Genomic DNA, 498,891 nt, shown 5'->3' with positions numbered 1-498,891 from the left:
TCCACTAACATATATAAAACCTAAAATTGCCAATTTTATCCACTTCCAAATACACAAGTCAACGAAGTTAATTACTTTTACAGTGTTGTGCTCCCATCACCACCCTCCATTACCAAAACTTTTCCATCACCCCGAACAGAAATTCTCTACCAATTAAGCTTTAACTCCCATTCCCTCCCTCCACCCCGACCCGGGGTAAACTGTGTTCTAGTTTTGGACTCCATGAATTTGCTTATTCTAATTATTTCTTATCAGTCAGATCATAGAATATTGTTCTTTCATGTGAAATGTCCTTTTAATAGCTTGTGTGGCTGTGAAAGCCCCTCCAGCGTCCTCCTACACGAGGTTCCAGGGCTCCCTGCTGGCAAGACCCCGGAGGACCCAGTGATCATGGAATTCTAGACACGGTTCCAGCCCACTCATCTGAGTTGTAGATGAGCTCAGGTGGGCCAGTACGAAAGGACCCCAGGTTGCTTCCCTTTGTGACTTTTGAAATGATGGTTCAGTGTCTGCTGAAGATGGTCCAAGCTCCTCTGGGAGTGGGGTGTTGCTTGTTATATGGGCAGATTCTGGGGGTATGGGTGGGGTGAGGGGACTAGTCAGACTCTCTGAGGCTGGAACCCAGAAATCAGCCTATTTAGCAAGTTGCCCAGGTGATTCTGATGCCTGCTGAAGTTTAAAAACCACAGGCCTGGAGGGGAGAAAGGCCAACTGCATTCACCAAGGGGAGGCCCGCTAAGCAGGTGCAGGGGTGGTTCTTTGTCACCTCTTCGCCAGAACCTGGGTGGGGCCTGAGCATCCTCATGTTTAACCAGAACCACTGATACCTCCCCCTTCTGTAAGCCACATTCAGCAGCCTCCCTGGGTAACACAACCAGAGATGCCAGGGCCTTTCAATGCCCCCCCACCCCCACCCCATGGCCCCGGCACCACAGGTAACACTGGGGAGCACAGCGGTAAAGGGCCCCCGTTTAGAAATCAAGCAGACCTGGATTTGAAGCTGTAACTGTGTCTCAGTTTCCTCATCTGTAAAATGGGACCAATAATAGTGCTTATCCTACGGGGCTGTCCTGAGGAATAAATTACGCACATAAAGAGCTTAAAACAGAGCTAGCACCTGGTAACTGTTCAAGGAATGAGAACTGTCCTTTTATTGCTAATTATCACTCTTCTGCCAGCACCCTGGGCACTGGGCCCTCCCCCACACCTTGACCCTGGGGGTAGGGTCAGGCACCAGTTGTTACTAATCATGACATTAGCCCCTCCACTGTGGCTCACAGGGCCCGAGCGGGGCGCTCAGTTAAGACCCTAATGAAGCGGCTGTGAAACAGGAGGACTTCCCATCTGGGGGCCTGGAATGACCCGACTCCTGCCTGAGGTTTGTGAAATCGCTGTGGGGGCCCAGCCCTCCCCCACTCGGCTGTTTATCCCGGGTGCTGATCATTTATTCATGTCGAGGTTACACACGCACGGGCCCGCGCTTGGCCCTGCTCCCCTCTCCCATTTGTCCTCACTGCTCTTCCCCTGGGCCTCACCCTGCCCCTGCCAGGTCCCTTTCATGAAGACAGATGTTCCAGGCCATGACTCGACAGAGGCAGCCCCCAGCCTCAGGCCGCTGCTCGGAGGATGGCTGTCCCTCCAGATGGAGCGGGCAGGGAGGGATGCGGAGGCGAAGGTAGGGGTACGGGGAAGAGGGGTGAGGCCCCCTCTCCCCTTTCTGCGGGTGGGGGCTGGCCCAAAGGCAACACTCCAAGGCTGCGGGTGAGAGATCATGAGTCTCTAGAAAAGCTTTGGAACAAAACAGAGGCGGGTTCAAGACCCGGCTCTGCTTTCACTCTCTGTGTGATTGAACTTCTCTGGGAACTGAGAACTCTTCATTCATCCAACAATTATTTATTGCACGCGTCCTGTGCTTTCAGCCCTGTCCCAGGTGCTGGGGACATGGAGGGGAATGAAACAGGCAAACTCCCCAAGTACTGGGGGTGGGGTGTGGTAAACAAGATATGAGATGGGGAGTCACTAGGGGGAAGGTGTGTGGATACGGTGGTCAGGGAGGCCTCAAGGAAAATGAGCAGGGGCGGCCATGGGAAAAGTGCAGGGAAAGGTGTTGTGGGTGCGGGGAACAGCACATTCAAAGGCCTGAGGTTCAAGGAACCAAAAGGAGTTGAGGGTGGTCTCAGCAGAGGCAGCGAGAGAGGCAGAATGAGACCCAGGGCCTTGTGGGAACTGGGTTTATTCTATGAGCATAGAGAAGCTTCATGTGGTTGAGAAGAGCCAGGTCAAGACACAGCCAGGTCACCCCCAGAACCCAGGAGTCCTGCTCTCAGTGATCCCAGCCCCCACCCGCCATGTCCATGTGTGCCCAGGGCTCAGAGAGGCCGAGGGCTCTGCTCCTGGGAGCAGCTGGCCCCCTACACTTTGGAGAGTCCTGCAGGGAAGGGTCTCACCAGGGGTTGGGGTCCCTGCTCCCTGTGAGCCCTCGCAACAAGGCAGCTTTGTCTGGCAGTTTCCTGAGGACCCCAGCACTCCTCCCCAGGCCTCCTTTGGTGGCCTGCGTGGAGCTCTGAAAGGAGGCATTATCTGTGTCGTGGGCCAGATTGCTGGGAAGCGGGAGGCCGGGGCTGGCACACAGGGCCAAGCAGCAGCCAGCGGCCCTGATTCCTCGGGCTACAGACTCAGAGACAGGCTGGGGACAAAAGGATGCCCTGGGGGAGCAGCCGATCTAAGCTCCACCTCAAAGGAGGACAAGAAGACTACACAGGCGCCCTGCCCCACCCCCCGCCCCCCAGCAATATGGTCACTCAAGCCAGTGGTCAATGACATGGCTCTTTGTGCATGCCCTGTCCTGTGGGAGAAAGGAGGCAGGTAAGGACTGGCTGCCTGTAACCAGATCCCCTGCTCCCCTCTCTGGTCCTGGGCAGCAGCAGGAAGGTAGGAGTGACATGTCAGGGAGGACACTTTTCTAAATGGAAAGGAGCTTCAAGAAAGATCTATTCCTTAATCCACCATCAGACAGACACTGGGGAAAATGAAAACCAGAAAGAAGAAATGTCAGGAAAGCTGTTACCTGTTGCACAACTTCTTCCAGGGTGCTTGGGAGGGACGGCACTTCCCAGCAGGTCTCTTGCTTAGCCCTGGTGAAGGTTGTGAAGTACCTCCATCGGGATCATCTCCTTTAATGCCCACAGGTAGCATTAGCCCCATTTTACAGGTATAGATGCAGAGGCCCAGAGAGGTTAAACCACCTGCCCAAAGCCACATAGCTGATGAGAGGCAGAGCCAGGATTCAAACCCAGGAACGTCTGATGCCAAAGCCCAGGCCCTGAACACTGGGCCTCCCAGCTCAGCCGAGTCTGTCTGCCTGCCAAAAGCAGGGGTGTCCAGACGCCCCACTTCAGCTCAGTCCAGACTTTGGGCATCCCAGAATGTAAGAATTGGGAGGACCCTCTGAGGCCCTGTGTCCCAGGGATTCCCCAACACATGTAGTCCATCTGCCACAATTAGGGGACCAACTAACACTATTTTTCTTTTAAGAGACTTTGCCCTCTGTTAAAAAGTGAGTTTAGCGAGTATTAAAGAGGCACTGGACATACATCAACCCAAGTCTCACTGACACGATGTGAAGGAATGGAAGAGAATTAAAGGAGAGTACGTTATCTCAATAAGGTCCAACGTTATTACCTGCAAAATCCTGAACCATCTTGCATGCCTGTCCATGTTTGGGAAACAGAGATCACTGTAAAAATGGGGAAACTGAGGCCCAGAGGGAAGGGCCGAGCAGGGCTGGTCATAGCAAAGCCCAGACAAGAACCTGAAGGTGCCCTGCCTTGGGGTCTGTGCAGCGTCAAGCAGGGGCAATGAGTGCTGCTAGGTGAGCAGAATGGCCCCACTCTGAACTCGGACCTCCTGGGAAAGGGGGCAAAGACCGAGGAGGAAATGGCCAGATGCCCCCACCCCCACCCCCAGGCCCTCCACTGCATCTCTGCCCTCTGATCCTCCCCGGATCAGAATCGGGGAGCTGGCAGGGGTGTTGGCTTTATTTTACAGCCCCCTTCAGAGGGCAGCCTGGAGAAGCCCCTGAGGTCAGGAGAGCTGAGGCATCCGAGGGTGGGGGTAGGCTGGCAGGGCTACCAGATCCAAGGGGACTCAGGAGGGTAATGATTGACTGCTTGGCTCCAGGCACTGTGCCAGGGCTTTAACTGAGTCCCCTCAGTGAAGCCTTTAATAATCAAAAGAAGCACCAAAGGGGAAATTGAGACTCAAAAAGGAAAAATTCACTTGCCCACATCCACACAGCAAGTCAGCAGCAGAGACAGGAACTGAACCCAGGTCTGTCAGACTCTGGGGGCCTGTGGGTAAATGCCTGGGAAGATGGTGGGGGCTGGGGAGCCGGGCTGGGAGGGAAGGTTCAAGCCCTGTCATCTCCATTACATCAGCCTCTACTCTAGACCCCCCACAAGCCATTCCCCATACTGAAGCCAGGTGAAGCCAAATTGTATTGTTACCCCCACCCTACCCTGTGCTGAAACTCTCCTATGGCTCCCCCAGGAAAGTCCACACCCCTTAAGGTGTACAGCTGGCCACTGCCCACCTCTGCAGCCTCACCTCCACCTGTCCAGACCCCCTTGCCAGACTGACCCATTCGCAGTTCCTCAAATGCTCTGCTGCCAGCATGTCTGAGCCATCTTCCCCATCGTCAGATAAGGCAATGAACCCTATCCACCTCAGAGTCTGCCTTTAAAGGGTGGGGAGTGGAGAGTGCTTTGCAAACTGTAAAGTGCGGTGCTCCCATTACATGAAGACAAAGAAAAGCAGCCCAAACGATGCTGGGCATTTAGCTACATGGTCTCTCACTTCCCTGGCATCCTCTTCTCCACCTCCTGAGCCCTGTTCCCACTGTCCCCAGGGGAGGCAGATCCACCCCCAGATTTACTAGGGCATGTTAAGAACGTGGTTTGAAGCCATCTCCGAGGTCACTGGGTCATGACAGTTTCCTATCGATCTATTTGTGCCTCCCTTGGCTGGAGCCCTTTGCCCTTGGCAGCCCCCAGAGCCGTATCAAACTTCAGCAGCTTCCCCCCAGCTTTACTGCTCCCTAGATGGGCCCCAAGGAGCCAAAACACAGGGCAGGGCTTTAAAACGCAGCCCCTGGGCGATTTACCAGCTGGGCTGCCAAACCCCTGACCTCGGGAGGAGATGTAATGCATCTCCCTGGTTTAGCTGGATCAATGGCACTGAGAAAAGCAGCCCCATGTGGGCCAGTTAGGACAGCAGAGGAGAGTCACCACCCCCCACCCCACCGCCCCGACACACACACACCAAGAAAGCCACTGAGCCGGGGTCTGTGTGCATACATGGGCTTGGAGACATCGCTAGGCTGGTTGACTGTCCCACTGAAATGCCTCAGGCACGAGCCTGCAAGAGCTGGGATTACTGAGTCCAGCTGCCTAAGTTTCAGGTGGGGAAACTGAGACTTAGTGGGCACCTCAAGGTCACTGAGCAAGTTCTTGGGGGTGGGCAGGTTCCCCATGGGACACTTCTTGCTCAGCATTTCCAGCTTCTGTAGGCAAAGGTAGCAGAGTCCAGATGTTGTAAGAACAGGAGTGGTATTTGGGGTATTGCGTATTGGGGTATTGTTAGTAGAAGGTCATGGCCCTCCTAAAGCCTTCAGGCAGGACCGCTGTGGACCCAACGTGCCACCAGCATGGAGCTCCCTGCATTTGACTCCATGTGTGGCCAAAACCAGAACTTCAGAATGGTCTTCCAGCTCAGTCCGATGCCCTGAGAGCCCCAACATCCCACCAAGGGGGGGGGGGCACCAAGCCACTCTGTGCTCAGACCCCCTTGCTCCCCAGAAAGAATGGCAGCATCTCTTTAGGGAGGCAGGTTAACAAGAACTGGAGAGGCAAATGTTCTTTGGTCATTCTGCATCCCCCTGCCCACCCCTTCCCCCCATTCTGGACCGGAAGGAACAGCAGGCAGTTCTACAGCCTCCTACTCCAAGTGTGTTCCATGGGGCAGAAGTGTCACCTGGGAACTGGTTACAGAGGCAGAAGCTCTGTCTATTCCCCACAGACCTACTGAGCCAGAATCTGCATTTTAACAAGCTCCTCTGCTGATTCACATGCATGTTAAGGTTGGAGAAGCGATGGTGTACAGGACCTCCTAGAGCCAAATGAAGAGGAGTGTGTGTGTGTGTGCATGCTTTAAGATCTATACCCTAAAGAAAGAACCTAGAAATGAACAAAGAAGGAAGGGAGGGAGGGAAAGGAGAGAGGAAGGGAAGGAAGAAAAAAATTTATACCCTGCCTAAGTCCAAAATGTATTTGAAGTTACTTCAAAAGAGGACATGGCAATTCATTAAAAGAAAACAAAATAGATTCCACCTGAAATAAGGAGAAGGCGTGGAGGTTTCAGGCACAAGAATGGGAACAATCTTCCTACAGAGACCATGTCATTGGCACTAAACAGCCCAGTGGCACATGTGCAGGCTGGATGCTCACAGCTCACCTGGGACCGTGTGGCCCTGGAACTCAGCTCGCACGGAGCTCTGAGCTGCTTACTCGAAAGCCCCTATGAGTCACTTGGGCCTGAGTTCAAATTCTGATTCTAATGTAGCTTAGCTTTTCCCTTAGTTTTGTGGAATCTCAATTTTCACATCTGTAAATTGGGAACATATTAGTACCTACTCACAAGGTAGTTGAGACTTCAGCATCTGCGATGTAATTGGTAAAGAGAAAGGACTCAAGATGCTTCCTGCTGTTTCTGATGAGTGATGGAGGGCCTGGCCCTCCCACCTGCCTGCCCCTGCTCTGGACTCCATCGACAGAGCAAAAGTCATCCCCTGCGCTAGTGTGTGCAGGAAACTACGGAAAGCTTGGGAAGGAGGAGGGGTTCACACTGCATAACACTGGGCACGTCTCAGGGCCTCCGGGTCCTCTGGCCACAGCACCAACAGTGCCATGCTGCTAGATGAGCCTGGCCCTCTCTTCTCCTGGCTCCTTTGCTCTCCCCACCCTCCATTCCTGCTCATTTGCAGGCAGAGCAGCCTAGAGACCTTCTTGGTGGTTTGAGTCCTGCCAACTCAAGGCTCCAAGTCTCAGTTTCCTCCCTGTGCAATGGGAGGGATCCCTGAGAGGGATTCTGGGATGGCTGTTTGAAGGTCATCACTTTTTCCAACCCTTCTACGCGTGCACGAGAGTTCAATGAATCTTTACAGCAACTATCACGGTGCCTAGCACACAATTTTCACTCAGTCATTCCTTCATTCTGCAAACATTTATTGAGCACCAAGTACATGCTGGGCATTGAGCTGGGCACTGGGGAGAGACACAAGCGAACTGGACGAGATCCCAGAGTACAGACAACATGACATAACGAAACCTAAAGCCAAATCCTGACAAGCCACAGCAGAGCCAAAATTTGGAATTTAAGTCCTGCCAAGTTACAGGGGCTTGAAAAACACCTTGGGCTTTCCACAGTTCTGCCCTGACAAGGTAAAAAACTAAACATGTACAAGTTCAAGGTAATCCGCCATTAAATAAACTGCCTACTAAAACAAGAATCAGTAGTCTTCCTAAGAATATAAAAACTCCAGAATCTCTACCATGTATCATCCACAATGCCCAGTACACAATAAAAAATCACTGGAAATATAGAGGAGTAAAACTGCTACGAACACTCTTGTTTGTGACTTCCAGTGGACGTAGGCACATGTGTCTATTGGGTATACCTTTAAGAGTGGAATTTCTGGGTCTCACTGTTGTTTTACTAAAAGCATTCATTCATCTGCCTGTGACTTTACGAGGAAGGATCCCAAAACACAGACCATTTTAGTACCAATATGTGGGGGAAATCAATACCCAACACTTACAGCAACTTTGGACTCTCCATCCTGGGGGTTTCTAACCAGGTGACAGCTGAGCAGGGCCAGAGGGGCCTCCAGCTCTCTAATATCTCTCATGGCTCCCTTGGTGTAGGCTACAAATGGCACTTCAGATGAGGACCAATCTCTGTCCCTCTGTGTCTCTGTCTCCCTTCTTCCCTCTCTCTCTTTCTCTCCCCTGTGCCAACAGTCAGGCCAAGTAGAAGGAAAAGAAAACCAAACCTCATTTGTTTGGACAAATGACCCTTTAAAAAAAAACTGTCATCATTTACTCACAAGCTCTGCAAGTGAGTGCCTGTTTCCTCCCCCTCTCCCCATCTCACCCTCAGTGGAGGTAGCAATTAAGCCAGGTGTTAAAAGAAAGACTTGTTACAGTAGGGGTCATCCCAGCAGCCAGGGTGACAGGGACCAATGGAGAGATTTTGGCTGGGGCCACGGGCACTCTCCCTGAAGTAGGCACTGATGGGCTGTGTGCAGCCAAGTGTTGGGCTAGCCTTGGAGAAAACCAGAAAGGGCAAAAGCAAATAAGAGCTAGCCCTGACCCAAAGGGGAGAGAAACTGATGCAGAGTAGGTACTTAGTGTATAGTCATTGAATGAAGAAATGATTGACATTGGAGTAGCCATCCCTTCCTGTCCCCATTGCTGGGAAGGAGAGAGAAGGAAAAGAGAGGCTGGCAAGAAAGGAAGGTGGCAGAAGGCCTGTGTTTGGTCTAGTCCCAGCCATTCTTTGACCTTGAGAAGGTTACTGTCCACGTGAGCCTTGGTCAACTAATCTGTACAATGGAACAAGCATGGCAGGTGGTGGGGCAGTGAGGGGGAGGCTGGGGTGTGAGCTCTCCCAAGTTCCTTTAACAATACTAATCAACATTCAAGGAGAACATGGATCCCTCTGGCCAAGGTGTTGTGGGTGTGATCCCCTCCAGCCTTGCAGCAGCCTCAGGGGGCAGGGGCTTCCCTGTCTCCCAGGAGCATAAGACTTGAGAGGTGACAGGAGTTGCCCAGGATCACACAAGTGATCAGCAAGTGCCAGAAGCAGAATGGGAGCTCGTCTGAGTCCTCAACCTGAATCCTTCCTTGACCACTAGGCTTGATTACTGAGCCCACTTCAGAGAGGAGGGATGTGGTGGCTGGGGCTGGGGGGCACTCACGTTCAGGGGGCAGAGGAGCAGATCAGAGATAGAAACGAGTAAGTATATAAGATGTCAGGTGCCATGAGGGCTGGTAAGAAGAACACAGAAGAGTAAATGCACAAAGAAGGATGGGAAGGAATATATGGGTATATGAGCAGGGTGGGAGGAAAGCCTTTCTGAGAGGTGACATGTCAGGAGAGATCTGAGCAAGCCATAGAAAGAGAGGGGGGAGGGAGAGAAGTGTGCAAAGCAGCAGTGCAAAGACCCAGAGGCAAGATGTGGTGTAGGGGTTCAGGGAGCTGCTAGGAGGCCAGTGTGGCCAGACTGGAACGCCAGGGCTGTGGGAACAGGGCGGGGAGGAGGGGAGAGGCGTCAGAGGGCTTGGAGCAGAGGCGAGTCATGGTCTGTCACGTTCTATCTATAGGGTCGTGTTATATGGCTGTTGAGTGGAGACGAGCCTGAGAGAGGCCCACAGTACAGACTGGAGGCTGCGAGACCAGTTAGGAGGCTATTACTGAGGTCCAGAAGATTCATGAAAGTTCCGGTAAGTTCTGTGATGACTGACATTGCTTTGCAGCAAACGTGTTATTAGTGTCATGAGAAAAGACAAAGTTACATCTTTTCCTGAAGGGAAAAAAGCATTGTCTTTGTTGAAAGCTCTCCTGAGCTGGAGGGAATTTCAGCAGGCAGGCCATCTTCCCCAGGTGGTCCTTACAGAGCTTCCGTGAGCTCCTTGGACAGGGCGGGTCCGACCCTGCCGGCAGGCAGGTGGTTGCTCTTCCTGCTGGTTTTGACCGCTTTCCCTCCACAGGCCACATCCCCCCCAGGCAGGGACTGCTTTGGATTTTTCTTCATCCCGGCCCCTGGCGCTGCTGTGGGTGTCGATCATCAAGAGTTCCCGGCCAGGGACCCCTCCAAGTCCTGCCCCAGGGCCCCCTCAAGTGGCCTCACTGGCTCTCCATCTCCGCCCTTCAGCGCCTCAGGGGCTGCTCCCCTCCTTGGAGCCTTCTCCTACTCTTCTTCCTGCCCTGACTTCTCCCTTTCCCTCCTCCTCTGCCCACCTGAGGCCTCCCCTTCTTCTGGCCTCGGCCCTCGCAGCATCCTTTACTCCCCCTCCCAGCACCCCCATCTCGCATCTTTTCCTCCAGACAGTCTTCCCGCCCCTCCAGCTAGCTCAGGGGCCCCTATTACAGACTCCAGGAACCTCCCCCTCGGTGCACGTTCATGGCAATGATTAATGGTTTTTTCTGGGATTTTTTATTTTTCATCTGTCTCCCCACTAGCTTGTGAGCTTCTCGTTCACCTTGGTATTCCCAGACCCTAGCAGAATGCCTGGCCCATCACCGGTACTTAAAAAACATTTGTTAAATAAATGACTATCTGGAGCCTTGAATGGATAGACAGACAGGTTAAATCAAATCTCCTTTTAAGGAAGCTCCAAGAGAAAAGAGGACAGATAAAGATGCCTGCATTGAACCGAGGCTAAAGGAAGGCTGTTTTGTTTTGTTTTTTTTTAATATTCATTTTATTGAGATATATTCACATACCACGCAGTCATACAAAACAAATCATACATGCGATTGTTCACTGTACCATTATATAGTTGTACATTCATCACCAAAATCAATCCCCAACACCCTCATTACCACACACACAAAAATAACCAGAATAATAATAAAAGTGAAAAAGAGCAACTAAAGGAAAAAAGAACACTGGGCGCCCTTGTCTGTTTGTTTGTTTCCTTCCCCCACCTTTCCACTCATCCATCCACAACCTAGACAAAGGGGAGTGTGATCCCCATGGCCCCCCCAATCCCACTGTCCCCCCTCATAAGCCACATTTTTATACAATTGTCTTCAAGATTCATGGGTTCTGGGTTGTAATTTGATAGTTTCAGGTATCCACCACCAGCTACCCCAATTCACTAGAACCTAAAAAGGGTTGTCTATATTGTGCCTAAGAGTGCCCACCAGAGTGACCTCTCGGCTCCTTTTGGAATCTCTCTGCCACTGAAGCTTATTTCATTTCCTTTCATCTCCCCCTTTTGGTCAAGAAGATGTTCTCCATCCCACGATGCCAGGTCTACATTCCTCCCCGGGAGTCATACTCCACATTGCCAGGGAGATTCACTCCCCTGGGTGTCACATCCCACCTAGAGGGGAGGGCAGTGATTTCACCTTTCAAGTTGGCTTAGCTAGAGAGAGAGGGCCACATCTGAGCAACAAAGAGGCATTCGGGAGGAGGCTCTTAGGCATAATTATAGGGAGGCCTAGCCTCTCCTAAGCAGCAACAGTAGGAAGGCTGTTTTTATATCCCAACCATCTCCCACTCTCTAGCCTTGTGTCACCAGTGCCAGTCTGCCATCCGCCTCCCTGACCCAGGACCCCTGCCCTGCCAGCACACCCCTCCACAGGTGGCTCCCTCCTTACTGGCTACTTCGTACCAAACCCAGAGCAATTCCTGGGCACAAGAATGGCCAGGGAGAGATGGGCCCTTTGTCCAAGCCTCAAACCAGGGATCGTAGGGGGTCCCCTCCTCCCCACTCCCTCTGCCATCTCGCTCTCTTGGTGACTTTTGTCCTTGGATGGTCTGCGTGATCAGAAGAGGTTTCATTCTCTGGCTACTGGACAGCCATTAGGAAGAAGCAAAAGCATTACCCTCTCACTGCACAATAGTTTGCTAATTCAGTTATTCTATTTCACCTGAAGACTTTATTTCCAGTCGGAGCCTCCCCTTCAGAGCAGGGCAGGCCCCATCTGTCAGACAGTTTGCTCCAGTCCTCCAGCCATTATGCCTCCCCTCAGAAGACTGGATGGTGTGTATGCAAGCGAGCAAGAGAGTGAGCGAGCAGGTCTGCCTGCTGCATTCTCTCTCTCTTGTCTCTTTATCATTTTCCCAGGCTGAACAGAGCTTACTTAAAAGAGTGATGTCAGTTGTGTGCAAAACAGACCGATAAAACCTAATGCACTCGCTCCCCTTTGTCTGCCTCTCGTACAGAACATTTCCCACTCAGAAAGCCACTTAAAACACATCAGCAGTAACTCTACAAAACAGCCACTTGTTGGCTAATTGTGCTAAGCAGCTGCCAGCAGGGCTGGGGGAGGGGTGGAAGAGGGGAGAGCCCTGGCTTAGCCTTTAGGCTGCCCTGTTGGGAGCAGCCTCTCTGCTACCCCAGCCCAGAACTGGCTTCTGGAAAGGGGACCTAGCCAGGACATTGCAGGCCCCCCATCTCCCAGCAAGATGCAAGGAGAAAGGAGGTGGCGCTGCCCGCTTGGTGGAGTGCGGGAAGAACTTGGGCCTGGTGGGGTAGGGGACATGATTTGATCCGAGCTCCACAACAACTGGCTGCCTCAGTTTCCCTGCCAATCCAATGAGCAGTTTGGCTGAGGCTTTTAAGTCTCTTCTAGCTCCCGAGGTCTACATGGTATAGTGTGCCAGGAGGCCTGGACAGAGCTGGGTTCAAATTCTGGCTTCACTACGGACTGGCCATGTGACCTGTGGCCAGTGACTCACCCTCTCTGAGCATCAGTTTCCTAATTGGGAAAATAAGATAATAGTAGAGTCTGTCCTCATAAGGTGCTGTGACAATGCACCAAGATGGTACCCGTATGATGGATCCTGGAACCAGAAGATTGTGGCTTGCCCCCACAGGCCCTCCCCTCCCCTCAAGAGTTCGCAGTCTGTAGGGACAGGCAGACCCTGAACAATCAGATAAACCAACTCTACATTCACAAGTGTGTCAAGAGCTGTGAAGGACAAGGACGGGGCGGCCTGGACCACATAAGAAGCTCCCTGATCCAGTCTCAGGAACTGGGACAGGCTAAAAAGGACAAGAAGAACCTGGCCAGCACAGGGTGTGGAGGGCAGAGAGACATCATGGGTGCTGGAACAGTATATGCAAAGGCCCTGAGGCAGGGCTAGACTGGAGGAACTGAAAGGAGGCCAGTGTGGCTGGAGCCCAGAGGGAAGGGACCTCTCTAAGGAGCTTAGCTTTATCCTGAGGACAATGGGGAGCCATGGAAGGAATGTGAACAGCAAGGCGCCTTTACCAGTGTTCTTTTTCAAAGACCCCCTGGCTTCCAGGAGGAGGAGTTGGGGAGAAGGGGGATTTCAAGAGCAGAAGCAAGAAACTCTCCCTGCGCTGCTCCAACAACCCAGGCAGATGGCTGGCTGGGTTGCAGAAGTGGCTGATCCTCCCTCAGATGGAGAGAGGTTGGGGTCAGTGTCCCCTGCTCCGGTTCCTCCAAACCCCTCTCTCACCAGCCCAGCCAGTGTGGCCACTGCCCAACCTGGACAGGCAGGGGTTAAGTGCTGCAGCCCTGCAGAAATCAGAGGATTACAGATTTGCCAGCGGCCTGTCCCTTCTGTCACACAGGCACAGACGCACCCTGCTATCTCTGGGCTCAACTGTCACCACAGTGCACTGTATCAGGACTCCATTAGTGAGGCCCAGGCGGCGGCTCACAACTGTCAGGCCATTGGGCTTGCGTGCTGCAAGGGCTCAACCCCTGCTCCGACGGCACCTGAGGACCAGCTTTGCCCACTGGCAAATGCACTGCAGCCTCCTCCTTTTCTTCCTAGAGGTGGGGAGAGCCAGGTGCTTGGGCGGGCACGTGTGGGTTCAGTGGTGGGAGCAGCCTGGGCCGCTTCTCTGCTCCCTGACCCTGGGTGCAACGCTCAGAGCTCGGGGCCTCGATCCTCATCCACGCAGTGAGGACAATGATGGCGCTCTCCCCGGAAGGGCATAGAGCAAGACATTTGGGCGTATAGAAAGCACTCAACAAACTGGAGCTGCTATCATTCTTTTCCCTCTCCTTTAAGTCTTCCTTTCCTCCCTCCAAGCTACCCCCTTCTTCCCCCCCCCCCCCCCCGTTAGTTTCCCTTTTTGCCTTGTCTTTGAAAGCTCAAAGTCAGGGTGAAACGTTTCATCAAAATAACTCACTCTTCCCAGTTTCCTGGTTTAATTACCACCCCTTCATCCTTGCTTCTGAGGCTGTCTCTATTTTTTCTTTTTAAACTTTATTTTAACTGACCTTCCTGAGTGCAATTTAAAATCACAAGAGTCTTGCAAATGAAAATAGCTTAATTGCTTTTGCTAATTTTCAAAGATACAACATGCTCATTATAAAAAACGGCCAGACAAAGCAGAAAAGGAGAAAGAAGAGAGGAAAAACAGCGAGGTGCTTTTTTGCCAGACTCAAGTATCTTGTGGCAGGGAAGGAATAAGGAGGCCCTGCTTTTATAAAGCTGGGGTCCTTGCCATCTGCCCCCAGCCCTGCTGCCACTCCCTGGCTCTGACTGTCCGCAGCCCCAGCAGTGCCTTTCCCTCACTCACACAAGTCCTGCTCCCGTCCTAAATGCCAGCTCAGGTCTGGCTCCCTGGCAACCCAGAACATTCCTCCCACTACACTGAGCTTGATTCTTTTCATTTCACCAAACATTTACATGAGCCATCTATTTGGATGCACCCCCTTCTACCATGTTTAACTGGTGGTGTGTTAATCACTGTCTTGTGTTTAGACTTCTCTCCCAGCTGGACCGTCAGCTCCTAGAGGGCAGAGCCACAGCTTCTGCCTCTTTGTTTTCCCATCCCAGCATCTTTTGTCCAGGAAGAGTCATCCTGGACCCCTGCAGAAAACCAGCCACCACAGATTGCCTGCTTGGCCTGTGCTGGACACCGGGCCAGGCCCTTGCCTGCATGATCTCATCTCATACCCACATCGACCGTGAGGAGGGGGGTGATGTTGTTACCCCCACCATGCAGGTAAGGAAACTGAGGTTAGACAAGTTAGAAAGATGCTCAGGGAACCACACGGTTGAGTTGAGAGCCAGGATTTGGCTCTGAGTCTCTGAGACCGGGCCTAAGCACCTCACTCCTACACCAGCCTGCCTCCCGGCACAACTCACTGATGAGACAGGATGGGTGATACATGCTCTCAGCAAGGTATGCCCAGGAAAGAAAGGACCAGACCATCATCCTGGGTGCCTGGGAAGGAAAGTTCACAGGAGTAGGTGATGCCTAACTGAATTTCAAAGGATGCACTGCAGTTGGCCAGGTAGAAAATGAGCAGAAAGCAACAGAAGAGGAAGGAGCAGCCTGGGAGGCAGGCCAGAGGTGTGAGTCTGTCTGGAACTGAGTGGCCAGAGTAGGGGGTGCACGTGGAGGAGAGCAGGAAGTTGGGATGAGGGCGGTGGTCAGCAACTGTACCTTGATGTGCCTTTTGCACTGCAGTCAGGCATTTGGACTTGAGCTTTAAGCCAAAGGTTCAGGCTGAGCTCCCTTAACCCTAGGGGTTCCTCAGAGGCACCTGCACAATCTGGAAGAAGGTAAACCAGAGAATTCAGCCCAGGCGCTGCAGCCAGTCCCCACCCTGGTCTGACAGCGGACCTGCAATTTCATTGGTTGTTTGTTTTGACTTTTGGTGTAACATTTCATTTGAAGGGTTCTACAATAAAACATGCTTTTTTTTTGTTTTAAAACTCCCCTGCAGGTCATGGGGAGTGTTAAGCTGGGAGTGACAGATTATTATGAATCTGTTTGTTCTTCAAAAACCTTGGCTGAATTGGGGGCTACCAAAATAGAAGGCTGAGCCCTAGACCTTGGGGCTTGCCCTTATGAAGTTTGTTACTACAAGGGGAGGCTAAGCCTACTTAAAATGGTGCCTAAGAGTCATCCCCAGAGAACCTCTTTTGTTGCCCAGATGTGGCCTCTGTTTCTAAGCCAACTCTGCAAGTAAACTCACTGCCCTCGCCCCTACATGGGACGTGACTCCCAGGGGTGTGGAACTCCCTGGCAATGTGGGACATGACTCATGGTGATGAGCTTGGCCCTGGCATTGCAGGATTGAGAAAACCTTCTTGGACCAAAAGGGGAAAGCTAAATGAAACAAAATAAAGTTTCAGTGGCTGAGAGATCTCAAATAGAGTTGAGAGGTCATTCTGGAGGTTATTCTTATGCATTATATAGATATCCCTTTTTAGATTTAGTGTATTGGAAATACCTGAAACTGTTGAACTGTAACCCAGTAGCCTTGATTCTTGAAGATGATTGTATAACTGTATAGCTTATGCTGTGTGACAGTGTGACTGTGAAAACTTTGTGGCTCCCACTCCCTTTATAGTGTATGGACAGATGAATAGAAAAATGAGGACAAAAAGTAAATGAATAATAGGAAGGGATGGGGGGGTGGGATGTTCTGGGTATTCTTTTCCACTTTAACTTTTATTCTTATTCCTTTTTTATGTGTGTGTATGGTAATGAAAATGTCCAAAACTTGAATGTGGTGATGAATGCACAACTATATAATGGTGCTATAAACAACTGATTGCAAACCGGGGATGATTGTACAGTATGTGAGTATATCTCAATGAAATTGAATTAAAAAAAAAAAAAAAAAAAAACACCTTGGCTGAGACCAGGCCTAGGAGAGGGTGTGTGCAGTGATTCCTGCCTTGGAGCTTCTTGACCTCAACCTGGGATCAGTATTTCTTGGGTGCTAGTCCTGGCTCTACCTGTAGCTTGCTGAGTGCCATTGCACGTGTCTCCCATCCCTTGTCTCTTGATTCTGACCTTTGGCGTTGGATTTGATCTGAGCTCATTGCCGCAGACTGAACATGACCTTAGCCCAGCATCAGGGCAGACACCAGCTGCTGCGGGGGCTGAGGCTGGCTTGGTTAGAGCCTCTCAGATACCAGCCTGGAAAAAAAAAATCTTGATAACCATAGCACCCTTACCTATACCCAGACACTTCCTCTGCACCTGGTGCTGTTGCGCACACAACATCTTACTGAATTTTCACAACCAGCCCATGAAGGAAGCCTGGTCTTATCCCGTTTTACAGATGGGGGGACTGAGGCAGCAGTGAGGTCACCTGCCAAAGAAATGCAACAACTAAACAGTGGAGGCAGGATTTGAACCCACATCCTCTGGCTCTGGAGCCTGCCTTTACAACCACCCTCCCAGGGGGTATTTCCCAGTGGGAGGCAGGGGTGTTCTGCCTGCAGCAGCTGTGAATGCCCCCTCCCCTCCACATCCAAACCGCCCCCCACCCCCATCCAAGGCTGTGGAGCTCTCAGGTGGGCTGAGTTATGGGTGCCTACCTCATCGGGCAGGTCAGAAGTGTTTCTGAGGAAGGGGAAGTTTGGAGGTTGTGCTGAAGAGAAGGGGAAGAAGCAAGTATTTGCAGGAGTGTGGATGGCACAGAGGCTGGGATCTGATCCTGCCTGTTCCCACCTGGGAGGCTCTCCTGATGCCACCGTGAGGGCTCTGAGACCCACACACAGGCCAAGCCCACCCGCCCCAGACCAGGCCCATCATGCTCTCCGTAGGAGGGTCACGTGCACCGGATGTCAGGGGCTCTGCATGGAGGCAGCTCTGCCGGCCCTCCCCGCCCTTGACTGTGGGTGATCACCTCCACTCCTGGAGTCATGGGTGCACGCGTGCCAGGGACCTGAGGAGTTCACTCCTGGCCTCTGGCTGTACCTCTGGGGTCCGGCTTCCTGCACACTGACAACCCCAGTGGGAGCCTCAGTCCCTTCTTCAGCTCCCAACACAGAGTCGCTCACACCCGCATCTGTGGGGTTGGTGGCATTTCCTGGAGATGGCTGGGCTGGGGGCGTGGCAGACCTGTCACTGTGCGCTGCCTACCCCCCATCTGCTCCTCACCATCCTCGGTGGACTCCACGTTCTCCTCTCTCTGCTCTGCAGAGCACCTCTGTCACCTTCCCCGCCTCCTGGAGACAGACCTCCCGACATCTCGGGCCCCTGGCCTCCCAGGCCTTGCTCCCCACCTCTCAGAATACCTGGGCCTTGGCCACTGCTGGGGCCCGTGCCTCTGGTCCCGTCCCATCACCATGTCAACAGGGCAAGGAAGGGCTGCAATGTGGTTTGATACAGCACTTCCAGTAAGACTGACCCCACAGCCCATTTAACACAGTGGTCGCAGTATTTTGCAACACTGATGTTGGATTAACCTGAGCAGTTACCCACACGGGGTCCCCACAATCGGTGTGTGTTCCTCTCCCGAGGAGTATCGCTCCTTCATTTTCCATGGAAGCATGTAGCGGCTGGTGCTTTTACAGAACATTCTCTCTGCACTGGGAGTTCATTGATCTTTCCTGAGTCATTCACATCTTTGTTTTTAAAGGTAAACAAATTCTTCAAACACCTTTTTTAGTGGCATGCTCATTTTGAGTAGTTTCCCCCAGCTATGGCAAGCTTACATAAAGTCAATACTTGTGTTAACTGCCCATTTTTATTTATCATGAAAAATATCCACTGTGGTTTTGTGGCCACAATCACTTTTCAGCTTGGGGAAGAAGAGGTTGCCAGGAGAGTGGCTTCTACAATTTGTCATTTATTTGTTCATTCGGCAAACATTTGTTGAGCTCCTGTTGTGTGCCCAGCCTCGTGTTGTGTGTTCAGGATATAACTTTGAGAAAGGTAAACCAAGGCCCGGGCCTCAGGGAACTCACAGGCTAGTGGGGAGGTGTGGGGCAATTAGTCAAACAGCTTCATGGCTGGGCAAGCCCAGCACAGAGGGAGTGAGGAGGTGGGGTGGCCTCACAGCCTCACGGACACAAGGAGAGCGACCCAGAGGAGGTAAAGTCAATGTTTTAGTTTCCTAGGCCACTCAAAACAAATACCATGAAATAGGTCAGGTTAAACAACAGGAATTTATTTGCTCATAGCTTTGAGGCTGAGAAAAATGTCCAGATCAAGGCATCATCAAGGTGATGCTTCTTCCCAAAGACTGGCTGCCGGCGATCCTTGGGTCCTCGGCCACATGGCAAGGCACAGGACAGCGTCCGCTGGTCTCTACCTTCTCTTCCGAGTTTCATTAATTTTAGCTTCTTGCTTCCATGGATTTCTCTCTCTGTCTGTATTTCATTCTCTTATAAAGGACTCCAATAATAGAATTAAGACCCATCCTGAATGAGGTTGGTCACATCTTAACTGAAACAGCCTCATCAAAAGATCCTTCTCACAATGGGTTCACACCCACAGGAATGGATTGGATTTAAGAACATATTTTTCTGAGGTACATACAGCTTCAAACCACCGTAATAGGTAAAGTCTGACTGAGTCCTGGAGAAGGAGTGTTAGCCACGAAAGAGCAAGGGAAGGATGTTCCAGGCATAGGGGATAGCGTGTGCAAAGGGTGGGGAGCAACGGATTGTGTGTTTGGAGGGAGGGACCCACCCAGGGTAAAAAAGCTCAGAGGGGACAGAGGAGAGATGAGGCAGAAGATGAAGGCAGGGGCCAGACCTTGAAGGGCCCCGTGGGCCAGGTTAAGGAGTTTGGAGGCCACTGGAGAGGACTATACAAAGGACTGGCCCAATCTGATGTGTACTTAGAAAAATCTCTCTGGAGAAGCATAGATTAGCGGTTGAAAGTTCAGGATCTGGTTTCAGAAGGATTAGGTTCAAGTCCTGGTTCTGTTATTAATGGACTGACCTTGGGTGAATTGCTCACGTTCTCTGAGCCTCAGTTTCCCCATCTGTAAGATAGGGGCAATCATAGTATCTACTGCAGAGAGATGTGGGAAGGAGTCAGTAAAACACTACATGAAGCCATCAGCCCAGCACCCGCGTGAGGCAAATGCTTGCTGAATGGTAGCACGGGGGGCGGGCTTTTCATCTGATTTGTTAGGATGTGTTGAGTGAATGGATAAGTGGTTGCTGAGTGGATGGTGGGTTGGAAGGGCAACCAGGGATCAGACTTCAGGGATGGAGTGACATGGATGACTCCAGAGATCTGGGGGAGGTTGACATGACAAGGCTGTATGAGGGGTAGAGAAGAGGGAGGAGCTGGGGAAGACTGCCAGGCTACAGGGGGGCCACATTAAGTATCTGGGTGGTGATCCACTTATCTACAGCTGTGTGACAAACCACCCCAAAACCTGGTGGCATAAAGCAACCATTTTACTGTGCTTGTGATTTCGTAGGTGAGGAATTCATCTCTGCTCCATGATGACTGGGCCTCAGCTGAGATAGATTGGATCAAACATCTGAAGATGGCTGGGATAATTCAGCTGGGGCCTTAATTTTAAGTGCTACATTTTGGAATGTCCAAAATGGCATGTCTGGTGCCTGGGCAGGGATGGTTGAGACAGATGGGGCTGGCTGAACACCTGTCTCTCTCTCTCTCTCCCTCTCCCCCTCCTCACACACACACACACACACACACATTCACACACACACACACACACACACACACCTTCTACCTTCCCCGTCCCCACCCTCACCCTCACCCTCATCCCTCTTCCTTTCCCCATGGTGTCTCCATATGATTAGCCTGGGCTTCCTCACAGCATGGTGCTCTCAGGGTAGTCAGTCCTCTTACATAGGGGCTGGCTCCCCCAGAGCAGGTGTCCTAAGAGGCTTGGGCAAAAGCTGCTGTGTAAAGGCTTTTTATGACCTGGCCTCAGAAGGCCCAGCACACGTCACTTTTACCATACTCTGTTAGTCAAAAAAATCACCAAGCCCAGCCCAAGAGGAGGTGAGTTCACTTCTCTCAATGGGAAGAGCAGCAAAGAATTTGTGGCCATCTTTAATCTACCACAGCAAGTGATGGAGCCTTTCTGTGAAATAGGAGCATTGAAGGGCTAGCAGCTTGAGAAGCTGTTATGTCTGTTGCACTCAACTCCGTCCAAGCCCTTGTCACTGGAACTGGGCCACTCAAGGGAGCAGGCCCTGTCCTGCCCTTCCGTTCCACCAGAGCCTGCTTGAGTAACTAGGTCACGCCTGGTGCCATTGGCAGTATGGACACTGGGAGGAAAAGAGGAGGGAATGTCAGAGGGAGATACAGTGTGAAAGTTTGGGGGCCTGGACCCAAAGACCAGCCACCCTGAAAGCCACAGGCAGAAGCTGCACATTCTCATTAAACAGAATTGTTAAAGCACCAACTACTTCCAACTCCCCATGCATCTCATTATGAGAATGCCTTAGTCCCTGACTCCAAAGTCTCAAAGCCTGGTGAAGGAGACTGATCCAACACCACAGCTACCTGAGGGGGCCAGGTAGAGCAGCACTCAGAGAGGGTGACATCTGAGTTGGGGTCAAGATGGAGGGTATTCCGGTTTGCTAATGCTGTCCTTTTGCAAAACACCAGAAATGGATTGGCTTTTATAAAGTGGGTTTATTTGGTTACAAAGTTACAGTCTTAAAGCCATAAAGTGTCCAAGGTAAGGCATCAACAAAGGGTACCGTCACTGGAGGATGGCTGTTGGCATCTGGAAAACCTCTGTTAGCTGGGAAGGCACGTGGCTGGCATCTGCCTGCTCCCAGGTTGCGTTTCAAAATGGCGTTCTCCAAAATGTTGCTCTTGGGGCATTTGTCCTCTCTTAGCTTCTCCAGAGCAAAAGTCTGCTTTCAATGGCCATCTTCAAACTGTCTCTCTCTGCAGCAACCATCTGGGCCTGTGTGGCTCTTTTTAAAGTACTCCAGTGATCCAATTAAGACCCACCCTGAATGGGTGGGGCAACGCCTCCATGGAAATAATCCAATGAAAGTTCTTGCCCACAGTCAATTGAGTCATATCTCCATGGAAACACTCAGTCAAAGGATTCCAATCTAATCAACAGCAATACATCTGTCCATACAAGTCTGCATCAAAGATAGTGGTGTTTCAGGGGACATCCAAACTGGCACAGAGGGGAAGGCCTTAGGCCTGTGGAGACCTGGGGTAAGGGCTTCCTGGGGACAGGAATGACTTGGGGAGGGTGGGGAAGATGCAGGGTGAGCTCTGAGGCTCTGTGGGTGCTAGGGAGTGGATGTAAGTGTCTCTTTCTCATCTGTCTCAGTGAGGATCACTGGAGCCTGGTCACCCCACAGGGCAGTTACCCTGACCTCCATCTCTCCAAAACTAAGAACATGCTTTTCTGGGTACACAATTCAGCCTTCCACCGGGAAGGTCCAGACCAAGGCCAGGGAAGTGGGTAGAGACACACAATCCCACAGGCAAGTATGAGGTCAGAGGAATCGACAGAACCACCCTCCCCCATTTGTCCCCACCCAACAAAGTCTCAGGGTCTGACACTCAGATCCCATCCCTCGGCGCATCAGAGGCCCAAAGGAGAGCTTTCTGGAAGGCTGCTGCCATTCTGAGGCAGGGGCCTCTTGCCTGGCAGTGCAGGCACGTGTGACAGCAGAGCCTCCAGGCCCAGCTCCCCGGAGCGCCAATTCCAAAAGTGACAGAGACCCAATTGGAAGGTTGGAAAATGGGCACCTCCACACCTTCCTCTGTCTATTGCAGGGTTTAGAAATAGCTGAGATGAGAGGAGGGCCTCAGGGAGGGGTGCCCACTGGGAGAGGAGAGGCTCTGAGATGCCGCCGGCGCAGGGAGCAGGAAGCCAGCGGTCAGAGAGTCAGGAGGGCCAAGGAGGAGAGAAGGCCCCGGGATGGGGAGGGGAGGGGAGGGAGGTAAAGGACTAGCAAGGACAGGTTCAGAAGAGGGACAGGTCAAATGGCAAAATGGACACACGCAAAAAGCTGTTGGAAGTGTGTGGTCTGAGATGGTATGGTGTGATGCGTGTGTGTGCGTGTGCGTGATGTAGACTTTGAGGAGCAATTCAGAAGCCTCCGGCCCCTCTGCCCATCCAAGCCACCCCTCCTTCCCTCTTCACGCCTCCACACCACAAAAAAAAAGAGAGAGAGAGAGAGAAGGAAAACAAAATATCTACAGTTGTCGAGACAAGAGGGGAAAAATAGAGGCAAACATCCGTAATTTTCTCTGTGGGGCTTTGCGGTAATTGAGCCATTTGGATAAAAATAAAGGCAGCAGGCCCCTTAGGTAAGAAGAGCTTTTGCAATCTAAGAAGCTTGAATTATGCGTCTTGTGTCACTTGAAATCCCCCATCCTCCCCCTTCCATGGGCGACCCAAACCACTTTCCCTTTCCTTATTATTTTTTTAAGTACCCTGTCAAATGTCGTCTGTGGAGAAGAGAATTTCAGCTGTCACAACTAATTTCAATTTTTCCATGCAGTTTTCCCCCCTTCCTGTACTGAGGGAGGGGTCTGGCTGAGCCTTGTTTCCCTCCCTCTTGCATCCACTCACTCTTTTTATTTATCATTATTGTTATTATTTCAAAACAAGATTTACATCATACATTTGTTTGGGGAGTGTTTGGGACTGTGGTTTGCTTGTGTGGAAGGCTGGGCCTGGCCCTGTGGGGTTCCAGCTTCACTCCCCTCACTGCACCCCAACATGCATACCCGCACCCCACCCCTGAGGCCCCAGACTCCCATGACTCTCTTCTTGGTCCTGAGCTGCCAGCCACCCCGAACGTCCACCAGGGGAAATCCAGACCTCAGACGCAGGATCCATCCTTGGGTTTCCATCAGAACCACAAGCAACTATGTGCGTCTCCTGGTGAGAGGGGTTCTTGGTGGAGGGGAGGACCAAAGAGGGCAAGTATCATTTATTTGCCCCACTCTCCACCCTCTCCATCTTTCTCTCTTCTTTCCTTCCTTTTCCCTCATCTTTCTTTCCTTCTCAAGGGACATTGGTAGAACGCACACCACTATAAATAAGGCACAACACTTGCCCTCAAGAAGATGACAATCTGGTGGAGTAAGGGAGATAAAAGGGCAGGCAGATGGGTGCAAATTAGTGTTTGATGTGCTGGTCGGTGGCTGTGCAAAGACGGCAGGGCGTGAAGGAGGCACGTCACTTCCAGCTGAGCTGCTGAGAAGCTTTCACCATGGAGTGGTGTTTGAGTTGACTTTTGAAAACAAGTGGATGCTTGCCTGCTGGGCACCTTGGGGAAGGGAGTTCCAGGCAGAGGGAACAGCATGTGCAAAAGCCTAGAGATGCGAAACAGTGTGTACTGAGAAGTGCATGTAATTCAGCAAGGTGGGTGCTTGGAGCTTGAAAGTGGTGAGGGTTGGGGCTGGAGTGCAGTGGGACCAGATCCTTCAGAACTGGAAATCTATTCTGGAGGGCAGTGGGGACCCAGGGGAAATGGAAGCATTTTAAGCAGGAAGGAGATAGGATGCTTTGCTAAAGGTGCACCATGGCTACAAGTGGAGAAAGTGTTAGAAGACGTGAGTTTTTTCTTTCTTCTCCTTCTCTTTCTTCTCTTCCCTTTTCACACACTACAGAGGTCCAGGAGGGCTGGGCCTTGCTTTAGTCATCAGTGGAATCTGGGGCCCAGGACAGGGCCCGCCCCTCACAGGCCTCCACCAGTGTTTGTTGAGTGAATAAATAAGTGAACCAGCTCTTGGATTCTCACCCTCTTCCCCCATTGGCTCCCTTGATTAACAACTCTGTGGTATATAGAACATGGGATCAGGGACCGAGGAAGAGCTGGGGTGGGTCAAAGGAGTCAGAGATGATGCATGCCTTGCCCTTGAGAAGGCACTGCTTAAATGAGGGAGGTGAGTGACTATGTCAGGGAGGTGAGTGACAATATGTCAGTAACTGAGACACCACCCCCACTGCACATTGATGCATGACAGCTGAGGCTGCAGGAGAAGTGATCACTTGGGGTTGGGGTCACCAAATGAGGACCCTCATGGACAAGGCGAAAGGCTAGACCCCTACTTCTCAATCCCCTCTCCTTCCTCTTTGGTCCAACCAGTTTCCCAGCATGGGCTGCTTGATTTTATCCTGCATTTTCCAACCTTCCTTCCCTGCTGTCACTGGGAGAAAACAGGAAAGAGCCTAGAAAACACTAGCACTCTTTCCAAGAGTGGGGGGAGCTGAGCAGTATATCACCTAGGGTGGCAAGTTGTGTGAGAATCAGTTTCAGGTTGTCCCAGTTTCCTTCCATACAGCCACAAAGGCAGGGCCTGAGTCAGGCTGGGTCATTATTATGTTCCCATCCCTGGCATAAAGTCACACTGATGAGAATGACACACTTCCTGAGCACATGCCCTCCGCCAGGCCTGTCCCAGTGCTCTACAGGGATTAACTCACTGGAAACTCACAACAGCCTTATGCAGTAGATACTATTATCATCCCCATTTTACAGAAGGGGAAACTGAGGCAGAGAGCATTATATGAACTGCCCAAAGCCACATTGCTGGTAAGAGGCAGAGTTGGAGACTGAACCCAGGCAGTTTGAATCATAACCCTGATCCCAGCCCAGATCTCGTCTCCCCAAGACCCTAGTGAGTGCTTAATACCTACTCATTTAATTCCACACTCACTTCCGGAGGGGGAGAATAGCCTGGTGGTTAAGGGAGTCAGACTTCTTGCAGCTGAATCCCAGCTCCACCCCCTCCCAGCTGGGCAACTAGACCACTCTGAGCCTCAGTTTCCTCACCTGCAATATAAGAATACTAATGGTTCCCACCAGCAGCCAATATTGGCTACTGTTCACTAGTGTTCCTCTTCCTACCAGGCACACCGCTAGACTACATTTCCCAGCCTCCTCTGCAAACAGGTGGAGTCATGTGACTGAGTTCTGGCCATTGGAATGTGGAAAGAAACAATGTGAGCTTTTCCAGACCTGACACCTCAATATTTCCCAGGCTGCCCTGCAGACAGGCAACGCCATGGAACGCTGAGTTCTGGCCAGTGGATTGTGGGAGGAAGTGATGTCACCGCTTCTGGGCAGCACCACTTTTAAGGAAGCTGGCTCTTAAAACTTTCTGCCCTGTCTTTCACGCTCGCTTCATTCCTTGACAGAGGACCCAGTGGAGATCTCGAAGACCCAGGAGACAGTAGAGCCCACCGTGAAGGGAACCTGGGTCCACGAAGGCTGTGTGGAGCGGAACTCCCACCCATCCCACACTCCTGCCTCTCGATAGACTGCGAGATGAGCAGGAAATGAGCTCTTATTGTGAAGCTGTTCATTCAGGCAGTTAACCTACTCTTATGAACACATGACCCATAGGGCTCTCGTGAGGATTAAAGAGTGAATATCTCCAAACTGCTCAGCACAATGCTTGATGCTTGGTAAGCCGTTGGTGAATGGTTCATTGTCATTGTCCCACAGCTTCATCTCCTGCCCGAGCATAAGCTCCCTGGCACATCCTGGGAGCTCGGTGAATCCATGCCTGATACCTCGTGTGCCTGTGTCTTTCAATTGGGACAGTGTCCCCATCTCCCTGTTGTTCTGCTGCCAGGGGGGCCTCAGGCTGGTGGCTCCTGGCCTCTGCTACCTTCCTCCTCCCTACAGCTACAGACTTGGCCAGCCGTGTGAAAAAGATGCATTGGCACGCTGCAGGGATCTCCAGCCTGCGGCCATGCCTCAGGACTCTGGTTCAGAGTTCATACCCCAGGGGTCTAAGGGCCCCTCCTGGGGCTTGGCTTCAGAGGGCCCGAGAACGCTTAGGTTGTATGCGCTACCCTGGGCAGGTTCTGTGGAGGTTCAGCATTGGTGGATTTTTGGAAGGCATGTGAGGCACCCCCTCAGGCTGCTAGCCCAGGCCTGGTGCTGGGCCCACGTGCATGCATTTACCCTTTGCTGGTTCCCAGGTTCTGTGAGCAGGCAGCTCCTGCCTCTGATGTGCCTTCCCCCAGTCAGACCCCCCAGGATGGGAGGAGAGGGCTCTGAGCCTTGACCTGGACCCTGGTCCAGACCTACATGCTCCTTGTAAGGGCAAACCTCCTCCACCCACCCCTGTGGCAGCCTCCCTGCCTCTCCACGCCTGCCTGGCCCTAACAGAAGGGCTGGTACTAGGGCTGGGCCTGGAGCACCCCACTGCCCGCCCTGCTGCAGGGGTTAAGGACCTTGACCTGGCCTGGGCTGGGGCTCACTGTGTGGCCCTGGCTATGTCCCTTCCTCTCTCCATCTTCTCTCAGTTTCCTCACTGGGAGTAAAGCGGGCTGTGCAAGCTGATCTCCTAGGGCTTTTCTGTCTCAATCCTTCCCCTTCCCATCCCACCCCATCTTGGACCATTGGCAAAATGGCAGGTGGACCCAGGGTTTTGGGGGAAAAGGATGAAGGGAGGGACTTATGTACCTAAAAGGTGGTATGGTGTGTGTCTGAGGGTAGTGGGGAGGGTGGTAGTGAAGTAACAAACCTAAAACTATGGGTAAGAGCTGGGGAGATAAAGGTTTAGGGGGGAAATTGGCCAAGGCGGTGGTGAGCCAAGACTGGTGGTTTTCCCAGAGGGGTTCTTGGTTCAAGAAGGGAGGAGGAGAGAGAATAAGGAAGGAAAACTGTGTATAGCTGATTTCACTGGCATAGTCATTAAACTGGTGTAACCCAGAAAATCTGGTTACCTAACTTCTTAACACTGAAATGTAGTTTAAACTGGGGATCAGCAAACTATGGCCCCCAGGCCAAATCTGGCCCAGCTGCCTGTTTTTGCAACTTAAGTTTTATTGGCACACAGCCACACCCGTCATTTACATATGACCTATGGCTGCTTTAGGGCTGCGAGAAGAATTCCGTAGTTGCAAGGGAACCCTCATGGCCTGAAAATCAGGGTGGGCTTCGAGGGCATTGGACCTGTGCAGTTGCCCAGGGACCTGTGTTCAGCAGGGCCCCAGGCTTGGTTTAATGCTCTGCTGTCACCGTCTTGAAATTTTGAATAATTTTTGAACAAGTGACCCTGCATTTTCATTTTGCACTGGGACAGTAGATTATGTAGTTTTTCTTGCCTAAAATATTTACTTTCTGGCTCTTTACAGGAAAAATTTGCTGATCCCTATTTCAAACAATGAAGGAATTTATTGTATAAATATTCCTAGGTATTTGTTTATAGAGAAAAGGTTCCCCTACTGTACCTCACCAGGTACACACACACACACGACTGACACACATGCACATACATGTGTGCACACACACACAATTTTTTTTATTCCCTCACATTTGAGCATCAAAAGAGCAAGGCCATATTTTGTGTTCTTCTATGAGATCCACAGCCCCCAGCACCCCAGATTTTTAGGAGAGATGTTGAAATAAATGCTTTTCATCTTTTGGAGAAATCTGGACAGCCAGGTTTTGAGTGAGTGGAATTCCCAAAAGCCAGGTGATTACAATGGTCAAGAGAACACCCAGAAGTTTTGGAGTTATTGGTCCTGAGTTTGAATCTTGACTCTACCACTGACTGGCTATGTGACCTCAGAGAAATCACTTCACCTTGCTGAGCCTCAGTTTCCCCAAGTATAAATTGGGGGTCATGACAGAACCCACCTCCAAGGGTTGCAGTGAGGGCCCATGAGATAATGAGTATATAAAGAGCTCAATAATAGTAATAATAGATAACATTTGTTGCATGCTCACCATCTGCTTTATGTACCTTGTGACATTAATAATTAGGAGTTAAACACTACCATTATCCCCATTTTAAAGTTGGGGAAACTGAGACCCAGAGATGTTAGGTGTTTAGGCCAGGATGACATGGCTTAGTAAGTGGCAACAGCAGGATTTTAAGCCTGGCTGACTGCTGAGTGGTAGCTGCCACCACCAGTGGACGGGACCACCAAGTCTGGCCCTGAGGAACTCACTGGTGAGGAGTCTGTCTTCCCGTGGCTCACTCTAGCTCAGCAGGTCGGCCGTGTGCAGACCCTGCCGGGGTCAGGCCCAGGTGGCCCTTCAGAGAGAGAGCCGCAGCCTGGGGCCATCAGCATCCCCAGAGGCTGGACCTGCAGCCACCCGGAGCTGCTATGTGACTCCAGAAAGTCCCATCTCCTCTTGGGGACAACACAAGGGCTCCTGTCTCAGGGACCCACCTCTTAACAACTGTAAAATTCTTGAAGTCTCTTATTGTCATTACTGCCACTACTTCATACCATCTGATGTGATTCTTCCATTCCAGCTGGAATGCAGCCTCCCAGGTCCAATGGGAAGAAATCCTCCTCTGGGATCCAGTCAGGGATCCCTCTGCTACTGGGTGCTGGGAATGGTGCACATCCTGGGCTCTTTCAGGACAGAGGTGGTGGCAGCTTCCCAGTGTTGCATGTCCCTAGTGCTTCGCCATGCCTGACTGGTCCACTTGACCCTGCCACACCTCTGTAACTAGTCCCACCCACCCTCCAACAGTCTCCCCTGCAACCCTCATGGGTGTGCCATCTCCTTTCTGCCAGGTTCCTGAAGTGTAAGTGCTCTATCTACAGTACCACGCTGCCTCCTCCCTCTAAATTCCCATGGCAGACAACACCAGTACCACACAGGACTGCACCTGCCCTGGCTTCCTAAAATTTGGGAGCTCCTTGAGGGGAGTGCTGTGTGACTTTGAGCAGACACCTTAACCTCTCTGAGCCTCGATTCCCTGCTTTGTGGCTCCTAGACCCTCTGGTAATGTGCACAGAGTGAGTTTTCAACAAATGTGTGAGGTCAGGGCTTTACCTACCCTTCTCATCACAACAGAAAGCTGAGAAGAAGAGTTGTGAGTGCTGTGAGGCTGCTTCTTAAAGACAGTGTCAGGGCCCATCCAAAGGAGCCCAGCATGCAGGGCCTGGAAGTTATTCAGCTGAGAAATCGCTTGTCCGCAAGCCCGAGCCCCCTCATGGAGCTGTGCTACCATGAGAGAAATTGCCCTAAAGGTGAATCCACCTACGAGACTGGGGAAAGTGATTTTGATGCTCATGTCCCTTCCATGCACAATGTTTTCAGCTTGCCTGCCTTCAGATCACTCCTAAATAATATCTTTTATTTGGTCGGACTGCTCTCAGGGGTTCTGCTCGGCCCGTCACTGGCAGCCAAAGCATGGCATTTAAAATCGCTTCTGCTTTTCCCGTGTAATGAATAAAATGGGTTTCAGACTCCCACAGCCGGCTTGCCCACCTCCGATGAGCGGTCCCTCCAGGATAGCTTTGGCCAGTCACTGAACAATCACCAGTGTGGCTTGGAGGCTTCTGCCTTCTGGCCTGAAAGGAAGGGATGGATGGACAGAGTAGTAGCTGAGTGGCTGGGAAGCAGTACCTCATGGGTGGTTCTGGGTTCAAATCCTGACTCCTCCACAGCCTGGCTGTGTGGCATCAGATGTGTTGCTGGTCTCCTCTGAGCCTCATTTCCTCACCTGTGGAGGAGACAGTGAGGTCTTTGCCAACGAATGTTCCTCCAACCCTGCCTTCCTGAGTAAGGAACCAGTGTTGGAGTCCTTGGTTGACACCCCATGATGTTGGCTTTAAAAGTTGGTCTCTAAAAAGGCAATCTAATAAGGAAGAAAACAGAGGAATGAAAAATAGGAACCATAAGGAAAGGGAAAGGGGATATAACCATAAATATGCAGATTTCAAAAGTTTGTAAAGGATTCCATGTATAGATCTAGGCTAAAAAATAAAATATCTGGATGAAATGAATGGTTTATAATTTCCAAGAAACTATAAAATTACCAAACTTGACTAAAGGAAGTAGAAAACCAAATAGTACATTAACCATGGAAAAAAAATAGACAATTTTCACAAAGGTTTCCATCTCCAAAGAAAGCCTGATAGTTCTATGCCTGACTTATTTCAGACATTCATGGAACAGGTAATTCCCAAGGTATTCAGGCTCTCCCACAGCAGAGAAAAGAACGGAAACCTCCCACTATATTTTATGAAATTTGCATAACTTTGTTGCCAAATCATGACAAAGAGAGCCCAGAAAAAAGAAAAGCACAGGCTACTCTCTCCCATGAATACAGACGCAAAAGTCTTGAATTAAATTATGGCAATTTTAATTCATCCATATTTTTTTTTCCTCAAAGTCAGCGTTTGGCATCAGCCAATTTCTCACTTTTCTTAATGACTTGCCGGGTGTATAAATCAGGAATTCATCTTTAAAAAATCAAACAGTACTTTTTTGTAGAACCCATTAGAGGGATATAAACATGAGGACTGTAAAGTTTCTATAATAGTTCATCTCGTGTAGAAGGAGGCCTGACGCTATTGAAGCACCTTACTGTTCAGAAATAGGCAAGACTGTCAGATGAATGAAAGAAAAGACTTGCTATTTTGTAGGTATTAAATGCTGAACACTTCAGAGAGCACAGGGACGTTGTGGGAACTGGACTGTCTCAGGGAAGACTTCATATGTTTACTCATCCATGTATGTATTCACACGTGAAGTGTAACAGAGCACTTACTCTTCGTTCGCTGGGAAGAATTACTGAGCAGCACTTACGCGAGCCGAGCCCTGTTCCAGGCACACAGCCACAGCAGAGAACAAGACATGCCAAGTCCCTGCCTTACCCAGCTCCGGGCTGGCCACTGGACACAGGGCCCCAGGTTGGTACCAGGAGGGTCCCCAGGGACTGAAGCCCCCACTCCTGGCCCTACCAGAAGGCTCAGGTTTGGTTGGGGAGACAGACGTGGGGCAAATAAGCGACCTTGGTCTACTTCCCACTTTTGTGACCCGGGATCCAGAATTGGAATAGACCCAGGCTGCCCATGGCTGGGAAGAGGGAGGTTCCGGGACCGAGCCGTGGCCTCCTCTCCTTGCATACAAATTGTGTGGCCCCACACCAAACAACTCCAGCCCGAGTCCCAGTGGTACTCTCACCTGTCTACCTTTCTGGGGCCCCTCATTGTCCCTGGGGGACTCTGAAAGGAGGAACGGGCTTCACTGAGGCCGGCAGGGCAGGGTTCTGGGCCCAGCTCCACTCCCAAGCAGCCACTGTCTGGGCGCCGCTCCTCCCGCTCAGGTTCCCCTGGAAGTGACCCACAGACAGTGCCCGTGCTTCCCCAGGAGCATCCTGGGCTACACGGAGGAGCAGGCCCTAAATACCAGGGAATTAATGCCCCAGAAATGCCCCTCAACCAAGGAGGGGCCGGAGGCAGGGCAGTTCTGAAGTGCGCCCCGTACAGTCTCTCAGAGAAACCCCAGAAAAAACTATGGCTGGGTTAGGTGGCCCCTATTCCAGTTACTCCCGTTACACAACAAACCTCCCCAAAGCATGGTGGCATAAAGCAGCCATGTTTTTATACCCACAGATTCTATAGATCAGAAATCCAAACAGAGCACGTAGGGGAAGGCTTGATATTTGGGATTCCAGCTGGGAAGGCTGAAATGGGAGGTAAATGCCTGGGGATTGGAATCATCTGGAAGCTTCTTTACGCACATGTGTGGCACTGAGCTGAGATGATTTGAAGGCTCGGCTGGGGCCGGTGACTGAAGCACCTACGTCTCCTCCCCATGTAGCTTAAATTCCTCACTGCAAGGTGGCCTTGGGGTAGTCAAATTTTTTACATGGCAACTCGTGGCTCTGTGTCTCAGAGGACCAGGGCAAAGCTGCGTTTCCTTTTGTGACATAGCCTTGGAAGTCACCTAGTGTCTCTTCTTTATTCTGTTCACAGAAGCAGTCACAAGACCACCTGGGTTTGGGGGAAGAGGACATAGACCCCACCTCTTGAAGGGGATCCATGGTCAATTTTTTTTTTTTGCAATTAACCAATATTGCCTATTATCTTTTTTTGTTGTTGCTTTATTGAGATATATTCACATACCATCCAGTCATACAAAACAAAGCGTACATTCAGTTGTTTATAGTACCATTATATAGTTGTGCATTCATCACCAAAATTAATTTTTGACATTTTCATTTCCACACACACCAAAATAATAAGAATAAAAATTAAAGTGAAAAAGAGCAATTAAAGTAAAAAAGAACACTGGGTACCTTTTGTTGTTTTTGTTTTGTTTTGCTTTTTTCCTTCCCCCATTTTTCTACTCATCCATCCATAAACTAGACAAAAGGGAGTGTGGTCCATGTGGCTTTCCCAATCACATTGTCACCCCTCATAATCTACCTTCTTATATAATCGTCTTCAAGATTCATGGATTCTGGGTTGCAGTTTGATAGTTTCAGTTATTTACTGCTAGCTATTCCAATTCCTTAGAACCTAAAAAGGGTTGTCTATATTGTATGTAAGAGTGCCCACCAGAGTGACCTCTGGGCTCCTTTTGGAATCTCTCTGCCACTGAAGCTTATTTTATTTCCATTCACATCCCCCTTTTGGTCAAGAAGATGTTTTCCATCCCATGATGCCAGGTCTAGATTCCTCCCCAGGAGTCATATTCCACGTTGCCAGGGAGATTCACTCCCTGGGTGTCAGATCCCATGTAGGGGGGAGGGCAGTAATTTCACCTGCCAAGTTGGCTTAGCTAGAGAGAGAGGCCGTGGCCACTTTTAAAACTGGCCAAACACCTGCAACAGGACCTCCTATTGGTCCTCCTCCCCTCCCAGTCTCAACCCCCTTCCTCCATGTGACATGCCTCCACATCCTTCTCTCAGGGAACCCAGCTACCTACCGTGTGAGTCTCTAACTTCTCCAAGCATTGGTTTCCTCATCTCATTCTAATGGTCCCTCCTCCTACAGAAAGTGGAGGATTGAATGAGACAGTTAGTATAACGTGCTCTTAGCAGAGTGCCTGGCATGGAGGAGAACTTCAATGGAAGTGAATGATTTTTATGAGCTATTTTGTTAAAATTGTGACCACAGCCAGCCCTTTTAGTGCCCATCTCCACTTAAAGAAATGGATGATGTGCTATTAGCAGTCTTGGGCCACTCGCTATGAACAATAGCAGGTGGCCATCCCAGAGCGGGGCAAGGTTATCATTTAGGAATATGGCAGGGTGTGATCACTGGCATTTTCCAAAGAGCCACAACAAGATCTCTCATTCCACGTGCTCCTTTACAATGTGGCTCGGAGACCCCTTCCATCAAGAAGTGACCTCTTGTCCCTCCCTTGAAACTGAGTGGGCTTTGGTGACTACTGGGACCAACAGAGGTGAGCAGAAGTAGTGCTGTGTGATTTCCCAGGCCAGGGTAAAAAGGCGAGGCAGCAGGGGAGAACCTAAGATGGCGGCAAAAAAACACCTCTGTGAAAAATACTAGATAAAAACCAGAAAGTGACCCAGAACACCAGTTTCAGCAATGCACCAGCTGGACAAGGTCTGCTAAAACCACAGGGGCCGTGCACTTGGTAAAACCAGGAGTCTGCATTCTGAAACGAGTGAGTAAGTTGGCTGAAAGTCCTGCAGCCACGCTGCGGTGTGGGGAAACCGGGGGTTGGCATTTGGAGACAGACTAGTTCTTAAAAAAAAAAAAAAAAACCCAGGAGCAGCTGCAGTTACAATGGTGAGAACTGCACAGTGAAACATGGCAGGAGAGGGCTGTGCCAAGCTTTTGGTGTCTGGCATGGAGGATAGACCGCTGCTGATTCCCTCAGGGCCGGGGGGCAGAGGGGAGAGCCAAAAGGAGAAAGAAACCATGCTGCTTGCAGCTGGCTCCCTGGTGGGCTGGAAACACTCCTGCCTGGGGCCATACCTACAGCCCAGAGCTGCGCCAGGAAACCCAGTGTGATGGGGAGTGTATCCCACGGCACCACGCACACGCCACAATATCAGCCGTGGACAGTGGCCTTGGGTGTACACACAGCTAGTTGTCCCAGAGCTGGGAAGGCAGAGCTGTGCAAAAAGGGGAGAGGTTGAGACACCTTATTCAGCCATCTTTGCTTCAGGCTGGGAGCACCCCTGCACAGCCCAGTGGCCTGGGGCTTCCCTTGAGGGCCCCCACGCACTTGTGACATAGCACAGCCTTCCCTCAGCAGAGGTCCTGGAAGATCACAGCTGAGAAGGGGGGACTACTCAGAAAACCCAGGGATGCTACGTCAAAGCCGGGGACTTGTGGGTCAGCGGCAGAGAAATTCTGGGGCAAAACTGAAATGAAGGCTTAGACTCTTGCAACAACCTTGAATCTCTGGGAACACCTGGGAGGTTTGAATATTAAAGCTACCCTGCCTCCCTAACCACCCAGACACATGCCCCACATTCAGGGCGGACAGCACCAACAACACACCCAAACTGGGTTCACCAATTGAACCCCACAAGAATCATTTCCCCACACACCACAAAGACAAAGTTGAGGAGAACTGACTTGAGGGGAATAGGTGACTCACAGATGCCATCTCCTGGTTAGTTAGAGAAAGTGTACACCACCAAGTTGTAGATCTGAAAAATTAGATTAGTATTTTTTACAACTTGAAAGAATCCTATCAAGCAAAGCAAATGCCAAGAGGCAAAAAACAACAGAAAAACTTAAAGCATATGATAAAACCAGATGATATGGAGAACCCAATCCCAAACACCCAAATCAAAATATCAGAAGAGACACGGTACTTGGCACAATTAATCAAAGGACTACAATCAAAGAATAAGAGCATGGCACGGGATATAAAGGACATGAAGAAGAACATGGCACAGGATATAAAGGACATAAAGAAGACCCTAGAAGAGCATAAAGAAGAAATTGCAAGAGTAAATTAAAAAAATAGAAGATCTTATGGAAATAAAAGAAACTGTTGGCCAAATTAAAAAGACTCTGGATACTCATAATACAAGATTAGAGGAAGCTGAACAATGACTCAGTGTCCTAGAGGACCACAGAACAGAAAATGAAAGAACAAAAGAAAGAATGGGAAAAAAAACAATGAAACGGATCTCAGGGATATGATAGATAAAATAAAATAAAACATCCAAATTTAAGACTCATTGGTGTCCCAGAAGGGGAAGAGAAGGGTAAAGGTCTAGAAAGAGTATTCAAAGAAATTGTTGGGGAAAACTTCCCAAACCTTCTACACAATATAAATACACAAAGCATAAATGCCCAGCAAACTCCAAATAGAATAATCCAAATAAACCCAGTGCAAGACATATTCTGATCAGACTGTCAAGTACTGAAGAGAAGGAGCAAGTGCTGAAAGCAGCAAGAGAAAAGCAATTCACGACATACAAATGAAACAACATAAGACTAAGTAGTGACTACTCAGCGGCCACCATGGAGGCTACTCAGCGGCCACCATGGAGGCAGTGACATGACATATTTAATATTCTGAGAGAGAAAAATTTCCAACCAAGAATACTTTATCCAGCAAAACTCTCCTTCAAATTTGAGGGAGAGCTTAAATTTTTCACAGACAAACAAATGCTGAGAGAGCTTGCCAATAAAAGACCTGCCCTACTTCGGATACTAAAGGGAGCCCTACCGACAGAGAAAGAAAGGAGAGAGCTATATAGAGAATTTTAACAGATATATATAGAACCTTACATCCCAAATCACCAGGACACACATTTTTCTCTAGTGATCACAGATCTTTCTCCAGAATAGACCATATGCTGGGACATAAAATAAGCCTCAATAAATTTAAAAAAAAATTGAATATATTCAAAGCACATTCTCTGACCACAATGAAATACAAATAGAAGTCAATAACTTTTGATTTGTAACTCCACTATTTACTTCATACATGATATAAAACACACAAACTCTAATGACAAATCAGTGGTTTTGGACTCAATGTAAAATATGTAATTTTTGGCAAGAACTATATAAAGGTGGGGGAATGGAGAGAATAGGAACATAGTTTACATGTCCTATTGAAGTTAAGTTGGTATCAAAGATTGCTATGGATTTAAGAGGTTAATTTTAAGCCCTACAGTAAACACAAAGAAATTATCAGAGACTATGACCATATGGGTTATGAGAAGTGGGGGAAGAGGCAATGGGGAGTTAAGGAATGAGTGTAGGGTTGCTGTTTGAGGCGAAGGGAAATTTCTAATAATGGATGGTGGGAAGGCGATGGCATTACAACATTCTAAATGTGATTAATTCCACTAATGGAATGCTAGGGAGGGGGTGGAATGGGAAGATTTAGGCTGTATATATGTTTCCACAATTGAAAAAAAAAAAAAAAGACAGTGTATATAGATGACAGTTGAATGCCAAGGATGATCCTGGTTGGGATCTGAGGATGGAGGACAGGAGGCTCAAAGGGACACAGTTGAGACATAAGGAAAAAAAAAAAAGGTAATATAGAATATAAGCTTTGTATCAAGGTTGAATTTCTTGAACTTCTTAGCTGTGCTTAATGGGATTGCATAAAAGAATGTTCTTGTTCATGGGAAGCGTATATGTGAATTATAGTGTTTGTTCAAGGATGTGTGCAGCTTGCTCTCATATGTTCAGAAGACAGAGAAATAGATGATGGATGATAGGGAGGGAGGGAGGGAAAGAGAAATGGCAGTGTGACAGCATATTAAAGTTGGTGGATCAGGGTATCAAGGGAGGGGGGTCAGGGTATGCTGGAGTTCTGTGTATAGGGTTTGTATTGTTTTTGCAACTGTTCCTATAACTTTGAATTTATTTCAAAATAAAATTAAATAATAAAAAAAAAAAAGGTGAGGCAGCATCTACCATGTGAGCACGCCAATTGCCCTGGGATCATCGTATTGGGAGGAAGCCAAAACAAGCCCACATGGAGAGACCATGTTACGAGGACCTGAGGCTACATGAAAAAAGAGGGAGGCTCAGTTAGCCCCCAGCTTCTGCCCCCCACCAGGGGCTTTTGGCCCGCCCCTGCTGTGCTGGCTCCAGTCACCATCTGACTGCAGCCACGAGGACGAGAGACCACAAGCCTCAAATGCCCAGCTGAGCCCTTTCCAAATTCCTGACCCATGGCATTGTGAACAAAACAAAATGGTTGTTTTAGGTGCTAACACTTGGGGTAATTTGTTACTTAATAAAAGTAACTAGAACACAGATCCAGGAACCATTCTGTAGCCTGGTAAATGGTTAACAAAATCTTTTTGCACTTAGCTTGCTGCTGCTGCCTCTCACTGAGACAGCCAGGCCTGTCAGAACGTGTGGGAGTCCAGCCCTCACGTACCATCCTTACCCAGTCTAGTGCCTCATTACTTGACTGTCCCTGAAAGCATGGCCTTATGGCCTCCAAAGGGTTAACATTTGCTCATTTGACACCCCTATGATCTCCGTAGAGTCAGACTCTAGGGCTCAGCAACCCAGGGGCCTCCTCCCAGGCCTTCCAAATAGAATCCCCCCATCCCTCGGTGCTTCCCTAACGTTGATGGGGAGGCCGCTGGGGGTCCAGGCCGTGCTGAAACCAGCCTTGTCTCTCCTGAAGGATGGGGTTACCCGTCTGGGCCTCGGCCAACACCGATCTGCCCACAGGGCATCTCCACCTACTCTCAGAGCCCTCAGGTGGCAGAGGGGAGCCTGCCTGGGTGGAGCACTCTCCCCCCATGCACTGGCCAGCCACGTGCCCGGTCATCAGAGTGGCAGTCAGGCTGAGACAGCCGGTGGGAAGAGAGGACAGGGGCAGAAGCTGCCTGTCCTTGCCCTGATCTCTGCCACAGAGGGGAAAGACTCATGGTTGGGTGGCAAATTGAGCCAACCCTTGGGAGCCTGCCGATGACGATCCTCAGAACAAGCACTTCTGAGCACCCAGACCATTTGCCAGAGTGCTCTGTGTGCACCCTTATGGATTCCTTAGGGTGTCCCTGTGACATACCCACTTTAAAGGGGGGACTTAAGGAATTTGCCCAATGGGCTGGGCTTGACCCCAGAGCCTGTGCTCCTAGCCACCGGGCAACACCATCTCTGCCTGGTGGGGGCCCCTGCTACAGGTTCCCCATCCCAGTCAGAACTCTCAGGGTTCTTGAAGCCTCACCCCACACACTTCCAGCCACCTGTTTTCTCTGCCCTGCTCTCTCTCTCCTCCTCTAGAGTCCCCTCTCCCTCCCTCCTACTCTCCCCAACTCCTGCCACTTTTCTAACATTCTTTGAAGGGAAGGGAATTTACAGGCAGCAGGGTACCCCGATCCGCAAAATTTTACCAGATGGTATAAACATAACAGTTAAAAGTTGAGGTTGTGATTGATCCCTGGAACTTCGGGTATCTGTGTGACACCTGAAACTCAGAGCTAGAGCTCAGCAGATATGAATGTTGGTATTAGTGCATACAGCAACTGTTTAAAAAAACTGAAAAAGAGTTCAGACTTCAATTAGAGATATGAATGAAGCAGATGTGGTTAGGACTAGGGCAAATCGGACCAAAGGGTAAAGGATGATACTGACTGTATTTTAAAACTTCAAATTCCATGTGAGACCAAGGGAAGAGATGTTTAGTTGATGCAGGATCTATATTTCCTAAACAATTTAACTCGTACAGTTTGTTCAATACCATAATTACATGGAGCTTTGAATAGGAAGTGAAACCTGGTAGGTTTGCATAGGTTAGTGTGAAATAGCAACACATCCCAAAGTAATTTGGGCAGAGAATAAAAATGTATATGCAGGGTCCCCCTGAGGAGGTGGGAGAAAATGCAGAGGTGTTGAGCTTCCTCACCTGAACTGATGCTGATGTTCTCAAAAACATTGAGGACTGACGGTTTGGTGTGCGGAGCCCTCTATTTCAGGACTTGCCCTTATGAAGCTCATCAATGCAAAGGAGAGATTAAACCTACTTATAATTGTGCCTGAGAGTCTCTGGAGTACCTCTTTGTTGCTCAGATGTGGCCCTCTCTCTCTAGCTAAGCCAACTCAGCAGGTGAACTCACTGCCCTCCCTGCTACGTGGGACCTGATTCCCAAGGGTGTAAATCTCCCTGGCAACCCAGGATATGACTCCGAAGGATGAATCTGGATCCAACATCGTGGGATTGAGAACATCTTCTTAACCAAAAGGGGGATGTGAAATGAAACAAAATTAAGTTTCAGTGGCTGAGAGATTCAAAATGGAGTCGAGAGGTCACTCTGGTGGGCATTCTTCTGCACTATACAGACAACCCTTTTTAGGTTTTAATGCATTGGAATAGCTAGAAGTAAATACCTGAAACTACCAAGCTGCAACCCAGTAGCCTTGACTCTTGAAGATGATTGTATAGCAATGTAGTTTATAAGGGGTGACAGGGTGATTTGTGAAGGCCTTGTGGCTCACACTCCCTTTATCCAGTGTATGTATGTATGAGTAGGAAAATGGGGACAAAAAACTAAATGAAAAATAGGGTGGGGTGGTGATTTGGGTGTTCTTTTTTACTTTTTTGTTTTATTCTTATTTTTACTTTTTCTGGTACAGGAAAATGTTCAAAAAATAGATTGGGGTGATGAATGCCCAACTATATAATGGTTCTGTGAACAGTTGATTGTACACCATGGATGATTGTATGATGTGTGAATATATCTCAATAAACTGAATTAAAAAAAAATTTAAGGAAAAAAAAAAGTTGAGGTTGCTTTTTGTGAGGCCTGGCCTTGAAAGCCAGCTCTGCAACTTACTAGCCTTGGGGAAGTCCAGTTAGCTCTCTGAGAATCAGCTTCCTCATCTGTAAAATGGGGATAATTAATAATCCCTGGCTTATAAGGTCAGAAGGCCTCAATTAGATAATAGAGATAAAGAGTTTAACCCAAGGCTGCCCCTAGCTCAATAAATATAAGCTGACATCACCACCACCATTATTATGATGAGAGGCAAATTAGAGGGCACAAAGCAAGTGTTCATTTGTATCCTTCCTTTATCTAACCTGTAATATATTTTTCACCCAGCTTTGGTATCTTCACTACAGACTAAAGAATAAGTTCTTTTTTAAAACTTGTTTTTAATTACACAAGTAGTACACAAATACTTTCCACTTGTTTAAAACCTTTTTTCAATGTTATGGGGAAGACTAAAGTCTCTTTTGACTACTTGTCCCATATTCTCCCCCTTCTCCCCTCCCTTCCTCCACCCTCCAGATGTAATCTCTGTTATGTCTTTGCCACATCTGTGTCCAGGCATTTTTCTATGCGTTTCCACACATATATAAGAATTGTCTGAAATGTACAGTATGGTTTGTGTGTGTGCACATTTCTTTTGTTTTTACATAAAGAGATATGACTGGATTTATTCTACAACTTGCTTTTTTTTACACAACAAGAGATCTCTAGATTCACCAATGTCAGAACAAATGGAAGGAGATCTCAGGCCTGAACGCTTGGCAGACAAACTTCAGAACTGAATGCCTGCAGCTAACAAACTACTTGTTAATCCACTTGTCCCAGTAGATCCCCTTGGCTTCCATCTCTCACCTTTGCTCTCCCTCTGGCTTATCTGTTTTATCTTTGCAAACAAACTACAATCAGTTCTCTGTCTGAATCGCCAGCAGGCCTTGGGTTCTAAAATATGAAAACATCCTTCTCTCCCACTTGCCTGGAACAGACCACCTATCAACCCCAGTGAGCGGGGGTTTATCTCTTCTTCAAGAGATTAGGGAACCACAGTTCAGGGGCTGTGAGGTCCAGGGCCTGTCCTCAGCAATGGCCTACTGTCTTGGGTCCCAAGTCCCTGGGAAGCTTTGGTAATTGAGAAAACATAAACAAAGCAGAACAGAAAAGCACATGTCACCGTGATGTGTGGATTACACACCGGAGCCTTACATAGGTAACCTGTGATTCCGCACTGGAGCCAGACATGGTCCCAGGCACTGGGCGGTAGAAGATAAACTGCAAACCTGGCCTTTGTGGGATTTTGACCTTGCCGCAGTCCCAACCACTGACTATCCCAGAGATGAAACGCCCGTAACCAGGACAGGCATTTTTTGACAATGAAGCCAGGTGACTTCCTCCTACCACGTGGGGGATAGAATTTTCTTTGGAAGCTTTGCATTTTTCCTGCTTTGTAACAGCCTTGTTCTAGTGAGCCAGGCATTGTCTCTCTCCCTGGCCTTCAGGTCCAGGACTTAGCCAAGCACAACAGCTGAGCTAGCAGAGCGGAAGACTGATGTTTCTAGGAGGAACCTGGAATGGACACAGAACACTCTTTGACTGCAAAAGGGGAGCCTGCCTGCCTCTTGCCCATTCTAGATACTTCCAGCCTTAACCCAGTTCACTGCCACACAGACACACATGTCCGTGCACATGCATACACTTGAACACAAATGTGTATACATCCACAGCCAGGCATTTCAATGGTAGGGGCTCCAGATACCGTATAGGGAGGAAGTCAAGTGCTGTGGTTACGAAAACGGGCTTTGCTTTCAAATCCTAGCTTGGTCATTTGCTGACTGTGTGGTTCTGGGCAAGGTACTAAATCTTGCAAAGCTTTAGTGTTGCCATGAACAATCCTGTCTTGGGAACTAGATAGGGATCAGCCTACAGGTCTTTGATGGAGCAGGACATGAGGATATTTTATGACCAAGTCTCTATACATTCAGTTTTTAAAAACTGTTGTCGCATATGAACAATATAACATTTCCCATTTTAACCACTTTCAAGTATACAATTCAGTGGTGTTAATTGCATTCACAGTGTTGTGCTACCATCACCGCCATCCATTACCAAATCTTTTCCATCACCCCAAACAGAAACCCTGAATCTCTTAAACAGTAACTTACATTACCCCACCCCAGGTATCCTGTAATCTACTGTCTATGAATTTGCATATTCTAGTCATTTCATGTAAATGAGATACTACCATATTTGTCCCTTTGTGTCTGGCTTATTTTACTCAACACAGCATCTTCAAAGTTCATCCATGTTCCAGCATTTATCAAAACTTCATTCCTTTTTTTTTAAATGTAATTTTATTGAAATAGATTCACAAACCATACAACCATCCAAAGTGTACAACAATTATTCACAATATCACCATATAGTTGTGCATTCATCACCACAATCAATTTTTGAACATTTTCATTACTCCAAAAAATAAAAATAAGAATAAAAATAAAAGTAAAAAAGAACACCCAAAACATCTCATACCCCTCCCTCCCCCATTATTCATTTACTTTTTTTGTCCCCATTTTTCTACTCATTTGTCCATACACTGGGTAAAGGGAGTGTGAGCATAAGGTTTTCACAATCACACAGTCATACCATATAAGCTACATAGTTATACCATCATCTTCAAGAATCAAGAATACTGGATTGCAGTTCAACAGTTTCAAATATTTCCTTCTAGTGATTCTAATAAACTAAAAACTAAAAAGGGATATCTATATAATGCATAAGAATTACCTCCAGAAGGACTGCTCAAACCCGTTGGAATCTCTCAGCCACTGAACCTTTATTTTGTTTCACTTCTCTTCCCCTTTTTGGTCCAGAAGTCTTTCTCAATCCTATGGTGCCAGGTCCAGGCTTATCCCATGTTGCCAGGGAGATTTACACCCCTGGGTGTCATGTCTCAAGTAGCAGGGAGGGCAGTGAGTTTACCTGCAGAGTTGTCTTAGAGAGAGAGGCCATATCTTAGCAACAAAAGAGGTTCTCTGGGGATGACTCTCGGGCACAATTATTAATAGGCTTAGCCTCTCTTTTGCAGTAACAAGCTTCATCATTCCTTTTTAAGGCTGAATTATATTTAACTGCATGTATATACCACATTTTATTTGTCCATTCATCCGCTGATGGGCACTTGGGCTGCTTCTACCTTTTGGTTATCGTGAATAATGCTGCTATGAACATTGGCATATAGATATCTGTCCGAGTCCTGTACATTCAATTGCAACTACATGGTTCCATGTCTTCACTAAATTTGGGATCCAAATAGCATGAGATTTTAGGATCTCTGGAAATCCGTAACCTCTGGATTATAAATAGAACAATATTCTAAAATCATTGGCATGTCCATCTCTTCCATAACTGGCAATGTGCCCTGCCCCTGCTGCAGTCGACCCAGTGCAATAAACATTGCTGCCACTGCCACCATCCCAGCTTATTTCTATCTGTGATTGAGCTGTTTCCAGCCACAGACATCAATTGTAGGCTTTCTTTATAGTTTGATTATTATCTTGTGTCCTTTGCCACTCTCCAATGGATTTCATTTCCAGCTCCCATCCTAGCTGTCTTTTCCCTGAAATCATGCCCTCCTCTTGAGGAAAGATTATTGAACTCAAGGACCTTGTAGGGACCCTGACCTCAATGATCCATCCAGAGGAAAAGACTTGGATGGATGGATGGATGGATGGATAGAAGTTTAGTGCAACAATCTCTAATAGTCCTTTTTTACTCTCTTTGCAGATGGAAGGAAGCAGATTCAAAGTCAATCAAACATTATGTATTGATCTGGCAGGGAAGATAACTCTGTCCAGTGTTTTGGTGGGACAAGGTAGGGGAACATATCTTCTTGAAATCCGTGCCAGCATGACCCAATTTGAATTCATCCTTTTTCCCCAAATCTGCTTCTTCTCCCATATCCTTGAACTGTCTTGGTGACCTCTACCTCTTTGATGCTGAATATTATTGGTATCTTTCAGCATGTATCATTTATAGCCATGTAGTAGTAGAAGTAGTAGCAGTGATGGTGGTGGTGATAATAGTGGAAGTAGCATTGTTTTTACAAAACTGTATTCCTTTCTACCTGGATCCACATCCGATCTTTGTATTATTCACATAATATGGCCTAAAAAATACTTAGTGGTAGGGATTTCTGGATGCAGGAACACAGAGAACTTTCATTTGCCACATGAAGTATTACCATGACTCTAAAATCAGGTATTGCTTTTGAATTCAGAAAAACTATATATGGATCTTAAAACATTGAATGAATGGATTAATGAATGAGTGTATTATTTAGTAGTTTTAATTCCACTCCCAGATTTCTATACATCCCATCTTCTACATGGATTAATTAACCTTATTTATCCCCTTTGGATTCCCCTCCTCCCCCCCCCCCCTTTATTTTGCTTTCTTTCTCTCCAATTTTCTTCTCTTCCAAAAGATCTGTTTACTAATCAGTTGACTTTGAAGTAATCGAAAGGGCAATTATCCTGGGTTCGTCTGACCTAGTTAGGGGAGCCTTTAAAAGAAAGCAAAGTGTCAGAGAGCCACTTTCTTGCTGGTCGTGAATACCCAACCTCCACGAGTTCTATAGCTGCCAAGAAATGGATTCTATCAAAAGCCACGTGAGCTCGGACCCTGAGTCTCAGATGAGACCTTGGTTTCAGCCTGGTGAGACTAAGGAGAGTCCAGCTATGCTGTGCCATGATTTCTGACCTTCAGAACAGACAATAATAAATTTGTGCTGTTTTCAGCCACTGAATTTGTGGTAATTTGTTATGCAGCAACAGAAAACTAACACAATCCCATAAAAGGCATTCTTCCATATGAGAGAAAGTTAGGAGACTGTGGCAAATTCCTCAACCTTTTTTGGCCTTAATGTACTTATCTATAAAATGGGGAGGTTAGTACCTAGCTCCTAGGAGTGTTATGAACATTAAACGAGGCAACATATGTAAAGTGTTCAGAACAGCCCAGCAGATGGAAAGCAGTCAATAAACAGGAGAGGAAAGAGGTGAGAAGGTGTCATGACACAAATTCCTTGGAAATCCACCCCCTGTGCAGATCCTGTCTTCCCTGGCTCTTAGCTGAGCTCCTATAAAATTTGAATAGTTTTTGGCTGTGCTATGCCTTGATTCCTTTGTTTTGATAAATAAAGCTCTTTCTTTGTCAAGTGGTAACAACTTTGCTGACATTAAATACAAACCAAGCCCCAAATATTCCTGACTCAGGGAGCATGGCACATGTAAGGATTCCTGGTGCTGGAAGGAGGCACGGCATTTAGCAAGATTCTATCTCAGCAATTCCCTGTGAATAATTACAGAGCAGCCTGTATCTCAGATATCAAGACCATGAGTGACTGAGGGGAAAGCTGGCCTTCTCTCTTTACCAATGCATCGATCATTATTTTCTGAGTTCTCAGTATATACTAAATGCCATGTGGGGTAAAGGTAAGTCCTCAAGGGGTTTATCTTCCTGGGCAGCTGGTATGTGCACTTCCAAGAAGAGAACATGAATTCAAATTCAATTTTTAAAAGTTTATTTTTTTAAAAAAATGAAGAAAACTCATTCACTTTGAAAAATGTTAGAAATTCTGACGATAACAAGAACAGGCAAAAGATGAGGGGCAACAAGAACTCATCTGCAGCTGGTGGGAATGTAAAACACTGCCCATTTTGGACAGCAATTTGGTTTTAACAAACAAAGCTGAGGTGGCCCATGTCCTACCTACCGCTACCCCAGGAATTTCACTCCTGGGTCTATATCCCAGAAAATCTCTCACGCGTGTACACGAGACAAGTTCAATAAAGCTTGCTGGAACATCATTTGTAACAGACAGAAAAAATGGAAATAATCTATATGGTTATCCAGGAGAAAGAATAAATAAGTTCTGGTTTATTCATATAATGGAATAACAGGGTAAATTGACTGAAATATGACTACATTGTGAATCTGGATATATTTCAAAATATAATGTGGGGCCAAAAAAAAATCAATTATGGAAGGATACATAGAGCTTGATACAATTTGCATACTGTTCAAAAGCATGAAATATATATATGCATAGGAATTCAACATCCAAGAGAAGAAAGAACACCAAATTCAGGGAGGCTGTTACAACTGGGGTGGGAAGGGACAGAATGAGATTATGGAGGGTTACACACGTATCTTCATCAGTAACTACGTTGCTTATTTCTTAAACCGGGCATTGGGTACATGGATGATCATGGTATTAGTCTATACACTTCTTTGTATGCCTGGAATATAATGAAGTAATAATAAAGAATGAGGATTAGAAGAATATGATGGGATATTGCCAGCAAAGTTCATTCATTCATTTATAGAAATAATTGTTCATTGAGCATTTACTATGTGCTTGATGCTGGAGACTCACAAAGGACATAGTACTGCTGCTCTCAGAAGCCTATGGTCTTGTGCCAGACACGGGTTTTAAGCAAATAATCAGGTGAATGAATGTGTGGTGTAAACTAAAATAAGTGCTTGGATTTCCAGGCAGGAAATGGAAGAATTTTCTCTGGAGAATCTAACTGATCCAATAAAAAAGAACTTGAAGGTGCTGACATTGGAGTAGTCCAACAAACAGCCCAGCTAGACCATTCTACAGTGAAACTCAAGTCCACAATCCTCAACCACGCTCAGCTTTTAATCCCCCACCCAGAAGCATGGGCAGACCACAAAGTATTCCCAGACACTTGAGGAAAGTCTGAAACATGAAAGAGTGACCATAAAAGCCTACCTACATATATCATACATACATACAATAAAATAACTGGGGAAAGTGATGTAGAGGCAACATAAACTATGCAGGGAAAATAGACTTTATAAAAAAGTCTTTCAACTGCCGAGACCGTGTCCACCCGGCAAGCACAGGCCTCGCACTACTCCGCCACTGCCACCACTGGTTTATACCTGCCACCTCAAAGCTCACCATGGATGATGACAATGCTGTACTCATGGTCGATAATGGCTCCAGCATGTGCAAGGCCAGCTTCACGGGCAACAATACGCCCCAGGCCATCTTCCTGTCCATCACGGGTTGCCCCTGGCACCAGGGCATGATGGTGGGCATGGGCCGGAAGGACTCCTACGTGGGTGACGAGGCCCAGAGAAAGACAGGCATCCTGACCCTCAAGTACCCCAGCGAGCATGGCATTGTCACCAACTGGGGCATTGTCACCAACTGGGATGACATGGAGAAGACCTGGCACCACACTTTCTACAACGAGCTGCACATGGCCCTGGAGGAGCACCTGGTGCTGCTGACTGAGGCCCCCTGAACCCCAAGGCCAACCATGAGACAATGACCCAGATCATGTTCGAGACCTTCAACACGCCCGCCATGTACATGGCCGTCCAGGCTGTGCTGTCCCTATACGCCTCTGGCCGCACCATGGGCATCTTCATGGACTCCAGAGATGGGGTCACCCACACTGTGCCCATCTACAAGGGCTACACCCTGCCCTTCACCATCCTGCGTCTGGACCTGGCCAACCAGGACCTGACTGACTACCTCATGAACATCCTCACCAAGCACGGCTGCAGCTTCACAACCACAGCCAAGTGGGAGATCGTAGGCGACATCAAGGAGAAGCTCTGCTATGTTGTCCTGGATTTCAAGCAGGAAATGGCCACGGCTGCCCCATCCTCCTCCCTGGAGAAGAGCTGCGAGTTGCCCTATGAGCAGGTCATCACCATCAGCAACGAGCGGTTCTGCTGCCCCGAGGCTCTCTTCCAGCCTTCCTTCCTGGGCATGGAATCCTGTGGCATCCAACAAACTACCTTCAACTCCATCGTGAAGTGTGACGTGGACATCACACAAGGACTTTGTGCTGGTTTCAATGTATTATGTTCCCCAAAATGCCATTATCTTTGATGCAGTCTGTGTGGGCAGGAAACACATTAGTGTTGATTGGGTTGGAGACTTTTGATCGGATGTTTCCATGGAGATGTGCTCACTCAGCTGTGGGAGAGATCTTTCATTGGATGATTTCCATGGAGGTGTGGCCCCACCCATTCAGCATGAGCCTTGATTAGTTCACTGGAGCACTATATAAGCTCAGACAGAAGGAGCAAACTTGCTACAGCCAAAAGGGACACTTTGAAGAATGCACAGGAGCTGAGAGAGGAGCTTCAGCTTACAGAGACATTTTGGAAACGGCCTTTGAAAGCAGACTTTTGCTCCCAAGAAGTTAAGAGATGACAAACACCCCAAGAGCAACTAAGAGTGACATTTTTGAGGAGCTGAAGCCTAGAGAGGAACATCCTGGGAAAAAGCCATTTGAAACCACAACTCCAGAGCAGATGCCAGCCATGTGCCTTCCCAGCTAACAGAGGTTTTCCCAACGCCATTGGCCATCCTCCAGTGAAGGTACCCGATTGCTGATGTGTTACCTTGGACACTTAATGGCCTTAAGACTGTAACTGTGTAACCAAATAAACCCCATTTTATAAAAGCCAATCCATCTCTGGTGTTTAGCATCCTGGCAGCAGTAGCAAACCGGAACAGACCTCTACGCCAACACGGTGCTGTCCATACATGGGAATACCATGTACCTGGGCATCGCTGACAAGATGCAGAAGGAGATCACAGTGCTGGCGCCCAGCAGGATGAAGGTCAAGATCATCCCCCTCCACGCCCCCACCAAGCGCAAGTACTCCATGTAGATCCGTGGCTCCCTCCTGGCCTCGCTGTCCACCTTCCAGCAGATGTGGATCAGCAAGCAGGAGTACAACGAGTCCAGCCCCTCCATCATGCACTGTAAATGCTTCTAGGTGGACTGTTAGTTGCATTACATTCTTTCTTGACAACACGTAACTTGCACAGACACCGAGATGAGATTGGCATGGCTTTATTTGTTTGTTTAATTTTGTTTGTTTGTTTGTTGTTTGTTTGTGTTTTGGCTCTTGACTCAGGATTTAAAAACTGGAATGGTGATGGTGACAGCAGTCGATTGGAGCAAGCTGTTGTTCTACAAGTGTGGCCAAGGACTTTGACTGTACATTGTTCTTTTCTTTTCTTTTTTTGATAGTCATTCCAAATACTGTGACATGCATTGTCACAGGAAGTTCCTTGCCTTTCCAAAAGCCACCCACTTCTCCCTAAGGAGAACGAATGGCCCAGTCCTCACCCACATTCACACCAGGGAGGATGACAGCATTGCTTTCATGTAAATTATGTCATCCAAATTTTCTTTTTTAAAGATCTTCCACCTTAATACTTGTTTTATTTTTTATTTTGAATGGTCCGCCATCATGGCCCCCCCTTTTTGTCTCCTAACTTTAGATATATGGAGGCTCTGGGTCTCCCTGGGAGTTGGTCATGTTGTGGAGGCATCCGGAGCATACCTGTACACTGACTTGAGGCCAGTTCAACAAAAGTGCACACCTTAAAGGAAAAAAAGATCTTTTATATCCTCAAAAAAGGATTGCATCCACAGAATGCTATTTCTTAAAAAAAAAGGAATATTGGGAGATCAAACAAGAGCTCTTGGAAATTAAAAACATAACAGCATGCTGGGTGGAGGTGGCCTAAGGGTACGGCGACTGAGGAACACAATGGTGAACTGTGGTGTGTGCATACAATAGAATATTGAGCACCTGCGAGAAGGAATGAAGCTGTGAGACACACCACAAGGTGAATGGATCCTGTAGACAGCATTTTGAGTGAAGTATGCCAGAAACCAAGGCAAAGACTATAATGCCTCACTGATATGGACTAATTACAATGTGTAAACTCAGAATTGAATCTTAGAGCACAGCCTAATAGGGAAATGCTTATAATTGTGCCTACGAGTCTCCCCCTGAGTGCCTCTTTGTTGTCAGATGTGGCCCCCTCTCTCTCTCTCTCTCTCTAGCTAAGCCACCTTGGCGGGTGAACTCACTGCCCTCCCCCCTATGTGGGACCTGACTCCCAGGGGTGTAAATCTCCTTGGCAACACAGAATATGACTCCCGGGGATGAATCTGGACCAAGCATCATGGGATTGAGAACATCTTCTTGACCAAAAGGGGATGCAAAATGAGACGAAATAAAGCTTCGGTGGCTGAAAGATTTCAAATGGAGTTGAGAGGTCACTCTGGTGGACACTCTTAACGCACTATATAGATAACACTTTTTGGGTTCTAATGTGTTGAAATAGCTAGAAGTAAATACCTGAAATTATCAGACTCCAGCCCAGTAGCCTTGACTCTTGAAAATGATTGTATAACATCATAGCTTACAAGGGGTGACAGGGTGATTGTGAAAACACGTGGGTGGCACTCCCTTTATCCAGTATATGGATGGATGAGTAGGAGAACGGGGACAATGACTGAATGAAAAATAGGGTGAGATGGGGGGATGATTTGGGTGTTCTTTTTTACTTTTATTTCTTATTCTGATTCTTTCTGGTGTAAGGAAAGGGGTCAAAAATAGATTGGGGTGATGAAGGCATAACTACATGATGGTACTGTGAACAGTTGATTGTACACCATAGATGATTGTATGGTATGTGAGTATATCTCAATAAAATTGAATTTAATTAAAAAAACATAACAGCATAAATTTACAACTCTGTAGACAGATTGGAATATAAAATTCGGGAATATCCAAGAAAGAAGAGCAAAAAGGCAAAGAGATTTGAAATAGAAAAGACAATACAAATAGACAACCAACAGAGGAGGTCCAATACCCAAATAATAGAAACTCTAGAAAGATGAATATTTCAGGACAATTTTCCATAATTGTAAGACATTAAAATTCCAGATTAAGAGACTGTAATATATATAACATAAAAAATAATTTTAACAACTTTAGGTGACAATTCTTTGACATTAAACACATTGACAATGCTGTGTAACTTTCACCACTATTTCCAGACTATTTTCATCATGCTAAACCAAAACCCATACTCATTTAGCATTATCTCTCCATTCCCCCTCAGCCTCCACCTTTGGTAACCACTATTCTGCTGCCTGACTCTATGAATGTGCTTATTCTAAGTATTTCACATTAGAGAAATCATACAATATTTATCCTTTAGGTCTGGCTTATTTCCCATAACATGATGTCTTCAAGGGTCATTCGTGCTGGTAGCATGTATTAGCATTTCATTTCTTTTTATGGCTGAGTAACATTCCATTAAATAGATATATCACATTTTGTTTTATCCATTCATCTGTTGATGGAGACTTGGGTTGCTTCCACATTTTGACTATAGTAAAAATGCTGGGGTAAATATTAGTGTATAAATATAAGTCTGAGTCCCTGCTTTCAGTTCTTTTGGGTATATACCTAGGAGTGGAACTGCCAGGTCACATGGTAATTCTATGTTTAACTTTCTGAAGAACCACCGAACTGTTTTCCATAGCAGCAATATATTCCCACAAATAATGAATGAGAGTTCCTATTTATCCTCTTCCTTGAGAACACTTATTTCCTGTTTTTTCAATAATAGCCATCCTAGTGGGTATGAAGTGGTATCTCATTGCAGTTTTAATTTGCATTTCTTTAATGGCTAATGATGTTGAGTATCTTTTCATATACTTATCGGCCTTTTGAATATCATCTTTGAAGAAATATCTTTTCAAATCCTTGGCCCATTTTTTTAAACTTTTTTTTTAATTCAATTCAATGAGATATATTCACATACCATGCAATCATCCAAAGTGTACAATCAGTTGTTCACAGTATCATTATATAGTTGTGCATTCATCGCCACAATCAATTTTTGAACATTCTCATTACTCCAAAAAATAATTAAAATGAGAATAAAAATTAAAGCAAAAAAAGAACACTCAGAACATCCCACTCCCCATCCCCCCTATTATTCATTTAGTTTTTGTCCCTATTTTTCTACTCTTCTGTCCATACACTGCATAACAAAAAGAGTGTGAGCCACAAGGTTTTCACAATCATATGGTCACACCATGTAAGCTATATAATTATACCATCGTCAAGAATCAAGGCTACTGGGTTGCAGTTCAACAGTTTCAGGTTTTTCCTTCTAGCTATTTCAATATACTAAAAACTAAAAAGATTGCATAAGAATAACCTCCAAAATGACTTCTTGACTCCATTTGAAATCTCTCAGCCACTGAAACTTTATTTTGTTTAATTTCTCTTCCCCCTTTTGGTCCAGAAGTCTTTCTCAATCCCACAATGCTGGGTCCAGGCTCATCCCTGGGAGTCATGTCCCACATTGCCAAGGAGATTTGCACCCCTGAGAGTCATGTCCCATGTAGGGGGGAGGACAATGAGTTTACCTGCAGAGTTGGCTTAGAGAGAGAGGCCACATTTGAACAACAAAGAGGTTCTCTGGGGGAGACTCTTAGGCACAATTATAGGTAGGCTTAACCTCTCCTTTGCAGTAACAAGCTTCATAAATGCAAGCCCCAAAATTGAGGGCTCGTCCTTCTAAATTGATAGACCCCAGTGCTTGTGAAAATATCAGTAATTCCCCAGGCAGGGAAGTTTAATAGTTCCACATTTTCCCCCAGTTCTGCAAAGGGGCTTTGCAAATACATTTTTATTCTCTGCCCAAATTACTCTGGGATGTATTGGCTTAGCCAGTTTTTAAATTGGGTTGTTTGATTTTTTGTTGTTGACTTGTAATATTATAAACTTTATGCTCATAAATTTGACAACATGGATAAAAAGGACCAATTCTTTGAAAGAGATCCACTACTAAACTTACACAAGAAGAAATGGATAAGCCTGAAGAGTTTTATATATAGTAAAGAAATTGGATTCATAGTTAAAAGCCTTTTAACAGCAACAATAACAAACTAAGACAAAAATTCTAGGTCACTTCCCTGGTGAAATTTAAGGAAGAAATAAGACCAATTCCACACAAATTCTTCCAGAGATTGGAAGATATGGGAGCATCTCTCAACTCATTTTATGAGGCCAGCATTACCCTCTCACCAAACCAGATCTAGACATTACAAGAAAACTATAACCTAATGTCCCTCATGAACATAAATGCAAAATTGTCCAACCAAATATTAGCAAATACAATCCAAATACAATAGAGAAAGGATAGACTCTTGGTTTATCCTGGGAAAGAAAGGCTGGCTTAACATTTGAAGATCAATCAGTTGATTGAAAATAATATATATGGTGTACTACGTATTCGTTTCCTAGGTCTGTCATAACAAGGTACCACAAACTGGATGGCTTAAAACAACATAAATTTACTGTCTCACAGTTCTGGAGGCCAGAAGTCTGAAATCAAGGTGTTGGTGAGGCTGGTGCCTTCTGGAGGCTCCAAGGGAGAATCTGTTCCTTGCCTCTCTCCTAGCTTCTGGTGGCTACCAGCAATCTTTGGCTTGCAACTACTTTACTCCAATCTTTGCTTCCATCTTCATATGGCATTCTCCCTGTGTGTCTGTGTGTCCAAACTTCCTTTTTAGGTTATCCAATCATTGTGTTAGGCCCACCATAATACAATATGACCTCATCTTAACTTGATTACATCTGCAAAGATTTTATGTCCAAATGGGGTCACATTCATGGGCATTTGGGCACTGGGGATTAGGATTTGAACATATTTTTGGGGGAACACAATTCAACAGACAACAACATATAAACATACTTAAAAAAATTTTTAAAGCATATGATCCTCTCAAAAGATGAAGAAAAAGCCTTTGACAAACTTCAACATTAATTCATGATAAAAGCTCTCAGCTAACCAGAAATGGAAGGAAACTTCCTTAACCGCTAAAGGGCATCTGTTAAAAATCTACAGTTAATATCAGATATAATGGTAAAAAGCTGAGTGTTTTCCTTCTAAGATCTGGAACATAACAAGGAATATATTCACACCACTCCTATTCAACATTGTAATGGAGGTTCTAGCCAGTGCAATAAGGCAAGAAAAAAGAAATAAAGGATATACATATTGGGAAGTAATAGATAGAACTGTCTTTATTTGCAGACTATATGATTGTCTACATAGAAAAACCCAAGGAATATACAAAAAAAAAAAAGGCTACTTGAACTAATAAGTGAGTTTAGCAAGGTTTCAAGATAAAAGTTCAATATTAAAACAAATTATATTCCTGAATACTGGTAATGAACAGATAAAAATTACAAAACAAAAAATTAAAACAGAACCATTTACAATAGCACCAAAAAAACCATGAAATATTTAGCTATAGATCTAACAATGCACAGGATCTGTGTGTTGAAAACTACAAGATACTGGTGAAAGAAATCAAAGACAAAAATGCATACAGAGATATACCCTGCTAATGGATTGGAAGACTAGATACTACAAAGATGTCAGTTTTCCCCAAACTGAAATATAGATTCAACACAGTTCCAATCAAACTCCCAACAGGATTTTTTTTTGTAGCTACCAACAAACTAATTCTAAACTTTATATGGAAAGCCAAAGGAAATATAAGAGCCAAAATAATTTTGAAAAGGTAAAAACAAAGTTGGAGAGTTTATATTACCTGATACCACAAAGTTACAGTAATCTGAAAGTATGGTGTTGGTGAAATGATAGGCACGTATGGCAATAGAATGGTATAGAAAGACAAGAACTAGACCTAAACCTACATGTTTAATGGACTTTTTCACAAAGGTACAAAATCAATTCAATAGAGAAAGGATAGACTCTTCTACAAATATTGCTGGAACCATTGGACATCCATATTTTAAAAAAACTCGACCTATATCTCACTCCGTATACAAAAGTTTACTCAAGATGAATCATAGAGCTAAAATTATAAAAATTCTAGAAGAAAACACAGGAGAAAATATTTCTGGCCTTAGGCTAGGCAAAGCATTCTTAGATACAGCACGAACAGTATGATCCACAGAAGAAAAAGATGATAAAATGGCTTCATTAAAATTAAGAATTTCTGCTCCTTGAAAGGCAAAAGAATGAAAATAACAGCCACAGACTGAAAGAAAACATTTGCAAATCACATATCTTATATAAAGCTTATATCCAGAATATACAAAGAATCCTCAAAACTCACTAGCAGCAAGTTTGGTCACTTCAACAAAGTAACTATGTGAATGGCCCATAAACACATGAAAAGCTGTTCAACATCAGTAGTTATTAAACAAATGGAAAATTAAAATTACAATGAGATACTATTGCCCACCTATTAGAATGGCTTAAACTAAAAAAATGGTCATACCAAATTTTAAGTATGTGGAGCAAATAGAACTTTCAAGGGTTGCTGTTAGGAATGCAAAATGGTACAACCACTTTGGAAACAGGTTTGTAGTTTCTTAAAAAATTAAATTTATCACCATATGAGCCAGCCATTCTCTCCTAGGTATGTATCCAAGAGAAATAATAACACACATCCATACAAAGAATTGTACACAGATATTCATAGCAGCTTTATTTGTAGTAGTCAAATATTGGAACTGTCCAAAATCCGTCAACACATAAATGGACAAGTGGTATACTCATGCAATGGTATTCCACTCAGCAACAAAAAGGAACATGCTATTAATACATGCCACAACATGCATGAATCTCAAAATAATTCTGCTGTGTGAAAGAATACAGATAAAAAGAGTATATACCTCCGGCTTCCACTTATATAAAATTCTAGAAAACACAGACTAATCTATAATGACAGAGAGCAGATCAGGAGTTACCTGGGGACAGTGTGGAATAGGAGGTTATGATCTGGGAAGGGACAGAATGGAGGGAATACAAGGAAACATGATGAAACTTTGTGGTGGCAGATATGTTCATTACTTGATGGTACTGATGGTTTCACAGGTGTATACATATGCAAAATGGTATCAAATTATATACTATATATATATATATGCTGCTTATTATATAACAAATTTACTTCTGTAAAGCTGTTTTTAAAAATAATGGATGCCATAAGATGACAAGTGATGTCTTAAATGTTCTAAAGGGGAATTATTTACAATCCAGAGTTCCAAAACTACCTGAACAGTTAATCAAATGAGAGAGCATAATAAAGATCTTTTTGGATCCCAGAAAGCATACTTGCCATATACTCTTTCTTAGGAACTTACTTGAAGATGTAATACTATATAAAGAGTAGGGTGAAAGGAATGCAAGAGTGAAAGCAGGGATATAGCCTCTATTTAAAAGTAGATTATAATTAATTACTCTGGTTACAAGATAAAGAACACCTTTCTCATGACCACATTACTTACATTGCTCCAAGGAGAATCCCTTAATCAGTGCTGGTAACTCGCAATAACTCGCCTTTGTTTTTTTAAATTTGCATGTTTTTTAGTCTGCACTTGAAATTCCAGTGGACCCTTGGCATTGGAAAAGGACTTGTCTGGAGACCTGCGAAAATCTCTAAATGTAGAATAACCCACTCACAAAGACTTACCACTATGAGCTATTGCTACCTCAGATACAAAAACAGTACAGATCCTGGTATGAGAATGCTGAACTTCCCCAAATTGCAAATGACCAGATGCCAAGGATCTTTATGGTAGATAATGAATACTAGAAACAATTATTTTATATTTTCAGGGTAAGGATCTACCATACAACATTCCCCATACATATAATTTTCTCTTGATTTCTTTGGAAAATCATAAAATTCTTCAAAAACATTTGCAGTTTCTCTCTGGAGGAGGTTTACATTTCTTGGCCATTCAGCCAATGCTTGGTCACTTAGTCTGCCTTGGCCAATTAAATGTGAGTAGAAGTGCCATATCATTTCTAGGCAGAAGCTTTATAAGCCAGTTCTGCCTTAATGGCCTTTAAAGTTCCAGATCTTGGTTGAAGAGTGAAGATGATGTGAAGCAGAGCCATAGTCTACCAGCAATGTTCACGTATCATGAATGAGAAATAACTTTTATTGTTGTAAGCCTCTGAGATGTTTATTTTTTTAATTAGAGAAGTTGTAGGTTTACAGAAAAATCATGCAAAATGTAGAGGTCCCATATATCCCCCTTAAACATGCAGTTTTCCCTATTATTAAAACTTTGCTTTAGTGTGGCATCTTTGTTACAATTGATGAAACAATATTATAAAAATTACTTTATTAACTATAGGCCATAGTTTGTGTTGTCAGTTTGTGTTGTACAGTCCTATGATTTGTTTTTTTCTAATTTCATTCTAGTTATATACATATACCCTAAAAATACCCCTTTTAACTACATTCAAATATATTTCAGCAGTTTTATTACATTCATAAGTTTTCCTACCATCATACCATCCATTACCAAAACTTTAACATCACTCTAAGCAGAAACACAGTACCAGCATTAACTCCCCATTCCCTATCCCCACCCCAGCCCCTGGTTACTTGTGTTGTAGTTTGACTCCATGAATTTACTTATTCTAATTATTTCATATTGGTGAGATCCTACAATATTTGTCGTATTTTGCCTAGCTTCTTTCACTCAACGTGATGTCTTCAAGGGTCATCCATGTTGTTGCATGTATCAGAACTTCATTCCTTTTTTGTGGCTGAATAATATTCCATTGTATGCATAAACAACATTTTGTTTATCCATTCATCTGCTGATGGACACGGGTTGCTTTCATTTTTTGGCAACTGTGAATAATGCCACTATGAACACTGATGTGCATATATCTGTTCAAGTCCCTGCTGTTGATAGTTTTGGGTATATACCTAGAAATGGAATTGCCAGTCATAAGGTGATTCTATACTGAACTTTCTGAGGAACAGCTGCACCATTTACATTTCCACCAACAATGAATGAGTATTCCTATTTCTGTATATCTTCTCCAAAACTTGTTATTTTTATTTTTTTTTTAAGTAGCCATTCTAGTGGATGTAAAATGGTTATCTCATTGTGGTTTTGATTTGCATTTCCTTAATAGCTAATGGTGTTGAGCATTTTTTCATGTGTTTATTGGCCATTTGATAGCTTCTTGGAGAAATATCTATTCAAGTCTTTTGCCCAGCTTTTAACCGGCCTGTTGTCTTTTTGTTGTTGAGTTGTAGGATTTCTTTATATATTCTGGAAATTAAACCCCTATGAGATAGTGAATTTCCAAATATTTTCTCCCATTCCGTAGGTTGTCTTTTTACTTTCAAGATGAAGACCTTAAATGCACAAAAGTTTTAATTTTGATAAGATCCCATTTATCTATTTTTCTTTTGTTGCTTGTGCTTTGGGTAGAAAGTCTAAGAAACCATTGCCTAACACAAGGTCCTAAAGATGCTTTTCTATGTTTTCTTCCAGGAGTATTATAGTTTTAGTTCTTATATTTATATCTTTCATACATTTTGAGTTAATTTTTCTACATGGTGTGAAGTAGGGGTCCACCTTCATTCTTTTGCATATGGATATCCAGCATTCCCAGCACCATTTGTTGAAAAGACTATTCTTTCCCCATTGGGTAGACTTGGCAGCCTTGTCAAAAATCAATGGCAATTGATGTGAGGATTTATTTCTGAATTCTCAATTCATTTCCATTGGTCTATATGTCTGTCTTTGTGCTGATACCATGCTATTTTGATTACTATAGCTTTGTAAAATGTTTTTAAATCAGCAAGTGTGAGTCCTTCAATTTTGCTGTTTTCTTTCAAGATGATTTTCTCTATTTAGGGCTACTTACCATTGCATATAAATTTGATTATTGGCTTTTCCATTTCTCCAAAGACAGCTGTGATTGGGATTCAATTACATTGAAACTGTAAATCATTTTGGGTAAACTGACATTTAATAATTTTTTTTTTCCAATACATGAACACGGAGTGTTCTTCCATTTAGGTCTTCTTTGATTTCTTTTAGCAATGTTTTGTAGTCTTCCATGTACAAGTCCTTTACATACTTGGTTAAACTAATTCTTATATATTTGATTCTTTTAGTTGCTATTGTAAACGGATTTTTCTTCTTGATTTCCTCTTCAGATTATTCATTACTAGTGTATAGAAACACTATTGTTTTTTGCATGTTGAGCTTGTACCATGCTACTTTATTGAATTTGGTTATTAGCTTTATTAGCTTCGTTGTGGATTTTTCAGGATTTTCTATGTATAGGATGATGTCATCTGCAAATAGGAAAAGTTTTACTTCTTCCTTTCCAATTTGGATGCCTTTTCTTTCTTTTTCTTGCCTAACTGCTCTGGCTAGAACTTCCAGTACAATGTTGAATAACAGGGGTAACAGTAAACATCCTTGTATTGTTCCTCTTCTTAGAGGGAAATCTTTCAGTCTTTCATCTTTGAGTATGATGTTAGCTCTTTTTCATGTATGCCCTTTATTATCGTGAGGAAGTTTCCTTCTATTTCTAGTTTTCTAAGTGATTTTATCAAGAGTGGTGCTGGTATTTTGTCAAATACTTTTCATGCATTGATTGAGGTGATTGTGGAGTCTCTGTCCCTTTGTTCTATTAATGCGGTGTATTACATTAATCGATTTTCTTATGTTGCACCACCCTTGCATAACTTGTATAAATTTCACTTCATCATGGTGTATCATTCTTCTAATAGTTTGTTGAATTTTATGTCCTACTATTTCACTGAAGTTTTTTGGTGATGTTGGCCTCATAGAATGAGTCAGGAAGTGTTCCTTCCTCTTCCAATTTTTTTGGAAAAATTTGACTAGCATGGGTGTTAATTCTTCTCAGAACTTTTGGTAAAATTTACCAGTGAAGTCATCTGGTCCTGGGCTTTTTTGTTATTGTTGTGAGGCTTTTGGTCATTGATTCCATCTCATTACTTATTTGTCTACTGAGATCCTCCATTTCTGCTTGAGTCATGTAGATAGTTTGTGTGCTTCTAGGAATTTGTCCATTTCATCCAAGTTATCTAATTTTTTGGCATACAGTGATTCATAGTAACCTCTTCTAATCCTCTTATTTCTGTAGGTAGTACTGTGCACCTTTCATTTCTGATTTTAGTTATTTGCATCCTCTCTCTCTTTTTTTCCTTGTCGGTCTAAAAGTTTGTTGATTTTATTGATCTTTTCATAGAACTGACTTTCAGTTTCATTCATTTTCTTTTTTTTTAAATCATTTTATTGAGATATATTCACATACCATGCAGTCATACAAAACAAATTGTGCATTCGATTGTTCACAGTACCATTATATAGTTGTACATTCATCACCTAAATCAATCCCTGACACCTTCATTAGCACACACACACAAATAACAAGAATAATAATTAAAGTGAAAAAGAGCAATTAAAGTAAAAAAGAACACTGGGTACCTTTGTCTGTCTGTTTGTTTCCTTCCCCTATTTTTCTACTCATCCATCCATAAACTAGACAAAGGGGAGTGTAGTCCTTATGGCTTTCCCAATCCCGTTGTCACCCCTCATAAGCTACATTTTTATACAATTGTCTTCGAGATTCATGGGTTCTGGGTTGTAGTTTGATAGTTTCAGGTCTCTACCACCAGCTACCCCAATTCTTTAGAACCTAAAAAGGGTTGTCTAAATTGTGCGTAAGAGTGCCTACCAGAGTGACCTCTTGGCTCCTTTCGGAATCTCTCTGCCACTGAAGCTTATTTCATTTCCTTTCACATCCCCCTTTTGGTCAAGATGTTCTCCATTCCACGATGCCGGGTCTACATTCCTCCCCGGGAGTCATATTCCATGTTGCCAGGGAGATTCACTCCCCCGGGTGTCTGATCCCACGTAGCAGGGAGGGCAGTGAGTTCACCTTTCAAGTTGGCTTAGATAGAGAGAGAGGGCCACATCTGAGCAACAAAGACGCATTCGGGAGGAGGCTCTTAGGCACAATTATAGGGAGGCCTAGCCTCTCCTTTGCAGCAACAGTCTTCCCAAGGGTAAATCCTGTGGTAGAGAGCTCAACCCATCAAACCACCAGTCCCCTACGTCTGTGGTCATGTTAGCAACCATCGAGGTAGGTTAGGCCAATACCCCTGCATTCTCCACAGGCTCCTCAAGGGGGCTCTACATATTTTTTTCCTTGTTTTTTTAAAACTTTTTTTTTTTAAATCAACTGTACGAAAAATAAAAAATAAAAAATAAAAAAAATTCATTCATTTTGTCTATTTTTTTTTAATTCTATTTCATTTATCTCCACTGTAATCTTTATCTCCCAAAAACGCATATAGTGTTTACTCTGCACCTCTGAAACAGGGCCAGGAACCCACAATGCGAGGCTCCAGGGATGCCATGGGGGAGGGGCTAACAATGGCGCCATGAGCTTTTCCTGGTGTTTTTAAAGCTGCATTTTCTTGATTTGGCACTAACCCAGTTTCTCAACTCTTTAACCTTTTTCTGGAGTTTTGAGGAACATGATTCTGCCAGTTTCAGCTAGTTGTTCAAACAATCTGTGGGGGAATGGCACCCTGAGGCCAGTTACATGCCATTGGTTGACCAGAAGAAGCCACTGAGATTTAGAGGTTGTTTTTGCAACATAATCTATACTCTCTTTACTGATACACTTTCATTGTAGGGTGGATTTTGTTGGCAGTATCTAAAGAGGAAGCATTTCAATACCATCAGTAAAGTTATCTCTGAATCCCAAGACTGGATGACTTAGGTGAGTCTCATAAGCAAATCTGGTCACAACTAGAGTATGGGTATTTTTTAACCTCTGAGAGTCTTTCCCTATACTTTTTGGAAATCATTCTCATTCATTCATTTCTCATGTATTGAGAGCCTGGCATTTTGCTAAGTACTGGGGAAAGAGCAATGAACAAAGCGTACGCTGCCTTGTTTCATGGTTTTCTCTATTGGAAAATACAGACAACAAACAATTACACAATGAATTAAAAGCAATTGTTGTAAGTGCTATCATGGGTATGTCCAGGATATTAGTAGAACATGTAACAGCGGACCTGACCCAGTCTGGCCCATCATCTTCTTCTGTGCCCCCAGAGATAAGTGACTTGTCCCAAGTTACTCAACCTGTAAAAGAGGCGGAATCAGAACCCTGTCTTTTGGCTCAGACATTTTGTGGTCTTTGGACCAGATCTTGGAATGTGCCTTATATCTGGGCCAATAATCTTGTTTCCATTCTTTATACTCACAGGGAGAGCTAGTGGAAATATGGATGAATCAATATACTCACTTTAGAGATTTAAAAATACATTCAGAACACAGGTATCACTGATACTGGGTCAGTAAAACTAATGCTGTTCATGAAGGTTGATGCCATATTCTTGATTTTCACAAGCATAGCAGAGTTAACACACCCAAGCTCAGCAAGGAATAGAAGTGTTGGCATGGATGCCTCACAACAGCACTTCAACAACAAAAACAACACTGTCAACTGCGTTTTTCTACATGGGGTGAAACATTTTGGATGAAAGTGATAATCTTTAATTTTGGTATTTTGTCAAATGAATTTTCCATAATCTGGTAATTATTCCAATTTGGCATTATTCATTTCCAAAGAAGTTTCCTAAGGACCTACCAAACTCAGGATCCAGGTAAAAATAAGACTCAAGTTTCTGCTCTAAAGGAACCCACAGGCTAGTAGTGAAGTTATTAACAAATCAACAATAATTCTTTGACTATCAGCTAGCTACTTCTCATACTTCTTTCTAAAACCAAAGCTCTCCTAGCTTGCTGAGGCAAGGGGTCATAAAGAGAAGTCACACTGCATTTTCTTTATTTCTCTTAGAGCTCATATTTCTTCATAACTTCAAGATAGACATAACATGCTTGAAAAGATGGCTATCCATCGAAATCCAACTCCTTGGCACCAGAGGGCTTGGAAAATATTAAACCTGAGGGCAATCATGTTAATCCACAGGAAGGTACCCCAATTTCAACTTGCTGCTAACAACATATACATAGAAGTCCCTAAACCTCATTACTTTTCTGGGACTTTTGTTTTCTCATTTATAAAATAAGCAGATTCACCTCAAACACTCAAGTATATTCCAGCACTAAGATTTCTTCCCTTCTTTTGAAAAATCCATACCTAGTCACTACCACGGAAAAAAAGTTGCTTAACCATTCCAAGAAACCCTCTTGAAATATGGTTTTGATTCAACAAGCACAGAACCAATGATGGTCCTGTGGTATTTCCCATTCCCCCAGAGTCCCAGAGTTCCTAAAGGAACGTATAAGAGGAAACCATGCTGGCTTTCCAGTGGGGGAAGCGTCCTTCCTGAGCAGTGTCACCAGGCACCCCCAGGGAGAAGTGGCATGAACACATCCTCGTGCAAACGGATGCAAGAGCTCGTGCAAGTACACGGCCCAGGACTCCCTGTGAACGTGGGAAACTAACAGTTTGTGACGCTGTCCCTTGCCCTCCACGTATCCCTCTGCGCCCTAAACGGTGCTATTTCAAAGCGCTCTGTCCCAATATCCCAAGTCAATGTCCATTTCTGAACGGGACTGCCGAGGTCAGACTTGGAGTCAGCCAAGACTGTTCGGGGTGCTGTTTTCGGAGAGCCACGTCATTCCTGAGATTCCAAGGGGCCACCAGCCGGACACTCGGGACGACATGCCAGTCTCAAGGGCCTGTCACGACATCATCGCTGATCCCGGACCAAATTGCCTCTGCGAAGAGCGGGATCGCAAACAGCGCCTCAGGACCGAGCAGCGGCTTGGGGTGCGGGTCCGGCCTTTAGGGTCCGCGGCTCCTACCCCTTCAGGCCGGAACGCGGTCACGTTCCTTGACCCCGCCCCGCAGACGCGGCTCTTTTAGCTTGGAACGTCCCTGCTTCCCTTCCGCCGGAAGTGGGGCGACTTTCCCTTTCCGGCTACGGGTCCCCAAGCAGAGCGGGAGGCTGGACTGGGGATCCGAGCGGCGGCGGCAGTGGTGGCGGGGTCGGTAATGGCGGAGCTGGTGCAGGGGCAGAGTGCTCCAGTGGGCATGAAGGCCGAGGGCTTCGTGGACGCCCTGCACCGAGTCCGGCAGGTACGGGCGCTCCCGGCTGGTGGGTGAACGAGAGACCGAGGCGGGGCCGGGCGGGGAGGAGGGTGTCGGGCCTGGGGGCGGGAGGCAGCTTGGGCGGACGCCTCAGTGGGCCCTGCAGTTCCTGGGGCGCTTGCAGCCGGGAGGAGTCGGGGGATGAGGCACTACCGCGAGGCCCAGGCCCAGCCTGTTGGACTAGTCTTCCAGGTGCCTGCAGCCGCTAAGACAAGGTTTGCCCTGGGCGCCTGGCCCCCTTCGCACTCCTGTTCCTGGCCTGGGCCCGCCGGGCAGCCAGCTGCTAGTGCTGAGGTTTGAGAGGGGAAGGGGCCGGGGACGTTCCGGGAGGATTCGGGTGTAGATGGAGGGCAGCAGTCCCATGCCTAATATTCCTAAAACTTGGAAAACACTGTCTTTGAATTTTCTGTATTTCGAGGGTGGAGGCGAAGGAATTCAAGGGTGTTTTACATTTGAGGGGGCTTGTTGAAGGGGGAGAGGAAGGTGTTAAATGGATCTGGGGCTTCCCCAAGAGGTAGAAACTGCTTATTGTTATACTTTTTTCCTCTACCTGGGGAGAATGTAAGTGATATGGACTCATTCCAACAGTGTGATTTTACCTTCTGACATTATCGTGTATTTTGTCAGAGTTAAAGAAACTGATTTATAACAGTTTGCAAGAGTCCCTGGAGAATGAATATGGGACCTGCCAAAAATTCTCTTTGGCTTCCAGCATAGTGGCAAGAATAGAACGGTGTCCTTAAGTTATGTATGTGAAACTTAAGACAAGTTAGTTTTAATACTTAAACTTCCTCTGCTGAGCCTCATATTCATCACCTCTTCCTATTTAATTGTAGGTGCACTAACTGATACTTAAAAAGTTGAGCTGTAACTAAATACTGCTTGGTTCCCAACAAAAGGCCACAGGATTCATTGTATTAGAAGAAGGTCTTCATTCGGGCACTTGAAGATATGGTCTTTACATCTCTTTCCAGTATACCAGGGGCAGGAACCTTAACTGTTTCCGAGACACAGACTTTTCATTTTAATGCTGATGTTCCTATAGACATTACATTGGATCCCAGAACTTTCCAAACCTGTGGTTCCACCTAAAATTTTATCTGATGGTTTGTTACTTACTACTTAGGTGCCAACCAGCACAATAGTGAGTATCTGTCTTAGTCTTCAGAGCCAACCAGTGGCTGTAATGGATGAACGTGCCATCCAGCTCCCCTTCCACCATTCTGCTTGCCGGCGCATTACAGTGCTCTCCTCTGCAGTACAGGGTCCTCAACCTTGTTTCTTACTGGCTACTAACATTTAATGGCTTTTGCTCTGTGCTGATGTGTGACAATCATCTTGTTGGCCTTCTGTGTCCAGGAAGAATTATAGTCACTACCCTAAAGAGAAAGCTCAGATCCTCAGTTTGCAGAAAGCCTGTAGTTGAACATAAAATGAATTTTGAACCATTGCGAAGACTTTCAGCTTCTCTTGAGCTTGGGGTTGAATTCATATTCTTGGACAACCTGCTCAAGAGGGAGGGAAACCCTCTGTTAAATGCTGCCCTGTGTGAATTGTTGAAGCAGTGGTGTTTACTACTAGCAGTGAAAACTTCATTGGAAATGTTCCCATCTCTGAAATGCACCATTGACTGGAGCAGTAATAAACCCAATGGAGACAGTACTGTAAGTGTATTACTTCTGAATTTTAACAACTGGAGGTCGATACTATCTCCAAGGATTTGATGGCCTTTAAAAACTAATCAAAAAACAGGTTTGTGGATAATTTTAGTTTTATTTTATAAATTTTCATCGGCCAAAAATGGAATGTTAGAAATCTGTAATATTGTATGTTTATAGTAGATTTGACCTCAAAGGATCTCATATTATTTGGGCATCTGGATGGTGATGGTTCTACTTCTCCATTGTATACATAGCATGTTTCAGAGATGTGCTCCCTTCCCCGCCCCCTGTAAAAGTGGAAATAAAAGACAGTGTATTTCTTTATTTAATATATATTTTCAAAGCCTTGTCTCACTAGCGACAAGGCTCTCAGAAACTTGTCATAGAGCAGTATGCTCTGTCTTATGCTCAGTTATTTAGTAAAGCATAGTAGTCTGAGTTGACCCTGCTGGGATTTGAATCTGTAGTTGCTGTTAAGTCTGTTATGTAGAGTCCAGCACCTATTCCAGTAAGCTTCCCTTCTAGCATCTTGAAGCCTTCTTATATATCCTTTGTATTCTTTCCAATAAAGTGAACTAGTTGTTACTGTTAGTTCACTCTGAGCCCAGTATTCTTAGATTGAAAGGGAATCTCTGAAGATGTCATATAAAATTTAAAATTTCCTCTAACAGTGGGAAATTCCAGTGCATTGATTATGTTTGGCACAGACAGGTAATTTACATGTATTTTGTAGAGAAGTATGCAAGTATAGAAATACGAACTGATTTGGTTGCACTGGTTAAGATCTAAAACTGCTGGGTATTAAAAAACATGTCTAGCTCTCCCAAGTCATTGGTTGGTTAACAAAAACGAAATATTTCTTCCACTAGTTGCTTAGAGAGGGCAGGACTCAAACCCAGAGTTGGTGAGCCTTTTCCTGTGGCCACATTCTGCACTTCTGACTGGTCTGTTTGGATTGCAATGGACCTCAAGGAGGTAATGGATGAGTAGAGATGCAACTCTGTTTTGTTCAGTTTTTCTAAAAATGTTGCCAGAAAATCCACTCCCAGTAGTTTAGTAGCATCCATCATCAAGTGCAAACAATTGCATGTTAATAGGATAGCCTAACACCACCGTATATTATAGATTCTAAGCAGCCTCCATGAGCTGGACCAGCTGTGTGCTGGTCGTCACCGAAATAGAAGTTCTCTTGCCAAACTAGTGCCATCTGTGACTTTAAGACCCTGTTTTGATCCAGACTCAGTCAGTACTTCTGCATTGCACTCCAGAGTTTTCTGGTCATATAAAATATGGTGTAAATGATGCCTTGTAGATTTGGGCATCATGGTGCCCCTGCACCCTACTGATTGTGACTAAGATTATGAGCTATTGTTTAATCAATAGAAAGTAACCTTTTGCAAATTTATACGCCTGGAATCTATTCTTTACTGCTATCTTGTCTTGGAATTGTTGATTCGTGTGGAACCTCATAAGTTCCACAGTCCTACAGGCTCCTGATGCTACTTTGAGCCTGAGCAGTAGATGATTTGGGGGGTGTGCTGTATACTTAGGGCAGATTTGGGACTTTAGTGCTTTTTTATATGAGCACTAAATTTCCTTTAAGAGAACATTGTATATCCACCATTAAAAGAAAAAAGCTCCATTCTTTGGTTATTGGATACTCCTTGAGAGGTTATGCCTTTGCCTGTTTAATATATGATGATTCTGACTCATGGCAAAAGTCAAGTGTGCCGAATGCTCAATAGATTTAAGTTATACCCCACTGAGGACTGTGTTGTACATGCCCAGTGGTTGACTGTCACAAGTCAGCATTTCATGAGGGATTAAGTCCTGCATTCCCACTTATTTTAGCTTTCTTGAGCGCTTGAAGAAAACTGATGTCTGCAGGAAATCTATGGACTACCCTTTGCTTTGCTTTGCTTTGCTTTGATGGGACCCAGTAGAGTACCCTGCAAAGACTGAGAAACTCAGTATAGGGTTTTGATGGTGACAGGGAGCCTATCTGGGTAAATGCAAGTTAAAGGAAGCACTGAGCTTCATATTTGGTATTGGTATTGCAGAATAGATAGTAAATGAGCAATATATTCTACTGTATGCCTCCAAGACTTTTCTCTTTCAGCTGATACTGCTTTATCTTTATTTTTAAATCTGATGCCTTATGTATATTACCAGCTTTGGTTTCTTCTGAAGTCTTGTTTTGTGGGTACAAATTTGCCTAGATTAGAGTTGTTAAACTTGTGGCCTGTGGGCTGGAGAAGGTACACAATGGGCCTGCAGGCAAGCTTTGTTTGACCCACACAGTCCTAACACTTAGAATTGGAGTGATTTCACATAAAAATTGAGATTCTTCTAGGAAAATATCTGGACACACTGCTTGCATATTCTTCCTGGCAAGAATTGGCGGGAAGTGAACAGCAGCTGCCCCTCTTCACAAGGCATTGTTTCTGGTGTGCCTTCATTCCTGTCACCTGGCTGTTGTTTTACATCTCCTATTGGGATGCCTAGTCGACAGCTTTTTCCCTGATCTGTATCCAAACTGTGAGCCCCTCATCTCTGGTTTTCATTTGAAGTTTTTAAAAATAGAAAGAACTCTTACTAAAGAGTTAGAAGATCTAAGTCTCCTGTAAATAGCTGCATGACCTTGGGAAATGTTGGGCTTTCCCACCATTTGATCCATAGGCTGTTAATTTTTCTTCTGTGGAAAAGGGTTTCATGGGCAAATAAGTTGGGAGAATGCAAGGTGAAATGACGTTGAATTAGCGTCTTTACTGCAGGACTTCTCAGAGCCTTTAGTATAGTTATGTACATCAACTCCTACAGGAGTGTACAGTGTGCATTATAAATATCCTTAAGTTAGGCCACTTTATACCCTCTTTTCTGGAACCAAATCACGTTCTGTAGATTGAACTTCAGGAAATGTTGAGCTACATAATTTCATTGGTCCCTTCAAGCCCATGAACATTCAGAGCTTTTGTGTAGCTGGATCTGAAAAAAAAATTTTTTGACCATTTTATTTTGGTTCTTTTGCTTTCTATTATGTTACATTGTGTGTCTGTTCAAAACCTGTCCCTTCAGCTTTTCTGTGCAGTTCTTTTACTGTGCTGCCTTATCTCAGAGTCATCCCTCTTGAAAATGTTTTGCATTCGGAGTTTTATTATAAAGACATGTGGAAAAGAGTAGCCAGTATTTGTTTGGGAGACGTCAACTACAGTTTTATTCTAATGCCAGATGGTAACATATCACTTGCAAGATTGAGTAGTGTTAATGGAAGTAATAATGATATTGACGTTACCTACCATTATTTGAGGATCTAGTGAGTCCAAGGCTTTTTGCTGGGTGCTGGGCTAGTGCAAAGACAACAAGTTTGCAGCTGATTTTATATGAGCCAAAGGGAAAGAAAGAATTTTTTCAGAGGCACACCAATAGTTAATATATGGGGTAGTTTGGGGACCTGTGTTTTCTGCATTATAAGGACTTGATTTCTGAGCAGAGGTGGTTTAGTAGTTTTGAGGTCCATCTCAGTGAGACAACTTATTACATTCACTGCAACAGAATCTTTGAACAAAGCATTGAAGGAATGCTGGTAGAAATTAGATGAGACGTAGGGGAAAAAACTAATGGACATATATCATCTTTAGGGCCTTTGGTGGGGGGGATCTCAGCTGGAACAGTATTTCAACTTCGAGCCCCAGCTGGTCATCTTGACATTTTGCCTTCAGATGGACTTCTCCATTTCCACTTTATATTCAGCAAATGTTTAATGAGCACCTTCTCTGTGCCAAGCACTTGCCTGTGCATTAGGGAAGTTGTTCTTTAACCTTTTTGGAACATGGAACCTTTGAGACTCTTGAAAACTCTGGACCTCTCCCCAGAAATACTTCTCAGTAATTTTGTATGTAATTTCAGGAAGTTCATGAATTCTGTAAAGCTCAACCCTAGAGCTCCCAGTTAAGGAACACTTATCCCGGAGGTACCAAGATGATTGAGACAGGACTACTCTTCAAAGAGCTCTTTATAATGGGGAGACAATATAACAAAAAACTTCCTTAGTGAGGTGAGTGCTAATTAGAGGTAGTTTATAAAATGCTTTGCAAACATAGATACAGGAGTATTTAATTATGCCTAAGAGTGGGTGGGATGAGGTTGTCAGGAAAGGCTGCTGAGAAGAGCTGACATCCTATTTGCTCGTCATACAGAATTCCTTGTTTTGGCAAATGCCAGTAAATAGGGCAGGATCAACCAGGCCCCGTTTCTGGTGACAACAATAGCAACTATTCATTGAGCCCATAGTGTTCTGAGTGCCAGGCAAGCACTCTTACATATGTTCTCTAATTTGAGTCACAAAATCCCCAGGGGATAGGATAGTGAAGTCGTTGAGAGGATAGGCTTTGGGTTCAGACTGCAAGAGTTAAAGTTCTGGTTCTGTTGCTTACTAACTTGGTGACTTTGGTCAAGTGATTAACTCGTTTAATCCTCAGTTTTCTCATCTGTAAAATGGAAATAGTTGATGGTAGTAATAATTTTTCAAATAATACCTAATATTCGAAGTTAGAAGATTGCTCTTGTGGTTGGGGTAGCAACTGAAGGAGGCATGAGGCAGGCTTCTTGGGATGCCAGTAATGTTCTGTTTCTTGAGCTGGGTGTTAGTTGCACAGGTGTGTTTAGAATGTAAAAATTCAGCAACTATAAACTTAATGATCCGTGCACTTTTCTGTCTTATACTTCAGTAAAAGGTTTAAAGCTTTTCTTTTTCCTTATTATTTCTAGATATTTTATGTTTGTTATCTCATTATCCCTGTGGATTCAATTCCAGGCACACTGGCTCCAAATCCCACAGTAATGAGAATAGTAGCTACTTCATAATGTCGTTGTGAAGACTGAATGAGGGCACTGTCAGGCACTTAGTAATTAGACAATAAATTTTGTATACTACTATCTTTGTTATAATAGAGGAGGTAGTAGGATGCAACACTAGGTCTTGCCCCATGTACGGTGACTCCAGATCCTGTCCCCTTGGACTTGCTCTTAGACACTGTACTCTACTGCCTTTGGCCACATACTGCTTTCTCCTGCTATAGGGAGCAGAGACTGTTTCAGTCCAACCCATATATATTTTCCAGGGCCCAGGCAGTGCCATTCTGGGTGACAGTGGAGCAGAAGTTCAGGCAAGCACGTTGGGTTCCTGCTCCCTGGGTGGTGGTGTTAACTTTCCCCTCTGCTCATTGGATCCATAAGAATTGACAGTAGCTACATTTAGTAGTATAGACATAGTATGTGTTTGACTTCCTGGCATTCAAGTGGTTTTGGCTATTTCTATTTAGTATAAAGCCCTAATAAGTATGAAGTTGTGGAAATATTCCCAACGTCCTATTTTAATTAATAATAATTAAATTATAATTAATTGTTAATTAATTTAATTAATAATTTAAATAATTAAATATTAATTAATAATATGAAATAATAATAATATAAAAACTGTCATCAAAGAATTCTAGCCCTGAAAATGAGCACTGGGAATAATTAATTGCCATGTTTTCTAACTTTAGTGATTTGTGTGCTACCTTTATGATTTTGCCATATCAGTGAACCCTCAATATACTGTTTACTTAATATTTTTAAATCATTTTTAAAATTTGGATTTATTTAAAATATTCTTGAAAAGGAAACAAAATCGCTATCATCATAAATGGAAAACTTGACAAAGAAGGTAACTGTAAGAACAAAAATTAAAACTTAATGTTCATCCGTACACCTCCCAGAATCACCCTATGTACTCTTCTTTGGAAAATGCTAATTTAGTCTGCCCCCGCATTTTACAGGTGAGGACACCAAGGAGTAGGGCCATTGAAGGTCTTGTTACAAGGTCACCCCAATAGAAGAACTGGCTGGAAAACCAGGACTCTTCACTGGTGACTCCTGGTCCAATGCTCCCCACCCCTGCATTTCTACTCATTACTGCCAGTGAAGGTTAAATGTCTGTGATGTCAATTTATTTTTCATCTATCACTGCTTAAAATAGCACAGGTAACATGATAACCCATCTCCTTCTCCCCTTCCCCACTCAAAAAAAGGGTGAAGAATAATTCCTGGAATAAATCAGTAGCAACTCTGCTACTCAAGGTCATGCATTCAGATAAGGACTGGAGTGGCCTTGGTTTTGTTGGAATACCCTGGCTTCCGTGACTCTTTTCTCTGGCCGACACCATTATTAACTGAGGACCCTACCTTCCATTAAGCCAGCTACTGTTTAGAATTATCATTTATGATGTGAGGATTTGTTTGAGCTCTATGTACTGGAAATCATTAGATTTTAAGTTCTTGGGAATTGAGATATGTTTAAGAAAGTATTAGGTGGAGAGAAAGGAAGTAGCCTAGTACAATGGTTAAAAGTGTAGACTCTGGAGTCAGGCAGGCCTAGGTTTAAGTACTATTTCTGCCACTTTTAAGATGTGTGACTTTGGGCAGGTCCCTTGGCCTCTCTGATCCCAGTTTTCCTTGTCTTAAAATGGAAATGATACTATCTACCTTCTAGAGAATCATCGGGAAGGTAAATAGCACATTGAAAGTACCATTAGCAGAGTACCTAGCACATAATAAGCTCTCACTAAATTTTAACTCATTAACATTTTAAATGATTTCTTGGAACAAGGTATTTGTATAAATAAAGGAATATTGTTTCTTTATAGTACATTGTAATTGGAAGTTATAAGTATAAATTACTATGTAATTATATATTATAATGTTAAATTTGTGTCTCATATTTGTTTAGCTTACCATGAAGCCGGTACAGTGCTGATCACTTTTCAGGCATTGTATCAGTCATCCAACAACCCATTTTACAATCCTATTTTACAGAGGGGAAACTGAAGCTTACCGGAGAATTTGCCCACAGTGAGTGTCAGTCGGAATTCAAATGCAGTCTACCTGACTTCAGAGCTATGCTTCTTAGTTGTTACTCTAAACTGCTTTTCTCTTAGTGGAAATTTCTCTAATTATAGACAACTGAAAGCATGAATGAGGAACAAATCTGAAAACCTCAGTCATATCTTAGAATGCTTCCTTATTTAATCAGAATTAGAAATGGGAATCTATTATAACACTTCTAGCATATGGGCTTTAGAAAAAAATGACATTCCAGCAATATGAGACACATACTATATAAATTATAAGGAAGGCCAAGGACTCAAAAATAACATTTTTACTACTATAAAAGAAAGGGAAAAGATCTGGAAGCCAAGAGGCACCATCAGAAGGGAATAAGTAGAGTCCTTAATGTGTAGAGCTTATGTTGAAGAGCCTCTCTCTACGTGTGATTTGATACGCACACTTAAAAAAAATTCCACTGATAATCAGAAGCCCCTTCCCTCTTTCTTTTGTGGCTTGGGCTCATCTTCACTGCCTGTTGGAAATGTTTTGAGCAGTCTTTAAAAAATGACTGGGCCAATAATCTTGTAACCCCCTACACCAGCCTTTTACTGCTCAGTTTATTGTGGTGGATGAAAAGGTCTCCATTAGACACAAGCCACTGCAGTAGTCTCACCTTTTAAATCTGCGTTCTTTACCAGCTGAGTCCTTAAAGGTAGTTTTTTGCATCTTAAGTAAATATATTATCCAAAGCTTACCCAAAACAAATATGGAGAGCAAGAGTGCAAGTCAATGGTAGAATGCTGTTAGGCAAGATTTATACAGTATTTTGTTTTAGAGCAAAGCTGACTGCTTGCAGCAAGACTTAGAGATAAGAAATGGGTTTATATCGGCTTTGAATCTTAATATTTTAATTATTTAATTATTATTTTTTTTAAGCAAGTACTTTTCCAGGCTACCATCATCTCTAGCCTAGACTGGGGCCAGCAAACTTTCTTTTAAAGGGCCAGATGGTAAATGGTGTATAGAGATCTCAGTCACAACTCTTCAACTCTGCCCTGGTAGAATGAGGGTGTAACAAATGGGCGTGACTGTTCCAGTAAAACTGTATTTACAAAAACAAATGGTTCTCCAGTTGTACTTTGCCAAACCCTGGCCTACACTATTTGTATCTCCTAATGCTCTTCCTACTCTTTTCCCCTCACAAACCTTTTTTTTTATCATAGCTGCCAGGGGGATCTTTTTAAAATGTAAATCAACTTGTTACTCCTCTGATTTAGACTTTCTAGCAATTCCCATCATCCTGCCTATAAAATCCAAGCCCTTTACCATGACCAATAAGGCCCCAGATGAATTGGCCCTTGCCCACCTCTTGGAACACATCTGGTTCCTTCCAGTCTGGCAACATTGACTTCCTTTCTTCCAATTTCATACCTACCAAGTTTGTTCCTGCCTCAAGGTCTTTGTACAAGCTGTTTCCTCTACAAGGAGCAGTTCCTTCTCATCGTTTAGATCTTAAATCATAAGTCAACTCCTCAGAGAGACCTTCCTTGACCACCTTATTTAAAGTGGCTCTCCTAAGCACTGGCTGTATGTCATTATCATGTCTTATTGTCATAGTGCTTATCACCAGCTGAAATGCATACTTACTGGTTGACTTGTTTGCTGTGTAACTCCACACCGGATGCTGAGGTCCAGCGAAGTAAGGGTCTTGTTCTTGTTTACTGCAGTAGCCTCAGGGTCTAGAACAGTGCCTAGCACATAGCAAGCAATCAACATTTGTTGACTGAATTACCTTGACAACGCTTATGTTTGTGTAGTGCTTCCCAGTTAGTTTACAAAGTTTTTTGTTCAGGGTATCATGTTCAAAAACTATAAAGCAAGTGTTATACTCCCTGTGCTCTTCTGCAGAGAGGAAAGAAACTTGTCCAACATCACAGAACTAGTAAATGGAAGGGACAAGACCTGCCCTCAGGATACCTGACATTTAAATCTTGTGTTCTTTTTTTCAGTATCATAATTGTCTATTTATTTGTTTAAAGTGATTTCTCTTTATTTGGTCCCAGAAGGTCTCAGACTTCTGGGCACATTTGGACTAGCTCAGGAGAACTACCACTGAAGATTTTGCTGTATGGGACAGCTATGCTAGCTGCCCCTTAATCCAGCCCTCCTTGTTAAGCTTCACTGAGGGACTAGCATCAAGAGCAGCTGGTGTAAATATTCCTTTGGTTAAAAGAAAGAGTTGATTTATTATGAAGACCACGTTTGATTTTCTGATGAGAACAAAGTAGATAAGCAAGAAGTTCTTCTTTTTAAGTTCACATACATAGCATTTGTTTCTGGGGAAATTTTTAATAGCTATGTTCTTTCTGTTCTTTAACTGATAATAAATATTGAAAGTTGAAATAGCTCTCAGAGGTTATCTTAACTTTCTCCAGTTCAGGAATCCTTCTGAAATAGTCTGGACAGATGGCATCTCCCTGCTGTTTGGACACTTCCAGTGAAGAGTAGCTTATTGTTTATATATATATATATAGAGAGAGAGAGAGAGAGAGAAATTATAGCATCAGTTTATAGATATTAAAGTTAATAGAATGAATATGTTGCTAAAGAGTTGTCACATTTGAGTAATAAAAGGCCTTTTAAATACTCTTAGGGACTTTGTTTTGTAAGGGAACACTGATAAAACCTTTTGATCCAAGTTCTTCCCAGTGTTGGCCTGCTTTTTTTCTTAAAATGCAGCATACCTAGATTTTAAATGATGGGTTAATTTACTTGTAGAAGACAAATTTATGAAAGTATTTTATTCCTAAAGACATTATAATTAAGACCAAAAGCAAACTCAATTCACAGTGAAAAGTGTCCTATCATGACATTGCTTTACGTTTATCTAGGTCAGGGGGAGAAATGAGATAACAGCCCTTTAAAGAGGACCTTTGTCTTTCTCCCTCAAAGAGCCATGATTTGTTCCTGATTTTTAAAATCTGATTCTCTCTGTAGATTGCTGCTAAAATTGATTCAATTCCACACTTGAATAATTCCACACCTCTAGTGGACCCCTCAGTGTATGGATATGGAGTACAAAAACGGCCCTTGGATGATGGCGGTAAGTTGCTGTAAATTATCTTTGCCCTTTGGGTAGTAGTGAAACTGCCAGTTAAGTTTGAATCTGTGTCAGCTATATCCTTAATGGCTCTCTGAAATGTCACACTTGCGAGAGGACTGATTGAGAGGAAGTATTTAGGATGATTTTTCTCAGCAGTTCTCCAGCATTTGAGTTCCTATTTGCCTTGGTAGTACAGAAATCTTTTCAGCTGGTCTCTCAAGTAAAAATTTGGCCCCTGAGCATTAGCTTTGAAGTAATTTGACATAATGAGGAGTTTTTTGTTTTGGTGGTGGTGTTTAGCCCTCTGTTCTTTCGGTGCATATGTTGAACTCCAAAGAAAAGCTAAGATTTGGAGCATGGCTCTGAGGAAGAAAGGGAAGGGGAAGGGGGATAGTGACCTTTCTACAGTCTGTCTGTCGAGTTTTTCACCATTCCTATTTACCACAGGCTCTTTCTAGGAGTAGCCATTCTTCCTTTCTCCCTCCCTCCCTCCTTCCTTCCTTCCTTCCTTCCTTCCATCCTTCCTTTTTCCTTCCTTCCATTTGTTTATATACCTACTCCATCCCAAAGAAGAATTTGAGAACCCTTGAAAAGTGCCTGTCACCAGCCTCCTTTGGCAAAGAGTATCTATCAGATGTGTTTCTGAAGAGAGCTCAGAATTCTTTTTATCATGTATTGTCTCCTGCAAAGTGTGACTATAAAAGGGATTATACTTGTATAATCCCTTTTAAAGATTGCACTTGTATATGCACATAGTTGAGTGGGCCAGTATCTTCTCTGTTCTTCATATGCACCCAACCATGTATGTATGTATGTGTGTTAGTTACCTAACTAAGTGAAAATAATCAAGTTGCGGAACAGTATTATGGTATGACCTCCTTTTCCACGTAAAGTGCATGTTTTCATGTACATAGAAAAAGTCTGATTTTGGTTTGGCTGTGATTTCTCTGGTCTCTTCAGGAATTCAAAAAGAGGAGAGCCCCGTTTAGGTGTGGGACCCTTTTTGGAATAATTATATTTAGACTTGCACTGTGAAGATTTTAAGAGGACAGCACTCATTTGGGTGTAAAAGTTCTTGTTTATTTAAAAAAATGTTTATGATCACACAAACACAGAAAATCCACCCTAAAGCCTTTAGAACTAAGGTGACAATTTAAACTGCCCTCCAGAATGGATGGTACCTTTTGATCTTTTTATATTTGACTAGTGTTAGTGTTTTCTTAGACCAAATATGACAGATTACATTATCTGCATTTTTGCCTTAGTGAAAAGCTGTAATGCAAAGTGACCTTTTTACCTTTTCAGGGCAGTCATGCTTCATTTCCTCTTATGGGACATCAGTGTAAAAATAAAAATAAGTTGTCTGTCTCTGAGCATGTATCTTGTTAATGGACAGTGTTTCTTTGACCCATTATTGCCAGAAATCGAGATCAATACATTTCACAACACTCAGTCTTGTTTTCACCCATTGCAAGTAGTTGAATTGTTAAAATTTGTGCTTGCAATGAATGGGTAGTCCTTTGCATAAGGAACCCTTAGAATGTTTGCAAAAGAAATCCTTTGCATTTTGCAGACTTGTTTTTTCTCCGATCAAGTGCTTTGACACACATTCGAAGGAAATTAGTAAAATGCTCTGAATTGATTGATGAAGAGAACTGGGGAGCAGGTGGATATAACTGATTTGGATTAGGATCACCCAGTAAGTCACCAGTAAATCCAGAATCTCACTCTGAAACACCTGAAATTCCAGTTTATTACTATCTTGTGTAGTTTTACCTCTTTTTTGATATCCATAATTTGTTGCATTTCTGCTTAGGGGGACTAAGTCTTTGGAAGCAGAAAAGGAACATGTTTCCTCTTTCTCCTCCTCCTAAATTTTAAGTCTGCTTATAGTAACAAAGAACTGAGAAAGAACCCTTCTGTATCATGACCAATCTCCTGTCATCATGGATATCTCACATAACAGACTATATGAAAAACAAGAAATTTCCTTCAGACTTTTTACATTCTGCATTACAGTTTGATAAAATGAATCTTCTCTTCTGTTAAGCACCATTTAAAAAACAGAATTACACAAATTGTTTGTTTTTCTCCAAATTGGTATCCAGGTATAGAATTTGAGGTTTGCAGTTGTGCTTAACCAGAACCCTAGTTTGGGGCCTGCCACAACTTCATTTTGCCAGTTGTCTTCTGATAGGATAAGATCACTGAGCCAGTTCTGTTCTCTGGCTGTGAATCAACAGAGCCCCTCAAGGGAAGCAATGTTTGTATTTACCTAACAGCTTTCTAAGAGTCACAGTCTTGCTGTTTATGCGATAAAGGTTTAGAAAAGCACTGGCAGAACAACAAGCAGGGATTCTAGCATGTTTTTCTTAACAATGAAGATTTACAAAGGCTTCGCAGTCAATATGAACTTTCTAACTATCCTGTGAAGCAGGGTTCTTTAACCTTTAGGAAGTTAAAGTTCAGTCCCTCAGAACATTTTGGAGGCTTATTTGGGTGTGTTTAAAAATGCTTCATCCCTTAAGCCAACTGAAAGGAACCTTAACACAGGGTTTATTCAGGATGCTGAGATTTGCAAACCATTATATGAATTGGAGGATTAAAAAGAGTGCTAAGCAGTAAAACAAGGGGGAAAATTTATTCTTGATGTAGAAGGGGATTTTGGTAGTTGTTCCAAGGACTGGCAATTTTGAGCTGTACGTTTGATTGCCAGTTCATGAGCCTGATTTGGAACCTAGCAAGAGGAATGTAGAGCTCAGCTTTCAAAGCCTGCCTCAGTGCCCTTATCTGGGAAGAGCAGTCATTCCACTGCCCTCCAGATTTGGGTCAGCATCTTCAGTCTTGATGCCCACACTTTCTAACAGTCTTTGATGTGCACCCTTGGTACTGTACCAATTTAAGAATCTCCCTAACATCTTTTCCATCCAGTACTTTCTTCATAATACTATGATACCTTCCTGTAACTGGGGAGGTATGGACCTTCCTAACCTGGTTGTCACCTTCCTACCCTTCTAGTTCATGCAGCAGCCTAGTCATCTATTTCTTCTCTTTACTCTTCCTGAAATACACCCCCTATCTCTTTACCCAGCTAACTCCTACTCAGCCTGTGGATCTCACATTTGATATAACTTCCTCCTGGAAATCTCTTCTCATTCTTTTATTTTTACTTTCTTCGGTTCCTAATTCAGATGTCACCTCTGCCATAAAGCCCCTATTTTCTTCTCTCCTCTCTCTCCTTTATCCCTATTTTCCTCTCTATTCCATACACCCACCTCACCAGCGAATAATAAATAACATTCTCTTCTGAACTTCTAAAGTGTTTCCTTCAGCCCCTTCTTAGGATACATTGCATCTTCTTTATTCTGTGCTTAGCAGTGTAGGTCATGTAACTCTCCTACGGGATTCTGCATGCCATGATCACAGAGACTGTTTCTTTATTTCCTTATATACCTTTTGTAGCGAATGAGTATACTCTTGATACCTACTTAAAATTAGCATTTAGAAAATTTTGGTAAAAATAAGCTCCAAATTTAAGAGAATCTAAGTTGTTGAGAAATGCAGATTTAAAATTATCTAAATCAGGGGTTGGCAAGCTTTTTCTTAAAGGAACAGGTAGTGAATATTTTTTAAGCTTACAGGCCATATGATCTCTGTCCCACTTATTCAACTCTGCTTAAAGCCCGAAAGTAGCCATAGACAATAGTAAATGTATGGGCATGGCTGTGTTCCAGTAACACAAAATAATATAACATGGTACAGTAATACAAAAATAGGTAAATTGTCTTTAGGGCATTGTTTGCCAGGAGTCCTGTTCCAAATTTGTCTCTTCAAATGAGTTAACTCTAACACTTTCTTAATCTTTAGTTAGAAAGGTTTACAGATGATGCCCCACACACTCCTATTTTCCTTTTAAAAAAACCTCCATATCTCAGGTTGCACTCTTTAATTACCCCAACTATCTGGAAAAAAAAAAACGAAAGACACCCATGCAAATGATTTCTAATGTTTAACGTACAGCTGGTTGACAAATTGACAAGTCACGTCTCCTCTTCCCTTCTGTAAGGACAGTATCCTCTCCAGTCTTTTACCCCTAGCCCTGGAAATTTTTAGGTAGTCGTGCCCCCTTGGGTTTTTTAAATTGAACCAAACAGGCCTCACTGGTGCTTGAGGGCACTCCCCACCCTTTATGTAAAAGATGACACCAAAACCAGAACTTTGGATAAATACATCACTGTTCCTGCCATTTGGGGTTTGGGGGTGGGAGGTGATAAGGGGGCAAAAGGGTCTTTGATAATATGCCTGCCTTTTCTTTTCTACCAAAGACTAATCTTTGATATTTTTGTATTACCCTTTTATATAGTATACTCTAATTTTGTTTTATCTTGCTGATATTCTTGTGGGGTGAAGGAAGAAGAATTCTTAGGTTTACTATCTAATGAATTATTTGTAGGAAAGATTGGAATACAATATTTTTATTGTTCCTTCTAAGTTGTGTTTCAGCACTTACAGCATAATACAAAGAGAAGTAGAAAAATAGTGAGGAATAACAGTTTAAAAAAAAATAGGAGAAAAAAAAATAAAAGAGAGAAGAGAGGTGCCAATGGTTGTGGGTGGTGAGTGCCAAGATTCTTGCTGTCATGTGACATAGGCACCTAGACCACCACCTTTGGACCCATACCATCTTAAACACAAGCCTGCAGGTACCAGAGTCTCCATTTTGGAAAGAGAGAAGGAAATGAATCTCAGAGATGTTAGTACTCTCTTCTGAATGAAGGATGCTGCAGGCTTGAAAAGCCAAGGCTGAAACTGTTACTGAGAGTTGGCAGTGGCAGAAACGATGACACGTTTTGCCTCCTACAAAGTTTGTGAAGTGATCAGGGATGTCGTCAAGCAGTTGTCTTCCAAGTGGGATTACTTTTCCTGGGTTAGGTGGGCATAGGTAGGTTTAAAAGGATCGTTTTCTAGTTCCTCAACTTCTGTACACCTTTTTCCCTAAAATAGATCTCTGAGAATTGTGTCTGCACTGAAGACATGGTCATTTTCCTTTCCATACCTCTTCACATTTCCCTTCTTTGATTTACAATAATGGATCACCTGTGATGGTAAATTTCTCAAAGGAGCAAGTTAAGAATTCAGAATGGGCTCCCTATAATTGTGCCTGAGAGCCTCCTCCTGAATACCTCTTTGTTGCTCAGATGTGGCCCTCTCTCTCTCTAGCAAAGCCAGCTTGACAGGTGAAATCACTGCCCTCCCCTCTACGTGGGATCTGACACCCAGGGGAGTGAATCTCCCTGGCAACATGAAATATGACTCCTGAGGAGGAATGTAGACCTGGCATCATGGGATGGAGAACATCTTCTTGACCAGAAGGGGGATGTGAAAGGAAATGAAATAAGCTACAGTGGCAGAGAGATTCCAAAAGGAGCCGAGAGGTCACTCTGGTGGGCACTCTTACACACATTATAGACAGCCCTTTTTAGGTTCTAGTGAATTGGAGTAGCTAGCAGTAAATACCTGAAACTATCAAACTACTACCAAGAACCCTTGAATCTTGAAGACAATTGTATAAAAATGTAGCTTATGAGGGGTGACAATGTGATTGGGAAAGCCATGTGGATCACACTCCCCTTTGTCCAGTGTATGGATGGACGAGTAGAAAAATGGGGGAAGGAAAACAAACAAACAAAGGCACCAAGTGTTCTTTTTTACTTTAATTGCTCTTTTTTACTTTAATTATTATTCTTGTTATTTTTATGTGTGTGGTAATGAAGGTGTCAGGGATTGATTTTGGTGATGAAGCACAACTATGTAATGGTGCTATGAACAATCGAATGTATGATTCGTTTTGTATGACTGCATGGTATGTGAATATATCTCAGTAAAATGAATTTTTTGAAAAAAAGGAATTCAGAATGGAGAATTCCAAGATAGCAAAGCAGAGAGAGCTTTGGTAAGAAATATTGAAGGGGACAGAGTTTAATTTTATCCAGTTAACAACTTATGGCAAATCCATCCATCCATCTTGGAATTATAATTGAGAAATGAGATGATAGTTACAGGAATAAATATTAATATGTACATGTGATTTGAAAAAAGGAAGTGAATTTTTTTTCTGGCAAAGTATGATCCAACTGATTTGTTTAACAATTGGCTTAACCAACTAGCTAAAATAGTAGACGTTATCCACAAAAATGAATGAGCTGAATCTGCAACATGTTTTGACAGAAGTATAATTGAAGCTCATATACACTATCTATTACATTCTTTGCAGCTATTAAGCTTATGAAAAAAACACATCCTGATAGTATATCCACTCTACAAAACAGTTAGGCAGTTTTTAATAAAACTAAGCATACTCTTACCATACAACCCACAGTTATATGGTATTTATCCTAGAGATAAATTATCCCAGAGAAATGAAAACTTATTTTCACACTAAAATCTGTCCACAGATCTTCATAACAGCTTTGTTCCTAACTGTCCCAAACTGAAAACAGCCCAGATGTTCTTTAATAGGTGACTGGTTATACAGACTGTGTTATAGTCATGCCATGGAATATTACTCAGCAATAAAAAGGAACAAACTATTGATACGTGCAACAACTTATATGGATCTCCTAGGAATTATGTCTTGTGGGAAAAGCCAGTCCCAAAAGGATACATGGTGTATGATTCCATTTATATAACCTGAAATGAAGAACAGATTAGTGGTTACCAGGGGTTAAGGATGGGATGGGAGACTGGGGGGAACCCCTGTATAGAGTAAGAGAAGGTCTTAGCTAGAAGGGAACCCCTGGAGCCTAAAGTCCTTATCATTTAGATAAGAAAACCTAGGTCTGGAGAAGTGGTTTGACCAAGGCCAGAGACCTTCTAAATGGCAGAAGGAAGACCTGAATCTGGGTCTCTGTCTCATACACCAGAATAGTGTAGTGGTTGAAAATGTGGACTCCCAAGTCTGGGAGATCAGAGTTTGAATCCCAGGTCGGCCAGCTGTTAGCTGTATGACTTTGGACAGATTACTTCCTTCTCTGAGACTATTTCCTCACCTGTAAAACAGAGATAGTAATACATACCGCATGAGATGAGCATAAAGATTATATCATGTTGTTTTCAAACTTTTAAAAATACAATTCATAATGTGAGAAATACTCATATTCTCTTTAGAACTAGTTAGTATACATATATGTAAACTGAAACAAAAGTTTTATGAAATATATATTTTTACTATATATGACACACTCTTCTTATTTCATTTTTTAATAAAACTGGTCATGATGCCCTACACTGGTTTCATGACCACTAGATTAAATGAAAGTAATGCATGGAAAGTGCTTTAGTGCTATAAATGTAGTATCCTAAAATTATTTTTACTCTTAACATTACTCCAGTGTTCCTTGCTTCAGTCCTTGGGAAGGGAGTACAGGTGGGATCCCTTTAACACATCTCCATCCCTGGAAACTGTGTTAGGTGGCTCCTGATCATGTATGTAGCTTTCTGTTTTCCCTGCTAGAATGCAGGCTCTTTGAGGGCAAAGACTACCCTGCTACCATTTTGTCCCTGAGACCAGGTACAGTGTCCAGCACCTGGAAAACATTTGTGAGATGAATGACGCAAACATTGAAGACTGTCAATTTAGTGAGCCAAGCCCTCGATGTAGCGGCCTTCCCCTGTGAGGCTGGTTGCTAATAAGGAGAGGCTAAGGCCGCTTTTAATTGTGCCTGGGAGTCACCCTAAGAGAGCCTCTTTATTGCTCAGATGTGGCCACCCCTCTCTAAGCCCACTGGGCAAGTGAACTCACTACCCTCCCCACTACGTGGGACATGACTCCCAGACGTGTGACTCCCCCTGGCAACGCAGAAATGCCTCCTGGAGATGAGCCTGGACCCAGCACTGTAGGATTGAGAGGATCTTCTTGACCAAAGGGGGGAAGAGAGATGAAACAAAGTAGGGTTCCAGTGGCAGAGAGATTTCAAATGGAGTCGAGAGATCGCTCTGGAGGGTATTCCTATGCGTTGTATAGATACCGCCTTTTGGTCTTCAGTGTGTTGGAATGCCTAGAGGGAAATACCTGAAGCTGTCAAGCTGCAATCCAGTGACTTGGATTCTTGAAGGTGATTGTAGAACTATGTAGATTACATAGTGTGACTGTGTGATTGTAAAAACCTTGTGGCTCAGGCTCCTTTTATCCAGTGTATAGTCAGATGAGTGGAAAAATGAGGACAAAAATTAGATGAAGAATAGGGTGGGATGGAAGGGATGGAAAGATTTAGGTGTTCTTTTTTGCTTTTGTTTTTAATTTGAAGTAAGGAAAAGGTTCAAAAATTGATTCTGGTGATGAACGCACAACTGTATGATGGTGCTTTGAAGAATTGACTGTGTACTGTGGGTGACTGTAGGGTGTGTGAATATATCTCAGTTAAACTATTAAAAAAAAGTAAATGAACAATGGGGGGAGGAGGGGAATGGGATGTTTTGAATGTTCTTTTTTATTTTAATTTTCATTTTGTTTTTGAAAGTAATGAAAATGTTCAAAGTTTGTGGTGATGAAAGCACAACTATATGATGATACTGTGAACAACTGATTGTACACTTTGAATGACTGTATGTTATATGATATCTCAATAAAATTGCATTAAAAAAAAAAGTGTGTGGGGTGAATGACCAAAAGAATTAATATCGTTAAAGTATGATAGTGTTGAAACCCCTAAAATAAAAGTCAAGGACAGCGCCGAGGTGCGCCGCACAGGAGCCGGGAACAAAGAGCCAAGCGAGGAGGGCAGCGCGTCGGGGCGGGCGGGCGAGCCCCCGGCCGGCCGCCAAGCAGATCCCGGCGGGAGGCAGCCCCAGTGTCAGCCGAGCTGGGTCCCAGGCCGAGCGCGTCGTTGAGCACTAACGGCCCGAGCACCTCCTCCAAGTTACGGGAGCGCGTGGGGGGGGAAGCAGGAGCACCGTCTGCCCGCCGCGCCGCCACTTTTGGCCTCGGAGACCTCGGCACTAACTGCCGCCGGACGTGGGAGGCTCGAGAATGAAAGGCAAGAAAGGTGTTGTTGTAGAGTCCGGCAGTGAGACTGAGGATGACGACAGCATGGACATCCCCCTGGACCTCTCCTCTTCAGCTGGCTCAGGCAAGAGAAGGAGAAGGGGCAACTTGCCCAAGGAATCTGTTCAGATTCTCCGGGACTGGCTGTATGAACACCGATACAATGCTTATCCCTCAGAGCAAGAGAAAGCATTACTCTCCCAACAAACACACCTATCCACACTACAGGTCTGTAACTGGTTCATCAATGCCCGCCGCAGGCTCCTCCCTGATATGCTGAGAAAGGATGGCAAAGATCCAAATCAGTTCACAATTTCCCGCCGTGGGGCCAAGATTTCTGAAGCTAGCTCTGTGGAGCCAGCCATGGGCATCAAAAACTTCATGCCGGCTCTAGAGGAGAGCCCATTTCATTCCTGTTCAGTTGGACCAAACCCAACCCTAGGGAGACCGCTGTCTCCCAAGCCATCATCCCCGGGATCCATTTTGGCTCGTCCATCAGTGATCTGCCATACCACTGTGACTACATTGAAAGATGTGCCTTTCCCACTCTGCCAGTCAGTTGGTGTGGGTCAAAACACAGATCTACAGCAGATAGCAGCCAGCAACTTTACAGACACCTCTCTCATGTACCCGGAGGACACATGTAAATCTGGACCAAGTACAAATACACAGAGTGGTCTTTTCAACACTCCTCCCCCTACCCCACCGGACCTCAACCAGGATTTTAGTGGATTTCAGCTTCTAGTGGATGTTGCACTCAAAAGGGCTGCAGAGATGGAGCTTCAGGCAAAACTTACGGCTTAACCGTTTCTAAAGCAAAACAGTTCTCAAAAATGTTGTCATGATTGCCGGGGTGATGGCAAGAGTTGAATTGCATTATTTTATATATTTTTTTATTAATATTTGCACATGGGATTGCTAAAATGAAGATTCCTGTTACTGAGATGTCTTCAATGGAATACAGTCATTCCAAGAACTAAAAACTCAAAGCTACTGTAGAAACAAAGGGTTTTCTTTTTTTAAATGTTTCTTGGTAGATTATTCATAATGTGAGATGGTTCCCAAGATTATGTGATCTTTTTTTTTTTTTCCTCCCCTACCCTTTTTTTGTTGGTGTTTTTTCAGACTGTGCAATACTTAGAAAACCTATAGCATCTTCTCATTCCCATGTGGAACAGGATGCCCACATACTGTCTAATTAATAAATGTTCAATTTTTTCAAACAAAAAAAAAAAAAAAAAAAGTCAAGGGAACGTGATGGGTTTGATATGCACACGGCATCTCCAAGACTGGTGCCTGTGTGATGTTCTGAGGGCTCAGATGCAATTGCTCCTTTCTCATCAAGAAAATAGGAATGGTGGTGACAGCACCTCCTCCCAGGGATGTAGAAAACCTTATAGATAACTGTTTACTGAGTTTAACTGGAACTTGAAAAGGTCAGTCAGAGGAGACCATGAATCCAAGGAAGGCACCTGGGAGAAGAATTTTTTGAAAATCTGAAGAGGAGGCTTTGATTGATTTATTTGATTTATTTGTTTTTGCCAGTTTTTGCTGGTATTTTCCATACTGACTGAGTCACTTACCTGTCTCAGGTCTGCTGTTATATGTACAATGCCAGCACATGCTGCTGGCATGCTATTGTGAGGAAAAATTGGTACCTTTGTATTTTGAGTTTGGGGGAGGGTTAACTATTAAAATTAATGGATATTATAAAGTTACATATGGTTCCCAGTGATATTTTGTTAGCATTTCTTTTAGGGACAAAAATGCAAGCTGTTTTTTTCTCCTCACTAGTAGGAACAAGTGTGTCCAGGTGCCTTATTTTTTAAAAGATCATTATTGAAATTGGTGGAGTATTACTCTTCCAGTAAGTAATAAAAAAATTCCAGAAAGAATTTCTTATATTGTGGGATGGATATTTTCTATGGGAAGTTCATTTTTCCCTAGCACAAGTGGCTTCTTATTATAGAATGTGCAAGATAAATGAAAATTACACTTGTGTGCACATGCACACATGTGTGCCAGAATTCGGTTAAGGTGAACTTTTGAAGCAAGATGAAGCATTGTCAACCAGCTTGCCCTGTTAATGGGAAATAGGACTGATTTTATTCAGCATTTTTCCTTTTTTTTTTTTTTTTTTCAGTAAAATGACTGTAGTTACCATATGACTCACTAGTTTGACCTCTCTTCATGTAGACTAAGGAATGGTCCTGTTATCAGTGTGTTGTATGAGTGCCCAGTGCCTCCTTATCTAACTGCTGGTTTTCATTTTTCATCATCAAATAGGAATTTTTCCAAAGGGAATGAAACTTTAAATCATGCGTTTCAGCCTTGAGCTACATCTATTTGCACAGAGGAGGGAGACAATTTGTCCTTCTTAAGAGTCTACCAACTCAAAAGAGTTGAATGGATTTGAATTTGATTTCATTCTTTGGTAGTGATGGTGCGTGTGCTTTTATTTTCAATCGTTGTAAGCACCTCTGCTTGTCAGCAAAGCATTAGCTATCAGAAATGCAGCACCTGTGACATACACTTTGCCAACAAAAGGAATTTCCATTTCTGTGACAAGCACAAAATTTCAAATGGTTTTTGAACAGGAGCTTTCTGAATGTTCTCGTGACTTCCATGAAGTTCTTTTTGCTCGCATTGCCCTTTACTCTGTTTCTATGGCTTTTCTGGCTGAGACAGAAATATCTGAAGATCATCAGCCTTTTGGCTTCTCTTACCCAACAGCATGGTGGATCAGGAGCCAAGGTCCAACCACATTGCCCTGTTTAGGAATAGGTGCCTCTCCTCTGTTCTTGTCATTTCAAAACATTTTATTTTCTCTGTCATCAGTGGATTCTTCTTTACCCGTTAAGAAAGAGATTCTGGCAATAATCAGGAAAGCTAAGCTTGACCCTTAGTTAAATAGGAACATCTAACCAAACTAGAAGACACCCTGTCATTCATGTTCTCCTTCGGTATGTTTTTTTCATACCTCATCTCTAGGAAGTGGACATTCCTCTCTCACATTATTCAGGGACTGAGTCTTTCCTAAGCTCTTAATTGTCCAGCTTTCATGTGGAATGGGAATCATGAGCACTACCTATCCCAAGCAAGAGTGTTAATGTTCAGACCAGATATGCAAAAGAAAATTTAAAGAGTCAATAAAAAACAGTTCTGATATCACTGAGATAAGCAGATTAATAGTATATAGTGTCAATATTTTGGCAGCAAACCATTATCTTGCTATTGATCCAGGGGAAATATGGTATTGACTCAGTAGCTTTGTTTACTTTTTGCTAGCATTTTCTCTCTATCCTTTTTTTTTTTTCCTTCCCTTTTAAAATGTCATGTTCTGCCAATTAAATGCAATACATGATCCTGGAAAGGATCTAATAAGGGAAGAAAAAAGGTTAAGAGGGACATTATTGGGACATATGAAAAAATTATAATATGGATAGTAAGCTTTTTATCAATGTTAAATTTCTTAAACTTGATAACTGCATGTAAGGTGATTATATAAGTGAATAATCTTTGTTCTTAGGAAAAGTACATGGCAGTATTAATTGTTCAAGGAGAATGATGCAGAAACCTACACTCAAGTGTTCAGAAAATGGATTGATAAATAGTAAGGAAGAAGGGAAGGAGTGCAAATATGGCAGAATGTTAATATTGGTACATCTGGGTATCTGGGGGATAGGCATATGTTGGAGTTCTCTCTATGGGGTTTGTATGACTTATGTAATTGTCCTGTAAGTTTGAAAGTATTTTTTTTTTAACATCATATTCTGGTTTCTTTTCCTTTGTTCTTTCATGATCAGCTACTCTCCAGTTAGAGAATGACAGGGTTAAATTTGAACAGAAAGAATGGCAGCTGGGGTCTTATATTTCAGATGTCAAATTATTTCACTGTCCTGATGTTAATATAATTGGCTCTTTCCTGTTTATCTGTCATTATAATAACTTTCTCCAAAGACATTTTTGAATGCTCTTTTTAGCATATTGTAAGGGTCTTTCAGTTGCTTTATAATAGGTTTAGGTTTTGTACCTTTTCATTGTCTGTTGCCTTTTCCAAAAGAAAAACACCATAGAATCATTTTTGCTGATGGCTGGTGAAAGAGACACTCATCGATAGCTGAAAGAGGAAAAACTGAAACAAAAAGCATAGCTAACGTGGTTTTGTGGAAATGTGATTGCAGAGTTTGTTTTAATAAGATGAAGTGGTTGAGTACTGTTGTCTCTATAAAATGGACTTGAAAGACAGTTGCTCATTCTTCATGTCCACTGCATACAGACTGCTATGGTGGGGTCAGTGAAGAGACCCAAAAAGGAGGAGGTCAGATCTCGAGATGCTTATGCTCTTGGGAAGGTGGGGGCTGTAGAGAGATGTTCCTTTCCCTGTGTCAGGAACATATGTGCATGTTTTTAGTGACTACAGCTGGCCATAGAGCAGTCCTTGACAATGCTTCCAGGGAGGCCAAATCTTCTCATTTGTTTTTAAAAAAGGAAGAAGGAACCTTCTCTCTGTTTACATTGAATTTGGATCAAGAGCAGGAGGGAGATGGGAAGTTAGAGGGATTTAGGCAAGTAGGATTTTCTCCCAGGCCTCTCAGCATGTGGACACACAGATCAATTTCTTATCCTGCGTTCAGCTGGACACTGGGTTAGAGATTGTGTTGATCAAGACGTCCCCTCCTGTTTCATATCATATAACGCATTCATTTCAGCCACTGAGCCTAAATTGCTGTTTTCTTGCTTTCTGTCTTTCTTTTCTTTCCCTCTGAAATTGTAAGAACTTGTGTAGGGATGAAGTTAGTTTATCCGTGCTAATGCTTTGATTTTTCTTTTCTCTTTCTCTTTGCCACAGTAGGTAACCAGTTAGGGGCCTTGGTACATCAAAGGTAAGCAGTGGGTTATGTTTTATTATTTATTGATCACTTCTAATTGTTTATTGATCTGCCATCTGTACTAGAGTGCTAGAAAGTCAGAGGTTGAGAGAGTGAAAAACCATGGACTAGATTTCTTTAAGACTCAAGTTTTTTGCTAGCCCTTTCTAAGACAGTGTAAGCTCAAGAGATAAACTAATACCGGGTATTAAAAATCAGCCATTATTATTTGTAACCGTAAAAGATTTTTAGAATGTTGAAGTTGCTCTTTCTACTGACATACCTTTTAACTTAAGAGAATATAAAATATTCTCTTTTATAATCTTCCCAGTGTTTTATGAATCCTTAGCCTCTTTACTTGAGAAAACGTGTCCCGAAAAAGGCTCTGAGTTGTTGGACTTTTACAAGATAGTGCTTTTGGTACTCAAGGAGTGCAGGAAGATGGCTAGTACGTGGCCTGAGAGGTCAGAAGCCATGGTTCTATCCCTTGCTGTAGTGAGAGGGACATGCCAGCGAACCTTGGGTAATTGCCCAATGGATTCTTCCCTGTTTCAGTTTCCCCTCCCAGCCTGCCATTAAACATTGAGGATTTAGTAAAGTATAAAGACCTCTGAGCTTTAAAATGCCAGTCTATAAGATACGAGATTTGTGCTCATGGTGTTATCCTTCAAAACGGATAAAATGTACAGGAAATCTTCTATGCCACAGTTTCTGTTCTGTAATGGACGAAATCTTGTGCTGTGTATCTCTGTGTTATAACACATTCTTAACCCTCACCACCAATGATACAATTATGCCTCTTGTATTCCACATAAATATTTGAAGGTTTTGGGAAATCACCAGGCATTAATTAACAAAAGATTTATCCTGATTTTTTTGTTTGTTTGCTTTGTTTTGCTTTCTTAATTAAAATAATTTAAACCAATTGTTGTTAGTATCAAAAATGTTAATTTTTTATAAAGCCATAATTATTCAGGATTTTACTCTCCAAGATGTTTAGACTTTGTGCAGTAGATAAGTTTCAGCCTTGTACTTAGAATAGAGCCTGGTCTTCCATGAAACCCAAAGAAATTCACCTTGGTAGGTTTCTTCCCCAGGTTTGTTCCTTAGAGCTAAGGAACTGCCTGAGTTTTGTGACATTTTATATTGCTATAGTGTTCAACTCCTTTTAGTAAATTTCCCAGTAATATTTTCTGAGAGTAGACAGCTTAGCTACATGTTATATAAGCAGCAACTTCATGTCTCCCCAGGAGCACACACATACAAGAGCCAACAGTGTACAGAGACACATTCTGAAAAGGACCCAGCATCCATTTTGAGATGTATTAGATATTAATGTCATTTATGACATTGACATTGATGTCCACAGTGTTACTGATTAGGAAACCCGGAATTGCCTGGTTTCAGGATGAAGGTATATATCCCAAAAGTCTCTCCAAACACGTAAACCTGAGGATGTAAATTCCACAAGGAGAAGATTCTGTTGCTCCCATCAAAATGATACAGTGGCAAGTGCTATTTATGCTATTGCATTTCTTCTAAATGCTGTACTTTCTTTAAAAACATGCACTTTATTCAATCCTCCATGATGGGTAAAAATCCAGCTGTGTGAAAGATGTTTAAGAATGCCTGCCTTTTTTTTTAACTACTTGCGTTTAGTTTCCTCCTAAGGTAAATGTTTAGATTTAATTGCTTTCTGGAGTGTTGGACAAATTGGATATTGTCCACAATAAACTGTATGGGAAATTTGAAGGTTTATTCAAAAGAGCCAGTGCAATAGTTGTTTAAAAAAAAAAAGAAAAAAGATATAATGGATGGGATACCGTTTAACGAAGTACTTTGCGAAGTAAGTGAGGTAATTATTCTGTCCTGGTCAACACTGATTAGACTTCCATTGGATACTGATTCCTTTTGAGCATCACACCTTAAAAGGCATAGATAAATTAGAGGGAGGCCAAAAACCAATAAAAAAAGTTTGGGAAACAAGGAATATTGAAGAAAAGTTGACCCTCTCCTCATCTAGGGAGGACACCGTAGTAAAAAAGTAAACATCTCCAAGGAAAACCCCAAAGAACCTTTTTAAGTGTCTTGGGACTGATGACCAATTACAGAAAGTCTAACAAGGTATAAATTAAACAATACTGAGATGAGCTATATGAAGAAAGGGTAGTTATTAGAGGAATTGATGATATAATAAAAAACCAGAGGGTTCTTCCTCTGCCACAAGGAGATGGAAGGCTTGGAGCTTTTCAAGGAGTGATTGACCAAAGGGTTCATTATATCACACCCTTTTTAGATGGTTTTGGATTTGTTAACCAAATTAGTATGATTTATTTTAAGCCTTTATCTTCCAATGTTACCAATATGGGAGGTTTAGGAACCTAAAGTGGCTGCAGAATTCTTTATTTTTTCCCAATAAAAATGTTTCGGTTTTTTTTAGGGCAGTAATAACAGAAGAATTCAAAGTGCCTGATAAAATGGTTGGATTTAGTAAGTATCCACATTATCGCTTTTTCCCTAATTCCTGTTTGTTCCTGTTTGTTCTTTTCATTTTAATCTCTCAGTGTGCATGTCATATGTGGTAGAATGCTTTTCAGGCTGCGTTCTTTAGAGCCCTGAAGTGCTATAGAAGTGCCTCCAGGCTGAGGGAGGGAGAGAGCAAAATATTGGGCCAAGGATTCCCCGCCCCCCACCTTCCCACTTCAACTATAGTGCCATATACCTGTCTGCTATTTTCACATAAAATTTCTGCCTGAAGAATTGAAATGGGGTCACTGAGGTCAACTTGATTCGTAGTGTTGTGACCTAAGTGTAAATGTTTGTTGAATTCATTCATTCATGCATGCATGATTAAATATGGAGGAGGGTCATATTCTGACCCTGTTCAATTTGTTTCAGTTATCGGCAGGGGAGGTGAGCAGATTTCAAGGATTCAAGCAGAATCTGGTTGCAAAATTCAGATTGCTTCAGGTAAGGGCTTCTTTTTTCATAGACCTCAATTTGGTGGAAATCTGTGTTTTGCAAATTTTTCCAGATTCAGTACCTTTGCTTATTGCTTAAAAAGTTTAGGAGCTTGGGTAAGTAAGTATATGCAGTTGCTATTCTCCTTGCATTTCTGGAACTGGACTCCCAGATGAGAACCAGAAAAACCAGAGCAGAAGCAGTCCCAGACATAAGACTTCCCGTTTGGCTTCACAAGTAGACCCTCCCACAGTTCTGTGGACAGGCATAGTCCCTTCTAAAACTCCTGCCTCTCTATGACCTCTGTTTTCTGCACCAGAATGTTATGCCAGACATAGCAGAGCCTATATACACTGCTGGGGACTGCACACGGGCTCCCCTGGATTAGACCATCCCTTCTCTCTGTGGAAAAGGGACAGCAGGGGATTCTGACTGAATTAACACATGTTAAGCACGTAACAGGATATATAGTTCTACTGTCTAATTGGAGTTTTGACCTCTTTCCATAGTGTAGGAGGGGATTTGGAGGACATTTGAATAGAAAAACGTATGTCATTTAAAAAGATAATTATTACAGTATCTTAAAGGCAGTAATTGCTATTAGCTATTTCGTTCTTTTTTTTTTTTCAGTAAGAATTTTAGGAAGGCTTTTTGTTTGTTTTGTTTTGTTTTTAGGAAAAAAGTAAGCATCATGTATAGTGTTGGAAAGTGTGATTTTCCTCTCTTATAAACTTGCCCAGAACCATTTCTATGTGGATGTCACTGATCTCTTGGAATATTCATGCAATAGCTGATAATAATCTTAATGTGCATATCATTAAATTCTTTACTAGTATGCATCAAAGCTGTTTGCAAACAACTGACCACTGAACTATTCTACAAATGGAGAAACTGAGGAATAGCCTGGTAAAGTAACTCAGGCAGTTTTTACCACCTATGTGGGTCAGAAATGAAGCTGAGACTGGTCATGAGGACCAACTGACAAACCTCTGCCAGGTCCTCCCAACTTCCCCTGTCTACATGTTTCTACTTCAGGCATCTAGGGTGGAGAGCTTCCAGCCTAATATACTCTCCACAAATGGGAGCAAACTCTTTTTCTGGGAGACTGGGCTACTGTGGGGCTGCTTCAGGAACCAGCCACAGAGAGACAGTCTGTACCCAGAGGCAAAGGTACACAGTTGCCTGATGCCCACCAACACACCTCATCTTCTTGATTCTTCTTATAGAGAGTTCTGGGATTCCAGAGAGGCCCTGTGTACTTACCGGAACCCCAGAAAGTATTGAGTAAGTTTATTTTATTTACTTTTTCCTTTCACTCTTCTTCCTCCTTCCCCAAATGGGGAGAAATGGAAGGGCAAAACTGTTATTAACCACTGTTGATTTTATGCTGCTGTCCTGGCCACAAAAGCAGATGTTTATATATAAAAAGATCTGGGAGGGGAGTTTTTCTGTTACCTTAAAAATACAAAGTATCACCATTTTTATCACCATTTTTTTTTTAAGTCATACAGAATTTCTTGTTCTGTCTTAATGTCTATTTCATAAACCAGGTTCTCAAGAGTGCACATTCACCCCACCTGAATCCTCTAATCAACTTACCTTCTTCCTTGTTAACACCTACTTTACCTGAGCAGGTCTGCCTTAGTTATCACTTTGTAAACCATTTAGAATCGTAATACCAGGTCTTTTGCCCTCCTGATATTTGTGAACCAAATGAACTTGACTCTGCGTGGCTGTTGCTCTACTCCAGAGGGCCATATGAATTGGCCAGAAGGGTGTCTTGACTTTTGGGGCCCTTGCAACAGCCATGAGACTAGCACTGCTTTCCTACCCAGGTATATGCACAGTCAGTCTTGTACCAGATGCAGGCCTCATGAATCCCAAGAACCTCCTATGGAAGAGGGATATACTAACTTAGAGTCTGCTCGCTTTCCTTTTTCAATCTTCTGAGTAGCCTTGCATTTGGAGACAGGGGTGCTAAGATTATGTCTGGCTCAATAGGTAGTGCTGTTTTATTGTTTCCATTTCTCAGGGAGTCTAGATGAGTTTAAATTCTCTTGTTCTGCCGTAACATTACGAGCAGTGAACCAGAAGAAATATCGCTGGCAGGTGTGCATTATAGGGCAAGCTGGATGGTTTTGCTGGAGTCAAGACATTTTTCTTCCAACACAGGTTAATCTAGTACACAAGCAAAATATTAAAAAGCTGGTGTAACTTGAGAAGATACAAAAGGCTGATTCTGTACACTAAGGCTCAAGACTACAGGAGGCAGCATCTATTTCCTGCCTTTTTCTTTCTTCCTCTCTTCAACCATTCCTGTTTCATGTTCTCCTCAAGGAGTTGAGGCAATGGGATTGTAACTTTAGGAGGAAACAGTTACATTTTCTTCATTGAGCAGTACAGCCAGCCTGTTCAGTGGCTAAATTCTTCCCTGTTAGAGGAAACTAAAACCAGACTATGATTGGTAATTTAAGGAATAAATAACTGCAAATAACAGCCAGGGGAGATTCTGGTGCAGAAAAGGAAATTGGCCCAACAGATGATATTGGTAGGCTAGGTTGTACTGTTTCAGCATTGGAGTTTTCCTCCTCTACCCTCAATAAACCAACATATGCAAAAAAAACATTTTGAAATAGTATTACATGTGAAATGCAGCATCCTGAATTTGCTGGTACGAAAGGCACAAAGCTGGTATATATGCGTATACAGCTGTATCAAAGCACTTCTTCCTCCTTTTCTCACCTCTTTAAACCAAACTGGTGATTCATAGCCTTAGTTTAAAAGTCAGAGAACAGTTTGGTTGGTTATGGAGAAGAAATTCGGAGTTTTGGAGTTCAAATGATGACTACTAACCCTTGCTTGCTTTCTTCCCATCTCTCACATTGCTCTATCTCCTGCTCTTATTAAACAAATATGTATTGAGTGTATACTCTGTGAGAAAGGTTATGCTGGATTTCGGGGAACAGAGATATGCAAAGGAATAAAAGGTGATCTCTGCCACCAGGGGAGCTAACGTTCTAATGGAAGGTGACACAGTTTGTGGAATGAATATAAGACATAAGCATGGGCAGAAGGCAAACTGTTGGAAGTGGGTAGTAGCCCACTTTTCAAGGCCCTTTGTTGGAATGTTGCTATTGTGATGTCTATTGTTTTTAAATTCCAGCCTAGTAGCGTGGAGGATGGCAAAGAGACCCTCCAAGGTTGTGGGGGCAGGAGCTGAAGCTGGATGGAGGGCTACCCTGACTGCTCTATTTTTTTTCCCTGGTGCTGTTTCCCTTTCTTGGGCACCTAGAGCATTCATTTAATGCTGGTTCTCTTGTGGTTCTTTTCCCTCCCAAAGACAAGCGAAACGGCTCCTGGGGCAGATTGTGGACCGCTGTCGGAATGGACCTGGCTTTCATAACGATATAGATGGCAACAGCACAATCCAGGAAATTCTTATCCCAGCATCTAAAGTGGGACTGGTTATCGGCAAAGGAGGGGAAACAATAAAGCAGTTGCAGGTATGTGAACCCTTAGTAGAGAACAGAGTGGCCCCTTAAACAGTCTTCATCTTCCTTGTTTGGGAGGTTTTGTCATGACTCTTTGGCTGAGCTTCCTGTGCACACCATGGTGCAGAAACTGCCCCTGTAAACCTCTGTCAGAGTGGTTCCATGGTCAGCTGTGAAAGCCTTCCTTCCTCCAGTCAGTAAATAATTACTGATCATTTACTGTGGTCAGGTATGCCAAGGCACCTGTGAACTTTCAGCAAGCCCTTTTAGGATTGCTGTGATATGATATGAGCATTTGCCCTCAAGTGACAGCCTCTCAGATAAAAGTACAGTGTCTAGAGTCAGATGGCCTGATTTATCATTCTCCCTCATTAGTTATATGGTCTTTTCAAAGGCTCATGATCCTCATCTAGAGAAGAGGGAAAGTGCTGGGCTTAGTGTTGTAAGGAGGCTGAAATAATGGAAGTAAGACCCTTAGCCAAGAGCCTGTTCCTGAATAAGTGCTCCATAAACATTAGCTGCTATTAGGCTCCAAAATTCCTTATCTGAGACACTTAGAGGGTCAGTTTAACACCCCTGCCAAAGGTCAGGGCTGCACCCAGCAATCAAATAAATATTTCTTTAGCTAAACATAATAATGTTCACACTCAATGAGAGAGGCTAGAAATATATTCCATGAGTTCAGTTTAGTTTTGCTGCCATATTAGTTATGATCAAACTTTTGATTTCAGAGCTTTGGGGTCTTTGAAATTGCAGGTAAGGTGTGTGGCTTACCTTGCATGCTCTCTCATAATCTAGTCTTCAGTTTGTGGAAAGCATTCTAGTGTAGTTTGTAAGAGCTTAGGAATTGGAATCCCAGATTCCATATTTTGGTCTGCTGCTCATTAGTTCTGTAATCTTGGGCAGCTTACTCTCAGAGCCATTTCATCTATGAAATGGGGACAATGATAGCCTCCCTCTCATGGATGTGGATAAGTTCTAATCGGATAATGTAAGGAAAGCACTTAGTGAGGTACCTAGCATCTAACTGAGAAAAAAATATTTCATTAATATTGAGATATTTTAGGAAATAAAAAAAGGGGGGAAAGAGTAATTTTTGGAAATAGTTTTACTTATCAAACTTGAAAGGTCTCTGGCATGCCCTGTATGTCCACATTTATGAGTCAAGCTTCGCTGTCCAAATCAGAGTGACGGTACTTTGTGGGAGCTAGGACATAGGGTTTATTGTGGACATTACCTGACTCGGTCCAGCTTCTTGTGCCTTCCTACTTTCTTATTCATGGCAGTGAGGACTATACTGGTGTATATTCCCCCTTAGGAACGGACAGGTGTGAAAATGGTCATGATACAAGATGGCCCATTACCTACGGGAGCCGACAAGCCTCTTCGCATCACTGGAGACCCATTTAAAGTACAGGTAGGAAAGAAAATTTGTATTTATGTGTATCATGGATATGGGGATATCACTTAGTGGTAACCTCTAAAGTTTTTGTCTCACGCAAGTAATTATAAAGCCAGTTGTTCCTTTATTTAAGGAAAGCTGTGTTCTCAAACCAAGTTTGGCAACATAAAGAATCTAGAGCTGTGCTGCCCAGTGTAGGAGCCACTAGCCACATGTGCCTATTTAAATTGATTAAAATTAAATGAATATTCAGTTCTGCATTTATACTGGCCATATTTCAAGTTCTTAATAGCCACATGAGGATAGTGGCTACTGTGTTAGAAGGTGCAGGTGCAGAACATTTTCATAATTGCAGCAGGGTTTTGTTGGATAACGCTGAGTATATGCAGTTTTAGATTTGCTGACCTATGGTCAGCTCAGATGCAGACTCTGTTTGGCTTTTGTTTGTTCTTTCATTCTCTCTCTCCCTCTCCCTCTCCCCTTCTCCTTCTCCCCCTCTCTCTCCCTTTCACCCCCTCTCTCCCTCTCCCCCTTTCTCTCCCCCTCCCCCTCTCCCTCTCAACTAGCGGCTCATTTTTGTGAGACTTAGCTGGGGTTGGAGGTGAGCAGAAGTACCAGAGCCACAGAAGGCACATGTGTGCCCTCGTTGCATGTGTCCTATGCCTGAGCTCCCTGAGCACAGCAGACAGTCCAGTTGCTGAAAGCAGTAAGGGGCTTAGGAGCCATGGCTCCACCCGTCCAAATTTTGCTGACATTAAGAATGCAAGTGGGCTGTCGATATAGAATTCTGCCTCTTCCTAATGAAATACGAATATGCTAGCTGCAGTCTGCCTTGCCATTGCTGCATTTAGAGTAGTTTCAGGGGGCTGTACCTTGGAAAGCCAATCTTTCATCAGTAGCTGTTCCTTTTTAGGAGCATTGGGGGTTTGATACAGTGAAGTTTACCTGTTTCCAGCAAAATATTTCTCCAAATTCTTAACACTATCATTCAGCTAAACTCAAATTGATAGAATTGGTAAGTTTTGTGTTACGTAGTTGTTTTGTCAGGGTACATATGTAAAATGATGGTTTAAAATAGATTGAGGACCAGTGATTAAAGTGGCTTCTTTCCTTGGGCTCCAGTCCATGATGCAGCCCTTGACTTCCTTCTGCAGGCCAAGGTCATGACTGCCCTGTCCCCCAAGTGATTTCCTCCCCCAAATCATCCTACCTCCTTAAATTAAACAGGTGGGCTTTCTTACAAATCCCGTTACAGCTAGTCTTTCCTTACTTTGCTTGTACATCTTGTGGACTCTACTACCGTTATGTCATAGAACTCTTGGGAAGGAATTAGCACTCAAACATGCTGGAGTGCTCTACTGAATAACAATCTGCCTGACATCATCAGCATTCCCTACTTTCCTTCCATATTTCTGCCTTTGATTTTGTGTTTTGTAGAAAAAATATCCAAGCAAAGAGTTCATTTGATTGCTGTTGTCCAAATTTACAGGAAAATAAATTATAAACTTAAGGTTTGGGTATATTTTTATTTTAAAACTAAGCATATTCCAAATTTTTATTTGGAAGAAGCTGCCATCTTTAGGGTAAATTGTTTTTTCCTCTCCCCAACTTTTTTTTGAATTAACATTGTAGTTTATTTTTTTAAAATTCAGTTTTATTGAGACATATTCACATACCATACAGTCATCCATGGTGTACAGTCAGCTGTTCACAGTACCATCATATAGCTGTGCATTCATCACCCCAATCCAATTTTGAACATTTTCCTTACACCAAAAAGAATCAGTATAAAAAATAAAAAAGAACACCCAAATCACACCTCCCCCATCCCACCTTATTTTTCATTTAGGTTTTGTCCGCATTTTTCTACTCATCCATTCATACACTGGATAAAGGGAATGCGATCTACAAGGTTTTCACAAGCGTACTGTCACCCCTTGTAAGCTACATTGTTTTACAGTCTTGTTCAGGAGTCAAATTGTTGGTAGTTTCAGGGATTTACCTCTAGCTGTTCCAATATATTAAAACTTAAAAAGTGTTGTCTATATAGTGCATAAGAATGTCCACCAGAGTGACCTCTTGACTCCATTTGAAATCTCTCAGCCACTGAAGCTTTATTTTGTTTCATTTCACATCCCCCTTTTGGTCAGGAAGATGTTCTCAATCCCATGATGCCGGGTGCAGATTCATCCCCATCTCCCCAACTTTTTATTATGAAAAATTCAAACATACAGAAAAGTTGAAACAATAATACAGTTAACACTGTATTCCTTCCACCTACCTTTTTGCCATGTTATGTATATATAACTTTATCATTTGTAACTAAGTGGCAAATGTTATGGTTCTTCACCCCTATATCCTACAGCATGCATCTCATAAGAATAAGGACTTTCTCCTACAAAACCAAGCCAAAGAAATTTAGCATCATCTACTGTTCAAATCCATATTCTGATTTCTCCAAAGGTCCTAAGACTCTTCATTTAATTGCTGTTTTTGTTTTGTTTTGTTTTGTTTTGTTCCGGAATCAGGACTCAATCCAGGTTCCCCCATTACCTTGAGTTGTAATATACAGTAGATCCTTAGTGCAGATTGCTGTGGGGCTAGTACTTGTTTTGGGAGGTAGATGTGCAAGGCTATACTTAACTAAGAGCATTGTTGGGAGAGGATGATTGACTCAGCCTCTGCTACGGCCAAATCCGTGGGATAGTTTTGCGAGACAGTATTGAAATAATTTAAGAAATAAAAATTCTGAATGCCAGAAGTTATTTTTTCATATTTTCTGGGCCTATTTTTTTCTTTTTACCTTTCTGGGGTGGTCGTAATGTGAAGTCTTGGCAATGTCTTCATTCTCATGGAACCTGCCCACAGTCAGAGCTCTTAGAAAACTCTCCCCACACTACAAAGAAATGACATGCGAGAAACATCTCAGGAGTTTTAATAATCCAATTCTGGCCATGTCCAGATGTATTAACCCAACTATAGATAGAACTTTATCTGTGTGAACATTTTGGGCAATGTGAAGAACTTTTCATTTAAGAGATGATATATATGTATATATTTCTATTTTTATTTTTTTTTAAATATATACACAACATATATTCTCCTGACCACCAGTGTATCCCCAACCCATAAATGATGAGTGAGATCTCACAGCTGTGAGTGCCTTCTGAATCTTTAAGCACCAAGTTGGGAGGGTTTGATCTTGAAACTTCACCTGGTGTCATGTCTTTTATAAGAACCACCCCCCACCCCCAATCCCCAATCCCCAATAATGCCTTTCGTTTGTGTTTATGCAGCAAGCAAGAGAGATGGTACTAGAAATCATCCGAGAAAAAGACCAAGCTGATTTCCGGGGTGTACGCAGTGATTTCATTTCCCGAATGGGAGGAGGCAGTATAGAGGTATGCTTGAATTACAGTAGGCAAACGAGAATAGGTGTGAAGAAGTCACACTCCTATTATCTCTTTAAACTTGAACAAGTTACTCACTTTTATCTCATCTCCAAACCATAAAAGTACTCCAAGTTCCTCTGGTGGGTATGAGGACGAACTGGGACAGTGTCTGCCCTGCCCAAGCATCATTTAGTACCCAGCCAGGGTCAGCTGGTAGCAAGAGGAGCCAACTACATCTCTTCTTAGGGCATGGGGACCATTCCTGCTAGTTTTGAGGTTTTCTTTGAAGCTTATCCAACTACCCAGATAAAGACAAAGTCCAGGTTTTCCTGGTGATCTGTGTTGTGATTGTATCAAACTTGGAAGCTTGTTTATTGATGAAATGAAATGGTAACAAAATATGTCCTATAAGAAAAGACAGATATGTAAAAAGCTCTGATATGGTTTTATTTTTCTGTGCCTAGGTGTCTGTGCCTAGGTTTGCTGTTGGAATTGTAATAGGAAGAAACGGGGAGATGATCAAAAAAATCCAGAATGATGCTGGTGTGAGGATTCAGTTTAAACCAGGTTAGTTGTTTTTTTTTTAATTTTTTTTTTTATTATTAAATTCAGTTTTATTGAAATACATTCACACACCATACAATCATCCATGATATACAATCCACTGTCCACAGTATGATAACATAGTTATGCGTTCATCACCACAATCTATGAACATTTTCCTTACATCAGAAAGAACCAGAACAAGAATAAAAAATAAAAGTGAAAAAAGAACACCCAAATCATCCCCCCATCCCACCCCATTTGTCCTTTAGTTTTTATCCCCATTCCTCCACTCATCCATACACTAGCTAAAGTGGGTGTGATCCACAAGGTCTTCACAATCACACTGTCACCCCTTGTAATCTACATTATTATATAATTGTCTTCAGGAGTCCAGACTGCTGGGTTGAAGTTTGGTAGTTTCAGGTATTTACTTCTAGCTATTCCAATACATTAAAGCCTAAGAGGTGTTATCTATATAGTGCATAAGAGTGTCCACCAGAGTGACCTCTCGACTCCATTTGGAATCTCTCAGCCACTGAAACTATTTCATCTCATTTTGCATCCCCCTTTTGGTCAAGAAGATACTCTCAGTCCCACGATGCCGGGTCCACATTTATCCCCGGGAGTCATACTCTGCGTTGCCAGGGAGATTTACACCCCTGGGAGTCGGGTCCCACGTAGTGGGGAGGGCAGCGAGTTCACCAGTCGAGATGGCTCAGTTAGAGAGAGAGAGGGCCACATCTGAGCAACAAAGAGGTACTCGGGGAGACTCTTAGGCACTATTACATACAACTTTAGACTTTCCTTTGTGGTAATGAGCTTCATAAGGGCAAGTCCCGTGCTCGAGGGCTCAGCACATCAAACCATCAGTCCCAATGTTTGTGACAACATCAACACCAGTCCAGGTGAGGATGTCCAGCACATCCGCATCTTCCCCCAGATCCTCGGGGCTGGGGAGGGGGAGGCTGTAAATATATTTTTTATTATCTGCCCAAATTATTCTAGGATGTGTCACTATTTCACTCCAGCCTATACTAACCTACCGTATCTCACTTCCTATTCAAAGTTCCATGCAATTGTGGTGTTTGAACAAATTGACTGTAGAGTTGTACCGTTTAGAAAATTTAGATCCTGTACCAAATAGATACCTATTCCCTTGGTCTCACATGAAAGTTGAAGTTTTAAAACACAATCAGTTTCAACCTTTATCCTTTGGCCTGGCTTGCCCTGGTCTTAACCAGACCTGCTTTATTCATATCACTAATTGAAGTCTGGGCTCTTTTTCAGCTTTTTTTTTTTTTTTTTTTTTTTTTTTTTTAAAGTGGCTGTATGCACTAATACTGACATTCATATCTGCCGAGCTCTAGCTCTGAGTTTCAGGTGTCTCAGAGATATGCATTGTTCCAGAGACCAATCAGGTTATACCCTAGGGGATGAGCATCTCAAAGTTTAGAGATAGGCCTTACAATTCAGGGAGAGTTAACTGCTGTAAGAGCTTACAATCTAGGGACTATTACAATTATTGTGTCCACGTTAGGCTATGTTCTAAGATTCAATTCTGAGTTTACACATTGTAGTTAGTCCATATTGGTGAGGCATCATCCTTCTCACCATGTTTTCTCCAACACTTTTACTCCTATATATATTTTTTCCTACAATTTTATAGAGTTATATTCACATACCATACATTTATCCACAGTGTACAATCAGTTGTTCATGGTATCATCATGAAGTTGTACATTTATCACCACAATCAGCACTTGAACATACTGATTACTACAAGAAAAATTGTTTTTTTTATTTTTTTTTTGTTAGCAATAAGAAAAAAAATGATAAAAAGAAAAATAACATGTCATACAATACAATATACTACTAAGGACAGCAAATAACACCACTACCAAGAATCCCATATGACTCCCCTACATCCCCCTCTCATATACATTTAGCATTGGCATATTGCCTTTGTTACATTTAATAGAGGTATATTACAATGTTACTTAAACCAGGTTAGTTTTGATGATTCTCAAAAATCTTTAGCATTACAAAGGTGTGTGTCTCTCTCTCCCTCCCCACCTCCTCCCTACCCCCTCTTCCCATCTCTCACACACACAAAATTCTGTCATCAAATTACCAATCTCAGTTTCTTCACCTAGCCCTCATTTCTTTCCTTGGATATGCTGAATTGGTCACCCTTCTCCTGCCAGAATGCTCTAGCTGAGGGGTTTCTTCTTGGACTAGTAAAATTTGGGAGAAACAAAATAGCATGTCCAGCTTTTAATTTTTCCAAGTAAAGACTTTAAAAATATGCCATCTATTATTATTTTGATTTCATAAAATTAAGGATAATTTAAAGCCGCAAAAAGGACAACATCTTAGAATAAAGGACAGTTCTTTAAATTATGTAAATTTACCTTAATGGACAAAATTTTCTACATCATCCTCATTTTCCTCATTCTCTAAAATCAGGAAAACATCTTGATGGATTAATTTTTGGAAGCCATTGCCACAGCTCAACTTTATTTCCTTTGTTTTTTTGTTTGTTTGACTGTTTTTGTTTGTTGAGTGTTTTGTGTGTTTCTTTAATGATTTACTTTTATTTAAAGTGGCTGTAATTGTATCAGAAATGAGTATTGACACAGAACATGTAAAAAGATGTAGTCATACACATTTCCTTATCAACAAAACCACTCCAAAATATTTCCAGAATCTCATGATCGTCTTATTGCTCATTTTGGTATTGATAGGAATAATGGTTGCAAATCAGATTGACCTTTGTTTCCTTTTAAATTTGGGCTTTCCTAAATCCCATCTCTATTCTTGTTCTGCAGATGATGGTATTAGTCCAGAAAGAGCTGCCCAGGTTATGGGACCCCCAGATCGGTGTCAGCATGCGGCACATGTCATCAACGAGCTTATTCTTACAGCCCAGGTGGGTCTGCTTTCTGGAGTTCAGATGTCAGCCTCAAAAGCAGAGAGTGACACACAGGGCTATTAGGGGGGCTGTGTCACAGAACAGCCACCTCCTCTAAAGTCACCTTATTGGAAACTGGTGCTCTTGTCAGTTATCTCCAGGTTTATAGGCAGCAGCTTCTCTACATTTGCCTCTTTCCTACCTTTCATTTTGTTTTGCTAGTTTATTTCTGTTCTGCCTTTATTCCCCCAGAATAAATTCCTGACTACCTAAACTATTTCTGGTAAAACCACACAGATTGCCAAGTTTCATACAACCAAGTGTACTCAACTATACTAAATAAAATCTAATCCTTGCTTTGGAAAACACTTTAGATTCTCCAAAATCTTAAAGCCATCTTCTTGCACTTGAATTCTTGGACATATCTGTCTGGTATATGAGCAAGCTGTTGAGAACTTTGTGATATTGTTAGCATCTTTTGTTTTGAACAACAAAAATTCTCCCCACCTCTATTGAGAATGGTGAGTTGTAATGTCCCTTGGGTGTAGGAATGAGGAAAAGGTTAAAAACAATTGGAGCTGAAGGAAAAAGCAGGAGATTAGAAATTGGGAGTCTCAAATTGTAATTGCAGCTCTGCCATTAGCCAGACACGTGATCTTGGGTAAGCCTTTGAACCTCTCTGGGCCTAATTTTCTCATCAGCAGACTAGGAGGTTTGCACCAGGGCAGTGTTCCCCACATAATCCCCTAAGAGTCATCTGTGGGAATGTGTTAAAATTAAAGATTTATAGACTCCCACCCCAGATCTACTGATCAGAATATCAAGTCCCAGGCAATTCTTATGATTTAGACAAGTTTAGGAAACAGCCACTACATGACTGGATCTTACATCCTTTTTAGTAGTAAGATTTTATGATCCCTAGAACTGCAGTGGATAGGAGACAAATGTTTGGGAGACAGTCTTCAAGAATCTGTGATGTCCTTGGAAAGTTGGCTTGTGTGTTTTAACATAACTCCTTAAAATTACCTTCTCTGTTTGTCAGTTGTCTCATAAAAACAGCACAAGAAAAAAACACCCCAATTATCTCAGCTTTTGCTGATTTAAATTCCAGGTAAATGTTCTGTTACCTTTTAATCAACATTGGCAGATCTTGCCAAATATTTCTTTACTGTGTTGAACTTCATCACTTCCATTCCATGAAGGAGCCTTCAGCTTGACCAGGTTTGCCCTTAACATTTAAAAATTTCTAAATACCATAACTCTGAAGCAACTTAGAGACCGAAGGCTGGAATGAAATGTGTATCCTCTGACTAAAAGGAATCTTCCTCACGTATCAGACTGGGGCTTAGCTCTCTGTTGGTTGAATGGTGAAGATATCTTCAACCTCAGACTATGAGTGAAAGGGCCTGGCATGTTCCCTCCCTCCTTTCTGAACTAGCCTTGAATGGTCACTCTGCTTTCTCTTGGGATTGGGACAACCAGTTTTCCTTAAAAGTCATTTTATCCTTTTTACTGGTTGGATTGCAAGGTATTCTCACTCATGCGGCAGTGTTTGAATTGTTCTTTAGAGCATCCTGGTCAGGGGAGGATCAGAAAATCATACATTGCCACTCGTGTCACTTTCAATTGCCCATAACTCTTTAGCATGTAATATCTGGCTTCTGATAGTTCCAGCATGTTTTAGCCACAGGAATGAGTAGCCTTAACTTCAAGAAAAAAACAGACTGACTCTTGATGCCTGTAGATTAGGGCCCAGTAATTAAAATTCAAGAGAAAAGGTAGTTAGGCTTCAGACTTTGGAGTTTATATCTGACTGCCTGTTGTAGTTGGACATATTTATGTTGTTTATATAACCACATGCGTTCATCCGCTCTCATCCTCCTTGAATGCACCTGTGATTTGTGTTAATTTTAGTTTTAGAGAGCATTTCAGAATTTGAAATGTGGAAAGGTGCTCTGGTTCCTCGTATTCTAATATGTGGCATTGATTATATCCTGTCACTTGACCTCCTCCCTGGAAAACATGAAAAGTGGGGCTAGTAGAAATAGTCTTTAGAGCCTTGCTTCTCTTCCAGGAAAGAGATGGCTTCGGAGGCCTTGCGGTAGCCAGAGGAAGAGGCCGCGGCCGTGGTGACTGGAGTATGGGAACCCCGGGTGGCATGCAGGAGATCACATACACAGTGCCAGCAGATAAGTGCGGCCTCGTCATAGGCAAAGGTAAGAGGCAGCTGCTCAGGTTTTGCCTTCCTTTTTCAGCTGTTTTGTCAGAGATGACAGGCCAGGTTTACCTCCAAAGCGTGAAGTTAAATCTCTTTGCTACAGTTAAATAAGTTTGTCATGTCTCTGGCGTCACCCAACTTCTGCAGGAACTGAATCTTGTGCAGTTTTCTCTGAGGTCCCTGATTCAGCCTCTCATGAATGGAAGCAAAGTGTAGGAAAAGTGTAGGAATGGACTATAAGTAAAACCCATTGCCTATTAAACCTGCTTAGGTTGTTGAAAAGGTGCCCTGCACACAGTGCGTCTGAATATTTGTCGATTGAGTAGTAATTAACTCACCTCCAAGTAACTTAGAGCAACAGTTAAGATAATTTTCCCCAAGAGAAGACTGCTTTCTGACAAATGTCACTTTCCCTTACCAGATTTGGGTATTTGGTCTTTATTGACACATGTGAAAATGGTTTTTATCCTTTCAACATATTTGCCATGAGTAACAGACAACCTATGGTGAAAAATAAAAATGGATTTGTTAGTTGTTTCTAGGCATCTTAGAGAATATTAGGTAAAAACCCTCATTAATGGCTAGTGTAACTCTTTCCCATCTTTTAGTGAGAAAAAAGGGAGGGAGCAGACAAATTTCTAGGCCATTGTTACCAGTTCATTTAAGCCAGCCTTGGGACCAAGCACATCTGCTGAGAGCAAGGCTGTGGCTTGGGGGATCCTTCCTGAGGCACTGGGCTCAGCTTCGCTGTGAGATCCAAGTTGGCCTACCCACAGAGCCTCACTGCCAGCAGGACTGACACTTGGTGTTGGTTTTTGTACTTGCCTTCATTATGTATTTGACAACATATGGAGGACATAAGTACAGTCTTCTCGAGTTTCTCAAATTTCTTAACTACTTGAGGGATAGTAGTGCTCGACAGTACCTGATTTGAGAACCTCTTCACCAGCAGAAATCTGATGCCATTGCCTCTAACACTGGGGAAGGATGGGAATTCCTCCTGACCCTCCCTCTTGTACATTCTCAGACTCTGCGCTCATCTCTGCTTGTGTATAATGTGTTTTATGCTCTTTCAAAACATTTATCTCCTATATCTGTGTAGTCTGTTAGATTATTAACCTCTCTTGGGGTGGTAGGAACAATGTGGGTTTATTTTAATTTTCTAGCAGAATATACATACTGATAAGTGTTTAATGAATATTGTTAGCTGCTCAAAATGTTGCAGTAAATCAGACACACTACCCACTTAACTGCCATGAGACTAAATCCAGCCCTGCTTCCCCCTGTGGCTAGGTGTAAGGTATTTCTTCTTGGGGAAAGGCTCCTGAGTGAGGGCGAGGAAGAGGGTTGCCATAAGCAGTCAGGAACACACACCCCCTTCCTCCCACCCCCTCTCCAGTCCCAGCTCCAGCCCTTGGAGAGACACTGCAGCGTCCCTGGGCCCCTGCTGGATTTCCATGATAAACACAGCAATATTGACAGATAGTGTGGCCAGCCCTGCTCTTGTCAGCCAGGCCTTTTAGCAGGTTTGATTAATTGCTTTACGATTTCACGTCCAGCCAGGGGACCGCTGGTGGGTCACTTCTGCCCCCCATCGGGTGGAAGAATGGAGCAGGCTGCTGAATGAGTCTATAGACAGCCACCATGTGCCAAGCTGGTGACCTCATGTTGAAGGAAGATGAACTTAAATTAACTCCTTCCGGCCCCATGCAGTTTTGTGGTGCCTGCCTTACCTTATTAGCATGCTCCCAAGGCCTCTGAGAAGAATGGTCTCTGGCACTGCTAGTGCAAGTGCCTGATGGGGAGGGGTGGGGGGCTTGGCTGTCTGGGCCTGCATGGTTCTCAATCACGGACACATGCATCCTTTTGTACTGTTGCCTCCAGATCTTTGCCTTGGAACCAAGTGGTATATAGGCAGAGGCTGGTAGGATTCATTGAATGTTGGGGGTGCATATAGAAATGGTCTCCATTTATTCTTTGCTCTTCATTGCTCTCCAAAAACTAGGTTTACTTTTCCTGGTGCAAAAATGTTAAAATCCACTGACCTCTGAGTAAAGTGCAGTGCCAGGAAGGGCCGTACCCTACCTAGAGGCAAAGCAAAGATGCAGACGGTTTGCATTGGCTGGTGGTGTCTCCCAGGAGAATATGTTTGCAAGGGTAGAAAATGGAGAGGCTTTTCTTCAGTTCAGGTGGTACTTTAAGAAAACCATGAGCACAACTCTTCGTTTTGTTGAGGAGCTTTTTTTTTTTTTAATTTGCTTTTAAATTTAAAACCAGCCTAAACTAAACTGATACACAAACCAAACCAAGCAAATGTTAAATAAAGCTTTGGCCAGATGCTCTCAGCCAGTCTTCTGGTTCCCATGTAATGGCTGCATACGCTGCCTTTAGGAAGGACCGCTGAACCGAGGCTCCATTTCTGCTTGGTGACTCCTTTAAGAGTCCTGTTGTTTTTTCAAGACAGGGATTACTAGTATAAGAAGCAATGTGTGTATGCTCTTGGTGCTCCCCACCCCACTTACCTCCTCGCCTGATAGATCGTTCAGACATGGCTTTCTTCTCCCTCCAGTGGGGCCAGGTTGGGGGAGTGGACTATTTGAAGGGCTGTGGATGAGCAGTGAAATGACAAGTCCCAGTTTGGGTTTGCTTGAACCTTGGGTGGGGAGAGGTGGCACAAAGAGACCAGCCTTCAGGCTCTGCTTTTGATCATTTGGGACTCCCTGCTACCTTGCACCGGATTTTCCAGAGATTTTCTTTTCCCAATTTTGCAAAAACTCCGTGGTAAGTTTTCCTTTTGCAAAAATTCCGTGGTAAGTTTTCCTTGAATTCCACCACCACCACCCCACCACCCCAGTTTAACAGAGCTAATCTGTAAATTCTGTGAAACTTCGAAAGAAGTTACACTGGTGGAGCTTTTGTTACACAAATTTCATTAAGAGACTGAACTCTCACAGGTTTTTCAAAGAGTCCACCTAAATTTTCATTAGCCCCACTCCACCCAGGCCTCTGTGACCTCCCATCCTCTGGCTGGCTCTCTTTCTAGATATATCCCCCTACAGAGGAAGCAGAGACTTAAGAAGTGACAGTTTGGAATATTAAAGACCCATGTGGGCTCCAGGCATTATTCAGGCCTGTGTCTGTATGTCCATTTGACCTGTGGAGGGAGGGAGAGCTGCTGTGGAGAGGCCATTGGGACCTCTTTCTTGCGCTGAGAAGAATGGAGTACCTCTCCTGGCCTGAGGCCCTCCTTGCCTGGGGTGAGAACCACCACCAAGCTGGCCTCTAAAGAGTGGGCTCCATTGTGTGCGGATCTGCATGCCTGGCCTGGAGGTGGCCCTCTGGTCCTCAGGCCTCAACCCAAACCTGGTTAGTGGGTGGTTGGGTGCCTCTGGAAAGGAAGCCGTGACGGAAGTGTGCAGGTGCCACATGGTGTCTATGGCCTCAGCCTGGTTTGCAGAGAAGGACTAGGCTTTGCTCTGGGAACTTATTTCACAAATGAGAGAGCAGCGGTTTTTGTTAGAACCATTATAAAATTAATCAGTGTGCTAGTGTGCAAAAATACCCTTTGATCTTTTCTGGAACAAAATACTGCAAAAGGAGGTTAGGCTGACAGCTTTGGGTTTGCCGCTGTTGCCACTTACTCTTCTGTATTGTGTTTTCCTGCCTGCAGGGGGTGAGAATATCAAAAGTATAAATCAGCAGTCAGGAGCACATGTGGAGCTTCAGCGTAACCCTCCTCCAAACACTGACCCCAACTTGCGAATATTCACCATCAGGGGAATTCCTCAACAGATCGAGGTGGCCAGACATCTCATAGATGAGAAAGTTGGTGTACGTACAAGATCCTTTCCCCATCTCTGGCTTAATAGTAGCTGAATTTTCTTTTGGATACCCAAGGTACCTGTTTTCCCCAAGATCTTTGTGCTTCCAGTGCCTTTCCATCCTCACATCACTTGAGGGTGATCCCTCCTACTTTGCAGAGGGGAAAGTTGGAGGCCATGGGAATACCAGGGCCAGGCTCAGAAACCTTCTGGCAGAACTCACCAGGGCCAGAGCCTTACCCCTGGCACTGCCCCAGGACCCCTGCTGGCATTGCCCTGGCAGCCAGATCTGCACGCAGTTTTCATTGACTCTGGCTTTAGTTTCAGGCACCTCAAAGCAAATAAAGAAAGGGAATGTTGACGGAGGACAGATTGGCCACTGCTCACCTCAGAGGGGACATAGAATGACAGAAAGAGCCTTGGGCCAGCCTGAATTGACTGAAGAGTCAAACAGGTTGGTCCCTATCCCCAGAGTCACATGCCAGGGCAACTGTGGTGGTGCTAGGATTGGCTGTGTGATGGTTTTGGTCACTTGAGGGGCAGAAACCATTTCCGCCAATACATTTCACTGTGGGGAAGGAAGGGTAGTGTGAGTGTAATAGGGTGTCTTTATTTCACTTGATTCTATCTCCCCAAAAGCTGTGGTTGGTAGTCAGAGGGCAGAGGCTCAACAAACAGGAAGTGAGAATTCCCTCTGTGTGAATGACAGGGTACCAGCCTTGGAGCACCTGGAGCCTTTGGACAGAGCCCCTTCAGCCAGCCACCTGCTACACCTCATCAGAAGTGAGTCTTTTGCATCGGTCTTGACTGGTAGAGTTCAATCCCAAGAGGTCCTATTTTCTCCCTTTCTGGCTACTTCTAGGGAGGGGCAACCAAAAGCCCAAAGCGCTGGGCGGGGGGTGGAACTCATTTGCCTATCACCAGTGGTCCCTCTGCCCTGTCCTTAGCTCACTCCAACCAGTGATGAGAACCTTCCCAGAGAGCACAGGATTTCTAGTCACTGCCAGCATGCCTGAGGGGAGCACATCCCCCTCAGTCTGGGAGTAGATTTTTGCAAAAGCCTTTCCAGTTGTTGAGTTGTTTTTATTTATTTTTCACCTTCTTATAGCACCTTTCCTCCAAGGAGCTCAGGGTGCTTCCCAAATATTGCTGCTAAAGTGAACGGAAATCCCCATAGCACCCCTGTGAGGTAGGTGACCTGCTGTTGTCCCATCCATGCCATTCTCATTTGGTAGGCAGAGACTTCAGTCCTCACTGTCACCAGGCAAAGAAACCATTGTGGTTGGCTGGGGCTAAGGGAAGGGGGGTGAGCAGTGACTAGAGAAACCACGGGGTTGGTGGGAGGTGAAGCCTGGTGAAGAAGAGGAAGGGAAGTGACCCAGGCTGGAACGAGGGACTCTTTTGTCATTTACAGTGGTCCTCCGGCCTTTCTGACCCAGGGTTGGGGCAGCACCTACCAGGCATGGCAGCAGCCCACACAGCAAGTCCCAGGTGAGTGGCTCGGGTGGAGGTGGGAACATGCACACACAGCCCCCAGTGAAAGGCTGATGTTCAAAGAAGCCATGGTGCTGGTGAACCTGAAATGCACTCGTTGTGACTCTTGGCCCAGAGCTGCAGGTGAGCCTCCCGGTGTATTGCCAGCCACCAGCAGGCCCTGCACTGGAGCAGTGTGAGTGTGCAGAGGAAGGCTAGACAGGAAATGGTATAGCCTTCAGCTTGGACAGAGGTGGAGGGGGCTGGCTGTCTCTTGTCCCACCTTCCCAGACCTTTTTTTCCCATCTACTCTTGCCTTCTCAGAGCTGTAAACTTCTGTCATTTTTGTTTCCCTCCCATGGGCCAGGCCATGGGTGGTTTAACCTGAGCTTCTCTCACCCCTGCTGTCTCCATGATCTGAGGGAGAGCCGTCTTGCAGACCATCACTTTGCCTTTCCACACCCTGTTCTCCCAAATAGCCTTTACAAAAAAAAATCAAAAACCTTACCTTAGTAAAATTCAGGTTGTCTTCACCTATCTGAAGTTCCAGCCCATTTGTGTTTGGGAAGCATTCTTCAGGGTGTCTTCAAATTATTCTGCTTGTATCTTGCCAGGCTGTATGACCAAGCATTTTGGCTTTGTTCACTACTGCTTTATCCCTGAGCAGAGTGCTGGCTGGGAAGGCTAGTCCCAGGATTTCCCAGTAAAGTTCACAACTAGATATATACATCCTGGGCAGAGTTTGGAGGCCAATGCTGTGCAGCCTTAGGTATTTCTCTCCCCTTCTCTGGGGTTCCATATTTGTCATCTATGAAATAAAGTTTTGGATTTGACTTCTAAAGTATCTTTCAGCTCTGAAATTGCAGTTGTATTTTTTCTTCAGTATTTTATCTGTAACTCTTAAAACATACAGAATATTTTTAAATGTTTTACAGTGAACACGTACACACCACCTAGATTCTACCATTAGTATTTTACTGTATTTGCTTTATCCCATAGCTTGATCATGTGTTATATTTCCTCCGTACCTTGCTTCACTTTGCTCCAGTGTCATCTCACCTCCTGATGGGCAACATTCTCACAATGCCAGGGTGGTCAGATACTGTTCTGATTTGAGGGAGCCTCCAGGAAGTGAGGTGACCAGGGTCAAGTTTGCATTTGCCCCTTTGTGCCAGGACAGAGAAGGACTCATGAGAAGTCCTAGGCTACGGGGAGTACATATATACCTTGGTGTTGAGGCCCAAGAGGACACATCCTTCTCCATAAGGGGAAAACTGACCCTTGGGAACATGGTTCTGCAGAAGCCCTTTGGTGAAAAGGGAGTGGGGAGGGGCAACATCTGTCCTCTGGGCAGGCCTGGAAGAATTGGCAAAGGTACGAGGGGATGAGTAAAAGAAAACTCAATAAATTCCTGTTTTTCTTGCCTCTGTTTGCCAGTCTTCATCTTGTGGTGTTGGGCTTTGTTTGTTTGTTTAGGGGATTTGAGAACTGAGAATTGGTTTTAGTCAGTGAAATCTTGTTGGGAAGAAAAGTCCTGCTTGCCTACACTCTCCATGTCTGATGGAAGTTTTTGTTGCCCAGATCCCTCACTCTTAACCTTCCCCAAAAACCAGATCATTCTGGTTTGGGCATCCTTTTCTCAGTCCCTGCCGTGGTGGGGATGTGAGAAGGGTATCTTATGCCCTTGTTTGCTCCCCTCTTGCTCCTTTCCCCAGCCCCACACACGTGTATCCGCTCCCCCATCCCAATCTTAACTGCTTCCAGGTCTAGAGAATACACGCATGATTTTTGTGGGAGAGACGGGCTAGAACAGCCCCCACACACGTGCCCTCTTTCCTTCTTCTCCTACACCAAAAAGACACAGGACCAGATTAGAATCGGATGTACACCCTGGCTTTTCAGTCCCCTCTACCGTTGTATGTCATCTTTCTTTCATCATCTTTATAACATTCTCTGGACATTTTTCCCCACGTGTTTCCTACCATTCTGCTTATCCAGCAGTAGCACCATCAGTCTTCAAACAGAAGGGCCAGGTTAACAGAGTGGCCTGTGCCCTTTGGAGTCTTCATCCCACTTGAAGGCCAGTTCCCAGGGAGCCTAAGAACAATGGTCACCGTGGCCCTCGGGGCCCCCTGCTGACCCACAGCCCAAGTCTCCATCTGAAGGAGTCGAGGCCATTCCACTGGTTGCCCTCATGGGGAGCTCTCCTTTCCATTCACAAGCTTGGATCTTAGTCATATCCCTCCCCCTGTCAGCACTTGCCCAGCTGCAGGCCCTTCTAAATATTGAGATGCCTCCTCCTCCCACTGTCAGCCTACTGCCACCATCGCAGACCGGAAGGCCTGGATCATGGTTGTGGAGCACCAGTGTGCACCTAGGGGCAAGATGGAGTGAGTGCTGAGAGCAGGGCCTGAAGTCGGCTGGGCTGGGGGCTAAGGCTGTGAGGAAGCCAGGAGGGCCTGACTGCTTTTGTGTTCTTCGCACAGGCCAGCAGAGCCAGCCGCAGAGCAGCCAGCCTGACTACAGCAAGGCCTGGGAAGACTATTACAAAAAACAGAGTGAGTGGAATGGGCCTCCTTAACAAGCAGGCCCCAGTAACAGAGTTCCCTCGTTTCTGTAGACTTTTAATTGTTGATGGTTAGATGTCATCTTTTTTTTTTCTTTAACCTTTTCCCCATGTTACTTGATCTCAATACCTAACTTTGTCTCCCTCTTCCCCCTTTCTTTTTCTCTGTCAGAGGAGTCGTAGTGTAGTTACTTATCACTCACTGGGCTGTGTCTCTTCCCCGGCAGAAGCTTGCCATCCTCTCCTCCTCTCTGCTCTCTCCACTGCTGGATTCTAAAGGGCCTAGAAGTGGGAGTAACACCCAGACATGTGGACTTGTTTCTTAGCCTTGGTAGTTCCCTTTGAGACCTGAGCGCTTCCTGGGTAGCCCGTGGACTCGGCTCTACACCTGTTGGGCACTGCTTCACCAGGATTCGGGTCACCTGGGATCTTGTTCGCTGACTTTGTCTTGCTGCTGCCATCTCTTTTGGGGCATTTCAGGGCAGGTGAAGAGGGAAAAAAAGAGATGATGAAACTACAGGGGAAAGAAGCTTAAAATGGGAATAGGTGCTGGTTGTTCTTCTTATTCTTAAGTAAGCCTGCTTTTTTCTTAACTACCAGAAATTAAACCAATCTTTAAAAAAAAAAAAAAAAGGAAAAACAAAACAAAAAATTTAGTGAATCTTTTAAAATTAGTACTAAATTCCCTTTAAAATTAGTATTAAATCCTCTATCTAAGTTCCAAAACTACTGAACCCTAGAGTATTCGGGTATTCTTTGAAGAGTTGTTTCCTTTGTTTTGAGCGAGAAAGATGTTACTTGCTAGTTAGAAAGAGCCCAGATAAAAGAAACTTTCACCTTGGCTTTCAGAAGCATCACCAAGTAGATAGCCCCTTTGGGGAGCCAGGAGAAGTGCTGAAAGATGTCATAGTCACGTGGGGGCACTATTAAAAGTTCAGATGCCCAGTGTCCCCCAGACTTCCCAAATCTAGATTCCCAGGCACACATGGGCCCGTGCTTGTTTCAAGCTCTTCAGGGGATTTGGATACCCTAGGCAAGTGCGCACGCACACACACAAACTAAGAACTCCCTATTCTGTCTCCATCTGTTGTCTGGCATTGGGATCTGTCTGGGGCAAGGCAGACAGATGCAGAGAATATGATTCTGTAGGAAGAAGACAAACGTGAAGATTTTTAAAGGGTGTAACAGGGACCAGACAACAAAAGGCATAACAGTACTTTTTGCAGCAAGCACTTTTGCAGTGCCAAACTGTGCAGTGTTACAGCAGCACTCCTCAAGAACCAGCCTCCCCAACATCATTTCCTTCCTGCTGTCTAGAGGGAACATCTCAGAGCATTTGTTCCAGATGCCCAAAAACCTTTGGGAAGGGATCCTGCCAAGCCGACATTGTCTTCACCTCTGGGCAGTTGTGTCCCCACTTCCACTAACCTGTGTTTCTTCCTTTGTCAATCAGGTCACGCTGCCAGTGCTGCTCCTCAGGCCAGCTCCCCACCGGATTACACAATGGCTTGGGCAGAATATTACAGACAGCAGGTTGCTTTCTACGGGCAGACATTAGGGCAAGCACAGGCCCACAGCCAGGTCTGTAACCAATCGCCGACACTACTGATACTTCCCAGACCAACCCCTAACCCCTTCTCCCAAGCCTTCTGTGTTTTCCTGATCTGGGGAAGAATACTAGGTTACAGAGAAAAAGCCCAGGCCTCAGAGCTGCTGAGAACCCAGCTTTAGCCATTCTCTTTCCCCTCCTAGCTCCAGAGGAAAACACTTTGGGGAGGGGAATTGGTTTGGCAGCCCCTACGAGGAAATGCCATGTCTCCCCTCAAATCCAGAACCCATACCTCAGGGCTAAATAGAACTCTGTCCCACTGGGCCTCAGTTTCCCTAGCTGTAAAATGAGAGTGCCAAACTTAGATGACTCTGGGCAAGTCTGGCACTGCATGGTGCTGTTTGAGGACTGTGGCAGGCACTCCCCTGCTGCTGTTTTTTCAAGAGGATGGTGTGACTGGTAGTCGGTAGTGAGAGGCAGGAGGAAGGGCAGTTCCACACCCTCGGAGAGTTAGGCAGGGCAGACCACCAGATCTTTATAGTCCAACACATAAAGCTGGAGGCTTCCCCCTCCAGCACTGTATCCAATCAGGGGCCAAAACAGATTTTCTTATTGAAGTAGGGAAGAGGGCCAGATGCTCCTGAAGGGCATATTGCAGGTGATGCCATTCAGGGTCTCAAGAACAGCATGCTGGTTACCTCAGGCCCTGGATCCAAAACAGGGTTGGTGGGTGACTGAGGGGAAGTATCACTCGCTTGCTCCTCTCTTCCCCCACTCAATGTCCTCCACAGAAAGAGAAGCCCCAGGACCTCATGTTAAAGAGAGGTTTTGTCTGGGACAGATCCTATGACATGAGACCCCCGGGAAGGTGCTTAGACATTGGTCTGTTTGTGTGTGTTGGTGCCTGTTGTGGAGCCAGAAGGCAGAGATGGTGACCTGTCACCTCCCCACCAACACAAGGACTTGAGAATTTGCCGTCACGGACTGACCTCTTCTTTCCCCCTTCCTTCCACAGGAGCAGTAGAATAATGTCCTTGCGGCTGTTTTTCCCCCTTGAAATCATTGTGAGTGAAAACCTATTTGTAACAGAGGTTTTTAGATTTGCAAACCTTTTGATGAAGAACCTTTTTTTTTGTTCTGTGAAACACTATATTTAGATTAACAGAATTTTTCTAAAAATCGGGAAAAGTTAGTTACTAAAAATTGCTGATAATTTTTATTTCATTATTTTTGTTGTTATTTCAAATGTGTAAGCTCTGGGATTCTTTTTGGAGCAATACCTGCAAATTCGGGCACCAGAATGTACCTCAGAGCAGTGACATTTCAACATGGTGTTTTTTGTTTTGTTTTTTGTTTTGTTTTGTTTTGCGTGTCTTTCTTTTTATTTACCGTTTTTTCTGTTGCAACAGAAAGTGGCTTGGAAGTCTTAGGTGGTATGTAACAAATCCTTTTTAAAAAATTTTAAACAGTATTTAAATATTCTTAAATGTATAAATTCATTAAATGTTTTACTTCTAATTTCTTGTATCTCGGCTGTCTGGTTTTATTGCATTTTTTTAAAAACTGAACTATTATGTATTGTAATTAATTATGTGAACTCTGAATTGAGACAGATAATTGTATTGCTGTCCAACAGGGATTGGGAGGGGGCATTTTATAGGGTTTGTATAATTTTTAGAGTTCTAAAGGGGTAATATAAAAATGTGTTCATGTTTTTAGCATACGTTTTTTTCATGTCTCCATTACCAGTTGTAATTGTGTGTCTAAGACCTCCAAGCTTGTTTTAAAAACAAAACAAAAAACCTTTCTCTATTCTCTCAGAAATATAAATACTGTTATTTTTAATATTAAAAAAATTCGATATAACTTTTAACAAACACTGTGGAACATTAAACCATATAAAATGCAGTAACTATTTTTTAATTCCAAGGTGTTTTTGCTTTTTTCTTTTAAATATTTTCTTAATATTTGTCCAATTAACTAGATGAGTAAATAAATCTAGTATTAACCACAGTATGAATTAAATAATTTTGATTTAATAAAAGGGATAATATGATTTCCAATGTTTACTGTAGGTATCTTGTACAGATAACATGTATTTTTAAAGGAAAAAAAAAACGGAATTGAAGCTATTTTTCTTGCATTTTTAATTGACCTGAGGGACATTCCGTTTGAAATGTACTGAAGTTACAGTTTCTGGGTCTTTCTCCTTATTTTCCTTATAATGCTTGAAATGTCTAACTATTAAAAAGGCAATTGGAAAATGTTATGCATGTTGTTTAAAAAAAAGTGTTCTTTTTATTTGACTGACAATTCATTTTACATTCTATATAATAAAATTTCCACAAGACCTCTTGTGGGTGAAGTATCCGAAGTCTGTTTGCCTTCCATGTGCTTGTCCTTCCCCCCCTGCCCGCGGCCTCCCGGGACGGAAAGAGACAGGATTCCTGCCCCTCTTAGCCGAACACCTCACACTGTGTTAGCCGCCTTAGTTGGTGCACAGCCTAGGTTTCTAGCTACTACGTTAAGCTAATTTTATTTTAATGGCTTTGTATAATTTGGCAGTTTGACTTGAGAGCCTTGGTTACAATAAGCCCCTCTTACCTGTCACATCGGAGCATCTCTTGAAGTGGCGTGATGCCGAGAAGTCAATCGCTCAAGTTTCCTCATGCAGAGGTGCTGCCATCCGGAGTGGAACTGGAAGATTCATTTAAAGGAGTCACAAAAAAGACCGTGACCAGCTCTGCCGCTGGATACGCGCACTTGCCTGGAACTGAGTCAGCACTGCCCTCCTCCTTCCCTCCCCGTGCTTCCCCACCACCCCTCCTCTGGCACACACACTTGCCTAAGAAATTATGGCCTAACCATCATCTTGGCTTTGTATTTTTGGCTGCTCTTCCTTCCAGAGTTGCCTGGTACACGTTACTCTGGCTGCAGCGGCCTGTGACCCCACTCCCTCCCTGCCCTCAGCACTTCAGCCTGCAGCTGGGAAGGGGAATGGGGGGTTGTTGGTTTCTCTCTCCCTCACGCCAGCTGGGGGGCACTGTGTTGCTGGGAGAGCTGGAAGGCGGCAGCAAAGGTGCTTATTTTGTTGTTTTCTTGAAACGAAGTTTGAGATGGGGGAGTTGTCCTTACCCATAAGTTTAAATCATGGAGGGCCTTGTAGTTTCAGGACACATTACCACAAAGAGTGTGGACCCTGAACTGGAGGGAAATAAAACCAGCTTTATTTATTATTGAGAAATAAAAACCAGCTTTCGACTCCTTTTGCTTTTTCTTCCTTTCCCATCGATTGAAGCAACTGGCTTGAACACTGTTCTCTGATTTCGTATTTGCATACATCTTACCCTTGCTGTTAGCCTTTACATATGAGTTGTATCTTAATTTAGATGTACAGTTCTGTTTAGATCTTGTTTAGAACCTTCCTTATGACTCATACTTGTATGTGTTTTTCCAATTCTGGCTCCTTTTCTCTACCCCAAGCTTTAAGAGGAGGTGGGGGGGGGGGGCATCTGTGGCTCCTTTAGGCTGTAAAGGGGTGTGGAGAGCAGCCCATCTGCAGCCATTCCAAGGCCTGTTGAGAGCCGGAAGACAAAAAGGAGATGTGGCATCTTTAACTACACCTCTAGAGAATCGAGTTTGACGTTGAGAAATTGAATAGTAAAAGCCACTTGGAAAGAAGGGGGGAGGGAGTCCAGCAAGAGGAGGGCATAAACGCTGATGATGGTAATGGGAATTAGGGAGAGGGCATTATAGAGAAGACTTCCTTCTAATTCATCTTCCAAGCTCTGTGCCAAAACAGCATTTGGCATGGTTCACAGGGAGCGATTGTGTGATAATGAACCCTAAGGTGTCCCTTAATTGAAGACTGAGCTTTGCGGTTTGTGCCAAGAGTCATAAATGGTGCAGGCTTGCGGGAGGATGCATTTTCTTAAATGTATCGGTAAGTACAGATTAGCGCTTGTCCCCAGTGAAATGCCCATACTATAAATTATGGAAATCTCTCTCCCTCTCTGATGCAACCTTTTATTGGGGGGGGGGGGCGTTGCAGTACAGCAGGAGGCAGGGGGGAAAGTTTGCAAGCATATGAAATTTGGCCCCTCATTAACATGGCGCCCACTGAAGATGGTTTTTCATCAGCAGTCTGGTGTTCTAGAAGGCTAAAGTGCTTGAAATGTACCAAGTTCAGCGATTGTGTTCCATTAAGAAAGCTGCGTGGTCATCACTGAAAGGACAGCCTGTGTGCTTGGTTGGGCGGGGTGGGTGCCCAGTCTGTCTTCAGCACTCTTACCCCACCCACCCCCACCCTCCTCCACAGCTGCATGCACTGTCTCTGCCAGCCACCCAAGTTAAATGAGCATCAAGGACCCAGCTGGGCTGCTTCCAGCTCCACCCCAGAGTTTGGGCTGGGGTTGAGGAGTTCTCTAGCCCACATGCCTAGATCACTACCCCTGGCCTCATCAGGTTGGAGGTGGCTGTTTTCCCAGTGTCCTCTGTAGTGGTGACCATCCACTCCGTCCTACAACCCGCATAGCATGGTTGGCTGAGGCACAGTTGACACATTGCAGAGCCTGATCCATACCAGGTCCAAGAAGGTGTTTGGACACTGTGGGACCTCAGCTTCTAGCTTGCTATAGTGGTGCTGTTTCCCAAGGCCCACTCGGATCCACTGGGGACCAGCTGGAGGTTTTTAAGATGGGCTAATGCAAATGGTCCTGATAGACTCTTAGAGATTAATGGCCAGAAAGTGGCTTGACACTCAATTCCGCAGGGGGCTGCTGGCCCTGGGTCTGTCTTGTATGGGGTGGAAGGGGAGGTGAGGACAAACCCTCATCAAGCTTGACGCGATGGTAATCTTTGCTGTCCTTTGTCTTTATGGCCTTTTCATATCCTCTACCAAGGGAGTTCAGACCATTTCCAGGCATCTTTGATTGTGGCCTCTGCACACTGGGAGGTAGACAGGGATATTCTTCCCATTTTACAGGTGAGGACACAGAGTCAGAGGCTAAGTGGCCTGCCCATATTCACACAAGTTTGTAGAGGCCAGTTCTGTGCCAAGTTCTATGCTGCGGCTCCATCTGGGGCTTCATGGAGAGCATGAGAGCCACTCACAGGAAACTTGCCATCCATGGCGGGGGGCGGGGGGGGGGCATACCTTGCAGTCACCAAGTGAGATAGGCCCTGTCAGTGCATTATCTCACTTTCCTTTGAGGAAAATGCTACCCCATTTTAGAGATGAGGAAACCGAGGTTTGGATAGGTTCTTGTCTGGATGTGTCGGCGGCAGTGCCACAAAACCTGCCCTCTTAAGCCACTCCCAAGGACAGAAGCAAGCACCTGGGCAAGGGGCACCTAACATGGTACTGGAGGAGCCTATCTGGTTCAGCCTGCCTGTGGTAACAGAAGGTAAGGTGTAAATGCATAGGCTCAAACTTAGGTCTGAATCCTTTCTCCACCACTCCACAGCTAGGTGGCCTGAGGCAACTTAACTCTGTGCCTAGCTTTCCTGGTCTGCAGAATGGGGATAGTAACAACCTACCTGATCAGGTTGCTGGGGTAGGATTCAGTGACGTGTGTAAAGCACTTGATACCTGGACCTTCAGCTTCTCCTGGATGCTCCAGAATACCATGTCCCCGGGCCCAGTGTACTTGAGTCCCTGGAGTCATAGCAGCTAAGCCATGGGGAAAGAGTCCCTGGGTGGCAGGGGAGGCAACCTGGAGAATCCAAGACCCCATACCCACACTGCTGTGGGTGATAAGTGTGTAGGTGACAGCTTTGGCCAGCAGTTGGGTGACTCGAGGCTGCTCAATTCTGGTCCACAAGACAGTATTTAAGGAAATCCTATTTTAAGTTGCAAATTGGAAGAGTCTAATCCTTTGAGTCTCTCCTTCTTGTGCCAGGTTCTCTCACCTGGACTTTGCTGGGAAGCATGTTTCTCAGCCGCTGAGCACACAGCTGGGACCTCTGATTGTCCCAGCTGTCACTCACTGCCATCTACTCTGCCAAGTTCACACCAAGCCCCAGAAATCCATGTGCATACCATTTACTGGGATACAGTAAGGGGCCTCGAGGCTGCAGCTCTGGTTTTAAGAAGAAGGCAATAAAGATTGGGTGGAGACAGGAGTGGGGTAACAGCTCTGTTCTTGGGATTGATGTCATCCCCCCAGGCTACCTGTCTAACTGTGTGTTGTGAAAGGTTCTTCCCCAACTCTGCCTCCTCTTCAGTCAAGGGGAGAGAACAATCAACTGAGGAGTCCAGAGACTTGGCCTTCATTCCCAATCTGGACAGCTAACTTGCGATGTGACTTTGAACAAGTCACTTCTCTTGATCTCCGTTTCCCTTCCTCGGGATTGGCCCACACCAGTGGTTTCCAAATTGAGTTAGTCTGGGAATCAAAGGTTCCACAGTTGCTTGATTCAAACTGCAACAAAATATATTAAATGTATTTTAATAAAACATATTAAACATTTAAATAAAATACATTAAATATATTTAAACATTTTAATTATAATTTTTAAAGACACACCATGCACTCAAGCATGTTATGTGCTGCACTTCTATTTTATTAACCTGTTTGTCTATCCTTATGACAATACCACACTGTCTTATTTACTGCACCTTTATAATAAGTCTCAAAAATTGGAAGTGTAAATCCTTCAGCTTTATTCACCAAAATTACCTTAGCTAGTCTTAGCCCTTTGCATTTTTATACAAATTTTAGAAGCAGCTTGTCAACCCCCCACCCCCCCATGCAAAAAACTTTTTTGGCTTGCAGGGATTTGTGTGTGTGTACATTTGCAGTGAATCTATAGATCAATTTGAAAAGAACTGACAGTCTAACAATATTAAGCCTTCCAATCCATGAACATGGTATATCCCTTCATTTGCTTAGTTTGGTGATTTCTCCCAGAGAAAACTGTTCTTTTTTTATTACCTATTTATGTAGAGCCCTTATATTAACCATAGTCATTTTAAATTCCCCATATGATAATCCCAACATCTGTGTCATATCTAAGTCCAGTCTGAAATTGGTTTGTCTCTTCAGACTGTTTTTTCTTGCCTTTTGGTATATCTTTTAATTTTTGGTTGAAAGCCAGGCATGTCATGTCAGGTAATAGGGACTGAGTTAAATAGGCTTTTATTGTAAGGATGTGGGTTAACCTGGTGAGGAATTGAGCCATGTTTAATGTTTGCTTGTAGCCATAGGTTCCAGAGGCTTCACATTCCTTTAGTGTCCTTGTTTTTGTCTCCTCTCTTAATTCTTGGCTTCCCTAAATAATCCTCCTCAGAGAGCATCTGTGTCTTGTGCTCTCTCAGCTCTAATCTGCTGTTACTATGATGGGCCCCTTATTGATGTGGTGAGAAGGGTGGGGCAGGGGAGCATCCTACAATCTTCCAATTAACTGTCAGCCTTTTAATGAGCCTTGGGCCTGGCACTGGGATCTTTACCAGTGTTTCCCCAGTTTTCTCCCCTGCCCCCTTTCCTGGCTGCAGGGTTCCCAAAATGCCCTGAGCCCTGTTTACTGTGTTTTCTTTATTTCCCCCTTAGGTGCGACAGGAAGGCGAGTGGGCTAGAGTGGAAGGAATGCCCTTCTCTGGCCAGAATAAGGCTCTGGTAAAGTCTTTTCACCTGGAGAGTAGGCCTGAGCCATGGAGAAGCCTTCAGGTATATATTTTATAATGATTAGAGCCACAAGGAAAATTTTCTCAGATCTTCCCCACGAGAACCTTGAGGGGTTCCTAGAGATAAGCACAGAAGTGTGGGCACCTCCTTAAGATTGCAGCCCCCAGGAATTTCTGTCACGCCAGCCCACACTCAGGGGCATGGCTCACCTGTGCTCCACACCCCCAAGCTCCAAGTCCAGCCTGGCACACTGTAGGTATGCATTAAGCTTTTATGTAATTAAAATAAAAGTGATTATAAGAGCTGCTGATGAATATTTATGACACATACACCAGGCCCCGTGCACTGCACATTTTCAGGACCCACTAAATCCTCCCACCAGCCCCATATGAGGTTGAGGCTGCTCTTATCCCCACTTTGCAGCCCAGACACTGGAGGCTCAGTGCGGGCAAGTGTCTCAACCAAGTCCAACCACCCCAAACCACGTGGCGGGCCTCCCATGTTTGGGTCTGGGAGAGGTGCTGGCTTAAGTCCTGAGGACACCAGACTCATGGGGCCTGGGAGGAGGAAGGGGACGTAGGGGAGGAGGAGGAGGCCCTCCTGCGGCGAGTGAGGCTTTCTGCCCAGGGCTGAGCTGAAGAGCCCGTGACCCAGTGCTCACCCCTCAGCAAACCACACAAAGCTCTCACCGAGTCAATATTGTCATTCTGAATAGCAGGGGGAATTTATTTCCATAAATATATTTTGCCAATCCCCTATTATTGGACATTCAGAGTCTGAAATTCTTCTATTCCCATTAACATTCCTTTCTTGCCAATCTCTGCACCTACCATTTTATCTTTCATGTTTAGGATTCATGTCTTAGGATTAAAAAAAATCAAACCTGGTGTGACTATGTGTTGGGTGGGGTGGGAGAAGCCGTGTGAATTTAGGTGCCCTTTACCCATTATGCCCCCTTCCAGTGCCCTCAGCCAGGAAGGAGCGCCCTGTTTCGGCCTTGCTGCGTTACCTTTCTCACCAGGTGCCCTCCTGTCATCTAAGCAAAAAGCTCCGGGGCTAACTCCACTGCCCTGGGTTCTCATGGGTAAGGGAAAGGCAGGGGTGGAGGTGAGTGGTGGGCATCAGGCCTGCAATCTACAGGCCCCCACCTCAGCAGTCCTCATCCCCTGAGTCGATTCTCAGAATTCTTGAGCCATGTGTAGCCTCCCATCCCCACAGAACGTTTGAGCAGGCCGAGGTGGTGGGTCTGAACCACAGAGTTTCCTCTTTTTCCACATAAACAACCTGTATCTCCCCCCCACCCCCCATTCCTCTGCCCTGCCCTCCAAAGCCACCGCGGTGGAAATCAACAACTCCCGGGTTATCAACACCATAGGAGACAGACCCGGAAGATTCAATTTCTTTGAAACAAAATTGGTTTCCTCCAGCCGTAATGTCCCAGGCTCTCTGTCTGCTGGGGGCTCTGACCCTGGCTAGGAGACAAGGGCTGGAGGGCTTCGTTCTGCCATCCTGCTCCCAGAGACAGACGTTCCACACTAAGGACAGCCTGGCAGCCTCCCCTGGCCCTTGGGTCTTCCTTTCTGAGGGAGCTTCTGTAATGTCTTTCCGTTCATGACCAAAATGATGTGATTGCGGCTGACTTCCAACCCTATGCCATGAGAGGAGACAAACAGTGATGCCACCAGGAGACAAACAGTGATGCCACCAGAGCCTGAAGGAGAGCAGCTAGGAATGAGCTGAGAGGCTGCAGTGTCTGGAAGGTTCTAGAATAAAGACACCTGGCCCTGGCGGCTTCCTGGGGCACATGTGGAGCAGCAGACTTCCCCTTCATTGCCACCATGCTAATGTAATGGTCTTCAAATAATTTGGTCTTCCCGATTGCCCAAGGTCTGACTCCAGACGGAATTAGGGAGAGGTGGGAGTAGGGAGAGTGGGGGAAAGTGAGTCTAAAATTAAAATCTCCATCCACACCTGTCCAACTGACATTTTTGACAGCTCCACAGTTCCAGTGATAAGACGATACAAACCTGGAAGTTTTATTTGAATGACTTTTATTTTTTATTCTTGCCTTCTGGGCTGTAGAGAGCCAGTGAAGGCAGAGAGGGTGACAGAGAGGAAGGGCACGAGCTTAGAAAGCTGAGTCTCAGTTTCCTGGACTGTAAAATGGGGTGAACATTGGGACATATCTCACAGAGTTGCCATGGTTGTCGATAAAGTCACATGGGCATGTGCTGGGGTCACAGCACTCAGCACAGGGGGCTAAAAGGAACCCTTGTCGCTTTATCCTGGGTACTGTTGACAGTTATGGAGCTAGGGCAGCAAGGGCAAAAAAGGTCTCCTGGGACAGGCCTCTTGTAGTGTGGATGTGGCAGAGAGAGGCTGGAGGCAGGGAGGCCTAGGAAAGTCTGAGGCCTGGGTGGACGGGAATAGTAGGGGCCTCCCAGGCCTTGAGAGAGCCAGCCCACTGCAGCTGGGCCATCTAGCTCCAGCTCTCAGGTCTGTGTCCACCCAGATGGAAGTGTTTATGCCTGGGCCTCAGCACCTCTTCTCACATCCTGACTCAGCCCAGGGTTTGGGGGGAGCTGGACTGCCCTGGCCTGTTAGCTGTGCCAGATAGAGAGGGGACAGGAAGTCCCCCGGTGTGGCACTTTCCAGAATCATGGAAACACCTTGCTGGCATTCAGAGACTTCCTCATGACACCCAGAGGAGGTAGGCAAGGCCAGAGGCCTCATTGCCCTCCCAGGGCCTGTTGGTGCCATCCATCAGCTCCATCTACCCATCCACCCATTCACTGACTGAGCAGTGCGTGCCGTGCTCCAGAGCTGGTCCTGAAGATCAAGGAAGATTCAGACTAGGTCCCTGCCCTTGAGGAGTTCCCAGTCCAAGCACCAGGCAACCGAGATGGGTCAGAAGAGACCTCAGAACTCACTTCTGCCTGCTTCACGCCTATTTCCTCCAGAGTGAATGAAAGCTGCTTCCCTGGCTCCCACAAACAGCTTCTTGGTGTTGGCAGAAAGTGCATAGGTTCCCCTGAGTCATAGATATTCTGGTCTGAGCAGCCCCAGCCAGGAGGCTGTACCAGGTGATGATTATGGCCTTAGCCCTGAAGTCAGGCTGGGTCTCAGCTCTGCTCTTTGTTCACGGCGTGTGACTGTAGGCATGTCAATGACACTCTGCCCCGTTCTCCGTCCTGCCTTAAATTTGATGGCAGGGCTCCAGCAGCCATCCTGCAACCACGAGAACAGGCCTCTCATCCTGGAACTGCTGGGCCAAGGCCTACAGATGCCCATCCACCTCTGCATTTCACATTATGCAAGACTAATCCATCCTTCTGGCAGCCACTGAGGTCAGGTCCTTTGTTGCTTGGGACCACAAATGTTCCAGATTGAGACACTTAAACCATCTATGGCTCAGTTCCCCTTCTGGGAAATGAGAATAATTATAGCAACTACTCAGTGTAAAGGGGCGAGAATGGAATGAGAAGATCCATGTGGAGTACTTGAAATAGCACCTAGCACTTAATGAGTGCTGACAAACCACTACTATTATTATCATATCATCATTATCATTCTATTCACTGTGTGTAAGACATGGACTCACACTCCTCGGCTTACTGGTCAACTTCCTCAGCATACAGCTTTGCTTGCCAATGTCCTTTTGTAGGTGAAAATTGGTGCCCACCTTTGTACTTTCTATAGTTCCCAAATTTTCAAGTGTGTCCATGAGTTACTTTTTTTAAACAGCTTTATTGATGTGTAATTGGAAAACAATATATAAAATGTTAAATTTGGTAACTTTTGACATAGGTATACATCTATGATATTCATCACCACAATCATCAGAGTGAACATATATTTCACCCCCAAAAGTTTCCTCCTGCTCCCTTTCTTAAAATTGTTAAAAAAATTTTTTATTAGAGACATTGTAGGTTTACTGAAAAATCATGCAGAAAATACAAGGTTCCCACACACCCCTCTCCCTCTCACACATGCAGTTCTCTCACAATATTATTAGAATTATATGTTAACTATTGTCCATTCTTAGTGTTGTAACCGTTTGTGTTGTACAGTGCTATGTTTTATTCTTAATTTTTTATTCCAGTAAAATATTTATACCCTAAAATTTCCCCTTTTAACCACATTCAGATGTATAATCCAGTGGAGTTAATTACATTCACAATGTTGTGCTACCATCACCACCCTCCATTACCAAAACTTTCCCATCATCCCAAACAGAAACTCTCTACCAGTTAAGCATTAACTCCCCATTCCCTACCCCAAGCCTGCCTCTGGTAACCTGTATTCCAGATTATGACTCTAAAATTTGCTTATTCTAGTTATTTCACGTTAATGAATCATACAATATTTGTCTTTTTATGTGTGACTTATTTCACGCAAATGACATCTCCAAAATATTCATGTTGTTCCATGTGTCAGAACCTCATTCTTTTTTATGGCTAAATAATATTCCATTGAATGCATAAACCACATTTTCTTGATCCATTCATCTGTTGATGGACACTTGAGTTGCTTCTACCTTTTGGCTATTGTGAATCTTGCTGCTATGAACACTGGTTTGAGTCCCTGCTTTAAATTCTTTGGGTATATCTAGGTCATATGGTAATTCTATACTTACCTTTCTATATACTGACCCTAACCCTAACCCTATACTTAACTTTCTGAGGAGCTGCCAAACTGTTTTCCACAGCAGCTACACCAATTTACATTCTGACCAACAATGAACTTCTCCACACCCTCTCCAAAATTTGTTATTTTCCATTTTTAAATAATAGCCATTGAAATGGATGTGAAATGGTATCTCACTGGGGTTTTTATTTGAATTTCCATAATGGCTAATGATGTTCAGTATCTTTTCATGTGCTTATTGGCCATTTGTATATCTTCTTTGGAGAAATGTCAATTTGAGTTTTTTGCCCATTTTTAAATTGTCTTTTTCCCTTTTTGTTGTTGAGTCATTATATTTCTTTATATATTCTGGAAATTAAATCCTTATCACATATGTGGTTTCTAACTATTTTCTCCCATTCTGAAGGTTGTCTTTTACTTGCATGATGAAGTCTTCTTTGATGCACAAAAGTTTTTAATTTTGTTGATGTCACATGTATCTATTTTTTCTCTTGTTGCTCATTTTTTGGTGTAAAAGTCTAAGAAACCATTGCCTAACACAAGGTCCTGAAGATGCATTCATATGTTTTTTTCTAGGAGTTTTATGTTTTTGGGTTCTTACATTTAGATCTTTGATCCACTTTGAGTTCATTTTTCTATATGGTGTGAGGCAGGGGTCCACCTTCATTATTTTGGATATGGATATCCAGTTTTCCCAGCAACATTTGTTGAAGAGGCTATTCTTTCCCCATTAAGTGAATTTGACAGCCTTGTCAAAAATCAATGGCCATACAATGTGGGATATGATTCCCAGGGATGAATCTGGACCCGGCATCAAGGGATTGAGAACATCTTCTTGACCAAAAGGGGAATGTGAAATGAAACAAAATAAAGTTTCAGTGGCTGAGAGATTCCAAATGGAGTCAAGAGATCACTCTGGTGGGCATTCTTATGCACTATATAGATAATCCTTTTTTGGTTTTAATGCACTGAAATAACTAGAAGTATATACCTGAAACTATCAAACTGCAACCCAGTAGCCTTGATTCTTGAAGACGATTGTATAACGATGTAGCTTACAAGGGTGACAGTGTGATTGTGAAAGCCTTGTGGATCACACTCCCTTTATCCAGTGTATGGATGGATGAGTAGAAAACTGGGGACAAAAAACTAAATGAAAAAGAGTGTGGGAGGTTGGGGATGACTTGGGTGTTCTTTTTCACTTTTATTTTTTATTTTTATTTTTACTTTTTGTAGTACAAGGAAAATGTTCAAAAAATAGATTGGAGTGATGAATGCACAACTATACGATGGTAGTGTGAACAATTGATTGTACACTTTGGATGACTGTATGGTATGTGAATATGTCTCAATAAAATTGAACTAAAAAAAACCAATGGCCATAGATATGAGGGTTTATTTCTGAACTCTCAGTTTGATTCCATTGGTCTATATTCTGTCCTTGTGCAATTAAGATTCTATGTTGATTATTGTAGCTTTGTAAAACATTTTAAGATTGGAAGATGTTAGTCCTCCAAATTTGTTCTTTTTCCAAATATTTTTGGCTATCTCGGGCCCCTTACCCTTCCGTATATATGTGATGCTTGGCTTTTCCATTTCTGCAAAGAAGCTGTTGCAATTTTGATTGAGATTGTATTGAATCTATAAATCACTCTGGGTAAAATTGACATTTTAACACTATTTAGTCCTCCAATCCATGAATACAGAATGTTCTTCCATTTATTTAGGTCTACTTTGATTTCTTTTAGCAACGTTTTGTAGTTTTCCATGTACAGTTCCTTTACATACTTGGTTAAATTAATTCTTACTATTTGATTCTTTTAGTTGTTAACGTAAACAACTTTCTTCTTGATTTCCTCTTCAGATTACTCATTACTAGTGTATAGAAACATACTGATGTTTGCAGTTGATGTTGTACCTGCCACTTTACTGAATTTGTTCATTAGCTTTATTAGCCTTGTGGATTTTTCAGGATTTTTTTATATATAGGATGATGTCATCTGCAAATAAGAAAAGTTTTACTTCTTCCTTTCCAATTTGAATGACTTTTATTTTTTATTCTTAACTAATTGTTCTGACTAGAAGGTCTAGTACAATGTTGAAAAACAGTGGTGGCAGCGGGCACCTTCTTTTATACCTGATCTTTGAGCGAAAGCCTTCAGTCTTTCATCATTAAGTGTGATGTTAGCTGTGGATATTTCATGTATGCTTTTTATTGTGTTGAAGAAGTTTCTTTTTATTCCTAGTTTTCTAAATGTTTTTATTGAGAAGACAGTTTTCAAATGCCTTTTCTGCATCAATTTTGATGATCATGTGATTTTTTTTCCTTCGTTCTATTAATCGGGTGATTACATTAATTGATTTTCTTATGTTGAACCACCCTTGCATACCTGGGATAAGTCCCATTTGACCATGGTGTACAATTCTTTTAATGTGCTATTCGATTCAGTTTGCTGGTATTTTGTTGAAGATTTTTACATCTATATTCACAAGGAATTTTGGTGTGTAATTTTCTTTACTTGTGGTATCTTTATCTGGCTTTGCTATCAGGGTAATATTGGCTTCACAAAATGAGTTATGGAGTGTTCCCTTCTCTACAATTTTTTGGAAGAGTTTGAGCAGGATTGGTGTTAATTCTTCTTGGAATTTTGGTAAAAGTCACCAGTGAAGTCATCTGGTCCTGGGCTTTTTTGTTTGTTTGTTAGGAGATTTTTGATTACTGATTCAACACTTTACTTGTTATTGGTCTGTTGAGATCTATTTCTTCTTGAGTTAGAGTAAGTAGTTTGTGTATTTCTAGGAATTTTTCCATTTCATTCACGTTATCTAATTTCTTGGCTTACAGTTATTTGTAATATCCTCTTACAATCCTTTTATTTCTGTGGGTAATACTGTCCCCCCTTTCATTTCTGATTTTAGTTATTTGCATCCTCTCTCTTTTTCTGTTTGTCAGCCAAACTAAAAGTCTGCCAATTTTATTGATCTTTTCAAAGTACCAACTTTTGGTTTCATTAATTTTCTCTATTGCTTTTTTATTCTCAATTTCATTTATCTCTGTCTAATCTTTGTTATTTCCTTCCTCCTACTCACATTGGGTTTAGTTTGCTCTTCTTTTTCTAGATTCTGCTGTTGGGAGACTAGGTCTCTGATATGAGATCTTTTTTTTTAATGTAAGCATTTATACCTATACATTTCCCTCTCAGCACTGTGTTTGCTGTATCTCATTAAGTGTTGGTGTATTGTGTTTTCATTTTCACTTGCCTCTAGATTTTTCTAATCTCTCTTGTGATTTCTTCTTTGATCCATTGGTTGTTTAAGCATGCATTGCTTAATTTCCACATATTTGTGAATTGTCCAGTTCTCCATCTCTTATTGATTTCTAGCTTCATTCCATTACAGTTGGAGAAGATATATCATATGATTTCAATGTTATTAAGTTTATTAAGACTTGTTTTGTGACTTTATGTATAGTCTATCCTGAGAAATGATCCATGTGCACTAGGGAAGAAGGCGTATTCTGCTGCTGTTGTGTAAATTGTTCTATATGTGTCTGTTAAGTCTAGTTAATTTAGAATATCATTCATTCAAGTCTTCTTTTTCCTTATTGTTCTTCTGTTGTAGATATTCTATCCATTAGTGAAAGTGGTATATTGAAGCCTCCTACTATTAATGTAGAACCATCTATTTCTCCCTACAATTCTGTCAATATTTGCTTCATATATTTGGGACTCTGATATTAGGTGCATATATATTTATAATTGTTAAATAGTCTTGTTGAATTGACCCCTTTACCAGTATATAGTGACGTTTTTTGTCCCTTGTAACAGTTTTTGACTTAAAGTCTATTTTATCTGTTATTAGTGTAGTTACCCCAGCTCTCTTTTGGTTACTATTTGTGTGGAATATATTTTTCCATCCTCTCACTTTCAGCCTACTTGTGCTTTTGAATTTTAGGGGAGTCTGTTGTAAATAGCATATAGTTGGGTCATGCTTTTTATCCACTTTGCCCATCCCTGCCTTTTGATGGGAGAACTTAATTCACTTACATGTAAAGTAATTACTGTTAATGTAGGACTTTCTTCTGATATTTTGCTATTTGGTCTTTGTAAGTCTATACCTTTTTGTCCCTCAATCCTTCCATTAATGCCTACTTTCATATTTATTTGCTTTTTTGTAGTGAACCATATTGAGTCTCTTCTCACTTCCTTCTGTAAATATTCTTCCAGTGTTTCATTTGTACTTACCATGGACTTAAATCAAACATCCTAAATCTATAAGAATCATGTTTAATTTGCTACAAACATAACTTCAATAGTACACACAAGCAGTGTTCCTATATCCCTCCATCCCCACCTTTTTGCTGTACTAGTTAAAAATTAGATCTTTTATACTGTATATCCAAAACCATAGATTGGTCATTATTTTTATGCCTTTGCATTTTAGAACCCATAAGAAGTAAAGAGTGGAGTTACATGCCAAAAAGTACAGTACCATAGTACTGGCAAGTATACTTATCCATATACTGGAGGTCTTTATTTATTTATGCCTTATCTGCCATCATTTCTTTGAATATTCCTTCTGTCCCTTTCTCTCTCTCTTCTCCTTCTGGGACTTCCATATTGTGTATATTGGTGTGCTTGATGGTGTCACACAGCTCTATTATGCTTTGTTTCCTTTTTTTCTTTTTTTTTCATTCTTTTTTCTTTCTGTTCCTCACCCTGAATCATTTCAATTGTTTTGTCTTCAGATTCACTGATTCTTTCTTCTGCCATCTCCAATCTGTTACTGAAACCCTTTAGGGAGTTTTCCATTTCAGTTATTGTGGGCCTCAACTCCAGTATTTCTGTTCCTTTTAAAAAGTTCTGTCTCTTTATTGAGTTTCTCATATTGTTCATTCATCACTTTCCTGATATCCCTTAGATCTTTCTCTGTGTTTCCTTTAACTCTTTGAGCATATTGAAGATTGTTTTTTAGTCTTTGACCTGCTTGTCCAAAGCGTGGTCTTCTTCATTGATGGTTTCTGAATTTTTATCTTGCCCTTTGGAGGAGACATAATCTCCTACTTCTTTGTTTGTCTTGTAATCTTTTGTTGCATGCTGTACATTTTAATTTTTTAGTGTGTTAACTCTGAGATGTAGAACCTGAGCTTAAGTGCTTAAGTTTGTATCCAGATAGTGATATGACAGAGATTTCCTTGAATGTCAGGAGGTAACAAAAACAAAGAAAATCACCTTTCACAGTCTGCAAATTGGCTCTGCATTGGCTGGTGCTCTCCTTCAAAATTTAGCTCTCTTATCAAGTTTAGCTCAGGTGAAAGCAAAGTGCAGGGCAGTTTCAGACTTTTTGAGTCTGTTGTCCTGGGCTTGTGCTTCTTCCTGGCCTTAGGAAGGCCTAAGGAATTCCCCATTTACAGGAGTGTATTAGTAATCCTTTGCCCCAAGGTGCTTTGACTAAGTGTTTCTTACACTGCTTTCGCCAGTCAGCAAGCTGAGTCTACCTGCAGGGCAAGTTCTGGGAGGGTAAGCCGGAGATGAGTTTCCTGGTTCAGTCTTTCATTACGCCACCTTATGGCCTGGCACTGACATGCTGGGTTACTCTCCTACCTTCAGAACAGGGCCAGGGATCCACAATGGGAGTGCAGGCTGGCTCTACACCTCCACGGATGGGTGGGTAGGGCCCAGCCAGAGTGCCACAGGCTTCTACCATTTTTAAAGCTGTGTTTTCCTGATTTTGCACTCACCCAGATACTGTAGCCCTTTAACCATTTTCTGGAATGAGGAGGAAGCTGTCTCTGCTGGTTTTTGCTAGTTATTCAAAGATTCTGTGGGGGAATGGCACCCCAGAATGTCTTAGTCCACTAAGACATGTTACTTTTAAAATTTAGTGAAGTTCCTAATATTTTCAGTATGAAAGTGTGTTGTGTCTTATGAATTTTTCATGCATTGTTTCCTTTATCCCTCACCACAGCCCTCCCATTGTAGGTCAATTTTTGTCCCCATTTTGCAGGCAAGGAAACTGAAGCTTAGAGAGGGGATGTGGTTGCCTTGGCTCCTAGCCAAGTACCTGCGGGAGCCAGGCTTTAACACACATCTGCTGGTCTCTGGGTCTTGGGCCATCTCCTGATGGGCCCAGAGGACACAGCGGGGCAGAGTGGTTTTTCCAAAGGATTGAAATGGAACCGTAAGATGGCACCATTGGCTTTTACCCTGGCAGAAAGCAATGATAGGAACGACAACCAAAGAAATCTCTTCAGCATTTGCTCTGCTGTGAGCTTGCCAACGGGCACAACAGGTTTTATTAGATCAGTTATTGTTCTCACTTTACAGATGAGGCCAAAGCCACTTGGCCAAAGTACTCTCAGAAGGCCGCCAGGGTGTGGATGACCCAGCAGCAGATACAGGAGAGGCTACCACTACCCCCAGCCCCACCCAGGGTGCCTCCTCCTGGAAGCTGGTCTTCTTCACCAGATGTTGAGTTCTGAGAGGGCAAGAACTGGGTCTTGCCCTGGTCACCACTGTGCCCCCAGGGCCTCATCCAGGACCTGGTGCACAGTAGGAACACAATAAATATTTGTTGAACAAAGGAATGACCAGAAACTTGAGGATTTCCGAATAAGGCAGGAGATGGACTGGACTGCGGCAGGTGCTTTCGGGTAGCAGGAGAGTTAGTGGGCAACTCCCCCCACCCAATGCTCTCTTTGCTCTTAGGGCGACTGCGGAAGGCCATCCAAGTGGAAGGATGAACATGTGCAGGTCATGGAAGAAGGCTGAAATTGGACAGGGAAGCAGCCCTGGTGAAAGAGGGGGTTGTGAGTGTGTCATGGGGGTGGCACTGAGGAGGGGCAGTGGCTTGGAAGGGCTCCCTCTTGCTGCTCCTAAACCCACAGAGAGGCAAGATGCTGGTGAGGGTGAGGGGCTGGAGAAAGACTGGTGACAAGGGGAGGGAGGGAGCGGCCCATGTCCCTGCCTGGCACCTGGCCTCCTCTCTTCATCCTTCCTGCTTTCCCAGGGACCTCTCTTTCCCACAACCCAGTCTCTGTCTAAGGCACCCCCTTTCTGCCTAGTCTTCTCTGCCTGCCTCTCAGCCATTTCTCTCTCACAAAAGTCTCCCCAGGCCTCGGGCTCTTTTGGAATTTCTGCCTCTCTCTGCCTATGCTTCCTCCACCTTTACACGTCTTTGTGTCTCCATGCCTCAGACTTTTATTTTCATCTGTATCCTCCCATCTCGACTTCTTGCCTCAGTCTCCCTCTATCTCCGCTCCTCTCTGCCTCCAGAAGCCTGTGCATCCGTTTCCGCGTCTCTCCTGAAGTCCGAACCCCCCGGGAGCGTCTCTACCCTCCGTCCAGCCGCATTGCTTCTCCTGGACTGCAGTGCTGAAACCACCAGCCTTGGGGCCCGGGCCTGAGCCGTGAGGGGGTCCGGGAAGCGCAGAGGAGGGGCCGCTCTGCCCCCAGCACCCGGGGAGGCTCGCGTGCCAGTCACCTGCCGGCCGGGGAGCAGGCTCCGCGCCAACGATCTCGACGTGGGCTCCCCGGGGCGCGCCTTTGTCTCTCCCGGGCCGCACACCTAATTAGACTGGGCGCAAGCGAAGGTGGGGGCTCTGCTGTTTCTATTCACCGCGCCGCGGCGGCCACTGCTGCGGCTGAGCCCGCCAGGCCCGAGCCGGCGAGAGCCGAGTCACGTCTATTGAAACCATCCGCGGCGCGGCCTTTCTGTGGCTTGCGCCCCCACCCCTCCTCGACAGCCCGTCGCGGCTTTGCACACGCCGGCCGGCGGCACCCTGGGCCCCTGGGCTGTTTTACGGGAACCTGGGAGAGGGAGTGGAGAGTCCAGATGGGCCCCACGCGAGAAAGGAATTTTCCTGGGCCACGGCAGGAAGTGGGGGCAAGAAAGGCAAAGACTCAGAGAACAAAGAGAGAGAAATAGAGGAGGAATCGAGAGGGTGTGAGAAAGCCTGAGAGGGGGCCGAGTGCAAGCGAAAGTGGAGAGAGCGCGGGGGAAGGAGGGAGAGAAGGAGAGGGGGAAAGGGAGAGAGACCGCAGTCGGGGAGTGCGACGGCGGCGGCGAGTGTGCCTGGAGAGGAGTGGAAAGCAGAGGGGGCAGACCGCAATCCCAGCGGGCACGAGAACAGGAGCGGGGACGGCGGGGACCGGTCGCCCCGAGCGGGGAGGGAAGGGCCCGGGATGAGAGGGGAGGCGGTCGAGAAGGCGCCGGAAGCGAGTAGAAGCACAGACGGCTGGACGCAAGGACGCGTGGAGGCTGCGCTGTGGCCGGAGGAGCCCGGGCCCCACTCTCGCCTTGGGGCTGGGGCGCAGGGGGCTCAGGGAAGCCGGGGACCGGGGGATGGTGGGTGGGGGGCGGAGGGGAGGACAGGCCGCGGTGCCGTCACATTCTTCGCCTTTTCTTCCTCGGGCTCATTCCGGCCGATCGATACCTGCGCGGGACTTGCCCCCGCCGCTAATATCTTTTTAATGAGTTCGCGGGGCTTAGAACTAGCACGATCTGCCCTCCAGGGTGGATTTTCCCCCGGCAGATGTTTCAGGAGAAGGAGGCGCGCGGGGACCCCGGGAGGGAGGACAAATCTCTCCCTCCGAGGGGCGAGGGCAGGAAACTTTTCTAAAGTTCAAAAGAAAGAAGGTCTTTCACTCGGCCCCCCAAAATGTATTTCTCTGTGGACAATGGGCTTCTTTCTGCGCCTGCGAGAGCCGGCGGGGTGGGGGTGGGGGGGCGGGGATCCGTGTGCCTTGGCCCCGCCCGGCCGGCTCTTTGCCCCCTCCCCGCTCGGGCTGCCGAGCAATGGGTGGGGGAGTCGGGCAGCCAGCTTCCCATCCGAACTTCCCCGAGGCCCCCAGGCCTCCGGGACCTAGGCGTTGCCGAGCTGAGCCCCGGCGCCCGGGAGAGGATGAAAGTGCCCTGCGAGCAGGGCCGCGAGCCCTGGGGAGAGAAACATGGGCTGACCCCGCACCCCGGGTCATGCGGCTGCGGCTTCTCGCTCTCAGGGGCGCGCGCTGCTACCTCGCGGGGAGATTGGACCGGTCTCTGGATTTGGACGGTGGCCCGGGTTCCCCTCGGCGCAACGCCAAGCGCACGGCAACAAGTAGAAATCAGCCGGCCCCTGGACGGCTTCGGGGCCCTGAACCTCTTCGCCTACCCGAGGCCGACCCACACCTCCCGGCAGACCCTCTCTCCTCCCACCCCAACGTCTCTCAGACCGTGGGTTCGTCTGCCTGCCGCCGCCTCCTTCTCTCCCCTCCGGGGGCTCCAGGGGAAGGGGGAGCCCCGGCCGAGACGATGACCTCTGAAGATCCGCGGCCGATTGATTAGTTCCGCCCAGAGCCGGGGCCGCGTGAATGGGGGCCTGGGAGGCGGCGGCAGCGCTGGGGATAAAGATGTTCTCTCTGCAAGGGGCAGAGGGGCGCGGGGCGGGAAGCAGGGCCATTCACTCCTGGCCCGGCCCCTCGGGAAGCCGCGCCGAAGAAAGGGGGCCGGGGCCTATTCAAGCCCTACGAGCCGCCCACAAAAGGCCGATATACTGGGGGCCTCTCTATTAACTCCCATGAATATTAAAGAGATTGCGGAGCTGCGGCCCGCGGGCACTGGGGGTAGGGTGGGGGTAGGGGATAACGCCTGCGATCTCCGGCCGGACGGCTCAGAGAGGAGGGGGCTTTTCGCGCTGGCACACTCCGCGTCTGCGTCCCGCGGAAAACAACTCGGTTCATCGGCGGGAAAACCCTAGAAACTGCTATTTTTTCCCTGACAATCTCAGCGAGAGGAGATTGAAGCGCAGAGTCCTTGCTCCTCAATTCCAATGAGTCCTGAAACTGGAGCTTTCTCTAAAAGTCGCCGTTCCCGCGGCCCCAATGGGTCTCTGGCAAAGACAGTAGCACAACAGGCGAGCGCGCGGAGCTCCGCTTCCGCCCTGCTCCGCCTTCAGCACCTCTTCCTGGGATTTACGAATCCTGGGGAGAGAATTGGTCCGAACCCTTGGTCCTTGCACCTCCCGTCCCGGAGGTGGAGTCTGGGACCCAAATGCTGCGTCCCAGGACGGAGGGGCGCACAGACCTGAAGGCTTTTCTCACTGAGGTGTGGCCGGTTAATAGGCGAAATTCTCAGAGCTTTCGGGTAAAGTGACCTGACCCCAAAAAAAGAAACAAGGAGGGAAGAAACCTCAGATCACAAAGTCCAACCCAAACCATTGTACAGATAGGGACACTGAGGCGCAGAGAGAAGGGATGTCCCAAGGACGTACAGCAGTGCTCATCCCCCTTGGGTCTCCTAGAAGTGCTGAGGTTGGCTGCGAAGCTCGCGAGCTAAGCGTGTGGCTCCCCGCGGCGCGCTCCAACATAGTCTCCTTCATCTTTGGCACATTTTCCAGTCCACCCGGTCTTTGGAAAAGACTAAGCTCAGGACGAGTCAGTATCGGACTCCGTACGCCACCTCGGTTGCAAACCCACGGCTCACGCGCGAGCCAGTATGACACGCTGGCAGCTTCTGAAAGACAGTGGAGGTTCCCAGACCCTAACCCGCGCGGGTTGCGCTCGCTTCTCCGCAGCGCTGCCCTCTGCTGGCGCTGGGCCCGACGGTCGCGCCTTCTGCCCGGTGCTGTCTCTTCGGGTCTGTGTTCCAGCGGCCGCCGCCTGCCCTCCTCTGCACCTTATCTCGGGACGCGGGATGCGGGAAACAGCTGCTGGGAACCCGGCACGCAGGACCGGGGGTCCGTGGCCGCCCGGTGTAATACCAGCTTAGAGAAGGCAGGACTTGGCGTTGGAGGGGCTCTTTGTCAAGGGGAATTCGGACAAGGGGCTCGCTCATGGGGAGACCAGACCCGGCCCCTCCGCCCCAGTGCGGGAAAGGCCTGGCGAACACGCGCCGTCCAGAAGAGACCTAACCTGTGAACCCAGCCCACGCCCGAGGGTCCAGAAAACCCGGCTCCATTAGCGGCATCTGGGATAGCAGCTCCACGGGGGGAGGGGCCGAGAAGTCCGGCAGGTGTGTGTGGGGGGGGCCGGGGGGGAGGGTTGCAGTCTTGGGCTTGAGGCGGCAAAGCCTTCAGCAAGCAGTGGCCTTTCCGCCTTGGCTCCGGGCTCAGCAGCTACCTGTCTCCGGAGAGGAACCGCTCTGGTGCTCCGGGATCTGTGCCTTGGAACCGGTGGGGTGAGACACGGGGAGTGCGGAATGGGAAGAAAGTAAGGAGGAAGTGAAGGAAGAGAAGAAGAGGGATGTAAGAAAAGAAATAAAAAGAGCTAGAAGGAAAGAAGGAAGGAATGCGGGGAGCGGAGCGGGCTTCCCTAGGTGGCGACCTAGGGAGGAGCCCAGAGACAGAGACCCAAGAAACAAACCGACAGGCGTTCGCTCGGGACAGGGCTGCCCCACCCAGGACGGGTTTGGGGATCCCGATCCCCCAAGGGTGTGTTTCTCGAGAAAACCTTTTCTAAGCAACTGGCAGCAAGTTTGGATACCGGTCCTCTTTTCCTGGGCCCCCGACCTAGCCCCCTAGAGCCTGGCACTCGGCCTCCAGCAAAGCCGCCCCAGGCCCGACCCTAGCCTCGACGGCGACTGCGGCCCAGCCGCGACAGCCCTCTTAGCCCGGGTTGGGTTTCGCGCCCGGCTGCGCGCAGCGAGCGGGACAGTTGACGGCGCCCGTTTGAAGCGAAGCGCCGGCTAAGGCAGTACGGTCTGCGCAGAAGGTCAGCGAGGCACGGGCTTGGAGCTGCAGGCTCCGCGGCACTACTGCAGTCTGGGGAGAAGAGCCCCGGCGGAAGGGCAGGGCGGGTCAGAAGGGAAGCGCGGGGCCAGTCAGGCCCGCAAGCAGAAGTGAATGCAGGGACAGGCCGGGGAGGGACGGGGAGGTGAATGCTAGGCCGGGTGGGGCCAGGCCTGGAATTGAAGGTGAGAGCAGGGCCCGCGGGGGCAGAGGCCCGGCGTCCCCTCCTGTCCCGGCCCTGAAGTCCAAGCGAGCCCCGCCGAATCCCTTCCCCACCTCGCCCCCCTCGCTCGCCCTCGCCTTCGCCCTCGCCTCCATCCCATCCTCTCGCCGCGGGCTGAGTCTCCCTCCCTTCCCGGCGTTTCCCACGGGGAGACGAGGAGGTGGGGGGAGGAAGGACCGGGGAGGGGGGGAGAAAGGGAGGGGGAAGGTGCGGAGTTGTCCGCGCGTCCCCGCCCGTCGCGCTCCCTCGGCTAAGTCTCCTGGAGCCCGGCTGGGTACATCAAGTCTGTCCTCCGACGTCAGGGGGTCATTAATAACCAATTAGGAGGGTCACTGCGGCTCCTATAAAGGCGCTGAGATTTTGCCAAGGGGAAGACCGTCCCGGCCGGGTGTGCGAGAGGCAAGCGAGCGTCCGAGAGCCCCTAGCAGCCGTTTCTCTACTACCACCCACTCCGCACCCCCCGCACCCGCCTCCGCCTCCACCCCCGTCTGTCTAGCCCTCCGCGCCGCCTCTGCCACCTCTGCTGATTTCTCCATTTCTCTCTCCCTCTCTCCCCCGGTTCACTTTTCTCCTCGCCACCCCCTCGCTTCCCGCTCCCTCCTGCGTCCTCCTCCTACCCCTCCTCCTCCTCCTCCTCTCCCTCCTCCTCTACCTTCTCCTCCCTGGCAGCCTTCTCCTCACCGCTCCTCTGCTCCCCTCTTGCCTGCCACATCGCCGAGTCGGCGCGCCCGCCAGCCGGTCAGTCCCCAGGCGCCGGCGAGCTCCGGGCCGCCCATGATGGGCTCCGTGCTCCCGGCTGAGGCCCTGGTGCTCAAGACCGGGCTGAAGGCGCCGGGGCTGGCGTTAGCCGAGGTCATCACCTCCGACATCCTGCACAGCTTCCTGTACGGCCGCTGGCGCAACGTGCTGGGCGAGCAGCTCTTCGAGGACAAGAGCCACCACGCCAGCCCCAAGACGGCCTTCACCGCCGAGGTCCTGGCGCAGTCCTTCTCCGGCGGTGAGTCGCGCCGTCGGGGCCCACCCGGTTCCTCTCCTTTCGACGGTCCCGGATCCTGGGACCCCGCCCGGACACGGGCCTCGCGGCCGCTCTCCCCAACCCAAGCTCTCCCAAATCTCGGCGCGCCTCAGTTTCCCATAGGCCGAACCAGGGAGAAAGCAGCCAAACCCGGGCGTGCGGTGGGGGCAGCTCCGCACTCTGAGCAGCTCAGAGAAGGAATCCAGGCGTCCAGGCCGCCCGGCCCTGCCGCCCCCTCCCCCCGAGACCCCCCTGCCCACCACTCCCCTCCCCTCTTTAAGCCGGCGGGTTCCCGGCATTTAAAGCCTTACTAGGCGTGTAATAGCAGTTGACTCAAAAAGAAGGGGTTTTAAATTCATTTAGTTAACTTGGGCTTGACCCGCGAAAGTTCCCACTTAAACCAAGAACTTTAAAAGGCAGCGGGGGCTGAGGAGGGGAGGAGGGCGGGCGGGCGGGGAGAAAAAGCCGCGGAAAGAGCGAGGGAGAAAAAGAGAGAGCGAGAAAAGTTTCTTTTCTTTAAGATGTCTCAAGTTCTTATTCCTCATTCATCAACCCGCAAACAATATCTTTCCCCGGCGCTGGCATCTCTGCGCGTCGCCCTCTCTTCCCCCTTTACGATTTCTGTTCCTCTCTTAATTTACCGTGAAGACTAATTCCACTTCCATTCACGCTATGTCAACCATCTAATCTCCCCTTTTTGTAAGGGGAATTCCTCGGCCCCTTTTAAACAAGTCCCCTCCGCATTGAGCTACAATTTACTGCTACAGCATTCTTCCAGGGCTAATGAATTTAGAATTAGCAATTTCTTTCGAATGGAGCCGAGTGAATGCGATCACTTTAACAGCGTGACAAATTGCCGGCCGCGCCGCAATGGACACCGTTTAACCCCCCCTCCCTTTTCAGCTGGCCGGTCCGCCGGGTATTTTCCCAGGTAGCTTAGAGGGGAACCTTGTAAGACATGGAGGCCTCCCCTGTGCGCCTCGCCGCTCCCACCCGGCTGCCGAGGCCGGGCGGGGGCTCCTGGGGGGCGGGGGAAGCCGCCCTGGCTCTTCCCGGCGCCGAGAGGCGATTCCACGGCTCGTCAGGGCCGGGGCGCCGCCCTCGCTGGTACCCCAGAGCCTGGGCGCAGAGAGGGGCCGGGACATGCCCGGGGTCACACAGCGAGCTCGGAGGCTGGCCCACCGGCTCCGCATTTCTTTTGTGCCTCCGCCGCTCCCCAGCCGGAGGTCTGCCCGCGGCGCTGCCAGCGAGCCCCAGGCGCGGGGCCTCCCAGCACCCAGAGAGGAGCCGGAGCTCTAGGCCTCGTCCCCGATCCTCAGCCAGTAGTGGGCGCCGGGTGACGCGCGGAAGCGCCCAGAACCCGGCTGGGCGGATGAGGCCTGTGTCGGTCGTCACCTCCTCGTGGGACCCAGCCTCATTTTCCCTGTCTGTAAAACTATGCGCTGAGACCGGTTCAATGGTTCTTAAACTTTTCGGTGGTGTTGGGGGTGGGTTGTGGATGCTTTGAGAATTCATAGACATACTTAAAAAAAAAAAAAACAACCCTCCTAGAAATGAGCTCCAACGCATCCCTCGCTTTCGACAACACAGATGGTCCCCGGGTTACAAACAGAAGAAACCCCTATCGCTGAGCCTCCCCCCTCTTCCCCGCCACACACACACATACCAGAGCATCTTCTCCGGAGTTGGGGCTGCTTTGGAGTGAGCCGGGATGGGCAGGACCCGGACAGAGTCTCGGGCGGGGAAGGGCTGCGCTTTCCCGCTTTCCACTGCCTCCAGCTCTGACCCTGTCTTCCCGCTGTGCTCCGCGGCCGCAGAGGTGCAGAAGCTGTCCAGCCTGGTGCTTCCGGCCGAGGTGATCATCGCGCAGAGTTCCATCCCCGGCGAGGGCCTCGGCATCTTCTCTAAGACGTGGATCAAGGCGGGCACCGAGATGGGCCCCTTCACAGGCCGCGTCATCGCCCCGGAGCATGTGGACATCTGCAAGAACAACAACCTTATGTGGGAGGTACGCGCGGGCTGGGAGAGAGGGGCGCGGGGTGCCAGAGAGAAGCCGGGTCGCGGGCCGCGAGGGCGACCCCGGCGTCCCTCCACCGCCGCTTCTGTCCTTGCGGGGAGCTGCGCAAGCTTGCGGCCCGACGGCGGAAGGCAGGACCCGGCGCTGCCAGATGCCCGAAACTCACCGAACTTGGAATTAACGACTCCTTCCCTATTCCCCTTCTCCCAAGACTTACACAATCTGTGCTGCAACCTTGGTCAGTTCGGAAAAACTGACCAACTTGCCAACCTTTGCAAGCACGACTAGTGTTGGCCCCACTCCACAGATGAGAACCCTGAAACCCAGAAAGGCGGTGAGCATGGCTTGCCCAGGCTTCCAACTCGAACTGGGAAGCCCCCAGCAGAGAGAACTCCCAGATACGCACGTTTTCTCCCTGGCTTCTGGGAGCACGGAGGGAAGCCCCTGAAAGCCCACCCTGGGTTGAGGAAAGTGGGCTGAAGGAGTTGGAATGGAAAATGGGTAGGTCTGTGCTTCTGGGGAATCTGCTTCCCAACCACAGACAGGATAATGATGCTGAAAATGATCATTGCTGAACTGGCATTGTCACTTTTCTGAGTCCCTGCCTGCACTCCACTGACCATTTCAATAAGCCTTTGAGTAATACTGCATTGATCCCCATTAAACAGAAGAAAACTGAGGCTCAGAGATGTTTCCATACCAGGCCTCTTGACCTCGCCCTAACTGTGGATGCCAGGGAGGATCACTCAGAACAAACCCATTCCTGCCCCCTTCCTCCTCCGGTGGCTCTCACTCTGCAGTGCTTGGAACCTATGGAGGCTATGCAGGTGTACCTGCTTGCTTCTCCCTAATCACATTGCCCCATCTGCTCCCACCTGTCAGACCCCAGAGGAACCCAGTGTAACAAACCCTGCAGCAAGGCATGGGAGCAGAAGGAAAGGTCAGCGGGACCCATCCAGAGGTCTCCCAACTTCACCTTCTCCTCCCTGGGAGGCTGGGCCAGATGTTGCCTTCTTCTGGTTGATGCCAGGTCAGGAAGTTGGGGTTCAGTTTGGCCTCTGCGTGCTCTAGGCAGCTCCCACAGAGAGGCTGAGGTTTGACCCTGAGAAGATGGTCCAGGCCAAGGTGTCACGGTGAGCCAGCCTTCTCTCTCCAGTCTCCCATGTCCTCTTTTGAGGTCCTGGCCAGTGCTACCCACACATCACCATGGGGATTACCTCTGGGAGAGATAACTGGAGGCTACTTTGTCCAGTCAGTGATTCTTGGAAACCCTTTTCTTCTGGGGGTTTGGAGGACATGGCAGCAGGGGCATGCCATGGTCAGCTCGTGGCTCTCCAGGGACTGATTCACTGTTGGCCACGTCTAGCTGACTGGCCTCAGGGAAGTCACCTCACTGCCATGAGCCTCCCTTTTCTCTGCTGGAAAATGGAAAGGGTATTACCTATGTATAGTCACTTCTTGGGGCTGCTGAAGATGGAGAGAAAATCTGTGGATGTGCCTGGCATGGGTCCAGCCCTGGCCAAAGGTGACACATGTGGCCTGCCTCACCTGGTCCCTGCTCTGCCTGTGCCCAGGTGTTCAATGAGGATGGCACAGTGCGCTACTTCATTGATGCCAGCCAGGAGGACCACCGGAGCTGGATGACCTACATCAAGTGTGCACGCAACGAGCAGGAACAGAACCTGGAGGTGGTCCAGATCGGCACCAGCATCTTCTATAAGGCCATCGAGGTGAGTTTATGGCAGCTGGGGGTGGGGGCTGCTGCAGGGCAGCTTTGTCTGGGGACTGCAGTGGACACTGGCCCAGCTGGCCCTGCCCAGGCTGTGGGGTGAAGCGCATGCATCATGGTCTCTAGGAGTGTGGCTTCAGTGGGTCAGCTTTCCATTGCAGATCAGAAAGGACAGAATTTTTGCCACTGTGAGTGTCATAAGCACCTCAACAGTGAGGTCCCTGGATGTCTGCTAAGAGTGTCCTGGGGTTCAGAGCTTATAGAAATACAGAAAGCAAAAAGTGGGAAGGAAGCCTAGGGAAAGCAGTTGAATGGGAAGGAGAAAACTGTCTGCAGCATTTTAACTGTGTGTTGTCCCTCATTCTGCATGCGTGGGGCACCTATGACGTGTAGATAATGACTCTAGTCACAGCCGTCACCTACTGATTGCTCACTGTGTCAGACTCTTCCTGAATGCCGTACATGCATTATCATATTTAATCCTCCTGCCCTCCTACAAGGGAGGATTCTGCAATCATCTGCAGTTTACAGACAAGAAAACTGGGCTCCCTTGGTGGCAGGCAGACTCAGGAGCACTTACAGTACATTTGGGAGCCAGTTTACGCTAACATCTGAGCTATGTGAGCCTTCTCAGAGGAGAGAAAGGGTGAGATTGCAGACAGATAAAGATCATTTCCCGCGGAGATGCAGGGTGGGTGGGAGGGCTTCCGAAGGAGCTGCAGGCTAAGTCAGGCCCAGAGTGTGGGAAGGTTCAGGTGGCCAGAAGAGAGCAGGGTGGGAGAGGCAAGTGTTCCTGGCAAGGGAAATGCTTGGTCAGAAGCAGAAAAGCTCGAGGTGTATGGGGAGTGGCTGATGGTGAAGTCAGCAGAACCATGGTAGCCGAGGCGGCCCACGCTACATGAATCTGGACACTGTTCCTGGGCAGAAAATGGGTCATTTGGCTCAGTATCTGGCCCAGGAGCTGGGAAGCTGCCGTGGACTCCTCATGGTGGGTTGGTAGCAGGGGGCTCCTCCTACCACGCTTTTCTGGACCTCATGTCTCTGGTCCCCCTTGAGGAGGAGGATGGTGTCCCTTGGAATGGAGCTGAGCCTTGGTTGAGTTTTGGGGGTGGTCTGGAGGAGTCACTCCCAGGGCCAGAGAATGGCTTGCCTTAGTCCACGCTTCATTTTCTCCGTGGGACTCAGAGCCTCACACTCCCTTTGAGGTCCCCAGGACCACTAGGGCCCAGCAGCTTCTGGAACTGCAATCTGGTTGTCCCTGAACACCCAGGCCTCAGGGAATCTCCAGAGAAGGCAGCAGAAAGACCTTTTTCTGGGCCTTGGTGAGGCCGTGGAGTGGGTACCAGCCGAGTGGTGGTGCTGGGAGGACCAGGAGAGGAGAGTAAGGTGAAGTGAGGTAGCTCTTCCACTGGGTTTAAAGTGAGGGTGGATGGCTAGTGAGGCAGTGAGCACAGGATGGAAAGTGGCCCAGGTCCAGGTCAGAGGGTCCCCGTGACCATCTGCCAGGCTGCCACCCTGTGGGACCAAGGGTCCCTCACCAGATATCCTGGAATCGGCTTCGGGTGTGGCTGAACCCTGTTTCTAGCCGAGAACTCCCTCACAGATCCTCACACCTCTTTCACCCTCACACACACACACATACTCACATTTCCACACTCCTGCCCAGCCAACCTGATACAGATGAACTAAAGGACACACGCTCATCCCATCCTTCCATATGGACACAATCGTACAAGAGACAGACCAGGGATGCCTACAGCCTCTTAGTAAGAGGGCTCCCAGTTTGGGCAGACATGGGGGCCTGAGTTTCATCGTGCTGTAAACATCACACCAGCTGAAAGTGGAACAGAGTCAGAAGATATTTACAGACATTTATACAGAAATTCAGAGTCAGAGGGCAAGGGGCTGAAGAATATCTCCAGGGGATGGATCTGAGTTCGTACAATTAAAAAAAAAAATCATCTACATTTAATTAGGATTTTAAGCTGATCAAAGAGAATCAGAATCGTGTGTGTGTGTGTGTGTGTGTGTGTGTGTGTGTGTATATGGTATCCTATGTATGTGTATATATTTATATGTAATATCACCAGTTTTGACTATTAATGCTTTTTACAGAATTAGAAGGACTGTACAACAAGTACAGTGAGGAGAGACAAGGAAACCCCAAGTATCATCCATTTTACTTTTCATAAGCAAAGCTGGGCTTATTTTTCTTGGTGGGTGGCAATTTTCTCAACCCCCTTGGGTTTTGTCACAATGTCAAATTGAACATACTGGACAAACGGTGTGTCTGGGTGTATTTGACTACCCGCGCAGCACAGCCAGGGCTTGGCGCTCAAGCAGCTCTTCTGGACATCACCAGAAGATATTGCTGCTAACCCAGGCTACTCTCTGGAAGTGTCTGGAATATATCAGCTGTTTGTTCTGTGTTCGTGTGTGAGTTAGCTAAGGAAACGGACCTTTGCAGCGATCTGTTTTCTTCTTCATTATGCCACTCGGAACTGCTATTTATATTTTGTAACTGTAACCCTTTATTTGCCAAAAATAAAAAAGAACATCTTTATTCAATAATCGGCATATACTATTGCTGTTGTAAAATTTTCCACAAATACAAAGCAGCAATCCTCCAAACAGAGATGATGGAAATGGGGTTTCAGAGCCAAGCTAGCCAGAGGAGAATCCCCAGGCAGGTTTTGCATCTGGCTGGCGTGTTATTGTTTTTATCCCTTGAGTACTGTCCTCGCTAACTTCAGTCACAGGAGAATTTGCCATACCTTCAGGTGCCTAAAGTGACATTTCTAGAAAGTGCCCAGCACCATGCCTGGCACATAGCAGGTGGACACTAAATTTTGATTAAGTCTTTCTGCTGGTGATGGGGGCTGGGTCAAAAAAGAGAACAGATAGGGATCTGACTCCAAAAGTCAGCACAAGTAAAGGATTTAGGAATAATTTATTAAAGTTTTGAACTTTGTCTTTGGGAAGAAAATTCCCTGAGTTTTTCCTCCCCCTATTCTTTGGTAAATTGCTGTGCCCTGAAATGTGGGCTTTTTCTTCCTGCTACTTTCCTTCTCATTTCAGGCAATTGAGCTTTTTTTTTTTTTTTTTTTTTTTTTTAATTCTAGAACCCCATAGCCCTGTCTCTCTCTTTTCTTGGCTTTATGAGGACATTTGCCTTTTGACTTTGCTCATCGGTAGGTACATTTAAGGCTCTCTGGTCATTCCTAACAAGCATCATTAAGAATTCTACCAAGTGTGGAGCATTTACCATGCACCATGCTAAACACTTTGCAAGTTAAAAATAAAATCCTCTCAGCCCTTTGAGGTACTCTCTATTACTATCCCCATTTTATCGATGATGAAACTAAGGTTCAGGGAGATTGCTGAGCAGTGTCTTGAACCCAGTCCTGTCTGACCCCAGAGCTAGAGCTCTTGATCATCTCGCCATGTGGCCCCCTGGCCGATGTCTATTTGGTAAAACTCTATTAATTATTGTGTCAGGACATCTGTGATGCGATGGAAATTGATGTTCATCCAGATGACACTGAGATCCTTCTAGACTAGGGCTTCTGCACTGTGTGAGGGAGGGGGATGTCAGGGCCTCGTGGGAGCACATTCGATAGCGTGACATGAATTTATATTTGGAAAAGAAACAAACAAACAAACAAAAGAGCCCCATCATTTTCAACTTATTATGAAAACTCAGGAAGTGGGGTAGGATAGACCTCCTGGCCTGATGGGGAAGGTTGAGATGAGAGTTGAGAGATGGCGTGATTTGTCACCAAAAGATTCAGATGCTGATATTCCCCTGGAGTTTAAGTGATGCGGATTTAATGGGTATGGGACGAGGTTTCTTTGGGTATTGCTTTGTCCACAGTGTGTCCTGAGCCTCCCCCAGCGAAGTGGATGAACGGCTGGTCCTGGTTCCCAGACCCCAGTGGACAGGCTCGGCTAGGGCAGGTTTGAGTGCGGGCTGCAAGGGAATAGAGCTGGTGAGGGGGCCGTGGGGACGCGTAGGGGATTGTGGCTATTCTTTGCACTGAAGTGGTCCCTGCTGGTGGGGCCCTGGAAGCCTTTGGGGGATAGTACCATGATCTCAGGAAAGAAGCTGCCGGTGCCGGGGTTTCCTGGGCTTGATCACAAAGGTGTTTGGGATGAGGAATCCCCGGGAGCAGGGAGAGAGCAGAGGTCAAGGCTAGGGGCTGCCGCTGGCTTCCCAGGGCTCAAAGAGGGTCCTGGCCCCTGGAGACGGCGGCTCATGGCCTCTGTGCAGGTGAGGTTGACCTCCCAAGTGCTGGCTCAAGAGCCCAGTGGCTTCTGGCTGTCTGGGGATAGGTTTCACTGTCAATTCCAGTAGGTTGTTCTTCATATATTTTCTTTTTAAAAAATTTAGTTTTGTGTTTGTATGTGTGTGTAAAAATAATATGTTCTCATTATTTTTTTTAAATCATGTACCACATAGAAAATGGAAGCCACTCTGCTCTGTCATGCTGCTCTCCCTGAATTTTAAGTCAACATTTTTACATAGTCTCAAAATGTCAAACCCTTCTTTGGAAAGATGCACAAGAAAGCTGGTGACCGTGGCTGGGCATCCAGAATAGGAGAGAGTTATTTTTTATTATATACTCCTTCACATGTTTACAAATTTTTGTAAATGTGTCTGCATCACTGCTTTAGTTTTTCAAATAAGTAAAATTAGTTTTAGTACCTTAAGAATGTTAGTAATAAATGACTCACCCTTACTGAAATAGTCACGACTGAGGCTCTTATTTAAAAATTAATACTCCAAATAACCTTGATGAATAACAATATTCAGGATTTGTGCAATCCTGGATATTCTTGGCTCCAATCCTCATTCATTATTATTACCATCGTCCTTATACTTAATAATAATAATTGTTTTGTCAGTTAAAATTATAAGACTGGTGTTGACTTAGATACTCGATTCCCAGACCTGGAGTCTAGATGTCAAGTTGTAACTCAGGGGCCACATCAGCTGGTGGCTTGTGGATGCTCCCATCCCACATCTGTCCTGGAGGAGCTGGCTTCTCTCCCCAGGGGACCTGGAGCTAGGAAGCAGTGGCACTTGTGTGTGGCTGGGTCCTCAGGGTCTGTGGGTCCCAGGCCATGCTCTGTTGGACACACACACACACACACACACACACACACACACACACACACAAACTCTGAGTCAGCCAGAGCTTTAACCATGCCCAGAGGCCCCTGTGCCACACTGTGAGCTCTGCAGGGAATTTGCAGGGCTTGGATGCACCAGAGATTGCTGCGGCTTCTCTGAGAGTTTGGGAAAACTGAAGACAATAAGTGCTACCACGTATCGATCATGCAGAGAGCTTTATGTGTGTGGTGCTGCTGAACCCCCAGCAAGCACCCGGTGAGGCAAGAATGATGCTACTGTTCCTGTTTTACAGTTGAGAAAACTGAGGCCTAGCAGCATGAGGCAACTTGCCCAAGGTCCCACGCTCAGTAAGTGGGAATCCTAGTGGGCCCCAACCTGCCTGGGCTGGAGCTGGGATCCTTGTCGGTTCTGTCCCCTGCAGGGGAGGATTCAGACTGTCTGAGATGGCCCTGGGTGCTTCAGAAGAACCGTTGTGTATGAATGTCTGGGTCTATCTGAGAATTGAAGCCAGCGGTTGGGTCAGTGTTACAGAGGACTAATATTCAGTTAGAGCTGGAGGGACCTTGGGGTCATGCTCCCTGACCCCCTTATTTGAAGAGATAGGCTCAGAGAAGCGAAATGATTTGCCCAAGTTCACCCTGCGAGCTGCTGTTGGAGGTCCCAGCTGTGCCATCTCAGGTAGGTGGCCTGCTTCACAATGAATTTCTCGTATATATTTTAGTTCATCACCCACTTTTCTGAGAGGTTCACAAAACCCGTCTTCTAAGACCCCTCTCCAGCAGGGGCCTCCAGCTCTGACCTGCTGGCCCCCCAGATAGTGGCCATGACTATAGGTGACTGGAGAAACGACAAGGACTCTCACTGCAGTGCCAGATTCGAGTCTCCCTGCTTTCTTTGAGGCACCGCCTACTTTTCCTTGGGCTCAGGGACTGCACTTGGTTTTTCCATTTTCAAACGCCAGTCTGGGTTGGCATGGTACCTCTGCCTGGCTTCTCATTTCCCACGGATCCTGGAGCTTGATGTGAGGCCCCAAAGGTCATGGACTCAGTTGGGAAGTGCTGCGGTGACCCCAGATTGAGCCTTAGGAGGATGGGTGTCTCATGGGCCCTTTCACACCTCCCTTCTCCTCCCCACTTACTTCCTCCTCCTTTCAGGGTGCAGCAGAGCTTGCTGTAATGGTCCAAGGGTCTTCCTGGCTCTGAGCAGGCCAGGACCCATTCAGAAGAAGGAAGGTGTGACAAACAGACAGGATTCTGAGTGTGGCAGGGGGGCTGCAGGCCATAACCAAACAGAAGGGGAGGGGGACTTCTCTCTGGCCAGGAAAGCTGAGGAGAAGTTCCTACTCTGGGGTGATTTCAGATGCCTCTGGCTGGAATCCTGTGTGATCTTTTGCACTTCAATTAAGAGAGGACCCACTAGCAAAACAAACCAGAGCAGGGCCTGGGGGTGTCCAGTTCCCTCTGGCAGATCAGGGTGTGATCCCAGGGGCAGGTGCCAAAGCCAGCTTTTCTGGGGTCCAGGCCTGGAGAGGGTGATAAAGCATCACCTCTCTCATTTACCCTGCCTGGCCAGGGCCTAAAGTTTCCCCACTTGGGAGGAGTTACTGGCTTTCACCACAGGCCTGGCAGTCCCCTCAGGATGCCCTGGAGTGTGTGGGATTTGGGGTCAGCACTGCCTCAGGAATGGGCCTTTTGCAGGCTCCCTGGATTGTCACTACAAAACCTTCCCTAGCAACTGCCTTTGTCTCTTCCCTCAGGCAGGTCACCAGAGAGCAGCCGAGTCCTGTCATTTGCAGTGTTCTCTGTCATAGACCTAGAACATATCCCAATATTTCCAGAGGTGGGAGACATTCATGAATCAGAATATTTCTCTTTTAGCATCTGCCATGTGCATGGAGTCATGCAGAGCCCTGTGACTGGTGGAGAAGTATGTGTGATGGGGCACTCACTGCCTTGTGGGTTCTTTGGATGAGATGCTTCCAGAACATTATCAGACAGGGTATAACTAAATACCATAGGGTGCCCCACAGCCCACACTCCTTGGAAACATCTGTCTCAGCCCTGTAGTCCTGAGGGCTGACTCTGGTTCCCCTTGGTAGGAAATGAAAAGTTTTCAAGCTTTCCATCTTCTGTTACTTCTGCTTGCTGCAAGCCTTCAATTCTGTTGCTGTCAGCTTGGAAGTTTGGGGGTGGCAGGGAGGGAGCTCAGTACCCTGTAGCAGAGCAAGGACAGAGATGGAGAGGTCTGGGCAGAGAGAGGGGAGCAGAGGGGCTACAGCATCCCAAGGCCTTCTGTGTTTGTGCAGCTCACTGGGGATGGCTCAGTGGAAATGAACCCAAGTGTGGCTCTTTCAGGAGCCAGGACAGCCACCTCTGGGCTGTGAGGGGACAGGCAGAGATTCCTGACTTTCACTCTTCTGGCCACTGCATCCCTGACCTCCTCTTGCCTCCCTCCCCACAGATGATCCCTCCTGACCAGGAGTTGCTGGTGTGGTATGGGAACTCGCACAACACCTTCCTGGGGATCCCCGGTGTGCCTGGGCTAGAGGAGGAGCAGAAAAAGAACAAGCATGGTAGGTATTCCCTGAGAGGCCCTGATGACAAAAGACCCATAGAGGTTGGAACAAGGGAGGGTGAGAGAGAGAATGTGTGTGGTTATGAGGCTCTGGATCTGCGGGGACCCTGCTCCAACCTCGGGCAGCATTGAGCAGATGGGGCCTATTGGTCCAAGGAGGCCAATGCCTTTGGAGACCTCCACCACGGTCCGTGCATGGGTAGAAGGCAGTCTTCCTGCTTCCTGACCAGAATGGACGGTCTTGTGGCCGTTGGGGGCACCAGAGGGGAAGCAGGGCATGGCAGGAGGAGCAAAGGGCTGTTCTGCAGGGAGATCTTGGAGGAAAAAAAAAAAAGTCTCCATGCCTCAGTGTCCCCATCTGTAAAGGAAAGGTTTTGGATGAGATGACCTCTAAGTGCTCTGACAATCTGTACATATCACTGACCTGTTTCTGGTGCCGAATCTGGCACACAGTAGGTGCTCAGTATAAACCCTTGAATGAAGAGGGGGCAGTGTGCCTATCTGTGTGTTGAGGGATAATCATCATGATAGATCTTTGCTCAAGACCTACTGTGTGCCAATTATTGGGCTAAACCAGGCATCATCTCACTGCGTCCTCACAAAACCCTTGTGAAACTGGATTATCCTTATTTTAACAAGGAATGAACCTGAGGCTTGTAAACTATGGTTTACTCAGCACTTGTTCTGCAGCTAATATTATACAAACACTAATTCCTCTCATCCCACCACAGACTTACCCGGGTGATGCTCTTCTTACCTTCATGGGTGCAGGTCCCAGGTACATAGTAGGCTCTCAGTAAATAGTCATGGCATGAAAATATGAAAGGGTTGTGGGGGTGGGTGGGTGTTTTAATTGCTATCCTTTACGGAGGGCCTACTGTGACCCAGGCACTTCCCACACATGGGCTAGGGCATGAAAAGCAAACCCTCAATAGATTCAGCTTTTTATGATCTTCTCGTGTAATCATGCAAAGTCCCATGAGGTAGTACTTGGCTCCTATTTTACACATGAGAAAACAGGTTTAGTGAAGATGCTAAGTCACTTCTCCGAGGTCACACAAAGATAAGGTGGAGTCCAACTCCTATTTGACCCCAAACCAGGATCCTTCCTTACCACTCCCTCCTTCTGCCAGCACCCCCTAATCAAGTCATCCCTCAACCATCCCTGGATCTGGGTTCTAGGAGGGGAGCGCGCGGAGTGGGGGCGCTGATGGGGGTGCCTGGCCCGCGGCGGCGCCTGTTCTAATGGGGCTGCTCTCTCTCCTCCTTCCTCTCCCTCCGCCTGCCCCCTCGGTCCGGCCCCTGCCTCCCCCTTCCCCCCGCGCCCCGCCCGCGCGGCCAGAGGACTTCCACCCGGCGGACTCGGCCGCGGGCACTGCGGGCCGCATGCGCTGCGTCATCTGCCACCGCGGCTTCAACTCGCGCAGCAACCTGCGCTCGCACATGCGCATCCACACGCTGGACAAGCCCTTCGTGTGCCGCTTCTGCAACCGTCGCTTCAGCCAGTCGTCCACGCTGCGCAACCACGTGCGCCTGCACACGGGCGAGCGCCCCTACAAGTGCCAGGTGTGCCAGAGCGCCTACTCGCAGCTGGCTGGCCTGCGCGCCCACCAGAAGAGCGCGCGCCACCGGCCGCCCAGCGCCGCGCTGCAGGCGCACTCGCCCGCACTGCCCGCGCCGCACGCACCCGCGCTCGCCGCCGCCGCCGCGCACCACCTGCCCGCCATGGTGCTGTGAGCGCCGCGCCCGCGCCTGTCTCCGACTTGCCCGCGTCTCTCTGCCCGGAGGGGCGCGACGCGGTCGCCAGGGGGTGTGGCTCCCTTCTCCTCCGACTTGACTTTTTGCTGGACGCCGCGGGTCCCCGCGCTGTAGGTGTGCCACAGAAATGACACACACACACCCCAGACACCCACCCTTCGCCCCGTTTTGCAGATGAGGACACTGAGGAGTGTCGTCCCATTCCCAGGCCACCCAGCTGGTGTCGCTTCTCACCCTGTGGGAGGCCGCCTCCTCTTCGGGGTCTCCTCGCCCGGCCCCAAGCTGGAGTCTTCTTCCTTCTGAGTCGGCCGCCCAGGCTGGCAGCCCTCTCGTTGTGTCAGGAAAGGCGACTGAGTCTCCAAGGGCCCTCAGCCGGGGAAAGGAGCGCCCCCACCTAAGACCCCGAAAGCTCCCTGCTTTCTCCCTTGGTGTTCATGTGTACCCTGAGGGGGGGGGGGGCGGTGAGAGGGAAGCCGTCCATCATCTCCTCCACCTGCCTCCTGGGACAGGTGTCCTGCAGTGTCGGGAGTCAAGGAAGCGACCTTGAGGGTTGGGGGCTGATGGGGCCCAGGGGCAGTCAGAAGAGATCTTGACAGACCTATACTTCCTTGCCTGCCTGCAGTGTGCCAGGCAGGTTGAGAGTGGAAGCAAAACATAAGGACACTTGTGGGACTCTGGACAAGGCCACGTCCTCTTTGGGCCTCAGTTTCTCCATTTGTAAAATGGGGACGTTGGACCAATACCACCCTCACTCCCCACCCCACCCCACCCCCCGCTTCAGTTTTGACATCATGCTTGGGAAGGAGAAGATTCCCACCCCACCCCACTCCCAAGGCTGGTTTAAACCACGCTCCAGAAAGAGGAGGGCAAGACTGGCACTGCCATCCTCCAGGAGAGGCTGGCTTCCCTGCCCGGAAAGCATTTCCAAGCTGTGCCCAATTCCAGGGGATTCCGCCCCTCCTGCCCACTTTGCAGCTTCCCGCGTTTCCCCAAACTTCGGCTGTGAGCGCCCTCTGGTGTCGCCTCTCTCATCTTGCAGTCCTTTACCAGAATTCCTGTAGGGAGTTTTGTAAAGTAAAGAAATTATAATAATATTAATGAAAAGCATAAAATGTATAGAGTTTTCAACAAACTGTGTTCTACATCCAGAAAAGTGTCACTTTAACTTTGTAAATATTTATCTAAAATGATATTTACAAAACTGTGATATATTATTTGATTATATATGTACAACTGTAAATACATTTGTACCTCTCTTGTATTCTAAAATAAAAATTACTTGGAACATTTATCACTTAGCATCTGAATCGACTGACACTTTTGGCTTCACAAAAAGGAAATATGGTAAGTGCCTAGAGGCTGGAGACGGATTCCATAAGAGTTGTTCTACTTACTGGTTTTGAAAGACACCATTGTGCCACCCATAAAGGAAAATTCCATTTCTCACAACTGAGGTGTCAGCTCCCAAAGGGATGGGTCACAGTGCAAAGCAAGGAAAAATCTCAGAAGAAGTCAGTAGATTTCTCCTGGTTTCCAGCTGGTGCTCAAATATCAGTTTTTGTTACTTCCCCCAAATCTTTACTTATTTTTTTTTCTTCCCATTTTTGTGGCCAACTGGAAGGGGTTCTAGCAGCGAGTGGGGGTGGATCAAGATGGTCCCCAAGGGCCCTCCCAATCCTCAGCATCTCCAAAGGCTCAGGTACCCATCTCCAGACCCTCGCTGAAGGAGACCAAGGAGCACCGAGGCCATCAAGGTAGAGCAAAGGGGCTTCACAGTCCATTGAGGTCCAGACCAGCCTCTCCTCTCCAGAGCCTTCTGGCCAATAGCAGGTGTGCTCACTGGGGAGTGTGAATTCATGCCTGTGCCCCCATACCTGCCAGCCATGAGGGCATCCCCTTTACAGCCCACTGGGCAGGCATGCTTCCAGGCTTCTTGCAGTACATCTCTCTGTGCAACCTCATCCAGGCACTTGTGTGTGCACATACACATCTGTAGACACTCAGGAATTCACACTTGTACACACAGACCATCTCCATTTGGGGCTTCACCCTTGTACTCCCAGAGATACCCATGCTCTCTCGGGCTCATTTCATACCCTGGCAGAGGTGGGCACAGGCAGGATGTTCATTTGATGTGTTCACTTGCAGGATCTACCTGGAGTTTCCTCCCTAGGGCCAGTGACTGAAGACACCCTGCCTGTCTCTCATCACAAACCTTGCCTCTCCTTTGACCCTTCACCAATAGGCTTCCATACTTCCTGTGGTCCCTGGCATTACCTTCCACCCAGGCCAGGACGGGCATACATTTACCAGACCTCTTGTTCCAACGACCAAAGCATAGCTGTCCTGAGTTCCCTTCCCTCTGGATGCTGATGGGTGAAGTGGAATTAAACACGCTCCTAGCTCATACATTGTGCCTCCCAGAGAGTAACGCCTCAAGTAAGGTAAAATGTTGGCTTCCCAAAGAAGAGCCTGCAGGAGTCAGACTTTAGAGAAGTGGGTGGGGCCCTTGATGAAAATTCTAAATCTCTCTCCCTAGGTAATTCTGTTCTGTTAAGTCCCAGATAACAGACCACAGGTTCCCACCCAGGCTTCACAACCTGCCTGATGGCAGTGGGTCATAATTGCAGACAGAGGTGCCTCTGGTGTGTCAGCTGACCTGCTTCTAGAGATGTGTGCTGGCTCAAGTGTGCCATGATCTGAGCTGGGCTCTGGGCATATAAGAATGAACATACACGGCTCCTGAGGAACTTGCTCACAGTGGGAGGACTGATGCTAAAAGCCTAACCTATTACCTTGCTTATATCTCAAGCAGAGGCCTTGGCCCCTTTCCCGAGTGTGCACCCCTTGGACAAAAGTGTGCAAACACAGCCATGGCAATTTCTGTGGGCCAGCTCTGGGTTTAGGGATTTAAATGCATCCATACTAGAATCCTACCCCCAACCCTATGAGGTCGATGCTTCTTTTTATGTCCATTTGAAGTATGAGAAAACTGAGGCATGCAGGTGAGTGGCAGAGCAGGGTTTCACCGTGGGCAACTGACTCCAGGAGCCAAGCTTGTGGCCGTCAGGCAATACCACCTCCTATTCAGCCTGCAGATTCAGTGTAAAGGACTTCCTGAATACCCATCCGGAATGCAGTGTAGCCCAGCACTGTATGTTGATCTTGGAAGCTGCAACCTTGCAAAACTCACTTTCTTAGGATTTTCTATGAACATGATCATGTTGTCTGTGAATAAAGCAGTTTTACTTCTTCATTTCCAATCTGGATGTTCTTTATTTCCTTTATTTGCCTTATTGCCTGGACAAGGACCTCCAGTAGTGAGTGGACTCTAAAGATCAGCCTGTTTGGATTTGAATCCCAATTTGGCCACTCACTACCTGCATGACCTTGGACAAGTCATTTCCCCATGTCATATTATATCCTTCTTAAATCTGATTTTAAATAAATAACCACATGGTATTTCATATTTTACACAGGTGATCATCTACTGTTTTGGTTTCTACCACACCAAACTTAGTGGTGTAAAGTACCCATTTTATAATGCTTGTGGAATTATGTGGGTCAGGAATTTGGGCGGGACACAGAGAAGATGCTTTGTTTCCATGATGTTTTGGACCTTAGCTGGGATGATTTGACAACTGGGGGAGACTTGACAGCGGGGGGCTAGAACCGTCTGGAGGCATCTTCACTCACATGCCTGGCAGTTCGCAGCTGGTGCTGGCTGCAGTCTGAGACCTTCGCTGGGGCTATTGACCAGAGCACTTACATAGGTCTTTTCTGAGTAACCTGGGCTTTCTCACATCATGGCCGTCTCATAGAAGTTGGACTTCTTCCATGTTGGCTTAGGGCTCCACAGGCAAGTGTTCCAAGAGAGCCAGGTAGAAGTTGCATGCTCTATTCTGATCTAGCCCTTGGAAGTCACATAGTGTCACTTCTGACACACACTATCGGTGAAAGCTGTCACAAACTTGCCCAGACGCAGGAGGAGGAGGCATGGATCCGAATTCCTGATTGAAGACATGTCAAAAAACTCATGGACATGTTTAAACTTCCATAAACATTAAGTCTGCTTCTAATGTTTTTAGGAGAAGCAATACTGTGGTGAGCCTCTTTGTGCAGAGATCTTTGTACATAATTCTGATTAGAACATTTATCCTGTTACTTTTATCATTTTAATGGAACATGAGGTGAAGCCAATGGGTAGATTAGGATTGTGCCAAGATCTCTGCTGCCTCTGTTTTCACATTTTTCATGTTTTCCTCATCTGTTTCCTTTGCTTGAAGTTTACTTGTCTTCCCACCCCAGCTCACCAGGGTCAATGGTTCCCTCACGTTAAGGCTCATTCACTCTGTCGGGAAGGTTTTTCTGTTCCCTAACCACATCCCTAGCTCTGAACTCCTGAGCATCTTGAGAGCTGGGGCAGCAATGATCCATCTCTGTAACCCCGGCAGCACCTGGTGCCATGCTTGCCGCACAGTGTGTGCTCAGCAAATGCTTGCTGAATAAGTTCATTCATTCACTCAAGAAGTATATCTTGAGGACCTCCTATGTGTCAAGTATACAGTTCTTGGGGCTGGGGATACAGTGGTGAACAAAGCAGATCTTTTGGGCATTTGTGGAGCTCATATCCTGTGTGTGTGTGGGGGGGGGCACAGAAGATAAGCAAACAAACAAGGAAATATCTATTTTGTAAATATATCTTATTTTTTCAACAAATGGGTGCCTTCTATGTACCTGGCATGGTTCCAAGTGCTGATATACTTTGAACAGACCTGTTCTTAGAGCATGTATGTTCTAGTGGAGGCCCTTGCAATAAACAAACAAAATAAATAAACTGGAAAATTCAGCAACAAGAAATAAAACAGGCTCAAGTGGTTTAAAAAAAAAAGGGACTGGAGGGCTATTCCAGATAAGGTGGCCAAGTAAGGCTTCTTTGAGGAGGTAATATTTGAGCTGAGACTGAATGAGGAGAAGGGGCCAGCCACATAAAGACCTGGGAGAAGAGAATTCTGTGCAGAGAGAGCCAAAAGTGCACCGATTCTGGAGTGATAACAAGTGTGGGGTGTGTGGACTAGAGAGGAGGCCAACGTGGCAGGCTTCGTTTTAGCGAGTACGGGGAATAGATTAGGAGCCGAGTGAGATCAGAGCCAGGCTGGGGCCAGGTCCCACAGGGCCTCAAGGCCCCAAGATGATGAATTTGGATTTCATTCTTAGTCTACAGGGAAGCTGCCAGAAGTGTTTGAGCAGGGAAGTGATCTAATTGGATCTCTGTTTTAAAAAGATCCCTCTGGCTGCTGTATGGAGACTGGATCACAGGAGGGGCAAATACAGAGTTAGGGAGGATGATAGGGGGTTATTTGAACCGTGAGTGCTGTAAGAATGGGAGGGGTTAAGCTATGTTCATCCCTCCTGGGATGAACCAGGATGATGTCAGGACTATACTACACCTTTTGGTCAAAGGGCACTTGGGGGCCCTTATCCCCATACTGGCTGTACTGGCTCACAGGGCACCACTGCCCTCTTATGGCTACGGTGGGACTCAACAGATGGGTCATTTTTCACTTTCTTCTGCTATAGTGCCTTCAAGGCAGGGAGGAGAGCGAGGGTCGGTCTTGCCTACTTGCCCGTTGACCGATGGATCATGGATCGCTAGCATTTTCGTCATGCTACCTCACAGGACTGGCTTGCTTAGGTGAAAGAACTGCTTTCCTTTCAGAGAGTTATGAAACAATTGGTGTGCTTGATCTCTAGGAGGCAGCCGGCCTGATCTACTGAGCACAAAGTGTGTGGTTGAGGCAGGTTATTTCATTTAAACCTCTTTATAGTCCCTGTGCATGAAGAATTGTCATTTTCAATTCCCTGAGATTGAAACTGTTTGTTGTAAGAGCTATAAACTGCCAGGGCAAGGGTAAGAGACAGGATAGTGGGAGCCAGAAAGAAGACACAAGGGAGATGCTTGTACAGGTCTTGGAGGTAAAGCCACATATACTTCTGTTCTTGCTAATCTTTAGAACAGGGTCGGGCACATAGAAAGTGCTTGATTTGTTGTATGAATAAATACAAATGTTTTGTTTTGTTTTGTTTTGTGTGTGCATTTGCTTTCCCTGCCAAATAGGCCTGCCTTGCAAGGTTTTCTTAGATGGCTTCTTGATTTTTCAAAATCATCTCATTCAAAATAAGTTGTGAAAGAACAGAACCAGTGAGTAACTGGGGCACTGTTTTCGGGTATAGATGATAGTTGGTGTTGAACCAGCATCCACGGGGCAGTTGTAATGCAGAATAGTGGAGCTAGTAGGAAAGGTATGGAAAGGGGCTCTTCTTTCTGTAAAAGGTAGCCCTCTTGTTGAGCTCTCTTTCTCTCACACGCATACTATCAGACTCATACAGGCTTAGAGTTGGAAGGAAACGCAGAGGTCCATTTCTCAAATATTTCTAATCCTGGTAAATAATAAATAAGATGATGAGTATGAGACACTTTTGGTAAAAAGTCATGTTTCACACAAAGTGAGATTTTATCCTGTTCTTCCTCAGAGAGGGCCTTGACAATAGTAAACATGGCAACTCGGCTCCCTCTTTCTCCTGAAGTTAACCGAATGGCTGCCAATAGTCAACATGGCCGCCAGACCGCGAGTTCCCATTGGTGGCTGCCCCGCGGCCCCGCCCCGCCCAGCTCCTCTGCGCTAAAAGACCCAGGGAGCTGCGTAGTAGGATATCGCGGCTTTTGGCTCTCGGCGCCAAGATGGCGATGGAGATGAGGCTTCCGGTTGCTCGCAAGCCTCTTAGCGAGAGTCTGGGCCGCGAGACTAAGAAACACCTGGTGGTGCCAGGGGACACGATCACTACGGACACCGGCTTCATGCGGTAAGTGGGGACTTGCGGGACTCGGGGCCCCTGCAAGCGGCTGCAGGGCTCTCTGCACGTGGCCTGATGGCCCGAAACCTGGTCCTCTGTCCCCTTGCGTGTAAGCCTCCCGGAACCCATGGCACATCTTCAGAGCATCCCAATCGCAATTTTCCGGGCTTCTGACTTCCTGCATCTTTTGTGTCCCTTTCGGCGTCTGTCTCAGACTCCCGAAGCCGTCTTCTCCTGACGTCTGGTACCGGTGATTCTCGTCCTCTGCCGGAAGCTCAGGTCTCAGCCTTCGTGGGGAGTCCTGGAAAACTGAGGGGGATCAGGAGCAGGGGCCTCTTTCCAGTTTTCATTTGTCTAAGGGTCGTTCCTGATTTGGCCTCTTTCTGCCTCAGGTTCACCTCGGGAACCGGGTCTCGGTTTTGGCGTCAGTAATTGTTTGGGCTTAGAGCATACAGGCAAACTTTGAGTCTAAGGGCAGTACAGTGTGCTGTGGATAAAAGGACAGGTTCTCGAGTCAGTTCGAGTTCCAGTCCTGCTCCCATTCTTCATTATTAGCTGAAAGGTCAGTTTCCTCATCTGTAAAATAGTAGTAATAAGATAACTATCTGATGGGGGTAGTTAGGATTAAATTAAATAATAATGAAAAAAAAGGGAGACAAAACCCACCATCACAGATAAACACTATTAGCATTTTAGTGGTATTTCAGCTATTTAAAAAGTTGTGGTACACATGTACATGTTACATATGAGAGAAGTACAGAATTTACAGCATTGTCCTTTAACGTCTTAGTTTGTGGTTTTTGGATCCTAGGAATTCTTAAGATTCATTCCTTCATGCATGCATTCAACATATATTTATATTATATGTGGTTTGCTTACAACAGTGAACAAAATGAAAATCTCTGTCCTGGTGGAGTTTATCTTCTAACAGGGCGAGTCAGATAATAAACAGTAAGGGAAACAAACAAGTTGTGCAGAATGTTTGGTGATAAATGTAATGGAAAAAATAAGAAGTTGAGCAGGGTAAGTGGATTGGGATTGGGAATATGGTGAGGGTAGTGGGAGTGAGGTGGGTTACAGTTTTAAATGGGGTGGGCGAGGTAGGCCTGATGGAGAAAGTGACATTTGAGCAGACTTGAAAAAGATGAGGGAGATGTCCACATAGCTCTCTGGAGGAGGAATGTTCCAGGCTCCAGGCTGAGTACAAAAGCCAGGCTTTAAGGTGGGAGGAGCCTGTTAGATTTGAAGAACATGTTCTTGGGGGGAAAGGTCATCTCAAATGTTATCCTGTTACCCTATATATCTGTGTCTTGCAACAGGGGCCATGGAACTTACATGGGGGAGGAGAAGCTCATAGCATCTGTGGCTGGTTCTGTGGAGAGAGTAAACAAGTTAATTTGTGTGAAAGCTTTGAAAACCAGGTGAGAACAAAAGGTGTGTATTCTCTTTCTTACGCCATCCAAGTTGCATGACCAGGTCTTTTCTTCTCCCCTCCACCGGCCCCTATCTCTCCTGTCATTCTGTGGGTCTGAGATTTTGAACATGACTATAGGAATGGTGGTATAGATAAGTGTGGGCCACAAAGGTTTCCCCCACATTACTTAACCTCTCCAAGCCTTGTTTACTTCCCCCGCAAAATGAGAACAGTACGATCTACTTTGTTCGATTTTCATTAGAATTCAGTGAAATGATGCCCACGAAGTCCTTAGCACAAGGAACTAGAAGGGCTCAGTAAATATTGGTCCCAGAAGGAAGTCAGTGGGGTTGGAATAGAGTGAGCAGAGGGGGAGAGTAGGAACAGATACAGGCGGAGAGCTAAGGTGGGTAGGTAATCTGGCCAGTCTTATGGGTCATTGTGAGCTTTTTGGCTTCTACTTTGTGAAATCTCAGAAACCACTGGAGGGGGTGGAGCAGAGGAAGGACATGTTCTAATTATGTTTTAATAAAATCACTGGCTGCTGTGGGGATCGGGGCAGACGTAGGGAAACTGATTAGGGGACTGTTTTTGCAATCTGAAGTGCTGGTAGCAGTGGAAGGGAGTGGGTGGATTTGATTCTGCATGTATTTTGAAGGTAGAGCTGGCAGGATTTGCTGCCCAGCTGCTTATGGAGTGAGAGCTAGGGAGGAATCAAGATGACTACAAGGTTTTTAGCCTGAGCAGCTCGGGGGATGGAGTTGCCATTTAATGAATTGGGGATAACTGGGAAGAGGAATAGTTTGCTGGGAGGGGAAGGGGGGCCTTGAAGCTTACTTTTGGGCTCGTTACATTTGGAAATGCCTATTTGTCATCTTAATGGAGTTATTGGGTAGGTAGTAGTTGAATAGAATCTGGAATTCAGGGGAGTGGTACAGTTATCAGTGGTATCTCAAGCCATTAGATTGGATGAGCACACTGAGAGATGAGTATGGACTGGAAAGTCCAAGGTCTGAGCCTTCAGAACTGGAACACTTCAAAATTAGAATTAGAGGGATGAAGAACTAGCAAAGGGGCCTGAGATGGAGCAGCCAGTAGCCTCCCTCCCATGGAGAGAGTGAGGAGACCCATTTGGGTGGCATCCTGTCTCAGAATCTCCATTCTCTCCTCTTTTGGCTGATACAGAACTCATCTATGTTCCGGAGCCCATAGGAAAATCATCTGTGCTTTTTATTGTCATGTAATCTAAAAAAATAGGGATTTCAGGCTGAATGAACTGTTTGCAATACATGTTTATTTAAGAATTGTTAATGAGATTTTATACATGTAAGAGCTCGAAGTTGTCAATTCTTGAAAACAAGTCAGAACAGCATGGTTTTGTGAATTTACTAAACATGATGCCTAATTAAGGCCCTCACCCTTAATTGAAATCTCAAATGGTGCTTAGTCTCGTTAGAAAGTCTGTGTAATGATGACCTTTTGTTTTATTTTTTAGATATAATGGTGAAGTAGGAGACATTGTAGTGGGGAGAATCACAGAGGTAAAGTTGATATCATATTGGTTGTTATAAAGCAAGAGGTGGGCTGGTGATTTAATGAATGGGACAGTCATACTTTACAGTTATATTAACAAGGCATTCATTATGTTTGGCTATTGTGTGACCTTGGACGTAAACATTTTGCTTGTTTTATTTTGGATTATTAGTCAGTTGAGATGTATATGCTTGCCTGTGGAGTATGTGTCCAGGTGTGGAATTTCTTTCTTTGTAGGTTCAACAGAAGAGGTGGAAGGTGGAGACCAACTCCAGGCTGGATTCAGTGTTGCTTCTCTCATCCATGAACCTCCCTGGAGGAGAGCTGGTAGGTATCTTCAGCTGGATCCTGGTAATGTAAAGTTTGCTAGCAAGAACTGTGAGGTTCTTTTCTCCGCTAGAGAACTTGGCTTTGCACTGAGGTTGCCCCTTTTACTCCGCAGTTTTTCTGCTGTGAAGTTTGCTGCCTGGGTTTAAATGTAGGTCTTTCATGTGACCCAGTTCCATCAATATATGCAGCAGTTGGTGGGTGGTAAGATCATCCATAGGGTGGATTCCCAAAAGAGAGTTGGGAGAGAGGTTCCCAGACACTTGGTACTAATAATTTTCCTTTTCTGGGTGTATCAACTTTGCACAGCAAAGGTATTCCTTGAAAGATGGTGTTTAGATTATTTTTTTGTGAATTGAATGGCATTTGTTTATTCTGGACAATTACAGAAACAAAACAGAAGCCTTTTGTAAAATAACATGGTCTACCTTTATCTTCAGTCCAGCATACATTTACAGAGAGGCTCATTCTGCTGAGTTCTATGGAAAATGCCAAGATAGAGGAAACACAATTGAGTTCCTTAAAGAGCTTGCAGGCTAGCAGGGATGTGAGATAACCAGCCCAAATGCCTGGCAGCAAAAGAATAAAAAAGTGTGTGGTTGTACCAAAAGAATGATTAATTTTGAGAGAAAATGATAAGAAAGATTGGCTTTGGAGTTGATCTTTGAAGGACAGCATTGCAGTTTGCTAAAGCTGCCGAAATGCGAACTATCAGAAGTGGATTTGCTTTTATAAAGCGGATTTATTAGGTTACAAATTTACAGTTCTAAGACCATAAAAGTATCCAAATTAAGGCATCAACAAGAGAATACAGAACCTTCTCTGAGGAAAGGCCAATGGCATCTGGAGTTCCTCTGTCACATGGGAAGGCACATCTGTGTCTGCTGGGCCTCTCCTGGTGTTAGCTTCTGGTTTCTGTTGCTTTCTCCAGAATGTTTTTGGGCTTTGTCTTTTCTCACCTCCTGTGCATCCTTGCTTGTTTCTCCCAGGGAATTTCTCTTAAGCCTCTGGGGGTTTTCTCTTAGCTTCTCTGGGGCAAACTCTGGATTTCATCTTTTAGCTTCTTTCCTGGTTCTGGTTTCAATAGCTGTCTCCATATGTCTCTGGGCATTTTCTCTCTAAGTGTCTCTAAGCTCTCTTTAAAATGTCTCTGCCTTTCGGAGAGATTTCAAATAGAGTCGAGAAGTTATTCTGGAGGTTATTCTTATCCATTATGTAGATATCCCTTTTTAATTTTCAGTGTATTTGAAGAGCTGGAAAGAAATTCCTGAAATTGTTGAACTGTAATCCAGTAGCCTTGATTCTTGAAGATGATTCTTTAACTATATAGCTTTTATGGTGTGACTTTATTTGTGAAAACCCTGTGACTGACATTCTCTTTTTCCAGTGTATGGACAGATGAATAAGAAAACAAAGACAAAAAATAAATAAAAATAATGGGGGTTGTGTGTGTGCTGGTTTGGATATATTATGTCCTCCAGAAAAGCCATATTCTTTAATGTAATCTTGTGGGGGCAGCCTGATTAGTCTGTAGATTAGGGTGGAACCTCTAAATGAATTCTTTCCATGGAGGTGTGGACCCCGCCCATTCACGGTGGGTCTTAATTAAATCACTGGAGTCCTATAAGAGAGCTCACAGGCAGAGGGAGCTCAGAGCAGCTGAGAGACTTTTGGAGAGATGCTTGGAGATGTGGGCAGAAGGACGTTTGGAGATGCTAAGCTAAGAGATGAAGCCCCGAGTTTGCCCTGGAGAAGCTAAGAGAGGATCCCCTGGTGCTTAGAGAGAAACGCCCTGGGAGAAAGAACCAAGGATGCACAGGAGCTGAGAGGTGTGAAGACAGAAGCCCAGAGACATTTTGGAGAAAGCCATTTTGAAACACAACCCAGGAGCAAAGGACCGGCAGACACCGGCCACTTGCCTTCCCAGCTGACAGTGGTATTCCAGATGATCGGCCTTTCTTCAGTGAAGGTATCATCTTGTTGATACCTTACTGGACAATTCTATGGACTTAGAACTGTAACTTTGTAACATAATAAATCCCCTTTATAAAAGCCAATCCATTTCTGGTATTTTGCATAAAGGCAGCATTAGCAAACTGGAACGGGGATAAAAGGAGCATGGGATGTTCTGGGTGTTCTTTTTTTTTATTTTTTTTGGAGTAATGAAAATGTTCAGAAATTGATTGTGATGATGAATGCATACACAACTATACGATGATACCATGAACCATTGATTGTACATATTAGATGATTATCTGGTATGTGAATATAGCTCAATAAAATTGCATAAAAATTGTCTGCCTTTTATCTTCTCAGAGGATACCAGTAAACTAAGTAAGACCCACCTTGAATGGGTGGGGTCACATCTCCATGGAAATAATCTAATCAAAAGGTCCCACCCACAATTAGTCTGCACCCACAAGATTGGACTAAAAGAACATGACTTTCTAGGGTACATAATAGATTCAAACCAGCAGAGATGGATAGAATTCAAATGATGGGTTGAGGGAATCTGAGATAAAGGGAAATGTGTGAGCAAAGATACAGTCACATAGGAAGCTGTGTGGTCTTGTTGGAGTGTGGAGGGTCATCATGGAAGGTAAGTGTGGAAAAGAAGGCTGGGCTAGATTGGGAGGTTTTGAATACCAGGTATATTATGCAGTGGGAGGGAGGGAGAAGGAAGAAGGGGAAGAGGATCTGTGAAAAGGTCTGTAAGATGGAAGGTAGTGGTTATCATTCTTATTTCCCTTGAGTAGCACAGGTTACTTACTCTCCATAGTTGTTAGTATTTCAACTAGTGGTTGATGTCAAAGATCTCAAGTGGGAGTGAAAGAGAAAGAAGAAATGGAGAGAAATCTTTCTGTAGGATCTGACTTAAGTAACGTGGTCATTTCTGTTTATTTCAGAGGAGAAGATCTGCAGAAGATGAGCTTGCAATGAGAGGTTTTTTGCAGGAAGGGGACCTTATCAGTGTATCCTGTACCTCGCATTCTAGCATCTTTATGCCTTTATATGGGGCTGGGAAATGTGGCTTGAATTGTATGACTCTGACAGGAGAAATTTGTAATCCTTATATGTATCTTAGTCTTAGATCAAGTGTCAAGGGCTCTGCTGTGGTCTTTCTCTATCTCCTTAACTCAGGCTGACCCTCCAGCTCTTGGTCAGACCTGCTACTGTCATCTATTTGGGTCTTGTAACTTAAGGTGGCCTCTTCTTTAGGCTAGACTCATGTTTTCTTAATATTGGTTAACTTTTATCCTAGGGAGTAGAAAAGGTGTTTTTCATATCAAGATATTCCTCACAACTAGAGGGAAGAGATCCTCTGCTCCTTCCAGCTCTTAAGAACTGCTGAGTGGGACTACTGGAGATAGGAAAGGATGGAGGCCTTGGGGCTGGGGAAGGGGGAGGTAGGTGACATGAAAGTGGGCAGCCGAGGCTGCATTATTTTCCTTTATCACCCTGGCCAGGCTGAGGTCCAGGCAGTGTTCTCAGATGGTGCTGTTTCTCTGCACACAAGGAGTCTAAAATACGGAAAAGTAAGTTGAGCTCTTGCCTTTCCTTTTTGCTGACTTTGATGTCAAGTCCGTTTGTGAATCTCTGAAGGTCTCTGGAATTCTGGCCTAAAGAACCTCGGAAGTTAAGCATTAAGGGTTGGCATCTCACTAACTATGACTGCGTTCCCAGAGTTCAGAGGAAGGAAGGTCAGGATTCACATGGTCGTGGGTCAGTAGCATTGTAAAGGATGATAACGCTCGTCCTTTTTCTACTGAGATTGTTCTGGCAGAATAAGAGCCCTCTGACTGTAGGCTGAGAGATTGCTAACTCTGTACCTTCCAAAGGATGCTGTAGTTTTGTACTGGGCTAGGGCTGAGACATAGCTCTTGGAACAAAGGGAGGTCATGGCCTCAGGTAACAGAACAGTCTTAGCCTTTAGACAAACATCTCATCAATAAAATGGATATTATTGGTGGAAAAGATTGCTTTGTCACTTGAGCTTCTAAATGAAATTTCACTGCTTTTTTTTTGTACAGAGATATATTATTGAGACCATTTTTTTTAAGGCAGCATGCTTCCTTAAGAAAATATGAAGACCTATTTGTCTCTTGTCTTTATCTGGATAAAACTTTTGATTTCCTGAAAGGAACAAAAAAACTTCCCTTGGTGGAATGGGAACAATACTCTAGTCCTTGAAGTAGGAGATGAAACAGCTGCATTGCATCTACTGTCCTTCACACACCAGTATACTGCAGACCCTGCTTCTGCAGCGTGTGGACTTTCAGCTGTCCTGCCAGAACCAGGGATGGATTTGCACCCAGCTCTTGCCTGGTGGCGCACACCTCAGGTGCAAGATAGCTATTTGGGATTAAGGGTACAATGTAGGGCCATGGAACTGAGCAGTGTTTCTTGGCCCACAAGAGGCTCCATCCCATGTCCTCATTGGCTGCAGCTTCTAATGGCCAGCTCACCAGCCCTGGACTAAAATGTAATGCTGATGATTATCGTTAATCAAGGAAGGAAAATGATGAAGAATAGTAATGAAAGTCAGCTTCTATTGGGATGTATAATCCTATAAATCCAGTTTTCTCTGCAAGAATGCTTATGTATGTCCATATAGGTGAGAGCAATTATTAATAGAAAGGACCCCAATTCCAATATAACTAGGGTATATATTCTGAAATCTACTTTCTTTTCATCTCTGTTCATCCTACAATGATTTATGATGTATTTCTTTTAGCTAGGTCAGGGTGTTTTGGTCCAGGTTTCCCCCTCCTTGGTAAAACGTCAGAAGACTCATTTCCATGACTTGCCATGTGGTGCCTCAGTGATTCTGGGTAACAATGGCTTCATCTGGATCTACCCCACTCCTGAGCACAAGGAAGAGGAGGCAGGGGGATTCATTGCCAATCTGGAGGTGAGTAAACACAATTGTTACTTTTATTGGGTGGAGTGGCATTTAATTTTTGGTGTATTTTTATGGCAGGTGGAGTTTGTTTCTTAGCTATAGTCTGAGTTAGTTTGACTTTCCATTGAGGTGTGTTCATGAATATAGTAGTATTGCCTTCTCTTTTCTAAAGAGATGAAATTAGTGATTTGTTTGATCTTTATTGGCAGAGATGGCAAAAGTTGCAGGGTAATAGCTGAAGAGCCACTGAAGAAGCTATCTTCTTTAATCTCCCTTGGAGTTAGCTGTTTGATTTGTTTGATTTAGGAGTACCAGAGTGATATTGTCTTGAGTCATAAATGATTTATTTTCTGTGATTTACTGTGACCATTCACTTATTCTAGTCCTGTTTACATTTCCCTTTCCTTCCTGGTTCTCTTTGCATCTACTTTGTAGCCTGTGTCTCTTGCTGATCGAGAGGTGATATCCCGGCTTCGGAACTGCATTATCTCACTGGTAACTCAGAGGATGATGTTATATGATACCAGTATCCTGTATTGCTATGAAGCATCCCTTCCACATCAGGTATTCTACCCAGGGATTCCCTTTTCTTCACAGATCTGTGAGCAAGTATTAGGTGTTTGTCCATCTCCTCGAGTGTTTCCTCAGTGTCAGCAAGCACATCTCCCAACTGAACTGGGCTAGTGGACAGCCTTAGTGTGTGTCTGGTAGATCTTGCCCCTAGATACAGCATTCTCAATGTCTAGCATCAGTCTAAGGATTTGGAGGGATGGATGTGCCAGGGCTAGTTTATGACAGCTATCCTTTGGACTTCATTTTGGCCATCCCAAATTTCAGCCATTTTTATAATGAATGCCAAAATAATGTCTTTGTTACTGTCAGTTATATCCCAGAGAATCTTACTGATTTATTAAGCTGATTTATTTTGCAACACTTAACTTCTAAAAAATGAAAGGAATACAGAAAGTTTATATTAACCAGGCTTGGTTTCTACATTTGGATTAGCTTGGTAGTCTGCTTATGATTGATTTCTTTTCTGGACAAATACCTTTCTCCTTTCTTTTTCAGATCAAAGACATCTTAAAGCCAGAGATAATGGAGGAAATTGTGATGGAAACACGTCAGAGGCTTTTAGAACAGGAGGGCTAAGGAGAAATATCTGAAAGACGAGACTGTGTACCTGGCTGGAGCAGTGCTTGAAAGTGAGAAATCTGATTTATGGTCCCCATGTGTGGCTCAGCGAAGAACCAAGAAACTCATCACTTGATGCGCATCGACGGCTGTGGAGCTGTTTCCAGCCCACAGACTTTCTTTCTCCTGTTCTAAGACAAAAGCCTGGGTGGAAGGTGAACAGTTCCTCTGGCTCCTCTGGTTGAAGGCAGAGTCCCAGCACTAGGGGGTAGTTTCAGGTCTTTCAGAGCATGCAGTGTTCCAGCTGAATGGACAGCCATCCTAGAATAATGGGGAGAATCCTTTGTCTTCTACTCACCATCATTCAAAATGTACAATATCCCATGAAATTGCCCTATAAAAAACATGACATCCCTTACCCCTAAATTGTCTGTTTTGGCCTCTATTCCTACCTCCTTCAAAGCACAAGTACAACAATCCAGTTGTATTTGAAGAATATAGTTGGTAAAGTTAACCCAGTAGTTGAATGGAAGAATAAAGTTAACCAAGCAACTATTTGCTTGATTTGACTATAACTTCCCGTTGAATGCTCTTTCTGTTGATAGCTGCAAGTATTGCCACACCAGGCTGTTGTAAACTGTCCTGCCTTTGAGGGATGATAAAAAGCTGAATTATTAATAGAATGAATATTCTGGGTCTTTGTACTTTTGAGCACTCCTTTCATTTATCAGAAGCTAAAAACATGAAGACAAAGTAATAAAAATGGAGCTGGGAAAAGAACAGCTGTTTTCCTCTTTTTTTTTTTTTTTTTTTTAATCATCATTTTATTGAGATATATTCACATACCACGCAGTCATACAAAACAAATTGTAGTTTCGATTGTTTACAGTACCATTACATAGTTGTACATTCATCACCTAAATCAATCCCTGACACCTTCATTACCACACACACAAAAATAACAAGAATAATAATTAGAGTGAAAAAGAGCAATTGAAGTAAAAAAGAACACTGGGTACCTTTGTCTGTTTGTTTCCTTCCCCTACTTTTCTACACATCCATCCATAAACTAGACAAAGTGGTGTTTGGTCCTTATGGCTTTCCCAATCCCATTGTCACCCCTCATAAGCTACATTTTTATACAACTGTCTTCGAGATTCATGGGTTCTGGGTTGTAGTTTGATAGTTTCAGGTATCCACCACCAGCTACCCCAATTCTTTAGAACCTAAAAAGGGTTGTCTAAAGTGTGCATAAGAGTGCCCACCAGAGTGACCTCTCGGCTCCTTTTGGAATCTCTCTGCCACTGAAGCTTATTTCATTTCCTTTCACATCCCCCTTTTGGTCAAGAAGATGTTCTCCGTCCCACGGTGCCAGGTCTACATTCCTCCCTGGGAGTCATATTCCACGTTGCCAGGGAGATTCACTTCCCTGGGTGTCTGATCCCACGTAGGGGGGAGGGCAGTGATTTCACCTTTCAAGTTGGCTTAGCCAGAGAGAGAGGGCCACATCTGAGCAACAAAGAGGCATTCAGGAGGAGACTCTTAGGCACAAATACAGGGAGGCCTAGCCTCTCCTTTGCAGCAACCGTCTTCCCAAGGGTAAAACTTATGGTAGAGGGCTCAACCCATCAAACCACCAGTCCCCCATGTCTGTGGTCATGTTAGCAACCATGGAGGTGGGGTAGGCGAATACCCCTGCATTCTCCACAGGCTCCTCAAGGGGGCACTACATCTTTTTTTTTTTTTTTTTTTTTTTTAACTTTCCCTTATTTTTTCAAATCACCTTTATGAAAAAAAAAGTTAAAAAGAAAACAAACATACAATAAAAGAGCATTTCAAAGAGACCATAGCAAGGGAGTAAGAAAAAGACAACTAACCTAAGATAACTGCTTAACTTCCAACATGTTCCTACTTTACCCCAAGAAAGTTACATAATATAGCAACATTTCAGTGAACTTGTTCCTACTACAACCATCAGAAATTAACAGACAATAGTCATTTCTGGGCATCCCCAGAACGTTAAATAGCTTATCTGTTCTTCCTGGATTATTGTTCCCCCTTCCTTAATTGCTCTCTACTGCTAGTTCCCCTACATTCTACATTATAAACCATTTGTTTTACATTTTTCAAAGTTCACATTAGTGGTAGCATATAATATTTCTCTTTTTGTGCCTGGCTTATTTCGCTCAGCATTATGTCTTCAAGGTTCATCCATGTTGTCATATGTTTCACCAGATCGTTCCTTCTTACTGCCGCGTAGTATTCCATCGTGTGTATATACCACATTTTATTTATCCACTCATCTGTTGAAGGACATTTGGGTTGTTTCCATCTCTTGGCAATTGTGAATAATGCTGCTATGAACATTGGCGTGCAGATATCTGTTCGTGTCACTGCTTTCCGATCTTCCGGGTATATACCGAGGAGTGCAATCGCTGGATCGAATGGTAGCTCTATATCTAGTTTTCTAAGGAACTGCCAGACTGACTTCCAGAGTGGCTGAACCATTATACAGTCCCACCAACAATGAATAAGAGTTCCAATTTCTCCACATCCCCTCCAGCATTTGTAGTTTCCTGTTTGTTTAATGGCAGCCATTCTAACCGGTGTTAGATGGTATCTCATTGTGGTCTTAATTTGCATCTCTCTAATAGCTAGTGAAGCTGAACATTTTTTCATGTGTTTCTTGGTCATTTGTATTTCCTCTTCAGAGAACTGTCTTTTCATATCTTTTGCCCATTTTATAATTGGGCTGTCTGTACTATTGTCATTGAGTTGTAGGATTTCTTTGTATATGCAAGATATCAGTCTTTTGTCAGATACATGGTTTCCAAAAATTTTTTCCCATTGAGTTGGCTGCCTCTTTACCTTTTTGAGAAATTCCTTTGAGGTGCAGAAACTTGTAAGCTTGAGGAGTTCCCATTTATCTATTTTCTCTTTTGTTGCTTGTGCTTTGGGTGTAAAGTCTAGGAAGTGGCCTCCTAATACAAGGTCTTGAAGATGTTTTCCTACATTATCTTCTAGGAGTTTTATGGTACTTTCTTTTATATTGAGATCTTTGGTCCATTTTGAGTTAATTTTTGTGTAGGGGGTGAGGTAGGGGTCCTCTTTCATTCTTTTGGATATGGATATCCAACTCTCCCAGCCCCATTTGTTGAAAAGACCATTATGGCTCAGTTCGGTGACTTTGGGGGCCTTATCAAAGATCAGTCGGCCATAGATCTGAGGGTCTATCTCTGAATTCTCAATTCGATTCCATTGATCTATATGTCTATCTTTGTGCCAGTACCATGCTGTCTTGGCAACTGTGGCTTTATAATAAGCTTCAAAGTCAGGGAGTGTAAGTCCTCCCACTTCGTTTTTCTTTTTTAGAGTGTCTTTGGCAATTCGAGGCATCTTCCCTTTCCAAATAAATTTGATAACTAGCTTTTCCAAGTCTGCAAAGTAGGTTGTTGGAATTTTGATTGGGATTGCATTGAATCTGTAGATGAGTTTGGGTAGAATTGACATCTTAATGACATTTAGCCTTCCTATCCATGAACATGGAATATTTTTCCATCTTTTAAGGTCCCCTTCTATTTCTTTTAGTAGAGTTATGTAGTTTTCTTTGTATAGGTCTTTTACATCTTTGGTTAAGTTTATTCCTAGGTACTTGATTTTTTTAGTTGCTATTGAAAATGGTATCTTTTCTTGAGTGTCTCTTCAGTTTGTTCATTTCTAGCATATAGAAACATTACTGACTTATGTGCATTAATCTTGTATCCCGCTACTTTGCTAAATTTGTTTATTAGCTCTAGTAGGTGTATCGTTGATTTCTCAGGGTTTTCTAGATATAAGATCATATCATCTGCAAACAATGACAGTTTTACTTCTTCTTTTCCAATTTGGATGCCTTTTATTTCTTTGTCTTGCCGGATTGCCCTGGCTAGCACTTCCAGCACAATGTTGAATAACAGTGGTGACAGCGGGCATCCTTGTCTTGTTCCTGATCTTAGAGGGAGGGCTTTCAGTCTCTCACCATTGAGTACTATGCTGGCTGTGGGTTTTTCATATATGCTCTTTATCATGTTGAGGAAGTTTCCTTCAATTCCTACCTTTTGAAGTGTTTTTATCAAAAAGGGATGTTGGATTTTGTCAAATGCTTTTTCAGCATCTATTGAGATGATCAATTGATTTTTTCCTTTCGAGTTTTTAATGTGTTGTAATACATTGATTGTTTTTCTTATGTTGAACCATCCTTGCATGCCTGGAATGAACCCCACTTGGTCATGGTGTATGATTTTTTTAATGTGTCTTTGGATTCGATTTGCAAGTATTTTGTTGAGGATTTTTGCATCTATATTCATTAGGGAGATTGGCCGGTAGTTTTCCTTTTTTGTAGCATCTTTGCCTGGTTTTGGTATTAGATTGATGTTAGCTTCATAAAATGAGTTAGGTAGTGTTCCATTTTTTTCAATGTTTTGAAAGAGTTTGAGTAAGATTGGTGTCAGTTCTTTCTGGAAAGTTTGGTAGAATTCCCCTGTGAAGCCATCTGGCCCTGGGCATTTATTTGTGGGAAGATTTTTGATGACTGATTGGATCTCTTTGCTTGTGATGGGTTGGTTGAGGTCTTCTATTTCTTCTCTGGTCAGTCTAGGTTGTTCATATGTTTCCAGGAAATTGTCCATTTCTTCTACATTATCCAGTTTGTTGCCATACAGTTGTTCATAATATCCTCTTATAATTTTTTTAATTTCTTCAGGATCTGCAGTTATGTCACCTTTTTCATTCATTATTTTGTTTATATGGGTCTTCTCTCTTTTTGATTTTGTCAGTCTAGCTAGGGGCTTGTCAATCTTGTTGATCTTCTCAAAGAACCAACTTTTGGTGATATTTATCCTCTCTATTGTTTTTTTGTTCTCTATGTCATTTATTTCTGCTTTAATCCTTGTTATTTCTTTTCTTCTACTTGGTTTAGGATTGGTTTGCTGTTCATTTTCTAGCTTCTTCAGTTGATCCATTAGTTCTTTGATTTTGGCTGTTTCTTCCTTTTTAATATATGCGTTTAGTGCTATAAATTTCCCCCTTAGCACTGCTTTTGCTGCATCCCATAGGTTTTGGTATGTTGTGTTCTCATTTTCATTCGTCTCTATATATTTAGCAATTTCTCTTGCTATTTCTTCTTTAACCCACTGATTGTTTAGGAGTGTGTTGTTTAACCTCCAGGTATTTGTGAATTTTCTAAGTCTCTGATGGTTATTGACTTCTAATTGTATTCCATTGTGGTCAGAGAATGTGCTTTGAATAATTTCAATCTTTTTAAATTTATTGAGGCTTGTTTTATGTCCCAGCATATGATCTATTCTGGAGAAAGTTCCGTGAGCACTAGAAAAGTATGTGTATCCGGGTGATTTGGGATGTAATGTCCTGTAGATGTCTGTTAAATCTAATTCATTTATCAGATTGTTTAGGTTTTCAATTTCCTTATTGGTCTTCTGTCTGGTTGATCTATCTATAGGAGAGCGTGATGTGTTGAAGTCTCCCACAATTATTGTGGAAACATCAATTGCTTCCTTTAGTTTTGCCAATGTTTCTCTCATGTATTTTGTGGCACCTTGATTGGGTGCATAGACATTTACGATTGTTATTTCTTCTTGCTGAATTGCCCCTTTTATTAGTATGTAGTGGCCTTCTTTGTCTCTCAAAACATCCCTGCATTTGAAGTCTATTTTATCTGAGATTAATATTGCTACACCTGCTTTCTTTTGGCTGTAGCTTGCATGAAATATTTTTTTCCCATCCTTTCACTTTCAATTTCTTTGTGTCCCTGTGTCTAAGATGAGTCTCTTGTATGCAACATATTGATGGTTCATTTTTTTTGATCCATTCTGCGAATCTATATCTTTTAATTGGGGAGTTTAATCCATTTACATTCAACGTTAAAACCGTGAAGGCATTTCTTGAATCGGCCATCTTATCCTTTGGATTATGTTTGCCATATTTTTCCCTCTCTCTATTAATATCCTTTATTGTACCCATACCGAATCTCTTTAGTACTGAACCTTTCTCCAAGTCTCTCTGTCCTGTCTTTGTTTCTCTGTCTGTAGGGCTCCCTTTAGTATCTCCAGTAGGGCAGGTCTCTTGTTAGCAAATTCTCTCAGCATTTCTTTGTCTGTGAAAAATTTAAGCTCTCCCTCAAATTTGAAGGAGAGCTTTGCTGGATAAAGTATTCTTGGCTGGAAATTCCTCTCTCTCAGAATTTTAAATATATCGTGCCATTGCCTTCTCGCCTCCATGGTGGCTGCTGAGTAGTCACTACTTAGTCTTATGCTGTTTCCTTTGTATGTGGTGAATTGCTTTTCTCTTGCTGCTTTCAGAACTTGCTCCTTCTCTTCTATGTTTGACAGTGTGATCAGTATATGTCTCGGAGTGGGTTTTTTTGGATTTATTCTATTTGGAGTTCGCTGAGCATTTATGATTTGTGTATTTATGTTGTTTAGAAGATTTGGGAAGTTTTCCCCAACAATTTCTTTGAATACTCTTCCTAGACCTTTACCCTTTTCTTCCCCTTCTGGGACACCAATGAGTCTTATATTCGGACGCTTCATATTATCTATCATATCCCTGAGGTCCATTTCGAGTTTTTCAATTTTTTTCCCCATTCTTTCTTTTATGCTTTCATTTTCCATTCTGTCATCTTCCAGGTCACTGATTCGTTGTTCAACTTCCTCTAGTCTTGTACTATGAGTGTCCAGAATCTTTTTAATTTGGTCAACAGTTTCTTTAATTTCCATAAGATCATCCATTTTTTATTTAGTCTTGCAATGTCTTCTTTATGCTCTTCTAGGGTCTTCTTGATTTCCTTCATATCCCGTACTAGGGTCTCATTGTTCATCTTTAGTTCTTTGAGTAGCTGCTCTAGGTGTGTCTCTTCTGGTCTTTTGATTTGGGTGCTTGGGCTTGGGTTATCCATATCGTCTGGTTTTTTCATATGCTTTATAATTTTCTGTTGTTTTTGGCCTCGTGGCATTTGCTGTCCTTGATAGGGTTCTTTTAGGGTTTGTAGACCAGTTGAAGTCCTTATCTCTAATTTATCAGATCTACAGCTTCGTGGAGTACACTTTCTCTAACTAACCAGCAGGTGGCGTCCACGAGCCACCTGTTCTCCACAAGCCAGATCTCCCCTGCTTAGCCTTTTTGGTGAGTGGGGGAGTGAGTCTTGTGGGGCCCAATTGGTGTCCCAAGCTTGCGTGTGTAGTTGGTGTTGCCTGCCCTGTATGTGGGGCGTGTTTCTGGGCAGTCGGGGAGGGGGGGTGGCCCTAACAATCAAATCTCCCTGATGATCCTAGAGTTTTAAAGCTACTGCAATAGTCTAATCCTTCAGTTCAGTCCTGCCACAGTTTGTCTCTGCCACTGACCCACAAGTCTTTGGTATTGGCGTATGGCTCCTGAGACTTGCAAGTGGGCCCCTCTTCCAGGCTGTGCACCCCGGGTCCTCTGTTGAGGGATGACTGTGCTATGTCACAGGTGAGTGCCGTCCCCCCAGGGCAGTTCTGGGCTGCTGGGCTGTGTTGGGAGGCTCCCAGTCTGCTCAAATGATGGCTGAATGGGGCTCTGTTAATTCACACTGCTCCCCCTTCCCAGCTCTGGGACATTCAGCTGAGGTTGCAGGGAAGGCTAATGTCCACGCCCAGTTTTGTGGTGTGTGCCTGTTATTTGAAGCACTTCCGTCACACTGGGTTGTCTGGGGCAGCTCTGGGCTATGGGGCTGGCGATGGGCAGGAGTGTTTCCTGTCCACCAGGATGGTGGCTGTGAGCGGACACCCCCCTTTTCTTGGGAAGTTGTGTTGTTTAGTGAATTTTCTCAGCCACTGGATTATTGCCTTTTGTCTCAGAGCTCTCTTATTTCTGCTCTTGACTTGACGTGCCCAAATTTCAATTCTTTGAAGCTTTCTGTATTGAGCTTCTTAGAGTAATTGTTTTAGAAAAAGCAAAAAGGATTTAAAAAAAAAAAAAAAACAAAAAAAAAAACGGCCCTCCTCAGAGATCTAATGGGTTATTGAAATGCTAATAGACAAAGCAACCAGGGCCATTAAGGAAAGGTGCCCTGGGCAGAGAGATCAGCCTTGCTTCGGGATTTGCATATGCGCCTCAAGGCCTGATCTCCGCCCTTCCCCTTTCTGTGTTCACCAGAACTCCAAAAATCCTCTGCTTTTACTTTGGAGCTTCTCGTGTTGTTTTCCTTCTATGCCCGTCTCCTCTCTGCTGGGCTGGCTGCTCTCAGAGTCTCTGGTGTCTGGCCTCAGTCTATCTATGGTTGGAGTTTGAATCAGTAGAATGAGTTTCCGTTGAGAGCAGCCACTGCAATTCTCCCTTCTCCTTCCTGGAGCTGACAGCCCCTCCTCCCCCGGGACTGAGCCTGGCAGGGAGGGGCGCGGGTCCCCTGGCCGCAAAAACTTACAGATTTCGCTGATCTCAGCAGTTCCACGTTTTCATGAGTGTTGTATGAAGTATGCCCAAAGACAGATTGCTCTGTGGTGTCCAGTCCACGCAGTTCCTGGCTTTTTACCTACTTTCCTGGAGGAGTAACTAAAACATACAGCTCACCAGTCTGCCATCTTGCCCCGCCTCCCCAGCTGTTTTCCTCTTATAATTTAAGTTGCAATGCATTAACTCAATTTAGTGTTAAAATTTAGATAAAATAGTTTTAGTGTCTCTGTGTTATTGTTTTACCGGTAACTAAAAGTGGTGCCCTAGTTTAGGTTGTTGGGGAACATTTTTCAAAGGCATCGTATGAAAGTGCTGTTTTATTTCGTGTATGTGGTGAACTATTTTTTTTATATATATATATATTTATAAATGTGATGTGAATACCATTGGTTTCTCTTGTCTTCTGTGTAATTGGGAGCTGAGTACATTAGAAGGAAGGCTTAGTGATTTAAATTCCTCTGACAGAAGCCCTAACTACTACTTGGATCGCCTAATAAAATTTGAATCTAAGACAGTTTCAGTGGTAATAACTGAATACCATATCTGATGGTTTTGAAATACAGACTGGCTCTTTTTTATTACTTATTATTCAATAGACAGCTTTTTAATCTCTTTTTTTTCTGTCCCAGGTTGTATTACCAGTTTTGAGGAATTTGAAGACAACTGAATAATCTAGCTTAGATTTTTCTTATTTATCGTATTTTGGAGAAATTATCCAGATCTTAAGCTTTTTGAGAGGAGGGAATAGGGAAGAGTGAGATTGAGTCCTGGGTTTGGTTTTGACTAGGACCATACAGTAAACCCATTGAAAGTTTATTCTTAGCCCTTGTTCTCCCTCAAGGTGACTGTGTCCATCCACTATCTGCTGAATGGTTACTACCTCCAGTATACAGTACAACACTTAGGGGCTGCTATTTTATCCTGATATTGGTAGTGGAGGTAATGTAAAGGTTTGAGAGCACCTTTTTGCCTACTAGCTACTTTCGTGATCCACCAGAGGGCGCCCTTGCTAAGTGTACTTCCAGTAGGTGTAAAATATGGAATAAGCTAAACTTTTTACACTGGAACTGAATTCCTTTAACAACTTGGTGGGTTACTTTGCTTTATAAAAGTGAGAACAAAATAAGACTGAACTGAATCACTTAATGAAAAGGATATACGAGCTTGATTTATTCAACATTTGGTAACATTTACTTCTGTCAGGCATTTGTTGGACTCTGGATTCTAGGTTTGGGTCCTCAAAGGTATCATTCTACAGTGTTATAAAGGAAGTAAGAAAATACACTGCAGCTTTAGAAAAATTAGTCTCGGGTAGTGCTCACTTAAAAGTAGAAAACAATGGGAAATGGAAATTAGGCATTAGCTTTTAGATCAAGTATAGTTGACCTATACACTGACAGTCATGAAGCATAGTCTCAGCCTTTTACTGTGGAAAACCGAATGGTCTAATTTGATTCTCCTGATAATCTTGTAAAGAAAGCAGATATGACCCTCATTTATAGGTAAAGAGAGAATCAGGGAATTGACCCAAGTGACTTGACCCAAGCCCATTAGCAACTTGAGTCAGGAATAGATTTAAGCTCTAGAGAGGTATCAAAGCACTTCTTTAAGGAAGATTTGGACTGATTGTGAAAGGTTACAGACCAGAAATTTAGTTTCCATTGAGACTGATGGTTTGGATTGTTGCTTACTTTGCTTATTGCCTATTCTTCCTGCCACATATCCTCCATGAAAATAAAGAGAAGTCGTTATTTTTTCCACTGCTGTATCCCAGCACCTGCAACAGTGCTTGGCAAATCATGTGCTCCATAAATGCTTGTTGAATGGTGAATGAATTGTTAGTTCACGGTACATGTATTAGAAAGAGTTCTGATTTAAATGCCTAATTTTGAGCTAAACTAGAGTGGAGTGGGAAGGAAATGACTAAAATATGAATATAACAAAAGTGAAATCTTCAAAAAGAAAAACTAGGATGGTAATTAGGACAAGACAGTGGGGGAATCAAAGGGGAACAAGGGCATTGAGGTTTGAAGAATGACCCCACAGGTTGGACTACAAATCAGGACCACTAAGTTTGTCAGCCACATGGTTTATTTCATAAGACTGAGCAAAGCTAAACCAATTAATATCTGAATTTATAAATTAACAGTTATACATCTGGGCACACATTTTCATATGCTTGACATTCAGTATCTTCAGGTAACTCCTTACATCCTCTTTAAGCTAATATCTATAAAATCATAGCACCATTTCCCAATTCAGTAGAACTATTTACAAATACATAACTCATGTTGGGTAAATTTGTGACCCACATATAGCAGATGAATATACAGTGCAACACTTAGGGGCTGCTGTTTTATCCTGATATTAGCAACTTCTGAAAATTCAATTATCTAACATTAGGTCAACAATTTTTTGATACTGAATGATCATACACTGGAAAAAACATGGACTTTGGAGCAGGATTGTTCTGAGCTCAAATCCTGGCTTTGTTCCATATCAGCTGAGTGACCTTAAGTAAGTCACATCTCTGCATCTGTTTTCCCTTCTGTATAAATGGGGAATACTACTACATGTTTCACTGGGCTAGACTAAGTGTTAGATGACTGAGTTTATGAAGAGTGATTAGCAGATAAGTGGATATCCTTAGAAATGGCTCCATCACGGTCAGGTGCACCACTCGGGAGAGGTAGAAAGCAAAGAATAGGGGAACCGGGTGCTTTTTAATAGATGGGTAATGACAGGTGTGAGTTTGGTGTATCAGGGTCAGTGACTAGGCCTGCTGTCCTGTTAAACCAACAACCGGGGTCTTTTCTCAGCTAATTTGGAGGCTGCTTTTATGTGAATACATGTTCGCCTGTGAAATGAGGTCGTTTAATCTTAAAGGTTCATTCTAGCTCAAACATCTATGCGCCTGGCATAGCTTTCAAGAGAGGTGCTTAACAAATGCTGTTGTGAAGCTACTGATACTCCCAGGAAACAACTGAATTCGTTAGCAATCGTCGGATACTTTTCAGCTGTGTCTTTTTTCACTAGTTCTAATATTTATATTTCTTGGGAGATTTGAGGAGTGGCGAGGGTAAGCACCAAATAGCCTGGTTTTCCGGCGCGAGCCAAATTTTCTCCTCTAAGGACGCTCAGGGAAGTAATCCAACTCCGGTCCTGGGAAAATCCGATCCGCAGTTTTCCTCTTGCTTTGGCTCTTAACCGATCTCACTACTTGCGAAGGGGAGACGTCGGCCAGCCCTACACGAGGCCGGCAAGAGTCCACAGGCTCCCAGGAGGGCGGGACCGAAGCTCAGGAATCGGCAGCAGAGAACAAGCAAGCTCTGGTGCCGTCAGACAGGAGCTGGCTCCGCGGAACCACAACTTCCGGCATGCCCTGCAGGCTGCGCCCAAAGCGATTGGCTGAGAGCTCTAGCCTTACTGCCCTCATCGTCCAATAAGACGGAGGACAGAGGCCTGACCCGTATTTTCGGGGACCAATGGCCATACAGATGAGGCGGGTGCTTCCTTACCACTCACCTTGCGCTCAGAAAAACCTCTTTTTAAAGGTCATGCAGGACTTGGACCTCGCAGGCAGTGAGACCGGAGTCCGAAAGCGCAGCGGCATCCCTCCAAATCGGAGTCGGGGGCATTCTGGTTTCCGCCAGGAGCGGTCCGGCCGCCGCCGGGGGCGGAGCCAGGGGCGGGGCTTGGCCTCGTTGTGGAGCGTCTCGTAATCCATCATGGCTGCCGCGGGAGTCAGTGTCTGTCTCTGAGTAGCGCTGGAGCTGGAGCCGGTTCCCGGGTCCTGCTGCTGAGGAACTCCTCCGTTGTTGACGGCTCTTCTTGGCGTGGGGGAAAGCTGGGTCCCGCAGCGGAGTTCAGGGGATGAGACTGCCTCTCCGCTGCGGCGACAGTGACAACGTCCGGGCCGGGGGAGGGGTTGTGTGGAGCAGAGCCCCTCGGGCTCGGGGCAGCTGAGGTGGCCGGGCCTCCTCTCCCCTCCGCCTGCTACCCTCTTCGGGGCCGCGAGGGTCTTCGTTCTTTACGGCCTTGCTCCAGCTTCTGGGTGACTGGGGGTGGTCTCTGCTCCTCAGACCTGGGACACCCCGTTTCCTGAAGCGTGGAGGAGCTTCGCCCCGGAGTAAGCCGCCCGTGCCCCGCCCTGGCAGCCTCTTATCCCCGAGCCGCCTTTTACACCTACTCTCGGCCCCAAGTTTGGCCGCGGAACCCCGCATTCACATCCCCTCCCTGCTGTCAAGTGGCTTTCCCTTCCCCCCAGTTGCTCTCGCGAACCTCTAATGCCCTGACTTCTTCCAATGTCACCTACGGCCCTCTTAGTCTCAGCCCAGCCAAAAACTTTAATGCAAAGGAAAAGTCTGGATTGGTTTCACAGGCCCTTTAAAAAGCGGACTTAAAAATTGCTGGCAATGCATTCCTTGTCAGCAGAGTCGAGGGCAAGCTCTCGCTGAAATCTGGATGACCCGTGTCTTTTTCCGGAGAGCAGGGTAGGGGAGCCGGAGCGGCAGCCAGTTCAGCAGGAAATTTGTTGGAAGATGAAGAAACCATGATAGGGGGTGGGTGATTTCCACAGGAAAAGTTCTGGAAGAGCATCCAAAGACATTCAACATTTCCTTTATATGTGGAACTTTAATATTGTTGACCCTTTACAGCATCCCCTGTGAATATTTCTGTTTAGGATTTTCCTCCTAAAGAAATTGCTATTCAGCCAGTAAAAGACAAATTCAAGAAACTTTTGGGTAACATTACAGTTACATTTCTTCAAATTGATTGCAAAAATAATCGGAACTCCTGTTTACATGAATCAACCTAAAACCCAAACTTCACTCGATTTTGGAAGATGTCTTTTTTGTGATTGACCTCAATTACTGACTTTGTGGAGATGCAGTGAATGTGAAACCCCATATATGTACACACCATTTTTCTTTTAAGCTCACTGACCATTCTGGAAGATCTTGAACCCTTTTCTGGAAAGGGGTCCTATCTTAAATTTATGGGGCAGCAGCCTGGAAAAGTTCTTGGGGACCAAAGAAGGCCAAGTTTGCCGGCCCTGCCCTTTATCAAAGGAGGAGGGAAGAAGGACTCATCAAGGCATGGGGGTCCACACTGCAATGTTTTTGTGGAACATGGTGAGTGCTTTTCAAGATTTCTGAAGTCATGTTTTCCTTATGCATTCAGCTTAGTCCATCAAGGAACTTCTGAACAATAGTGCTGTTCCAGTTCCTTCCAATTCTGCTTAAAGGTTCTTTTACTTTAGTTATCTCTTAGTTTATGTTTGAACTTTCTTTGTGTAAAAAAAAGTTACTTCATGACTCTATTACGGCTTTGTTCAAATTCTCTTTGAGTTGCTTATTTTTTGCCGGACTTGCCTTTTAACTTACTGTTGTCCTTGGGGATCTGTTCCAGGGCCTCAGTTTCCTGAGGGAGTTGGACTTTTGTGGTTTCTTAGGATCCATAGTTCTATAAGTCTGCTATAATCGAAGACATGGGCTCTTCTTTGGTGCGTGGATCCTTTAATACTACACATACAATTCTGAGTTTGTGTGTGTGTGTGTATGTACATTTATTTGCAGAAAGTTTTTATCATATTCTCAAAGTGTGGTCCCCAGCAGGTTAAGAACCACAGATTCTAGTTGATACTGATATCTTTGACATTTTCAGTCATAAGTAGGACTTAAATACTTACTTTGGAGCTATGTGGGAAAATCGAATGGGGAAGCAGCATTCCTTGTGAATTGAAGATACACAACTTTCAGTTATTTTACCTTATACTGAATAAGCTTTCTGCATTAAATGAGCTTTCATCCTCCTCTCTTTCTCTCTTTAAATGACATTCTGGGCAAAAAAAGTTGTCTTTGACATTTGTATGAACATAGTTGGCATTTGAGTGCTGATAGTACATATTATATTATTTTCTTCTAATAATTCCATGTGAAGTTAAAGCTAAGGTTCACCTTAGACTGATGTCTGTAACAGAGGCCAGCTATGAACTACTAATTCTGGTCTTGTTTGTACTGTTGCAGCCTGACCTTTTTCAGACTGTGTACTTTGTATTAAAATATCAATTGAGCCCACCCACCCTATAAGCAAATGTAGAAATGGCACATACTTTGAAATTCCATCACAAATGGTCCACACAAGTAAATTAAGGCCTCTGTTCAATGAGCTTGTAATTGACAGTTACAGAATATTTTCTTTCTTACAGAAAAATTTTCACTTCATCTAAATAAATCTAGGTACCTGGATTTTACTTTGCCTTTAAACATTAGTTGTATTTTAGCATTGGTTATAGACAAGCAAATATGGTAATGTGTTACTTGATGGTACTTCCCAAATTCACGATTTAAAAAGTGAGCTATTTTCCTTTTAGAACACAAAATTCACAAACTTGACATTTGGTGCCCATTGAAGGAGATAATACTGGAGGAGCAGGTTTTGAGTATTTTTTTCTGAAGAGTTTTGAAGGTGGGATGGGAATGGAGGCAAAACTGCATATGGGAGATTTTATTGTATCAACATGTAACTACATGACTGAAATATTTTTTAAATAAATATTTTATTAAAAAAAAAAGTGAGCTATTTACATTTTAACTAGTCATGATCATGCAATCTCAGTGAAAATTGATACAAACTTTTTGGAGAGCTCTGGCAGAATTTATCAGAATTTAAAATGTGCATACCATTGACCCAGTCATCTCACTTTTGGAAGCCATCCTAGAATAGAACAGCATATATCCCTTGATGTCTCTGGTACCACTTCAGGGAAGGGGGTCAAGAGGTTAAATCTATTTGCATATTGATACAATACTAAGATATTATTTGTCTCCTTCACTGTGTTGATCTGTACTAATGGTGCAAAAGTAATGCAGGTGCCTTGGAATGAATCAAGGTGGTGGCACTTAACTGTACTAAAATATCCATTGTATTTTTCATGCCCTGCACCCACAGTTTAAAAAAAAAGGTCAGTTTTGCTTAAGAATGTCCTTAATGAAGCAGCAAAAATTATTTTTATTAAATCTTGACCCTTGAGTATATGTCTTTTTAACATTCCGTGGGACAAAATGAGAAGTATGCATAAAGCACTTCATTGTGTACTGAAATCCAATGGTTATCATTAGGAAAAGCCCATGGGTGATCGTTTGAATTGCAAGCTGAACTACCTGCTTTTTTCATGGACTACCTGAAAGCATGACTGACAGATAAAGTATGATTATTCACAGTTGAGTATTTCGCAGACATTTTCTGGAAAATGTATGAAGGACTCTGTCCCTTCAAGGAAAACAACTGATAGTATTTGTTGCCACTGATCAAATTTGAGCTTTCAAGTGAAAACTAGAATTTTGTAAAACTTTTACCCACCACTGTGGTATAGAGATGGATGTTACTATTTACAAATATGGTATTTTGACTTATCATGAAATGTATTGTTTGGAAGGGCTGCATGACTTAGTGAACCAATATTTTCTAAATTGTCCGTGCATATTATATAATGTGCAGATAAAAGATCCATTCAAAGTATCAGAATACAAAAGTTTGTTGGTATGGTTTCAAATTCTACAAATTCTACATCGTAACCAACCTTTAAGAAACTACCGTTTATCAAGATTTTTTTTTTTCTTTTTTACTTAACAAGAATTTATTGGTTCACAGTTTAGCAGCTAGAAGTCCAACATCAAGGTCTCAATAGGCCATGCCTTCTCCCCGAAGTCTGTCATGTTCTGGTGCTGGCTAGCAGCAATCCTTGACTAGCAGCTCTGTGTCTGTTACATGGTCTTCTTCTGTGGCTTTCTCTGAGTTCTCTCTTCTGTGTCTTCTGGTTTCTTTCAGTTTCTGGTGTTTAATGGCTGCACCTAAATTTCCTCTCTTCATAAGGCCTCCAGTAATACAGATTAAGACCCATTCTGATTCATTTAGGCCATGCCTTAACTAGTAACATCTTCAAAAGGTCCTATTTACAATGGGTTCACATCCACGGGAACACAGATTAAGATTAAACATGTCTTTCATTGGGGTGCATGATTTAATCTACCACATGGTCAGAGGAGATGAAAAAAGTAGTTTAACAAGTGTCTTATCACATGGCCTACTTATTAGTTAAGAAATGCAAAATAAAACAACTTTATGGTCTCATGGAACTTTTTAAGTTTCAAAATATAAATAAGAAAATGAAGAGAATCTGTATTGATGAAAATATAGGGAAAAAGGCTTTGACCTTAAAGCATGACAAACATGACTTGACTCTTAGCTGTGAGAGCACAGATTAAGTCACCTCACTGTGTCAGTTTCCTTATCTGAACAAATGAGACAGCAACATCATTTTACAGACTCACTGTGAGGATTAGGTGAGACAAGGTATGGAAGGCCCACAGCACGATGCTGGGTTCACAATAAATGGTTTCATCATCTCGCTATCATTGTTGTTTCTGATGTACTGATACTATCGCAGATAGCACCAGAAAGGGATTTAGCCCTTTGGGAGATTCCATAGTCAATGCGCAATAAGAACTATAAAGTTACATATACCCTTTAATCTGATTTTTCCAGTTGTGGGGAAAAATTTAAAGGGAAAAAAATTGAGTGATTAAAGATGTTTGTAGTAATGTTACTGATGACAGTCAAAATTTGGAAACAACTTAATGCCCAGAAATGGAGGATTGCCTATCAAGTTTTAGTGTAATTTCAAAGAAGAATATCTACAGTTATCTGAAAAGTTTATTTAAAAAAAAAAAAATCTGAATAAAATATATTTTAAATTTCAGTTTTAATTTCTAATATGGTAAATGTTGTTAGAGATTAACCTACATTAACAAAAGCTCTTTGGGTTTCTCAGTGTTTTTAAAGAGTGTAAAGAGGTCCTGAGATTAAAAAATTTGACAACAGTTGCTATAAAAAGTCTATTAAGAGGGCACACAAGAATATTTATTGCAGGATTACTATAAAGTACTAACACTTATAAGTCCATGCTATTGGTAAATGGAAAACAGCAGTTTGGAGAGGAGTATATGTGCTATGACCCCATTTTTGTAAAACAAAAATACATAGTTATTTGTATATGTGTAGAGAAAGTATGGAAGGATTCAAACCTAAATAATTGTTATCTCCAGGCAATTGGGATTTAGGTGGGAAAGGAGAAAATTTTAATTTATATTTGTGATGTTTCAAATTTCATTTTACATAAAACTTGGGTTATTTTCTTAATACAAAACGAAAGCAACCAAATAGTCACTTCTTTGTGACACCTTTTTATGAAAGAATTTACTTAAATCATGTTTTATTGATGATAAATCAATTTCTTTGGACTTTGGGTATTCTTTTTTCTAGGGAAATGCAGTCTTATTTTGTGTTACAAATTATCATTGGTCTTTCTGGTGTTGGTTAATACCCATGTAGGTTGGATTCAGAAACTTGCAGTTAGAAATATGCAGTGTTGCATCAGACATGAATCTGGAAGCCAAGCATAATATTGTTTGTTGTTATTGTTATTGTTGTCGTCGATGGTGGTGGTGGTAGTGATGGTTAGTGTGAAAGGAATGGACCAGATGGCAATTTTTTGCCAGGATCATTAATGGTCAAAAGTGCTAGTCATATGTACAGAAAAAAATGGAAACCATGATGTTTATTTCATGTATCATATGGGCCTTTCAAATTTCAGTGACTTGACTAAAAAAATTCACTTTTAGGAGAGTTGATAAAACAGGATCGAAAGCGTTAGCTAATAAACCTCTTTTTCCTTAGTGTTTCCTTCTTTCTTCAACAAATATTTATTGAGTAAACACTATGTGCCAGGTATTGTTTTAGTCACTGTTAATACATTAGTGAACAAAAAAGAAATCCCTGCCCTCCTAGAACTTACTAGGTGGAGTAGACCATAAATAAGCTAAATAAGTAAAATACAGAATGTGTTAGATGGTGATAAGTGCTAAGGAGGAAAATAACATAGAGAAGGGGATAGGAAATGCTGGAGGTTTTAATTTTAGTTAGAATGGCTAAGAGAAAGCCCCAATGAAAAGATAGCATTTCAATAAAGACAAGAAGGAACTGAGAGAGCAAACCAGATGGAAATAAGGGGTAACAGTATTTCAGGCAGAGGGAATCAGGTTGCATTGGCCTGAAGCAGAGCTTGCTTAGCATGTTCAAGGAATAGTCTAGAGGCTAGTGTAGCTGGAACTGAGAGAGCAAAGGGAGAGTTATAGGAGATAAAATGGGGTCATGGGGTGGGGAACAGAATGGCTGGAGAATAGTATGGCCTTGTTGGCCATTTCAAAGACTTGTGTGGTTTGGGAAGTTATCTGGAGAGTTGTGAGAGAGGAGTAACAAGAGCTGATTTATGTTTTAATGAAATCTTTCTGGCTGCTGTGTTCTGAAGGAAAGTAAGGGAGAAGGCAGGGAGTCTAGTCAGGGGTCTATTGCAGTAACATAGATGACAGCATGTGGGTTGGATCAGGGTGGTGGCAGTTAGTGAAGGGGTCAGAGTCTGTTCTATTTGAAGGCAGAGCTGACCAATTGCTTCTGGATTGGATGTGGGATGTGAGAGAAAAAGAGGTCAAGGGTAACTCCAAGGTTTTTGGATTGAATACCTGGAAGAATGGAGTTGCCTTTTATGGAATTTGGGGGGTGAGGGGAGAAGTTCAAGAGCTCCTTTTTGGGTATGCTACATTTGAGGCATCCAGTTGGAGATGTCTAATAAGCAGTTGGATCTGTGAGTTTATATTCAGGGAAAGCAGTCCAGATTGGAGAGGGAAATGGGGAATCATCAAGTTATAGATGGTATTTAAAGCAGTTAAGAGTGGGTGAGGGGATTCAGAACCAGACCCCAGAGCCTGGGGGAACACGGCCATACCTTCTCACACCAGTCAAGAATTATAGGCTAACAGGCATCACCTGCTGGGCAGAAAAGCACAGTGACCTGAGACATCAAAGGGTGGAGCAATTTTCTAAGACACACCCGCAGGGAAACCAGATACTGAATATTTCTTCCCTCTGGGACCTGAGCCTGTTCTGGTCTGGGAAAACCTGATTTGGATAACCAAGGAAACCATGCCTAGACAACAGAAAATTACAGCCTACACTAAGAAAAACAAAGTTATGGCCCAGTCAAAGGAACAAACGTACACTTCAACAGAGATACAGAAATTTAAACAACTAATGCTAAATCAATTCAAAAAGTTTAGAGAAGATATTGCAAAAGAAATAGAGGCTGTAAAGGAAACACTGGCCATATATATGGCAGAAATCAAAAGTTCAGAAAAACAACTAGTAGAATCTGGAAATGAAAGGCACAACAAAAGAGATGAAAGACACAATGGAAACTTACAACAGCAGATCTCAAGAGGCAGAAGAAAACACTCAGGAACTGGAGAACAAAACACCTGAAAGCCTACATGCAAAGGAGCAGATGGAGAAAAGAATGAAAAAATATGAGCAACGTCTCCGGGAACTCAAGGATGAAACATAGTACAATAATGTACGTATCATTGGTGTCCCAGAAGGAGAAGAGAAGGGAAAGGGGGCAGAAGCAATAATAGAGGAAATAATTAATGAAAATTTCCCATCTCTTATGAAAGACATAAAATTACAGATCCAAGAAGTGCAGCGTACTCCAAACAGAAGAGATATGAATAGGCCTATGCCAAGACACTTAATAATCAGATTATCAAATGTCAGAGACAAAGAGAGAATCCTGAAAGCAGCAAGAGAAAAGCGATCCATTACATACAAAGGAAGCTTAATAAGACTGTGCGGATCTCTCAGAAGAAACCATGGAGGCAAGAAGGAAATGGTGTGATATATTTAAGATGCTGAAAGAGAAGAACCGCCAACCAAGAATCCTATATCCAGCAAAGCTGTCCTTCAAATATGAGGGAGAGCTCAAAATATTTTCTGACAAACAGACAATGAGAGACTTTGTGAACAAGACACCCGCCCTACAGGAAATACTAAAGGGAGCACTACAGGGTGGTAGAAGACAGGAGTGTGTGGTTTGGAACACAATTTGGGGAGATGGTAGCACAACAATGTAAGTACACTGAACAAAGGTAACTATGAATACGGTTGAGAGAGGAAGGTGGGGAGCACGTGAGACACCACAAGAAAGGAGGAAAGATAAAGACTGGGACTGTGTAACTTGGTGAAATCTAGAGTATTCAACAATTGTGATAAAATGTACAAATATGTTGTTTTACGAGGGAGAACAAGCAAATGTCAACCTTGCAAGGTGTTAAAAATGGGGAGGCATTGGGGGAGGGATGCAATCAGCATAAACTAGAGACTGTAACTAATAGAATCATTGTATTATGCTTCCTTTAATGTAACAAAGGTGATATACCAAGGTAAATGCAGATAAGAGGGGGGGATGGGGAGGCATGTTAGACACTTGACATTGGTGGTATTGTCTGATTCTTTATTCTACTTTGATTTAAGGTTATTTTTCCTTTTGCTGCTTCCTAGCTGTCATTTTTTTTTTTTCCTCTTTCTTTTGGCTCTCTTCTTCTTTGACTCTCCCTCCTGCCTTGTGGAAGAAATGTAGGTGCCCTTATATAGATAGTGGTGAAGGTGGTGAACACATAAATGTATGACCATGCAGAGAACCATCGATTATTTACTTGGGATGGAATGTATGGTGAGTGAACAAAACCATATTAAAAAAAAAAATGGGTTGATGACAAAACCTCGAGGGCAATATACTGAGCGAAATAAGCCAGACACATAAGGACAATTATTGCAGGGTCTCACTGATAGGAACTAATTATAATATGTAAACTCATAGACATTAAATATAAGGTACCAAGATATAGGACAAGGCTTAAGAATGGGGAGTGGTTGCTTAGTATGAGCAGAATATTCAATTAGGATGAACTTAAATGTTTGGAAATGAACAGGGATGTTGGTAGCAAGATGTGAGAATAACTAACAGCGCCGAATGGTGTGTGAATGAGGTGGAAAGGGGAAGCTCAGAGTCATATATGTCACCAGAAGGAAAGTTGGAGGTCAAAAGATGGGAATGTATAAAACTGAATCCTATGGCAGGCAATGTCCATGATCAGCTGTACAAATACTAGAAACCGCTTCCATGAACCAGAACAAATGTATGACAATACAATTAGAAGTTAATAATAGAGGGGCATATAGGGAAGAACTATATACCTGTTACAAACTATATACTACAGTTAGTAGTATTTCAACATTTTTTCATAAATGGTAACAAATGTACTATACCAATACTACGAGTCAACAATTGAGGGGGGTTGGTTAAGGATAGGGGAGGATTAGAGTTTCCTTTTCTTTTTTTCTTTTTTCATCTTTCACTTTATTTCTTGTCTGGAGTAATGAAAAGTTTTTAAAAATTGAACAAAAATTAAGTGTGATGGATGCACAGCTGTATGAGGGTACCCAGGGGTAAGTGATTGTACACTTTGGATCTTTGGATAATTGTATGGTATCTGAACAATCTCAGTAAAAATGAAAAAAAAAAAGAGTGGGTGAGGTGAGTAACATCATCAACATGGTGACATAAACAGCTACTGAAAACGTCTCTCCAGAGATGCAACAAAAAAAGGACAATTCTGAATTGTTTGAAACTCTGGAGGAGGATATAGATTGGAGAAGGACCATGAAAATGCTGAACTGAAGAAAGAGAAGAAATATCAGGAAGGAATGTTCTGTCTGGACCAGGAATCCACCCCCCCCACTCGGTTTCAGTGTAGGAAAGGCACAGAATCAGCAGATTGTACCCCTACGACGATGGACACAGACTATAAAATGTCTCACAGCAGTGAGACATATCACTACTGTTTGAAGACCCAGGGCACAGGGGAGAACATTTCAAGGTCCAGGTCAGCGAGGGACAAAGAGAGTGAGAAAATGTGGTCAGAGACTGTGCTTCCAGCCATGTGTCTGAAAGCCCTTCCCCCACCCTTGAGGGGAACAGCAGCAGGTGGCCATTTCCTTGCCTGGGGGGGTGGCTGGAGTACCAGGTCAGCTGAGGGAGTGCTTAGCCACAGGTGGAGCCCCACATTCAGCCAGATTTTGGCTGGCACAGTGATGGCATAGGAATCCCGCAGTTTCAGCTCACCTGTATAGACGCAGCCTGTGCTTGGAGGCAAAGCAGCTTCTGAGGACAATTAACTTACTGACCAGTACCATCTTCTGGACAGTCTGGAAGGTGCAAAGGAATTGAAACTCTTTTAAAAAGATGCTTCAGATCCTTTCTTAGGACCACAGGAGCTGTTCTACATGTCCTGTATGGAAACCTGGCCTTTTTGGGCTGAGAAATATGGAAGACCCAACTGTTAAAGCAGGACCCTAAAACAAACCCAGGTCTTGCTGGTTGGTGGAAAACAGAACACTACTAGAAGCCGGCAGATTTGTATTACCACACACACAGTGAACTTGCTGAGGTGTCTAGTGCCTACCTCCCATCCCTGTGGCAGGCCACAGGGGGCGACTGATTTTTGGGGAAAGACTGGTGGGCAGAGCCGATCTGACAACAGGCTGGTGAGAGAAACAAAGGAAAGATAGAAATCAAAGACAACTATGAAGAAAATCCTAGGCAAAAGAGAGAAAACAACCTCCAGAATAAACTAATCAAGAAAATCAGATGCCTAGACAGCAAAAATCATGAGCCGTACTGTGAAGATGTGGCCCAGTCAGAGGGACAATTTAACACCTTAACTGAGATTCAAGAATCGAAACAACTAAAGATATTCAAACAAATCTTCTAAATCCATTTGTGTGGGTAGCCTTGTTCAGGTTATATAATTCTGTTTGTAAGAGGTGAGTTCAAATATATTTTGGTACTAAATAAATGGCTGTTTTTATGTATGAAGAACACTAGTGAGCCTAGAGGTAAAAAATGCTCTATTTTATTTATTTATTTATTTATTTATTTATTTATTTATTTATTTATTTATTTATTTACTTTTGGCTTTTTAGCTCTTTAAGAAAACTTTATCTGTGGTGCCTGTTAAGCTATTTTAATGAAATGCCACTAGTTAGAATGCAAATAGAATAACTAAAGCAACTAAAAAGAATCTCTTTTATTATTCCTGCATTATGTTTTCAAAACACAAATGTTATGTAATTCTCTTGCTTAAAACTTGCCTGTCATTCTCCTTTGTCTACAGAATATACCTTGCATCTCATAATTTGGCCTCACTCTACACTTCCACCTCATTTCCTGTGTCTTTATGGTCTGTACCCAAGAGATGTCTCCCCATTCTCTACACAGCCCATGCTCATTCAGTCTCTGTGCTCTGACTATGTGGTTCCCATAAAAGTTGAATGAAAATGTGACAAGAGATGAAGGATATAAAGAAGATACTGGGTGACCACAAGGAAGAATTCTTAAGGTTGAAAAAACAAATGGTAGAACTTATGTGAATGAAAGCCACAATAGAAGAGATGAAAAACACATTGGAGACAGCAGTAGAGTTGGAGAGACAGAAGAAAGGATGACTGAACTAGAGGACAGAACACCTGAAATCCTATACACAAAAGAACAGATGGGGAAAAGAATGGAATAATATGAGCAGGGTCTGAGGGAACTGAATGACAACATGAATCACATGAATATGCATGTTATACGTGTTACAGAAGGAGAGAGAAGAGTAAAGGGACATGTTCTAGTTTGCTAATGCTGCCGGAATGCAAAGCACCAGAGATGGATTGGCTTTTATAAAAGGGGGTTTATTTGGTCACACAGTTATAGTCATAAGGCCATAAAGTATCCAAGGTAACACATCAGCAGTCGGGTACCTTCACTGGAGGATGGCCAATGGTGTCCGGAAAACCTCTGTTAGCTGGGAAGGCACATGGCTGGCATCTTCTCCAAAGTTCTGGTTTCAAAATGGCTTTCTCCCAGGATGTTCCTCTCTAGGCTGCAGTTCCTCAAAAATGTCACTTGTAATTGCACTTGGGGTATTTGTCCTCTCTTAGCTTCTCTGGAGCAAAAGTCTGCTTTCAAAGGCCATCTCCACATTGTCTCTGTAAACTGCAGTTCCTGTTTCAGTTCCAGTGCATTCTTCAAAGTGTTCCTCTTGGCTGTAGCTCTTCTTCAGAATGTCACTCACAGCTGCACTGAGTTCCTTCTGATTGCTGGCTCATTTATATGGCTCCAGTGATTTAATTTAGACCCACCCCGAATGGGCAGGGTAACACCTCCATGGAAATTATCCAATCAGAGTCATTACCCACAGTTGAGTGGGGTGCATTTCCATGCAAACAACCTAATCCAAATGTTCCAACTTAATCCCCGCTGTTTTAGTTTGCTAATGCTGCAGAATGCAAAACACCAGAGATGGATAGGCTTTTATAAAACGGGGGTTTATTTCACTACACAGTTACAGTCTTAAGGCCACAAAACGTCCAAGGTAACACATCAGCAATCGGGTACCTTCACTGGAGGATGGCCAATGGCGTCCGGAAAACCTCTGTTAGCTGGGAAGGCACGTGGCTGGCGTCTGCTCCAAAGTTCTGGTTTCAAAATGGCTTTCTCCCAGGACGTTCCTCTCTAGCAAGCTTGCTCTTCTTCAGAACGTCACTCACAGCTGCACTCTGTTCAGTCTCTTTGAGTCAGCATGTTTTATATGGCTCCACTGATCAAGGCCCACCCTGAATGGATGGGGTCACACCTCCATAGGAGATTCCCACCCAAGTCACCACCCACAGATGGGTGGGGCACATTCCAAGCAAATCTAACCAGCACCAAAACGTCTGTCCCACAAGACCACAATGATAATGGCATTTGGGGGACACAATACATTCAAACCGGCACATTCCACCCCCTGGACCCCAAAATGACATTATCTTTCCAAATACAAAATACATTCATTTCATCACAATATCATAAAAACTTAAACCATTTCAGTAACAAAAGTTAAGTACAAAATCCCATCAAAATCAAATATAGGCGTGGTCAGTCCTAAGGCATACTTTTCCTTTAGCTGTGGATCTGTGAACTTAGAACAAGTTATATGCTTCCAGTATACAAAGGAGGGACATTCATAGGATAAACATTTCCATTGCCATAAGGAGAAAGAGTAAGGAAAACAGGGTTAACAGGACCAAAACAGTTCCTAAAACCTGAAGGACAAACTCCATTAGATTTCAAAGTCTGAGAGTCATTTACAGAACAACGTTGCATCCTTGGGGCTTGAGAGAGCGAGAGTCTAACCCTTCCTAAGGGCCTTTCTGGCAGCCCTTTCCTCTCCAAATGCTTAGGTGAGTGCTCCAACATTTCCACACATTGGGGAGACCACCTTCTCGGCCCCACCCTCCTCAAACATCGGGGCTGCTCCCGGATTCCCTTCCATCTCCGGGGCACACGCTCAACCCCTTCAGAACAGTGTGGTGGCAGCCAGGCTCTCCTCAATTCCCTGGAAATGTGCTCCACCCTCTTTGGGACCTGAGGTGGCAAAACTCTTCCAGAGCATCGAGGCGGAAAGCCTGCCCTCGACCTCCAGGGCAAACTCACCCTTTCCACGCATGTGGGCTGCTCCGCTCTCCCAGCCCGAGACCTCCTGACTCCAGACCTCAACCTCCATGGCTCTGTCTTTGAAGAGATTTTTCCTTTAATTTTTTCCTTGTCTGTCTCCTCCAGTCCAGACCGGCAATGGCTCTGTCTATAAATATCTCTCAAAAATTCTGTTGGCTTTGCATGAAGCATGCAGGGGTCAAAGCCATCAGACAATAGGACTTTCCACAAATCCTTTCTGCTTAACTCCTTTTCCAATCTTGGCTTGTACTGAAATGGTGGCTGGGTTCCACGTTTGGTTACATCCTCATGTTGGGCTGTAGCTTCTGGGATTCCACCCCCTGGAAGCTGGTAATTTTCCAAGCCATCAGCTTCTCGTTGCTTTGAACCCAAGAGTTCAGTTCTAAGTTTATCTCTCTCTGCTCGCATTTTACTATAAGCTGCAAGGAGAAGCCAGGGTATATCCTCCACAGGTAGTCTGGAGATCTCCTCAGCTAAGTATTCCAGGTTGTCACTTTTAAATTCTTCTTTCCATCTGACACCAGGACTCAATTTTGCCAAATTCTCTGCCACTTTAAAACAAGGATCACCTTTCTTCCAGTTCACAACAATACATTGATCATCTCTGTTCAAGGCCTCGTCAGAAGTATCTTTAGAGTCGATATTTCCACAAACAGTCTCTTCAAAGCAGTTTAGGCCTTTTCTATCAAGCTCCTCACAATTATTCCAGAATCTTCCCCTTATCCATTTAAAAAGCCGTTCCAACATGTTTGGTATCTGCAAACTCAGCAGCAAAAGCACCCCACTTCTCTGGTACCAAAATCTGTTTTAGTTTGCTAATGCTGCAGAATGCAAAACACCAGAGATGGATAGGCTTTTATAAAACGGGGGTTTATTTCACTACACAGTTACAGTCTTAAGGCCACAAAACGTCCAAGGTAACACATCAGCAATCGGGTACCTTCACTGGAGGATGGCCAATGGCGTCCGGAAAACCTCTGTTAGCTGGGAAGGCACGTGGCTGGCGTCTGCTCCAAAGTTCTGGTTTCAAAATGGCTTTCTCCCAGGACGTTCCTCTCTAGCAAGCTTGCTCTTCTTCAGAACGTCACTCACAGCTGCACTCTGTTCAGTCTCTTTGAGTCAGCATGTTTTATATGGCTCCACTGATCAAGGCCCACCCTGAATGGATGGGGTCACACCTCCATAGGAGATTCCCACCCAAGTCACCACCCACAGATGGGTGGGGCACATTCCAAGCAAATCTAACCAGCACCAAAACGTCTGTCCCACAAGACCACAATGATAATGGCATTTGGGGGACACAATACATTCAAACCGGCACACCCGCTAATATGTTTGCCCTACAAGATTGCATCAAAGAATATGGCTTTTTCTGGGGGACATAATACATTCAAACTGGCACAGGACAGAAAGAATAATAGAGGAAATAACCAATGAAAATTTCCTAACTCAGGAAAGACATAAAATTACAGGTCTAAGAGTGCAGCATACCCCAAACAGAATTGATCCAAATAGACCTACTTTAAGACACTAATCAAAATTTCAAATGTCAAAGACAGGATTCTGAAAGCAGCAAGAGAAAAGCAATCCATCACATACAAGGGAAGCTCGATAAGATTAAGTGCTGATCTCTCAGCAGAAACCATGGAGGTGAGAAGGCAGTGGTATGATATATTTAAGATACCAAAAGGGAAAAACTGCCAATCAAGAATCGTACATCTGGCAAAACTGTCCTTCAAAAATGAGGGAGAGTTTAAAATATTTACAGATAAACAGACACTGAGAGAATTCATGAATAGGAGACCTCCTCTACAAGAAATACTAAAGGGGGTGCTACAGACAGATAGGAAAAGACAGGAGAGAGAGTGTGCTGGTTTGGATATATTATGTCTGCCAGAACGCTGTGTTCTTTGATGCAGTCTTGTGGGGACAGATGTGTTTGTGTCGATTAGGTTGGAATCTATTGATCGAGTATTTCCATGGAGATGAGATGAGAGTCAACTGTGGGTAAGACCTTTGATTGGATAATTTCCATGGAGGTGTTACTCCACCCATTCAGGATGGGTCTGAATTATATCACTGGAGCCATATGAAGGCGCTGACAAACAGAAGGAACTCAGAGCAGCTTCGAGACATTTTGAAGATGGCCATTGAAAGCTGATGCTGACATTTTGGAGAATGCCATTTTGAAACGCAACCTGGGAGCAAGCAGACGCCAGCCACGTGCCTTCCCAGCTGACAGAGGTTTTCTGGATGCCAATGGCCTTTCTCCAGTGAAGGTACCTGATTGTTGATGCCTTACCTTGGACACTTTATGGCCTTAAGACTGTAACTCCGTAACCAAATAAACCCCCTTTATAAAAGCCAGTCCATTTCTGGTGTTTTGCAAAATGGCAGCATTAGCAAACCGGAACAGAGAGGTTTTGAGAAGAGCATAGAAATGAAGATGTCAGGAGATAGAGGGTAGAGATTGGGCATCTGATGCTGAAGGAGTATAGAATGTCCAAGAGGATTGATTGTATAAATCCAGATATGGATAGCACATTACTGTGTGTTGGTAGCATAATACTGTAAGTACACTGAACAAAGATGTCTGTGAGTATGGTTGAAAGAGGAAGGTTAGGGATACGTATGACACCAGAAGGAAAGGTAGAAGATAACGACTGGAACTGTATAACTTAGTGAAACCTATAGTGGTCAATGATTGTGATTAAATGTACAAATTTAAGAATGTTTTTACATGAGGGAGATCAAATGAATGTCAAATTTGCAAGGTGGTGAAAATGGGATGGTATTGGGGGAAAATACAATCAATGCAAACTGGAGTCTATAGTTAACAGTAACACTGTAACATGCTTCCATTAATTGTAACAAAGGCAATATACCAAAGCTAAATGTCTGTAAAAGGGGGATATAAGGGAGGTGTGTGGGATTATTGGCATTGGTGTTGTCTGACCTTTTTATTGTATTTTATTTTACTTTTACTTTTATTTTTTTTTTTGGTCTTTTTTTTTTCTTTTTTCTTTTATGTCCTCTTCCTTCCTTGACACAATGGAAATGTCCTTGTGTCAGTTTGATGTATTATGTCCCTCAAAATGCCATTATCTTTGATGCAATCTTGTGTGGGCAGACATATTAGTGTTGATTAGATTTTGAGATCTTTTGGTTGTTTCCATGGAGATGTGATTCAATCAACTGTGAACAAGATCTTTGGTTGGATAATTTCCATGGAGGTGTTGTCCCATCCATTCAGGGTGGGTCTGAATTAAATTACTGGAGCACTTTATAAGCGCAGACAGAAGGAGCAAGCCTACTACAGCCAAGAGGGACACTTTGAAGAATACACAGAAGCTGAGAAGAGTAACTGCAGATAAGCGACAGTTTGAAGACGGCCTTTAAAAGCAGACTCTTGCTCCAGAGAAGCTAACAGAGGAGAAACACCCCAAGAGCATCTAAGAGTGACATTTTTGAGGAACTGCTGCCTAGAGAGGAACGTCCTGGGAGAAAGCCATTTTGAAACCAGAACTCTGGAGCAGTCACCAGCTATATGCCTTCCCAGCTAATAGACGTTTTCCAGACATCTTTGGACATCCTCCAGTGAAGGTACCCGATTGTTGATGTGTTATCTTGCACACTTTATGGCTTCAAGACTGTAACTCTGTAACCAAATAAACCTCCTTTATAAAAGCACCAATCCGTTTCTGGTGTTTTGCATTTCAGCAGCATTAGCAAACTAGAACAGTTCTCGTATAGATTGTGGTGGTGAATGCATAACAATGTGATTATACCAGGAATTATATATGTGATTATACTTGATTGTTTACTGAGGTGGGAATGTATGATATGTGGATAAAACTGTTTAAAAAATAAACAGAGGGATACAAGTGCTGGAGAAAATCTGGAGAGAGGGATGTACCTAACCACTGTTGGTTGGTGGGGAAGTAAAATGGTGCAGCTCATCTGGAGGGTAGTGGGGTGGTTCCACAGGAAGCTAAGTATAGGGTGCCATATGGTCCTGCAACCCTATTGTTAGGTGTATACTTGGAAGAATTGAGAATAGGGACATGAATGGACATTTTCACAGTGGGGTTTATGGTGGCAGTATTCACGATTTGCGATGGATGGAGGTGGCGTAAGGGTATATTGACTGATGAATGGGATGGCCAACTGTGGTTTTACATACTATGGAATATTGAGCGTTAGCAAGAAGGAATGAAATTGTGAGGTATGCAACTAGGTGAATGGACCTTGAGGACAGTATGTTGAGTGAAATAAACCAGAAATGAAAAGACCAAAAAAAAAAATTAAAAACTAAAAAAAAAATAAAGGATTGTGGCTGGAGAAATTCTTAACAAAAAAAAAGAGAGTTGGTGAGGTTACCAAAGCAGACGTCTCTGTGTATGTCTTTCATGTATGTAAGGTGACATTCAGTAGTTTATAATTTAAGTATACTTACTAGTTTAAGTAGTTTAAGACTTTACATGTTAAAAATATATTAGTTTGAATGTTTTTTAAGGGGGTGTCATTCACATTTTTCCTGGCAATTATTTTAATTCATCTTTAATTGAAAAAATAAAATTTGCATGTAATTTTTCTTTTTTTCCTTTGTAGTAAATGTTGTTTTAAATATAAAGTTACTTCAATTTTAAAAGTTTTGTAATACTTTTCTAGTTACACTTAAAAAAATGGAAGCTTTTTTACATGTAATTTCTGTATATTCTAATTTTAATTCGTGTTCCTTGGTTCTTCAAGGTATTTACTTACTTAACTTGTTTATGTTAGATGTTTTGTTATGAGCTTAACTGAAAATGAGTTTTTAGAAATGGATTACTAACAGTTCAAAAGTACTTTACAGTTCTCAAATAAAGCTTTATTAAAGGTAATAGTATGTAATAGGAACTTGATAGACCAATACTGAAATTTCCATAACTCTTAAATTATACCAAGCATCCATGTATCTTAAGAGGTGGGAGAAAGGGCAACTACTGAGACTTGTAGGCATTGAATAAATTTAAATTAATCAGATTTTTAAAGGGGTTGTTTGTAAAGATTAAATCCATTTATTTATGTTAAGGATTGAGTTGTAGTACATGAAAATACAAAATTGCATGTATGTACATTATTTTGAGTACTCTATTTCCCACAGTCTAATACATTTTGTATGACCTTATCATTTGTGAAACCTAATTATTGCCTATTTTGAGAACTATGCAGATAGTATAGGAGAAAACAGAAATTTCAGTTGTATGGTAGGTAAAGGAGGATGATCAAAGATGACTTAACCAAAAAGACTTTTTACCTAATTTAAATGAAGTGTCCTACCAAATAAAATAATAGAAATTAGAGAAAACATGGAAACTTTTTTTTTTTTACTCAGTTAAGAACTTGAGTTGTTTGTCATATCTCTGTAAAATACACTGGTGTGTTATAAAGTAGGTTGCAAATAGATGCTTTTTTGAGTTGGAGGGAAAGGAGTACATCAGGCATATTATTTAGGTCTAGTAGGGGGAAAGGTTAAAATTGCTGCTCAGAAGATTGGTTTCAGTAAAAGGAAGCACTCTCTTAAGCCCTTCTTTGTGCTTGTTCTTCTCCTGGTCCCTGACCCCTTGCCTTGTTCATTCCTACCTTTTTGCTAGTTTGATCCTGACATCACCTCTGTGTTCACAACCTACCTGCCTTTAAAAACTCTGCATGAGCCCTACTTCTTTCCTGAAACCATATTTGACACCTCTCATCCACATTAATTTTCTGTGAATTCTGCCCTTGTAAAACTTCTGTCACACAAATGAAGATTTAAGCATAATGTTTTGAGAAAGTCCCTGACAGTTTCATGAGTTGAGTGCCCAAGTAAACTCTAAGACTTTGAAGGCAGGATCTATCTCATTTTCTATCACCTTCAGCACAATGCTAAGTACATAGACCATCAATTAAAACAATTCTTGTTTGATAAGAATTATATTACATGGTCTAAATTAGAAATTGGACTTTTTAGTCCACTTGCAAGGAATGGGAGCAAATTCTTGATTAAGTAATTTCTCCTTGATGAGTGAAAAATGGCTTGATAAATGACAAAACTAATACCCCTTTGTGACCACCATCCTGATCAAGAAGTGAAAAATTAGCACACCCCAAAAGTCCCCCTCCAAATTTCACTATCATCTTCCTCCTCCTCAGAAGTAACTACTATCTTAGATTCTGTCACCATAGATTTGTTTCCCATGTTTTTGTTAATAAAATTTCCTTATTATTCTTTTAATGTCTATAAGCTCTGTAATTTTATCCCTTCTTTCATTCCTGGTGTTGGTTAATTCAAATTTTCTTTCTTGCTCCCTTTTTTCCCTTGGTTAGTTTTGCTAGGGGTTTATCAATTTTATTAATCTTTTGAAAAGTCAACTTTTGGAGGCAGGGCAAAATGGTGGAGTTGTGAAGTGTGGGTTTTAGTGAGTCCTCTGGGGCAGTTGGTAGAAAGCCAGGAACTATGTGGACCAGGCATCACAGAGGAATTTGAGTTTGGACATACTCGTACAACATTCACGAATGTGTGGAGCAGCTGAGATCAGTGAAATCTGTATTCTACAGGAAAAACACAACCATCAAAGCATTCATGGGATTCAATTCTGAGATATAAAATGGTAACATTCTTTAGCCAACACAAGGCTCAGTCTGCCTTTGTGTCAGAAAAATAAAATTGTTTCCACCTTGAGAAGATAAATGTTTACATCTTATCCTGTGGGAAAAATTGTATAAATAAGAATTTTTTTTATTGAAGAAAACACCACTTGGGAACTCAAAATACTCATAAAGGGATTTAGAGGAAGATGGCGGCATGGAGAGGAGTGGAAGCTAGTTAGTCCCCCAGAACAACTGATAAACAACCAGGAACAACTAGTAAATAATCTGGAATAACTGCTGGGGGACAAACGTGACTGTCCATACATCATACACCAACCTGGATTGGGAGAAATGCCAAGATTGCAGCATAAAATCTGCAAGTAAAAACTGTGGACCCAAGCTGAGAGCCCCCTCTCCCCATGGCAGCCCAAACTGAAAAGCCTTGCTGTGATGGAGAGCAGCACTCTCTGAACAAGCAAATATACCTCAGACAAGCTCCAACTGAGGTTTTAATTAGCAAATGTCTGCTCAATATAAGCTACAAACCCCAAGAAGCAGACAGAGGCTTTTGGTGACAACTGACCTTGGCGAGCCAGAGGACCTCTCTGGGAGGGAGGGGGACCCCAGAAGACCACGTGCTATCTCTGACAGAGGGGTGAAACTGAAGGTAGCTGCAGACTGGAGGGGGGTTTTATGTCCCTTTTTCAGCTCAGTGGAGAAAGCCTCAGCCATTTTCAGTTCCCAGCACTCTGACCCAGACAAGAGTGGAGATAGTAGAGTAAGAGAGACTATTCAAATGCAAATGATATCTCCCAAAGGGGTGTATCTACCCTAAGAGGAAAGTGGTGGTGCCGAGCTCTACTACCCACCTTCCATTCAGAACCAGACCCCAGAGCCTGGGGGAAAACAGCCATGGGACACACCTCCTTACACCAGTCAGGAGAGACAGGCTGACAAGTGCCAACTGCTGGGCAGAAAAACAGTTGCTTGAGGCCTCACAGGGTGTATCAATGTTAGACACACCCTCAGGGAAACCTGATACTGTTGCCTCCTTCTGAGACCTGAGCCCTTTCTGGTCTGGGAAAACCTGATTGGGGTAACCAAGGAAACCAGATGCCTAGACAACAGAAAACTACAACCTACACTAAGAAAAACAAAGTTATGGCCCAGAGCTTACACTTCAACTGAGATACAGGAATTGAAACAACTAATGCTAAATCAATTCAAAAAGTTTAGGGAAGATATGGCAAAAGAGATGAACCATATAATGAAATCACTGGGTACATAAGGTGGAAATTGAAAGTTCGAAAAACCAACTGGCAGAGTCTATGGAAATGAAAGGCACAACACAAAAGATGAAAGACGCAATGGAGACATACAACAGCAGATCTTGAGGCAGAAGAAAACACTCAGTAACTGGAGAACAAGACACCTGAAAGCCTGCACACAAAAGAACAGATAGAGAAAAGAATGGAAAAATACAAGCAATGCCTCTGGGAATTGAATGACAACATGAAATGCAGGAATGTATGTGCCATCGGTGTCCCAGAAGAAGAGAAGGGAAAAGAGGCAGAAACAATAATAGAGGAAATAATCAATGAAAATTTCCCATCTCTTATGAAAGATATAAAATTATGGGTCCAAGAAGCACAGTGTACCCCAAACAGAATAGATCTGAATAGACCTACACCAAGATACTTAATTATCAGATTATCAAACGTCAAAGATAAAGAGAATCCTGAAAGCAGCAAGAGAAAAGCAATCCATCACATACTAAGGAAGCTTGATAAGACTATGTGCGGATTTCTCAGTAGAAACCATGGAGGCAAGAAGGAAATGGGATGATATATTTAAGATACTGAAAGAGAAAAACAACCAACCAAGTATCCTATATCTGGCAAAACTGTCGTTCAAATAGGAGAGAGAGCTTAAAATATTCTCTGACAGACAGTGACAGAGTTTGTGAACAAGATACCTGCTCTATAGGAAACACTAAAAGGAGCACTGCAGACAAAAAGGAAAAGACAGGAGTGAGAGATTTGGAACACAGTTTTGGGAGATAGTAGCATAGCAATTTTTTTTTTATTTTAATCTTCATTTTATTGAGATATATTCACATACCACGCAGTCATACAAAACAAATCGTACTTTCGATTGTTTACAGTACCATTACATAGTGATACATTCATCACCCAAATCAATCCCTGACACCTTCATTAGCACACACACAAAAATAACAAGAATAATAATTAGAGTGAAAAAGAGCAATTGAAGTAAAAAAGAACACTGGGTACCTTTGTCTGTTTGTTTCCTTCCCCTATTTTTCTACTCATCCATCCATAAACTAGACAAAGTGGAGTGTGGTCCTTATGGCTTTCCCAATCCCATTGTCACCCCTCATAAGCTACATTTTTATACAACTGTCTTTGAGATTCATGGGTTCTGGGTTGTAGTTTGATAGTTTCAGGTATCCACCACCAGCTACCCCAATTCTTTAGAACCTAAAAAGGGTTGTCTAAAGTGTGCATAAGAGTGCCCACCAGAGTGACCTCTCGGCTCGTTTTGGATTCTCTCTGCCACTGAAGCTTATTTCATTTCCTTTCACATCCCCCTTTTGGTCAAGAAGATGTTCTCCGTCCCACGAAGTAGCATAGCAATTTAAGTACACTGTACGAAGATGACTGTGAGTATGATTGAAAAAGGAAGGTTGGGACCATGTGGGACACCAGAAGGAAAGATGAAATCTAGAGTGCTCAATGATTGTGATAAAAGGTACAAATATGTTTTTACATGTGGTAGAACAAATGAATGTTAACATTGGGATTGGGGGGAAAATACAATCAATGCAAACTAGAGATGTAATTAACAGAAACATTGTATTATGCTTCCTTTAATATATAACAAAGGCAGTATACCAAAGCTAAATGCATATATGGGTGGGGGGGGTGGGGAATAGGGAAAGGGTGTGGGACTGTTGGCATTGGTGATGTTGTCTGACTCTTTATTCTACTTTAGGTTAATGCTATCTTTCCTTTTGTTGCTTTCTAGCTATAAAGTTTTGTTTTTTTGTTTCTTTTTCTGTCTCTTTTCTTTTTCTTTTGCTTCTCTGCCTTCTTTGACTCTTCCACTGTCTTTGTGAAAGAAATGGAGATGTCCTTATTTAGAGAGTGGCGATGATGCGCAGTACATAAATACGTGACTATACAGGGAACCAACGATTGTTTACTTAGGTCGGAATGTATGGGATGTGAACTAAACCATTTTAAAAGAAACGGATTGATGAAGAAACCTTGAGGGCACTATATTGACTGAAATAAGACACATAAAGGCAAATGTTGCAGGGTCTCACTGATATGAACTAATTATAATATGTAAACTCATAGACGTGAAATATAAGTTATCAGGATATAGAAATCAGGCTAAAGAATGGGGAGCAGTTGCTTATTATGAGCAGAATGTTCAACTAGGGTGAACTTAAATGTTTGGAAATGGATAGGGGTGATGGTAGCATGTTGTGAGAATAACTAACAGTGCTGAAACGTGTGTGAAGATGGTGGAAAGGGTAAGCTCAGAGCCACACATGTCACCAGAAGGAAAGTTGGAGGTTAAAAGATGGGAATGTGTAAAACAGTGAGTCTTGTGGTGGACAATGTCTGTGATTAACTCTACAAATATTAGAAATCTCTCACGAACTAGAACAAATGTATGTCACTATAACTAGAAGTTATTAGAGAGGCATATAGGGAAAAATATATACCTATTGCAAACTATATACTACAGTTAGTAGTATTTTAACATTCTTTCGTCAACAGTAACAAATGTGCTATGCCAAAACTATGAATCAATAATGGAGGGGGGTGTGATTAGGGGTATGGGAGGATCTGAGTTTCCTTTTTTTTTGTCTTTATTTTTCTGGAGTAGTGAAAATGTTCTAAAAATTGAAAAAAATTAATTTTGTTGATGGATACATAGCTGTATCGTGGTGCCGTGGGCAATTGATTGTACACTTTGGATCTTTGGATAGTTGTATGGTATGTAAACAATTTCAATAAATATATATATATATATATAAATTTTTAAAAATAGGGTGGGATTTGGGGAAAATACAGTCAATGCAAACTAGAAACTATAATTAATGGGAACATTGTATTATGCTTCCTTGAATGTAACAAAGGCAATGCACCAAAGTTAAATTCATATGCGGGGGTCATAGGGGAGGGTTATGGGACTCTTGGCATTGGTGATGTTGTCTGACTCTTTATTATACTTCAGTTTAATGCTCTCTTTCCTTTTGTTGCTTCCTAGCTATCATGTTTTTTTTTTCCTCTTTCTGTTTTTCTTTTTCTTTTGTCTCTCTACCTTCTTTGACTCTTCCTCCTTCTTTGTGGAAGAAATAGAGATAGTGGTGATGGTGGTGAATACATAAATATGTGACTATGCAGGGAACCATTGATTGTTTACTTAGGATGGAATGTATGGTGTTTGAACAAAACTGTCTTTAAAAAAAATGGGTTGGTGAAGAAACCTTGAGGGCACTATATTGAGTGAAATAAGACAGACACAGAAGGACAAATATTGCAGGGTCTCACTGATATGAACTAACTATAATGTGTAAACTAATAGACATGAAATATAAGTTAACAGGATATAGAACAAGGCTAAAGAATGGGGAGCGGTTGCTTATGAGCAGAATGTTCAACTAGGTTGAACTTAAATGGTTGGAAATGGACAGAGGTGATGGTAGCTTGTTGTGAGAATAACTAACAGTGCTATATGGTCTGTGAATGTGGTGGAAAGGTTAAATTCAGAGTCACATATGTCACCAGAAGGAAAGTTGGAAGTTAAAAGATGGGAATATATAAAACAGTGAATCTTGTGGTGGACAATGTCTGTGATTAACTACAAATATTAGAAATCTCTTTCATGAATTAGAGCAAATGTATGACACTATAACTAGAAGTTAATAATAGAAGGCCATATAGGAAAAAATATACATATTGCAAACTATATACTACAGTTAGTAGTATTTTAACATTCTTTCATCAACAGTAACAAATGTACTATACCAATACTATGAATCAGTAATGGAGCGGGGTGGTGGTTAGGGGTGTAGGAGAATCTGAGTTTCCTTTATTTGTCTTTATTTCTTTTCTGGAGTAATGAAAACATTCTAAAAATTAAAAAAAAATTAATTATGGTGATGAATGCACAGCTGTGTGATGGTACCATGGAGGTACCATCTTTGGATAATTGTATGGTTTGTGAACAATCTCAATTAAAAAAAATACGCATGGCGGGGGGGGAAAGTCAGCTTTTCTCAATTGTTTATTTTCGGTTTTATTGATTTCTGCTCTTTATTTTGATTTTACTTTGGGTTTAATTTGCTCTTCTTTTTTAAACTTCTTAAGGTAGAAACTTAGGTTATTGATTTAAACCTTTCTTCTTTTCTGATACATTTAAAGCTGTAAATTTCTCTCTAAACACTGCTTTAGCTACTTTATGCAAATTTTGATGCAGTGTTTTCATTATTATTCACTTAGAATATTTTCCAATTTCCTCTGTGATTTCTTCTTTGACCCATATATTATATAGAAGCATTGTTTAAATCAAAATATTTAGAGATTCTGGATATCTTACTGATTTCTCATTTAATTCTATTGTGGTCAGAGAATACTTTATACATTTCCATCTTTTAACATTTACTGAGACTAATTTTATGGCCCAGCATATGAGTTATCTTGGTAAATATTCCATTTGAAATTCACATGTATATATATATATGTGAATTTATAGAAATTCACATTTATATATATAAATTTATATATATAAATATATATAAACATTTATATATAAACATTTTATATGTAAATTCACATTTATATATATATAAAATCAAATATATTTGAATAGTCACATATAAAACAATGTGTTCTATAGTTGTTGGGTATAATTTTCTCTAAGATAAGTTAGATCATGTTGATGGATTGTGTTGTTTAAAATCTTCTCTAATTATTTTTTGTCTACTAATTCTGTAATGTAGTATTACAATTTAACAATCTTTTCTTTATTATTAGTACTTTTTTGTGTTCCTTTTAAGAAGTCTTTGCCTATCCCGAGATCGTAAAGAAGTTTTGTTCTTTTATCTTTCATATTTAGATTTGCAGTTCACTTGGAATTCATTTTTTCTGCATAGATTCATTTTCCATTTCATCTAGCTCTGGTACTCCTTGCTGTGTTCAGTTTTTCTGTTCATTGTTGCACCAGTATCATACTGCTTGTTCCAGTTTCCTAATGCTGCCATTTTGCAAAGTACCAGAAATGGATTGTATTTTATAAAGGGGGTTTATTTGGTTACAAAGTTACGGTCTTAAGGCCATTAAGTGTCCAAGGTAAGGCATCAACAACAGCATAGCTTCACTGGAGAAAGGCCATTGGCATCTGGAAAACCTCTGTTAGCTGGGAAGGCACGTGGCTGGTGTCTGCTTGCTCCTAGGTTGCGTCTCAGCTCCTCTCTCAGCTCCTATGCATTCTTCAAAGTGTCCCTCATGGTTGCAGCAAGAGTCTGGGCCTGTGTGGCTCTTTTTAAGGTATTCTAATAAATCAATGAAGACCCACCCTGAATGGGCGGGGCCACACCTCCATGGAAATGATCTAATCAGAATTATCACCTGCAGTTGTTGGGTGGGTCACATCTCCATGGAAACAACTTAATCCAATATTCCAACCTAACCAACACTCATATGTCTGCCCCCACAAAATTGCATTGAAGAACATGGAGTTTTGGGGGACATAATACATCCAAACCAGCACATTGCTTTAAATACTGTAGCTTAGGTCTTAATATCCAGTAGAGTGAGACTTCCAGTTTTGTTCTTCTTCCAGATTGTCTTGGTTGTTCTTGCCCCCTGTGTATTTCATATACATTTTTGAGTTGGCAGTAGTTTATTATTCATATTAAAAGCTATTGCATTTAAAAAATTAGCTTTGATAACTTTCAAATTACAATTTAGCAAGTGACTATGGAGCAAATTTCAAAGAATGCTATGGGTTACAGTTCCATGATTTCAATTCTTTCCTTCTAGCTATTCTAATACCCTAGCGTCTAAGAAAAATAAAATTATTTAGAGATCCAGAATTCATAATCCTTTGTTAAATTCCATCTTGTCTGTTGCTACCCTTCCTCTAGTTAAATCACTTTCTCAATCTTCAGGGATGTCTAGGCAGTGACCACCCTAACTTGTTCATGTTGGAAAGGGGTGTTGACATTATGGGAAAAAGGGACACATCTGGTTGATGTTCTTGAAGAAGCTATTGCCTCTGGGTTTTGGGACTTAGTTGACATAGGAGTTCTCTGGAGGCTTTAAGTTTCTGAAGAATAAACTTAGTGGAATTGTATAGATCTCAGATAAGGATCCGAGTATTCTTTAGGGTTTTCGGGACTGCTGTTGATTTGGCTTATCATGCTGTGGCCATTTGGCATATCTGGCTGAAGCTTGCAAAGGAGAAACCTCCAGGACAGCTTCTTGACTCTATTTGAATTCTCTTAGCCATGGAAACTGTATTTTATTGCCTTTCTTTTCCTCCTTTTGGTCAAACAGGCATTCTCAACCACTCGATGCCAGACTCATTCCCAGAATCCATGTCCCACATTGTCAGGGAGACTCATTCACCCAGAGTGTCCTGTCCCATGTCGGGAGGAGGGTGATGAATTTATTTACAGAGTTGGGGTTAGAGAACATCCACATTTGAGCATTCTCTGGAGGTGACTTCTAGGCATAATCATAGGTGAGCTTAGCCTCCCCTTTACAACCACAAGTTTTACCGAAGCAAGCCTCAATATTGAGGGCTTGACTTATAAAGTAGGGGGTTCCTAAGTTCACATAGCATATGTTATATCCATGATAATCCTTCCATATTCTCACATCCTCACTTAGTTGTACAATCTCATCACTCTCCATTTTAAACAATTCTCATGACCCAAAATACCCCGTAACTCTTGTCAGCCCTTAATTATTTGTGCCTAGTATTTATGTGGTATTAGTAAGGTATTCCTATTAATTATAGTCCCTAGTGTGCAATATGTAGATTTTTCCCATATACCATTCTGTTATCTCTCTTTACTATTGTCATACCTTAGAATTATATCATGCAAGCACCTATCTATATTTGTAGTGCTGATCTGTGGGATATTTGCCTTGAAACAACCCTATTCACATTCAATACAGTTCTGATACTTATTTTATTTAATTTTTTTTTAAAATTCAGTTTTATTGATATATATTCACAAACCATACAGTCATCCATGGTATACAATCAACTGTTCACAGTATGATCATATAGTTATGCGTTCATCACCACAATCTATTTCTGAACATTTTCCTTACATCAGAAAGAATCAGAATAAGAATAAAAAATAAAAGTGAAAAGAGAATACCCAAACCCTCCCCCCATCCCACCCTATTTGTCATTTAGTTTTTACTCCCATTTTTCTACTGATTTTTTTTTCAATTTTTTAACTTTTGTTTATCAAAAAATTAAAAACAAACAGGCAAACAACAACCAAAAAAACCCCACAACATTTCAAACAAAGCAATGGATTAAGGAAAAGAAATAACCTAAAATAACTACTTTGCTTCCAATATGTTCCTACCATACCCCAAGAAAATTAATAAACCATGTCCAAACAGAGGAGTAAGAAAAACAAATAATCTAAAATAACTACATTGCTTCCAACATGTTCCTACCATACCCCAAGAAAATTAACAACCCCTAAGAAAACAAAGGAATAAGAGAAAAAAAAAACCTAAAATAACTCTATTGCTTCCAACATGATCTTCCTATATCCAAGAAAGTTTACAAACCATAATCATTCCTGAGCATTCCCATAACCTTGAGATTACCCTCCATAGTTTATCTGTTCTTATTAGATTATCATTCCCCCTCCACTAATTGGTATCTCTAGGTCCCCTACATTCTACAGTATAAAACATTGTACATTTTTCACAGAATTCACATTAGTGGTAACATACAATATCTCTCTTTTTGTGCCTGGCTTATTTTGCTCAGCATTATGTCTTTTTTTTTTTTTTTTAATCTTCATTTTATTGAGATATATTCATATACCACGCAGTCATACAAAACAAATCGTACTTTCGATTGTTCACAGTACCATTACATAGTTGTACATTCATCACCCAAATCAATCCCTGACACCTTCATTAGCACACACACAAGAATAACAAGAATAATAATTAGAGTGAAAAAGAGCAATTGAAGTAAAAAGAACACTGGGTACCTTTGTCTGTTTGTTTCCTTCCCCTATTTTTCTACTCATCCATCCATAAACTAGACGAAGTGGAGTGTGGTCCTTATGGCTTTCCCAATCCCCTTGTCACCCCTCATAAGCTACATTTTTATACAACTGTCTTCGAGATTCATGGGTTCTGGGTTGTAGTTTGATAGTTTCAGGTATCCACCACCAGCTACCCCAATTCTTTAGAACCTAAAAAGGGTTGTCTAAAGTGTGCGTAAGAGTGCCCACCAGAGTGACCTCTCAGCTCCTTTTGGATTCTCTCTGCGACTGAAGCTTATTTCATTTTCTTTCACATCCCCCTTTTGGTCAAAAAGATGTTCTCCGTCCCACGATGCCAGGTCTACATTCCTCCCCGGGAGTCATATTCCACGTTGCCAGGGAGATTCACTCCCCTGGGTGTCTGATCCCATGTAGGGGGGAGGGCAGTGATTTCACCTTTCAAGTTGGCTTAGCTAGAGAGACAGGGCCACATCTGAGCAACAAAGAGGCATTCGGGAGGAGGCTCTTAGGCACAACCATAGGGAGGCCTAGCCTCTCCTTTGCAGCAACCGTCTTCCCAAGGGTAAAACCTGTGGTAGAGGGCTGAACCCATCAAACCACCAGTCCCCTATGTCTGTGGTCATGTTAGCAACCATGGAGGTGGGGTAGGCGAATACCCCTGCATTCTCCACAGGCTCCTCAAGGGGGCACTGCATCTTTTTTTTTTTTCCCTTGTTTTTTTTTTTTTTTTTTTTTAACTTTCCCTTCTTTTTTAAATCAACTGTATGAAAAAAAAGTTAAAAAGAAAACAAACATACAATAAAAGAACATTTTAAAGAGACCATAACAAGGGAGTAAGAAAAAGACAACTAACCTAAGATAACTGCTTAACTTCCAACATGTTCCTACTTTACCCCAAGAAAGTTACCTAATATAGCAACATTTCTGTGAACTTGCTCCTACTATATCCATCAGAAATTAACAGACCATAGTCATTCCTGGGCATCCCCAGAACATTAAATAGCTTATCTATTCTTCTTGGATTATTGTTCCCCCTTCCTTAATTGCTCTCTATTGCTAGTTCCCCTACATTCTACATTATAAGCCATTTGTATTATATTTTTCAAAGTTCACATTAGTGGTAGCATATAATATTTCTCTTTTTGTGCCTGGCTTATTTCGCTTAGCATTATGTCTTCCAGGTTCATCCATGTTGTCATATGTTTCACGAGATCGTTCCTTCTTACTGCCGCGTAGTATTCCATCGTGTGTATATACCACATTTTATTTATCCACTCATCTGTTGAAGGACATTTGGGTTGTTTCCATCTTTTGGCAATTGTGAATAATGCTGCTATGAACATTGGCGTGCAGATATCTGTTCGTGTCACTGCTTTCCAATCTTCCGGGTATATACCCAGAAGTGCAATCGCGGGGTCGAATGGTAACTCTATATCTAGTTTTCTAAGGAGCTGCCAGACTGACTTCCAGAGTGGCTGAACCATTATACAGTCCCACCAACAGTGAATAAGTGTTCCAATTTCTCCACAACCCCTCCAGCATTTGTAGTTTCCTGTTTGTTTAATGGCAGCCATTCTAACCGGTGTTAGATGGTATCTCATTGTGGTCTTAATTTGCATCTCTCTAACAGCTAGTGAAGCTGAACATTTTTTCATGTGTTCCTTGGCCATTTGTATTTCCTCTTCAGAGAACTGTCTTTTCATATCTTTTGCCCATTTTATAATTGGGCCGGCTGTACTATTGTCATTGAGTAGTAGGATTTCTTTATATATGCAAGATATCAGTCTTTTGTCAGATACATGGTTTCCAAAAATTTTTTCCCATTGAGTTGGCTGCCTCTTTACCTTTTTGAGAAATTCCTTTGAGGTGCAGAAACTTCTAAGCTTGAGGAGTTCCCATTTATCTATTTTCTCTTTTGTTGCTTGTGCTTTGGGTGTAAAGTCTAGGAAGTGGCCGCCTAATACAAGGTCTTGAAGATGTTTTCCTACATTATCTTCTAGGAGTTTTATGGTACTTTCTTTTATATTGAGATCTTTGGTCCATTTTGAGTTAATTTTGTGTAGGGGGTGAGGTAGGGGTCCTCTTTCATTTTTTTGGATATGGATATCCAACTCTCCCAGCCCCATTTGTTGAAAAGACCATTATGACTCAGTTCAGTGACTTTGGGGGCCTTATCAAAGATCAGTCGGCCATAGATCTGAGGGTCTATCTCCGAATTCTCAATTCGATTCCATTGATCTATATGTCTATCTTTGTGCCAGTACCATGCTGTTTTGGCAACTGTGGCTTTATAATAAGCTTCAAAGTCAGGGAGTGTAAGTCCTCCCACTTCGTTTTTCTTTTTTAGAGTGTCTTTAGCAATTCGAGGCATCTTCCCTTTCCAAATAAATTTGATAACTAGCTTTTCCAAGTCTGCAAAGTAGGTTGTTGGAATTTTGATTGGGATTGCATTGAATCTGTAGATGAGTTTGGGTAGAATTGACATCTTAATGACATTTAGTCTTCCTATCCATGAACATGGAATATTTTTCCATCTTTTAAGGTCCCCTTCTATTTCTTTTAGTAGAGTTATGTAGTTTTCTTTGTATAGGTCTTTTACATCTTTGGTTAAGTTTATTCCTAGGTACTTGATTTTTTTAGTTGCTATTGAAAATGGTATCTATTTCTTGAGTGTCTCTTCAGTTTGTTCATTTCTAGCATATAGAAACATTACTGACTTATGTGCATTAACCTTGTATCCCGCTACTTTGCTAAATTTGTTTATTAGCTCTAGTAGCTGTATCGTCGATTTCTCAGGGTTTTCTAGATATAAGATCATATCATCTGCAAACAATGACAGTTTTACTTCTTCTTTTCCAATTTGGATGCCTTTTATTTCTTTGTCTTGCCTGATTGCCCTGGCTAGCACTTCCAGCACAATGTTGAATAACTGTGGTGACAGCGGGCATCCTTCTCTTGTTCCTGATCTTAGAGCGAAGGCTTTCAGTCTCTCTCCATTGAGTACTATGCTGGCTGTGGGTTTTTCATATATGCTCTTTATCATGTTGAGGAAGTTTCCTTCAATTCCTACCTTTTGAAGTGTTTTTATCAAAAAGGGATGTTGGATTTTGTCAAATGCTTTTTCAGCATCTATTGAGATGATCAATTGATTTTTCTCTTTTGACTTGTTAATGTGTTGTAATACATTGATTGATTTTCTTATGTTGAACCATCCTTGCATGCCTGGAATAAACCCCACTTGGTCATGGTGTATGATTTTTTTAATGTGTCTTTGGATTCGATTTGCAAGTATTTTGTTGAGAATTTTTGCATCTATATTCATTAGGGAGATTGGCCGGTAGTTTTCCTTTTTTGTAGCATCTTTGCCTGGTTTTGGTATTAGATTGATGTTAGCTTCACAAAATGAGTTAGGTAGTGTTCCATTTTCTTCAATGTTTTGAAAGAGTTTGAGTAAGATTGGTGTCAGTTCTTTCTGGAAAGTTTGGTAGAATTCCCCTGTGAAGCCATCTGGCCCTGGGCATTTATTTGTGGGAAGATTTTTGATGACTGATTGGATCTCTTTGCTTGTGATGGGTTGGTTGAGGTCTTCTATTTCTTCTCTGGTCAGTCTAGGTTGTTCATACGTTTCCAGGAAATTGTCCATTTCCTCTACATTATCCAGTTTGTTGCCATACAGTTGTTCATAGTATCCTCTTATAATTTTTTTAATTTCTTCAGGATCTGCAGTTACGTCACCTTTTTCATTCATTATTTTGTTTATATGGGTCTTCTCTCTTTTTGATTTTGTCAGTCTAGCTAGGGGCTTGTCAATCTTGTTGATCTTCTGAAAGAACCAACTTTTGGTGATATTTATCCTTTCTATTGTTTTTTTTGTTCTCTATGTCATTTATTTCTGCTTTAATCCTTGTTATTTCTTTTCTTGTACTTGGTTTAGGATTGGTTTGCTGTTCATTTTCTAGCTTCTTCAGTTGATCCATTAGTTCTTTGATTTTGGCTCTTTCTTCCTTTTTAATATATGCGTTTAGTGCTATAAATTTCCCCCTTAGCACTGCTTTTGCTGCATCCCATAGGTTTTGGTATGTTGTGTTCTCATTTTCATTCGTCTCTATATATTTAGCAATTTCTCTTGCTATTTCTTCTTTAACCCACTGATTGTTTAGGAGTGTGTTGTTTAACCTCCAGGTATTTGTGAATTTTCTAAGTCTCTGATGGTTATTGACTTCCAATTGTATTCCATTGTGGTCAGAGAATGTGCTTTGAATAATTTCAATCTTTTTAAATTTATTGAGGCTTGTTTTATGTCCCAGCATATGATCTATTCTGGAGAAAGTTCCATGAGCACTAGAAAAGTATGTGTATCCTGGTGATTTGGGATGTAATGTCCTGTATATGTCTGTTAAATCTAATTCATTTATCAGATTGTTTAGGTTTTCAATTTCCTTATTGGTCTTCTGTCTGGTTGATCTATCTATAGGAGAGAGTAATGTGTTGAAGTCTCCCACAATTATTATGGAAACATCAATTGCTTCCTTTAGTTTTGCCAGTGTTTCTCTCATGTATTTTGTGGCACCTTGGTTGGGTGCATAGACATTTACGATTGTTATTTCTTCTTGCTGAATTGCCCCTTTTATTAGTACGTAGTGGCCTTCTTTGTCTCTCAAAACATCCCTGCATTTGAAGTCTATTTTATCTGAGATTAATATTGCTACACCTGCTTTCTTTTGGCTGTAGCTTGCATGAAATATTTTTTTCCATCCTTTCACTTTCAGTTTCTTTGTGTCCCTGTGTCTAAGATGAGTCTCTTGTATGCAACATATTGATGGTTCATTTTTTTTGATCCATTCTGTGAATCTATATCTTTTAATTGGGGAGTTTAATCCATTTACATTCAACGTTATAACCGTGAAGGCATTTCTTGAATCAGCCATCTTATCCTTTGGTTTATGTTTGTCATATTTTTCCCCTCTGTCTATTAATATCCTTTATTGTACCCATACCGAATCTCTTTAGTACTGAACCTTTCTCCAAGTCTCTCTGTCCTTTCTTTGTTTCTCTGTCTGTAGGGCTCCCTTGAGTATCTCCAGTAGGGCAGGTCTCTTGTTAGCAAATTCTCTCAGCATTTGTTTGTCTGTGAAAAATTTAAGCTCTCCCTCAAATTTGAAGGAGAGCTTTGCTGGATAAAGTATTCTTGGCTGGAATTTTTTCTCACTCAGAATTTTAAATATATCGTGCCACTGCCTTCTTGCCTCCATGGTGGCTGTTGAGTAGTCACTATTTAGTCTTATGCTGTTTCCTTTGTATGTGGTGAATTGCTTTTCTCTTGCTGCTTTCAGAACTTGCTCCTTCTCTTCTGTGTTTGATAGTGTGATCAGTATATGTCTCGGAGTGGGTTTATTTGGATTTATTCTATTTGGAGTGCGCTGAGCATTTATGATTTGTGTATTTATGTTGTTTAGAAGATTTGGGAAGTTTTCCCCAACAATTTCTTTGAATACTCTTCCTAGACCTTTACCCTTTTCTTCCCCTTCTGGGACACCAATGAGTCTTATATTTGGACGTTTCATATTATCTATCATATCCCTGAGGTCCATTTCGATTTTTTCAATTTTTTTCCCCATTCTTTCTTTTATGCTTTCATTTTCCATTCTGTCATCTTCGAGGTCACTGATTCGTTGTTCAACTTCCTCTAGTCTTGTACTATGAGTGTCCAGAATCTTTTTAATTTGGTCAACAGTTTCTTTAATTTCCATAAGATCATCCATTTTTTTATTTAGTCTTGCAATGTTTTCTTTATGCTCTTCTAGGGTCTTCTTGATTTCCTTTATCTCCCGTACTATGGTCTCATTGTTCATCTTTAGTTCTTTGAGTAGCTGCTCTAGGTGCTGTGTCTCTTCTGGCCTTTTGATTTGGGTGCTTGGGCTTGGGTTATCCATATCGTCCGGTTTTTTCATATGCTTTATAATTTTCTGTTGTTTTTGGCCTCGTGGCATTTGCTGAACTTGATAGGGTTCTTTTAGGATTTGTAGACCTATTGAAGTCCTTATCTCTAATTTATCAGATCTACAGCTTCGTGGAGTACACTTTCTCTAACTAACCAGCAGGTGGAGTCCACGAGCCACCTGTTCTCCATAAGCCAGTTCTCCCCTGCTTAGCCTTTTTGGTGAGTGGGGGAGTGAGTCTTGTGGGGCCCAATTGGTGTCCCAAGCTTGCGTGTGTAGTTGGTGTTGCCTGCCCTGTATGTGGGGCGTGTTTCTGGGCAGTCAGGGAGGGGCGGGTGGCTCTAACAATCAAATCTCCCTGGTGATCCTAGAGTTTTAAAGCTGCTGGAATAGTCTAATCCTTCAGTTCAGTCCTGCCACAGTTTGTCTCTGCCACTGACCCACAAGTCTTTGGTATTGGCGTATGGCTCCTGAGACTTGCAAGTGGGCCCCTCTTCCAGGCCGTGCACCCCGGGTCCTCTGTTGAGGGATGACTGTGCTATGTCACAGGTGAGTGCCGTCCCCGCAGGGCAGTTCTGGGCTGCTGGGCTGTGTAGGGAGGCTTCCAGTCTGCTGAAATGATGGCTGAATGGGGCTTTGTTAATTCACACTGCTCTGCCTTCCCAACTCTGGGATAATCAGCTGAGGTTGCAGGGAAGGCTAATGTCCATGCCCAGTTTTGTGGTGTGTGCCTGTTATTTGAAGCACTTCCGTCACACTGGGTTGTCTGGGGCAGTTCTGGGCTATGGGGCTGGCGATGGGCAGGAGTGTTTCCTGTCCACCAGGATGATGGCTGTGAGCGGACACCCCCCTTTTCTTGGGAAGTTGTGGTGTTTAGTGAATTTTCTCAGCCACTGGATTATTGCGTTTTGTCTCAGAGCTCTCCTAGTTCTGCTCTTGACTTGACCTGCCCAAATAGCAAGTCTTTGAAGCTTTCTGTATTGGGCTTCTTAGAGTAATTGTTTTAGAAAAAGAAAAAAGGATAAAAAAAAAAACAAAAAAAAAAACAGGCCCTCCTCAGAGATCTAATGGGTTATTGAAATGCTAAGAGACAAAGCAACCAGGGCCATTAAAGAAAGGTCCACAGGGCAGAGAGATCAGCTTTTCTTCGGGATTTGCATATGCGCCTCCGGGCCCTTCCCCTTTCTATGTTCACCAGAACTCCAAAAATCCTCCGCTTTTATTTTGGAGTTTTTCGTGTTGTTTTTTTTCTATGCCTGTCTCCTCTCTCCTGGGCTGGCTGCTCTCAGAGTCTCTGGTGTCTGGTCTCAGTCTATCTGTGGTTGGAGTTTGAATCAGTAGAATGAGTTTCCGATAAGGGCTGCCACTGCAGTTCTCCCTTCTCCTTCCCGGAGCTGACAGCCCCTCCTCCCCCGGGACTGAGCCTGGCAGGGAGGGGCGCGGGTCCCCTGGCCGCAAAAACTTCCAGATTTCGCTGATCTCAGCAGTTCCACGTTTTCATGAGTGTTGTATGAAGTATGCCCAAACGCAGATTGCTCTGTGATGTCCAGTCCACGCAGTTCCTGGCTTTCTATCTACTTTCCTGGCGGAGTAACTAAAACATACAGCTCACCAGTCTGCCATCTTGCCCCGCCTCCAGTTCTGATACTTATAATCTCATTCACAAACAATCATCACCCCATTCAGACCCATACCTTTGAATTCACCCTCATTAATATATCTGAACATGTTAGATTATCATTCCCCCTCCTCTAGCTTCCATCACTAGGTCCCCAATGACATCAGTTTTACATTGCTCAGGGAGTTCATAGTAGTAGTAATATACAATATTTCTCCTTTTGTGTCTGCCTTATTTCACTCAGCATTATATCTTCAAGGTCCATCCATGTTGCCATATGTTTCAGACTTTGTTCCTTCTTAACTGCTGCATAGTATTCCATCGTATGGAATTATATACCTACAACAATTTGTTTATCCACTCTTCTGTTGAAGAACACTTGGATTGTTTCTCTCTCTTGGCAATTGTGAAGAATGCGTCTATGAACATTGGTGTACAAACATCTGTGTCACTGCTTTCAGATCTTCTGGATATATACAGAGATGTGGAATTGCCAGATTGTAGAGTAATTTGATAGCTAGTTTTCTGAGAAACTGCTAAACTGTCTTCCACAGCAGCTGTACCATTACACATTCCCACCAACAATGAATTAGAGTTCCGATTTCTCCACATCCTGTTTGTACTATTATTGTTGAGTTGAATGATTTCTTTATGTATGCAGGATGTCAGTCTCTTATCAGATAGTTTCCAAATATTTTCTCCCCTTGAGTTGGCTGCCTTTTCACATTTTTGACAAAATCTTTTGAGGCACAGAAGCTTTTGATTTTGAAGAATTCCCATTTATCTATTTTTTTCCTTTTGTTGCTTGTGCTTTGGGTGTAAGGTCTAAGAGGCCACCTCCTATTACCAGGTCTTGAAGATGTTTCCCTATATTATCTTTTAAGAGTTTTATTTTGCTCTCTTTTATATTGAGGTCTCTTATATTGAGGAAGGAGAGCAGGAATGCCAGTTGGACTGTGACCTGTGGGTTGTACAGATGGGGGTGTGCCGGTTTGTATATTTATGTCCCCCAGAAAAAGCCATATTCATTAATGCATTCTTGTGGGGGCAGACGTATTAGTGTGGATTGGGTTGGAACTTACTGGTTTAGTGTCCACGGAGATGTGACCCACCCAACTGTAGGTGATAACTATGATTGGATAATTTCCATGGAGGCGTGGCACTGCCCATTCAGCATTGGCCTTGTTTAGTTTACTGGAGCTCCTCAGACAGAAGGAGCTCATTGGGTGCTGGAGCTGAGAGACATTTTGAAGATGGCCGTTGGAAGCTGATGCAGACATTTTGGAGAACCCCATTTTGAAACGCCACCTGGGAGCAAGCAGACACCAGCCACGTGCCTTCCCAGCTAACAGAGGTTTTCCGGATGCCATTGGCCATCCTCCAGTGAAGATACCCTTTGTTGATGGGTACTTTATGGCCTTAAGACTGTAACTGTGTAAACAAATAACCCCCCTTTTATAAAAGCCAATCCATTTCTGGTGCTTTGCATTCTGGCAGCATTAGCAAACTAGAACAGGGGGCAAGACCACTCCTGTCCTCAGATGTTTAGTTTCTAGTGCAGAGAAGAACAAGACCAAGGCAAGAAAAAAGGAGTGAGAAAGGAAATTGGATTTGAGATTAGGAAAGGGGATAAAGTGGGCTGGTTGGGACTGGTGAGTGCCACAGCCTCTTGCTGCTGAACAACACCAGTGGTGCTATGTACCACAGCCAGTGGTGACTGTGGTGCATCTGGGTTGAAGCTTTTCAGGCAGGGGACTTGGTGCACTTTGCAGACCAGTCCCCTCCACATGGTAAAGAGGGAGGAACATGACCATATGATACTTTGCCCCGTAGTCGTAATTCTTTGTCATGGTACGAGACTCATTCCTAGGCCCACCGAAGTTATGCTGGTTCCCTTTACGTGTGTTCTCTGGTTGCCCCTCATTTTGACTGAGCTCAAAGGATGGACATTTGTGAGGAGTAATGGTACTTTTTACACATAATTTATATGTTCCAGCTGCAGTGGATGTCCTTTTGAGGATGTATGCTCAGCAGTGAGTCAGCTGGAATGCATGCATAGCTTTTCAGTTATTAATACAATTTGGTGCACTTTTCTGGCACACTTCTGAGAAGTACTGATGACTACATTTAAAACTTCTCCACTGGCTGGAATTAAGCCCCATTTCTACAAAAGCGCTTCTGTCTCTTATGAACTGCGTTAGGAAAACTGGAGGTAGTTATTTGATTCACAGATAATGTATTGTGTGTTGATAACTCATCTTATTCAGTCACAAGGTGTTATATATATTCCTTACCTATTATGGCTGCTATTTGAGTGTTTCCTCTATATTAGGCACTGTGCAAAACCCTTGACGTACTATTTTTAAAAGTTACCAAATGCTGCCAAAGACCTCATTATAAAGTGCAAATCTGAATGTGGAGTTCTATAGCCTAAAACTGTCCAATGGCTTCCATTATGTAAAGTAAGAGCCTTCAGCTTTTAAAAATCATGCATCCTTATTCCTAAAAAAATTTTCTATTTTTTTTGGTGGGAAAATCAGAAAAATTAAAGCAATAATAAAAATTAAGTGCATGGCATAGTGACTCAAGCAGAAAGAAAATTAACAATTATATTCGTTTGAATGTTTAACAAATATAGAGATGTTACAGTAATAAAAGTAATTTAGCACAAGTCATGTCTTTCTTTGTGATATAAGTCAGATGTGAAATAAAAGTACCTTTTAAAAAGGGTTTCATCTATATTCATTACTACTGGCTTTCAATTCTAATCTAAAATGTGTAAATGCCTTTATTTGTTGTTATTTATAAGTACTATGTAACCATCAATCAAAAACTCCCCCATCCCCCCACCCCCCACTGTTCTGGTAACCTCCTTTTTGTTTCTGTGAATTTGCTATTTCTAGATCTCTCTCATAAGGACGTCAAACATTCTTAGGTGTCTCGCTTATTTTACTCAGCATAATGTTTCTTCCAGGTGGCAGCATGTCTCAGAACTTCAGTCCTTCTTCAGACTGAATAATATTTCATTGTGTGTATGTACCTTAGTTTGTTTATCCATTCATCTCTTGATTGACATGAGTTGTTTTCTACCCTTTAGCTATTGTGATTAATGCTGCTCTAAATATTGGTGTATAAAGTATCTGTTTGAGACCCTGTTTTTCCTTTCTTTGGGTTATATTTCTAGGAGTGGAATTGTAAGATAGAATGGTAATTCTCTATTCGGTTTTTTGAGGAACCACCATTTTACAATCCCACCAACAATACACCAGTGTTCCAATTTCTCTGCATCCTCTCCAACATTCATTATTTTCCATGTTTTAAATAATAGCCATCCTTGCCAGTGTGCAGTGATATCTAATTGTGTTTTAGATTTCCATTTCCTTAATGGCTAATGTTGATCATCTTTTCATGTGCTTATTGGCCTTTGATATCTCATCTTTGGAAAAGTGTCTTATCAAGCCCTTGGCCTATTTTTAAATTCGGTTATCTTTTTGTTGTGGCATCATAGAAGTTCTTTATGTTTTCTGTATCTTGAGCCCTTGTACAATATATAGTTTGCCACTGTTTTCTCCTATGCTAGATTTCCTTTTCGTGATAATATCCTTTGATGAACAAAAGCTTTAAGTTTGATGAAGTTGAATTTATCTATTGACTCTTTTGTTGCTGTGGTTTTGATGTCATATCTAAGAATCCATTGCTGTATCCCAGGTCATAAAGATTTGCCCCTGTGTTATCTTCTAAGAATTTTATAGTTTTAGCTCTTATATTTAGGTCCTTGATCTGTTTTGAGTTTATTTTTATATATCTTGTGAGATGGGGATCCACATTCATTCTTTTCCTATCAGCCTGTAGCACTCCCTTTAGTATTTCTTGTAGTGCCGGTCTCTTATTCACAAACTCTCTCAGTGTCTGTTTGTCTGAAAATGTTTTAATCTCTCCCTCATTTTTGAAGGAAAGTTTTGCTGGATATAGAATTCTTGGTTGGCAGTTTTTCTCTTTCAGTATCTTAAATATATCATGCCACTGTCTTCTTGCCTCCATGGTTTCTGCAGAGAAATCTGTACATTGTCTTATTGACTTTCCCTTGTACGTGATGGATTGCTTTTCTCTTGCTGCTTTCAGAATCCTCTCTTTGTCTTTGACATTGGACAATCTGACCAGTAAGTGTCTTGGAGTAGGTCTATTGGGATCTATTCTGTTTGGGGTACGTTGTACTTCTTGAATCTCTAATTTTCTGTCTTTTATAAGAGTTGGGAAATTTTCAGTGAATATGTCTTCTATTACTCTTTCTGCCCCTTTTCCCCTCTCTTCTCCTTCTGGGATACCCATAACATGTATATTGGTGTGTTTCATGTTGTCACTCAGCTCCCTAAGACCCTGCTCATATTTTTCCATTTTTTTCACCATCTGTTCTTTTGTGTGTATGAATTCGAATGACCTGTCTTCCAGTTCACTGATCCTTTCTTCTGCCTGTTCAAATCTACTGTTGTGTCCCTCCATTGTGTTTTTCATCTCCTCCATTGTGGCCTTCATTCCCATGAGTTCTGCCATTTGTTTTTTTAAGTTTATGAATTCTTCTTTATGGTCAGCCAGTGTCTTCTTTATATCCTTCAGCTCTTTTGCTATATCTTCCTTCATTTCATCAAATTTATTTAGCATTAGTTGCCTCCACTCCTGTGTCTCAGCTGAGCTATTAGTTTGTTCCTTTGGCTGGTCCATGTTTTCGTGTTTCCTGGTATGACTTGTTATCTTAAGTTGTCTAGGCATCTGATTCTCTTGATTAGTTTATTTTGGAGCTTGTTTTCTGTCTTTTACTTAGTGGTTTTCTTGTTGTTTGGCTTTGTTTTCTGGCCTCTGTTATTCAGTTCAACTTATTCTAGACCTCTAACTTAGGTTCTATTTAGTTGATCAGAATTTTTCCCCTCTTGTTTTTTCTGTTTCTTGCTCTGCCTCTATGTAACCTTTTTGTGAGTGGGTCTCCTCAGATATGGTCGACCCTAGTCAGATTTTCCCAGTCTAGTGAGGCCCAGGTCTCATTGGGAGGGTATAGAGTTTTCCTGAGAATGAGACCCTCCTATGAGGCCTTTAGAATTGGTGCTTTTCCTCTCCTGTCCAGCAGGTGGCGCTGGCCAGCCCGCAGCTCCCCCACCAGTGTAAGGAGGTATGGAGCCTTTAGTTCTCCTGGTGACTCTGATCCTGTCAGGGGCGTGGCTGACTGAAGCTGGAATCTGAATTCCAGCCCCTGGGGTCTGAATTCCCAGAAGGAGGACTGCCAGTTGAGCTGGGCCTCCCTCCACTCTCCCAATCCTCAGAATTCCAGTTGTCTCTCAGGGGCACTATTCCCTTCTCCTCTCTCCTCTTTGGGGCCTCTCCAGGTAGATTCCTTGGTCAGCCTGAGTTGCCAATTAAAGACGGGGGTGGAGGCCTTCAGTAGTGAATACAGAATTCAAAGACACTGTAGGTACTCTGTCTCCCCTCAAGCCTAGCCTAGTCCCTCAACCTGGGCTTTCCGATAGAAAATAACCACATATATTACTTTTAGTTTTTAAAAAAAAAAAAAAAGTAGAAAAGAAATCAAGAAAAAGAAAAAAGGAAAAAAAAAAAAAGAGTCTCTTTTAAATGTTTTTCCCCAGCCTGGAAGTTTTGTCAGTGTCAGAATAGAGCATTTAAAGAAATGCTTTGGGCTATTGTCTGATAATTACTCTCCAACCGCTTCAGTTCCACCCCTGCCGGGGGCTATTGAAATGCAAAAAGATAAGGGATCGGCTGAGAAGCCAGAAGGGACAAAATGTAAGGGAAAAAAAAAATGGCTTTTTTGGAGTCTGGGAATGGGTGCCCGCTTTTACGTGCCCCCACTTCTTGGAGCCCAGCCCTTCTTTAGCACCCCAGCTCCCAAAGTTAGTTAATTAATTTGTTAATTAATTCTGCAGTTGAGGCTGGTTTGAGCCTCCCTTCTTGCCCTCAGCAGATTGCTGTTTTGTTTTGTTTTTTTTTTCCCCCCTTTCAGGGAGCTGGCAGCAAGACAGTCTGTGAGGTCTGGGTGGGGAGGGGCGCCAGACCCCTGGTCCGGGAAACTTACAATGTTTGCTGCGATCTCCGCTTTTCCTCCAATTCCAAACTTGTGTCCAATGTGTGACTGGTTACTGGAGATCCCGAAAACACTGTTTCATATAGTTCTTGGGTAACTGCCAGCTGCTCTACAGGAGAGACGAAATTCTGCTCCTCACCACTCCGCCATCTTGCCCCGCCTCCTCCCACATTCATTCTTTTACGTGTGGATATCGTGTTTTTTCAACACCACTTTTTAAAAATGCAATTTTATTGACATATTTTCACTTACCATACAATCACCCAAGGTGTACAATACTTACCACAGCATCATCATATTATTGTGCATTCATCACCACAAATTTTTGAACATTTTCATTACTCTAAAAGATAAAAGTAAAAGTAAGAATAAAAGAACACCCAAACCATCCCATTCTTGCCACTACTCAGTATTCCCTTGTATGTATATACCACAGTTCACCATTCCGTTCATCCGTCAGTGTACCCTTAGGCCACCTCCTTCTTTTGCAAATTGTGAATACTGCTGCCACAAACACCAGTGTGCAAATGTCCACTTGTGTCCCTGCTCTCAGTTTCTCCAAGTATACACTCAATAACGGGGTTGCAGGACCATATGGCAACCCCATGCTTAGCTTCCTGTGGAACCACCACGCTGTGCTCCAGATGGGCTACACCATTCTGCTTCCCCACCAACAGTGAATAGGTACATCCCTCTCTCCATGTTTTCTCTAGCACTTGTCTCCCTCTTTTTACTTTTTTTTTAAATTAAATTCAGTTTTACTGAAATATATTCACATACCATACAGTCATCCATGATGTACAATCAACTGTTCACAGTATCATCATATAGTTATGCATTCAACACCCCAATCTATTTTTGAACATTTTCCTTACATCAGAAAGAATCAGAATAAGAATAAAAAATAAAAGTAAAAAAGAACACCCAAATCATCCCCCCCATCCCACCCCATTTTTCATTTAGGTTTTGTCACCATTTTTCTATTCATCCATCCATACACTAGATAAAGGGAGTGCGATCCACAAGGTTTTCACAATCACACTGTCACCCCTTGTAAACTACATTGTTATACAATTGTCTTCAAGAGTCCAGACTACTGGGTTGGAGTTTGATAGTTTCAGGTATTTACTTCTAGCTATTCCAATACATTAAAACCTAAAAGGTGTTATCTATATAGTGCATAAGAATGTCCACCAGAGTGACCTCTGGACTCCATTGAAATCTCTCAGCCACTGAAGCTTTATTTCGTTTCATTTTGCATCCCCCTTTTGGTCAAGAAGATATTCTCAATCCCACGGTGCTGGGTCCAGATTCATCCCTGGGAGTCATATCCTGCATTGCCAGGGAGATTTACACCCCTGGGAGTCAGGACCCACATAGGGGGGAGGGCAGTGAGTTCACCTGCTGAGGTGGCTTAGAGAGAGAGAGAGGGCCAGATCTAAGCAACAAAGAGGTACTCAGGGAGACTCTTAGGCACAATTATATGCAAGTTTAGCCTCTCCCTTGCAGTAACAAGCTTCATAAGGGCAAGTCCCATAATAGGGGGCTCGGCACATCAAACCACCAGTCCTCAATGTTTTTGACAACATCAGCATCAGTCCAGGTGAGGAAGTTCAACACTTCTCCATTCCCCCCCAGCTCCTCAGGGAGGCCCTGCAAATATATTTTTATTGTCTGTCCAAATTACTTTGGGATGTGTCACTTTCACTCTAATGTATATGAACATACCATATCTCACTTCCTATTCAAAGTTCCATGTAATTGTGGTGTTTGAACAAATTGACTGTTGAGTTATACTATTCAGAAAATATAGATCCTGCACCAAATAGACATCTCTTCCCTTGGTCTCACATGGAAGTTGAAGTTTTAAAACAGTCAATTTCAACCTTTACCCTTTGGCCCGGTTTGCCCTAGTCTCAACCAGATCTGCTTCATTCAAATCACTAATTGAAGTCAGGGCTCTTTTTCAGCTTTTTTTTTTTTTTTTTTTTTTTTTAAACAGTTGCTGTATGCACTAATACTGACATTCATATCTGCTGAGCTCTAGCTCTGAGTCTTAGGTGTCACACAGCTACCCAGTGTTCCAGAGACCAATCAGGTTATACACTAAGGGCTCAGCATCTCAAAGTTTGGAGATAGCCATTACAATTCAGGAATAGAGTTGACTGCTGTAAGAGCTTACAATCTAGGGACCATTAACAATAATCATTCCCCTGTTAGACTGTGTTCTAAGATTCAGTTCTGAGTTTACACATTGTAGTTAGTCCATATTGGTGAGGCCTCTACTTTTTTAATTTTTTTTTAATTTTTTTAAATTTTTAAATTTTTAAATTTTTTTTCTCTGTTTACTTTTTAAACAGTTTTAGTCACACACCATACAATCCATCCTAAGTAAACAATGGATGGTTCCTGGTATAATCACATTGTTATGCATTAACCACTGTATTCTATATGAGGACATTTCCATTTCTATGGCAAAGAAAGAGGAAGAGGAGGAAAAAAAAAAGAGGAATAAAAAATAAAACAAGAAAACAGTAAAATAAAATAAAATACAATGAAAACGTCATACAACAACACCACCACCAAGAATCCCATACCACTCCCTTATATCCTACTCTTATAGACATGTAGCTTTGGTATACTGCCTTTGTTACAATTAATGGAAGCATATTACAATGTTACTGTTTCACTGTAGACTCTAGTTTGCATTGATTTTATTTTTCCCCGATACCATCCAATTTTTAACACCTTGCAATGTTGACATTCATTTGTTCTCCCTCATGTAAAAACATTCTTACATTTGTATATTTAATCACCATCATTGACCACTCTAGATTTCATTAAGTTATACAGCCCTGTCTTTATCTTTCATCTTTTCTTCTGGTGCCATACATGCTCCTAGCCTTCTAAACTTCTCTCTCCTGTCTTTTCCTATCTGCCTGCAGTGCTGTCTTTGGTATATTTTGTAGAGCAGGCTTAGCAAACAATCTCAGTGTCTGTTTGTCTGAAAATATTTTAAACTTGCCTTCATTTTTTTTACTTATTTATTTATTTATTTTTTATTCATTCATTTATTTATTTTTACATTTTATTTTGAAATAAATTCAAAGTTATAGGAACAGTTGCAAAAACAATACAAACTCCATACACAGAACTCCAGCATTCCCTGACCCCCCTCCTCCGATACCCCGATCCACTAACTTTAACATGTTGTCACACTGCTGTTTATTTCTTTCCCTCCCTCTCTCCCTATCTGTCATCCATCATCTATTGCTCTGTCTTCAGAACATATGAGAGAGAGCTGCACATATCCTTGAACAAACACTATAATTCACATATACAATTCCCATGAACAAGAACATTCTTTTATGCAATCCCATTAAGTGCAGCTAAGAAGTACAAAAGATTCAACAATGATACAAAGCTTACATTCTATATTTCCTTTTCCTTATGTCTCAACTGTGACCCTTTGAGCCTCCTGTCCTCCATCCTCAGATCCCATCCGGGGTCATCCTTGGCATTCAATTGTCATCTATTTAGACTGTCTTTTTTTTTTTTTCCCCCTCAATTGTGGAAACATATATACAGCCTAAATCTTCCCATTCCACACCCTCTCTAGCCTTCCATTAGTGGGATTAATCACATTTAGAATGTTGTAATGCTATCACCTTCCCACCATCACTAGAAATTTCCCTTCACCTCAAACAGCAACCCTATACTCGTTTCTTAACATGCCATTGCCCCTTCCCCCATTTCTCTTAACCCACACTCTACTTTTCATCTCTGTGGTAATTCTTTGTGTTTACTGTGGGGCTTAAAATTAACCTCTTAAATCCATAACAATCTTGTTTTTCTTTGAGACCAACTTGATTTCAATAGGACACATAAACTATGTACCTGTACTCCTCCATTCCCCCACCTTTATATAGTTCTTGTCAAAAATTACATATTTTACATGGAGTTCGAAACCACTGATTTGTCATTAGAGTTTGTGTATTTCATATCATGTAGGCAGTAAATAGTGGAGTTACAATTCAAAAATTGACTTCTATTTGTATTCCATTGTGGTCAGAGATTGTGCTTTGAATATGTTCAATTTTTTTTTTTTAATTTATTGAGGCTTGTTTTATGTCCCAGCATATGGTCCATTCTGGAGAAAGATCCGTGATCACTAGAGAAAAATGAGTGGCCTGGTGATTTGGGATGTAAGATTCTATACATGTCTGTTAAAATTCTGTATATCTCTTTCTCCTTTCTTTGTTTCTCTGTTGGTAGGGCTTCCTTTAGTATCTAAAGCAGGGCAGGTCTTTTATTGGCAAACTCTCTCAGCATTTGTTTGTCTGTGAAAAATTTAAGCTCTCCCTCAAATTTGAATCTCCTTCATTTTTTTTTTTTTTTTTTAAATGAACCAAAATTTTATTTTAAATTACTAGGTTTTTAGTGCATGTGAAAATTTTTCATAACATATGACATGTAAAGATGATATCACATTGAAGTATAATAGAAAATATTTTTATGTAACTTTTAAAACCAGTGATATGCTTATTTCTCCTGTGAATGAATGCACAATTTGCTTAAGTCAGCTTTGTCATGGAATAACTAGTAGGTTTAAAATTTTTATATTATTGTTTAATAACTTCCTAATAAGGAGTTGAGTTTCTCTTCAACATACACATTTTTTTTCAATATATTTACTCTTTTTTTTTTTTTTTTTAATCATCATTTTATTGAGATATATTCACATACCACGCAGTCATACAAAACAAATTGTACTTTCGATTGTTTACAGTACCGTTACATAGTTGTACATTCATCACCTAAATCAATCCCTGACACCTTCATTAGCACACACACAAAAATAACAAGAATAATAATTAGAGTGAAAAAGAGCAATTGAAGTAAAAAAGAACACTAGGTACCTTTGTCTGTTTGTTTGCTTCCCCTACTTTTCTACACATCCATCCATAAACTAGACAAAGTGGAGTTTGGTCCTTATGGCATTCCCAATCCCACTGTCACCCCTCATAAGCTACATTTTTATACAACTGTCTTCGAGATTCATGGGTTCTGGGTTGTAGTTTAATAGTTTCAGGTATCCACCACCAGCTACCCCAATTCTTTAGAACGTAAAAAAGGTTGCCTAAAGTGTGCGTAAGAGTGCCCACCAGAGTGATCTCTCGGCTCGTTTTGGAATCTCTCTGCCACTGAAGCTTATTTCATTTCCTTTCACATCCCCTTTTTGGTCAAGAAGATGTTCTCCATCCCACGATGCCGGGTCTACATTCCTCCCCGGGAGTCATATTCCGCGTTGCCAGCGAGATTCACTTCCCTGGGTGTCTGATCCCACGTAGGGGGGAGGGCAGTGATTTCACCTTTCAAGTTGGCTTAGCCAGAGAGAGAGGGCCACATCTGAGCAACAAAGAGGCATTCAGGAGGAGACTCTTAGGCACAAATACAGGGAGGCCTAGCCTCTCCTTTGCAGCAACCGTCTTCCCAAGGGTAAAACTTATGGTAGAGGGCTCAACCCATCAAACCACCAGTCCCCTATGTCTGTGGTCGTGTTAGCAACCATGGAGGTGGGGTAGGCGAATACCCCTGCATTCTCCACAGGCTCCTCAAGGGGGCACTACATCTTTTTTTTTTTTTCCTTGTTTGTCTTTTTTCTTTTTTTTTTTTTTTTTTAACTTTCCCTTCTTTTTTCAAATCAACTGTATGAAAAAAAAAGTTTAAAAAGAAAACAAACATACAATAAAAGAACATTTCAAAGAGACCATAGCAAGGGAGTAAGAAAAAGACAATTAACCTAAGATAACTGCTTAACTTCCAACATGTTCCTACTTTACCCCAAGAAAGTTACATAATAAAGCAACATTTCAGTGAACTTGTTCCTACTACATCCATCAGAAATTAACAGACCATAGTCATTTCTGGGCATCCCCAGAACGTTAAATAGCTTATCTGTTCTTCTTGGATTATTGTTCCCCCTTCCTTAATTGCTCTCTACTGCTAGTTCCCCTACATTCTACATTATAAACCATTTGTTTTACATTTTTCAAAGTTCACATTAGTGGTAGCATATAATATTTCTCTTTTTGTGCCTGGCTTATTTCGCTCAGCATTATGTCTTCAAGGTTCATCCATGTTGTCATATGTTTCACGAGATCGTTCCTTCTTACTGCCGCGTAGTATTCCATCGTGTGTATATACCACATTTTATTTATCCACTCATCTGTTGAAGGACATTTGGGTTGTTTCCATCTCTTGGCAATTGTGAATAATGCTGCTATGAACATTGGCGTGCAGATATCTGTTCGTGTCACTGCTTTCCGATCTTCCGGGTATATACCGAGAAGTGCAATCGCTGGATCGAATGGTAGCTCTATATCTAGTTTTCTAAGGAACTGCCAGACTGACTTCCAGAGTGGCTGAACCATTATACAGTCCCACCAACAATGAATAAGAGTTCCAATTTCTCCACATCCCCTCCAGCATTTGTAGTTTCCTGTTTGTTTAATGGCAGCCATTCTAACCGGTGTTAGATGGTATCTCATTGTGGTCTTAATTTGCATCTCTCTAATAGCTAGTGAAGCTGAACATTTTTTCATGTGTTTCTTGGCCATTTGTATTTCCTCTTCAGAGAACTGTCTTTTCATATCTTTTGCCCATTTTATAATTGGGCTGTCTGTACTATTGTCATTGAGTTGTAGGATTTCTTTGTATATGCAAGATATCAGTCTTTTGTCAGATACATGGTTTCCAAAAATTTTTTCCCATTGAGTTGGCTGCCTCTTTACCTTTTTGAGAAATTCCTTTGAGGTGCAGAAACTTCTAAGCTTGAGGAGTTCCCATTTATCTATTTTCTCTTTTGTTGCTTGTGCTTTGGGTGTAAAGTCTAGGAAGTGGCCTCCTAATACAAGGTCTTGAAGATGTTTTCCTACATTATCTTCTAGGAGTTTTATGGTACTTTCTTTTATATTGAGATCTTTGGTCCATTTTGAGTTAATTTTTGTGTAGGGGGTGAGGTAGGGGTCCTCTTTCATTCTTTTGGATATGGATATCCAACTCTCCCAGCCCCATTTGTTGAAAAGACCATTATGGCTCAGTTCGGTGACTTTGGGGGCCTTATCAAAGATCAGTCGGCCATAGATCTGAGGGTCTATCTCTGAATTCTCAATTCGATTCCATTGATCTATATGTCTATCTTTGTGCCAGTACCATGCTGTTTTGGCAACTGTGGCTTTATAATAGGCTTCAAAGTCAGGGAGTGTAAGTCCTCCCACTTCGTTTTTCTTTTTTAGAGTGTCTTTAGCAATTCGAGGCATCTTCCCTTTCCAAATAAATTTGATAACTAGCTTTTCCAAGTCTGCAAAGTAGGTTGTTGGAATTTTGATTGGGATTGCATTGAATCTGTAAATGAGTTTGGGTAGAATTGACATCTTAATGACATTTAGCCTTCCTATCCATGAACATGGAATATTTTTCCATCTTTTAAGGTCCCCTTCTATTTCTTTTTGTAGAGTTATGTAGTTTTCTTTGTATAGGTCTTTTACATCTTTGGTTAAGTTTATTCCTAGGTACTTGATTTTTTTAGTTGCTATTGAAAATGGTATCTTTTTCTTGAGTGTCTCTTCAGTTTGTTCATTTCTAGCATATAGAAACATTACTGACTTATGTGCATTAATCTTGTATCCCGCTACTTTGCTAAATTTGTTTATTAGCTCTAGTAGGTGTATCGTTGATTTCTCAGGGTTTTCTAGATATAAGATCATATCATCTGCAAACAATGACAGTTTTACTTCTTCTTTTCCAATTTGGATGCCTTTTATTTCTTTGTCTTGCCGGATTGCCCTGGCCAGCACTTCCAGCACAATGTTGAATAACAGTGGTGACAGCGGGCATCCTTGTCTTGTTCCTGATCTTAGAGGGAAGGCTTTCAGTCTCTCACCATTGAGTACTATGCTGGCTGTGGGTTTTTCATATATGCTCTTTATCATGTTGAGGAAGTTTCCTTCAATTCCTACCTTTTGAAGTGTTTTTATCAAAAAGGGATGTTGGATTTTGTCAAATGCTTTTTCAGCATCTATTGAGATGATCAATTGATTTTTCCCTTTCGAGTTTTTAATGTGTTGTAATACATTGATTGTTTTTCTTATGTTGAACCATCCTTGCATGCCTGGAATGAACCCCACTTGGTCATGGTGTATGATTTTTTTAATGTGTCTTTGGATTCGATTTGCAAGTATTTTGTTGAGGATTTTTGCATCTATATTCATTAGGGAGATTGGCCGGTAGTTTTCCTTTTTTGTAGCATCTTTGCCTGGTTTTGGTATTAGATTGATGTTAGCTTCATAAAATGAGTTAGGTAGTGTTCCATTTTTTTCAATGTTTTGAAAGAGTTTGAGTAAGATTGGTGTCAGTTCTTTCTGGAAAGTTTGGTAGAATTCCCCTGTGAAGCCATCTGGCCCTGGGCATTTATTTGTGGGAAGATTTTTGATGACTGATTGGATCTCTTTGCTTGTGATGGGTTGGTTGAGGTCTTCTATTTCTTCTCTGGTCAGTCTAGGTTGTTCATATGTTTCCAGGAAATTGTCCATTTCTTCTACATTATCCAGTTTGTTGCCATACAGTTGTTCATAATATCCTCTTATAATTTTTTTAATTTCTTCAGGATCTGCAGTTATGTCACCTTTTTCATTCATTGTTTTGTTTATATGGGTCTTCTCTCTTTTTGATTTTGTCAGTCTAGCTAGGGGCTTGTCAATCTTGTTGATCTTCTCAAAGAACCAACTTTTGGTGATATTTATCCTTTCTATTGTTTTTTTGTTCTCTATGTCATTTATTTCTGCTTTAATCCTTGTTATTTCTTTTCTTGTACTTGGTTTAGGATTGGTTTGCTGTTCATTTTCTAGCTTCTTCAGTTGATCCATTAGTTCTTTGATTTTGGCTCTTTCTTCCTTTTTAATATATGCGTTTAGTGCTATAAATTTCCCCCTTAGCACTGCTTTTGCTGCATCCCATAGGTTTTGGTATGTTGTGTTCTCATTTTCATTCGTCTCTATATATTTAGCAATTTCTCTTTCTATTTCTTCTTTAACCCACTGATTGTTTAGGAGTGTGTTGTTTAACCTCCAGGTATTTGTGAATTTTCTAAGTCTCTGATGGTTATTGACTTCTAATTGTATTCCATTGTGGTCAGAGAATGTGCTTTGAATAATTTCAATCTTTTTAAATTTATTGAGGCTTGTTTTATGTCCCAGCATATGATCTATTCTGGAGAAAGTTCCGTGAGCACTAGAAAAGTATGTGTATCCTGGTGATTTGGGATGTAATGTCCTGTAGATGTCTGTTAAATCTAATTCATTTATCAGATTGTTTAGGTTTTCAATTTCCTTATTGGTCTTCTGTCTGGTTGATCTATCTATAGGAGAGAGTGATGTGTTGAAGTCTCCCACAATTATTGTGGAAACATCAATTGCTTCCTTTAGTTTTGCCAATGTTTCTCTCATGTATTTTGTGGCACCTTGATTGGGTGCATAGACATTTACGATTGTTATTTCTTCTTGCTGAATTGCCCCTTTTATTAGTATGTAGTGGCCTTCTTTCTCTCCTTCATTTTTAAAGGACAGTTTTGCTGGATATAGAGTTCTAAGTTGGCAGTTTTTCTGTTTCAGTATCTTAAGTATATCGTACCATTGCCTTCTTGCCTCCATGGTTTCTAGTGAGAAATCCACATATAGTCTTTTTTTTAAAAATGCAATTTTATTGAGGTATATTCACAGAGCATACAGTCCTTCAAAGTGTACAATCAGTTGTTCATAGTTGTGCATTGATCGCCACAATCATTGCATATAAAAGAACATCCAAAACATTCCATTCTCCTCCTCCCCCCATTGTTCACTTTTTTCACACTTATTCATTGCTTTTTTTAACTTTATAAAAAAAATCTAAAAAACAAACAATAAAAAAACAACATTCAAACAAAAGCAGCACAAAGGAATAAGAAAAAACAAATAACCTAAAATAACTACATTGCTTCCAACATGTTCCTACCCTACCCAGTAAAGGAATTAAAAAAAAACAAATAACCTAAAACAACTATATTTCTGCAAACTTGTTCCTACCATACTCTCCAGAAATTTACAAACTGTAGTCATTCCTGAGCATTCCCAGAACATTAAGTTTACCCTCCATAACTTATCTGTTCTTATTAGATTATCGTTCCCCCTTCACTATTTGCTGCCTATCACTAGGGCCCCTACATTCTACAATATAAACCATTTATTCTACGTATTTCACAGTGTTCACATTAGTGGTAACATACAATATTTCTGTTTTTGTGCCTGGCTTATTTTGCTCAGCATTATGTTGCCAAGGTTCGCCCATGTTGTCATATATTTCATGACATCCTTCTTAGTGCTGCGTAGTATTCCATAGTGTGTATATATCACATTTATTTATCTACTCATCTGTTGAAGGACATTTGGGTTGTTTCCATCTCTTGGCAATTGTGAATATTGCTGCTGTGAGCATTGTTGTGCAGATATCTGTTCATGTCACTGCTTTCAGGTCTCCCAGGTATATATTGAGAAGTGCAACTGCTGGTTAAGAAACCGCCAGACTGTCTTCCAGAGTGGCTGTACCGTTATACAGCCCCACCAACAATGAATAAAAGTTCCAATTTCTACACACCCTCTCCAGCATTTGTAATTTCCTGTTTGTTTAATGGCAGCCAGTCTAATTGATGTGAGATGATATCTCATTGTGGTCTTAATTTGCATCTCCCTAATGGCTAGTGAAGCTAACATTATTTTCCATGTGTTTTTTGGCCATTTGTATTTCCTCTTCAGAGAACTGTCTTTTCACTATCTTTTGCCCATTTTATAATTGGGCTGTCTGTATTATTGTCGTTGAGTTGTAGGATTTCTTTATATATTCAAGATGTCAGTCTTTTGTTAGATACATGTTTTCCAAATATTTTTTCCCATTGAGTTGGCTGCCTCTTCCCCTTTTTGACAAATTCCTTTGAGGTTCAGAAGCTTTTAAGTTTGAGGAGTTCCCATTTATCTATTTTTTCTTTTGTTGCTTGTGTTTTGGGTATAAGGTCTAGGAAGTGACCTCCTAATACAAGGTCTTGAAGATGTTTCCCTACATTATCTTTTAGGAATTTTATGGTACTGTCTCTTATATTGAGGTCTTTAGTCCCTTTTGAGTTAATTTTTTTGTAGGGTGTGAGGTAGGAGTTGTCTTTCATTCTTTTGGACATGGATATCCAGCTCTCCCAGCCCCATTTGTTGAATAGATTGTTATGTCTCAGTTGAGTGATTTTGGGGGCCTTATCAAAAATCAGTTGACTGTAGATCTGGGGGTCTGTCTCCAAATTCTCAATTCGATTCCATTGATCAATATGTCTATCTTTGTGCCAGTACTATGCAGTTTTGACTACTGTGGCTTTATAATAAGCTTTAAAGTCAGGGAGTGTACAGGTGAGTGAATCTCACTGGCAACGTGGAATATGACTCCTGGGGAGGAATGTAGACCTGGCATCGTGGGATGGAGAACATCTTCTTAACCAAAAGGGGGATGTGAAAGGAAATGAAATAAGCTTCAGTGGCAGAGAGATTCCAAAAGGAGCCGAGAGGTCACTCTGGTGGGCACTCTTATGCACAATTTAGACAACCCTTTTTAGGTTCTAAAGAATTGGGGTAGCTGGTGTTGGATACCTGAAACTATCAAACTACAGCCCAGAACCCATGAATCTCGAAGACAATTGTATAAAAATGTAGCTTATGAGAGGTGACAATGGGATTGGGAAAGCTATAAGGACCACACTCCACTTTGTCTAGTTTATGGATGGATAAGTAGAAAAATAGGGGAAGGAAACAAACAGACAGACAAAGATACCCAGTGTTCTTTTTTACTTCAATTGCTTTTTTTCACTTTAATTATTATTCTTGTTATTTTTGTGTGTGTGCTAATGAAAGTGTCAGGGATTGATTTAGGTGATGAATGTACAACTATGTAATGGTACTGTGAACAATCGAATGTACGATTTGTTTTGTATGACTGTGTGGTATGTGAATATATCTCAATAAAATGAAGATTAAAAAAAATAAATTCAGGGAGTATAAGTCCTCCCACTTCATTTTTCTGTTTTAGAATGTTTTTAGCAATTTGAGGCATCTTCTCCTTCCAAATAAATTTGATAACTAGCTTTTCCAAGTCTGCAAAGTAGGTTGTTGAAATTTTGATAGCAATTGCATTGAATCTGTAGATGAGTTTGGGTGGAATTGAAATCTTAATGACATTTAGCCTTCCTATCCATGAACAAGGAATATTTTTCCATCTTTTTAGGTCCCTTTCTTTTTCTTTTAGTAAAGTTATGTAGTTTTCTACGTATAGGTCTTTTACATCCTTGGTTAAGTTTATTTAGGTACTTGATTTTCTTAGTTGCTATTGAGAATGGTATCTTTTTCTTGAGCGTCTCTTCAGTTAGGTCCCTTCTAGTGTATAGGAACTTATGTGCATTACTCTTGTATCCCACTACTTTGCTAAATTAGTTTATTAGCTCAAGTGGCTGTGTTGTCGATTTCTCAGGGTTTTTCAGATACAAGATCATATCATCTGTAAATAATGGCAGTTTTACTTCTTCCTTTCCAATTTGGATGCCTTTTATTTCTTTGTCTTGCCAGATTGCCCTGGCTAGCACTTCTTGCACAATGTTGAATAACAGTGGTGACAGCAGGCGTCCTTGTCTCATTCCTGATCTTAGAGGGAAGGCTTTCAGTCCCATTGAGTACTATGCTGGCTGTGGGTTTTTCATATATGCCCTTTATCATATTGAGGAAGTTTCCTTCAATTCCTACCTTTTGAAGTGTTTTTATCAAAAAAGGGTGCTGGATTTTGTCGAATGCTTTTTCAGTATCTATTGAGATGATCATTTGATTTTTCCCTTTTGATTTGTTAATATGTTGTATTACATTGATTGATTTTATGTTGAATCATCCTTGCATACCTGGAGTGAACCCCACTTGGTCATGGTGTATGATTTTTTTAATGTGTCTTTGGGTTCGATTTGCAAGTATTTTGTTAAGAAGTTTTGCATCTGTACTCATTAGGGAGATTGACCTGAAGTTTTCCTTTCTTGTAGCATCTTTACCTGGTTTTGGTATTAGAGTGAAGTTAGCTTCATAAAATGAGTTAAGTAGTGCTCCATTTTCTTCAAAGTTTTGAAAGAGTTTAAGTAAGATTGGTGTGTTCTTTTTGGGAAGTTTGGTAGAATTCCCCTATGAAGCCATCTGGCCCTGGGCATTTATTTGTGGGAAGCTTTTTGATGACTGATTGGATCTCTTTGCTTGTGATTGGTTGGTTGAGGTCTCCTATTTCTTCTCTGGTCAGTCTAGGTTGTTTATGTGTTTCCTGGAAATTGTCCATTTCCTCTACATCATCTAGTTTGTTGGCATTCATTTGTTCACAGGATTCTCTTATTATTTTTTAAATTTCTTTGGGATCTGCAGTAATGTCAACTCTCTCATTTATTGTTTTGTTTCTTTGGGTCTTCTCTCTTTTTGATTTTGTCAGTCTAGCTAGGGGCTTCTAAATATTGTTGATCTTGTCAAAGAACCAACTTTTGGTGTTATTTATTTTCTCTATTGTTTTTTTGTTCTCTATGTCATTTATTTCTGCTTTAATACTTATTTCTTTTCTTCTTGGTTTAGGATTAGTTTGCTGTTCATTTTCTAGCTTCTTCAGTTGTTCCATTAGTTCTTTGATTTTAGCTCTTTCTTCCTGTTTAATGTATGCATTTTGAGCTATAAATTTCCCCCTCAGTACCACCTTTGCTGCATCCCATAAGTTTTGATTTGTTGTGTTCTCTTTTTCATTCATCTCTATATATTTAGCAGTTTCTCTTGCTATTTCTTCTTTAACCCACTGATTGTTTAGGAGTGTGTTATTTAACCTCCAGATATTTGTGAATTTTCTAAGTCTCTGATGGTTATTGACTTCTTATTGTATTCCATTGTGATCACAGAATGGGCGTTGAATAATTTCAATCTTTTTAAATTTATTGAGGCTTGTTTTATGGCCCAGCATATGATCTATTCTGGAGAAAGTTCCGTGAGCACTAGAGAAGAATGTATATCCTGATGATTTGGGATGTAATGTTCTATATATGTCTGTTAATTCAAATTCATTTATCAGATTGTTTAGGTTTTCAGTTTCCTTATTGGTCCTCTCTCTGGTTGATCTCTCTATAGGAGACAGTTATGTATTGAAGTCTCCCACAATTATTGTGGAAACATCTATTGTTTCCTTCAGTTTTGCCAGTAGTTTGTCTCATGTATTTTGGGGCACCATGATTGGTTGCATAGACATTTATGATTGTTATTTCTCCTTGGTGAATTATCCCTTTTATTAATAAGTAGTGTCCTTCTTTGTTTCTTATGTCGTCTTTGCATTTAAAGTCTAGTTTGTCTGATATTAGTGTAGCTACTACAGCTTTCTTTTGGTTGCAGCTTACATAGAATATCTTTTTCCTTTTATGATGGTTAGGTTCTTGTGTCAACTTGGCCAGGTGATGGTGTCTAGATGTCTGGTCAAGCAAGCACTGGCCTAACCATTACTGCAAGGACATTTGTGTCTGGTTAGTAAACCAGAAGGCTGGTTTATTAAATCATCAGTCAGTTGACTGCAGCTGTTACTGATCATATCAATGAAGGGTGTGTCTTCTGCAATGAGAGAATTCAATCAGTTGGATTTAAGCCAATCAGTTGAAGACTTTTAAAGGAAGAGCGGGAGAGGACCTTCACTTCTTCTTTGGCTAGCCATCAAAGTGTTTCCTGAGGAGTTCATTGAACACCTTCGTTGGAGTTGCCAGTTTGCTGCCTGAGGAGTTCATCGAACACCTTCAGTGGAATTGCCAGTTTGCTGCCTGCCCTACGGAATTTGGACTTGTACATACCCAAAGTTGCGTGAGACACTTTTATAAAATCTTATATTTATAGATATCTCTTGTTGATTTTGTTTCCCTAGAGAACCCTAACTAATACACCATCCTTTCCTTTCAGTCCCTTTGTGTCACAGGGTCTAAGATGAGTCTCTTATAAACAGTGTATTGATGGGTCATAGTTTTTAATTCACTCTACCATTCTTTATCTTTTTTTTGTCATAAAATAATATTATTTATTTAGATTACTGAAAGTAGACCTAGGATTTAAATAGAATATTTAATTTTTCAAGCTTAAGATATTATTACAAATAGGGAAAACTGTGTGTTTATGGGGTTTGTGGGAACTCTGTACTTTCTGCATGATTTTTCCGTAGCTCTCTAACTGCTCTAATACAGTTTTTTTTTTTTTAATTTTATTTTGAAATAAATTCAAACTTACAGGAACAGTTGCAAAGACAATTCAAACACCATATACAGAACTCCAGCATACCCTGACCCCCTCCCCCGATACCCTGATCCACCAACTTTAACATCCTGTCACACCACCATTTCTTTCTTTCCCTCCCTCCCTCCCTGTCTATCATCCATCATCTATTGCTTTGTCTTCTGAACATATGAGAGAAAGCTGCACACATCCTTGAACAAACAATATGATTCACATATACATTTCCCATGAACAAGAACATTCTTGTATGCAATCCCATTAAGTGCAGCTAAGAAGTTCAAGAAATTCAACATTGATACAAAGCTTACATTCTATATTTCCTTTTTTTTTTCCTTATGTCCCGATGTGTGCCTTTGAGCCTCCTCTCCTCCATCCTCAGATCCCATCCAGGATCATCCTTGGCATTTAATTGTCATTATCTATTTAGACTGTCTTTTTTTTTTTTTTCCTCAATTGTGGAAACATATATACAGCCTAAATCTTACCATTTCACCCCCTCCCTAGCATTCCATTAGTAGGATTAATCACATTTAGAATGTTGCAATGCCATCACCTTCCCACCATCCATTACTAGAAATTTTCCTTCACCCCAAACAGAAACCCTACACTCATTTATTAACTCCCCATGCCCCTTCCCCCACTTCTTGTAACCCATACTCTACTTTTCATCTCTATGGTCATATTCTCTGATACTTTCTTTGTGTTGACTGTGGGGCTTAAATTTAACCTCTTAAATCTATAACAATCTTGTTTTTCTTTGATACCAACTTAACTTCAATAGGACACGTAAACTGTGTTCCTATACTCCTCCATTCCCGCAACTTTATGTAGTTCTTGTCAAAAATTACATATTTTACCTTGAGTCCAAAACCACTGATTTATCATTACAGTTTATGTATTTTAGATTCTGTAGGAAGAAAATAGTGGAGTTACAAATCAACAATACAGTAGTATTGGTATTTATATTTACCATGTGATCTTTCCTGGAAATCTTTATTTGTTCATGTGGTTTCAGTCAATTGTTTAGTGTCCCTTCCTTTCAGCCTGCACAATTCCCTTTAGCGTTTCTTATAAGACTGATCTACTGGTGATGAAGTCCCTCAGCTTTTGATTATCTGGGAATGTTTTCATCTCCCCCTCATTTTTACCCTCCAGGTGTTTGTGAATTTTCTAAGTCTCTGGTGGTTATTGACCTCTATTTGTATTCCATTGTGGTCAGAGAATGTGCTTTGAATAAATTCAATTTTTTAAAAATTTATTGAGGCTTGTTTTATGTCCCGGCATATAGTCTATTCTGGAGAAAGATCTGTGATCACTAGAGAAGAATGTGTGTCCTGGTGCTTTGGGATGTAATATTCTATATAAGTCTGTTAAATTTCTCTATATCTCTCTCTCCTTTCTTTGTTTCTCTGTCGGTAGGGCTCCCTTTAGTATCTGAAGTAGGGCAGGTCTTTTATTAGCAAAATCTCTCAGCATTTGTTTGTCTGTGAAAAATTTAAGCTCTCCCTGAAATTTGAAGGAGAGTTTTGCTGGATAAAGTATTCTTGGTTGGAAATTTTTCTTTCTCAGAATTTTAAATATGTCATGCCACTGCCTTCTGACCTCCATGGTGGTCGCTGAGTAGTCACTACTTAGTCTTATGTTGTTTCCTTTGTATGTGGTGAATTGCTTTTCTCTTGCTGCTTTCAGAACTTGCTCCTTCTCTTCAGTATTTGACAGTCTGATCAGAATATGTCTTGGGGTGGGTTTATTTGGATTTATTCTATTTGGAGTTTGCTGAGCATTTATGCTTTGTGTATTTATATTGTGTAGAAGGTTTGGGAAGTTTTCCCCAACAATTTCTTTGAATACTCTTTCTAGACCTTTACCCTTCTCTTCCCCTCTGGATCACCAATGAGTCCTAAATTTGGATGTTTTATTTTATGTATCATATCCCTGAGATCCATTTTGATTTTTTCAATTTTTTCCCCATTCTTTCTTTTGTTTTTTCACCATTCTGTGGTCCTTGAGGGCACTGAGTCGTTGTTCAGCTTCCACGAATCTTGTACTATGAGTATCCAGAATCTTTTTAATTTGGCCAGCAGTTTCTTTTATTTCCATAAGATCATCTATTTTTTTATTTACTCTTGCAATTTCTTTTTTATGCTCTTCTAGGGTCTTCTTCATGTCCTTTATATCCTGTGCCATGATCTTGTTGTTTGTCTTTAGTTCTTTGATTAATTGCGCCAAGTACTGTGTCTCTTCTGATCTTTTGATTTGGGTGTTTGGGTTTGGGTTCTCCATATCATCTGGTTTTATCATATGCTTTAAAATTTTCTGTTGTTTTTGGCCTCTTGGCATTTGCTTTACTTGATATGGTTCTTTTAGGATATGAAAAATACCAATCTCTAATTTGTCAGATCTACAGCTTGGTAGTGTACACTTTCTCTAACTAACCAGCAGATGGTGTCCGCCTCTCATCTATTCCCCTGAAGTCAGTTCTCCCCAACTTTGTCTTTGTGGTATGTGGGGATCTGATTCTTGTTGGGTTCAATTGGTGCACTAAGTTTGGTGTGTTGTTGGTGCTGTCTGCCCTGAATGTGGAGCGTGTGTTTGAGTGGTTAGGGAGGCAGGGCAGCTTTAATAATCAAACCTCCAAGGTGTTCCCGGAGATTTAAGGCTGTTGCGAGTCTAAGCCTTCATTTCAGTCTTGCCACAGATTGTCTCTGCCTCTGACCCGCAAGTCCTTGGTATTGGCATAGGGTCCCTGGGATTTCCGAGTGGGTCCCCCTTCTCAGCCATGCTCTTCCAGGACCTCTGCTGTGGGAAGGCTGTGCCACATCACAAGTGCACGCTGGGCCTCTGGGGAAGCCCTGGGCCACTGGGCCGTGCCGGGGCATTCCCAGCCTGCTGTAAAGATGGCTGATTGGGGTGTGTTAATTTCCCCCTTTTCACACAGCTCCACATTCCCAGCTCCGGGACAATTAGCTGTGGGTGCACTAAAGGCCACTGTCCATGGCCGATATTGTGGCGTGCTGCGGTGCTGCGGGGAACACTCCCTGTCACACTGGGACCCTTGGCGTGGCTCTGGGCTATGGCTCCAGCCCCGGGCAGGAGCATCCCCAGCCCACCGGTAGATGGCTGCAAGGGTCACGGTTTCTTTCTCCTTTTGGTTCCTCTGTGCTCCTCTGGCCCTGAGACAATCAGCAGCCATTGTGGGAAAGGCTATCCTCCACGCCAGACACCGAGGCATCGGCATAGCCTGCTCCTGCCGTGCTTCAGTGCAGAATTCTCTCCACAGTATCCGCGGCTGCTCCCAGGTTTTTTTTTTTTTAAAGAACTAGTCCATCTCCAAACACCAACCCATGTTTTCCCCACACTGCAGTGTGGCCGCCGGACTTTCAGCTGGCTCACTCACTCGTTTCAGAATGCAGACTCCCAGTTTCACCAAATGCACGGTCCCTGTGGATTCAGCAGACCTTGTCCGGCTGGTGCATTGCTGGAACTGGTGTTCTGGTTCACTTTCTGGCTATTATCTAGTATTTTTCACGGAGGTGTTTTTTTGCCCTGTCTCACCTAGCCGCCATCTTCAGAATCTCTCTAGTCTTTATCTTTTAATTGGAGAGTTTAATCCATTCACATTCAAAGTTATTACTGTGAAGGGAGTTCTTGAACCAGCCATCTTATCCTTTGGTTTTTAATTGTTAGATCTGTTTTTTCCCCCTCTCTCTTTTTTCCTATAAGTTACTCTTCCTAATACTCTTCAGTTCTGTGCTGTTCTCCAGACCTTTCTCTCCTTTCTTTTTTTCTCAGCTGGTAGAATTCCCTTTAGTATTTCTTGCAGGGCAGGTCTCTTGTTAACAAGTCCTCTCAGCATTTGTTTGTCTGTGAAAATTTTAAACTCTCCGTCAATTTTGAAGGAGAGCTTTCCTGGATAAAGAATTCTTGGCTGGCAATTTTTCTGTTTCAGAATCTTAAATACGTCATACCACTGCTTTCTTGCTTCCATGATGCCTGCTGGGTAGTCATTACTTAGTCTTTCGTTATTTCCCTTGTATGCGGTGAATTGCTTCTCTCTTGCTGCTTTCAGAACTTTCTCCTTCTGTTCAGCATTTGACAGTCTAATCAGTATATGTCTTGGAGTAGGTTTATTTGGATTTATTCTGTTTGGAGTTTATTGGGCATCTTTGATTTCCATAGTTTTATGTCATATAGAAAGTTTGGGAAGTTTTGCTCAGCTGTCTTGGAACACTCTTCCTAGCTCTTTACCCTTCTCTTCTCCTTTTGGGATACCAGTGATTCTTGTATTTGTTCACTTCATGTTGTCCATAATTTCTCTGAGCTCCATTTCAAATTTTTCGATTTTTTTCTATTTGTTCTTTAGTGTGCTCGCATTCAGTTACTCTGCTGTAAAGTTCACTCGCTTATCCTTTTTTCTGCATCTTCAAATCTGCTGTTGTATGTCTCTAGTATATTATATATATATATATGTATATTTTTTTTGTTGAGTTTGTTCACACACCATACAGCTCTCCAAAGATCCAAAGTGTACAATCAGTTGCCCACGCCACCAGCATACAGCTGTGCATACATCACCACAATTAATTTTTTTTTCAATTTTTAGAACATTTTTATTACTCCAGAAAAGAAATAAAGACAAAAAAAGGAAACTCAAATTCTCCCATACCCCGACCCCCCCCCCCCATGGTTGATTCATAGTTTTGGTATAGTACATTTGTTACTGTTGATGAAAGAATAGTAAAATACTACTAACTGTGGTATATAGTTTGCAATAGGTATTTATTTTTTCCTATATGCCCTTCTATTGTTAACTTCTAGTTATAGTGTCATACATTTGTTCTAGTTTGTGAGAGAGATTTCTAATATTTGTATAGTTAATCACGGACATTGTCCACCACAGGATTCACTGTTTTATACATTCCCATCTTTTAACCTCCAACTTTCCTTCTGGTGACATGCGTGGCTCTGAGCTTACCCTTTCCACCACCTTCACACACGTTTCAATACTGTTAGTTATTCTCACAACATGCTACCATCACCCCTGTCCATTTCCAAACATTTAAGTTCACCCTAGTTGAACATTTTGCTCATACTAAGCAACTGTTCCCCATTATTTAGCCTCATTCTATATCCTGGTAATTTAAATTTCATGTCTATGAGTTTATAATTAGTTCATATCAGTGAGACCCTGCAATATTTGCCTTTATGTGTCTGTCTTATTTCAGTCAATATAGTTCCCTCAAGTTTCCTTCATCAACCCCTTTCTTTTAAGACAGTTTTGTTCACATGCCATACATTCCGTCCTAAGTAAACAATCATTGGTACCCTGTATAGTCACATATTTATGTATTGAGCACTATCGCCACTATCTATATAGAGACATCTCCATTTCTTCCAGAAAGAAGGAGGAAGACTCAAAGAAGGCAGAGAGACAAAGGAAAAAGAAAAGAGAGCGAGAGAGTGAGAGAGAGATAGAGAGAGAGAGAGAGAAACAACAAGAAAAAAAACATGACAGCTAGAAAGCAACAAAAGGAAAGATAGCATTAACCTAAAGTAGAATAAAGAGTCAGACAACATCACCAATGCCAGGAGTCCCATATCCTTCCCCTATTTGCCCCCCCCATATGCATTTAGCTTTGGTATATTGCCTTTGTTATATTAAAGGGAACATAATACAATGTTTCCATTAGTTATAGTCTGTAGTTTGCGTTGATTGTATTTTCCCCCCAGTCCTACCCTATTTTTAACACCTTGCAAGGTTGACATTCATTTGTTCTACCTCATGTAAAAACATATTTGTACCATACTCACAGTCATCTTTGTTCAGTGTAGTTACATTGCTGTGCTACTATCTCCCAAAATTGTTTTCCAAACCTCTCACTCCTGTCTTTTCCTTTCTGTCTGCAGTGCTTCCTTTAGTGTTTCCTGTAGAGCAGGTATCTTATTCAAACTCTGTCATTGTCTGTTTGAGAATATTTTAAGCTCTCTCTCATATTTGAAGGACAGTTTTGCTGGATATAGGATTCTTGTTTGGGGTTTTTCTCTTTCAGTGTCTTAAATATATCATCTCACTTCCTTCTTGCCTCCATGATTTCTGTTGAGAAATCTGCATATAGTCTTATCAAGCTTCCTTTGTATGTGATGGATCGCTTTTCTCTTGCTGCTTTCAGGGTTCTCTCTTTATCTTTGACATTTGATAATCTGATTATTAAGTGTCTTGGCATAGGCTTATTCAGATCTATTCTGTTTGGGGTATGCTACACATCTTGGATCCGAAATTTTATATCTTTCATAAGAGATGGGAAATTTTCATTGATCATTTCCTCTATTATTGCTTCTGCCCCCTTTCCCTTCTCTTCCTTCTGGTACACCAATGAGACGTACATTCCTAATGTTCGTTTTGTCCTTAAGTTCCTGGAGACATTGCTTGTATTTTTCCATTCTTTTCTCTATCTGTTCTCTTGTATGTAGGCTTTCAGGTTTCTTGTTCTCCAGTTCCTGAGTGTTTTCTTTTGCCTCTTGAGATCTGCTGTTGCATGTTTCCATTGTGTCTTTCATCTCTTGTGTTGTGCGTTTCATTTCCATAGATTCTGCCAGTTGGTTTTTCGAACTTTCAATTTCCACCTATGTACACCCAGTGTTTTCATTATACGGTTCATCTCTTTTGCCATATCTTCCCTAAACTTTTTGAATTGACTTAGTATTAGTTGTTTAAATTCCTGTATCTCAGTTGAAGTGTAAGTTTGTTCCTTTGACTGGGCCATAACTTCGTTTTTTGTAGTGTAGGTTGTAGTTTTCTATTGTCTAGGCATCTGGTTTCCTTGGTTACCCCAGTCAGGTTTTCCCAGACCAAAACAGGCTCCAGTCCCAGAAGGAAGAACTATTCAGTATCTGGTTTCCCTGAGGGTGTGTCTTAGAAAATTGGTACATCTTCTGAGGCCTCAGGTCACTGTGCTTTTCTGCCCAGCAGGTGGCGCCTGTTAGCCTGTAACACCAGACTGGTGTAAGGAGGTGTGTCCCTTGGCTGTTTTCCCCCAGGCTCAGGGGCTGCTTGTTAATTAAAACCCCAGTTGGAGCTCAGCTGATCTATATTTGCTTGCTCAGAGAGAGCTGCTCTCTAGCTCCACAAGGCTTTGCAGTTTGGGCCATAGGGGTAGGGGGCTCCCGGCTTGGATCTGCAGTTTTTACTTACAGACTTTATCTGCAACCTCGGGCATTCCTCTCAATTCAGTTTGGTGTATGATGAGTGGACGGTCACGTTTGTCCCTCTGCAGTTATTCTGGATTATTTACTAGTTGTTCCTGGTTGTTTATTAATTGTTCCAGGGGGACTAACTAGCTTCCGCTCCTCTCTATGCTGCCATCTTAGATCTCTAGTATATTTTTAATTTGATCCACAGTATCTTTTATTTCCATAAGGTCTGTTCTGTTTTTATTTTACTCTTTCAAATTTTTCTTTATGCTCTTGTAGAGTCTTCTTGATTACCTTTATGTCTTTAGTTGTCTCACTGAAGTTGTTTTGGAGATTTGTTTTTTATATCTTTAATCAATTGCTCCAAATTTGTTTCTCTTCCGGCTTTTTAATTTGTTCATTTGGTTTGTCCATATCTTCTAGACTTTTCAAGTGTTTTGTGATTTTCTGTTGGCTTCACGGCATTTGCTTGTCTTCATAAGTTATTTGGGGAAATGCAGGATTATTTGAGTATTTAAATATAATTTGGTAAAAGCTACAGCTTTCTGGAGTGCAGTTTCCCAATCCTGCCAGCAGGTGGTAGTTCTCAAGTAGGTCTTCCCTGAAGTTCTGCTGTGCAGTGGGCAGAGTCCTAACCAGGTTGGGAACCAATCAGTGCACTGAATCTCTGTGTGTTCTAGAGACTGCCTGTCCTGGGGCTGTGACATGGGCCCTGAGCAGGTAGGCAGGGAGTCTGCTCAGGGGCACCCCCAGATGGAATGTGGGCCCTGCCTGCCTGCTCCCTGTCTGCCGTCCGCCTGCGAGTCACTGGTGTGTGTGAGGGGCTCCTCATCATCAGTATGGTGCTTCTCCCTTCCTGCTTCTCGCCAGTGCATCCCCTGGACTTCTGTTGAGGGAGAGCAGATGCTGCCCTCTGGGTTCCCTCATGGGAGCTCCCTGCTGTCTGGATGTGGATGATCATCTCCCCAGCAAACTGTCAAGGTAGTACATGGGAGTGCAGAGCTGCTGCTCACTCCGTTGCCCAGCGAGGGTCTCACTGCTGCAGGCCTCGGGGCAGGGGGGGTGTGGGTCCAGACAGGAACAAACTCTCCTTGTTGCTCAAGCCGTTGGCTCTCTTCCAGTTTTTCCATGTACTATGGGGGATCCTCTATGACTGATCACACCCTGAAACCACAGTCCCAGCTATCCTCTGGCCCCTCTGTAGTTACTTTCATAGAGAAGAAGCCTGGTCTGCCTAACTTACTCCACTGTCTTCCCAGAAGTCACTCTCCTTGATATACTGAGGATCATTTTTTGAAAGTCTTTGTCTGGTATGTCCACTATCTGGTATTTGTTGATGTTTTCTGGATTTTTATGCTCTGGCTTTGAATGGCCATCATTTCCTGTTTCTTTGTCTTGTAATCTTTTTTTGCATGCTGTACATTTTAATACTTTAAATTGTTACCTCTGGGATTTATTTCCTTATCTGTCTGTTTCTTGAGTTTGTATCCAGTTAGTGATATGACAGAGATATTCTTGAATGCCAGGAGCTAACAAAACCAAACAAACCAATGCAAGAAACACCTTTCTCAGTCTGCAGATTGACTTTGTATTAGCCAGTGTCCTTCTTCAGAGTTTAGCCCTCCTTTCAAGAAGGTCAGCACAAGACGAATGCAAAGTGCAAGGTCGTGTGTTTTCTGGGCCTGTGTCTTGTCTGGGTTTGTGCTTACTAGGGGCCTTACGAGTTCCCCTGTTTACATGAATTTGAATGACCCTTCTTTTCCCTATGAAACAGACCTTCTCCCTCTCCTTGGTGCTCAAATGCAGAACTTAAAGCAGATAAGCCTTTGCCCAGGCTGCCCAAGTCAGTTGTTTCTTCCACCGCTTAACTGTCCCAAGCTGCTTTTGCCTGTAGGGGAAATTCTGGGATGGGGTGAGCCAGAGAGGTGTTTCCTAGGCTGGTCTTTCCCAGCTGGAATGAGGCCAGGGACCCACAATGGGAATGCCAATCAGCTCCACACTGCCCTGGAAGGAGGTGATGGAGGGGCCAGCTCTTCAGTTTCTCTTAAGGCTTTTTGAAGATGTGTTTCTTTGATTCAGCAGTTGCTCAGTAAAAACAGCCGTTTAACATTTTTCCCTAGTTTTGAGGAAGGGTACTGTCTTTAAGACTCCTGCTGCTTCCTCCCCTCCCTGCCTGTGGGTTGGAACAATGGCAGTCCTCACCGCTGGACCCAGCGATCTGAAGAAGCTGATCAAAAGCAGTGATCAGCAATTGGACGTCATACCTCTGGATCTTGGAGGATTAGGTCTTTATATCAACCCTGGCACCAGCAAGCTGCACCAGGAGCTGTGGTTGAGGACCTCACTGCTGCCTGCTGTGAGGGTGGGGGATGGGCAATGGTAGCCACTGCACAGAAAGTAAAGTTCACCAGTATTTGCAACAGTTTTCCGGTCTCTTTCTCCTGCTCTTCCTGGGATGTTGTCCAGTGTTCTATGCTCCACAGTTTCAAAAGAGTTGATTCAGTTACTGCCATTTAGTAGTTGATATTGTGGAGTGAGTGATTTCTGGGGCTTCCTACTCCACCATCTCCCCACAATCCTCCCTTCCATATAAATTTGATGATTGGCTTTTCCGTTTCTGCAGAGAAGGCTGTTGGAGTTTTGATTGGGATTAAATTGAATCTTTAAATCACTCTGAGTAGAACTGATGTCTTAACAATATTAAGTCTTCCAATCCATGAACACAGAAATGTCCTCATTTATTTAGGTCTTTTTTGATTTGTATTACATCCTTTGATTTTCTTATGTGGAACTACCCTTGCATAACTAGAATAAATTCCACTTGATCATGGTATAAAATTCTTTTAATATGCTCTTGAGTTTGGTTTGCTAGTATTTTGTTGAGGATTTTTTTTTTTAATCTTCATTTTATTGAGATATATTCACATACCACGCAGTCATACAAAACAAATCGTACTTTCGATTGTTTACAGTACCATTACATAGTGGTACATTCATCACCCAAATCAATCCCTGGCACCTTCATTAGCACACACACAAAAATAACAAGAATAATAATTAGAGTGAAAAAGAGCAATTGAAGTAAAAAAGAACACTGGGTACCTTTGTCTGTTTGTTTCCTTCCCCTATTTTTCTACTCATCCATCCATAAACTAGACAAAGTGGAGTGTGGTCCTTATGGCTTTCCCAATCCCATTGTCACCCCTCATAAGCTACATTTTTATACAACTGTCTTCGAGATTCATGGGTTCTGGGTTGCAGTTTGATAGTTTCAGGTATCCACCACCAGCTACCCCAATTCTTTAGAACCTAAAAAGGGTTGTCTAAAGTGTGCATAAGAGTGCCCACCAGAGTGACCTCTCGGCTCGTTTTGGGATCTCTCTGCCACTGAAGCTTATTTCATTTCCTTTCACATCCCCCTTTTGGTCAAGAAGATGTTCTCCGTCCCATGATGCCAGGTCTACATTCCTCCCCGGGAGTCGTATTCCACGTTGCCAGGGAGATTCACTCCCCTGGGTGTCTGATCCCACGTAGGGGGGAGGGCAGTGATTTCACCTTTCAAGTTGGCTTAGCTAGAGAGAGAGGGCCACATCTGAGCAACAAAGAGGCATTCGGGAGGAGGCTCTTAGGCACAACCATAGGGAGGCCTAGCCTTTCCTTTGCAGCAACCGTCTTCCCAAGGGTAAAACCTGTGGTAGAGGGCTCAACCCATCAAACCACCAGTCCCCTATGTCTGTGGTCATGTTAGCAACCATGGAGGTGGGGTAGGCGAATACCCCTGCATTCTGTTGAGGATTTTTAAAATCTATATTCACAAGGGATATTGGTGTTTTATTTTATTGTTTTGTGTTATCTTCATCTGGCTTGGTACTGGAGTGATGTTGGCCTCATAGAATGAGTTAGGGATTGTTCCCTTCTCTTCAGTTTTTTTGGAAGAGTATGAGCAGGATTGGTATTAATTTTTAGAATGTTTGGTAAAATTCACCAGTGAAACCGTCTGGCTCTGGGCTTTTCTTTGTTGGAAGGGGGTTGATTACTGATTCAGTCTCTTTACTTTGTATTGTTTTTTGTTGTGTTGTTGAGATTTTCTATTTCTTCTTGAGTTATTGTTGATAGTCTGTGTATTTCTAGGAATTTGTCCATTTCATCTAGGATATCTAATTTATTAGTGTACACTTGCTCATAGTATCCTCTTATATAACCCTTTTTATTACTGGGGGGTCAGTAGTAATATCCCCCCTTTCTTTCCTCATTTTATTTATTTGTGTTCTCCATTTTTTTCTTTGTCAATCCAGTTCAAGGTTTGTCGATTTTAATGATCTTTTCAAAGAACCAAATTTGGCTTTTGATTCTCTTTATTGTTTTTTAATTCTCTGTTTCATATATCTCTGTTCTATTTGTTTGTTATTTCCTTTCTTCTGCTTGCTTTGGTTTGCTAGATTCTCCAGTTGTGAAGTTAGATCTTTGATTTGGGATCTTTTTTAATTGTAAGCATTTAGAACCATACATTTCCCTCTCAGCAGTGCCTCTGCTACATTCTAGAAGTTTTGGTTAGTTGTGTTTTCATTTTATTTGCCCCAGGATATATCCTAATTTCCCTTGGGATTTCTTCTTTGACCCGCTGGGTGTTTAAGAGTGTGTTAGTTTCCACATATTTGTAAAATTTCCAGTTCTCACTTTGTTGTTGATTTCTGGCTTCATTCCAATATGGTCAGCAAAGAAACACTGTATTGTTTCAATATTTTCAACTAATTGAGACTTGTTTTGTGACCTAATATTTGGTCTATCCTGGAGAATGATCCAAGTGCACTAGAGAAGAATGGGTATTCTGCTGCTGTTGTGTCTGTTAGGTCTATTTGGTTTAGAGTATCATTCAAGTCTTCTGTATCCTTACTGATCTTCTGTCTAGATGTTCTACCCATTACTGAATATGATATATTGACATCTCCTCGTATTAATATAAAACTCTTTCTCCCTTCATTTCTGTCAATATTTGCTTCATGTATTTTGCTGCTCTGCCATTAGTGCATATATATTTATAATTGTTATGTCTTCTTGTTGAATTGACCCCTTTGTCAGTACATAGTGCCTTCTTTGTCCCTTGTAAAAGTTATTGATGTAAAATCTATTTTATCTGATATAAGTATAGCTATTCTAGCTTTCTTTTGGTTACTGTTTGCCTGGTATATATATTTTTTCTATCCTTTCACTTTCAGCCTGTTGGTTTCTTTGAATTTAAGGTGAGTCAGTTGTATACAGCAGATGGTTGGGTCATGCTTTTTTAAATCCATTCTGCCAGTCGCTGCCTTTTGACTGAAGAGTTTAATCCATTTACATATAAAGTAACTACTGATATTTCAGGGCTTTCTTCTCCATTTTGCTATTTAATCTTTGTAAATTTTATACCTTTTTTGACCCTGAATCTTCTATTAATGCCTACTTTCATATTTATTCGATTTTTGGTAGTGTACCATTTTGAATCTCTTCTCATGTCTTTCTTTACATTTTTTCATATATTTTCTTTGTGGTTACCATGGGGCTAAATTTAAATTTAAACATCTTAAATCTATGGCACTCATGTTTGATTTGATGCAAACTTAATTTCAATGTCATACAAATACATTGTCGTTCTAACCCTCCATCCTCACATCTTTTTGTTGTATTTGTTACAAATTATATCTTTATACATTATATGTCCAAAAACTGTACATTTATCATTAATGTTTATGCATTTGCATTTTAGAACCTGTAAGAAGTAAAAACTGGTGTTACATACCAAAAAATAGTATAGACGAAAAAAATAGACGATAGTACTGGCATGTATATTTACCCATATGGTTACCTTTATTGGAGGTTTTTATTTCTTTATGATGCTTTGATCCCCTCTCTGGTGTCCTTTTCTTTCAGTCTGAAGAACTTCCTTTAGAATTTCTTGTAGGGTAGGTCTAGTTGTGATGAACTCCCTCAGCTTTTGGTTTTGAAAGAAAGTCTCACTGGATACAAAATTATTGGTTGGCAATTGTTTTTTTTTTCAGCACTTTAAATATTTTATCATACTATTTTTTTGCCTACATGATTTCTGATAAGAAATCAGCATTTAATCTTATTGGGACTCTTTTGTACATAACATGTTGCTTTTCTCTTGCAACTTTCAGGACTTTCTCCTTTTCCTTGGCATTCAATGTTTGACTACTATGTGTCTTGGCCCATCCCACTTTGACTTAATTGTTTCTTTCACTGCTTTAGCTGTCCACAAGCTGCTTCTGCCCTAAGGGCAAGTTCTGGGCAGGTGAGATGGAGAGGATTTTCCTAGTTCCATCTTTCATGCTGCTGTCCGATAGATTGGCATGGACGTACAGTCAACCCAGAATGTGCATAAGGTTTACTCTGCTCCCTCCACACCAGGGCCAGGGACCCCCAGGATGGTAGTGGGGAAGGGCCAGCAAGGGTTCCACAAGCTTTTCCAACTGTTTTTAAAGCTGCATTTAAAAAAAATTTGTCCCTTGCTCTGTTACCACAGCCTGTTAACTATTTTCAAGTTTTGAGGAAGGTAGCTCTGCAAGTTTTTGCTAATTGTTCAATGATTCCATCTGGGAACAGTACCCTAGAGCATCTTACACCTCCATATTGTCAACCAAAATTTGTGTTTTAATTTTTATTGTGTTAACATATATGTAACATAAAACTTCCCATTTTAACCACTTTCAAGTTTATAGTTCATTGGTATTAATTACATTCACAATATTGTGTCACCATCACCACCAATCATTACTGAAACCTTTTTGTCACCCCATACAGAAACTCTGTAACCACTAAGCATTAACTCCCCATTCTCCCCCCTACCTCTCCCCCTGGTGACCTGCACTCTACTTCTGTCTCTATGGATATGCATATTCTAGGTGTTTCATGTAAGTAAAATCATACAATATTTGTCCTTTTGTCTGTTTTATTTCACTCAACTTGACATCCTCAGGATTCATTCATGTTGTCACATGTATCAGAACTTGATTCCTTTTTACAGCTGAATAATATTCTGTTGTATTTATATACCATACTTTGTTTATCCATTCATCTGTTGATGGACACTTTTGTTGCTTCCCACCTTTTAGTTATTGTGAATAATGCTGCTGTGAGCACTGGTGTACAAATATCTTGTCATCCACTGAAGACATCTGGGTTGTTTCTAGTTATTGGTGATTATGAATATAGATGTTATAAACATTTGTGCACAGTTTTTTTTTTGTTTTTTTGTTTTCTTTTTTAAAAAATATTGTTATTTTTTTAATAAAAGACATTATAGGTTTACAGAAAAGTCATGTAAAAAATACAGCGTTCCCATCATCCTCCTATTGTGGACACTTTGCATTAGTGTGGTACCTATGTTACAACTGATGAAAGATTATTAAAATATTACTTTTAACTATAGTCTATAGTTTACATTAGGTGTATTTTTACCATATACCACCCTATAATTAACAACTTGTAATAGTGGAGTACATTTGTCATAATTCATGAAAGAATATTCTTATTCTTGTACTATTAACCACAGTCCATTGTCCACAACAAGAGTTCACTGTGTTATACCGCCCCATGTTTCATCTTTCTAACTTTTGTTCTAGTGACAGGGGTTCCCTTTCATTCTTTCACATGTGGATATCCAGATGACCTGGAACATTTGTTGAAGAGAATATTCAGTTTCACTGGAGTGGTCTTGGCAGCGTTGTCAAATACCAGTTGGCCACGTATGTGAAGGGCTATTTCTCTCAATTTGATTCCATTGGCCAATATGTCTATCTTTATGCCAGTACCATGCTGTTTAAAAATATGGAATGCTTCACGAATTTGCGTGTCATCCTTGTGCAGGGGCCATGCTAATCTTCTCTGTATCGTTCCAATTTTAGTATATGTGCTGCCGAAGCGAACACTTGTGTACAGTTTTTTAAAAATTTTATTGTGGCAACATATAATGTAAAATTTCCCATTTTAGCCATTTTTAAGTGTACAATTCAATGGCATTAGTTACATTCATAATGTTGGCTAACCATCCTCACCTCCATTACCAAAATATTTTCATCACCCTGAACAGAAATGCTGTACCCAGTAACCAATAAATTTCCATTATCCCCTCTCCCCAGCTCCTGGTAACCTTACTCTACTCTCTGTCTCTATGAATTTACTTATTATGGATATTTCATTTAAGTGGAATCATAACAAATTTGTCCTTTTGGGTTTAGCTTCTTTTACTCAGCATTATGTTTTCAAGGTTCATTTATGTTTTAGCGTGTTTCAGAATTTAATTCCTTTTTGTGGCTGAATAATATTCTACTTTATGTATATTCCATAGTTTGTTTATCCATTCATCTGTTGATAGAAACTTGGGTTGTTTCTACCTAATAACTACTGTGAATAACTCTGCTATGAATATGTGTACAGATACTGTGTGAGTCCCTGTTTTCAGTTCTTTTGGATATATGCCTTGGAGTAGAATTGCTGAAATTCTGATGTTTGACTTTAAATATTAAAGTTAAATGCCTAATTGGTTTCACAGTGGCTGTACCATTTTGGATTCCCATCAGCAGTATACTAGGGTTCCATTTTCTACACATCCTCATCAGCATTTGTTATTTCTGCTTTTTAAATAATGGCTATCCTTGTGTGTGTGACATGGTACCTCATTGTGGTTATGATTTGCATTTCCCTATAATGACTAGTGATGGTAAGAATCTTTTCATGTGCTTATTGGACAATCATATATCTTCTTTGAGAAATGTCTATTCAAGACCTTTGCCTATTTTTAAATTGGGTTGTTCTTTTTTTGTTGTTGAGTTGTAGGAGATAAATCCTCATCAAATATATGATTTGCAACTATTTTCTCCCATTCTTTAGGTTTATATGACATTTCCTCACTAATCTAAGAGCATACCACCTCCAAAGATTATAGGGATTTACATTTCTGATCTGCTAAGTTTCTGCCAATAGTTGACTTCATCAAACATTTACTGTTTATAAATATTTGCTTCTAGTTCTTTCTGCTCCTGCTACTTACAAGCCAGCCATGTGACCTTGGAGAACTCAGCTAGCTGATAGGGTAAAATTGAGCCCCAGTTTCCTCATCTGTCAACTGGGGATGGTAATGTAGTCTTTCCTTGCTCCCTCCCAGGGTAGTGGGAGACTGAGATGTACTTATGATGTCTTTGAAAGCACTTTGCAAACTATAAAATGCTTTTTAAATGTATGGGATTACTATTATTTCATGAAATTGCAGATCATCTTTATAATTTGAAAAATAAGATCTGTATTCTAATACTAATGCTTATAGAAGTTCTTGTCACCTACTTAAAGAAGATTGCCAAGTAAAATTAAATCTTAGAGATAGGCAGTTGAAGGCTTTTTCATTACTTTCTTTTCAATTTATTTCTTTCAAGTTTTGATAGTAAGATTGTAGGGGTAAATTAAAGAGGACAAAGCATCCTATTCATAACATGTTTCTTTTTATGTTAAGCTTTTTGGAAGGGTTGGGATGATGGCGGATACCCAGTGGTGGAGGAGTTTGATAGAATAGGGAAGAGGTTTTATACTTTTTTTGAAAATATGTTTATAAGTATGTTTAAGAATATATAAATGGTATTATTCTGTACACATCCTATTGAAACTTGCTATTTTCATTCAACATTGTTTTTAAGATTTAACTGTGTTGATGCATATAGATCTAGGTCATTATTTATTTTTCTTTTATTTTTTTGCTTCTTAAAAACATTAAAAATATTTATTTTCTTAATCAGTGGAAACAAAAATAAATAAAACTTTATAAAAATAAAGGAACTAGAAAGGAAAAATGAAAAATACATACATCAAGCAAAGACATCAAATAGTTCTGAAACCGAACAAAATTGAATTTACCTCATGTGCTGGCTTGGATGTATTACATCCCCAAAAAGGCCATTATCTTTGATGTAGTCTTGTGTGGGCAGGAAACATAATGTTGTTGATTGGGTTAGAGTCTTTTGATTGGATGTTTCTGTGGAGATGTGATCATTCAACTGTGGGCGAGATCTTTCATTGGATGATTTCCATTGAGGTGAGGCCCCGCCCATTCAGCGTGGGCCTTGATTAGTTTACTAGAGTACTATGTAAGCTCAGACAGAAGGAGCAAGCTTGCTACAGCCAGGAGGGACACTTTGGAGAATGCACAAAAGCTGAGAGAGTAGCTGCAGATGAGAGACAGTTTGAAGACGGCTGTTGAAAGCAGACTCTTGCTCCAGAAAAGCTAAGAGAGGAAAAATGCCCCAAGAGCAACTAAGAGTGACATTTTTGAGGAACTGTAGCCTAGAGAGGAACATCCTGGGAGAAAGCCATTTTGAAACCAGAACTCTGGAGCAGACGCCAGCCATGTGCCTTCCCAGCTAACAGAGGTTTTCCAGACACTATTGGCCATCCTCCAGTGAAGGCACCCGATTGTTGATGACTTACCTTTGACACCTTATGGCCTTAAGACTGTAACTTTGCAACCAAATAAACCCCCTTTATAAAAGCCAATCCATTTCTGGTATTTTACATCCTGGCAGCATTGGCAAACTAGAACAGATTTTGGTACCTAGAGTGGGGTGCTGGTGCTGCTCAGTTTGCAAATGCCAAACATGTGGGAGTGGCTTTTTAAATGGATAAGGGGAAGATTCTGGAAGAATTGTGAGGAGCTTGATAGAAAAGGCCTACACTGCTTTGAAGAGACTGTGGAAATATGGACTCTAAAGATACTTCTGATGGGGCCATGAGCAGAAATGTTGAATGTGTCATTGCCAACTGGAAGAAAGGTGATCCTTGTTTCAAAGTGGCAGAGAATTTGGCAAAATTGAGTCCTGGTGTTGGATGGAAGGAAGAATTTGAGAGCAACAAGCTGGGATACTTGGCTGATGAGATTTCAAAACTAGAAATTGTAGATATAGCTTGGCTTCTCCTTGCACCTTATAGTAAAATGCGAGAAGACAGAGATAAGCTGAGAACTGAACTCTTGGTTTCAAAGAAACCAGAAATTAATGGCCTGGAAAACTCTGAGCTTCCCAGGGTGGAACCACAGAAGTTAAAGCCCCACGTGAAGATTTAACCAAACATGGAACCCGACCACCATTCCAGTACAAGCCAAATTTGGAGATGGAGTTATCCAGAAAGGATTTGTGGAAAGTCCTTGTGTCTGACAGCTTTGACCCTTGTGTGCTTCATGTGAAGCCAACATGGTAACTTGGTGGCCCATGGTTAAGCATTCTGTTCTACTAAGGCCCAGTAGCAGGCCAAAAGCTGTTTCTCAAATGCAGAGTAGTTATCTGCAGAGGATGATAAGGCTTTACTCCAAAATTCTAAGGGTCTGCTTTGTGATTCTCTTATAGGAGCCTTCTAAAGGCTTCAAACAGCATCTCTGTTTGCCTCTGACACTTCCAGCACCATTAGATCAGCTAGATCATAGGGTCCAAGTGGCAGAGTGGCTTGTGCAGCAGCCTAGACCTGTCGCAGAAGCCGCCTCTTGTTCTGGTCCCCACTCAAAACTAGAAGTTTTTCTGGTCACTAGATATGTAGGCTAGAGTAGCACACCCAAATGAGGAATATGTTGTCTCCAAAATCCAAAGAGGTCAACTAGGCATGTGCCTCTTTTTGGTTGGGGGGAGTCAGATGCAACATTGTATCCTTCACCTTAGAAGGGATATCTTGGCATACCCCACACCACTGGGCACCTAGAAATTTCACTGAGGTGTAAGGTTCCTGTATTTTTGTTGGATTTTGTTCCCATCCTCTGGCACACAAATGCCTTACCAATAAATCTAGAGTAGTTGCTACTTCTTGTTCGCTAAGGCCAGTCAACATGATATCATCAATATAATGGACTAGGGTGATGTCTTGTGGGAGGGAGAAACAATCAAGGTGCCTGTGGACATTATTATGACATAGGGCTGGAGAGTTGATATACCCCTGAGGTAGGATGGTGAAGGTATACTGCTGGCTTTGCCAACTGAAAGCAAACTGTTTCTGGTGATCCTTACTAAAAGCTATTGAGAAAAAAGCATTTGTCAGCTAATAACTGCATGACAGGTAACAGGGGATGTGTTGATTTGCTCAAGCAGTGATATCACATCTGGAACAGCAGCTGCAATTGGAGTCAACACCTGGTTAAGTTTACAATAATCCACTGTCATCCTCCAAGACCCATCTGTTTTCTGCACAGGCCAAATAGCAGAGTTGAATGGGGATGTGGTAGGAATCACCACCCTGGCATCCTTCAAGTCCTTAAGAATGACATTAATCGGCAATCCCTCCAGGAATCTGGTATTGCTTCTGATTTACTATTTTGCTAGGTAGGGGCAATTCTAGTGGCTTCCATTTGGTCTTTCCTACCATAATAGCTCTCACTCCATGAGTCAGGGAGCCAATGTGGGGATTCTGCCAGTTGCTGAGTATGTCTATTCCAATTATGCATTCTGGAAGTGGGGACATAACCACAGAATGGGTCTAGGGACCCACTGGACCCACTATGAGATGGACCTGAGCTAAAACTCCATCAGTCACCTGACCTCCATAAGCCCCTACTTTGACTGGTGGACCAGAGTGACATTGTGGATTTCCTGAAATTAATGTCACTTCTGAGCCAGTATGTAATAATTTCCAAAATACTGGATCATTTCCTTTTCCCCAGTGCACAGTTACCTTGGTAAAAGGCTGTAGGTCCCTGTGGGGAAGGCTGGGAGGAAGATTACCAGTATACATTTTTGGCAGCATAACAGGGTTCTTCCCCAAGAATATCCGGCATTCCCCTCATTCAAGGGGCTCTGGGTCTGTAAACTGTCTCAAGTCTGGGAATTGATTCAGGGGCCGTGACTCTCTGTTTTATAATTCAAGTTAGACTTTTGTTAATTTGACCTAGAATTCTGCTTATACAGATCAAAAAGAATTTAGAAGACTGTTCGTCTATTTACTTCCAAGTATCCCATGATCTACTAGGCAATGCCATAAGTCTCTGTGAATCATATTATTTTGACTGCTGCTTTGAACCTGCTGTCCGTTATGGTAACCATGCCCACCTTGTCTTTGGCAATTAACTGCTGCCAAGTGGCTTCAGCCAACTCAGGATTGGATTATCCCCATTGTATTTAAGGATTCCAGCACAGTGACAGCAATTCCCACAGTAATATCTGACCTACAGAGAAGGGTGACTACAGAGCTCTTCATGGATGATAGAGCTAGTTTCACAAATTTATTCCTCACAGTCCTGGTAAAAGTTGTATCCTCTGGACATTCCTAGGGTTTGTGAGCAGGTCTCCCATGATAAATACACTGTAATATTCCAATCGCTCTAAGCCTTTGGATTCCCTCCTCTACATTATACCAGGGCACTTCTGGCATTTTGACCTCAGGTAATATCAGTCGCCTTTTGATCTGTGTTTCAGCCAACCACCTAAACAAACTATGCCCTTTCTAACCTCTTGAGCTACAACATTGAATGTAGAATCTCTGCTTAATGGGCTCATATCAATAAATTCAGTCTGATCCAACTTTATATTTCTTCCACCCTTATCTCCCCCCCCTTAATATCCATTCCCACACATATTCCTCCAATTTCTATCTATATATATTGAAAAATTCATGCAGTTCTTTTGGAGTATAGTGTACTTCCTCATGGGTTACACTTTGTACCTCACCTTTTGGGGCCTGTTGGTACTTTAGTCTAGTTATAGGTCTTGAAGAAAAGAGTGGTGGTGGGGGTAGGCCATGAAAAGAATTAGAGGTAACCTTTAAGCCAACTACTTCAGGGCATTCCGTTGCAGTTTCATCTGTCGAAACAGGATTAATCTCTCCAGACAGAGTCGTGAGAACTGTTTCCCCAGGGGAGGTGGTTGCAGGTTTAGCAGGTGCTGAAGGATTAATCTCTTTAGGCCGAGGTTAGATGACAGGCTTCTCAGGGCAGACTGGAGGTCAGGAAGCTGTTTCTTCAAGGCAGCTTGGAGGTTGGGCTGGAGATTGGATAGCTCTTACCTCAGGGCAGGCTGAAGGGGACGGGGTGCATTTCCTTAGGGCTGACCATTACAGGTATATCTAGCAAAGGCTCAGCAGAATCCAAGGTTCCAGTGTCTCCACTGCCATCATTATCAACCCATATGTCCCCATCCCAGTCTTCAGGATCTAATTCTTTTCCAATCAATGCTTTTACTTTAGCAGCAGTCACCCTGCAAGGTTGAGATTTTAGTTGCATTGTAAATCTGCTACTCACCCAATAAAACTCTGGGTCTGGTTTTTAGAGATCTCAAGTCTGCGGCCATAAGAAATAAGATTTTCCTTCAAGGCACACATAGAAACCTTTACATCTTTCATACAGCATTTAAGTTGTAAATTTGAAGCCTTTAGCTCATCCCTTTCTCTTATAACTGTGTCCAGCATATAGTGTCATTAATGCCTTTGAATGTAATCAAAGTAGAAAACCAATTGTAAAAGCCCATTTTAAGATTCTGTTTCTCAAGAACCATTCCACTGTAGGCATCGAGCTGTATTATCCAGGGTTCTCTAGGGAAATAGAACCAACAGGAGATATCTGTAAATATGAGATTTATAACAGTGTCTCACACAACTGTGGAGATGCGTGAATCCAAATTCTGTAGGGCAGGATGCATAAGTCCAAATTCCATAGGGCAGGCTGCGAGCTGGCAACTCCAATGAAGGTGTTTGATGAACTCCCCAGGAAAGGCCGGCTGGCTTAAGAAGAGAAATTCCATAGAGTAGGCTGCGAGCTGGCACTCCGATGAGGGTCTTCAGTGGATTCCCCAGGAGATGCTGGCTGGCTGAAGAAGTTCAAGTTTTCTCTCTTCTCCCTTAACAGCGTTCAACTGAGGAATTAAATCCAGCTGATTGAATTCTCTCATTGTGAAAGACACTCCCTTTGTTGATGTACTCAGCCACAGATGTAGTCAGTTAACTGAAGATTTAATAAACCAACCTTTTGGTTTATTAATCAGCCACAAATGTCCTTGCAGTAATGGTTAGGCCAGTACTTGCTTGACAGACAACTGGGGACTATCACCTGATCAAGTTGACACATGAACCCAACCATCACCCTGAGGCTGGGTAGTTTGCCAAGACCATTCACATCAGACTTCGAGATGGGATCTGACTCCATTAGCTCATGCTCTCTGCTACTTCATACTGTCCCTTATGGGGACACATTGCTGCTACTTCTTCACAAGGCAGGTTCAGTGAGTGGGCTGGCCTAGGTAACATGGATATCTCAAGTCTCCAGCTGTCCCTGGGAAGCTCTTTCCTTTCTTCAGGGCAAGATTCTTTGTCACCACTGGTAACTGTTTTTTTTTTTTTTAAATCATCATTTTATTGAGATATATTCACATACCACGCAGTCATACAAAACAAATCGTACTTTCGATTGTTTACAGTACCATTACATAGTTGTACATTCATCACCTAAATCAATCCCTGACACCTTCATTAGCACACACACAAAAACAACAAGAATAATAGTCAGAGTGAAAAAGAGCAATCGAAGCAAAAAAGAACACTGGGTACCTTTGTCTGTTTGTTTCCTTCCCCTATTTTTCTACTCATCCATCCATAAACTAGACAAAGTGGAGTGTGGTCCTTATGGCTTTCCCAATCCCATTGTCACCCCTCATAAGCTACATTTTTATACAACTGTCTTCGAGATTCATGGGTTCTGGGTTGTAGTTTGGTAGTTTCAGGTATCCACCACCAGCTACCCCAATTCTTTAGAACCTAAAAAGGGTTGTCTAAAGTGTGCGTAAGAGTGCCCTCCAGAGTGACCTCTCGGCTCGTTTTGGGATCTCTCTGCCACTGAAGCTTATTTCATTTCCTTTCACATCCCCCTTTTGGTCAAGAAGATGTTCTCCGTCCCACGATGCCAGGTCTACATTCCTCCCCGGGAGTCATATTCCACGTTGCCAGGGAGATTCACTCCCCTGGGTGTCCGATCCCACGTAGGGGGGAGGGCAGTGATTTCACCTTTCAAGTTGGCTTAGCCAGAGAGAGAGGGCCACATCTGAGCAACAAAGAGGCATTCAGGAGGAGACTCTCAGGCACAAATACAGGGAGGCCTAGCCTCTCCTTTGCAGCAACCGTCTTCCCAAGGGTAAAACTTATGGTAGAGGGCTCAACCCATCAAACCACCAGTCCCCTATGTCTGTGGTCATGCCAGCAACCATGGAGGTGGGTTAGGCGAATACCCCTGCATTCTCCACAGGCTCCTCAAGGGGGCACTACATCTTTTTTTTTCCTTGTTTTTCTTTCTTTCTTTTTTTTTTTTTAACTTTCCCCTCTTTTTTAAATCAGCTGTATGAAAAAAAAAGTTAAAAAGAAAACAAACATACAATAAAAGAACATTTCAAAGAGACCATAACAAGGGAGTAAGAAAAAGACAACTAACCTAAGATAACTGCTTAACTTCCAACATGTTCCTACTTTACCCCAAGAAAGTTACATAATATAGCAACATTTCTGTGAACTTGTTCCTACCACATCCATCAGAATCCAACAGACCATAGTCATTTCTGGGCATCCCCAGAATGCCAAACAGCCTATCTGTTCTTCCTGGACCACTGTTCCCCCTTCCTTAATTGCTCTCTACTGCTAGTTCCCCTACATTCTACATTATAAACCATTTGTTTTACATTTTTCAAAGTTCACATTACTGGCAGCATATAATATTTCTGTTTTTGTGCCTGGCTTATTTCGCTCAGCATTATGTCTTCAAGGTTCATCCATGTTGTCATATGTTTCACGAGATCGTTCCTTCTTACTGCCAGGTAGTATTCCATCGTGTGTATATACCACATTTTATTTATCCACTCATCTGTTGAAGGACATTTGGGTTGTTTCCATCTCTTGGCAATTGTGAATAATGCTGCTATGAACATTGGCGTGCAGATATCTGTTCGTGTCACTGCTTTCCGATCTTCCGGGTATATACCGAGAAGTGCAATCGCTGGATCGAATGGTAGCTCTATATCTAGTTTTCTAAGGAACTGCCAGACTGACTTCCAGAGTGGCTGAACCATTATACAGTCCCACCAACAATGAATAAGAGTCCCAATTTCTCCACATCCCCTCCAGCATTTGTAGTTTCCTGTTTGTTTAATGGCAGCCATTCTAACCGGTGTTAGATGGTATCTCATTGTGGTCTTAATTTGCATCTCTCTAATAGCTAGTGAAGCTGAACATTTTTTCATGTGTTTCTTGGCCATTTGTATTTCCTCTTCAGAGAACTGTCTTTTCATATCTTTTGCCCATTTTATAATTGGGCTGTCTGTACTATTGTCATTGAGTTGTAGGATTTCTTTGTATATGCAAGATATCAGTCTTTTGTCAGATACATGGTTTCCAAAAATTTTTTCCCATTGAGTTGGCTGCCTCTTTACCTTTTTGAGAAATTCCTTTGAGGTGCAGAAACTTCTAAGCTTGAGGAGTTCCCATTTATCTATTTTCTCTTTTGTTGCTTGTGCTTTGGGTGTAAAGTCTAGGAAGTGGCCTCCTAATACAAGGTCTTGAAGATGTTTTCCTACATTATCTTCTAGGAGTTTTATGGTACTTTCTTTTATATTGAGATCTTTGGTCCATTTTGAGTTAATTTTTGTGTAGGGGGTGAGGTAGGGGGTCCTCTTTCATTCTTTTGGATATGGATATCCAACTCTCCCAGCCCCATTTGTTGAAAAGACCATTATGGCTCAGTTCGGTGACTTTGGGGGCCTTATCAAAGATCAGTCGGCCATAGATCTGAGGGTCTATCTCTGAATTCTCAATTCGATTCCATTGATCTATATGTCTATCTTTGTGCCAGTACCATGCTGTTTTGGCAACTGTGGCTTTATAATAAGCTTCAAAGTCAGGGAGTGTAAGTCCTCCCACTTCGTTTTTCTTTTTTAGAGTGTCTTTAGCAATTCGAGGCATCTTCCCTTTCCAAATAAATTTGATAACTAGCTTTTCCAAGTCTGCAAAGTAGGATGTTGGAATTTTGATTGGGATTGCATTGAATCTGTAGATGAGTTTGGGTAGAATTGACATCTTAATGACATTTAGCCTTCCTATCCATGAACATGGAATATTTTTCCATCTTTTAAGGTCCCCTTCTATTTCTTTTAGTAGAGTTATGTAGTTTTCTTTGTATAGGTCTTTTACATCTTTGGTTAAGTTGATTCCTAGGTACTTGATTTTTTTAGTTGCTATTGAAAATGGTATCTTTTTCTTGAGTGTCTCTTCAGTTTGTTCATTTCTAGCATATAGAAACATTACTGACTTATGTGCATTAATCTTGTATCCCGCTACTTTGCTAAATTTGTTTATTAGCTCTAGTAGGTGTATTGTTGATTTCTCAGGGTTTTCTAGATATAAGATCATATCATCTGCAAACAATGACAGTTTTACTTCTTCTTTTCCAATTTGGATGCCTTTTATTTCTTTGTCTTGCCGGATTGCCCTGGCTAGCACTTCCAGCATAATGTTGAATAACAGTGGTGACAGCGGGCATCCTTGTCTTGTTCCTGATCTTAGAGGGAAGGCTTTCAGTCTCTCACCATTGAGTACTATGCTGGCTGTGGGTTTTTCATATATGCTCTTTATCATGTTGAGGAAGTTTCCTTCAATTCCTACCTTTTGAAGTGTTTTTATCAAAAAGGGATGTTGGATTTTGTCAAATGCTTTTTCAGCATCTATTGAGATGATCAATTGATTTTTCCCTTTCGAGTTTTTAATGTGTTGTAATACATTGATTGTTTTTCTGATGTTGAACCATCCTTGCATGCCTGGAATGAACCCCACTTGGTCATGGTGTATGATTTTTTTAATGTGTCTTTGGATTCGATTTGCAAGTATTTTGTTGAGGATTTTTGCATCTATATTCATTAGGGAGATTGGCCGGTAGTTTTCCTTTTTTGTAGCATCTTTGCCTGGTTTTGGTATTAGATTGATGTTAGCTTCATAAAATGGGTTAGGTAGTGTTCCATTTTTTTCAATGTTTTGAAAGAGTTTGAGTAAGATTGGTGTCAGTTCTTTCTGGAAAGTTTGGTAGAATTCCCCTGTGAAGCCATCTGGCCCTGGGCATTTATTTGTGGGAAGATTTTTGATGACTGATTGGATCTCTTTGCTTGTGATGGGTTGGTTGAGGTCTTCTATTTCTTCTCTGGTCAGTCTAGGTTGTTCATATGTTTCCAGGAAATTGTCCATTTCTTCTACATTATCCAGTTTGTTGCCATACAGTTGTTCATAATATCCTCTTATAATTTTTTTAATTTCTTCAGGATCTGCAGTTATGTCACCTTTTTCATTCATTATTTTGTTTATATGGGTCTTCTCTCTTTTTGATTTTGTCAGTCTAGCTAGGGGCTTGTCAATCTTGTTGATCTTCTCAAAGAACCAACTTTTGGTGATATTTATCCTTTCTATTGTTTTTTTGTTCTCTATGTCATTTATTTCTGCTTTAATCCTTGTTATTTCTTTTCTTGTACTTGGTTTAGGATTGGTTTGCTGTTCATTTTCTAGCTTCTTCAGTTGATCCATTAGTTCTTTGATTTTGGCTCTTTCTTCCTTTTTAATATATGCGTTTAGTGCTATAAATTTCCCCCTTAGCACTGCTTTTGCTGCATCCCATAGGTTTTGGTATGTTGTGTTCTCATTTTCATTCGTCTCTATATATTTAGCAATTTCTCTTGCTATTTCTTCTTTAACCCACTGATTGTTTAGGAGTGTGTTGTTTAACCTCCAGGTATTTGTGAATTTTCTAAGTCTCTGATGGTTATTGACTTCTAATTGTATTCCATTGTGGTCAGAGAATGTGCTTTGAATAATTTCAATCTTTTTAAATTTATTGAGGCTTGTTTTATGTCCCAGCATATGATCTATTCTGGAGAAAGTTCCGTGAGCACTAGAAAAGTATGTGTATCCTGGTGATTTGGGATGTAATGTCCTGTAGATGTCTGTTAAATCTAATTCATTTATCAGATTGTTTAGGTTTTCAATTTCCTTATTGGTCTTCTGTCTGGTTGATCTATCTATAGGAGAGAGTGATGTGTTGAAGTCTCCCACAATTATTGTGGAAACATCAATTGCTTCCTTTAGTTTTGCCAGTGTTTCTCTCATGTATTTTGTGGCACCTTGATTGGGTGCATAGACATTTACGATTGTTATTTCTTCTTGTTGAATTGCCCCTTTTATTAGTATGTAGTGGCCTTCTTTGTCTCTCAAAACATCCCTGCATTTGAAGTCTATTTTATCTGAGATTAATATTGCTACACCTGCTTTCTTTTGGCTGTAGCTTGCATGAAATATTTTTTTCCATCCTTTCACTTTCAGTTTCTTTGTGTCCCTGTGTCTAAGATGAGTCTCTTGTATGCAACATATTGATGGTTCATTTTTTTTGATCCATTCTGTGAATCTATATCTTTTAATTGGGGAGTTTAATCCATTTACATTCAACGTTATAACCGTGAAGGCATTTCTTGAATCGGCCATCTTATCCTTTGGTTTATGTTTGCCATATTTTTCCCTCTCTCTATTAATATCCTTTATTGTACCCATACCGAATCTCTTTAGTACTGAACCTTTCTCCAAGTCTCTCTGTCCTGTGTTTGTTTCTCTGTCTGTAGGGCTCCCTTTAGTATCTCCAGTAGGGCAGGTCTCTTGTTAGCAAATTCTCTCAGCATTTGTTTGTCTGTGAAAAATTTAAGCTCTCCCTCAAATTTGAAGGAGAGCTTTGCTGGATAAAGTATTCTTGGCTGGAAATTTTTCTCACTCAGAATTTTAAATATATCGTGCCACTGCCTTCTTGCCTCCATGGTGGCTGCTGAGTAGTCACTACTTAGTCTTATGCTGTTTCCTTTGTATGTGGTGAATTGCTTTTCTCTTGCTGCTTTCAGAACTTGCTCCTTCTCTTCTGTGTTTGACAGTGTGATCAGTATATGTCTCGGAGTGGGTTTTTTTGGATTTATTCTATTTGGAGTTCGCTGAGCATTTATGATTTGTGTATTTATGTTGTTTAGAAGATTTGGGAAGTTTTCCCCAACAATTTCTTTGAATACTCTTCCTAGACCTTTACCCTTTTCTTCCCCTTCTGGGACACCAATGAGTCTTATGTTTGGACGTTTCATATTATCTATCATATCCCTGAGGTCCATTTCGATTTTTTCAATTTTTTTCCCCATTCTTTCTTTTATGCTTTCATTTTCCATTCTGTCATCTTCGAGGTCACTGATTCGTTGTTCAACTTCCTCTAGTCTTGTACTATGAGTGTCCAGAATCTTTTTAATTTGGTCAACAGTTTCTTTAATTTCCATAAGATCATCCATTTTTTTATTTAGTCTTGCAATGTCTTCTTTATGCTCTTCTAGAGTCTTCTTGATTTCCTTTATATCCCGTACTATGGTCTCATTGTTCATCTTTAGTTCTTTGAGTAGCTGCTCTAGGTGCTGTGTCTCTTCTGGCCTTTTGATTTGGGTGCTTGGGCTTGGGTTATCCATATCGTCCGGTTTTTTCATATGCTTTATAATTTTCTGTTGTTTTTGGCCTCGTGGCATTTGCTGAACTTGATAGGGTTCTTTTAGGATTTGTAGACCTATTGAAGTCCTTATCTCTAATTTATCAGATCTACAGCTTCGTGGAGTACACTTTCTCTAACTAACCAGCAGGTGGAGTCCACGAGCCACCTGTTCTCCATAAGCCAGTTCTCCCCTGCTTAGCCTTTTTGGTGAGTGGGGGAGTGAGTCTTGTGGGGCCCAATTGGTGTACCAAGCTTGCGTGTGTAGTTGGTGTTGCCTGCCCTGTATGTGGGGCGTGTTTCTGGGCAGTCGGGGAGGGGTGCTGGCCCTAACAATCAAATCTCCCCGGTGATCCTAGAGTTTTAAAGCTGCTGCAATAGTCTAATTCTTCAGTTCAGTCCTGCCGCAGTTTGTCTGTGCCACTGACCCACAAGTCCTTGGTATTGGCGTATGGCTCCTGAGACTTGCAAGTGGGCCCCTCTTCCAGGCCGTGCACCCCGGGTCCTCTGTTGAGGGATGACTGTGCTATGTCACAGGTGAGTGCCGTCCCCCCAGGGCAGTTCTGGGCTGCTGGGCTGTGTAGGGAGACTCCCAGTCTGCTCAAATGATGGCTGAGTGGGGCTTTGTTAATTCACACTGCTCCACCTTCCCAACTCTGGGACAATCAGCTGAGGTTGCAGGGAAGGCTAATGTCCATGCCCAGTTTTGTGGTGTGTGCCTGTTATTTGAAGCACTTCCGTCACACTGGGTTGTCTAGGGCAGCTCTGGGCTATGGGGCTGGCGATGGGCAGGAGTGTTTCCTGTCCACCAGGATGGTGGCTGTGAGCGGACACCCCCCTTTTCTTGGGAAGTTGTGGTGTTTAGTGAATTTTCTCAGCCACTGGATTATTGCCTTTTGTCTCAGAGCTCTCTTAGTTCTGCTCTTGACTTGACGTGCCCAAATTGAAAGTCTTTGAAGCTTTCTGTATTGGGCTTCTTAGAGTAGTTGTTTTAGAAAAAGAAAAAAGGATTAAAAAAAAAAAAAAAAAGGGCCCTCCTCAGAGATCTAATGGGTTATTGAAATGCTAATAGACAAAGCAACCAGGGCCATTAAGGAAACTCCACAGGGCGGAGAGATCAGCTTTTCTTCGGGATTTGCATATGCGCCTCAAGGCCTGAGCTCTGCCCTTCCCCTTTCTGTGTTCACCAGAACTCCAAAAATCCTCTGCTTTTATTTTGGAGTTTTTCGTGTTTTTTTTTTTTTTCTATGCCTGTCTCCTCTCTGCTGGGCTGGCTGCTCTCAGATTCTCTAGTGTCTGGTCTCAGTCTATCTATGGTTGGAGTTTGGATCAGTAGAATGAGTTTCCGATAAGGGCTGCCACTGCAGTTCTCCCTTCTCCTTCCTGGAGCTGACAGCCCCTCCTCCCACGGGACTGAGCCTGGCAGGGAGGGGCGTGGGTCCCCTGGCTGCAAAAACTTACAGATTTCGCTGATCTCAGCAGTTCGACATTTTCATGAGTGTTGTATGAAGTATGCCCAAAGTCAGATTGCTCTGTGGTGTCCAGTCCACGCAGTTCCTGGCTTTCTACCTACTTTCCTGGAGGAGTAACTAAAACATACAGCTCACCAGTCCACCATCTTGCCCCGCCGTGGTAACTGTTTTTTGTGCTGCAGGATTAAATTTATATATGACTTTCTCTGCTCCCACCGCATCTTCCTTATCACTGTGCTATTTATCTGCTTTAAATTTCTTTAAAGAAGAGATTGTGTTGTCTACTTGGCACCTAGTTTGGAGCCTAGCACATAAAAATGTCCAGTAAATATGTATTAAAATGAATAAATGAGTAATGAGTGATTAAAAAAACTAGGTGATGTTTTTAGCTTAGAAAAGAGACTGCTAAGGGAACATGTGTTTGTCATCTGAAAATATTTAAAGGACTGTTATGTAAAAGGGGGGTTGGTCCTGCTACTATGCACAGCTTTACAAGGCAGGATTAGGAGTAGTGAATGGAAGTTACAAAATAAGGCATCTTTACACTCAGTATGACAAGAGCTCTCAGACTTCAGAATGTCATGCCTTGGAAGGCAGTGATTAACCTTTCATTGGAGGTATTCAAGTAGAGCCAAGATATCAAGATGTAGATGTATTTCAGATATTGTATGGGGCTTGTTGGGACTCTTTCTTCTCAGTGCTTTTATTGAGTGCACTAGGGAATATAAAGGAAAGGGCTTCTGTTCTCAGGAAGATTATGATCTGGTCAGGGAGAGAAGATACATATTCAAGTAGGAAAGGACAAAGTATATTACAAATAGTTTGACTGAGCTATCCAGAGAAGTACCAGGAATAAAGTACGAAAGGCATATTTGGGTTACTTCAGAGAGGACCTTGAGTGCCAAGCCAAAGATTTTGGAGATATTTTATGGGCAGCGGGAGTTATAGATGTTTCCCAGTGGGAGGTTAGTGTCATGAAAGTATTACCAGCACCCAGAATAATGCTTGATACATAGTAGATGTTCAATAAATATTTGTTGGAGGAATTTGTTGAATGATCAGAGCTATTATTTAGGACAATTAATCTGTAATCTGTAATAGGTTGGAATGGAAGGGAAGACACTTAAGTAGGAGGTAAGGAAGGCCTGAAGAAAGGGAGATGATGCCAAGAGCCGTCTTGGATGTGGGATTGTCTGGACTGGTCAAATGGTCAAATGGGAAAGAGGGGGAAGAGGTAAAGATGATTCCATGAACTTGATTCTGGTGACTAGAAATGGGAATGATAGTCAGGGTAACAGGATAGTCCTCTGTGGTTCCTACTTAAGCAGAAGAAGGTGAGGTTTTTGGTTCTGGACTAGCATAACAGGATTGAGTTAACAATCTCTTTGCACTCTTTCCCCTGGTAGTTTATACATATATGTCATTCACTCATCATTTATTTTTATGTCACGTTTTCACCGTGACATTGAAGTGTAGGTCCCTGGAAAGAATCTATTGTAAATTATCAAATAGTTGCCTGGTAGGACCTTATTTCCTTTGAGTTCATCAAGACACACCCCTTCATGTGATTTCCCTGTTCATTTATTAGATGTGTTTGATAGTGTGCAAATTAGGAAACTCTTTTAACAAATTCTCCCCCTTTTCACATCTTGGAAAAATGAAAGCTCTATTTTCTTGAGCAAACAAGACCTTGCTGTAGGCTCTGAAGGTCCTTTTCTGGGTTATTGTAGGCTGATGGAATAATGGCAGTCTGCATGAACAACAGCACCAGGGGCCTCTGCTTGAATGCTGCTCTCTTTGGCCTCTAGAATTCGGCCCTGTGATCTTCCATCCATAGGCAGATGTCTCTTCTAGCTGTGAGGGTGGTGACCAAAGAGGAGGAGAGCACTGCCCAGGACCTGTGTCTTTCAAGAGTGTCTTTGGTGCAGAAATAACACTAGCATCATGGATGATGTCCCAACCCAGCTCAGCCCCAAGACTGAAGAACATGTCAGGCATGGAGTTAGACAGAAGTTTAATCATGGACTTATGGAAAGGAGATGTTCCATGGTGGTGGCTGGGAAAGATGGAAGTTAGTGCTCTTCAAAGAGTGGAGGGTGCCAGAGGGTGGTTTATAAAGGTTTGGATTCCATAGGGTGTGAGAACAGAGTTTTCACAGGTTCTTATGACACAGGGGTGTGGATATGTGTTATCAGCAGTGATCAGGGGAGGGGAGTTTTAATGCTTTGTTTACAATCCCATTTGTACATTCTTTTTCCCCCTGGGGAGGTCTGATGACCTTTAATGTCTGTCCTAGTCAAGTGTGCGGCTGTGTGCAATAACTCACTTTCACTATGGAGGGGAGGGGGCCTGGGCCCAGGGTCTCCACAGTCCACCTCCAAGCAGTAGACTACATTGACCATAGGACAGACATGCATCCATACTCCACAACAACAGTGTAAGAGACAACAGAACACTAGAAATCCACCTCCCTCCCCCAATAGAGATATCAGCCCCACAAAGAGATGCTGCCATGACCAAGAAAAGAAATCAAACCATTTAGACAAGGGGTCTACTGATAATTGATCAATATTATGTATGTGCTCTTGCATATGATTTAAAACTTGTGAAGCATTGTGCAAATGATCAGGAATATATATGCAGCACTGCACATTAATTAAGGCACAGGTGCCGCCCTTTGCTGCAGTGAGGATATCTAAAGCCATTTTTCTAATTTCCTAAGCTGTGTGGTTTCTTCATTTAGCAAGGATGAAGCTCTTTTGGAATCATTAAGTGCTTGGGCAGTGTGATTGGCTAAAGCTGCTACATGTTTTTCAGTAACTATTGCACCTCCACCTGGTGCAAGAATGGCTAAAGGATAATACCCCCACGGAGTGCATTTTATTTTATATCTAGCTTTAACCATTTCCCAGTTACTAGGAGTATGGGATAAAGAGTCAAATAAGGTAGTGGGGAAATACGGCTGTCCCCACCTACAGTATCCTGCCCAGTTATAGGGTAAATAGGACCAACTATATTGCCCACAGGTCCATAGCCATCCCTTAGGGGAAGGATCTGCCCCATGTTGGTTGGAGATATTTTGCCTGTGGAAAAGATTATTGTAGTTTTGTAGTTTAACAGTAAAATTATACAATTTGGGAGGTAGCCACCCCACATCATGAATTCCATCAAGTCATTCCATACAGACAGGGACAACATGGTCTACTGTTACAGCTTCTGCTATCAGCCACCCTAAACCATCTTATACAGCATACCCCAGTATAAATTGGGGCTTGTTCACCTGCTCCTGTACAAGGAAGGAGATGTAAGCCCCAGTCTCATTATAGGATGGTAGTTGGATTTGTCTTAAATGAAAAGATTCTTTTCCAGATTTTCCTATGCACTGAATTCTGCCACACCAGCAAGGTATTCCACATAGTCCAATTTGCAGGGGTCACAGTCCAAGGTAGCACCTGAAGATGGCAAGACCATGCAAACCCAATAGTGGGTTCAATTGTGGGCATGAGTTAACTGCTGAAGCCCATTGTAGGAAGGTGTTTGCTAGGGCACTATGGGTGAAAAGATGTTTATGGGGAACAATAAGGGGTAATTCCTGCTGATCTAACAATATATATGCTAGAGTTCATTGGTTGATAACAAGGTACTCGGTGCAGGAACATTATGGGGAAGTTTTAAATACCAGAAATTCTCCCCCTGAAAATTCTGAGAGTCTTCTGTTATATCAGTCATTATTTTGGGCATAAGAAGGGTCCATATAGTCATGCATAAAGTTCCTGTGGGAGCAGGAGGCCCCAGATTCGTGATAAAGATTTTAACAGGCATTTTCTGAATAAACTGAGGTCTTATTACAGTATTTTGGGTAACTCCTATTCCTCCAGGGACTTAGGATTCATAATTAATGTGGCTGCATAGGCCAGCACCAAGGTTAATTGACCTCGTTTTCCCCATTTTGTATGGTCTGAGGCACAGGCAACAAGTTATTACTGTTTCCCCACTTAGGCTGTAAGGTGGCTAACCCTTTAACTTGGATTCTCAGTGCTCGCATTGGTCCTGCCTTAGCATTTCAATGGGGGCAGGTGCAGCAGCCCGAGGCATTGCATTCAAGCAAGTTAAGGCCTGATAGAGCCTTTTAGTCCACTGCTGCAAGTACCTTTTATCATCTTTTAGGTGTTCCTTTAACAAACCATTTATCCTTCCAATAATGCCTGCACGTGTGGGGTTATAAAGTAGATGGAAAGTCCACATTACATCATAGTTCATAGCCCGTGCTTGGGTCATTTGTCCAGTGAAATGGGTCCCTGATCACTATCTATTTGTGTAGGTACACTATATAGAGGGCTCATTCTTTCCAGTGTATGGTGGCTCACTGGTTTGCCTTCCCCACTGGGAAAGCTAAGAAAAGTCCTGTAGTTGTGTCTGCGGCAGTAAAAGCGCACCTTGCCTCTTCTGAGAGTGGAAAGGGACCAATGTAGTCCATGTGCCACCAGGTCACTGGGATTTGTGACTGGCTGATATGTCCCATCTTGTGTGGTAGACTACCTTGTTGGCACAGAGAGCATGAAGGGCACTCCCTAGTGATGTCCACTAGAGATTGCTTGTGATTGGCAGCTGAAACTGCTGAGCCAGATGCCACAAGATTTGATAAACTTGGTGTCTGCTTTTCTGATGAAGGCACTTGGCCACTTCTCTGGTTTCAGCTGTGCTGCTCCTAACCTGTACGAGTGCATCTGCTTCCATGTTCCCCAGTAACATATTGGGAGTGTGGGCAAGGACATGATAAACAGTTACCTTTCGTCATTGGTAGGTGCCCCCCGAAGTCTTTCCGCAACTCTTGTCCCCGGGGGGGCAACCTATGATTGTCCATTGCTCCTCCTTCCAGGTTGCCATCCAGATTGTAAGGCCTTTGTAAATAGCCCAGCTTTTGGTACAGATGGTTAGCCTATCTCCTGGTTCATGCACTATTACTGTCCACACTGCTCTTAACTCAACCCATTGACTGTTTTGTATAGCACCAGTCTCCCACCATGTCATGTCACTACTGGGTTGCATTGCCACAGCTGTCCATGTGGAAGGCTGCCTGCTAACAGACCCATCAGTGTACCAAGCAGACTTGGGAATGTACCCATTTCAATAGCTATTTCAGGAGCAGCAACTTTAGCTGTTGAATCATCTATATAGGACACTGAACTAAGAATTTTGTGCATTTCTGCACTCAGAGGGCTGGTATTGAAAATGTTGCACTGTAGCAGGGAGGCTTTTCATTTGGTCAGTGTGCTTAGTTGGGCACTGCCAGAACATAGCTTAGTAGCTGTGTTGGTTATCCACCCATGAATAGGGATGGCCATTTCAAGGTGACTGGGCATCTTTGCGTCAATCCCTCCACTTGCAGTAAGGCATTTTATGAAGCACACAATTGCTTTTCTAGGGGGTTGTATCTCAGTTCTGCCCCTTTCCATAATTGTGACCAAAAGCCAAGGGACATTCATTTAGAATGTTGCCTCTGCCACAGACCCCACCCAAAGCCAGTATCAGTGCTGGCTGCATCCAATTCACAGGGCAGGCCTGGATCTACGCCCCCCAGTGCTTGTGCCTGTGCTATTGCCCTTTTTGCCTTTCCAAACGCAGCCTGTTGGGAGGTATCCCATTCCAAGGGATGGTCTTTCCTAATTAAAACATACAAAGGTTTTAACATTTGGGCTAAGTGAGGAACAAAAGGTCTCCAATACCCCAGTAGCCCTAAGAAAAGCATTAGTTGTTTTGGTTTTGTGGTGTGGGGAAACATTGCACCTTATCAATTATGGCAGAAGGTATAGTTTTTGTCTTATCTGACCATACAACACCCAAGAATTTGACAGAGCAGCCAGGGCCTGGCAGTGTGTTACCATGGACTGCCCATCCCCAGCTTTCAAGGTGAGATAGCAATGAGCCTGAGGGCTTCTTTTAATTCTGAAAGAGAGTTACTGGGTAACGTGACATCATCAATGTAGTGAAATCGAGTTACACTTGCAGGATTTTTCCATTTAGCCAAATCCTTTGCCATGAGACTGTGGCAGATAGTCGGACCATGTACGTAGCTTTGGGGAAAAACAGTAGAAGTCCATTGTTGGCTTCCCCAGGAGAAAGTGAATGCAGGCTGTTTTGATTTTTCTAGAGAGATACAAAAGAAAGCGTTAGCAAGATCCAATACAAAATGATACGGACATAATTGAGTACTAATTTCTTTAATAAACCAGCGATGTTTGGGACTGCGTCATATAATGGTGGCATTACTTTTCCATCAGGCTTTTGTACTGGCCATACAGGACTATTGAAAGGGCTATGGGTGGCTATTATCCCCACCACTCCAGATCTTTGATAGTGGATGAGATGTCTTCTTCTTCTTCCCAGAAGTTTGTGGTTTTGTAGCCAAGACCCTCCAAGGCAGAGGTACTTTTACAGGGGACCATTTTGTCTACTCCTTTAAGACTGCTTTGATTACTCTACATGGAAGGCGGAATGCCCCTACAGTGGTCTGCATGTGTGGCATTCTGTAGAAGGTGTATTCCGGTATATGAGAAATATATACCTGTATGCACTTGGGGGGACAGTCTCCCAATTTGCAGTATCAAATTATGCCATTTGGCTCTGATTCTTTTTCCCCCATAGCTGTCTATGGCTAGTACTGGCCCGTGGAATCGAGCTACATTCCCATAGATTAAGGTACGTTTGCCTCCCATATCTGCTAGTGCTAATGGGAAAGCGGCTTGCCATGCTTCTTCTGGGAGAGTGGAGGGCTCCTGGGCTTGGGCTTTGAATGGTGGTTTCTTTCCTGACTTCTCTCTCCCTCAGAGGTTAGGGAGCTTATTTTAGTAAATCTCTGGCCCTTAGGCAGTTTGCTCCATAGCTTTACTGGGTCTACATTAGGTTGTTTTCTATAGCTTTTATTTCTGTGCCTTCAGTGATGAGATCTGCCCACATCTGCCTGCGGGATATCCGATTAGGGCTGTCATGCTCATGAGGAGACTTTCCCATTGCCCTTACTCCCACCCCCCTTTTCTGCAGCCTCTCCAGCTGTCCAAGGTCAGCAAGGGAAATGGGCTGTCCTGCTAGCAAATTTGGGATAGACACGAGAGGCCCATAGTAATGTTTGGGGGCAGTATGCAATACCATAATTTTCATTCCTGCGGTAAAAGCCTCAGTGTCAGGACCTATGAAAGCTGGGTATAAATGGTGTGCTTCATTCCTAGCTCCCTGAAAACATCTTATAGCTCCTCCGTAGTTTGCCATTGGGGGGTTTTGTGTGGTGTGTCCCCTTCATTAGGCCATGCAGCCTTACATCTGTCAGCCAGGCATACCAATAAGGAAGCGGTTTTTGCATTAGCTGAGGTAGCATACAAGCATTGTCATAGCAAAGGATGGGTTGTAATAGACACCAATTTACTCAGCTCCACTCTAGGTAGCACTACCCCCTCTGCTCTGGTATCCTGAGATCTCAGGAGACAGTTGGATAGGGACTCCCTAGTTTTTTGTCTAAATCACTGCCTTAAATTGTCCAATTTATCAGTGGTATGGTCTCTCATAGTAACATATAATTTCTATTCAGGAGGCTGGAATTGCTGAACCTCGAGGGGTTAATCTTGTGACATCTTCTATTTCTGTTGTATTTTGGGGTGCACATTTACTTCCCATCTGTTCTAGTTTGCTAATGCTGTCATAATGCAAAACACCAGAAATGGATCGCTTTTATAAAGGGGGTTTATTTGGTTACAAAGTTACAGTCTTAAGGCCATAAAGTGTCCAAGGTAAGTCATCAACAATCGGGTACCTTCACTGGAAGATGGCCAATGGTGTCTGGAAAACCTCTGTTGGCTGGGAAGGCGTGTGGCTGGCGTCTGCTCCAAACTTCTGGTTTCAAAATGGCTTTCTCCCAGGATGTTTCTCTCTAGGCTGCAGTTCCTCAGAAATGTAACTCTTAGTTGCTCTTGGGTGTCTGTCCTCTCTTAGCTTCTCTGGAGCAAGAGTCTGCTTTCAATGGCCATCTTCAAACTGTCTCTCATCTGCAGCTACTCTTTCAGCTTTTGTGCATTCTTCAAAGTGTCCCTCTTGGATGTAGCAAGCTTGCTCCTTCTGTCTGAGCTTATATAATGCTCCAGTAAACTAATCAAGGCCCATGCTGAATGGGCGGGGCCACACTTCCATGGAAATTATCCAATGAAAGATCTCTCCCACAGTTGAGCAATCACATCTCCACAGAAACATCCAGTCAAAAGTCTCCAACCCAATCAACACCAATATGTTTCCTGCCTACACAAGACTGCATCAAGAATAATGGTGTTTTGGGGGACATAATACATTCAAACCAGCACATTCCATCCCCTGGACCCCAAAATGATATGATCTTTTCATATACAAAATACATTCATCCCATCACAATATCACAAAAACTTAAATCATTTAGGTAACAATAGGTAAGTACAAGATCCCATTAAATCAGTTACAGGTATAATGTGTCCTAAGTCATAATTCCCCTCTAGCTGTAGACCTGTGAAACTTAGAACAAGTTATGTACTTCCAATATACAAAGGAGGGACAGTCATAGGATAAACATTCCCATTGCCATAAGGAGAAACTGAAAGGAAAACAGGGTTAACAGGACCAAAACAGTTCCTAAAACCTGAAGGGCAAACTCCATTAGATTTCAAAGTCTGAGAGTCATTAACAGAATGATGTATCCTTGGGGCTTGAGAGAGCAGGAGTCCAATCCTTTCCAAAGGCTTTTGTGGTAGCCCTTTTCTCTCCAAACGCTGGGGTGAGTACTCCGACATATCCACACATTGGGAGACCATCTTTTCGGCCCCACCCTACTCAAATATTGGGCGCCATCTGGACTCTGCCTCTCCGGGGCAAAGTCTCTACCCTCTCCAAACAGTGGGGTGGTGGCCAGGCTCTCCTCAATTCCCGGGGAATGTGCTCCACCCTCTCTGACGCCTGAGGTGGCCTTCCTCTCCTTCTTCTTCTGAAGAGGAGTCTAGGGGTCCCATGCTTTGGGTCCCACCCTGGAGTAGCTAAAATCCTCCAGACTGAAGCCCAAGGCAACATATGGCTTTGACTCAGGTATATCTACAAGCCAGAGTCTCTAACCAATTGTTCACTTGGAGCAGGTGATTGGTAAGAGTATCCTTCATTTCTGCTTAGGCAAGGTGCATCTCTCTTTCTAGCTTTACTTTCTCTTCTAAATGGCCCGCAGCAGCTTTTGCCACTTGTTCTGCCTCAGTGACTATCTGCAAGGCTCCTAAAGAGGCCATGCTATGGCTGCCACTATTTGGCAGTCTCTTTTCTTCTTATTCAAATTTAATTGTCCTGCTATTTGTTGCAAAACAGTTAGCAACCCCACTGGAGTTTTCAGAGCGTCTCCAGTTAAACGTGATTTTAATAGGACTTACAGATGGGAAATGGTTCCATGGTGGTGGCCAGCTGGGAAGGATGGAAGTTAGTGCTCTGCAAAGAATGGAGGGTGCCAGGGGATTGTTTATAAGGGTTAGGATTCTATAGGATGTGAGAACAGAGTTTCAGCAGGGTCTTGTGACACAGGGGTATGGAGATTTGTTATTAGCAGTGATCAGGGGAAGGGAGTTTTTTTTTATAATGCAATTTTATTGAAATACTCTCACACTCCATATAACCCATCCAAAGTATACAATCAGTGGTGCACGGTATTATCATATAAGTTGTGCATTCATTGCCACAATCAATTTTCTAGCATTTTCATTACTCCAAAATAAAGAAAAAAAATAAAAATTAAAAAGAACACCCAAACCATCCCATACCCCTCATTCCCCCCATTATTTTTTTAATTCATTTTTATTGAGATACATTCACATACCATGCAGTCATACAAAGCATACATTCAGTTCTTCACAGTACCATTATATAGTTGTGCATTCATCACCAAAATTAATTTTTGAACATTTTCATTACCAGACACACAAAAATAATAAGAATAAAAATTAAAGTGAAAAAGAACAATTAAAGTAAAAAAGAACACAGGGTGTTTGGTTTTTTTGACCCCTTTTTTCTATTCATCCATCCATACACTGGACAAAGGGGAGTGTGGTCCATATGGCTTTCCCAGTCACATTGTCACCCGTCATAAGCTACATTTTTATACAATTGTCTTCAAGATTCTTGGGTTCTGGGTTTGATAGTTTCAGGTATTTACTACTAGCTATTCCAATTCATTAGAACCTAAAAAGGGTTGTCTATATCCCCCCTATTATTTATATATTTTTTGTCATTGTTTTATTACTCATCTGCCCATACACTGATTAAAGAGAGTGTCAGTCACCAGGTTTTCACTATCACACAGTCATATGATAAAAACTGTATAGTTATACAATTATCATCAAGAATCAAGGCTACTGGATTAACATTCAACAGATTCAGGTTATTTCCTTCTAGTTATTCTAATCACTAGAAACTAAAAAGGAATATCTATATAATGTATGAGAATAACCTCCAGAATTATTTGAGATCTGTTAGCCACTGAAACTTAATTTTGTTTCATTTCTTTTCCCCCTTTTGGTCAAGAAGGCTTTCTCAATCCCACGATGCCAGGACCAGGCTCATCCATGGAGTCTAGTCCCTCATCACCAGGGAGACTTACACCCCTGGGAGTCATGTCCCATGTAGGGGGAGGGTGTGAGTTTATTTGTAGAATTGGCTGAAAGAGGCCACATTTGAGCAACAAAAGAGGTTCTCTGGGGGTGACTCTTAGGCATAATTATGAGTAGGCTTAGCTTGGAGGAAAGTTTTAATGCTTTGTTTATGATACCATTTGTACATTATTTCCCCTTCCTGGGGAGGTCTGATGACCGTTAACGTCTGACCTGGTCAAGTAGGCGCTACATGCAATAACTCACTTTCACTATGGAGAGGAGCGGGCCTGGGTCCTGGGTCCCCTGGCTTGTAAACAGTGACCTAAGCCATTTAGCATTATTTCAAAGGAAGAAAGTCTCTTTGTAAGAAAAGGCACAATCACTTTTCTTATAAAGAAAAACAGGTTTGTAAGTGAAAAGATCAAACAAATATAAAGCTGTGGCCTGCCTCCAAATTTACACTTATTTAGGAAAAAAAAAAAAAAGCTGAGTTTAGAGGTTTGTGTCACTTCTCTTTCTCCTTGACATTTGACAAACCCAGTTAGCACCGAAGCTTTTCCATTCAATTTTTCTGGAGAGAGATGCTTCTCTTAGAAATTCTCTGCATTTGGATGTCTGTTTTTAATTATTTTTTTGGTCAAATGAAAGATAACCATTTACATCAAATTTACCACATACCATTGTAGCAATGTTTATGTTTTAGATTAGGTAATTCATTGGGGTCATTTGATTCTCCACAACTTTTAAAACATTTTACATTTTCTAGCACAATGAAGTCAGTGCCTTTTTCAGCTCTTTTCCAGCATTGCTATAAATGGAAGTTTTAATATTCCAAGCCACTGAAATGCACGTTATTCCCACATTCTCTCTTCACCTTTGGGAGTATCTTGACAGTGTTTAAGGCAACCTGATAGTGATTTGCCAAAAAAGGAAAGAAGTTAGGGCTTGTGGGAGTTGAGGGAAAGGAGATGTTTCTACTGTTGCTACTTGCTGAGCTGTCTTCTCTTCAGATGTCTAAAAGAAACTTGTGTACACGATGCCAGCTTGCTGCCGGCCTTAGTAACACCATGGCTGACTGTGTTCTAATATTTGATAACTGATTGTATCCACTTTTGTTGCTGGATTTGGGCTTCCAGGTTCTTGGCCATGGCGCAAAAAAGAATTCAAGGGCACAGTACAGCATAGAGTAAGCAGGTAGAAAATTTATTGAGAAGGTGTGTGTGAGGGACATGCAGGCACTCTTGCAAAGAAAAGAAAGGTCAGAGGCGAGAGGCCCCAGCAATGTGGAACCATTTGCTTTTATAGATTAGCTTTACTTACTGCCCTTTCCCCAGGGTAGGCTGGCGCCGGGTATTCCCCTTAAGTGTGTGGCCCCCAGGCAAGGTGTCTGCCGGACAGGCCCTCCCGACCCTGAGTAACTATCTTTGCTCAAGGGCTCTTTCATGGTCTCTTCTCTCCCCTCCCTCAGTTTGACTTGACTAAGAAGATTTGGGGGTGTGTGTGTCTGGAGGTGTTATAAAAGAAAAATTAAAACAAAGCTACTTCTTGCCTTGCACTATGGTTGTGATATTTGGGCATTTGGAATCTTCCAAGCCCTCAGACTGGGCCCCTCAGGTGCTGCTCACTAGCTCTACTTTGCAATTTTACTCAAGAAAAAGGAGGACGTACTGAACACCTGCTGGAAAGAGGCACTCTCAGACTGTTTTATTCTGCAAAGTTCTATTCTGGCTCTGTAAGAAGGCAGTTCTGGGCCCTTTTAGAATCTTGTTTTTAAATTGAAGAAACTGAGGCCATGAGGCACTTAAATTCCTTGAACTTGGTTGTAACAAGTTGTGCAAAGACAGACTTTGAGATCAGCCATATCAGGGGCTCATCCAACACTTCCTGTTGAAAATAGAAATTTCCTTTAAAAGGCTGGAGAAGGTTGATAAAGATTATGGAGAAAGCTAAGACTCTAATGCCCCTTCAAGGCACTCCCCAGCACCTGTCCCTCCCCACCCCAGAGTTTATCTGAGTACTCTTAGCTGTAAAATGAGAATAATAACATCTTCCTTGTAGGGATCTTGTTAGTATTATTTGAATGATTCACAAACTTGATCTGAGTTGAGCACTGTGCTAAGCCTGATATATATCTTGATCTTGTTCCCTTCCGCAGTTTGGGCCCAAGAAGTCAGACAGACCTGGAGTGGAATTCTGATTCTGTTCTTTACTAGCTGTATTTCAGCCAAATTATACGTATTTCACTGGGTTTAGGACATTGAATAAGAGAGGGGATTATCTCATTCATCAGAGTGGATGGAGGTCTGATAAGATGTATTCCAAAAGTTACAGGGCTGTGGAGGCTTGGGGTGACTTCACAGCTTTCAGGTTCAGATGGAGCAAGGGGTGAGGATACCAGCCATTTATTTTAACAATTATTGAGCATATATTGTGTGTCTGGGCTTTTCCTAGGAGTTTACATACAGTTACCTTGCTTAATCTTCCCAATAACTCGGCAGGGATAGTATTACTAGCCATACCCCTCAACTCCTGAAACGGGTTTGAAGAGCTTGTGTCTTGAGTGGTGGAGCCTGGATTGGAGCCAGGCTCCTGTCACAAACTCGGAGGCTCATGTTCCTTCCCTTAGGTCACACTATAGTTGTTTAGTTTTAAAGATTTAACCTGGTTGAAAGGTGGTCACTTTATACTTGTGCCACAGGCTAATTGTGGTTAAATTTGCCATTGCCTTACCTTCAGATCATGAGGCTGTTGGGATGTTATTTTGCTGTACCAAGGATAAACAATAGCTGTACTTGGTCCCTTACCCCTCCTTAAATCAGTCTTTTAGTGTGGGGACTCTACACTTTTAAGAACTGGAACATTGTTATGGTTAGGATTCCTGCTCCTTTGGGGTTTGTAATAGAAGCTACTGTCCTCCTCAGTAGTTAATCTTGATAACAAAAGGTATGTTGTTCCTGGATTTCCTTTTGTTCTCTTAACATAGTACCTTTCCAAGTCTTACGAATGTCAAGTGTTCTTGAAAGTGGAATATATTCTGATTTTTTACAAGTGGCTACATAGCTGATCCTTGTAGAAAATATTAGGGGACAACTTTTCTGCTTAAATATTATTATAGTAAATCATCAGTATACTGCTTCTCCACTTATTTTAAGGAAGAAAAATTATTTGGTATAAAATTTTGGGGTTAAATATATTTTTTCTCCATGTTGTGGCCAGTCACAGTTACAGGCCTATCATTAGAATCTGATAATTGACTTCCGGTTGGGAGAGTGGCATTTTATCTTTACTTCTCACAGTTAAGGACTTAGTTTGCAGGAAGCCAGTCTTTTCCTACCCTAAGCCCCCCATAGCCTTTCTCTTTTCCTTGTGAAGGAAAAGTCTTAGGTGTGTATGTTTTAGAATTTATTTATTTTTAATTTTATTGTGGTGAAATATATATATATATAAACAAAATTTATCACTTTAACCATTTTAAGTGTACAATTCAATGGCATTAATTACAGTCACAATGCTGTATAATCATCACCAGTATCTGTTTCCAAAACTTTTTCATCACCAAAACAGAAATTCTGTACCCATTAGGCAATAATTCCCCATTCCTTCTTCCTCTTCACCATCTCCTCCTCCCATCCTATAACTTCCAGTCTACCTTCTGTATCAATGAATTTGCTTATTCTAGGTATTTCATATAAGTGGAATAGTACAATATTTGTCCTTTTATGTCTGGTTTATTTCACTAAGCATTATGTTTTCAAGGTTCATTCATACTGTAGACATATCAGAGCTTCATTCCTTTTTAGGGCTGAATAATATTCCATTATGTGTTTATACCACATTTTGATTATTCATTCATCTGTCGATGGACATTTGGGATGTTTCTGCCTTTTGGCTATTGTGAATAGTGCTGCTGTGAACTTGGTGTGCAAGTATCTGTTGGAATCCCTGATTTCAATTCTTCTGTGTATATAACTAGAAATGAAGTTGCTGGGTCATGTGTTTATGTTTAACTTTTTGAGGAGCTGCCAAATTGTTTTGCACAGCAACTATACCACTTTATACTCATGAGGTAATTCATGAGGGCTCCAATTTCTTCACATCCTTGCTGTTTCAGTTTTCTAGGCTGCGTAAAGCAGATACCGTGAAATGGGTTGGCTTAAACAGTAGGAATTTACTAGCTTACAGTTTGAGGCCCAGAAGATGTCCAAATCAAGGTATCATCAAGGTGATGCTTTCTTCCCAAAGACCAGCTGCTGGAGATCCTTGTCTCTTCTCCATGTAGCAAGGCACATGGCAGTGTATGCTGGGCTCTCTCTTCTCTTCTGGATTTCGTTGCTTTCGGCTTCTTGCTTTTGTGGCTTTGTCTCTCTCTATGTGTTCATCTCAGTTATAAAGGACACCAGTAATAGGATTAGGTCCCATCCTGAATGAGGTGGGTCACACCTTAACTGAAGTAGCCTCATTAAAAGATTCTACTTACAATGGGTTTACACCAATAGGAATGGATTAAGAACATTTTTCTGGGGTACAGACAGCTTCAAACCACCACACTTGCTAGCACTTATTTTCCATTTCTTTGATGCTAGCCATCCTTGTCAGGGTTACGTGGTATCTCATTGTGGTTTTGATTTGCATTTCCCTAATGATGATGTTGAGCATCTTTTCATGTGCTTGTTGGCCATTTGTATATCTTCTTTGGAGAAATGTCTGTTTAAGTCTTTTGCCCATTTTTTAACTGGCTTGTTTGTCTTTTTGTTGTTGAATTGTAGGATTTATTTATATATTCTGGAAATTAAAACCTTTACCATATATATGATTTGCAAATATTTTCTCCCATTAGATAGGTTGTCTTTTCTATTTCTTGTTAATGTCCTTTGATACACAAAAGCTTTTAGTTTTAGTGAAATCTATTTTATGTATTTACTTGTTGCCTGTGCTTTTGGTGTCATATTTAAGAACAGAACTTTTTTGTTTTGAAGCATTATTAGTACTAGAAGGGGAACAGAATTAAGAAATGCTGAAATGTCCCTGTTTTAATCAACTCTCCCTTGAAAAAAAGATTATTGTTAGATGTTAACAGTTAAGAAGCCATTCACCATAATCAAGAATTCCTATCTCACAAACATTACCATTTATTGCTACAATGTATTCAAAAGACTCTAGTTAACATTATTTCTCCTCTGAAATAGTTTGTCTTCATTTGGTAGACTATCCAGCCACTTCTTCAAATTTCTTTTTTTTTTTTTTTAGTATACAGGAAACTTACGATTTTTTTCTATTTTTTTTCCACAAAGGAAAAGGGTTTTATATTTTTCTCATTATAAAAGAAATAAGTGCTCACTATAAAAAGAAAATTCAGAAGTATAGAAAGGGACAAAATCCACAATCCCACCACTTACTGATAACCATTGTTTCTAATATGATAATCTTTCAGATTTGTTTTTCTTATAGCCACACTCCTCCTACACAGATGGGTTCATATTAGATAGGCTGTTTTCATTAATTTGCCTTAAAAAAAACACTTAATCTATTTCATAAACATTCTTCCATGTCATTGAATATAGAATGTAACAAACAGCTTTTTAAAAAATTTTGTTTGCATGTGTGTGTGCACATTTTTTGAAAATTTGTTTATAGTGAATTTCAAACTGAGCATGAAGTTGTTGGGTCCAAACAGTGTGCCAGGCTTTGTGTTCAACACTCTACAGGATCTATTTCATTGAATCCGCCACCTAGTCTGGACTTGTGCGATAATCTCCTTGCTGACGCTCCTGATTTCAGTCTTTCTCCTCTACAATTTACTTTTCATAAGGAAACCTGAATGATCTTAGAGGAATGCAAATGAGATCATGTTGCTCCCCTGCTTAAAACCCTCCAGTAGCTTCTCATTCTACTTAAAGTCAAATGTTTAAGCAAGATCTGACCTATGTCCCTGGCATTGTTGGCTCATCTTTCTATTCCTTAAAAGGGACAAATTAGTTTCAAACTCAGGGTATTTGTACTTTTTGCTCGTTCCTCTGCCCTGAGATGTTTGAATGATTGGCTTTTTCTTTTCATTCAGGTCCCTATTCAAAATGAATTCAGGCGAGTTGAGCACCACAATACATGTACATTGTATGTATTTTGGAAAAATTTTTAAAATTTTAAAAAAATTTAAAAATTTTAGAAATACATTGTATGTATTTTGGAAAAATTTTTAATTTAGCAAAGTATGGAATAGAACATAGGTCACTCATAAGCCCATGATCGCACTTTTAACATTTTTGTGATACTGATTTTTGTTGTAGTTATAGCATTAAAAAAGTCATGGTTCTTGTCTTTTTGAGGTCTATTGGGGCATTAAACATTCCGTGGAGAGGCTGCATGGTGTAAAAATTGTTCAGCACTATGACTCTGATTAAACATAGAATTACCACATGACCCAGTAAATCCCCTTCTAGGTATATATCCAGAAGAATTGAGGACTACACCATTGTTCATAGCAGCATTGCTCACAATAGTCAAAAGGTCCATCAACAGAAGAATGGATAAACAACAAGTAGTATATACAGCAATGGAATAGTGTTCAGCCTTAAAAAGAATGAAGTTTTGATACATTCTACAACATGGATGAACCTTGAAGACGTCATGTTGAATGAAATAAGTTAGACACAAAATGACAGATATTGTATGATTCCACTTATATTAAGTAACTAGAATATGCAGATTCATAGAGACAGAAAGTAGACTGCAGGCTACTAGGGACTGGGGGGAAGAGGGAATGGGAAGTTAATGCATAATGGGTGCTGGGTTTCTGTTTGAGTTGATGGAAAGTTTTAGTAATGGATTATGGTGATAGTACCCACTGAACTGTATGCTTGGGAGTGATTGAGATGGGAAACTTTATGTTATATATATGTTTCCACAATTAAAAAAAGAGGGAGACTAAAGAGACAGTGACAATTAAATGTAATACATGATCCTGGACTGGATCTAGTAATGGAGGATAAAATGCCCAAAAAAGGACATTACTGGAACAGTTGAAAAAAATGAAATATCAATGGTAAGCTTTATTTCAATGTTAGCTCTCTTAAATTTGATAACTGTATTTAATGTGGGTAGCCAAGTGAATTGCCTTGTTCTTAGGAAATATACATGGAAGTGGAAGTGTTCAAGTTAATCTATTCTCAAATGTTTAGAAGGAAGGAAGAAAGGAAGGAAGGGGAAAAAGAGAACAAGAAAAAATAAATGTTGCAAAATGTTAAAAGTTGGTGTATGTGGATATCTAGGTATGCATTGGGTAGGGAATGTATTGGAGTTCTCTATATTGGTTTTTATTATTTTTGCAACTATTCTGTTAAGTTTTACATAATTTCAAAATTAAAAATTAAAAAACGAAAATAAAAGAAGTCAGCTCTAGAGTTAGACTATCAGGATTCAGAAATATTGGTTCTACCATTTACAAGTTGTGTGACCACAAGCTAGTTACTTAAATTCTGAGTCTCAGTTTTCCCATCAGTATTAGCTGTCTATTTCTGCATAACAAATCACCTCATAATGTAGAGGCTTAAAACAACAAATCTGTATTATCTCAAATTTTCTGTGGGTCAGGAATTCAGAAGCAGGAAGCTGGTTGGTTCCAACTTGTGTTCTCTCTTGAGTTTGCAGTCAAGATGTTATTTGACAGCTTGACGGGGACTGGAGGGTCCACTTGCAAGTTGGCTTACCCACAGGTCTGGCAAGTCAGTGGCAGGTTGGCTGTAGGCAGGAGACCTCAGTTTCTCACTACAGGACCTCTCCACAGGCTGCCTGAGTGTCTTCATAGCATGGCAGCTATTTTCCCCAGAGCAAGCAATCCAAGAGTGCAAGACAGAGCAACAATGTCTTTTATGTCTTTTATGACCTAGCCTCAGGAGTCACACTTTGTCATTCCTGCAGTTGGTTACACAGGTCAACTTCATTCAGTGAAGAGAGGGGATTAAACAAGTGAAATGAGAATTATCAGGTAACCATTTTGGAGGCTGGCTACCACATAGTCTGTAAAATGAACATGAAATGGTTCTGTATTTCTGGTATATAGTGAGGATTAAATGAGATAATACATATAAAGCAAATAAGAAAAAGCCCTGATACAGAATAAGCACTCAAAAAATCTTAGTTGTGGTTGTGCTTTATTATTATTGCCACCATTACCACCTTCTCTACCAGCATAAGGGAAAAATGAACCTAACATAATGGGGATGGGGACAGGAAGGCTTATCTGAGGCAGTGACATCTAAGCCAAGACTGAAACAACGCACAGACATTGGAAAGGTAAGAGCATTCCAGGAAAAGGGGAACAGAATGTGTGAAGGTTCTGAGTGGGAAGGCCAGTATGACTAGGGTAGAATATTGCAAGAGTGGGGAAAGTGGCGTAAAGGGAAGTGGCAGGGTGGGCAGGGCCTGGACCACAGAGGGTACAGAAGCCAGGATGTGACCTGTACCATGCCCTTCAGGGAGATTTTCTTCTCTAGGAATGTAGCTGAGCTTATCTTGGAAATCAGTGGAGAAAATAAGAGCCAAGTTTTCTGGAGTGCATTTATTCTGTGAAGTGAGCTTTTTGTGTACATGCATCTCCCCAGAGCTCTTCAAGTTGTTTTATTTCCTTACTGCTGGAAAGAAACAAATAACAGGGTATTCTGGGTTGGAATAAACTCTATTGCTCACCTTTTTGCATGTTAAAGGTCCCCTCTTCCCTTCAAGGGACGTGCTTTTCTTTCTGTTTGTTGCTTTTGTTGTTGTTATTGCAACAATGTATTTAGTTTATTTAGCAGTATCAGATTATTGTTCCAATGGATGCAACCATTAAACCAGGAAATTTGTACAAATTTCCTGTTCTTCGTGGCACATTGTTTCCTTTTGCTTGCTATGAGCAAGGTCAAGTATATTGTTTTTTGTGTTTCTGACACACTGGGTTTGGATTTATTTTATCATTTCAAAGGATACAAGTAAAATTAGTAGTGCATTACTTGTCCCTTTTCTTTTATGTCAGTGTTGTCCATTTTTAGAATTTGTTTCCCTGTCAAGGTTATTTTTCATTGTTAAATATTAGTTAAATGCTTTTCTCTAGACTTTCCAGGCTTTCCTAAAGTTATATGCAAAATTTGTATATTCACATGGTCTTTTTTTTGGTGAGGAGTCCGTATCCTTTGTCAGTTTCCTCAGAGGGTTTGTTGGAGGTGCAAGATAAGGCTTTGGGGTAGTATATCAGTGCTGTAGGTAGCAACCTGAAGAATACCTAGATCCTGTTCACCACTTTTCTTTAGAGTTCTTGAAGGAGAATGGAGTGCTATGCAAAAATATAATAAGATGGAAGTCAGATGTATATGGAAATCCATGTAATGTACAGATATGCTGTAATGTATTCTCCTAATCCTCTATTGATGAACAGTTAAAGTGATTGTTGTTTTTCTTCCAGAATCTTGTTCATGCTTCATTTTCATGTATTTTTTACTATTTCCTTAGAATAATTTCGTATGAGTAGAATTTCTGCATCGAAAGGGTACTTTCAAAGACTTTTGATACATATTGTTAAACTGCCCCTCAGGAAGGTGTATCAATATACAGTTCCATTTACAATGACACATCAGTATTTATTTCCCTTTATAAGGGAGGAAATCAAAGTCATTTGGTGGCAGAGAGCCACAATTGGACCTGACAACGTCAGTATTTCTAGTCTTTCCTTCAGGTCCCTGAAGACCTCTTTTTGCTTTCTCATTTATACTACAGGCTTAATGCTGAAATCTTTGAAAATTATGGTGTATCTAATGGGGAATAATAGTCCAGCAGGTTTTCCCAATCCTGAAACTAAGCAAACTTATCACTGGTATGTGATAGCTTTGTGGAAAAACTGTTTGTCAGCAGAATTAGGTAAGGAAACAGTCATGAGGATAGGGTGTTGATCTCATTTTGAGTGATTCTCTGAGGAGGGAAAAGATAAAACAAAGAATTAGATTAATTCATCAGATTGTGTTTGGCAGAATGGAGACCAAGTGGGTGCAGGTCATCGCCCACGACGAGTTTCCCAGGGTTGTGGAGAAACAGTTGCTCAGGAGTGAGGGACTTGGAGCCCGTGGCTTGCGTTGGTGCGCCCTGAAGAATGTGGCCCGTGGCATTCCGCAGACACATACCAAGCACACTTGGCCTCCTCCCAGCACTGCCTCAGTCCCCCACCCCCAACTCGGCCAGCTTGCTCATGGTTATGCATTATAACCAGAACAACCCACATGACCATAGCATGGAAAGTGGGTTTTGCTGGAACAGGACAGATGCCTTACTGTTGGCTCGGGGAGAGAAATGACGATCATAGACAAACCTCTGACTAGGATCCTGAGAAGAGAATGATAAACATGTGGTGAAAGGCGGCACTAGCCAAAGATGGCTTCTGGCAGGAAATTGAAGATCTGAGTAGGTAGGCAACCCATGGTGGCTGGGATTTCATTTATCTCATCAGGATACAAATGAAAATATCTATGATTATGAAGATGAAGAGGTGAAGCCACTTTCAGGGACTTTTTCTTTTGACTTAATGGGTTCCCAACAAATAATCCTGCTTGGGAGCAGGCTATAGTCTGTGACCTTAGTGTCATCCTTGACCCCTCCCTTACCTTCATTCGCCACATCTGACGTAGCAGCAAGCCCTCCAAAATAAGTCCCACATTTAATCACTGCTCTGCAGTACAGTGCTACCATCCTAGCCCAAGCCACCACCATCTCTGACCTGAAAGATTTCTGCAGCCTCCCAACTGGCTTCCTTGCCTTCTTGTTTTCATTGCGTCTGTTCTTGCAGACATCAGAGAGACCTTTTAGAAATTTAAATCAAGTATTTTCACTACTCAGTTTTTTATCATCCAGTGGGTACCCATTTCAATTAGAATAGAATCCCACCTCCTCTCCATAGCCCCTAGGGCCTGCTTGGTCTGGTCCTGGTTTCCCTCTCAGATGTCACCTTTCACTCCCTTTGTGTCATTGGCTGTACTTGTCAACAGTTAGTGCCTGCCTGGGGCCCCAGGCTTGCCTGGAATACTCGTAGAACATCAGATCATGCAGACTCCAGCTCAAGTGGCATCTTTTGGAAAGACACACTTGCAAATGTGAAAACAGGGCATCTTTTAAAAACAGAAATAGCTACCTGCCTTTGAGCGAAGAAAGTTTTTACACAGAAGAAAACATTAAATACAGCATCTGGCAAGTTAAACTCAATTATCAAAATCTATCTAGGCCAAGGAGAACTCTATGAATTAGAACAAATGTCCTATTTAATTTGCAGATAAATTATAAGGAAAAAATGAAATGGAACCTATAGATTACAAGAGATTTAAGGCATAATCAGTTGCAGTGTATGGAGCTTATTAAGATCTGAATTCAAAAAAGCTATAAAAAAAGAAAAAATATGATGGCATTTAGCAGCATTGTGGAGCTTATGGAAGACTTTTATTGGTGAAAGCAAAGCCTTGATGGGGTCCCCCAGCATGGAGAAGACGGAGCCAGTGACTGATTCTCATTATGTGTCCTCCCTCAATGTGATGGAGAGGAAGAGGAGGCAGGACCAAGTAGCAGAGACTGTCTGGTCTAACAGCTCCTAGCGTGCTTGTGGTTCCCCTGTTTGCACTGGCCAAGGGATTGTTGATTATTACAGCTGGTGAAGAGACAGGTAGTAAATTATTTGACAACAAAGATGCTATCTGACCCTGTACAGGATAGTATTTGTTGAAGGAATGAATTAGTGTATCTTCCTGAGCCTTGGGAGCTTTATCTACAGTAGGCCCACTCTGTAGGCTTTTTGTGAGGATTAAATTAAAGTCTCTGAGAGGAATCTAACTTAGAACAACTGGAAGTAACTGAAATATTCATTATTAGGAAATGGCTAAATAAATTGTGGCCATAATACTGTGCAATATCATGCAGCTGTTAAAAAGATTGTGGTAGCTTTATGTCTGTTGACATGGAGGGAGATTCGAGGTATGTTCAATGGAAAAGCAAGATATGATCCTATTCATACTACAGAGAAAACTGTGGGTTTGTAAGTACATAGGTTAAAGTCTATTAATAGTGGCTGTCTCTGGGGAGTGGAGTGGATAAGGGAGTATGGTGTGGAGAGTTGAGGGGGGATTTTTCACTCTTTTCATGCATCTGTAATTGACACAAAAAAATTAAGCAGTAAACTAAAGAAACAGAATAGTATCTATCACATAGCACTCAGTAAGTTGTAACTATAGTTATAGTTGTAGTTATCCCTTCTCCTCCAGCCCCAGCTCCTGGCAACCACTGATCTGTTTTCTGTCCCTATAGTTTGCCTTTTCCAGAATTTCATCTAAATGGAATATTACAGTGTGTGGCATTTTGAGTCTGACTTCTTTCACTTAACAGAATGTATTGAGACTCATCCACACTGCTGCATGTTATTAATAGCTCCTGCTTTTATATCTCTGAGTAGTATTCTGTTGTATGGATGTACCATAGTTTGTTTATCTATTTACCAGCTTCAGGGCAGTGGTCTAGGCTTTTAGAGCACAGACTTCTGACTTTTGCTGTTACCTTTTTTTGTACCAATTGTGTCTCTTTTTACCCTAGAAGATTTTGAGATTTATAATATAGTCTGTTATTTTAAAATCTCATGAAAGAAACTGTATCATATACAACTTATTTGAAGATTAAAAAAATTTTATTTAACACATATGTTTACTGTGTGCCAGGTGCTGTTGTAAATATTGCTTTACAAATAGTTCTTAGGATGTAGTAAATGCTATAGATGTTAAATAAATAAAAATTTAAAAGCCTCTAAATAATTTGCATTTCATATAGAGAAAAGAGGGGCCGTGGGATAATAAAAAAGGCAGTGGACCAGGGTTGTAGGCCCTAGTAGTATCTCTTCCTCAGCCTGCCCTTGCCCCCAATTACAGGTTCAAATGACCTGGGTTATTAATTGACTCTTTCTGGACCTCACTCATGTATGAAATGTGGATCATAATCTGAATCTTCCTGAAGGGAACAGACAACATCTTAACTCTAATATTTAAACTCTAAAGTTTGACCATTACAGAAATAATTTGTTATAAAAGGTGACTGTATCTGTTTATTTTATATCATATTGGCCCTGAATGATTTGTTCCTTCCTCTGTTTTTAAGATAACACATCCTATTGGTATCTATATTAAAAGCATACTAAAAACATTCACCACGTGGTGGCACTCCCTTAAAAAATCAAACAAAAATTATAGGTCAACATTGAATATTAGAACTGGAATTGATTAGGGACAGCTGGATTGTCAGTTTATGTTCTATATATTTGTGCTTTGAGTTTTGGGAAACAAATTTAGGGCTCAATAGGTTAAGCAGATGTAAATATAGCAGCATTTGTTCTTTCTTAGACATTATGACATATTCATCGTACATCAACTGATGATATACTTTTAAATATTCCAGATATCTTCACTCCTTTTTTTTGCCTGTTTAACAGGAAAAAAATATATCTGTAAAGATATTAAAGATGTTGTTCCTTCAAAACATCTTTTTGGTGTTTAAAAACATATAGCCTGGTAATTAATGTAGGGAATGCAATTTTAACATTTTAGTTATTCTTTTGAAGTGTACCTGCCTTATAGATTTGAAATGGATGCTTCTAAGCAGTGGTTTGTGTGTTGCTGTGGTTGACTGGATTTAGATCCTTTACAGCAGAATGTCAGACTGGTCAGCCCTTGTGCATCTTTGGGAGGGAATGGAGATCTCTCCCAAATATTCTGATTTCCCTTAAGGAATTCTGCATAAGTTTGTTGCTTAATTTAGCAAGAATTTATTGTTCACATGAGTACAAGTCATTGTTCTAGTGCTGTGGGAGACTCAAAGGTGGTCCTAATTTTCAGGAATCGAATAGAGAAGATGAAACATCCATATACTTAATTCCAATGCAAGGCATTGTTTGGGTCACATTAGTAATATAGGTAAAAAAAAATTATAGTGATTGAGAGGAAGAAGAGACTGCTTCTCACTGGGGTGTCTGGTCAGAGAAAAATATGGGAATATTTTTGGTGGGGGAAGATTCAGAAAGGGCATCTGGGCATATGAAGAGACCTGGAATAAGGAGGTAGGATTTCACTCCACCCAATTTGACTATTGAAAGGACATAAAGCGTACAGGAAGGACAGGGAGATTCTGGGCAAAGGGAATGTCCCAAGCAAGAGCATGAAGAAAGAAAAATGCAAAGTACATGGGGATTAGATTATGATTTAACTTTGTATGCTTTTCTAAGGGATAAGGGGTTTTGCTGTCGGATTTTGAGTGGAGTGGGGGCAACATGAAAGAATCTTCTTAGGAAAATTTTGTATTCTCTTCAAACTCAGATATGAGGGAGACTTTTACTAGCAATCTGATAGATTAGCTATCCTGAAAATCGACCTGATAAAAACACTTAGACATGATGTCTAAAATATAACAAACATCTTTCTAAATGTATAGCTGAACTTTCAAGAAAGGAAGGAAATTCTCAAGGCCCCCTAAAATGAAGGAGGAGGTGAAAATAAGAGGGCAAGCTAAAACTATGGCTATCTTAGAGTCATTTCCTGATTTCAATAACAAAGAGGCTTTTTTAAAAAGCAGTTTTATTGAGGTATAATTGACAAACAATAAGCTTTACATATTTAAAGTATACAGTCTTATGAATTAGGACATAGGTATATACCCATGAAATCCTGAAAACAATTAAGACAGTGAACATAACCATCATATTCAAGTTTCCTTATGCCTCTTTGTAATCCTTTCTTGGTCTGCCTTCCTCCATTCCTAGTCAACTACTTAACTGTTTTTTGTCACCATAAATTAGTTTCCATTTATATAAAATTCTAGAAAATGCAGTCATATACTGTATACTCTTCCTTACCCAAGGTAATTATTTTGAGATTCATGCATGTTGTTTTTATCAATAGTTCATTCCTTTTTATTGCTGAGTAATATTCTATTGTATGGATATTCCATAATTTGTTTATTCACCTGTTGATGGGCAGTTGAGCTGTTTGCCAGTTTTTGGCTGTTATAGATGAAACTGCAAGAACATTTGTGGACAAGTCTTTGTATGGATGTGTGCTTTCATTTCTCTGGCAGAAAAACTAGAAATGGAATGTCTGGGTCATATGGTAGGTGTCTATGAAGCTTGGGTTTTAAAGACTGTTTGGGGCACAGAAGACAAAGTATTGGGCTGTATTAGTTAGGGTTCTCTAGGGAAACAGAATCAATGAGAGGTGTCTCTGACTATCAGATTTATAAAAGTGACTCATACAACTGTGGATATGCACAAGTCCAAATTCTGTAGAGCAGTCAGCAAACTGTCAACTCCAAGGAAGATGTCCGATGAACTCCTCAGGAAATGAACCGGCAACTTCGATGATCTCCTCAGGAATTGAACTGGGATCTTCGACGAACATGTTTGATGAACTCCTCGGGAAACGAACTGGCAACTTCGACGAACTCCTCAGGAAACTTTTCACTGGGCAGCTGAAGAAGAAGTGAAGGTCCTCTAACTGTCTCACTTATAAGTCTTCAACTGATTAATTGGATTAAATCCAGCCAATTGCATTCTCTCATTGTGGAAGACACGCCCTTTGGTGAGTCATCAGTCACAGCTGCAGTCAATTGACTGATGATTTAATAAACCAGCCTGTTGGTTTATTAACCAGCCACAAATGTCCTCACAGCAATTGTTAGGCCAGTGTTTGCTTGACCAGACAGCTGGGTACTATCACCTGGCCAAGTTGACGCATGAACCTAACCATCACAGGGCTCATGGAAAACAGGGAGGTGGAACTGAGACCACCATATAAAGCTGGCATCCTTGAAGGACCATACCTGTAGCAAAATGGTAGACTGGAAAAAATAAGCCCATTGGCAGAGAATTGAAAAAAAGTAACTTGTTTGACTTGATATGTGCTTTGAGTGATAGAAAAAAAAATCTGCCTGGATAATTTTTCTCCTAGGCCTGTCTCCTCTTGAATTTTGTTTGAATTTACCTTACCTGTGTAGTCTGAGAAATTCCAACACGAGAAATTATCTTAAAGAGATCTTGGATTTGTAGAGTTCCTGAATCCCTGGCAGAAGTCAGTGTTTCCTCTTCAAATATAACTACCTTTATTTTAGTCTTAGCCCAGTATCCCCAGAGATAAGGCCTCTCCAAATATGAACTCATAATCCAAAATTAATAACATGGGGAAGCAAATAACTGTGAGCAAGACAGCAGAAAAAGAGCAGCAGAACCAGAGTAGATCTTTAGCTATTAGAATTATCAGATTCAGAATACAAAATAATGGTTTAAAAACATTTACAGAAATAAAATGTGGATTAGAAAATAAATAAGGACTAAAATCCCATGAAGAAAGAACAGGAAGAATTGAAAAGAAATGAAAAATATATAATCAATGAAATTAAAACCCCAATGGATTGCTTAAACAACCAATTAGACATAGTTGAAGAGAGATTTAGTAAATTGGAGGATAGATCTGAAGGAATTTTACAGAATGCAGCAAAGAGACAAAGATGAAAAAATATGAAAATTAAATCTTAAGATATGGAGAATAGAATGAGAAGGTCTAATATAGCCTATGTGGAGAGGCAAAAGAAGACAATAGAGATAACAGGGGAGAGTCAGTATTTGAGGAAATAATGCTAGAAATTTCCAAGAATATTGAAAAATATGAATCTTCAGATTCAGAAATCATAGCAATTCCCAAGTGGAATTAAAAAAAAAAAAAAGCTTTTCCAGGCAAATTGGAGTAAACAGAACACCAAGACAAAAATAAAATCTTAAAGTCAGTGAGAAACTGATAATCTCCCAAGTAAAAGTTATTGGACTGAAAGGAGACTTTTCTACAGCAACAGTGGAAACCAGAAGATAGTGGAATAGTATCTTAAAAGTGCTGAGAGACAGTGGCTGAGAGAATTCACATGAAGTCAAGAGACTGTCCTGGAGGTTACTCCTATGCAAGCTTCAGCTGGATATGCCAAATGACCATGATATGATAAGCCTTAGTCAAAAGTAGTCCTAAAAGCCCTAAAGGATACCTGGATCCCTATCTGAGATTCTATAAAAGTTTCACTCACTAAATTTATTCTTCAGAAACTTAAATCCTCCAGAGAACTCCTATGCCAGCTAAGTCGCAAAACCCAGAGGCAGTAGCCTCTTCAAGAACATCAACCAGATGTGTCCTCTTTTCCTATAATGTTGACACCCCTTTTCAACATGAACAAGTTAGGGTGGTCACTGCCTAGACATCCCTGACGATCAGGAAAGTGATTAAACTAGAGGAAGGGTAGCAAAAGACAAGATGGAATTGAACAAAAGATTATGAATACTGAATCTCTATATAATTTTCTTCTTCTTAGTTGCTAGGATATTAGAATAGCTAGAAGAATTGAAATGGTGGAACTGTAACTCATAGCATCCTTTGAAATTTGTTCTGTAGCTACTTGTTATAATTTGAAAGTTATCACCTTTTTGTATATATGTTATATTTTATAATAAGGAAATAACTGAAACTGTGGAACTATAACCCATAACATTCTTTGAAATTTGCTCTCCAACTACTTGTTAAATTGCACATGGAAAGTTATCACTTCTATGTGTATATGTTATATTCTACAATAAAAAATATGATTAAAAATTTTTTAAAGTGCTAAGAGAAAACTATTGCCAAGCTGAAATTTTAAACTCAGCTAAAATATAATTCAATAATGAGTGCATGATAATGACATTTCCAGATAAACAAAAACTGTGAGAGTTTTTACCTCCAGCAGACTCTCACAAAGGAACTTCTATATGAAAAGATAATAACCCCAGAAGGAAGACTGTCTGAGATGCAAGAAGGAATGGTGAGGAAAAAAAAAAAGAGAGAATGGTTAGTATCACACAGCAGGCTAGCTCAGGAGTGATAAGGCTGGTTCTCTGAGATAAAAGAGTTAAGCCATACTGTCTTGTTTCATTCTGTCAGTATATTCTAAAGATATCTGTTGTGAGATTTGAATTAAGTGAGCTTCAGGTTAACCAAAGTTAAGAAGATGTGGTAACTGATTTCTTGAGGTCATCAGAGGCTGCATGTTAGTGGGCAGGCAGTTATGTAGTAGAAGGCCCTGGATGAGCTTGGCAGAGTTGCAAGGATAGTGTGAACAGCTCCAGAAGCAATGGAACAGGGCCATGTTGCTTAGAAAGGGTTCTTTACACTTGCTAATTTAATGTTGGCCCTCCTGGATCTTTGTATTTTTCCTGGGTTTTTGGAAGTTTCCTTGACTATTTTTCATTCATTTTCTATTATTTTTTTATTTTGGCAGTTATGTTTTTAACTACAAAAAGCTCCTTCTTAGTTTCAAAATCTTTTTCATAGCACCACATCTTTGATTTCTGGGCACATAATCTTTATGAGTCTCTCTGAGGATATGAATTAGAGGAGTGCTGTGTTTTTTGTTCTTTGATTTTGGATTCTCTCCAGTTTCCTGAATTATATTTTCCTTAGGGTTAGATAATCTGTTCGTCTTAGTCTATCTCAGTGATGCTCTAGACTTTCTTCAAAACTCTAGTGATTCTGGTTGTCCATTCATATTTAAGAAAGTGGACATTGGAAGGCGACTGAGAGTTCCATGTATGTGGGTGGAAGTGTAGATTGGCTAGTTAGATTATTGGATTAATGGGTAGGAAAATCAAGGAACCCTCTTGGAAGGCTTTACATTGGGGCACCAATACCCAGCATTGTACTTGCCAGGCTTTCATTTTAATTTCTTTAGAGAAGATCCCTCCAGTAACTGGGGCTAAACATCTGTCGAAGTCCATTGATGGGTAAAGGTGAGTCAGGTGTGTGTTTTGACTGTTACTATTTCATATACAGGATAGTAATCCCCAGTTTTCAAGCCCCATATCTCACTCTTACCCTCCATTCTACTTTCTATTTTCATTTTTGGTGTTCTTTGAGCAGATGATTCCCTCTATCACTTTAGCCCCTCCCAGACACTCCTCAGTTTTAACTTCCTCTGCTCCACTTTGCCAGGCTGTGCTCACACATCCACTTTCCAGATTCCAAAAGTTTGTTGAAATCTCATGTGTGATGACAACCCCCTTTGTGTTCTCTTCATTATTGTGGGTTTATACCTTTTTTATTCCTTTACTGTAATATAAAGGAGTCATAGGCAGGAGAGGAAATAAATGTGTGTGCTCAGTTCACTATCTTGACCCAGAAATCTGAGTCATTATTTTAATGCCTTTGATGGTTATGGATTACTGCAATAGAGAAAACATAGGCCATCAAGCCAAATAATATATTAACCTCCAGGATATTATCTGGAGCTTGTTTAGAATTTTCAAAAAAAAAAAAAAAAAAAAACTTTATTTTGAAAATTTGTTATTTTCTCCTTAAACGTTTTAACAAGTCTGTTAAATAAGGAAGGAAAAAATGTTCTAGTTAATTGAGCATTATGATTAAATGAGGTTTAAATATCAAATATTGACGAGAACTCTGTCATTTAAAAAAAAATCTAATCTTATAATTGACTTTGAATTACTTGTTCTCAAATCAGCCCCCAGGTTGTGACTTGATAATGGCCTTTGGCCTGAACAGCTGCCGGGTGAATGAAAGCTGATCTGCAGCCATAGAGTAGCAATAGCAGCACTGGAGATGTGTACGTAGTTTGTTAAAATGATACAAATAGTAGTTATGGCAACCAAGATCAACAGAGGGAGAAAGAAAGAGAGATACTGGAAAAGCAACAGCACTTTTTAATAACAGTCATTATTCACAATGGCAAAGTTGTTTACTATAAAAATTCCATCCTTTGCCTCTTTGCTGCCCACCACCAAATTTTACTTAATGCCGGAGTTTGCTGATCTATGGCCTAATACAATACAATTTCACCTCTGTAAAGTCTTGAGATATTTTAAAGATTTTAGTTCCCAACAGAAAGATATGAAAGGGCCTTATAGTATTTGGCCCATTATGCAAGGGGGGGTCTTATAAATTTATACAGAGAAATTGATTTGCAGTGATGCATTTGATGGCCACTCTAGAAAAAGCATACATACTGTATAAGTAATCCGTTATGCAGGAAATTACTTTGGGTTTAAAACGATACCATACCCTTGATGCTTTTAGGTCGTTAATGTCTTGTAATAAACCATGAGTGTGATTCATCAGTAAAGATAAAAGAAATATGGTGAAGTTGCATTTGGTTTTGAAGGATACTACTGGCAGAACCAGACATTTAACTTGATTACTGGAGGTTTGAGTATTTACAGCTGCTCTGCTCTTCTATTAAGGGAGCCCATTCTGCCTTCTGGCACCACAGACGCCTTTTCTAATTTGACTGTTCTCAAAAAGAACACTATGTGAAAGTGAACAGCCCCAAATGTAAACTACTTTTTAAAAAAAGCAAACACATTTTATTCTCTGAGTTTTGGTTGTCCGTTTTAGGAAGGGAACATTAGAACCTTTTGGAAATGTGGTCAACCAGGTGACACTGAGTTTATCTGGTTACATTGCATGTGGATGTAGCCCCATTTATCGTCATCGTACTGATTTGTCATCTGACCAATTTCCAAATGAAACCTCTTGCATTTTTAGTTTTTGGATTATACTCCACTCATGTCTATACAGGTACTAGGTTCTTTCTTGTCTCAGGCCTTTCTACCTGCTGTTTCCAGGTGAACTGCCCCCCTTGCCCCGCCCACATTCTCCCTGCTCTTCCCATGTCCCAGACTCCCCTCTACCTGATTAATACTGTCTCATCTTCCAGGTCTTGGTATATACGTCACTTTCACAGAGACCTTTCTTTACCCCAGTCAAATTTGAGACTGCCTTGTTCAGTCTGCTCTATCGCCGGAGCCTGCATTTTATGGGAATATTGTTATATACTTTTTGAATGGCTGAGCGAATGGGATGCCGTCGCCAGTCCTGTCTGTTATCCATGGCTTGTTATCTTTGGTGAGCTCAGATGGGTCCTGATTTAAGTTAGGTGAGCCATTCAGTGATGTTTCTATTCAGACTAGAAGAAATAACTATAGCCAGTTCTCAGTTATTTCAAAAAATGGGGTAGGAGAACATGGATAGTAGAGGTTGCTCTCCTACTTCACACTAGAATTTTTCTTTTTTTATATGAAAATTATTAAAGAAGGTAAACTGGTGAGATTTGAACTGGATTGCTTTTTTCCGTTCTTTTCTTACCACATGACCAAATAAATCCAAGAAAGTAGACTGGACTCTGAAAGTGTAGAGAGGACAGTGAGGAAGATGGATATGAGGTCACAAAGAGGATGGGGCAAGTTAAGAAAAGATTCAGAAAAAATGGTAGAGCTACTATACCAATTAAAGAAGGCCACCTGGCTACATGATAAAATTAAACACAAGAAGAAGAATGGCCTGGTCACCTGCCTGGTCCTAGAGATTCTGGAAATGGGTGCCTGATTGATTTGCTGGCTCAGGAGCCAGCCTTTGCCTGGATATAGTCACAGTCTGTTTTGAAGTTGTGCAGAAAAGCTCACTTGCGTCATTCTGAAAATGCAGTGAGTCAACATAGTCCCAAGGGAGCAGTAATGGTCTCAGACAGAAACTTGGAATGAAATATAGCTGTGGATTTAAAGATACAGTACTTTCTCCCTATGATTTCATTTGGTAATGGCAAAATTAATTCACAGAAAACCATCCTTTAATAGTGGACCTTAAAAACATGCAGAATGATTTTTTTTTTCCACTTTTCCCATTTAATTGCTTAAACTAGGATGTATGATATGCTTTGGGAAGGCACAATTAAAATAATTCTCTGCTGTTCAGTTGCCCACCATGGATTCTTCACCTCCACCTCCCATGCACATACATACTCCTTACTTGCTTTTGGGCTTCTAGGAGATGTGATAGTAAAAAATGATATATGTGTGTCTTAGGAGATTATGAAATCTTGTGATGAGGGAGGGTTCCTTAGCTATGCTTGCTTGTCTTTGCTGATCTTGGCTGTGGGAGATCTAGTCTGGACTTATCCTTGGCCCTTTGTATGGAAGTCACCTGAGATGAATTTTATGACCCTGTGTTTTATTCTTTTGTTTCCTTCAGTCCAGGGGATCGTTCTTGCTTGCCCTTCAGTACATTCACCCTATGGCAAATATTGTGTCTTTCCACTTGGTTACTTTCCATGGGGCAGAAAAGAACTTCATGATTCCTTTCTTACCACAGGGAAACTAAGGGATGCTCAAGTGCTAAAATTCAGATTCTCTGTCTGCTAATCATGCTAGTGATACCACGCTTTTATTCTGTGGCCATCCTATGTTGGAATGGAAGAGTGGGGAGGTTGCATCCTTCAGGTGGTCTTCTCCCAGAGTTTCAGTTAGGAAGTGGGGAAAAAACCCCATTGCTTTCCCTTCAATCTAACTACCAGCCTGCCCTTCCTTCCCTTTATTATCTGTGTCAGTTATCGATTTATTGTCTTTCCTCTCTAAATCCATACTTCTTTGCCCTGCTTTGTGACATGGGAGCTGGACTCCACATTTCTCCTTTGTCAGCTGGCTTAATATTAGGCTTTGCCAATAGAGGGTGCTGAAGGGATACCTCAAGGCCATAGTAGGAGAGACTTCCCTTTCCTATTTCTGGTGTGCTGACTTTTCACTGGGGTAGCCAGTGGTCTGGTGTGCATAAGGCCCACTAGCACTCACCTCATCAACCCTCAGACCACCCAGTGGGCTGTGCCATGGACCAGCTCCAACCCATCCACACCCTCCAATAAGTTTCTCCCTCATGTGGTGGGCCTCGCCCATATACCAGCTCTTCTGGATCACACTTTCTGGCAAGCATCTTTGCAATCAGCGGACTGTGTTCCCCTCTAAAGAGGTCTGAATTTCAGCTTTGGGGTGGAAGAAAGGCTCTTCTAAGTTCTTAGTTCCTTCCTTGTTCACTCTCCCTCAGCCCTAGGTGTAGTAGATGCTTTCTGCATTTGCTGCTTCTGGACCTCTTATAGTCAGTCCTGTTTTACCCCTTGTAGAGTCACTAACCACTTTTTATTAGTTAACCCTTTTTTTCCGCCCTCCATAGCACCTAAACTCTGCCTTCTCTCTCCATGTGAGTGGGGAGGACTTGAGTGAGATAGAATTTCTCATGTGCCCCTCATCCCCCAGTGGTGGCAAACATCTGCTATGTGTCATTGCAGTAATAAATGACTTTTGCTTCTACCCCACCTCCAGAAGCAGATCTTTGCCTGCATCCTAGGGACAAGGAGGGTGTCTTTCCCTTCCCCCAGTGGATTAAGGCTTTTGCATTGTATGAGAGAAGGGTCCAGGAAGTGGGTAAAATTTTATCCCAGTCTGAAATCCAGGAGGCTCTCTCCAGTCTCCTGTCCTGCTCCCAATCTTTCTCATAAGCACCTGGTAGAAGCCCCATAAAAAAGAGCTTGTAAGTGAGTTTGGACTGCCCTTGTGTCTGGGCTCTCAGGGATTGGGTAATGTTATGCTAGCTCACACTCAGCTTCATACAAATTCATTAAAATTTAAGCTGTTTTCCTCTTACATATTTTTATGGTGGCAATCTCTTCCTCCTGTACTCTCTGGAAGGCCAAACAGTTTGAGTGTCTCATCTCTCTTGAAAGGACTTGTCACTCTTTAGAATTCAGTTCCCCTGGTTGCCTTCTGACTCAGTTTTCTGATTCGCTCAAGAAAAGTTATGATTTTGTAGATTATATGACTTTTTCTTGTTGTTAGGATAGGAGTGATGTTCTCTTATGGCTTTCTATATCCTAAGTGGGAGTGGAATTCTATATTATTTCTTCACCTATCCCTTAGCAGACTTATATAAGTAAAGTGGATTTTTTGGTTCCTTACAGATCAATGCACTTTGCTAGTCCAAACACTGTATGTATATTTATTGTTTTCTATGTCTACTGTTGGCTCAAGTTTGACCACCAATTTTTTTTTTTACTTTGTATTTTGAAATAAGTTCAGACTTATAGAAAATTTACAAGAATAGTGGTTTACAGAAAATTTCCATATGCTATTTATTTAGATTCATCAATTTTTAACATTTTGCCACATTTGCTCTATTATTCTTTCTCTCTTTCTCGCTCTCTCTCGGTGTATATGTTTGGATATAAAATTCATTTTTCTGAATCAGTTGAGGGAAGATTGCATTTTGCTCCCTTATCCCTTAATACTTCAATTGTATTTCCTAAAAACAAGGATATTCTCGAATTCATTTAGTAGAATTATAAATTTTAGGAAATTTAGTGTGGATACAATATTTATATCTAATCTACAGTCCATAATCCAATTTTCCCAATTGTCTCAGTAATGCCCTTTATGGCTTTTTCTCCCTCTGGTGTAGGGTCCAGTCCAGGATCGTGAATTGCATTAATTTGTCATATTCTTTGATCTCCTGTATTCTGGAACTGTTTCTTAGCCTTTCTGTCTTGCATGACATTGATATTTTTGAAGACTATAAGCCAGTTATTTTATAAAATGTCTTTCAATTTTGGTTTGTTAGGTGTTACCTTATTATTAGATTCAAATTATGCATTCTGGTTAGAATACTACAGAATTAATGTATTAATTAATTCTGTGTCTTTCTCATGTATCACATTGGATTCATACAGTGTCCTTCTGCCTATCATTAATGATATTAATTTTTATTACCTAGTCAAGATATTTTTGGTTCCTCCATTGTATATTTTCTAGTTTTCCTCTTGCTACTAAAAAGCAGTCTGTGGGCAGATATTGTGTGACCAAGTAAATAACCCACTTCTCATCAAACTTTAACCATTAGATTTAGCATCCATTGGCAATATTCTTGGATGTATAGATCCTAATGTCTTAACTTTGTGACACACCTTGGGCTTTCTTAGGGTAGAGAGAGGTATTAGTGATCCAGGACCATTTTGCATAAAGCCAGAGCCATCAGATAGGCTATACCCTCAAGGAAAAAGGTGAACTAGGTGAGGAATACCTTACACAATATCCATCAGCTCTGGCTGTGGATGGAAGGCAAAGAAAAAAAAAATCACATGAGATTGTGTGGCTACTGAACAGCTTCTATGTGGGTTTGGAAATTGAGTTTTTACTATTTGTTTGACCCCCAAAAACTTCAAGTTGAAAATCGTGATTTAAAATGGACCAGGTTTTGTTTTGTTTTTTATTCTTAAACTTTTTATTTTGAAATAATTTCAAACATACAAGACAGTTGCAACACAATACAAAACCCATACAGAGAACTCCAACATACACCTTTCCTAGATACCCAGACCCACCATTTTTAACATTTTGCCACATTTGCTTTATCATTCTATTTATCTATCCATTTATCTGTCAGTCTGTCTATATGTCTATCTATTTATTTATCTATTTTCTAAATATTTTGAGACTAGGCTGTATACATCATGCTTCTTGAACGCATAATAGTTCCATGTACATTTCCTGGGAACAAAGATATTCACCTATGTAACTACCTTAAGTACTTTAATATTCATATAAAGTTTACAGTCTATATTCCAATTTTTTCATATGTCCCAATAATGTCCCTTTGAGCCTTTTCTCCTCCATTATTAGATTCAGTCCAGGGTAATGTATTGCATTTAATGTCATTGGCTCTTTATTTTTTTAATTAAGCATTTTTTTTATATATATACAACATAAACTTTCTCATCTCTATCACTCCCAAACATACCATCCAATGGGATTAATCACATTCACAATGCTGTGCTACCCTTGCCAACATCCATTACCAGAACTTCCCCATCACCCTAAGCAGAAACTGTATGCCTGTTATGCATTAAGTTCCGATTCCTCTCCTCCCTCCTGCTCCTGGTAACCTGTACACTACTTTCTATTTCCATATGTTTGCATATTCTAGCTATTTCATATAAGTGGAATCATACAAAATATGTCTTTTTATGTCTGACTTATTTCACTCAACATGGTGTCTTTAAGGCTCATCCATGTAGTGATGTGTATCAGAACTTCATTCCTTTCTAAGGCTGAATAATATTCCGTTACACACGCACACACACACACACACACATGCACACTACATTTTGTTCTTCCATTCATCAATTGATGGTCACTTGGGTTGCTTCCACCTTTTGACTATTGTGAATAATTCTGCTATGAACATTGGTTTGCAAATATCTCTTTGAGCCCCTGCTTTAAATTCTTTGGGGTATATACCTAGAAGTAAGATTGCCAGGTCATATGATAATTCTTTATTTAACTTTCTGTAGAGCTGCCAAACTGTTTTCCACAGCAGCTGCAACATTTTACACTCCCACAAACAATGCAGGATCACTGCATCCTCACCAGCACTTGTTCTTTTCCTTTTTTTTTTCCTCATAATAGCTATTTTAGTGGGTGTGAGGTGGTATCTAATTGTAGTTTTGAGTTGCATTTCCATAGTGGCTAATGATGTTGAGCATCTTTTCACATCTTTATTGGCCATTTGTATATCTTTGTTTAGAGAAATGTCTATCCAATTCTTTGCCCATTTTTAAATTGGGTTGTTTATCTTTTTATTGTTGAATGGACCAGGTTGTTAATGTCCCTGGGCACTTGGCAGAAGCAAATTGAAGCAAATTGAAGTTTTTCCTGGACTCAAAGAGTTCCCATAGATTATTCTAACCAATATAAACTCACACACACAAAAAGGGAGCGGGTTCATTCTCATTCTCTCTCTCTTTCTCTCTCTCTCTCTCTCTCTCTCTCTCTCTCTCTCTCTCTCTCTCTCTCTCAGAAACAAAATATCATGAGCAAGAGTCAAGACTTCAGATATTGGAAATACTGAATACAGAGTATAAAATAAATTCATTTAGTACTTTTGAGGAAACAAAAGAAGGAATTGAAAATATGAATAAAGAAAAATAAACAATCTAAAACAACTAGGCAGATGTGCATGTACACACACACACATGCATACACACCCAAATAGAACTTCCAGAAGTGAAAAACATAATTGTTGAAGTAAAAAATTCAAGAGGGCACTAAATATCAGAATAGTAGATATAGCTGAAGAGAGAATTAGTGAACTGAAAGAAATTTTTAGGAATTATACAGACTGCAGCCTAGGGAGACAAAGAGATGGAAAATATGAGAGATTAAGGGACATAAAGTAATAATGAGAAGGACCAACTTATGTCTAATTGGAGTTCCAGAAGAAGATGCTACAGAGTATGGCAAAGAAACAATATTGAAAGAAATAATGGATGAAATTTTTCATAATTTGTGAACAACAGGCTCTCCCATATTTTTGTGAACCCTATGGCAGCAGTATAAATGGAGTATAAATATTTAGACCCTATGTCTAAGTATTTAAAAGTTATAAATGTAACAAACTATTAAATAAAATAAGTTCTATGTTTCTACCTATTTCTACCTGTTTCTACAAATAGACCATCATAATAACCTAGAAGACCAAGTTTAAATTTAGAGTTCTTGGACTTCAACAAGTTGTGCTCTGACAGGTAGCAGCATAAGTTAAGCCAGATTGTGGCATGTGACTCAGCCTTTTCTTCCTTCCCAGCTTTATCCCACACTGTGAGGAGCTTCACATACATGCATGTAAACACTTCAGCCTGCATATCCAAGCTCCATTCACACTCCCCACAAATAGGACACCTCAGACCTGCACCTATACTGCTGATGCATTTCACTTTCAGGAGCATAGACTGGGGGAAGAGCTCCATGCAAGCCCTAAAATGGGCTTGAGGTCAATTAGGTAGGGAATTCCAGGATCTTGGGTGTCTAGAATATAGTAATGGACTCTGGGTGGGCACATTTCCTTGAGCCTTAAGACTCCTTGCCTGTGAGGAGAGGTGGAGTCTTTTAAATTACAGAGCCTAAGATGGGGGCTTCTCTTGGGGTCCCAGGTTCTATGGGTGGTAGCAAGACATAAAAAGTTCTTAGGTTTAGGCCCAGGTTCAGAAGTCCATGGAATTCCGAAGCAGTAAAAAACGGAAAAAGAAAGGAAAGAAATCCATGTTTAAACATCATAGTGAACCTGTAGAACATTAAGGACATAAAAGATTCTTAAAAGTAGCTAGAGAAAAAATAGATTACCTACAAAGGAAATGATTAGAATGATAGCTGACTTCTCTACAGCAAAAGTGGAAGCCCTGAAATACTAGAAATAGGCAGAGAAAATAATTGTTAACCTAGAATTATGTAGCTGTGAAACTGTTTTTCATGAGTGAGAATAAAATAAAGACATTTCAGGTAAATAAAAGCAAAGGGAGTTTACCACCAACAACACATTATTAAAGGACATTCTAAAGGACGTATTTTAAGAAAGAAGAAAATGACTCCAGAAGAAAGATCTGGAGACATTTAATAGATTGGGAAAGATGCATTAACTTGGCTAAAGATCTCAGTTTGTTCAGAACAGAGTCTGGATTTTACCAAATCATCTTTCTTCCAGCCAGACAAAATGAGATAAAGAAATAAAGTTGAAAACAGAATAGCATTTCCATCCTGGAAGTGGACATAGAGTGCCATGAATGTGCTTTTGAGAAAAGCCTTACATTTTTGCCAAGACCACTTAAGTTGAGTCTTGGTAGCTTCCAGGAATTTGCTCTGGGCTTCCCATTGCTAATGTGCCAGTTTTCCTTTCTCCTCACACTGGTTGGTCAGACTGAGATCTTTACTTTCTGCCCTTCAAGAGGCCTCATGGTAGCCTAAATCCTCTAGTCACCAAAAGCCTCTCCAGTGTTGTCAGGAATAGAACAACATTAATTTCTCTTGTCATCTTGATCTCTTCTTTATCCTTTTCTAAAGTTCCATCAGCCACTTCCTGTACCTGTTGGTTCTCTAAGAGTTTCTTTGTTCATTCAGTTCTCTAGTTCTACTCCTTTCTCTTTAATAAACCAGTAGACCTATTAAATCTGATTTCTGGCCTGGAGGCCAGGAGCACAGGGAAAGGAAGTACTGAATTAGGGGAAGGAATAAAAGGGGTTAAGTTGTGTGAAAAATGTCAAATGGGATATTTTAAGAGATATTTCAAATAAGACTGTGCCTTCCATTGACGTAGTTGTACTTGGCAAATTTGTTCATATGACATTATCTCGCTTGATACCATGTGAGATGGCAGATACTATCCCTATTCACAGCCTTGGTCATGAAGTTAGAAAGTGGCAGAGTCCCAGGACTAGACCTCATGGCTTCTCCCTGATTACTAGTTCAATGCTCTGTCCCCTAATACTGTCTTGCCTGCACACCATAATGACTTACAAACTGTTGATAAGAAACAAGTTTTTAATCAGCTAAGAAGAATCTTATGGAATTAGCTTATTTTTAATATTCCTTTGGGGATGGATGGGTTACTTTAAAAGGTTTTCCATAGATTTATTTTGCTTCCCACTTCCCCAACTCCTCTAAGTATGATTACACTGTTACTTAGTGTCTTCTCCCTTTCTTCCCCCCAAATATTGTGAACTTTATCCTGCACTTGAATTATTATGAATTTTTAACTTGTGGTAACCATGCTAATTGAGATTTCCTGTAATTGGAATGTTCTTTATATACCTTTCAAGACATCCTTGATATTATCCTTTCTGTGGATTTTTAAAGTTTTGCACTATTTCTTCTGAGAAACAACTGGTGTCCATGCAAGCTATGTTGTGAATCGCAAATTTTGGCTTGAATTTTAGCACTAAACTTTGCTTGCTTTTTTTTTTTTTTTTTTTTAATCGTCATTTTATTGAGATATATTCACATACCACGCAGTCATACAAAACAAATTGTACTTTCGATTGTTTACAGTACTATTACATAGTTGTACATTCATCACCTAAATCAATCCCTGACACCTTCATTAGCACACACACAAAAATAACAAGAATAATAATTAGAGTGAAAAAGAGCAATTGAAGTAAAAAAGAACACTGGGTACCTTTGTCTGTTTGTTTGCTTCCCCTACTTTTCTACACATCCATCCATAAACTAGACAAAGTGGAGTTTGGTCCTTATGGCATTCCCAATCCCACTGTCACCCCTTATAAGCTACATTTTTATACAACTGTCTTCGAGATTCATGGGTTCTGGGTTGTAGTTTAATAGTTTCAGGTATCCACCACCAGCTATCCCAATTCTTTAGAACCTAAAAAAGGTTGTCTAAAGTGTGCATAAGAGTGCCCACCAGAGTGATCTCTCGGCTCGTTTTGGAATCTCTCTGCCACTGAAGCTTATTTCATTTCATTTCACATCCCCCTTTTGGTCAAGGAGATGTTCTCCATCCCACGATGCCGGGTCTACATTCCTCCCCGGGAGTCATATTCCACGTTGCCAGGGAGATTCACTTCCCTGGGTGTCTGATCCCACGTAGCGGGGAGGGCAGTGATTTCACCTTTCAAGTTGGCTTAGCCAGAGAGACAGGGCCACATCTGAGCAACAAAGAGGCATTCAGGAGGAGACTCTTAGGCACAAATACAGGGAGGCCTAGCCTCTCCTTTGCAGCAACCGTCTTCCCAAGGGTAAAACTTATGGTAGAGGGCTCAATCCATCAAACCACCAGTCCCCTATGTCTGTGGTCATGTTAGCAACCATGGTGGTGGGGTAGGCGAATACCCCTGCATTCTCCACAGGCTCCTCAAGGGGGCACTACATCTTTTTTTTTTTTCCTTGTTTGTCTTTTTTCTTTCTTTTTTTTTTTTTTAACTTTCCCTTCTTTTTTAAATCAACTGTATGAAAAAAAAAGTTAAAAAGAAAACAAACATACAATAAAAGAACATTTCAAAGAGACCATAACAAGGGAGTAAGAAAAAGACAACTAACCTAAGATAACTGCTTAACTTCCAACATGTTCCTACTTTACCCCAAGAAAGTTACATAATATAGCAACATTTCAGTGAACTTGTTCCTACTACATCCATCAGAAATTAACAGACCAGTCATTTCTGGGCATCCCCAGAACATTAAATAGCTTATCTGTTCTTCTTGGATTATTGTTCCCCCTTCCTTAATTGCTCTCTACTGCTAGTTCCCCTACATTCTACATTATAAACCATTTGTTTTACATTTTTCAAAGTTCACATTAGTGGTAGCATATAATATTTCTCTTTTTGTGCCTGGCTTATTTCGCTCAGCATTATGTCTTCAAGGTTCATCCATGTTGTCATATGTTTCACCAGATCGTTCCTTCTTACTGCCGCGTAGTACTCCATCGTGTGTATATACCACATTTTATTTATCCACTCATCTGTTGAAGGACATTTGGGTTGTTTCCATCTCTTGGCAATTGTGAATAATGCTGCTATGAACATTGGCGTGCAGATATCTGTTCGTGTCACTGCTTTCCGATCTTCCGGGTATATACCGAGAAGTGCAATCGCTGGATCGAATGGTAGCTCTATCTCTAGTTTTCTAAGGAACTGCCAGACTGACTTCCAGAGTGGCTGAACCATTATACAGTCCCACCAACAATGAATAAGAGTTCCAATTTCTCCACATCCCCTCCAGCATTTGTAGTTTCCTGTTTGTTTAATGGCAGCCATTCTAACCGGTGTTAGATGGTATCTCATTGTGGTCTTAATTTGCATCTCTCTAATAGCTAGTGAAGCTGAACATTTTTTCATGTGTTTCTTGGCCATTTGTATTTCCTCTTCAGAGAACTGTCTTTTCATATCTTTTGCCCATTTTATAATTGGGCTGTCTGTACTATTGTCATTGAGTTGTAGGATTTCTTTGTATATGCAAGATATCAGTCTTTTGTCAGATACATGGTTTCCAAAAATTTTTTCCCATTGAGTTGGCTGCCTCTTTACCTTTTTGAGAAATTCCTTTGAGGTGCAGAAACTTCTAAGCTTGAGGAGTTCCCATTTATCTATTTTCTCTTTTGTTGCTTGTGCTTTGGGTGTAAAGTCTAGGAAGTGGCCTCCTAATACAAGGTCTTGAAGATGTTTTCCTACATTATCTTCTAGGAGTTTTATGGTACTTTCTTTTATATTGAGATCTTTGGTCCATTTTGAGTTAATTTTTGTGTAGGGGGTGAGGTAGGGGTCCTCTTTCATTCTTTTGGATATGGATATCCAACTCTCCCAGCCCCATTTGTTGAAAAGACCATTATGGCTCAGTTCGGTGACTTTGGGGGCCTTATCAAAGATCAGTCGGCCATAGATCTGAGGGTCTATCTCTGAATTCTCAATTCGATTCCATTGATCTATATGTCTATCTTTGTGCCAGTACCATGCTGTTTTGGCAACTGTGGCTTTATAATAAGCTTCAAAGTCAGGGAGTGTAAGTCCTCCCACTTCGTTTTTCTTTTTTAGAGTGTCTTTAGCAATTCGAGGCATCTTCCCTTTCCAAATAAATTTGATAACTAGCTTTTCCAAGTCTGCAAAGTAGGTTGTTGGAATTTTGATTGGGATTGCATTGAATCTGTAGATGAGTTTGGGTAGAATTGACATCTTAATGACATTTAGCCTTCCTATCCATGAACATGGAATATTTTTCCATCTTTTAAGGTCCCCTTCTATTTCTTTTAGTAGAGTTATGTAGTTTTCTTTGGATAGGTCTTTTACATCTTTGGTTAAGTTTATTCCTAGGTACTTGATTTTTTTAGTTGCTATTGAAAATGGTATCTATTTCTTGAGTGTCTCTTCAGTTTGTTCATTTCTAGCATATAGAAACATTACTGACTTATGTGCATTAATCTTGTATCCTGCTACTTTGCTAAATTTGTTTATTAGCTCTAGTAGGTGTATCGTTGATTTCTCAGGGTTTTCTAGATATAAGATCATATCATCTGCAAACAATGACAGTTTTACTTCTTCTTTTCCAATTTGGATGCCTTTTATTTCTTTGTCTTGCCGGATTGCCCTGGCTAGCACTTCCAGCACAATGTTGAATAACAGTGGTGACAGCGGGCATCCTTGTCTTGTTCCTGATCTTAGAGGGAAGGCTTTCAGTCTCTCACCATTGAGTACTATGCTGGCTGTGGGTTTTTCATATATGCTCTTTATCATGTTGAGGAAGTTTCCTTCAATTCCTACCTTTTGAAGTGTTTTTATCAAAAAGGGATGTTGGATTTTGTCAAATGCTTTTTCAGCATCTATTGAGATGATCAATTGATTTTTCCCTTTCGAGTTTTTAATGTGTTGTAATACATTGATTGTTTTTCTTATGTTGAACCATCCTTGCATGCCTGGAATGAACCCCACTTGGTCATGGTGTATGATTTTTTTAATGTGTCTTTGGATTCGATTTGCAAGTATTTTGTGGAGGATTTTTGCATCTATATTCATTAGGGAGATTGGCCGGTAGTTTTCCTTTTTTGTAGCATCTTTGCCTGGTTTTGGTATTAGATTGATGTTAGCTTCATAAAATGAGTTAGGTAGTGTTCCATTTTTTTCAATGTTTTGAAAGAGTTTGAGTAAGATTGGTGTCAGTTCTTTCTGGAAAGTTTGGTAGAATTCCCCTGTGAAGCCATCTGGCCCTGGGCATTTATTTGTGGGAAGATTTTTGATGACTGATTGGATCTCTTTGCTTGTGATGGGTTGGTTGAGGTCTTCTGTTTCTTCTCTGGTCAGTCTAGGTTGTTCATATGTTTCCAGGAAATTGTCCATTTCTTCTACATTATCCAGTTTGTTGCCATACAGTTGTTCATAATATCCTCTTGTAATTTTTTTAATTTCTTCAGGATCTGCAGTTATGTCACCTTTTTCATTCATTATTTTGTTTATATGGGTCTTCTCTCTTTTTGATTTTGTCAGTCTAGCTAGGGGCTTGTCAATCTTGTTGATCTTCTCAAAGAACCAACTTTTGGTGATATTTATCCTTTCTATTGTTTTTTTGTTCTCTATGTCATTTATTTCTGCTTTAATCCTTGTTATTTCTTTTCTTGTACTTGGTTTAGGATTGGTTTGCTGTTCATTTTCTAGCTTCTTCAGTTGATCCATTAGTTCTTTGATTTTGGCTCTTTCTTCCTTTTTAATATATGCGTTTAGTGCTATAAATTTCCCCCTTAGCACTGCTTTTGCTGCATCCCATAGGTTTTGGTATGTTGTGTTCTCATTTTCATTCGTCTCTATATATTTAGCAATTTCTCTTGCTATTTCTTCTTTAACCCACTGATTGTTTAGGAGTGTGTTGTTTAACCTACAGGTATTTGTGAATTTTCTAAGTCTCTGATGGTTATTGACTTCTAATTGTATTCCATTGTGGTCAGAGAATGTGCTTTGAATAATTTCAATCTTTTTAAATTTATTGAGGCTTGTTCTATGTCCCAGCATATGATCTATTCTGGAGAAAGTTCCGTGAGCACTAGAAAAGTATGTGTATCCTGGTGATTTGGGATGTAATGTCCTGTAGATGTCTGTTAAATCTAATTCATTTATCAGATTGTTTAGGTTTTCAATTTCCTTATTGGTCTTCTGTCTGGTTGATCTATCTATAGGAGAGAGTGATGTGTTGAAGTCTCCCACAATTATTGTGGAAACATCAATTGCTTCCTTTACTTTTGCCAATGTTTCTCTCATGTATTTTGTGGCACCTTGATTGGGTGCATAGACATTTACGATTGTTATTTCTTCTTGCTGAATTGCCCCTTTTATTAGTATGTAGTGGCCTTCTTTGTCTCTCAAAACATCCCTGCATTTGAAGTCTATTTTATCTGAGATTAATATTGCTACACCTGCTTTCTTTTGGCTGTAGCTTGCATGAAATATTTTTTTCCATCCTTTCACTTTCAGTTTCTTTGTGTCCCTGTGTCTAAGATGAGTCTCTTGTATGCAACATATTGATGGTTCATTTTTTTTGATCCATTCTGTGAATCTGTATCTTTTAATTGGGGAGTTTAATCCATTTACATTCAACGTTAAAACCGTGAAGGCATTTCTTGAATCGGCCATCTTATCCTTTGGATTATGTTTGCCATATTTTTCCCTCTCTCTATTAATATCCTTTATTGTACCCATACCGAATCTCTTTAGTACTGAACCTTTCTCCAAGTCTCTCTGTCCTGTCTTTGTTTCTCTGTCTGTAGGGCTCCCTTTAGTATCTCCAGTAGGGCAGGTCTCTTGTTAGCAAATTCTCTCAGCATTTCTTTGTCTGTGAAAAATTTAAGCTCTCCCTCAAATTTGAAGGAGAGCTTTGCTGGATAAAGTGTTCTTGGCTGGAAATTCCTCTCACTCAGAATTTTAAATATATCGTGCCACTGCCTTCTTGCCTCCATGGTGGCTGCTGAGTAGTCACTACTTAGTCTTATGCTGTTTCCTTTGTATGTGGTGAATTGCTTTTCTCTTGCTGCTTTCAGAACTTGCTCCTTCTCTTCTATGTTTGACAGTGTGATCAGTATATGTCTCGGAGTGGGTATTTTTGGATTTATTCTATTTGGAGTTCGCTGAGCATTTATGATTTGTGTATTTATGTTGTTTAGAAGATTTGGGAAGTTTTCCCCAACAATTTCTTTGAATACTCTTCCTAGACCTTTACCCTTTTCTTCCCCTTCTGGGACACCAATAAGTCTTATATTCGGACGTTTCATATTATCTATCATATCCCTGAGGTCCATTTTGATTTTTTCAATTTTTTCCCCATTCTTTCTTTTATGCTTTCATTTTCCATTCTGTCATCTTCCAGGTCACTGATTCGTTGTTCAACTTCCTCTAGTCTTGTACTATGAGTGTCCAGAATCTTTTTAATTTGGTCAACAGTTTCTTTAATTTCCATAAGATCATCCATTTTTTTATTTAGTCTTGCAATGTCTTCTTTATGCTCTTCTAGGGTCTTCTTGATTTCCTTCATATCCCGTACTATGGTCTCATTGTTCATCTTTAGTTCTTTGAGTAGCTGCTCTAGGTGCTGTGTCTCTTCTGGTCTTTTGATTTGGGTGCTTGGGCTTGGGTTATCCATATCGTCTGGTTTTTTCATATGCTTTATAATTTTCTGTTGTTTTTGGCCTCGTGGCGTTTGCTGAACTTGATAGGGTTCTTTTAGGGTTTGTAGACCAGTTGAAGTCCTTATCTCTAATTTATCAGATCTACAGCTTCGTGGAGTACACTTTCTCTAACTAACCAGCAGGTGGCGTCCACGAGCCACCTGTTCTCCACAAGCCAGATCTCCCCTGCTTAGCCTTTTTGGTGAGTGGGGGAGTGAGTCTTGTGGGGCCCAATTGGTGTACCAAGCTTGCGTGTGTAGTTGGTGTTGCCTGCCCTGTATGTGGGGCGTGTTTCTGGGCAGTCGGGGAGGGGGGGTGGCCCTAACAATCAAATCTCCCTGATGATCCTAGAGTTTTAAAGCTGCTGCAATAGTCTAATCCTTCAGTTCAGTCCTGCCACAGTTTGTCTCTGCCACTGACCCACAAGTCTTTGGTATTGGCGTATGGCTCCTGAGACTTGCAAGTGGGCCCCTCTTCCAGGCTGTGCACCCCGGGTCCTCTGTTGAGGGATGACTGTGCTATGTCACAGGTGAGTGCCGTCCCCCCAGGGCAGTTCTGGGCTGCTGGGCTGTGTAGGGAGGCTCCCAGTCTGCTCAAATGATGGCTGAATGGGGCTTTGTTAATTCACACTGCTCCACCTTCCCAGCTCTGGGACATTCAGCTGAGGTTGCAGGGAAGGCTAATGTCCACGCCCAGTTTTGTGGTGTGTGCCTGTTATTTGAAGCACTTCCGTCACACTGGGTTGTCTAGGGCAGCTCTGGGCTATGGGGCTGGCGATGGGCAGGAGTGTTTCCTGTCCACCAGGATGATGGCTGTGAGCGGACCCCCTCCTTTTCTTGGGAAGTTGTGTTGTTTAGTGAATTTTCTCAGCCACTGGATTATTGCCTTTTGTCTCAGAGCTCTCTTAGTTCTGCTCTTGACTTGACGTGCCCAAATTGCAATTCTTTGAAGCTTTCTGTATTGAGCTTCTTAGAGTAATTGTTTTAGAAAAAGCAAAAAGGATTTAAAAAAAAAAAAAAAAAAAAAAAAAACGGCCCTCCTCAGAGATCTAATGGGTTATTGAAATGCTAATAGACAAAGCAACCAGGGCCATTAAGGAAAGGTGCACAGGGCAGAGAGATCAGCTTTGCTTCGGGATTTGCATATGTGCCTCAAGGCCTGAGCTCCGCCCTTCCCCTTTCTGTGTTCACCAGAACTCCAAAAATCCTCTGCTTTTATTTTGGAGTTTTTCGTGTTGTTTTTTTTCTATGCCTGTCTCCTCTCTGCTGGGCTGGCTGCTCTCAGAGTCTCTGGTGTCTGGTCTCAGTCTATCTATGGTTGGAGTTTGAATCAGTAGAATGAGTTTCCGATAAGAGCAGCCACTGCAATTCTCCCTTCTCCTTCCCGGAGCTGACAGCCCCTCCTCCCCCGGGACTGAGCCTGGCAGGGAGGGGCGCGGGTCCCCTGGCCGCAAAAACTTACAGATTTCGCTGATCTCAGCAGTTCCACGTTTTCATGAGTGTTGTATGAAGTATGCCCAAAGACAGATTGCTCTATGGTGTCCAGTCCACGCAGTTCCTGGCTTTTTACCTACTTTCCTGGAGGAGTAACTAAAACTTACAGCTCACCAGTCTGCCATCTTGCCCCGCCTCTGCTTGCTTTTTAAAGAGTGAGGCAAGCCAATCTAATGAGTGACGTTTCAAACTTAAGCCACCATTATCCTACAGATGACACTGGATCATGGTGCACTGCCATCTTGTTGATTTAAGTGCTGCAAACTGCAAAGCTTGTAGCTACCCTTAGGCCATATTTTTTTTACATGTGAGCTCACATTCATGTAATTATCAGAATATGTCATAGTCAAGAGACTTTGCTTTATGAACTAGCTGATTTATTTTGTTCACTTAGTGAGCTTAGGAAGAATCTTTTTTAAAAGGCCAAGTTTAAGATACCTTAAACAAAAAAAAAAAAAAAGAAAAAAGTGGATTTTCTAGCCTGTTTTATCTTTTGAAGGCCACATTTCATCAAAACAAATGAATCACTGCTTTTTTTCCTTCATCATCCCCTAATTGGTTTCCAAAATAAAATGATTAATGGCTGCATTTCTCAAGTATATTGTTTTGATTACAATTCTACTGGCTGTACTGGTGATGCATTCGGAAACACTTTCATAACTGGTGATCATTGTTGACTCAGTCACATGACTTCATGAAGAGTTATCCTGATGTGTTTCCTCTAGGAATTCTCAAAGCAATAAGGTCTTTGCATAGTTCGCATAGGACCTTTCCTGTGCTTTTGTTATAAATTTAGGAAAATGACTTTAAATAATAAAACCTTACTTAGGATTCAGGCTCCATTTTTCTTAAAATCTTTTTTACTTTTCAAATATAGAACAGGTGTCAATTTTAGAGATTCCCTAGAGCATATTTTTAATTAGTGGAGTTTTTTGAACATTAACTTTTGTAAAAGCATCATCAACTGACCCACTGACTGAGTATGTTACGTATTCCCGACTGCAAGATTGTCCCTCTCTGGTACCCTCAGAAGAGCGCCACGGAGAGCAGGTTAATCTCCCTTTCGTTGCCCTTGACCTCCTTGATGTTTCTTAAGCACTTGTTCGGTGAGTGGTATGTGAAGCATAAAAGCAAGTTAGCCTAGCTGGGACCCACGTGGCTTCTTGGGTGCATCCACTTGCACTACAATTGGGCCTTTTGTCCATTTGTGAACTGCTCCTTGCCATGAGGTCCTATAGTTAGTACTTCATTGAATATTTCACTTATAGCAACAGAAATGAATAATTACTCTGATATTATGAAGTGGGTGGTTTTTAGAATTCCACTTCAGATGGCATCAACCCTTATTGCAGCTGGTTTCACTTAATACGTTTTGTTTAAACAATCCCTGTTCCTGGAATTGGTTTCAGAATAGTCTGTTCCTTTAGCTGTTCCTTTGCTTCTATTTTTTAAAATGTTCTCCCAGAGATATCCTAAGTGCGGGAGCATGACAGAGTTCAAAGTTCTGCTTGAAGTTATTGCACCTTGTAAATAGAGTTGTGCCCAGATTATATATTGATTATTTATTTCAGTGGCTTAAAGATTTAAGTTGGTATTTTTATTTTGCAAAACTGACCAAATTCCTTTGTTATTTAGATATATCTCCCTTTAAGGGACTCTCAAATTTATAAATCTCAACTCACGAAACAGATATATTAGAGAATGAGTATTTTTCACTTTGTAAGCATGAAAAATTCCTAACAACAACAAAAGCCAGAGCTGGGCTAATTAAGTAATTAGTATATTTTCAAGTGGGATATACATTTTTATTTTAGGTATGATCCACAACTATTAAAATTAAAATTATTAGACTAATAAAAAATCTTTATGAAAAAACATTTTAAAAATAGGAATTTATAAAACATATGCAATTCATTAAGAACATTTTATATGAACTTTCATTTGTTTTATTCTCTCAGGATTTATTCCTATCCTTTGCAGAATTTGCCTCTATTTATAATTTGTATTAATTAATGTGATGTTTTGTTCAACACCTCTCCTCTCCCAGACTGTAAGCTCCCTTGCAGGGACCAGACCCATCTTGTGATTTATTAAATCCCAGATTACCTGGCACATAGTAGATATTTAGTAGAAACTTAATGAGTGAAGGAATGGATGGATGAATTAAGCATTTTTCACCCAGAATGCAGTATGATGATAATAGTAACAAATACTTTACACTTAACTGTCAGGCACTGTTCTAACTGCTTTGTATATATTAACTCCATATTTATTGAGTATGGGGTGGTGACTGCATATTGAAATTTAAATCTTTGTTGCCAAGAACTTGATTTTCTGTGTTTGACAGTTATTCCAGGCATTTTCCCTACAGAAATATTTTGCCAAGTAGAAGAACACAGGATATTCTTCCTCCCCCAGAGCTAGTAGATGTGTGATTCCAGGTGCAAATCTCTGTTGCCAGGAACATGGACCTGTTCTCAAGATCAAATTCTGAAATCAAGAGCTTAAACAAGGTGCCTTTCCCCCACCCCCCTCTCCTTTTGTATGTACCCCTTCCCCCTTCAATTTTCATTTCTTTTGCAGGTCAGAATTGATGTACCTTCCAGAAGAGAGGTAATAGGCAAATAATTACCTTTTTTTTTTGTTTTAATTTTATTTTATTTTGAAATAAATTCAAACTTACAGGAACAGTTGCAAAAACAATACAAACCCCATACACAGAACTCCAGCATACCCCTCCCCCCTCCCCCGATACCCCGATCCACCAACTTTAACACGCTGTGACATCGCTATTTCCTCCCTCCATCCCTCCCTCCCTATCTATCATCCATCATCTATTGCTCTGTCTTCTGAACATATGAGAACAAGCTGAACACATCCTTGAACAAACAATATAATTCGCATATACATTTCCCATGAACAAGAACATTCTTTTATACAATCCCATTAAGCACGGCTAAGAAGTTCAAGAAATTCAACATTAATACAAAGCTTACATTCTATATTTCCTTTTTTTTTCTTATGTCCCAACTGTGTCCTTCTGAGCCTTCTCTCTTCCATCCTCAGATCCCATCCAGGATCATCCTTGACATTTAATTGTCATTATCTATTTAGACTGTCTTTTTTTTTTTCAATTGTGGAAACATGTATACAGCCTAAATCTTCCCATTCCAACCCCTCCCTAGCATTCTGTTAGTGGGATTAATCACATTTAGAATGTTACAATACCATCACTTTCCCACCATCCATTACTAGAAATTTCCCTTCACCCCAAACAGAAACCCTACATTCATTTCTTAACTCCCCATGCCCCTTCCCCCACTTCTCATAACCCATACTCTACTTTTCATCTCTATGGTTATATTCTCTGATACTTTCTTTGTGTTTACCGTGGGGCTTAAATTTAACCTCTTAAATCTATAACAATCTTGTTTCTCTTTGATGTCAACTTAACTTCAATAGGAAACGTAAACTATGTTCCTATACTCCTCCATTCCCCCACCTTTATGTAGTTCTTGTCAAAAATTACATATTTTACGTTGAGTCCAAAACCACTAATTTATCATTACAGTTTATGTATTTTAGATCCTGTAGGAAGTAAATAGTGGAGTTACAAATCAAAAATACAGTAGTATTGGTATTTGTATTTACCATGTGATCTTTACTAGAAATCTTTTATTTCTTCATGTGGTTTCAGTCAATTGTTTAGTGTCCCTTCCTTTCAGCCTGCACAATTCCATTTAGCGTTTCTTATGGGACTGATCTACTGGTGATGAAGTCCCTCAGCTTTTGATTATCTGGGAATGTTTTCATCTTCCCCTCATTTTTACCCTCCAGGTGTTTGTAAATTTTCCAAGTCTCTGTTGGTTATTGACTTCTATTTGTATTCCATTGTGGTCAGAGAATGTGCTTTGAATAAATTCAATTTTTTAAAACCTTATTGAAGCTTGTTTTATGTCCCATCATATGGTCTATTCTGGAGAAAGATCTGTGATCACTAGGGAAGAGTGGGTGTCCTGGTGCTTTGGGATGTAATGTTCTATATATGTCTGTTAAATTTCTCTCTCTCTCTCTCCTTTCTTTGTTTCTCTATCGGTAGGGCTCTCTTTAGTATCTGAAGTAGGGAAGGTCTTTTATTAGCAAACTCTCTCAGCATTTGTTTGTGAAAAATTTAAGCTTTCCCTCAACTTTGAAGGAGAATTTTGCTGGATAAAGTATTGTTGGTTGGAAATTTTTCTCTCTCAGAATTTTAAATGTATCATGCCACTGCCTTCTCGCCTCCATGGTGGCCGCTGAGTAGTCACTACTTAGTCTTATGTTGTTTCTTTTGTATTTGGAGTTCACTGGGCATTTATGCTTTGTGTATTTATATTGTGTAGAAGGTTTGGGAAGTTTTCCCCAACAATTTCTTTGAATACTCTTTCTAGACCTTTACCTTTCTGTTCCCCTTGTGGGACACCAATGAGTCTTAAATTTGGATGTTTTATTTTCTCTATCATATCCCTGAGATCCATTTCAGTTTTTTTTTTATTTTTTCCCCATTCTTTCTTTTGTTCTTTCATTTTCCATTCTGTGGTCCTTGAGGACGCTGAGTCGTTGTTCAACTTCCACTAATCTTGTACTATGAGTATCCAGAATCTTTTTAATTTGACCAACAGTTTCTTTTATTTCCATAAGATCATCTATTTTTTTAATTTACTCTTGAAATTTCTTCTTTATGCTCTTCTAGGGTCATCTTTATGTCCTTTATATCCTGTACCATGCTCTTCTTCATGTCCTTTATATCCTGTGCCATGCTCTCATTGTTTGTCTTTAGTTCTTTGATTAATTGCACCAAGTACTGTGTCTCTTCTGATCTTTTGATTTGGGTGTTTTGGTTTGGGTTCTCCACATCGTCTGGTTTTATCATATGCTTTAAAATTTTTTGTTGTTTTTGGCCTCTTGGCATTTCCTTTACTTGATACGGTTCTTTCAGGATATGAAAAATGCCAGTCTCTGATTTGTCAGATCTACAGCTTGGTGGCATACACTTTCTCTAACTAACCAGAAGATGGCATCCACAAGTCACCTATTCCCCTGAAGTCAGTTCTCCCCAACTTTGTCTTTGTGGTGTGTGGGGATCTTATTCTTGTGGGTATCAATTGGTGCACTAAGTTTGGGTGTGTTGTTGGTGCTGTCTGCCCTGAATGAGGGGTGTGTGTCTGAGTGGTTAGGGAGGCAGGGCAGCTTTAATAATCTAACCTCCCGGGTGTTCCCTGAGATTTAAGGCTGTTGCAAGAGTCTAAGCCTTCATTTCAGACTTGCCACAGATTGTCTCTGCCACTGACCTACAAGTCCTTGGTATTGGCTTAGGGTCCCTGGGATTTCTGAGCGGGTCCCCCTTCTCAGCCGTGCTCTTCCAGGACCTCTGCTGAGGGAAGGCTGTGCCACATCACAAGTGTGCGCCAGCCCTCCAGGGAAGCCCTGGGCCGCCGGGTTGTGCAGGGGCATTCCCAGCCTGCTGTAAAGATGGCTGAATGGGGTGTGTTAATTTCCCCCTTTTCGCACAGCTCCGCCTTCCCAGCTCCGGGACAATTAGCTGTGGGTGCACTAAAGGCCACTGTCCACGGCCGATATTGTGGCATGTGCACAGTGCTGCGGGAAACACTCCCTGTCACACTGGGACCCTTTGCGTGGCTCTGGGCTATGGCTCCAGCCCCGAGCAGGAGCGTCCCCAGCCCGCCAGGAAGATGGCTGCAAGGGGCGTGATTTCTTTCTCCTTTTGGCTCCCCTCTGCTCCCCTGGCCCCGAGACAATCAGCAGCAGGTGTGGGAAGGGCTATCCTCCATGCCAGACACTGAGGTGTTGGCACAGCCTGCTCCTGCTGTGCTTCACTGTGTGGTTCTCGCCTCCATATCCGCAGCTGCTCCCAGTTTTTTTTAAAAAACGAACTAGTCTGTCTCCAAACGCCAACCCACAGTTTCCCCACACTGCAGCACGGCTGCCAGACTTTCAGCCGGCTCACTCACTCGTTTCAGAATGCAGACTCCCAGTTTCACCAAATGGACGGTCCCTGTGGATTCAGCAGACCTTGTCCGGCTGGTGCATCGCTGGAACTGGTGTTCTGGGTCACTTTCTGGCTTTTATCTAGTATTTTTCATGGAGGTGTTTTTTTGCCCTGTCTCACCTAGCCACCATCTTAGGTTCTCCCCATGGTTACCTTTTAATTCTTACTTTGAAGATTTTGTGGTTGTAATTGTTTTTATTACAAAGATAGTATTTGCTCATTAAAAACAAATTAAAATAAAGTCTTTTTCTCTTGATCACCCCTCCTTCACAAGTAACCACTTTTAAAATTGTAGAATATTCTCTCAGACCTTTTTCTCATGACTTTTTGAATGTTTACGGTATTGCTTTCTAGGTTGCATTTTGGAAACTTCTATCTTACACCTGTATAATAAAAGTGGGTGTTCTACTTCTCAAGAGTACAGTTCAGTTTACTTTGTGAACATTATTCATAAAAGGCAGAGAAGACATTGGGCCATTATTAAATTTGGATCTTACAAAAAAGTGTATTAATGAGTGTTATTAAGGTATTGCTTGCACTGGAATCCATAATCTATTCCTATTAAGTAAATCTAAAATTACTAAGTATGTAATTGGAATAAATAAGCAAAAAGAGAGATTAGTGACAGGGAGCAGGAGATTTGTGCTTAAATTTTAAAAACATGGGCTTTCAATGTCCAATAATCTTTTGGCAAAATGAAAGTGATCATCAAGCTTCTTCTCACTACTAAGCATAGTGAAAAGACAGAGGAAGTATGCTCTGGTATGATTGGTGTTTCCCAGTATGTTTTTTCTATTTTTTTTTTTTTAATTCGACAGCACTATTACAGGCACCTGTGCTTTCATTATTTCTTACCTAATATTTCTTGGCTGTGTTCTCCAGGCCTCTTCACACAGGAGCAATGAATTCTTTTAAGAATAGGAGGAGAATGGAAAAAAAGCAAGGTGGTTAAACAAAAATTGTCTTTTCGCATACCGCCTCACTCTAGAATGTATATGAATTTAAAACAACCTCAAAAGCCACTTTCCTGCACCATGCTTTACCTTTAATACAAATATGTTTAAGGCCAGGAGAGTCATAAAGCTATGGGTTTATAGTGATGAAAGGAGACTTCTCTGACACCAGTATTTGGAGTTTGGCCTCCCAGAGGTATTTATACCTGTAAGCAGTGCTCCATAGTGAGATTAGGGAGAGATAAGCTTTTCCTTTGTGAGGTGTGTGAAAGGTGACAGTGAAAACGTGGCAGGAAAAAATTACTGGAAGGGCTGCAGGTGCAATTATCTGAGGTAGGTTTGTTGAAGGGAAGTGTACACAGGGAAATTGAGGCTTGGGAATTTATTCCCTTAAATTGATCTGTGTCCAATACCCAGTGGAAAGTCTTCATATACTTCCAAGGGTACACATATCCCAGTATAGGTTCTATCTAGATTATATCATGTGTTAGCTGTGACTCTGATAAGTAACTTTATTCTCGTCTTTCCTGTTCTGAAAAATGTAGCTGATAATGGCTCCTCCTTAACAGATTCGATGTTAGGTTTCATTGGAATGTTGCTTATAAAGTGGTGGTAACATAGTAAGTACACCATATGTGTTGGCCATTATTGATGTAATAATAATAAAGTATATAACAATGGTTTTTATAAGTGAAACACTTGAAATTTATCACAGAAAGCTTACTGTGATAATGGAAAATACTAAACATTACCTTAACAGAGTCTTAGGGAAGGATATTTATAGAATTTGGGGCATGAACTGAGTGATGTTTAAAGTACTTTTAAAAATATATATTATTTACATATGATAAAACCTGTCTATTTAAAGTATATATTTTGATGAATTTTGGTAATTGTGTACAATCACGTAACCTCTATCACAATCAAGATTATAAAACAGTTCCTTCACCCTTAAGTGTTTTCTTGTGCCCCTTTCCAGTTGGTTCCCTCTGGTGTCAGGCAACCACTTATCTGCTTTCTATCTTTGTAGTTTTGCCTTTTCAAGAAATTCATATAAATGGAATCATACAGTACCTAGACTTTTGTATTTGACTTCTTAGCGTAAATATTTTTGAAATTCAGTCATGTTGTGTATAATAACATTTCCTCTCTTGTTGTTACTGAGTAGTGTTCTCTTATATGGATATATCACAATTTGTTTATCCATTTACCAGTGTATGGACATTTGGATTGCTTCCAGCTTGGGGATATTATGAATAATGCTAGCTATGAAAATTTGTGTATTTCATTGTGTGGATATATGCTTTCTTTTCTCTTGGATAAATTCCTAGAAGTAGCATTTCTGGCTCATAGTATAATTGTTTATAAGAGAAATGTTATATTGTGTTCTAAAGTGGATGAATTTTGATATATTGTCTTCATTTTTGTTCAGTTCAATGTATTTTTTATGATGTCCCTTGAGACTTTCTCTTTGACCAATGGAATATTTAGATATTTGTTGTTTAGTTTCCAAGTATTGGAGATTATCCTGTTATTTTTCTGTTATTGATCTCTAGGTTGATTCTGTTGTGGTCAAAGAACACACTGTGTGATTTCAGTTCTTTTCAATTTTTTGAGGTTTGTTTTATGGTTTAGCATATGGTCTATCTTTGTGTATGTTCCATGGGCACGTGAAGAGAATTCCGTAGTCTACTATTGTTGGGTGAAGTGTTCAATAAATGGCAATTAGATGTTGATTGATGGTATTGTTGAGTTCTTAGTTCTTTTACCTTGTTGATTTTCTGTCTAGTTGTTGCATCTGTTGAGAAAGGAATGTTGAAGTATCTAACTATAATTGTGGATTTATGTATTTCTCCTTTCAGTTCTATCAGTTTTTTCCTTCACACATTTTGTTGCTCTGTTGCTTGGTGCACATACATTTAGGGTTGCTATGTCTTCTTGGTAGGTGCACTTTTTTATCATTATGTAATGTCCATCCCTCTCTGTCGCTTGTAATTTTGTTTGCTCTGAAGTCCGTTTTATCTGATTTAATAAAGTCACTCCTGCTTTCTTTTGGCTAACATTTGCATAATATATCTTTTTTTTAACCTTTTACTTTCAGACTGCTTTTATTGTTTTATTTGAAGTGAGTTGTAGGCAACACATAGTTGGCCGCCATCTTAGGTTCTCCCCCAGATTCATTTTCTACCCCATTCTCTTTTTCCTTCCTGTCTGGTATTCCAGTTACACGTGTTGGACCATTTGATATCATCTAGCGAGATTCTGAGTGTCTGTTCACTTTTTTTTTAATTTTTTTCTCTTTGTTTTTCACCTTGGATAATTTCTACTCATTTTTCTTAAAGTTCATGTATTCATTAATCTTCCTTTGTCTATTCAGCTGTTAAGTTCATCCACTGAATTTTTTATTTCAAAAATTATATTTTTCAGTTCTGGAATTTCCATTAGGTTCTTTTTTGTTTCTGTTTATCTATTGAGATTTCCTATTTCCTTGCTGAGATTTTCATTTATTAAAGACATGTTTTGTTGTATTTTGCTGAGATAATTATAATAGCTCTTTTTAAATCTTTGTCTATTCTAACATTTGGTTCATCAACAGATGAGACTTGGGGTTGAACTAAAATGTGTTTAATTTCCTTGGTTCTTTGTATATTCGATATTTTTAGATTGTAACCTAGATATTGGAATGTCAAGTTGTGAATATTGTAGATTTTGTTAATTTAGCTGTTGTTTTCTTTGTTTTTATCAGGTAATATTTTTGACTAGATTTGAACTATGAACTTGTGTTTTGGAGGGCAACTCCAATCTCTTAAATCTTTTATTTTTAGCTGACCTTTTCTGTACCATGCACAAGTGGTTTAAGGGTCAGTCAGAGATATGAGTACTGAGTTTGGAGATCTCTCCCTGTCTCTATCCCTTCTAGGTTTACCCACTCTTCAGCATTCATAGTTTCCAGCTTCACTTTTCTTGTTCATCAGGTTAGAAATATTGTGTTTTTCTATTTATGTCCCTGCCATCCTCTGTGAGTAACATAAGTTATAGTATCCAAAGACAAGAAATTATTAAAGTCAATAATTTGGAAATACACAGCAATAAGTAACAATGATTATAGGAACTTACTTCCTAAAAAAATAAGGAACAGTTTGTCAAAAAGCCAGAAGACTCAACAGTTAACATAATATTTTGATAATAAAAAGGAAAGATGTTTGTTACCTCGGGTGGAATAATTTGGTAATTTTACTTTTTACATTATCTATGTAACAATTTGCAAAAAAGATTTATAAGTCCTATTCTACATGAATAAATTTATTAACATTGAGCCAACATTGCCAGAATTCAAAAATACAGTTCATTATTTTCTTCAAATTCACCATCTGAGGGCATTATAAATCCAGACAAACAGATTTCATTTTCCTCAGATCCATTATGTTTACCATTAATAGTTTATCCTCAAATTTCTCCTTTGCTATCTATTATCATTTATAAACCTTTGAATTAATTTTAGTATATCTTTTTAGGTATGTGTTTAAATATGCAGAAATGTATAATTCTTTGAATAGATAAATTAAAGATTTTAATTAGTTTTAAAATACAATTAATTATATAACCACACTATATAAAATAATGTGTATGTTGTATTGATTTGCCATCTTAATAAACTAACAATGTCCTTAAGGAACAGATAGACAAACTACATTTATTATTTTATACACATATTCCTATTTTTTTTGTAACTATATTAGTCACCAATTTTAAAGTTAATGTTTCTGGATACAAGCAAAAACTAGAAGACAGGAAACCAATTTTTTTCTATGAGCATACATTTTATTTCACTTTAACAAATTTCAAGGCAGCAAAGTAAGCATAGATGTGACATCATTTAGCATATTTGCACATCCAGTTAATCTGTATATAGGTATTTTATGTATAAAAATGAGGAGGAGCAATTTAAAACATATGTATGGTCAATAAGTATATAAAAGATGCTCAACATCAATACCATTAGAGAAATGTGTATTAAAACTACAATGAGATGCCACTTTATACCACTAGGATGACTGTTTTTTAAACAAAAACTGAAAATAAAAGTGTTGGTGAGGATACAAAGAAATAGGAACCCTCATACATTGTTGGTGGGAATGTAAAATGATGCAGCCACTGTGGCATACAGCTTGGCAGTTCCTCAGAAAGTTAAATATAGAATTACTGTATGACCCCGCAATTCCACTTAAGAGTATATACCAAAAGAAATGAAAGCAGGGACTCAGACACATGTTAGTATACCAATGTTAATAACAGGGTTATTCACAATAGCCAAAAGATAGAAGCAACCTAAGTGTCCATCAACAGATCAATGGAAAATAAAAAGTGGCATATCAATACAATCAGTATTATTCAGTCATAAGAAGAAGCGAAGTGCTGGTACATGCTACAACATGGATGAACCTTGAGGATATCATGCGGAGTGAAATAAGCCAGACACAAAAGAACAAATATTATATGATTTCTCTTATATGAAATACTTAGAATAAGCAAAATTCATAGAGATAGAAAGCAGAATAGTGGTTTCCAGGGTAAGGGAAGGAGGGATTGGGGAGTTGCTGCTAAATGAGTATGAGTTTTGGTTTGAGGTGATGAAAATACTCTGGAAATAGTGGTGAAAGTTACACAGTGTTGTCAATGTACTTCATATCAAAGAATTGTCTACTTAAAATGGTTTTTAAAAGTCCTGGAAATGTTTTCAACTGATAGAATGATTTATCTTTTTTAGTTGTTGGGAATTTTTTAAACTTTTTATTGTTGAATACTTCAGGCTTAGTAGACAGGTACAAAAATAACGCATACCCGATACAGAGAACTCCAACATACTCCTAACCCCACCCCCATACTCAGATCCACCAATAACATTTTGCCACATTTATGTCTCCTTCCCCTCCCCCCTCTCTCAATCCATTTTCTGAATACTTGAGTGTAGGTTGTATACATCATGCTCCTTGAACACTTAATACTGCTATGTACATTTCCTGAGAACAAGGATATTCACTTATGTAACCACCTTAAGTGCAGTTAACAAGTTCAAGAAATTTAACATTGATCTAAAGCTTATAGTCTATATTCCAATTTTTCATATGTCCCAAGAATATCCCTTTGAGCCTTTTCTCCTTCCTTGTTAGATCCCACCAAGACTCATGTATTGCATTCAGTGGCCATTGTCTCTTTAGTTGTTCTTTCTTTTTTTTAATGTGGGAACATACATACAACATAAATTTTCCCATCAAAAGCATTCTCAAAGATACCATTCAGTGAGATTAATCATGTTCACAATATTGCAGTACCCTCACTATCTTCCATTACTAAAACTTTCCCATATCTCCATGAGCTTGCACATTGTCCAATATTTTCTTCATAGTTATCATGGGGCTTAAATTTAATATCCTACATCTATAACATCTCATTTGCTTCAGTACCAACTTAACTTCAATAGAATACACATACTATGTTCCTGTACCCCTCTGTCACCCCATCTTTGTGTAGTTCATCATGAATTACATGTTTATACATATGAGTCCCAAACCAAACCACTGATTTATCATTACATTTTATGCATTTCGCAAATGGTTTTAAGTATTCATCAAATGGGATCTATAAAGAATCAATTGTTATTGTAAGATGATTTTAGAGATCAAAGTATCCTTTGCTGCTAATTCAATCCTGCCAATAAAAGAGAAGGAATGTATAGCAAACAAACAAACCAAAAACCTATCTATATGTAGTGGCCAATGTTTGGGTCTTTTCTTTAATTGGAAATTGTCCAGGTAGCCCAAGATTATTTATTAATTAATTTGACTTAAAGTTTTAAAGTAAATTATATGGAAATTATAATTTAGGGCAACACAGTAGGTATTATGATTTGAAACATTAAAAGAATTCATGAAATTAAATCATTTTTAAAAATATCTTTTATTATAATTTCTTTTAATTAAATAGATTTTATGGTTTTTGTTATTTTAAACAATTTGCGGAAACAGATCTTACAGGACCCACAAAGTGGTTAATTGAGAGGTCTTAAATCATGAGGAATTAAACCCAAGTCTTGCATTAACTGATTGTGCTGACATTTTTGCATTGTGATAAAATCAGGATGAAGCATAGAGTTGTTTTTTTTTAACTTTTTAATTTTTAATTTTTATATGTATATAATTTTTTGTTGAGATTGTTCACATACCATAAAACTGTCCAAAGATCCAAAGTGTACAATCAGTTGCCCATGGTACCATCATACAGCTGTACTTCCATCACCACAATTAATTTTCATAGAGTTGTTTTTAAGCTGATACTAACTCACTCTTATTGGTCCAAAGAGTCATTTAATTATCAGGAATATTACATCAACATTATAATATTAAAAACCTTCTGCATTCATATGTCCAAAATATTTTTAAGGTTGTTGAATTCATGTCAGCAGCTCTAAGGATAGGAACCAAGTCCATTCCCAAAGTCATATTTAAACTTTTTCTTTTGATTTACAGTAGTTTTAGCAAGGGCAAAGAATGTAAAAGAAGGACAATTAGTTTAGTTTTTCTCTTTCTTATGGAAATTCTTGACTAGAATTTGTACTAGATATTTCTTAAGTATGTGCATAATGTCAGAATAATTGTTCATGATTAATTAACCTCCGTAATTTCCCAAGAAAAGAGAAAAAAGAGGGAGAGGAAAGAAGAAGTGAGAGGAAGCTGCCTTCAGACAGATATGAAAGGCTAATTATCTTCCCTCTGCAAGGAAGGGAGAAGACTTGAATTCAGGAAAACCTATTTTGACATACACACTCACATAAGATCTAAAGTCAATACAGTTGGTTTAAATAGTAATTCAGATCCTTGACAATTGCATCATGCCATATCCTTAAAAAGCCAGTACTTATTAATCCCTGAAGTAAGAGAAAAAGTGGAGGTCTGCCATGTTAAACAAAGTAATCTGTCTTTTAGATAGGCAAGACATAGACTCTCCTCATGTTGTTTTTCAACCCTTTCTATTCTAAATCTAATGTGTTTCTTAAATTAATAATCTTGTTCACAACAGAATTTTCAAAGTGACAAATTTCAACTTGAGATTGTTTGGTAGAGCTATACCAGTTAGAGAGAAATGCTTATGAGTTTAAACGTGAAGGGAGCAGGTGTGTGGCCCAGAAGGTCAGACTAAGAAGACCCATGAGAACTGAAATAGTAAGAATGGTGCTTGTGCAAACCTCATGTCTCCGGAGCCTGGTCAAAGACCAAGTAGAGTTCAGCAAACCCTCCAACAATGGAAGTCTATCACTATCCTTAGGAAACAGGGGCTCAATATATACCATTTACTTAAAAGTGGGTCATTAATTCAACCAACCCAACAAGTCAATGAGTGGCTGCTTACCGGACCAGGCCCTCGGAGTTCAAAGATGGATCAGACATAGTTTCAGCCCTTGAGGAACTCACTGTCTAGCTTTTCATTTGAGCCAAATTTTGCTTAAATTGTTGCCTTCATGATAAGATAAGTCTTCCTTGGACTTAGTCACGGTGTTTACTGTAAAGTGGGTGTACTAATATGACTGATTCTGAAATTCACATGCAAATGCAAAGGACCTAGAGTAGCCAAAATAACTTTGAAATAGAACAACTTTGAAAGATTTACACTGTCTGACTTCTAGTCATATTATAAATTAAAATAATCAGGACAGTGTGGTATTGGCATCAAAACAAACAAATCAGTGGAACAGAATAGAGAGTCCAGAGATGGACCTTCACATACGTGCTCAATTGATTTTTGACAGAGGTGAGAAGGCATTGCAATGGAGAAAAAAGGGTAGTATTTTGGACAAATGGTGCTAGAATATTTGCCAGTCACATGTAAACAATGCCTTTAGAACAATTTAATGCAAAATGGATCATAGACCTAAAAGTTAAAAAAAAAAAACCACCCTTATCAAATGTCTAGAAGAAAACACCTAAAGCATGATCCTTAAAAGAAATAATAAGTTGAAAGACATTAAAATTAAAGCTTTTTCTCTTCGTAATACACTATTAATAGTTGGCCACCTCGCGACAGCTAGAGACCTGCAGCGAGAGGCTGTGTGGTTGCTGGAGACTGGGACCAAGCCATTTGTGCACTGAAGATCCTAACTCCATGAGCAGGTCACAGCTCATGCTCCCCAAATCCTGGGTCTGGACTCTAGTGTGCGTGGGTGGTTTGCATTCCTTGGGTTGTACAGCATATGTCTTAGGAATGGGCTATGAATGAGTATGAGCTGGCCCCTGCCCAACCTTGCAAGACTAGGATTAAGAAATGGGAATACCACCACACTAGAGACAAATTGTTGGGGACTGCTTGCAGGGGAATTGGTGCTCCAAAATGCTGCACTAGAGGCAAGCAGAATTGCTTTTATGAAAGTGAAATTTCTCCCTTCTCTTCTGTCCTCCGGCATGCTAATGGATGCTGTGGAAAATGCAGGAGTCCAGAGAGAGGAAATTGCTGAGGGCTCCTTGAAAACCTGTTAGGTAACAAGGTGGTAGTGGACCTGCATCACAAGTTGAAGCATATGTTCCAACATTTCCCCTGATATTTTCTTATCTTTACCTGCAAGAGAAATCTCAGAGCCTCATTCCTGTAGTAGTTACCATTACCTGATGTAAGCTGTTGTTCACTAGGGAGCTTTGGCAAGAGAGCTTGCTAGACCAGCAAGTTCATTTTCATTGTGAAGCTCATCTCTATTGATGAATACCTAACGGTAATATTTGAAGAGAAAGGACAACAGTCAAGCATCAGAGAAGAAACTAAAATAGAAGAGAATAAAGTACTGAAAAGAAGGGCCACATATATGCAAAGCTTGTGTTAACTGTAGCTTAAAGCCATGTGAGATAATCACAAATGAAATTTCAGAAACATTCTATATAAGTCTCAACCCTGAAATAATTTGTCATTCTAAGAAGTTTGGACTTTAACCTGAGGGCAAAGACATGACATAATTATATCATTTCAGTTGCAATGAGAAGAATGGAATGAAGTAGCCAAGACTGGAGGCAGTGACAGAAACTAGGCATCTGAGTAAGAGAAGATAATGACCTGAACTAAAGTAAAGGCCATAGCAATGGAGAGAGATAGATGATTTGAGAGAAATTAAGGGGCTAGAATAAATAGAACTTGGTGATTGACTGGATATGGTGAGACTGTGAATTAGGGGCAGAAGTCAAGGTTAATGGTCAGTATTCTGACTTAAGCTATGAAGTAGATAGTGGTATTTGTACAAAGACCGAGCATGTAAAAGAAGGAGTAAGTGTCAAGTGGTTCCTCAGCAGCAGTCAGCTGCTAGGTCAGCTTGCCACACTTCTGTAGATTTAGCCAATAAAGAAACAATGAGCCCAGAAAGATTTAGATGGTTTATTACAGCAAAGTAGGCAACATGACCTTCTTGTTTGTGTCTGTTCCCCCAGTCCCACTGAAGTGATACAGAATGAGACCTGGGTAGATGCTATGTACACAGTAGGTCTGTGTCTTCCCAGTTTACAAGGAGCTGTTTGCAAACCTGCCCAACCTTTGTCCTAGAAGGCAACATTAAATTTATTATCCTGGTCAGGAAACAAATGTGCTCTTTAACTCAGAGAGGTGGTACGTTCCCTCTAGCTTCCAAGGATGTTTGAGATGTATAGAAATACTATGGAGAATTTGCCTCCCAACTGTAAGATGATTTCAGTTTTGGACATATTGAATTTGAACTGTCTATGACATCTAAATAAAAATTTTCACTGGACATATACTCTTTATAGGAATACTCAGTATAGTGTTTATTGAGATGAGATAATAGAAAAAAATAGAATCTATAAACTTTGGCTAGGTCAAAATAATAGTATTGACAATCATTTGTAGGACAGTTATAGCAAGTGGTTACCATGTTACCTAATTAACCATTATGATTTCATTAATATGTGTAAGGTTTATTATTTTATTTATTACAAATTTATTTCAACTAGGCTTACTCTTTTGTTGCTCCCGAGGTTTGAAGATCTGCTAACAACCTCAAAATATTAGAAAGTAGTGTCATGGCGTGCTATTTATGACACACTATGAAACTGGCCCCCAAACTGATTTTCTTTTGCCCACTTTAGTCTATACCAACCCTTCCCAAAAGAAATAAAATGTGAGCCACAAATATGAGTCACGTTTGTAATTTACAACTTTTTAGTAGTCACATTAAAAAAGTAAAAGACAAACAGGTTAAATAATGTTAATAATATATTTTATTTAACCTAGTATGTCAAATATATTATTAAAGGATGTAACCAATATAAAAATTGTTAGTGAGATATTTTACACTTTTTCATACTAAATTTTTGAAATCTGGTGTGTATTTACACTTTGGGCACATCTCAGTTTTAACTAGACACCTTACAAGTGCTCAAAAGCTACAGGTGGCTATCTGGCTGCCATACTGGATGGCACAGATCTAGACCCCAAGACCAAGAAATTACATTTCATCTTATGTGCTGGTTTGAGAATATGGTTCTTTTTATGTTAGAAGACTGAATAGTATGGTATTCTTTTCATCTTAGATGATTGAATATTGTAAGAAAACTAACATTATAATGAACAAATGACCTCTGAATTTACATGGTATTTTTATTTTTTGCAATCATGGATTTTACTTAAAATCAGCTAGATCTTGCAGCGCCTAAAATAGTTACCTTGGGTGGTGAGTTAGGGTATATTGTTGGTAAACCCCTCAAGGATTTCACTAAATGGACTAGTTACTGAGACAATTTAAAATATAGATCAACATGTTTCATGTTGGTAGAATTTGTTCCATTATCTTACATAATGAGATGTCTCATCACTTTGTGGCTAGTAAACATTTACTTATTTACTGTGTTAACAAATGTATTGGCTCTGTAGCATAGTACAGAAATATCTCTGGGACACATCATTGACAAACTAAAAAACCTAGAAGATTCCTGTTAAGTCATTTTATAAACAACAGACTTTGATGGGGAAAAGCCAGCCACCCCATGTGTCCTCAATACAGCAGTTGGAAATAGTACTTGTGAATGTCTGAAGTATATTAGTGGTTTTAGAAAAAGGTAAGTTAAGTAGTTTGGAAAACTTAAGACCTTCTAAGAAATTGATGATACATGATAATGACTAACTGAGTTTGCTTTGGGAAAGTCCAGTAAGTCACGGAAATTGCTATGTATTTTAGTGAGGACACCTTTAACTCTAATGGGTGAAATGCATTCACGTTGAATTATATATTAAGGGAATATTCTTGGGAAAAAGTGAGTTTCTCTACTGACTGAGTGAAAGCACTTGATTACTTGTGAGCCTGTGGTTATCTCTTTTCTGTTGATTACTGAGATACTGAGATTGTCTGGTGAAGAGTTTTTTGGTTTTCTTTTTAATAATAAATTTTGTTTTGAAAAAAGTTCAATCTCACAGGAACAGTTGTAAAAACAGTACAAACCCCATACATAGAACTCCATCATACCCCGACCCCCCTTCCCCTATACCCCGATCCATCACCTTTAAGATCCTGTCACACCACTGCCTCTTTCTTTCCCTCCCTCTCTCCCTTCCTCCCTCCCTCCCTAACACCCATCATCTATTGCTCTGTCCTCTGAACATACGAGAGCAAGCTGCACATATCTTTGGACAAACAACATAATTGGTGAGGAGGTTTTGTCATTTGTTTTTTTGTTTGTTCGTTTTGTTTTTTTCTTTTTTAATTTTTTTAATTCATTTTATTGAGATATATTCACATACCATGCAGTCATACAAAAACAAGCATACATTCAATTGTTTACAGTACCATTATATAGTTGTGCATTCATCACCAAAATTAATTTTTGAACATTTTCATTACCACACACACAAAAATAATAAGAATAAAAATTAAAGTGAAAAAGAGCAATTAAAGTAAAAAAGAACACTGGGTGCCTTTTTTTGTTGTTGTTGTTGTTGTTTTGTTTTGTTTCCCTTCCCCCATTTTTCTACTCATCCATCCATGAACTAGACAAAGGGGAGTGTGGTCCATATGGCTTTCCCAATCACATTGTTACCCCTCATAAGCTACCTTTTTATACAATCATCTTCAAGATTCATGGGTTCTGGGTTGTAGTTTGATAGTTTCAAGTATTTACTGCTACCTATTCCAATTCATTAGAACCTAAAAAGGGTTGTCTACATTGTGTGTAAGAGTGCCCACCAGAGTGACCTCTCGGCTCCTTTTGGAATCTCTCTGCCACTGTAGCTTATTTCATTTCCTTTCACACCCCCCTGTCATTTTTTTTTTTATCATCATTTTATTGAGATATATTCACATACCACGCAGTCATACAAAACAAATTGTACTTTCGATTGTTTACAGTACCATTACATAGTTGTACATTCATCACCTAAATCAATCCCTGACACCTTCATTAGCACACACACAAAAATAACAAGAATAATAATTAGAGTGAAAAAGAGCAATTGAAGTAAAAAAGAACACTGGGTACCTTTGTCTGTTTGTTTCCTTCCCCTACTTTTCTACACATCCATCCATAAACTAGACAAAGTGGAGTTTGGTCCTTATGGCTTTCCCAATCCCATTGTCACCCCTCATAAGCTACATTTTTATACAACTGTCTTCGAGATTCATGGGTTCTGGGTTGTAGTTTGATAGTTTCAGGTATCCACCACCAGCTACCCCAATTCTTTAGAACCTAAAAAGGGTTGTCTAAAGTGTGCGTAAGAGTGCCCACCAGAGTGATCTCTCGGCTCGTTTTGGAATCTCTCTGCCACTGAAGCTTATTTCATTTCCTTTCACATCCCCCTTTTGGTCAAGAAGATGTTCTCCGTCCCACGATGCCGGGTCTACATTCCTCCCCGGGAGTCATATTCCACGTTGCCAGGGAGATTCACTCCCCTGGGTGTCTGATCCCACGTAGGGGGGAGGGCAGTGATTTCACCTTTCAAGTTGGCTTAGCCAGAGAGAGAGGGCCACATCTGAGCAACAAAGAGGCATTCAGGAGGAGACTCTTAGGCACAAATATAGGGAGGCCTAGCCTCTCCTTTGCAGCAACCGTCTTCCCAAGGGTAAAACTTATGGTAGAGGGCTCAACCCATCAAACCACCAGTCCCCTATGTCTGTGGTCATGTTAGCAACCATGGAGGTGGGGTAGGCGAATACCCCTGCATTCTCCACAGGCTCCTCAAGGGGGCACTACATCTTTTTTTTTTCCTTGTTTTTCTTTTTTTTTTTTTTTTTTAACTTTCCCTTCTTTTTTAAATCAACTGTATGAAAAAAAAAGTTAAAAAGAAAACAAACATACAATAAAAGAACATTTCAAAGAGACCATAACAAGGGAGTAAGAAAAAGACAACTAACCTAAGATAACTGCTTAACTTCCAACATGTTCCTACTTTGCCCCAAGAAAGTTACATAATATAGCAACATTTCTGTGAACTTGTTCCTACTATATCCATCAGAAATTAACAGACCATAGTCATTTCTGGGCATCCCCAGAACGTTAAATAGCTTATCTGTTCTTCTTGGATTATTGTTCCCCCTTTCTTAATTGCTCTCTACTGCTAGTTCCCCTACATTCTACATTATAAACCATTTGTTTTACATTTTTCAAAGTTCACATTAGTGGTAGCATATAATATTTCTCTTTTTGTGCCTGGCTTATTTCGCTCAGCATTATGTCTTCAAGGTTCATCCATGTTGTCATATGTTTCACCAGATCGTTCCTTCTTACTGCCACGTAGAATTCCATCGTGTGTATATACCACATTTTATTTATCCACTCATCTGTTGAAGGACATTTGGGTTGTTTCCATCTCTTGGCAATTGTGAATAATGCTGCTATGAACATTGGCGTGCAGATATCTGTTCGTGTCACTGCTTTCCGATCTTCCGGGTATATACCGAGAAGTGCAATCGCTGGATCGAATGGTAGCTGTATATCTAGTTTTCTAAAGAACTGCCAGACTGACTTCCAGAGTGGCTGAACCATTATACAGTCCCACCAACAATGAATAAGAGTTCCAATTTCTCCACATCCCCTCCAGCATTTGTAGTTTCCTGTTTGTTTAATGGCAGCCATTCTAACCGGTGTTAGATGGTATCTCATTGTGGTTTTAATTTGCATCTCTCTAATAGCTAGTGAAGCTGAACATTTTTTCATGTGTTTCTTGGCCATTTGTATTTCCTCTTCAGAGAACTGTCTTTTCATATCTTTTGCCCATTTTATAATTGGGCTGTCTGTACTATTGTCATTGAGTTGTAGGATTTCTTTGTATATGCAAGATATCAGTCTTTTGTCAGATACATGGTTTCCAAAAATTTTTTCCCATTGAGTTGGCTGCCTCTTTACCTTTTTGAGAAATTCCTTTGAGGTGCAGAAACTTCTAAGCTTGAGGAGTTCCCATTTATCTATTTTCTCTTTTGTTGCTTGTGCTTTGGGTGTAAAGTCTAGGAAGTGGCCGCCTAATACAAGGTCTTGAAGATGTTTTCCTACATTATCTTCTAGGAGTTTTATGGTACTTTCTTTTATATTGAGATCTTTGGTCCATTTTGAGTTAATTTTTGTGTAGGGGGTGAGGTAGGGGTCCTCTTTCATTCTTTTGGATATGGATATCCAACTCTCCCAGCCCCATTTGTTGAAAAGACCATTATGGCTCAGTTCAGTGACTTTGGGGGCCTTATCAAAGATCAGTCGGCCATAGATCTGAGGGTCTATCTCTGAATTCTCAATTCGATTCCATTGATCTATATGTCTATCTTTGTGCCAGTACCATGCTGTTTTGGCAACTGTGGCTTTATAATAAGCTTCAAAGTCAGGGAGTGTAAGTCCTCCCACTTCGTTTTTCTTTTTTAGAGTGTCTTTGGCAATTCGAGGCATCTTCCCTTTCCAAATAAATTTGATAACTAGCTTTTCCAAGTCTGCAAAGTAGGTTGTTGGAATTTTGATTGGGATTGCATTGAATCTGTAAATGAGTTTGGGTAGAATTGACATCTTAATGACATTTAGCCTTCCTATCCATGAACATGGAATATTTTTCCATCTTTTAAGGTCCCCTTCTATTTCTTTTAGTAGAGTTATGTAGTTTTCTTTGTATAGGTCTTTTACATCTTTGGTTAAGTTGATTCCTAGGTACTTGATTTTTTTAGTTGCTATTGAAAATGGTATCTTTTTCTTGAGTGTCTCTTCAGTTTGTTCATTTCTAGCATATAGAAACATTACTGACTTATGTGCATTAACCTTGTATCACGCTACTTTGCTAAATTTGTTTATTAGCTCTAGTAGCTGTATCGTCGATTTCTCAGGGTTTTCTAGATATAAGATCATATCATCTGCAAACAATGACAGTTTTACTTCTTCTTTTCCAATTTGGATGCCTTTTATTTCTTTGTCTTGCCGGATTGCCCTGGCTAGCACTTCCAGCATAATGTTGAATAACAGTGGTGACAGCGGGCATCCTTGTCTTGTTCCTGATCTTAGAGGGAAGGCTTTCAGTCTCTCACCATTGAGTACTATGCTGGCTGTGGATTTTTCATATATGCTCTTTATCATGTTGAGGAAGTTTCCTTCAATTCCTACCTTTTGAAGTGTTTTTATCAAAAAGGGATGTTGGATTTTGTCAAATTCTTTTTCAGCATCTATTGAGATGATCAATTGATTTTTCCCTTTCAAGTTTTTAATGTGTTGTAATACATTGATTGTTTTTCTTATGTTGAACCATCCTTGCATGCCTGGAATGAACCCCACTTGGTCATGGTGTATGATTTTTTTAATGTGTCTTTGGATTCGATTTGCAAGTATTTTGTTGAGGATTTTTGCATCTATATTCATTAGGGAGATTGGTCGGTAGTTTTCCTTTTTTGTAGCATCTTTGCCTGGTTTTGGTATTAGATTGATGTTAGCTTCATAAAATGAGTTAGGTAGTATTCCATTTTTTTCAATGTTTTGAAAGAGTTTGAGTAAGATTGGTGTCAGTTCTTTCTGGAAAGTTTGGTAGAATTCCCCTGTGAAGCCATCTGGCCCTGGGCATTTATTTGTGGGAAGATTTTTGATGACTGATTGGATCTCTTTGCTTGTGATGGGTTGGTTGAGGTCTTCAATTTCTTCTCTGGTCAGTCTAGGTTGTTCATATGTTTCCAGGAAATTGTCCATTTCTTCTACATTGTCCAGTTTGTTGCCATACAGTTGTTCATAATATCCTCTTATAATTTTTTTAATTTCTTCAGGATCTGCAGTTATGTCACCTTTTTCATTCATTATTTTGTTTATATGGGTCTTCTCTCTTTTTGATTTTGTCAGTCTAGCTAGGGACTTGTCAATCTTGTTGATCTTCTCAAAGAACCAACTTTTGGTGATATTTATCCTCTCTATTGTTTTTTGGTTCTCTATGTCATTTATTTCTGCTTTAATCCTTGTTATTTCTTTTCTTCTACTTGGTTTAGGATTGGTTTGCTGTTCATTTTCTAGCTTCTTCAGTTGATCCATTAGTTCTTTGATTTTGGCTCTTTCTTCCTTTTTAATATATGTGTTTAGTGCTATAAATTTCCCCCTTAGCACTGCTTTTGCTGCATCCCATAGGTTTTGGTATGTTGTGTTCTCATTTTCATTCGTCTCTATATATTTAGCAATTTCTCTTGCTATTTCTTCTTTAACCCACTGATTGTTTAGGAGTGTGTTGTTTAACCTCCAGGTATTTGTGAATTTTCTAAGTCTCTGATGGTTATTGACTTCTACTTGTATTCCATTGTGGTCAGAGAATGTGCTTTGAATAATTTCAATCTTTTTAAATTTATTGAGGCTTGTTTTATGTCCCAGCATATGATCTATTCTGGAGAAAGTTCCATGAGCACTAGAAAAGTATGTGTATCCTGGTGATTTGGGATGTAACGTCCTGTATATGTCTGTTAAATCTAATTCATTTATCAGATTGTTTAGGTTTTCAATTTCCTTATTGGTCTTCTGTCTGGTTGATCTATCTATAGGAGAGAGTGATGTGTTGAAGTCTCCCACAATTATTGTGGAAACATCAATTGCTTCCTTTAGTTTTGCCAGTGTTTCTCTCATGTATTTTGTGGCACCTTGATTGGGTGCATAGACATTTACGATTGTTATTTCTTCTTGCTGAATTGCCCCTTTTATTAGTACGTAGTGGCCTTCTTTGTCTCTCAAAACATCCCTGCATTTGAAGTCTATTTTATCTGAGATTAATATTGCTACACCTGCTTTCTTTTGGCTGTAGCTTGCATGAAATATTTTTTTCCATCCTTTCACTTTCAGTTTCTTTGTGTCCCTGTGTCTAAGATGAGTCTCTTGTATGCAACATATTGATGGTTCATTTTTTTTGATCCATTCTGCGAATCTATATCTTTTAATTGGGGAGTTTAATCCATTTACATTCAACGTTAAAACCGTGAAGGCATTTCTTGAATCGGCCATCTTATCCTTTGGTTTATGTTTGCCATATTTTTCCCTCTCTCTATTAATATCCTTTATTGTACCCATACCAAATCTCTTTAGTACTGAACCTTTCTCCAAGTCTCTCTGTCCTGTCTTTGTTTCTCTGTCTGTAGGGCTCCCTTGAGTATCTCCAGTAGGGCAGGTCTCTTGTTAGCAAATTCTCTCAGCAGTTGTTTGTCTGTGAAAAATTTAAGCTCTCCCTCAAATTTGAAGGAGAGCTTTGCTGGATAAAGTATTCTTGGCTGGAAATTTTTCTCACTCAGAATTTTAAATATATCGTGCCACTGCCTTCTTGCCTCCATGGTGGCTGCTGAGTAGTCACTACTTAGTCTTATGCTGTTTCCTTTGTATGTGGTGAATTGCTTTTCTCTTGCTGTTTTCAGAACTTGCTCCTTCTCTTCTGTGTTTGATAGTGTGATCAGTATATGTCTCGGAGTGGGTTTATTTGGATTTATTCTATTTGGAGTTCGCTGAGCATTTATGATTTGTGTATTTATGTTGTTTAGAAGATTTGGGAAGTTTTCCCCAACAATTTCTTTGAATACTCTTCCTAGACCTTTACCCTTTTCTTCCCCTTCTGGGACACCAATGAGTCTTATATTTGGACGTTTCAAATTATCTATCATATCCCTGAGGTCCATTTCGATTTTTTCAGTTTTTTTCCCCATTCTTTCTTTTATGCTTTCATTTTCCATTCTGTCATCTTCGAGGTCACTGATTCGTTGTTCAACTTCCTCTAGTCTTGTACTATGAGTGTCCAGAATCTTTTTAATTTGGTCAACAGTTTCTTTAATTTCCATAAGATCATCCATTTTTTTATTTAGTCTTGCAATGTCTTCCTTATGCTCTTCTAGAGTCTTCTTGATTTCCTTCATATCCCGTACTATGGTCTCATTGTTCATCTTTAGTTCTTTGAGTAGCTGCTCTAGGTGCTGTGTGTGTTCTGGTCTTTTGATTTGGGTGCTTGGGCTTGGGTTATCCATATCGTCTGGTTTTTTCATATGCTTTATAATTTTCTGTTGTTTTTGGCCTCGTGGCATTTGCTGAACTTGATAGGGTTCTTTTAGGGTTTGTAGACCTATTGAAGTCCTTATCTCTAATTTATGAGATCTGCAGCTTCGTGGAGTACACTTTCTCTAACTAACCAGCAGGTGGCGTCCACGAGCCACCTGTTCTCCACAAGCCAGTTCTCCCCTGCTTAGCCTTTTTGGTGAGTGGGGGAGTGAGTCTTGTGGGGCCCAATTGGTGTACCAAGCTTGCGTGTGTAGTTGGTGTTGCCTGCCCTGTATGTGGGGCGTGTTTCTGGGCAGTCGGGGAGGGGTGCTGGCCCTAACAATCAAATCTCCCTGGTGATCCTAGAGTTTTAAAGCTGCTGCAATAGTCTAATCCTTCAGTTCAGTCCTGCCACAGTTTGTCTCTGCCACTGACCCACAAGTCCTTGGTATTGGCGTATGGCTCCTGAGACTTGCAAGTGGGCCCCTCTTCCAGGCTGTGCACCCCGGGTCCTCTGTTGAGGGATGACTGTGCTATGTCACAGGTGAGTGCCGTCCCCCCAGGGCAGTTCTGGGCTGCTGGGCTGTGTAGGGAGACTCCCAGTCTGCTCAAATGATGGCTGAGTGGGGCTTTGTTAATTCACACTGCTCCACCTTCCCAGCTCTGGGACAATCAGCTGAGGTTGCAGGGAAGGCTAATGTCCACGCCCAGTTTTGTGGTGTGTGCCTGTTATTTGAAGCACTTCCGTCACACTGGGTTGTCTGGGGCAGCTCTGGGCTATGGGGCTGGCGATGGGCAGGAGTGTTTCCTGTCCACCAGGATGGTGGCTGTGAGCGGACACCCCCCTTTTCTTGGGAAGTTGTGGTGTTTAGTGAATTTTCTCAGCCACTGGATTATTGCCTTTTGTCTCAGAGCTCTCTTAGTTCTGCTCTTGACTTGACGTGCCCAAATTGCAATTCTTTGAAGCTTTCTGTGTTGGGCTTAGATTTCGCTGATCTCAGCAGTTCAACATTTTCATGAGTGTTGTATGAAGTATGCCCAAAGACAGATTGCTCTGTGGTGTCCAGTCCACGCATTTCCTGGCTTTTTACCTACTTTCCTGGAGGAGTAACTAAAACTTACAGCTCACCAGTCTGCCATCTTCCTGTCATTTGTTTTTTAAACTGTTTCTTGGGAAAGGCAAATAGTTAATGTTATACAATTAAAAAGATTTTCTTTTAGAGGGTGATCTGTAAGAAAAGACAGATAGTTCTACATTGCTCTTGTTTATTGGTACTTTTATTTAGGAACAAATAACTTTAAAAATTAGATTATAGTAAAATGATAGAAAAGTGGATGTACTGTAGGTAATAGAATTGAATAAGGAAGTCAGAAGCAGCAGGTTAGGGAGTATCTACTTTGTATCCATGACCCAGAGGGACTGTCTGTACACCAGCATCCACTTTTGAAAGTTTGTCAATATTACGATAAAGTAAATCCTTAGAAGTGTTAATGCCATGTTTCTGACTTAACCATTCATAAGCTAAACCGGTTGTCATTGTATCTCTTGCTTTGAATGATGCTTTGGGAATGAAGGAATTTTCAAGCAAATGCTTTAGAAAGTGTGAAAACCATTGTTTTATTATAGTAAAGGTGGTCAGGGAAGACCTCCTTGAAAGGGGGGTATTTGAGGGATGACCTGAAACAGGTGGAGAGTGAGCCCTGCAGGTGTGTGGGAAGAGGAGGGTTCCAGGCAGAAGGGACAGTGGATGTCAAGCCCCTTATGTGGAAGCACACCTGGCAGGTTGGAGGGACAGTGTGGTGGCCTTTGTGGCCACAGAATCAAAGGGGTTACCATCATTTACTCTTAGTCTTCTCTGTATTCTAGGTACTACTTACACAAACCCACCTTGAAATAAGGAATATTAGGGAAAAAATATTATAGAAGAACAATGGTTTTCAGGCTTTTAAAAGCATTGTTTGAAAACAAATCCCAAAATATAAAGTAAATAAAAGTGCTGCTACAGCCCAAAAAATGTTGGGACATGTCAAAAAGCCTCAGGAGGCAGCTCAGAGGGGCTCCCATTGGCCAAATTTAGAACAATTTGAGCATCAGAATAATGGGAGTAATAGATCTTAATCCATTAAATAAAAAAATATCCATGAGTCCGTATTTATAATGCATAAAAAAACAAATAGGTGAGTAGGCTACCAACTAATAGATGTATGAGGAATGGTAGTGTTTGTATTAATTAGGGTTCTCTAGGGAAACAGAATCAACAAGAGATATCTATAAATATAAGATTTATAAAAGTGTCTCATGCAACTGTGGGTATGTATGAGTCCAAATTCCATAGGGCAGGCAGCAAACTGGTAACTCCAAAGAAGATGTTTGATGAGCCCCTCAGGAAACGGACTGGCAACTTCAACAAACTCCTCAGGAAACGCTTCACTGGTCAGCTGAAGAAGAAGTGAAGGTCCTCTAACTGTCTCGCTTAAAAGTCTTCAACTGATTAGATTAAATCCAGCTGACTGCATTCTCTCATTGTGGAAGACATGCCCTTTGTTGACGTCATCAGTCACAGCTGCAGCCAATTGACTGATGATTTAATAAACTAGCCTGTTGGTTAGGCCAGTGCTTGCTTGACCAGACACCTGGGTACCATCACTTGGCCAAGTTGACACATGAACCTAACCATCACAGTGTTAGAAAATCACAGTTTGCAACCATTAAAATAATTGATTCAGACAGGAATCATCAGTTGATGCTAAAACCAGTGAGTGAGTATTTGATAGGGATCAGGATATTTATGAAGTCTTAAAAGTGTTTCCCCATAAATTACTTTTTAATTATGAAAGATGAAATAAGAACTTTACACCAGAATAACCTGGCAGACACTACCCTAATTAAATAATCAAAGTTAACATCATCAATAATTGGGCAAACCAATATCATGTGCTTCTTGTTGTGATACAATGACAAATCACATCATTTGTGTAGTATTCTCACCAGAAAATGCATAACCTAAATCTAAATATGAGGAAATACTAGAAAACCCAAATTGAGGGATATCTTACAAAGGAAATTGTGAGTACTATTCACAAATTGTCAGTGTTGTAAAATCTGATTCTGGATCAGAAAAACGAAAACTGCTATAAAGGATATATGTTGGGGATAATTGGCATAATTTAAGTACTTTATATAGCTTAGATAATAGCATTGTATCGATATTAAATTTCCTGATTTTGATTGTCATGCTGTGATTTTGTAAGTGAATGTCCTTTTCTTGGAAAATACAAACTGAAGTCTTTAGAGGTAATGATTGAGCATGGTGTCTGCAACTTACTCTCAAGCAATTCAGAAAAAAAAAGTTACATATAAAGAGAAAAAGGAGAGGAGAGGAGATGAAAGAATAGGAGACACCAATAAAGCAAATGTGGCAAACTGTTAATATCTGGGTCAAGCACATACAGGAATTCTTCATACTATGCTTGCAACTTTTCTGTAAGCTGAAATTAGTTAAAGATAAAAAGTTGAAAATGAGAAATGCACTGTTATAATCACAGAATGGGAAAAAAATACTTGTAAAATGTGTTATCTGATAAGGAACTAGTATCCAAAATACATAAAGAACTCTTAGAACTCAGTAATAATTAAATGACTATAATATTTGTACAGATCCATCACCAAATAAGAGATACGGCTGGCAAATGAACACACAAAAAGATGCTCAATATCATTGATCATTAAGGAAATTTAAGTCCACAGCAAAGTACCAATACATACCTATTAAAAAGTGTGAAATTAAAAAGACTGAGCATACTAAGTGTTGTTGAGAATGTGAAACACACTGCTGGGGGAATGTAAAATGGTATAATCACTTTTGAAAACAGTTTGGAAGGTTATTGAAAAGTCAAATATACTTATACCATATGATCCATCCATTTTACTGCCAGATGGGCACTGAAGAAGATTGAAAGCATTTGTCCATGGAAAGAGTTGTACATGAATGTTTTTAACAGCTTTATTTGTAATAGCTAAAATCTGGGGACAATCCAAATGAACAGATAAACAAATTGTGGTATATCCATGCAATGGAATACCACTCAGGAACAATAAACAATATACTATACATGCAACAACATGGATGAATCTCCAAATAATTATGCTGAATGAAAGAAGCCAAGATAGTAAGAGAATACATCTGTATGATTCCACTTATATCAAATTAGTAAATACGAACTAACCTATAGTGACAGAAAGCAGACCAGTGGTTATCTGGGGAAAAAAGGTTCTAGAGACTGGAAGGAAGGATTACCAAGGGACATAAGGAAATTTTTGAAGATAATAGGTAATTTTAATTATCTTGATTGTGGTGATGGTTTCAGGAGTCAGCTTGTACAATTTAAGCATATGCAGCTTATTGTATGTCAATTAAATCTCAATAAAGCTGTTTAAAAAAAACTGAATTCCTTATTCCTTATCTTGTTCCCAAATCTGATAAACCTTTCTTCCCATTTCAGTTAATGGTAGCTTCATCTTTCCATATGTCCAGGCTGAAATCTTCCAGGACTCCTCTTTTTCTCCCAAAACCCTTATCAGTCTCTCAGATAACCATAACTTCAGAATATATACAGATTGTATATACTTCCCATCACTTCTACTTGTCTAAGCCACTGTCACAAATAATCTCACTTGGATTATTTCATTAGCCTCTTGACTAGTTTTTCTGCTTCTGCTGTTGTTCCCTTTTAGTCTCTTCTCCCCACAGAGTAATCCTTTTAAATGTAATCAGATTACATCTCTTCTGTGCCAAACATTCCAATCCTTCCCAGCACCTTCCAAGTGAAAGCCAAAGCCCTGACAATCACCTGTGAGGCCCTATGCTATCTCCCCACCCCCCTGAAACCTCTGACTTCATCTCCTTTTACTCTCCCTCCTACTCACTGTGTTCCATCCACACTGGTTTCTTTGCTGTTCCTTGTACTTCCCCGGTCAGCCTGTCTGCCCCAGAGCCTTTGTACTTGCTGCTCCCCCCTCCAGGAAAGCATTCCTCCCATAATTTACCTCCTTCAGGTCTTTGCTCAGTTGTCATCTTCAGTGATGCCTTTTCTGATCACCTTATTTAAAATTGTAATCCCTATCCCCACTTCTCAACCCCAGAATCCCCAACCCTCTTACCTGCTTTTCCCCCTAGAGTTTTTATCCTCTTACATATTCTGTAATTTACTAGTTTATTTTAATTTTTCTGTCTCCCCCCTCCCAACCCACCCCTACTAAAATGTGAGCTCTGGGAGTGCAGGGATTTTTCTTTTTTTTTTTTTTTTCTATTTTGTTCCTGATATAACCCTAGAGCCTGGGTAGGTAGGTAGTCAATAAATATTTGTGGAATATTTGATGTTTATTTCTTAATGATGCTCTCTTTTTTTTGCTGATAAACAGAATTTTCTCTCAGAAGTGGTGCATTTTCAGTTTGTCCATAATTTGGTGCCCAGGAGTTTTTTTGAACCTATGGGGATACATGAGAGATATTCCTCCCCTTCCTGAGGTAGGAGAGGGATGATTGTGAAAGCAGCTTTAGGAAAGGAGAACTGACAGAGGAGTTCTGAGACAGATCAGTTTTAGAAAAGATTATGTATGGAAATTGAGGATCTGAAAGTTGAACCCTAAAAACAAGAAAAACACCTACATACCTCTTGAAAGCTTTGTATACCCCCCTGTAGACATAAATGTATCCCATTTCAAAACTTCAACCATAATTTATTTACTCTAATGATGAAAAAACTTGATTGTGTGTGTGTGTGTGTGTGTGTAGGTGAGTTTATAATAAAGAGTAAATCCCCACAATTCGAATTGCTGGATTAAAGGCTAAATGCATTTGCAATTTTGATAGATAATGAATACTGCCAAATTCCTTCTGCGGGGACTTCATGAGAAGAGGGAGTCAGAAACACAAACACTGAAGCAGGGTCAGGAGCTAGCGTTCCCTTCCTAATGTGCAACTCTAGGACAAAGTTAAAGACAATTTTGTCATCTTAAATAGTGGAAAGCTGAGGAATTAAGTAGTACTCTTTCATTCTGAAAGATAAACTCTATAAGCCCTGATAAACTCTCCCCTTCCCCACCCCCATTTTTTTGCAATTTACTGGCAGGAAGATGAACACACGGGGCTTTGGACACTGCTTTTCATAAGGTTTTCTGGCTTACTTATTGTGGAAGTGATGAGATATGAGTCAGGCTTCTTGATCACAGCCAGCCAGAGCTGATTTTCCGTTTTCTTTATGTGGTTTACCAGAGACCTGCTTCTCATCCTCCTGTACCCCAGAGGATCCTAAATCCCTCTGTGAAGCTTCGCATGTTTATTTGTGGACACAGACTCATTGTTTGGGTAAAGTGCCGGCATTTGAGGTTAGCAAACCTCCTCTTTCTAGTAGAAAATGTCAGTGATAGTTTTTCAAAAGTTCTTGTCAAGGAGAAACTGAGACCTTGAATTGGATCACAGACTCAGAGCCAGGACACAGCGTAACAGCCACTTCATTCAGCCAACATTTTGCAGATGAGCTGAGGCCCAGAATGGGGAGGTACCTTGAGCAGCCTCTCTGAACCCACAAACCAGGCCCCTGACTCACCTGCAGGGCTTCTCTCCATTACCTGCAGCTGCTTCTCCTCCAGCATGGCCAGTGCACTCCCATGCAGGTTGGGAGGAGGTTTGTTTAGAGAAAGATAATCCTGTAGGATGGATGTCTACCACCTTAGGGCGACAGTGGGTAAAGCTGCTGTTTGAACTTGTGGTCTATATCCCATTCTGGGTTTTATAGGGCAGAAGGAATCAGAGCTAAAGAAACCAAATAGCATAAACCACAAACACTCCTTTAGGACCATTCATCTAATTCCGACCGGCCAAGTCACTCAGTCTGGTAATGTAGTACACTATCACAGTCACTGGAAGGGGGTATTCACAGGGAAGCACTATGCTTGGGCCCTAGAAGTAGATTCTCCTGTGGAATGGGACCTTCAGGAAGGAAAACTGTGTTATTATTGAGGTATGATTTATGTACACTAAAGTGTACATATTTTAGTGTACAGTTCTATGAGGTTTGATAATGCCTATAGCCATGTAACTACCACAACACCTAAGCTATAGAACTGTTCCATCACCCCCAAAATTCCCTCATTTTCTTTTATTGTCAACCCTTTCCCAGTCCCCAGCAACTACTGTTCAGTTTTCTGTCTTTAGAATTTTGCCTATTACAGAATGTCATATAAATAGAATTATAAAATATATAGTTTTTAAATCATAATGCATGTAAAATTCACCCATCTTTTTGTATGTCTCAGTGGTTCATTTGTTTTTATTGCTGAGTAGTGTTCCATTGTACTACAGTTTGTTTATCCATTTCATCCATTAAAGGACATTTGGGTTGTTTCCAACTTTCGAAGACTATTAATAAAGCCACTGTAAAGATTCACATACAGATTTCTATTTTAACTTTTTATTTTGAAATACTTTCAAACTTGCAGGAGAATTTCAAGAATAATACAAACTCCATATAGAGAACTCCAACATACTCCTAATACCAAAAGATACCCAAATCCACCAATTTTAACACTTTGCTACATTTGCTGGATCATTCTATATCTATCTATCTATCTATCTATCTATCTATCTATCTATCTAATCTCCCTCCCTCCCTACTTACCTATCCTTCAAGCTGTTTTCTGAACACTTGACTATAGGTTGTCAACGTAATGCTCCTTGAATACTTAATATTGCCAAGTACAATTCCTAAGAACAAGGATATTCACTTATGTAACCATCATAAGTATAGTTAACAAGTTCAAGAAATTTAACATCAATCTAAGGTTTTTGGTCTACACTCCAAGTTTTCATATGTCCCAGTAATGTCCCTTTGAGCCTTTTCTCCTCCCTTGTTAGAGTCCACCCAGGCTCATGTATTGCATTTAATTGTCACTGTCTCCTTAGTTGCTCTGTCTTTTTTTAAATATGGGAACTTATATACAACATAAACTTTCCCATTTAGAGCATTCCCAAAGATACCATTCATGAGATTAATCACATTTACAATATTGCAGTACCCTCACCACCTTCCATTACTAAAACTCCGCCACCTCCCCAAAAGAAACCCTACACCCATTAGGCCTTAACTCCCCATTCCTCTAGCTCCCTGTCCCTGGCAACCTATACTCTAATTTCTGTCTCTGTAAACTTATATATTCTCTGATATTTTCTTCATAGTTACCATAGGGCTTAAATTTAACATCCTAAACCTGTAACATCTCATTTGCTTTGGTACCAACTAAACTTCACTAATATACACAGATATGTTCCTATACCCCTCCCCCCACCATTATGTAGTTCTTGTCACAAATTACGTATTTATACTTCATGAGTCCAAAACCAATGATTTCTCATTCGAGTTTATGCATTTGCCTCTTAGGTCCTTTAGGAAGTAACAAATAGAGTTACAAACCAAAGATACAGTAGTACTGGCATTTATATTTACCCATGTTGTTAACCTCACCGGGGATCTTTATTTCTTCATGTGGTTTCAATCTATTGTCTATTTCCTTTTCAAGCTGCAGAGCTCTCTTTAGCATCTCTTATAGAGCCAGACTAGTGGTGCCGAACTCCCTCACCTTTTGCTTATTTGGGGGTGTCTAAATCTCTCCCTCATTTTTGAAAGACAATTTTTCTGGATATAGAATTCATGGGTGGAATATTTTGCTTTCAGCATTTTAAATATGTCTTCCCACTGCTTTCTTGCCTCCCATGGTTTTGATGAGAAATCAACATTTAATCTTAATGAGACTCCCCTGTACATGACACATTTCTTTTCTCTGTGGCTTTCAGAATTCTCTCTTTATCTTTGGCATTAGGCAATTTCTTTATGCTATGTCACGGAGTGGGTGTATTTGGATTTATGCTGTTTGGAGTTCATTGAGCATCTTAGATGTGTATGTTTGTGCCTTTTCATTAAATTTGTATGTTTTCAGTCATTATTTCTTTGAATATTCTCTCTGATCCTTCTCGCTTTCTTCTCCTGGGCTCTCACAATGCGTATATTGGCATGCTTGATAGTATCCCACAGGTTCCTCAGGCTCTGTTCACTTTTCCTCATTTTTTCTTCTTTCTTTTCCTCAGACTGGATGATTTCAGTTGTCTTAACTTCAAGTTCACTGATTCTTTCTTCTGCCAGCTCCAGTCTGCTGTTGAACCCCTCTAGGGAATTTTTAATTTCTGTTACTGTAGTCTTCAGCTCTGTTTGGTTCCTTTTCATAATTTCCATCTCTCTATTGTTAGTCTCTTGTATTAATCTATCATTTTCCTGATTTTTTTTAGTTCTTTGTTTACCTTTAGCTCTTTGAGCATATTTAAGACCATTTTTTAAGAAGTCCTTTTCTGGTACATCTCAGGTCTGATCCTGAGATGGTTTCTAATACTTTAAATTTCTCCTTAGCCTGGGCCATTGCTTCCTGTTTCTTTATATGTTTTGTAACCTTTTGTTGAAACCTGGACATTTTGATATTTTAATGTGTTACGGCTGGAATTTCAACTCTGAGGTGTCTTTTCTTAAAGCTTGTATCCAGCTAGTGTTAGGACAGATCTTTTTTTGTATGCCAGGTGCTAACAAATAAAGAAAAAAGTAGAAAGAAAAAAAGAAAACACTTTTCCCAGTCTTTGCAGATTGACATGTAGAAGTGCTGTCATTCAGGGATTGTCATACGGTTAGTGTAGAAATTAGCTCGAGGCCAGAGGCCTCTGTGATCCTTTCTGTCTTGTCTTGGATATGCACATGTAGCCCTAGGAATTCCCTGCTTACATTGATAAATGTCCCCTCTTCCCTAGGAAGCAGTTTCCTCATCCTGAGCACTGCACTGTATGCTTTACAGCTAGTAATCCCTTGCCCAAGTCAGTACAACTTGATTGCTCTCCAATAGCATTCTGTAGGAGAGTTCTGTGAACTCCTTCTACACACAGGGCAAACTCTGGGATGGCAGGTCCCTCAGGCTGCCACCAGACAGACTGAGCCAGACATACATGCTCCAGTATATGCACAAGGTTTGCTTTGTTCCCTCTGGAACCGTGACCAGGGATCCACACTGGGAGCCTGGGCCAGCTCTGTACTGAGCCATTGAGGGGTCTGGGAGGTGTCATCCACAGTGTCAGGAGATCCTGTCACTTTTAAGTAGCCTTTTTCTTGATTCAGTGCTTGCCCTGTTACTGCAGTCCTTTAACAGTTTTCTGGGACTTTGAGAAAGATATTTCTGCCAGTTCTTGCCAGTTTTCCAAGCTTCTTTGGTGGGATGGGGAGCAGAGCCCTGAAGCTTCTCACTTCCCCATCTTGATCCCATATACAGGTTTTTGGGTACACATGAGTTTTCATTTCTCTTATATGAGTAATTCAGAGTGGAACTGGTAGGTCATATGTTAAGTGCATGTTTAACTTATGAGAACCTGCCAAACTGTTTTCCAAAGTGAATATACTATTTTGCCTTACCACTAGAAATTCACACCGTTTGCACTGACAATTGCTTCACTTTCTCACCAGCATTTGTTATTTTTCTCCCAGTCTGTGGCTTTTTCACAGTCTTTTTATTCTGTTAATGGTATCTTTACAAGAGCAGAAGTTTTTAAGTTTGATGTAGTCCAATTAATCAGTTGTTTTAAGGATCATACTTTTGGTATTGTACCTAAGAAATCTTTGCCTAACCCAAAGCCACAAAGATTTTTCTTTTTTGTCTTCTAGAAGTTTTATGAGTTTTTATTTTATTTCTAGGTCTGTGGTCCATTTTTTTTTTTTTTTTTTTTTTTTTTTCCACAGATAGACACTTTATTACAGAACAAAATGTATCCACGGTCTCATCCTGAAATTAAATCAGTGTTCTCTTTCCTACATTTGTGCGTGCCTCTTTTAGTCTTCATCCATATGTACCTCCAGATTTTTCTTTCCCAGAGATAACTTAGATTTCCTATTTCACATTTTCCTATAACATTAATACCATGTGTATTATTTCCACTTTTGTAAACATCAATATTTTTATCTATCTTTTTTTTATCTTCATTTTATTGAGATATATTCACATACCACGCAGTCATACAAAACAAATCGTACTTTCGATTGTTTACAGTACCATTACATAGTGGTACATTCATCACCCAAATCAATCCCTGACACCTTCATTAGCACACATACAAAAATAACAAGAATAATAATTACAGTGAAAAAGAGCGATTGAAGTAAAAAAGAACACTGGGTACCTTTGTCTGTTTGTTTCCTTCCCCTATTTTTCTACTCATCCATCCATAAACTAGACAAAGTGGAGTGTGGTCCTTATGGCTTTCCCAATCCCATTGTCACCCCTCATAAGCTACATTTTTATACAACTGTCTTCGAGATTCATGGGTTCTGGGTTGCAGTTTGATAGTTTCAGGTATCCACCACCAGCTACCCCAATTCTTTAGAACCTAAAAAGGGTTGTCTAAAGTGTGCATAAGAGTGCCCACCAGAGTGACCTCTCGGCTCCTTTTGGAATCTCTCTGCCACTGAAGCTTATTTCATTTCCTTTCTCTGTGGTCCATTTTGCTTTAAATTTTGTGTATGTTGCAAGACACTTGATCATTGCCATTTTGCATATGCATGTCTAATGTTCCAGCATCATTTGTTCAGAAAACTGTCTCCATTGAATTGCCTTTGTACCTTTGTGGAAAGTCAATTCAGCACATATGTGTGGGTCACTTGTATTCTTTTAATTGATTTCTAAACCATGAAAGGAAATGGTAAAAGGAATAATTTTTCAGTCTGCATTACTGGTTTCTTCCCTGGGAAACTTTTCCATACATCTCTAGGCAGAATTAATCACCCTTTTCTGGGCCGTAATAGCTACTTGTGCATGTATTTATTATCTAATTTTTATCACTCTTGTGATTCTTTGTTTTAGAGTCTCTTCCTCCCTCTATCCAAGACACTCTCTCAAGACTGCATTCCTAGACGGCAGGATGAGTGTGTGTGTCTTCTTCCTTTTTTTTACAGTATTCATCACAGTGTTCTGTAATGTTTGTTTTGCATGAATGGGCCATTGTCAAATCTGTGATAAGTCAAGAATTTTATGAGAGCTCTACCAGAGGAGACTAAGAAGTGAAGAAAATTATCCAGTTCTCTTGAAAGCAGGAATTGTTTCTAATTCTGCTTTGATGTGACTTCTGTTCTGCTAGGCATGCATGGTGGGGGACATGTAGTGCCAAGCACATACAGGTCATTGGCGGGATCTCAGCTTCAGAGGATGCCTGGCTTCTCTATTCCCTGTTCTTCTTTTGTGACTTCTTTCTGGGCTTCAGACACTGCAGCTTCATTGGCAATTAGGATAAAAGGCCTTCTTCCATACTTTCTCCATGGGTTGTTTTGGAGATCAAATGAGAAAATGTAAGAGAAAAGACTGGACAGAATTGAGAATTATTGATTGATTAACTTGCGATTTTCCTTTGTTTATTGGAAGCTTGAGATTCATGAAATATTTGTTAATTAATTTCACTGTTTAATTGGCTGCTTCTCCTCCCAGCACTTTTAAAACTTAAGTAGTTACTACATAGAAACTTAAGTATTCTTTTTAACACTTTGATCCCACGAGTTCACCATGGCACTAGGTTTGCATGGGAGATTTAGAGTTAGGACTATATTGTCCATAAAATACAGATGTAGTCATGTTATATATTTGGGAACTCGAACTCTCAAAGTTATAGCCCTGAAGGCTCTGAGAAGAAGAACGCTATAAGTTAGAAAGCTGCAGTTGTGGTTTCCAAGTGCTTCCTATGAATGGGAATTGTGTTTCTGTGTATTTCAGCATTTGGTGTGCTAGATTGTTGATTTTCTCAAATGATTTTGCTGTAATCCATCTGAGCCACATCTTCCCACTACCATTTAGTCTTGCTAATTCATTTGTGTGAGTACAACTCTCTTCCTATACCGTGACTTCACACACACTTCGTAGCTGAAGACACCTCATGCTGGGAGTCAGGAGAGATATCAGAGCTGGGTAGAACAGTCTCATTCTCACCAGGAGCGTGGCTCTCAGTAGAAGCATCTGTAAATGAGATGCAAATACCAGAAACATATATAGCATGTCTTTTTAGGTTCACAGCATGGAATGAGAAACCGAACTGGGTGTGTTTCTAATCCTTTGGATGACACCCAGTTAAAAAAATGTTTGAAAGTCATAGAACACATTATTATTTTTTCCTTTTTAGTTAACAGTTTTATTGAGGTATACTTTACAGGCCATAAAATTTACCATTGTAGTGTACAGATCAATTAGTTCTAGTAAATTTATACAGTTGTACAACCATCAACACAATACAATTTTAGAACATTTCCATCACCCCTAAAAGATCCCTCGCATTCCTTTGTAGTTGTCAGTCCCCACTTCCACCCCTCCAGCAACCACTAATCTGTCTTCTGTGTCTATATATTTGCCTTTTCTACATATTTCATGTAAATGGAATGATACAATATGTGGCCTTTTGTCACTGGCTTCTTTCATTTAGCATATTTTTGAGGTTTATCTGTATGTAGCATATATCAGTAATTCATTTCTTTTTATCGCTGAATAGTATTAATAGTATACTAATAGTAGTTTCGATCTGCATTTTGTTTATTCATTCACCAGTTGATGGACATTTGGATTGTTTCCAATTTTTGACCATTAGGAATAATGCTGCCATAAATATTCACATGCAAGGCTTTGTGTGGATATATGTTTTCATTTCTATTGAACAGATTCCTAGGACTACAATTACTGGGTCTTATGGTAAGTTTATGTTTAACTTTTTAAGAAGTTGCCAAGCTTATTTTCACCAAAGTGGCTGTGCCATTTTACATTCCCACCAGCAGTGTATGAGAGTGTTCCAGCTTTTCTACATCCTCACCAACACTTAGTATTGTTTATCTTTTGGAATATAGCAATGCTGGTGGGTGTGCAGTAATATCTTATTGTGGCTTTAATTTGCATTTCTTGAATGACTAATGATGCTGAGCATCTTTTCATGTGCTTATTAGCAATTCGTATTTCTTCTTTGGTGAAATGTCATTTCAAATCTTTGCCCATTTTTTTGATTGCTTTGTGTATCATATAATTATTGAGTGGTAAGAGTTCTGTATATTCTGGATCCAAGTTCTTTGTCAAATATATGATAGAACACATTGATTTTTTTTAAATTCAGTTTTATTGAGATATATTCACATATCATACAGTCATCCATGGTGTACAATCAACTGTTCACAGTACCATCATAGAGTTGTGCATTCATCACCCCCATCTATTTTTTTGAACATTTTCCTTATACCAGGAAAAAGTAAAAATAAGAATAAAAAGTAAAAGTAAAAATGAACACCCAAATCATCCCCCCCACCCTATTTTTCATTTAGTTTTGTCCCCATTTTTCTACTCATCCATCCATACACTGGATAAAGGGAGTGTGCAATCCACAAGGTCTTCACAATCACAGTCACCCATTGTAAGCTACATTGCTATACGATCGTCTTCAAGATTCAAGGCTACTGGGTTGCAGTTTGATAGTTCAGGTATTAACTTCGAACTATTCCAATGCATTAAAACCTAAAAAGTGTTATCTATATAGCGTGTAAGAATGCCTGCCAGAGTGACCTCTCGACTCCATTTTGAATCTCTCAGCCACTGAAACTTTGTTTCATTTCACATCCCCCTTTTAGTCAAGAAGATGTTCTCAATCTCATGATGTTGGATCCAGATTCATCCCTGGGAGTCATATCCTGCGTTGCCAGGGAGATTTACACCTCTGGGAGTCAGATCCCACGTAGTGGGGAGGGCAGTGAATTCACCTGCCAAGTTGGCTTAGCTAGAGAGAGAGGGCCACATCTGAGCAACAAAGAGGTACTCAGGGGGAGGCTCTTACGCACAATTATAAGCAGGTTTAGCCTCTCCTTTGCAGTAAGGAGCTTCATAAGGGCAAGTTCCGAGATAGCGGGCTCGGCACACCAAACCGCCAGTCCTCCATGTTTGTGAGAAAATTAGCAACAATCAGGTGAGGAAGCCCAACACCTCAGCATTTTCCCCCAGCTCCTCAGGGGGGCCCTGCATATATACTTTTATTCTCTGCCCAAATTACTTTGAGATGAGAACACATTGATTTTTTTTTTAATTCAGTTTTACTGAAATATATTCATAAACCATACAGTCATCCATTGTATACAATCAACTGTTCACAGTATGATCATATAGTTATGTGTTCATCACCACAATCTATTTCTGAACATTTTCCTTACATCAGAAAGAATCAGAATAAGAATAAAAAATAAAAGTGAAAAGAGAATACCCAAACCATCCCCCCATCCCACCCTATTTGTCATTTAGTTTTTACTCCCATTTTTCTACTGATTTTTTTCCAATTTTTTAACTTTGTTTATCAAAAAATTAAAAACAAACAGGCAAACAACAACCAAAAAAACCCCACAACATTTCAAACAAAGCAATGGATTAAGGAAAACAAATAACCTAAAATAACTACTTTGCTTCCAATATGTTCCTACCATACCCCAAAAAAATTAATAAACCATGTCCAAACAGAGGAGTAAGAAAAACAAATAATCTAAAATAACTACATTGCTTCCAACATGTTCCTACCATACCCCAAGAAAATTAACAACCCCTAAGAAAACAATGGAATAAGAGAAAAAAAAAACCTAAAATAACTCTATTGCTTCCAACATGATCTTACTATATCCAAGAAAGTTTACAAACCATAATCATTCCTGAGCATTCCCATAACCTTGAGATTACCCTCCACAGTTTATCTGTTCTTATTAGATTATCATTCCCCCTCCACTAATTGGTATCTCTAGGTCCCCTACATTCTACAGTATAAAACATTGTACATTTTTCACAGAATTCACATTAGTGGTAACATACAATATCTCTCTTTTTGTGCCTGGCTTATTTTGCTCAGCATTATGTCTTTTTTTTTTTAATCTTCATTTTATTGAGATATATTCATATACCACGCAGTCATACAAAACAAATCGTACTTTTGATTGTTCACAGTACCATTACATAGTTGTACATTCATCACCCAAATCAATCCCTGACACCTTCATTAGCACACACACAAGAATAACAAGAATAATAATTAGAGTGAAAAAGAGCAATTGAAGTAAAAAAGAACACTGGGTACCTTTGTCTGTTTGTTTCCTTCCCCTATTTTTCTACTCATCCATCCATAAACTAGACAAAGTGGAGTGTGGTCCTTATGGCTTTCCCAATCCCATTGTCACCCCTCATAAGCTACATTTTTATACAACTGTCTTCGAGATTCATGGGTTCTGTCTGGGTTGTAGTTTGATAGTTTCAGGTATCCACCACCAGCTAGCCCAATTCTTTAGAACCTAAAAAGGGTTGTCTAAAGTGTGCGTAAGAGTGCCCACCAGAGTGACCTCTCGGCTCCTTTTGGATTCTCTCTGCCACTGAAGCTTATTTCATTTCCTTTCACATCCCCCTTTTGGTCAAGAAGATGAGAACACATTGATTTTTTTTTTTTTTTTTTTTTTAATCATCATCTTACTGAGATATATTCACATACCATGCAGTCATACAAAACAAATTGTACTTTCGATTGTTTACAGTACCATTACATAGTTGTACATTCATCACCTAAATCAATCCCTGACACCTTCATTAGCACACACACAAAAATAACAAGAATAATAATTAGAGTGAAAAAGAGCAATTGAAGTAAAAAAGAACACTGGGTACCTTTGTCTGTTTGTTTCCTTCCCCTACTTTTCTACACATCCATCCATAAACTAGACAAAGTGGAGTTTGGTCCTTATGGCTTTCCCAATCCCTTTGTCACCCCTCATAAGCTACATTTTTATACAACTATCTTCAAGATTCATGGGTTCTGGGTTGTAGTTTGATAGTTTCAGGTATCCACCACCAGCTACCCCAATTCTTTAGAACCTAAAAAGGGTTGTCTAAAGTGTGCGTAAGAGTGCCCACCAGAGTGATCTCTCGGCTCGTTTTGGAATCTCTCTGCCACTGAAGCTTATTTCATTTCCTTTCACATCCCCCTTTTGGTCAAGAAGATGAGAACACATTGATTTTTATCTTGTTCACACTAGTACCAGAGATTGTGGAAAGGGGAAGGGACAGGTTATAGTAACAACAATATTTAATTGAGTTTTTCTTATGAGCTAAGTGATTCTAGGAATTATTTAAACCTCATCCTCTCATTTTCTCAAAGTTCTAGGACTGTTTCAAACACTTTCTCTCCAATTAAACATTTTTAATAGAAGAAGAAAAGAAACAGTTCATTTTGGGAATTCTTAGATTTATGCAAGTTAGAACTTGCCTCTTACTATTATTATCACAAGGAGTATATGTTAGGATATAAGTAAGGCTGTAATATCAAATACAGAATGCCAGTGTAACAAGCTAGATGTTTATTGTTCTCTCTTGTGCCAGTCTTTGTTGGTTTTGATGACTCCAAAGGGTCAGGCACCTTTTATCTTGTTGCATTACCATCTTGAAGACTTCTGCTTCCAAAACGCTACTGCAGCTTCTACCTCAGGATCCAAAATGGCTACTCCAGCCATCACGTGCCCTTGCAAGCAGTAGGAAGTAGAAAAGGGGAAAGGGAGAGCATGCTTTCCTTTTAAGACCCTAACCCAGAAGTTGCCGGCATCTCTTCTGCTCACAGACCACTGGTTAGAACTTAGTCACATGGTCATGCCTAGCTACCAAAAAAGCTGGGAAATGTAGTCTTTTTTCTAGAGCAATGCGTTCATCTTAAACTTATGGGTTGTGGACAGGAGAAGAGAAAAGATATTGAGGGCCATTATTGAGCTTGGGGGGCTCCTGTAACTAGTCTGTTAGGGATTTCCATTCATTTTTCATCAAAGTAAGTCTAGTTGATATGCAGTTGTTAGCCTAAACCTTATGGAGTTAATTTTACTATTGTTTTGGAATTGTAGCAAAATGTTCTTCATGTGAAGTAGCTATAAATATGAATTATTATTGCTTAGGGAATGTGAAAATAACTTAATGATTAAATCAGATTTTGGAGTTGCTGTTTTGAATATAGATCTTATATACCAGCTGGTAGGGAGGGTGGCAAACAAGGGGAAAGCTTCTGCCGGGTTGACTTTGAAAGCAAAACCCTATGTTTTGTGGTTTTCTTTTCAAGTGACTGCACGGTCACTAACCTGACTCTTTTCTCCTGACATCACCTCAGTACCACCTAATAAGCAGTTTCTCCAATGCTAACTCTAGCCATTCTTTTCCAGTTAATACGTAGTTCTGAATTAATATGCCAGATCTGTCACTTTAAGGAAGAAATGGAGCAGCACCATTTTATTTAGAGATGCTATTGCTTCTTTAGGGATAATGATAATTTCTAACAAGTGTTCAGAAGAAATTTTCTGGTTCCATTCGCCATGTGTGTGTCTTTAAAACCTTGACAACAAAACAAATTGGTACTGAATGTTTTGAAGAAACAAATATTAACACTCCTTTAGTATTTCATCTAGGTTTTCAAGCCTAGTAATAATTACCAAGAAGTTTGCTTTCTGGGGGACAGCTCTAAGCTGTTGAGAGGATCCAAATACCAAAGAATCTTATACTTTCACAGCCCATTTCTAAGGCCCCACAGATAACTTGGATAAACATAGGCTCCTCCACGTACCTCCTAATCCCTGCTGGGTCTTACACTGTGGGGAGGTTCAGACAACTTGTTTTCCTTTCCCTTCTAGCCCTTTTCTCTACATTCCCATCCAGCTGCCTTCTTCCCCCCCACCACCCCCAAATGTAACGTGATCTCCTAGGTCTGGTCTGCTGCTTGCACAGATTCTTTTAGTCTTAGAGAAAGAGAGGAAAAAAATTAACCATTGGTTTACCAGTTCAAAGTTACCAAAATAAGAAAATCAAAAGCACTGCTGGTGTTTGAAAACAAAAGGAGCATTACTTGTTAACGATCAGTGCTTGGGCTTGGTTTCTATGGTATGCTTAAGTTTTTCTTACTTTAAGTCTTGTTATAAAGGTCATAGTTAGAAACTTTTAGGATTTTTCTAAGTTTTAACATTGCAATTTTTAACTTATTTTGTAGGATACCTTGCTGTTTATTCAATATCCAGATTTAAAGCAAACAAACAAAACTTTTTGTGATTTAAAATAATAATGCTTTGGCATTTATTTCAAAAGTTAACCGAAGTAAAGGGACAAAGACACTTCATGACTACATGTAAAACCTTTTTAAGTTGGAAGCTCTTACATACTGTTTGGTATCTGAATAGCTGAAACTGTTTTTGTTTAGTAATATTTCTGTTTATAATTTAACTTTAGGGTGAGTATTGTTACTAGATTTAAGATTTTAGAGTTTAGTTGTCTGTTTCTTCACCATCAACAAAATTAAGATTTGAGAACTGTAGTTTGCAACAAATTTTAAATAATTTTTTTCAGGCTGGTGTCCTAAAACTTGTCTGGCAATTTTTAATTATGGGTACTTAGTAGATGTCATGTATTGGGAAAAAAAATCTAACAAGGAATTAGAAGATCTAGGTTCTTTTCCTGCTCTGCCACTAACTTACTGTGTGACCTTGTGCAAGTTATTTAACCTGCTTGGGCCTCAGTTGTCTTGTCTGTAAAGTGGGCAAAATAAATTCTGACTGAAATTATTAAAGATCGATGACCTGTATTTATTTTCATTCCTTCCTGAGATGACAATAAAAAGATTTTTTTTTTAAAGTGTAAATGCATGAAGACAAAAAGAAGGCAATAGTGGATAAGGAATGTCAACATATTATTGGGAAATTGAAAGCAGTCAAAAGAGCGGTAATAGATTTACCAAAATCAAGGAACCTGAAGCCTATCCTCCTTTGAGAGAGATATTGAATAGAAATGAGCCGATTTTCTCTTAAGAACCTCAGAAAAGCTCAAAACTTAGAGGCTACCACAGAAAGCAGAGGTTGAAGAATGTAGCTCAATACGGGTTCTTTTGAAAATCTATGAAAGGAATGATTAGATTCCTCATCCCCTTCCCCAACTCTGTACAGCCACGTAACTACTTCTCTTTCCTACCTATTTGAGACTACAGATATTCTATTGGACTCAGGGACATTAGGCCCAGCATGGCTCAGGGTAAGGCATGCTGAAAACAGTGAGGTGGGCCAGAGAGGATTAAAAAACAAGTCTGTATACTGAATAGTGAGATTCCCAATCCTCTTCTGATATCTGCTAAGCAAGGCCCTAACAGAGAGGAGATTGAAAGATTCTCTTCTAGAAGAAAATTGAATGGCCCTAGAAAAAAGCTTTACAGATACCCACATTGGGGGATTCTCTTGATGAAAAAGCTAGTTTACTGGCTCTCTTCATTGAAGTCCACCAGTTGTCCTGCCCCTCCCATGCGCATAGAACTTCCGGTCAGCTTTTTAATGCCTCAGTCATTTAAGTATGAATTGATGGCCAAATTTCCCTAGATATTAAAGAAAAATAAAGGTTAAAACAAACAGAAAACTGGAGCTTGGTGGAAATAAAGACAATGCAGGAAGCAGAAGAGTTCAAAAGAACTATTGTTTGCTATCCTTAGAGAGAGAAGAGATGTTGCAGTCATCAAAAACAGGATACTCTTAAAAACTGTACAATCAGAATAACAGTGAACTCTTTATTATTGAAAACATTATAGCCAAAATTTAAAATTCAATAGAAGACTTGAAAAGTAGTCTATCTCAGAAAGCAGACCATAAAGACAAGTCATGGACAATAAGAGAGAACAGATAAGAAAATGAGAAGCAAGGGCTTCAATATCCATCTGTTAGGAATTCTAGAAAGTGAGAACTGAAAAAAATGGAGGTGAAGAAGTCAGTAGATAGAAAGTACAAAGAATATTTTCAGAGCTTAGTGAAATGAATCTTTTCCAAAGTTAGATGGCCCTAAATCTCTAGATCGTACAGGCCCTCTGAGTGCCAGCAGCCCAGCATAATATATGAAAAGGCTCACACCACACCATGTCATCATGAAATTTCAGAACACTAGGAATATTACAAGATCCTAAAAGCCTCCAGAGGGAAGAGTAGGTCATAGATAAAGGATCAAGAATCAGGATACGATTGCATTTCTAAACAACAGTACTGGAAACTAGAAGATGGTGAAGAAATGCCTTCAAAATTCAATGGGGAAGTAGCCTTGACTCTTGAAGACGATTGTATAGCAATGCAGCTTACCAGGTGTGACAATGTGATTGTGAAAGCCTTGTGGATCACACTCCCTTTATCCAGTGTATGGATGGATGAATAGAAAAATGGGGACAAAAAACTAAATGAAAAATTGGGTGTGTGGGGGGGATGATTTGGCTGTTCTTTTTTACTTTTATTTTTTATTCCTATTTTCACTTTTTCTGGTATAAGGAAAATGTTAAAAAAATAGATTGGGTTGATGAATGCACAACTATATGATGGTACTGTGAACAACTGATTATATACTTTGGATGACTGTATAGTATGTGAATATGTCTCAATAAAATTGAATTAAAAAAATTCAATGGGGAAAATTTTCAACCTAGAATTCTTTACCCAGCCAAACTGTCAGTGTAGAAGAAAGACATGTATCTTGTTTTTTTCCAGGAAGCTTCTGGAGGATGAACTCCAACAAACAAGGGAATAAGTCAATAAATGCAACTGAGAATATTTGAAATGTTTTAGGTGTTTGGGAAAAGGAGATAGCTCTTGAACTATTTTTGGGGTATAAGATGGGTACATAGACGACTAATCAAATGGAAAAAAAAAGGCAGTTAATATCCCCAGGAAAAACAAGTTGTATTTTAAGGGAAACAGTCATAGTATTACTTGGCTCAGCAGTGAACAATATTTACATGGTCATAAAAATATAAACAGTGACTATTAATTTAACCAAAAATTGTGATGGTACTGTTTTGAGAGGTTGGATATGGTGATAATATAAGTTAGTAGATAATTTATAAACTGGTGAATCCAGAAATAACAATATAAGCATATTATTTCCAAATATTATTTCCAATCTACAGACTAGTATATAGAGTCAAATGATTTGTAGGTTTTTTTTTAATCACAAGACTTTTAGTATTTGATTTTTAACTAGATGTGTATATTACTCTGATAAAAATAAAAATTAATAAAAAATAACATGTGCCTAATAATAATATTAGTTCCTTTCTAAAGAAAAATTATTGTTTTAGCAGTTATGTCTAGTTTCTTTAATTATAAAAATGTGGTAGAATCTTACTACAATGAGATTTTCTAGAAAGTGGATTTACTCTAAAGCTGTTCAGATTTGGCACCCAAGTAAGGATTGTTGCCTTGGAAATACCATGGGGACTAACAAAAGAATCAGTGTCTTCTGAAAGACAGTCCTATGTGTGGCCTGCACACCAAGTATTGCGCTGAAATAAATAGGCCTGCCCTGTTAAAGATGTGGGAGTGTGAAGTTTGTATTTTGCCACAAAGTTGGGATTGCAAAACCTTGTCTTTAACATTAAAGATAGGACTCTATGACATCTGAACTTTAGTTGTTACTCCTACCCCATAGCTAGTGTTTCTCTTCCTTAATAACATAAATTGATTTTCTTGTCCCTTGGGAAACCTTCAGTCTCTGCTTTCACTCCCTCAGACTGTGCTTTCTGGAGTCGGTTTCACATATCATATTTATTAATTTTAGCTCCTGATTTAGTCCCAGTAAGACTTAGGCAGGAACACAGATCACCACCTGATATAGAAATAACAATAGCTACCATTTATATATTTATATAGTCATAGAAATAACAAGAGCTACCATTTAATGAGTACCTACTATGCACTGGGAACTTTCCATACATTATTTCTAATCTTCATAACCCTGTGAAATAGCTACTCTTCTGACCTTATGACCACTACCTACTTTACGGATGAGAAAAATTGAAGCTCTGAGAGCTGAAGTGACTTGCCCAAGCCACCACAATGAGTGGCAACTCTGAGATTCAGAAGTAGGCTATGTGATGTCATAGCTCATGCAGCCTCCACTATGTTGCCTCTCCTGCTCCCTGGTTTGCCCAGCCCAGGGTCACCAGGCCTTTGGGAGACCTGACTAACAAATGGTGCTATCTCCATTGAATAATTATGAGACTTAAAGAAGGGATGCATATGTGTCCTTAGACATGGCAAAAAGGGATATGATTGACATGATCTTCTTTTAAGCTGGACACACACTGGACCTACAGAACTAGAGAACCCAGGAGGCTCTCACTAGATAGTGTTGCAGAATCAGAGGAAGGGGACTTTGTTGGCATATGCATATAAAGTAGCATGTGCATACATCAAGATCTGTGCAATTTCCCCTAGAGCTGTTGGCTGAGCTGGAAACACTGAAGAAGCCAGTCAGACCTGGGATCATCTATCTGTTTCTGGAGTCCCTAACCAGGCCTCATCACCTGTCTCTTGTCCACCACCACCCCATGCTGTTGCTATAAGGTAGAGCTTTTGGCATCCTGTATCCTGCCTTCTCCCCTTGACCCACTCCCATACGGCCTCTTCCCAATTTTCAAAACTAGGACTGAACTCCAAACCTTAGAAAGTTCAGTCTTTATCTGAAAATCTTCAGAGAAGAATCCTCTTTTGATAACTTGATCTAGAGTTACACATATCTTAAATTCAGAAATTGCCCTCAAATGAATGACCAATTATCTTTGTCTTATTCCAAGTGAAAACAAGAAGCAGCTCTTCCTTCTTTCAAAACAATGGTTTTCAAACTAAAGTATTGTTTTGGTTTGCTAAAGCTGATGAAATGCAATATACCAGAAATGGGCTGGCTTTTAACAATGGGGATTTATTAGCTTACAAGCTTACAGTTCTGAGGTTGTGAAAATGTCCAAATCAAGGCACCATGAAGATGATACCTTCTTCCGGAAAACAGATTGCTGGAGATCCAGGATTCCTCTGTCAACATGGCAAGATACGTGACAGTGTCTGTTGGTCTCTCCCTTCTCTTTCAGCTTCTATGTGTGTCTTTCTCTCAGCTTCTGTCGCTTTCTCTCTGTCCTTCTGTATCTGAATTTCATCCTCTTAAAAGGACCCCAATAGTGGATTAAGACCCACCTGGGGCATGCCTCAACCAAAATAACCTAATCAAAAGGTCCCACCCACAATAGGGTTACACCCACAGGAATGGATTAGCTTTAAGATCATGATCTTTTCTGGGGTCCATTCAGCTTCAAATTACCACAAGTATGCACACAGATCATCTGAGATGCTTGTTAAAATGCTGATCACTGGGTTTATTCCACAATTTCTGATTCTGTAGGTCTAGAATGGAGACCAAGAATCTGCATTTTTAGCAGGTACCCAGGTGTTTCAAAATAAGTGGTTCACAGACCACAGTTTTAGGAACACTGCTCAGATCGTATACTTTAATGTAATTAAGAACCTTTATTCTTTCTTTTTTAATATATTATTAAATAATTCTAATATTCTGAATTATCTTATTTTAAAGACTTATTTTTCCAACACTTAATGTTTTTTTTTCATTCTCTGGTTTTGTTATATTATCTAACTTTCACGTCAATTGGAAATTATGTGCCATTTTGAAAAGTTCAAGGACTTTGGACTTAACCAGTCCTTAGAGCTTAATACTTCCTAGCTGAGTGACCTTGGACAGATTTCTTATCCTCCCCACCCTGTCCTCAGTTTCCTTACCTGTAAAATGGAAATAAACTACACAAAATTCATAGGGCTTTTTTGAGGCCTGAGGGTACCTGGCACATATTGGGAGCAAGATTAGATGTTTGTTTCTTTCCCAAACTGAATGCAACATAGCAAAAAAGTTAGTTCAGAGCCTTTTTGATTTTTCCTTCTTTTTCTATTTTCTTTCTTTTTTGTTTTGTTTTGTTTTGTTTTTTAAAGTTAATGGCTTGTTTTAGGTTGATTAGAGGAAATCCTTCTTGGGCTTTTCTTTAGCAAGAAGATTGATGCTCTCCTTTATTTGCTTATAACAGAATGCTTTTTGTACCTTGCAAGTGTTTCAAAAGCATCAAAAGCTAGATATGGTACTGTGCAGTTTGGCAACATTTTGAATATTCATTTGCCACTAATTCACTCTGTTTTGCCAGACCTACTGATGTACGTTTTTATAACTAAATTTAAAAAGACTTAGACATGGTCTGTGTTACTAATTTTAAGAGAATAGATATCAAAGGTGATTTCATTTTAGACTTAAGAGCAGAATATAAGTAATTGTCATTAACTTTTGAAAGTAAAAATATATCCCAGTACAGTAAATGCAAACAAATATCTGCTCCTGTATTAACTGATATTATTCAAGGTAATGGTTACAATTGCAAAAATGCCTATTTGTTTGTAATTCTTCACATTAAGCTACCTACTTGAATATAGCCCTCTAAATCAGAAATGCTGGGTGAGGACACACAATACTGTATTTTTTAGCTTACTTGTGTTGGTAGTACCCTTTTGAATTTTATTTTGGGCATTATCCTTGGAATTTCAAAAGGCAGAATAACACGTTGAAGTCAGCAGTCATCACACACAGCTTTCTAGCAGCATGGCATTGTCTTCCAGAATCTAGAAAGTATCCACAGTCACTGCAGTTGTCACCTGGTGGCCTTTGTAGCCCTGTGTTTCCAGGTGATGGGGAAGTAACTTCCCTGACCATGACATGAAGCCTGACTTGGTACTACCTTGCATGATCTTCTCGAACCATAGGTCCACTTACTTCAAAATGTACTTGAAGTACAAATATATTTTGTACATTAATCAGAATTTGACAGGACACCTCTGAAAGGTTAATGACACCCTGGATGAGAATGCCAGTGATAGACACTAGTCACATTCAATCCAAACTTAAATTTTTGTGTTCTATTTTTGGCATACTTAATTAAAGATCTTGTTACTTAGCCATTCCTGATGTACTGCAGAGACCAAGAATAGGCTAGAAAGTCCTGCTTTGCTTCTAGGATTGATCACTGTGGTCAGGGTCTTTTAACCAAGGCTGCCTTTGGAACATATAATGATGACCTTAGTTATTTGGACAAAGAAATATATATCAAAGCTTTCATCTACTTGGAATTTATTCTTAGTGAGGGGTCAGGAGCCTGATCCTTGGAGCCAGGTAGACCTGTGTTGAGTTCATCTCTGTCTGTTTACAGGTATAGGACCTTAGGCAAGATGCTAAACCTAAGTTTCAGTTTTCTTCTTGAAGAGTCAGGATAATAATTCTCTTTCCCTTACAAGATCGTTGTGAAAATGCAATGCAGTAATGAACATAACATGCTTATCACAAGTGTGTGGCATATAGTAAGATTTCGATACATATTAGCTCTTATTATTTATGTGCTATAAAATATGGACTAAACTGATTTTTCTCTGTCTCTGAACTTGGTTATTTGACACTATTAAATAAATTCCTTTTCTTAATATTGGAATTTATCTTATTTTTATTAAATTATTTGGTATGATTGGGTTTCCTATTGTTTTCCACTGATCTAGATTTCTGGTTTTGTGTCAGTAAGACATTATTGTGATTACTCTTACTTTATAATACTTTATAATATAAACAGTCCTAACCAAAGAAGTTTCGAACCCATTACAGCACTGAAATGGATTTTAAACAATGGTACCACATGGCACTCACCCCAAAGGATGGGGAAAAGTTCTCTGTTGAAGAAAATGAGGCAGAGAAAAGATGCAGTAGTTCCTGTCTCTGACGAATTTTCACTGTGGAAATGAAATTTCATTTCACATACAATCAGAAGTTATGTTTTGAATTTGAACTCACACAACTCTCCTGTTTCCAGTCCTCTTTTAATCTGTATGTATGATTTTACAAATGTGTTGGGTATTTGTGTGGTTGTCATGTGGGTCCGAGCATTCTGATTATTCATCCCTCAGACACCCATTGAGTTACTTTTAATCACGATAAACTCACTGAATATAAATGAGACCCGTATATGTAATTCCAGAGGAATTTCCACTACTCATCAGCATTCTCGGGGCATAGGGTTTGCTTCGGCAGAGAGCACAGTGGAACTTGGCCTTATGCGTCGCAGGTTGAGGAAGTCTCATGCCACAGCGGAGAATTCGAAGTCTCCTTGGCGGTTAACTAGAAAGCATGCGCTCCCTGAGGTCGTCCGCATTTCTCACAGCCTCTCTAACTCCGTGTGTTTCTCAGGGTGTATTTACCACCCTTAAGGACGACTAAATGCCGGACTTGGACTTTCCACCCTCCCCACCCCCCCGCCCCCCCGCTATTAAAGTAGAAACTGAGTATCGGATTGTTTTTTGAAAGTGGGAATAGTTTAGGGCCGGCTTTTGCCTTGAAAAGGTAGAAGAAAATCTCCGTCCACGTCCATAGGGTTGTCTGTCCTTGTTGACTCAGTGCCGGCTGCGGTCGGAGAGGGGAGCGCGGCCCAGCGGGCCCGGCCAGGAGGGGGTTAAGGCAGCCGGGGGCGGGCCTTCCCCGCCGGAGCTGAAGGGGCCCTTTGTTGGCCGCGTCCCGGAGCGGAGACGGGGCCGGGGCGCGATGGCCGGGGCCGGGCGCGCCCGTCCGCGGTGAGGTCGCAGAGAGGCTCCGGGGCGGCTGGGCGAAGGCGAGCGGAGGGCCGCGCTGCGCCCGAACCGGGTCGCGCCGAACGCGGCAAGGGAGGGAGGAGCCCGCCAGCGCATGAAAATGTTGGAGATTTGCTTGAAGTTGGTGGGCTGTAAATCAAAGAAAGGACTCTCTTCGTCCTCCAGTTGTTATTTGGAAGGTAAGTTCAGGGCGGGCAGGATGGAGTAAACTCTGAACGAAAGCCTACAGCTGCGCAGCTGGTGCCGGTATCCTTTTCTTAGGCCTCTCGCTCGCTTGCACGCGCGCTCTCCCCTCTTTCTCTTTCTTTCCCTGAAAAGTCCCCGGAGGACGCTGCTGGCCCAGCGGAGAGTGCGTGGCTACAGCCCTCGAGCACCCAACCAGGGGAGTTCACCTCGCAGTAGCGGGGCCACGGGACTCCCAAACAGAGGGGCTCTCTCCGAGAAAGTTTTTAGAAACTGAACTTTACAGACCGTTATTGCCATTGTTAGCCTACGTTGTTTAATTTCCACTAATTGGGAATTATGTGTCAAAAAGGTTGCTCCATGTTCATTAAAACATATGATTTTCATTAAGTATCGTGTACAAAGAGAACATGGCTCTACCATTTATGGATACAGAATTGCAAGAGATCTTTCTGCTCCGTCCCCCCTCCCCCCAGACATCCCAATCTTATCTACAGACCATGAATAGGTCTTAAGAATTTTCTCTCTTTTCAGGGAAGGAAAGAAAAATTACACTAAAATTTAAGAAGGCATTTTGAATGGGTCCAACAGAGTACTTGGGGAAAAAATCCTCATGTTTCCTTCAGTAAAGCTTAGATTCAGGAACGTTTCACTTTTGCTGGCTTTCCACCCTAGTGTCCTTTTCTTCTCTAACCCAACTTATTTTTCTTTTCTTCTCTGGTTTTTTGTTTGTTTGTTTGGTTTGGTTTTAATTTTCTGCCTTAACATGATGACAACTGAAAAAGTGAACTGAAGATGATGAGTGGTCCTCATTTTTGTAGCTTGGAGATAGATGTGAAATTGATTGATTTGGGGACTGGTCCTCTCCTGTTGCCTTCAACAGAAAAGCTAATTGTACTTCAGAGATGGAATCCTGCTTGGATTTCTGTGTCATGTAGGACTTAAAATAGGAATAGAAATGTAAAGCTCATTTTAGATGGAATAGGATTTCACTATATTGCCATGAAGTTCTAATGTTTTTCTTTTTAGAACTGGAGTAGAAATAAAGTGAGGCCTCATTAACTTTCTAATATCTTTTTCCTTTCTTTCCAACTCTTTGGCTTAAAGGGCTGCCTGGAGTCAGTTATGTAGCCCAAACGATAAATGCCAGTGATACTGGTGAAACCTGTTTGCGCTTCCTGCCACAAGAAGTGTACATTGTTCCCCTTTCCTCTCTGGGATTTGAGGAGGCTTGATGCCTCAGAGGAGGCCCCACCAGATGGAGTGGGCTTGTAGAAATCTAACATTTGGAGGGAGGAGATGGTTTATTTGTCCCTAAAAGTTGGCGTCTGAGCTGCTAAAACCATCATATGTTAATACGTAGTTTATTTTCCAAGTTGCTCAAAATTCTGAACATATTCTCATTTACATCTGTAACAAGTTAGTGTTAGGCATTATTATCTCCATTTTGCAGATGGATGCCTAAGGCAGAGTTGATGAATGGATGTTTATAACTGCAGAGTGGAAGAAACTTTAGGTCAGAGCTTTACTGTGACATTGTTTTGTTTTCCTGGGGGTAAACTGGAGATATAGTACATACCTAGCTGGTTTTATTATTGTTTTGGGGGAAAAATAATCTAAAGAGTTTTATTCCAGCAAACTGTGATATCTTGAAATGAATTATGATGTTCATATGTCTCAAATGTCAAAAAAAATTCTGGTACAGCAGGTTTACAGGAGGGTTTTACTCTTGAAATTCTTTCTTGTTATTGTATGTTCCATATTTCATTAGAGAAAGTAAATGGAATTCTCATTTTGTAGCTGACAGAATTTAACAAATCTCAATGATCATTTCTTAAAGACTGGGAGTTCCACTAATCTCTTGGAAAAGACAGTTGCAGACTTTTTGTTTTTACTGATGTCCTAAATCAGTGAATCAGTGTTTAGTAACACCCGTTCAGTGTCCAGGCCCTAGGTCAGGGAGAGAGTTGAATACGATTTTTTTCTATTGTTCTTCAACAAAGGTTCTGGTGTAAATCCAATCTGAGCATGCGTGCTGCCTGCTACTCAGGCCTACCTTTCAAAGCAATAATAGTAAGCATAAATATAGCTACCAATTATTAAATGCTTTCTGTATGTGAAGCTCTGTTTCAGTACTTTACATTATTTGATTTACTTATTTCTGATGACTGTCCTATGGTTATTTCCATTTTATGGATGAGGAAACTAACCAAAAGATTAGGTAACTTGTCTTAGGTTACAAACTAGCAAGCGTGGTGCTGGGATTTGAACCCACACTGTCTGACTCCAGAGAACCCACTCTTAGCCTCTCTATACTGTCGACTGTGATTATTTATCTCATTTGGAACTCATTGTGGATTTTAAAATTATATCTTTACTAAGACCCTAACTAATGCCTGAAAGAAGATTATTCTCTCTCTCTTCTAGAAACCTAAATACTAGTAAAATGATCACTTTTAGCAGTAGAATTAAATTTTTTAAATGTATATTAAAAATACCTATATATGATAAGAAATTCTATTTAGTGAGTAGTAATTCTCCTACCCAGTTTCCATACCCAGAGGAAATAACTCTCAGGAGTTTCTCTTGTGTCCTTCTAGAAATATTTTATGCATACACAAACATTTTATATTTGAATTTTGCCATCCAATTTTGGGAAAAAGTATGTTTTGCAGTATTTATTCACCTTGATCACAGGTAGCTTTATAATCTGTGGTCCACTTTGAACACTAAATTTTCTGAATATTTCTTCCCTATGGAGATACAAAAGAAAACATGATCATTAGCCATTTGAATTCACTTTTTTTCTGTTTTTCTTGTATTTGTTCATGTGCTTATGTCTGTGTACATTGTGCAGGAATATTTTACATGAATGTGTTAGTTCTGTACTGTGGAATAAAAAAAATAATGTCTGTGAGGTGAACTCTTCTTGAACTTTCAAAATTTATTTTAAGGGCCCATTTTTAAGCGCCTCTTTTCAGCAGTTAACTTTCTGGTAAATGCTTTATGTGGTGTCAGCCACACAGATACACTTTTAGAACTTTTGCTTTAAAGAAGTTTGTACTCTTTCTAAATACTCTTTCTTGATGTCATCAAATACCTCCCCAGTTTAGTAACAAAGAAAATCTGAGGCTCTTTTGTAACCTAATAGAAAGCCAGTCAGTCCTTTTTGTTTTGGGTTATATTAAAATATTGAACATTTATGATGTGGCAGGCCTTGGCACTAAGCACTTCATGTACATTCCCATTTAATTCTCATACCAATGCTATGAGGTGTAGATGTTCTTAAACTCTCCCCATTTTATAGAATAGGAGGAAGAAGGGCCCCAGTTCACTTTGGTTGGAAATGGTATTGGAATTGGAGTCAGGAAACCTTGAGTTTTTGTCTGACCTCTCTGAGCTTCTATTTTTTTACCTCTAAGACAGAGATAGCATCTTCTGTCCAGCCCACCTCAAAGGATTGTTTTGAGGACCTGTGGGTTGGTTCAAATGAAAGCTTTCAAAGGTGTTGAATGTACGATTTTATTCCTTTGAAATGTCCTTAAATCCGTACAGTTTTATGCTTATCGCAAGTAGTGTTAGATTACCATTCTCACGTGTAGGCAGGGCAGCTCTGGAGCCAGTCAGCCTGCATCTGAATGCCAGCTGTGCTGCTTGCTGCCTGGTGATCTATGGCAGTTGCTCTCTGAGCCTCAGTTCTGTCATTTCTAAATAGGAGTCGTGATAGTACCTACCTTATTGAGTTGTGAGATTTAAGTAAGAGATTTTGTATAAATTGTTTAGCACAGAGCCTGGCACAGAGCTATAGTTCCTCATGTGTTAGCTGTTGTTATTTTAAACAAATATTTAGCAGTCATTTTAGATTGAATGCTTTGCCAGTTTCTCTAATGGCTAAGTGTGATGGTAAAATTGAGCTGAACCCACCCATAATTTTTCTTCAGTTGTTAATGAAACAATTAGTTTTCACGTTTGTTTTGATGCATATAATTAATACTTCCTGTCCTTGGTTTTAAGCTGGAAAATATCTTTCCTTCCTCTGATCCTCCCTTATTCCCATGGTGAATATTTTAATTATGGAAGAAAAAAATCGCATTGGTTCATCGTTGGCATTTTATATCTCCTCTCCAGAGGCAATGTTTCCACAAGCCCCAAACATGTGAAAACTGGAAATCTCACACTACTTATTACTTTGTTGTAAAATCAAGTAATTGTGATTTTTCCCATATGATCACTGATATGAAATGGAAACTGAAAAAAAAAAATCAGTGAATAGGTTTTAAAAACATAACAAGAACTCAAGATCACATGGGACATTGGAGGAATTTCACTCTTCCTCTGCATTGGTGGATCATATTTAAACATACCAAAGAACATTTATAAAATAAAATCTTAGATTAGATTTTTTAAACTTTTTTAATGGAAAAGTTAAACCTATAACAAAAACAGATGGCATAATAAATTCTCATGTACACATTACCCAGCTTTAACAATTACTACTTTATTGTCAGTCTTGTTTTAACTTTATCTTTGTCCTCCCCTCCTTCCCACCTTGTTATTTTGAAGTAAATTCCAGATAAGCTTAGAGGTTTCCTTGCATGGTTCCAAAGCCATTAGGAAGAATTGCTTGCTAGTCACTTACTTTTGAGGGTATAACTTTGTCCTCAGATGAGAGTTTTTAATATCTCAGAAATTGGTTTTAAAATCTTTTTTTTTCTTAACCCACACCATAGTTCTTCGTTGTACTGTGCGTGTTGGGTGATGGTGATGGGGAAGACATACAGACAGGTGGGGGAGACAGAGAAACAGATGGGAAGTAGAGAGAGAGGAAGGGGAGACAGGCACAGAAGGGAAGATTCAGAGACTGGGAGATAGAGATGAAAAGACAGGTTTAGACAGGAAAGAGAAAGCAAAGATAGGAGGGATGGAAGACAGAGGAGACGGGAACAGAGGGAGGATGGGGGGACGGGAGCAGAAGAGATCAGGAAGATAGGGAGAAAGAGAAAGAGCAAGATCATGAGAGAGAAGCACAAGAGACTAAGACACAGACAGACCGATGGACAGGCCGCTCATGGGTGGGCAGCTGGAGGGAGAAACAGAGAGACCAATAATTTCACTTCTTTCTCTGCTTTCACTTCCTCCTCTATCAATGCAATAATAGTAGAGTACACTTAGGATGCACTTAGGATCGTGAGGATTCATTGCAGATAAAGTGGCTGGCCCAGTGCTGGCCCTCAGTAAGGGCTCAATAAGTGTTAGCTATTATTCTGTCACATTAAGTTGCTTATAAGTTCAACCTCATTACTCTCAATTCTCTTGAGAGACCTAATCCTTATCAATCTTACCAGTCCCCCAAATTTAGCATGAATAGAACCAGCCATTGCTTTTTGAAACCAAAAGACATTCTTTGGGTCATGTTCCATTACCCAGATTAGCAATAGAAATAGTGATGGATACCCAGACATTCTGGGGAAATTGCCTGCCATTGGGTTGCCCAGTTATTCCAGTGACTCAGTTCTAAAATGATCTGGGAGTCCATGATGACACATTGAAGGAGAACAGGAAATGTGAAATGAATGCTTTCAAACCATCACATGCTTGACAGGCAGAGGGGGAGGCTTTTCAGTCTGTTGCAAATGGCCTATGACAGAACAGAAATGCTTTTATGGTTAGCAGGCTCACTGTGGACACTTTGAATCTGCAGCCAGTGTGGGGATTCCTGGAGCCTTTCCTCCACAGCAGAGGATGGAAAAGTGTGTGGTGGCATCCAGGGATCTCATGGCACTGTCCGCCTGTTAGTTGTCTGTAACAAATACATCCAGAAAAAAGTACTTTTACTTTACATCTTTGTTTTAGGATCTTGGCCATTGTTTATATTTCATTTTTTAAAAGAATCATTGATTTCCTAGACCCTTAGAAAGATTCACTATCATGCTGATTTTGCTTTCCAACTCTGCTGTCTGTCATTTTTGCTAGTCTTATTACAGGTTAACAGATTATTAAGGTTCACTTTTCAGTCATGACTTAATATTTTATCTTATTGCTAAAAAGAAACAAGCACGGAGTGAGTGTTCTACATGTGATTTCATTTTAACAAATGCCAAACAGTGTTATATGTTTCGCATTGCACTAGGCAGGTGCTGAAGATAAGGAGATAAAAAAGACTTGGTCTGTTCCCCAAAGGAGTTTACAATGCTGTGGTGACACCAGTAATAGAAGGAATAATTGCCCTATAGTGTAGTGCACCAGTGCCAGGCACCACACATGGCATCTGTGCACAAATACTCTGCATGCAGTGTGCATTGAGCCCTCCTAACAGCCCAACTAGATGGGCACCATTGTTCCCCTATTTTGCAGTTGAGAAACCAAGGCTTATAAATTAATGCTTTTCAAGACATGGTGGGGCTAAGATTTGAATAAAGCTTGTCCACCTCCGAGTCCATGCTTACTGTACTGCAAGTGATGTGTTAACAGATTGCATACCCTGTGATGCAGGACAATAATAGACACCAAGGACTAAATGGAGTGAAGAGAGAGAAATTAATTGGGGGTGAGAAGGTAGGGAGGAAGAAAGACCACTTAGAGAAGGTTTAAGTACTGTCAGGAAGATGAGGAGAAGGTTGGGAAGGGCACTCCAGGGACAGTAAATTGCACTTGTAAAGATTGCAGACAGGTGAAGCAACGACAGGGTGTGGTCAGTGGGGAGGGAGGACTACAAGGAGTTTGGAGAGGCTGGAGTGAAAAGTAGGGATAGTGGGGAAGGTGGCCCCAGACCAGACCCTGAAGGGCCTCATTTGTGCCCTTTAAGGGCTGGAAGTTTTCAGTAGTAGTCCTGGTAATAATCCAGGAGCACAGTGTCTCCTGCTGTTATTTGCAAACTCCCAACTGTCCTGCAAGGCAGATAATATCTACCTTTACCAAACAAGGAAACTACAGTTCTGAGAGACCTCAAACATTGCTCCAAGTGGCACAGTAAATGGTGGCAGACCATTGACAAACTGGGCTGCCACTTCCCTGGCCTGTGTTCTCCTCTGCAACCATCTCTGTGGGATTTTAGGCAGGAGATCACATTTTAGAAAGCTCCCTCTGGTGACAGTGTGGAGGTGGAATGAAAGGGGGCAGGATTAGAGGCAGGGAAACCAGTGCAAAGTCAAGGGCATAGTGAGGCTTGGAAAGGGCAGAAATGATCAGAGATTTAGGAGGGAAAATGGCCAGGATGTGGGATGTGAACTGACTGGAGGTGAGAAGAGAGGGGGCACCGAGGATGACTCCTGAACCTGTTCCTGGCACAGATGTGAATGACAGGTGTTCAGAATGGTTTGATGATGGTAGTATTTCATTTTATATGGGTCTTTATACTCTATTTCCAGTCATTATAGACTTCTTTGACAATAAATTCTTAGAAGGTATTATGTAATTCCTTTTATTTTTTCGCTTTCTGGTAGAAACAGGAATAAGGACTATATCTTCAGAGGTTAATATTTGAGCTGCTAATAGGGACGGGGCTTAGGATGGAGAATTCTGTTTTTTTAAAATTGACTAAGAGCATTATAATGTAAAAGGATTCTAGGGGAAATAATTAAACTTTGGACTAATTTAAATAACTTTATTTTTAAAAGTCTGGCTTATCTAAATAGATCTATTGCCTGTAATGCCCGTAAGTGGGAAGTTAATAAAACTTTTGTTAATAAAAACAAAATTTCATAATTGAGACTTTTCACTCATTCACACCAGCCTTCCTTATAGGTTCCTCTCCCTTTCAGAGCCTTAGTGTGGGAATTATTAACCCAAAAGATCCTTGGGGTCTGAGACAGAAGTCAGGGGCTCTATGTCCTTGATGGGAAAAAAAATTAGAACTCTATTTCACTAATCTCTAACTGAAATTTAGTATTTCCTTTTTTTAATGAACACAGGTAACTAATCAAGTTATATGAATAGCTCTTATGACTTGGTTACCAATAGAAATCAAAGATCTTTTCATATCATGTAACAGTTGTTGATATTATACCCATCACTACTTTGAAATGGCAGTAGTTATCACTGGATCCTGTTATTTAATGTGTTAATAAAGAAACATATATTTAAAGTGCCAGATGACAAATTTTTAGAAATATTTTGATGACCATTTCAAAAATAATGGGTTTCTTTTATTATCCTCTGTGTTTTATTTTATGCATTTAAAAGCTTTATTCAGAGAAAGAATCCCTGGGCTTCGCCTGCTGCTAGTGGGGTCCATGGTACAGCCCAGATGAGGAGCCCCTGCCTTAGTGGACCCATGTGGGAGTTCTCCTTCCTTTGCTATACACTGTCTTTTTCAGAATATGCCTGCTTTCCAACCCCAGTGAGCTCATCCCCTCAACTCCTGGCTCTTATTGTCTATATTCTTTAATTTATGAATTAATCTATGGGACAGCGCTTGTCTTCTATTAGACTTTTGCTGTTGAAGCCATGTAAATTTTCATTAATTATGTTTCTCCCACAAGATTATCCAGTTTTTGGGGAGCAGAGGCTTTGTGATGATTCGTTACAACATTACCACCCTGCCCTACCTCCCCTTCCCCAGCAGCTGACAGAGTATTTTGGGGCGCTGGGCAAAATACTTGACTGATTTTATTCAGGGTGTGAAGTTAATGTGAAGGTTATATTTAGCTAAATTTGTTTTTTTTTTTTAAATAATTTTAAGTTCACTGGTTGAGAGCATAAACAACATAATAAAGGGCTGAGTAGAATGTAGATAAAATTATTTTTGTCAGGTTCAAATTGTGGGAAATAATACTTTTACTCTAAGCTCATGTTATAAAAAGTTGTATGAGGCTGTTATAAACCGATGTGAGAATAGTCTGAGCATGATCTCATCCATTGGAACAGAGTATGAAATAAAACATGAAGCCTTCTCTCTTTTTAGAAGGATCTGTTTTATGGATTTTTAAATTATAGAGATTCCTTGAACTGGAAGAAAATAGTGAAGGACCCACAAAGGAAATAAGGATAAAGCAACAAGGGTTGAAATAATTGAATGTGAGCAAAATTAAATGTGTGTTATGTCATCTGACACATGCCTGCTCTCTTACCCCTCCCCAGCACTAAGGTGTCTGTGCCCACAGTGTGGACAGTAAGCACTGCAGCATTGCTGACAGCTTTGTCCCTCTAGAGGCAATTAAGACCTTAGAAGTGCCAGCAGGAAGGTGGGAAGCTTCCCAGGGTTGTTTTTCCTGGAGGTGAAATAGCTGGCAGTTGAGGTTTATAATTTGCCTCCCTTACTATTTCCCAGTGTTGGGTTGAGCAGCAGCTCCTGGAAGTCTAGACTGATATGCCATATTGGAGAATCTTTTGTAAACATTTTTGATCAATGACTTGCAACTTTAAGAATGCATTATTAGTATATAAAGCGATCTTTAAAGTGTGCCTCAAGACCCAAACCATTTTCTGAGATTGTTGTCCAAGCAGGTCAATCTGCACATATCTAGTGGGTTTTGTGGCATGGTTCTTACTGAATTTCCAAACAATTTGATATTCTCAAAGCTGGAGTGTACCTTTTTAGAGATGTGTAAGTATTTTTTATTTATCACCATCCTTGGTGCTCAACTGCCTAATGACTTTTCCTGAGTTTTGTTGGTGGATGGAAACTTTTTCATTAATATTACAACAAAACAAAATAGTTTTAAAGGGGATTAGAGGCACTTTTGAAAGTACAAATCTTAAATATACTTAAAATCTGATTCAGAAAGGGTACTGGAGAAAATGTTCACTAAAAATTTAAGAACAATAGCAGATGCTAAAATGTATTTATTTCCCAAGACTTTAACAATAGCTGAAGGATCCGCCAGAAAAACGAAAGAGGGGAGTTATTTTGGGCATCTTTTTTGAATGAAGGCTTTGGGCTTCTTCAGGGGTTTAACTTCCGGACACTGTACTTGCAGAAAGTTCATGTATTAAGCAAGGACGATTTAGGTATATTCTGCAACGTTGGCCTTGTAAGCTGTGATCATTTTTAAGGTTGACAAGCCTAGTTCATTATGAAATGAAGCAAGTAACTTGGCATTTATATGTTGTGAGTCAATTTTGACATCAGCCTGGACTGGGAATTGACTGGAAGGTTTTGGTGTTGGACTGTGGCTACACTTCAGTATCTCGATCCAGAGGCATGCATGAGCAATACTTCCCTTTGGGCTTTGGCCATTAATTTGTGGAATGGAGCAAAAACTGGAGAGGAAAATCGGAGGGACTGCCTTGGATTTCCTGATGTCCTGTTGAATCAAAAAGCAGTGGGAGGCCCTTTCCTTCCTGACTAAGGCCTCATCCCCTTACATAAAATTCCCAGCATCTGTCTACATTTTAGGGACAGTCCCACTTTAACCCATACTTTAAATTGATAGTCATCTCTGGGTGTGTATCTGCATTCTGTCTGTTCCAGGTGTTTGCCAGGCCACTTCCCCCTGATTATGTAACTTTGATCAAATCCAGATGGTGCAGAATGTTTGATAGAAGAGGTCAAATGGCATTTGAGGAGAAAAGCATTTCTGTTTTCATGACTTTGGTTTAATTTCCTGTGTGGACCTGATCTGCCAAAGTTGTACACTCGTGGCCATGAGGTTGGGATGCTAAAGAGAAATGTACAAAATACTTTTTTGGGATAACTTGAGGAGAATTCCCTTCCCCTAGCATACTTTTTCATTTTAAGTTGTCAGTTATCAGTTGGCTTCTATTTATAATAGTTTTTCTATTTTTGTACTTGTTTTCTGATTATGAAAATAATCTACATTCATTGTGAGAAATGTGACAAGATATAGAAAAATATAAAGAAAATTTAAAATGCTTGTAATTTTTAATTATAGCAACAGTTAACTGTTCACATTTTGGTGTAGTTCCTTCTGGTCTTTTTTTCAATTTCTACCAAATTAGAATCATGCTGTGTATATTGGATTGTAAAATGCTTATGACACTTAAACAATATATTATTATGAGTATATTCACAGACCATTAAATACTTTTCCCAAAAGTATTTTAAATCACTTTATGAATATTTTCTACTTTATGGATGTACCATAAACTAACTTATCTTGCATTATTGGATATTTTGAACCTTACCTTTTCTGTTATTTAAAATCACACTGCAAGACACACCAGTGTATGCAAATCATTGTGTGGATCTCTCAAGATAAATTCCAAGAGGGAGATCAAAGGTTATGAAATTTTTTAAAGACTCTGTTCATATTTCCAGTTGCCCTCTTAAAATGTTATAACAATTTATACCCCTATAACTGGTATTGTATGAGAGTGTCCATTCCACTGAAGTCTTACCAACTTGGGCTGTTATCCTCAAAAAATGTTTCTGCCAGTTTGACCTTTGATTACTAGTGAGGGTTAACACACGTTCATTTTTAATGGTCATTTTACTTTTCTGTGAATTGCTTATTCAGACTTTTTTGTCCTTTTCTTTCCCATTGTGAAGAGGTTTATTTTTTCTTGTTGATATATAAAGAATTCTTTTATGTTAAGAATCATTTGCCTAGTAGTTTTACTTAATAGACTTTAACAGTAGACCTAGCTTCCACTTAACTGCCTTGCTAAATTGACCAGCACACGCCACTTCCTTCATAAAACACAACTGCGCGGGGCCCATGGCACACCATGGGATTGGGCAGCCGCTCAGCACTGCCTGCTCACTGCTCCCACCAACCGGGTGGTAGCCCTACTAAGAGCCAGTTCTGTTTCCAAACCTGTTTATTTCAGATATATTTTTTGTAATTACTTAGTTAATATGAAACCAATGAAGCACAAGTATAAAAAGAGAGTTGTTTTTATGAAAACTAAGATGAATGCTTTAGAAAGACTCAGTAAGGACAGATAACTTAAAAAAAAAAGCTAATAAATTAGATGTGAGATAACCATAAATGATTAGAAGGAATTGTAAGACTCTAGAAGGATTCTGCACTGAGATTGCACACCACAGGCTCTAAGGTCTCCCTCCGCTTGAAGGGAATTTAACTGGGCGTGAGATGATGCATTATAGGTAGGACTTAACAGAAGACATCGAACTCTAAATATTCACCCATACTCAAAACAGCCCTTGGCCCTATAGTGAAGACTAGCACACTAACGTGAATTCATGTGTGTTGTGGGGAGCAGTGGTCACATAGTTTTTAAAAAATATAATTCTCTGTTTTAGCCATCTTTTTTGGTTAACTGATTAATACCGTATCATGATTGTGCTAGACACACTTTCATAGTCATTGTACTCAGAGCAGGGGCCTAACGTGTCTCTAAGCCTTTTCCACATTCTAGGATGTGATAGTATGTATCTTAAGGCCCTTTTCCTTGAAATTGTCTTTGCCCTCAGAATTCATAAAATGAAATTACCGAGTGCAGTGATTACATAATTTGAGATTTACTTAGGAAAACAGTTTCTGAAAGTTTACTGCACTTAGTAGTACAAAAGTGAGACTTGAAAGATACGTTCTGTTGGTTTGTTCCAATGATATCTTTTAGAGAATGTCCATTTCTGAAAGATCTTCAGTTTATCTCAACCTCCGAGGTGTCTTAGATGCCTTCAGCGGTTTTTTGAAGTTAATGCGGAATCAGGGCCACCCTAAGGAAATCCACAGAGAGGGAAAATTAAAACATAATTTTGGTTTTGATACCTAGTATGTTTAGCTCAAAGATATGGTAGATCCTTCCCATCTTTTCAAATTAGAATTTTCCTCTCTGTCTCTTTTTTTTTTTTAATTTGATTTCCTGTGGCGGTTTCCTTAAATGAGTATTGAGGTTTTGCTTCACAATGTCTTACAATTGTAAGGTCTGCTTGGATTAGATTTGCTGGTTTGGAAAAACCTTTTTGTGTATTGTCATTATCACAAAGAAATTCTATGGAGTTTGAACATAATTCAAGAAAAAAAAATTTCTAGGAAAAAAATAATGAGCCATTTGACAATGTAGTGAACAATATCTACATATTCATTCCATGAGCTATTTATTGACTTTCAGTGTTTAGAATCTACTTACAGACAAAACATAAAAGACCTTATCATTGTTACAAAACAGAAGTAACTATTGTTAATTTTCACAATATAAGAGAAAAATGAAAAGTAGACCATATTTGAGAGGTGGGCATAAGGAGAGGAAAGCTAGAAGAAAGGTGGGGTGAGATGTTATCTTGTGACATACGTTGTCGAGAGATTCTGTCTCTAGTTCATAGTACAAGAAATAAAGGTGTAAGACTGTTACTTAAGATTAAAACGGTAACCAGTAGAGATGTGTGAGAGAACTTATATTTAAAGAGATGGAGGTGTTCACCAAAAAAAAGCTGTTGCCTCTGGAGATAAAGAGGTATGGGTTAGAAAATATTTGTTTTTCATTGTAAGCTCTTTGGTATGATTTGATTTCTTAATTATGTGCATATATTAACTTTGATACATTTTTAAGTGTTTTAAAGTAAGAAATTTTTACTCTGTTATAAGCAGTGACAAAGACAATGAGGATGGACTATATTTAAATTTCTGACTAAATTCTTTTTGAATCAATGAATTTTAAAAGCTTAAAAAATATTTGGAAATAGTAGTTACCACCTTGGAATGAAAATACTTGGTATTTTCCACAAGGTTTGGTAAAGAGACAATTTTTTTACCACCTTGCTTAATATATAATATGTACAGTTGTTAAGAAATGAAACAAATTAGGAATGTATAATGTTGGAATCAGATTTTTGTTTTTGCTCCTGAGAATGAAACTTAATTTTATTTTCTTTTTTGTTTGTTTTCCAATTCTTCCTCTTCCTCTCTTTCTTCTATTCCCCTTCTTTCTCTTCTAGAAGCTCTTCAGAGACCAGTAGCATCCGACTTTGAGCCCCAAGGTCTGAGTGAAGCAGCTCGTTGGAACTCCAAGGAAAACCTTCTTGCTGGTCCCAGTGAAAATGACCCCAACCTTTTCGTTGCACTGTATGATTTTGTGGCCAGTGGGGATAACACTCTAAGCATAACTAAAGGTAAAAGGACTGTGGGTAACTGGAATTGGTTGCAAGATACAGAAATCAGCTAGCCAGCCCTTTGCTAATTGAAAGAGCAGCTTGAAGTTTAAATGGCAGAGACACTCCAAAAAATACAAGCATCTTTATAAGAGAGTCAGTTCCACTTAAGGAGAAGAATTCCTGTACAGTAGTCCTTAGCGAAAACAGAGGTTTCTGTTCTTTTTATGCTGGAAAAGACACGTCAACCAAATACTGACAAACATTTTCAAGATAAAGTATTTTTTTTTCCCTAAAAAGCTTCCTTATATTAAGAACAGAGCACTTGAGTAAACATAATAGATTTATAAAAAGTGAGACTATGTATTTATCTGTATATTCAGTACAAACAGGAAGACTTCTTATGTAAATGAGTATTCTTCTATACTTACAGATGCATGTATTTATATGGATTTGTTAAAGTGAAGTAGGTATTTGGAAATTTGGAAGTTTTTAGCAATCATACAAGAATAAATGAGAATGAACTAAGTTAGCTTTTAAAACTGATTTGTCTGATTTGGATCTTTTCTTACAAGGTGAAAAGCTCCGGGTCTTAGGCTATAATCACAATGGGGAATGGTGTGAAGCCCAAACCAAAAATGGCCAAGGGTGGGTCCCAAGCAACTACATCACACCTGTCAACAGTTTGGAAAAACATTCCTGGTACCATGGGCCTGTGTCACGCAATGCCGCTGAATACCTGCTGAGCAGCGGAATCAACGGCAGCTTCTTGGTGCGGGAGAGCGAGAGCAGTCCTGGCCAGAGGTCCATCTCACTGAGATATGAAGGAAGGGTGTACCACTACAGGATCAATACTGCATCTGATGGCAAGGTAGGAAATTCCAGAGAAGGGGGAGTATTTGGGGAGGTGGGACAGGAGTTCAAATTTGGCCAGGAGAACCCCAAGTCCTGTAGCCAGGTTAATAAATTGTTGCATCAAAGCCCAAACATCAAGAAAATGTTGAAGAATCTTTCAATTAAACAGCAAGAATCATTCCCTCAGCCCTATGAAAGACCCTTTATTACTATCAGTCATGTGACCTTTACAAGTTCATGGGCTTGGTGTGGTTCTTTTATTGTCCTGCTGGAGATTTTTGTTTTATGTTTTTTAATTGAGGTGAAATTCACCTAACACACAACTAACCATTTAAAGAGCACAATTCAGTGGTATTTAGTATTTTCACAATGTTATGTAACCATCAACTCGCCCCAGTTTCAAAACTTTGTCATCATCCCATGAAAACACTCCGTATCCATTAGTAATCACTCCTCATCCCTGGTTCCTCTAATCCGCTTCCTGTCTCTATGGATCTGCCTATTCTGGATACAGCATGTAAAAGAAATCATATAGTATGTGACCTTTGTATCAGGCTTCTTTCATTTAGCATAATGTTTTAGAGATTCATCCAGGTTGTAACAAATATCAGTAATTCATTCCTTTTTATGGCTGAATAATATTCCACTGTGTGTATATACCACAATTTGTTTTTCCATTCATCCATTGATGGGCATTTGTGCTGCTTCCACCCTTTGACTGTTGCAAATATTGCTGCTATAAACGTGTGTACAGTGTTGTATGTGGACATATGTTTTCATTTCTCTTGGCTATATGGCTAGGAGTAGAGTTGCTGGGTCATATGGTAATTCTATATTTAATTTTTTGAGGAGCTGCCAAATTGTTTTCCACAGTGCTGCACCAATTTTGCATTCTCAGCAGCAATGCAAGAGGGTTCTTGTTTCTCCACATCTTCTCCATCACTTATTTTCTGTTGTTTTTTTCTTTAATTAAAGCTGTCCTAGTAGATGTGAAGTGATATCTCATTGTAGTTTTGATTTGCATTTCCTTACTGACCCATGATGTTGAACATCTTTTTGTGAACTTGTTGGCTTCTTTGCAGAAATGTCTATTCAAGTCCTTTGCCATTTATTTATATATTTATTTATTTATGAAGTTGTGAGTTTACCAGATAATCGAGCATAAAATAGAGGATTCCCATATACCACCTTCTTTTTAACACCTTGCATTGTGTGGTCATTTGTTACAATTGATGAAAGCACATTTTTATAATTGTTCTATTAACTATAGTTTCTGGTTTAACTTAGGGTTCACTGTATTGTGCAGTTCCATGGGTTTTTTTTTTTATTTTATTCTAATAACATATATACAACCTAAAACTTCCCCATTTTTTAATTGATCTGCTAAGATTTTGTTATTAGCCATTTCTTAAAATAAGTGGAATATTTTTGGGGATTTGAACATTTTTTTTACATTAAGATCCCTCCTTTAAAAAAAAAAATCTCTGAGAAAAAGTCAAACAGTAGGTATTTTTAAAGTGAAAGACCAACTTAATAGCACCTTCCAAAAATAAATCTGACATATTGCCTTCTTCCTATGGATAAACTTACATTTGTATGTGTGTGTGTGTATGTGAATGTATACATACATACATACACAATTCTTAAATAAAAATGGGATCATTTTATACCTATAGATTTCCAAAACCAAATTGTAGTTTTGTAAAGGAATTGACTTATATAGTTTTGTAGTCTTTGTATAAACAGTACCTAAGACTCCATGAAGGGAAGGGAGGAATTAACATTTACTGAGTTCCTACTATATGCTGGGGCATTTTGTAATCATCATTTCATTTAAGTGTCACCTCAGTCCTCCAGGCAGATATTTCTGTAATCTGTGTTTTTGTGTTAAGGAAATGGAGGCTGGCTTAGAGGAGTGAAGTTTCATGCCCAGAGTCACCTAGTGTGTAATTATGGAACTAGGCTTGGATCCCACTGTCCACTCTACTGTACTATCCATGGGTATAGATAGGTGGATTATCGGGATGATTCCAGATCATGTATTTTTTTTAATAATATGTAATGTATGCACATCATAAAAAAAAAATCAGTAGAACAAAATACATTACAATGAAAATTAATTCTGTCTCCTAATTCAGTTTTCCTGTGCAGAGTTACCCAGTATATATATGTTTGTTTATATTTAAAAAGAACGTGGATGATACATACTCTATATACACTGTTTTGCATCTCGCCTTTTCCATCTAATAATATATTTTGGAAATTGTTTAGCTTAGTGTGGATGGGCCATCATTTATTTAAACAGTCTCCTATTGGTTGACTTCTAAGCTGTCTCCAGTCTTTTGTTATTATAAATAATGCTGTTAGGGAGGTGGCTTTCAAACTTTTGTTAAATTTCAGTCCATTGTAAGAAAAACATTTTATATCACCACCCCATATTCACACCAGTAAGAAAAGTTTCCTAAAACCTACTTACCCTTTCTGTATGTAATAATTTGGGTATTTGTATTCCCTTCTGTCCTATTTCATCTTTTTAAAATTCTGGTCATAATCCATTAACTCTGTTTCATGGACCTACTAATGACCATGACCTGAAGTTTGAAAACACATTGCACATGCTTTTTTATGTACACTGTAAATATCTATATGATAAGTTGATAGAACTGCAATTGTTTGATTGAAGGTGATAAACATTTAAAAATTGTATAGATATTGCTAAAATTCCCCTCCATAAATATTGTACAAATTTGTACTTTCAGAGAGAACCTAAGATGGCGGCTAGGTGAGACAGGGCACAAAAGCACCTCCGTGAAAAATACTAGATAGAAGCCAGAAAGTGACCCAGAACACCAGTTTCAGCGATGCACCAGCCGGACAAGGTCTGTTAAATCCACAGGGACCGTGCATTTGGTGAAACCGGGAGTCTGCACTCTGAAATGAGTGAGTGAGCCGGCTGAAAGTCCGGCGGCTGCGCTGCAGTGTGGGGAAACTGTGGGTTGGCGTTTGGAGACAGACTAGTTCCTTTTAAAAAAAAAAAACAACTCAGGAGGAGCTGTGGTTACGATGGTGAGATCCGCTCAGTGAAGCACGGCAGGAGCAGACTGTGCCAACGTGTCAGTGTCTGGCGTGGAGGATAACCCACTGCTGATTGTCTTGGGGCCAGGGGAGCAGAGGGAGCCAAAAGGAGGAAGGAAACTGTGCCCCTTGCAGCCATCTTCCCGGCGGGTGGGGGACACTCTTGCCTGGGGCCTGACCCACAGCCCAGAGCTGCGCCAAGGGTCCCAGTGTGACAGGGAGTGTTTCCTGCAGCACCGCACACATGCCACAATATCAGCTGTGGACAGTGACCTTTAGTGTACCCACAGCGAATTGTCCCGGAGCCGGGAAGGTGGAGCTGTTGCGAAAAGGGGGAAATTAACATGCCCCATTCAGCCATCTTAACAGCAGGCTGGGAAAGCCCCGGCACGGCACGGCGGCCCAGGGCTTTCCTGGAGGGCCAGCGCGCACTTGTGACGTGGCAAAACCTTCCCTCAGCAGAGGTCCTGGAAGAGCACCACTGAGAAGGGGGACCCTCTCGGAAATCCCAGGGACACTACGCCAATACCAAGGACTTGTGGGTCAGCAGAAGAGACAATCTGTGGCAAGACTGAAATGAAGGCTTAGACTCTTGCAACAGCCTTAAATCTCCGAGAACACCTGGGAGGTTTGATTATTAAAGCTGCCCTGCCTCCCTAACCACCCAGACACACACCCCACATTCAGGGCGGACAGCACCAACAACACATCTAAACTTAGTGCACCAATTGAACCCCACAAGAATCAGATCCCCACACACCACAAAGACAAAGTTGGGGAGAACTTACTTTGAGGGGAATAAGTGACTCGCGGACGCCATCTGCTGGTTAGTTAGAGAAAGTGTACGCCACCAAGCTGTAGATCTGACAAATTAGAGATCGGTCTTTTTTATATCCGGAGAGAACCCTATCAAGTAAAGCAAATGCCAAGAGGCCAAAAACAACAGAAAATCTTAAAGCATATGATAAAACCAGATGATATGGAGAACCCAAACCCAAACACCCAAATCAAAAGATCAGAAGACACACAGTACTTGGTGCAATTAATCAAAGAACTAAGGACAAACAATGAGAGCATGGCATAGGATATAAAGGACATGAAGAAGATCCTGGCACAGGATATAAAGGACATAAAGAAGATCCTAGAAGAGCATAAAGAAGAAATTGCAAGAGTAAATAAAAAATAGAAGATCTTATGGAAATAAAAAAAACTGTTGGCCAAATTAAAAAGACTCTGGATACTCATAATACAAGATTAGAGGAAGTTGAGGACCTCCTTGAGGACCACAGAATGGAAAATGAAAGAACAAAAGAAAGAATGGGGAAGAAAATTAAAAAAATCAAAATGTATCTCAGGGATATGACACATAAACTAAAACATCCAAATTTAAGACTCATTGGTGTCCCAGAAGGGGAAGAGAAGGGTAAAGGTCTAGAAAGAGTATTCAAAGAAATTTTGGGGGAAAGCTTCCCAAACCTTCTACACAGTATAAATACACAAAGCATAAATGCCCAGCGACCTCCAAATAGAATAAATCCAAATAAACCCACTCCAAGACATATTCTGATCAGACTGTCAAATACTGAAGAGAAGGAGCAAGTTCTGAAAGCAGCAAGAGAAAAGCAATTCACCATATACAAAGGAAACAACATAAGACTAAGTAGTGACTACTTAGCGGCCACCATGGAGGCGAGAAGGCAGTGGCATGACATATTTAAAATTCTGAGAGAGAAAAATTTCCAACCAAGAAGACTTTATCCAGCAAAACTCCTTCAAATTTCAGGGAGAGCTTAAATTTTTCACAGACAAACAAATGCTGAGAGAATTTGCTAACAAGAGACCTGCCCTACTGGAGATACTAAAGGGAGCCCTACCGACAGAGAAACAAAGAAAGGAGAGAGAGATATAGAGAAATTTAGCAGACATGTATAGAACATTACATCCCAAAGCACCAGGACACACATTCTTCTCTAGTCGTCACGGATCTTTCTCCAGAATAGACCATATGATGGGACATAAAACAAGCCTCAATAAATTTAAAAAAAAATGAATTTATTCAAAGTACATTCTCTGACCACAGTGGAATACAAATAGAAGTCAGTAACCATCAGAGACTTAGAAAATTCACAAACACCTGGAGGGTAAAAATGAGGGGGAGATGAAAACTGTTCTAGTTTGCTAATGCTGCTGGAATGCAAAACACCAGAAATGGATTGGCTTTTATAAAAGGGGGTTTATTTGGTTACACAGTTACAGTCTTAAGGCCATAAAATGTCCAAGGAAACACATCAGCAATCGGGTACCTTCACTGGAGGATGGCCAATGGTGTCCAGAAAACCTTTGTTAGCTGAGAAGGCAAGTGGCTGGCGTCTGCTCCAAAGTTCTGGTTTCAAAATGGCTTTCTCCCAGGACATTCCTCTCTAGGCTGTAGCTCCTCAAAAATGTCACTCTTAGTTGCACTTGGGATATTTATCCTCTCTCAGCTTCTCTGGAGTAAGAGTCTGCTTTCAATGGCAGTCTTCAAACTGTCTCTCATCTACAGCTCCTGTGCTTTCTTCAAAGTGTCCCTCTTGGCTGTGGCTCCTCTTCAAAACGTCACTCATAGCTGCACTGAGTTGCCTCTGCCCATCAGCTCATTTATATGGTTCCACTGATCAAGGCCCACCCTAAATGGGTGGGGTCATGACTCCATGGAAATTATCTCATCAGAGTCATCACCCACAGCTGGGTGGTGCGCATCTCCACAGAAACACTCAAAGAAATCTAATCAAAACTGATAACGTCTGCCCACAAAAGGTTACGTCAAAGATAATGGCGTTTGGGGGACACAATACATTCAAACTGGCACAAAAACATTCCCAGATAATCAAAAGCTGAGGGACTTCATCACCAGTAGATCAGTCCTATAAGAAATGCTAAAGGAAAATGAGCAGGCTGAAAAGAAGGGACACTAAACAATTGACTGAAACCACATGAAGAAATAAAGATTTCCAGGAAAGATCACATGGTAACTATGAATACCAATACTACTGTGTTTTTGATTTGTAACTCCACTGTTTAGTTCCTACAGGATCTAAAATACGTAAACTGTAATGATAAATCAGTGGTTTTGGACTCAACGTAAAATATGTAATTTTTGACAAGAACTACATAAAGGTGGGGGAATGGAGGAGTATAGGAACATAGTTTTTGTGTCCTATTGAAGTTAAGTTGGTATCAAAGAAAAACAAGATTGTTACAGATTTAAGAAGTTAAATTTAAGCCCCACGGTAAACACAAAGAAAGTATCAGAGAATATGACCATAGAGATGAAAAGTAGAGTATGGGTTATGAGAAGTGGGGTAAGGGGCAATGGGGAGTTAAGAAATGAGTGTAGGGTTTCTGTTTGGGGTGAAGGGAAATTTCTAGTAATGGATGGTGGGAAGGTGATGGCATTGCAACATTCTAAATGTGATTAATCCCACTAATGGAATGCTAGGGAGGGGTTGGAATAGGAAGATTTAGGCTGTATATATGTTTCCACAATTAAAAAAAAAAAGAAAAAAAGGCAGTCTAAATAGATAAAGACAATTAAATGCCAAGGATGATTCTGGATGGTATCTGAGGATGGAGAGAGGAGGCTCAAAGGGACACAGTTGGGACAAAAGAAAGAAAAAAAAAGGAAATATAGAATGTAAGCTTTGTATCAATGTTGAATTTCTTGAACGTCTTAGCTGTGCTTAATGGGATTGCATAAACGAATGTTCTTGTTCATGGGAAATGTGTATGTGAATTATATTGTTTGTTCAAGGATGTGTGCAGCTTGCTCTCATGTTCAGAAGACAGAGCAATAGATGATGGATGATAGGGAGGGAGGGAGGGAGAGAAAGAAAGCAGTGGTGGTGTGACAGGATGTTCAAGTTGGTGGATCAGGATAGCGGGGGAGGGGGGTTCAGGGTATGCTGGAGTTCTGTGTTTGGGGTTTGTATTGTTTTTGCAACTGCTCCTGTAAGTTTAAATTTATTTCAAAATAAAATTTAAAAATAGAAAGTTTGTACTTTCACCAGCAGCAAGTAGGATTGCCTGTTTCCTCTCCCCTTCATCAACAGTGTATATGTAATCAGACTTTCAGAAACATCTTTGTTCATCTCATTGGTAAAGATGGTTTCACGTTTTGTCTAATATGCATGTTTCATGTATTTAATTAGCCCAATGCTATTTATTAAATTCACCTTTTCCTGCTGTATCAGTCAGTGTTCTCCAGAGAAACAGAAACAGAACCAATAATGTGTGTGTGTGTGTATGTGTGTGTATGCGTGTAAAGAGATTTATTTCAGGGAATCAGCTTATGCAGTTGTGGGAACTGGCAAGTCTGAAATCTGCAGGTCCAGCTGGCAGGCGGGCAGTTTAGGCAGGAGTTGATGCTGCAGGTTTTGTTGTTTTTTGTTGGTTAGTTGGTTGGTTGGTTTTGCTTTACTTGTTCTGAATTATTTTTTTTAACTTTTTATTTTTGAAATGCAGGCAGTTACAAAAATAATACAAATCCCATAGAGAACCTCCCCTCTCCCATAAGTGCCCACGTCCACCGGTTTTAGCATTTTGTGCATTATCATTCTATCTATCCGTCAATCCATCTGTCTATCTTTCAATCCATTTTCTGAACACTTGAGTGTAGGTTGTATACGTCTTGCTCCTTGAACACATAATACTGCCATGTACATTTACTAAGAACCAGGATATTCATTTATGTAACTACCTTAAGAGCAGTTATCAAAAAAAATTAACTGATATAAAACTTACAGTCTGTATTCCAATTTTTTCATATGATCCAGTAATGTCCTTTTGAGCCTTTTCTCTTCCCTTAGATTCCAACCAGGATCATATGTTGCATTTAGTTGTCATTGTCTTTCTCTTTCTCTCTCTTGTCTCGCTTATATACAACATAAATTTTCCCATCTCTGCCACTCCCATACGCACCATTTATTGGGGTTAATCACATTCACAATGTTGCAGTACCCTCACCACCTTCATTACTAAAACTTTCCCACCTCCCCAAACTGAAACCCTGTACCCATTATACATTAATTGCCCATTTCTCCTACCCCTGGCAACCTGTACTCTACTCTCTGTACCCTACTTTCTGTCTCCATGAGGTTGCATATTATCTGGTATTTTCTTTGTAGTTACCATGGGACTAAAACTCAACATCCTAAATCTATACCAACTTAACTTCAATAGTATACACACACTGTTTCTATACCCCTCCGTCCCCCCACCTTTGTGTAGTTCTTGTCACAAATGACATGTTTATACATTGTGAGTCCAAAACCACTGATTTATCATTATATTTTGTGTATTTGCCTTTTAGATCCTGTAGGAAGTGAAAACTGGAGTTACAAACCAAAAATACAGTAGTACTGGCCTTATTTACCTGTGTTGTTACCCTTACTAGAAATCTTTATTTCTTTATGAGGCTTCAGTCAATTTTCTAGTGTCCTTTTAACCTGCAGAACTCCCTTTAGCATTTCTTATGGAGTTGGTCTAGTGGTAATGATTCCCTCAATTTTTATCTGGGAATGTCTTCATCTTTCTCTCATTTTTGAAAAACAGTTTTGCTGGATATACAATTCTTGGGAGGCACTTTTTTGCTTTCAGCTCTTTAAATATGTCTTTCCACAGCTTTCTTGCCCACATGGTTTCCAGTGAGAAATCAGCATTTAATCTTATTGAGATCTTTGTACCTGACACGTTGCTTTTCTCTTGTGGCTTTCAGAATTTTCTCTTTATCTTTGGCATTTGACAGTTTGATTATAATATGCCACAGTGTGGATCTATTCGGATTTATCCTGTTTGGAGTTTGTTGAGCATTTTGGATATGTATATTTATGTTTTTGTTTTTTTTTTTAATTTGGGACATTTTCACCCATTATTCTTTGAATATTCTCTCTGCTCCTTCCTCTCCTCTTCTGGGGCCCCCACTATACATATGTTGGTATGCTTGATGTTGTGCCACAGTTTCCTCAGGCTCTGTTCACTTTTTATTCATTCTTGATGCTTTCTGTTCCTCAGACTGGATGATTTCAGTTTTCTTATCTTCAGGTTTACTGATTCTTTCTTCTGCCAGTTCTGCTGTTGAACCTCCCTAGGGAATTTTTCTGTTACTAAAGTCTTCAGCTCTGTTTGGTTCCTTTTCATACTTTCAGTCCTTCTGTCGATGTTCTCTTTGTGTTCATCTATCATTTTCCTGATTTTCTTTAGTTCTTTGTCCATGTTTTCCTTTAGTTCTTTGAGCATATTTAGGATCTTTTAAAAAAAAAAAGTCTTTGTCTAGTATTTCTTGGCTTCTCTTCGTTAATGATTTCTAATACTTTAATCTTCTCCTTTGCCTGGGCCATTGCTTTCAGTTTCTTTGTATTTTTTAAATCTTTTGCTGTGGACATTTTGATATTTTAATGTTGTCACTAGAATTTAGACTCTGAGACATCTGTTCCTTAAACTCATATCCAGCTGGTATTTTGACAGAGCTTTTCTTGAATGCCAGGAGCTAGAAGAAAGAAAAGGAAAAGGAAAAAAGAAAAAAAGAAAACACCTTTCCTGGGCTTTGCAGATTGACATGTGTGAGTGTTCTCTTTCAGAGCTTATCCATATAATGAGTTTAGAGAATAACTCGAGGCCAAATCGTAGGGGCCTCGCTGATCATTTCTATACATGCATCTTGTCTTGGGCATACATGTGTGACCCTAGAATTCCCCCATTTACCTTGATACAAATATCCCTTCTTCCCTAGGAAACCGTTTCTTCACAGTCCCTGGCACTGTACTGAGTGTCCTGCAGCCAGGTATCTCTTGCCTCAGGTAGCTGTGAATTGACTGCTTTCCCACAGCATTCTGTAGGAGAACTCTGTGATCTGCCTTCTAAACACAAGACAAGTTCTAGGATGGCAAACCTATGACGACTGACCTGGTTCAATCTCTCAGGCTGCCACCAGAGATTGGGCCAGACATACATACTCCCAGTATGTGCCCAAGGATTACTCTGCTCCTTCTGAAACCAGGACTAGGCACCTTTCCTGCATCACCAGCCAGCTCTCTGCAGAGCCAGTGAGGAGAGGAGGGAGTAGCCATCCAGGATGCTGCAAGATCTTATTGCTTTTAAGTTGCCTTTTTCTTGATTCAACACTTGCTCTGTTACTGCAGTACTTTGTTTTCTGGAGCTTTTAGAAAGAGGTTTCTGCCACTTCTTACTGGTTGTTCAAAGCTTCTGTTGGGGCCTGGAGACTTGAAGCTTCTTATTTCACCTTTCTTATCCAATGCTGTAGTCTTAAAGCAAAATTTCTCCTTCCCAGGAAACCTCAGTTTTTGCTCTTAAGTACTTCAACTGTCTGGGTGAAGCTCACCCACATTTTCAAGAGTAATCTCCTTTACTTTAAAGTCAACTGATTGTAGATGTGAATCACATCTACAAAATACCTTCACCACAATACCTAGATTAGTGTTTGATCAATTCACTGGGGACTATAGCTTAGCCAAGTTGACATATGAAAGTAATCATTACCCCTACATATTTGAAATACACCAAATTCTCATATGTATTTGTTCTGTTCCATTGATCTGTATCATCTTATGCCAATACCAAACTTTTCATTGCTATAGCTTTATAATATGTTTTAATATCTGGTAGGGCTAGGCCCTCTTCTTAGGCTTTTTACCATTTTCCTGGCTATCCTCAGACATTGATTATTACTATATGTACATGCATATAGTTATTTTTTTTAAATTCTTATCTGGTGTTTTCTTCACATGTCTTAAAGTCTTCTGGCTAAAGTCCTGATCATTGGCAATAGCTGATGCTTTCCATCATTGCACGTCTTTAGTACCAGCACTGTGGTTTGTACAATAGACAGCATAGTCTGTTGTTGATATGTAACTTGAGATTGGCTTCATCAGCTTACCTCCGCATCATGGTTCTTATCCCAGATGTTGAACTAGGTTCTTCCATTATGCAGGATGTAGTCTAGAGGGTGGTGGACCCTTTGAAAGAAACTTCAGACTGTAAGGGTACCTTTTTAGTGAACCAGAACACCAGAGTGCACTACCCATGAGGGAGGTGCTTTTCTGGAGCTGACAGCTTGCTTCCCATCTGTTCTATTTATCCAAGGCAAGTCATGCTGCACCAAGGTTATCCGTTGAGGTTTGTGCTAAATAGTCTAATGGTTTCTTTTCCCTGGAGTTGTTTAGTCAGCATCCTTGGAACACATAATATACAGGCATGATCTATTTGGACAACTTATTAGCTGAGAGTTGGTCTAAAATATTGTTCAAAGATTGTGGAGGGTGGGGCATAGGGGGAAGACCTGTAGGTGGGATGCATGCAGAATTTGAGATTCATCCAGAGAGGAAACCAATCCCTTTGTCTAAAGGCCAGTATGTGCCTGGTGGATTCTTTTCAGTCTAGGTAGAGTGGTAGCACACAGGGAATTCATTTTGTCAGGCAGTATCTACTATTGGACAACTCATCAAGCCTTCCGCCCTCCCTAACAAAGAGTCTCCCTTCAGCTGTTCAAGCACCTGGAGACTTCTCAGCCCATAGATTTGTCAGGCAGACCATCTGCAGAAGTTCCTCTCTGTTAGGGCCACAGTTGAAGGGGCTGTGTTTGGTGGGATGATATCCCAAAATGAGCCAAACAATATTAGAGTGGGGAGGTATTACAGCTGTATCTGGGACGGTGTGGCTCGACATTGAAAAAATGCTTCATACATAGCAGAGCTTTGATGTAATCCATTTTGGATTTCTAAGGGGGAAAATTTAAGGTTGGTAAGAGGGGCAGGTTGGGGTTGAATAAGTTTTCATATTAGCTAATCTTTTAAAAACACAACTGAATTAGGAAGATTCTTCACCCTCTTGGCTCCCCTCCCCCCCATTCCTTGTGTTCCTGAGCTTTTCAGCAACATTTATGGCAAGTCATTCCAGGGCCACTAGCTCAGGGCCCAGAGCCAAGGACTCTGGGAGTTTTGAGCTGGACTCTTAAAAGACCAATAACAAATCAATCCATTACATCTTAACAGTCTTAAAAGTTTTAAAGTACTCTGGGATATGATTGTATGCTGCTGATGCTTTTTCAAAGATTGTAATTCTCTGCCAGCATAATGAAAAACTGATTTTTTTCTCCGCCACCCACTGCCTAAATCTTTTTTAGTTGTTCTGGTTATTTGTGTGTATACCTCTTGTGAGATGCCACTAGTTCCACAATTCCTTATAGCCCTTGATTGAGTCTTTCATTTTCCTGAAAGAGATGTCCAGTTGACATTTTATTTTGACGGTCTGCTGATTGATAGGTTCAGGTTGACAAGAGTGGAATTTGGACTCATGCTTTAGTAGAGGTGGTAGGGTGGGCCAACTGTATAACCTCTTGAGTTTTTAAGATTTACTCACCCTGAAAGTGGGTCAGTAGGTGCAGGTGTCCTGGTGAAAAGCCCGCTGAAACATAGCTAATCTTCCCTTGTAGAAGACACTTGGGATGTTATGAAGTACTGCTGGGCATTTGCCTTCTTGCTGGTATGTAAGAGGCTCTGGGGAAACTCTGCTTCCTGGCGCAGTAGCCTGTAAACAATGTGTCCAAGGTGGGACTCTAGGGTCTGAGGAAGCCAGCATTGGAGAAGTCTAAGCTTGGTTAAGCCTGTGAGTCTGGCTGTCAGGAGGAAAGCAGTTTCTGGTGAGTTTCTTTGACAAGTCTTATCTTTCATGTTCTTGCATGATTGGGAAGAGGCAGCAGCCCTGGCTGAGCACCCTGAGTGTTTATATAACCAAGTGCATAGCATAATGACATGCCATTCATAATGCTAATTTCACTTTCTTCTCTGAACATGCCACGAATTCCTGATGAAGAGTACCCAGTTCACTGGCATAATGCTGTTCAAAAACTAGAACTAATCAGAAGGAAGCCACCAGACTTGACTCTTAGAAGATTGCTGTGAATTGAAAATGGCAGTGTATTTAAGGGAGAGTAGTTTTAATATTTAATACGTTTTGATATGTAAATTTATGTTGAAAGATGAACTAAGTCACAGGTTCTTTAAATTTAACTATTGAAAAGGATAAAGTTTGCCCATTCAATGAAGCCTCCCATAAGTCTGAAATCTTTAACGAAGCAGCCTGTGAGGGAATTAAATGAGACCAAGGACAAATTCTGCATAAACTAGGGCTTAGAAGAGCCATTAGCATTCTGTGTGATTGAAGGAACTTGATCTTCTGGCCCTGGGGAGTGCTTCTTTCAAGCCTACCCTATGTGCTTAATGCCCTGACTGGAAGAAATTGGTAATGAGCCTTGCTCCCAGGTGAACCTGTTTCAGGAACCCAGCAAGTGAAATGGGCTCTTTTGTACCACACCATGCCAATAATTTCTATGTTGGCGGGGTACTCTGATTCTAGGGAGTGTCTTCTCCTAGGAATAGCTTTTCTCTCTTCTCTGTGCTCCTTGGTAGGGAACACCATCATCTGAGCTAACTAGAGAGATAGGGGTTGGAGCATTTGCAACTTCCAGTGAAGGAGTTGGATGACTGACAGACTTTCCTGACAGGAGACAGGGATGAGGAACTGTCCCCATGTCACACTCAGTTTTGTGAACTGCACTTGCATTGGTGACTAACACTGAGGAGAGTGTTGTGTACATCATGTGGGTGTTCATCTAATGGCAGGTCTGAGCAGTGTCCAGCTTCTGCCCACCCAGCCCCACACATGCACACACACATGAGTCTGTGTGTGACTCAGCATCTCCTAGAGCAGTTCCTTTAGGGGTGTCTCTTGAAGTAGGGCCTCTTGACAGGCTTCCTCCTCCTTCTGAAAGGTCCTGCCGTTCAAAGGCACCATCTTGCAGAGGGGCAAGCCTGTGTCCCCAGGGCCACTGTCTTCACGTGAGGAAGTTCCTTAGAGCAAAGGAGTTGTTCTGGACAAGTCTTGGGTTTCTTAGAATTTTATTTTAGTTACCTAAAGATTGTAACACCAATGTGTGCCATTCATGTGCCCAATTTTTAAAAATTCATTTAGTTTATGTTATCTTTCCAAGCAAGCAAGAAAAAAGAGAACCTATTTATGCATCTTGTTTACCCTCTTGAAGGTTATAGAAGGGATCAACTGTGTATTTTGTCATCATTTCCTTCTTTTAAAAATATTTTTATTATTTAATATTACAAACACAGAGAGAGTAAAGTAACATAACCAATAGCCAATGACCCTACTTTGTCAAATCGACTTTGCCATGTTGTTTTCAAGCTCCCCACCCCCTTTTCTTTGTTAACATTACAGCAGTAAGTGAAGCCTGAGACTGTTCCTTTTTCTGCCTCCTGCCCGTCAAAATCATTGATCCAAATCTATAGTTAGCATTCCCATGTCTTTGCAGTTTGAGCAAGTCTTCTAATCACCTAGTCATGATTTTAAGTGTCCTTCCTATCTTCAGGGTTCATTGGCTGCTCTAGGTGAGCCAATAGATTCAGTCATGTGCTTGGAGCCCAGATGTTTTGTGTGTGGGTTTTAATCTGAAATTAAACCACATCACTTAAAAAGAGAGAGGGAGAAGAGAAGAAAAAAGGTAGTTGCTTTCTGCCAGCCTGCTCCTCCTTTACCATCTCAGTTATGTCCAAAGAAGAACTGCATGTGGAGGGGCTCACTGCACAGGTCCTCACCTGCTGTAGATCTCAGATAGGGCCTGAATGTGTTTGTGTCTTAAATCCCTTCTACTTACTTTCTTGGGGTGGAAAAGGCTGTGTGATCTCCTTGTTGCGACCCTCCAAGTCTACTGTTTGACAGGGAATGCTTCTACTCTGCTCTGGACACCACTGATGGGGACACCCTAGGGGGTCATACTGCTGGGATTTGCAAGTCTTGGCCTCTGATGCTTCCCACTTAGACCAAAGTGAGAGAGTGGGAATATGAAGGAGACTTAGGTTCTGTTTAGTGATTTTCATCTTCTGATCAGTGTTTCATTCTAGGTTTATCCATTTATAAGCTACAAATTAAGTAAATTATTTTCTTTTCCAGTCAGCAAATACTTAAGTTCTACTATTTGTTAATTCAGTGAACAGCTATTTATTGATATGTACTCATTCCTATTCTTGACATGGGTTACAGGATTTTAAAAAGACATTTTAGGGCTCAGCCCTTACTAAGCTTACATTCTAGTCTGTAGAGACAGATTTACTCAAGCCAATCACGATTTTACTCAAGCAGAGAAGTGTATCTGCTGGTGATAAGTGCAATGCTAAGACAGGTGAAATGATGACTAGTGATGGGTGGCATCTTTTGGTGATCAGGAAATACTTCTTGGATATTTAAACTGGCCTCAGAATGAGGAGAAAGAACTGGACATATAAAATTAGGGATGCAGAGGATTTCAGGCAGAGGGAGAATAGATGCAAAGGGCCTAATGCATTTTATTGTGTCTTTCTGCTTTAGCAAGTAAATTACAGTACATGTAGAGAAAGCCAATATAAATGATTTTCTGAACATTCAGTCCTGCAAGGAGAACTGTTTGGCATTTTGCTGTACATTAAAGTAAGTCTCAGCAAAACTGGTTTATTGTTTGAGTTCTTGTTTGCTCTGTGAACTGAATGCTGTTCCCTGTTTTCCTCAGCTCTATGTCTCCTCAGAGAGCCGCTTCAACACTTTGGCCGAGTTGGTCCATCATCATTCAACAGTGGCAGACGGGCTGATCACCACTCTCCATTATCCAGCTCCCAAGCGCAATAAGCCCACCGTCTACGGCGTCTCTCCCAACTACGACAAGTGGGAGATGGAGCGCACGGACATCACCATGAAGCACAAGCTGGGAGGAGGCCAGTATGGGGAGGTGTATGAAGGAGTGTGGAAGAAATACAGCCTGACAGTGGCTGTGAAGACCTTGAAGGTAGGTAGAACCACTACTGCTTGACAGTGCCTGAATTAAATTATGCTTAGTTGTCCTGCTGTTGTTCAGTCGCACTTTTGCAGGAAGCCTGCCTTCTGCACACAGCCCCAAGAGGTTAATTGATGCCTGGTAGTTGACTCTCTGGTTTTAAACATTGCTGTGTCTCTGTATGGGTTGAATCATTCACATCATTTTGGTGTGTTTCCATATAGGAAGAGAGCTGAGAAGTGCTATGGTTTTTGGTATAAAAATATTAGTTGTTTAGAGAAGTTCTTTTATTCTATGGAAAGATTCTTTTAAAGCCATGGGTTTCAGCTCCATTTGGATTTGACTTTGTGGCATGGGATCACTTCCTGCTGAGAGTTAAGATAAGGAAGGACAAAAGCTTTCTGTTTTGGAAAGGAGATTTAACCAAAATGTGTTTGATTCCTTTGTGGATTTTTGTTGGCAGATTTGAAAGGCAAGTGCATTGGATGTTCTTAGCAGGTTCCAAATTCTCTGCATTGTGTGCCCAGATTTCTAGAAATAAGAGATGTGGAAGCGCTCCATTTAAAATGCATAAAGGAAACTAGCTTTTTACTAACTCAGATACTGTACATTCTTTCTTGTTAACTATGACTTTCCCCTTCTCAACTAATGAATAGTGTTTATGGGTTCCAGGTGTGTTTTGTTTTGTTTTGTTTTTCCTTTTGATGTTCTTTGAAATCATTAGGACACCAAGGAAGGAAGTTTTAATTTTCAACCTGTGGCCTTCAAACTGCAGACTGTGCTTTTACTATCGCAAGAGTGTCCCCTAGTGTTGACCTGCGGTATTTTCACTTCTTTCTGCTGAATTCTGATTACATTGACCTACTCCTTTTTGTAGTTATTGGAAAAGAAAAAGAACTAAAATATCCACTGCTGGGAGAATATCATGTGAATGGCATCTTATAGCATGAAACCTTTTTTAGTCTGGTTTCTTTCACTTACAAAATGCATTTATAATTCATCCATGTTAGTGAGTGAAATAATATCTCACTCTCTTTATTTCTGAATAGTATTGAATTGCATGAATGTACCACAGTTTATCCATTCATCTATTTTAGGACATCTTGGTTTCTTCCAGTTTTTGGCAATTATGAGAAAAACTGCTATAAATATTTGCATGTAGGTTTTTGTGTATACTTTAGTGTTCTGGTTTGCTAAAGCTGCCATTATGCAAAATACCAGAAATGGATTGGCTTTTATAAAGAGGATTTATTAGGTTACAAATATACAGTTCTAAGGCCATAAAAGTGTCCAAACTAAGGCATCAACAAGAGGATACCTTCACTGAAGAAAAGCCAATGGCATCCGAAACACCTCTGTGTTCTGGGAAGGCACGTGGCTGGTGTCTGGTCATTTGCTCCTGGGTTCTGGTTTCAAAACAGCTTTCTCCAAAATGTCTCTGGGCTTCTGTCATTCTTAGCTTCCCTCTTTCTCAGCTCCTGTGCATCCTTGCTTGTTCTCCCAGGGCATTTCTCTCTAAGTGTCTGGGGATCTTCTCTTAGCTTCTCCAGGGCAAACTCCCAAGTTTGTGCATGCTTCTCAAAAGTCAGTCACATGCACACTTTGAGATTGGTGTAGCCAAAATGCTTACCTTTCTAGGGATTCTATTACTTACCTGATGCCTTCACTTAAAGGCACAGTAAAATGGGAAACTGATTTCTGGCTGACATAAAGTGACTGCTTTAGAGAAAAAAAATGTGTCTTTTAGTCCTAGAAACCACAGGTGACTTCCTGACACTTTTATTGAGTGCAACTCCTTAGATCAGTTACTGGGGCAGCACTGATACTCATTGGCAGGGGGTGGCATGGATTGAAGTTGCCTTGAAGACTTGTGGATACTTTCCAGGCAGGAGTTTCAAAATTTAATTTAATAAACATTTTTTGAGCCCTGGGCTGAACACTGGGATTGTGAAGATGAATTAGACAGAGTTCTTCACTTTGGGCAATTTGTAGTATAGTTAGCAGGAGAAATAGGTGAATATAATAATCATTGCCATGCAGTGTGATGAGTGCAGTATTAGAGAGATGTGCTCAGAATTGTGTCACCACACAGGAATGTGTGAAGGAGGGACTGATGAAGTCTGCTTGGTGGGGGAGAAAGCATTAAAACCATGAGCTGGGGTTGTGGTGAAGGAGCAGGAGTTGGCCAAGGAAACAGGCAGGGAGAGAGAAGCTGAAATGCCAGAGAGGGGCCTAACAAATCACAGAGGGTATCGAACACCAGCTGAGGAGCTGGGATATTATCCTGGAGGCAGTGAGGGACTATTGAAGGGTTCAGGGCACAGGAATAGCATGATTAGGTTTGAGTTTTCCAGAGATCACTCATAAGATATAACTGTGATCTACTCTTTAAAAAACCCTTCCAGCTCTAGCTGAAGCCTTCTTTTGTTCAGCAGTTCTCACTGGGCACCTCTTTGTGTCGAACCCGTTACTGGGCACTTGACAAGGGTTTCTTAGTCTCCTCCCCACCTTTCTTTCCTGCCTGTTTCCTGTTGCTGGCCCCTTAAAGGGCAGGTGAAGGAAAGAAACCAAGTGGCACAGCCATAATCTGCTTCCAGCCAGCAGAGGGAGTAAGGCCCCACTTTCAACCAGTACTCCATATTCAAACCACTAGGCAGCACTGGATCCTGGACTTTTAGAGCATAATGAAGACCATAAAAGAATGTGGAAAAAAAGAAGACACTAGGCTGACCCCTATGGAAGGGAAACTGGAATTACAGCAAAGGCTTATTGATTTGGGACTGCTAGTTAGAACTGCATTTTATTTTTGTGCCATCTGTGCTAAGAGCATAATGTGCTTAAGAGAACCAGCTGTCAAGTACAAGAAGTCCCACTTTTTAAATGAGTTGTATTCCAAGTTTGTTTGTAAGTCAGTTTTTTTTCCTTATTAAACAGTTCTTTAAGTAATAGAAGTTAGAAAAGACCACTGTTGACCTAGCTGTGGCATTAAGATTGACTCATGAAATAACTAACAAATTTACTATTAAAATAGTGGAATATAACATTGTGGTAAAATTTTAAGACTTTTTCTTTCTTTCTTTTTTTTTTTTTAATCTTCATTTTATTGAGATATATTCACATACCACGCAGTCATACAAAACAAATCGTACTTTCGATTGTTTACAGTACCATTACATAGTTGTACATTCATCACCCAAATCAATCCCTGACACCTTCGTTAGCACACACACAAAAATAACAAGAATAATAATTAGAGTGAAAAAGAGCAATTGAAGTAAAAAAGAACACTGGGTACCTTTGTCTGTTTGTTTCCTTCCCCTATTTTTCTACTCATCCATCCATAAACTAGACAAAGTGGAGTGTGGTCCTTATGGCTTTCCCAATCCCATTGTCACCCCTCATAAGCTACATTTTTATACAACTGTCTTCAAGATTCATGGGTTCTGGGTTGTAGTTTGATAGTTTCAGGTATCCACCACCAGCTACCCCAATTCTTTAGAACCTAAAAAGGGTTGTCTAAAGTGTGCGTAAGAGTGCCCACCAGAGTGACCTCTCGGCTCCTTTTGGAATCTCTCTGCCACTGAAGCTTATTTCATTTCCTTTCACATCCCCCTTTTGGTCAAGAAGATGTTCTCCGTCCCACGATGCCAGGTCTACATTCCTCCCCGGGAGTCATATTCCACATTGCCAGGGAGATTCACTCCCCTGGGTGTAAGACTTTTTCATATAGATAATATATGTACTTAGTATCCATATACCCTTGATTTTTGTGTCTTTCCAGAAATAGTCCACATGTATGTTATTCTTTAACCAATATGGCCACAATACCATATACAAGACTGCCTCATTTTTGTATGGATATATTTTAATATATACCAGTCCTCAATGGGCATTTGTGCCATTTCCAGTATTTTGCTATTATAATCAGAGCCTCAGGGATTGTCCTTGTTTGCACCTATGCAAGTGAAAGTATACTGGTGGGTCTACTCCTAAGGTAGAACTGCTGGATCAAGGAGCATTTGCGTTTGTGATTTTGATCAGTATAACCAAAATGTCTTCCAAGGAGTTTGTACCAATTTGCACTTTACCAGTGGTGTTAAGAAAGTGCCTGTTTGCTCTCCCTCACCAATGTAGTATGTTTTTGTTGTGTCCTCCACCGCCACCCCAGGAAATTGGTTTTATTGGAGAGTCCAGAAATGAGCAGCAAGGAAGGGATCCATGGCAGCATTAATACATGATAGTCACACACGCAGTGGCTCTCTGACTTTACAAGGTGGTCTGTGCGTTAGGGAGAGAGGCTGCATGACAGTGAGTCTACAGTTGTCATGTTGCACTTGTTTTGCAAGATAATATGCCTTGTGTGGGTCCTCTTCTGGCCATGGAGCTAGATGCAGTCACACTATTTGGGGACCAGGGTTTCTGGGATTCCTCTCTGAGATTGTTTGGACTTTTCAGTTGAGCTTCAAGTCTCACATCTGGTTTGTGAACCACATTTCTCAGTCTGGCTCAGAAACACTGCCCCAAAATCTCTACAGTATATTTGCAAACGTGTTGATCCTTGTCTGTCTGATAGGTGAAGGATGGTACTTCACTCTGGTTGCAACCTCATTAACCTAACATTTGGTTAAGAACCAGAAACAGATGTGGAAACTAATCTAATCTATCTGTAATCAAGAACCCTGCTCAGAGGCCAGAGGCATCCCAGCTGTGAAAGGCATTGAGAACACTAAAGGCTATATAGGAACAGCGGGATACCTAGCCATTTTAAAAAGCAGTGTTCGTTTTAATGCTGTAAAATGCTTACACATGGGGGTGAGGCCAATGAACAAAAAGGATAAACCTGATTAGAAAATAATTATGAGACACTGAGTCTAGGAAAATTTATCTGTGAGAAAGACAAAAATCCAGTAATAATGAAAGAACCAACCTTTCTTTCATACAAGCATTATATACCTCTCAGGAAGAGAGATCAACTCTCTTAATAACAATAGTAAAAGCCAGTCCCACAGATTAATTCTGGGTGCTGTGCTCAGTTGGCACTCTTCCTGAATGAGGTGGATACTGCTCTTCTCTCCATTTTGCAGATGAGAAAGTTTCAGAGAGAGTAACTCCCCAAGGACATATAGCAAGTGCAGCAGAGTTTGGTCAGTATAACTCAGAAGCCATCCTCTTAACTACTCCACTGTATCACCCAAAATGTTTATCTACATCTAGGTTAGACAGGTCAGTCTTTGTGAAGAGACCCATCTCCCTCCCCAACACAGGCTCAGCAGAATCAAGGCTGAAAATTCAAAGCTTTTACTCATTGTGTTTCCATTATCCTAATTAATCTGAGTTAGTTATGTTTTAGTGTGTAAGTAGAAGAACTCTCCTCAAAAGGATGTTGGAAAATGTTTAAATAAAAGTAAAGGAATGCAACAGGGTAGCATCAGGGACATTCCATTTTAACACAACTACAAGCCTAAGTTGCTGTTAGTAGTTTGATTATAAATTGAAGTAGATCTGATTCCAGCAGGGGGAGACAAGTTCACACTGGTTTTTTTTCCTAGAAGAAAAAAAAAACACAGGAATTATATATACTGTCTGTGTGTGTATATGGTGTCTGCGTATGTGGTGGGTGGGATGGGGGGAGAGAAAGACAAAAAGAGAAATGCCTTTCAAAGCCATTTTGTTCCTTTTGCATGTCCATGCCTCTTACGATGTATAGAATAGTTCTTTTGGGAAATGCTCAGTAGCCATAAGAGTAAATGATACTACTGAAATTGTTTATTTGTGTGTAGTTTATTATGTGGTGCTTTTAAAAACAAAAACTCCACCTGTCTAGAAAGCTTTGTTTTACAGCTACTTTTTGAACATATTGTTGGCCAGGCAACATTCTTCAGGCCCCCAGTTCTGTACGTGAGCAGCATTGAATTCCCTGTTCCTGGCAGGCATTCACTCTCTAGCCTTTGACATTAGTGTGTCACTCTGGTAAATCAGAGCACTGCATGCCAAAAATGGCATGGTCTGCTGAGCATGGTAGGGAGCAGAGAGGACTCAGAAGAATTTAGCAGCCAATGGGGTAGTGACAGGGATGAGTTCTTCCCCCCCCACTCACCCTATACAGCTTGACACAGTGACCACCAGCAATGTTTAATTGACAATAAGAGCAGCTCACCATTTTAAAAGAGCAATAAATTGTGTCTAAGTTTCAGTCTCAGGGAGCCCTAAGCTAAATGATAATAGACTGACACATACTCTCATTGGTCATGCTTCGCTTGTAAACATGGTTGACCAAAGCAAGAGAGCTCTAGGTAAAGGTTGATCTGTCCTCTAGAAGCCTTCCCCACATGGGGAGGGTTAGGAATTGGGGCAACCACCGTAAGTACTATAGTAAGGACACTTTAACTCTTTGTCTCCCAAAGGCACAGGTACAATGTATAAGGTTCCACATTTAAAATAAAGTTGATAAAGGGTTCCTGCTCAGGAAATATGGTTTTCAAGAAGTCTTACCACCCCCCTTCCCCAATCTCCCATGTCCATAATCTCTCTTCAGACAAAGTCAAATTCCATATTGAAACCTGGAGGGTTAGTATCTCGTTCCATTCTTTGACCTTACAGCCAGACCATATCTGCTTCTTGCTTTAATGGTCAGTGGTTGTTTTTTTAAGTAAAAAAGAGGCTTACCAATGGTTTACAAGTGATACCTATTTATAAGCCAGACCAAAGCTCTTATAGTCATAGAGTCCACCTCAGGACCAGACAGCCATAGGTCTTCTGACTTGAGCCTAGAATAGAAAATGTAGAAATATCGCAGTTGCTCTGGGCATTTGCTAATATCTTTTTGTCCCTCCTGACATTTAGATATAGTGAACTTACTAAAAAAACATGATGTTTACTGATGATACTTTTGAATCTATTGTTAGAGGGGCTACTGTTGAGGATTATTTTAGAATCTGAGTAATTGGCCAATAGTGGTGATTGCTTCATTTAAGAGCCCTTTGACACCACATTCTTAAGTAGGTCAACATCCTCTGTTTCTGCCATATTGTTCTTCTTTGGTAATGCAGACATCTTTTTGCATCACCAGGGCATAACAGGTCTCTTCCCTTAAGTCAGGTATGTTTCAGGTTCTTCAAGTGATTTTGTTTTTATATATTAAGGGTATTAGGACCCTTGGAAACCAGATATTCCTTAGTCAATTTGATTCCAGAGCTGATCTCAGGGAAGTACATGTTTATGGTGTTTGCCTGTACATATCTCCCCCATCCCACCCTATCCCTTGAACTTCAGACAGTGGTGAAAACAAATATATTCTGCATAGCAGCCACTAGAAGCAAGTTACCAACGTGTACAAGCCAACTTTGGTTTGTTGCCCTGGGTGAGAATTCAGAAATTCAGTACGAGATGGGAACATCCCTGTGTCGTTGGGGTGATGATGATTGGCTGCCACGAAAATATCCAGAGCAACGTGGCCATGGAGAATGGGTGACCAGGACAGTTGTACATTGAAGCTCCAGTTTATATTAATCATACAAGTCATAGTCTTCCACCTAAACATTTTCCTTGATGAAATAATTTCAATGCTTTTTTTTTCTTCAGGAGGATACCATGGAAGTGGAGGAGTTTTTGAAAGAAGCTGCAGTAATGAAAGAAATCAAACACCCTAATCTAGTACAGTTACTTGGTAAGTGTATGGGGCTCTGAAGGAAGGGACTTTTAATTAAACCCTCTGGGGTGATGCAGCTGCTAGTAAAGAAGAGATAAACTGCTTATTACATTAAGATTTCTGATTTGGACATCTGTTCTCTACCAACATGCAGCCCTTGGTAAAAAGAGGCCTATGTGGGATGGTGTATGTGAGCGTATGTGAGACAGAGAATATGTTATTACTTTAAATTGATACCTAAAAGCAGTCAGTGACTGCAGATCTCAAACTGGCTTCTGAAACTTAAGAATTTTCTATAATTTTCTTGCTCAAGTGATTCTGTAAATAGACATGACCGTTGGAACTGATTTGGGGGTAAACTGAAAATGGTTTATATTGGTTGATGTGGGGCCTCATCTTTGCTTCTGAACTCAGTGGTAGCCTCTTCCTGTGTAAGCTCAAGTTCATTGGCTTGAGAGGAAGAAAAGAGCATGGCTGTGTCCCTTCCGTAGGAGCACAATCTCAAGCCACCAAGAGCTTGGATCCATTGTAGAAATCAGAACAATACTAGAAGGTCCCAGGACATAGGAACAGAATCAGAACCTGTTTCAGAAGCCTTTTTCTTTAGTGCCAGTCCTTTTTGATGTTTGTTCAGTCAAGAGTAGAGCAGCACGCTGAAGCCCTTCATGTCTTGTTGGCAGGGGTCTGTACCCGGGAGCCCCCGTTCTATATAATCACCGAGTTCATGACCTATGGGAACCTGTTAGATTACCTGAGAGAGTGTAATCGGCAGGAGGTGAATGCTGTGGTGCTGCTATACATGGCCACTCAGATCTCGTCGGCCATGGAGTATCTGGAGAAGAAAAACTTCATCCACAGGTAGGAGCCTGGCCAAGCAGCCCTCCCCACAGATCCACCAAGCATGGACCCAGGCATCCTTTTACAACAGGCTTATGACTTTAGTGCTGGCAACACATTTGACCTTGGAACAAAGATAAATACTAGGTTCCTGGTATAGCTGGTTTTAGGCATGGATCCAGGATTAAATTCAGCCATGCCTAGACCCTGGACCAATGGAGCAGCTAATAGATGGGGTAAGAAATATTTCACTTCTGAACCATTTTTTACTAACTGGAATATTGAATGAAGTTCATAAAAGGCATCTTCCTAATAATCACAGCTCCCTCTGAAATAGAGCGCTCATTGTTCCTCCAAGGCCGGTGTTCCTCAGTAATGACCTCTTCCTGGAACAGTTGGCATTGCTTTAACACAAACTCATGGTAACAGCCAGTGTATAGGTCTTGTTTTTTGTGGGCTTTTTTCCCCCCTCCCTTCTTTTTCTTAGCATTTCATTCTCCGCTTAACTTGTTGTCATTTGGTTCAGGGATGTTTCCTCTCTTGTCTGAATTGATATGTGTAGACCCTGAATTAAGCATCTTTGCTGTTTTAAAGACTGGAGTGTTTTGACCTTCACATGTGCCACAATTATCTTGGTCTTTGCATTTTTTGCCAGTGGAAATGGCTTCCTAGCAAAGTAATGGCATACGTGGGACAGAGTATTTTATACAAGATGTTCTCCACACCACAGTTATGACCTTTCCTACCCAATTAGCCAAAGTATGAAACCTGTACCTGAAATTTCATAGTGAGGAATAAGAGTATCATGTGTGAAATGCTAGTGATTCCTTGTAAGATAGATTTTCTATGCTCCGTAAGAGCCTGATTCAAATGCTTCTGTCACTCAAGAAAGTGAACCCTCTGATGCTGCAAATTGAGATTTTTTGACTTCAGGTTTGCTTGTGTGGCTAGGTGCATTCCCTCTTCATTCAGGCAAATTTAAAATGCTTTACCGAAACCCTATTAGGTACAATTCTTCTATACTTAATTTCTTTCTGATTGTGGATGATCAACCTGTTTTACACAGCCATCATCCTGGGCTGTGGCTACTTCTCATTCGCCCTATCCAGTTTGCTTTGTGATTTCATGGTTAGTGTTTGCGAATTAAATATTAGACTCCTACCTCCCTGGGAGAATCATGAGGCAAGAGGAAACTGATTATACAGGAGAGAATTTTTAGGATACATATGGGTAAGCATCAGGAAGAAAGAGAAAAGTGAGAAGCACAGTTTGGGCAAAGAATGCTGTGGGCTTTAGATTCTGGATAGGACAAGAGGAGACTCATTCTTCTCTGAGTTTCTTGCAATCAAGGATTGCGTTTGTTCACCCAATTTCGCATGTAGTAGTAATAACTTATGTAAAAGTTACATGCTCGAGGCATCAGTCAAAAGCACTTTCCATATTAATTCATTATTGCTCACAACAACTCTAGAAGGTAGACACTGTTATCATTATCTTCATTTTCTGGGCAAGGTAACTGAACCCCCTGTTAATTAACTTGCTCCAGGTCATGAGGCCAGGGAGCCCGCTCCTAACGCAACGTTCTGTTGCCTCTCATGGCAGTAGGAGCCCAGTGTATGTTTGCTGAGGAAATGGCTCTGCTCCCCATTGAGGAGGTTAACACAATTTTGGGGGGTACCAGTTTCTGTTTTCTCACTGTCATTATTGCACTTTTACTCACTGGTGGCAGGTTTGTGAATCTGGGAAGCTACCCAGGAGCTTTCATGGATAAACTTTTTCCTTTCCTAGGGATCTTGCTGCCCGAAACTGCCTGGTAGGGGAAAACCACTTGGTGAAGGTGGCTGATTTTGGCCTGAGCAGGTTAATGACAGGAGATACCTACACAGCCCACGCTGGAGCCAAGTTCCCAATCAAATGGACTGCACCTGAAAGCCTGGCCTACAACAAGTTTTCCATTAAGTCCGATGTCTGGGGTAAGGGCCTGCTGCTGCACTGGTACAGTTCACACCAGCCTGAGAGGGGCTCCTTTTCCCCTCTTTTTTCTTTCTTTCTTTGTTTTTTTACTTCCTCTTTCTTGCTCTTCATTTCCTTGTCTTTCTTACTTCTCTTTCTATTTTTGTTCTTTTCTCATTCTAAAATCTCCTCCCGTTTTCCTCCAAAGTAAAGTAAAAGTGAGCTTTCTCTTCCAAAGTAATTCAGATGCAGATTAACTTTTTTTTTTTTAATTTACCATCTTTGTCTTAATTCTAAGTTTGCCACTGGGATTTGGTAGGGCAGCTAGCTGACCCTACAGGCATGCAGTTTTCCTCTATGCAGAGAATGCTGTGTAGCATGGTTTAGTTTGATCAGATACTACCTTCTGCAGCCTCATGTGACAATTTTTTATGTTCACATTTAAAAAAATTTATTAAGGAAAAGTATAAGTGTACACTAAAGAAGACAGTTGTATAATGAATCCCATGTATCCATCACCCACCTTTAATAATCGTCAACTCATGACCGATCCTGTTCATTTATACCCTGCCTGCTCCCCTGATCCTTATTATTTTGAAGCAAATCCCAGACGTCATATTCTGTCGACAAATATTTCCGTATATCTCTTAAAGATGATTTTTAATTCAACATAACCACAGTGTTCCGCCTCCCAAAATTGACAGTAATTTCTGGATATTATCAACTATTCATTCACTGTTCAATTCCCAATTGAATCATAAAAGTCAAACTTTTTTTACAGTTTGAATCGAAACCCAAATACATTCAACATAATGCAGTTAGTTGATATGCCTCTTGTCTGTTTTAATCCATGGGTTCCCTCTCCATGTCTTTATTTCCTTGCTATTCATTTGATGAGGAAACATAGTTATTTGTCCTTGAGAGTTTCCCACATTCTAGATCCCAGTGGGTATACTTTAATGTGCTCCTCTATCTTCAGTTGATTTCTAATAAATTGGTAGTTGGATTTGGACAGCTTGATCAAACTGAGGTTTGACTTTTTTTTCTTTTGGTAAGACTGCGTCATAGGAGGTGGTGTGTTCTTTCATCAAAAGATATACAAAGCTTGATTTTCTATATAATTTTAGCAGTTGTTGACACCTAGTGTCTAGATTCATTACTTCCATGGGGCTTGCAAAATGGTAATATTCTAATTCTGTCATTGCTTATTCATGTTTTAGCTGAATAGCTCTATAAAAGGAACATCCTCTCATCCACTGTTTGGGTACTCAGTGGTACAGTTCATAGGAAAGGCAGGATAAATGCTTGCTTCTTTGCCTTTATTTACCAGTTTTCAAAATAATGAGTTGGTTTACTAATTCACTCCAGTGGTGACCAATTAGGTTTTTGTTGTTGTTTTTCTTTTGTAGAGTTATTATGAGTTTGTGGATTTAAATATATTTGATGTGTTTCAATCCACTGCAGTTAACTTATGGATATTCAAATTAGGTCATCTGTGGCCAGTGGGAACTTCTACTTAGTTCCTAGTCTTTTTCACAAGACCTGATAGTCTTCAGTAGCTTCCGTGCCATCTGGAATGACAAGATGTTCCAGGTTCATCTTGTGCATTTCCTGCTCTAGACCTGGAATCAGACATTTCTCCAAGGAGTCCTGGTTCCTTTTAATGGGAAATGTAATTTTAAGACCACAGTCTGGGTACTAGCAGGTACTCACTGCTATGCTACATAGTTTCTAGGCCTTTTCAGAGGAGTGAGCTAGGATTTGTTTTCTATTAAAAAATATTTTAAGGATAAAATATATCATGGATATTTTGGTATTTTGATATCATTGAATGTCGTATTTGTACTCTCAATTCAAATTTAGTATTACTTAATCTCTTCTGTTCTATCTTTAGTTCCTTTCTCTCAGGCCAAAAAAAAAAAAAAAAAAAACTGATTCTCAATTTCTCTAGGGAAGGTAGAATTAGAATTTCCCATTTGCTCTACCCAACAGTACGCACACAACGGTCTGAGAACACTGATACCAAAACTGTTACCAATGGTGTGATTACAACACACAGGTTAAATTTGTTTTGTTTTTTGCAGTTCTTTTTGTCCTCATGATATATTCTGTTAGGAGTATACAGTCAGATTACATGTAAAAATCACTTAGCTCATTCCTCTCTGGTAGATGCTATTAGCTGGATACATATTTAGGTTTATTTGTTTAACTTTGATTTTGATTTTCAGGGATTGGTTTTTTTTTTTGTTTGTTTAGTTTTTTTTTTTTTTTTCTTTTTTTTTTCATTTAATTTTGTTTTTTAATTATGTGCAACAATCCCTGCCTCCTTCATCCTATTTTCTACTTACCCCTATAGGTAATATTTACTTGTTTGTTTGTTTAGGGGTTTATCCTTCCATCTTTTTTTCCCAGATAAATGTATATATTCATAAATCCCCCTTCTTAGAAGAACTGTAGCAGATGAGACATACCTTTCTCCACTGTGCTTTTTTCCTCTTACATTGTGGAGATCACTTCCTAATAGCAGTTAAAAATATTCTTTGTTCCTTTTTATAGCTTTATTGGACTCTTGTCCATTGTATGGATGAACCATAGTTTATTATTTTATTGTTGTTTTATTGGGATTATGTTAAATTCATAAATTAACTGGTAGAGAATTGACTTCTTTATGAAGTTGTATTTTTTTATTCAAGAACATGTAAGTCTTTCTATTTAAGTCTATTTTTTTTTTTCAGGAGTGTTTTATAGTTTCTTTCATATAGGTTTTAGGCATTTCCTATTAAATTTACACTTAGGTATTTTATTTATTTTTTTCTGTCTTTATTATAGTAAATGAAGTCTTCTCTTCAGTTATATCTTCTGATCCGTTTCATATATAACGGATATTGATTTTTTAATAAACTTTTTATTTTGGAATAATTTTGGATTTACAGAAAATTTGCAAAGTATTACAGAGTTCCCATAGACTCTGCATCCACTTTTCTCCATTAGCATCTTATATTACCAAGGTACATTGGTCACAACTAAGAAGCTAACATTGATACATTACTATTAACTAAATTCCAGACTTCATTTGGATTTCACCAGATTTTCCGTTAATGTCCAGAATCCAAACCAGGCTACTAGGTTGCATTTAGTCTGGTCTATGACAGCTTTCCAGTCTTTCCTTATTTTTCATGACTTCAACAGTTTTGAGCAATACTTGGCCAGGTATCTTGTAGAATGTCCCCTAATCTGGGTTTGACAGATGTTTTTCTTATTATTAGACTGGGGTTATGGGTTTTGGAAAGAATTCTACAGAGGTGAAATGCTCTTCTCATCTGCCTTGTACAGGGGTACGTGCTGGCCCGTGACATGGCCAGTGATGGGACCCTTCATCACTTGGTTAAGGGAGCTTCTGCCAGTTTCGCCATTGTAAAGTTACCATTCTTCCCTTTTCTTCCTCTCTTCTTTGGAAGCAAGCCGCTAAGTCTCGCCCATTCTCAATGCGGGAGGGAGGATTAAACTCTACTTCCTGGGGGTGTACCTATATATATTATTTGGTACTCTTCAATAAGGAAGATTTATCTCTTCTCACCCATTTATTTATTCAGTCATTTATTTATGTCAGCATGGACTCATGTATATTTATTTTATACTTTGGTTTATAATCCAGTTCTGCACTATTTGTTTTAATGTTCAAATTATTCTAACTTTGGCCACTGGGAGGTCATTCAGGCTGGTTTCTGTGTCCCTTTGACATATCCTCATCCTTTTGTTTTTTGAGCACTTCCTTTCTTTCTGGTAATGTCAAGATGATGCAGGCTTATGTTGCATTTTCCCTACCCTAGCTCTAGAATCAGCCATTTTCCCAAGGAGCCATGGTTTCTTTTATTGGAAAATGGTATTTAGAAATCAAGATCTGGACACTGGGGATGCTCATTGCTACGGGGATGCCATTGCTTCTAGGACCTCTTAGTGTGCAGAACTAAGTGATATTTGTATGTGTAATTCTGTGTCTAGCTCTATAGATACTTAGTTAAACATAGGTTCATATCCTAGTACCTCCAACTCTAATCTACTACCACATTGTTCTTTCTAGTGAAAGTTTTTGCTTTTTGCATGTTAATTTTATAATCTGCTACTTTACTAAGTTTCCTTATTGTTTATAGAAGTTTACCCATTGATTCTTTGGTATTTTCCAGATACATAATTATGTCACCTGCAGATAGAGATAGTTGTACCTCTTTTTTTCCAATTCTTAGGCTTCTAATTTCTCTCTCTTGTCTAATTCCATTGGTTAATAGCTACATGCACTATTCAGTAGAAGGGAAGATGAAGGGCATTCTTTTCTAGTTCAGGACTTTAATGGGAAAGCTTCTGGTATTTCTTATTAATTAATGTGCTTACTTTTAGTCTAAGGTGTTTATATACATTTTATTATATTAAGGATTATCTATGAAGTTCTTTTTTATTAAGTGTTTTAAAGATGAATGGGTGTTGGATTTTGTTAGAAGCCTTTTCTTTCATGTAACAGATTTTAACTGTTCTAGTTACTCTGTTATTTTATTTACTCCTCCCTGCTTAGTAGATACATAAGCATCCACAAGGTAAAGAAATATAATCTCCTTATTCTGATTGAAAGCTTTCAAAGGTACCATAAGACTTTTTTTAATGTTTTATTAACAAAAACACAAACTTTGAGAAATATGGTGCATTTGCTAGAACTAAGAAACCCCTTCATGAAGCCCTGCTTGTGTACAACATATTTTCCAGACTTTTCCTAAGTAACATGCTTCATTATCAGTTTAGAAATAATCATAGGTACTAAATTCAAAGGGGTCTTATTTGTCACTGCTTGAATTTTAAGAAATATGCTCTAACATCCACTGTAAACCACACATATTACAACAGCAAAAATAATCAACTCTTATAATAAAATGCATTTTGGCTCTGCATTTTATTATACTTAACAGATCAAAATAATTTTGTCTAACTAGCCTCATGTCTTGCACAAGAAGATGCCTAAAAAGACATCTAATGACCAGGAACTTCAGCTGAATTATGTAAACCATTTCCTTCACCTCTTACATGTGCCAATTTTAAACAGAAACTTTAGATAATGATACAGAAGCCACAGTATGATATCACAGACAGTATGGTAACTTAACTTACCCTGGGAAAAAATCTCAATGACTGAGCTCAGTATTTTTCCCAATACAAAGTATATAAAAAGAGGCCCAGAGGAGGCAAACAAAAAGTCAAAAACTGATGTAAATGGATTTAAGGTATCTGAAAAAATAGTAGTTAAAAAAAGGACCCTTGCAGTTTTATATACGTATGCTGCCAAACAGATTCTCATGGCTGAACTTCCAAAGCTCTTGAGGTACTAACAGCTTGCATGTAATGTATCAAAAGAGATCCCCACAAATTCAAAGGCTTATACCTGGAAAACATTTAGCTGGTCTATTTTCAAGTTACTGAAGTATGGCCCTTTAAGTGACATGGTATAAAGTGTATACACTTTCGTGAAAATTACCTTATCTCCCAGCTCTGGTGAACATAAATAGTAACAAAAAAACTTCCAGCTCAGTTTGACAAAATTTTGTATACTTGGCCCCTAAGTAGAAAATACATAAATAAAGGGGTAGTTCTGCAGAGACATTCTACAGAGACTCTTATCTCAGCCAGTGGAATAATAACCTAACATTAACCAACTACACTGTTTGACCTCTTCTAATTCCAAAACTCCAGTCTAGTCGGAAAAGAGCATACTTCTTCCCTGAAAACAAAACAAAACAAAAATCACCCATAGTTCCCTGCATCAAACTTCTATGGAGTCATTGAAAGATATAATACTTCATATAACGCATTCTACTTTTTTCCTTGAAGACGTTTTATAGGCATATACTGTTTAATTTGGGTAGCAGGGAACGTGGGAAAATAAGCTGTTTGATTATGAAGATGTTACAACTGCTCTGTCCATAGAATGTGCTTTTACTTAATTTCAAGGGGAAATCAGTGAGAGTGTGGATGGCTCAGCAAAACCTATCACGACTGCTAAAAAAGTAAAGTGATTGGCTAGAGGTAAGGAAATGGATTTTCTCTGTGTTGAGTTTAATTGGCCTGCATGGGAATGGAGCCTGCACCAAGGCCGCCTGCACCAAGGCCTCATTAGCATCCACGCTGAGCAACAGTTGTAAAAGGAAAATCACTACAGGTCCCCCACCCCACCTCCGTCGCTAGCCTCAGTAGGGAGGCCCTTAGAATTTCACATAAGGCTTAACAGCCCATACCCCCACTTCAAATAAAGATAAGAACTCTGAGGGATGTAAATATTATTACTCCTATGTTGGAGGAGGAAGCAGAGGCCAAAGTGGTTGAAGATTTTGCCTGAAGCCTGAGTAAAACAAAGAAAGCAAGCCAACCCTGTTGCTCTTCGATGGGCAGAAATAAATGTGAAGTCACTCAAGTGTCTGGATGAGCGCTTTCTAAATTTACAGCTGATATGAGGTGGTGATGGGCAGAGCTAGCGGGAAAGAATTGAAACATTTTAAAGACTGGACTAATGGGTTAGTTATAGATATACTTTTTGCCAAATATAATTTCACAGTTCTGACATAATCCCTCTGCTCATGAGGCAAGTACTGCTGTCCCACGATGCCTGTCTGTCCCACATCACATGGCCACATCAAAATTACCAACGGCACTGTTTGCTAAAATTTAATGTACCTGAATTCCACAGTGAACAGCATGACTAATCTGAGGGAAAAAAAACAAGCATACGTGCAGAAATATATCTTCTTTCACAAGAAAGTAAAGCCATAATTCCATTACATCCATGACAGCTGTCACTTGTTAATGCTCATGTTAGTGCGTAAAAATACAGAAAAGATCATAAAGTACTGGTCAATAAAGTATATGGCTGATCCTGAGGATAAATATTGGCTTACTCCAAAAAATTAAGTAAACAATACAGAATAAAGTGAAACTGAAAGATGCTTATTCTTGTACTTGGGAAGAAAGATGTTTAAAATACTGACTAATTCATGTACACCTTAATGAATTTAAAGACATCCCAAACTCCAAATACTCTAAGTGCACTGATACATTTTCAAAAACTTTATAAAAAATTTTACAGACAAAAAGCCAGTTTAGCAAGCAAATCTGGTTCAGCATTTTCTTTGTATCTACACACACATGCACAAACCAAGAGAAAACAACTGTGCCGGTTTGGATGTATTGTGTCCCCCAAAACGCCATGTTCTTTGATGCTGTCTTGTAGGGGCAGATGTATTGGTGTTGATTAGGTTGGAATCCTTTGAGTGTTTCCATGGGGATGTGACTCAGCTGTGGGTGAGACCTTTGATTGGATAATTTCCATGGAGGTATTACCCCACCCATTCATGGTGGGTCTTAATTGAATCACTGGAGTCCTACAAAAGAGTTCACAGACAGAAGGATGTGCTACAGCCAAGAGAGACATTTTGGAGATGGCCATTGAAAGCAGACTTTTGCTGACACTTTGCTCCCGAGAAGCTAAGAGAGGACAAAACACCCCAAGAGCAACATTTTGAAGAACTCACAGGAGCTGAGAGAGGAGCTGGAACACAACCCGGGATAAGCAGATGCCAGCCACGTGTCTTCCCAGCTAACAGAGGTTTTCCAGATGCCATTGGCCTTCCCTTGGCGAAGGTATACTTGTGTTGGTGCCTTAATTTGGACAGTTTCATGGCCCTCAGAATGTAAATTTGTAACCAAATAAACCCCTTTATAAAAGCCAATCCATTTCTGGTATTTTGCATAATGGCAGCATTAGCAAACCAGAACACCAGCCAACAAACTTGAAATTCTTAGTGACTGTACTGATGCAGGCAGAGCTGATGAACAACCAGCTATCATGTTTGACTTGCCAAGAGTGGCAATCCTGATAAGCTTTTGGTGACAGAGGCTATTTCTGTTCAGAGACTTTCTTTCACTGTGTTCTTTTAACTACTGGGGTGGGTGAAGGAACTTGGGTTGTTCCAGAAAAGTTGTATGAGCAGCAAGAGCTGCAACATAGCAATGAATGTGCTGCCCTATTTCATTTGAGCTTCCGGTTCTGTGCCAATGAGTCTTATAAGCAGCTTTCCGTGGGTTGTGAAATTCATCAGTCCCACAGCAGGCCTCATTGAGACTGGGGCAGGAGTTATTCACAGTATAGACAGATGTGCTGGGATATTCGATGGGAAGGTTTTCCTTAGGTCTAGTTTCCACCTTGATAGTGAGTGGTTAATCTACCAGCTGTCAAACACAGGGGAGGTGTGATAAACCAGCTCTCCTCTATTGGACAGGTCTCAAACTGGGGGAAGGAGGAATCCCTTGTATCAGCCAAGTATTCAAGAGATGCAGGGAAACAGGAAAAAGACTGAAGGGCACTCTGTAGGTGACTCTTCACTGATTTTGTCATCTTCCTCTTTTTCCTCTGCTGAGAAACCAGTACACATATCTATGAAGTCACCAAGAATCCATACATCATCTTCTTTCTTACTAAACTCTGGTTCTTGGATGGAAGAAGTATTCACTTCACCCACGAACATTTTTATTCAGCCTCTGGAACATAGTTAAGGCAAGCTTGAGACTTGGCCTGGAGGTCTTGAAAGATGGGATTTCAGAACCCTGTCTTCAGTAGTGCAGTAGGAGACTAGTGCTGGCAGGAGACTAAAGTGCACAGGGTGCTTATTTACCTTAGGTGGAAGATACATGAGTTATTATCTGTGGGTCCAGCTGGCCGAAGGGGCTGTGCAATGAAAAAAGCGGACGGCTCCCCCAAGGGGAAATGTACACCTGGGCACGGGGCTGCTGATGCAGCTGCGGCTGGACAGGCTGCACCCTTACTCAGGCGCCCCAGATGGTGGGTGTGGGGCAGCCTCCAGCTCTCCTGCTAGCAGTGCCACTGGCCACCATCAAGCCATCTTGCTCATTTTGTTGTTGTCTCCATGAGATTTTTATGAAAATTTTAGAGTTGGAAGGGGCCTTAGAGATAATCTGGTACAAACCTTTTGTTTTATAAATGAGAAAACTGATACTTAGCCACATAGCTAGCTGGTCCCAGAGCTGTGAGTAGAACTTGGTCTCCTAACTCTAGCCTTATGTTCCTTCTTTGACATATCCCAACAAGATGGTCACATGACCTAAAAGACCACATAAAGGTTGATCAACACAGTCATCTTATTTCCACCAGTACGTTTGTGGTGGTGAATAAACTGAAAGTCTAATTCTGTCTTGTTCTTTTCTGGGTTGTTAATTAAGAAGCCTGTTAAAATCTATCAGTGCCTGGACTGCTTCTGAGTATATGACATTTGCTGTCTCTCTCACAGGTAACCAGTTTTAAATGCAGAGTAGTTAAATCTTACATATCTGCAACAGCCTTTCTCTTTCTTTTTTCTTTTAGCATTTGGAGTATTGCTTTGGGAAATTGCTACCTATGGCATGTCACCATACCCAGGAATTGACCTGTCGCAGGTATATGAGCTGCTGGAGAAAGACTATCGCATGGAGCGCCCGGAAGGCTGCCCAGAGAAAGTCTATGAACTCATGCGAGCATGTGAGACTTCCCAGTCAGTTTAAAAATTTTTGTGGGCACTGTAAGAATCCAACAATGCAATAAAATTTCTTCAGGGGCAGCTAATGTAACAGTTTGGTACCTATTTTTCCAGACTTTTTTCAATGCTTCTGTATACCTTGATTTATTATATATGTTAGAGTTTTCTTTTTTAAGCAAAAATGAAATTCATTGATACTAAACCCGGGGTCCTTTTAATAAATACAGATCCCTGGGCCCTTTCTCCAAACATTCTGTTATGAACGAAGCTAAATGCTCCAGATGACGCTTATCTAGTTGGTTTTATATAATTTATTTACATATATTAGTATTATTACATTTATATGGTTTTGTATTATTCCTTCAACCTTTTTTCCCACTTAGGCATAACTTGTCATGTCCATATATTCAGATCTCTTGCTGTCTTTAATTTTTATAGAGCTGCCTAACATTTCATTAAATGATTTATTAATTTATCCAGTTCTCTTTTGGTAAGCATTTGGATGTTACACATTTGTATGGTATTTGTCATCATAAATAAGGCAGGAATGAACATCCTTGTACATACATCTCTGCACACTTATGGTGCTAATATTTCTTAAAGTTGAGTTGGTTCACAGGGCTATGTGCGTTTTAAATCTTGATAGATTTTACTACATTGTCTTTCAAAAAAGATTGTACCAATTTATACTCCCACCAGAAGTGTGTAAGAGGGACTCTTCCTCTACATCCTCACCCAGGCTGGGCATTATCAGTCCTTTAATCCCCATTTTAATCTCATTTTAATTAGCATTTTTGTACCCATGAGGATTTCAGACTTTAATAACTGTGAAATAAGGGTGGGATAGAAGGTGAGTTATTTGGCTTAGTAGTTCTTTGCACCTACCATATTGGGGTTGGGAAAAGTATGTTTGTAAATGCAGTTCTTGCTGTCAGACGTCTCTGGGGTTTTACACTCCATATTCCTGCCAGTATCGAAAGTCTTTTCAAATTCCCAATGTCTTTCATAGGACACGATGGCATTCATCAGTTTAATTTGTTGCAGCAAAAGATGGTTAACAGGATTGAAATGTTTCTTTAATTTTCAGACTTCTCCTTGAGAATTGCTAGCCTCAAACTTGTTAGCAAAGCCTGTGGCCGATCTGACTTTGGTCTTATCTGTCTAGGTTGGCAGTGGAATCCCTCTGACCGGCCCTCCTTTGCTGAAATTCACCAAGCCTTTGAAACAATGTTTCAGGAATCCAGCATATCAGATGGTAAATTTCTGTCCCTAGGGTGCTCTGCAGTGGGATGAAAGGTTGGAATAGGAGGGGCAGCCACGATGGACTGTGGCCCTGGTCCTTCAGCTCACTTCCTAGTGAAAGTACATGGGCTAACAAGTTATCTGAGACCAAAATGCTGGGCACAGGTGTTGCATGTTGAGCTCTGCATACATGTAGCCATGCAGAGTTCTTCAGAAAGATAAGTGGTGTTACCTCAGTATCCATCTCTTTTCTGTAACTGTGTACAGATGACCACTATTATATTACAAAGGAAAAAAAAGAAAAAAAAAATAACAACATCAAAATGACACCATTACTGATGGCTGCTGGTTTGTGTGTGTGTTTCCTTAGAGGTGGAAAAGGAACTGGGAAAAAAAGGTGTACGGGGTGCTCCAAGTACTTTGCTACAGGCTCCAGAGCTGCCCACCAAGACAAGAACCTCCAGGAGAGCTGCAGAGCACAAAGACTCTACTGATATGCCCGAGACAGCCCACTCCAAGGGCCAGGGAGAAAGTGGTAAGTACCCCCCATCCCCACCACCACCCCCATCCGCTCTTCTCCCTCCTCCCACTGGACACTCAAGGAGAGTCAGCACCCTCACAGACAATATCTGGAACCTACAAAGAAGGGCAGACAAACCCATAGTAGTAGTCTAGTTTTAGGAAATAGGAAGGTTCTCATCTCTCCACAGCACCCCTCACCCCCTCCCTCTTGGAATTATTTTGGAACCATTGACTTGGCAGTTAGTTTGGTCAAGTAGACTGAGGTGCTTATGAAACCTATGAGAAGTGAATCCACCTTTTCATCTGTTCAAAGCATTTGTGCATTTTCTTTCAGGGCACATTCATTCAATAATTATAAATATTGAAGCAAAGGGCAGTTTATTGTGAAAGCAGTATATTAAAAAGTTCCCTGAAATGAAACAGAACCAGCAGAAACCTGTGGAAGAGAGCTAGTGTCCTCTCCTGGTTTCTAGGAAGAGTATCTCTCTGATACGGTCCCTTAGGCAAGCAAGGGAAATGGGATTGGATCAGGTTGGGTCTCAAGATGATATTGATAGTAATAATAGCAAAAATTTATCCATTGCTCTCTGTGTGCCAGGCTCTGTTTTGAGTTAAGCTGTTCTGACCTAGCAATTGCTCCCTAAAACCAGAGGTCTGGCTTCTACGGCAGACCAATTGAATGAAAATATCTGAGAGTTAGGCCAAGCATCTGGGTTTGTAAAAGCTCTCCCTGGGAAGCTGATAATGAACTCACCTCTAACAGACCACGGATTGTGTAAGTAGAAAGGAACAGGATAAAGCCAAATTTTAATGGAGAATTATGGTATGTTTAGCCACAGCAGAATCTATAAACTTGTGACTCTCCAATTTTTTTTAAATCATGTACCCATATTACTAAATAAAGTTGAATATGCAGCCCCTGTATTTCTATTTGTTTATAAAGAATATAAATACACTACTGAATGAGTGTATTAGGTATATTACAAAACAATACAAAAATATAGTTTTAAAAGATTTACATAAGAAATAGGTCCAAATTATATTACTTTCTTTCCACACCCCCACTGGATCATCTTGCTCACCCTGCTTTGGAGGCCATGATAGATAGACGATGCAGAGTCCTCTACCCTTCCTCCTCCTGTGAGTCGTCATGACTTCAGGCAGTTGAGCAGGAGGGAGGAGGAGAGGCAGCAGTGGAGACGTGGTGCTTATTAAAAGCCCAGTGATAAGCAATCATGTTCATTTATACCTGTCAGTATTCATCTACAGGGTATTTTGATAGGTAATCTCATGGTGAGTCAAGAGTGTCAGTTAGCTGTTGAGCACTGAAATAGAGCTGTGTGTAACTCATTAGGATTTCACTTTCTTCGCATTCTTCTACTGGATTAAAAGTTGGGGGAGGTCTTTGGCTCTCCCTGATTCAGCTGTCCTGCATGCCACCTGAAGTTAATGATAAACGCGCACTTTTACCCTGTTGGGAGTTACAGGGAACTGCCTGAGAACCGTTCTTGCAGCTGACCTCTGAGGGAGGATTCTGTTACTCACCAGTGGGGAGCCTGGCAACACCATAAAGATTTCTCGTGAACTATTATGCATATTTAAAAAATGACCATTTAAAAATTTTGGAAGATCACCCTTTCTTGTTCCTCAAGCACAGTAGCCCACTGTCCCTGAACCTCTGTGGTATGTGGCCCCTTCCCTCTCAGGTTATATCTGGTAGGAACCTTAACTGGCTGGATAGTCTCAGGGCCACAGGTTTTCATCCTTTTCTTGGCCTTGTCATTGTTTTTTATTCACCAGATAGTGGGAGTGGAGTGGGCAGGTGGGGGGCTCTGTTGTTTAAAGTAAAAAATGAGGGGATAAGGAGACAAGGGCCATTCCAGAGTTTTGTTTCTCTGTCTTCAGTGAGTGAGACTTAAGCTTTTCCAAATAATAACAGCACCAACATTTATTAAGAAATTATGTGCCAAGAGCTATGATAAATGCTCCACATTCGTTTTCTCATTTACATTCTCACAACCCTATAGATAGGTTTTATTGTCCCCATTTTACAGTTGAGAAAACTGAGGACAAAGGAAGAGAAGTCACTTGCTCAGATCTGGATAGTGCATGGCAGAGCTGGCAGTCAGACCCAGGCCTTTCATAGTCCAGAGCTCAAACTCTTAGTCACTGCTCTGTAGAGAACATGGTGGCCAGCCTGAGCTTAGCCACTCACAAGCCTTTGGCCTAGAGTTGTTAAACTCTTCTCAATGTGTTTCAGATCCTCTGGACCACGAGCCCACTGTGTCTCCATTGCTCCCTCGAAAAGAGAGAAGTCCCCAGGATGCCGGCCTAAATGAAGATGAGCGCCTTCTCCCCAAGGACAAAAAGACCAATTTGTTCAGCGCCTTAATCAAGAAGAAGAAGAAAACGGCCCCAACCCCTCCCAAACGCAGCAGCTCCTTCCGTGAAATGGATGGCCAGGCAGAGCGCAAAGGGGGCAGTGAAGAAGAGGGTCGAGAAATCAGCAATGGGACACTGGCTCTCCCAACCTTGGACACAGCCGAGCCAACCAAGTTCCCAAAGCCCAGCAACGGTGCTGGTGTCCCCAATGGAGCCTTGCGGGAGTCGGGGAGCTCAGGCTTTCGGTCCCCCCACCTGCGGAAAAAGTCCAGCACGCTGACCAGCAGCCGGTTAGCAGCCAGTGAAGAGGAAAGTGGCAGCAGCTCCAGCAAGCGCTTCCTGAGATCTTGCTCTGCCTCCTGTGTGCCCCACGGGGCCAAGGACACAGAGTGGAAGTCAGTCACACTGCCCCGGGATTTGCAGTCCACAGGAAGACAGTTTGACTCTTCCACATTTGGAGGGCACAAAACTGAGAAGCCAGCTCTGCCTCGGAAGCGGGCAAGTGAGACCAAATCTGACCAGGTGACTAGGGGTACAGTGACTCCTCCACCCAGGCTGGTGAAAAAGAACGAGGAAGTAGCTGATGAGGTCTTCAGAGACACTGCAGAGTCCAGCCCAGGCTCCAGCCCTCCCAGTTTGACTCCAAAACTCGTCCGTAGGCAAGTCATGATGGCTCCTTCCTTTGGCCTTTCCCACAAGGAAGAGGCCGGGAAATCCAGTGCCTTAGGGACCCCTGTCACAGCTGAGCCAGCGCCCCCCACAAGCAGATTGGGGTCAGGCACATCTGGAGGTGCCAGCAAGGTCCCTGCTGAGGAGTCCAGAGTGAGGAGGCATAAGCACTCCTCCGAGTCACCAGCGAGAGACAAGGGGAAATTGTCCAAACTCAAACCCGCCCCACCTCCACCACCAGCCTCTGTTGGGAAAGCTGGAAAGCCTTCTCAAAGCCCGAGCCGTGAAGCAGCCGGGGAGGTAAATGCTAAAACAAAATCCGTAGATGCTGTGAACAGTGATGTTGCCAAACCAAACCAGCTAGGAGAGGGCATCAGAAAGCCTGTGCTCCCTTCCATACCAAAGCCACAGTCATCCACCAAACCATCGGTGACCCCTGCCAGCCCAGCCCCTGCTTCTTCAACATTGCCATCAGCATCCTCGGCCCTGGGAGGGGACCAGCAGCAGTCTTCCACTGCCTTCATCCCTCTCATATCTACCCGCGTATCTCTCCGCAAAACCCGGCAGCCTCCGGAGCGGTTCGCCAGTGGCACCATCACCAAGGGTGTGGTCCTGGACAGCACCGAGGCCCTGCGCCTCGCTATCTCCAAGAACTCTGAGCAGATGGCCAGCCATAGCGCAGTGCTAGAAGCCGGCAAAAACCTCTACACATTCTGCGTGAGCTATGTGGATTCCATCCAGCAAATGAGGAACAAATTCGCCTTCCGAGAGGCTATCAACAAACTGGAGAATAATCTCCGGGAGCTTCAGATCTGCCCAGCGACAGCAGGGAGTGGCCCAGCTGCCACTCAAGACTTTAGCAAGCTCCTCAGTTCAGTGAAAGAAATCAATGACATTGTACAGAGGTAGCAGAAGCCAGGTGTCAAGCCAGCTGGAGCTGCCTGCATTGTGTGAGGAGTTACCCGTGACGGTGACTGACAAAGGACCAGTGAACCAGGAGTTTGGGCCCAAGGACTCTGTGCAAGGTGGAGCTGAGGGGCCAGTGTGGAGTACAGCCCTACTACCTACGTGTGCACGATTTGTCCACATGCACTTTCCCTCCTTAACCAGGCTCCCTGAGCCGTCTGTGTTCCCAAGTTTTATCTGTGGAGTTCCTTCTCTGTGGACTGAATTCAGGATGCCAGGGTCCCACCAGGCTCTTCCATGCATATTGCTTTGAAACTGAGTTTCCCAGGGCAAGGGGGAATGGCAGATAAGGATTTTTGTTTTCATTTTTCTTTCTGGAAGACTTCCTCTGGCTGTTTTCTCCTTCCATCTCCCCCAAGAATGAGTGCCCTGAACCTAATTAAGCCTTTTCACCAAGGATTTGTGAATAGTCACCTCTGCTCACCCCATGGAGGGAGCCTTTGCACTCAAATTTTCTTAAGCCTCATAAGGTAAAGACACATTTCAAAAACTACATCCGGAAGAAGAGTGTGCAGAGCCATTGCTGCCAGGTGGTCTGCCCTTTCACTGTTGCCTGGGGACTGTGTGCACTCACCATTTCCTCATGTGAAGGACAGCTCTTGATTTGGGGGATAAAGCAGGGTGATAAGGAAAGCCAGCCTTTGGGTCATGGGACAGGTCGGGGGAAGCTGAAGAGGACCATAGCATGGGGTCAGGTTCTTCTCATCCTCTCTGAGCCCAGTTCCTTGTTCTCTTGTGACATGCAGTGCTGGTCCTGGATAGAAAGTTTGAGTCTTAAGGGTAGCAGGCTCGCAGTCGCTGCTGAACTCCACAGCAGAATAGGGGTCAGGGAGCAGGAGACCAGGAGCTATTGGGTGAACAGCCAGTGTCAGGGCCCCGAGTTCCCATCCTTTTGTATTTCCAGGTGCCCTGCAAAAGTTCTGATTTCTGAGTTGTCTCCTGCCCTCCCTGTACTACTCTAAGGCAAAGTAGATTCTTGAAAGACCCTTTCCTTTGTGACAAGACTGTCTTCAGTTTTCCGGAGTTCTTGAAGAATTTCAAAGCTCTGCCCTTAGCACAGCCACCTCTGCTACAGAAAGAAGCCACCATTGGGTACCAGCATACAGAGGAGGAAGAGAACTGTTGGCCCCCAAAAGCCCTTACCAGGGTTAGCTGCTCTCTTGAATTTGGCAAATGTCTTTTATTTAATTACCATGAGCAACACTTAGCCTAATGTTTCTGTGGGTTTGTCAGGGATTGTTAAGAAAACCACACACAAATGAAACCCCAAAAAGTATTTCAAAGAACAGGTGTTTTGTGTTTTGTGTCATGCATTTCTTTCCTGGGGCTGCCCAGGAATAGAGCAGAGGTGCTGCAGTTGTGATTCCTGGGCAGAGGCTCCCAGGTTTCCTTGATCTTGACCCACAGCAGCTAGCTGAAGATAGGCAGGCAGCTGCCTGGGCCTCACGGCAGACCCCAAAACATCCCTGGAGATACCAGGAGAAAACCACATTTCCTGCTCCCCATGCCTTCTCATGCCTGTGACCTAGCATAGACCCTATTTTTGTGCTAATCACCTAAACTCATATTTTATTTTTCTGACAGAGATCATTTCCTCTGAATTGTTCTATGCTATCCTCACAGTGCATCACCTCTTTGCCCCTCCCCAGGCTGCTGTGTTACACAGACTGAGGGAGGTGCTAGAACACCACCAGCGGCCTTGCAGAGCTAAAGCAAAACAAAGTCCCACCCAGATTCCTTCAGACTGACTGTTTCTATGAGGTACTGGTCTCTCTCTTTCTCCTTTTTTTTTTTTTCTTTAACGTGATGTGCCACTATGTTTTGCATTTATATCTTGGTATTACACTCTTTTATAATCTTACTCTTTTATAAATGATGTGTACATAGTTTCCCAATGTCCTCCTTTCTGGAATGCCTGTGGTGTCTTTTTTTTTTTTTTTTTTTTTTTGGTCCAATACATTTTGTTTCTTTATATGACTCTGTGATTGTTGAATCCAAATCTCTCCTCTGTAGTATTTTTTAAATAAATAAGGGTTTACAACATTAGAATCTTTAGCAGATTGTTTTGGTGTATAATTCTTCCCTGTTGTGAGGAGTAATGAAATTCCTGTTTTCCTGAAGGAGCTGAAGGTTCTGTGTTGCATTTTTTCCAAACAGAACAATGGCAGGATTGCTGCGGGAGCCCCAGTTTTGCTGCCCAGCTGCCCGTGGTTATCTCGTATCCTGTGTCATTATCAGCCATTTCTCAAGCAATTTTCTTGCTCTGATCTCAAGCCCTTCCTGCACCCTTGGTGCTTATTTGCCGGCAGCCTGGGCTCTTGTCAGCATCACAGAATGGGCTGTGCCACTGTACAGGCCACATTTGACTGGCAGTGGAGAAGGAAGCTCCTGAGGGTCTGCGCTAACTTTCAGGCTGGTACAGTGTCATTTAAACAGGGAGGGGAGGTAGTGTTTTGAATTCCTTGCTGGCCTGAAAGGATTTAATACCTCCACAAGTGCATTTTTTTCCTCCTCTTTGCCTTAGAACACATGTCACTGCACTCAGCCCCAAAGCATCCCTTGTTTACTTGTCTTGACATGCTGGGTACAAGAAGTGGAGTGTACCTGCGAGGGGCCTGCGAGGGGCTGGAAATGCCACCGGGACCCCTCTCAGTGCCCCCACCAGGGAGACTGTCAGGTGGGGTGTGTTGACTCTTCCTCAGCTCTGTCTCCATTTAGCGCGAGCTGACAGCTTGGAAATTGGAAGTTGGGGAAGTAAGTAGTGCCTTCTGATAATGATACTTATTAAGCCAGCAGACTTGTCAAAGGATACAGATCCTGCTCGGGAAAGCATGTTGAAGAGTACGGTTCAGTGAAACCTCTTTACAGGAGACCTTGGTGCTGAGCACCAGGAGACGTGGGTGAAACACCAGCAGGGGACAAGAGCTGGTGATAGCCACCTCACCGTGCTCAAATTGAATAGTGGCAAGCCTCACTAGAGACCAGGTTTTCTTTCCTCTCATATCACAAAGACAAAAGCTGATGCCCAGAGTCACATAGGTCATTAGTGGTTGAACCGTATCTGGGCATTAGAGCTCCTGAGACCAGGGCTTTTCCACTGGGAACAAGGTGTTTCCTTGAGTGGTTACTCCTCAGTCTAAAAGCAGACATGGAATAATTGTAACAGTAACAACAGATGGCGAGCTTCCTTCATGTCAGACACAGGTCATTCGTGAGTCTTCACGGTAGCCCTCTTAGGGCATGTTGTTACCCCATTTTCCCACATCAACATGGTTTCTTGTCCAGAGACCCAGCTGACATGCAGTGAGGCCAGGATGCAGCCCAGCCACTTGGGCTGTGCTGGTGAACACTGGCTATACTGGAGTGCAGTGAGAAACTTCTCATCTCCCAAGTAAGAATCTTCTATGTATGTCAAGCAAGCTTAAAATTTTTAGTTTGATCTAGCCATTCTAAGACAGGTTTTTAACCTTTTTTAGGTCACATAACCCCTTGAAATCCTAATGAAGGCTGTGGATTCTAGTCCCAGAAAAATGCATATATGTCCATATGTACAAGTGTCCTGCCCAAAGTGTACCCAGGGACCAAGCCTGCCAAAGGGGGCATCAGCTACAGTTGATACTGTTATCCAAAACTATGAGCCAAGGGTATCAAAATTTTTTTAAAAATGAAACAATAAAAGCCAAAAACTGAAAAAAGTCCAGATGTTCATCAATGGAAGACAGGATAACTAAATTGTGATATATTTATGTAGCAGAATATCATACAGGAACAAGAATGAACAAACTATTACTGTACACTACAATATGGGTAAATCTCACAAACATCATGTTGCGCAAAAGAGGCCAGACTCAAGAGTAATGCTCTCAGCTTCCATTTATTTAAACAGCATAACTAGTTTCTGGTATTGGAAGTCAGGATAGAGGGTAACCCAGGGTGGAGGCGTGGGTCATGGCTTATCAGTGCACAGGGGGATCTGGGAGCAGGTAATGCTCTGTTTGTTAATCTCTGTGGTGCTGGCTAATGGATCTGTCACTTGGTAGAAATTCGTCAAACTGTACACTTAGGATCTGTACGCATTCTGGATGTGTGTGTTATACTTCGGTGATGGTTTTCTTAAAATAACAGCTCACGGGTGAACACTTGCAGCTTTTCAGGGACTACAGATGCGCTCTACATCAACACATGAAAGCCTCACACCTCTAAGAGGAGGTTCTGTCACTGTCCTCATTTGACGGTGAGGAAACAGGCTCAGAGATGTGAAGCAACTTGCCCAAGGTTAACAGCTCGAGTCTGGCCCCAGGCCTGTCTGTTCTGAAGTGTTACCCTCACCCTCTGGGCAGAACTGCTTTGATCCTGTGCAGACGGCTCAGGTGACCCCCAGAGAGCTGCGCTCCAGGGCCAGGATCCTCAACGGAAGAGAACAATCCAGGAATTGCAGCTAAACCAACTTCTCCAGATGTTTAGGATATTATATAGGATGTGTTCCTGAATTGAGTGCTCTGGGGACTCGATTTCCAAATTTTGTCTCAGTACAAGACTGACTAACCACGGTGTGCCCCTGTCAATACCAACCCTTGTCCCTCATGGTCACTTGACATCTTGGATGGGGCCCCAAGTCCAGTTAATGTCACTGACACCATGAGAAAAATCTCTGAGATATCATCTGGGAAGGCATTCCCAAGGGGCAAAGGGAGATTTGAAGTACAGCAGCACCGACGAGTGGGACGAGTGCCCTAGCTCCCTGCTTGAGGGTGGAAAGTACTTGGTTGGGGTTGGTTCTTTAATGAAATTTGTCACGCACTATCTTTGCCATTGGAGACAGTTTGGGACAAGGTGGCTTCCCTGTTGTTTACTGCGATAGCTGTCTGATGGCTTGCTGCCCCCACTAGCAGCCTCCACTTTTATTCTTAAATAATTTTTATTAATATTTCAAACATAGAGAAGAATATTCCCCTTCCATGTTAATAGCTAAAGACCTACACATCCAAAATGAAGAGTGTTTTTGTGTCTTGAGTAAATATAATGAAGAAATGCACAGGGCTCTTGGGTGGCTCTGGGTGGGAAGCAGGAGAGAGCTGCCACACAAGGCACGGTGAGCAGGAGCTGCTCCGGGGAGGGTCGTCTCTCTGCTTCCAAAGTAAATGTTTTACCAAGAGTCTCCCCTTCCCTAACCTGGAGAGTTATTTCTCTCTCAAGGAGAAAGTGGGAGCGGTGGGGCGTCATGGCATGAGAGAGCCCAGAGACCTTGACAGAAACCCCTGGGATGACAAGAGTGGGGCAGGGGGTTAAAGACTAAATTCAGCCTGATATAGTGGGAGTTGATTTAACAGATCAATGCCCTTAACAGTTTGTTCTGATTTTCAGGGTTATTGAGCTTGAATGTTCAGACAAACTGGAAAGAATAGCTTTGTTGATTTTTTTAATGATGAAAGCCTAATGACAGTATATCCACTCCTTTGAAGGCCTTTCTCCCTCCCCTCTTTTCTTCATCTCAGATTTCTCCATCGAGTTTAATGTAATCCTGTTAAATTGGGGGGGGGGGGGGAAGCCCAGCATATACCCAAAGTGTGTGTAAAGATATGCAGAAGTAGCTCAGCACTGATATCCTCCAAAGTTTATTCATCAGTGAGCAGGAGAGCAGCTCCTTTCCCTAAGAGTATAGAAAAGTCAATTGCAGGGTCTGTGGGGACCTTGCTCCAGGGCATCCGTCCCTCTGTCACTGGTCTTTCTTTGGTCCATTGTGTTTCACTCAGTTTTTCTTGAGTCTGTTCACTGGCTTCTTTGTGTGGATGCATTAAGGAAAGTGTTGCTCCAGGTTCCTAACCTCTCTTTAAAAACAAAGCGTATGTGAGCACACACGGGTGAGAGTATTGGTCAGGATCCTACTTGCTTTGTACATTTGTGGCGTGACGTACACTCTGGGTGCTAGAGTTGTCCCTTATAGACAAACCGAAGCTAGTTTTCTTAGAGCTTTGCCCACCATGGTTTGAGGGCTGTTTCCCTCATTAACCAATAGACAATGACCCCGGGGGTGTGTCCATCCTGGTCAGTGTCACATTAGCAGGCGGTGGCAGCCTCCCTCTGCAGGAGGCATTCTGAAGATCCCTTCCTCACATGGGGTGGGAGGCCAAAGAGAATGTGTGTGCCTCCCAGACTCTGTGCCATTGTCTTGTTTGCAACACAGCAGCCTCAAGGCCCAGAACACATGCCAAAGCACAGGGGAACCCTCAGTTTTTGTGTAAGAACAAGCGAGAAGCTCCAAGAAAAAGCAGCTTACTCTAATATAAGGTGCTATTCTGACTCCTGTGTTCCTCTCCCATCTTACTACCTTTATTTCTACTCCCCAGTCAGCTTGGTTCTTTTGTGGCTCAGATCTGTCACCCCTTAACGAAGTGGCTTTCTCACTGCCGGGGATTGAGAGCTGCTACTGGGGAATGCAGGTCGCTAATAGAATGGAAAACACTGTGAAATACTCTGAGGTGCCAAGCTGTGCCCAGCCTCGTGTGGTTCTAAAAGGCTAATAAAAATCCACCAATTAATTGTGACAGCTCAATGGAAAATTATTCAATTGTGAAGAGGGGCAAGCTGCAGCTCAAAAAGAGGAGGGGAGTTGTTGCTATAGGAACGTCAATAAGCCCTCGTCTCAGCAGTCAAAGCCCATCCGGGTTTGAGCAGTATCAGACGGCTGTGTCTGACATGGGATGGGACGCAGGAGACACTAAAGCAGGGTTTGAAATAGATGCTCTGCAGCCACCTCAGGCTGAGCGCTGGCTTTCCCCAGGGTGGAGAAGTTGTTTTCCAAATGCTTCTTGCTCTGAGGGAGCCAGTGAAGGAGCATTCAAGTGAAAGAGAAAAATACACCCTGTATTGTGTTTCCCTACACCTTTTGACCATGGGTATTTTACCAGCTGCCAATTAAGGGGGTGCTCAGAGAGGTGTGCGAATATGCAGCAGAATTCCCATCTCCCCAAAGTTAAGGCATTTACATCTCAGGACAATGAAGTTCCCAGGGCACGGGAGACCTGTAGTTGAGTCAGGTGAGCTTTCCATTATGGTTTTGCTGTTGATACAACTTTTATTTCAAAAGATACACACAACACATTCATATTTGGAACATTTGAAATGCAACCTTGCTACAGCGAAAATGTATTCCTTCCTAGTTCATCTCCCAGGAGGCTTTGGACTTGGCAAACAGTACCGCAGAGAAGGACAGTTATCAGAAGGGGATGGGAAGCCAGTTCAGAATGGCACCTCCACACCAGAGCAGTGTTTTCTTGCCAGAAGGATTTTGTGTTAATGGGATAGAGAACAAGATTTTATTTTTCATTTTTAACTTTCAGAATCATACTCTGTACCCAGTGGAATGTATTCATTGCTTTCTGGATGTCAGCTACAGACGTCCCTATGGAGACTATCAAAACTTTGATTACCCCACTATAATCACTCAGTCCACCTACCCTCAACTGGGAGCTGGCACAGCCAGCTCTGCCTATTCACATTCATTGCCAAAATCCCTCCTCGGCTACCTGCCCCTGGGGCCAGGGGACTGCTCAGAATCAGACCACTCGGGGAAGGAGGGAGGCTGAGCTCCTTGGCGGCAAGTTGGAACAGCAGCACTTTTTTCTTAACCAGGATACAACTTGCTTTTTGGTCACCTTTTTTGCACCATCCAGTTTTCAGCAAAGTTGGAAATTAAAAGTAAGCACCCACCTAACTGACCTACTGCTAATGAGTCATTATAATAATACCTAAGTCCTTCTGAAGGCTGGAGTGAAAACAGATGTGGGGTGGAGGACAGGGCATCCATGGGAAAACCTTTTCCAGGATGTTATGACCCCTTCACCGCCGGCCAAAACGGAAGCTGAAGCCGCCTTTCTTCCTGCTGTAGCCATTGAGCTCTTCAGCCAAGGTCCCCAGTGGGCCACTTGCCTTCTCGCCATCGGCTGGAAAGAAGCTGGTGGCTTCACTGCCATCGTCCTGCCTCCCAAACCGGAGCCTGAAGCCAGAAGGCTCTTTGCCAGACGTCTGCAGCTCCTTGGCTAGGATGAACAAGGCGTGTGGCTGTGAAGCTCTCAGCCACTGAGAGAAGCCCCACAGGAAGTTGGGTTGGTACCCCTGGGCCAGGTCAGCCCAGTTCATTTTGGCTCTGATGCCACCCATGGTGTCTGCTGGCTCTTTTCTGTCCACTCGAGGGAAGCAGGCACCCAGCGGCAGGAGGAGGAGGTAGGACAGGGAGTAAGGGCGTATCATCTGATCCAGAGGAAGAGAGGGGAAGAAGTTACAGTCTATACACGTGGGCCATACACAACAACTTGTCAACAAGGCCTGGGCCGCCATCAAAGGCATACTTCAGTGAGTGTGGGGAAGTGTTGCTGGGTTAGGGGACCAAGCCTTTACTTTCTTAGCAGGCTCAGTTGCTGATTGCACCAATTAGGCCGGTTCTCACTCCCCTGAAATCCCCTGGATTTGGCTGCCTTGGCAGCTTAGCACTATAATACCACAGCTGCTAGGAATGGCTTATAACAGTGTACAGAGTGCCCCTGGAGAGCTGAGTGAATTTGGGTTCATTTTTCTTTCATTATAATTATTGGCTATTGACTCTTGGGCCATATTGTCTCAGAGCCCTTGGGTAAAAAGTTAAAAGCATCAGTCTCTCTTAGTTTTCAACTTGATAAGAAATGGGTCTAACTAATCTGTTTAGCTGGGACACTCTGATAATATCTTTTTAATGTGGAAACAAATTGCTCCTGAGACCAGGAAGCAGATTTGCTGGCCCTCACCTAACTCATAGAGCCCCTTCCGGGGAGGAGCCTGGGGATGTGGCGAAGGGCGGACTGTCCCTTATTGAGCTGGAAGCTTTAGGCACACAATTGCACTTCATCTTCACAATAAACTTAATTTGTAGGTACTGTTTTTCTCACTTTTCAGGCAAGAAAACTGTCAGAAAGGCTGGGAGATTCTGTCCGTGTCACACAGCGAGGATGTGGAGGCACTGGAATTCATGATTCTAATGGCCAAAGGGCTCCTTGGTGTGCTAGCCCAAAGCAAAATGCCTTCCATACTTACCTTATGCAACCCTCACAGGAGGGTGTTACTGTGTCCCCATTTTGCAGAAGAGGAATCAGGCCCTAAGAGATGAGGTGACCAGCCCAAGCTCTCATGACTTTGTAAGTGGCAGAGCTGGAATTTAAGCCCAGGTCTAATTGGGCTTGCCTCTGGAATGCATGCTCTAAATTGCTAGTCTATACCACGTAGGGTGGTCCCTCGGGGATTTGAAACAGAAATTGAGCTTCCCGGAATGCCTCTGTCTCAGCAATAATTGCTGCCTTCCCTCACAAAGGAAGCCTTTTCGGTAATGACCATGGGTGAGTCGGAGCTGGCTTGTCCTCTGAGGAGTAGAGCTGAGACTAGAATAAAGAAAGCAGGTACTGATGAAGACAGGGCAGGGCTTCCCAGAGCTCTTTCCAGAAATGGTTCCCCTGAAAACATTTCAAAGAATTGAGCTCAGCCAGAAAGCTTCATAAAGAATAAAAGCAGCTCTTCTTCTCAAACCCAGTCCAGCCTTCCTGAGCCCTTCTGGGCCCTCAGGACTGGAGCAGTCTCTTGCCTGCTACGGGGGAAAGCCTTTCCACCAAGGCCTGGGCAGAGGGGGACGAAGGGCAGCTGTTTGCACAGGGAGCAATTCACCCTAGTGGATGAGTCGGCCCTGGGGCTGGCCCATGGTTCTTGAGAAAGGAGGCATCTTAGTGCAGAGCAGGAAGTGGCCCTTCTCCCCTTTGGGGATTTTGGGGGAAGGGGGTGCAGGTCATGGACCCTGTTTAAGCCCCAAGTCCAGGATGTGGCAGGAAAAGTATAGAATGGGAGACCAGGGTTCTAGCCCTGGCTGGGCAGTTTTGGACTGTCGGCCCGGCCCTGGGCTGTTTTTAAGGGGAGGGCTGGTCCCCATCTCTCCGGCCCTTCCCAGCCCTGAGGTTCTGAGTCCCCTCTGCCTGCCTGCGTCCAGCTCCTGGCTGGAGCAGCTGAACTCACCATGCTGCTGCGCCTTCTCTCCAGGTTGGATGGTGGGTCTCTGGGCTCTGGGACTGGACAGGAGCCTCTCCTCTGGGTTTCTTGTCCAGGAAGTGTGGCTCCTGGGTTCTCCCTGCTTTAAGTAGGCCTTGTGGGTGTCCTTGCCACTCATGCAGTCTGATTGCTGAACATTCCAGACTCTGGGATTCCATTGGGGACACTGGTGGTGAAGGAGTTGGGAGCGGTGCTGATTAGACTGATAAAAAACTCAACACAAACACGATGTGCTCTGATGAGGGGACAGATGGGGCTGCCCTTCGCCCAGCAGGCTGCCTCATTTGGAGAAGTGTTGGCAGCATCATTAACTTTGAATTGCGGGCACTGGAGCCTCGAGTGCCTTGGAGGAGGCACTGAGGCCCGTGTTTAATAACCCTGCCCTTGTTGAGTTGGCTGCACTCTCCAAGAGGACCTGGAGCGCGTGGGTGTCCACACCTTACACACTTCCTGCCGGCCATCCTGGCCTCTTTCCTGGTGAATCCAGTGATAGTCATTCACTTTTAAGTAAGGTGAAAAGTTGTTGCTTTCATGCTGCATTTCACCTGCTCCGGGGCCTTACGAGAGGCATCCAGGGCTGAGAGGCTGAGCCGGTCAGTGGGAGGGTGTGGAAAATGGGGGCACAGAGCCACCCTGCTGGCAGCAAGCACTTCCCCCAGCACCAGCAGGTTCCTTTATTCCTTAGAAGGTAAGCTCTGTCCTTCCCTTCACATCTGCCTTTCCCCCATGCTTGGCTCAGTGCCTGACGCCTATTTGGAAAAGGATGGACAAGCCACTGTCATCTACACTCCTGCTCTCCAGCAGGCTGGCTGGGAGTGGGCACCTTCATCTTTCTTAACATCATCGGAGAGTGATCACACCTGCCTCTCCGGCCGTGGGATTGGCTCTCCTAGCTCAGTGCTGGAACTTAGTAAGCGCTGCGTCAAGTTTCCCTCTGTCCCTGGGAGAGCCACCAGCATTCACTGGCCACGGGCCACGCCCAGGTGAGTTCACTGGCTAGGATGGGAAACGTGTTTTTCCTTGCTCTGCATTTCCAGAGTGGAGTGTGGGGGCTCTAGGAGAGCGAGCTGTGGGCCCCACATGTCCCACCCCCGTTATTGGGGACCACCATGGGAAGCTGCCTATGGGATCTGCTCTGGCCCCTGGGGGCCTCTCCAGCTCTGCAGACAGCCCTGGGGCGTGGCTGCTGACCAAGGACCTTGCTCACTGTGATGCCGACGTTTCAGTGTACCCACCCCATGATAAATTCAAAGTCTGACGTGTCCTTCCTCCTACTCTGTGTGTGATCACATGGTCACAGCAGCTCCCCTCGGGTCTGCTCCAGGCACAGGCAGGTCCGTGCAGCTGAGTGAGGATGGGAGAGCACACAGCTTCTTCACCAAGGGAAAGAGGATGGGGGCCAGGGGTGAAGCAGGAGCCTGCAGTGGGGGCTTCCTGGGATGCCAAGGCTGGGGCTCTCTGGCTGGTCCAGCAGCCTGTGGGCCCCAAGATGTATTCCCAGTCCCCAGCCGCTCCTCCACCACTCAGCCCGGGCCCCACTGGGCCTGTGCTCGGGGCATCCTGCCTTGTGTCTGGGGAGCACCTGTGGGGAGACCAGCAGGAGGTGCTAAGACGCCAGCCACCAACACTCCAACACTAAGCCCCCAGCCTCTGCTCTCCTTTTGCTGTTTCTTGCCTGCCTAGACTTTTCCTCTGCTGAGCAGGTGTTCTGTGAGGCTGTGGCCACCCTGGAATTGTCGGAGGGCAGCTGCTCAGACCAGGCCAAGAACTGAGCACAGAGGACTTTTCTCCAGTCCCCAGGGGGCCTTCACCCAACTGACCTGTCACCTGTGCCCTGTGGGTGCTGTGGGGAGGGACTGGAAACCCTCCACAGGCCTTGACCCCAAGCAGGGTGGACGCAGGAATAGAGACAGCTGTGACATTGCTCTTCCCCTCCCCAGTGATCTGAGGAAGGGGTGGGGTGGGGAGCTGAGGCTCAGAGGAGTCAAGTGCATGGAGGTGGAGGAGCAGACCTCGACACCCCCTCCCATGCGCGGCACCCCAGCTCCATGTGCCCAGCCGAAAGCTGGGTGAGCGTGGTTCTTGTTCCCCGATGGTCTCCCCATTGGCTGGAATGGAGAGAGCAGAGCCAAGAAAAGGGCAGGCAGCCCACGGGTTGATTTGGGGCCCCTTCCTTGGGCTGCATTCCGGCCTCCTTCAGAGAATAAGAGGAAGAGGTCTTCCTGGGCAGAGTGGAGCAGAGGGTATGCCCGTCTGCCGAGCAGGGTGAACCCCAGAGCCGTGCCGGCCCGACTGGTTTCCATCATCATGGCTGGGACGCTGAGCTGCTCAGTGTTCCCTCCTGGCTCCATTCCCCTCAGCCCCGCACGCGCGCGTGTGTGTGTGTGTGTGAGACGAGTGGCATAGTTAGTGCTGGTCGGTGGGGAGAGAGGCTGCTGTTGGCCATGGGGTGCAGCCCACAGTGGGACACTAATGCACAGTGAGGCCTTGAGCCGATGCCCTCTCTGCCTCAGTTTCCTTGTATGTAAAATGTGAGGATTGGGCCCTGGTTCCCAAGTTGTGTTCTGCAGTATTCCTCGGACAGCTGTGGAGGGTGAGGCCTGTCGAACCCTCAGGCCTTCTGCCTCACCCCCAGGGAGCTTCACTTGGCTCTGATGGACACACTGGACTCCAAGGAAAGTTCTGCTGTGGAAGCAACTACTGTCTGGGTCGCTGGGACCCCTGCCTGGACTGAGGACCTTGGCTCTCTCTGCAAAATGGCCACAGAAAGTCCAGAGTATTGGATGCTGGTTTGGGGTGGGGGCAATGTGAGGTTCCCGAGGGGATGAGTATGAGGAGGCCCCCCATAGAGCCCACCTATTCCTCAGCCCAGCTTCAGGGCCCTCACCCCCAACCCCAACCCCTTCTGGGTACTGGTCATGGAGCCAAGGCAGATTTGGTACCAAAAAGATTTGGTGATTCAGGGGGCTTGCCACCTGCCCTCCAGGCACCTGGCCTGAAAGATTGTTTTCAAATGCACTTCCTTGGATGCTCTAAGCCTCTGGGCTCCCCCCAGGAAATAAGCCCCCAACTCCTAGCAGGTGGAGAGTGGTGACAACTATGCCACTGCTTCTGTCACCACCGAGTCACTGGGCCTCCAGCAGCAACTGATGGGCAGGGTCTGGGTTCCCTGAAATTTCGGGGATGGCTGAGGCTGTGTCAATCAGAGAGCAGCAGGATTCCTTCGGGGCCAGCTTTGAGCACAAAGGCCTTTCGTGTCGTCAGGGCAAATCAGGGGCGGTGGTGGTGAGGCCTGCGTGCAGAGGCAGCTGGGGGTGGGGGAAGCCACCCAGGTGTAAGGTTCCCTGGGTCAGGGCAAGTCCCAGGTGTCCAAGCTGACCAGCAGCCTGGGCTCGGTGGGACCCACACTTGTTTTGAGAGAGGAAGCCGAGACTCCGAGAGGGCAGGGTGGTACCGCCTGGCTGCGCTAAGCCCAGGCCTCCTGACCCCACTCTGGGGCCTCCCCCTTCTGCCTGCCCTTTGGCCACATGTCAGCCTCCCTGGAACTGGTTCATGTCTGTCTTGGCCACATACCAGCTGTGACCTGGGGCAAGTCCCTTCACTCTCTGAGCCTCCATTTCTCCCGTGAATGGGGATGTCAGCCATGCCCACATCATCCAGGTGCCGTAAGATTCTTGAAGGCAGAGCAAGGTGGGCGCGGGCTCCCTGCTTCAGCAGTGCTGGCTGCTGCCACTGCTGAGAGCCCAGGCCGTGCCCTCGTGGGAAGGATGAGCTTCTTGGGGTCTTTTAGCAACTGTACTTCCCTCTCAGAGCTGAGCCCTCCTTGCCATGGGAAACCTCTTCCTGTGCAGTATTATGCATTGTTTGTGGCTAAACCACAAGCACCCCTAAGAGGGGTAGCACTGTCAGCTCTAAGAAGCTCTGCGTGACTGAGTCTGTTGACTTTTTCAGATTGGCCCAGTGAGCCTGGCACCAGGGCAGCTTCCTGCAGAGGGAACTCCTGGGGTGGGTGGGGGTAGGGATTCGGTGGTGGCAGGGGGGTGCTGGGGCAGGGTTCCCCCTCTGTAACCTCCAGAGGCCTGGCACAGGGGTCCCTGGGCATCCCCAGGTCTGCCCCTCAGACCCCGTGAGTTCAGTATGGAGCTGACAGGTGACGAGGCAGCAGGGCAGGAGGGCCTGGTCAGCCTTCACGGAGCAGCCTCGGGAAGCAGCTCCTTCTGGACATTCTCTCCCACGGGCCCGGATGCTCCTGACAGGGCGGACTGTTTCATGGTCATACCTTGGTCCCTAGTGCCCCGCTCAGGGCTGGTCCAGAGTAGGTGTTGATCTTTTATTGGCCTGTGTGTGTGTGTTGGGTGGGTGGGAGGGGTCTTGCCCTGGCATCTGTCTTTTCTGTCTCCTGATGATGTCCCTTGCCCCCAGCTCCTAGGAAGGGCCAGGTCTCCATTTGCCTTTGCTCAACAGGTTGTAGGCGAGTCCTCATGTTGATGTGTGCTGTTTGGAGGTACCCAATGGTCCCCCCAGCCCAAAGCTCCCTGTTAGTGGGGAGCAGGGCAGAGGACAAGAGTCACCGGACGAGGACACAAATGGCCACAAGACAAAGTAGCATGAGACCACAGGCTGGGCTGAGGGTGGGAGAGCACAGGGCTTTGGGGAACAAGACCAGGGCTTGCCAGGGGCAAGAGTGGCATGAGGGGCTCTACGTTGTCAGGCAGGGGATGCCACGGGAGGGTTTTCGGCAGAGCAGGGGCAGGGTCTGTGCTGCTCGGGGAGAGCTTGCTGTCACATACAGATGGAGTGTGGTTGGACACCGGGGCCCTGCCAGGATGCGAGGGGATGGGACCTGGACAAGGAAGCAGCTGTGGAGGTGGGAACAAGGAGCAGATCCAGAGCAATTGAGAAGGTTGAATCCCCAGGACCAGGTGGTGGCCAGGTGGGAGTGGAGAGGAAATGGGAAGTCTGGGGATCCAGGAAACAGCAGGAGCTACAGATGTTGCAGCTTCCGGTCACAGATGATTCACTATGATGAGAACTTTGGGTGCCTGGAGGGGTGGCCGAGGCTGGAGAGGTGACTTGGGGCCACCTTAGGGTGGACATCCAGGTCCAGGAGACACATGGCAGGTGAAGCAGCAGATCCTGACAAAGGGCTTTGGGGACAGGCAGGTGGTGTGAATTCCCATCAGGACGCGGGTGGGTCCCTCCTTTTGGACACTGACAAGCATTTTGTGAGAACAGGTGGCCACGGTCAAGTGTTTGGGAGATGCTGGATCAAAGAGCCATGCCGGTTCTTTTCCCAAAGGAGCCACGAACCTGCACCCACATGAGCTCCCAGTGGTGATCAGAGCAGGCAGGACTCCTCACACTTGTTTGAGAACATTTTGTGGAGGGGAGGAGAAAGAGGGATTTGGTCTTAGACTGCTCTTTGCAATCTGTTGCACAGACTGAGCCCTCTTTGCCACCCAAGGGCTGGGTATGGAGAGGCATCTCGAGCCACCTCTCCCCACGCAGGGCAGGGGTCCCAGGCTGGGACAAGCGGTTGTGCAGACAGGGCCCACAGCACACAAATCACAGGCTCTTCCCGATGGTCCGGCAAGGAGCCTCTGACACGGGCATCCAATCAGTATTGGTTTCCATTAAATAAACTTGGAATTTTTTTTCCTTAAAGCTCAAATTGGTTTTATGAATAAATAGCCATTAGGGACTGTTAGTTCTTAATAAAGGGACTTAACTCCTCGGAACAGCTGTCCCACCTCTGAGGAGACCCACAGGGACGTTCATCACCTTGGGGACAGGCCCAGTCACCACCCCCTGGAGGGGTGACCCCTTTGGGTGCAGCTAGTGTAGAAGGCAGGCCTTACTTCCATGCCGGCCACCAGGGTCCTGGGCCAAGTCTGGGGACCTCTATCTTGGCAAAACCCAGAACCCACGCTGCCAAAGCGTCCTGTGGGTAGCAAGCTATCTAGGAAATGCTTTTTGGATGCACTAATAAAAAGTGGGGGGCACCATAGGGAAATAGAGCAGGAGGAGATCCTGGAACACTACGGTGTCTAGCTGTCCCCGGATTCTGACTTGGGGTGCCAAGTGGGGTCAGAGGTGGAGGCCAGAGCCATGTCACCGTGAGACTTTATTGGAGATGGGAACACACAAGACACCAAGCACACACAGCCTACACGAATGACAGGTCCATGCCATGCCTTGTCCATCAGGCCCTTGGATGCTGACTGGCCCTCGAGGCTCCCTCCCAGCCCCAGCACCCTGCACACTGACTTGGTGTGGCCAGGGCCAGGCCCACCTGTGGGTGCAGCAGGTGAGTTAACAGGGCCAGCCTCAGGTCAGAGGCCCTCTTCCCCACTGCCCCACCCGCCCCTAATCCCACTGAGGTCCAACCTCAGCTCTCTGGTTTGCAGTCCTGTGGGTGCTTGGCCCACTCAAGAGTTTGGGGAAAGGTTTGGGACAACCTTCTCCCTGCAAACAGATGAAAAACTGAGGTCCTAAGGAGGCCTGGTCACTGGGACCAAAGCTCTGGTGTCCTGCCTCCCTGTTCTGGTTCTAAGAGTCCCCTGCTGTGTCCTCCCACTCCTCAGACCACAGGACGGAGATCTGTGTGGGGCCACAGGCCTCACTCCTGCCCCCCTGCCCCTCGGCATCCCGTCCTCCTCCCTCCCCAGCTGGTGCCAGGGGTTTAGCGGATGCAGGCTGGCAACTTTTTGACCCCCCCCCACCACCACACACACACAAACACTAATCCTCTAGATCCCCGTCCACTTGGAGATGGGCTCCTGGGTGGCCAGGTCTCTGCTGTTATGGCTCCTAGCTTCTGGGGTTCCAGCCCCAGCCAAGCCAGCCAGGGGCCTGTATGGAGGAGGGCAGGTGGCAGTGAGGGGACACAGGAAGAGGCAGGCACTCAGTACATCACTTCTGCCCCAAAGAGAAACATCATAAAACCTATTTACACACAGCTGCAGGGGTAAAATGCAATTTAGGAACTGCTCCCATCTCTGTCCCTGTCTCCCCGCTGGACAGTGGCTCCCAGGCTGACTGCCAAGGCCCAAGGTAGAAACTGAGGGTCCTTTTACCCTCTGGACTCGGGGAACTTGCCCGAACTAAGTGCAGTGCCTCAACATTCCAGAGAGCAGGCCGACCTCCTCCGCCCCAACCCTCCCCCCAGGACTTGGCCCGCAATTCTCACCCAAGGAAGACAGAGGCAGGGACCTTGGTCGGGTGACATGTGACCAGCATGGCCAGCCACCAAACCACCCGATCAGGTCCAGCGGGGCAGGGTCCAGGTTTAGTGGCCTTGGTCCTGGTGAACCTTTGCACAGGCTGATCCCTTGGCCTGCTCACCTGCCACGCATCCCTTGGGTCACAGCTTCCTCTGCCCCACTGGCTTTCCTAATCCTCTTCTTCCTATGCTCACTCCATCTTGGCTGATGGCCTTCCATACAGACTCCAGATTGCGGGCTCCAGGAGGCAGGGCTCAGGCTGGCGTCCAAGTGAACGTCTGTTCTTAGCACCAGCCTTGAAGGGGCTGCCCTTGAGGAGGTGGGGGAGGTTGGATTTCCCCACCACTGCCCGCTTTGTCCCCATTCGGCAAGTGTGTGGCAGGGCCCCAGCCCCCAGGGGTTGCAGTCCTGAGGGATTGGCCCTGATGCTCTAGGGCATTAACTGGGCCTCTGGAAGGAATGGGTGTCTCCAGTGTGTGGAAAGCTGAAGAAGCATCACTCACCCCAGCCCCAGCCAGACCCCAAGCTATGGTGCATCTGGGCTGCGGCCAGGCTCTGGCAGAACCACTTCTGTACCTCCTGACGCACACACATCTGTGAATCCATTCATTTCACACTCGCCAGGAGCTTGTTTGATGACAGATCAGAAAACGCTTGGCACTTTCTAAACAGCAACTGATACTGCCAAGCTGGCACAGAAGCCAGCTCCCGCCTCGGGCTGGGGGGGGTGCGGGGTGGTGGCTGCCCTGGGATGAACACTCGAGAGGCCTCTGCTCTGTGACTGGGGACCCTGGGGCCGAGGTGGGCTGGCTCTCCTGCTTTCTAGAGGGCAAGAGTTTCCTTCAACTCTGTGGTAATCCTGCAAACATCTCCCGCTCACGTACTGCCCCTCGCTCTGCATCTGCCTCAGTCACACTGGATTGCCATCGCCTGTTTCTTGGCCATTTCCTCCTCTGGCTCTGAACGCCAAGAGGGCAGGGACCCTGCCTTGTCCAGCACCCGGGGCAGTGCCTTGCACATGGCAGATGTCCTATGGACATCCGTTGAATGCTGATGACCAGGGTGGAGCTGGAGAGGGGGGTGTCACAGCCACTCTGGGCCTTTCCTGCTGCCCCTGGCAGATCCCAGTTTATTATTATTGAAGCACAAACTTTGGCAGGAGGAGGAGGGAGAGCTGAGCCACACAGCACTGCCCCTGCTTGCCTGCCTCCGCGGGACTGCGGCTGTCTTTTCCAGCCCCTCCTTCCCTCCGGGCAAGGGCGGGCTGGTGCTGCCACTGTCTGAGCAGCTCCCCAAGGCTGACTTCCCGGGGTCCCCGCCTCTCCTCCACATCAGGTCCCACAGGTGGGGACTTGGAAAAGCAGCCCTGCATTTGGTTCTGAGAGCATACGCATCTGGGTCCCAAGGCTACTGGGCAGGCAGTGAAGGGCTATGGTTCTGGACTCAAACCCAGGTTCCAGTCCTGCCCCTGCTGGCCGGGTGAGCTTGGCTCCCCCCATCCCCTTCTCATCCATCGGGGGCAGGTTACAATATTACCATGAGTATTGGAGTAGAAAATGAGAAAATGGATATGAGGTGCTTGTCAGCACCTCAGGCTCCTCATCCCCATTTCCTCAGTGAGACCCCACACACACGCAGCTCTGTGGAGGTGGCAGTGCCCAGAGCCACCAGCAGGGGGCGGCCTCCGGTGCCATATGGGGAAACAGCCACCAAATACCTCCGCATACAGTGCCAGCTCCCCAAGGAGGCCTTAAGATCCAGGAATCTCTGGAAACCGGTAGTAGGGGTGAGGGTGGAGGGTGGTACCAGGTCCGCCATAGCCCAGCCTCACTCCCAGCCCAATGGCTCGGCCCAGCCCAGTGGTGCAGGATCTGCCCCCTCCTCCCAGAGCAGGAGAAATGGGGGTGGGGTCCCCCACTGCCCCAGATGGGAAAGAGGCAGGGAGCTGGGCAGGAGCTGCCTGGATCTCATTTGAGACTGACGGAGGGGCAGGGTTGGCACCCCGGAACCAGGGGCTGTGAGGAGCACACCTGGCTTCAGCAATGCCGAGCACTCCCCTCCTACCTGCTAAAAGGACGTCCAGGGGTGCTGCCTGCCCCAACTCTCTGTGTCCCCAAATGCTGGGTGCTTGGGCTGGCAAAGTGGAGGGGCTGCCCAGGGGCACCGTCCAGAGCAGGGCATGGGGGCAGACTCGTCCGCCCTTGCCAGGAGACAGCAGACAGTGCAGGAAAGTCTGGGCAGGCAGAATTTGGGATTGTCAGAGTTGCCTCCACCTCAACAGAGGCAAGAGATCATTTTCATTACCAAACTGGGGGGACGGGGGCAGTGAGGTGATCTGTGACTTCACTCGCCCGGGGGCTTGGTGTTGGGGCTGGCCTGGGCCAACCCGACTGGAGAGCGGGTCAGCAATGCACAGGCTGACAAAGGGAGAGCAGACGAGCGGGTGCCGGGCCCAAGGGGGGCGGGGGGGGGGCCGGAGGGCGGAGCGGTGCAGGCTAGCGGTCCTCTTGGACCGGCCGGATCTTCATCTCAGAGAACTTGAGCGAGTATTGCCAGCCGGTCCACGACGACCACTCGACGCCATCGGCATAGGAGGCGTGGGCACCACGGAGGTACTGCCCGTTGAGATTGGACGTGTGGCAGTTGCGGTACCACCAGGCGCCGCGGTAGAAGGCGGCGCAGTTGTTCTCCGAGTGGTCACTGTCGCGGTCCTTGGTGGTGAACCTCATGCCACTGTGCTTCAGGAGGGAGTCACCTGTGCAGGTGTGTACACACAGCACATGTATGCACATGGAGCACAGTGGGTGTGTGGTATATGTGTGAGTCCAAGCACCCACATGTGCATGATGCACTCCCTGGATGAGTATACACACACATACACAGTGCCCCTACTTACGTATGCACACCCAGTGTGCACGTGCACACACACCTACCCCTCCACACCCACGTGTGTCCAGGCAGGCTCACAAGCACACCTGGTGCCACCTTGGGGGTGCCTTTGGCCGTCCCTGAGTCTAGGGAATCTCTGTCCCTCCTCCCAGCTTTTTTCATACACTTTGGTTCCTTGCTTTTCTGCCCTAGTCTGGGAGGAGGAACCTCAGAGAGGTTCAGCCACAGCACATAAGGGGCCCCGAAGAACCCAACCCCCAGGTCTCCTGATTCCCGGCTGTTTCCTCATCTGCAGGATGGGTGAACGAGCCTGGCTCTGCAGGCTTCATGTTGCTGGGCTGTGGATCAAGCAGGACTTGAAAAGTGGAGGTGAGAAGCCCTGATCCTGACCACAGAGAGTAGAAACATTTGACCTTTTGAGGAACCTCCTTTGTCCTCCCAGGAGGAGAGGCTGGTGGGTTGCTCCCAGCCTCCACTGTTCCCTGCCTGGAGCCTTACCTGCAGTGCCCGAATAGTCAGCCACAGTGAGGGGGTACCCGTCTTCCTCGGGGTCCACAGAGAACAAGCCCACACCAAAGCTCCCATAGTGGGCGTAGGCTGTGCCATTGTCAAAGTCCTCCAGGTCCACGTGCAACTCGTACGCAGCCTGTGTGGTCAGGGCGTGGATCCTCTTGAGCCCTAGAGCAGGGGAAGGGAATGGTAGAGAAAGCTCGGGAGAACTGGGGCACTTAGGAAGTGACCTCCGGGAGAAGAAACAAGAGCTGAACTTATGTAGTTGGTGACAGAAGGGGACAATAACCATCAGGTATGTGCAGTTGATCCTATGCTGCTTCCTTCATCCTATGGGGCTGTGTTTGGCAGGGAATTGAGGACTGAAGTTGGTGGTGTTTGGCTTTCGCCAGTCAATGTAAGTTGGAATATGCTTTCCAAATGCAGAGATTCTGAACTGAATGCTGGCAGAAAGACTGTAGGAGTCAGGGATTCTGGAAAATCTTCTGGGTTAGGGGTGATGTATCTTCCCTCATACTCCGGGCTCCAACCAGACCAGATTTGGTATGTGCACTTCCTCTGAGCATTTGCACATGCCATTCCCCCTGCCCCTCCTGCTCCTCCTCACCTGGCTACCTTCTGTTCATTTTTCAGATCTGACCTCCTCAGGAAGGCTGGCTGACCCCCCAACAGGGTTGGGGACCTCCTCTGCCACCCCAGTGTTCCCCTATTGGTGTTTATCATTCTGTGTCTCAGCTACCTGTCTCCATGTCTGTCTCCCCACCAGGGTGGAAACTGTCTGTTTGTTCTTGAGTCCCAGCATCTGGGGTGGGAGCCAGGACATAGTAAGTGCCCAACAAATGCTGACTTAGTGGACGGGAGGCGAAAGGCGTGCCTGCATCTCCTGCTATCTCCAGAACGTGGCTCCGCACCTCCACTCCCACCCTGTCCCCCTTTCTCCCTCCTCTTGTCCCTCCTTTCACCAGCTCCCCTGCACCCTTCCTAGGGGTCTCACATCAGGTCCCTCTCTCTCTCTCTCTCTCTCTCTCTCACACACACACACACACACACACACACACACACACACACGCTCCACACACCCTCTCAAGGTGCTCCCCTGCTGGTTTGATTACCTCTTGATTAATAGGGCATTTAATTAAACGCCTTGCAAGTTATCAGGAACAAGTGACATTTCACCAGCCCCTCCTTCTGCCTGTCTTTCCTGAGATCCAAGCCCCCCATGGGTCAGCATGTGCATTCTAAAGGGGCCAAAGGCTGCGTGGCCCTTTCCCCACACAGCCACAGATGGAGACCCCAGGCCCGGGATCAGGAGAGGGAGCTGTGAGAAGGGTAATGGCATGACCAGCAGCCCCTGCCCAGCAGGCTCCCTGTGTCACGGAAGGGAGGACATGGGCTTGGAGAGATCAGGTTCTTGCCAAGGCATCCCTCCCCCTGCCCCTCCTACCCCTCCCCAGCCTGGGGTCCCAGGGCCAGCTACCCTCCCTCGCCGGGCCCCGGCCTGCACACCCATGGAGTGAGCACACACCTGCCCCCTGGTTTGCCTGCCTCCCGGGGCCAAGGCCAGGGCCCTCTGTGACGGGGCAGAAGGGCAGACACTAGGGAACAATGAAACCACCACCTCCACCACCTGGATGGCACTTACTCATGCCAGACACTGTTTGAGCACTTCATGTGGATTAATTAATCAAATTGAATTAGAATGAATCAAATTTAATTAAAGCATCCCTGTACAGTCCTTAGAACAGTGCCTGGCTCATCGCACGCCTCATCCACATGTTTGCCACTGCTCTCGTTCCAATCCACTGAGACGGGTACTATTATCCCTATTCTATAGTCAAGGGAACTGAGGCACAGAGAGGTTAAATAACTGGCCCAGGTCACACAGCTGGTAAGAGGCAGAGCTGGGATTTGAACCCAGGAGGAATGGCTCAGACTCCTTGTCCTTACTGAGTTCATACCCAGGGCAAATAATAGGATGCAAGCATACGGCAGAGAGAGATTGGCTCGCCATTAGCACACTGTTCCTTCAGGTTAAGCAGTGCCCTGCCCCTGAAGTGTCATCTCAGTGCCCACGAGGTGAGGCTGGGCACTGCGCCCCAAAGGAGGTCTGGGGTGGGGATCCTGGGGCCTCTGGGGTCCTCTCTGATCCGGGATTGCCCCCACCTTTGTGCACCTTTCCTCCATCTTTGCTCTCCAGGTTTCTCCAGCCTGTATCGATTTGCCAGAATTCCTCCCCACCAGTTACTACTCCTCCCAGCTTCCCTGGGCCCTGGATGGTGAGCTGAGAGCCAACCCCAGCCTCCCTCAGAGTTCCAATGGCAGAGGACAGGGAGGAGGAGTGGACGGGTTAAAACAGAAAGATCCTCACACCTCACAGCATCGGCCCAATGAACCTCCAGATGGATTAAAGATCTGGACCTACAGCATCAAACTAAAGACTCATAAGAAGAAAATATAGCAAACATTTAAAATAAAACTGGGTAGGAGAAAGCCTTGGTAAGACAGGGGCCTAAAACCCAAACGATATAAAGGAAAAAAACCCCAGCAGAATTGGCTATATGAAACTTTAAAACTTCCCTAGGAAATAATGTTACAAAAAATGCTGAAGGAGAAATGACAGGGAGTATGTGTCAAGTGTGTCAGACAAAGGATCAATATCCTTAATATATAAAGAGCTCCTAGAACTCAATAGGAAAAGACAAAAAAAAAAAAAAAACAACTCAGTGGGAAGGTGACAGGAGTGTGGGAAAGCAGAAGAGAGGCAACAGTGTGGGAAAGCTGAAGGGCTGGGCCTCGAGTTGACATTCTTGTCAGCGCTCCCAGCTCTGCCAGGAGCTAATCAGGGTCCTGTTTAAATGCTTCCTCCTGCACCTTCTGCGGCTGCTGATAGATTTCAATTAAGATGCCGAGGAGGAGCGGCAGGGACAACAGCGCTGCTCCCAGGGGCTGGGTGGCCACGTGGGTACAGGGCCTCCCACTGGCCCCTTTCTCCCTATCTTTTCACATCCACCTTGGGGGGCGGGGGTGTGAAGAGGAAGGGTCCCCCCATCCAAGAAGCTTCTCTCCCCAACCCCCATCCCGCCCTGCTTTTTATTTAGTACCAGGGATAGTTAAGCTTGGTTGGGCTACGGTGTGTGAGCCCTACCTGGACACACGCGTGCGTGTGCACACACACACACACACCTCTGTGGCTTGGACAGGTGACCCTACCTTTCTGGACCTCACTTCCCTCTTCTGTGAAAGGGGGTGACAATAGCAGTGCCTGTCTCTAGGGTGGGTGTGAGGGTTCAGGGAGCCAAAAACGCTCAGCGTGAGGCCGGGTACAGCAAGTGCAGACTGCAGCCACCAAGTCTACCTTGTGGTGTCTGGCATCTCCTGTGGCGGGTACCCACCTGGGCACCAGGGACACAGTGCAGGTCAGGGCAGAGGGGGTCCTGCCTCATGGACCCCAGGCCTGGGGGAGGTGACATTAGTAAATGGTGGCACAGAGCACCACCTGGGGGCCCCCTGTGCACATGCACCTTGCTGCCCGCCCCTACCCCCACCCCCACCCCCATTTGTAACTGCCCAGCCGCCTCTCCCAGGGGTTTCTGCCGACAGTCGTCACAGACCTGGGACCCTCCTGACCTCCCCACTCGGCCCCCGTTGCTCCCCGCCGGCCATGCTGGCCTCACGCGTCCACCATGCCTCTCTCCCTCCTGCCAGCTGCTCTCTGCCCTTCAGCCCCGGGGGCACTTTCCCAGACATCCCTCCTCCGGGTGGGGGGAGGTAAAGGGGGGCAGGTGCACCCCCGGGGTATGCGGTGTCGTTCACATGATTCTCGGGTGAACATTTTCATTCCGATGCCTATGCATCTATTTTAATGTATAAAATGTATAAATGGGGAGTGGCTGCTGATTGGGTATGGGTTTCTTTTGGGGGAGAAGAAAATGTTCTGGAATTAGTGGTAATGGTTGCACAACCTTACGAATATACTTCAAACTGCTGAACTGTACATTTTAAAAGGGTGAATTTTATGGTATATGAATTATATCTCAAAAAAAACACAACTAAACAACCCCCCTCACCTCAAGCCACATGCACCCTCCCCCATAAAATTAAATCACAGAACTGTGATTCTTGAGCATATTACTGGCTAGAATGAAATTAAATAAGGTATTTAAATTTTAAAATGAGTCCATTTAAACATAGATATCAATAGTAGCAAAACTTATACTAATATTACCATAACCTTTTGGAGCCTTTACTTCATGCCAAGCACAAACTGTACGCTAATCACAGGAAAGCTGGGTGGGCGTGCCATCAGGGACCCAGTTGGGGCCGCATCTGAGGGCACCGCCTGGCCCCTCTTTGGGGAGTCATGCCCGTGGTGCCGTCAGGCATGGCCAGGCTCCCCGTGTTCAGGCTCTGCTCCCAGCTGCAGCGGGAGGCCGTGGACGCAGGGCCAGGGCTGGGATGGCCCGGGGCCTCCAGAGCCCTGCACCTGCCCACAGCTCGTCTGATCCAGGACAGTGGCTACGTCCCAGAGTGTTCCCTACAGGAAAAGGCCTCCTGGGTTCCCTCTGCCCCAAAAGTTTAGGATTTTTTATTGTACATTTTTTTAATCGAGATGAAATTCACATAATATAAAATTAACCATTATAAAGTGAACAACTTAGCAGCATTTATTACTTTCACAGGGATGTACAACCACCACTTCTATCTAGTTCCAAAACGTTTTGTTCACCTCCAAATAACACCCCATACCCAGTAAGAAGTTGCTCCCCAATCCCCCCGTCCCTGGTCCCTGGCAACCATAGCTCTGCTTTCTGCCTCTAAGGATTTGCCCACTCTGGACATTTCATACAAACGGCATCATACAGTAAGGGACCCTTAGTGCCTTGTGTCTTTCACTTAGCATCTTGTTTTCTAGGTTCATCCCTGGAAGGCTCACTCCTTTTGACGGCTGAGTAATATTCCATTGTTTATCCATTCATCCACTGATGAACACTTGAGTTGCTTCTACCTTTTGGCTGTTGTACATTTGTGCACATGTAGCTGTTTGAGTCCCTGTTTTCAATTCTTTCGGGTAGGAGTGGGATTGCTGGGTCACATGGTAATTCCATGAGTAGCTTTTCTGTGCCTGTTTTCCACAGCAGTGGCACCATTTTACATGCCCACCAGCAAGGCAGGAAGGTTCCAGTTTCTTCATATCCTCGCCAATACTTGGTAATTCCCATTTAAAAAAATTATAGACCCCCTAATGGGTGTGAAGCGGTATCTCACTGTGGCCTCCTTGCTTTTTACTTCTAATCATTCCAAAAGCTACCACCAAGGTTTCCAGGGGTGCGTGGGCCCCGTATCGTCCCTGTCTTCCTTTCACCTGCTCGCACGGCTACACAGAACACACTCCTTGTCAACCACATTTGCTGCGACGTCCTGCTCCCTGACCTTACGCGCACTGAATGGATTGATCACCTTTACATGCAACACGTGCACTGACTCAGGTGTGACGAGGCCAGGGGAACCCAGAACCCACATCCATTCAGGGAGGGGACTTCAGCCTGGACAGTGACAGCCCACACCCTCGCTCTGCAACGCACAGGGAGAAGGTCCACCCAGGGTAAGGCAGCCAGCGGCTCTCACCTAACCAGTGCTCTCCCGTCAGCTTGCCGAAGCCGTCGCGGTAGGCCTCCCAGCCTCGGAAGAAGTTCACGGAGCCGTCCTCCCGGCGCTGAAACACCTGCAAGGGGAAAAAGATAGAAGGTGGATGGCTGGTGCCTACCCTCGCAGGAACCCGGCTCCTGACCCTTGCCCAGCCTGTCCCATGTGCTCGGCGAGGGCAGGGGCAGAGGCTGGTGTTTCCCTCCTGCCAGCGGCTCCCGGCACGGGTCCTGGAACAGAGCAGGGAGGGGCTGCCCAGATGCTCGCGGGTCCCTGACATCTCTTAAGAGGGAATCACAGTGGGCCCGGGTGAGGGTAGGTGCTGCCTCACTGTGGGACCCTACACCGGTTCCATCCTTCCTCCGGACCTCAGTTTCCCCACTGGTGAAATATGGAGTGTGGGCAGGGGTCCTGCTACCTCCTTCCATGTCAAACAAAAACAAAACCCATTCTCAAGACCAACCTCCCTCTCCTAGGGCACTCCATCTCTCAGCATGCTGGAGCCATGCACAACCCCCCTCCCCAAGTAAAAAAGCCTGAGCAAAAAGACCAGGTCGTGGGGGTTGAGGGGCTTGGGAAACCAGAGTCCGAGCTGCTTCTCAGGGGGAAATGATGGGCTGGCAGCCAGGCTGGGCTGTGACTTAGGTGCCAACAAGCAGCCGAGCTGCCTCTGTTCTTCATGTTAATAACATTCTTGATTTGGGAGTCGGGAATCCCATCGGTTAAATTGCTTTGAAATAAGTACCATGCTGGTCCAGGCCAGAGCTGCCTTGAGTATTTACAAGATCCGCTGACAATCCTGTTCCCGGCTCGCCTCGCCCACCCTCCCCACTTCAGACTCTTTCTGTGTAACAAGCCTTTTCCTTGCTTGTCTGCCGAGGCAGCACCCCAGTCCTGCCACCCGGCCCGCCTCCATCTGTGGCGGTGTCTGATGGGCCCGAGGTTTGGCTGCGGCAGCAGTGAGCTGCCAGTTCCATTACTAAGCATCCTGATTCCCGTCGCTCGGAACTGCCCCGGTGCTTGTCTGGCCAGCAGCGTCTGCCAGGTGAGCATTTGCTGGATGCTTTGTGTCCGTGGGGACACGTCAGTCACAGCATTTGGGCAGCTTTGACGTCAAGGAGTTGGAGGAGATGACACCTCTTTTTTTTTTTTGCTCTGCTCCCTCAACTGTGGCCCAGCCCTGAAATTTGAAAATCCTCAGAAGGGACTGGCTCAGTGCGAAAGGAAATTCAATAAGGCTTGGAGAGATCTGAGAGGTATTGATGGCTGGAGATTTGGACCCTGAGCACGTGCCCTTTGAAAGGCCTGAAGGCCTAATCCTGGCAGAAGCTCAGGGGCTCCCCAGAGAAGGCATCGGGCAGCCAGCAGCCTATTTCCACTAGAGGAGGGGAGCTCGAGGGGCTGGCGGGGCGAGAAGCCCCCTGGGAAGCCCAGCTCAGGTACTGCCAAGCTGAACAAGGCTCCGTGACAGGTGAGGGAGGACAGGGGTTAAGGATTGGGGTTCTAGAGCCCCTCAGCCACTCTTGCAAGTCCCTCTGCCTCTCAGGGCCTCAGTTTCCTCATTGGCGAGGTGGAGGGTGTACAGCAGCTCCCTCTGGCCTGTGATGGCTCACAAAGAACAAGCACGGGCCTAGGCTAGTGAAAGCTAGCAGGGTGATGATCGAGGTCATCAAGACACAGGCTCGGCAGCTGCTGTCTGGGAGGGCCCCCACATGCTCGTCCCGTCCCCTCCCCTCTCCCTCAGCCCCTGGCCCAGGTCACTGCCTAGTCTTCTTTCTAGACTCAAGCCTTGCACAGCCCCTCCTGAGCCTCCCCCAAGGGCTCCACCCCAAGCCTCTTTCATTCATTCAAACATTCCACTGAGCACCTTTGTGTCAGGTGCCGGCTGGGGAAACCGAGTCAGAGGCCTGGGGCCAGGGCCTCAAAGCTCTTAGAGACAAAGGGTCAGAGGGGAAGTGTATGTGCTCAAGCAACCTGCCACCTGGGGCAAGAAGCACTGATCTGGAGGTGGTGGGAGAGGTGGGTCTGCCGGCAGGCCCGGGCTTCTGGGAGGGCTTCCACGGCCCTCGAACGCCAGCAGAAGGAGAGGGAGGGTCCTGGGCCCGGTGTAGCCACTGAGTGGGCCTGGGTCAGTGAGTCCTTCTGCTGAGCCTCACTTCCCCAATGAGAAGCTCCACCTGTTCTGTTCTACTCTGTTCCACCCTGTTTTATTTAAAAGATCGTGTCAGTCACAGCCCATTAAATTGATTTTGCCCCCTTGTAGTGGATCACGACCTGCAGTTTGGGAAACGCTTCCCTCGCTTCCCTCAGTGTGGTCGACCTTTGCCGTGGGCTGTCCTTACTCCCTGTTCACGCTGAGCGACTGAAGCGTGCCAGACCCCACTAGGACCTCAGTGCGCGGGGGACCTGGCCTTGCCCTTGCGCCAGTTACAGCCCCATGTGGCCCAGCAAGCAGCAGGTGCCACGGGCCACAGAGCCAGATGCCCCCAGGTGCTCCAGGTCTGGGGTGAACAGAGCTGTGGCTTCAGATTTCCAGGAAGCAGCTGGACAGGAGGCAGAGTGTCACCCAGCAGGAAGGCCTTCAATTACAGAGCAATACTCAGCCGGGCGGGGAGATGCGAGGGAGGGAAGCAAGCAGAGGAGCAACGTGTCCACTGCTCCCTCCTTCTGCCCTGTCCATAAAATATGAATGCCCACGTAGGTATAAAAAAAGGTGGGGGGATCAAAAGACAAAGTAATTATTTATTTTTGAGGCTAAAATACTAATCTGTCCTGCTCCTGGAGCATCCCCCTTGGGTTCCTGCCGCAAAGCAAGTTGCCGTAAAAACGCTCGTCTCTGCCGCCGCCCTCCTGGGCAGCTTCACTAGTGGGAAGGCAGACAGAGCGTGTTTTCTTGGTGAGGATTCTCAAAAGCCAGCAGCCTGCTGCCTGGTGCGTCTTCCAAGTGCCTGCTGGGGGCTCTGCCAAGGGAGCGCTTGGTCCACACGGTCCTGCAGATGGTGCTGGGCGGTTTCAAAGGAAGGGGAGGAAACTGCACCAGAGACAGCAGAAGGGAGAGGCCTTGGAGCACAGCCGCCCCCGGCCTCACTGCAGCGCGGATGGGATGGGTTTGGGCTCCCGTTTGGCAGATGAGGAGACCCAGGCCTGGGCAGGGAGGGCAGCTGGCGCAGAGCCGGGGGCGCCTCAGGGATGCTCCAGTGGGATGGACATTGCTCCCCAACACCCGTGAGCCCACCCTGTCCTTGTGGTTAGCTGAGCCAGGCCTGCTCTGGGAGACCCGAGCTCTGAGCAGAGTTCAGCCCACAGGGTGTGCAGCTCAGCAACCGTCTAACCTCAGCCTCCCCCTCTGCAAAACCAGAGGGTCCCGTGTGGCGTGCTTGAGCTCCCTGGCTTGACTCTGGTCCCCAGAAAGGTCACAGTCCCAGGGGAGATGGATGCACCAGCCAGCAAGCACAGGGCAGGGCAGTGCCCCACTCCAGCACGTTCCATAGAGCCCTGTTTCTCAGTTTCCTCATCTGTAAGACTAGATTATAAAAGCCGCTATCTGCAAGGAATTTGGTGGGGGTTAAATGACTGTTCTGGAACACAGCACTCAGACATGGTGACCATTATCGTGGCAGGGTTTGCTGGGAACTCAGAGGAGGAGTGAGCCGCTCTGCTTGGGCAGGGCAGGGTGGTGGTGGTCCCGGAGGGCTTCCTGGAGGAGATGCTCGGGCTGGGCTGTAGTTTGAGCAGGACCTTAACAGGTGATCAGAAGGGCTGGGGCCCAAGGGATGGAGGAGGGGGCTGGGTCCAAACTGCAGGATGGGGCGGGTGTGTGTGTGTGGTTCTGCCACCTTGGAAAGGTCCCCAGGAGGCGGCATCTGGGATTTTTCCTAGATTATGATAAAGCTGCTGCAGAAACCAGGTGTGGGCACTGTGCTGGTTGTGCAGCTGCAGCAGCCACCAGCCCCCGGGACCTCCTGAGCAGGTTATGCTGGGAGGGAGGCAGAGGAGCTGTGGCAGAGGGAGATCCTCGTTCTTAAAGAACAAAGAACTTGAACGTGTGAGTAAATGTAGCCTTTGAAAGGCGGTCCCCAGGGAGACTTTGCTTGTATTCCTGGAAGACTGTCACTCCTCAGTCCTTCTGAACACCTCTGGGAAGTGCCCTCAGGAGGCTGCTGACCTTGCTGACAAGGTCATGGGCTCTGGAAAAAGGCAGAGCTGAGTTCAACTCCTGGCTGTGCCTCTCACAGGTGTGTGGCCTTGTCACCGAAGCTTCTCGAGCCTGCTTCCGTCTCTGTAAACAGGCCCCATCAGCCGCCCCCTCGTCACACTTCCAGGGCCATGGTGAGGATGCAACCAGGCCAACATGCAAATCAGGTGGCGCACAGTAGGTCTAGCCAACGTCACCTCCTCCCTTCAGACCAGCTGCTGAGCCCAGAAGGAAATCGGGCCCACTCCTTGTTTTTGACTGAAAATGGTACCCCCAGGCTTGGCCCCCCGCCACATTTCCTGGGCTTGGCAGACAGCACACGCTGGCTCCTGGCAAAGCACTGATCGGAGCTGCCATTTATCAAATGCTGAGCCACGCGCCAGGGCCGGGCTGAGCACTTCACATGCGCTATCCCATTTATATTAAAAGTTTGAAAAATCCAGATTGCTCTGGACAGAGCAGGCTTTTTCCACAGAGTTAGGTCATGAGGATGTGGGGTGATGTCATGTTTCACTCAAGTCACCGTGAGCGTCCATGGGCTGTGGGGGCCACGCCCCAGAGGAGTGAGGAGCCAGCTCCGGGCCAGGCAGCAGCCTGGGGACGCGGCAGCCCACTGATGTCGCAGCAGGCTCCTCTGCCCCCATAGCCGCTGGGACGGGAGGTCTGGCCACAGCCTCAGCATGAGCGGGGGGGAGCCCAGGTCCCACCCAGAGGGTCCTGCACTGCTGCAGCCCTGCCGCCCTCCCCTGCCTGGAGAGCTTTTCATCTCGCCCCAAGCCTGATCCCAGGCTGCTGGGCTGCGCTCAGCTTGGTGATAGCCCCTTTGATGTTTTCCAAGTGAGGAAAGGATTTTCCTCCCCTGCTAGAGAGCTCAGGTAGGGAGCAAGGGTTGGGGGGACACAAGCAGCAGAGCCAATTAGAAGGAAATCTGAACTGACTGACCCTGCACGACAATGAGGCGCCTGGCAGAGCCGGTGGCTGTCGTGCCGGGTGGGGGTGTGGACCACTCAGTGCCCACGGCATCGGGGAAGCTGGTTGCCCTGTGGCTCTGAGCAGTCTGGCATGGGGCAGTTTCAACCCCACTCACAGGTCCTGCTGGACGAGATGCTGCACAGGACCTGGTTTTGTGTGACACCGGCCAGTGATGATGCCAAGACGAGGGTTTGGATAATTAGGCCCAAGGGGAGTGCCACCCTAGGTGGATCTCAGCAGGTGCAAGGCTGGACCACAGTCCAGAAAATTGGACATTGCAAAGAGGCAGGGCAGCAGGGCTGGGCCCCTGTGGGGCGATGCTCTCCCACCCAAAACCTGCACCAGGCTCTGGGTGCAGCTGACCCATTCCGTAGGCCCTGCAAGGCTGGCAGCTCTGGGCAAGGGAGCCACCTCGCTGGCCAGATGAGGAGGGGGACACTCTGAGAGCAGGTGTGACCTGCTCAGTCTTGCACAGCCAGGGGGAGGGGAGGCGGAACCCTTCCGAAGGAGGGCGTTTGGCCTCTATCTTTAAGAATCTCCCTCTCGTTTAAAAACGCAGCTTAATTGTAAGACCCTGGAGGGTGGCCCCAGTCTGTTCCAAGGCCTTCCCAGTACCTGGCAGGGGCCTTCCCTCCTCCTCCTCCCTCACAGGCGAGCAACCAGCCAATGACCCTGACCTCCCACACCTGTGAGGAAGCACTAAATTACCCCATTTCACAGATGAGAACATCAAGGCTTAGAGAGAGGCCGTCGCACTGCCCAAAGTGAGTCAGATGTCACTCAATCAGCAAGTACCTAGGGAGTGCCAAGAGCCTGCAGGCACCCTGCTGAGATGGAGCAGCCCCTGCCCCAAGGGACTCAGGTTCCACCGGGAAACAGACAAAAAGCGGGGTGGGCAGATGATCACTTGGCTGCACCTGTGATGGGTGCAATGAAGGAGCAAGAGGGGGTTCACCAGAGGACAAGGGACCAAGCTGCGCCCGGAGAGGAAGGGGTCACATGGCCAGTGAGGCAGCTGAGCAGGGCTGAAGGGTCTCCTGCTCGCACCCGGGCCCATCCTGCTGTGTGAGCAGCCTCTCCCCTCTCCTCTATTATAGAGCAGAGATGGGGACAGAGGCATATGTCAAGTTCAAGAATAGTCTTGACAAGCAGCGTGGCCCCTGTGTGGCTCTGGTGTGGCCTGAGCCACCGTGGCCTTTGGGGAGAGAGGAGAGGATGTTTCTGCTCAACCAGGGCCAGCGGCCACATCAGCTGAAAGGCCACCTACAGGTGTTTGTCGACCTGCCCTGAGGCCTCCCCATAGGGCCCCATTCCCAGACATGGCAGCTCCCGCTCTCTGCAGAAAAGATCCAGGGAGCCAGTCAGTGGGCCAGTGGAAATCATGTGTCCCAAACTGCAACCCTATACCCATGCACCCCTCGGCCCTGTCTGTCAGAGTCACTCCCTTCCTGCAGGTACCCTGTGGGGGGCCTCAGGAGAAAGCCCAATTCCTAATCTGCCTGAGCCACCCCATGACCTACAGATATTCACATGTGCTTGGAAAACGTCCCCCACCTACCTCTGCCTCATCCCTTGGCACTGAAATGTCCCCCATCTCTGGGTCGCCCAGGCTGGGTCAGGGGCCCCTACCCTGGGCTCCCACTTCCCCCAGCCATCACACTGCTGGGCAATTGTCGGCCTCCTGGTCAGCCTCCCCGCCAGGCTGGGAGCTCACTGGTCTGATTGTTCCCTGGGTCCCCCACGCCTGGCCGATTACTAATCACTTAGGGACTGACACCTGAATAAATGAATGCCACCGTGTAACAGGTAATTCACCAACTTGCACCAGGCCGGGCCTCAGGAGGCCTGAGTGCTGCCCTAGCCCAGCCACTCACTTGCTGGGTGGCCTTGAACAAATTTCCTGTCCTCTCTGAAACTGCCCTGCTGGCCTCCAGGAGCTGGAAGGAGTTGCAGCAATGCCATGTGGAGCAGTGGTATACAAACTGTAAAGTACTTCCTGGGTGGGCAGGGCTGCAAAGCCAAATCCTTGCCCACTCCAATCTCTCTGGAAAGGAGGCTCTGGTTGGAGTGTCCAGTCTCGGGGTGTCAGCGCCAGGTGGCTTGTCTGCCAGGGAAGATAGCCCGGTGTTGGCCCTTGAGTCCTGGCAGTTTGGACACGGGGTCTAATGAGGATGGACGTTATTAGGGTCCAGTGAGGTGGCGGCCAGCTCCCTCCCAAACAACAATTGAGTTTCTGAGCAGTTCTGTGTGGCAGGGCAGTGATCCTGACGGATGCCTGCAGGTACCTGAGAAAAGATTGCTTTTGACGGAAGCCCAAATGGATATTAACGTTTATCGGCCAGGCAAGCACTTTGCAGGCTACAACAGCTTTTCTTCTGCGGTGTCTTGGGACCCAGGGTCCCCACATCCAGGTGTCTGAGCACGAGTGCCGAGCAGGACGGTGGGTCCCCGTTGACTTCCCTCTAATCGCCCCTGATTCCCAGGTCCTAGGACCTACCCGCCTCCCAGCCCAAATCCTGACTGACTCCTCGAGAGATTGCCTTCAAGTGCACCCAAGTGGAAGACACATGGCCTCGACTGGCATCTCAGTCTTTCATTAAGCCTGTCCTAACCCTTAACGCTGTTTTCTGGGCTCCGGCTGGTGTGTTGACACTGTTCTGCCCGCGGAAGGGGTTTCAGAGGCAAATGCCATAACTCAGATGTTCTATGAGTTAGGAAAACAAAAGAGCTTTTAACCCCCAGACATGGATCCGGCCCATTTAAAAGCTCTCCTCTGGAGCTTGAAGACAGGTTTAGAGAGATGTTTGTCTTTGGGCTCTTTGGGGGATCCCCGTCTGCTCTGTCTCTCGCGGGCTCCTCATGCAGGCTCTGCGCCGTCAGCTCGCCTTGCCCCTCTGGCCGCCTCACCCGCATCTGGCCCCTGCTCAGGACAGCCGACCGCTTGCAAAACTCTCCCAGGCTGCCCTGGCCCTGGGTCCCACCAACATGCCCCTCGCAAGGCTTCTCTCTCCTCCCTTCTTCTGGGTCACTTGTTTTATCTGAAGTTAAACTCCTCCCCTGAACATCTGTAGGCTGGAAATCAATACGTTAAAAATAGGTAACACTGCGCTCCGTGGTAAAGAAAGAGAGGCTCCTACCGGCTCTGCTCACGCCCAAGTGCCAAGGTCAGGGAGTGGGAAACTTCTACCCGGGTACATCTGGAAGCAGGTGAACCCCCAACTCCCACTGCTTCGTGACCCCAGGACTGTTCCCTGGGCCGTGGTGAGGGTTCCCTGTCCCGGAGGGATTCTGGAGAGGGGTGAGGGTTCCTGCATCCCGCTCATTGTTGACTTGCCAGCATGTTGCTCAGGGCATGGCTTGTCGTCAGAAACAGCCACCAACTGATGGTTCGCTAAATGCTCCACAGGCACTTGGTAATGGGAGGTCAATTCCATGAATACTGAAGTGGACAAGCGTCTATGAAGAATTCCCATCTTCTGAGGTTTGGTGGGAGGCAGAGTTTAACTCCCACCATAGCTGCTAAACATGCCAGCTATTTGCTCTTCTAGCCCCTGGCAGTGGCACCTGCAGTCTGTGACGCAGGCTCCACCAATCAGAGGCACCCACTGACTGTGAATCAAGAGCCAGGGAGCCACGCAGGGACAATGGGAACCTCCTCAAAGGTAACGGAGAAGTGTGCCCCAAGCCAGCCCCAGCTGCAACCTTGGGGGAGTGAACGTGTCCAGGCCTAGCTGTGTCCAGAGCTCAATGGCAGCAGCCCTGGGGCTGTGGGGTTCTCACCAGCCAACCTGTGGCCTGGCAGAGGAGGCTCTGTTCCTGGTTGCCTGGCCCTGAACTGGCTTCTCAGGCCTCCCAGGCTTCCTTGAGTATATTCCTTTTCTGCTTCAATCAGCTACTTTCCATGGCTTGCAGTGAAGACCTCTAACTCTGCAGGTGGGTAGCCCCATTTCACAGCTGAGGAAACTGAGGCTTGGGGAATTTAGGTAACTTGCCCAAGATCCCATAGCAGGATGGAGAGCCATACCCAGATCTGCCTGTGGATGATGGAGCCCAAGTGTGTAACCCTCTGGTGGAGGGGCTGGATCAAAAGCCTGTCGACTGCACGAGCGTGTCACCCCTCCCTTCTCTCCCCACTCCAGCCCAAGGATACACACACTCAGGTTATGGTCTCTGAAGCACAGCTCTCATTCCCATCTTTCCTCTAACACCCTCGATAGCTCCCCAGTACCTGGGATACTGACAACCCTAGCCTCATCTCATCCTGTGCCCCATGTCCCAGCTAACTCTCTATTCATTTCCCAATATAACCCCTGCTTTCTGACTCCAGGCGGGCTCCTGTCCCTCTTTGGGAATACCTTCTCTTTCCCACACACTCAGAAATCCCATCCTTTGAGGCTCATCAGAAATGCTCTCTTCTCCAGGAAGCATGTTCAGGGCTTTCCTCCCAGCTCTGCTGATGGTAACTTCTCACCCCAAATCTCCATAGACTCTAAGTTTCTTGGGAGGGCTGGGACAGGGACTTCCCCATTTCCATACTTCCCTAGTACCCAGTACCCAGGAGGTACTCAAAAATGTCTGCTGAACTGAAACTAAATGTGAAGCTGAGAATCCTTAAAGAGCCTATTGCTACTGCCCCTCCTTTCTGTTGTCACTGGGTGTCCCAACCACAGCCAACTTGCAGAGGCCAGGCAGCTTGCAGGGTGGTGCATGGACCTCCATGGACAGGGGTGCAGACTGTTCACTGCTCAAGGGCACCCGGCCAAGGGGACAAGGCAGGGTTGAAATATGGCTCATATCTGCTCTCCTTGCCAAGCCCTGCACCCTGGTGTGGGACCATACCTGCCTAAGAGAAGGGTCATGCATTTTTAAATTTGCATAAAGTCACCCAATGGCCAGTGGTGGCCCCGCTGAAGTAGATCTACCACCAAGCCTGAGTTACAGGAGAAGGTCAAAACCCTAGCAATTTGGAGGTGATGGGAATGGCAAGCTCATTTTCCACTGTCAGTAATTCCCTGGCTCTTCAATGGGGCTCAGCGAACTATGGCGCATGAGCCAAATCCTGCCTGCTGCTGGCTTTTGTAGGGCCTGTGAGTTAAGAATGGTTTTAACATTTTATTAATGGTTAGAAAAAAATCAAAAGAAGATTTCATGGTGCAGAAAAATTACATGAGATTCATATTTCAATGTCCATAAATAGTTGTTAGAACATAGCCAAGCCGATGCATTTACATTGTATCTATAGCTGCTTTTGCCCTCCAAACACAGAGTTAGGAGTTGCTACAGAGGCTGTCAAAATCATTGGAGACTGTAAGAGACTGTAAGGCCCACAAGCCTGAAATATTGGCTATCCAGAGACTCCCTGGGGGATGGTTTAAACTAGGGGCCTCTGTCCCACCACATCTCTCTCAGCTCCAGGGCAACTTCAGGGGAGCTGTTCCTCCCCTGTCCTTCAACTTGAGGTACAGACCTGTCACTGCCCCCACTTCCCATCCAGGCAGGAACCAGGACGCCCAGGGAAATCGCAATAGATCCTCACCAGGAAGCAGGAGGGGTCTCTGCACCAAGCAGCTGTGCCCCCACTTTATTTCTCCGACACATGCACTATGACCAGCTCTCACCATCTCCACTCCCTCCCATGCCCCCCAGCTTGGAGCAATCCCTCCCACACTCCACATGCCACACAAACTCATCCCCCTTCTAGAACATTCAGGAAGGCCCATCCCAATGCAACTAATGGATAACTAAAACAGTCAAGCATTAACTCAACAAGAAAACTAACAACCCAATCAAAAAATGGGCCAAAGACTTGGATAGACATTTCTCCAAAGAAGATATACAAATGGCCAACAAGCACATGAAAAACGCTCAAAATCATTAGCTAGTAAGAAAATGTAAATCAAAATCATGAGATACCATTTCACATCCACTAGAATGGCTATCATAAAATAATAATAAAAATGGAAAATAAGTGTTGGTAAAGATGTGGAGAAATTGGAACCCTTGTACATTTCCAGCGGGAATGTAAAACAGTGCCATTCCTCAAAAAGTTAAACATGGAATTACCATATGACCCAGCAATTCCACTCTGAGGTACATTCCAAAAGAACTGAAAACAGGAATTTGAACAAATACTTGTACAACAGTGTTCATAGCAGCATTATTCACAATAGCCAAGAGGTAGAAACAACTCAGGTGCCCGTCAGCAGATGAACAGATAAACAAAATGCAACACGTGTTTACAGTGAACTATTACTCAGCCATGAAAAGGAGTGAAGTTCTGAGACAGGCTGCAACACGGATGAACCTTAAAAACATGATGCTGAGTGAAATAAGCCAGACACAAAAGGACAAATAGTTTACAGTTTCACTTGTATGAAATACCCACAATAAGCAAATTCATCAGGACAGAAAATAGACAAGAGGCCAACAGTGGGGAGGGAGGAACTGGGGTTATTGTTTGATGGGTACAGAGTTTCTGTTTGGGGAGATGAAAAAGTTTTGATAATGGGTGCTGGTGATGGTAACACAGTATTACAAATATAATTAATACCACTTAATTGTACCTTTTAAAATGCTTAAAATGGAAAATTTTGTGTTATATGTACCTTACCACAATAAAAATAAAAATAAAAATAAAAAAGCCAGGTGTCCACACACGTTGGCCCTTGATCTCATATTAGCAATAGGTTCTCAGCAGCACGTTTCAACCCAGGACCCTACCCCGACTTGCACGACACCCAGTGAAAAACGCTGTGAATTCCGGTAGTGCTGGGGGCCCAGGGAGCACAGGTGGCTCGGTCAACAGGTGATGTGCCGGACGTCTGCTCCAGGTGGGCCACCCCAAGGGTTAACTCACTGTCTCCACCTTTTCCCATCTCAGGTTTCTCTGGGTATGGAGTTCGTCGATGAGATTACAGATTATGGCCAGGTTTGTGGGAGGCTGGGGCAGACAGGTACTGGGGCAGGGTTGGGTGAGAGGCTGCCCAGAGCACCCGCGGCTCATCTGCAGGAACAGCCTCCTGGGTCGCCCCAGGGCCTCCCCTATTTGCGGAGCCGCAAGGAAGCCGGGGCCTGGCTGAGCGCCCGGGAGACTCACCGTCCAGCCGCCGCCGTCGGTACTCATGTCGCAGTAGACCTGGAAGCCAGCCGGGTAGTGGGTGGGGAAGATGGAGTAAATGCCGTCTTCCTGCTGCCCGCTCAGGAGGATGTCCAGACAGTCCCGCGGCCGAGAGCCTGACCCAGGGCAGGGCTGTCAGCATGGCCGTCATGGGCTGGGGGCCTGGGACCCTGTGTCCACCCACCTCCCTCTCTCTGACGTCCCTATCCACCTGGCAGTGCCTCGTGTGGTCGAGAGTATGGCTCTTAGTCAGATCTGGGTTCGAGCCTTGGCTCTGCTGCTCCCTGTGTGAGTCTGGGTGAGTGAATCACCCTCTCTGAGCCTCACTGTCCTCATCAGGAGAATGGGCTTAAGGAGCCCTCAATTGTAGAGGTGAGAGAGGGCTTCCTGGGTGGACACAGATAATATGCTCAGTGATGTCTGGCCCACAGTGACTCCTCAGGAAGCAAGAGCAAGGATTCACCTGGCTGTGCGGGAAGGGGCAGGGGCTGCAGGGACAAAGCATGGGCAGTCGTGGCATTGGGTCCCTGGCAGCTCATTGCAGGGCAAATCTCACCCCAGAGTTTCCCACTTCCTAGGGCTTAGCACCCAAGTCACCGGAGGAAGGCCGCCCCCTCACCGTTGGCACAGCTCCGGGGCCGTGACCCCCTGGCAGGTGCCCTCTGAAGATCGGCCTTGACGCGGGGCTGGCCCAGACCCTGGTCCCGCTGCAGAGCGTCCAGCACGTCGCTGACAGAGTTCACCAGGTGAGCCATGTGGCCTTGGCTCTCAGAGAGAAGCTGCATGGCACAGGGGTGAACAGAGGTGGGTAGGGGCTCTGGTGGACTGTGGGGGCACCCGGCACGCCCCCTGCCAGGATGCCTTCCTGTACCACCTGTGCCCTCCCCCGAGGCTGGTTCCCACCTAATGGCAGCCCCAGCTCTGCTCCAGCCCCAGGATCCCAGTTCAAGGTGGTTGGAGGGGTCAGCCAGGCTCTGATGGAGCTGGCTGGTCAGGGACCACTAGCGCTCAGGGGACAGGGGGCCACTGCTCTGTTCCTTAGACATTTCCCTGCATGCAGCCGAGGTGAGAGTGAACTGGCAGAGGGCCTGCTGTGCAGGTAGAGGCAGCACCGGGCATCAGGCAAACCCCAACTCATCCACTTAGCAGTTACATGGCCATGGGCAAGTGGCTCAACCAGACCACGTTTCCTTACCTGAGAGAGTGGCTAATGTGCCCTCCCAGCTGGATTGTTATCAGAACCAGTGATAACATGTGGGAAGTCCCAAAACAGCCCAGGCCCATGCTGGGGGCCCTCGGTGCACGGTCCCTCTCCTTATGTGAATTTGTCTGGCATTTTCCAGGTTACTAAACATCCTCACCCTGCAATCTCTTCTGCTCCCTCCTGCAAGGTGGTGATGGTAGGGATGGCTGATCTGCACTTGACAGGTGAGGACCCAGAGCTGGGGAGGGGCCTGAGCCTTTGCGCAGGTCCCTGTGCTGCAGGCTGGGCCCGGGAATGAGCATAATGCTGCCCCACCCACCCCATCCCACCCCCAGGCAAACACCACTTTGACTTTCCTTGGCTCTCTGATGTCCATGACCTCACTGGCCCTCCACAGTGCTGCACAGAGGTGGGCCTTGAGTTGTCATCTCCTTGTGACAGATGGGGAAACTGAGGCCGACAGAGAGAGGTCCCTGGCAGGTAGAGGCTGTGCAGAGATCCCGGGCTGGGGGCAGGGGTGGGGGCCGGACTGGTGAGCAGTGGTTTGGCCTCGGGCTGTGTGGCCTGCCTGGGTTGACTTCAACTCCCTTCCCCGCTCAGCAGCCATGTCACCCTGGGGAGCGACAGAACTGAGCCTCAGTTTCCTCCTCTGGAAGGCAGGGAAACGAGGGGCGGGAGGAGATTCACAACAGTGTTCAGGTCCTGAGTGGTTCCTAAGCGCTGTCTGTTTTGATCATTCCCGCCTCCTCCTCCCGCCATCACAGTCCCCAGTCCCCGACCCCTCATCAAGGGCAGCGCCATCTCCCCAAACCTCTTGGCCATGCCCTCTGCCTGAAGGGTCTGGGGCCTGCCGACCCTCCACCCCAGTGGTCCGGGAGGCTGTGGGACCCCGTGGAGGGGAAGGCAGGGTCACGGACAGACTGCAGCCGGCCAGCCAGCGAGCCTGGAGCTTGCTGGGTCTTTACACACAGGACCTGTCAGCGCTGGCCGTTTACAAAATATGATTCTCTGCCGCATACGGAGGCAGGGGCCCTGCCAAGCCCTTTGTTTCCCTGTCAGTTTCCCCTCCGCTAGGCAGGTGATTCAGCGAGGGGAAGGCAGGGAGGGGTCGGGGAAGGTGCTGGGTTTCTCCCGGTGCTTCCCGGCAGTGTCCTATCAACGGCCCCATTGGAGGTGGGAGGAAAAGATCACCTCGGGCTTAGGGCTTGGTGCTTTAAATGGCACCCCTCTGTCCTGCCTGAGACCTGTCTTTCTGAATTGGCTCAGCCGAGACACACGCGGGAAACTCCGCCAGGACCCCCTCTTGCTAATGGGTGTGAAAGACATAGTTTAAACAAGCAAATGACTCAAGTTGAAAATGAACGTATAAACATGACCCAACTTAGTGAGAAGTCAGTCCCTGCTCGCTGAGCTGCACAGATGCGCCAGAAGACCGGGCACTTTTAGGGGCAGTGAAACCAGAGTTGCTGCTTCGGGCCCTCAGCAGTTGTGAAACTGGGCTTAGACAAGGCGCTCTGCTGCTGCGAGCCTCAGTCTGCCCTTCTGTAGAACGGGGAAAGAATCCTCCTTACCCTTTGAGGACAAACGGTATGGGCTCAGCAAATGGTGGTTCCCATCATCACTGTTATAAAAGGGATTTTAAGTGGCGGCTTCCCATAGCTTTCAACTTCAGTTTACAAATCAATTTCCACCATAATATTAAAAGATGCTGATGATGCAGGCAGTTGGCACTTCTCAAACACCAGACACCAGGCCAAGCCCTGCCCAGCCAGGAGTTCAAAGAATCCCGGCAGGTGTGTACTGTGCTACCCCAATTTTACAGGTGAGACAACCCAGCCCAGAGAGGGGGAGGCACCTGCCTGAGGCCCCCAGCTGGGATGTGGTGGACCCCGGAATGGATCCCAGATCCCTGACTCAAACCCTCAAGGCTGAAGCTCCCCACACATCTGCTCCCAAAACAGTGGCTTCAGATGCTGGTGCACCTGAGAGTCTGGGTGCTAATTCAAGTGCAGATTCACTCCCATCCCACCAAGTGGATCCAGGGCCCAGGAGCCTGCCTTTTCACAAGTGTCCCTGGCAATTCTGACCCAGGGTGCCCAAGGGTTTCCCTTTAAGAAACCCAGGTCTGTGTGGATCAGCTGAGCATCTGGTTAGCTTAAAGCCATGGCTGGCTGCTTCTGAACAAGACGCAAAGACGAATTGTCTCTGAAATCACCCTGAGTCTGTGGGAAATGAGTCAAATTAAACATTTTTGGAGAAGTAAATATATCAGGTGAGCCGGCACACTCCTGGGCCCCAGAGAGGCTATTCGTTTTGCAGGAAGAGGTGTATGGCTCTGAGCAGGTTGTGGGGCAGGGGAATTCTGAGCCCCCCCACCCCCACCCCAGCTGTAGGGGTGAGCGCCTTTGTGGGCCAAGTCTGAGCTGACCGAGGGCCAAGCAATTTGGAGAGCGAGGTGGGGGCCTGAATCTCTCGGGCAGTCCAGAGGTCTCGCAGGCCCTGCTGCCAACAGCTGAGGAAGCTGCAGATGGAGGGGCAGCAGGAAGGCCAGCTCAGCACCCCCCACCACCCCACGGGCGGGAAGCTGCCTTCCCATCAGTCACCCAGACAGGGTGATGAGAATGGTAATTTCTCCAACTGCAGCCCTCAGAGGGAGGGAAAGGGCCCATTGCACACGAGCTGTCGGGTGACTAGACAACCTGGTCATCCTTGGGGTCTGGGCGGGAGATGGGTGGAAGGGGCTCGTGGGGGTGGGGGACTTGCATCCCATCTGCTAAGGATCTGAGTCACAGCGGTGACGTGCTGCAGGGCTGGTGGCTGGACGGTGCTGGGGGGACAGATCCTGGGCCTGATCTGGGCTCTATACCTTGTACAAATCACTGTCCCTTCTTGAGCCTCAGTTTTCTCTTCTGGAAAACAGCAGAAGGCAGATGAGCTGGTCCTAAATCCCTGATCCTAGAAAGGGGAAATTTTTGCTGGTGCTCCAGGCATGGTCTCTGAGCCAATGTTGGAACCTCCTCACTCACACCTAACCGGGGCTTGCAGGGACCTGGCTTGGCTCTGGGTGGGCAAGGACGGAGGGGAGGTGGCGGCTTGTGACCGGCTGAGGGTCTGGTTGGGCTCCCTCGCCTGGTCTCTCCTTCCTGGAAAGCCGTGGGCACTGCCTGGCAGTGAAGTGGGGGGAGCTGGGGAGAGGGAGTTTAGCCCCATCTGGGGCACAGATGGGGTGAGGGCTTGCCACTGCCCAACCAGGTGACCTTGAGCAAGTCACATCCCCTCCCTGAGCCTCAATTTGCTTGTCCATTGATGGAGGCAATGGCCTGCCTCCCCTGAATCTCATCTGCGTCCTGGAGAGCCTGGGAGGCCCCTCAAGCCCTGGATTTGGCCTGACCGTTGGGTGCCACAGACTGTTACAGAAACACCCTGAGTTAGTAGAACAGCATGGCAGGGGAGAAACTGGGTTTGAGTGCTTGAGCAGCTACTCAGCAGCTGTGTGGCCTTGGGTAAGAGACTTTACCTCTCTGAGCCTCGTTTGTGCATCTGTAAATGGGAAAAATCAGAGCCCCTCTGTCCCAGGCACTTAGGGATTGAGGGAGGTCATGGACATCAGGTGCCCAGCACAGGGCCTGCATGCAATGGCAGCAACCCCACCCCCCTGCCCGGACCCCGAGATTCAGAACCTACCACTTACCTGGATGAGGCGGCCCTGCTCACTCTGCAGGGCACTAAGCCCCTGGCCCAGGGTGCCGTGCCCCTTCCGCAGCCCCACGCACTCTGCCTGCAGCTCCGAGGCCCGGGCCAGCAGCCGGGGCAGCTGCTCGGCCAGCGTGTCCAGCAGCGCCTGCTCCTGCTCCCCCGCCAGCCGCGGCTCGGCCTGGTGCTGGGTCAGCGCCTGCAGCACCGAGGCCTGGGCGCCCTCCAGGCGGGAGAAGCCGTCCGTGAGGTCGGGGCAGCGGGGGTCGATGAGGATGCTGAGACGCGAGCTGTCGGCTCTCTCCACGGTGACCAGGGCGCTGTTGGCCCCGGCCGGCCCGGTGCTGACCACGGGCGGGGGGGCCGTGCCGGGCACGCGGGCGTGGTTCAGGAAGAGCACAGCGCCGGTGACGGCCACGGCCAGCAGCACAGCCAGGGACAGCAGCACAGTGCACAGTACGTAGCTGCAGCTCGGCCGCTGCGGGCCAGCCCGGGGCACAGGGACGCAGGGACGGACGGACAGACAGGCAGAGAGAAGGGGCACAGCATTAGAGGTGGGCCTGGCCTCGGGCTCCGCTCCTTGGGGAAGGCCCAGGGAGCCCCAGGGCTGAGGTCTCTGGCCTTTGTGAGGCCCAAACACGGCTCAGAGGACCCTCTTCTTGGGGGGTGGGGTGGGGTGGGGTCTACAGAGAGAGCAATGAGGGACAAGCATGGTGAAGAGTGTTCCAGAGGGAGGCAGAGAGTCAAGGACGCACGCAAAGACACGGCCAGAGTGAGTGAGCAGGAGGCGCAGGGAGACAGAGAAGGAGAGAGAAGATGGAGAGAGCCAGAGGCCCGGAAGAGCAAGAGAAACGCATGGAGAGGGAGATACAAGGAAACGGAGATGGAGGGGTGAAGAGGTGGGACAGACAGATGGAAAGCCACCTTCCCTGGGCTGCCCTTGCTTCTGCCCCTTCCCACATGGTGTGGGCACAGTGGCCAGTTGTGCAGCCCCCACCCCACCCCCCAGCTCCTCCTCTGCTCCTGCGGATGGGAGGATGCGGCACAAAACTGCAGACATGGCGCCTGCACTCAGGAATGTCCTCGCTCATGCCTGAAGTATTTGAGGCTGCCGGGCCACACGCAGGAGGGACTGAGAGAGCCAGTGCTCTTGCTGGGGCTGAGCCTTGGTGACCATGTAGGCACTGAGGTTTGAGTGAGCCGGGGAGGGGCCGGGGACTCCGAGGGTGGGTGGGTGGGTTGGGGGACTCTATCCCTGGAGCCCTCCCTGATCTGGTCAGGCTAGAGGCAAAGACTCAGGCCTTACAGCCAGACGGGACTGGATTCAGGTCCATGCGTGCCATTTCGAGCTCCATGGCTTTGGGCGAAAGACCTCACCTCCTAGGGCCTCCGTTTCCCCACCTGTCACCCACCTGTCCTGGTTAGTGAGATTACATGGGTACATGCCTTCGGACTCAGGAAGAGAGCTGTCATGATGGCAGCAACGATGTTAAAAATCATCACGCCACTGTCTCAGTGGAAGGAGAGCCCTGGGGTCAGGAGTGCCCGTTGCTACAGGTCTTTCCAAATGGAGCACCCACATTCCACGGGTCCCCAGCAGCCTCTGCAGGCCTATGAGGCTGGCTCCCAGTCCCAAGGGCTGAGTGGCCACTGGAGCAGCCCTCTCCCCATCCCTCTCTCTTGGCTGGACAAACACCAAGTAGCTAGCTGCGGTGCGATGGCCTCCTCCCTCCCTCCCTCCGGTGAGGCCAGGCCTGAGGCAGCTGGCGGCTGTGAATCCCAGAACAGGGAATAAACGGAGGCAGGGCAGACATGGTCACAATCAGGTCTCTTATGCGGGGTCCTACCAACAAAGGAAGCTGCCGCTGAAGTGTAGCTTGTAATCAAATCGGGTGGGGCTCCCCAAAGCACTTGGCAGGTGCCCAATCCATACGAGGCACCACAACTTGGGAGCAAAAGCTTTTGGGGGCCCAGATCCACTGCACTGAATCACTCACAGTCCAAAGGGAGCTTGGAAAGCAACCACTGAGCGTTTTGCACATGGGGAAACTGAGGCCCAGAGAGGGCAAGGGGCTTGCCAGAGTCACTCAGCATATTAGAATCAGAGCTTGGACTCCAGCCTCCCACCCAGGCGCCCTCTACAACAGAATTTCCTCAATTCTGAGACACACACTTTCCCTCCGCACTTTAAACATTCTGAATCTGAGATGTATCTTTAAATGAGTTAGTATATTAAAGCACTTGGAGCCATGCCTGACACACTGTGTGTGTGCAATAAATATTAGCCATTTTTATTATCTCATGATCAATGTGCACACTGTATCTGGAAGTGATTTTTTTTTCCACCCAAAGTGTTATTTCTGTGTGTCACTGATGCTGAGATGTATCTTCCCCTTTTCCACATTTTAACACCACTGACATTGGGGGACTTCTTACGATTGTAATTGACATCTTTTTTCTTTCTTAGTGATGCATAAAATAGTAATGCCTCTTGCATCATTGTATCTTACTACTGAGAAAATACAGTAGAGCAAACAGCTTCTTCCCCATAAATCCAAATTCTTTAAGTAACTCCTGAATCTTCTCTTTGGCACCAAGGAAGGAGTCTGTTTTGCCGGCAAGATGACGGGAGAATTCCGTGGCCTGTCCCTGCAGTGATGGCTCCCCCAGAGCTCACTGCCCACCCTTCTCTCTCCACACACTGCTAAGACTCCTGGTGGAACACACGTCTATACCCACAATCAGACCTGAATGCTTTAATTCCCCCAGGGCTTTGCACATGCCGCTCCCTCTGCCTGGAACATCCAGTTCCCCTGCTCCCCTTACCCTGGCCTAGTTTGTTCTCTTCTTTCAGGTCTCAGTGGAGACAAGACACCTCTTCCAGGAAGCATTCCTTGACTGTCTCAGCACTCCCCCTTTCCCAGCTTGGGAAGTGCTCCTCCTCCATGCTCCCACGGTCCTCTATGCTCCCCCTACGGTGATGCTTATCAAGATTGATAGTCATCAGCTTTGACTTCATTCATTCATTTATTCATTCAAATATCCATTCAACATTCACTATGTCTCACCAAGACCCAGGCTCTGGACCATTTCCTGAGGAGACAGCAGTGGACAAGTTATGTCCCATGTCCTGTGCTTTTAAGGTTGAAAGGGTACAGATTCCATTGGGAATCTGATGAAAGCTGAGGACACAATTTCTGGGGATTGGGACTGATGAATCCCAGGTCCAGAAAACACCCTGGACTGTGACGCCCCTGATGGCAGGGACCTGGTGAATATATTCTGCTCATTGCCTGGCACAGAGCAGTCCTGATGGCTTATTGTTGGATGAAAGGAAAGGAGGGAGGAAGGGAAAGAAGGAAAGAAAGGTGAATGGGTGGAAGGACAGACAGAAGGCAGGAAGGATCGGTCTGGTCTATCGTGTCTCGGTGACAATGCCGCCTTGGGGAGAGGTGTGGCATTCCCGGGGTCCGCAGTGCTGGTCCTGGCTGAGGCTCATGCCCTCCCTGTTGGGCCCTGAATCCCATGGCCTCTGACGCTGTGCCCACCTCTGAGAGTGGCATGGAGTGAAGGCCACCTCCAGGCCACTCCACATCCCCAACCACCCGTGGGTCAGCAGCTTCCAGACCAGCGGGCACCACCTTTCCACTGTCACTCCTCGAACACTTACCACTCTCCTGTCAACTAACCCCCTGTGGTTGACACTATGGTTGAATTCATTTTGCAGATGGGAAAACCAAGACCCAGAAAAGAAAAAGCTCTCACCCCCAGCGACACAGGGAGCAGGGGTAGAGCCACCGTTGGCACCCAGGGCTGGGGGGCTCCAGAAGTGTACCCACCGTGCCAAGGCTGCTTTCTGAGCCATCCTGCTCTGCTCTTCCCCCTGCTAAAGCATGACTTGGGTTGCAGAGACAAATCTCTGTGTCAGCAAGGCCCTGCCGTGCTCACTCTTCAAGTACATCCATCTGTAGAGACACCTTGCCCCAAGCGGCTGTGAGCCACATCCTCAGACCGTGTGGCATTAAGGTCTCCTGGCTGGCGGGGTGGGGGATGAGCTGGCAGAGAGGCCAGCCAGCTCCAGGGCCCCAGCCCTATCGGGCACCCTCATTCCACCCACACCCAGGTCCCTGGTGGGGAGGCAGAGGTGCAGAGGAGGCGAGGGGCTGGAGAAAGATGCAGGGGGTCTGCGGAGGAAAGGTGGACGGGGAGGGGATGGTGGAGCTTGGAGATGAAACAGGCCACTCAGCAGAGGAGAATTAGTCTTTAGAGACCACCTTAAAGATGTACTGTTCGCTTTTATGGTCTGTCGTTTATGTGTCTCACGAAGAAATCTGCCTGCGATAATAAGGGTGAGCAGCCCAACGAGTTAGCTGTGGGGCTGGAGCTTATTAATCAGCCTTGGCCAAGGGTGCACAGCCTGGCACCTGTGGGCAGTGCACGCAGACACCCCTGCCCCTCCAGGGCAAGGAGCCCCCGGGGAGACTGGGAAGGTATCCCAAGGCTGCGTGGCTCCAGAGGGGTCAGGAGACTGGGGTTCAAGTTCCACTTCTACCACTAACTGCCTGGAGGAAGCTGGCTTCGTTCCATGTGACCCCCAGTACCTGGCTTGGGGTCAACAGCTTCCTAGGAAGCCCTGGTCAAGGTGAGGACAAGATGCGTTCGTGCCAGGGTGGAGGCAGGAGGCCTGAAGCCCTGGAGATGCCCCAATTGTGGGGTGACATCTGTTGAGGCTGCCTCCTCCACGTCCCCAGCCCCCAGAGGCAGCTTTGGGGGCCTGAGGGAGGAAAGGAGGGCTCAGGTGGAAGGGTCCCCTTCTTCCTTACTTTCTAAGGGAGCCTTCCCCTGGTATTCCCCAGGGTGGACTGAGCGACCACACTCCTTGGATGAAAGTGAGAAGAAGAAAGTTCCCTCCTCCCGTCTCCACGGGGAGCAGGGCAAGGCTGGATAGGGTGTGGGCCGCTGCCCTGGTATCAGATGGATGTCTCGGCCAAAGGCAGGACAGCTGTTCATCCTGAAAGAACCGTGTCTTGGGGCTTCAGGTGGGGAAAACCAAGGGCAGGGTGGGTGAGTGTGGCCTGGGGCCTGGCAGGGGCCGTCAGTACCGAGCAGGGGTGTGGCCTGTGGGGTCAATGAGGAGAGTGGGCCACCCAGCACCCCTGGGGGGATTCCTTCTCACCTCTCCCCAGGTTGCATCTGCTGCTGCAGCCGGGGCTGAATTCGGACCCCCTGGGTCCTGGAGACCCCCTGGAGGTGAGGGCTGGTTGTTCTGCTTGCTCTTCTGAGGTCCCAGGGACTTAAGGAAAGGGTCTGCAGGCTTCTGCACAAGCTCTGAAGAGCTCCCTGGCCTGCTGGAAGCCATGCAGAGGGGCACCCAAAGCCTCAGGCCCCCAGGATGGTCCCAGGAGTGGCTGAAGACGTCCAAGGGGACAAAGAGACAGGAGCTGCCCTCACTGTCCCCCTCCTGGAGGCCCCAAGCTCCCCAAGCTCTCTCTCTCTCCAGGGAGCACTTGGCTCTGGGCCCATTCTGGGGTGGGGGTGGGGTGTCTCCAGATGTTACCTGTGTAGGTCTTTTCCCCCACCCCACCTCCCCAACGGCTCCTGGCCTCCTGGATGGTGCACCCAGGCCTCTCGCCCAAAACAGGATCTCTCAAACCACCCCAAACCTAAGCCCTCCTGAGTTTCCCAATCCGGAGGATGGCACCAGTCCCCGAGCTGCCCCCTCCAAAGTTGGGCTCCCTCCCCCCACCCCAGCCAGTCACCAGGCTGTCCACTCTGCCTCCTCCAATCCCTCTGACCCCTCTGCCTGCTTCTGCCTACACTCCCTCTCCTGCCCCGTCCCGGCCCCATCACCTGCTTCTGAATCACTGATGATGGCCTTGCCGCCTCCCAGCCCCGCTAAACCATTCTCCACCCAGCAGCCAAGGACTTTTCTTAAAAGCAAAGCAGACCAGGATACTTCCTAGCTTAAACTCCTCCAGGGCTACCAGAGCCTCAGGAGTAGGCCCCGCAGATCCCTGCAGCCTAGGGCACCTGCAGGCTCCTGCTCCCTGAGCTTCATCTCTTGAGAGCACTCCCACCCCTGTCTTGTTCTCTCTGACTGCCCTGTCCTCCTTTCATTCCCCCAACATGCCTTGATCTCCCTTGGCATATGCTGCTCCTTTCACTGGAACTATACATTTGCATCTGACTCAGTCTTGGTTTAAACATCACCTCCTCCAGGAAGCCCTCCTTTCAACCCCCCCACCCCTGGCCGAGCCAGGAGCCTCCTCAGGACTCCTGACCCCTGCCCCCCCCATCATACCCCACACCACTGAGCTAAAGAGCTCCATGGGGCAGGATGGCACCCAGAGGAGGGTCTCGGGAAATGACAACTGAAGGAAGGAGTCCTTGACTTGTAATCCCTTTGTGGGCCTCTGCTTCTCTTGTTTCACTCTCTTCCCCCAACTCATGCCTAACACAGTGACTCTTTAGTGACTTCAACTCAAACCCCAGGGAAAAAGCGGAAAGAGGTATATACCTTTTTCTTTATAGTGCCCATCATGTTTTTTTTATAATACCTGACTTGTGAGTTTGTCTCCCCTACGAGACTTTAAGTTCCCTGAGGCCCAGAGTGTATCTGCCAGGTTTGGGGCTGTATCTCCTAGTGCAAGGTAGGGACTCTACAAATAGTTGTTAAATGAATTAAATACAGAAGGTATTTAGGTCAGACATCAGGAAGAACTTCCCAATGAGATTTCTTTTTTTTCTTTCTGGAATGTTTTTAGGACATTTTGAAAGTATCAGAGAACAAACACACTGCTTGGGATGGGTGGCCTTGAGCCACAAATGTTGACTTTCCCCTAGGGCAGTGAGGACTGGGGACTGCTCAGAAACATGGGCCCCCTGACCGAGGCGTTTACAGGGTAACTTTCTGCCCTACACTCAGGGACTAGAAAAATCATGTCTGTTTCTAGACCTTTTCATCTGAGCAATCCCAAATTCCTGGCAAATATCATTTCACCATCATCTCCCTGCCCCAAGGGTGTGAGAGCTCCTTCATTTTGCAGGTAGAAAAGGGACACTCTAAGAAAGTCAGGCAACTTGTCCAAGTTCACCCAGCAAATAAGATGCTTAGGCAGACAGGGCCGGGACAGAGGCGGCCCGAGGCAGTTCCCAGAAACGGCAGCACTGGGACGCAGGCCTTTCCTTGGCAGTGGGGACAGTGGGTGCCCTGAGAACCACACAGCCCTGACACCAGGGCCCTCTTCTGGGGAATCACCAGGCAGAGTGGACAGGACAGCCAGCCTCTTCTCCCCCAGAGGTGCTCATCTGCTGCCCAGGAGGACCCAGATTCAGGTCCAAGCTCCGACTATTTTAGCCTTGATTTCCTCGTCTGGGTCAAATGGGTTGACCCTGTCCAATGGGTTAATCATCCTTGCTGTCAACGTCCCAGGGTGGCTGTAACTAAGAAATGGACGAGGTAGATGTGAGAACAACTGGTGCTGAGCACGGCATCAGCGTTTATTCCCCCGGAGGAAGTGCGCGTTACAGAACCTTGGCCTGCCCTTCTCGTGGGAGCTAATGATTGGATTCCCTGGTGGGCAGAGGAAAGACCAGAACTGACAACCTGTGAGAGGGGACAGGCTGCTTTGAACACGATCCTCCTCTCAGGTGCACAGTGCTTTACAGTTTGCAACATACACCAGTATATCACTTGACCCAATAATAATGCTTGTGAAAGGAGGAGGAAGCAGAGATTGCTGCTCCCATTTTACAGATGACAAAGCCCAGGCTCAGAGAGGCGGGATAAGTTACCCAGAGTCACATAGCATGTCAATGGCCTAGATACTAGAAGCCAGGGAGGAAAGCAGGGGAGGGCAGACCCAGATGTGGGCAGGTGAGACAAGGTTCCCTCTTTCAACAATGGGCACAGGAAAGACCGTGCCTCTTGTCTGAAGTTTTGAACAAGCCTAGAGCTGGCAGAGGGGGCAACATGTGTCTCCAAGAGGGTGGGGAGAAGAGGCGGTATTTGACATTGGCCCCAGCCCCTGGGGCCTCAACCTTGCTCTGCCTCCAATGCCAGGGGGCTGATTGCTGGGCTCTGGCCTGGTGGCAACTGGAATCTATGCCCCCAGGGACAAGCAGAGGGAGGCTGGAGCTGGCCCAGGAGGCCTTGAAGCCACATTTCAAACAGACCCCCCAGAAGCCACCTCCCCTCCAGACACAGCAGCACTTGCTGCCTTCTCTCCCATGGCGCCGCCTAACCAGGACTCCATAAAATTCAGTTCAGCAAATGCCTTCCACTCTTCCACAGGTTGCATGGTAACATCGGGGCTTGGGTCCAGGGGGAGAAAGACTGAGTGTCAAAAGGAAGCTCCTGATGGGTGCTTAGGGCTGGGGTACAAGGTAGTGAGATAAGGGCAGCTGAGAGGTACAGGTTAAATGCTGCAGGGACTTCCAGGCACAGTGGCTGGGCATCAGAGAAGGCTTCCCAGAGGAGGTGGCATTGGAGCCAGGTCTGCACTAAGTTTTGAAGTATATGTAGGGTTTTCCTGAGTGAAGATTTGTGTGTGTGTGTGTGTGTGTGCTGGGGAGCTTGGTAACACTGACAAAATGAGATGAGCAAAGGTCTGGAGATGGGACAGCCTGTTGTGGGGGCCGGGGTTGGAAAATGGTCAGTACTTCTAAGGTGACTAAAGGGAAGAGAGAATGGGCCAGGCTTGGGATGGCCTTGAATGACAAGTTCAGGAGCTGGGACTGCTCTCGCTAAGGGCGGAGAAAGTCAGATCTCAGCAGGAGGTGATTTGTTTTCTGGGAACGGCTTGGGTGTGGACCTGCCCTGAACTAGGAGTTAGTCTGCCCTTGGGGAGGCTCTGGGAGAGGCTTGGGGTCAAACCCAGGTGTGAATCCTAGCTCTTCTGCTAACATGCTGTTGCTTTGGGCACATCCTTGGTCAGTGGAAAGTGAGGTGGTACAGAAGGATGGGAAAGGGCTTTGCAAACTGTAGGGGGCTGGGTCCCCACAACATGGCAGTGTCACTCCAGAAATACAAGCAGGTTGCAGCTCCTGAGAGTGAGGGGCCGCCAAGCCCTGCCCCCTGCTACGGCTGCAAACACGAACTGTGCCTTCCTCAATGACATCAGTCTGGAAGAAGTTTAAAATTTTAAATGGGCAGCCCCATTATTTCCTCTCCTTGGTGAGTGGGACCTCCTCATCTAGCCTGCCTGTCCCAATCCCTTGGAGACCCCGCCTGGGGCAGCCCTGGAGCTGTCCCTCTGTCTCAGCTTCCCGTCTCCAGCCGCCTCTCTGGCCAGCCTTGGAGCTGCTCTCAACCCCAACTGGGGCCACAGCCCCGGGCACCCTTCAAGAACCCCCGACTCCACCACTCCTGAAGAGGCAGCAAGGAGGGTGGAATGAACCAGCCCTGGAGTGCACAGACCAGAGTTCAAATCCCAGCAGAGCTGAGTGGCTTCAGGCAGGAGCTGACGTTCTCTGAGCCTTCCTTTCCTGGACTGTTAAAGCCTTAGAATCATAATATCCAGCGTCCTATACTAGATGAATGTTTATGGCTCTCCAACTCTATGGGGGCCCTGGCTAAAGCATGAGGATTCAGAGAAGACCCAGGGCTTCAGGTCCTGGTTTTGAAGCTCAGGATATTGGTGCCAGGCACCTGGCACAGACTTGTGCCTAGAGTGGGCACTTAGAAATTGGTTAAGATGCCCATTATATAGGTGAGGAAATGGAGGCACAGCAAGGGGCAGGATTTCTCTGTTGTCACAGAACGAACTAACAGGCCAGTCTCCTGCCCCCCCACTCCCAGCCCCTTCGTACACGTGTGCGCCAAGGATCTCTGCCGGTGGCGCCATCTGCACCCTGAACCCGGAGTTCAAGCTTCTGCCGGGGGGAGGAGGAGAGGAGGGCGTTCGCCCCGCCCCAGGCCTCCCCACCGTGCGCCCCAAACTCCAGCCCTCGGGCTCAACGCCCACCCCACCGGCGGGAGGCACCACCACCTCGCCAACAGCTTGGGCCCAATGCCCCCGACCCAAGCGTACCTGCGGCTTCTCGCGCGGCGCGTCCTCAAGTTGAGAAGCGCCGCCCATGGTCTTCCACCGGTCGTTGACCATCTTCCGGCAGGGTTGGCGGGGGCGCCCGGCCAGGCGCGCCGCTGCGGAGCGCAGAGGCGCTGAGGTGAGCGCGGGCTCGGGCGCGGGACGCGCTCTGCCTTCCAGGTCCCTGCCTCGGTGCCCCGCGCCGGGGCGGCCCGGGCAAGCGGGCGTGTGTGCGTGAGCCGTGTGTGTGTGTGTGTGTGTCTGTGTGCGCCACTGTGTGCGCGGGTATGAGTGCGGATGAGAGCGGGAGCGGGAACGCGAGCGCGGGAGCCGCCGACTACCCGCCCGCCGCTCGCGCTGCGCGCCGTCCCCGCTCTCCGCTCCCGCGCCTCCTCCTGCGCGCTCCTCTCCCTCCCTTCCTCCTTCCCTCTCTCCCTCCCTCCCTTCTTCTCAATCTGCGTGTCTTTTGGTCTCGAACTCTCTTTGCCTTTTCTTTTGCTCCTCCGGTCTCCCCGCCCCACCACCGCTCTAAAGCACACACACCGCGGACTGAGATAGTTAAACTCCACCTCAAAAAAGGTCAAGATTTAAAGGAAGCAGAACTCTGGTGCTCAGACCACTGTGGCCAGGGAGGAAGGCCTCAAACCGCCAGGACGGGACCTGAAACCCCCCAGCGATGGCTCTGCACAAACTTCCGATCGAGCCAGACTCGCGCGAACTCACCGTGCACCGAGGGCACAGCGCCCCGGCCGGTCCCGTGAGCGCCCTCGCCAGGCCGTCGGGCAACTCCCGGCAGTGGGCGCCGCGCTCCTCCTGGCTCCCTCCGAGCTCCGGGCGCAGTGTTCACCCTGGGATCCGGACTGGGCTGGGGGTCGGGGCCAACGATGGTCTGTCCCCTGAGGGTTTCCGAGGTCTCTGTCCGGGCCCCGGGACAAGTGCGTCCAGCCTGGGAGCCTCACGCGCCCCCTCCACCCCCCACCCCGGCACCTCCTTCCTCCGGACCCCGCCTCGCGGGCTGAAGAGGGTCCCCGACGCCGCAATAGCCGTCGCTGCTGCGGTTGCGAGTAAGAGCGGCTCCACGCTGTGCCCGCGCGCTCGCGGCCGATGGCCCGCGTTTCCCAGGCGCGCCCCGCGCCGTCTCAGCCCCCGCCTCCTCCTCTGCCTGGGAGGAGGAGTACTTCTTAGCGCCGGGGGGGGGGGGGGTACTTCTTAGGTGCCCCCTCCCACCAGCGACACTTTTAAAAGCATTTAATCCGCCCCGAGCAGCCTTCGGAAGCAATTGACAGAAAGTCCTTAATTTGCGCTGTTAACGAGCTGTTATTGTGGTTTCTGACCGGGAGGCGCCCACACGGCCCGACGCCGCGTTCCCGGCCGATTTCCCCTCCCCCGTCCTTTCTGCGGCCCCCTATCTTCTCTCCCTCCCGCCCAGCTCCTGAATAGACACCCCCGTTCTCCTCCCCCCCCGCGCTTCTCCTCGAAGCTGTTTTCCGGCTCCCAGGGAGCCTTGGACCGCCACTCTGTTCTCTGGCACCGTCTTCGTCTCTCCCCCACCGGCTGCCAGTCTGTCGTCCCATCCGCGTCCTGCTCCCCGGCCCTTTCCGCGCCGGGCACCGGCGAGGCAGGCTGCGGGAATGTCTGGGCCCCCTTGCGCCTAGGCCGAGCGTGGTCCGGTCTTGGGCGGCGAGCACTGGAGCGGGGGACTCGTGGACCCACCGTCTGAAGAGACTTTCACTAACCCGCTAGACGTTCAGTTCACGACTGGCCGGCTGTTTGTCTGCAGCTCCTCTTCCCTCCAGGGCGGCCCGACTGGTTCACCTGCAACCACAGCTCCGCAGCACACGAGGGGGCAGCCCATGGCGGGAAGGGAGGGTCCCACAGCACTGGCTAGGAGTCGGGGGGGGGGGGGGGACCAGGTTCGAGTCCTGACCTCGTGGCTCTTTCTGGATGTCAGCTGTCCCCCCTGGGCCCCTTTCCTGTTGGTTAAGCAAGGGAGTCAGGATGTGACTTGAAGGGCCCTCCGGATTTAGCCCTTGGGCAAGCAATTACACCTCCCTGAGCCTCAGTTTCCCCCATGTGCACCAAAGGGTTAAATGCACTCTCTTCAGAAGGGCTCCCGTGAGGTTCTAAGAAAAGGTGCCCCTCTTTAAAGCACAATGCCTACAGCAGGATGAGGGCTCGAACTTTACGGCTGCAATTAGCTGTGTGATCTTGGGCAGACTTCATGTTCTCTCTGACCCTCCCTCACCCTTGTGAGGTTTGTAGGCCCTTGTGCAATGCCTGGCATGAAACTGGCATGTGGCTGAGAGACTGCAAGTCTGTGATTGCACAGTTTGGGGACAGGGTGTAAACTCTAGACATGTCTATGCACAGACAAAGGATCGCCCCAAGAGACCCTGAATTAACTGAGGATCTGAGGGAAAGGATGCTAGAGGCCAATGGAGGCCATGGGTGATATATTCCCCAGGGTGGTCAAGGAAGGTGTCCTTGAGGAGGTGGGGCATGAGCTGGGCCATGAAGGCTGGGAGCATCTGGATGGATGGGAAGAAGGCATCGCAGGCGGCCAGCTGCAAAAGCACAGGCAGAGTGCGGAAAGTCGACAACAGCAAGCCCAGGTGAGCCGGGTGCAAGCAGGACTCACTGGAGCATCTTCTCCGAGGCCCGCAGAAGGGAGGTTGGACAGGTAAGCTGGGGCCACCTAGTGGCTCCTCCTGGCACTGTTCGCTATCGGGTCATCTCACCTGCTCAGCTGCAGGTTCTTCAACTTTCCTGCCATTGGGGGTGTGGAATGTGGAGGTGGGGGGGGGCAGTCCTCACCCTGTCACCCCCTCTGCAGTGATGCCTCTGCTCAGCACCTTGGAGAAGAGTCGGTGCTTATGCAGCTTATGCAGCACTGGCATGAGCTCAGCACTTTACCTGCCGCACCCACCTGCTAAGACTTGGGGCATTGTCTTGGGGTGCAGGCAGAAGGCTGTCCCCTGTTTCTTGGCCTATCAGGGGCTATGGCAGAGGGGGAATGAGATGGAAGTGGATCCCAAGAGTGAGTGCTGTTTCTGCCCTCCACTCTGAGGTCTGTGTGCAAGACAATGCAGCCGACTCCACAGGGCAACAGCCCTCCTACCCTACCTTGACAAGGCTGCTGGCCACAGGGCCCCAGGAACAAGTCCAGGAGTGTTCAGCAGGCTGGTCTAGGAGGGATCAGGGCTCTCCAGCTAGCCCCAGACCCCTAGGGGTATTCGGTCTCTGGGACCAGCCAGGACCTCAGGGGAGCTGGAACCCCAGACCCACAGGCTGCATGGAACTGGACCCCAGACTGCCCTGGGGCCCTTGCCTGCTCTTTCTACATCTACTTACCTTCCTCTCTCTAACTCATAGATTCTTCACCTTCCTAAGTTGTCTGCTTGTGGCCACCCAGACGTGATGGCCCCACCAACAGGCAACTTCCATCTGGGATTTTTAGTTGACATTCCAGAGAGAAGGGCTGTGATCTGTCCTACTCATCCTTCTGAGCCAGGACATAGCAATCACAGGTCACGGGCTGACCAGGGATGGCTACCCCTGGTGAGGTAGGTGTGCACCCTGGCCCAATTGGGCGGGGGGATGTGGTAATAAACATGGCTGCTGGGGTCCTGGGGCCTGGCGCAAGGTCCCCTCTTAGCAGGGAATGGGTAGAGCGCGGGCAGTGAGGCACACCATTTGAGGGATGGAAAGGGAGAGAGTCAATGAAGGGGACAAGACAGAGTGGCCAGGGATGTTGTCCCCTTGACCAGCTGCCATCCTTTGAGCTCTGTGCGAGGCACTCCTTATCTTACTCGTGACCCTAATAAGTGGGAGCTATTGTTATCCCCACTTTATGGATGAGGAAACTGACTCAGAAAGGTAAGTGTAACAGTGGTATTAATAACATGATGTAATTAATAGCTACCTTTCAGTAAACATTTGTCCTCTGCTGGATTCAGTTTGTTTACTGATACCACCTTATTTCACATAATTCTCATCAATAACCTCTGGGTACTATTACTATCCTCATTTTAAAAAGGAGGCACCTGGAGCTCAGAGAGTTTAAGTGACTTACCCAGGATCACACAGCAATTGATGGGGCCAGAGTTTGAAGCCAGGTCTGTGCACCGCTGGAGCCTATCTCTCTTTCTCAAATACCTACTAAAGCCAGGCCTGAGACACCCAGCAAGTGCTGCCAAGCTGACCTATGGTGGCAACTTGGCAAACGTGGACCGATTGTTGAGTGTGGCTGCCTTGCGGGCCCTGGGGGACTGACCAGAGGTCAGGATCTCTCGCCCCCATCTGTCCAGCTTCTGCCCCATCCTGTGCCCAGAGCACTCGGCTCTCACCATAAAGCTGTTTCAACTTAACTCTGACAGTCACATTTATCATTAAAAATAAATTTCTCTTGACTTCCGTGGCATAGAAAGCTACTGTGCAGTGATTCAATGGGCTTGTCACCCCTCACGGTTAGGCACGGGGAGCGGAACAACTGGATGGTCTCCAACACCAGCTCCTCATTTTCTGCGGCTGGAGCCAGAAATGTACAGTGGGCTGACATTTAATTTAGAATCCAACATACCTTGACAAACCCATAATACAAAGGCGGGGGTGGGGGCTGCTAAGCCGGAGTGTGGGGGGTGCGGAGGGGAGAGTGCAAGTGACAGGGTGGATTTCTTTCTTTTTATTTTTTATTTTGCTTTGTCGACACTGACTGGTGATGACAGACTAGAGGCTGCAATCAAAGGCGAGAATCAGCATGGAGCGAGCGCATGTGGGTGTGTGTGTGCACCTCTGTGTGGACGCATCGTGCATGGGTGGCTGGGGCTGTGCCCGAGTCCACTGGGGGGCTGTGTGTGGCACCTTTGGTGTGTTCATCAGATGTAACGAGAGAAGCGATGTCAAGGCCGGGCCATGTCAAGGCTAAAGCTGTAACCCAGGAGGGGAGTTACGCAGTCCTTACGGGACTTACGTGGTCCTTATGGGCAAGGACCGTGTCCACCTCCTCTGTCTTCGTGTCACCAACCCTTTGCAGATCCTCACAACTCAGAGTCCATGAGTTCATAGCAGGAAGGTAAAGCTGTTATTTTAGAAGCTGGAAGTTCCTTTTAGGGGGGAAACCGTTTTCTCAAGTCAGCAGAATACCCTGATGGACTATTTGGGTGTGAAAAGCTGGACTTCAGCTCAAGGTTGGTCAGGAAGAAGAGGGCGGAATGCAGAAGAGAAGCAAGAAACCCAGGGATAAATTTGGTTTTGGCAAAAGCTGCTGGAGGGGGGAAAGGTTGAAGGGCAGCGGGAAGAGAGGCAGAGAAGGAGCAAAAGAGGAAGGAAAAGACCAAAGTTCACCCAGGCAGGTGGGGGCCTGGGGCGGGCACTGGGGCTGGTGCTCGCTCTTGCATAGAAAGTGGTTGTCAGTGTGGTGCAGCGAGGAATCCCATCTGTTCCCGCCGATCTTGGTGAAAGTCTGCTCTGCCCAACAGCCTCGTGCTTGTGGTGCTTTGGGGAAAGGAGAAGAGTGGCCCCAGCCCCACACCGAGGTCAGCGCAGGGCAGACTGAAGCGTCCAGCTGCGGGACGGGAGGGCTGGGGAGCTACAGAGGTCGAGAATTCAGCCAAAGCAGGAAATCCTGCCAGGAGGCAACAAGGGAACCCATGAGTCTGCGCCATGTTAATCTGCATTCTGGAGGAATCAAGACAGCTGCCATTTTTACTGAAAGCCTGCATGGGCCAGGCACCAGGCATGCGGCTTGGATTTTCTCATTTAATCCTCAAAGGAACCTAAGAGGTGGGTACTGTTATTTATTATCCCCATTTTACAGATAAAGAAATAACTGAAGGACACGGAGGTCAAGTGCCTTGCTCAAGGTTACACCTCTCATAAGTGTCAGAGCTTGAGTTTGAGCTCCACAGCCTGACTCCAGACCCACTACTCTAAGTTCACAGCCACAGGGTTTGGAAACAACTGAGCTGCTAGCACTCGGGTTACAAATGTTTGTTATTGCATAAATTGAAACAAAAACAAAAATCTGATTCACAAGTCTGGATGCAGCCAGCGGCCCTATACCAGCCTATAAGCGAGCCAGCTTTCAACAAAGGATGCCTTCTTTTCATACTTCTTTCATGCTCTGTAAACTATAATTCCAGAGACTGAAGTCCTCAGGATGCCAATCCCAGAAATTGTAATTTCTCCCTTGTGGTCATTTATTTCTGCACATTTTGTAATTTTGGATTCTGAGTTCCGTCTTGTTTAAAGCTTGATGTGTGGGAGTCCTAGTGTGTTCAGGGCTGGGAGTTCGTCCTTCCATGGAGGATTTGCTTTTGTTTCCACTAGGCACCTTAGGACACTCCAAACCCAGGACAACTAGGTTCTCATCTTGCATGTAGAATAAATTCAAACCCCAAATCTTCATGAGAACAGGACTGTTCATGTGTAGAGGAAGCTATTTTCCTTATCATCTTCCTCCTGATATTGGGGTCTGCCTCCCCAACTTCCTTGCTTCCTGGGCCATTAGAACCCAATGACGTGGCTCCTACAAATTGGAAAATGCCCCAGAGCTCAATGGCTCCAGCCCCACATCCTCTCAGGTTTTCTCCTCCCTCTTTGTTTTCTGGCCCCTGTGGATTTCCCTCATTTTTTGGTCATTTGGCTGTGCATTTAAAAGGATGTTTGTGATACCTTATTCAACTTTTATAGGTTTTTTTGTTGTTGTTTTCTGGTCTACCATATTGTGGGGAACAAAATTCCCTTCTTCTCTCACGCCTTATTTTTCCTTTTTTCCCCCTTAATTTTAAAAATAATTAAAGTTAATTTACATGTAATGAAATGCACAGATCTGAAGGATATTGTTTGGGGATTTTTGCCTGCAGTCCCAATCAAGATGTTGAACATTTCCGTCACTCTAGAAAGTTCCTACTGTCCCCTTTCCCATCACAGCCCCCTCTCAGAGGTAACCACCGTTCTGATTTCTATCACCATAGCTTAGTTTTACACTTTCTTAAACTCTGAGTAAATGGAATGATATAGTACATATCTTTTGTGACTGGCTTCTTTCATTGAACCTTAGGCTTGTGAGATGCATCCACATTTTCACGTATCTCAGTAGTTCATTCCTTTTTCTTGCCAATAGTGCTTCATTGTACGGCTTTACCACAGTTTGTTTAGCTGTTCTCCTATTGATGGACATTTGGGTTGTTTTCAGTTTGGGGCCGTTAATCAGAGTGTTGCTGTGAACATTTGTACGCACATCCTTTGGTGCACACGTGTATGTACACATTTGGGGGGGGGGCCTACCTAGGAATGGAATTGCTGGGTCATAGGATGGAAATATTTAACTTTATAAGAATCAACCAAATTGCCTTCCAACGTGCTGGTACCATTTGGCACCTCCAAGAGCAGTGAATGGGGCTCCAGGTGCCCTGGACCTCATGCCAGGTTGTCTCCCATTGTTCCTCTGATGCCAGGGTGGGTAATGGTAGCCATGGTGTGTCTGCTGGATGCTCCATTCATTCACTCACTCAGTCATTCCACAAACATTACTGAGCACCTCCTCTGCCAGCTGGCCCCACCCCGCCATGCCCCAAAGCTGTTGGGTGGGCTGGATGCAGCTTGGTCTCTGGAAGGTGTCCTTTGGCATTGTGTCTGCAAGAGGGTACTTCTTAAAGCTGTGGCAGGGAGGGCAGCTCAGCTGACATCCACGCCTCAGGGAAAGTTGACATCTTGGTCAAACTTCGGAAATGTGTCAGTGGTGTGGAAGGGCCCAGCGTCCATCAACATCAAGGACCCAAGGGCCTGTCCTCCGTCCCGCCCACTCTGGGTCTCACTCAGGCCCCTCTTACCTGGAGAGGCCAGGTAGAGAGGGCCAGGTTGGCAGACTGACCTCGATTAGGGCCCCATCCCCACTGCTTCTTGGGGTGAGGTGGTTATAGAAGTCCCTGAGCCTCTAAGGGGATTGTGACTGCCTCTTGTTGGGTCCTAATGCTCAAGAGCTGTGGCTCACGCCCACGTCTGTAGAACTACCTGCAAGCTCCCCCAACCATCTGAATCACAGGGACAGCTCTCGCTCGCTCACCTCTTGTAGCATCCACCCTTCACTCACCTCTTCCCTTACCTCCCACATCCAATCCAATGTCCAGCTCTTTCAGCAAATATCTATTGAGCATCTTCTATGTGCCAAGCACTGTGGAGCTTAATTCTAGTGAACAAATAAGATGCTTTCAAGGGTGATGTTTGCTTTGTTTTTGTTTTCTTGGCTGCTCAAGCAAATACTATGCAATGAATTGGCTTAAACAGTGGGAATTTATTAGCTCACAGTTTTGAGGCTAGGAAAAAAGTCCAAATCAAGGCCTCATCAAGGTGGTGCTTTCTTCTCAAAGACTGGTGCTCTGGGGCTGGCTGCTGGTGATCCTTGGTCCTGGGCTCCTCTGTCACCTGGCAATGCACATGGTGGCCTCTCCTGGCCTCTCTCTTCTCTTCCGGGTTCTGTTGACCTTCAGCTTCTTGCTTCCGTGGCTTTCTTTCCTTCTATCTGAATTCCATTCCACTTAATAAAGGACTCTAGTACTAGGATTAAGACCTGTCCTGATTGAGGTGGGTCACACCTTAACTGAAGTAGTCTCATCCAAAAGTCCTGCTTACAATGGGTTCACACCCACAGGAATGGATTAACATGTCTTTCGGGGTATGTACAGTTCCAGACCACCACTGAGTAAATAAAACAAGGTGCCATCATGCAGAGTGTTTGGGTGAAGGGGCCGCTGAGGAGGATCCATCCATGGGAGGTTCTGAAGGGAGGGTTCTCCAGGCAGCGAGAGTAGCAGGTACCAGGCCCTGAGGCAGAGACAAGATGTTTCAGGACCCAACAAAAGGCCATGTGGCTGGAGCACAGAGGACAGGCCGGGGGAGGCAGGTTGTTTTTGCAAGTCCATTCAGCCAGTTATGTGGAGGGTGGACTCAGAGAGGCTGGAGGCAGGCCCAGTGAGGAGGCTGCGGTGTCCTGGTGAGAGATGGCGGCAGCTCGACCGGGGAGTTAACAGTGGGATACGGAGAGCAGTGGACTGATGTGGGACAAGTTTGGGGGGCCCAGCTGATGGAGTAGATGTGGGCAGTGAGGAGAAGAAGAGAACAAGAGTCAAGGTAAGGTTTGGGTCCCAAGAAACAGGGAAAACCCAGGGTGGGGGTGGAGGAGGTGCTACAATCAGGACTTCTGTTTGGCCATGTTAGGTTTGAGAAGCCTGTACGATCTCCCAGAGGAATATGGAGTGGGCTGTCAAACACACAAGTCTGGAGTTCAGGGGACAGGTCCAGACTGGAGACCTAAATTTGGGAAGTCATTAACCCTGAGACTAGGAGAGCTCATGGCAGGTGGTGGGCTCTGGGAAGCTTCAATGGGATTCTTGTTCCCAATTCCTCTTTCCCTTTTAGAGAATTACATGCAAACACCTCTTGCCTGGTGGCTGTGCTTACACCCCAAAGACGTTGGACTTGGCCATGTGACTTGCTTTGGCTGATGGACTCTGGACAGAAACCCAGAGTGGCAACTGAACCCAGGCCTTCAGGGGCCCCCTCTTGCAATTCTCTTGTGGCCATGAGGAGAACAGGCCCTGGGAAGGCACACCAGAAGATTGATAGACACGTGGTGCAGGCCTAAAGCCAGCAGAGCCACAAGCCAGAAAAAAAAAAAATGCTGTTGTTGTAAGCCACTGAGTGTTGGAAGTGGTTGTTATGCAGTGTTGTTGCAGCCACAGCTGACTAATACACAAGCAGAGGCAAGGACCTCTCCTCCCTCCCACGGCAGTGGGAAGGAGGAAGTGAGACTGCGCACTTGAGGACTTAGCACAGGGCTTGGCATACTGTAATTAATTTGTTGTTAATTCATAATTAATAACTAATATGTTATTAATTGTGAATCTAAAAAAAGGAAATGCTTCCCTAAGTGTTTTCCCAACTCTGGGCTCCTCATGGTAGCCCCTGCCTCAATCTATACCTGTCTGCATTTCTTTTTAAAATTTCGTAAATATTTTTCCAATTATAAAAATCATTTGTTATCACATGCCTAAAGACAATGCTGGTCACCATTCTGGGATGCATCCTTCCAGTCTTTTTTCTAAGTAGTTGCTGGAGACTATAAATATTGAGCCAACGGGACCAGCAGCTTCTTGGGAATCTATTTGTATGCAGTGATATGCAACATGGACGGAGAGAGGGATTTTCATGTTGTGGGGTTTGGATGGGAAAATAGCAGCATTTATTCTGCACTTACCAGTGCCCCACTGCCGGTTCTCTGCCCACATTCCCCAGTACTCACCATGCCAGGATGTGCCAAGACTTGCAGCTATCCCCCGTACCTTAGGGGCAGTCCTTGACTGACAATGGGTGGGTGTTGGAAGAGTTGGAAGTTGAGCATCCCAGCTCCCTTACCCTTTTGGGGGGCATATGCTGAGAGGGGTGCTCCACACTGTTTCCCAGGGTCCCCCAGCAGGTTTGCGCCTGCCCTGCCCACAGCTGCCATCTGATACATGACACATCCAGGGCGGGCTGCCTCCCCTTCTCTATCTCACTCCCCCACTCCCCTTCCATCACTTCCTGGGATCACTTCCCAAAGAACCACTTGTGCTTTCTTCTCTGTCTCGGGTCTGTTGTTGGGGGAGCCAACATGAGGCCACCGAGTGCTCCTGTGCTGCTTTACGTGTGTCTCCCATTCCTTCTCACAACCGTTCAGCAAAGTCTAATCTAGCCCGTGGTATCGCAGCGCCCGCTGCTGGGATGAGGCAGAACGGGGACGGGGCAACACAGCGTCCATGCCCCCAGCAGCCAGGTCTTGCCTTCGACCCGGAGAAGGGCCCCAGGCTGAACTGGAGACGGCCACTTCTGGCACACATCCAGTTTTACCGTATTGAGGATGTATGATATATACTGTTTTACAGCCTGATTGTGAGAATTTGTCTATGTTCCTAAAAATTCAAAAATTCATTTTAAAAGTCAAGCCTACTTAATGATATTAGCGAATATGCAAGGAACATGTACTATGTGCCGGGGGCCATATGCTCACACTCATCCAACCCTTACAGTGACTCCCTAAGTCCTGTTACTGTCCCCGCTAACAGCTGAGGGGATGGATGCACAGAGATCACGCGGCTGTAGATCGGAGATTCACACATCTCACGTCAGTGTGTGGGGGGGCCACAGTGTTCTAAACCTCCCTGATTTTTGGACATTTATTTCTACTTTCTGATTATTGTAAACAATGCGCAGTGCGGGGCCTGCCCTCAGTTGCAGCTGGCCGTGCTAATTATCTCCTTAGTGTGGAGTTCCCGGAAGAGAATTATAGGGTCACAGGTCAGGAACACCTCTAGGACTCTCCATCCCCGGTGCCCAGCTCCGGCCTTGCTTTTGCAATCTTCTGCCTTCTTTCCCACACCGTCTAGAGCCGAGCATCGATAGGAAGCGTCCAGCCCTGGCCTCCCTACGCCTGCCCCCTGCCTGCCCTTGTCTGCACCTGAAGACACAGGAGCAACTTCCATTCCGATGTCCCGGGTCCTGTCCTGTATCCCCGCAGAGATGCTGAGGCCGGCAGTGAGGCAGCGAGGGTGGAGGTGTGTGTGTGTGAGTGTGTGTGTGTGTGTGTGTGTGTGTGTGTGTGTGTGTGTGTGTGTGTCAGGGTGGGGGTGGGGGAGGTTTGTCATGCAAGTGCTGTGATTGCCCTTGGAACATAGTAGGGGCTTGATTATGATTTATCAGATAAATGAACAAGACCCCTGGCCTGTCAATTGCAGAACGGCTTCGGGTACAGCAGCCTCCCCATGCTGGAGTCCACAAGGGCACCCCCCACGCTCAGAGGACAGCTCCCTGCTGGCGTGGGAAGCAGGGGGAAGGACACAGACCCCAATCCTAGTTTGTGGTCAAAGTCCTACATGTATCTTTGGTCTCATCCCCTTCTGTGCACCTTCGCTAAACGTGCTTTCCTTGCTGAGACAGGTGCTTAAGCCAAAACCCCAAGCTCCCGTTTCCTGAAGCAGCCGGCCACACACTGGGTTTTCCCCGCTCCTCGCTGATTCAGTCCTGTCCATCCCACTTCCTGCCCAAGACCGCATGTCCTCTCATCGGGAAGCCCATTCTGCAAGGCCACTGTGGTCTGAGACCAGGGATGAATGAGGAAGAGACTCAGACCTGTCCTCAAGTTGCTGACAGCAGGGCTCCTTGAAGACCAGCCTCATTTCTTACGCCTCTGAGAGTCTCAGGCATGGAGCTCCCCACGGGTGCTCAGGAAATGCTTGCAGAAGTGGTTGTCCCTGGGCCAGGCTGTGTGTGGCATGCTAGCAGTGTAAACGGTGCCCCAGGGGCCGTGTGACACTGCAGCCCTGTTTTCACACTGAGGAAGACACACTGACACAAGACGTAGGACCAGGGCTGTGAGGGGTAATAACAGAAGGTCTTGGGGTCAAGGATTGGGAGAATGAAGGGGCAGGAGCCTCCCTGCAGATTTCCACTTGGTTTTGAGCATTGGCTCCATCACCTACACCTGTGGCCTTGGACAAGTCACATCCTCTCTGAGCACAAGGATTTTCAGCCTATCTCCTAGGAATATCATGGAGATTTTATGGATGATGTACACTCAACTGAGTGTCCCAGCTGAGCCCAAACTGCGATTCAGAATCAACTTGTTTGTAGCCCAATAGTACTAATAAACCCCTGGGATATTCAGCTACAAACAATTAACACAGGGGATTTTTTTTTTTTCTTTAGGACTTCAGGAGGAGAAATGAGGCAGGGTCACCTTGTACAGTTGTCCAGGTTGTGCCCTGCACAAAGGCACCGGGCCAAGGAAGATGGTGGGTTAAGAGGGGCACCTTTTCCTAATTTACTCAAAAGCACCATATGGGCTCACAGGGCCCCAAAGGAGTTAGTATGTTGCTAGAAGATGAGGAATGGGAAGAGGATGGCATGGCCCCACCCAGAACCTTCAACTAAGTGGTGATTCCTAGGAAAGATTGTGGACTTGACACTAGAGTGAGGCTGGGGGCCCCAGGTGGTCAGGTTCAGCTCAACACCGGGAAAGGGTTTCTACTAGTGTCAGGTCTGCAATGTGGTGGCAGGTCCAGCAGCCAGGACCCCGGTCCCCACAGAGCTCGGGGCAGCCACCCCCTCCTGGGTGCTGGGAGAAGGGCTACAGCAAGAGGCCTCCTTAGGGGGCTTGTGGGTGGGAACTTGAGAGCCCACTCTTAAAACTCCAGCCGTAACTCACAGGGCTTGAAGAGCTGAGACCTGCCCTGTGTTGAGTTGACCTCTAGCAGCACCTGGCTCAGCATGGGAGCCCATACATAGCTGCTATCATATCACCATCATCACCATCATCATCATCACCACTACCACCACCATTTGGTGGGGGGTGGGGGTAGGGGGACAAAAGAGGCTCCTGGAGTTATACCCTGAAGCGGGCTCCATGCATCTGCTTTGGACTCTGAGGCATCTTAAAGAGTCATAGGAGGGTGCAGGCCTTTACAGGAGAGAACTAGCCTCACCCAGCCCATTATGACCCCACACGGAGCCCAGAGGACCCCATGTTCTCAGCCATTGGCATCCTGCCCTCTTGGCTCACCTGGTCTTTCTGTTCCCCCAGCTCCGACCGGCCTGCCCATCCCGGGCACAGCACCATGGGGCTCCCAGCTCCTGGCTCTCCCCTTGGGGGCTTGCCATACCCCTTGGCCTAAGCCCCCAAGGAGGGCACCTCTAAGATAAGCCCACTCTACTGGTCCCACCCAGCTCATAGCTGACCTCGCTGAGCCACATGTTCCAAAAGCCCCTGCCCGTGGGGCCGGGAAAGGACAGCCCTGCCCTGATCCCCCACTCTGTGCCAGGCAGTGAAAAAAGGAGACTCTGCTCCTTCCCCCAAGGGTTCTCAGGCAGTGGGAAAGAGCAAGGAGCATGGAGGCTGACAAGAGGGGGCTCGGGGTTGTGCCAGTGGAGCTGGGGGCCATCCCGGATGGCTGCCCTCTGCCTGGAGCCCTGTGGCTGAGCAGACAGCAGCACTAACCTGTCCTGGGCCAGTGGTGGCCCCTGGCAGGGAGGGGAACGAGCCACTTGCAAAGCTGGCTCCGAGTCCTGGCTGGTCGTGGATGGCGTTGTGCACCCCCAGGAGATTATCTGCACCCAGCTGGTCCCCAGCGCCCCGAAAGGAGGCCGCTAGCTATTAAGGAGATTCATGGAAGGGGTAAGGAGAGGAGGAAAGCTAATCAAGCTGTCCTGATTGTAATTGTCCGAAGGTGCTGGCCTCCCTCATAAACACGCCGACCACCGGCCCTGCCTCTGCCTCTCAGCAGGACTGCTCCCTGCTGGGACCGTGCTGGGTAATGTTCTTTCAACATAACTCTATTTAAATTCACATTTCCATCATCCCCCAGAGGAGCTGGTGAGAGAGCGGAGCTGCGTGGTATAAGCCTGGAAAGGATTAGATGGGGTGGGTGTTATTTTTTCCTTTTTATTTCCCCTTAGTGATGGAGATGGGCTGTGGTGGGGAGGGGCCTATTCTAGAATGTCGGAGTTGGAATTGCTGTTGAAGGCCGTCTAGCTCAACCCCCTGGGGCTGTACGACGGGATACTGAGGCCCAGAGGCTCCTGGCATGCCCGGCACAGCCACCCCTACTCCCCACGTCCCATCCCCTCCCAAACCAGGTGTTAGGTGTCAGGGAAAGTCCTGCGGCTGGGTCCCCTAAGGGGACCTTTGAGGACTGGAGTCCGGGTTTTTGCACCCTGTGCTAGTTGGCTGGTGTCTGACCAGCTGAAGCCCCCCGAGGCCCAGCCCCTTCTCTGCTGCTCTGCTGAGCCCAGGGAGGGGGGTGGGCAGCAGCCCTAGGCCCCTGTGTCATGAGTCACCTTTGTCTGGAGCACAGCCGGGCCCTCATTTCCTCCAAAGGAGGTCCCTAGGGGCTCACAAAGGCCATGGCCTCGAGCTGAGGAGGAGGGCAGAAGGGGGGGGTGGCAGTCAAACATGGGCCCAGGCACGATGCCAAATCAAGTGGCCAGGAATGTGGCTCCCTGGGGAGGCTGAAGCCCAGACTGAAGGCTGAGCTGCCAGAGAGATGGAGCACTGTGGGGAGAGCCGGGCATTGGGATGGGGGCTCAGGCTGGGCAACTGAGAGCTGCAGGGAAGCGCAGCCCACCTGTCATTCTGGGGTGGGGGTGGGGGGGGGGACAGGAGGCAGCAGCCGGGAGGGTGTTAGCCATATCGAGGCTGAAACACTTTGCCTTTTGAGTGCCAGAAATGTTCAAAGAAGCATCTGGTTTTTGGATTTTGTTTTCAATTTTCCCTATTATGAACAGCCTGGGTGCTGTAGGAGGGGCTGCAGCCCGGCCCAGTTCTCCCCTCTGCTGGGCAGCATTGCCACCAGGGTGACAGCTGGGCCGGGTGGCAGGGAGCACCTCCTGAAGCAGGTCAGGTGAAGCCGGGTGCTGCCAGGTCCCGGGGGAGTGGTCACAGCGCAGCCACTTGCCGGCTGGCTGGTCCCAGGAAGGTCTCGCTTCACCTCAGGGTCTCCTCACCTGTCAGTCTGGTAGGAGGGGAGGCTCTGGGCGCCAGCTCCAAGTGGACTCCAGCCCAATGGAACATCCTTGGACCTCTCTCCTCCAGGGACAAGGGGGCATTTCATTTTAGCCAGGGTGTATGGGGGTGGCCCCTTCACAGATCCTAAAGCTGTGGCCCCCATCTCTTGGGTCCGGTAGCCAGCATGGGCTTTCTCCGTGGCTCCCATCGAGCTTCCCTCATGTGCTAGGTCATATGCCAAGTCCTGACCAAGGCTCAGGGAGGTTGAGACACTTACCTAAGGTTGCACAGCCAGGAAGTGTCCTCATCATTCCGTCTCCTCCTCTCCCTCCTGTTCCCTTTCCCCCTTCCCCAAACAGTCTAGCTCTGATGGCTTCAGGCAGGGTGATAGGAAGACCTTGGGTTGGGGGTAAGGTACATTCTTGGCCAATCACCTCCTCAAGCGTGCTCAGTGACCTCTGTCAAGTTCACTTCCCCTCTCTGGCTTCAATGTCCCCATCTGCCGATCCAGCCAAGTCTCAAGGAAGTCAAAGCAGACGAGGGAGGTGAAGTCACTTTGCAAAGGGTGAGGAATCACAGACTCAGAAGCTGACAGGGCAGGTGGGCAACCAAGTGTGTGAGGCAGTCGAGGGAAGGACACTAGGGAGGGATGGGGACATGGGGCATGCCACATTTCCCTGGTGGGCCTGCACTGTGTCCCTGC

General features: G+C 43.4%; 7 protein-coding genes, 1 non-coding gene and 2 pseudogenes across 14 annotated transcripts; 6 read left to right on the top strand and 4 right to left on the bottom strand.

Annotated features, from left to right (window-relative positions):
* The first annotated feature begins 46,891 nt into the window (after positions 1–46,891).
* On the top strand, positions 46,892–48,740 carry LOC119545501 (annotated as a pseudogene).
* Positions 48,741–63,573: 14,833 nt separating this feature from the next.
* On the top strand, positions 63,574–117,798 carry FUBP3 (far upstream element binding protein 3). 6 transcript variants are annotated; one of them, XM_037851054.1, is made up of 20 exons: positions 63,702–63,744; positions 69,324–69,471; positions 75,282–75,387; positions 89,283–89,316; positions 91,742–91,791; positions 92,200–92,271; positions 93,489–93,546; positions 95,603–95,765; positions 97,072–97,170; positions 100,452–100,556; positions 101,012–101,114; positions 103,922–104,022; positions 106,079–106,220; positions 109,893–110,053; positions 110,753–110,826; positions 111,152–111,232; positions 111,458–111,534; positions 114,003–114,074; positions 115,536–115,663; positions 116,647–117,798. In XM_037851054.1, exons 5-20 carry the CDS (start codon positions 91,779–91,781, stop codon positions 116,653–116,655), a joined length of 1,458 nt encoding a protein of 485 aa, XP_037706982.1. In that variant the 5' UTR covers positions 63,702–63,744; positions 69,324–69,471; positions 75,282–75,387; positions 89,283–89,316; positions 91,742–91,778; the 3' UTR covers positions 116,656–117,798. The 6 variants fall into 6 exon arrangements, with proteins under 6 accessions (XP_037706980.1, XP_037706981.1, XP_037706978.1 ...); XM_037851050.1 differs by lacking the exon at positions 69,324–69,471 and having other exon boundaries at positions 63,575–63,744; positions 89,286–89,316; XM_037851049.1 differs by lacking the exon at positions 69,324–69,471 and having other exon boundaries at positions 63,576–63,744.
* Positions 84,244–85,648, top strand: LOC119545500 (homeobox protein TGIF1-like). Its single transcript, XM_037851055.1, has one exon. It carries the CDS (start codon positions 84,416–84,418, stop codon positions 85,232–85,234), a length of 819 nt encoding a protein of 272 aa, XP_037706983.1. The 5' UTR covers positions 84,244–84,415; the 3' UTR covers positions 85,235–85,648.
* A 22,806-nt stretch (positions 117,799–140,604) lies between the features above and the next one.
* PRDM12 (PR/SET domain 12) lies at positions 140,605–154,036 on the top strand. Its single transcript, XM_037850881.1, has 5 exons — positions 140,605–140,827; positions 142,663–142,853; positions 144,437–144,592; positions 152,186–152,297; positions 153,642–154,036. Exons 1-5 carry the CDS (start codon positions 140,605–140,607, stop codon positions 154,034–154,036), a joined length of 1,077 nt encoding a protein of 358 aa, XP_037706809.1.
* Positions 154,037–160,764: 6,728 nt separating this feature from the next.
* Positions 160,765–171,000, top strand: EXOSC2 (exosome component 2). The gene is made up of 9 exons (XM_037798424.1): positions 160,765–160,921; positions 162,232–162,333; positions 163,822–163,867; positions 164,097–164,186; positions 167,093–167,158; positions 167,654–167,722; positions 168,922–169,098; positions 169,525–169,653; positions 170,158–171,000. Exons 1-9 carry the CDS (start codon positions 160,800–160,802, stop codon positions 170,236–170,238), a joined length of 882 nt encoding a protein of 293 aa, XP_037654352.1. The 5' UTR covers positions 160,765–160,799; the 3' UTR covers positions 170,239–171,000.
* Positions 171,001–183,664: 12,664 nt separating this feature from the next.
* Positions 183,665–431,076, top strand: ABL1 (ABL proto-oncogene 1, non-receptor tyrosine kinase). Of its 2 annotated transcripts, none has more exons than XM_037796930.1 (11): positions 183,665–183,824; positions 386,391–386,564; positions 387,119–387,414; positions 403,078–403,350; positions 410,920–411,004; positions 411,667–411,844; positions 413,612–413,796; positions 423,189–423,341; positions 424,505–424,594; positions 424,952–425,116; positions 427,364–431,076. In XM_037796930.1, the coding sequence occupies exons 1-11, from the start codon at positions 183,689–183,691 to the stop codon at positions 429,061–429,063; spliced, it is 3,435 nt and encodes a 1,144-aa protein (XP_037652858.1). In that variant the 5' UTR covers positions 183,665–183,688; the 3' UTR covers positions 429,064–431,076. The 2 variants fall into 2 exon arrangements, with proteins under 2 accessions (XP_037652858.1, XP_037652857.1); XM_037796929.1 differs by lacking the exon at positions 183,665–183,824 and adding an exon at positions 372,341–372,582 and having other exon boundaries at positions 427,364–431,075.
* Positions 256,158–256,264, bottom strand: LOC119505826. The gene has a single exon (XR_005210862.1). It is a non-coding gene; the product is annotated as a U6 spliceosomal RNA (small nuclear RNA).
* Positions 421,609–422,356, bottom strand: LOC119504626 (annotated as a pseudogene).
* Positions 431,077–436,959: 5,883 nt separating the features above from the next.
* LOC119505773 (pyroglutamylated RFamide peptide) lies at positions 436,960–439,201 on the bottom strand. Its single transcript, XM_037798690.1, has 2 exons — positions 439,150–439,201; positions 436,960–437,370 (listed from the first exon to the last, which is right to left on the bottom strand). Exons 1-2 carry the CDS (start codon positions 439,150–439,152, stop codon positions 436,960–436,962), a joined length of 414 nt encoding a protein of 137 aa, XP_037654618.1. The 5' UTR covers positions 439,153–439,201.
* A 6,350-nt stretch (positions 439,202–445,551) lies between these two features.
* FIBCD1 (fibrinogen C domain containing 1) lies at positions 445,552–483,572 on the bottom strand. The gene is made up of 8 exons (XM_037797363.1): positions 483,380–483,572; positions 482,660–482,772; positions 472,627–473,106; positions 468,351–468,510; positions 467,711–467,847; positions 455,430–455,526; positions 449,793–449,972; positions 445,552–449,160 (listed from the first exon to the last, which is right to left on the bottom strand). Exons 2-8 carry the CDS (start codon positions 482,729–482,731, stop codon positions 448,901–448,903), a joined length of 1,386 nt encoding a protein of 461 aa, XP_037653291.1. The 5' UTR covers positions 482,732–482,772; positions 483,380–483,572; the 3' UTR covers positions 445,552–448,900.
* Between the last annotated feature and the right edge of the window lie 15,319 nt (positions 483,573–498,891).

The sequence above is a fragment of the Choloepus didactylus genome, chromosome 10 (genome assembly GCF_015220235.1).
Source record: "Choloepus didactylus isolate mChoDid1 chromosome 10, mChoDid1.pri, whole genome shotgun sequence".
NCBI lineage: Eukaryota > Metazoa > Chordata > Mammalia > Pilosa > Megalonychidae > Choloepus > Choloepus didactylus.
The sequence above is the reverse complement of the archived record's forward strand: the minus strand, read 5'-3'. Positions and strand labels throughout refer to the sequence as shown.

What these genes read in the sequence shown, in the direction of transcription:
- FUBP3 (XM_037851049.1), top strand. Translation starts at nt 63,661, where the DNA reads ATGGCGGAGCTGGTGCAGGGGCAGAGTGCTCCAGTGGGCATGAAGGCC. An exon ending in CCCTGCACCGAGTCCGGCAG is followed by an intron (nt 63,745 to 75,281) that starts GTACGGGCGCTC and finishes TTCTCTCTGTAG; the next exon opens with ATTGCTGCTAAAATTGATTC. An exon ending in TCATAGATGAGAAAGTTGGT is followed by an intron (nt 110,054 to 110,752) that starts GTACGTACAAGA and finishes TGTGAATGACAG; the next exon opens with GGTACCAGCCTTGGAGCACC.
- LOC119545500 (XM_037851055.1), top strand. Translation starts at nt 84,416, where the DNA reads ATGAAAGGCAAGAAAGGTGTTGTTGTAGAGTCCGGCAGTGAGACTGAG.
- PRDM12 (XM_037850881.1), top strand. Translation starts at nt 140,605, where the DNA reads ATGATGGGCTCCGTGCTCCCGGCTGAGGCCCTGGTGCTCAAGACCGGG. An exon ending in ACAACAACCTTATGTGGGAG is followed by an intron (nt 142,854 to 144,436) that starts GTACGCGCGGGC and finishes GCCTGTGCCCAG; the next exon opens with GTGTTCAATGAGGATGGCAC. An exon ending in GCAGAAAAAGAACAAGCATG is followed by an intron (nt 152,298 to 153,641) that starts GTAGGTATTCCC and finishes CCGCGCGGCCAG; the next exon opens with AGGACTTCCACCCGGCGGAC.
- EXOSC2 (XM_037798424.1), top strand. Translation starts at nt 160,800, where the DNA reads ATGGCGATGGAGATGAGGCTTCCGGTTGCTCGCAAGCCTCTTAGCGAG. An exon ending in AGGAAGGGGACCTTATCAGT is followed by an intron (nt 167,159 to 167,653) that starts GTATCCTGTACC and finishes CACCCTGGCCAG; the next exon opens with GCTGAGGTCCAGGCAGTGTT. An exon ending in GATTCATTGCCAATCTGGAG is followed by an intron (nt 169,099 to 169,524) that starts GTGAGTAAACAC and finishes TCTACTTTGTAG; the next exon opens with CCTGTGTCTCTTGCTGATCG.
- ABL1 (XM_037796930.1), top strand. Translation starts at nt 183,689, where the DNA reads ATGGGGCAGCAGCCTGGAAAAGTTCTTGGGGACCAAAGAAGGCCAAGT. An exon ending in CACTCTAAGCATAACTAAAG is followed by an intron (nt 386,565 to 387,118) that starts GTAAAAGGACTG and finishes TTTTCTTACAAG; the next exon opens with GTGAAAAGCTCCGGGTCTTA. An exon ending in CATTAAGTCCGATGTCTGGG is followed by an intron (nt 413,797 to 423,188) that starts GTAAGGGCCTGC and finishes TTTTTCTTTTAG; the next exon opens with CATTTGGAGTATTGCTTTGG.
- FIBCD1 (XM_037797363.1), bottom strand. Translation starts at nt 482,731, where the DNA reads ATGGTCAACGACCGGTGGAAGACCATGGGCGGCGCTTCTCAACTTGAG. An exon ending in GCCCCGGAGCTGTGCCAACG is followed by an intron (nt 467,848 to 468,350) that starts GTGAGGGGGCGG and finishes GCCCTGGGTCAG; the next exon opens with GCTCTCGGCCGCGGGACTGT. An exon ending in TGACTATTCGGGCACTGCAG is followed by an intron (nt 449,161 to 449,792) that starts GTAAGGCTCCAG and finishes ACACCTGCACAG; the next exon opens with GTGACTCCCTCCTGAAGCAC.